Genomic DNA, 576716 nt, shown 5'->3' with positions numbered 1-576716 from the left:
CAAGGGATGGGGTCTATGTCCCCTTGTTCTGAACCAGGGTGGGCCTTTGCGACTGCATCTATGAGTAGGATGAAATGATCACTTCAAGGGGTGGTTATAAAAGGCCAAACAGCTTCTACGCAGCTGTCATGGGGCCCTCACTCAGGGAGGCTTCAGGTGCCAGCTGAGTCCAGGTACCCCTACATGGAGGGGGCCAGGGGAGAAGGAGGAGGAAGAGGAGAGGAGAAGGGGCTGCTGCCAAGGAGCCCCGGCTTCCAGCTCCCAGCCCAGGTGCCAGACTCTCAGTGAAGTGGTCCTTGAGATGACCCCAGCCCCATGGCCATCCGACTGTCACTGCATGAGATACCCAAGTGATCACTGCCTAGCTGCGCCTAGCCAACCCTGAGTCCGTGAGCAAATTCAGTGGAAAATGAATCAATCAGCAAGCTCTTATTGAACACCTGCAGTGCCAGGGGGTGGAGAGAAGGCCACTGGCACAGGGCACCCACCCCATCTCCCGGGCTCCTTGTGCAGTACCATCCCCTCAATCAACATCCTTCCCACACTCTCCTTTCTCTCTCTTGGGACCTGGGTGTAGATGTGCATTTTCTCTAAACCAAAATGTGCTTTTATTGTAATTTTTTCCCACAAAGTATTTATTGTAGACATACAAGCACATATGGAAAATACAAAGAAGAAAAGTCACTTATATTCCCACCACTCATTTTTTTAAAAGGTATTTAAAATTTTTAATACACATGTATTTTTTATACAAATGGCTGTATACTATGGGTATTTTTAAGCCGAATCTTTCACTTAACAATTTACTGTGAAGGACACCTTCATATGAAAAACATTCTTCTGCAATTTCCTTTTTAACGACCAAAGAACATTCTGTTCTATGAATGTGTGGCTGTGTCCCTCTCATCCAAGGCCTCAGCAGTGGCTTAATCCATAGAAAAAGCTGATGAGATTGTGGAATCCTAGAAATTTTTACACATATAACCTTATAAATTTTAGTTCAAACAACAACATAAGGATGTGTATTCATTCACTAGTCTTTTGCACTGAGTCCAGGGCTTTTCTTTAAGACTATGCTGGCTAGTTCAACCTAGACCATACCCATAATGTCATCTATACCTCTAATTTCTGTGTCTTTAAAGTGAGGTAAGAACTTAAAAGACACAGCCAAGCAATCCTGGGGCAAAATTCTCATAATCTTTCTCACTCATGTATACTATTCTCACCCACATCTCATTCCACAGCTATAGAACTATGATTTACGAAGCCCTTCCAAGGCTTTCAAGGTAGTGTTACCAAAATTCAGGTCCAGCTGCTCACGGCTTGAAAGCCAGTACTTGAGGGGCAAGGTTGGTGAAAAGGAAAGTGTGCTTTATTCTGGTGGCTGGCAGCCAGGGGAGAGGGTGGACTCATGTTCAAAGGACAATGCCCCACTGCTGATCAGTGAGCAAGAGCTTTTTAAGGGAGATTCAGGGGTGTATAGGGTGAGGGAGGAGGCTACAGGCAGAACAGCACAGTCAGCTCTGACCGTTATCTTGAAATTGGTCATGCAGTGGTCTGATCAGCGTCATCTTGATTGGCTTAAGTACAGATAGTCTTTAGTTCCAGGGTTAGTTTGTTCCCATTTCTTTGAGGCCAGTTCTTGGAATTGTGGCAGATGATGTCATGGCTACTGTCTGGTCATCATGTAGGTAACTTTTTCCACCTGGTGGGGGCTTCAGTATCTAAAAAACAGCTCAAAGGATACGGCTCAGAATATTATCTATAGTCCTTGAGGAGGAACTAAAAGTTCTTGACTTTATTTAATGACTATTATTATTTGGTCTTGTTTGTTTTCCTTGGCTTTTGTGTTTTCTCACTTCTCTGATTAAATTTATTCTTTGACTAAAGTTTTTCTACAGACAAAAAGCAGGCAGTGGACATAGAGGGGTTCTGTCCTGGGAAGGCTCCCATAGGGTCCTGCTCTGTTCCAGTAGTTTTCATAGAAATGAAGTCTTTCTCTCTGCACCCATATTGCATCAGTCTGCATAATATTTAAGTATATTCTGGAATGCAAATAACCGGTACAACTGCCATAAACCACTTTGGACAATCCCACAGGCTGTTAGTAAACACACACCTCAGCTGTGGGAGCAGGAGTATTGAGTGCACTGATCTGCAGAGCCCACTGGCCCCCCGGAGGGACCACAGCCTCAGTCAGTGGATTTTATGGAGGAAAAGAGGGTCAGTCCAGTTAGGTCAGTTGAGAGAGCTTTCAACTTCACGTGATTGATCCAACCCAGCGACTGGACAGTTCGGGTGCTTCCTACTATATTTTTCTATTATAAACAATGCTCCACCAAACATTCTTGTTCCTAAATCTTTGATTTAGTATTTGGTACAGATGGATTATTTAAGATAGATTTATAGAAGTAGAGGTACAGGGTCTAATAGTTTGCATGCTGTAAAGCTGGTGATAGGATTTGCCAAATTGTCCTGCCTGTAGTGCCCATTGGCTGTAGCTATGAGCATTTTTTCCACCCCTTTCTGGGTAGCATGGGGGAGTTACATCATATACATATTTAACTTTGGGGAATTCAATTCTATGTGCTCAGCAAACCCTCCCCAAACAAAAAAACAACAAGCAAACAAACAACCATATTTAGTGCCAGCCAATACTTCAGCGGCTGCTCCCACCTTGTTGGAAAAGCAGTCTGTGGAGATTTATTGGGAGGAGCTACAGTGATCAATCTGTGCAGCATGTCACAGGGGTGCCCCTGTTCCTGTCCACAGGAGTCCTTCAGGTCTGGGGGCTCTCCCACTACTGTGGGGTCAACAGTCAGGTGCCTGCCTAGACCAGTCATCTCCTCTCTGGGGTCTTGCTGGCTCTGGCAGGAAGCATGCTGCAGGGACCCCTGTTTAGGAATCTACTGAGCCCTGTACCCTCATCACTTCCCCTTCATTTCCCCTTCCTACAGTCTAAGGAACACTTGTTTGATCTTCAGGGAAAATCTTCCTTCTTCTAAAATTTGGCTAAGTCCTTGTCTTTAAGACAAGAGATTTTTAAATCTCTGGCTGCTACAACAAAAATACCATAAACTGGGTGACTGGGTGGCTTACAAACAACAGAAATTTATTTCTCACTGTTCTGGAGGCTGGAAGTCCAAGGTCGGGTGCCAGCAATAGCTGGGGTCTGGTGAGGATGCTCTTCTGAGTTGCAGACTGCAGACTTCTCCTTGTCTCTTCATATGGCAAAGAGCAGAGTGGGAAAGCAAGCTCTCTCATGATGCTTATAAGGGCACTAATCCCATCATGAGGGCTCCACCCTCATGACCTCATCTAATCCTATTTACCTCCCAAAGGCCCTACCCCTGAATACCATCACTGGGGCATAGGGTTTCAGTACATATGAATTTGGGTGTGTGTGTGTTGGGGGGACACAAACATTCAGTTCACAACAGTTCTCTTCATCCACCTCCTAGGTAGAGCCTCAGGCTTTTGGAAACCAAAGCCAGGAGGAGGCTCCTAGGTGGTTGCTACAGCCCTCTTGGGATAGTCTGTCTACTTGAATGGGAAGGGCAGTGAAAGAAAATATCAAGATAAAGAAAGTTGTTATTAAAACAAAATTACCCTCCCCCCCATCTCTCGACTCACAGCAAGCTGTAAATGCACTGTGCTCCTTTAGGACACTCAGCATTTTCATGGGAGGTCATAGTGTTAACTCTATTATCACTTGGAAACTATTATTACAGTGACCAAAAATAAATTTAGAATATTAGCCAAAGCAGTTTTTCATTCAGATAATAACTACTCACCAAATTATATCATCTACAGGCTTTACTGCTTTGAGCTTGTGATAAAATTAGCATGACTGGAATTCTTACTGGTTTTCAACATTAAACAGGGATAGTGAATAGAATTCAAATTTTTTTGGAACATCAACCAACTTATTTAAACTTTAAAATATCCAATTTTATTTAAACCACATTTGATTTAAAATGTTTAAACATGAAGGCTCAGTGTTAGAGAAAGTGTGTCATGGGCTATAGTTAATCATGTGTGTGTATGTGTACTTTGTTTTTTTCTTCCAGTTTTATTGAGTTATAATTGACATAGAGAACTGTATAAGCTTAAGGTGTACAGCATAATGATTTTGACTTACATATATCATGAAAAGATTACCACAATAAGTTTAGTGAACACCCATCATCTCAGATATATACAAAGTAAAAGAAAAAAGATTTTTTTCTTTGTGATGAGAGCTCTTAAGATTTACTCTCAACGACTTTCATATACAACATAGAGCAGTGTTAATTATATTTATCATGTTGTACATTACATCCTTAGTACTTATTTATCTTGTAACTGGAAGTTTGTACATTTTGACTACCTTCATTGAATTCCCCCTCCCCCAACTCTCCACCTCTGTTTTTTGTTTTGTTTTTTTTTTTTGCGGTACACGGGCCTCTCACTGTTGTGGCCTCTCCCGTTGCGGAGCACAGGCTCCGGACGCACAGGCTCAGCAGCCATGGCTCACGGGCCCAGCCGCTCTGTGGCACGTGGGATCCTCCCAGACTGGGGCACGAACCCGTGTCCCCTGCATCGGCAGGCGGACTCCCAACCACTGCGCCACCAGGGAAGCCCTGGTAGCTCTATTTTTAATTCTGGGGGGAGTTTTCCATAGTGGCTGCACCAATTTACATTCCCACCAATAGTGCACAAGGGTTCCCTTTTCTCCACATCCTCACTAACATTTGTTGTTTGTTGTCTTTTTGATAAAGGACATTCTAACAAATGTGAGGTGCGATCTCATTGTGGTTTTGATTTGCATTGCCCTGATGATTAGTGATGTTGAACATCTTTTCATGTGTCTGTTGGCTCCCTGTTTGTCTTTGAAAAAATGTGTATTCAGGTTCTCTGCCCAGTTTTTAATTGGGTTGTTGGGTTTTTTGTTTTTGAATTGTGGAGTTCTTTGTATATGCTGGATATTAACCCCTTATCAGATATAACATTTGCATTTGTTTATTTTTGCTTTTGTTTTCCTTACCTGAGGAGACATATTAAAAAATATATTACTAAGACCAATGTCAAAAAGCATATTGACTATGTTTTCTTCTAGGAGTTTTATTGTTTCAGGTCTTACATTTAAGCCTTTAATCTATTTTGAGTTTATTTGTGTATATGATGTGAGAAAGTAGTCCAGTTTGATTACTTGCATGTAGTTGTCCAGTTTTCCCAACATCATTTATTGAAGAGGTTGTCTTTTCCCCCATTGTATATTCTTGCCTCCTCTATCATAGATTAATTGATCGTGTAAGTGTGGGTTCATTTCTGGGCTCTCTATTCTGTTCCATTGATCTATGTGTCTGTTTTTGTGCTAGTACCATACTTTTTTGATCACTGGAGCAAAATCCTCAACAAAATACTAGCAAACCACATTCAACAATACATTAAAATGATCATACACCATGATCAAGTGGGATTTATCCCAGGGATACAAAGATAGATAGTTCAATATCCACAAATCAGTCAGTGGGATGAACCACATTACTAGACTGAAGGATAAAAATCATATAAACATCTCAATAGATGCAGAAAAAGCTTTTGACAAAATTCAACATCCATTTATGATAAAACAAAAAAAACTCTCCATAAAGTGGTGTAGAGGGAACATACCTCAACACAATAAAGGCCATATAGGATAAACCAACAACCACATCATACTTAATGGTGAAAAGCTGAAGCCATTTCCTGTAAGATAGGAAGAAGACAAGGATGCCACTCTTGCCACTTTTATCCAACATAGTATATCCACAGCAATCAGACAAGAAAAAGAAATAACAGGAGTCCAAACTGGAAAGGAAGAAGCAAAACTGTCACTGTTTGCAGATAACATGATAATAAACATAGAAAATGCTAAAGACGTCACCAAGAAACTATAAGAACTAATAAATGAATTCAGTAATGTTGCAGGGTACAAAACTGATATACAGAAATCTCTTGCATTTCTGTACACTAACAACAAACCATCAGAAAGAGAAATTAAGAAAACAATCCCATTTGCAATCACATCAAAAAGAATAAAATACCTAGGAACAAATCTAATAAAAGATGTAAAATAGGGGGAGGGGAAGGGATAAATTGGGAGATAGGGATTGACATATACACACTACTATATATAAAATAGATAACTAGTAAGAATCTACTGTATAGTACAGGGAACTCTGCTCAATACTCTGTAATGTCCTCTATGGGAAAAGAGTCTAAAAGAAGAATGGATATATGGATATGTATAACTGATTCACTTTGCTGTATACCTGAAACTAACACAACATTGTAAATCAACTTTACTCCAATAAAAAAATTTTAAAAAAAGAGGTAAAAGACCTGTACTTGGAAAACTGTAGACACTGATGAAAGAAATTGAAGATGACACAAATAAATAGAAAGATATACCATGCTCACGGATTGGAAGAAGTAATATTGTTTAAATGGCCATAGTACCAAAGGCAATCTACAGATTCAATGCAATCCCTATCAAAATACAATGGCATTTTTCACAGAACTAGAACAAGAAATTCTAAAATTTGTATGGGAACACAAAGGCCCTGGAATAGTCAAAACAATCTTGAGAAAGAAGAACAAAGCTGGAGGTATCATGTTCCATGATCTCAAACTACACTACAAAGCAACAGAAATATGAACATCAATTTTTTTATCATGAAAATTGAAATGTGTACCAAAACACAAAAAACCTTATAGGGAAATAAGCTTGTGTGAATTCTCTACCACTTTCTTATTTTTCTTTTTTTTATTGTGTTAAAATACAAATAACATAAAATTTACCATCTTAACCATTTTAAAGTGTACAGCTCAGTGGTATTAAATACAGCCACACTGTTGTACAGTCATCATTACCATCCAGCTCCATAGTTCTTGACATTGTAAAACTGAAACTCTATACCTATTAAACAGTAACTCCCTAACTCCCTGCTCCCTCAGCCCCTGGCAGCCCCCATTCTACTTTCTGTCTTTATGATTTTGACTACTCTAGGTACCTCAAATAAGTGGAAAAATACAGTATTTTTTTGTGACTAGCTTATTTCACATAGCATAATGTCCTTAAGGTTCATCCATGTTATAGCATGTCATAGAATCTCCTTCCTTTTTAAGGCTGAATAATATTCCACTGTATGTGTATACCACATTTTGCTTATCCATTCACGTGTTGATGGACACCTGGTTTCCTTCTGGGTTATGGTTATTGTGAATACTGCTGCTATGAACACAGGTGTACAAATATCTTTTTGAGACCCTGATTTCAATTATTTTGGGTATATACCCAGAAGTGGAATTGCTGGGTCATGTGGTAGTTCTATTTTTAATTTTTTGAGGAACCTCCATACTGTTTTCCACAGCAGTTGCACCATTTTACATTCCCACCAACACTGCACAAGGAGAACTCAATCTGATTCAGCAGAATTGTACTGCCCACATACCATATGAAGGGATCTGGGCTAGACCTGATGGGGGCCAGAGAGATGGAGAAGACACTGCCTTTACCCTAAAGAGTATGCAAATCTATCTTATTAATTATATTAATTAATTAATTTAGAGACATTTAAACTACTAAATGTTAAAAAGATTAAGTTTTTAGAGAAAATATGCAATTAAAATACTTTTTAAAGGAAATTAACAGAATATGACCATATTTTGTCTGTTTCCCCCAATCAGGGAGGCAGCAAACCAGCACTCAAGGACGTCTTCTGAAAAAGAAAACTAGAATATTTTGCTATTTCTTCTTCCATCTTCAGCAGCCAGCTGAGACAGGTGATATTTCAGAAAAGGAGACCCAGACAAATGCTACATTCATCCCTCAAGGCATTCTAAGTTCTAATCTGGACCAGGTCATACCGTCTGGGGTGCATACTTCTATGTCATTAATTTTGCCCTTGCACAAATGTCTTCATGGAGTGGGTATTAAGAATGTTTTGCAGTCAGACAAGCTGGGGCTCCCATTCCAGCTGCTTTGCCTACTGACTGTATAACTTTGGGTAAAGAACCAAGTACCTTCCTGTGAAAAAACCCATGAGTCCTGCCTCTGCTGGAAATGAACCATTCCCTCCTCTGTGATACTCCATAATACAAACTTCTGTTAGTGCAATTTTTGTATTTTACCATGCAGGATTGTTCGATCACCAGCTTGTCTTCTCCTAGCACCTTAGCAGCAGGAAGTATAGCTGAATTGTACCTGCATCCCTAAGACACAGCACAGAGCCTGGCACACGGTGGAGGTGTTAGGAGGCACACCTATAGCTAATGCTCTACAGAAGCTGCCACTCTTGTTGGGCAACAGTGTTAGCAACCCACCTAACTCTAGGACATGGCCTCTGATAGTATCATCCAATACTGCAGAGATCAAAGTAATGGGAGCTAATGAAGCAGAACCAAATTCTAGCCTCAACCCCATTATTACAAGAGTTGCTTTCTACGTATCTTTCTTTAGCTTACCTGTGTGATGTGATTGTCAATACTGGTCCCCACTCAGTCCCTCCAAGGAGGAGGCAGTGCTGGTAAGGAGTCTACCTGGGCACCAGAGTGCTGTGATAAACAACAAATTCCCTTTTTATTGCCCTCTCCTATATCTTATCAGTGGGAGAATGCTAAAAATTTGGAGACAGGGTCTCTGGGCAGTTGGGTTCATGTAAGGCTGAGTATGTTCTATTTTTAAGATTCATAGGATCCTGCCTCATTCTCTAAAAAAGTAAGGGCTACCCTTCACATCCATATCCACATGGAGTCTGTCTAGCCCCAAAATTATTCTTTAAGTACTCTGGATCAAAATGCAACATCTCTGTAGTGGATTGAATGGTGACCTCCCCAAAAGATATGTCCAGATATATGTCATTAATCTATGAGTCTGATGTTATTTGGAAACTGAGTCTTTGCAGATGTAATTAAGTTAAGGATCAGGAGATGAGAGCATCCTAGATTACCTGGATAGACTCTAAATCCACTGACAAATTTCCTTAGAAGAAAGAAGACACACAGAGGCGAAGATGATGTCAAGATGGGGGCAGAGATTGAAATGATGTAGTCACCCCAGAAGCTGGAAGAGGCAAGGAATGGATTCTTCCCTAGAACCTTTGGCGGGATTAAAGCCTAATCAACACCTTGATTTTGGCCTCCAGAACCATGAGAGAATACATTTCTGTTGTTTTAAGCCACCAAGTTTGTGGTAATTTGTTATTGTAGCCTTAGGAAATGAATGTACTATGCAAGTTTCAATTTCCTTAGTTGTAAGAAATATAATAATATTTCCCACCAGATTTATTGCATGGATTTGAATAGAAACTGCAAGTAAAACTGCCTATATCAGAGGCTGACACAGTAGGCCCTCAATATATGGTAGCCACTAAACTTCTACACTATGCTCCTGAAACTTGTGGAAGGTCCTTCGAAGACCTGTATTTGGGGATGTTAATGCAATGCCTTACAGGAACCTGGATTGCCCTCTCAGAGTTAACTTGAGAAAGAAACATTTGATGAACAGAAAAGAAGTGAAAGGTCACCCCCCAAAGACAAAAATCTTCTCAGGTAAGAAAGACATGAGCTACTGATTAACTGTGGTAACATCATTAAAGAATGGTATGACCTAAAGGGGCTTTGAGCCGCCACAAGGGCCTTAAAAAGAAGAGCAAAGGGACAAATGTTGGTTGTGCACATTTAGAGTCTGTCTAAGGGAGAGGAATCTCAGCCAAAAGATTTCTGTGGTTGCCAGTCTCTAGGAAGAACAATCACATCTATATGGTCATAGGTGGCCTTGATGCCATTAAATGTTTAGTCTCTCACTTAACTTCCCCGAACTCCTTGTTTTCCAAGCAACCTTTGGATTTCCATGTAGATCTGCCTATGGAGGAAAATGAACTAATTGTAGGGATTTTGAGGACTTCTGATCTCTGTGATAAAGATTTTTCAAGACATCCAAAGTGTGGCTTTGGATGAAGACTTGGCTTCCCAAGTGTCTTAGCTAGAGAAAGAATGCACAGACGGTGCCAGCAAAGGCACTCTCAGTCTTTGTAACAATTCTTTTACTTGCTGTTGGTCCCTGTCTCCATCTCACACACATTTCAGTTAGGCTGAGTCAGTCTTCTAGGACCTGATCATGACATAAATGACACCACTCTGACATTTCTGGTTCATTCCTTCTACTGATTCCCACAGAACATCTTTTCACACTCTCTGCAAAACTTACCAAGAACATTCAGTTATGCCTTTCACTGTTTTCAATATCCATGGTGACCATGTTCTCTAAAACAGACATGGGACTTGCATGGGTGAATATATGCCTGGAAAACAATGGCATAGAATATTTAATAATGAAAATAATTTTTTAAATGCAGAACATGTGACTATTATGCTTGTATGTGGTACCAGTGAGAGAAACAGTATAGAATTCAATTCTGGGCTACACCGTGCTTCTACTGAGGAACTTAATTTGCTTCTTTAGCAAAAATAATTCTTTCCCTTTTTTTCCCCTGGCTATCAAGAAGCTCAATGTTAAAACTGTTATTTAATTATAGAAACTGCATAAATTCTTTTACTTTTCTTGTTCCTAATTTTCTAGTTCTCCCCCTCTGATTCTACCACAATTTTAGCTGCTCAGAAGGATGGCTGGCTATCTATTCATGGTGGGGACTTGTTGGTCCCAGCACCCCCATATCCATTCTCTTATTTTTCCTTTATTAACAAAAGTTCCCTTTCTATGAGGTGTGGCCATGTGACTAAGTTTTGGCCAATGAGTTGTAAGGGTAAGTTTTGCGTGGGAATTCCAGGAAGGCTGCTTAAACGTGCTGACCCATTGGAAGGGGCTTATTTTGTGTTTCCTCTCTTCATCCTATCTGTTGACTGAATAGCTTCCCTGGCACACCAGTATCCATCTTGAACCAGGAAGTGGTTCCAAAGGATGAAAGCCAGCACGGGGATGATGGAACAAAAAGGTGGGCACTGGGTCCTCGATGCCTGGAAAGTCACCCGATCAGCTCTGGCCAATCTAGCTAAAGGTTTCTCTTAGGTGAGTCAGAAATAAACGTACGTTGTTGAAGCCACTCTTATTTTGGGTTTTTAAATAAAATTTCTACACAATCTTTTTGCAGTGCTTCCCAGAACTCTTTAAAAATGAATTTCAGATTCACCCCATTTTAAAAGACAGATCACACCCTAATTTAGTGAAAATTGTCTTAACAGTTTTGTGTGATGTAGTGATCAGACAAAAATTTAATTTTACCTATATAGATGTGTTCTTTGTTGTGGGCTGGTTCAAATCCTTCTTGGAAGGGGGTAGAGTATAAATAAATAAGCAATAGTAGTAGTAAGCAAAGTGGAAAAGTACTGCCAAGTGGTAGCCTCTACCCATCTTCTTTGATGAAAATATGAAAAAAAATTGAAATTAGCATAGTACTGGTATGTTAAAGAGTGTCTAATGAATATTCTATCAAGAATATAGAATATCCCCATAGGATTTATTGATATCATTCACCTGCAGAGAAAAATCACTTTTTCATAGATTAAACCTAGAAAAATACCAGCTGACTCTCTGTCCAAAGTGTCATAAATTTTGTATTAGTGAACTAATGAGATTTAATAAAACCCAAATTAAGTCTTATAGTATTTTGGAAAGAATTTTTCTTTCCTCTCAACCCTAGGTCTTTCCATTCATCTTCAAAGGAAGCATTAATGAGCAGCAATAAATCCCAGCACGACAGTGATTAAACTTCATGAATTAAACAGAGGTACTTTTGCAAGATGGTTAATTCAGTCAGCAGAACAGATATTTTTCTTTCTCAGCCAAATTAAAGGCCAAATGTGTCTCTAGATCTTGGCATAAATAATGACATTTTGATTTTTCTATAACCGAGTATGTTTTTAAATACCTTCAAAATAATTTTGCAAAATTATAATTAGTACCTTTAAAAATAGGGCCTTCCTTGCCCTCCTTTTCCCTCTCCCTCCACTCCCACCCCCAACGCACATATATACACATTTGGTGGCCGTTTGGGCAACACTAAAGGATAATCACGGTACCACGTATAGAATGCAGCTTAGAAATTCTGGATTCTTTGTTTTAAGTGAAAAGCACCAGCTTGGAAATAAGTTCGCCTGGTCACTGTAGGTTTTCCAGTGTGTTGACAGCAAGAACCAGCAGCTTGCTGACAGCATTTTTAATGACCTACATTTGTGTGGAAAGCCGTGTGGTCCAGCCGAGCAGGATCAGAGAGGGGGGAAGAGGCTCTGGCACTGACTGCTTATCAGGGCAAGCCGACTCCAGATCTTTCCTGCTTGGTTTCTCCATCTCACCATCTGCATAACTGCTGATTCATTAGGCAGGTGTCTCTCCTGCTGCTGGAAGGGACATTTGCTCCCTCTAATTTGCCATTTTTCCAAATGGTTAAGGGAAATTGGACTCACTGCTGGATACCAGAGGCAGGCAAGCCTGGGAATGATGTGGATAAGTTACTGCCAGCCCTTCCTTGTATAAATGCCATTTGTGCGGTCAAGGCTCAAATGGCTAATGGCTTCCTAGCTAACCTGGGGTGGAAATTTACAAGGGCAACCAGCAACCAACGTGACATTTTTGGAACAGGCCTAATTCAAATGTTGCCTCCATATTTATCAGATTATGTTTATCAGATTATGTTGCCCCCATATTTATCAGATTATTTGAATTTTTATGTGGAGAATATTGTCACTGTCTTCAAGGTTTAAATAGATTACTCAGAGCATGTGTCTTATAAATATGTCCAAGTCACTATAACTCAGAAGCCAAGAAGTGGAAGGGGACGAAGCCCACATCTTTCCAAGGAGAGCTCAGGATGGAGAGTACCTTACCTTCAGCAGGGTCTAAGAGACTACCTGTGACATCCCTTTTGCCCTTAATGTTGGCCGAAACTCTCCTCTTTTCCTGTAGCTTTCTTTCTGTCCTACTTCTGGTCCTGTTACTCCTCTCAACGGCCAGACACTGTTGAGAGGAGTCATGTTGGGGCATGACTCAAGATGAGCCAATCATAGAAGCTCAAAGCCCTGGACACAGTGATTGGACTCAGAGGTGGCTAAATTGAGACATAGTCCTTGCCCATTGCATGAAGGAGCCGTTCATTCTTCCATTCGTAAAATTTTTACGAAGTCTCCACTCAGGGGCACTGTGTCGGGTGCAAGGGAAGAGCAATGAACAAGACAGATGTAAACTCCATGTATGGAGTTTACATGATTTCAGGGCAGGGTAGGGAGGTGGGCAGTAAACAAGTAGATGAACAAGATGATTTGTGAGTGTGTTAAGTGTTAGGAAGGGTGCAAACAGTGAATGATAGTGAATAAAGCGAACACCCTGTGAGGAGTGGAAATTGCGGGGAAGGAGACCCTAGGGGCACTTGAGTTACTGGCTCTAGCTGTCCTATAAGCCCAGATCCACCCCTGCTTTTCCTGGGATTTTTTTTTTGCGGTACGCGGGCCTCTTACCGTTGTGGCCTCTCCCGTTGCGGAGCACAGGCTCCGGACGCTCAGGCTCAGGGGCCATGGCTCACGGGCCCAGCCGCTCCGCGGCATGTGGGATCTTCCCGGACCGGGGCACGAACCCGTGTCCCCTGCATCGGCAGGCGGACTCTCAACCACTGCGCCACCAGGGAAGCCCCTCCTGGGTTTTCATCTCATGAGCCAACACCTTCCCCTTGGGGCCAAAGCCAGTTTAAAGTCTCCACTCATACATTCCTTACCTACTCTGACACCACGGAGGTCCTAAGAACGGCAATTCAGCCAGCAAGTGCTGACATAGCACTGCGCTAGGTGCTGTGGTAGGTTCAAAGATGAGCAGGGTATGCTCACTCCTTTTAAGGACTCTCAATTAGCTAGGGGCTGGGAATGGGCACAGATGGATATGAGCCATCTCGAACAATGACTGTGTCCGCCACCAACCTGTTCCTTCTCAGGCTTCCTTCTCAGTAGATTGTTCGCCACCCACCAGCTTGCTCAGGTCAGCTTGCTTGGATCTTCCGCTGCTTTAGATAATTTGTGACGAGATCTTCATTAGCTCGGGTACGGTTAGAGTAGAGACTACTTCATGAAACATTCGCATTGGAAAACGTTTTGAGGTCACCTAGACCAACTACTTCATGGTACCAGTGGGGAAACCCAGGTGCCAAGAGGTTAAATGGCTTGTCTGAAATCACCATAATTAATTCCATATAATGCCTCATTCCAAAATTGATTTAAGATACCTTATTTGCAATCTGAAAGATTAACTGCATAATACTTCTTCAAGACATCTTTCGTAAATATTATTTATACAAACTAGGCTTTTGATGTGAATCAAGCAGCAGGGAGTTCAAGGGTATGCCTGCTGAGCACTGGAGAACTTGTATTAATATTATGGTATGGATTAAGCGCTGAGCCATACGCAAACTCTTGGGGAGGACTGATATCCTTTTGTAAACATGGGGCCCTTCCACCTCTTCACACCTCATTATAAGTGGGCGCCCTGGATATGGCCAAGACTTTCTTTAGAAAACATCTCTGGTCCCACGCTACACTGGGCAAATGAATAATTGAGGGCCTGCCTCGGTTTCTGTTTGCTGCAGAAAACAGCTACGGTCATTTTAGCTTAAGAATGTTCAAATTAGTACCATCTCAGTCATAAAAACAAAGCACGCATTAAATATCTAATATTAAGCAGTTAAATCCTACAAGGTAAATGAATCGCAAAATTTATAAAAACGGACTGCAAAATCCATGAATGTGCAAATAAATGAATTGACTCTTATTTGGAGTGGAAAGCCATGAAACAACTAAAGGTTGGGGGATGTCTACTCCAAATGAGACCCGTTATTTTAGAGTGGTTATTTTATGTCATTATTTTCCACTTATTTGTCTGTAGGACATATAATTGACCTCTCTAAGCCTCAGTTTACTCTTCTGTACAATGGGTCAGTAATATTAATACCTATGTTACAGGGCTGTTGGGAAGAACAGATGAGCTAATCCATGTAAAGGGTTTAATATAGTCTCAATAAATATTAATATTGTATTATAGAAGCTAGCTGTCTATTAAAATCACTCTTTACTCATGACACTAAAATCTGGTAAACAGTGTATAAGAATTTGGGGTGAGGGTGGAAATGTATCTAATTCATGTTAAAAAAAATCTAGGTACTACGCAAGCTCTAGTCAAAGTCAAGACTAAAACTAATTATCTGGATATTGCAGGACGTTTGTCATCAATTCATCAATATTGGGGTGACAAAGTTGAGTAGGACACCATCCCTGCTTTTTGTGTCCTCCCATGTAGAAGGAAGGTAATAGATTAGAAAATAAAGGTCTTTCCCCACAGAGAGACTCTTCATAATTGAATTGGATATTGACCATAGGTCAATGAATTAAGCAGCACAATTTGCATTACCCTGATTGCCGTTGGTAACCACGGGCCCATCACTGGGGATTAGTCCTTGATGAGTAGGATGACAGATACTGGAAACAAAGTGCCGGGACACACAGCAGTGTGAGTGCCTCCTCCTTTGTACACCTGTTCATGCTTGTGTTCTTTTGTTTACTGTGTGTTATGAATTGTGATGCCAGCAAAGTTGGAAGGTCAAGGCCAAGATGATTGAAGTTTGGAAGGCTCACGGGTGTTTGACGAGGCAAATGTTTGGGTTCATTCTTGTTTTTCTTGATCAAGCAATTCGATATTTCAGCTTGCAATTAGATAGTCTGAAAGCTATAAAGCACCCTTGTTATTGAAAATCCTGCAGGAGAACTAACTTTGTTATTGTGAGCCTCGAATGTCCTAACCTCAACACCTTTTATCTCTTACCCCATCAATTGGTTTTATAATTCAATTTTGATAAAGTAAATTTTCTTAGGAACACAATTATCTTCTTTATGGCATGTCAGACTGTTTAAATATACAATGCAGGAACTGCTACAGCAGAGGAATGCATAAAAGAGGATAGTATCCCCAAAATAACTCTGCCTAGGGGTGTGTGGGTGGGTAGAAGGAGTGTCAAGGGAAGCAATGGAAAAGAGGTGACATTTGAATTGGAGTCTTAGGAATAAGTATCCATTCCCCAAGTGAATAGAATGGGAAAGGCTGTTCCTGGCAAAAGGAATGGCTTGGATGTATAAAGCACGGAGAGGGGTAAATGCACGTCAAGGGCAGGAGATGTTGACTTGTATGGCTAGTTAGCACTTGGTGGACAAATACAACTGAATGTGTAGCAGGTGCTGTGCTAGGCTATGGCAACTGTCTGCAAAGAACAGAGATGACTTGGAAAGGTAGGCTGGACCAGGAGAAAGTTGGAGGGTCCCGTGCAGTGTTGCTTTAGAGTTTGCATTTATTTCTGAAGACAGTGTGGAGTTCAGTGTGGTTTTTAAGCAGAGGAGCGGTGTGATGAGAACCAAATAGAGAAAGAACACAAGCAGAATTTTCGAGGCTGGATTAAAGAGAGGAGTCACCAAGGGTATGTATAGTCCAGGCTGGAGGAATTGGGGGCAAGGAGGGATGTGTGATTTGAAGAAGCCCCGCTGAAACATCTGACCCTCTTTCCTGGATCCATTTTTCCAGCTTCCCAACTCTTCTTGTTATCACCTGCTCTAATTTGCAAGGAATTAAGAAACAAAAACAAAAAACCCACAACCACCTAGAAAGCGAAATTGTACTGACTCTCTTTCTCGTGATCTCTCTCACAGCTGAAATTACTTTAGCAAGATAATGGCTTCTTTTTGTTTGCAAGGTCTTTCTTGTCTTTCCTTCTAAAGGTTAAAAACAGAAAACAGATGAAAATCCTGAGTATGAATCCTAAAAAGGGTTTCTACTCCCTCGCCATGGGGTGATACATACAAAGGGCCATGGGATCTAGAAACTGCCTAGAGGTGCTTTTCAGCTGCATGCATTCTTTTTTTAGCTGAACCAACGAAGACGTAGCCATGTGCTCTTTTACAGAATTGGTCGTTGTCGTAATTGGTCGTTGTCCCGTGAAGCAGGTTTATTCTGTTGTGCATAGCAGACCTGTTCCCAATCGCTTCTATTATTATTTCAGTTTAGGTAGGGGTGAGGTCCTGAGTAAAGAGAAGAGAAGAGCCACGTCTATTTCAGCCTCTGCTTCAGAAATTAACTTGGTTTCCAAGAAGATGTCTATTCTATTAGCTTCACTCCCTTGGGGCGCGCCCGGAAGAGCAGCATCTCCTTTCCACTCCTTCAAATGCTCCTCTGCCCTAGAATTATAACTCACTTTGTGCTGCTGCCCACTCCACTGGACGCCACTGTGCTAGAGGCGCCCCCAAGAGCACCACTCAGGAGCCCCCGGCTGGGGGCTCTAAGTGCACTTTTAGGCTCACGTTGGGTTAGCCAACTAATCCGGCCTGGAAATAATGAAACTCACCTAAAAATCTCTGCTAATCTTTCTTAGCCCTGGACCTAGGGATATTAACTGCAGTGTGGGGGTGGGGGAGAGGGGCATCAGAGGCTCTGGGTTACTTAACCTTAGTGGTTATGCAAATTAGAGAGCCAACCAGGGCAGACTCCAATGCTGTGGGGAGGCGGATAGGGACAGTGCTGATGGATGGCAGCCCTGGCTCCTTGGCATCCCTACGAGACATATTACCTTATGCTAGGGATGGCAAAACACATGTCAGCATGCTTAAAGTCTTCTTTTTCATCCTTTCTGAAATTGCCAATGAAACCAGAAGTTATCATTGTCTGTTATCTCAGGAAGGTGTTATTTTAAAAATAAGTTGCCATTGATTTCACTTTCCGAGACTCCTTTGAGATATTATCATTTTATTTACTCTCAGAGAAAATTTTTTTAAATTTATGCCCTCAGGACCAAAGATTTTTAGAGCCAGAAATAGTGGATTTGGGATTGTAAAGCAGTCTGTTGTTTTTCTGTACCTGGCGCCCCTTCCTCCCTTTTGTTGTAATGGATCCCTAACTTTCTTCTGGAAAACCTTACCTCCCTCATACCCCGACTCTCAATCCCTGAGGCAGTTTTCAGGCCTTCCTTGCTCATAAATCTCAGTTCCGTTTTGGGAACAATGGACAAAGTATCGGCTTTTACAATCTTCCCTTCCAGCTAGAGGTGATCATGAGACACAATTCTGGCCAATGAGATCTAAATGGAAGTTTGAGGGGGGCTTCTGGGAAGGCTTTTGCGTTTCTTGATAAAATGGGACAGATACACGGGAAGCCCCCGTCCACCTTCTTCCCTTGAATGCAAGCGTGAGCTGCAGCATTCCATCTATTGAGAAAGGCCAATAGAATTCTAACAGAAAGGTTCATTGACCCTTGATTTAATTTAATGCTGGTGACTGCTTACCTCTAGATATAGTGTCGTATGAGAAAAATAAGCTCATGCTTGTTTAACTCACTGTTAGCCAGGCCTTCTGTTCCTTATACATGAGTTCATTTCTTACTGATACACTTGAAATTATACTAACAGGAAACCAGCTGATAAGAACCGCATTCCCAGAAGCGCAATTCACCCCAAGGTCCATCTCTCCTATATTTCTGGAGGGCATCAAAGAGAACAAAACCCAGGGCAGCCACTAGTCAAAGAACTCATCCCACTGCCAGAGCAGGGAGATTTGCTATCCCCCTCCAACAGGATATGGTAAATGCCATGGACTAATAACCATTGTTTTTTGCTTCCCTTTTTCAAATGAATGTTTTAATAGCAGTTAATCCCATTTTTTATCCACTGGTGTCTATTGGGCATGTTGGTGGATGGCTAAATATGTCATTTACTCAAAGGCTGCAGGCTATGAAGAGCCATACATCACCAAGGAAGCCTGGAATTGCCGTGGATGCAGTAACTAGACAAGACTGCGTTGTCTCTCTTTGGAGAATGAGATGACAGAGTTTAGAGCTGCACGTGGAGGAATTGCACCATGCTGGGCAGGGCACATTTGAAGCTCTGTTTATAAGTGAATTGGTGTATGAGAGTTGAGCAGCCAAGGGGTAGACTGTAGTTGGTATCTATTATTTTTGCATTTTCAGAATACCTTGCCTTCCTCTGATATTAGTACCCAGACTTTTCTTTAGAGAACCACCCCTGCACTCAGCCAAATACATTTTGGTGGGGCTGGAGTAAATAAAGGCAACAAAGAGGAAAGAAAAAAAAAGAACAAGAGATAGATTTATTGTTGATGATCGTCCCTCCTGGAGCCATTTGTCCTTGACTCTAACCATGAACTTTTCAGTAATATGATACAATAAATTCCTTTGTTTTGTTGTTTAAGATCATTTGAATAACATTTTTGTCATTTGTAGCAGAAAGAACCCTAATTAGAGAATTATCTAGCTTCATGTTTTTATTTTATAGATAGAGAATATAAAACTTATGGAAGGTAAATGACTTGCCCAAGATCGCATAGCTATTTGAAGGCAGAGGTAGGAAGACAATTCATGTCTCCTGACTCCTGGACCATGAAGCTCTTTTCTTTCTACCAATTAGCAAATGGACCAGACTATAGGAGTTCACAGGAGGAAGAGACAGTTTCCAATTGAGATGAGCAGGAAATACCTCACAGAGGAAGTTTTAGATTAGTGGGAAGAAGGTGAAGGATGTTCTAGAGAAAGGGGAAATGTATGGAGATGAAAAAGTCAAAAGTACATTTAGGGAGAAGCAAATTCTGGTTTTCTTAGAGCAGAGTTTGTGTAGGGGAGTAGTTTATTCATTTCAAGTGAAAAATATTAAGAGAGAACAAAAAGAGGAAAGAAAGCATGAGGAAGGAAAAAAGAAATAGTTAAAGATCCAGGAGAGAAATAAAAGAGTTAAATTATGTTTAAGCACCGAGTATGTGTTCCAGTCACTAAAATAAGTATTTCACAGTCAGTATTTAATTCTCACAAAACTAAATGGAGTATTCTATTCCCATTTTACTAAGGGGGAGATGTTACGTGACTTGCCAGAGATCACACAATAGAAACCCAGGTGGGAAGGCCAGCGTTCCAAGCCAGGTTCTCCTGCTTACAAAGCCCTTCTCCTATCATTGGGGCTATTAGCCACAGAGCTCATAGAGAGTGAAGTGACTTTCAGTCAATTCTGCAAGCATGGAAACACTTTCAACAGAGTTAGCCTGGGGTTGGTGATTCAAATCAACTTGATTCACCAGATTTGCCCTCTTTAGAAACCAGCAAAGCCATTGTTTTTCGTTTCAGGATCATCTAAAATTTACTGTTGTAACACAGTAGAAACTCTCTCTTTGCCTATGGAAACATGCTTTTACCTTCCAAGCAGAAGAGATGTAGGCCGATAAGCACCTAAAGGGCTTTCCTATAACAGGACTGCAGTTTTGTCTCAGAATGTCAAAAACTGTTTTTTCCATTCACAGTTCTCCTGGGACAACTCCTATTAGTTGGGCCGTTGCATTTTCTTGGGGTGACAAAGGATCTGTGCTCTTCTCTCCTTACTTGTGGAGGACTGCTGTAGACTAAATGCTTCTATCTCCCACAACATTCATTTTTTGAAACCTAATCCTCAATGTGATGACATTTGCAGGTGGGGCCTCTGGGAGGTCATCAGGTCAGGAGGGTGGAGCGCTCATAGTGGGATTAGTGTCCTTATAAAAGAGATCCCAGACATCTCTCTTGCCCTTTCTGCCATAAGAGGATACGTGGATAAGACAGCTGTGTATGAGCCAGGAAACAGGTTCTCACCAGACACCAAATCTGCCAGCACCTTGATCTTGGACTTCCCAGGCTCCAGATCTATGAGAAATAAGTTTCTTTTTTTTATGAGCCACCCAGGCTCTTATGGAAGCTCTTACGGTCTTCTCTTACAGAAGCTCGAATGGACCAAGACAGGTATTAAAGCTGGACACATATTCTTGACATCTCTTCCATTGAGATGTGGGGCTGTGTCCTTTCCCCATGAACCTGATCAAGGCTCTTGACTGCCTTGACCAATAGCAGCAGAATAAGGGATGCTGTGCCAGTTTCCAGGCCTGAAGGGATGGCATCTTCCACTTTCTGTCTCTGGGAACATGTGTTTTTGGAGTCCTGAGTCTGACTCTTCTGCTGCAGAGACCATGTGAGAGGCCCTGAGACCACAAGGTCAGAGAGAGGAATCCACCTGTGCCTGCCCAGGCCCCAGACTTCCTGGATCCTCCAGGCCAAACCATGCCCCTGCTCAATACCACGTGGGGCAGAATTGCCCACCCAAGTACCCTTATAGATCATGAACACAATAAAGTGATTGCTATTTTAAGTTGCTGTGTTTGGGGATTTTGTTACATAGCAATTGACAACCAGAACAGAGCATCACCAGACAACAAAGGATTTTGTGGAGAGAGGAACGGAGAGGGGACCACTGAGGAGTGTCTTCATCCGAGAGGAGGATGTTAACGTCATGCCATTCCTCCTTGAAATAGTCACAGAACCAAAGACTGCAAGAAAGGTGTAATTAGAGGCCTCTCCACCTCCCACCCTCACAGCCAGCAATGCAGAGTAATTTGGAGAGGAGGAGGCCTAACAGCAGGTGTCCTGGAAATGAGCAGCGTCAGCACGTGGGTTGTGGGTTGAATGAATTTCTTTTGTCATTTTGAAAAGGCCTTCCCCCTGATGCTGAAAGAGAGGCTGGATGGAACACCACCCTGAGGCTTCTGCCATCTTGGGAGCTGAGCTGGGGCAGTACCTTTATTGTCCCATCTGAAAAACAGGATGCGCTTCCTTCAGGCCCTACAACCTGCAGCAGGGATGCTTAGGGGATGGCAAGAGAAGGCGCTGGATGGGGCCAGACTAAACTTGGCATTCACAAGGAGACAAATCCTCTGCTCCAAGAGGATGTGGTTTTTGACATATAAAGTGCTTTGGAATCCTGGGCAAAGATGAGAAACAAATATTCTTCCTACAAGATGGTCAAAAATGCATAATTATTCATTCCTTCCTTCCATAGATATGTATTGAATCCGTACAGGGATTTATTAGCTCCCAGGCAATTATGTTTTTTTTTTTTGAAGGATTCCTTATACAGCTACAGATACAAGCTGAAATAAATTTAGATGAAATCATAGGATACCTGGGATTTGCTTCAAATAATCCTGGGGTAGGGGAATACAGACGCTATAAGATTTTCAGTGAATTGACTAATTATTACAGCTAGGAGTTGGATAAGTGGGCCTTTAGTAAACTCTACTTTTGTATGTGTTTGCAATTTTCCATATTAAAATTAACATCAAAGCTTCTGAGCAAGGTGTGCATGATTCATATGTGTTACCTGGAAGGGCCAGGGGACTTAAGTGATGACCAAAGTGGCTTCTATCCCCTCATCCCTCTAAAGATCTCCCTGTGTCTCCCCCTTGGCCCCTCCAACCTATTTTCTATGGGAAGCCCCAGTGGAATCTTCAAAAGACACATCTGATTGTATCCCCACTCTTCTTTTAGGAAAAGCCAAGGTCCTCAGCTTATCACTCTCCCTCCTGCCTCAGGACGCTTGTTCATACCGTTTCCTCTTTAGGAATGCTCACCTTCCTTCCTTCACTCACTTCACTCAATTAACTCCCTCTTCTTCCATTTATCATTTCAGAGGTCACTTTCTCCGTGTGGTAGGCAAAATAATGCCTCCCTCCAGCCCTGCCCACCAAAGATATCCACGTCCTAACCTCCTGAACCGGTGACTACATTAACTTGCGTGAAAAAAGCAACTTCACAGATGTGATGGGATTAAGGATCTTGACGTGGGGAGATTATCCTAGATTATCAGAGTGGGCCCAATGTAATCACAAGGGTCCTTATAAGATCCAGCCAGTTGATAGACATGCTAGATCTCCTATTTCCCAAGGCAGGACTATTCCCCACTGCCACTCTTTAGGCTTCCTTGTTGGTTTACAAAAGTGAACTCTTAGGTGAGATAGGCTCCAGATGTGGCCGGATCCAGGAATTCAAGTGATGTTCCGAATCTCTATCACTATGTACGTTGATCCTGCCCTCTTTCCTTCTCTTTGCATTGGCCTCATCCTCTTCCGCCTCGGATAGGGTCTCTTCCCAGAGCAGGAGAAGTAGCTTACAGTTTAGGATCAAAACTACAAGGAAAGATCTCCACTGTAAGATCCAAATGGATGAGATCTGGGAAAGGAGCAGCACGTGCAGGAGCACAATGTGTTAGAAAACGGCAAGAACTCAGCGTGGCTGCAGAGTAAGAGTCTGGGGAGATGAGACCGAATGTGAACTCAGAAAGAGGGTTTGAGGCCAAGGGGTGAAGGACCTACAGAAATTTGGGCTTTAGCAAACCCTGGGGGATGTGAAGTCACTAAAAGCTTTTTTCCCAAGTAGGGGAGACATGATTGGACTTGCATTTTAGAAAGATTAATCAGGCCCCAGTGTGGAAACTGGATTGGAGGTGGGGTGAGCCTGGAGTCAGGGAGAGCAGTTGGGGGGCCATTGTACAGGTCTAGGCCTGAAATGGTAACGATGTTTGACCAAAGCATTGATGATGGAGGGGAAGAGGCCCCCAGGTGTATGGGGGCCTGTTAAGGTGTACAATCAAGGGGCTTGGTGGCTGATTTCAAATGAGGTTTCTGACTGAGCAACAGGGGATGGGGGTTCTGTTAATGGAGGCTCAGGAGCTGACTCTCCAGTGACCCTTTGCTTCTCTCAACTAATGGGGGCGCCTCCGTCCCACAAAGCGAGTATCATTCCTTTCTCATCTTTGTAGAACTTCCACGTTAGCCAGGGCAGAATCACATACAGATTTGCTGTGTAGAATTTGCTTAATAAACGAGGGGCCACAGCATCCTCATTTGCTAAATGGCAGAACAAATGCACTGGGAGGAAATGGCTGGAATAAATTTGGAACTGCTGCTCGGACCAACAAGCTGCTGTGGTCTGTGGTCTGGCCCTGCCCCGTCGCTGGCTTCACTGGCTACTTCCAGCCCCATCAGTCTCTTACTCTTCTTCAACCACCAAATTCACTCCCTCCTCAGAAGCTTTAAAATAAGAATTCCCTCTGCCAGGTGCATCCTTCTCTTAACATTTTCAAATAGTTTGCCCCTTCACTTAGTTAAGTTCTTCAGAGAGGTCTTCCTGACTGCTCTAAAATTGCTTTGTTGGGCTGTACCCTGCAGGCCTCCAAGGCCTGTGTTTGCTCAGCTTCAAGACCAAAGAAAGAGCCCAGAGTCAGCAACAGAGACATCAGTGGATTAATGGATGGCGGAGCTTACGCATCTGAAGCAAGGTCCTGGAGCGACACCCCACCATGTGTGGCGGAGGGATGGCAGGCAGGACATGGTGGCAGTCTTCACTCCCAAGGGGAAGGAGAGATTGATTGCCGCTTATAGGAGGAACTGAAGTCAGGTTGGCTCATTAGTTACCAGAGAAAACCAGCAGAGGGGCACGCCTCTGACCACCCCTTTGATAAGCTTTCACTAGCTGGGGCCTGGGGCAAGTATGTAGGAAGGTCAGTCATGTGTGTAGGGTGTAGGTGAAGAGGGCACTGGTCCGGGAGGGGATGTACAGAGAGCAAGAGAACAGCCCTCTCAAGTGGCCTGACCATACAGGACTTAAATTCCCCAGAGCTCTAGCCTCTTATTTTATAAAGTATAACTATTATAAAATTAATATTATATCTTATATTAATATAATAATATATAATATAAAATAGCATATTAATATCATAGAATGTTATATATTACATTGTATGCTATATATTAATATAATCTATATATTATATAGACTATGTTAATATATCATATATGTTAATAATTGTATCTTCTGTTGATATAATACTAATATCTTATGTCTCTCTCGCTAGTTTATGAGACTCATGAGAGAAAGGATCTTGCAGCTCTTGTTCCCTGCTGTATTTCCAGGGCTGGAACAGAACCTGGCGCACAGAAGGAACACAATAAAATCGTTGACTGACAAGTGAGAGGGAGATTGACCTCTGAGAGATAGCGGTCTCTAAGATTCCTTCCAAGAGTCTTTTTATTTTATTTTATTATTTTTTTTGGCGGTACTTGGGCCTCTCACTGTTGTGGCCTCTCCTGTTGCGGAGCACAGGCTCCGGACGCGCAGGCTCAGCGGCCATGGCTCACGGGCCCAGCCGCTCCGCGGCATGTGGGATCTTCCCGGACCGGGGCACGAACCCGCATCCCCTGCATCGGCAGGCGGACTCTCAACCACTGGGCCACCAGGGAAGCCCAAGTCTTTTTATTTTTTTCACGCTCCCCACAATGCTTTGCACCCAGGAGGTCTTCATATATTTGTAAAGTTGAATGATGGCTAAATTCTGGGTATTAAAAAATTTTAATGAAATTTATGAGTTTGCTTTAGCTCTCTGCAAGGCTGTTGCTGTTTCTTTTTATTCTCAAACAGCACATTTTCTCTTGGCTCTGCAGGAAATGCCTTAAGAATTTATCAGAGAGCCTGGTTGAACTGCCTTGCATTCTCTGCCTGTGTAACTGGGCCTGGGAGCCCATGGGTGGGCACTGAGGATAGGAGGGGAGGGGAAGGCAGGTTGTCTGCCTGGGCTTAGCAGGGGTGGCTGGCTATCCATCCAGGTCTCCAACAGCTGGAGCCTAGTGTTTGTCTTAAAATTCATGCCTGTGTCAACACTGCTGCCATGCTTCTCAGACCCTCATTACCATTTTCATTATCTTCCCTGCTTTACATAAACACTTGACCTTTTCTGACCTATCTCGATCTATAAATCCACCCTGAGTGTCTTAGACTGGCTTATCACTCCAGCTGATGCCCAGGTTTGTCAAACTTTAACAAGAGCTTGGCAGCAACCCCTAGTACGATTTCCCTGTTAAACAGATCTTTTCTGAAGTCATGGCACCAAGAGATCACACTGTGGACTTTGGAGGCAGCCAGACTTGAGTGGGGATCCTAACTCCCTGACTTTCTAAGTGTGTGATTTGGCCAAATGCAGTCCTCTTCTCATTCCGGTTCTTGTCAAAATGTAACACGTAAAAACACGATTCTTATGCAAGCACATAGTGAACTCATGTAAAAGGTTTCTTTAACTCATTGTGACAGTTAATTTGACTGGATCATGGGATACCCAGATATTTGGTTAAATATTATTTCTGGGTGTGTCTGTGAGGGTGTTTCCAAAACAGACTAGCAGACTGATTTGTTTATTTATTTATTTATTTTGGCTGTGCCGGGTCTTAGTTGTGGCATGTGGGATCTTTTAGTTGCAGCATGCGGACTTAGTTGCAGCATGTGGACTTCTTAGTTGTGCATGCTGGCTTCTTAGTTGCGGCTGTGAACTCTTAGTTGCAGTATGCATGTGGGATCTAGTTCCCTAACCAGGGATCGAACCCAGGCCCCCTGCATTGGGAGTGCAGAGTCTTACCCACTGGACCACCAGGAAAGTCCCTAGACTAGCATTTGAATTGGCTGATCAGCGGTCCCCAGCCTTTTTGGCACGAGGGACCGGTTTCGTAGAAGACAATTTTTCCACGGACCAGACGGCATTGGGGGGGATGGTTCAGGCGGCAATGTGAGAGATGGGGAGCGATGGGGGGCGATGGGTTGATATGGGAAGCTATGGGGGGCGATGGGGGGCGATGGGGAGTGATGGGGAGTGATGGAGAGCCATGGGGGGCGATGGGGGCCATTGGGGAGTTATGGGGGCGTTGGGGGGTGATGGCGGGCAATGGGGAGCGATGGGGAGCGATGGGGGGTGATGGGGATCGATGGGGAGTGATGGGGAGTGATGGGGGCGATGGGGGGCGTTGGGGAGTGGCAGATGAAGCTTGGTTCCCACACCCGCACGCCGCTCACCTCCTGTTGTGCGGCTGGGTTCCTAACAGGCCGTGGACCAGTACCGGTCAGCGGCCCGGGGGTTGGGGACCCTTGCGGTAGATTGAATAAAGAAGATGGCCTTTTGCAAAGTGGCTGGGCTTCTTGCAATCCACTGAGGGCTTGAATAGTACAAAAGTTGGAGGAAGAGAGGATTCAGTCTCTCTCTCTACCTGACTAGTTGAGTTGGGACAGTGATATTTTCTTGCCCTTGGCACTGTGGTTCTCAGGGCTTCAGACTAGGACTGGAATCTACACCATTGACTCTCCAACCTCTTAGACCTTCAAACTACATCATCAGCTTTCTTGAGTCTCAAGCCTGAAGATGACAGGGTGTTGGACTTCTCAGCCTCTAAAATCATGTGAGCCAATTTTTTATAATAAATCTCATTTTCTCTCTCTCTCTATGTATATATATTCCATGGGCTCTGTTTTTCTGGAGAACCCTGGTTAATACATTCATTAAGAAGGGGACCTACAGGATGGTAAAGATGGTTCAAAGAGCATTCAAAAACAGTTACTTATTCAAGTTATTTAGAAACAGATATTTAGTCTGTCAGGGAAAGAATGCTGAAATAAAACTGCTATATTAGATATAAAACTACAGAATGTTCTACCGGGCAACAAATCTTCAATCTTTGGGGCTATTTTTTTCTTAGGACAGAAATAACTTACATCTCTACTGAACAAAATTATTTTCAGCTTATCAATCTTTTCTCAAGCTAAGATAGAACTTTGCACAGTCTAGGCCTTGATTAATAGCACATGAAACAAAGATATTTTTCATTAGACAATGTCCCAATATGATATTAAAGGATATGCAACATTCTTTGCCTTTTCCCAAATTTTGAATAGTTTTTCTTAACAGTTTTCTCATATAAAATAGGGTACTGCAAGACAAATTGCAGAGTATAGAGGAGATAATATATCAAGCCACAGATTAAAGAAAGGCCCTTCTTTCTTAGTCAACTAAACTAATAGTTTACCAAGCTATTGTCAGTCATTAATTTGTTTTCATGTATCAACATTGAGCAGAGAGGTCTCCTTCCTCCAATCTTCAAGGCTCTGAAGATCCCAACCTCCCCTCTTTGTCCAGCCCTAAGGGTTGGGAGCTGCTTCCTGCTATTATTGTCTCTGAGTTACCTCAGTGTTCTCTTTTAGCTTTATCCTTCCTTCAACATTTGTTTAATTCACTATATTATATTCTCTGTTTAAATAATGAATATTTTTTTGTGTGTTTTTGACTTGACCCTTACTGTTACGGGTGGAGAAGGGGTCCATATTTCCTCAACTTCCTGGTGATCAGGAAGTGTCTGAATAAAAACATAATATAATTCCTAAAATTACATTAATTATTAAGTTCAAAACTGTTACTAGTACTACAAAACATTTGCTGAATTTTTCCCACAAACAACACACTCTCAAAGTACTTTGCATACATTATCTCATTTAATGCTCAGAGCAATCTTACAAGCTATTTTAATACTCTGATCTTCACTTTAAAGATGGAGAAACTGAAGTCCAGAGAGGCTAAGTATCTCCCCCAAGATTCCACTAGCAAATGTGGGTCGGGCATTCAAACCCAGGCTGTTTGCATTCACTCTCCTTCGTAAATTGTAACACATGAGTCATGGGTCCTATTTGTGTTGTGACAGTGTAAAAAGGGCAGGCTTTTCACTAAGATGAAAAATAAAGAAAAACCTAAACACGGCAAGAGCTTTCAACAAAAATCATTGGGGACCCAGGGATAGAAGACACATGTCCTTGCATGGAGGGATTGTTCAGGACCACGGACAGTGGCTGTGGTGCTCCTTAGACTTAGGCCCCTAAGACAATGCAAAATATGGTATTGTTTCTTACTACACAGACTGTCCTGTATCACTCTGCAGGTTGTGCTCTGCATAGGGGTGTCTCCCTAAGGGGGTGAGGGTGGGTTCTGATTGCCAGGCTGTGCAACCCAATGCAGGGATGTGACTCCCCTGAAGAAGGAGCACCTTTTAAACGTTCTTTCATAGAAGCCCTATGGGTTATTAGTGGCCCTGTTACTGCAGGTCATGGTCAAAAGTTTGGAAACAATTCTAAGGTTCAGAAGCTGTGAGCCGGAGTAAGACCCAGGCAAGATGAATTTGGGTGAGGAAAGGAGGGAGTGATAATATGGGGAATATGGAAGGCAAATTTCAGAGAAAGTCTTGGAAAGCATGAGGGTGTTCAGTGCTTGAGGAGAAAGGAGGATAAAGAAGAGAAGAGGCTGCTTAGTGGAAGCAAATTTCTCAGATCTGATGATTTTCCCTAAGTCTGGCCCTAACCTTAGAGTTGAGACAGCAAAGGGAGACAAGGATTTGCAATCAGAGACGTGAGTTAAATTCCTGGCTCCACAATTGCTAGACTTTGAACTTGAAGACGGAAGTTGCATTTAATTCATCTTCGTGTCCTTAGCTCTGAGCACCATATGCAAGGAGGTTGCATATTGAGCTGAACTATGTACAGATTCTATTCAATCTTGGGGCAGTCCCTCCAGAAATGTCTGGGACTGTTTCCTCACGTGCAAAATAGGGTCCCGTTTTCTTGAAAGAGTTATTGTGAGGGTCAGATGAAATAATCAAGTTGTTTCTTGTATAGTTTTAATGATGCAAATTGACTGGTCTCTGTTTTAATCTATGCAGAGTAGAATATACTATAGGATCCAGAGGAAAGTGTTTTGGGAAACGGTAACAGATTTAAAAAACAGATTTCATACAAATGCTGTATGACAAACCAGAATTCTATAAGAAAAGAGGATTCATGAGGTATTTTTATAATTAAAATGGTATAAACATTCCACTTTAGAGACACTTTGTTCACCTTAGTAAATGCAACCTTTACATCTCCAGAGGGAAAGTTGTCTCCTCCTAAATGTTTGATTCGTTTAAAAATCACTAGTTGAGGGCTTCCTTGGTGGCGCAGTGGTTGAGAGTCCGCCTGCCGATGCAGGGGACACGGGTTCGTGCCCCGGTCCGGGAAGTTCCCGCATGCCGCGGAGTGGCTGGGCCCGTGAGCCATGGCTGCTGAGCCTGCGCGTCCGGAACCTGTGCTCCGCAACGGGAGAGCCCGCAACAGTGAGAGGCCCGCGTATCGAAGAAAAAAAAAAAGCACTAGTTGACACTTCCTTAAATCCAGCATTCAAAACAAACCCACCAGGCAAACTCCACCAGGTGCTGCAAACCCCTTGATCTCCAAATTCAAGCCAAGATATTAACAAGATGCAGAAATTATTTCAAAACTATGTATTAATGGTGAGACTATGGCAGATGATAAGGAAATAAAGAGGGAGAGAGGGAAATGGAGAGAGTCAAGAAAAAGATCAAAAGCGTCCCAAGCGCAAGCAAATTTAGGAGATCTTCCATATCAGTACACCTGCTGTTTAAGACTAAAATATCCACTTTGAGGCTTTAAATAGATGAGCGCCAAAGTGAAGAAACTGATGTCACTCTGGAAAACATTGATCCATTAGGGTGATTTTTTTCAAAATGTTTTTTCCAAAGATGTAAATGTTATTTGTTTCAAACGAGGAAAGGAACAACACCGGTCTCATTCACACTTCCCAGCTCTTCTTTTTTTTTTTTTTAATCTTTATTGGAGTATACTTGCTTTACAATGGTGTGTTAGTTTCTGCTCTATAACAAAGTAAATCAGCTTTACATATACATATGTCCCCATATCTCTTCCCTCTTGCATCTCCCTCCCTCCCACCCTCCCTACCCCACCCCCTAGGTGGTCACAAAGCACCGAGTTGATCTCCCTGTGCTATGTGGCTGCTTCCCACTAGCTATTTTACATTTGATAGTGTATATATGTCCATGCAACTCTCTCACTTTGTCCCAGCTTACCCTTCCCCCTCCCCGTGTCCTCATGTCCATTCTCTACGTCTGCATCTTTATTCCTGTCCTGTCCCTATGTTCTTCAGAACCATTTTTTTTTTTTTTTTTTTTAGAATCCACATATATGTGTTAGCATACGGTATTTGTTTTTCTCTTTCTGACGTACTTCACTCTGTATGGCAGTCTCTAGGTCCATCCACCTCACTCCAAATAACTCAATTTTGTTTCTTTTTATGGCTGAGTAATATTCCATTGTATATATGTGCCACATCTTCTTTATCCATTCATCTGTTGATGAACATTTATGTTGTTTCCATGTCCTGGCTATTGTAAATAGAGCTGCAATGAACATTGTGGTACATGACTGTTTTTTTTTTTTTTTTTTTTTTTGTGGTACATGGGTCTCTCACTGTTGTGGCCTCTCCCGTTGCGGAGCACAGGCTCCGGACACAAAGGCTCAGCGACCATGGCTCACAGGCCTAGCCGCTCTGCGTCATGTGGGATCTTCCCGGACCGGGACACAAACCCGTATCCCCTGCATTGGCAGGTGGACTCTCTGTGCCACCAGGGAAGCCCCATGACTCTTTTTGAATTATGGTTTCTCAGGGTATATGCCCAGTGGTGGGATTCCTGGGTCGTATGGTAGTTCTATTTTTAGTTTTTTAAGGAACCGCCATACTGTTCTCCATAGTGGCTGTATCAATTTACATTCCCACCAACAGTGTAGGAGGGTTCCCTTTTCTCCACACCTTCTCCAGCATTTATTCTTTGTAGATTTTTTGATGATGGCCATTCTAACTGGTGTGAGATGATATCTCACTGTAGTTTCGATTTGCATTTCTCTAATGATTAGTGATGTTGAGCATCCTTTCATGTGTTTGTTGGCAATCTGTATATCTGCTTTGGAGAAATGTTTATTTAGGTCTTCTGCCCATTTTGGGATTGGGTTGTTTGTTTTTTTGATATTGAGCTGCATGAGCTGCCTGTATATTTTGGAGATTAATCCTTTGTCAGTTGCTTCATTTGCAAATATTTTCTCCCATTCTGAGGGTTGTCTTTTCGTTTTGTTTATGGTTTCCTTTGCTGTGCAAAAGCTTGTAAGTTTCATTAGGTCCCATTTGTTTATTTTTGATTTTATTTCCATTTCTCTAGGAGGTGGGTCAAAAAGGATCTTGCTGTAATTTATGTCAGAGAGTGTTCTGCCTAGGTTTTCCTCTTAAGAGTTTTATAGTGTCTGGCCTTATGCTTAGGACTTTAATCCATTTTGAGTTTATTTTTGTGTATGGTGTTAGGGAGTGTTCTAATTTCATTCTTTAACATGTAGCTGTCCAGTTTTCCCAGCAGAGGCTGTCTTTTCTCCATTGTATATTCTTGCCTCCTTTATCAAAGATAAGGTGACCATATGTGCGTGGGTTTATCTCTGGGCTTTCTATCCTGTTCCATTGATCTATATTTCTGTTTTTGTGCCAGTACCATACTGCCTTGATCACTGTAGCTTTGTAGTATAGTCTGAAATCAGGGCGCCTGATTCCTACAGCTCCGTTTTTCTTTCTCAAGATTGCTTTGGCTATTCCAGGTCTTTTGAGTTTCCATACAAATTGTGAAATTTTTTGTTCTAGTTCTGTGAAACATGACATTGGTAGTTTGATAGGGATTGCGTTGAATATGTAGATTGCTTTGGGTAGAATAGCCATTTTCACAATGTTGATTCCTCCAATCAAAGAACATGGTATATCTCTCCATCTGTTTGTATCGTCTTTAATTTCTTTTATCAGTGTCATAGTTTTCTGCATACAGGTCTTTTGTCTCCTTAGGTAGGTTTATTCCTAGGCATTTTATTCTTTTTGTTGCAATGGTAAATGGGAGTGTTTCCTTAATTTTTCTTTCAGATTTTTCATCATTAGTGTATAGGAATGCAAGAGATTCCTGTGCATTAATTTTGTATCCTGCAACCCTACTAAATTCATTGATTAGCTCCAATAGTTATCTGGTAGCACCTTTAGGATTCTGCATGTATAGTATCATGTCATCTGCAAACAGTGACAGCTTTATTTCTTCTTTTCCAATTTTGATTCATTTTATTTCTCTTTCTTCTCTGATTGCTGTGACTAAAACTTCCCAAACTATGTTGAATAATAATGGCGAGACTGGACAACCTTGTCTTGTTCCTGATCTTAGTGGAAATGGTTTCAGTTTTTCACCGTTGAGAATGATGTTGACTGTGGGTTTGTCATATATGGCCTTTATTATGTTGAGGTAAGTTCCCTCTATGCGTGCTTTCTGGAGGGTTTTTATCATAAATGGGTGTTGAAGTTTGTTGAAAGCTTTTTCTGCATCTATTGAGATTATCATATGGTTTTTATTATTCAATTTGTTAATATGGTGTATCACACTGATTGATTTGCGTATATTGAAGAATCCTTGCATTCCTGGGATAAACCCCACTTGGTTATGGTGTATGATCCTTTTAATGTGCTGTTAGATTCTGTTTGCTAGTGTTTTGTTGAGGATTTTTGCATCTATGTTCATCAGTGATATTGGCCTGTAGTTTTCTTTTTCTGTGACATCTTTGTCTGGTTTTGGTATCAGGGTGATGGTGGCCTCATACAATAAGTTTGGGAGTGTTCTTCCCTCTGCTATATTTTGGAAAAGTTTGAGAAGGATAGTTGTTAGCTCTTCTCTAAATGTTTGATAGAATTCGCCTGTGAAGCCATCTGGTCCTGGGCTTTTGTTTGTTGGAAGATTTTTAATCACAGTTTCAATTTCAGTGCTTGTGATTGCTCTGTTTATAGTTTCTATTTCTTCCTGGTTCAGTCTCAGAAGGTTGTGCTTTTCTAAGAATTTGTCCATTTCTTCCAAGTTATCCATTTTATTGGCATATATATAGTTGCTTGTAGTAATCTCTCATGATCCTTTTTATTTCTGCAGTGTCAGTTGTTACTTCTCCTTTTTCCTTTCTAATTCTGTTGATTTGAATCTTCTCCCTTTTTTTCTTGATTAGTCTGGCTAAAGGTTTACCAATTTTGTTTATCTTCTCAAAGAAACAGCTTTTAGTTTTATTGATCTTTGCTATCATTTCCTTCATTTCTTTTTCATTTATTTCTGATCTGATCTTTATGATTTCTTTTCTTCTTCTAACTTTGGGGTTATTTTGTTCTTCTTTCTCTATTTGCTTTAGGTGTAAGGTTAGGTTGTTTATTTGAGATTTTTCTTGTTTTTTGAGATAAGATTGTATTGCTATAAACTTCCCTCTTAAAACTGCTTTTGCTGCATCCCATAGGTTTTGGGTCATTGTGTTTACATTGTCATTTGTTTCTAGGTATTTTTGATTTCCTGTCTGAGTTCTTCAGTGTTCTGTTGGCTATTTATTAGTGTATTGTTTAGCCTCCATGTGTTTGCATTTTTTACAGATATTTTTTCCTGTAATTAATATCTATTCTCATAGCATTGTGGACAGAAAAGATACTTGATATGATTTCAATATTCTTAAATTTACCAAGGCTTGATTTGTGACCCAAGATAAGATCTATCCTGGAGAATGTTCCATGAGCACTTGAGAAAAATGTGTATTCTGTTGTTTTTGGATGGAATATCCTATAAATATCAATTAAGTCCATCTTGTTAATGTATCATTTAAAGCTTGTGTTTCCTTATTTATTTTCATTTTGGATGATCTGTCCATTGGTGAAAGTGGGGTGTTAAAGTCCCCTACTATTATTGTGTTACTCTCAACTTCTTCTTTTATGGCTGTTAACATTTGCCTTATGTATCGAGGTGTTCCTGTGTTGGGTGCCTAAATATTTACAATTGTTATATCTTCTTTTTGGATTGATCCCTTGCTCATTATGTAGTGTCCTTTTGTCTCTTGTAATAGTCTTTATTTTAAAGTCTACTTTGTCTGATATGAGAATTGCTACTCTAGCTTTCTTTTGATTTCCGTTTGCATGGAATATCTTTTTCCATCCCCTCACTTTCAGTCTGTATGTGTCCCTAGGTGTGAAGTGGTCTCTTGTAGACAGCATATATACAGATATATACAGCATATATACAGATCTTGTTTTTGTATCCATTCAGCCAGTCTACATCTCTTGGTTGGAGCATGTAATCCATTTACATTTGAGGTAGTTATCAATATGTATGTTCCTATTACCATTTTCTTAATTGTTTTGAGTTTGTTACTGTAGGTCTTTTCCTTCTCTTGTGTTTCCTGCCTAGAGAAGTGCCTTTGTTGTACAGATGGTTTGATAGTGTTGAATTCTCTTAGTTTTTGTTTCTCTGTAAAGGTTTTAATTTCTCTGTCAAATCTGAATGAGATCTTTGCTGGGTAGAGTAATCTTGGTTGTAGGTTTTTCCCTTTCATCATTTTAAATATGTCCTGCCACTCCCTTCTGGCTTGCAGAGTTTCTGCTGAAAGTTCTGCTGTTAACCTTATGGGGATTCCCTTGTATGTTAATTTTTGCTTTTCACTTGCTGCTTTTAATATTTTTCCTTTGTATTTAATTTTTGATAGTTTGATTAATATGTGTCTTGGCATGTTTCTCCTTGGATTTATCCTGTATGGGACTCTCTGTAGTTCCTGGACTTGATTGACTATTTCCTTTCCCATATTAGGAAGTTTTCAACTATAATCTCTTCAAATATTTTCTCAGTCCCTTTCTTTTTCTCTTCTTCTTCTGGGACTTCTATAATTCAAATGTTGGACATTTAATGTTGTCTCAGTGGTCTGTGAGGCTGTCTTCAATTCTTTTTTCTTTATTCTGCTCTGCAGTAGTTATTTCCACTATTTTATCTTCCAGGTCACTTATCCATCTTATCCATTCTTCTGCCTCAGTTATTCTGCTATTGATCCTTTCTAGAGAATTTTTCATTTCATTTATTGTGTTGTTCATCATCGTTTGTTTGCTCTTTAGTTCTTCTAGGTCCTTGTTAAACGTTTCTTGTATTTTCTCCATTCTATTTCCAAGATTTTGGATCATATTTACTATCATTACTCTGAATTCTTTTTCAGGTAGACTGCCTATTTCTTCTTCATTTTTTTGGTCTGATGGGTTTTACCTTGCTCCTTCATCTGCTGTGTATTTCTCTGTCTTCTCATTTTGCTTAACTTACTGTGTTTGGGGTCCCCTTTTCACAAGGTGCAGGTTCATAGTTCCCATTGTTTTTGCTGTGTTCCCAGAGTGGTAAAGTTGGTTCAGTGGGTTGTGTAGGCTTCCTAGTGAAGGGGGCTAGTGACTGTGTTCTGGTGGATGAGGCTGGATCTTGTCTTTCTGGTGGGCAGCACCGAGTCCAGAGGTGTGTTTTGGGATGTCTGTGAACTTATGATTTTAGGCAGCCTCTGTGCTAATGGGTGGGGTTGTGTTCCCATCCTGCTGGTTGTTTGGCATAGGGTGTCCAGCACTGTAGCTTGCTGGTCGTTGAGTGGAGCTGGGTCTTAGCATTGAGATGGAGATCTCTGGGTGAGCTTTTGCCATTTGATATTATGTGGAGCTGGGAGTTCTCTGGTGGACCAATATCCTGATATCAGCTCTCCCACCTCAGAGGCTCAGGCCTGGCACCCGGCTGGAGCACAAAGACCCTGTCAGCCACATGGCTCAGAAGAAAAGGAAGAAAATAAATAAATAAATAAATAAAGTTATTAAAATAAATAATAAAAAATTATTATTAAAAAAATAATATGTAATTTTAAAAACAAAAAAAAAGAAAGAAGAGAGCAAGCAAACCAAAAAACCAATCCAGCAATGATAATAAGCACTAAAAACTATACTAAAAACAAACAAACAAAGAAAAATGGACAGACAACTCTAGGACAAATGGTAAAAGCAAAAATATACAGACAAAATCACACAAAGAAACATACACACTCAGAAAAAGAGTAAAATGGAAAATATATATATATACATATAAAAGGAAAAGAACAGCCAAATTAATAAACAAATCTACCAATGTTAATAAGCTCTAAATAGTAAACTAAGATAAACATAAAACCAGAAACAAATTAGATGCAGAAAGCAAACCCTAAGTCTACAGTTGCTCTCAAAGTCCACCTCCTCAATTTGGGATGATTCGTTGTCTATTCATGTATTCCACAGACGCAGGGTACATCAAGTTGATTGTGGAGCTTTAATCCACTGCTCCTGAGGCTGCTGGGAGAGATTTCCCTTTCTATTCTTTGTTCTCACACCTTCCGGGGGCTCACCTTTGGATTTGGCCCTGCCTCTGCGTGTAGGTCGCCTGAGGGCGTCTGTTCTTCGCTCAGACAGGATAGGGTTAAAGCAGCAGCTGATTCGGGGCTCTGGCTCACTCAGGCCGGGGGGAGGGAGGGGTCCGGATGTGGGGCGAGCCTGCAGCGGCAGAGGCAGCGTGCCGTTGCACCAGCCTGAGGCCTGCTGTGTGTTCTCCAGAGGAAGTTGTCCCTGGATCACGGGACCCTGGCAGTGGCGGGCTGCACAGACTCCCGGGAGGGGAGTTGTGGATCGTGATCTGTTCTTGCACACAGGCTTCTTGGTGGCGGCAGCAGCGGCCTTAGCGGCTCGCACCCGTCTCTGGAGCTCCTTTAAGCGGCGCTCTGAATCCCCTCTCCTCGCACACCCCGAAACAATGGTGTCTTGCCTCTTCGGCAGCTCCAGACCTTTTCCCCGGACTCCCTCCCGGCCAGCTGTGGCACACTAGCCCCTTCAGGCTGTGTTCACGCCGCCAACCCCAGTCCTCTCCGTGGGATCCTACCTAAGCCTGAGCCTCAGCTCCCAGCCCCCGCCTGCCCCAGTGGGTGAGAAGACAAGCCTCTTGGGCTGGTGAGTGCTGGTCGGCCCTGATCCTCTGTGCGGGAACCTCTCCGCTTTGCCCTCTGCACCCCGTTGTTGCACTCTCCTCCGTGGCTCCGAAGCTTCCCCCTCGCATCCGCCCCCCCCTCCGCCAGTGAAGAGGCTTCCTAGTGTGTGGAAACTTTTCCTCCTTCACGGCTCCCTCCCAGAGGTGCAGGTCCCATTCTGCCAGCGTTCAGTAGGTGTTCTGTAGGAGTTGTTCCACATGTAGATGTATTTTTGATGTATTTTTGGGGAGGAAGGTGATCTCCACGTCTTACTCCTCCGTTATCTTGAAGGTCCCCCCGCCCCGCCAAGCTATTCTTTCTACAGCATAAATTAATGATCTCGCGGCTTGCACTGACAGATACTCAGAGGTGTTTAATCAGCTGTCTCTGACAAAACATGGTATTTTTTAGGCTGGCACATTTACAAATAAAGAAAAAACAGCCTGTAATATTTCATAAAGTGGAGCCATGGTTCAGCTCCGTTTGATGAAATGACATTACCTTGAGCACTTGCTCATGAATGCATAAATAGGGCACAGCTTGGGAAGTTCAGGTACGTGCAGAGCATAAATATTGGATGGGATACATTAGCCAGGGCCCACAAGGAAGGGCATTTCAACCTTCCTACGCCAGGTAAAAGGAGGAAGGGGACAATGGTATAGCCAAGGCAAAAGCTCACCTATTGGCTTCCAATGAATCTAGGTCATGCAGAGAGAAAGCCTGCAGCCCAGCAGAAGAAGCAGGGGTGGGGGAATGGAGGTAATGGAGATAGACTTTTCTTCGAGCGGGGGACCATCTGTGCACACAAGAGACAGATAATTGTTATCTGGCCTGATTGCTGCCTCCTTGGAATGCTAGAATGCATAATGTCTCCTTGAGTTGCACCTAGATATTATTGGCAGTCTGTGTGCAAATGCAGCAATTACTGAAAATGCCCACTGTGTGTCAGGGTTGCAGATACAAAGGCAATGAAGATACTCCTGCCCTGGAGGGGCTGGCTCACAGTCTCAGTGGGGAGGAGCACAGTTGGGACCTTTGGTGGCAACAGAACCCAGTTCTGGAGAAGCCAAACAGAAAAAGGATTTATTAAAAGGATATTGGGGGGCTTACAGAATGGGGCACAGAATAGGACCAAAGCTTGAAAGCATGCCCCAGCTTGTACCACTGGTACCACTGACACGAGACCCCAGCTGTGGCCTCTGGAACAGCTGCCACTGCTGCAGCCACCCTCATCAGCATGGGGTCCCCAGGGGCTCTGTCTCTTATGAGTCAAGCCTGGGGAAGGGTATCTGATTGGAGAAGACAAGTCAGGAGCCCTTGTTTTAGTGAAAGGAAGCTGGGAGAGTGGGTATCTGGTGTTTTCTGTTTTGATAGCGGGAAGTAGGCTTATAAGTGGGGGAGGGCCCAAGTGTAGGAAGGAGGTTCGGATGCTAGGTGGTCAAAAAGAAAGACGAACGTCCACTGCAGGCCAATACAATATGTATTTCAGAATATTATGGCAAGTGTTCAATACAGCCATGAACAGAGAATTTTAGGAGCACTAAGCAGGGACAAAGGGAACTTAGGCCAGGTGATGCTGAAAGAAGCCCTCCTGAAGGGAGCAATGCAGAGTCTGAGCGAGGAGTAAGAGTGACCCCAAGAATACGGGAGGGAGGGGTCCGTAGACAGGGAAGAGCACAAGAGGTTCAGTTTCCAGGATGGAAAGGCTGTGGTGGAGATTGATGAGCTGGTGTCTTACAAAGGAGCAGACAGGGGACATTGTATGCCCTGGTGGGAACTCAAAGGTATGATGAAAATTTGCACTTCAGAAGTACAATATTGGCAGCAGTATGGGTGGGGGAGGGTTGAGGCAGGGAGGGCAGCAGGAAGCGGCTATCGCTAAATGTGAGTGAGTAAAGGCCTGAGCTAGCGTGGAAAGGACCGGGGGGATTGGGGAAATACCTGTGAAGCCAAAGAGGAATAACGATTCTTGAGGAGCTGTGGGAGATGAGGGGGGTCCATGACAGTTCCTAAGTCCAGTTCCAGTCTGGATGTTTGGGGAAGTGGTGTTGCCATTGGCCAACAGAGAGAAGAAGCAGAGGAAGACGAGGCAGTTTGCGAAAGGGGACAGAATAAGCTCAGGGGTGGACAGGCTGAGTGGGAGGTGCCTGTAGGATATCTAAGATGTGAAGCCAGCAGTTGGACACATGAGTCAGATTCAGGAGAAAGATCAGAGCGAAGGTATGATTTGACCTGTCACCCTGGTGGTCAAGACTACAAGGGGGCCACTGGCTTGTCCAAGTCAAACACGTGGAGGGGAAGGACAGGAATGAAATCCTGGAGAGCAGACACCCATGTTTAAGGAGTGGATACTGGAAAACAGCTGAGGAAGGAGCCGGAACGTAAGCTAGAGAGGCGGACCATTCCAATGCTCTCTTGTTCCTGGTCTAACTTAGAGCTGAGCAGGAACTGATGGGAAACGTCCCTTTGGGGATTGGAACCACGGAGGCAGTGAACAGCTCTAGCAAAAGCAGTTCCCGCAGAATGGTGACAGTGAGAGCCAGATTCCAGGGGGCTGTGGAGGAAATGGGAATTGAAGAAATGGAGACAACGAGCATTAGCTGCTTCTGTAAGAATCTTGGCAGAGAAACAGTGGCGAGAGAAAGGGCTGTGGCTAGGAGGGACAGAGGGGTCACAGAGGTTCTCTTTAAGGGTGTGGAGGATGTAAGGGGACAGCATTTACAGGTGCAGGGACCCCAGCCAGTAGAAAGAGGTCATGTAGAGATTTAGAAGAGAGAGAGCACACTTGCTGGAGCAAAGTCATGAATAAATGAAGGTGAGTACTGGGGGGCAGGGGAATTCACCTTCGCAAACAGAGGTACATCTCAACCTCTGAGGCTGGTGAGGATGAGGCAATAAAGGGTACCGATAAACATAAGTGTGTAGGGCTTCCCTGGTGGCGCAGCGGTTGAGAGTCCGCCTGCCGATGCAGGGGACGCGGGTTCGTGCCCCGGTCCGGGAAGATCCCACATGCCGCGGAGCGGCTGGGCCCGTGAGCCATGGCCACTGAGCCTGCGTGTCCGGAGCCTGTGCTCCGCAACGGGAGAGGCCACAACAGTGAGAGGCCCGCGTACCGAAAAGAAAAAAAAAAAACGTGTAGGTGAGTAGGTTATCCAGGCAAAGGCTAAGCTGCTATCACAAAGGGACTCCAGAATTTAGTGGCTCAAACAAGATAGAACTTTATTTTTCTCTCGTGTGACAGTCCAGGAAGAGTAGGCAGACTCTGCACCACGAAATCACCCAGAGACGCAGGCCAGCAAGGCAGTGCTGCCGTCCTCAACATTAGCTTCCAAGGTCTTTCCCAGCCCACGGGAAGAAAAGGGATGAGCCAGTCTATGATGAGATCTTTAAGAAAATGACTTGCACACACCACGTTTGCTCATCTCCTGTTAAAAAGAACTCAGACACAGGGCCACACCGACCTGCAGAGAGGCTGGGAAACGTAGTCTCTAGTTGAGCAGCTATATGCCCTGGAAAATGGATTTGAGGGGACGACAGTCGGAGAGGAGGAAATTTAGGTATTTCATGATTAATAGCCTCAGATTTTCTTCCTGAGTTGGCTAGGAGGAGAGAATAGGGATGGATAGGAGGTGTGAGGAGAGTGGTGAAAGCGTGGCCATAGCCAGTGAGGGAGACGGAGGAACGACTAACATAGGAGTCGCCCTAACATCCCACTTGGCTGGCATGGTGCCAGGTGGAGGTGCCTGTCTCTGTCACTGCAGCTTCGACAGAGGGCAGGTCATAATCTAGATGTGGGGGGTTGACAGCAAGGACTAGAATAGAATTCCATAGAATCCCAGCTGGAAATAGAATTCTAGGTCAGTGCGGCACTGAGACCCCATAACAGACTGTACAGTGGGCAGGTACCATGCCTAGGGGTATGCTAGTGTATGTCTAGTGGGATTAATAGTGTACAGGCTAAAATTCTAGGCTAGAGGGAGAAGCGGGTGGCGATAGGGATGGGTTTGAGGAAATGGAGTCCTAGAGCAACTAGGGGTCTCTTGGAGGTCGGGGAGTGCACATTTTAGAGAGAGGGTTCTGAGAAGGGGAAAGACAAGAGATTGTGTTCAGAGTGTGGGATTCTAAAGTTTTAGACTTTGAAAGCAGTTCAAGGAATACCAAGGGCTGGGGGAGGGGGAGAGTGGCTTAAGTGGAGGGAAGTGGAGGTTATTAAGGTTGAGGCCAACTGGGACGACAGGGTATTGGGTGGTTAGTGTCATTCAGGATGATGGCATGGAAACGAAGAGGGAGATCCAGGTGCCAAGAGACTGAAGAATTGGGGGAGCAGCCAGGAAGCCCGCAGGAGTCGGGTATCATTTTTCCAGAAAACTATGCTTCTGTGTGTACAGTAAACACAGGGCAATTTTTAAAATTATAGACAAATCAGGGGCTTCCCTGGTGGCGCAGTGGTTGAGAGACCGCCTGCCGATGCAGGGGACACGGGTTCGTGTCCCGGTCCGGGAAGATCCCACATGCCGCGGAGCGGCTGGGCCCGTGAGCCATGGCCGCTGAGCCTGCGCGTCCGGAGCCTGTGCTATCCGCAACGGGAGAGGTCACAACAGTGAGAGGCTAGACAAATCATTCTGATGTTTCAAAACGAGTGGCAAACATACTATGTGTGAGCCCTGGAGCCTCCTCCTTTCATTACGTGTTCCTTTTGAATTATGGCAGCAATGGCAAGTGGTTTTTGTCTTGTGTGCCCACTTGGATCATTTCAGTGGCTGCTGGAAAGGACACTAGGGTGCTTGCAGGCTCAGTGAGAAAAGTACTGAAGTTGATTAACAAAGTCTGTTTTGCATATAAGCGTGGAGAGTGGAACAATGGAAGACAGAAAGATGAGCAAGCTCTTGAAAGCAAGCAAGCAGAGTACTGGAAGATTGGCCACACCACCTGGTCCAGAGGCACCTCCTAAGTGCTGCCCCCACCATGTTCTCTGCTTCTCAGAATGTTTGTATCTCAGGGATATTTGTAAACAACATTAAACTGTTTCTTAAGCCTTTGCCTGTCTTCTCCTGGCATGACTAGGTTGGGCTAAAATATTCAGCAACGTGGATCTTAAAGGAAAAAAGTGAAAATAATCACATTATAGATTCAGCTAGATGTCTACTGCAAGAATGAATGAATCCTTTGCAGATACTCTGTGCCCCTATTTGAGTGATCGCCAAAGCATTATTCACCCCTTCCCCTTAGAGATGAAACCTCTACCTTTACGGCTGAGAAAGGGAACTTCTGCCCTCAAACATCAGAGCATTTACTTAGGGACTCACCACCCATCCCTGCTGCCATTCCTGCCTCAGGTTACAGAGAAGGGAGGTATTCATCCCCGTCTCTGAAGTCATCCCTCTGCCTAAACTCATGGTTCATCCCCTTTGTATTCTGAATTCCCTGAATTGTTCTCTGTTGGGGCCATTGATGAAAACAGAAAATATAAGAGGATGACAAGGTTGGTGGGGAAAAAATTGAGTTCAATTTGGAGGCTGTTGAGTTTGAGGTGTTCATGGGTCATCTACGTGCAGATGTCCACTAAGCAACTGGCTATCCTGGAATTTAGGAGGAAGATCACCTAGTGGTCTTCCAGTAAACCTGCTCTCTGAAACAAACAAACAAACAGCCTGGTTTTTGGAATTTGCCAATTTCCATGGTGTAAATATGTCTACCATGGCTGATTTCAAGTTATCCATGGCTTAAAAGCTTGCAAATTACTTAAATATTTAATGATCAATCCTTGTGAGTACATTCAAGCCAGCTATAGCATACCACCAGAGTTTGAGAGTAGAGGTAGAGATTTTGGAGTCAAAGATGGCAGACAAAATCCAGAAAGTGCTTAAAATGGACAGTATATGGCATAAAAAGAGAAGAGGGTCAAAGGTGCAACTCCTTAGCATCTAGCACCTCTCTTCACCTTCCTCCTGGGGCAAAAAAACAACCTCTATGTCAAAAGAATGAGAATAATTGCACGGGGTCTTGTATTCAGTATACAGAGTCCTAGAGTCTGAAACCCATAGAATTTGGGCTCATAGGGGGAAAAAAATGGTTACTCTATGAGAATGAAAGTTCTAAAAGCCGACATCAAAGACAGAATGACAGGGCTTCCCTGGTGGCACAGTGGTTGAGAGTCCGCCTGCCGATGCAGGGGACATGGGTTCGTGCCTCCGTCCGGGAAGATCCCACATGCCGCGGAGTGGCTGGGCCCATGAGCCATGGCCGCTGAGCCTGCGCGTCCGGAGCCTGTGCTCCGCAACGGGAGAGGCCACAACAGTGGGAGGCCTGCGTACCGCAAAAAAAAAAAAAAGGGCAGAATGACAGCCACCTGCAAAAGATTCCCCAACTCGAGGCACAATCTGTGAATGTACTGTCCAGGAGGTCTGTAAACAACCAGTCCAAGTTGGGGGGCCTGGGAGCATGCTCGGGGCCTACATGTCATTGGAGCAGGCTGCCACTCAGCAGCTAGATGGTAGCTGGGCAGGGTCCCCACAAGGTCCAGAACAGAGCACACTGAGGAAAGGAGCTTTGTCAGTTGTCCAGCACTGGCTGGTCGGCACCCACATTTTCATCCCTGCCATGGAGATAGTGACTTTGGGGTATAAAATGGCTTATGATCATTCCCCATAAAGGTCAGCTGATACTCTGCATGGATTTGCACATCTACCGTGCTTCTGTGCATATCAGGGTTCCCTGCAGGATTTAAACATTCTAGACTCTCTGGTCGACATATTCCTTATCTTCAGCCCTCCAGTTTGTCAGCTGGTCCAGCATCTTGTGGGCGATGTGGAATCAGTTCTGCCTGGGTTTAATAAACTCTGGATTAACTATCACCCCCATCGTTACGACTTCTACTTCAGCTGGGCATTCGCCCATCCCAGGTGGCGCCAGGCACTGGGCCACGCACTTGGCCCATATCTAATCTCAGTTTACCCTTAGGACAACCTTACCAGATCGGAACTGCTAACCCCATTTACAGATTAGGAAAGCGAGGCTCAGAGAGTTTAAGTAACTTGAATTTTCTGAAAATGAGATCCTGAAGAGAAGACCCTGGGCCATGAGACTCCACCAAGGCTAAGCTCAGGTTTTGCTGGAGAGCCAGCAAAGTTAAACCACGTTTTAAAGAAGCAGCTGCTATTTGTCTGGGCCAGGGCAGATGGCCCCGTGGCCTCCCTAAGCGGGGAACACCGACATGAGATGAATGAGGGAGAAGTTATGGAACGCGTGATGAGATGTCAGCAAACAAAACGGATTCTTTTTTTTTTTTTTGCAGTACGTGGGCCTCTCACTGTTGTGGCCTCTCCCGTTGCGGAGCACAGGCTCCAGACGCGCAGGCTCAGCGGCCACGGCTCACGGGCCCAGCCGCTCTGCGGCACGTGGGATCTTCCCAGACCAGGGCACGAACCCGCGTCCCCTGCATCGGCAGGCGGACTCTCCACCACTGCGCCACCAGGGAAGCCCCAAAACGGATTCTTGATTACAAGGGTTGCTCTGTGTTTAAGCAGAGACCTTTAGCTGTCTTTATTTCACTATGGACTGCAAAGGTCGTTTTCTTCAGAGCTCTGTTCCCAGCCTGTCTGAGACTTGTTACTGCACTAGGCTTCACTTGGGCATCACAGCCATTCTAAAGGCACCTGGCTTTCCGCAGGGCCAAGATCTACCGACAGGAGGGCAGGAGGGCAGTAGAAGTAACCAGGACATTCATAGCTGTGAGGAGGCTGGCCTCTTCCTAGGAAGAGTTGGGTCTCTGATATTGATTAATAATGGTAACAAGGATTGTAACAGCAGTGGCGGGAAGAAGAATAAAAGAGAGAAGGTGAGGAAGTACAGCTTGTGGAGCCCACGCTAAGTGCCAGTTTCTGTGCGGGGCCTCTGTGGGCATTTGCTGAGCTGGTAGCTTATCCAGGAAGTTGTGGGCACCTAGGGTGTCCCAAATGGGGCAGGAAAAGTACTGAATTTAGTCATTCTTTGTCTTTATTAGTTGTGACCTCCTTCAACTGATGGTCATAGGAATTTTCCTATGGAGCTGGTGAAGTGCCAAGGGAGAGAGCTGCGGACGTTTGGGGAGAGCGCTAAGGGGTCACCTGGAGGGCACTGCAGCCGGTGAGTCAGAGAGGGGCTGGGTGACTGGGCACCGGCTCGATGCCGGAACTGCAGTAACACCTTGGCCCAGGTCACAACCAGCCTGCGTGGAGGGACAGGCACTGAAAGGCCTGATTTAATTTCAATCAAGATGGTGCCCTCCACCTTCTCATGACACGACCAGCAGACAACCTGATCTCAGGATCCCGCCCAGAAGGCTGTTAACTGCTCTCGAGCATACAGTACCCGCACACTTGGTTCCCAGCCTCATGGAGCTTCCTGAACCCTGGCCAGCAGTGACCTCTGCCTTGGGGACTCCCTTCCACTAACCAACGTGCCCTCCCTCCGTACCACCCAAGCCAGTAGGATGGCATTCGCTTCTATCTAGAATAGTTCTGCAGGGAGAAGGGGCTTCCTACCTAGGTGGTAAGTAACTTGATCCTTCTTTATAATCTATTTTACCTTCTTTATGGAACCTCAAGGTCACCACCCATCTCAAGAGTCACTCTGTCTCTTGTATATTCAGAGGAAGGGGTTTGCCTCATGTCCACTCCTGAGCTGGGTCAGTGTCTCCACCACCTCTCTCTGACACTGGCATCTCACTGTGGGCTTCTGCTCGCTTGGCTGAAGGCCCACCTCTATCCCTTCCAAGGACACATGAACTCTGGGCTGGGCGAACAGCTTCTTTACTGATCATTTGGGGAACAGCACAGGGGCTTCTACTGTAGCAGACACAGCAGATGCCTTAAAAGTGGTCCATTAGAACCCTGTCCTAAAAGGCCTTCGTCCCCACTACCAGATCTTTTCTTGTCCGGTCCCTGCCGTCTTGTTCAGCGCTGTTTCTCTCCCAACCCACTCTACCTGAGCTCTCTCCCCAAACCCCCAGTTTGTTTTTTATTATGAAGAGTCTTGTTAGTTCTGTTTCTTCCATGTATTTGGGGTTGATGCTGAGGGCTGTCTTTTCATCACGAAATGGCTCACCAAGAGTTTTGCTGAATAAAAACCCTTCTAGTCTGGGGGAAGATCCCACCACTCCCTTAAGGAAGCAGATGGGGCTGAAAGCGGTTGGAGTCTTCTCTGCTAACCCACTCGTTCCTGATAGGTAGCAAATTGGGTGCATGGAGACATCTTCAATAAATATTCATTCATGTAAATCTCTTTGTTCTCATTGTTCTTCTCAGATCTCTCTGAAAGAGTTAACAGAATGGAGGGACCTGTGTATCTGTCCCTCTGGGCAACCCTCTCTGTAACAAACAACTCCCCATAGCTCAGTTGCTCGACATAGTAAGTTTATGTCTCGCTAACATATAGCTCTAGTGTGGCTCAGGTAGGGGTGCCCTGCTTCAGGCGGTCATTCAGGGAACCAGGTTCCTTCCGTCTTGGGGCTCCATCCAACTCTAGGATCTCAGAGTCCTCTCTATTATGAAGATGGAGAAAGAGAGCAAGGATTGCATGTACAGTGTTTATATGGATCATGCATAAAAGTGGTGGTAATCATTCCAGTTCACATACGGCTGGCCAGAATTCAGTTACAGGGCCAGACCTGAGTCCAAGTGAGAATGGGAAACACAGCACAGCTCTCCAGAAAGAAGTTTAGAACAGGAAAGTTGGTGAGCTCTAGCAGCCTCTGCCACATTCTTTTAGGGGTAGCTTCCCTCTATTCCAAGTTGGAGCTTCTTTGAGTGGTCCATTCAAGCCTAAAAAAGAAACCCTGGCATCTTTCACTGATATGAGAATGGCCACACAACTGAATCTTTTTCTGGATAACTCCATTGGAGTCATAGGCAATGGTGTAGGCAGACATCAAGTCTCCTAATGTTAGAAGGAGGACCATTGTGTCACCCCAGTTAAAAAGAAATTAACTGTGGAAGTCTCATAATTTTGATAATTCGACTTCTTCCTCCTTCCTCCTATTTTCCTCCAAACACAAGAGAGAAATTGTCATTATTCTTTCCCCTCTGCTCTCGTAGGCCTGGAAGTCTTGCTTCAAAGCTTCAGGAGAGACTGTTCTTCCCAAGATAAAAACAAAAACAAAAAATAAAAAACCCTTGTGAAATCATAGCAACTTAGTGGGAGGAGAATGAAATGTTCTCAGCTATCTCTTGCTACTGAAGATGTGAAGGGAATATAAATAAACGTAGACAGTACAATTTACTTTGCTGAAACACAAAAATTATACTGTTTCAATCTACAGAAAAAGACTGAAGTTTTTGGACACTAGGCAAGCACATTTTGTGCATTTAGCTCCTGATTCTCCCAGAAATGAAACTCCCTGGAGAAAAGGCTTGACATCCAGAGAGGGAAGGGAGAGGGAAGTGGCCATTCATTCTGGTGCGCCTAGGACAGCCACAGATGATGCCTGTTCTCTCAGTGTAATCACTCATAACCCGTTTGCTCTCAAAAGTGTCGCAGTGAGGGCTTCCCTGGTGGCACAGTGGTTGAGAGTCCGCCTGCCGATGCAGGGGACGCGGGTTCGTGCCCCGGTCCGGGAAGATCCCACATGCCGCAGAGCGGCTGGGCCCGTGAGCCATGGCCGCTGAGCCTGCGCGTCCGGAGCCTGTGCTCCGCAACAGGAGAGGCCACAACAGTGGGAGGCCTGCGTACCGCAAAAAAAAAAAAAGAAGAAAGAAAGTGTCGCAGTGAGATAGTACATTATACGGTCACGTGGGAGGATACAGAGGAAATTTGTTTAGATCTAACATCACTATGGCAAAACTCTGCTCATAAACAACATTAGGAAAATGGTTAAGCAAATCATGGCTTATCACTAAGGAGAAAGCCACCAAATCACGAGTATGTACAAGGTTTGAAAACTCTTTGGACCCATGGTACTGCCATGCCCTCCTAACTGGTTTCCTTGTTTCCAGTTCTGCCCCTTCTAATGTGTTCAGACCACTGTATACAATGTCTCAGATTGTACCCTGCACAACTCCAAGAGGTGCTATTCCCATAGACCGGGATGGAAACACTGTCTACTCTGGAGTTGTGCACTACCCAAGCCGCCCAGCTGTACAGGGAGGCCAGTCCTGAATGTGTTGCCCACACTGCAGCCTCAATGCTTTTTCTTAAAATGAACATGCTGAACATGACATTTGCTGATTAAAACCATTCAATAACTTTCCTTTGACCTCAGAATCAAGTACCAACTCCTTATTTTGGCTAACAGGCCTATTATCTCTGGTCCCCGACAAACTCCCTAGCCTCTCCCCGTGTCTTTCCTCAACTTGGAGTCTTTAATGGCTACTTGTGTGTGTCAACTTGACTGGGCCAGGAGCTGCCCATGTAGTTAGTCAAACATTATTCTGGATGATTCTGTGAGAACTTTTTTGGATGACATTAACCTTTAGATCAGTGGACTCAGTAAAGAAGACTACCCTCCATAATGTGGGTGGGTTTCATCCAACCAGTTGAAGGCTTGAATAGAACAAAAGACTGACCTCTGAAGTAAGCGAGACTTCTCCTTCCCGGCAGCCTTCCAAATGAGGCACTGGCTTCTCCTGGTTCTACAGTAGCTTCCAGCCTTTGAACTTTAACTGGGACATCAGCTCTGCTGATTTTGGAGTTATCAGCCTCCACATTCATGTGAGTTAGTTCCATGTAATAAATCTCTATCTCTTTTTCTTTCTTTCAGATTTATTGGATTAGGGCACCACTCTTATGACCACATTTAATCTTTTTTTAAAAAATGTTTTATTGGAGTATAGTTGCTTTACAACGTTGTGTTAGTTTCCGCTATACAGCAAAGTGAATCAGCTTTATGTATACACATATCCCGTCTTTTTTAGATTTCCTTCCCATTTAGGTCACCATAGAGCACTGAGTTCCCTGTGCTCTACTGTAGGTTCTCATTAGTTATCTATTTTATACATAGTACTGTATATATGTCAATCCCAACCTCCCAATTCATCCCCCCCACACACACATTTAATCTTCATTATGTTTTAAAGGCCCTGTCTCCAAATATACTCACATTGGGGGTTAGGGCTTCAACATATGAATTTGGGTGGAACACAACTCAGTCCATAACAGAGTCCAAGCTCCCACCATCCTGAATTACTCTCATATCATGTCCTCCAAACACCATGTACTTGCTCAGCTTGGGTCTTTCCCATGCCGTGAAAAATACTTCCTTCTGCAGAGACCACTCCTCCCATTTCCTCTTCATTAAGCTCATTCTTATGCATCTTTGGGTCTCAGATTATAGATTACCTTCTCCAGGAAGCCGTTCTTGAATAAGTCCAGATTAGAAGTTCCTCTAACACGTTTCCATAACCCCTGCCGTCCGCTTCCATTCACTTATCATATTGCACTGTCTGTTTTTTATTGCCTGTCTTCTACTCCACTGAACTCCCACCATCTAACCCTGAGGCTGGTGCCATAGTACACACACAGTAAATGCTTCTTAACTATAAGTTGAAAAAGTACAATAAAAAGCGCATGCATACTGTGATTATAACTATGTAAAAACATTTGAGCAAAGGAAAAATGTTGAGAAGGAATTATACCAAAATGACAACACTGATTTTACTTGTGTGGTAGAATTATTGGTGCTTTTATTTGTCTTTTCTCTTATTTCCCACATTTTCTCTAATGTGACTATATTAGTTTACAACTTTCAAAGTTTTGTTTCATAGTACATGCAGCATAACATTTTAATTCTCAGCCTGAAGCTGGCTTGTTTCTGCCTATATTCCAAGGGAACTGATTTCCTTGAAACAAAAGATTCTGAAAGGTGTCTTGGAGTTGCCCCTAATGGGATTTGACATATATGTTATTAATTAGAGGGTGTGACCTCCCTGGAGAATGGTTCATTACTGCTCTGTGGGGTTTTAATAATGAGCACATAGTCACCTTGGCAGGTGGGAATTCTCTAGATGGGAAGCTTGCCCTGGGGATCTGCATTACTAAGATGTCCTGTAGCTTGAATGCTGGAAGACCAGTGAGGTGTGACTATTTTTTATTGAGGTGAAGCTACCTGGCATTATTCCCTAGTTCTTAGCTTCACCCAAGGGGAGAGAGGAAGCCAAACACCTGGTGATATTTATAGCAAAGTGTAATGGCCTCCCTGGGTCTAAAGAGAGCCATGCACTTGTGGGTGTTCAGTGGCTGATCAGACATGCCTTATCTTTGGTCTTGGGAGACAGGCTAGTTCTAGGAAGGAAATTAGAATTATTGAATGTAAAGGGATGAAGTGGTGGTTGGTAAGGGTGGGATAAGAGGATAAAAGGTGAAAGCAACAAACATGTACTGAGCTCTGTGTGTGGCAAGCACAGGGCAGGGTCCCTTAAAAGACTTCTCTGTGGCTTCATCAACAGTACTTACTCATCTCCTTCTTCTTGGCTGTACAGCCACCTGCCACTGCAAAGGCTGACAGTGCCAGAAACCTGCTTCCTCAGGCTCTCCTGCAGCTAAAACATGTGACTCCCACCTTGGCCAGTGATACCCAAGGAGAAGACTATTGGGGGCTTCTAAGAAGAGTTTTCCCTCCCCAGTAAAATGTGACAATGGAAGGAAGTGGTTCTTTCTCCAGACAGTGCCATGTCTACATGTGATACCTGGAACTGTGGCAGCCATCTTGTAAGCATGAGGAAGCAAGACTGAACACAAAGTCAAAAGACCCCAGGGATGTCAGAGCAGAAATGTGGAAAGAGCCTGAGCTTTTGATGATATTGTGGAACTGATGAACCAATGCTGGAACTGCCCTACCCCTGAATGTCTAGCCATGTTAAATAAGAAGCCCTTTTTACTTGGGTATTCTATAGTTTATAGCATCCTACCTTCCTTTAATCTTCATGAAAACCCTATGGTGACTGTCATAATACGCCCATTTTACAGATGAGGAAACCATAAGCTCAGAAGGTTATCTGGCACCAAATCTGTGCTTTTCCTCACCACATGCCACACTTATTGTGTTCATCACCGAGAATTGGGGCTGTTTATTAGAGCAGTGTGTCTTTCCTGATTATACAAAGGCAGAAGATCTGTGAGAACACTTTGTGAACTGATGCTATAAAGATGTCAGGCATGTGTTCATAACTCCAGGTGCACTGCAGAATCATCTAGGGAGTTCAAAAGTTCTGGTGGCCAGGCCACTGGCCAGTACCATTAAAGCAGAAGCTATAGAGAGGAGATCCCAGACATGAGGGCTTTTTCAAAGCTCCCATGTGATTACAATGTGCTGTCACCATAGCTGAGTTCCGTTGTTCAGTACAGAGCATTACAGGACAGTTTTAAGCAAAGGTAGTTTGCAATTACTTAAATTCAATATTTCTTTGAATGCAAGAAACAGGTCTACCTTTGCATCTCTCCTTTTTCTTCTTCCTCCCTAACCCTGTGCTCAGTATTTTTTTTGTTTTGGGGGGGGGGCGGTTTTTGGGTAGTATTTAAGGTGGTAGGATGCCTTCTGCCCCAGGGGGGAAAAAAGCCCTGATTTGTAGCATTTGCCAATTTCTGTGGTATAACTATTCCCTCCATGGCTCTTTTCAAGCTACCAATAGGATGTCTACTGTCTGGAAAATTTCTGAAAATACAGCAATCAGCTCTCATCTGTCAGTATAAGCTGGCTCCAATCTCCCACCAATGAGGTAAGGGTCACATACCAAGCGACTTCAGGATACAGGCAAGTAGCTTAAGCTGCGGTAGACCAATGAAGTAAGGGACTGGTGTGGACTGTGGCAAATGCCCTGGTGATGGCATCCAAATTCAAGCAACTGGGGAACCAGTGCCTGAAACAGAGCGCTGCTTACAGACTGAATTCAGCCCCTTTAATCCCCCTCAGTTTAGGTGACTCATCAATGGAGGAATGAAATTAAAATTCCATATACGTATATGTACACCTGAAACTAACACAACATTGTAAAGCAACTCTACCTCATTAAAAATTTTTTTTTAAATTCCATACCTGGATCTTTTTCCTGTCACATCCCTCTCCCAACTGCCTGGCTTACAGTTTGGGCTGAGGGATTTTGCTGTGCAGATTTCCTCTCCAGAAACTGCTGTCGACCCCTGTGGCTCCGGCAGTTCCCAGAGATTCCCTCCAGCCAGAGCAGAGGCAGGAACATCTTGGCGCTGGGTTATAGCTGCTCCTGCTTGATTAATCGCTTGTCTTGGGAAGTGGTCAGGTTTGGGGTACATTTTAGAGGCAGAGCAGGGTGATAATGGAGTTGGTTTCACTCAGGTCCCTCTCAACACCCAGCGCTTGGATCTTCCAAGCTAAGGATGCAATGATACTCTGCATCTTTGCGTGGGCCATGGAAACAGACGATCCCTCTTTAGGGGGTTTACCTTCCTACTCTCAGAGACCTCCCGTAGGTCCTCAGACAAAAGTTGTGATAAGGTCTTTGCAAATCTCACCCCACAGTGAAGAGCAAATCAGGTCAATGCTGGTTGATTCTGCTGTTTGTAGCCAGAGACAGCCAACATTCGTTTAATCCTCATGAGAACCCTAGGATGACTGTTGTATGGTCCCCATTTTACACATGGTACCGATCTCTCATTCCGATGCACTTCAAACCCTGCTTTGAGCCTGATCTGCCCCCCACCCCCCGAGTGTACATTCCTTGCTGGTCTGCACCAGAACCCCCTCCAGAGGTCTGGAATTCAGTTCACTTCTCCCAGGATCGGAGCCCACCTTCTGGGTCTGGCCTTGGCCTGACCAGCAGCCCTAGGTAGCCCTGGTCAGCACACTCCCTCTGCATATCCCATGACTCTGGGCTTCGGCCACCACCAGCTCGGCATTCTTGGTTCGTGGCAGAACCAGGCTGCTTCCCTCTGTCCTGATGGTGCAAGGAGATCACTCCCGATCAACACAATCTTTTCCTTCATTCATAGAAACTCCTGATTGCCTGACCCCTGCTTGGCAAGACCTTGTAGAATTAAACCTCATTAATTCTCATTACAGCCCTGGAGAGAGGAACTTATTTATAACCCTGCATGGGTCCCATGGGTCCCACAGGTATTTTACTGCTCGGATGGGCAAATTGCTGGTGCGAGAGCCAGCATCCACATCTGTAAACAGGTAGGCAAGGCATTCCAGGCTCCACCCATCACCTCTTACGAAGCCAGGTAAAGGGGGTTTCACTATATTTGGGAAATCATAGGGGTTAGAATTAGAAGGAATGTGAAGGGTCCCTTATACTAATTCCTCAGAGACTACTTGAGGTGAAGAACTTTTGTTTTATGCATCTCCATAGGCCCTGTGCCTGGTGCTCGTAAGCATCTGTGGCTTGAGCTGTCCCACGGAAGAAAGGTGCACTGTCCAAGCCCCATGGCAGGTAAGAGGGGAGACAACTGTCTCCTGGCCTCCAGGGTCAGGGCCCTGCCTGGGACGCTGATCTCCGCCTCTGATAAAACCCGCACTCGGCTGGACAGGATGGAAACCTTCAAGAAGCATTCAAGTCCCGAGAAGACTCCAATCCACACGCAGCCCTAACTGCTAAATCTCCTGGCAGTGCAATCAAGTGAATTGGAGGATTTTCGGCCATAAACCTGAGAAGGAGAGGCGTCTTTATCCATTCAACAAGCATTGATCTGATTTGTTTCTCACTGTGGTGAGATTTGCAAAGACCTTGTTATAATTTTTATCTAGGGACCTGTGGGAGGTCTCTGAGAGGTAAAGGGTTTAGAGGTATCGTCTGTTTCCATGATCCATCCAAGGATGGAATGTTTCACCGGATCCTTAGCATGGCTGATCAGGCAGTGGGTGATGGGGGAGGGTGCTTATGAAGCTGACCTCCAAAATGTACCCTAAATCTGACCGCTTCTCTCTATTGCCGCCACCACCTCTCCCCTGCGTGGCTTCACGAGCCTCCTTATTGGTCCACCTGCTCCCATTCGTACCCTCCTTCCATTCTGGCCTCCCACAGCTTCCCACATCCCCTCAGCTGAATTCACAACCACTTCCCAGGGTCTGTGATGCTGAACATAAGCTGGCTCCTGCCGCCTTCTGTCACCTCCCCTCCTGTCACCTCTCCCTGTCTCTCTATCCTCCAGCCACACTGCCCTTGTTTACAGCTCTTGAAGCTTACTGGTTTCCCTCTGTCTGGAAAGTTCGTCCTCTGGATCCCCCTCTGGCTGCCTCCTTCTTGTCATTCAGGTCTCGCACAAACACGACTTCCCACCCCACACCCGACCACTGGCCCCCATCGCCAAGACCTAATGCTCTCAGATATTAGCTGGTTTGGTGTATGGTTACATCATTTTTGTACTTTAACGTCCATGGGACGAGGGTCCTTATTTGGTCAAATTTATCCCACACCTTAAACGGTATCTCCTCATCATAGGTATTCAACGAACAGCTGTTGAATGGTTGAAGTCTCCAGGGATTCAGCCATATCACAGATCAAAATGTGTTCTTCCAATTTCATACGGTAAAACTCTTATGGAACCTACAACATTAATAAAGTAAAACTCTTATGGAACCTACAACATTAATAATTATGATAATAATATAACATAATGGCATGGACTCACTAAACATTCTGCCTGTCCCTAATACTTCCCAGGCTCCTTGGTGCTCAATTGACGAATTCTGAACAATAAGACATGTTAGAAATCACACGCGTCACTTTGGGGTCGGTTTCTACCGTTTCTCTTCTGCTACTGTTGGATGTTCCATTTAGTGTATCTACGGAGTGTGGGTCCCTGAGTGGCTGATGTGTAGCACAGCCCTCCCCTCCCCTCCCCTCCCCTCATTGACCCGTGTAGGGACATAGCTTGTGTGAGAAATGAAGTTCATTGAGCAAAACCACCGGGATCTGGGGACTCCTTTGTAGCCTATCCTGACTAATGCAGTAGCTCACGCATCATGAGGGTGAACTGCATGCTGGAACCTTGCATACGTTATCTCATTTACTCTTTACAGTACCTTATAAGGTAAATATGATTATTAGTCTTTTTACAGATGAGAAAACTGAGAAGCTGTGGTGTATATATACAGTGGAATATTACTTCATCATAAAAAAGAACAAAATGTTGCCATAATGGATGGACTTGGAGGGCATCATGCTAAGTGAAATAAGTCAGACGGAGAAAGACAGATCCTGTATGATCTCACTTATTACGGCATCTAAAAAACACAGCCAACTAATGAATAGAACAAAAAGGAAGGAGACTCACAGATACAGAGAACAAACTAGTGCTTACCAGTGGGGAGAGGGAAGTGGGGAGGGGCAAGATAGGGGTAGGGGATTAAGAGGTACAAACTATTAGGTATAAAATAAGATACAAGGATATACTGTACAACACAGGGAATATAGCCAATATTTTATAATAACTATAAATGGAGTCTAACCTTTAAAAATTGTGCCTCACTATATTGTACACCTGTAACATATAATATTGTCCATCAACTATATACTTCAGTTTAAAAATGGTTAAAAAATAAATTAAAAGGGGACAAAAAAATGTCTCTCCCTGAAGGTCATCATAAAAGTGTCTTTGCGATAAAACCAATTTAAGGAGATGTTGCTCCTGACTTGTTTGTTTGTCTTCTAATAAGCACTAATTGAAATATGCTGCCAGCAAGTCTGTTTTATGGAGCCACTCTGCTACTACACCAACTCATTTTAAAATGTATGGATCTTACTGCTTCAGACCTGAGGCCATATTGATTCCGGAATATGCACCACTAATTGCTGAGAGCCTGAGGCTAAGAAGAAAAGAAAAGAGAAAAGCTCTCATGTCAATATTTGTCACTAGCCTTGACAAATAAACATTTTAAGTGATGGTGACTTTTTCCTCTTTTAAAGCTTTAATTACTGGCTTACACACACTGCAATCATTTTGTTCTTGTTTGTGGTTAATAGTCTGTAATCCATTTTAATTATATTCTTTGCTTATCAAGATCAGACTCCTGAACAAGGATAGAACAAAATTTAACCTCTGCCTCTCCACTTCCTGTTTCCTTATCCAAGTGCCTGGAAAATGTTCTGGGTCTTGAAAACATCAAGATAAAACTTGCTTTTTAAGGTTAAAGCCAACAAACAATACCAAAGGAAGTTTCGCTCTACTTTTTCCAGTCTGCCACTCCATTCACTAAAGGGGTTGGTTGAATCTGCTTCCTCTGTTAGACTTAGAATGTGAAACTTGTAAGAATCTTGAGAGGGGCCGTGTGGTGGGGCAGGCCAGAGACATCTAGGGTGAGAAAATGATTTTTCCCTTGACCTGGATGGTGAGTACAAGTGTGTTTTGCTTTGTAATAATCCATTGATCTTGAGGAATTTACGTCTTGTGCACCTTTCTATAACGTGTCATATTTCTATAAAAATGTTATTTGAAACACTGAACCACGGCTGGGTTTTAAGAGCTGTTTTGTGCTTTTGTTAAGGGCAAACATTTAAAGACAGCTGCCATAGCCTGAATATTTGTATCCCCTCGCAAATTCGTATGTTGAAACCCAATCCCCAGTGTGAAGATATTCAGAGGTGAGGCTTGTGGGAGGGCTTTAGGTCACAAGTGTTGAGCCCTCGTGAACGGGATTTGGGCCCTTATAAAAAAAAAACCCAGAGACCTCCTTTGCCCCCTTTCCCATGTAAGGACCCAGCGAGAAGACAGCCACCTATGAACTAGGAAACAAGCCAGACATAGAACCTGCTGGCACCTTGATCTTGGACTTCCAGCCTCCAGAACTGTGAGAAATAAATTTCTGTTCACCCGGTCTATGGTATTCTATTATAGTGGTCCAAACCAAGGCAACAACCAAGCTCTTAAAAAACAATGAAACAAACAAAAAAACACTTCTAATATTTTCATTTCTAAGATCTGCATTTACCAGAGTAGGAATTATAAGAAAGTATGCCTGCAGTGCAGAAAGATACCACCAAATGTATTTTTTTGGCTGACTGAACAGTCCGATGTGGTGTTCCTGGTCAGTGGGAGGCCTTCCACAGAGGGATTCAGGGATCAAGCCTCAGACTGCAAAGCAGATCGGTGTCAGCCAACTTGACAGGGAGATCCAGAGCAAAGATTGCCTGCTAGAGAAGTCTTGCGCTGAGCAGAAATGACCAGCTCTAGTACCACCTTACTCATTCATCAGCTGTGGAGGGGGGGGGTCCCCTGAGAGAGCACGGTTTTAGCTCCAAAGCTAACTGCGCTGTTTGGAGCAGTTATTTCTTGAAAGAAGATAAGAATGGCACCTCCATGGCTGTCACACTCTGCAGTGGGAGGGGAAAAAAAACACACACACACGTATATATATGGTGGCCAGTAAGACTCTCTGCTGTAGTAATGAGGCCAATTTGACCTTGACTTCAGAACCACGTTGGCCTAACTCCCCTCATGTGCTGAGCTGCCTTCCACTGTCCCTGAGACGTCCCATTGTCTCATTGTCTCTGGGCCATTGTGGGGCCATTTAATTTTATTCCCCAGCACTCATTCCCCTTTTTTTCTAATGAAAGTCCCCAATTTTTATGTGACAATCCAAACCTCCCCTCTTAGTACCTGTGGTTGGGTCAGGCTTCCCCATTTCCACTACCCCAGCTCCATGGGTAGGCACATGATATAGGCCTGAGCCTATATCCTACCACAGCTGCAGTGAAAGTTTCAGAGTTGGGCACATGGCCTAACCAGAGACATCTGCAAGGCATGCTGGGCTAGAGGAAAGTGGCTCTGAGAGGATGAGGGGCTGGAGCCATGCAGCCACCTTGCCACCTTGCCACAATGAGGGGAGAGCTTGGAGAAGCTAGCACCTTCTTGGGAAGCATGAAGGTGAAACCAATATGGTGGAAGGCAGAGTCTAGAGATGGAGGAAACTGAGTCGCAATGAATGTGTCTCAGCCTGAAACCTATCTGTGTCTGAACCCAAACCTGGACTCCTCAGTTACATCTGCCAATAAATTCCCTTTATTACTTAAGCCAGTTTGAGTTGGTTTCAGCCTCTTCAAAAGTATTCTAACTGAAGCCCAATCATCAGACTCAAAGTACACTCAATTTGGAAATATTTATTTTCATTTTATTTACCAAAGTCTCTAGAGTCAACCATCAAATCAGTCCCAGATGGTTAATGAACATCAGCCAAGTGCTTTCAAAATCAATGGTGGTGTTTTTGTTTTAATTAAATCCATGCAGTCAGCTTCCTCCTCCCTCTCGTCCTCTGCTTACGTACCCAACCATGCCCCACTCACACACTTAACTATTTCAGAACTTCTTCCTAAATTTTAGCTGAGGCCTCCCTTGGAAAACATACTGGGTGACTGAACTGTTTTAAACTCTGTTTCTCAAATGGTCTCTGACTCCTTGCGGGCAGGGACTTGGAGTATCTCATATTCCCAGAGTCTAGCACAGAACCTGACAGGAAGTGGTGGTTCAATCAAAGTTAGACTTGACAATATCCAGTTGGTGTCTCCTGCCATGAAGTAGGAAGGCAGACACCCTCCCACGCCCTATCTGGCTGTGTGCGTGACTCATCAGATTCCCGCAGAGAAAGGGTCATCCAGGGCCTCCCTGGAAGTGAGTCAACAGGATTGGGCCATCTTGTTGAGGTCACCTGGTGTGGACCATCAGCCTCTTCAGCCATATATCCTCTCCTCCATTATCTGCCCCCTCCTTATCTCTTTCTAATGCCTTTCTTCTCTTCCTCCTTCATTTCTTTTTTTCTCCTTTCCAAGATCTCCCCACTCCATGCCTTACCACAAACATGGGGGGTGTTCCCATAGGCATTGTGTACCCTTGCAGTGGTCCTCAAGGGCTATGCTAGAACTAGTCTTGCCCCACAAGTCAAAACACATGATACAAGAATTCCAAGGGGGTACTAACCTGTTTGAAGGCAGATTTCACAAGCGAGGACTCTTCTATTTGGAAATCAAAGGCTAAAAACGGACTTGTATATGCAAGTATGATGGGTTAGTAGCTATCTGTTGCTGAGAAACTACTCCAGAAATGAATGGCTTAAAACAATAATATTTATTATCTCTTGCGGAGGGGGTTGGTGTCTGAAAGTTGGACGGGGCACAATGGGATAGCTTGTTCCTAATTTGTGATATCTGGCACCTCAGCTGGAAAACTCCAAAGATGGTAGCAGGAATCGTCTGAAGGGTTGTTTACTCACATGGCTGGAGGTTGATGCTGGCTGTTGGTGGAGACCTTAGCGGGGGCAATTGGCTAGAACACTTACCTATGGCTTATCCAAGTGGCTTGGACTTCCTCGCAACATGGTAGCTGGGCTGCCAGGACAAATATCCTGAGGAGGGAGAGACAGAGACAGAGGCAGAGAACAAGAAAGAGATTAATTCACGGTCCAAGTTGTATTCTTTTTGAAATAGAGCAAACCCTTGGAGCCCTCCTGGGTATAAATCTTTTAGTGTCCCCTGTTTCTTGTTTGTAGGAAATAGGCTTCATTCAGCCTTCCTGACCTTCCCTGAGTTTCAAAGAACAGATTCAAACAGTTGCTAATCAGAAAAGGGAGGGAATGCAGAAACAAAGGAGGAGCAGTCAAGAAACAATAGTGCAGCCTTGGGGCAGGGTCCTGGTTCCTCCTCAAGGAATATATATATAACAATTTATCTTTGAGTTCTTCTGCAGGAACTAAGGCTCCCACCCAGGTGGAAGATGGTAACTTCGGGCTGAGCATAAGAATCGTGGAACACCACCCTGTTTTATCTCACCTCCAACCACTCAGAAGAAAGTCTGCGCACAGTGGAAGATAAGGAAGACTCTGACCCCCTTCCCCAAATGATTAACTGTGATTAACTTCCCCTCTTTCCCTTTAAAAACTTTCATGGTGGAGCAGAATCTTCTGAGTCGATTCTTGGGCACAAGTCTGCCTTCTCCCCAGGTTGCCAGTCTCCTGAATAAAGCAACCTTTCCTCTCCAACCAACACTTGTCTTCTAGAGTACTGACTTTCAAGGGGCAAACAGCCGAACCTGAGTTTGGTAACATTTTTATGACCTAGCCCAGAAATCATACAGCATCATTCCTGCCACAGCCCATCGGCCGGAATAGTCGCAAGTCCCCACCCCGGTTCAAGGGGAGGGACATAGACTCTACCTCTCAGTGGGCAGGCTGGCGTGGTGTGAAAAGCATGGGGGTGGGGAGCAGACATACTACTGTGGCCATTTTTGGGAAATACAATCTGCCACAGGTACTTACAGCAAATTTCCTAAAAAATTGTGAAACACTCTAATAAGAGCTAACTTTAATTGAGTATGTACTATATGTCAGGAACTCTGTTAAGCACGCTGCCGGTGGTAACTCATTTAATCCTCCCAACAGTCTGTTAAGTTAGTTGTTATTTTTATGTCAAACTTACAGATGAGAAAATTGAAGCACAGCAAGATTAAGTGATTCACCCAAGGTCACAGAGCTGGTTAGTAGCAGAGCCAGCACCGGAATCCACACTATAAAGAGGAAGCATCTTCATGAGGGTCAGAGGACAAGGGACAAGACGAAGGAACTGAGCCACTGCATCTCCTCCCATGGGGGTGTCTCAGACACTTTCGACACTACCTCAGATCCCTCATGTTCACTGATCTTTTATACCCACCACTCCTGGGATGACTGGTTCTTCTCCAGCCAGCTTCACACAGGGGCACCTAACAACCTCTCATTAAGCCTGTGCCTCCCACCTCCTGCCCTCTGGCTTCTCCATTGGCGCTTGGAGCCCTTGAAAGCACAGCCTGGAGGCAGAGAGCTAATGCCCACGGCACAAATCTTGACCTATGGGGGCAGGCGAAATGGATACAGGCGTCCTCTTTTCTTCCTCCAGCCAGACGTACTTCACATGACTCTTCAGGCAGTGCAATGGGTGGGGCGGCCCTCCCTCTGGCTGCATCCTTGCTTTGCCTTTTCCTCCTCCCTGCTCCCCATTCTCCAAGCCTTCACTTCTGCGCCCTGAACTCTCACTTTCCCAACAAAGTCCTGACACTTATCTGCTTTGGGGGGAACTCAAAAAGCAGTGACTTTAGGAAATGCAACTTTCCAAGAGGTTTGATTCAGAATCATAGACTATGGGAAACAAACAGCTCTTTGGAGATCAACTGCGGGTGCTGGGGATGTACATCATGACGTACATCTCTTCCCAACAGTGTGTTCAGTGACTTTGCGATGGAAACTTGAAATCAGCCACAGTGGAGTGTTTACACCATAGAAATTGGCAAACATGACAAACCAGGGCTTTTTTTCCACAGAGAGCCAGTTGTTAGGCGTTTACCAGCACACCACTGCTGTCGATTCACGTAGCTCTAACTGATTAATGACGGCTGCCTGGATCAGTACAGCTGAAAGAATTCCAAGGCTACTGACAACGCCTATTGACCATCCCCACTCCAAACCAAGGCTCTCATTTTATTAACTGAGATAACAGAGGCCCAGAGACTTGCTGCAGATTACTCAATCGTGGCAGAAGCAGCCTCGAACCCAGACTGAGGTTTATTTGGTACAATATGGTACCTTATTTTGAACACATTCGTACGAACAGACCTTCATGTGAGGTATATCTGTAGATAGTAGGTCTGTAACCTGGTCTGGGGCACAGCCCTCACCCCTTGGGATGAAAAGCTTGAAACTCACTTCTTACCCTAAAGGTCAAAGACATCCCTATGCTGGGGACCCTGCTCTGGCCAAGGTGGTATTTCTCTACCTTCTCTACCATGAAACAGAGAGAGTGGCTGAGGCCCAGTGGCCTGGGTCATCTTGTCACCCTTCACTCATCTGCCAAAAAGAGAAATGAAAGAAAAAGAGGGGGAATGTGATTTTCTTTTAAGAACGTTAGCAGTAGCCAGTCTGTCTGTCTCACTTTTTGAACACTAAGCCTGACATCTGTCTCTTGCACCAGAGAGATTAGGAACAGGAAACATTCACCTTCGGCAAAATACAGAGACCAAAGCAGCACAGCCACCAGTGGGCTCCCACAGCTTGTTAAATATTTTAAATGGCACCACAAACACCTATTATATGTTCGGTGAAGTCAGCCATCCCTGCTTCCCCCTCCCCAGCTTCCTGAAGCTGCCGAAAGCCCATGACGGCCAACAGATGCCTCCTGTCCGTGAAGGTGCACGAGGCACTGCTCTCCTCTCCCTCTGTCGTAAGAGGCAAATTGCGCTTGTTGTGGAAGGAGGGTGCAGGGGCTGGGTTTATTTTCCTTCTTCCTGGATAAGCCCAGCGGGGGTAGCACTAGGGTGAGACAAGTGAGGGGCCAACAGTGTAAGGTGTAAGGACCCTGAACTCGAACAAGCGTAGTCCCAGCCTTGCAGCCCGGTGACAGGCTTGCTGCAGACCCACTGACAGAACTCCCAGGTCCCCAAGAAGCAGAGGATCTGAAGCCAGGTCCAGTGTGGGGACAAGGAGGTCCTCAGCTGTGTTACTGAGGCCCTCGGAGCCACAGAACCTGGACTGGAATCCAGATTCTCTTTCCTGGCTCTGTGACTTGGGGAAATTTGTTCAGCCTCTCCCGTTTCCTCATCTGTGAAACGACGGTGATATCTATCATGCTTTCCTTGTTGTGAGCACTAGAGGAGTTATGGATATAAAAGTACTTTGGAAATGGCAAAGCACTACAGAAATGTTGGCTATTATTATACAATTTAATTAATAATATAAATAATGAATTACAATATATAATTGAGCTGTGGGAAAAAGTATTAAAGTGTGATTGTTCCCAAGTTTCTTCTCCTTTATTTGCCTCATAACCATGAATTTGCTCATTACCTTCGTAAAAAGGAAGTATTGTTACATGTTCAGAGAGGCCATGCTAATTTCATATTAAGGAGGTGGGAAGAGATGCTGGGGAGAGACAGAAAAACCACATGGGAGTATTGGGGGTATGAAGAGAGAAGTTTACCCAGTATTATTACAGATTATGATGGGGCTGTACCATGTAGTCCTGTTTGTTGGATTATGAATGTAACACTGTTCTTAGCCTGGACCACATGGGTCTCCAAATGTATGGGAAAATAATCATAATAATAGCAAGAGTGGTTGATAAATTCTGCCTCCCAGCTCAGGATGTTCAAGGTCAAATCTACGACATGATGAGATGAATTCCTCAGAACCAAGTGACAGTCACTGCAAGTTCTACAGGGTGAAATGGTGCAGCCAGTGACCATGCATGGCTGAGAAAAAATCTCCAGGCTCCACCTCCATCTGGGACCTTCCACTGTCCTTGAGAACTCTCAAGGTGTTGTTTAAATAAAAACAGTTTACGGGCTTCCCTGGTGGTGCAGTGGTTGAGAATCTGCCTGCCAATGCAGGGGACACGGGTTTGAGCCCTGGTCTGGGAAGATCCCACATGCCACAGAGCAACTAGGCCCGTGAGCCACAACTACTGAGCCTGCGCGTCTGGAGCCTGTGCTCCGCAACAAGAGAGGCCGCGACAGTGAGAGGCCCGCGCACCGCGATGAAGAGTGGCCCCCACTCGCTGCCAACTAGAGAAAGCCCACGCACAGAAACGAAGACCCAACACAGCCAAAAATAAATTTAAAAAAAAAACAGTTTACGCTTTTTGCATAATCAATTTTATGCAATGATGGAAAATTTTGAAAGGGAAAAAACTCACTCACTATCTCCTGTCCAGTTTTCATTTTTGATCTCCAATGCAGCTCATGATGAAATTTTTAACCTCTTCCTGACACTATGAACACAAATTGGAAAGGTTTTTTCACAACTGGACTGAAGACTAAGATCTGGATATCTTCAGACCAAAGGAGGATGTTTGGGTGGAAAAGAAAAGAAATGGCCAAATATTTCCCCAGACTCTGGTGAGATGCACACCTAACCCTGCAGGGCTTCTGGAAATGCCCTTCATGTATCAAGTAAGGACACAGCCCAGCCTTGCTTGTGTGTAAAGAGTGAATTACAAAAGCTCGGGCTCCAGAAAGGGCAAGAAGTTATTCCCCAAGACTGAATTTTAATGGCGCTGTCTGAACTGTTAGACATTAGATCATACTGTAAGAGGCAACAGTACTTTCGATTAAGCGTCTTTATCATTTTGGTAAATTCTTTAGTTCTTTGCCTTCAATTTTATGAGCACACCTTAAATTTCCCATTACTGGGAGATGCTCTGAGTCACATTGAACACTCTGAATTTACTTTCTTCCTCCTGAATTTGCCCCTCTTTCTGGGGTCTCCCTCCTGGTCAGGGAGGGAGGGAGGTACCAGGTACCATTACCAGGTCAATGGTACCTGGTAAAACCCTGGTCAGCACTTACTCTTCACTCCATCCGATCTGCTGCCGAGTTTGGTGATTCTACATGTGAGATGGTTCCCAAATCCATCCCTATCTTTCCATTCTCACAGCTCTAGTTCAGGCCCTTGCCCATCTCATCAGGACTCTCATAACAGCCTCCTAAGTGGCCTCCCCATCTCCAAGGCCATCTTCCTCCAGGGACAGGCGCTGCTGTGGAGAGAAATCACATCCTACCCCTACTCGGAGGCTGGCACGGGCTTCCCACTTCCCATCCAAAGCTCTCCAACTCCTGATCACGGCATCAGGGTTCTGCCTGCTCTGGTCCAACTTCCTTCCTTTGCCCCTGTACTCCCCAAACTGTACCCCACGTAGCATCTCAAACAGGCATGTAAATTCTCACCTTACTACCTTTGATCTTACTTTTCCTATCACCTAGGATGCTTTCCATACCACCCCCAACCTCCTTTGTTTCCTTCCTTAAAAATACTGATCAATATTTCAATGCCAACTTAAAAGCTACCTGCTCCATAAACTCCTCTATCATTTCAGCTAAAATGACTCTCCCCTTGTTCTATGATTGCAACGCCCTTTGTGTTTATTACTCTTTTGCAATCAGTAACTCATATGTTTGGATAGAACTTCGGAGCTTACAAGATACTTCCAAATAACTCATCTCATTTCATTGTAACACAGCGAGGCACATGTTCTACAAATGAGGGAACGGGATAGGGCAGAGGGCTGGGAGTGGAGTGGTGGTAAAGAATGGGGCAGAGACTGTTATTTATGCATTTTTCCTTCTACAAGGATAGAATTTCTTAGCTGGAAACATTACTCTCCAGCTAAAAACTAATTTCCCAGACTCCTTTGCTGTCAAATGTGGCTATATGACTAAGTTCTACCCAACAGGATGTGAATGGGGGTGATGAGTGCAACTTCTGAGCCCAGCCCTTATAGGGAGGGGCTGGTCTTTCTCTCCCCTCATCCCTCCTCTCTGTTGGCCTGAATGCAGACATGAGAGGAGCCAAGTACTTTTTTGGGGCCACAAGTTGGAAGCCCCATTTAAGGATGGCAGAGCAACAAGACAGAAGGAGCCTGGGTCCCTGATGATTGCGGAGTCACCACACCAGCCCCAGATTACCTCTTTGGACTTTTAAGTGAGAGAAACAAATGACTGTATTGTTTAAGTTGTTGCTATTGTGGTCTTTTATTATATCAGCTAAAATGGTATGTTAGCTAATTAAAAACTTGCCCAAGTTTATAGGGTAGTTAATGGTAGAATGAGTATGACTCAAGAACCTGAACTCTTTCCAGGAAGTGACATTACATACCTTTACTACAGTAACTTTGGGCCTGGATACACACCTTTCTTTTCTCTTCACCCTTCCCTTCTTGCCCTGTGTAAGCACCTTGCTCATTTATTCAAAGAATATTTACTGAGTGCCTACAATGTGCAAAAGCACTGTTTTAGGAGCTGGGGATACAATAGTGAATAAGACAGATAATATCCCATTCTTGTGGAGCTTACATTTTAGTGGGAGAAGAAAGACTACAAACAAACAAATAAACATACAACATGCCAGGTGGTGGTAAGTGCCATGGAGATAAACCAGGATGATGTGCTAGTAAATGAATCAGGGCAAGCGGTGGCTACTTTAGCTGGTGATCAGAATAGCCTCTCTGTGAAGGTCAAATTCAAGCTGAGACTTGAATGATGACAAGGCAGCCACGTAACGATCCCAGCAAAGATCATTCCAGGCAGAGGGAGTAGTAACGGCAAAGGTCCTAAGGCAGGAATACACATGGTGTTTTGGAGGAGCAGGGACAAGACAAAGACCTTTAAATGTCCACACAGTGTCTTGCAGGTAGCAGGTGCTCAGCAAGTGTTCGATGAGTTGGAACTAAGCTCTAATGCTTGACACCTAGCCCTCCATCTAGCTGTCCAGTGCCCTAGAGCACAGTGGGGTCTGGATTTGCCCAGATTTTTCAGGGCTCTGGTCTGCGCTGTCCACTGGGTGATCCTTTGTTTTTCCTACAATGGCTACAATGGCCGATTGCCAAGATAAAAATTATTTTATCAGTTGAAAATCCTCCAACATGTATCAAGGCACGGGAACCTGTGGTATCCAATTCAGACGCCTCTGCATTCCACCTCTGCATGAATATCAGTCATTTATTTCTGCAAATGTGCTGTGTAACAAACCATCCCCAAACTCAGTGGCTTACTACCCCTCGCGCTCATTTCCTTAATTTACTCCTTTGCAGCTCTGCTGTACTTGCCAGGGATTGTCGAGCTTTGCTCAGGTCTGGTTTCAAATCTGCTACCATTCAGTCAAACCCACTAAGACCCAGAGACATGTGATGGTGAGCTCACGCAGCTGGTTGGTGTGAGAACACAAGATAGAACCAGTTCTCCTCACTTCCAAATGAGCCTTCACACTAAGAGCAAATTGAAAATACAAACACTGGGAAAGGGGATCACAATAATTTCCCGATGTCTTTGGATGAGTGGCTGACCAGGGCACATTTTCTCAGGGCAGACAGCAGACACACAATAGCACAAACATATTTAAGGACTCTGCTCACGTTATATCTAACAGTCCATGCATCAAACAAGTCACAGACCCAAGTCCAATGTCAATTGGGTGGAGATACATAACTCACGCACAGTGAGTGGGACAGAAAAGAGATCTTTGCTCACCAGTAATCCAATCTATACAGCATATATACAATTTCGACTCTACTCAGATTTGGAAGTTTAATCTTTAGCCAGAGATCTCCCCAATCACATGCTTCTCCATGGAGGTATTCTCCACTCTCCAAAAGTACAGAAGCCTTCACTTCATGGGCTGGTCCCCATCTCTGAGTTGTATGATGTTGTGCAGTGACATTGCTCTCCTTGGCTCAGGGGGTGGGGGGCTGGGGAGGAGGGCTCCTTGCCACATCATCAGAATCGCACTTCCACCTGGAACCCAAGGCTCAGCAGCCCCTTTCAAGGCCCTATATAGGTAAGCAAGGCCATCAGGTCTGGGTGGTACTACAATACGGAGGAGAGAATAGCTAAGAGGTATACTACGGCAGAAATGGCTAGTTGCTTGACAAGAGTACCAAGATAATGAAGAGTAACCTTTCAAAAGAATAATCTTTTTAAAAAATGTGGTGATGGGACAACTGGGTATCTACATGCAAAAGGATAAAGATGGACCCATACCTCACACCTTATAAAAAAAAAAAGGAACTCAAAAAGGATAATAGGGACTTCCCTGGTGGCACAGTGGTTAAGAATCTGCCTGCCAATGCAGGGGACACAGGTTCGAGCCCTGGTCCGGGAAGATCCCACATGCCGCAGAGCAACTAAGCCTGTGCACCACAACTACTGAGCCCTGCGCTCTAGAGCTCACGAGCCACAACTACTGAGCCCACACACCACAACTACTGAAGCCCATGCACCTAGAGCCCATGCTCCGCAACAAGAGAAGCCACCGCAACAAGAAGCCTGCACACCGCAATGAAGAGTAGCCCCCGCTTTCCCCAACTAGAGAAAGCCCACACGCAGCAACGAAGACCCAATGAAGACAAAAATAAATAAATAAAAATTTAAAAGAAGGATAACAGACCTAAATGTAAGAGCTAAAACTGAAAAACTGTTAAATGAAAACAAAGCATAAATATTTGTGACCTTGGATTAGACAATGGCTTCTTAGGTATAACATCAAAAGCACAAGAAACAAAAGAAAAGAACAGATTGATTGGACTTCATCAAAATTAAAAGCTTTTGTGTTTCAAAGGACAACTATCAAGGTGAAAACCCACAAAATGGGAGAAGATATTTGAAAATCATATATGTGATAATAGACTTCTATCTGGAATATGTAAAGAACATTTGCAACTCAACAATAAAAAGACAAATAACCCAGTTGAAAAATGGGCAAAGGATCCAAACAGACATTTCTCCAGAGAAGATAAACAGATGACCAATAAACTAAGATGTTCATTAGTTATCAGGGAATCGCAAGTCAAAACCACAATGAAATACTACTTCACATCTACCAGGATGGCTATAATAAAAAGGACAGATAATAACTAGTGTTGGCAAGGATGTGGAGGAAATTAGAACCCTCATACACTGTTGGCAGGGATGTAAAAACATGCAGCTCCTTTAGAAAAGTCTGGCAGTTCCTCTAAAGATTAAGCATAGCGTTACCACACGACCCAGCAATTCCACTCCTAGGTTTATACCCAAGAGAAATGAAAACATGTCCGCACAAAAAATTGTGCATGAATGTTCAAAGCCACATTATTCATAATACCCACAAAATGGAAACAGCCCAAATGCCCATCAACTGATAAATGAATAAACCAATGTGGCCTCCATACAATAGAATATTATTGGACGATGAAAATGAATGAAGTACTGATATACGCCACGACATGGATGAACTTTGAAAAGCTCGTGCTAAGTGGAAGCCATCAGTCACAAAGGACCTCATATTGTATGATTCCATCTATGTGAATGTCCAGAATAGGCAAATCTATAGAGACACAAAGTAGATTAGCGGTTGCTGAGGACTGGAGGGATCTGTGATGGCAGGGGGGTGGGGGGTGGATAAGAGGTCTGTAGGGGTTCTTTGGGGGGTAATGGAGAATGTTCTAAAATTGACCGTGGTGATGGATGCACAGCTATGTGAATAGTTCAGAAGACAAGATTCCCTGAAATAAAAAGTTCCTACGGGAATGAAGTGGGAGATGATATGAGTGGGGCAGGATGGGAAGAGATTGTGGATGCTAACAGTTGAGGAGGTTACACTTTATTCTGCAGGTAGAAAACCATGAGACAGCAGGATGAAAGGAAGGCTTGGGAAAGATTAATCTGAATATACACTATGCTGAGTGGTTAGGCGAGGCAAGCTAAATTTGCCCAGTGGGAGAAGAGAGAGCAAATACACTAATGAACCTAGACATTAACTGTTCCCGCCACATAGATTAAGTCACGAACTGTCCTCAAATTGACACTCAGAGAATCCTCAGAGAAGCCAGTAAGAGCAAGACACATTTATTTACACAAATGTGGAGAGAAGAGGGTGCTTTCACTAGAAAAGATATCCTTCCTTTCAGCCCATCACCGTCACTCCTCATGGGAGATGAGTAGCTTACAGTTTGTATCCTAGAACGTACCCATCACGGCACAGGTTTCTGGCTGACTCTTTGCGGGTCTCAGAAGAAATCTTTGTTGCCGTCAGACACTGGCCCATGTGGGCTGATTACCTAAAAGTAAAGTTGGATTTTTCTATTACCATCCTTTTTTCAAGGGCTTCAAAACCCATATTTTATTAGCTGATCAGTTTCTTATAACTTTTCTGGAAAGTGGGTGGAGTTAAAGGGTACCCCCATTTTTCAGTTGGTCAAACTGAGATGGGGATACGTTAAGTTATATATTCTTTGGTGTGGCACGGAATGAAATCCAGGTCTCCTGAGCCTCTGATTGGGACCATTGCTCCATGATGCCTTCTGCAACAATTCACCTTCGTCCTCAGTGGTGGATACCCAGGTACCAGGGTGGGCTCCAATTTGGCTTCTCCCTCCTTCTTGCCACTGGGCTGGGTCTCCACACTGCCTCTCCACTGCTTGTAAAGAAAGCTTGCCCCCTTCCTTGAACCCTTCTGGAGATTTAAAAGGCCATTTTGAATGGTATTAGATTACTTAGTACATTGAATTTATATGGTTTATTTTGTTGTAAAACAAAATTGAGGAGCATATGGGATTATAAGTGTGAGCTCTGGCATCATATCAGTCTGACACGTCAACCTGGTGAACCCATGTGCCTCGGTTTCCTCACTTATAAAATGGGCATAATAATGCCTGCCTACGTCATAGGTTGTTGCTAGGATTAAGTGAGCATATGTGTGTCAAGCAGTTAGTACAGCACTAGACAAAGTAAGTGTTCAATAAATATTAGCTAAGAGATAGGAAAGAGAGCATAAAAGCACTCTTTTAATATTTAAATGGATACAGAAGAAGATGAGACAAATTATGTGTGCCGGATCTAAGCCAAAATGAGATTTGTCCTCCAAATAAAAAAGAACATTATAACTAATGGAGCTGGTTAGCAATGGAGTCAGCGAACTAGAGTCAGTGCCCCATCTCTTGAGGTATTTAAGCTGAGCTCACCATGACCTCTTCATGCAGTAGCAGAGATTTCAGTCTCAGATGGGGAAATGGACCAGGTAAGTTCCAAGTAATTCTGTAAAACACATAGAAGAAGCCTTAAATGACCAATAACCAAATGTTCTTTAAAGTTTTTAGAACTGCAGCAAGCAATGATCATATAAGGACTGATGCCTGAAAACCCATGAAATACCCAGGCAAGAAAGGGGAGAAAATCCAAACGAGGAAAGGTTCTCTTCGAAGCTTACAAAAGGCCAGAAAAGAAAGAACAGCCAAGTTTCACGGTCGAATAGACATTCTAGCTGAGGCTGGGCCAGCTAAACTGCCAAGGAAGACAAGGGAATGGGGAAGGGAGGCCTGGCAGGGTTTGCAGGTCTACGAGGAGCCGGCCAGTGGGGCTGCTGCTTCCTCCCTGGGTTTATCAACTCCGGTCCAAGGAGCTCCCAGCCTTTACTATCCTCTAAAGGAGGCAGGAATCGCTTCTGATGAGTTAGGTCTCTATGACCAGAGGCAGAGCAATCGATTCCCATTTACCGGCGCCAGGTCCTGGGGATGAGGAAACTGAACCAGCGTTCCACACGTTCGGAACCTTCCCTTCTGAAACTCCAGGCTGATTGTCGTAACAGGCTACATTGTCAGACAAAGAGGCTATTCAGAGGAAAAAGTGGAGACACAGGACTTACCAGGGCGAGCGGACTTGTAACAGTTGCACTTCTCACGTCTGTGGAGGCGATTTGTTTTCTTACTCTGGCTGTGGCCACCTCTGCCTCTGGGGAAAGGAACTTCCCCTATTCGAGTGGTTCTGGTGAGACTGCCAATCACAGCGCCTTCTTCCTCCTCCTGGTCACATGACCAGCACTTAGCACTTGGCCAATCATAGAACTCTTCCTGCATCCGTTGATTAACACTTGGCCAATCATAGAACTCCTCCTGCATCCGTTGATTAACACTTGGCCAATCATAGAACTCCTCCTGCATCCGTTGATTGAGCCAAGAGGAGGGCACGTGACCCAGGCCAGATCAGTCTGAGGCTTCCATGAATGCTATGCTAACTTGAGCCCTGTGAGGCATGCCTTTTCTCTGGGAGAGTGGACCCTTTGGGTCGGGAGAGGCTGGCACTGCCAGAGGCTATCTTTTCTACCACGTGAAGAGAAGCACCTCTTCAGAAGGTGAACTGAGAGTTGGAAATAGGGTAACAGAACCCTGTCCTTACTGTTTAAGCACCCAAACCCAGCTATGACTCCAAGCAGCTCAACTCTTGAACTTGTACGGTATATGAACAATGACCAAAAAATTAATTAGATTTCTGTCACTTGCAACCAAAACATATGCATTCTGAGGGGCCACAGACATTCAGACCATAGCAGCTTTTTTCATAATCCTATTGAAAGGGATGTCAGGTCAACCTAGGGTTGAGGAGACCTTTGGTGAAAGGTAAATAATAAACACAGAAAATTGCTTGGGTGTCTCTTGTCATTCTTGCTAGTTACCTAGAGTCAGAGTGACTGCAAGAATCAGATTCTAGCCCACGTAGGGCGCAAACTAGGTCTTTGGCATCATAGCAAAGCAATGATATGTAACTGAACTAATTTTGAAGGCATAGGCTCTCCTCAATTCTTAAAATAAAAAGCCCCCCACACTTGTGTCAATCACGCAGCCAATTAAAGAGGCCTCGAAGTGACAAACCACTGGATTGTCAAGGTAGATTAGAGACACAGAAGACACTTCTGAGGGTTGGGATAATTAGTCTGTCATCCTGCGGCACGGCCTGATCCACTTGCCTCAGAGGAGCCCAGGATTATTACTCTAACAGGTGGCTCAGGGAGCTAACCCCCCTGTAACTCTCACCTGCTTGGTCCTGGGCAGAAATTGGTATGCCCGGAACCAGGAGACTGGGTATGTGGAGGACGAAGGCAGAGAGATTTTCCTAGCATCCCAAAATGGCTTTATCGAGCCATTGGCTTTAATCAAGTATCTATTTGCAAACCACAGACACCTTCCGTAACTCATTTGCCCCGAAAGGTTTTGTTTGAGTTGGAGTTTATTTGCTCAGCAATTTTCTTCCTTTTCCTTAAGGAGCCCACAGCCAGATTTGAACCTTTGAACCTTTGAATGCATGTATCAAATTTCAGATAATTCCTCCCAACTCACACCTCTCCCCAGCCAGGTCACAAATCCCTATGAACACTGACTGTGGGCTTCCCTGGTGGCGCAATGGTTGAGAGTCCGCCTGCCGATGCAGGGGACGCGGGTTCGTGCCCCGGTCCGGGAGGATCCCACGTGCCACGGAGCGGCTGGGCCCGTGAGCCATGGCCACTGAGCCTGCGCGTCCGGAGCCTGTGCTCCGCAACGGGAGAGGGCACAACAGTGAGAGGCCTGTGTACCACAAAGAACACTGACTGCTTTTCTCACTCCAGAGACGAAGAGAGCCCCAACTGAAAGTGACCTCTCAGCTTCCAGAAATCAATGAAGGGCGAGGCCCTGAGATTAGTCGGGTTAGGGCCCTCCCACCATCCTAATTGCTTTGCGGCAGGGAGTCGCAAAGCTAGTGCTGTTAAATCTTCCATGTTGATGTACAAATGAGGTCCTTAAGGGCAAACTACAGGGGTGGCTAAACAGCACCGGAAACGGACAGAGGAGAAGAAAATGTTATTTGTCCATATCTTCTCAGTGAGATCTGTGGGTGGTTGGAGGAAATATTTTAATATGCTGCTTGTGACTGCTGTTAGCTTGAGCCACCTTCCTGAGAGTGGGGTTAATGAGGAAGACTTCTCTCTGCTGGGTGAGGGGCACAGGCCTGGAGTCAGAGGGGAATTGCTTTGAACAGTTGAGCAGGGAGCAGAGGTGGGGGATGGACAGCAGGACTTCCTCCTCTCTCCCCCCACCAAAGCACTAAGCCTTCCCTCCAGTATTAATGACCTATTGCCGCCATGACAAATAACCACACACTTAATGGCTTCAAACAACAGAAATTCACTCTCTTACAGTTAGATCGGCCAGAAGTCCAAAATGGCTTTAGTGGGCTAAAATCAAGGTGTTGGTGGAGTGCTTCCATCTGGAGGTGCTGGGGGAGGGTATTTCTGTGCCTTTTCCAATTCTCCAGCTGCCTTCCTTGCTTCCCAGCACCTTCCTCCATCTTCAAAGCCAGCAGTGGAGCCTCTCTCTCTACTGCTTCTTCCTGCTTCCATCACATGATGTTCCTCTGTTTTGTCTGTAGTCAGGTGTCCATCTCCCTCTTATAAGGACACTGGGCCAAGCTGGGTAATTTCCAGGATAATTTCCCCCTTTCAGAGTTTCTAATTTAGTCACATCGGCAAAGACTGTATTCCATATTATGTAACCTGTGCAGGATCCAGGGATTAGGATGTGATGTATTTAGGAGTCACTATTCAGCCTGTGACACTTGGTAATACAGATTGAAAAATTATGTCACACTGAGAAGAAGCAGGTACTCTTCCTTGGTGATGGGAGTTCAGATTGATGCAGCACAACTTGGCATCTCTGTTAAAGAGTAGAATATTCTTTCTCATGGATTCAGCAGTTCCTTCATCAGTTCAGCCTCTAGGAAATCATCATAGAGATTATACTTGAAAATGAATAGACATGAATGTTTTTCCCAGCATTGTTTATAACAACCTAAATTTGTAAACAACCTGAGTGACCCCAGCAATAGGGGCTGGTTGGATAAATGAAGAAACATCCATAGGATGAGATGCTGTGCAATTGTAAAACAGAATGAAGGGGGCTTCCCTGGTGGCGCAGTGGTTAAGAATCTGCCTGCCAATGCAGGGGACACGGGTTCGAGCCCTGGTCCGGGAAGATCCCACGTGCCGTGGAGCAACTAAGCCTGTGTGCCACAACTACTGAGCCCACGTGCCACAACTACTGAAGCCCACATGCCTAGAGCCCGTGCTCCTCAACAAGAGAAGCCACCACAATGAGAAGCCCACGCACTGCAACAAAGAGTAGGCCCTGCTCTCCATAACCAGAGAAAGCCCACACGCAGCAGTGAAGACCCAATGCAGCCAAAAGATACAAAAAACAAAAACAACAAAATGAAGAAGATGAGACAGATCTATGTGAGCTGGTGTGGAAGAGTTTTTAAGATAAGAGGATAAAATAAGGTGCAAGACAGTGTACAGATTATGTTCCTATTTGTGAAAATGAAAGGGAGAAATGTGTGTGTCTATATGTAGAATATATATCTGGAATATTCCTGAAGGAGACGGAAGACAGATTGTCCTTCCTCGGAGGGTGACTGGGAGGTATGGAGGAGAAGTAGTTTTGATTTTTTTACTATGAACATTTATTACTTTTTCAATTTAAAAAAACAGTTAACGAAAAAGAGAGGAAGAACATTGGTTTGGGAGAGTTGACAAATTTTATTAGCCTGTCCAAGGCACTGACACATTTTAGTCCTGTCCCCCCAACTCCCGCACTCCCATTACCAAGGCCAAGGTCCTGCCTCCCTCTTCCCCACACACCCTACAGGCTCTCATTGTCCATTCTTTTCTCCTTTCTCCCTACAGGCCTGCATGGATGTCCTCTGAAGCCAAATTACTTTCACCAGTTTACAGACAGGGATGTGGGGGGCAGTTGAGGATGGGGGCGGGAGAACATCAGTCATTTTCCCTGGCCACAAACCAAGGCTGGGGAGGGGTCCAGGAAAAGAATCTCAGTCTAGAGTCTACCCACTCCAGGGTTCAAATCCTGGTTATGTGACCTTGAACAAGTCACGGAACCACTCTGAGCCTCAGTTTCCTCATCTGAAACATAGGAATAACATTATGAGCGCAGGATTGTAGTGAGAATCGAAATAAGAAATGAGGATTCTGTGGATGGTGCTTCCAAGTGGACACCCTTCTTGGGGAGGGTTCTGATCCCACACTCAGACAGCAGAGAGAGGTGGAAGACATAGATCTGAGGAGTGCAGCCCTACCGGGTTAACAGTACTGGATCTTGAGAGCGTGTGGCAGCTGTGTTACCCAGAATAAAGCACATGGTCTGTGTGCCTGGGTTTCTAGTCCACAGAACAGAGGATTCATAAAACATAAAGTTAATAGACAAAGCAGTACACGGTTCAATCCTGTGGTACACTGAGAACCTTAAATTAAAAAAGAAAAATCTCTTAGAAAGCCATGGCCTCTCGACTGCTGCTACTGAACCAACAGTCCTGCTCCAACTCAAACAAAATCAGCCCTTCTCTGCTCACACACCGAAACCACCGGAACACAGTGTTCCCAGAGGCAGAGGGAAAATAAAGACAATCGTGAGGTGCAGAAACCAGCCTGGCTGACGGGCCGAGGGGCTGGGGAAGTGAACCGGAGGTAAAGCCACAGGCACGTGAGGCAAACAAGATCTGCCCCAGGCCTGTGGACAGGGCTTAGAGCTTCCCAGGCCCGCTGTGGCTGGGCTTGAGTCTTCTGAGTGTGGGCCTCACTCGAACGCACGACCTCTCATCACACACAATATCTTATACTCATCCTGGACACAGTGCCAAGGCACGCGGAGATGTGGCCAGGTTCCAAGAGGAGGACAGCATCTCTTACAACCTCCCTGCTTCATTGCCCATATCCAATATGACACTCCACCGAATTTTTAAAAAGTTAAATGCGTTGTTTCTTTAAACTAAATCTGAGATGAAGAATTCACTCCCCCTGGAGTTGACATGGCAGCGGCTGTCCTGCACCCAAGTCTCGGGTTTGACATTTACTAACTAGATAACCTTGAGCAAGTTCTTAAACTCTCTAAGACAATTTCCTCATCTACAAAATGGGTCTAATACCAACTTTTCTCCATTTCAGGTCGGCGCTCTGCAACATGTCTGAAATCCTGCTGTGTGTTCTAATTAACGCGATATTGAATTTGCTACTGTTTCTTTTATTCCCAGACACCTGTAATATCACTGATTTTTTTCAACAGCTTTATTAACATTAGCAGCTTTATTCGCGTACCAAATAGGTCACCAGTTTAAATCAAACAGTTCCATGGCTTTTAGTATATCCACAGATGCATGCAACCATCACCAAAATCAATTTTATCACCCTCAAAGAACACCTGCGCTCTTTAGCTATCATGTCCCTTGTCTCTCTGTCTCTATAGATTTTCCTGTTTGGGAGTCATAGAATTGGTCTTTTATAATTGGCTTTTTTCACTTAGCGTGATGTTTTCAAGGTTCATACATGTTGTAGCATATATCAGTCCTTCATTCCTTTTCATTGCCCAATAATATTCCATTGTATGAATATACCACCATTTATTTATCCATTCAGCGGTTGATTTCTACTTTTTGGTTTTTATATGAATAATACTGCTATGAACATTCATGTGTAACATTTTGTGCAGACACATGTTTTCATTTCTCTTGGGTATGTAGGTAGGAGTAGTGTTGCTGGGTCAATCATACAATGACTCTATGTTTAGCTTTTTAAGGGACTGCCAGACTCTCTTCCAAAGGGGCTACAGCATTTTATATTCCCACCAGCAGTGCACAAAGTCTCCAATTTCTCCACATGTTTGCCACATTTGTTATTATCTGTCTTTTTTATTATAGCCAGCCCAGTGTGTGGGAAGTGGTATCTGATTGTGGTTTTAATTTGCATTTCCCTGATGACTAATGATGGTAAGCATCTTTGCTTATTGGCCATTTGTACAACTTCCTTGGAGAGATGTCTGTTCAGATCCTCTGCCCACTTTTAAATTGGGTTTCTTTTTATTATTAAGTTGTGAGAGTTATTTATATCTTTAAAATAGAAGTCCCCTTCCAGATATGTGATTGCAAAATTTTCTCGCATTCTGTGGGGTTTTTTTTTTTTTCTGTGGGGTTTTTAAAAATTTTCTTGATGATATCCTCTGAGGTAAAAAAGTTTTACATTTTGATGAAGTCCAGTTTATCTTTTTTTCTGTTTGTTGCATGTGAGTATCTAGTTGTCCTAGCACCATTTGTTGAAAAGATTACTCTTTCCCCATTGAATTGTCTTTACACTCTCCTTGAAAATCAATTGATCATACATATGAGGGTTTATTTTTAGACCCTCAGTTCTATTCCATTGGTCTGTATGTCAGTACTCGTGCCAGTACTGCACTGTCTTGATTACTGTAGCTTTGTAATAAGTTTTGACATCAGGAAATGTGAGTCTTCCAGCTTCGTTCTTCTTTTTCAGGATTGTTTTGGCTACCTTAGGTCCCTTGCCTTTCCATATACGTTTTAGGATCAGCTTGTCATAATCTACAAAAAGGGCAGCTGGGATTATGGCAGTGATCGTGCTGAATCTGTAGATTACTTCAGGGACTGTTGCCATCTTAACAATATTACGCCTTCCCATCCAGAACTTGGGATGTCTTTCCATTTATTTAGGTCTTCTTCCAACAGTGATTTGTTTGTTTGTTTGTTTGGAGGGTATACATTTTGCACTGCTTTTACTAAATTATTCCTAAGTGTTTTATTCTTTTTGATGCTATTGTAAATGGAATTGTTTTCTTAATTTCAGTTTTAGATTGTTCATTGCTAGTGAATAGAAATACCATTGGTTTTTGCATATGGATCTTGTACTCTGCAACTTTGCTGAACTTATTTATTAGTGCTAATAGGTTTTCAGTGGATTCCTTAGGATTTTCTGTATAGGAGATCATGTCACGTGCATCTTCTCCCTTTCCAATTTGGATGCCTTTTATTTCTTTTTCAATTGTCCTCACTAGAATCTGTATCACAGTGTTGAATAGAAGTGGCAAGAGTGAACATACTTCTCTTGTTTCTGATCTTAAGGGGAAAGCTATCACACTTGTACCATTTCATATGATTTTTTTTTTCTTTAATAGATGTCCTTTATCAGGTTGAGGAAGTTCCCTTCTATTCCTAGTTTGTTTGTTTGGGGGTTTTTGTTTGTTTATTTTTGTTAGCATTTTTATCATGAAAGCATGTTTGGATTTTATCAAATGCTATTTCTGTAGATACAATGACAGTTTCTTAGAGCTCTCTCTAATATTTTGCCTGGGAATAGATAGGTCTTTGGATTATTTCACTGAATTTTAGTACCAGGCCCAAGCAAGGAACACCTAACTTCTGCCCATGTGATGGCTTTGAGACATCTGAGAGGAGATGAGGAATCCTTTCTCATTATACCTTAGCCCCAGCTGGTCTTCCACTTAGACCCTACTTGAATTGTCTTCTAGTGGCTTAAAAGAGGTTTGAGGGCTGACTCCTTTTTACTGTGGATGATCAGGGCCTGGAAGATCAAGAGTTGAATTTCATGACAATCAGATCAGGTTCTTTCTTTGTCCTCTGGAGAGGGAAATGGGGTTAGAATGGGAAATTGCTTTTTTTTTTTTTTCATCTTGACCAAGCCTTAATTTCTACTCATAGGTCTTTGAACCTGGGTGTAAGACATACTCTCAACTCAGCTGTTTTGTAAGTTTTTCATAGGTTTTTATTTTACTCACACAGTCAGCTCAGCTATTTGAGGGCAGAGACCAAGCCTTAAATTTCTCTTGAAGCTTTCATAGAACGAGGTAAAATCTTTGTCACATAGCACAGACTTGATAAATAAAGTTTACTAGTAAAATCTGCCTTTTAGCAAAATTGTCAGATGTGAGACTTAGCTTGTCCACCACCGCCTTCCCTAGTGTACGAAGGATGCTGAGCGACAGAGGAGAGGATGACACCAGCACTTAGCTCAGACGAGACACTGAGACGCAGAGCACTGGGGCGACCTGAGTCACTGGTTTCTGCTATCCCTGTGTGCCCCATAGCTTCCTGTGCACACCATGATGGGGGGGTTTGAATGAGTGAACTGACTGTGGTGTCAAAAGAGAAGAAACAGCGCCATGCCAACATTCCTTCAAAAAGCCATGAGAAAAGTCAGGCTGATAAAAGAGACTTTGTCAGTGTCTGATGTCACAACGCAGATCATTCCATAGAGCGTGCCTGTCACTCCCTGCTGCTGCTTGAAAAGAGATATTGACAAAACACGGCATGATGGCATCATTAAATGTCAGTGCCATACACACTCCCCAAGAAGTGACGAATGCCACCCTCGGCTCAGAGAAGCTGCTCCGCCCGGAGTCTTCTTAACAGTGACGCTAACACGACAGAGCTTTTGAGTTAAGACATCCTATTCTCTCCTCCAAACCTCCCCGGAAAATTCCGATTTGCACATTCACTAACGTAAAAACCAGAGCACCTAGCTCACCGAACAAAGAAAAGCAATAGTTCACTCTGTTTGCAAAAATTAAATCCATGTATGTCACTTAGCACGGTCCCTGGCACATGCTAAATGCCCAATACACATTCACTCTTTTTTTTGCGTTACGCGGGCCTCTCACTGCTGTGGCCTCTCCCGCTGCGGGACACAGGCTCCGGACGCGCAGGCTCAGCGGCCATGGCTCACGGGCCCAGCCGCTCCGCGGCCTGTGGGATCTTCCCGGACCGGGGCACGAACCCGTGTCCCCTGCATCGGCAGGCGGACTCCCAACCACTGTGCCACCAGGGAAGCCCCGCATTCACTCTTGTTCTATTATTTTTTTTTTTATGGAGTTTTCAGGGTAGCCATCGTCTAAATTCTCAAGGTGGGCAATCCTTTGGGCTGGATTTCTTTGGTAAAGATGAGTGGGGATTTTTGTTGTTTGTTTTCGAAGGCTGGGAGCCATTTGCACAAACTACGCCCTGTGCACACAGCAGAAATGAATTGCTCACCTGAGTTCATGGGCATGTATGTTACTCAGGGACTGAGCAAGGCAGGTGCTAATCAATATTCATTTCTGAAAAGATTAGGTGCCCATAATGCATCAGGGGCCATTCTAGCTGCTGGGAATACAAATGTGCACAAGCCAGTCTCTGCCTTTGAGGAGCTCGGCAACTAGCAGAGGAGAAGGCAGGCTATAAACGCCCTTCCATGGGAGTGTGGTGTGGACTGTGTGGACAGGAGGAGGGCTTCCCAGACAGAGGGCCATCGCTGTGGCTCTAGCAGGATGAGTAATTCATTAGACAGACGGGGAGGGAAACTCTCAGAATCTGTTTCTTTAACTGTAATTTGAGAATGAAAAGAACAGCTTTCTCGCAGGAAGCGGTACCGTCTAATGGCCAAAGTTGTGGACTCTGAACAGGCCTGAGGTTGACTCTTGTTCTGCCACCAAGATTTTGGGAGATAATAACAACAACAACAATGGTAATAACAAGTAACCTTTAAGCCAAAGTGGGTTTCTTTGTCTGCAAAAAAGGGACGACAACAACAGAACCTACTTTTAAAAAGACACACGTAAAGCATTTGACACCAAACGTAGCATATACAGCTCACCCAGTAAATGGTACTATTATTACTGTTACAGGGAGCAGATAAGGATCAAATGAGACACGGGAGAATAATTTGTGAAGCGAAATCTCTGGGATTATTATTCCAGGCAGAGGGACGATCTCATGCAAAGGCAGGGAACCTAAAGGAGCACTGATTGTTTCTTAACAGCAGGTCTGTGAGTATGGCCAGGATGAAGGGTGTGTGGTAGGGAGGATGTGGTATTTGCATTGAACTATCAGCCCGTCAAAGGCCAAAGGTCTTGCTTTAATCAATCAGGGGTGTGATCAAACAAATGAAACAGAAAAATCACAAGGGACAAAATTACTGTGACATAATTTTATTTGAGTTGAGATTTTTAAATAATAAAATATTCACACAATTATAAATAACTCAATATCAATACATAACACATTTAAGAAATGTAAAGAGAAAATTTAAATTACGATACCCATATATCCCCACACCCAGATTTAGCAGATGTTAGCATTGTAGTATTTGCTTCAGACCTTCAGGTTTCTTTTTTAAAGAAATAGAATCTTATGGATTCTGCTGTAGGGTTTGCCACCTCAAAATATGTCTCTTTGGCATGAGGATTAATTTGATTATTTTTAAGGCCCAAAAGACTTAGGAAGAAACTTTGTTTGACCTTCACCCTAACTGCCTAAAAAAAATGTAGAGAGAGGGCCTGCTTCCAGAATAGAGCTATCACCAGAGAAATCTGCAAAAAGTATGGGTAATGTGTATTGTGGGAAACTCTTAGAGATCAGAGTCCATCCTGTAGCCCATTGTCTCTGCAGGGCTCTGCAAACATTTATGTACCCAACATTTGCTTTTCCACCTTCATGTGAATTGCCTTTCTCCCCTTTGAAGTCCCAAACCACTATCAACATCCTCTTTTGTCTTTAGCTGAAGGTGAGGGCTTCAGCCATTTTGGTGATTTCCTAAGTCTTCCGGGATCTCTCCCATATGTACATGTTATTATACTTTGATTTTCCTCCTGTGAATCTGACTCGAGTCAAGTTAACTCTTAGACCAGCCAGAAGAACCCAGCATTGTAGAGGAAAACCTCTTCCTCCCTGACACTTTTAAAGATTCACACTCATCCTTTATGTGTATGTTTCATGCCGATTTCAGCCCATCAATCACCAATGTCATCACATTGGGCCTACAATGTGGATCACTCCCCTGTACGCTTTCACACTTTCACTACATGTGCGGTTCCATAAACAAAATATTCTTTGGCCCAGCAATGCTGCTTCTAGATGTTTCCCTAGGGAAAACTTCAGGTATGCGCAGAAAGTGATAGGTCTAAAGAAGTCCACTGCAGAACAGTTCATAACAGGGCAAAATGTGTAGAGGACCTGGTCCAGGCATTTACTGCTATCTAACAAACGTCTCCGGCTTAATGGCTTAGAACAACAATAATCACTTATTCTACTCATGAATCTTCAATTTGGGCAGAATTTGGTAGAGTCAGCTTATCTTTGCTCCATCAGCTGGGGGAGGCTGGAAAACTGGGGCTAGAGGCAGCAATTTGCAGAAACGCGTGTCCCAAGGCGGCAAGGCAGACACGCATGGCGTTTGTCTGGTCCAGCCTCGAAAAACATGTATCGTCACTTCTGCCACAATTAATTGGTCAAGGTAATCACAAAAGTCCACTCAGGTTCAAGAGCAGGGGAGATAGAGAAGTTGGCCCAGGTCTACCCAGATTCAAGACGAGTGCCAAGTTACATTTTAAGACCATGTGTGATGGGAGGTATTGGGGTGACCACTTTTGGAAAGTCCAGTCTGCACCCACCCTAACTGTTCCTGGTGTGGTACACAGAAATACACGGAAATTCTGGCTTATTTGATGTTGTTTAAAAAGCTATGAAAGTGCAGGTTTTTTTTTTTTTTTTTAATCAGGACAGCAGCATAACTCCATGCAGAATAAAAAGACTGAAGTGTTTGGGAGGTTATAGTAGGAGACTTTGCATTGGTCTCTTACATGATGTAGGATGAAAAGATATTACTTCCAGGCACAGAGAATATCTTCCTTCCATAGAGAAATCTCAGGAACAGGCACAAGGGAGACTTCATTTTTAAGGTTCTCGTTTTTTTTTCTCTTGAATGGTATGAACAAAGTTTCTTGGCTCTACAAACGGAGGACTTTGACAGAACTTTTGCAGAAACTGTATTACCTTGAAGACACAGCTTTGTTTTTTCTGGCTCCAGAAAATCCCTACGAGAGGCTCTGGATGTCTTCCACAGCAGCACGGTGGTTGAAGGCGCCGGGAACCAGGAAGGTTGGGTTTGAATTCTGACCCTGCTACTTGCTCTCATTATGACCCTAGGCAAGAGAGTTAACTTCTCTGGGCCTCAATTTCCTCCTATGGACAACGAGGCTAATAATACTACTTATAATGTTGTCAACACTGCGATAATTCACGGATTCTGTTTAGATTTGACAGGTGCTTTAAAAGCATTAGCTGTTACTAGTAGTCACAAGGGAGAGCAGATTCAGAAAGTTAAGTACGTAACTTGCACCAAGTGCAGAGTTCATCATGATCACTATGCCCACGAGTAACCTCCAGAGTCCTTCCAGCAGGCCAAATAATTAACCTCAGGCTTTCAGTGGCAACATCTCTGCTCTATTCCTTCACGTGTGAGAGTTGAAATGGTCAAGATGGACAGCTGTAGGACAGAAGACAGACAAGTGGCAAGACCCCTCCTGCATTTGCATTTTGCAGAAGAAGCAGCTGCTCCAGGAGCTTCTGCAGGGGGCATGGGGGCTGAGGGAGTGACAGGAAGACCATTTCTTTCATTAGATGTGAGTTCTCTTCCCAACTCCCCAGGTTTCCCTGATTCGGCTCAATAAAAAGCCCCTCGCCCGCACCCAGGGTGAGGGTGCAGCAGCGAAAGGTGTCTCCTTCGAATGGTGATGGGCTTGGGAGAAAGGTGGACTGACCTGGTGTTTCTTGTCTGTTACTTACGAACAGGGTGACCTTGGGTAAATGACTTAGTCTCTTTTGGCCTCAAATGCGTCAGCTGTACTTTGTCAAACACCCACGAAAGATTACTTTCGGAGGGGAATTTAGCACAAGGGCTACGCCCAGGGTGAACCTCGATAAATAAGAGCTTAAAGTGGACGTGGGCGAGAGGGAGCATCCCCACAGTGGTGAGGGGAGCTCGTCGCTGAATTATCTTCCTCTTGTGTCATCTCTGAGCTCAAAGAGCAAAGCGCTTGAAAACCCCGCTGTCTGGAGAGTGCGAGCGCTGGGGCGGAGACCCCTGGATCATTCCTGGAATCGCGGGTCCTGGGACAAGGTGGCACTTGGGACCTGGGAGGCCGCTGTTGCCCAAGGCGAGGCCCGGGTTCCCTCAGCTCAGGACGCTCGGGGCTGCCCTTCTCTAACCACATCCATCTGGGCACCCTCCTCGGGAGCTGCCCGTTATGCTTCTCTTCCCTGTGGGATCCAAGAGGAAAAGCAGAACCTGAGCCCCGGGGAAAGGGTGATCTGATGCCAGGGAGGGGGAAAGGCAGACGCGTGGCTGGGCCACGAACCCTTGACCCCCGCTTTACAAGACCAGTGCGCTCGAACCATGAGATACTGAGCTGGCAGCTAGATGCTAGCCTGTGCCTCCAGGATCCACATCCTTCTTCAGCTGACCCCGGTCTGGAGCGGGACCGTGTCTTCCCGAGGTGCCCTTTGCACTGGCGCCCGCCCCGCCGTACAAGCGCAGGGAGGGGTCACAGCCCCAGCTCCGGCGACTCTGCATGTGGTGGCGCGAACATTTCCGCAAGGGGGGTGGTGGGATGTGCAAGAAAACTGGGGTGGGGTGTGCAAGACCAGATGCTCTCCCCTTCGCCGTCCCTCGCACCAAGTCTCCCCGGCGGGGCTCCAGCTGGCAGAGCGGCGGCGCTTTGATGCCGCACGACCACACGGTGGCGCTGCCGCACCGCCCGCTGGCGGAGGAGCGGGACCAAGGGCTCCCCGGCGAGGGGATGCTCCCTTCTGCCCCTCCCTAGGGTCTAGTCTGGGAACTCCGTCACCTGCAGGGTCCGAAGGCAAAGGGAGGGTCATTCCACCACCTCCCCTCCCACGCAACATGCACGTGCTTTCTGGACATACTCGCTTACGTGGACCACGGGGCTGAGCCCCTTAGAAGTCTTCCAGGCTAAGGTGTCTTCCTTCACAAATAGGGAAACTGAGACCCAAAGAATGAGGAATCCTGGCTAACTTAGTCTCAGCATAGAAGCCCCAGGCGAGCCACTCTCCCGTCCTAAAAACAAAGAGGATACGACTAAGGGGAAAGAAGGGCCCGCGAGGGATTTATTCCCGGCCCTGCCCTGGTAACTGTCACAGCCCAGGAGGTTGAAGTTAACCCGTTTTACACATGAGGAAATGAGGTTCCATACTGGCCAAAGACACGCTCTTCAGAGGTGGTTTCAACCTCAGGACTATTTACCACCAAGTCTGTGAACTTCCTGCCACAGATCCTTGCTCCTACATCTGTGACTTTCAAATACCTTTGTATTTCTCGGCGACGACCCACAGTTACGCATCTATGGGTATCTATGACTGAAAACAGCTCTCATCCTCGATTAGTGTGATGTACTTTATTTGCTTTTTTTATTGTATGTCTTTTCTGCCTTTCTTTCAATGCTGGTTATGATCTGCTAAAATGATATCACTAGTCACTAGTGGGTCCTTAGTTACAGTTTGAAAAACAGTCATGGGTGCTGCCTGGGCTCTTCCAGCTGTAAAAATCAATGGAAAACTATCTACGTAAGAGGCCAAACTCAAGACCAGGTAAAGGTGCAGGGAGACTGTGCTTCTCCAGGAACTACCTAGGGTTGTTGTTAAAGGGCAGCTTCTGACTTAGTGGGTCTGGGATGGGACCTGAGTCCTGCATTTCTAACAAGCTCCCAGGTGATGCTGGTCACCCCACGCTCAGAGCAACCGGGTTGTCTCCACAACTTCACCATCAAGTATGTTACAATGAAAGGAATTCTGAGACCAAATCCTGCCACACATACAAACATTTATTAATTAATAGGCACCAAAACTAGTCAGCCTGTTCTTGTGAGGTCCCAAACCTCTGCCCTTTTTTTTGTTTTTGCGGTACGCGGGCCTCTCACTGCTGCGGCCTCTCCCGTTGCGGAGCACAGGCTCCGGACGCGCAGGCCCAGTGGCCATGGCTCACGGGCCCAGCCGCTCCGCAGCATGTAGTGATTTTCCCGGACCGGGGCACGAACCCGCATCCCTTGCATCGGCAAGCGGACTCCCAACCACTGCGCCACCAGGGAAGCCCCGCAAACCCCTGCCCTTTTAAGCCCTTCAATGAGAACCTTGAGGGAGGGTTCTGTGGCAGAGAGGCCAAAATCCGCTCTCCCTCCTTTCGTGGTAATAGAACTGAAAGTACGCAGGCGCTGTTGAGCCAAGGACCTCCCTTCTTCTCTCTAGTCCTTCTCTACCCAGGGTGAGCCAACCGGATGTGAGCACAAGGGATGTGTTCTACTCCCAGGCTATCTCCTGCGAGACAGCCCAACTCATCCAACTTAAAAGACAACCTAAAACTTCTACTCCAACTTAAAAGTCAACCAACATGCACCGAGTTTCCTTCTTTTCCCTTTCTACAAGTAAGAAAATGGAGATCCCACAACTCAGGTCTGACCCTGCAAGGCAATACCCTAGGGGATGACAGAGCACCAAGATGGAAGGAACCTGGATCCCTGAATCATTTCATGTAGCAGAGCTGCCCTGTCAACCTGGATCTCTCACCTTGATAGAGGTGTTTATTTGAGAGAGCAATCAAAATCTTTAAGCCACTGCGTTTGGGGGTGGAGGGAGGGAGCTCTTGGTTACAACAGCGTGCCCTAATTAACTCAGGTTCATCTGAGGCAAATGCAAGAATATTCGCATGGCAGAACCAACTTTTTCGTCTGATTAGGTGACAGAATCCTCTATGTGTGTTTGGGGATGGTGGGAAGGGGGCGGGGATAGACCAAAGTTCTAGACCCAAAGCAATAGATTCTAATGTGACCTTCCTATAAGCATGGAGACATGCCTGTATGTATCTTTCTAGCCATCCACATACCATTAACACTGCTTATTTAGCCAAAAAACTTTTTTTTAATATTTCTTAATTAAACTCTGAGGAAGATTTAAGAAGCAATATTTGAAACTTGGGGTCCTTCACATGTTTCCTAATTTCCTCCCTCCGCCTTGGTTAACTTGGTGGAGAAGTTAACTTGAGTGCACACATACTTCCTATATCCATACTGAGGTGTTTTAAAGAAAATATAGACAATATTTGACCTGTATTTTCTTATTCAAAGTGTTGTTACAGCCTAAGTGGCTATCACCTTCCTGGTCATCATTTTCTTTATTACATTAACGAAATTTGTCTCAAGCCCCATTTCACACTTGATGAAATCCAGCTTCCCCCTGCCCAGGATCTCCAGTAATCCTCTGTAGGGGACCTATCTTTATCCTCGTCACCTTATACACCCATTTCTTGCTTCTCCTGACTTCTCTGGATCCTCTCTGGATCTCATGCCATGTGGTTGTGCCGTGTCTCCGACCCACGTCCACACAGAAGTCATTTTGGTGAGGATTGGTGGGTGACAGGGTTGGCCTGGGGTTACACTGAGGTTTGGTGCTGCTAACTGCTTAAACATTTAATATTGGACTCCCTACTTGCAGAAGTGCTTCAGCCGTCCTCACTCCAGGCTATTCCTCAACTCCGTGCCTCCCCCTAGCTGCCCTCTCTCCTCCTAGATGGCTTCTGTCACTTCCTAGCTGCCTTCTCTCTGCCTCTGGCTGTTTACATCTCATGGGGTCTCTCTCTCCACCATTCCACCCCTCCCACTGTTCCCCGGCCCCTTATTCAGAATAAAACCAAGCACCTCCAATTTTAAAAAGAACCTTCCATTACCCCGCTGCCCTCCTGCCCCGTTCTGTACTCTGCCCCGGGGCCTATCTTTTCATGTCACCTGTGCCCGGGGGGGGGTTTGCTTAACACAATTAAACACACAAACACACAAATAAACCCACAACAAAAGGTCTCTTCCTATCTGGCCAGCTCACAAAACAACTCTTTTTCCTCCGAACTACACACAAATCTGATCAATGTGTTCCTTTGCTTAAATCTCTGCAGTAGCTCTTCGCTAACCTGTGCTCATCACCATTGCCATGGTTACGGGGCCCTTGGTGACCAGGTCCTGCCCCCTCCATCTCAGCCGCATGTTTTACTGCTTGCCCACAAGGCCCCCTGTGCCACTCGTGCCCAGCCGCTTAGCGTTCTCTGAATGGCCCAGCTCAGCACTCTCTTGCCTTCACTCCTTTGCTGCCTGTGCCTGGACGGCATCTCCCTTAACTCTGCCCAACAGCTGCTGTCTCACCTCCGCTGAGAAGCCCTCCCTGACTTCTCGGGCTGGGGACAGAGCTGCTCCTCTGTGGTCCCTGAAACCCCCTCTGGATGGTCTATGCTAGTACTTAAAACTCGTCTAGGGAAGGTTAGCCTTACTTGTCTCTCCCCCACCAGATGGAACTCCTTAAGGGCAGGAATACATGGGCAAAGTTGTGCATCCTGAAGACAAGCCCACTGAGGTCTTCAATGCCTGTTTGTTAAACGACTGACTGAACACGTGAGACCCGTCACTAAAGGACAGTCTGGAAGGGGTGATCAAGGGAAGAAGGGCTTGAGAAGCAGCATGGGGGTGCAGTGCTGCAGAAGGGGGTACTTTCTGGGCAGCAGGTCCACCACGACCCTCTCTGGCTTTAATCCCTTTGTTTTCTTCAACCCCAGTAGGCCAGAGCCCTGTCCTCTTCTTCTTTCTCTTTGTCTGGGGCAGATCTGGCTGTCTCCTCCCCCACCCCCCCCCCCACCCCATATACCCATCACTGAGTGCTGACTATGCCTGTCCTCCGTGGGAGGGGCCTGACAATGGATGGGCACTGGAGGTGGGTTTATCTTGATCCTGAGCCTCAGTTTCCTGGAGGGAGCCCCCTAAGGTCTTAGGTGACCATGGAGGGGGTCTCCCTCAGCAGAAAGGGCAGGGCATTGCAAGGTTTTTGAATGTATATTTAGAGACATTGCTCTCCTGGCCCCTCTTCCAAATCCATGCACCCCAAGAAGACTGTGTCCTCTCTCAGTGTGGGGCTGTATCACTCAGGACAGGCTAGGTCAAATGTGGCAACAACATCTAAGGAATGGAACTGAAAGCCCACTCAGTGTAGTGCTGTCTCCCATGGCGTGACCATTAGGAGTCAGCAGAAAGGCCTGAATCATTCTAGTTACTGACGGCACAGCCACCACCTCAAGCCAGTCCTTCAAAGAATGTTCTGGAGAGCCCCACACTGGCAGTGAAATGCTGTGGCCTGGGAGTGACTCCCTTCACTTCTACTCACAGCTCATTGGCCAGAGTTGGTCACACGGCTGCACCCAAGCACATGGGAGCCCAGAAGCACAGTCCTCCCAGAAGATGGGGAACAAGAAATCCCTAGTCCACTGTGCTAATGGCTACATAGGGGGTGAGGAAAGGAGTCTAAAATAGAGGACAAAAAGGGAAACGGAGGCTTTCAGAGAAGTAGGCATATCTGATTGCCCTAGAAGCACAACAAGTTTTGGCTGACCTTGAATAGAGCAAGGCAGCTGCCGGCGTGAGTCTAGGCTTGATGAACATGGAGGGGGCAGGATGCTCATTGGGCCTCCATAGTATACTTCCCCTTCCCCAAATGCCTTTCTTCTGGGCCTGCTGGAAACCTAGCCAGCCTTGAAGGACCCTGCCGTTCCCTAGAAATTATACCTACTGAATGCAGCCACCCTCTCAGCTCCCATCCGCTTTTCACTTTGGCACTTAATCGTATTTAACCTGACGTCAAACTCTATACTGTCTGATGTGATTCTCCCATCATTTTTTTTTACATATTTATTGGAGTATAATTGCTTTACAATGGTGTGTTAGTTTCTGCTTTATAACAAAGTGAATCAGTTATACATATACATATGTTCCCATATCTCTTCCCTCTTGCGTCTCCCTCCCTCCTACCCTCCCTATCCCTCTCCTCCAGACGGTCACGAAGCACCGAGCTGATCTCCCTGTGCTGTGCGGCTGCTTCCCACTAGCTATATATTTTACGTTTGGTAGTGTATATATGTCCATGCCAGTCTCTCACTTTGTCCCAGCTTACCCTTCCCCCTCCCCGTATCCTTAAGTCCATTCTCTAGTAGGTCTGCATCTTTATTCCCGTCTTGCCCCTAGGTTCTTCTGACCATTTTTTTTTCTTTTTATTCTTTTTTCTTTTTTAGATTCCATATATATATCATGTGGTATTTGTTTTTCTCTTTCTGACGTACTTCAATCTGTATGACAGTCTCTAGGTCCATCCACCTCATTACAAATAACTCAGTTTCGTTCCTTTTTATGCTGAGTAATATTCGATTGTATATATGTGCCACATCTTCTTTATCCATTCATCTGTTGATGGACACTTAGGTTGCTTCCATGTCCTGGCTATTGTAAATAGAGCTGCAATGAACATTTTGGTACATGACTCTTTTTGAATTATGGTTTTCTCAGGGTATATGCCCAGTAGTGGGATTGCTGGGTTGTATGGTAGTTCTATTTTTAGCTTTCTAAGGAACCTCCATACTGTTCTCCATAGTGGCTATATCAATTTACATTCCCACAAACAGTGCAAGAGGGTTCCCTTTTCTCCACACCCTCTCCAGCATTTATTGTTTGTAGTTTTTGATAATGGCCATTCTGACCGGTGTGAGGTGATATCTCATTGTAGTTTTGCTTTGCATTTCTCTAATGATTAATGATGTTAAGCATTCTTTCATGTGTTTGTTGGCAATCTGTGTATCTTCTTTGGAGAAATGTCTATTTAGGTCTTCTGCCCATTTTTGGACTGGATTGTTTTTTTGATATTGAGCTGCATGAGTTGCTTGTATGTTTTGGAGATTAATCCTTTGTCAGTTGCTTCATTTGCAAATATTTTCTCCCATTCTGAGGGTTGTCTTTTTGTCTTGTTTATGGTTTCATCTGCTGTGCAAAAGCTTTTTTAACTTTCATTAGGTCCCATTTGTTTATTTTTGGCTTTATTTCCATTTCTCTAGGAGGTGGGTCAAAAAGGATCTTGCTGTGATTTATGTCATAGAGTGTTCTGCCTATGTTTCCCTCTAAGAGTTTGATGGTGTCTGGCCTTACATTTAGGTCTAATCCATTTTGAGTTTATTTTTGTGTATGATGTTAGGGAGTGTTCTAATTTCATTCTTTTACATGTAGCTGTCCAGTCTTCCCAGCACCACTTATTGAAAAGGCTGTCTTTTCTCCATTGTATATTCTTGCCTCCTTTATCAAAGATAAGGTGACCATATGTGCATGGGTTTATCTCTGAGCTTTCTATCTTGTTCCATTGATCTATATTTCTGTTTTTGTGCCCGTACCATACTGTCTTGATTACTGTAGCTTTGTAGTATAGTCTGAAGTCAGGGAGCCTGATTCCTCCAGCTCCATGTTTCTTTCTCAAGATTGCTTTGGCTATTCGGGGTCTTTTGTGTTTTCATACAAATTGTGAAATTTTTTGTTCTAGTTCTGCGAAAAATGCCAGTGGTAGTTTGATAGGGATTGCATTGAATCTGTAGATTGCTTTGGGTAGTAGAGTCATTTTCACGATGTTGATTCTTCCAATCCAAGGACATGGCATATTTTTCCATCTATTTGTATAATCTTGAATTTCTTTCATCAGTGTCTTATAATTTTCTGCATACAGGACTTTTGTCTCCTTAGGTAGGTTTTTCCTAGATATTTTATTCTTCTTTGCAATGGTAAATGGGAGTGTTTTCTTAATTTCACTTTCAGATTTTTCATCATTAGTGTATAGGAATGCAAAAGATTTCTGTGCATTAATTTTGTATCCTGCTACTTTACCAAATTCATTGATGAGCTCTAGTAGTTTTCTGGTAGCATCTTTAGGATTCTCTATGCATAGTATCATGTCATCTGCAAACAGTGACAGCTTTACTTCTTCTTTTCCAATTTGTATTCCTTTTATTTCTTTTTCTTCTCTGATTGCTGTGGCTAAAACTTCCAAAACTATGTTGAATAATCGTGGTGAAAGTGGGCAACCTTGTCTTGTTCATGATCTTAGTGGAAATGGTTTCAGTTTTTCACCATTGAGGACGATGTTGGCTGTGTGTTTGTCATATATGGCCTTTATTATGTTGAGGAAAGTTCCCTCTATGCCTACTTTCTGGAGGGTTTTTATCATAAATGGGTGTTGAATTTGTCAAAAGGTTTTTCTGCATCTATTGAGATGATCATGTGGTTTTTCTCCTTCAATTTCTTAATATGGTGTATCACGTTGATTGATTTGTGTATATTGAAGGATCCTTGCATTCCTGGGATAAACCCCACTTGATCATAGTGTATGATCCTTTTAATGTGCTGTTGGATTCTGTTTGCTACTATTTTGTTGACGATTTTTGCATCTATGTTTATCAGTGATTTCAATTTTCTTAAATTTACCAAGGCTTGATTTGTGACCCAAGATATGATCTATCCTGGAGAATGTTCCATGAGCACTTGAGAAGAATGTGTATTCTTTTGTTTTTGGGTGGAAGGTCCTGTAAATATCAATTAAGTCCACCTTGTTTAAGGTATAATTTAAAGCTTGTGTTTTGTTGTTTATTTTCATTTTGGATGATCTGTCCATTAGTGAAACTGGGGTGTTAAAGTCCCCTACTATGATTGTGTTACTGTCAATTTCCCCTTTTATGGTTGTTAGCATTTGCCTTATGTATTGAGGTGCTCCTGTGTCGTGTGCATAAATATTTACAATTCTTATATCTTCTTGGATTGATCCCTTGCTCATTATGTAGTGTCCTTCTTTGTCTCTTGTAATAGTCTTGTTTTAAAGTCCATTTTGTCTGATATGAAAATTGCTACTCCAGCTTTCTTTTGATTTCCATTTGCATGGAATATCTTTTTCCATCCCCTCACCCTCAGTCTGTATGTGTCCCTAGGTCTGAAGTGGGTGTCTTGTAGACAGCATATATACGGGCCTAGTTTTTGTATCCATTCAGCCAGTCTATGTCTTTTGGTTGGAGCATTTAATCCATTTACATTTAAGCTAATCATCGATATGTATGTTCCTATTACCATTTTCTTAATTGTTTTGGGTGTATTATTGTAGGTCTTTTCCTTCTCTCGTGTTTCCTGCCTAGAGCAGTTCCTTTAGCATTTGTGGTAAAGCTGGTTTGGTGGTGCTGAATTCTCTTAGCTTTTGCTTGTCTGTAAAGCTTTTAATTTCTCCGTCAAATCTGAATGAGATCCTTGCTGGGTTGAGTAATCTTGGCTGTAGGTTTTTCTCCTTCATCACTTTAAATATGTCCTGCCACTCCCTTCTGGCTTGCAGAGTTTCTGCTGAAAGATCAGCTGTTAACCTTATGGGGATTCCCTTATGAGTTATTTGTTGTTTTTCCCTTGCTGCTTTTAATATTTTTTCTTTGAATTTAATTTTTGATAGCTTGATTAATATGTGTCTTGGCATGTTTCTCCCTGGATTTATCCTGTATGGGACTCTCTGTGCTTCCTGGACTTGATTAACTATTTCCTTTCCCGTATTAGAGAAGTTTTCAACTGTAAGCTCTTCAAATATTTTCTCAGTCCCTTTCTTTTTCTCTTCTTCTTCTGGGACTGCTATAATTCGAATGTTGGTGTGTTTAATGTTGTCCCAGAGGTCTCTGAGACTGTCCTCATTTCTTTTCATTCTTTTTTCTTTATTCTGCTCTGCAGTAGTTATTTCCACTATTTTATCTTCCAGGTCACTTAACCGTTCTTCTTGCTCAGTTATTCTGCTATTGATCCCTTCTAGAGAATTTTTAATTTCATTTATTGTGATGTTCATCACTGTTTGTTTGCTCTTTAGTTCTTCTAGGTCCTTGCTAACGTTTCTTGTATTTGTCCATTCTATTTCCAAGATTTTGGATCATCTTTACTATCATTATTCTGAAATCTTTTTCAGGTAGACTGCCTATTTCCTCTTCATTTGTTAGGTCTGGTGGGTTTTTATCTTGCTCCTTCATCTGCTGTGTGTTTTTCTGTCTTCTCATTTTGCTTTACTTACTGTGTTTGGGGTCTCCTTTTTGCAGGCTGCAGGTTCGTAGTTCCCGTTGTTTTTGGTGTTTGTCCCCAGTGGCTAAGGTTGGTTCAGTGGGTTGTGTAGGCTTCCTGGTGGAGGGGACTAGTGCCTGTGTTCTGGTGGATGAGGCTGGATCTTGTCTTTCTGGTGGGCAGGTCCACGTCTGGTGGTGTGTTTTGGGGTGTCTGTGGCCTTATTATGATTTTAGGCAGCCTCTGTGCTAATGGATGGGGTTGTGTTCCTGTCTTGCTAGTTGTTTGGCATAGAGTGTCATGCACTGTAGCTTGCTGGTCGTTGAGTGAAGCTGGGTCTTGGCGTTGAGATGGAGATCTCTGGGAGATTTTCCCCATTTGATATTACATGGAGCTGGGAAGTCTCTTGTGGACCAGTGTCCTGAACTTGGCTCTCCCACCTCAGTGGCACAGCCCTGACGCCTGGCTGGAGCACCAAGAGCCTGTCATCCACATGGCTCAGAATAAAAGGGAGAAAAAAAAGAAAGAAATGAAGAAAGAAAAAGATAAAATAAAATAAAAGTTATTAAAACAAAAAATTAATAAGGAAAATAAAAAGAAAAACACGGACAGACGGAACCCTAGGACAAATGGTAAAAGAAAAGCTATACAGACAAAATCACACACAGAAGCATACACATACACACTCACAAAAAGAGAAAAAGGGGGGAAAAAATATATATCGTTGCTCCCAAAATCCACCTCCTCAATTTGGGATGGTTCGTTGTCTATTCATGTATTCCACAGATGCAGGGTACATCAAGTTGATTGTGGAGCTTTAATCTGCTGTTTCTGAAGCTGCTGGGAGAGATTTCCCTTTCTCTTTTTTGTTCTCACAGCTCCCAGGGGCTCAGCTTTGGATTTGGCCCCACCTCTGCGTGTAGATCGCCGGCGGGCTTCTGTTTTTCGCTCAGACAGGACGGGGTTAAAGGAGCCGCTGCTTTGGGGGCTCTGGCGCACCCAGGCCGCGGGGAGGGAGGGGCACGGAGTGCAGGGCGAGCCTGCGGCGGCAGAGGCCTGCGTGACGTTGCACCAGCCTGAGGCGCACCGTGAGTTCTCCCGGGGAAGTTGTCCCTGGATCCTGGGACCCTGGCAGTGGCGGGCTGCACAGGCTCCCGGGAGGGGAGGTGTGGAGAGTGACCTGTGCTTGCACACAGGCTTCTTGGTGGCGGCAGCAGCAGCCCTAGTGTCCCATGCCCGTCTCTGGGGTCTGCGCTGATAGCCGCGGCTCACGCCCGTCTCTGGAGCTCCTTTAGGCAGCGCTCTTAATCTCCTCCGCGGCTCTGAAGCTTCCCCCTTCCGCCACCCGCAGTCTCCGCTGGCAAAGGGGCTTCTAGTGTGTGGAAACCTTTCCTCCTTCACAGCTCCCTGCCCGAGGTGCAGGTCCCGTCCCTATTCTTTTGTCTCTGTTTTTTCTTTTTTTCTTTTCCCTACCCAGGTACGTGGGGAGTTCCTTGCCTTTTGGGAGGTCTGAGGTCTTCTGCCAGCGTTCAGTAGGTGTTCTGTAGGTGTTGTTGCACACGTAGATGTATTTCTGATGTATTTGTGGGGAGGAAGGTGATCTCAGCGCCTTACTCTTCCGCCATCTTGAAGCTCCTCCCATCATTTTGTTTTGAGGCAGCCTCTTCTAACCAATGGCAAATCCCTTGAGTTCAGAGTCAATTTCAATTCTTTTTCTCTACCTGCCCCTGTTGCATGGGGCGAGGCATTCACTCAACGTTACTGGGTCCTCACAAGGTGCTCCACCCTGGGTAGACGAAAATGGACACAAAATGAATGTAAAGGGGAGGTTTAAAGATAAGAAAGATATGAACCCTACCTCAGTCTTATCAAGGTGCCCAAGAACAGTTTAAATTGAATCAGATCATCCTTGACACACAAAACAACATTTTCCATTATACATTTCTGTATCAGTGATGGCTTCATAGAGGTGACTCTGTCCAGCACCCTGTGTCTCCGTGTTGGCCAATAGAGTGGCCACTGGTCACATGTAGCTATTGGGTATTTGAAACATGGCTAGTGAGACTGAGAAACAGAATTTTGAACTAAACTGAGATATGCTACAAGTGTAAAAAGCACATCAGATTTCAAAGACTTTGTATGAAAAAAAGAATGTAATATATCCCATTAATATTTTGTTCTATTGATTATATTTTTAAATGGTAGTATTTCAAATCTAGTGCATTAAGTAAAATTTATTTTAAAAAATAATTTCATTATCTTTTTGCACTTTAAAGAAATGTGGCTCCTAGAAAAGTTAAAATTACATCTGTGTCCTGCAGGATATTTCTACTGAGCATGATGGCTCAGGGTAGCCCAGGGCAGGATTTGTGAAAGATTAACCACTTTCATGTTGCCATTTCCAAATCTGCAAATTGTAACATTTGATCAAACCCTACTTTGCAAAAGTTCTCACAAGGATGGCATTTGAAATTTGGGACATTTATTTTTTTTCTCTTTATTTACCTTCCTCCTTTTCTTTCAAACCTATGACTGCAAAGCCAAACTAAAATCATCTTATTTATTCCACAAAGAGATCTCCAGATCTTAGCAAAATAGCAATTACTCATCTGTATTTTACACACACACACACACCCCTGTCTACCGGGACCGACATTTTCCCATGTGTAATGCGACATGCCTGATTGCTGGATTAAGCAACGGAAATTAATTATTACAGTAATTACTCGGCCACTAAATATTTGAATGCCAGACCTGACATAGCCATCCTGGGAGCCACCCTCAGCTTCCTGAATGCATTAGTATCGACAGGGCAGCTCAAGCCAATGTATTTTAAGAATTCTTTCTTCTGCTGTTCTTTGCAGTGTGCTCCAGGAGCATTTGTTTGGGGGAATAGGAGGCTAGACACATTAGATCAAAGAAAAAAAGAAAGACAGCTGGCTTCTGGCACCCATCTTTCCAGGCCAGGAGAATATCAAATGCTTGAAAATGAGAACTTCAGTCCTCAGGGTGGCCATTCAGTAGGGTGTGGACACGTGCAGTGTGAAAACACTAGCAGGGCAATGGGAGAAACTGCAGTGTAGCTGCCAGGACGGCTCATACCCAAGCCACCATCCCCGGAGGAAGGGTCTGTCTTGCCTGAGAATTCTAAAGCTTCCAGGAGGAATTCCCTGGTGGTCCAGTGGTTAGGACTCCATGCTTTCACTGCCAAGGGCCAGGGTTCAATCCTTGGTCAGGGAACCAAGATCCCGCAAGCCGCGCAGTACAGCCAAAAAAAAAAAAAAAAAAACCCTGCAGGAAGCCATGCCAAGGCGCCTGTGGACAGTCCCCCTGAATTCCTTCTAAACAATCCTTTTTGTTCTCTCTCTCCATGGTATCCTGGGCACATCAGCCATCCAGGGGGCATCATCTGCCTTCTTCCCTGAGGCCAACTTTGTTCAGGGTGGAGAAGAGATTTCCTTTAGGGAACAGATCCAGGTCAGGACGGAAGCTTGCAAAAGCGGCTCTTCAGAATGCAGCATCTCTGGCAGTAAAATAAGAAATTCCACCTGTCCCTCCATTTCCTTCTGCCTCGGGGCGCTGCCTTCATTCAGGAGGTGTGTGATGGTTGACGCAGCTGAAGCTGGTCCAGAAGATTCAAAGCACGGATTTACGGGATAAAAACACTTCAGCCGCTTGTTTGTTCGCACCTTGGGGTAGGGTTTGAGTTCAATGGCATGAGGGTGTCTGCCCAAGTTTTTGTATTTTTTTTCCACAAGGCATCCATCCAGTTAAACCATGATTTAGTACATCCGGGGTCACGAGGTAATTCTTCCTGACACTATCCTATTATTCCTGCTTTACAACTGTCAGTTTAACTCAGAAAACTATTAGGCCACACATCAGAGAGTATTAAAGGTGGTAGCTTCACTAAAAGCCAGATGAGAAACTCCAGTGTGCCCCGATCCCTGAAAGGTTGGCCTCACTCCTCCAGAGCTTTCATTCCGTAGGTCAAGGCCAGAACCGTTTCCATCTTCTCCAAAACAGTGAGTCCCCCAAGTAAACACTCAAGCCCAAATGTTACAGCGTGACCCCAAAAGATTCCCATTCCTCTTGGAAAGTATCACTGTTGGATGCAGCACTTGATTTTTGGGTACCGTGTTGAATATTTTAGAATACTATTTTATTTAATTCTTATATATTAATTCAAAATACATGTATTGAATGACTGTAGTCTTGACAAGTCCCTCTCTCATGGAACTCTCGTTCCATCCTATAACCATGGAAATATTTGTCCACCTCTGACTGCAGCTGCGGCTGGATAGATGGTTCCCCACCTCCAGTGGCTTCCAATTTGGGGAAAGACGAAGGTAGGCCAGTCTTGAAGAGCAGGGGAGTTTTCCTGGAAGGCTGGAGATGGGAGGTGGTGGAGAGATGGTAGGCCTTCTGAGGCAGGAGATAGATGGGTCCCAGGCTGAGCAGCTGGAGTTTGTCCCCTGTAGACGGATACTCCAAGATAAAGAGGAGGAGAAGCTAAGCCCTGCCCAGATAAGAGACTACATATTTCTCATTCTCAAGGTCGAGGAGACCTTCCCAACTATACATGCACAGAAAGGCTCCTCGGAGGTCAAAAAGGGAGGGACGCACCTCATAGTAAATGATGTCAACCTACCCATAGCCCTCTTCGCTAGAATCCATCTTGGCTAAGATATGCACATGCACACATGGGAGGACCCTGAGATAAACCAAATATGGACTTGGAACCAGGCAAAGCAAGATGATTGGCTAAAGGAAACCTGGAAGAAATGCCCCATATAAATGATTCAAACTACCACGAGGGTGTGACTCTCTCTCTGTACTCTTTTTCCTCCTAATAAACACTTTACTTGTTTCACTACTTCCTGTTTCTTTGTGGAAATTCATTTTCTGCAAAGCCGAAGGGGCCAGGGCCTTGTCCCTGGCCACTGGTCTAGCGGCTAGGATTCAGTGCTCTCACTGCTGTGGCCCGACCTCAATCTCTGGCTGGGAACTGAAATCCTGCTTTAAGCTGCTGCAGGCTGAGGCCGCCCAAGATCATTTTCACCCATCAGAGAAATGCATTCCACATAATTCCTCCAAGACTCCCCAGTAGTAGTGAGCCCCACCTGCCGGGCAGGGCTTAACATGGCCCTCTTGGTAGGCTTTACCTGCTTCTCTGTCTGCCTCTCACTGCTGCTTCTCCTGGGTTTCCTAGATCACCTCCCATATAAATGCCCTGCGCTCATACCTTTGTCTCAGGTTCTTCTTTAAGGGAACACAAAGTGGGTTATTACCCCCATTTTACAGATGAGGACATTGAAGGCACACTGCCTTCAAGTCTCACACAGCCACACGTAGCAGAGCCAGGACTCGCACCAGATGTCTGACCCCAGAGCCCATGACTCAACATCAGTCTCCCATCACCAAATGCTTTTGGGCTGCTGCAGCCAAACTAGAATTTGTACCAATGAGTTGCTGATCCCGACTGGTGCTTTCCAAGGCAGTCCATTCCATCATAGGCAGTTCTAATGACTAGAAAGTTCTGATTGATATTCAGCCCATGTCTACATCCGTGAAACTTCATTCATGTATTTATTCTTCATCAGCAAACATGTCCTCATCCATGTCCAGGGCCGGGCACGGTGCTAGGCACTGGGGCACAGCTCCAGCAAGCCCCTTGTGGTCCCTTTGGCCCCAGAGATTTCGGCCCATGAATGATGAGCACCGTGCCAGGGGAGATCCTGGCGGGGTACTGTGGGAGCATGGAGTGAGCGCCTCACCAAGCCAAGCTGCCCTCTGCTGCATCCTAGGGAAGGATGTTCCCTCGTCCACACAACAGTCCTGCAGGGCATGGCTGCAGACATCACATGCCCTGAGACTTGTCCATGCTGTTTGTCTCCATCAGCCCACCTTTGGATGGGCCTTGATGGCAGAATGGAGCCCACACCCCTGATACAATCAAAGAAAACGTCAGTGCAACATGCCCTCCCACAAGGGGAGAGGAGACCCCGCCACTGGCAGGGACTGTGGTAATCATGGCTGAATCCTTGAACTTGTCCCCAGGTGTAGTCTTTGGAAGACCCATTGGGGTTTTCCTGTTGTTGAGTCATTCACGCCCCATTCCCTAGCTCTCCTGCCACCAAAAAGTTGGCAGCGCAGGCCTAAGATACCTGTTTAGATTCCAGAGAGCCAAAAACAATATTATATTCTATTTTCCCTTGTGTTGCAATTGACACACAAAGTAGCAATTTACATGGCCAATTAGAGGGTAGATGTCTTTGGAGTCTGCCACGTGTATGTAAAACTAGGCTGTGAAACTGCTAGGCTCGCCTGCCTGCTTGGACTTCAGAAGGTCCCAGGGCAAAGCAACATATCGTTTGCCAGTTAGGTTGCCGTGGTGCGCTGGAATGGTGCAAAAGCCGCCACACGAGAGCCTTGTTTTCATCCAGCTTCCCCTGCAACATAAATGAATGCTCAGAGTATGATTGCCTTCCCTCTGATCTATTAGGTTCTCACTTGGATTTTTCCTTTTTTAAATAACATTTTAAGGAATGGAATTTTAGAAATTCATTTCTGGAGTCTTGGAGAGGCGAAGCTCAGATTGCTGGGAAATGAAGCTACAACCTAGAACTACCCAACCATCTATCCATCCATCCTCTTCTCCCCACACTCACCTTTTCCTGATGATATGAAATCCACAGGCTTTATCTCTTCCATTATGATTAGTAAACGGTTAAAATCAACTTTAATCTCAGAAAGTCCCAGCCAGCCATCTATCCATACACACATCCATGCATCACTCTCCCCTTCCATTTATTAATTTATTCAATATGTATTAAGCACCTACTACAGGCCAAGAGCTGTGTTAGGGACTGTGCTAAGACCTTGAGACACTGCAACGTGTATGTGTCAGATCTCTTCTCTCAGGGCTTACAATCTAGCAAGGAGTAGACATTATGCAAATAATTTTACAAATAACTAGTTACAATTATGGTCTATGTCCCTAAGGAGAGTATAAGGTGATTTGTGAAACGATAACAACGATAACAAGTAGGACCTAATCTTGCCTGGGTTCCCCGGGAGGTGATATTCAAGCTGAGAAGGGGTAGGAGGTAGGTGTTAGCAAAGTAAAGAAGGAAAGGAGAGGAAAGGCGGGTGATTTAGGGGGGAAGGGTCTGCATGAGGGCCCCAGGGCAGAAGTAGTACTTCAAGGGGCCACATAAAGGCCAGTGTGGCTACAAGGTAAGAGTAAAGGGGAGAGGAGCATAGAGGATATGGGACGGAGAAGGAAGTATGGCTCCAAGTGTGGGATTCAGGGGGGAAATGTGAAGCCCCAAGGGAAGAATTAAGCACGTGATGATGGAGTCAGAATTGTGTATTAAAAGATCGCTCCACTAACTATTGTTTGGAGAGGGGACTCCAGAGGAGAGGAGGACCGAGGGGTGGGAGTGGGAGGGTAGGGGGACAGATGCGAGGAGAGCTGTCAGGAGGCTAGTGCACTGTCCAGGGAGAGGTGACCATGGTCAGGACTGGAACGGGGGCAGTGGCGATCAAGAGAAGTGGGAAGTTCAAGGCACATTTTGGGAGGAGCCCACTAGGACTCCGTGGTGCTCCGTGGCCATCTGTGGGGGCCCTCAGGACAGGGTGCATGGCTTCAGGGCTGAGCCAGACTCTCAGCAGCTCTCCTTCTGATCCATGGCTGCATGAGGGTCTACAGGGCTGGAGGGAGATGACCCTGACTGTTCCACCTTCTGCCCACCTCCACTTCTTCTGAGATTGTGGTGTGTAGCCAACAGCACTGTTCGCTAATTCCTCTTGTGGGTCAAGTAAATAAGGAGAGTGTAAACTTGGAATTTTTTTGTACCCATCTCTCTTTCTCTGCATACCCCTAGCACTTGCCAGCCTAGAGGGTAGCTAGTCAACATTCAGTTAGCACTTGGGAACTAAGCCTACACTCTGTAATCTCAGGAAAGGTGAGAATCAGATGCATTCTCACCTCCATCCTGTTATTATTCCACATCAACCTTCAAGTCAGCTGAGAAGTTAGGCAAACCAAGAAGGGAGAAGATGGGAGCAGTAAGTACCCTGCATCCTAGTACAGCAAGTCAGAAAAACCACACCGTCATGACAATCCCTGAATACAAGAATGACCAAAAACAGCACAAAAAAGTGAGATGGCTTAGATTTCTTAATAATTAATATAATTATAGTTTGTATAGTACATTCTCTTTTCTTCTTGCCTAGCTGCCATGCATACCACCACTCCGTCCTGTGCTCATGGCAGACATCACTAATTAATCATGATACTTTTCCTCCAGTTGAACCTTCAGGATCACTCTCAATGTGTCAGTCTCTTCAGTCGACAAAAGTTAGTACATGATGTTAAACCTATTTCCCATTCCTCTTCTTGACTTTTTAATCAAACTAGTCAACCTGGAAAGATTCTTTAAGCAACCATTTGCTTAAAGCTTCTAGGTAGGTAAGCCTCCTACTTACCCCGGGGTAGGTGATTGTCAATTCTTCTTTTAATGAATGGTTCTTGATGCCCACATCATATTCCAGGGCCCCCCTGGGCTGGCTGAGAACAGATTCTTTTTCACATTTACCAAACTCTCTGCTGCAACTTTCAGGGAAAGATCTACGGAGTTATGAGGTAAAATGAACTTGCGGTTCAGGTCTCCTCAACCTTCCACAGCTGGTCTGTTGTTTGGGAATCATGGTCCTAGGGTGTCCCTGTACCCAACAGAAATGAGTCCATATTTTAACAACTGTAGCAAAACATATGACTTTGGACTTTCAGAGTTTCTTAGAGAAACTATTACATTACTTTCTAATCTCACAACGATTAGGCTTCTGCATATATTAACCACAAGCCAAGGCCACTCTATAGCTTCTCAAGGAGACGAAAGTACTTTGCTTGGTCCTCACTTCCCCTCAGTAATGGAGGCACAAAGAGCCTCTGGCTTCATAGCAAGCAGAAGAGAGATGAGAATAAGAAGAAAACATGGGAGAGAACTCACGAAGGACAATTTGCTGGGTCATGAACTGAATCAAGAGTGTAAACGTGGTTCCCTCTTACCTGACCCAGATCTCATGGAATTAGACTCTCCCGTCCCAATCACTCATAAATCTCTACAATCCCATTTGCCAGGCCTGGCCTCACCCAGACGCAACTTTGAATGGTGTTGGGCTCCTGTGTACACTAGGGGGTGCCAGCGGGCTTGTTTTCCAGCTCGGTCCTCAGAAATTTTCACCAGCGGAGAGGAGAAAAGGTGATGGCGGCCAGGAACAACTCTTCCGCTCTGGAAAGTGCTGAGAGTGGAAGGGGGTTTGGAATAGGGTCGAGGAGGAGCACAACACCCTCGTTAATTGCTGCAAGTTGTTTTCTGGTTTTATTTTCAGAGCAGACCTGACTCCTGAGAACTGGGGACGAAGGGAAGGTTACGTAAGGTGGCAGGCGGGCTCCTCGGCGGGGGCTGGCAGCCTTTCAGCTGCCCGGGGTGAGTCGACACCTGGGAAATGGCATCCAAGTGTGGCTCTTTCAAGCTGGCTGGAACTTTCTACCATTACACTGAGGCCCCTGTTTGACCCATTCCCAGGGCAGGGAGGCAGGAGCTGATCAGGTCCCTGGGTAATGCCTCTTTCTGGCGCTAGTCCATGAAGGAGGCTCACAAGTTTCTTTCTAAACTTTAGTGCTGGCTCTGGGGCAGTGGCGCAGCCCCGGCCCATTTCACGTAATAGACTTCTGCTCCACTGGCCTACTTTTATCGTGGAGTGGACGGAAGCCAGCTCAAGGAGCGAGGAGCCTTCCTCTCTGCCCTGTTCTCCACCCCACTCTTCCAGAACCTTCAACAGAGGCCTTGTTCTCCAGGGCTGGGGAACTACTTCTGGTGACCATAGTTTCCCAGCCTATCAAGGGGAGATGAGTTGAGGAAATCAGCGCAGGGTTTTTATTGCCAAATATTTCTTTCCCTAGGAGGACAACGCACTCAACTCGCCAAGTGGAGACTGGAGTTGGTCCAGCCATAAACCAACTTAATGAACACTAATAGAGAACTGCAATTATTGTTGACTTCAAAATGCAAAGAAGAGGGCTTCCCTGGTGGCGCAGTGGTTGAGAGTCCGCCTGTCGATGCAGGGGACACGGGTTCGTGCCCCGGTCCGGGAAGATCCCACATGCCGCGGAGCGGCTGGCCCCGTGGGCCATGGCCGCTGAGCCTGCGCTCCCCAACGGGAGAGGCCACAACAGTGAGAGGCCCGCGTACCACAAAAAAAAAAAAAAAAAAAAAAAAAATGCAAAGAAGAACTTTAGACACTGATTCCTATCAGCCGGTCAGACCGGCGCATGAACTCTTCCTGTCTCTTATCACTGGAGGTAGAGGTGGGAGAAAGCTTTTCATTGGACTGAATAGGTATGAAATCAGTTTATTCTTTCTCACTTGGAGAAAGCCATTGGCAGCAAAGAGAGTCACTCGGACAATGGGCAGTTTCAAGGTTAGGATGCGGCCTTCCTTTCCTGTTATCTCAGTAAATCCTAACCGTTGTGTTTTTCTCTAGAGATAAAGTTTGAACTTTTGCCGGGAGTGTCCGTCCAAAACTATCATTAAAGAAAATAGCTTCACGTAGAGACCCACAGACTAGAGTGAGAATTAGGGTGAGGACAGTGAAGTCGAGGGTGCACAATTTAAGGGGGTGCGCCTCCAATCAGTAATCAAGATGAATCACATTTTAATGCAATATTTTTGCTTAGAATTTTTTTTTTTTTTTTTTTTTTTTGGCCACGCAGTGCGACTTGCAGGATCTTCCCTGACCGGGGATTGAAGCCCGGGCCCCTGCAGTGAAAGTGCCAAACCCTAAACACTGGACCACCAGGGAATTCCCTTAATGCAGTATTTTTAAAAAGCCAAGTTAATGAATAAAGTTTCGTGGTGAATAAAATATCAAAATTTTAAATAAAGACAGAACCAGCATCCCTGATTTTTCCCTTTGGCCTCAAGTTCAAGTTCCACTATGGCGTGGCTTGGCACTGCCACAGACTTCGGCCCTGCCTCACACGTATTTACGACATGGAAGCCTTTGGGAGCTGCTTTTTCCTCAAAAGAATGATCGTGCTGTGCGGTAGGGGATTGTGTAGCCGGGGAGAGGGCTTCCCTTGCTCTGTGGGAAGAGGACCTTTCTGCAGTCCTTTAGCAAGTCCTCTTTCAAGACAGTGGGGAAGCAAGTGGCCTTGGGGAGGGGGACCTACCTGTGCTTCCAGGGCAGTGACACAGTGACTAAAGTTCCAGGGCCCTGCTGCAAGTTGTCCAACGATTCTAAGACAACAGGGACAGGCCTGGAGCCGACAGTTTATGGTAAAATCATCTCCCCTTTTCTTTTTAGTATTAACAGTAACTCCTTTATATTGGGAGACTTTAGGTTTAATCACATGGAATTACCAATATTCAATTTCTTTTTTCCACCTCAAACACATATGGTTTGGGCTTCCCTGGAGGCTCAGTGGTTAAGAATCCGCCTGCCAACGCAGGGTACACGGGTTCCAGCCCTGGTCCGGGAAGATTCCACATGCCGCAGAGCAACTAAGCCCATGTGCCACAACTACTGAGCTTGTACTCCAGAGCCCGCAAGCCACAACTACTGAGCCCACGTGCCACAACTACGGAAGCCCGTGCGCCTAGAGCCCGTGCTCCAAAACGAGAAGCCACCGCAATGAGAAGACTGAGCACCGCAACAAACAGTAGCCCCCACTCACCGCAACTAGAGAAAGCCCGCATACAGCAATGAAGACCCAATGCAGCCAAAAATAAAATAATTTAAAAAAACACATATGGTTTAATCAAATACATGCCAAGAATGGTAACTGAAGAATGGACCCCAAAGATGTCCTAGTACTAATCTTTGAAACCCATGAATGTTACTTTATATGGCAAAAGGGTCTTTGCAGATGAGAACATGCTCAAGAGAGCGCCACCCTGGGACTTCCCTGGTGGTCCAGTGGTTAAAACTTAGCACTTCCAAGGCAGGGGGCGTGGGTTCGAGCCCCTGGTCAGCGATCCTGCATGCTGTGTGGTGCAGCCAAAAAAAAAAAAAAAAAAAAAAAAAATATATATATATATATATATATATAGACATATATAGACATACATACATATACACATACACACGTATATGTATATATAAAGAGAGCACCAGCCAGGAGCAGATCTAACAAAAGATGTGTAAGTCTTTTGTGGAAAAATTATAAAATTTTATTGAAAGTTATAACTAAATAGTCTACAGACTCAATACATTTCCTATCAACATCCCAATAGGCTTTTTCTTGGAATTTGTCAAGATGCTTCTAAAATTTACATAGAAAAGCAAGGGACCAAGAGAAGTCAACACACAAAAGGGGAGACTTGCCTTACTAGATACCAGACTTACTTCAAAGTTATAGCAATTAAGACAATGTGGTGTTTTCATAGATCAACAGCTAGATCAGTAGCAGGGAATAAAGAGTCTAGAAACAGATGGACCCATTCTAAAGATGAGGGATTTAAACCCAGCACTGACATTGCTGATCAAACGGGAAGGAATAAATGAATCAATAAGGAAATATTATATACCATATAAATAAACACACATCGATTGATAAAAAACAAAAATGTGAAAGATAAAATTTTGGAAAATTTTAGAACATCTAGAAAAACCTAGTTTTTTAACCTAGGTTCTACAGACCCCCCAATGCATCTGTAGAATTCAGTAGGTTCATGAACATAGATGGGAAAATAATTGATATTTATTTTCACTAAATCTAACTAAAATTTAGAGATTCAACTGTGAATGTAAACAACAGACCATAGTAGTCTTTTTGTACTTGTAACTTTGTCACTAATAAGAATACAGGTATTTTCATATTATACTACAGTTGTTGCAAGTATCTCAGAATATTACTTATGCTCATCACTACTTGGAAATTTATAGCAGCTATTAGATTTTGTGCTAACTCTTGTTATTTTATTCACTAAAAAGATGCACATTTATTACATATCATAATATATCATAAAATTTAATTGATAACTGAATTTTAGTACAATTGATTTTCTTTGTAATTTATAATTTTTATCTTATCTATTTAAAACCATGCCAAAGGGACGATAGCATAACAATGGTTAGAAACTCATACTCTAGAAGTATATCTGTATGAGTTCAGTGTGAAGAAGGATTTCTTAAACAAGACAAAAGTGCAAGCCATAAAGAAAAAGAATGATAAATTTGGCTAGACTAGAATTGTAAGCTTTTCCCATCGAATATACTAAAGATGGTCCTTGAATTACTGACTTATGTTTTTTTTACTTTATGATGCCGTCATCTTCATTTTCCAGGAGACTCAGAGAAGGCTACAACATTGCTTATTCACAGAGGCTGGATTTGAACCACATTTTTAATATCACATCTGCCCATTTAATGATAGCAATCAAAGTAATAATATTCAGAACACTCACTAAGATTTATGGAGGGCTGACCACATGCCACCCACTTAACGTTCAGGTCCTTATTTAAATGTCACCTTTTCAGAGAGGCCTTCCCCTGACCAGCCAATTTTAAAATAACACGTAGCCCCTGCTCTCCAGCTCTCTCTATCCCCTTATTCCATCTTATTTTTCTTCGTAGCACTAATCACTACCTGATCCCACATTACATTTACATATATTATTAGGTTACTGTCAGAGTCTCTCATCAGAATATAGGCCTGCTGACCCATGAGGCTGAACCCCACGTCAGCCAGCTCTGCGTGCCACAGTGCTGTTCTAGGCCTTTCAGCTACTGTGTGCATGCCCACTGTGTGTAAAGGCAGCACACGTGCCAGTTTCTCTTCTTCAATTTATACATGAAGATGGTGTATTAGTTTCCCAGGGCTGCTGTAACAAATCATCACCAACGTGGTGACTTAAAACAACAGAAATTTATTCTCTCACGGTGTTGGAAGCTACAGTCTGAAATCAAAGTGTTGGCAGGGCCATGCTCCCTCTGAAGGGCAGGATCCCTCTCCAGGGGAGAATCCCTGCTTGCCTTTTCCAGGTTCCACTGGGAGCCTGAAATCTGTCATGTTCCTTGGCTTGTAGTTGCATCACTCCAAGATCTGCCGCCTCCATGGTCAAAGGCCTTCTCCCCTGTATGTCGCTGTGTCTGAATTTCCCTCTCCTTTCTCTTGTAAAGACACAAACCATGAATTTAGGGCCCACCCCAATCCAAGATCTGCAAAGACCCCATTTCCAATTAAGGTCATGTGCTGAGGTTCGAGTGGAGTGAATTTGGGGAGGACGTTATTCACTCCACTCCAGATACTAAGGTGGGAGGAGTAACTTCTCAAGGTCATGGAGTAAGTAGAGGGACTGGGACTCAAGCCCAGGTCCGCTCTGCCTCCAAGCCGAAGCTCTCAATTACCACCCTTTACTGCCTCTCAGTTGTCTCCATTTGTGGAATTGAATCAGAGTTTTATTACCTTCACATTGTTGGGTACAAGCATCCTAACAGCATTTCAGGGACCAGGGCCCCGGAAATCTCATTTCTGCTAGTCTGGGCCCTCCAGGGAGCACTGTTTTTTCACACTCTTCAGATCCTTGGAAATGTGCTTCCAGAGGTGACTCACTGGCTGGCAGGTCTTTCCAGGTCATACCCTCAGTCACTTTCCCTAATTAAACTTCCAGAGCCTGGTGTCTATCTTAAACCCCCAAATATGAATAGTTGTTTATCATTGGTGTCTAATAGGGAAGTTGGGAACAGAGTCCCGAGGCTCAATTACAAAATACGGAAAACAAACACACAAAAAAATCCGACAAAATGTCCAACCAACCACATCCCACTGCTTTTATCGGGTCAATTCATTATCCCTTCACATTTGCTTAAAAACCCACCCCGTTTTATTTTCTGGATTGTGGTAGTCAGCTCTGCCTATCACCGTGTGTGTATTTCTTCCTTCCCCGAGAATAATCCTAGGCAAACCAACAGAGCTTCCCTCTCTTCCTTCGGATGACAATTCACCATCTAATGAGCGTCACTGAGATCTAAAATCACTCGGAAAATTATTCTTTTAGTTCCATGGTTTCTTTCTCTTTATTGCTAGTCTGTTTACCAGATAAACTAAGCCAGCAACTATTTTTAATCAGTTTGCCTACTTTGCTGTTCCCCAAGCAAGCCAAACTCGCTTCTCTCCAGACCTTTGCACTAGCTTTTTCTTCTGCTGGGAACTCCTTTCCCTAGTGGATATATATATTTTTTAATTGAGGTAACATTGGTTTATTAACATTATGTAAGTCACATGTGTACAACATTATATTTCTACCTCTATATACCGTACGGTGTGGACACCACCAAAAAGTTGGTTTCCACCCATCTCCATGCAGTTGATCCCCTTTACCCATTTCTCACCACCTTCCACTCCCCACACTCCTTCCCCTCTGGGAACCATTATTCTGTTCTCTGTATCTAAGTATTTGTTTTTGCTTGGTTTGTTCATTTATCTTGTTTTTTTGTTTGTTTATTTGAGTGAATAAACATATGAGTGAAGTCATACGGTTGGTGAGGATATGGGGAAAGGCGAACCCTCCTGCACGGTTGGTGGGAATGTAAATTGGTGCAGCCACTGTGGAGATTCCTGAAAAAAGTTAAGAACAGAACTACCATGCGATCCAGCAATTCTGGGTATTTATCCGAAGAATATGAAAACACTAACTTGAAAAGACATACGCACTCTTACGTTCATTAGTTACAATAGCCAAGATCTGGAAACTACCTAAGTGCCCATCAATAGATGAATGGATAAAGAATATGTGAGATACACATATAGTGGAATACTACTCAGCCATAAAACGATGAGAGCTTGCCATTTGCAACACATGGATAAAGCTTGAGGATATCATGCCAAGGGAAATAAGTCAGAAGGAGAAAGATAAATATCCTTGTGGACTGCTATGGCTCATTCCCTCACCTCCTTCAGGTCTCTGTGCCCACGTCACCTTCACAGAGTCCCGCCCCTACTCTCTCTAAATGAAGCATGCCCCAGTGCCCACCACCAGCTTCTAGCCCCTTAGCCTCCCACTTAATGTCTCCTGAGTCATCGTATGTTGCTTTGTTTTTGTGTCGGCTCCTCCCAACTAGAATATCAGCTCCATGAGAGCAGGACTGTTCTGATTTGTTTCGTGCTCCCACAGTGTCCCAGGGCTGAGAGTAGCAACGGGCTCTAAGCTGTTTTAAGTGCTCACTTTAAGCAGAGCGCTCAGTACATATTTGCATAAATAAATGATCTCAAATTTTAATATAAACAATAAGAGTCAACATTCAAATTTCTATCTTTTTATCTATTCTCCTAAGGGAGGCAAAGGATGTACTTTGCTTTTTTTGTCCTCAAGGTCTCGGGGTGGGGGAAGTCATTTAGCCGAGGGAGTAATTTTGACCGTCAACATTTACAGTAAAGCTTTCTTAATTTGGGGGTGGCATGAACCCCTTTCAGAGCCTGACACAAAGGATAAAACTTCTCTTTGGAAAAATGTGCACATATCTCAGCATTTTGCACATGATCGAGGGGGGCGGGATGGAGCCATGAGCATCCCCTAGCCCTCTCCCGCCTGCCTCTCTGGTTCAAATGTGCCTGCACCATAGCTAATATTTGTTGAATACATGAATAATATATATTATTAGTTCTCAGCTATATACCAAATGTATTCATTTCCTAAGGCTGTAACAAATTACCACAAATCTGATGGCTTAAAACACAGAAATTTATTCTCTTGCAATTCTGCAGGGTGGAAGTCCAAAGGCAGTATCACTGGACTGGAACCTGGGTGTTAGCAGGGCACGCTCCCTCTGAAGGCCCTGGGTGAAAATCTGTTCCTTGCTTCTCCAGCTTCTGGGGCCTCCTGGCGTTCCTCGGTTTGTGGTTGCGTCACCCAGATCTTTCGTCCATGGTCAGATGACCTTCTCTTCTGTGGGAGTCAAACCTCTCTCTGCCTCCCTCTTATAAAAATACATGTTACTGCACTTAGGGTTCACCCTGACAATGTGGGGTGATAATCTTGCCATCTCAGGATCATTAGCTTGATCACTTAAAAAAAAACACAAAACTATATAAGGTAACATGTGCAGGTTCCAGGGATTATTACCTGATATCCATTATTATTATTCATTAAGGGGACCATTCTTCAGCCTACTACACCCAATAAAGAGAATCATAGCATAAATGAAAACACACACAGAGTTATTTGGGGATTTTCACTGTGTTCTGAATCTGAGTGTGACTAAATTTCCAGTGTTCACGGTACTTAAAATAAGGAAGCCAGAGGGTGAAAGACAGACTCCATCCCCATCCACTGCTGGCCCCTGCTTCCTTCTCCACCCCACCCCATGGGGCTTTCTTTAAAAGTCACAGGAGGAACTTCACTTGCCTGGGGACCAAACACAAGAGAGCGCGGTCAGAGTTGTTTAAACTGGTCTATAACAGAGTGTGCCCACTACTGTCGATAGGAAGGTGAAAGCCAGTTTGTCTTAATGCACCAGTGCCCAATTCCATTGCGAGTTAACAATATGTAGAGGGTTCCCCACCTTCCAAGTGCCCCAAAGGCAGCACCGAAAATAATCTACTTGCAGTAAACCTTGTGACTGTTTAGGAGGAAAAATAGGATTTAAAGCCGTAGCTCTGAGGCAGTACCAGGAGCCCAAGCAGACTCATCCGGACTGAGTGGCAAAACTTTTCCGTGAAGGGCAGCTGGAGTTCCCTCAGCTGCCCTCCTGCACTGGTGTGTTAATTAAAATAACCAAGAGAGAATCATCAAGCTGGAGGGTCACAAGTCCCTTTTCCTTCTCGGCAAGTTAATGGGGCCTAATGTTTGTCTAACATCTACCTGGTTTCTTAGGTAAGTGTATTATGACATTTTATTCTGCAGAGTTCTGACAACTGTCATTTATCCCTAATTCCTCTAAGTAATCAAGCAAACTTTTTTCTTCTCTTCTGTCATACACGCAAAAGACTTTTCCCGAAGGCTCGCTGGATCTAGGCACTGTGCCTGGCACCAATATTTGACAAATGAGAAACAGACCCCATCCTCAAGGATCTCATAGCCTGCAGCGGGAGGGAAAGCACACACAGCTTTCCCTGTGTCTGGAATGCGACCTTTCCAGATGATTGGAATTCCGGTTAGAGCCTTGAAGTTGAGGGCACCAGGCAACCTGTACCCCATATCCTAAGGAGAGCTGTCTCTACACAAGGTACTGAAATGTGGCAAAACCCATCCTATGACTGTAAATTCCCACTGCCCTTCTCCAGCCTATGTAAGACAAGACTGGAAATTTGAAGGAGGGTTCATGGAAACCATGAGATGTGGTAGAGCAATGCTCCCCCAAAGATGTCCATGTCCTAAATCCCCAGAACCTATGCCTATGTTACCTTACGTGGCAAAAAGCACTTGGCAGAGGTGATTAAGGTTAAAGACCTTGGCATGATGTTACCCTGGATCATTCAGGCAGGCCCAATCTAACACAAAAGTCCTTAAAATCAGAGAACCTTCCCCCACTATCAGAGAGGGAGACGTGACTTTGGATGAAGGTCAAAGAGGCAATGTTGCTGGCCTCAAAGATAGATGAGGAGACATGTCCATCACCAAGGAAGGTGGAGGCCTCTAGAAGCTGGAAAAAGCAAGGAAATGGATTTTCCCCTCAAGCCTAAAGAAAAGCAGCTCTGCTCACACCTTGATGTCAGCCCCACGAGACCTGTGTCAGATGTCTCCCCTCCAGAGCTCTAAGAGAATAACTGCGTGTTGTTCTAAGCTACGAAGTGCAACTGTAATTTGTTACAGCAGCCATGGAAAACCAACACAGGGGACTGGTGGGAGAAAAGAGCACTTTAGATTTCTGGGGGAACCCCTATCCTCAGCCAGGTGGGGACCCCGGGAGAGCTGCTCCTGGAGACTAGGAAAGCCTTCGAGGAAGAACTGAGCCCTCACTCCTCGGCCAGAGACAGCTCACCAAGCCACAGACATGATGGCCTGTCTCAGAGAGGCCACGGGATTCAGGAAGATAGTTCTTTGGAGAAGGCAACATGTCCCCAGGCATCTGGGAGACGTGAACGTGGAGTCGGCTGCAGGACAGTGAAGGCAGGAAGCTGTCTGGAAGAGGGAAGGCGGCAGTGGGAGCAGGGCCCAGAGAACCCCATGGAAGAACCTTCTCAAGGGCTGCTGCCGGGTCCAGGACCCTCACCCTAAATATCCTGTGGGCGCAGCAGGAGAAGTGAGCATAAGAACTGCAGGGGGCTGCTGGGGGTCAGAGAGAGGGTGTATCACTATAGCTGGGGAGGTCTCAAGACACTGACCAATGAACGCTTTGAGGGAGGGCCTGCCATGCAGATCTCAAGAGCACCAACTCTGTCCCTGGAGTCCCCTCTCCCCTTCCCAACTCTGGAGGAACCAGCAGGAGGGAGGGAAGGAGTAGAAGAGCTACCTGGAGGAAGTGATCCCAGCCCTGTTCCCATCCATTCCCTTCATCCTCCAGCCACTGGCCTGAGCTGGGAGGGATGCTCCATGGGAGTGGATGTGAGATGGAAGTTTTGATCTCTACTGGGCTGGCCTTTCCACTACCCCCCAAATAAAACTCTTCTCATAGCTGCAAGTGACTGAAAAGCTATGGGGCAGGATGGGGAGAGACCACAGAGCATGTAAGGAGGCAGTGGGCAGAGAAAGTAAAGCTGTTTGCTCTGGTACCCACTGGGCTCAGCCTGCGGGATAACCTGGGTTTGCTGCAACCTAACACAGTAAATCACAACAAATGTATCTCGACTTCTGCAGGAGACCAAGCAGAGACTTACATAGATTTCTCTGCTCTTGGTATATTAAAAAAAAAAAAGACAAAAATGTCAAAAAAGTGTTATACAATTTGTGAGATGTTTCAAATATTTGCATTTAACAAATTAATGATTTTAACAAAAAATACAATGTAGTATAATTGTATCAGTCATTACATAATCACAGTTGGATATTTGAAAATTACCATGAATTTATAGTGCCCAATGGCCAGTGTGGTTGGGTAATGAGACACGTTTGAAGGCAAATGGTGAATCTTCTTGTTCTTCAATGTGGTCAGTGTATCATCCTGTGTATGTATGTGCGGACACATGCATCTTTTTGAAGATAACATCAAAAGTCCAAGTTTGAGACCATTCCTGAATGTGTGGCCCAGGTCAGATGACCCTCCTGCCCACCCCCCCAACCTCCTCCTCTGTGATTGGCCCTGGGAGGGAAAAGATCCCCAAACATGTGATATCTAAACTAGGTCTTGAGAGATCAGGATGACTTCTCCAGGTAGAAAAGGGCATTCTGAGACAAAGGATCAGCCCTGCAAATCCCGAAGCTTGCAAGAGCCTGGCATGTTTGAAGAGCAGCTGGCATGTTGGCAGTGTCGTGGAGAGCAGCCAGAAGTGAGAGTGAAGCAATGAAGAACGAAATGACACTTGACTGTAAAAGGCCTTCACCATCCAGCTTTGACTTGACCCTGGAACCAGAGGAAGCCAAGTGAGACTTGAAACAGGGAAGGAGCAGGGCCAGACCAGTTTTAGAAAGGAACTCAAGAGTGGGAGGATGAGGGTGGAGGGAGGAGGCCTGACCCCACAGAGCGCTGGCAGCTGGAAGAGGAGCAGCCAGATAAGAAAAAGATTTCTGGAATGGGGCTTCCCTGGTGGCGCAGTGGTTGAGAGTCCGCCTGCCGATGCAGGGGACACGGGTTCGTGCCCCAGTCCGGGAAGATCCCACATGCCGTGGAGCGGCTGGGCCCGTGAGCCATGGCCGCTGAGCCTGTGCGTCCGGAGCCTGTGCTCCGCAACCGGAGAGGCCACAACAGTGAGAGGCCCGTGTACCACAAAAAAAGAAAAAAGAAAAAGATTTCTGAAATGGAATCAGTCAGGGCACAATGGCCAGGCTGTGCTTAGGGACCAAAAAGGGCCAAGTATGACCATGAGCTCTCATTTAGGGGCCTGAACAACACCACGGAGCAAGACCTGGACCAGGAATCAAGATGGGATAGGTACAGAATTCGACCGTAGATGTTTTAGGTGTTTATAATCAGTGTTAAGTTTCCTGAAGAGAACAGCTACCCAGGAGGTCCTCAGCGCCCTAGTCCTTTCTTGTGTCTTGAAATACCACAGCCTTGGGAGCGGGTGGAAGGGTAACCATTTTCTTTTCTACTTAGTCCTGGTGAAGTGTAACTGTGGGTTAGAGATGGTAAGGGGGGAGGAAGGAGAAACAGGCTGGAGCTGTTTTCCTCCAAAACATCTAAAATAAAACCAAATTTTATTTTCAAAGAGCACTCAGTGGAATCTATGAGGAAAAAGTGTGCGTGTGTGTCTGTTTAATGTATATGGGTATATGTTTATTGTGAAGTGATTCTATTCTTAGTTCTTCAATAATAATAGTGATCATGGCACCAGGCTCAGGCTAATTCTCCTGACCACAGTGGACCAGGAGGAGGAGGTGGACAGGAAGGAAGATGCTGCGGTCCATCTCACCACCCGCATGTTATATATATCTGTACGTAACCTGAGATGGTGAGGTGAGAACATGTTGTCTAGGTGGTAGAACTTCAGGTGGTTTTAACTTTCTCCTTAATGTTTCATATGAAATTAGGAGTTTTCTAATGAACACATTTTTCTTAAAAAAAAAAAAAAAAAGGTAGGGTAGGTAGCGAGGCTAAAGAGCACAAGGCTCACTCTGCTAGCACTGGGGACCCTGTGAGCAATTCAGCAGTACCAGAGCCGAAAGGTAAAACATCCATTTGAACCGTCATTTTTTTTTAGTCACTCCCAATGCCCCACCCCCTCCAAATCCCTGGCAACAACTCATCTACTTTACGTCTCTACAGATTTGCCTCTTCTGGACATTTCATATAAATGGACTACAATATGTGCCCTTGTGTACGTATCTAGCTTCTTCCTCTTAGCGTAATGCTTTTCATTTCAAAATAACAATTTTATTTCAAAATAACAATTTTACCTCCGAGGATGCATCCTAAGCAGATGCTCTCCAGCTTACTACAAAACAATAATCATATTCCTGAGTTTACAAAAACTGCTTTATTCACAACATTGTAAATCGACGATACTTCAATTTAAAAAATAAATGTAGGGCTTCCCTCCCGGCGCAGTGGTTGAGAGTCCACCTGCCGATGCAGCGGACGCGCCGCTGCGCCTGCGCGTCCGGAGCCTGTGCTCCGCAACGGGAGAGGCCGCAACAGTGGGAGGCTCGCGTACCGCAAAAAAATAAAAAATAAATGTAAAAAATTTGCTTGACTGAAGTTGCTGCAATGATTTAAAAGGAGGTGTGTCAGTAATAAATTCATGTTCACAGGTAAAAAGTTATTTTTTTTTCCTGCAGGAATTTGGGTAATAAAATATATTTAACTAGATGTGCATTTTTATTATTGCAAAATGAAGCAGTTGATCTAAACTGACCAAAAAAATCTGAAATCACTGAGTAAATCTAAACAGAACACAGTTGATCAGAATAATTCCTTTCCTAGACTACTTTTGCTTGAAACTGACTGCACACTAGAATCGCTGGGGAGGTTTGTAAAAATATTGATGGTTGAGCCCCGCCTGCAGAGGTTCTGATTTAGCTGATCTGGAGAGGGGCTTACAGCAGTACTTTAAAAACACGTCCGCAGATGATTCTAATGTGCAGCCAGAGTTGAGAACCACCAGACCATTGAAATAAATTGCCACACAGCACATAATTCATAACTGTCTTTAAAAAATGCAGTGCCCACTGAGCAACCAGTACTCAGATTTACTGTGTTCTCCTGCTGGCTTACCAAGTTCTCTCTCTTTTACTTTTTATTGAAATGCACTATCCATACAGAAATGTGTATGTATCATAAGCTCAATGCATTTTCACCAACTGAACACAACCATGTTACCAGCACCAATATCAAGAAACAGAACATTACCAGCACTCCAGAAGGACCCTTGTTCATTCCAGATTGTCCCATAGTTTTTTCCTTTCCATGTTTGGTGCTAATTCTCGCTAGGTATTTGAATTGTGATCAATAGAGTTCTCTACAATGCAAATAATTTTTCCTTAATTCATCTATCACATTCTATCTCATTTGAATTAAGGAAACTTGTGTAAGAGGAAATAATTATGAACATATATTTAGCCACAAGAAATTTATCACCCAGACTGTTTATAATAGAAAGGACTGGGGGAAAAGTACAACTAAATATCTAATCACAGGATTCAATTAAAAACCTTAACATCCACAAGACTGTCCAGTTTGTATGTTATGGCATAAAGTAGATAGGATAAAGAGCAGTCTTGTGCAAGAAACAGATTATTTTTCCTAGCAGAACCCTAGAATAGCTCTGTTATGGGTGAATTTTGTCCACACCCCCTCCCAAATTCATATGTTGGAGTCCTAACCTCAGTACCTCAAAATGTTTGGAGATAAGGTCTTTCAAGAGGTGATTAAGTTAAAATGAGGCTGTTAAGGTGGACCTTAAGCCAATATGACTGGTGTCCTTTTAAGAAGAGGAGATTAGGACACAAACGTGCATAAAGGGAAGACCACGTGAAGACACAGGGAGAAGGTGGCCATCTATAAATCAAGGAGAGAGGTTATAGAAGAAACCAACCCCTGGCACTTTGATCTTGGACTTCTAGTCTCCAGAACTACGAGAAAATAAATTTCTGTTGTGTAAGCCACCCAGTCTGTTGTATTTGTGTGTATCATTTGACTCAGCAGTTCCCTCTCCAGGTATAAACTTTAGAGAAACTCTCACACATGCACAAGCAGACAAGCACATTGTGTTCTCTGCAGTGGTGTTTCTCACAGCAAAAAACTTGGATACAACTTAAATATCCACCATGAGTGGAATGAATAAATGCATTGCATGTATACAAAGGTCTGTCGCACTGTGGTTAAAATGAATGAGCTAGGTATGCAACAACCTAAATATATTTCCCAAAACTTATTGCTGAGTGAAAAATGGATAATTACAGAAAGGTAAATCCAGTGTGATACTATTTATCTTAAAAAGCTGAAAAACAGACTGAGGGATGGTGGAATTACTGTGGGGAAGATGGAGAAAAACAGTAAAGAGGAGAATAAATTTAGTAAGGAGAGGAATAAACTGCAATTTTATCAGTAATATTTAATGTATTTTATCAGAAAGAAACCAAAGCAAGTATGACAAAATGTTAATGTTTGTTATTTCTGAGTGATGGATACATGGATGTTGTTATGTTATCCTCTGCAATCTTCTATGGTTTATAAATTTGCCAAATGAAAAAAATCCCACAGTAGATGGATTGATGAATAAAATGCATACAATGGAAGAGTGCATTACCAAACTGGAATACAGAGAAGAGCAACCCACCCAGATATTAAGCAAAATTCCAGGTGTTGAAAAGAGGGAGATAAAAAAGTGAATTAAAAAAAAGCAAAACAGAACCATGAGTTCCAACCTCTGTCTCAGAGAATATCCAGAAGGAGAATGGATAGAGAAAATAATAAAATAAATTATACCCCCAAATTTCAAAGCTAAAGAGAGTCTCAAGTCTTCCCACTTTAGTATGAAGCCAAAAACTATTGAAAAGAAACATGAGAGAGGGGTGTGGAGGATTCAGCACTAGACATATCGGTAATATTTCCAAGAATAAAGAAAAAAAATTGCAGACAGGAAAAGAAATCTGAATAGTTTAACTCAAAGGAAGAAGAAACGGATGAAAATCAGACTTCTCAAGTGCAATGAGTATAAAATTCTGTAAGATATAGTGCCATAGGGTTCTGAAGGCAAAAAATTATTTAATAAATTAGTTTTGGGTGGACAAGGACTCAGAAGATTTCTCTCCATGAATGCTTTCTGAAAGATTCTTTACAGGATATGCTCCAACAATAGGAAAAATGAATCCACGAAAGAGAGAGAGAGGATACAAGCAACAGCAGTGTACAAAGAAACTAATAAAACTAGTAAAGCCCAGATGATCATCAACAATATGGCTACGAAGCTTAATGAATTGTTGAGAAAAATTCCAACTGTTAAATTCCAAAAGATTTCAGCAAAACTTGGGAATGGGTGAACAGAGAGTTCATGGAGATGGAAGAAGACATGATAAAATGTTGAGGTCTAGCCTTCTTAATTGGGGGTAGATAATAAATATTGATTGTTTTCCAACATCAGTGGAAATATATACATTCAAATATGCTGAGTAAAATGTAAAAAATAAATGCTTGAAGAGAAAAATGAAAACAGAATGTATATTTAGCAAACTACTAATGGATAAAAAGGAAAAAAAAGAAACCAGTCAATCTATTACAGTTTGACTCCTTCTACCCTCTGTCCTCAAAGTGAAAAAGCAAAAACAAATGCTCAAAACCAGAGTGATTCTGCAAAGGTAACTCAGGTTTGATTTTAATCACCCAGCAGCAGTGTCTGTAGTAACTGAGTAAGAGGAAACCCCTACGCCAGTGGTTCCCAGAGTTTATAAAAATAGAGGTTGCTGGGCCCCACCCTCAGAGTTTCTGATTCAGTGAGTCTGGGTTGGGGGCCAAGAATTTGCATTTCTAACAAGTTCCCAGGTGATGTTGGTGTTGTGGTCCAGAGACCACACTTTGAGAACCACTGCCCACAGTGAACCAATCTGCCCCCATCACACATATCAACTGTCAGTGATTGCTCATTTTCCTCTTTCCTTTCATGCTTATCGAAGAGCACAGTTCTGGGACCCAGTGAAATGAAGGCTGGTCCTACCAATTCCTGATTACCAAGAAGAGGTAATTTTTGATTCAGAAGAATATCTTTCAAGAAAGCCTGCTGCTGATGAAAGAACCCCCTAAAGTAATTGTTTTAAATTAAATAAAAGGAAGAGGAGAGCAGTTGCAGAAGCCAGGTCATTCAAGTGGAAAGACTGGTTGACCATGCCTGGGAACAACCTTCTCTTACTCCACTTGGGCATAAAACAAACATTCTCTGAGATTCATATGTATATTTCCTAAACCACTTAAAAATTTCTGAGATTGCCAAGTGTATTAAAATTCTTTGTTTCAATTTTTTAAAACCCTAAATTAATAGACTCAAGCAACAAAAAAAAAAAAAAAAAAAAAAAGGGAGTTATTGATTCTGGTAACTTAAATCCGAAGGGTTAAGTTGGCTTTAGGCCTAATTGGATACAGGTGTTCAAATGATGCTATCAGAGTACCATCTCTCTCTCTCTCTCTCTGCTCTGTTTTCCTCTATGATGTTTCACTCTTGGTGGGCATTTACCTTACAGTAGCCCCTGGGAGCTGGAAACTTACAATTGCCTTTATAGCCAAGAATCCTAGTAGGAGGAGAGCGCCTCCTTTCCACATCACCAGCCAGAATCCCAGGTTTGACTCCCATTGGCCTGTCTGCAATCAGGTGCTCATCATCATTGAACCAATCAGTGCCCAGAAGAAGGACTGCTCTGATTGGCTAGACCAGCTCAAAGAGGTGTGGCCAGCCCCACCCAAATCAGAATTACTGAGAGTGTGGGAGGGGTGGCTCAACAAAGGAATGTTGATATAATAAACAAGGGAGGATCCTGAGTAGACAAAAGTAATTTGTGAACCCAGAGCCGTTTTTATCTTGTCAGATTAACAATATGTTAAATAAAATAAGATAAATAAAATTACTATGTAATTTCATGATCATTTCCTGAAGGAAAGCCCATTTTAACCATGAAACAAAAACAAAAACAGAAAAGAAAGTATCCGAACAAAGAGTTCTCTTTTATTTAAATAAAGGTAGCTTTATACAAAACTCAATACATTTTCCCATTTTTATAAAAATGTCACTTAAGTAGAAAATGCATTTACTTTCTATGGCCCCAACTCCCACCCACCAACAGGCAGTGTGTCTAGAGGCCACAAAAAAGTTTTAATTTTAATTTCTTTTAAAATCAGAATTAAATTAATGATAATTACTATTAATATAGAATAATGAATCCAAGCTATATTATATTCATCATTATACCAATGCAGTCATACAATAAAATTTAATTTTCTTTTTGGAAGAAAAGGCCCATGAAGGCAAATGTGCCTTGAGTCCAGGGAAGTTATAATGTGGTCTTACCTGCACCTCTTTCCCTCAAACCCGTTTCTTAAATTTCTGAAGGTGAGTGTCACATTCTGCCATCTCCAGAAAAAGTCAGTTCTGCACCTGCGTTAGCACCCACTGTGTAACCCTCCCTGAGGAACAACTGATTCTTTAAAAGGCTTAATGGGGGGGACTTCCCTGGCGGTCCAGTGGTTGACTCCGCACATCCACTGCAGGGGACATGGGTTCAATCTCTGGTCGGGGAACTAAGACCAGAGATTGGTGTGTGCCCACAAGCTGGCACAGTGCAGCCAAACAAACAAATGACAAACGAACGAATAAGGCTTAACAGGGACACTGGGGCAGCTACCGGGAGGTGAGGCAGGTGCAAGACATGCTTAGTGTGTGCTGGGAGGAATTCCTTCCCCCAGATCCACAACCCTGTTCTTCATTTCTCCTAATTCATTTCTCCTAATGCCTATATCTCATTCAGTGATATTGCCCTCTATGCCTGATACAGGCAAGCTCAGAGCTTGTCCATGTCTCTTGAGTTGGATCTCCCCAACCCCCAAAGACCGGCTGAGGCACTGGGCAGTGAGCTAACTCTCATGGTCACATAAGAGAGAAGGGAAGCTTGAACCCAGACTTGAGCCCAGGACTAACCAAATCCAAAGCCAGGATTTTAAATGCTGCACCACATTGCTTCTGACTTTCTGAAGTCCTGGCTTCCGTGTTCTTCCTAGAGTGGAAGGAGAGGCAATGGTAGGTGGGGTGCAGTGGGGTGGGATGGAAGGCCACGCTTCCCATGCCCACTGTCCTCTGCCGTCTACCAGATCAATGCATTTCATGGGGAAGAACAAACGTTTTCATAAAGCAATTACTCATAAAGTCGAAATCTCCTACGTTCACAGCCATATGATTTCCAGCCATATTTTTTATCCTTTCACCTGTGATTTAATTTTTCTGTCTAGCGACTCTACAGCAAGCTCCCATTAGCTCTGAAAGCCATCTACCCACTCAGTTGAGCTTGATTCATGCACCATATGTTTATCCACGTGGCTCCAGGCACTCACATTTTCACCAAGATCTCATCGCAGGCCTCTAGGACACCGGCAACGGTATCCTGAATTCCCCTCCCATCAGCACTCCCGCCGCCACCGCCCCCTTTCCTGCTCACAGCACTCAGCCTGCTATAATTAAACAAACAGGGTTATTTGTGACATCCTGGTTTACACATCAACAAGCTATTTTCTCTGATTTTGCTATGGATGGATTTGCTCTGCTTACATCAAACAAAAACAGCTCACCCAAAAATGCAGAATGAGCAAGGGGGAGGAGACGTGGCCAGCAGCTGCCTCTTTCCCTCGAGGCCAGGCTGATCCTTCCCTTTCCCAGACTCCCTGCCTCAAAGGAGCCAAGCCAGGCGACTCTGGAGCAAACAGCCATCAAGCGTCAGAATTCTGAACAGGAAGAGAGGGCTCCGGAAACACGGAAAGGTCAGATGGGAGTTTACTGAGGAGGATCCCAGACTGAGCAGCATAGAGGAGTAGTAGATGCATGTGGGATTCCCTAGACGAGTGTGTGCTAGGAAGGACCCCTTGATCTTGGTTTCTGGCAAATTGCTTTGTAGCCTGCGCTGTGAGGTCCATATCAGCTGGCAGGTTTGCGGTGGGGTTCTGGTCCAAGGATCCACCACCTCTTTCATCTGCCTCCAGGATTGCTTCATCCCATCCCCCGCACAGCAGCCAGGAGGAGCTTCTGAAAGGTGAAGTAGTTCATGCCACTTGTGTATTTAGATGGAGCCTCTTTGTCCCCAAGAAAGTCCTTAAATGGCTCCTTGGTCCTTCAAACTCCAGCCCCTGTCTACCTCTGCCCTAGATCTCACAACATTCTCTCGGCCCCAAGAACAGGAACACTGAAGCTTTGCAAATGCATGGTTTGCACAAATCCCTCCTTCTCCCTTGAACAGACTCTCTCCAGCCCCCTTTGCTTGCTTCCCCTCAAGCCCTTCCTTTGCTGGGCTCCTCTCCATCCTTGACCAAGCTCTAACCTCTCTGTGTTCTGTCTGTCCACACACCCATCTGCCTGACAGACGGTCAGCGCCATGAGGACCTCGCTCTCTGTCGGGTCCCAGTGCTTTGTCCACATGCTGGCACGCTGGGGGCAGTCCTCCAAGATGTCGGCTGAATGAATGAATGACTCTCTTTTGTGTTCAGCATCTCCTTCAGAGTAAGTGGCCTTTTGCAAAGATCTGGTACAAAAGCAGAGGCCACATTGTTGCTCCATGCTGGAAACAACCCAAACGTCCATCAACAATAGAATTGATAAATAAATTGTGGTAAACTCACTACTAGAAAGGGGATGAGATACACATGACTGCATCCCCAAATGTGGATGCATGTCACAAAGAAAATGTTGAACAAAAGATACTGAACACTAAGGAGGATAGCCTACGGGATTCTATTTACATAAAATACAAGAACAGGTAAAAGAAATGTGTGCCGATAACAGTCAGGAGAGCGCTTCTCCCGGGAGGGGGGTGACGGGAAAGGGGGCTTCTGAGGGCTGGCGTGGTCTGATTCTGGGTCTGGGTGCTGGGCACTCAGGCACATTCAGCTGTGAGGATTCACTGAGCTGTGCACTATGAGGTGTACACTTCTCTCTCATATATGTAGGAATACATATAACATATATATTACATATCGTTCAAAGAATATATTATATATAATACTTGTATATATGGATAAGTATTATATGATACATATACACCTATATTTACATATACATAAAACATTTGAATAAAAATTAAGCAAACAACTAGAGGTCCCTCTGGTGCTAGAGCAGAAGAACTGGGTTCTGCTTCACTCTGTCCTTCCTGGGGGGCCAACTTGGGTCTGTCCCTTCTCTTACTGGCTACTTCATTGGTGGTCAGAGGGTATGTCCCCTGCTCTCTCAGTCCCCGTCTCCTCCTCCCAGGACCACTCCTACTAGAATCTGCTTCCATCCTGCCCCTGAAGGCCCCAGCCCCGAGTAACACAGTCGACCTCCTTTTGTCCCACCTGCCCCCTGATGAGTTTGAGCTGCAGAGGGGACTCTGGAACCAAGTACAGGAAGAGATGTGGGAGAAAGGGATGGCTCTGTAGAAGGAGGGTGAGGCATCTGGATCCCAGGTGACGCTGGATCCCAGGTGATACAGAAAAGGAATCAAGATTGAGTGAGATGCGATGCGGCCAGGGAACCATGTGGTGACACCCGCAGAGTCAGAGTGGCTGGGAGACTTTGATGCAAACATTCAATTTGACATTGCTGAAGTTTTGCAATGGAAACCCTTCCTGCCTCCTTCCTCCCAAGCCTCCGATAAAGTCTACTACTACTCCTCCTCCTCCTCCACACACACACACACACACACACACACACACACACACACACACACACACGAGACTTGTCTGAGTGGGATTTTGGGGGAATCCAGGAAGAGACTGGGCTCCATGTCTGATTCACTGAGATAGTGAAGAGGGACACGTAGGTGGTCCTTAAACTGACCCACAGTTGGAGGCAGCGGGGACACAAAGCCGGCTGGGTGACTGAGAGGCTGTGATCCACCTCCGGGTTCTCACAAACCCTGGGATGACTTTGGAGTCGCATGGAATACAGACTGAGAGCTTTAAGCAAATCTTATTTAGCTTTTTTAAAGCTACGAGATCACAGCTGACATCGGAGTCAGATATTAGTATTTTTAAGTAGCTATGAGAGGTCTTAGCCCCCTTACATAATTGCAAATCCCTCGAAGGCAGAAACTGCATTTATCTTTGTGTCTCCCAAGAACCCGAGGGCCAGGTCCGGAATGGATACATCCCTTGATGTCCCTAAGAGGGATGGGTTGACTACGCACTCACAATAGTTTACACTGTATCCTTAGAACACACCTGCAAGCTGGTGCTGCCTTGTCACAGGGTTGCCCCCAAAGAAATAGCAGCCACAGCTCCTTCCTGTGACTTGAGAACCCCAGTATTTTCATACCTGTGATTCCACCTGGTTTTCACAACAGGCCAGGGAGGGGGGTATGTGGTGATGCCCTTTTTATCATTGAGGAATCAAATTTCAGGGAGGGGATGGAACTTCTTCCAGGCACCCTGTTGGGGGCAAATGGGATTCGAATTCAGAGCATCTGAGACCTTCCTTCTCATGTCATTCAGGACTGCAGGGCTGGGCTCCTTCTCCCAGGAATTAGTCTTTCTGTTGGCAATATCACATTTCTAAATTACTTCCCAATCACTGAAACACCTTTGAGATGAGTGCACCCACCCCCATCCGTGGCAGGGCTTAACTCAGTGACAAGGGCAGCCGACAGGGGGAGGCATGCCCCTGCCCTTTTCCCCCCTGTCACCTGGCTGGGGGTCAGCAGGCCTGGGAAGGGACAACCAGCCCACCGCTCTCTTAGGGTGTGACTGTCCCCACAATGACCCTGTTGGGGAGCACCCTGTGGGTCCCCATTCATCCATTCATTGAGTAAATGCTGTAGAATGAGAGAAACCCTGTGAAGGGTTCTGAGGGGAAGAGGTGAACTAGAGTCTCACTTCGGGAGTTCTTGGGCTGAACTGGGAAGGCTCGAGTCCTCGTGAGCCCAGGAGGGAAAACTGACTCGGCTTTTGGGATGCCAGGGAAAGTGCCACCTCAACCCATGCTGCAGGGCTGGTTTGGGTTGGCCGGGAGAAGGGGTGAGGCAGGGTGTTCCAGGCTGGTTGCTGCTCCCCTACGAACAGCAGTGTGGGGGGCAGAAAGAACCCAGTGCACTTAGTGAGTTACAACTAGTTCAATCTGACTGCACTCGGAACGAGGAGACGGGAGAGTGGAGAGCATGGCCCACCTCAGGTGGCCCACCTGTGTGGTCCATGGGCCACCTGCACTTTGGTCAGATGAGAACACAGCTACTTCCCTCTTACTCCTTAGCTCACTTTACCCACTGTGTCCCCGCAGTTCCAAGAGGCACATCCCAAGCCCTCCCAGCACACACTGGAGCCTCTTTCACCATATGGGAGAAAAGGGTAGAAACCTCCATGGGGACAGTGCTCTCCGGAGAAATCCTATCCCCAAAGCCAGCCAGCCCCTCTTTTGCCAGTGAAGGTCATCAAAGTGTCACAAACTGGTTTCTCATCAGCCTCTGTGAATCCTCTGTAGTGGTCCTGGGATGTGGTATCTGTTGCCTGTGGTACAATTTCCATGTGAGACTGTCCAGGGGGAACCACAGAAAGGATGGGACCGGGAGGCCAAGGGTTGAGCCTGAGCTAGGGGAGGCCCGGCAGGCAGGGCATCCTAGGGCTCTGGGCGGGACTGCGTTGTGTGGTGGGAACATACCAGCCTGTGGAGCTTGCAGGGATGGTTCAAATCCCCACCCCCATCAACTTGCGCAATCTCTTGAGTCTCAGTTTTCTCACCTGTTATATGGGAATAGTAAGATTTAACTCATAGGGCAGGACCAATGACAAAGGCACATTTAGCCCTTTGCATGGGGCTTGGCACACAGTAGGTGCCCCATAAATGGTAGTTCCCACTGTAGATGTCCAGGGAGAAATGCTCCAGGATTTCAAACCCTCAATGTTTTTTAGCTTCCCTTCTGAGTTGGGTATCCCAAGGTTGGTTTGAGAATTAGAAATATAAACCCCTTATAAAGATAATGTGATGCAAACCCAGCAGCCAGCCCTCTGTGCAAACTGAGGCTCCCAGGGCCTGTGGTTTAGGCCTCAAACGCGAAAATCTCCCTTTGTACAGCACAACGAGGCTCCGAGATTACATCTCAAGGCTGACATTACAGCCAGCCAGGACTCCAATCCTTCCTCTCCTGAAAAGGTTTCAGCCATTTCCAGGCCAGGAGCATTCATTTTCTACTTACTGCTCCCGATTTACCAGGAATCCGAGACGCTGGCTCAGAACACTCTGAAATTTGAGTGATGAAGAGAAGAATCATGATATAGTGCCGGAAAGAGCACAGAAGGACCTGCCTCTGCCCCAAACTACCTGGCTGTGCAGCCTTGGACAGGACGGACTAACCTCTGGGCCTCAGCTTCCTCCTGTTAGAAAGCCAAGAGGAACACTGGGTTGTCAGGCAGGCCGTATGCTAAGGAGGCAGCAGGTGTCATGGCAGGTACGGGCCCTGCTCTCACAGACAAGACTTAGAGGAACCTGGCAGCTCTCTGCTTCATAACCTTGTGTTAATTTGCTGGGACTGCCGGACAAGGTACCACAGTCTGGGGCGCTTAAACCACAGCATTTATTGTCTCACAGTTCTGGAGGTTAGAAGTCCGAGATCAAAGTGTCAGCTGGGTTAGATCCTTCTGTGAGGGAGAATCTATCCCAGGCCTCTCACCTAGCCTCTGGGAGTGGGTCGCTGGCCATCTTAGGGATTCCTTGGTTTGTAGAAGCATCACCCCGATCCCTGCCTTCCTGTGCACGTGACATTCTCCCTGAGTGTGTGTCTGTGTCCAAATGTCCCCTTTTTATTAAGCCACCAGTCATATTGCATTTGGGGCCCACCCTACTATAGTATGGCCCCATCTTAACTAATTACATCTTCAAGGACCCTCTTTATAAGTAAGGTCACAATCTGAGATGACCAGGAATTCAACGTATGAATTTGGAGGGGACACGATTCAACCTGGGACAAGGTAATCAACCCCTCTGACCTCAGTTTCTTTGCCTCTAAAATTGTTGATAATCTTGAGGGATAAATGGGACAAGGTGTGTGAAAGCCCCTAACACAGCAGAGGTGGCCAAAGCCCAATCCTTGTTCCTTTCCTCCACCTTTCCTCCCTCCCCACCTTCCTCTTGCCCGGCGGAGCTGACAAAGTGATTAAGCTTAAACTTGAGTTGAATCTATTCTCTAAAAGGAAGTTGGCTGCTGAAGTCTGTTTGGGGCATTGCTTTTGTACCTCTGAAACCGTGACACACACGTGACCCGCAAAGCCCTGCCTCGCCATAAAGATAAAGGATGTGACAGCTGCGTGGAGTGTGACTGCTCTTCAGGCGCCGATCAGGACCATCGGCAGTGTACAGTGTGAAAAACGGCACCCACCTTTCTCCCCTGCCGTCCCCCTCTTGTCGGCTTCGATTCACACGCTGTATAATTCAAGTCATTAATTTTTTACATTCAGCACGCTGCCAATCTCTTCTCATTTTGGAAATCTCTTGTGTGTGTCTCTTCTAAATTTAAAATAAATACACTGTACATAACTGGACGCTAACCAGACAGCACGGAGCAATCATACGTTTTCATTGATTCCGCAGATGTATTTGCCTCAAACATGAGTGGGAAAGGTCTCTGTGTGTTCCGATGGGAATATTAAATGGGACAAGTTGCTCTTCTGTTCTTCGATATCAGTATCAGCCTTTAGAATGTTTCCTGTCGTGATCTTTCTTGAGCAATGAAAGGTTCTTGCACCAAAAATAGATATCCAAATTGCTCCAGTTGCTACCATTTTTGTGCTCACAGGGTGGAGTGGAAAGAGCTTAAGTACAGGCCTCAAGAGACCAGAGATCTGGCTGCAGGTCCACCACGAGGAAGGTATGGAATAGCAAATTAACCCTTACATTGTGGACTTCAGTTATGCAATGAAGAGATTGGCCCAGATAGTTTATTTTTTTCCAAAGCATGGAAGGTACCCTTGAGATACTCTCAGGATGATTTTTTAAGCACAGGAAGATGACATTAAGTAGCATCAGATCTTGTGGAAGAGACAGAAAGACACTCTAAAGAATCCATTTGCTTACCCATGTTTCCTGGCCCTCTTGCTCTTGGGTGGGGCCATGTGACTAGTCCTGGCCAATGAGATGTGAGCAGGAATGATGACGTGTGTCACTTCACACATGAGAAGTGCGAGAAGCCCATGCACAAGTCTCCAAACTCTCTTCCCCACACGTGGTGGGAGGCCACTGTGTATCCAGGTGATGCAGTTCCAAGATGGCGGAGCCTTCATCAGCCTAAGGCCCTGAGTGACTGGGTGGAGGAGAGCCCCTGGGGACCTGTGTGGGACATGGAGTGTGAGTGAGAAGTTAACCTTCATTATATTAAGACACTGAGATTAAAAAAAAAAAAAAGCACAGCATATTCCAGCCTGACTGATATAAATCTTATAGTGAAAATGTCATTTCCGTTTCAAGTCTACTTAATTCTTCTGATTTGTTGTCAAGGAGAAAGTCTCTGCTGGGGATCATAGGTGTTTAATACTCCTCTTACTCTTATAATCTCAGTTTTCAACTAAACGAGAGTAGACTTTGGGCTCAGCATCTTTAGCCGGCAATAATACCCAGTATATTAGTCTGCGCGGGCTGCCATAACAAAACACCATAGGCTGGGGGGCTTAAACAACTGAAATATATTTTCTCATAGTTCTGGAGGCTGGAAGTCCAAGATCGAGGAGTCGGCAGTGTTGGTTTCTTCTGAGGCCTGTCTCGTGGCTTGTAGGTGACTTGTCTTCTTGCCGTGTGGTCAGTTGGTCATCTCTTTGTGTGTCTGCTGTTTCTCTCTCTCTGTCCTAACCTCTTCTTCTTATAAGGACAGCAGTCAGATTGGATTAGGGCTGAATTTAACTTAATTACCTCTAAGATCCTTTCTCAAAATACAGTCACATTCTGAAGTACTGGGGGGTTAAGGCCTCAACATAGGAAAATGGAAGGGGGGACACAATTCAGCAAATAATACTCAGCTAGATTTTAAGGATAATATTTAGTATTAACTGGTTTTTGGAAGGGTGGAGATTGCTTTTTTACTTAGAGCAAGCCATGCCAGTTTTCCATTTATGATTATATACACATTTTTCTTAAAATATAAACATAGTAGAAAGGCTGATTTAAAGAAACCTGTAAGAATTAATAGCATGCTAAAACTTGTGATGGGAGATAAAAATGACTGAATTTTGAATATTCAGTCAATGTTTTTTGAACATTGCCTAGGTGATTTCTAAAGCCTGTCCCAATTCTGACAGTTTTTTTTTTCTTGTATAATTTGGATTGTAATCATTTATGCATCGATTTAATTGAGTGCCTATTGTGTCTCATTGGTGTTGGACACCAGGGGATATCAGTATCAGCCTTTAGATTAGAGAGTCAAATGAAAGTGATATGAAAGCAGAGAGAGATAAAATTCAATTCTGCCTGGAAGAATCAGAAAGGCTTCCCAGAGGTGGTGACAAACATTATATTTTGGATTTTTCAGCCACACCCAAACCCACAGGTTGCAAACACCTTCTCCTCAACCTTGATCTGTATTTTCTGAATTTTGAAAGTGTGCATAACCCTGTGATAGACCCTATCAAGAAGATACTGTAACTTTAAGAAGAGGGGAAAAGCTAATTAGTAGCAGAGAAGACCATGCATAAAATTCATGACTTGCATTTCAGGTTATAATTCCCCCAGAGGTGATTTTAAACATATTTGGTTTTTTTTCCCCCCTTGATTAGGAACCTTACATTTTCCTAGAGTCTAGCTGTCTGATATGAAATACAGATTGGAAAAATTCAGTCATAATTGTGAAAATACACTTCTTAATCAAATATAACCACAGGGGGAAAAATATTTCTTTGAATAACCTCTTCTGAGGACAGAGAATGTATTTGGGGGGTAATTCATTCAATGTTTTCATCATTGGTCCCTGATTTGGTCATCCAATGAAGTATAAATATTTATCGAGCGCCTACTAAATGGAAGACCGTTCTAGATGCTGCAGACACTGTGGGGAATCAGACTGGCTGGGTACTCTCTCAGGGGGCTTACATTCTAGCAGAAGAGACTGACAATAAGCAAACAAGTAGATAAAGGAGAGGACAGCAGATGAAATAAATGCTCTGACAGGATTACAATTACAGGGACAATGGGTGGGGGAGGTGTCTGCTTTGGATTGGGTTGTCGGGAAATCCTCTCCAAGGGGCAATTTAAGGTGAAATGTAAATGGCAAGAAAAAGCCAGTGGGAAGAGTGTTCCAGATCTAGAGGAGGGGTGGCTAAGGAAGCTAAGGTAGGGATGCGCATGTGCGTTTGAGGAACAGAAAGCAGACTTGTTTCTGCAGTGGGCAGGGCAGAGTGGTGGTAGCAGAGGTCAGGGAGGAGGATGGGGCCAGGATTCAGTCTGGTTGTTACTCCCGCAAAACGCATACAGATGCTACTTTCCAAAGGCCCCAAAAAACATTTTCAGGTATTCTCTCTCCTCTCATGCTAATCTCCTAGCCTTTAGCTTGTTTTCTTTTCCTTAGAAATGCGTTTACAGGGGCTTCCATGGTGGCGCTGTGGTTGAGCGTCCGCCTGCCGATGCAGGGGACGCAGGTTCGTGTCCCGGTCCGGGAAGATCCCCCATGCCGCGGAGCGGCTGGGCCCGTGAGCCATGGCCGCTGAGCCTGCGCGTCCGGAGCCTGTTCTCTGCAACGGGAGAGGCCGCAACAGTGAGAGGCCCGCGTACCGCAAAAAAAAAAAAAAAAAGCATTTACATAATTTTCCCTTCCAACGAAGATGTGCAATCCTTTCTTCTCTAGAGAGTAGTCAGCTACTAAACATGAGTTTGGAAAATGGTTCATTTGTCTCATTTCTGTTAGTGAAGCAGTTACTCCTTTTTCCTTATGACCACTCTTTAAAAAACAGTACCATAACCTTAATGTCTGTATTGTTATTTTTGCAGGGAAGATGGTGCTGAGGGAACCATAGCGGTGAACTGGTATATGGGACCGCTGAGATTTGGTAAGAGCAACTGATGAGCTGGGAACAGTGGTTGAGTGTTGCTCTTTTATTTCTTCAGCCTCATCTAGTCGCCTGTTTCTCTCCATTCCTACTGGCACCATCCCAAGCCAGGCCTCTTTATTTCACAGCTGCATTATTGCAAGAGCTGGCCCCTATGCCTCTAAGCTATTTTCTCATTTCTTCTCTGTGCTACCATCAGATTCATCTTTCTACAACAGCTCTTCAGGTATATCATTCCCCTGCTAGCCAACCTAAAATGGTTCTCCACTGGCTCCCAAATCAGGCTTCTCTGTCTGGCACCCACCATTGCAAATGTGGCCTTTTAGATTTATGTGAGTAAATATGATATTTCTTTCAAGGCAATGTGTCTCAGGTTCCAGCAGAACACCTCTGATTTGTGTAAAACATTCCCCATCCTGAAAATGACAGCAGCACCCATAAGAATCCATGAAAGTGGAGAAGCAAACAAAATTAATAGTACATAAAATCAAGCTGTTCCACCAAACTCACCAATCAGTTGAGACACACAGGACCCACACAACAAAGGTCCTACCAGGTGGATGGGGGTGGAGGTGGAGGGATGAAACTTGAACCTAAAGTTCAATTCACACAAAGCAAATATTCCACCCAGTTAAAAGGTTAACTGTGTGCCTGTGTGAATCAGGAAAATACTGAATTTACTTTAAAAATATATGTTCTATTAATCAGCATAACACAGTTGTTATAACAAATATATCTCCAGATTTCAGCAGCTTCACCTAATAGTTTATTTTATGTTCACATAACAGTGAGCGGTTGTCCCAAGGCAGGTGATTTTGGTTGGTGGACAGCTTTCTTCCACGGGGTCATTCAGGGTCCCATCGTTGTCAGCTTCATCTGCTGGGGGAGAGGAAAGAGCCAGTGGGGGGAGAGCACATCTGCTTCTTAACAGTCGTGGCCCAGAAGTGATACCCATCATTTGGGCTCAATCCCACTGGCAAGAACTATGGCAACTGAACACAGCTGAGGGGCTGGGAAATGATTCCCTGGCAAGGGGGCCATGTCCTAACAACAGCCCAAACTATGAGAGGGGATCGGGGTTTTTTGATGGACAGCTAGGTGCTCCTGCATATAGCTCTAGGTTGTTAATATTAAGCTCAATGGTAATTCGGTCCTCAGGCTAAATATTACCTCTTATTGTAATGGCAGTCAGGCAGAACCAGAAAAAATTTTTTTAAGTTATTATTACTAAAAGTTTTTTATTTTCTTATCACACCCCTTCATCTAGTTAACTCCTACTTATTCTCCGGATCTCAGCTCAATTGTCTCATCTCTGTGAAGTCTGTCCTGGCATTTCTTTTTTTTTTTTTTTTTTGGTATATCTTTTTTTTTCATTATGTACTCTTTTCTAACTTTTAAACTATGTCAGTATAGTACAATTCAAAATTTTTAATTAGAAATCAAATGAAGCTAGAAAATGGGTTTTTTAAATTGTTTTTAATTGGGGTATAGTTGTTTTACAATGTTGTGTTAGTTTCTACTGTACAAGGAAGTGGAGTTCCCTGTGCTATACAGCAGGTTCTTATTGGTTATCTATTTTATACATATTAGTGTATATATGTCAATCCCAACCTCCCAGTTCATTCCCCCACCCCCTGCTTTCCTCCTTTGGTGTCCATACATTTGTTTTCTACATCTGTGTCTCTATTTCTGCCTTGCAAACCGGTTCATCTGTACCATTTTTCTGGATTCTACATATATTAGTTAATATATGATATTTGTTTTTCTCTTTCTGACTTACTTCACTCTGTATGACAGTCCCTAGGTCCATCCACATCTCTACAGATGACCCAATTTTGTTCCTTTTTATGGCTGAGTAATATTCCATTGTATATATGTACCATATCGTCTTTATCCATTCATCTGTCGATGGACATTTAGGTAGCTTCCATGACCTGGTTATTGTAAATAGTGCTGCCATGAACATTGGGGTGCATGTGTCTTTTTGAATTATGGTTTTCTCTGGGTATATGCCCAGTAGAGAGGGCTTGCTAGGTCATATGAGAATTCTATTTTTTGTTTTTTAAGGAAACTCCATACTGTTCTCCATAGTGGTTGTATCAATTTACATTCCCACCAACAGTGCAAGAGGGTTCCCTTTTCTCCACACGCTCTCCAGCATTTATTGTTTGTAGATTTTCTGTTGATGCCCATTCTAACAGGTGTGAGGTGATACCTCATTGTACTTTTGATTTGCATTTCTCTAATAATTAGTGATGTTGAGCAGCTTTTCATGTGCCTCCTGGCCATCTGTATGTCTTCTTTGGAGAAATGTCTATTTAGGTCTTCTGCCCATTTTTGGATTGGGTTGTTTATTTTTTTGATATTGAGCTACATAAGCTGTTTATATATTTTGGAGATTAATCCTTTGTCAGTTGATTTGTTTACAGATATTTTCTCCCATTCTGAGGGTTGTCTTTTTGTCTTGTTTATGGTTTCCCTTGCTGTGCAAAAGCTTTTAAGTTTCACTAGGTCCCATTTGTTTATTTTTGTTTTTATTTCCATTACTCTAGGAGGTGTGTCAATAAAAGATCTTGCTGTGATGTATGACAAAGAGTGTTCTTCCTATGTTTTCCTCTAAGAGTTTTATAGTGTCTGGTCTTACATTTAGGTCTTTAATCCATTTTGAGTTTATTTTTGTGTATGGTGTTAGGGAGTGTTCAAATTTCATTCTTTTACATGTAGCTGTCCAGTTTTCCCAGCACCACTTATTGAAGAGACTGTCTTTTCTCCACTGTATATCCTTGCCTCCTTTGTCATAGATTAGTTGACCATAGGTGTGTGGGTCTATCTCGGGGCTTTCTATCCTGTTCCATTGATCTACATTTCTGTTTTTGTGCCAGCACCATACTGTCTTGATTACTGTAGCTTTGTAGTATAGCCTGAAGTCAGGGAGTCTGATTCCTCCACCTCCTTTTTTTTTTTTTTCTCAAGATTTCTTTAGCTATTTGGGGTCTTTTGTGTCTCCAAACAAATTTTAAGATTTTTTGTTCTACTTTTGGAAAATATGCCATTGGTAGTTTGATAGGGATTGCATTAAATCTGTAGATTGCTTTGGGTAGTATAATGATTTTCACAATATTGATTCTTCCAAGCCAAGAACATGGTATACCTCTCCATCTGTTTGTGTCATCTTCGATTTCTTTCATCAGTGTCTTAGAGTTTTCTGAGTACAGGTCTTTTATCTCCTCAGGTAGGTTTATTCCTAGGTATTTTATTTTTTTTGTTGCAGTGGTGAATGGGGTTGTTTCCTTAATTTCTCTTTCTGATCTTTCATTGTTAGTGTATAGGAAAGCAAGTGGTTTCTGTGCATTAATTTTGTATCCTGCAACTTTACCAAATTCATTGATTAGCTCTACTAGTTTTCTGGTGGCATCTTTAGGGTTTTCTATGTATAGTATCATGTCATCAAGTAAAACAGTGACAGTTTTACCTCTTCTTTTCCAATTTGTATTACTTTTATTTCTTTGTCTTCTCTGGTTTCCATAGCTAGGACTTCCAAAACTATGTTGAATAATAGCGGCAAGAGTGGACATCCTTGTCTTGCTCCTGATCTTAGAGGAAATGTTTTCAGTTTTTCACCATTGAAAGCAATGTTTGCTGTGGGTTTGTCGTATATGGTCTTTATTATGTTGAGGTATGTTCCCTCTATGCCCATTTTCTGGAGAGTTTTTATCATAAATCGGTGTTGAATTTTGTCAAAAACGTTTCCTGCATCTATTGAGATGGTTTTTACTCTTCAATTTGTTAATATGGTGTATCACATTGATTGATTTGTATATATTAAAGAATCCTTGCATACCTGGGATAAATCCCACTTGATCATGGTGTATGATCCTTTTAATGTGTTGTTGGATTTGGTTTGCTAGTATTTTGTTGAGGATTTTTGCATCCATATTCATCAGTGATATTGGTCTGTAATTTTCATTTTTTGTGATATCTTTTTCTGGTTTTGGTATCAGGGTGATGGTGGCCTCGTGGAATGAGTTTGGGAGTGTTCCTTCCTATGCAATTTTTTGGAAGAGTTTGAAAAGGATACATGTTAGCTCTTCTCTAAATGTTTGAGAGAATTCACCCGTGAAGCCATCTGGTCCTGGACTTTTGTTTGTTGGAAGATTTTTAATCACAGTTTCAATTTCATTCCTTGTGATTGCTCTGTTCATATTTTCTATTTCTTCCTGGTTCAGTCTTGGAAGATTATACCTTTCTAAGAATTTGTCCATTTCATCCAGGTTGTCCACTTTATTGAAATATAGTTGCTTGTAATAGTCTCGTATGATGCTTTGATCTGATATATGCTTTGTAACTTCTCCTTTTTCATTTCTAACTTCACTGATGTGAGTCCTCTCCCCCTTTTTCTTGATGAGTCTGGCTAAAGCTTTATCAATTTTGTTTATCTTCTCAAAGAACCAGCTTTTAGTTTTATTGATCTTTGCTACTGTTTTCTTTGTTTCTATTTCATTTACTTCTGCTCTGATCTTTATGATTTCTTTCCTTCTACTAACTGTGGGTTTTGTTTGTTCTTCTTTCTCTCGTTCCTTTAGGTGTAGGGTTAAATTGTTTATTTGAGATTTTTCTTGTTTCTTGTGGTAGGCTTGTATTGCTATAAACTTCCCTCTTAGAACAGCTTTTGTTGCATCCCATAGGTTTTGGATCATTGTATTTTCATTGTCATTTATCTCTAGGTATTTTTTGATTTCCTCTTTGATTTCTTCAGTGATCTCTTGGTTATTTAGTAGCATATTGTTTAGCATCCATGTGTTTGTGTTTTTACAGTTTTTTTCCTGTAATTTATTTCTAATCTCATAGTGTTATGGTCAGAAAAGATGCTTGATATGATTTCAGTTTTCTTAAATTTACCAAGGCTTGATTTGTGACCCAAGATGTGATCTATCCTGGAGAATGTTCCATGTGCACTTCAGAAGAAAGTATAATCTGCTGTTTTCAGATGGAATGTCCTATGAATATCAATTAAGTCCATCTGGTCTATTGTGTCATTTAAAGCTTCTGTTTTCTCTCTGGATTATCTGTCCATTGGCATAAGTGAGGTGTTAAAGCCCCCCACTATTGTTGTGTTACTGTCAATTTCCTCTTTTATAGCTGTTAGCATTTGCCTTATGTATTGAGGTGCTCCTATGTTGGGTGCATATATATTTATAATTGTTATATCTTCTTCTTGGATTGATCCCTTGATCATTATGTAGTGTCCTTCCTTGTCTCTTGTAACATCCTTTATTTTAAAGTCTATTTTATCTGATATGAGTATTGCTACTCCAGCTTTCTTGTGATTTCCATTTGCATGGAATACCTTTTTCCATCCCCTCACTTTCATTCTGTATATGTCCCTAGGTCTGAAGTGGGTCTCTTGTGGACAGCATATATATGGGTCTTGCTTTTGTATCCATTCAGCAAGACTGTGTCTTTTGGTTCGAGCATTTAATCCATTCACATTTAAGGTAATTATCGATATGTATGTTCCTATTATCGTTTTCTTAATTGTTTGGGTTTGTTTTTGTAGGTCCTTTTCTTCTCTTGTTTTCCCACTTAGAGAAGTCCCTTTAGCATTTGTTGTAGAGCTGATTTAGTGGTGCTGAATTCTCTTAGCTTTTGCTTGTCTGTAAAGCTTTTGACATCTCCATTGAATCTGAATGAGATCCTTGCTGGGTTGAGTACTCTTGGTTGTAGGTTCCTTCCCTTTCCTCACTTTAAGTATATTGTGCCACTCCCTTGTGGCTTGCAGAGTTTTGCTGAGAAATCAGCTATTAACATTATGGGAGTCCCCTTGTATGTTATTTGTTGTTTTTCCCTTGCTGCTTTTAATAGTTTTTCTTTGTCTTTAATTTTTGTCACTTTGATTACTATGTGTCTCACCATGTTTCTCCTTGGGTTTATCCTGCCTGGGACTCTGTGCTTCCTGGACTTCAGCAACTATTTCCTTTCCCATGTTAGGGAAGTTTTCTACTATAATCTCTTCAAATATTTTCTCTGGTCCTTTCTCTCTCTCTTCTCCTTCTGGGACCCCTATAATGTGAATGTTGGTGCTTTTAATGTTGTCCCAGAGGTCTCTTAGGCTGTCTTCATTTCTTTTCATTCTTTTTTCTTTATTCTGTTCCACAGCAGTGAATTCCACCTTTCTGTCTTCCAAGTCACTTACCCGTTCTTCTGCCTCAGTTATTCTGCTATTGATTCATTCTAGTGTATTTTTCATTTCAGTTATTGTATTCTTCATTTCTATTCATTTGTTCTTTAATTCTTCTAGGTCTTTGTTAAACATTTCTTGCATCTTCTCAACCTTTGCCTCCATTCTTTTTCCGAGGTCCTGGATCATCTTCACTATCATTATTCTGAATTCTTTTTCTGGAAGGTTGTCTATCTCCACTTCATTTAGTTGTTTTTCTGGGGTTTTATCTTGTTCCTTCATCTGGGACATAGTCCTCTGCCTTTTCATTTTGTCTGTCTTTCTGTGATTGTAGTTTTCGTCCTGCAGGCTGCAGGACTGTAGTTCTTCTTGCTTCTGCTGTCTTTTCCTGGCATTTCTGCCTGTCACATTCCTATTTTCTATGTGTTTCTAACCCCACACACTTCCCATTTGTAGCACTTATCACATTGCCATTTTACATTTATGTGTGTGATGATTAGATGAATACCTGTCTCCCCCATTAGACTATAAGTTCCTTGAGGACAGGTATATCAACTGTTTTTTCATCACCTGTTTTTTTCCCAGTATCTAGCACCAGGGCAGCATGCAGTAGGTCATCAAAATATAACTATTGACTGAATGAATTAAATAACTTTTTTTTTCATTGTAGAAGACCTGGAACTACAGATATATAACAAGAAAACACTTTTTTTTTTTTGCAGTATGCGGGCCTCTCACTGTTGTGGCCTCTCCCATTGTGGATCACAGGCTCCGGACACGCAGGTCCAGCGGCCATGGCTCATGGGCCTAGCCGCTCCACGACATGTGGGATCTTCCCGGACCGGGGCACGAACCTGTGTCCCCTGCATCAGCAGATGGACTCTCAACCACTGCGCCACCAGGGAAGCCACAAGAAAACACATTTTAAAAATCATCTGAAACCTATTTTAGTTAGCTGTTGCTGAGGTAATACTGTGTAAGAAACAATTCCAAAAATCTCAGTGACTTGCAACAACAAATATTTATTTCCTACTCAGAGGTTTGTGGGTTGGCTGTTGTGGCTTGGCTCAGGCTTCATGTCAAATCCAAGCCTAAGATTAGCCACTACCTGGCCACTTCTCATGGTGCCAGATAGGAGTGCAAGTGGTCAAGCCAATCCACATTAGCAACATTTAAAACTTTTTGTTTGGTGTGGTCTATGTTCTGACTTCACATTTTATCAGCCAAAGCAATATGGCCATGTGTGAAAAGGAAAGACTGCTTCAGGGAACTTTGGCGAGAATGGGGAGAAATGGAAGAATTATTTAAAAATAGGGTAATCTACCACATCCACCTCTTGACTTTTTTCTCCATATATATTTAAATATTATGTGCATATATATTTCAGACCAACATACTTTCTTCTAAAGAGAGAATATTTAAAGTTAGAGATATCCTGAGGGGAGGGGCATTATCAACATACAAACTCCAGTAAATAAAAAGTATTTTATTAATTGCTCTAGTGATTTTTCCCCAAAATTTGCAAAAAAAAAGGACAGAAAAAAAAAAAAAACCCAAACCTTTCAATCTAAACAGTACTGGAACCATGCCCCGGCTTTATTTAAAGCTCCTTTTAAAAATAAATGGAATGTGACTTGTTAATAAGTGTAGCAGGAATAAGAAAGCTGTGACTGACTTCCCACCTTCAAATATTGCTATTTCCAAACCATTCTAGAAAACACGCATACACAAAAGCATTTCATCACCACTCAAGCCGGTTCTGGTGATGAGAAGTCCTTTCATCTCTCAGCAGTTAGTCTTTTTCAGTAGACACGAAAAACAACAGGTCATCCCTACCATGAACCCTTCTTTCGAATCACCTTTATGTGCCTCGTGAGTGACAGTAGCTGAGTTCTTCCACAGATCAACAATAACCGAGTACTTAAAAGTCACTCTGTCTCTCTGCAAGCTCTTGGTGTATTCAAATACAATTGATGCCTTAATTCCTGACTTATTAAATAAGAAGGAAATGGTTTGCTGTGATGTTATGTTGAAGCTGCTCAGATGTCGGGGTGAAATGTGAATTACAAAATCAAGGAGGAAGGACTTTTTAAATACCTCTTGACATGTTTATATTTGAAGGGGGAAGATGTACTTGTTCAAACATTTATGTTGCTACATTTCCACTTCTATCAAAGGTAATAAATACTGCAAGTGGGTTCTTCACTCCTAAGTTGCCTTTGTATTATTTTGGGCCATATTTTTTCTATCTTTAATTAAAAAGGGGCTAAGTTAAAATAAATATAACAAAAGACTCAAGGCTCAAGTTGATAACTATATATATAAATTACAGATTTCAAGCAACCAAAGACCAGCCTGGGTGACCCAGTCTCCGTAGAAATGTGGGATGTGGTGTGTGGGAGAGTGCCTGGCCCAGTGCTTAGCATTTAAGTCCCTGCTCCATAAATGTTAGTCCAAACCATTCCCCTTTCCTGCCAGAGAGGGACTGGGGTTAGGGTCACATAATTCTGTTTGGAGACACTGACCAAAATTATGGTGTAAAGACAATAGCAATCACCTGTCTTCTCAGACACTCTTTGGGCCGCCTTTAATCCCACCAGAGGTAAGGTTTGGAAGGACTCATTTTTAATACAGTTCCTCAGTGAATTCCACCTAGTCCTGGTCCTTTGTGCTTGGGCACCACTTTCTTGAGTGTACTCTTATTCTTGGCTTGATATTCTTCAGTATGTCGACATCACTGAGCACTTGGCCTCGTTAACCGTCTTCACTACTCCATGCTTTCAGTTCATCAGCTGATGTTTCTTTTCCTTGAAAGATGGCAAGACCATGTGCACGTGTGAGTGTGTACACATGCTGGTGCATGCATGTGCGTGTGTGCTCATGTGTGTGTACAGTCACTAGGGAACAAACATCATAAATATATCAGGAGAGCAAAGCAGTTAGGTGACACGTGGTCCTATTTGATGCTGCAGACTCTGGGATTTCAAGCTGTTTTCAGAGGTAATGTTTGTTCGGCCCATAAGAAAAAAACAACAACTTGAGAGGTATACTGGGGCATTTTAGTCAGTAACTAACATGGCCCACTGTTTTCAGGAGCTGTTTTGAGTGGAGAACATATTGCAAGAGGAAATTCCCATCTTGCCACTCTTTTCATCAAGCCTATTCAGCTAATGATTTTATTTTAACAACGGCTTTCCCCACAGCCAGCCTGTCTGGGGTATAGACTCTGCCAGACACGGTTACTAAACACCCAGAGACTCAAGCAATTAGAGAAGATGCTATTTTTAAGTTCAGTTGTAGAGTCTCCTGGGCAATAAGCCGGCTGACATCAGCCCCAAGTGTTCTGGAAGCTTCTGCTCTCACCATTGTGAGCTTTGACTTCCTTCAGGTACCTCTGGTCATTTCTGCCCAGGACTTATCCAAGAACTGGATGCCTGGGGGGCAAGGGGCATTGCTAATCCAGGTAGGACTCTCAAGAATCTGCAATAATGCAATAGTGCTCATAAGAGATGCTGTTTCTTTTCCCCAGTAGCTGTTGGGCTATTTACCGACATTCCCTTCCCTTGCCTGGTCCTGCTTGTGACCAAAGGTACACGTGTGTGAAGCCATCTGAGTTTAAAGCTTCCATCTGAGCCAGGTGGCAGCCAATGCCCTTGGGCACATTTTCAGAGTAGATTAGCATAGTCGTTGGTGACATCTCCCCCCTTTTGGAGGTCTTTTCTCCTCTGGACCTTCTCTCCCCAGAACCCTACTCGTTACCCCCAAACCTCCCCCACCCCCATTTTACTACGAGGTTGCACAGCCCTCAAATGCTGTCTGATCATTTTGTCACAGCACAACCCCCTCCCTGTCCTTGTACCCTATCCCTGCTTCTCTGCCTTCCGTGGGCATTTGAATATGCAACTGGAGTTCAAGGTCAGCCTTCCTGCCATCCTTCTTGAATCCTACTTATACACAGGTCATTGGCTGGTTACAAGGTTCCAGGGGCAGACTTACAGGGTGAAAATTTTAAAGGGGGCAATCTTGGTAGGAGGAGAGAATGCTCCACCTGCTTCCCTGACCCTGGGGCCAGCCCCACCTGGCTTCTACCCTAGGAACACTGACCACAATTCCAGTGGTAGGTAGTTATCCCAATCAACCCCATCTTAGTAAAAGGTGATGGGGAAATTCCCCTTGGGAAGGAGTCAGATCCACCTTCTCTCCGTCACACACTGAGACAGATGCTGGAACTTATTTCTTACAGAATTTGAATTCTCTACACCTCCTTGCTCCCACCCACAAATACAGTGTCTATAAGGGCAGCTACTAGTCCAAAGGATGTCTTTCTTCGACATCTTCGAGATGAGGGCGTTTCTTTGGGGCAGACTCACCCCAAACCCAGGAGCATGAGCTCCAACCATCAGCACACCTCCAACCCACCAGTGGTACCCTCTTACAGAGAGTATTCTCACCGCTGAAATCACACAGCTCTGGCCTGATTGTTATATGGTTTGAACACAAGTTTATCACTTTTGTCTACATTCTATCTTGTTCCAGAGAGGACTTGTGGCAATTTACAGACACACGAAATCAAATTGAAAAATTACACATAAATAAAAATCAAATCCAAGGACAGTGTCGATAAAGGTAAGCAATTGTTTTAACAAGGGAAAATCAGAATTCAGACATACAAGCTGGGGCAGGGCTCTTAAGCACAGCTGCACAGCCTTTAAAAATAGGACGTCTGGGCCCCACCCCCAGAGGTTCTGACTTAATTGTTCTGGGAAGTGACCTGGGCATTGGAATTATTTTTTAATCTTTTTTTGAAGATCAAATTTTTAAAAATACACCTTTACTTTATTTTTTGGCTGTGCCGTGCAGCATGCAGGATCTCAGTTCCTTGACCAGTGATCGAACCCACGCCCCTTGCAATGGGAGCGTGGAGTCCTAACCACGGGACCACCAGGGAAGTCCTGGGCATTGGAATTTTAAAAGCTGCCCAAGTGAGTCTAAGTGTAGCCAAAGTTGTGAATCACTGCTCTCAAGTGGAGCCTACCATGATTAAAATGAGAATACAAGCTTAAATCTGAGCTCCCCAGGAGCTGAAGCCAAAAGGGAAATCTGATGAGTTTCACAATACACATTATCTCAAAGATAAGAGAGCTTTTTCTGCCTCTGAAGTCTGAAGGAAATCGCTGAAATGAGAGTTCTTCCAACATTTACTGCACAGTTGCGTGTGCGTGTGCGTGTGTGTGTGTGTGTGTGTGTGCGCACATATTCCTTGTGAGGTTTATATGCATTTGTACGTACCTTCCTTTTTATGCAAATGGGTCATAGGCTCTCCTGCAACCTGCTCTCCTGTTTACAAGCCTGTCGGAACATTCGGATGTTCAGGAAACGTTTGGCAAACTTGATCTAAGAGTAACCCAGAAGAGCATAGATGGCATCTATCCTCCCCTTTGGTAATTAAAATAATAATAATAATAGTAATGGTAATAATAATGCTTCTATCTTCGTAAATGGTAAACGGCACTCTCACTTTCTCTTGGCTTTTCTCTGCATTTCTGCCTTCTCGGTAGCATTTGCAATCCTCGGAAGAGAGGGTGCCCAGACCAAGGGCAATGAATGGATGATGCTAGCAAAACCCCTTTTTATGGACAAGGGATGCCAACAGTAACCATGTTACGGTTCTTCCTTTCCAGAGACAAAACTGGACACATAATCTGTGACCATAATTCCAAAGTAGGAACCAGACCAGAAAGAGATCTAGTAGAAAAAAAACAGCCCCTCAGTGTGCAAATTATGTCAGGCAGTTGGAGTTAGGGCTACCATAGCCCATCATTTTGGCCCTAAGAGAGGCAGCAAGAGGGGACAGAACCCGTCTCCTCTTAAGCAGTTGCCTGTGTACCTGGATACGTGGGCAGGCTTCGCTCACCTCTTTGGGTGTAGTGCCTATGACAGCGATCTAGATGCACCTCTAGCAGAAACAGTGAGGACACATTCCAGTGTCACTCAGTCTTGCCTTAAAGATTGAGTGGCTCTCCTGAGCAACCCCTGTGTCTTCGTGGCCTGAAACTTTTATCTCATCATTTTAAGAAGAGTCTCCATATGCCTGGCACAGAAAACGGAGCTGCCCCTACTTTGGGCAAGATTTTAAAACAACATCTCGGCAGTAAGCATGGAAAAGACAAGCTAACTGCTTCTTGATGCTTGTAAGAAAGTAAACTCCATATGGCGGAGACTGTTGTGTTTTTGTTTTTTCAGCTGCCACGTACGGGTGGGACTATGACAATTGGAAGATGTTGAAATACTTCCAGACCAATTGACAGTCCCTGTTCTGAGACTCAAGTGCCCCCTACTGCCTATGATTCAACACCTAAGGGTGAGTGCCTGGCCCACCAGGCCTCCAGGACCCTGTTCCAGACCCTGTTCTGGTTGGTCATCACTGGGGCTTTGCCAGCTGTTACTATGCTGCAGACCTTCCCTGTAGCAACTCCAGCATCTGGAGCCATGCTTGGCACCTGTTGAGTGAATAAATGAAGGTACAACTGTATTCTGTCTGCCTTTTAGTAAATGGACCACAGGTATGAGCATGGGCCCTGGCTGGAGAACTGGGTCTTCTGCGGAGTGAAGGAGCTGAACTGAGAAGGGTCATTTACTCGTGAAGACATCGTTCGGGACCAATGGGCAGACCAGGCATAACCCACCCCAAAGAGATACAGCGCTCTGCTTGCGCTATATCTCAGGGTCCAGGGGCAGCCCAGATGCATCTCCAAGTTGCCCTCACCCACAACTCCAGGCTGAGCTCAGGATAAAAGGTGGGCACTGACAATGCGCAAATAACCACAAACACGCTGATATTAAAATCCCGTCTGATTAAAGTTCACTCTGTGAACATTGATTTTTGCAAGGAAATAGGGAGGACTCCTGTCCCTCCCCCTCCCTTTCTCTCTTCTTTTTCTTTTTTAAAACACACTTAGAAGTGTTTTAATGGCTGTTGAAGGAAATTATTGCTGCCGCAATCACCGCTCTCTGTGTGAAACGCCTTCAATAGTCCGCAGCCTCCCTCCTGAGGGTGGGGGGGACATTTGTATATGAAAATGCCACTGAGCTACATCTGCCGACAAGCAGCCACTAATCATCTCTTAAGGCAGCGGGGGCAGCCAGATGGTGGTTTCTAAGGCAAGGACAGCAGAGAACAAGGAATAAAGAGGTGAAAAAGGACCTGGCAAGAGGCCAGCACAGAATCGTGTGCTCATCCTTTTTGCTAGAGGAGAGAACAGACCTGCACGCCTGGTGTCTGGGAGGTCCAATTTTCAGTTAAGTGGTGCCTCGGAAGAAGCATGAGGACTTCCCATTTGCAGTTACATCTGCAGACTGTAAATTTTTTCTTTCTTTCTTTTCTTTTTTTTTCTTTTTTTTTGGTGCTCCTCTAAGTTGGGCAGCTTCATCCACTGGATTGGGGGCATACAGTCACTGGACCCATGGGCTCCCCTCTCCTGCATCAAAGGCCCTCTTTTCCTCTGTCTTCCTCTGGAGTCTGGAAGTGGGAGGCAACGGCAGGAGTTAGGAGGGTGGGAAGAGAGTAGGGTCGGAATCTATATTACCCAACTCACTGCCTGCAGAGACTCCACTGGTCCGCGTCATCTGTCTGAGAACCGGCCGCCATTCCTGTTGGATGGCCCTCTCCGTCATGCCACCTGGATGTAGCATGGCTTCTGGATTCTGATAACGGCTCCCTTCTCTCCCCGTTAGGCCTGAGGGCAATAACGGCTACTCCCCAACCCTGTACACACCATTGCTGCCCCGGGACTCGCTGCCCCGGGACTCACTGCCCCTTGTTAGTCTCCCCGTCCCAGCCACACCTTTGTAAATTGCCCTTTATTAGACTCTTCCAAATCACCCGGCTTGACGTGCCATCTGTCTCCTGCCAGGCCCTGGTTGGCACTTGGTGCACTCAAGTCTTTACGTACCTTCTCACAGACCTTCATACCAATCCCACAATGTCATCATAACAATCTTTCCTCACAGAGAGGATGCTTCGTGACTCCCCCAAGGCCAAGCAGCTGGAATTTGTGACTCTAGGCATCAAACACATTTTGGTCTCACTTCCAGGTTTCGGTCTTACTCACTGCCCCATAGGGTCCCTCAGACTTCATGGGGCTCTGCCTGTGGCTCCCTAAATCCTTCCCTCAGTCTCCTCTCATCTCCAGCTGCTTTATGAACTAAAATTTGCTTACCATCTTTTTTTCAAAGCACTTCAACACCTCTACTTTCGTTTGAGTCTCAGAACATGGACTTTCTTGGATCCAGATCATTCCAAGGCATATGAAGAACCTACAAGTTATAAGGCATCCAGCAAGGGATGCCCTTGTATCATCTTTCAGTATCTGGGACACAGTGGGCGCTCAGGAATGTCATGTGGAGGTGTGGCACTGTCCCAGCAAGTGGAGTTGACACATCTACACAGGTAGTTTGAGAAGTACTGCACTAGGCCTCTGCCACCCTGTCTGATCAATTCTTCAAGCGAGAAATCGGAAAAGAGCATGGAAGAGGCACATTCCAAGTTTTAAGATGTCAGCCAGGAAAGGGAACACTTTTTTCTACTCACATTCCATTGATGAGGACTTTCCAATATGGCTGCCACCCCTGGCAACAAGGCAAGCTGGGAAATGTAGTCCCTAACTGGGTAGCATGTGTCCAGCTACAACATATCACCATACAAGATGAGGAGAGTGGATTTGGGTGGACTATTAGTTTTCTTGTTTGTTTTCTTTTTTTTTTTTATCACATCAGCTTTCCTAAATACAATCTACTCCATCTCAAATCAGTCCCACCTTTTCTATAAGCTTGCCTAGTAGTCTTTCCTGCCCTCTCAAGTCTCAGTTGCAGTTGGAACATATGGGAACAATACCAGACCAGCATCCAAAGACCTGCATTCTATCCCTGCCTCTGCCAAAAATAGCTCATGATGTGGAAAAGGCTGCTTCAACTTCCTCCCCTGTCAACAAGGGATAGTGATATTTATCAAAGAAAATCATCGCTGGCCAAGCACACCATGCATTATTTAACAGGAACAGGTAACGTTTATTGAGTGTTTGCTGCGTGCCAGGTGCTGTTCTAAGTATGTTACGTGTATTAGTTCATTTAACTTTCAGTAAGCCTATACAGAAGGTGCTATTATTATTATTATTATTATTATTTTTGCGGTACGCGGGCCTCTCACTGCTATGGCCTCTCCCGTTGCGGAGCACAGGCTCCGGACGCGCAGGCTCGGCGGCCATGGCTCACGGGCCCAGCCGCTCCGCGGCACGCGGGATCTTCCCGGACCGGGGCACGAACCCGCGCCCCCTGCACCGGCAGGCGGACTCTCAACCACTGCGCCACCAGGGAAGCCCCCAGAAGGTGCTATTATTATCTTCATTTTGCAACTGAAAAAAAAAATGAGGCACAGAGCAGGTAAGTAACCTGACAGGGTTTCATAATCAAGTTCACAACGACTGCTATCCTGCTTCTTTAATAGACAGGTAAAGGATTTTTGGAGTATTTTATCCTGTTTTCCTTGAACCTCCTGAATTTTCACTTGAATTCATGGGTCATCTGGCTTATCTCCCTGTGAGATGAAGAATTACTTTTATGAAGGGACCATTTATTCTTCATCCTCATGCCCCCCCATCAACTTTCCCAGCCTGGTGCTTTCACAGAGGAAACACTCTGTGAATGTGTGTGGATAATCTAGGTAAATGTAACAATGCAACTTTTATTGAATTCATGATCCCCTAGTGGAAATGGTATACATTTGTCATCATCACACCTGGATTCAAGTCCCCTCTCTCCTGGGTACTATCTGTGCTAGATTGGGATATTTCTTTAACCACCTAACCTCACATAGCAACCATTTTCTCACCATTAAAATGGGTGTAATAAAGAGAAGTTTATTTCTTGAAACTGAGGCTGGCTATGGTAGCTTCTGTCTCCTGTGTGTGGTAGAATCATTCATAATAACACTGAGGAATAGATCATGAATCCATGCTTCCCCCAGCAGAGATGGGCGTGGCTGGGAGAAAGGCAAGACAAAGTGTAAAGCCAAGCTTGTTCCTCTGTGCCGCTCAAAAGAGGGACCCAGAGTGACTGTCCCACTGATGACAAAGATGTTCACCAGCCTTCGGATAAGCCCAGAACTTGGGTAGGGGTGAAAAACGAACTCCTTTTTTTTGCAGAAGTGACTGGGAATCGAGTTGGAAAGGGGAGAAAGAGAATGAGAGGGAAAGGTAGAAAGGGGGATGAACCTGGAGAAGTGAGTAATGAGGGATTTGGAAGAAGAGAGAGGGCTTAGCAACGTGGCTGGGATGAGAAACGGCACAAAGGAGAGAGTCTTCTTGTTGGAAATGGCCAAATAAATAAGTGCAGAAGGATGCATATTTGATTTCTTTTCTTACCCAGTCTATAATGTAATCCCCCTCCATCTCTCTAAACCCTCAGTAAAGTCTTCTACATACAAATGTCTTGTGTTCATATGAATTGTTAATAATATGGGGTGGGGAGGGGTCCACACCTGGGCAAGGTGATCAGTAACTCATAGGAGCTTGAAGCTGGGGAGAATAAGAAAACTGTGTAAGCCGCCATTTCCACTCTCCACAAAATCCCAGAGAGAATAACACTGGCTGGCTGTGACCACACACAGAGTAGCATTGAATCAATTTAATTTGAATCTTAAAGGGCAGGGAGACTCTGCTGACACCTGGGATATGAGGAGATGATAATATCCAGGAGTCATATCTAGAAACGGTAGCCGCCTTTACGGCATGGGCACCAGCCATCAGAATAAGATGCCGGTCTGTGCACCATCGTGGTAATACTGGGTGAATATCAGAACTCACAGAGGTGCCATAACATATGTAAAAACGCAACATATGTAAAATCCGGCACATATTAGGTCCTTAATTAATGCTAATGTCCTCTCCTACTTTAGGAAGGAAAGGGTCAACAGGGTCAAACAATTTGGGGGGAGATGGAGTGGGAGGGAGCAGAATGGAATTTGGTAAAAGGGATTCAGAGTTCTGCCACTTCTAATCCCGGTTAGCGCAGGTGGATTCCAGAGGCAGAGAGAGGAAAAAGAAGGGATCAGGACAAGGCCTTAGGGATAGGAGGTGTCCTCTCTTAGTCCCATGGCAAGGAGTCACAAAGGACCTTCTAAGAAGAGGCGAGAGTCAGACCAGGCCTCCAGCACGATACAGAGAGAAAATGATGCTTGGGTTACACGTTCTCCCTTTGAAGTTAGTATCAAGAAGTAGGACCCTTATGGCTGCAAGATTTATTTAGAAAAAACAATTCAAAATAGTTTAAGCAAAAAGGAGGATTTACTGACTCCCATAAACTGAAAAATCTAGGTGTTGTGAAGTTTTCCGGCTCAGTAGGATTAAGAGACTCAAACAATGTCACCCATCTCTGGGCTCCACTGGGCTCCATTTTGGCTTTATGCTGCGGCTCCATGAGGGGACAGGATGGCTGCTGACTACTCAGCCCATATCTTTATAGTCCATCCCTGAACCAATAACTGTGCCAAGGGAACTAAATATACTGGTTAACTTTACCTTGCATCTGGCTCTTGACCTCATGGCATCCTACCTTTCCCCTTGCCTACTCTGCTTCAGCCACATTGGTCTCCATGTTGCCACTCAGACGCTTCAGATATGCTCCACCTCAGGGCTTTTTTACACGCTCTTTCTTCTGCCTGAAGCACCTTCCCCCCAGAAGCCTATGGTGGCTCCCTCCTACATGTCCTTCAGGTCTTTACACAAATGTCACCTTCCCAATTAGGACCACCTGATTTCAAATTCACACTGTTACACCACCTATGCATACATACTCCCTGTCCCTGTTTCTGCCTTATTTTCCCTAGGGTACATTTTCACATCAGCCTATCACCAAATCAGTAAGTAAAAAGACATGTCAGTTTTCTCCCACCCACCCCAGTGGAAAGTGAATTCCATGAAGCCATGGATTTTTGTGCATCCCATTCATGGTTGTGTCCCCAGGACCTAGAATAATGTCGGGCACATAGCAAGTTCTCAATAAATTGTTGAATGAATGAGTAACAAGGTCAGAAACTCCAGATCTGAAGGCAGGATTGAGGTCAGGAGAAGTAGTTCCCTGACTAAATTGGTGGGAGTGGTATCTACTAGCAGGAGGGTGACTGGCAGCTTGGCCTCCAGCACAGCAGATGTCTGGTTTCCCTCTCTCTCCGCAATACACACACGCAGGTGCACGCCATACCTCTGGCTTCCACTCAGTCACAGCTGGAGCATCCTTCAGCAATCCCACCTGTTAATGTAGCACCTCTGCACACAGACCCTGGCTGCTCTCAATCCCGTCCCAGAAACTAGCCCTGGGAGCCAGGGGCAGAGCCATGAGGGCCCTCAGATGGCAGGGACAGGGATGTTTCAGTCCTACTCAATCAAATTCAATCCCTTTGTTCCCTCTTCCCCTGTACCCCACTCCCCTTTGTGTCTTTTTACATGACAATCAATAGATGCTGGGCTTTGGGGATATTATCAGAGCCCTGATTGCAACCTCTAACATTATAATCCACAGGGTTGCGGGGTGCATTAGTACATCGTGGATAAATTAATTCAGTGTAAGTAAGCACTTTGAAGCCGGGCACATCATTCGGCTTTTGAAGCTTAAGCCCTGTTTAGATTACTTGATTAAAGTGAGTCCAAAGCTTTGGCGATCAATATATTTGCTTAAGAGCAGTGTCGCTACAGAAGCAGATTTAATTGCATCCGTGGTGCCCTGCTTTGTGCATAGCTCTTTAGAATATAATGAGATATCACCGAGCAAAAAATCAGGGCTGAGAGGGAGCAGGGAGGGACACTCATTCAATTCACCACCCTGAGAATGCACGGGGACACATATTTGCAGGACATGAGCATAAATAATCCCTGAAAATGAGAAGCTGGAAAAAATAACGATGATAATCACTGCTCATAAAATCTTGGTGCACGAGACACAAGAGGAAAAGCTTGGTTAGCTGGCTCTTTTGAGGATGGTTTTCTGGATTGTGATTGGGGATTCTATTAGGTCTCAGTAATGGGACATTTTTAGGATTACAGGCTGACACTTAATCAAAGTCATTGTGGTTGATGACGGGGTGGGCCTACCCCACCCCCGCAAGGGAGGAGACGGAAGTTGTCTTGAAGATCGGGGACAGTCGACAGTCACGCCAAATCAGCAGCAAGACGCGATGGGAAGAGGAACTAGCACGTACTACGTGTCTGCTATGTGCTAGCTACTGCTCTAAGGGTTTCACGTTTTTATTTCGTTCAACTGCTAAAGCAGTGCTACGAAATGGAGGGGACTGTGCCCATTTTACAGGGGTAGGCCGTGTCAACTACGAATTGTCACTTGCGGGCTTCCCTGGTGGCGCAGTGGTTGAGAGTCCGCCTGCCGATGCAGGGGACACGGGTTCGTGCCCCGGTCCGGGAAGATCCCACGTGCCGCGGAGCGGCTGGGCCCGTGAGCCATGGCCGCTGGGCCTGCGCGTCCGGAGCCTGTGCTCCGCAACGGGAGAGGCCACAACAGTGAGAGGCCCGCGTACCACAAAAAAAAAGAACGAATTGTCACTTGCCACCTACTTCCACAGAGATTAAACCATGAGCTACTGCAGCTGCTGACTTTCAACACCCCCTGAAAGGAGTTCAGGTGGAGAGCAGAAATGAAGCACTCTGTGCTCTGGGAACAACTTGCAGAACAGGTCTTCAGAGTTAGATACTTTCAGGAGTCAGTTTTATGAGCCCAATTCTTATATGTCCTCATATCTAGAAAAGCACTAAAGTCCTACGTGGTGACGTCTGCTTCTTGTGACTAGCAGTAATCTGCACGAGACTAGCAGAAACCTTCTGTAAAAAATGCGTGCTTGATTGCATGTATTCCCCCTTCACCAAAATCACATATATACTGACCTTCCCCCCTGCCTCTTTGGAGCAGTTTCTCAGAACTCTCTGGGATGCTGTCTCCCGGGCTGTAGTCCTCATTTTGCCCCAAATAAAACTTAACTCGCAACTCTCACATTGTGCATTTTTTTTAAGTCGACAGCTGGTTGGCAATGAAGCGAAGGCAGAATTTGAACCTGGTTTGTTTGATTCTCAAAGCCATAGTCTGTGCCAGTTCTGGGCTCCACTGGGCCACTAACCAGCTGTGCCAATGTTTACCAAGTCATTTAACCAACCTTGGCCATGGTGTTCTCACCTATAAAATGAGAGGGATTCTAAGATTCCTTCTGACTCAAAGTCTTTGGTCTAGGGCTTCCCTGGTGGCGCAGTGGTTGAGAGTCCACCTGCTGATGCAGGGGACACGGGTTTGTGCCCCGGTCCAGGAGGATCTCACATGCCATGGAGCAGCTGGGCCCGTGAGCCATGGCCGCTGAGCCTCCGCGTCTGGAGCCTGTGCTCCGCAACAGGAGAGGCCACAACAGTGAGAGGCCCAAGTACCGCAAAAAAACAAAACAAAACAAAACAAAGTCTTTGGTCTCGAATAACTCTGGCTTGGGAGTCAGGAAACTTGGGCACCAGTCTTTGACCATCAAGAACTAGCCACGTGATGGGCCAGTGGTCATTTCTCCACCTTGCTGAGTTTACCCATTTACAATTCAGGGTAATAACTTGGTGACAATGAGATGTCAGATGAAGGAGGCCTCTGACACATCATAAATACTACACAAGTGAACCTATTTAAAATGTTGAAATTGGATACCCAAAAGCTCATCTCTTTAATGGAGCAGGAAACTCCCTGTGCTATCACAGACTGTCAACCCAGGACGTGAGCCACGGCAGAGTCAATAGAACCATCGACCAACCAACCAACTAACCAACAGGTGTGGTTTTCTCCATCCTAAGTGTTCTCTCTCCTACTAGATTCCTGGAAAATTCACACCTCAAACCAGGTGTTACCGAACCAAACTTGGGTCTGCTTGGCCTTGCACAGTAAGCCCAGTCTACTGAGAGTAGGCTGTGGTGAAGGGAAGTACAGCATTTATTTCAGGCACCAAACAAGGGGGCCAGGCAGCAAGCGCTCAGAAGACCTGAACTCCCTGCTGACTTTCAGGGAAAGGTTTTTAAAGACAAGGGGTGAGGGAGGGGGCTTGTGGGATGCATGATTGGCTCATGGACATTCTTCTGATTGGTTGGTGGTGAGGTGATTGGGAGTCCACGTCATCAGCCTTCTGGTTCCATCCAGTCTGGGGTCTGAGTGCTCGTGGTCAGCATGCAGTTAACCTCTGCCACCTGGTGTGGGTTTCAGCATCTGCAAAACAGCCCAAAGGACGTGGCTCAGGATGTTATCTATAGCCCATGAGGGGGAACTAAAAGTCCTTGACTTTGTTTAATGGCTAAACTATTATTATTTTGTCTTGCCTGTTTTCCTTCCTGCATTTTCTCACTTCTCCGATTCAATTGTCTTGGAAATTAGTTTCTGGATTTTTTGAAACTCAGGGAAGGCATAGGAGGCTAAAGCTTTTCTACAGACAAGAGGCAGGCGGAGAACATGGGGTGGGAGTGGGGGCTTCCTGTCTTGGGAAGGCCCCATAGGGTCCTGCTCTGTTACACAGGGAACCTCTGCCTTTCCAAGCCATGCCCAGTTAATTAATTGCCTTGGGGGTCAGGGCAGGGGAGGAGAAGGAAGACATGAGGAGAAAGATTCAAAACAGGCAGCAGGAGAGAGGCAGCCTGCCCCCAGCAACTTCCCACAGCGGCAGTGTGGACACCAAACCCACTCTTCCCTTTATAGCTTGAGGTCACTAATAGAGCGTGGGGCTCCAAGAGGCCTCCGTCCCTTAAGTTTTTATGTAAAACCTTTTTATTTATGTTACAACAACATGATACAGTGCCATATGCCCGTGAAGCAGACCCAGTATAGAGGCTGCTGGGAGCTGAGAACGGCAGGCTTCGGAAAGCTCAGTAGAGGGCACAAGCTCTCAGAAGCAGGAAAGGGGGACAGATGGTATTTGCTTTTGTCTCCCAGGGTGAGGGCTGGGGAACAAGTCAACAGTTCCTGAGGCAGCATTTACTCCCATTCAGAATTTCAAAAACACTAGCTCTGGCCATCAAATACTTGAATCCCCTTTCGAGGTCTGGGAAACTCACCACCTTTTCGAGTATTGGTGGGTGGCATGAGCGCTTCTCACTCGAAAAACTAAAGTTGCCAGATCCTTACTTTCAGCCTCCCTTGCAGCTAGGACATGGGTGCATGACATAGGCTCCACCAATCACATGTACCCAGCCAGACTTTGAACGCAGGCTTAGCAAGATAAGGAGGCAGGAACCATAGCACACGTAGGAAAATGGAGTTACAGTGTGTGCGTGCACACGTGTGTACATGTGACATCGGCCCGTGGCTAGGGGTGGCATCCGGTGCTGGTAGTTTTGGTGGTGCCGACTGCTGTGTCTGGTGCTGGGCAGTGGTGGAGGGGGTGTCCTGCCAGCCAGTTCTGCAGCAATTCGTGCATTGCTCCTGCCACATAACCCCCGCCTGGTTCTCCAGCCTCTCCAGAAATTCTGTAAGCTCTCCTTTCATTCATTCCTTTGGTTTGCATTTCTGTGGCTTCCTCTTAGAAGCTCTGGCAGGTGCAGAATGGAAATCAGAAGGCTGGGGCTTAGTCTTGACTCCACTGGGCCTCAGTAAGATGGGGCAGTGTGGGCTTCCCTGGTGGCGCAGTGGTTGAGAGTCCGCCTGACGATGCAGGGGACACGGGTTCGTGCCCCGGTCCGGGAAGATCCCACGTGCCGCGGAGCGGCTGGGTCCGTGAGCCATGGCCGCTGAGCCTGCGCGTCCGGAGCCTGTGGTCCTCAACGGGAGAGGCCACAACAGTGAGAGGCCCGCGTACTGCAAAAAAAAAAAAAAAAGAAGAAGGGGCAGTGGGACCCTACACTTTCTGAGTCCCGTCCAGCTCTACCAGGTCATGACAGGCAAGGAGAACATGGAGAACAGAAGCAGCATCCCCAGGTGTGACACATGCAGGATGCGCAGACAGACCTGAGTATTAACCTCCTGCCTCCGTTACCTACTATCTGTGTTCTTTGGCAGAGTAACTTGCATGCCTGAAGCCTCAGTTTCCGCATCTTTAAAATGGAACTAATAGTAGTGCCTACCACCTAGAGTTAGGTAATAATTAAATAAGATAATCCATGTAAAGTATTCAATAAATACTAGATATAAGTCAGCACAGGAATAGACTTACTTAAAGAGGTGTCTGGAACACGCTTTGAAAAACGAATTCCTGCAAAATAAATTAGGCTTTTATGTTTACTTAAACCAAAGATAATATACATGCCACTCAACTTGCATTTAAATTACTTTTTAAGGCTAGTAGAAACTTTCACATTCTTCCCTCTTTTGAGTTTTTCAATCACCCTATGCAGAGCAAATATTCTCATCTCCCTCTTAGAGAGTTGAAAGCCAGGACTTAGAAAAAAGTGATTCACCCAAGGTCAATTACCTTGGAAGGGGAGGGCAGGATGAGAAATCCAGGTGTCTTTTGACACAGAAACTTCCTTCCTTTCTGTGCCTGCAGAGGTGTGGACCCCAAACAAGAAAAATAATTGTTTGCTCCAGTGGTTTACGCTCTCATGGTTTCCTAGAGACCCTGGAATCTAGTCATGGCTAAAACCAACTCCACCACTGGACTTCTGGGTTATATGAGCTAGAAACTCCCTGTGTTTGTTTAAACTAGTTTGACTTGGTTTCTGTTGTTTGCCACCAAGTGTTCCCACTGGTACAGAAGTATCACCACTAATGTTGTTTCCTTCTATCTCTTCCATTTGACAGCTATTCCCTGAATTTTTGTGATGCGTCAGGGACTATGTTGGGCTCTGGGGGTGCAACGATGAATAGGGTACAGTTCCTGTCCTCAAAATACAACCACCCTATGAGCTATAGGGGTTGTCAGATGCTTCTGCTTTTGTTTTCTAGAACAAGAAACCTAGTCTCAGAGAGATGGAAGGACTTTGCTCACAGTCATAGTTTTTTTGGGGCAGAGCCAAGGAAAGAACCCCAGCAGAGAATTTTCTACAGAGAACATTACTTCACAATTGGAGTCCACAGCTGATGGATGAGGGCACAACTCAACCACAAGTCTCAGGGGTTGCCTCTATCATTTGGAATCCAATAAAAGCTGAAAGAATAAATAAGTTTCAGAAGGGCTTAGAGGAGCTCACATGAATGATAGAGCCAGAATGAGTTATTAAGGGCAAGTCAAAGAGGCTCACATCCCTAACCTTAGGAAATTGACTTCACTGAAGGCAACTACTGTGTCTTTCCCATAAAGCATCTCTTGCTACTACTGCCAGAGACAGAAAAAAGGGACAGAGCAAACTTTATTCTGTTCTCACTTAGTGGTTTTTTTTTTTTTTGCGGTACGCGGGCCTCTCACTGTTGTGGCCTCTCCCGTTGCGGAGCACAGGCTCTGGACGCGCAGGCTCAGCGGCCATGGCTCACGGGCCCAGCCGCTCCGCGGCACGTGGGATCTTCCCGGACCGGGGTACGAACCCGCGTCCCCTGCATCGGCAGGCGGACTCTCAACCACTTCACCACCAGGGAAGCCCACTTAGTGGGTTTTATATTTCAGATTTTGTCCTCTGCTTCCCTCAAGAAATAGGATCCAAGTGCCTCAGAACTTCTAATCAGGAAATGGAATTCCTTGGAGGAGAGAAGCAATGGCAGGAGAGAAATACATTTGCTCCTGAGGTGAGGCAAACAAGCCCACAAATTCCCTACTTGGGTCCTTTCTTAGAGCCCCAGGGGTGGTACCTATAGTCGGAATGAGAACAAAGAAGGAAGTGGTCACAGCACAAAGCTACACATCGCACTGCCTAGCTATCGCCATGGTAAAAGCAAGTCCCCTCCAAGCTGGGGAGAGGGTGTGTACTGTGGCCATTTTCTGCCTCATGGTCTGAGTGGTAGCCTCTAGGTCATAGGGAAAACTGGGGACAGAGCTACCAAGAACCCAGGCTTACTTCTGTCTCGAGGTCCCTGATTTCCCTAACTGTCATCTGACCTCCCCTGTTCCCTCTCCAAATCCTCCCAAGGATTATTCCCTTAATAGGGATCTCCTTACTTCTTCCTCCTAGCAGCCAATCAGCAAGCTACTTTTCAAAGGTATCATTTCCCAGAATATCTGAGCTGGATGGAGCCTCAGGCATCATCTATTTCAGAACCCTTCCCCATTTTTCATGGGAGGAGATGAAAGTCACCACATCATGTCCTACTCCGTCTTGTTGCTGGAGAGCCATGACCAGGGCACACTTCCTGGCTTCTGTCACGCTGTGATCAGGACCTGTAACCTACATGCCTCCCATTTTCACACCCCCATAGCTTCCTGTCTGCAGAGTTATCCTTTTCCTTCTTCCCCCAGCAGGTCTCCTTAATGAGCAAAGCCGAGAACGATGGTCCAAGACCTCGTCCTCCCACACATGTCCCTGTGCCCCGCACCTGCCCTGAGGGACCTGACTCCTGCTTCCTTCCCAGGTTTCTCCATGGCAGTGATTTTAGAAAAGAAGCCCCCTGAGGGGAGTCAGCTGGACCACAGCACAGAATCACATTTTCAGAGTCTCTCTAAAAGAACTCTCTAAAAAGAAATGCAGCTGTGAATTTTTAAATGTTGATTTACTAGAATCAACTTTAAAGTATTTCAACATTTAAAAACTCTCCCTATATTCTCCTCTGTTTAACAGAACAACTATTTACATTAATTTCATCCCTTCTGCATTATCCATAGAAGGCCCTGTAAGCAGATGACGTGGCAACTGCGAGCGTAATAGTCTCAGTCTTGTGACAAGCCCTCTCCACTGAAGGATCCTAAGAACCCATACAGCACAGAGAGATGGGCCTCCACGGCCCCTTGCGAAGGAGGGGCCCCTCCCTTATAATTTGTGATGATAAACACCTGTCAGAGCTTGAGGCTGAGAGTGCCCTGGACCAGCGGTTCTCCACCTTGACAGCACCTGTGAATCAGCTGGACATTAGTATTTTTTTAGAGCTCCCCAGGTGATCCCATGTGCAGCTGATGTTGAGTGCTCCAGGGGTTAAAAATGGTTCCACCAGTTCCCGATCCTCAGGTGATGGAGGAACTTGAGGGCCACCCCTCGCTTGTCAGACACAGCCCCCCTTGTCTGCTACCCAACCCTTGCAAAGACTCTGCCTGCAGCGGGAAGGATGTTTATGAATACAACTTGTTATGTGGGAAGATTACAATGTGGCATATGCTTTTATTAGTTTTTAAATAATATTCTATTTTTTAATAAAGATTTTTAAAACTAATTTATTTTATTTTATTTATTTTTGGCTGTGTCAGGTCTTCCTTGCTGCACGCAGGCTTTCTCTAGTTGTGGCGAGCGGGGGCTACTCTTCGTTGCGGTGCGCAGGCTTCTCATTGCGGTGGCTTCTCTTGTTGTGGAGCACGGGCTCTAGGCGCGTGGACTTCAGTAGTTGTGGCACGTGGGCTCAATAGTTGTGGTGCACGGGTTTAGTTGCTCCGCGACATGTGTGATCTTCCCGGACCAGGGCTCAAACCCGTGTCGCCTGCATGGGCAGGCGGATTCTTAACCACTGCACCACCAGGAAAGTCCCTATGTTCTATTGTTATAGAATACAATAAATTTATCTTTTAAAGTATAACAAATAAATTATAAAATAAATACACTTATTGTATTTTAAATTTTTATGTTTTTGTTATTCCCTTTCCTTTATTACACCCACATCTGTAAATAAGTTCGTGTTTGTAAGCTGCCCCCCTACAGGCCCTGCTATTTAAGATGTTGGCACAAGGCCCTGTCCTGACATTTGAGTTGCTGCGTGAGACTCCTGTGTGTCCGGCAAACGGTGATAATCTGCACAGAACTGTTGTCTGAGAAGACACAGGATGTTAGCTGGAGCCCTACTGACTTTGGTGTTCCACTGGAAGTTTCCTGTCTCTTCCCACATCTCATACATCTGCATACTTTGTTACGTATGTCTTTCGCTTGAAAGAGGAAGGGACTGAGGGAAATGTTTGTAGCTGGAAGTTCAGGTGCAATCTGTCTTTGCACCAAAGACACAGAGATGAATCATGGTCCACACACTCAGTCTAGAGGGAAGAACAGACATGTTCATTCAACATTCAACACATAATTATTGAGCACATATTAACTCACTTTATTCACACAACAGTAAGTAGTAGTATTATCCCTATTTAATAGAGAAGGAAACTGAGGCAGAGGAATTTAATAATTTGCCCAAGGTTACAAAGATGGTAAGTGGAGAAGCTGGGAGAAATGTGGAGGTCAGGCAGCCTTGGTGATACCTCACAGAAACAGTGTTTTGAGCTAACAGGGTGAGTGATGCAACGGCTTCCAAGGTGGCATTTTGAGGGGAGGAGGACACAGAGTCTCGAGTTTGGAAGGGACCTTTGAGAACATCTGATCCAATTTCCCACTGGGGCTCAAAGTTCCCGTTCAGATGCCTTTACAAGTCAGGAAGTTCTGCTTTCTATTGAGTGAAAAGAGCATCTCCCACAGAGGGATATATTCTTGGGACCAAAAACTCTGCCAAAGCAGGAAAGCACCCAGGGTAGCAGGCCCAAGGCCAACCTCCCAATGAAAGCTTTGTATTTTTCTATTCCTCTTTTCTCACCCCTGCGGGGAGAGCAGGTGTCTCTGGGTCAAGGTTCCATACTCTCTGGCATGGGGGAGTCTAATCCAACACCAGTTACCACACAGTGAAGGGATTCTGTTACCACCAACAGCTCGCCCATTCCCCCATCCCTAAACTTTTGCCTTTCGTGCCGGTCTAAGACTAGAGAGGACCCAGCAAGGCAGCCAATGTTCATCCCGATGCACAACCAGCGCTCCTCTGCCAGCCTGGAAAGCTCAGATGCAGGCAAGTGGGACAGGTGAGGCACAACTGCACTGCATGCCGGATGGGCTGGGAGCCAGTTACACAGTCAGCTGGTGTGCCTCCCTCCTCTGCATGGTGATCTTTCTTTCCATTGCTCCTGGGGCCCTGCATCCCTGTCTTTTTCCTTTGGATGAACTCCTTCGCCATCACTAGGCTGAGTCTCCTTTACAAGCCAAGAAAAAATTTCTGTGAAATGTAGTCCTGGACTCCGTTCTCCAGCATCCCTAAAATCGGGGGTTCCTCAAGAGCATGGACCAAAACCTATTTACATTTACATTTCCTACAGCAAATTAAATATCTGATTCTCTTTTTAAAAGTGAGGCATTTAAAAAGGGAAAAGTTAACTTGGAAAGGCAAGATGAATGAAGAAGTACAAGAAAGTAGAATTTAAGACTCGGAAGGGGTCTTAGAGATGCTTGTTCCGGGTACAGCAACTAAGTTGCAAGAGACTGGAGGATTTGGACTCTTATTCCTACAACAGACATCAGTAGTCAATCACTGCATTTCTTCCCGTGGTAGACATTACTAGTCAATCACAGAAGTCTTTCCAACATTTCAGATTCAATTTTGAATTAAGATTCCAACATTTTCTCAACACAGTTCCCCAGTCCAGCAAAGTTAATACTTGAGTTGAAATCTAATGCCATCCCTGATTTCTCATTACAAAAATGAACAAACGGGGACACAGAGATTTGCTTCAGATGGTTAGTTGCAGACTGATCCCAGGACTTGCCTGGCCCAATGATTGAGCTCCCGGCTCCCCACACTGGTTTTCAAATGTAACGACCATGTGGGGTGAAAGGAATGGTTGGACAATAGCAGGGCAATACATATTGGCCAGAACACCAGGGTGAATTTTGTTTGCTTAGAAAAAAATCACATTTATTGTTTGGGTGTGTGTGTGTTTAAAAGTAATGGATGATTCTTGCAGAAAATTTGAAAACATCATAAGTAAAAGGAAAAATAGTAAAAGTCATCTATAATCCCACCTCTCAAAGGTAACTGCTATTACATTTTGGTTTATAATTGTTATGTCTTATGGGAGCATGTATGTATGAGTATATAAACGTTAAATATTTTAACAAAATTGGGCTGTAGTTTTACATGTATATGTATATATGTGTGTGTGTATATACAGGTATATATCTTTGTTATCTGGCTTTTTTTGCTGTTATCCCAGCAACCCTGCTGTTCAAACAGTGGTAGAGTGAGATGCAGGATAGGGATCCAGCTTCAAGCGTCAGGGAGCAAGATAGATGCATGCTACTGCCTTGTACTTTGGTACTGTTCTAATTCCCCATTCTAGGACTGTTGAGTCAGAACCACATATTAACATATCAGTGTTTTAGCCCATTAGCCAAAGACATTTTAAAATATTGGCATCCCAATATAGGGGTGTGTGAGGTGGGGGGAAGCCAGGGCTCTCACATTTGGCTTCAAGAAGTATACATTAGTACAACTTGTCCAGGTGGGTATTTGTCAATATGCATCAAAAAACTTGAAAATTCAGCACATTGCCTTAGCTTTAGAAATTCCACTTTAAGAAAAATCATTTAGAGGAAACAGGGAATATACAACTGAATATTAAGTACATAAATATACATGAACATAAAATATATAAATGTACACTGAAGCAGTCATTCTGATAACAAAGAGTTAGAAATAATTTAAATATCCAACAATACGCTAGAGTACAATGCAGCCATTAGGAAGATGGTAACTGCTAACAAATGCAGCAGAAATTAGCACAACATTGTAAATCAACTACACTTCAATAAAAAATAAATAAAATTTTTTAAAAATAAAATAAATTACTAACAAATGTTGGAGAGGATGTGAAGAAAAGGGGGCCCTCGTGCAATTTGGTGGGAATGTAAATTGGTGCAGCCACTGTGGAAAACAGTATGACAGTTTCTCAAGAAACTAAAAATAGAACTACCATACGACCCAGCGATTCCATTCCTAGATATTTATCCAAAAAAACCCTCAAAACACTAATTCGAAAAAGATACATGCACCCAATGTTCATAGCGGCATTGTTTACAATTGCCAAGATATGGAAGCAACCTAAGTGTCCATCGACAGATCAATGAATAAAGAAAATGTGGCATATATATTCAATGCACTACTACTCAGCCATAAAAAAGAATGAAATTTTGCCATTTGCAACATGGGTGGACTTGGAGGGTAGTATGTTACGTGACATAAGTCAGAGAAAGACAAATACTTTCTTTGATATAATTTATATGTGGAATCTAAAAAATAAAACAAACTAGAAATAGAAAAGAAACAGACTCACAGATATAGAGAACAAACTAGTGGTTACCAGTGGTGAGAGGAAAGAGGAGAGGGGCAAGATAGGGGTAGGGAATTAAGAGGTACAAACTATTATATATAAAATAAGCTACAAGGGTATATTGTACAACACAGGGAATACAGTCAATATTTGATAATAACTATAAATGGATAGTTTATCCATTTAAACCTCTAAAAATTGTGAATCACTATGTCATACACCTGAAACATAAAATATTGTACAACAACTATACCTAAATGAAAAAAAAACAAAAGACATTAGCTAAGAATATCTAAAGAATATCTAAGAATATCTAAAGTGTTTAAACATATTGCTGAGTTATGGCAGGCAGATTATAAAGCAGTGTACCCAGGCTGATCCTGTTACTGTATACATGTGAATGTGTCTGGGTAGGTGTGTTCACATGTAATTATGTCTGTATGTCTGTATGTGTATATGGGTGTGTGTGTGTGTGTGTGTGTTAGGCTGGAAGTAAATACCTCAAATGAGCAGCTTTTTCATGAACAGCATGGCAAAATGATGGATGATTGTTTTTCTTTGGGCTCTTCTGTATTTATCATATTTTCAGCAATGAATATGTATTACTTTGGTAATTTGAAATAAAAAAGTGTTTAAAAAAGCACCAGCCCATTTGCCACCTGACAGATGGGAAACTGTTCAAGCACAGAGAAAAAACAATTGCTGTAAAGTTTTAAAATTAATATTTTTTTTAAAAATCAGATTTGAGTCCAAAGAGTGAGCTACAGACAAGATAATCGAGGTGCCCCGTGGTTTCCAAACTCGTGTAGTTTTAGATAAACATCAGACTCATTTCAACTCACTATTTGCTAAAATGAATGTTTTTTGAAACAAACTCTTCTGATTCCAAATCACATTGATTTAAATGAACATCTTTGCTTTTCAGTCTGCTCTCTTTACCAGGCTCTCCTCTGTGATCAGATGGGCCCCATCTGCCATTCTGCATCAGGCCAGCTTAGGACAATTGCCTACAAAACTTGTAAAATACCTAATAAAATCTGATTAACTGAAAAACCTTAATTAATCAGACCTGTGGGGCTTTGTTTTTAGGAGAAAGATCAAGGGAAGAGAAAATAAAATATTAGGGCCTTAAAACCAACAAAAAGCCCCTAAAGCCCAGCTTTGCACATGTGCTTTTTACCTTCCCCACTTTCAGACGAATCTTAAAATCCAAGCAAAAAGAAACCCCCAAAAGCAAATAAAATTAACATAGCCTACAATCTCTTCCTTTGATCCAGCCACCATTTGTGATTCTGCACGTTACCCATGTTACCAGTCTTCAATGCATACGCAAAACACAGGCATGCACACGCAAACCGTCGACTGAAAAGAAATGCACAACATGAGAGTTGTGAGTTAAGTTTTATTTGGGGCAAAATGAGGACTACAGCCCGGGAGACAGCGACTCAGATAGCTCTGGGGAACTGCTCCAAAGAGGTGGGGGGAAGGTCAGTATTGTCTATGATTTTAGTGAAGGGGGTATGTTCAGTCAAGCACACACGTTGGCAGAGGCTTGGGGCCTGTCACGAGGAGCAGACGTCACCGTTAATGATTTCAGTGCTCTTCTAGATACGAGGAGGTGCAAAATTTGGGCTCATAAAGTCTTCTCCTGAAAACATCTGTCTGGAGGGCCTGTCCTGCCAGTTTTTCCCTGAGCACAGATCACCTCATTCCTGATCTCCGCCCTGAACTTTTTCAGGGTGTGTTGAAGGTCAGCTGCTGCAGTGTCTAGTGACCTAATCCTCATAGAGGCAGATGGCAAGTGCTAATTTTTAGTTGGCAACACACACACACACACACACACACACACATCTGGTAGTAGGGTGATGGCTGGGGGTGTTCCTTTCCTGGTGGAAGTTTGTAACTGGAGTATTATATTTGAAATGTGTTGATAATTTTTAGTTTCTGGAGGTGGACACATCGTTTCTCCTTTGCAGTAGACTTCTAATATTTTCAGAAAATGTCCCAGTCTGGGCTCTTCAGTTACACAAATGTAAAGAACTTACCTAGGATACTGAGAGAAAATGGCAAGGTCACCATATGTGACCGCAGCTGTGTAGTGTGACATGGCTACTGATGGAAACAAGGCCATTCTTTAGCCCTTAATGCATCGGAGAAACGATTTTTATTTAAATGACAGTTTGGGTTGGACTGTTGGTGTTCCTTTCATTGTGTTATTTATAGTTATATAGCTGGCTTTAGGAGTTGTGCTGACAACCGCTGTTTTTGCCTTTTTCTGGGTCAGAGAGGTCAGAACAAACCCTGTGTGCCCATAGACATGTGGGGTGTGAGTCTGCGGGTGGGTATGTGTGTGTGGGGTGGAATCCCAGAAGGAAAGAGATCCCTTCTCTTTCAGTGAGAGTCAGCTCCAGCACCAGGGAGGGGCCGCCTTACCTCATTAGGGCTGGAGGAGGGCTGGGCTGGTGTCTGCCCTGGGCTGGTGCCTGTGGGGCCTCCCAGGCTCTAAGTACAGACCCTGAGGCGGGCTTTGGGCCAGTGAATCCCAGTGGGCTGTAGCGCCCTTAGCTGCCAAGGCGTTTGCTGCGCTTGTCTCTGGGTTATTCCCCCAAGCATTCAGCAAAGACTTGCTGAACACCTGAGCTCGGATTTAGGCAGATGGAGAAGCTAAGGGAGGGGCCCTGCTTGGAGCTAGTGGCTTAGAAAAGAGAGCCACTTCCCAAAACAGCCAGAGGTGACCTACAGGGCTTCGAAGCTGTACTTACTGCAGCAAAGCAGGGCTGCCGCAGGAAGAGCAGGCAGGTCGGATTTGTGACCTGCCAATCATTCCCTAGCTCTTGAGTATGACCTTGGAAAGGAACAGGAAAGAGAATGGATTTCCTGTGATCTTTGGGGTGGGGAGTCTGGGATCATTATAATTTGGATATAAAAGGAAATGTAAACGACTTCTGTGCTCCAGCTGGGAAGTGGGTGGCATGTACTAATAATATGCATATCCTTATAAAAAAAAAAAAAGAGGGAAACACATTGCATTGTATTTTATAACCTGATTGTTTTGCTTAAGACTATGTTATAAAAAATTTCCCATAACATTAAATATTTTTACATGACATTTTATAAAATGGCTGCCACGTATTCAAATGCATGGATGTACCATGATTTATTCAAACAATTTATTTCGTGTCATTATTATAAGTGATACTGCGATGAATATCTTTACTGCTAAATCTTTAAATACACCCAGGCCAAGCTATTTAGATTAAAACCTTTGAAGCAAAAGCTTTAGGCCAAAGGATAGGCACTTTCAACATTTGGCCATGTTGTCCTGCGCAAAGACTGTATTTCCACCGGCAGCCCTGAACCCTTAGCAATTCTGACTATTGCTTCATTAAAAAATTGTGTGACTTTTGATGGCAAAATTAAAAGGGCATCTCCCGGCAGTGGTGTATGTCTTCCCAGATGCAGGCAATTGGCGGTGCATCCTCTGTGGAGAATTTAAAAACAATAATGCAATATGCTTTTTATTAGCACCATACGTCAGCAATACTAAACATTATCATGGATAAATACTCCTCAAAGACAGTTTTTTGGGTTCTAATTTCTAAACAATTGCTATGATTATTGTTGTTTCAATACCTTGTATGTTACCTTAAAATTAGTGCATTTTTATTACTTATCCTTTAATATAAATTGTATTCTATATGGGAGTTAATTTGGAGAACTCCTGGTTATGTGATTCTTCCCAGTTTGGGACACATGTCGGGCAGCTACTCAGGTTCCTTTCAAGATTAAATTCATGATGGCTTGCAGTCCTTCGAGTGTACTTGGGGCACAGTTCCTATCCCCAGCCAGATGGCTGGGTTTGAACAGAAGTTTGAAATAATGATTTGAAATAAATAATGATAGCACAGAACTTGAATGACTTCATTCTGCTGTGACCACTTGGAATTTGCATTTGTGTCTAAATTTAAAAGGAAACAAAGTACAGTGTAGTAGTTTAATTTTGAAAGTGCAAATTTAAGTTCGTGCCTGAACTATTTCACTGAATTTAAATACGATCTTTAAAATCTTTGAAATCTGTTCTCCTTTGTACATTGTTCATTGTTTAGAAATGAAAAAACAGGTCAAGAAAACAAAACATTACTGAACGATTAGTTACTGGACACTTATTTTCATAAAACATTATTAGTTTAAACTGTTAGATAAATATAAAAACTGTTGAATAAACAGTTGAGCTTTTTTCCATTTTTGTGCTGTAATACTTACTTTAAAATTTTTTATTTATATATTATAGGTACAAAGTTCAATAAAAGAAAAATGTCAATGTCTGCATTTCTCTTCTGGCCATTGTTATTATTCATTTTATTTCATGACTGTTACTGAAAAGAATTTTGCCCTGTAAAGGGGATTTAAGCAGTGGCCTGCTTCAAGCAGGACTGGCTATACCACTTCAACAGCCTAGTGCAAGATCCTTTGCTCAAAAAATGATTAAGAATTTCAAGATGGAAACAGTAGTAGAGCATTAAACCAAGTGTGGAGCCCTTCTGAACATGGGTGCTGTGTGACTCAAAGACCACACACCCACGAAGCTGACCCTGACTCTTGAGTGTCCAGTATGCTGGGAATGCCATTGCCCCCAGGTTGGTTCCCCTCCTTGACTACAGGTGAGGCCCCCATATTTGCTGCTCCTCCTCCCAGCCATCAGAGCAGAGCTGCAGCTCAGCAGGGTGGCTCCAGCACCCTTCACATTCTCCATCATCCTAAACTTGAACGGGACTCTGGGGGGCTCCTAGGCATGGACTCGTTTCTGTGTCCCCTGTTTCTTGTTTGTAGGGAATAGACTCCAGCCTCCATGACCTTCCCTGAATTCCAAAGGACAAGTTCAAACAGTTGCTAATCAGGGAAGGGAGGGGATGCACAGACAAGGGAGGAGCAGTCAAGAAACAATAGTGCACCATATGGTCACCTAATTTATGACAAAGGAGGCAAGAACATACAATGGGGAAAAGACAGCCTCTTCAATAAGTGGTGCTGGGAAAACTGGACAGCTACATGTAAAGAATGAAATTAGAACACTCCCTAATACCATACACAAAAATAAACTCAAAATGGATTAAAGACCTAAATGTAAGACCAGACACTATAAAACTCTTAGAGGAAAACACAGGAAAAACAGTCTTTGACATAAACCACAGCAAGATCTTTTTTGACCAACCTCCCATAGTAATGAAAATAAAAGCAGAAATAAACAAAGGGGACCTAATTAAACTTAAAAGCTTTTGCACAGCAAAGGAAACCATAAACAAGACCAAAAGACAACCCTCAGAATGGGAGAAAATATTTGCAAATGAAACAATGGACAAAGGATTAATCTCCAAAATATACAAACAGCTCATGGAGCTCAATATCAAAAAAACAAACAATCCAATTAAAAAATGGACAGAAGACCTAAATAGACATTTCACCAAAGAAGACATACAGATGGCCAACAAACACATGAAAGGATGCTCAACATCACTAATTACTAGAGAAATGCAAATCAAAACTACAATGAGGTATCAACTCACACCTATCAGAATGGCCATCATCAAAAAATCTACAAATAATAAATGCTGGAGAGGGTGTGGTGAAAAGGGAGCCCTCCTGCACTGTTGGTGGGAATGTAAATTGATACAACCACTATGGAGAACATTTTGGAGGTTCCTTAAAAAACTAAAAATAGAACTACCATATGACCCAGCAATCCCACTACTGGGCATATACCCTGTGAAAACCGTAATTCAAAAAGAGTCATGTACCACAATGTTCATTGCAGCTCCATTTACAATAGCCAGGACGTGGAAGCAACCTAAGTGTCCATCAACGATGAATGGATAAAGAAGATGTGGCACATATATACAATGGAATATTACTCAGCCATAAAAAGAAACGAAATTGAGTTCTTTGTAGTGAGGTGGATGGACCTAGAGTCTGTCATACAGAGTGAAGTCAGAAAGAGAAAAACAAATACCGTATGCTAACGCATATGTATGGAATCTAAAAAAAAAAGTGGTACTGATGAACCTAGTGACAGGGCAGGAATAAAGACGTAGACATAGAGAATGGTCTTGAGAACACGGGGTGGGAGGGGGAAGCTGGGGTGAAGTGAGAGTAGCATCAACACATATACACTACCAAATGTAAAATAGATGGCTAGTGGGCAGCTGCTGCATAGCACAGGGAGATCAGCTCGGTGCTTTGTGTCCACCTAGAGAGGTGGGAGAGGGAAGGTGGGAGGGACGCTCAAGAGGGAGGGGATATGGGGACATGTGTATGCATATGGGTGATTCACTTTGTTGTACAATAGAAACTAACACAATATTGTGAAGAAATTATACTCCAGTAAAGATCTATTTAAAAGAAAAGAAAAAAGAAAAGAAAAGAAACAATAGTGCAGCCTTGGGACAGGATCTTGGTTCTACCTCAAGGGATACACATAAAAATATCTTTGACCTCTTCTGCAGAACTAAAACCCTCAACAAATGGAAGATGTCAGCATTCTTCATTCCAGAGAAGACCACCTGAGGCCAGATTAAAGGAACCAGAGAAACTCAACAAGAGATTACCTGAGGGACTTCCCAGGCGGTCCAGTGGTTAAGACTCCATACTTCTACTGCAGCGGGCATGGGTTCGATCCCTTGTTGGGGAACTAAGATCTTGCATGCTGTGCAGCGTGGCCAAGAAAAAAGAAAAGAGAGAGAGAGTACCTGAGACCAGATTAAGGAGTGCAGGCCCTGCACATACCTTAATCTTATCAACAACTCGGCCCTTGAACCATTGCTATAAAACTCAACAAATCCTCCCAGGTTGGGACACACAGATTTCGAGGGCAGGAGCCCACTGTGTCTCCCTTTGCCAAGCAAAGCAATTCTTTTCTACTTCACCCAAAACTCTGTCTCTGAGATTTGATTCGGCACCAGCGCACAGAGGCCAAGTTTTCGGCATCAATCCCCCACTGATGAAATCAGCACATCCTTCTCACCCCCAGCTGCAACCAAAGTGCAGAGACAGCCATGAAACTTTTGAAAAGTTGATTTCCCAGAACTGCCCACTCCCAGATCTTTTTGAAAAAAAAATTATTATTTTACCAAATGAATAGTTCTTACTCTATTGCATCTCTGGAAAAACCGTTGGGTAGTTGTTTCCTTGTCTGTGATCTCTTTGGGGATGAGTTTTATGCCAAATCTGTGCTGGGTAGAGAGAGGTAAAATTTGACCTACTCATTTCCTTGCACACCATCGTAAGAAAACACTAACGACTGTTTGGATGCCACAAAACTGTGACTGTTTGAAGATAAAGCAATGGTGATGAAGTTAAGAAATTTTTATTTAAGTGCCTATTGAGGTCCAATTCCCAGACATAGGAGGGAAACAAAGACAAATTAGCACAGCCCAGCCCTCCAAGGCACAGAGGGCTCCTTACACAGTGGAGGGATAGCCCTCCTCAGAAGCAAGCAGAGACTCACTGGAGAAGGGGCAAGGGGGAGGTGGTGGCTTCTCTGCTGCCCCGATTTGATGGAAGAGGCTGTGAGACAGTAAATGTCTCTTGGCCTTGACATTCCTGTGTGTAAAAGGAGCATCTATAAAATGCTCCAAACTTCATAGGTCGCTAGCGAGAAATAACTAATAAAAACCCACCTGTGATTCTCAAAGTGCATTTGACACAAACTGAAACTATACAAAGGAATGTGCTTCTTGGGTTTTCTTGTGAAAGGCTGGGAGTAAGTGAACCGTAGCCTTTGCAAAGAGGCCACAAGAGTATTTCTGAGACAAAAGTCTTGTTTTCATGTACGTAAAGGGATCATCTCCTTGAAGTCAAGAATCCCTGATGTGCTGGATCAAGTGCTGCTGACATGCCCATTTGGAGCTGGTAAGACTCTGCCACTCAGACATTGGTCTGTCCCCGAGCCCAGTGTGCCTCTGGTATATGCGTGAATGGGCCCCTGCGGCCATGCAGTGGGAGTTGATTTCAGGGATGTCTGCTCCAGGCCAAGAAATACCCTTCTAGTGGAAGCCCTTACAGAGAGGTGAAGTCTGTGTGATTTGGGGATGCTTCATCAATGAAGCTCAGAGCCTGGCTCCATAGGACTAAATCCTGAGTTCACCACCATACTACCCTGAGACCATGGGCAAGTTACATTCTAAACTTCACATTCCTTGCCTGCAAAATGGGTGTAATCATAATATCTACTTCAACACCTGACATGTAGTAAGTGCTTAATAATTATTAGAAGAAAAGTAAAGCTTTTTTCCACTTAAAACTAAGGCAGAGGAAGTGCACTTAATGCTACTGAACTGTACACTTAAAAAATAAGTAAAGTGATAAATGTTATGCACATGTTACCACAATAAAAATTGTTTTTAATTAAAATTTTATGGGAACTGATGCTTTCAGCTATGATACTGTAACAAGGAGTGGATTTGCTCTCCTTCCTGAACTAAAAATGTGGATAAAACATATGAAAACAACACTTTTCAGATGTTAGACAATAGGCAGTACAGAAAGTGATCCCTGAGAGAAGAGAAATAAATAAGGGGAATGAATTTCAAGGTACAGCCAGGGAGGGAAGCCCAAACAGAGCCTGATGGTCTTTCTGAATTGGGAGACAGAGTTGAGAATTCAAGGCTATTATATATCTCTAGAACTCACAGGGCAGAATACCTGAGAGAAGAGAGCTGCATGGAGAGGAGAGAGCTACAAAGAGAAGGAGCGTTGAGGACCTGCAGTGGTTCTCCTTGAATGGCTGCTGATCATTGTATGATGTGAGGAGACTATCTGAGGCTGGAAAAAGAACCAGCAAACAGAGCAGACCAAACACTCCATGGGGCTCACTCAGGGCTAAGTGGTGCATGTTCCCACGAGCCAGAATGGAAAACAATGTCACAACACACAGGGTGAAGATAGAGGTGCTCAGAGGGCCTGTTTCAGTAGTAGGAAAAAATTTCCCTAGTCTAAAGCATGTTCTGGTCTCACCTAACAAAGCTTAAAAGCAAGACTCAAAAGGATTAAAGTAATTTAACTACATCCCAGAACAAAGTTCGAGAATATTTAAGAAGACATAAAAATATCCTGCACCCAACAACATAGCATCTGGCATTCAATTAAAAAGAAAATTACTAGGCATGTACAGAAGCAGGAAAATATATATAACCCAAAATGAGATGAAAAATAATTCAATAGAAACAGACATGACACAGATGATATAGTTAGTAAACAAGGACATTAAAACAGTCATTTAAACTGTATTTCATGTTTAAGAAGGTAGAGGAAAGCATGAGCATGTCAAGGAGAGACACAGAAGATAGGAAAAAAAGACCCACATAGAGCTACAAGAAATGAAAAGTACAACGTCGGCAATAAGAGATACACTGGGTGAGAGTTACAACAGATGAAACACTGCAGAGTAAGATACTAATAAACTTGAAGACATAGCAATAGAAATCATCCAAAATGAAACCGAAAAAAAACCAGCAGAGCATCAGTGATCAATGGAACAATTTCAAGCAGTGTAATATGCATGCAATTGAAGTCTCTGAAGGAGGGTGGGAGGAACGGAAAGAAATATTTGAAGAAATGATGACTAAAATTTTTCCAAATTTGAAGAAAAGTATAAACTCATACATCCAAGAAGCTCAGTGACTCCCAAGCACAAGAAACATGAAGAAAACTATACCAATGTAAACAAAAATGGAATTGTTTAGAACCAGTGATAAAGAGAAAACCTTAAAAGCAGCCAAAGGAAAAAAGTACACATTACATACAGAGGAAGAAAGATAAGGATGACCGAAGTTTTCTCACCAGAAATAATGTAAGTCAGGAGACCACAGAGACATATTTTTAAAATAGTGAAGGAAAAAAAAAAAACCTGTCAACCTAGAATTCTATACCCAGCGGAAGTACCTTTCAAGAAACAGAAGCTGACATACTAAAGCTGAAAGAATTTATTCCAAGCAGACCTGCACTACAAGAAATGTTAAAGGAAGTCCTTTGGAAATTCGCTAACAGTTCAGTGGTTAGGGCTCGGCACTCTCACTGCCGGAGCCCAGGTTCGATCCCTGGTCAGGAAACTAAGATCCCGCAAGCTGTGCGGCTCAGCCAAAAAATAAAGGAAGGAAGGAAGGATGGATGGAAAGAAGGAAGGAAGGAAGTCCTTTGGGCAGAAGGAAAATGAGACAAGATGGAAATATGTATATTCACACAAAGGAATGAAGAGCACTGGAAATGGCATCTGTGTGAGTGAATATAAAAGACTTTCCCCCTTACTTTGAAAATATGTTTAAAAATTAGAGCAGATGCTCTCCTCTTGCCATTTAAATTGTCCATTTTCTGGAGCAGATAATTCACAGGATTGGGACCCACAACATGAGACTCTTCCTGCTTTTTCCTCTAGCAAATGAGGTGACAATTGGCCTCTTTGGACCTTAGTTTCCCTCACTTGTCAAATAGGGGATCTTTTGTCTCAGCCTGTTTTACAGGTGGTTGTGAAGATAAAATAAGCTAATAAATCACAAACTTTTGTAAAATTAAAGCAGCCTACAACATGACTGGTCTTGTTTTAATTTTGCAGCCCCTTCCAAGAAAACAGCTTCTCATGGTGAATCTGCCCAACTGACGCTGAAAGCTATTTCTAGGGCAGCAGATCTGTGTCTCCTCTCTCTCTCCATGGAGATTCCTCCTCCATTGTTTGGGGTAGGTGAGATCCCTCGAGAACGCACCTTCCCTCATTCTGGTCAAGCCCACCCAAGAGTCCCGCCCAGTCCACTCACAAAGAACAGCAGCGCCCTAGTGGTTCTTGCTGGCCCTGCCTGGTCAGGCTCATGGAATAATACTGTTTCCTGGCTGGGCACGGTGCAAGGAATGGAGCCTCACTGGAGTGGCAAGAAGCCAGGTCTTTCTGACTGTGGACTCTTCCTCCTTGCTCAGGCCAAGGTGGCACTGGGGTGACCTATGCAGGGGCTGCACCAGTGGGCAACGGATCAGACCCATGCTGAGGTTTAAGAGCGATGAGTCATGCTGGGATTGTGCCCTGGGCAGGGAGAGTTTCCTCTATCCCAGAAGATTGTTCAGAACGCTGTTCCTTCTGCTTTTGCTTCAACAAGCATTTGCCGAACACCCACCACGTACCAGATTCACGGTCACAGGCAGTCTACACGTCATTTAATTTCTTCACGACAGCCCTGGGAGGTTGGTATTTACATCCCCATTTCACAGATGAGCAAACTAAGGTTCATTTTCCTTAGCTGGTGGTACAGCTGAATCCAACCCTTTTCTCCTATCTCAAGTCCAAAGCTCTGGTCACCTTCCTGCATGACCTGTATGTTGGGGGCTCGCAGAGCACAGGGGACTGAGCAGGCTTCAGAAGAAGGAGCACGAGAGTAATATTGGCTAACATTGATGAAAAGGCTAGTCTGGGCGAGCCACTGTGCAAACTCTTCACAAGAACCATCTCATTTAATCCTCACAGGCATTCTAAGAACTAAATACTAGTTTTCTCCCCATTTCACTTGCCTAGCTTGGAAGGGGTCGACTGGGCTTTGCAGCACTTCCATTACTTTGTTCCAAAGAGGCCATGGGCCTTAGGTTGGTTCCGGCAGGAGCAGATCCGGAGACAACATAGTTTACTTGGGAGGGGGGTCCCAGGAAGCAGTGGGGGCAGGGAGAGTGAGACATGAAAGTGTAGGAAACCATAAAGGTATGGTATGAAGAAGGCAAACTCTATGGGCAACCAGGCCTTCCTCGCTAGGGAGAACTTTGAAACAGCAAAGGACAGTGCTTTCCCAACTTTAAGGAGCACACAGATCTCCTGGGACCCTGAAAAAATGCAGATTCTGATACAGACGTTTGGGGTGGGGCCCAAGAGTCTGCACGGCTCACAAGCTGCCGGTGATGTGGATGCCGCTGGGCCCTGGACCACACTTTGAGTAGCAAGGGTGTAGCACACACATTAGAATGACCCCATACCGGAAGGCTGAGAATGCTGGGATATTTAACTCCATTTCCCATCCAGCACTGGCTGAGGGCTGCTGGAGCCCTTCTGACCAGACCTGGAAGGGCGCTTTGCTGCTTGAGGCCCTGTTGGCGGGGACAGGAGCCTGCATGCTAAGGGGGCCCGGGCAGGGGACACAGACAGCTTCATGACAGCCTGGGATTGTCCTGATCACACGTCTTCCCCGCCCAGGTTCCTGTCTGCTGTCTGTGGGAGGGAAGCCTAATTGTGCCCTTGTGTATAGATGCCAAGAACAGCTGAGGCATCAGACAGAGCCACCCTCCAGCAGGGACCCTGGGCTGCTCCTAGCCAGTCCAGACCCCAGAATTCCTTATGGGGGCTCCTCCCCACTCCCTCAGTCACTCTGGGGCTCCAAAATAAGGGGCCAGCTTTAAAAGACCCTCCACTGATGAGTGGGGGGCTTGGGAGGGACTCAGGCCAGGATCCCTGAACACAGTCCTGCTCCTCCTGGCCTTTGTCTTGGGCCTGGCCCCCCTGCTTCTGGTAACATGGTGACCCCACGGACTGGGCATGGTGGCCCGTCCCCACAGGAACCCAAGACCAGTCCCAGATGGGCACGGCACACGGTGTTAATCGTAATGCCGGGGACGGAAGCTGCCTACTTGTAGAGCTCCTGGAGCAGGCTTGCTGTTTATTCCAGATGCAGAAAGGAGTACGTAAGATGATTAAACTGGGTCGTTGCAGAACTGCTTGGTTCCCCATTTAGCAGAGACATGAAACAACTGTAGAAAAGTTGTAGGGCAGCAGGCTCCGGCGTCAGCTCGCAGCTCTTGATGGGTTACTGAGAACATTCCCCTCCATTCTTTAATTCACCTCCACCTTCTGCCACATGCCTGCAGTGCCTGTCAGGTGGCTGAGGATTGCTCCTGCTTTTGTTTTGCTTGTGTTTGGGTATTTTAAGACCAGCCTCCTGGTATAATTGCCCCTCCTCCTCATCTCCCCAAACGTCATTGCTTTGGGTCTTTTATATTAATTGCAATGTGTTGATTCATATCTTGCTTGGTTCCAAAAGGGAATTGAGGTAGCTTATTTTCATGCTAAAGGAACAATAAAACAAGCCGTCATGAAGCATAAGAGAAGAGGAAAATGTAACAAAGAGAAAGGAGAGAAAGTGTACCCAAAACCCTTGGCTGAGGGAAGTTACAGTAGTGAAACCCAAGCTTCCTTGCTGTCTGAAGAAAAGGGAAGGAAAATATATACCATGTATATTTCATTGTATACAAGTTCATGGTGGGGGGAATAAACAAACACTCAACTGTTTCTTGGCTCTGAGCTTTGAGAAGATTTTATCATCATGGGGGTTTTGGCCGGGGTCCTTGAGTAACTTAAGGAACAGTACCTTAAATGTCATTCTCAAACACAGAAGAGTTCCTTTTATTGACAGTTTCTTATATCACTTCTTAAAACAGGATGACAGCACAATAAAGCAAGGTTTCCTTAAAGGAATTTACGAAGCTATCTTATAATAAATAAAGCCAAGAATTTAAATGTTTTATTTAAAAAGATTTTGTTCATAATACTAATAGTGTGATTAGTACATATGTGTGAGAGCCAGATAATCCCCAAAGCCTTACTAAGTTTTTTTTTCAAGAGTGAAATTAGGAAGCGTTTACACACAGGGGCAGCAAGATTGGCCACCAGTAAAGAGGCAGCCCAAGCGGTTGATGGCTGTGTTGGTTTCCTAGGGCTGCCACTACAAAGCACCAGTGACTTAAACAACAGAAGTGTATTGTCTCACAATTTCAGAGGCTAGAAGTTCAAGATCAAGGTGTCACTAGGGCCATGCTCCCTCTGAAGGCTCTAGGGAAGGATGTGCTCCAGGCCTCTCCCCAGCTTCTGGTACTTCCTTGGCTTATGGTAACATAACTCCAGTCTCCACATGATGTTCTCCCTCTGTGTCTGTCTCCACATTTTCCCTTGTTATAAAGACACCAGTCATATTGGATTAGGGGCCCACCCTACTCCAGTAAGACTTCACCTTAACGAATTCCATCTGCAATGACCCTATGTCCAAACAAGGTCACATTCTGAAGTGCTGGGAGTTAGGACTGCAACATATGAATTTTCGTAATTGTGGCCAAGGACATGGGTGACCCTGAAATCAAGTCACAGGGACTGGGCTGTTCTCTTGGATGGAAAAGCTGACATGTTACTGAGCTGAAACCGAACTGAACGTCTCATGTCGAGGCTGGAGGGAAACCTTATAATCGAAACTGCAAGATTTCTCCTGGAGCCTGGGAAAAAGAGAAAGCCAAACAGCAAGAATCTGTCCGTGTTTATCCAGCCCCAGCCGAGAGGGAGAGTCAGCAAACCTGGGGACTCGCAACCTGGCCTCCAGAGTGCCCACCAGGCTTTTCCTTGGTTTTGATGAAATCTCTCTCAAGATCTTCTTGGTTCTAGTTTTGAGCTCATCAAATTCACTACTTCAGTTTCTCAGAGACCCTAATACACGACCTACAATATGGATCTGGGGTCAGGGTTCTTTGGACTGCAGAGGGAGTATACAGTCTCCCCCCTCCCCCCATCCCCAAAACGACTCTGTTGTCATCTTTTTTTTTTTTTTTTTTTTTTTTTTTTGCGGTACACCTCTCACCGCTGTGGCCTCTCCCGCCGCAGAGCACAGGCTCTGGACGCGCAGGCCCAGTGGCCATGGCCCATGGGCCCAGCCGCTCCGCGGCGTGTGGGATCTTCCCGGACTGGGGCATGAACCCGTGTCCCCTGCATCGGCAGGCGGACTCTCAACCACTGAGCCACCAGGGAAGCCCTCAATTCACCTTTTGACAGTATGGTTTATCCATCAGTCTTTTGTGACCTTAGTTAATGGTAGTCTGTCCTGCCCCACCTCTCCCTTGGGAGCAGCTGCCAAATCTAGAGACCAGTTCCCTGGAGATGCTAATTCAGAGAATAGAAAGGAAAAAGCAAGGCTTGAGAGGAGGGGGGAGGAGTGGAAGGACATAGAGAGGGGGCACTGGAGTAGAGCTGGTGGAACAGGTGGAGAGAAAACAAACGTCCTGTCGGCTGAAGTGGAGAGATCATTCATGTGTACGTGACAGTGGGGGGCAGGGACGTGGCAAATTAAAGGCTTTAAAACAACACTGGTTGCAAGAAAATTGGGGGGAGAGGAAAGGTGTTATGAAAAGCATTAATGCCACATGTATTTTGCTTGTTTGTTGTTGTTTTTTAAAGGGATACAAATTAAAAATTGGAATTCCTAGGGGTTTTGTTCGTCGCTTGCTTTTCGTTGTTGTTACTGTTGATGACTTTTGGCTATTTGACAAGACTTCTTTGAAAGCAACTCATAGGACAGCACTGTGCAAGAGAAATAGAACCTGAGCCACATGTGAAATTTAGAATTTTCTAGTAATAGCCACTTAAAAAAAGGTGCAAGGAATTTACAATATATCCAAATATTACTGCAAAATGTAATCAATATTTTATAAGATATTAATGAGATATTTTTACATCCTCTTTTTCATATTGAGTCTTTGAAATCCAGTGTACTTAGAGCACATCTCAATTTGGATTCCACATTTCAACTGTTCTAGAGTGGCCATACATGGCTTGTGGCTCTTATATTTGCCAGTGCTAGCACAGATATAGAGGCTAGACTGTGTAGTTCTGGGATTCCTATAATAATAATAGCAATAATAATAGTCACTTCTTGAGCCTCTTAGATGTGACACATGCTGTATTAATCCTGTTTGCCATGCATCATCTCACGTAATCCTTTTAACAGCCCTACATGGTGGTACTGTTATCATCCCATTCTACAGATGCAGAAACAGAGCCTCAGAGAGGGTGAGTGATTTGCCCAAAGTCACGCAGCCGGTAAACAGCAGAGCTGGAATGGGAAACCTAGTTGGCTTGACACCAGCCCCTTTACCTCATTTGCTCAGGGTCAGCAAAGAGGCCAGCCAGCGGCCAGGTTGCCCCAGCCCTTCCTTTAGAGCCTGGGCACAAGGGTTGACTTTCTTTTCTGATTAGTGGAGCTGCCACGTTGACTAAAAAAAGACCAGTAAGAACATTAATTGTACAGCAGAGTGTTCTGTGTGACTGAGAACAGAGCAGTAACAAGATGTCCTGACTCTCATCAGCTGGAGGAAGCTGCAACTTCAAGGCCTGTGACCACGTTCACACAATGCAATTGTTCTCAATGACACTTACTTAGCAAAGAGCCAGAGAGACAATTGATTGCCATTAAAAGCCAGACGAGAGCGTTGATTGTCCCCCCGGTGATGATTTGAGGATTCTGACTTAGCGATGCCAAGAGCATTGGTGCAGAGACATTTGTGATGTGATTTCCCCCATGGAAACGGGCTCCGGTGTGGCCAGTCAGTGTAAAAGAAGCAGGAAACTGAGGCCAGGACAAAGGACGGGTGCCCACGTCTCCCTCCTCCATCCCATCCCCCACAGGCAGCAGTAGATGACTGGCGTGTCTGGTCTGGGAGGTGGGTGATCCTATGGGGCCTGGGAGAGGTGCCATCCCTTTCCCACTGGTCCTGTTTGCCTGGATGCTCTAGGAGCCCTTCGAGATGTGACATTTCTGGGTCTGGGGCTCCATGGGAAGAGAATGGTCCCCTCATCCTGTTGGCCACAGGGGCAGCACCATCTGAAGATGGAGGACCTGGCCATGGATGTGGTCAGGACAAGCCAAGCCAAAGCACCCTCTATTTACCCCCTGAAACCCCAGACAGGGTGGCCTCACGCCCAGGAGCTCTCCTAGGCGGGAGGTGATACTGTGTTCTCAAGGGCTCCTGAATGCATTTCCAGCTCCCCTTCGTTCTGCTTCTTGCTGCAGTTGGAAGAGCACATGCAAGGCTCTCCCACAGAGCATCTGGGCTAAGATCCCAGTGACATGTGCTCCTCCACCCATCCACCCATCCATCCATCCATCCACCCATCCATCCATCCATCCATCCATCCACCCATCCATCCATCCATCCATCCATCCACCCACCCATCCACCCACCCATCCACCCACCCATCCACCCATCCATCCACCCATCCATCCATCCATCCACCCATCCATCCATCCATCCATCCACCCATCCACCCATCCATCCACCCATCCATCTATCCATCCATCCATCCATCCATCCATCCGTCCATCCAAGAAACACTGATCAAGTGACCACTGCATGCCAGATGATTTGGTAGACCCTGGGGATAAAGAAATGTGCAGGGTGAAAGGCTTGTCCTTTAGGAGAACATGGCACAGACAGACCTGGTAATCAATAGCTAAAAGGAAACATGGCAAGCGCTAGAATACAGGAATTTTCACCAAAAATACCTTGGTTGCAGAGACTATGGAAGTTGAATGCTTAGAGAAGACAGGGGAAGGGAGTTTTGCAGGATGAGAGGCCATCCCAGAAAGGCAGCGAAGACAGTCTGTGCAAAGGGACAGGGGACACCAGGAGACATTCTAGAAATTGCTACTTACTGAGCAGGAGCTGGAGCTCAGAGTGGGCATGGGAGGGGTCGGGAGATCAGGCTGGGGGCCGGTAGGGGCCAGGCGTGCAGGGCTCACATGCCATACTCGGAATCCGGACCTTAGTCAGAGCTCAGGGTACATGGGGGGATTTTGGCAGGTGAAGTGTCGGATGGGTGATCAGGACGGTCAGCCTGCCTGTTGTAGTGCAGGGGACAGACAAGAGGGGCAGGACTAGAGGGCGGCCAGGGGCTCGTTGCCCCCAGTTTCATTGCTTGACCTTCTTCTGCTCGGCTCTGCTCAGCTCGGCTAGGCATTGCCGCAGGGCTGACCCTGGAGGCTGTGTTTCCTGCTCTCACGCCACTTGGCTTCCCTCAGGGTTTGTCCAGTGGGAAACAGTGACAGGTGGGTGGAGGAAAGGGCTTTTCTTTCCAAACTTCTCTGCCCAGGTGGTCTGTCCGTGGCTTTGACTCCACGGCTGCTTCCAGCTAGACAGGCCTGTGCAGCTGTGCTTTCTAGTAACCCTGCCTCCCGCCGGCCCCTCTCAATTCAGGGGTGGTGACGGCTCTCTGCTCTTGCTGGGCCGCCCCACTGCCCCCTCAGAGGGCCCAGCAGCCCCCTCAGCTCCTCCATCACCAGCACAGCCAGCTGCCCCCGGGGTCTCTCCCTGCTTGGGCTTGACTGACACAGTGAGGAAGGGGGCTGGTGGGCGCCAATTATACAAATTCTCTCACCGCACAAGTCCGAAGGAGTGATGACAAAGGTCTGAACAGAGGTTACGACTGTAGTTGGAATGGAACTTAGAGACACCTGATAGGGCTTGTTGACACAATGCGGGAAGCGAGGGCTAAAAGAAATTGCGGGCTGCTTCAGGGTAATACAGGGGTCAGCAAACTTTTTCTGTAAAAGGCCGGATAGTCAATATTTTAGACATCGTAAGTCATTGGTCTCTGTGTCAAACACTCAATTTTTGCTGTTATTGTGCAAAAGCAGCCATAGACAATGTATAAAGAATGGGTAAGGCTGCGTCTCCCCAAACTTCACGTATAAAAACAGAGGGAGGCTGCAATTGGCCCATGGAATGTAGTTTGCCGACTCCTAAGCTCGGGCCTTAGGTGGCTGGCGGAAGGACTGTCGTGTTGGGAACACAATAGGGCATCCAGGAAGAAACACTGATGTGGGACAGGAGTCAGGAGGAGAGTTGGGAGATGTATAATGGTGTGTCCTGCATCCATTAGGAATTGTATTTCACTGCAAGTAACGGATCTGAAATAAGCAGGTTTGAAAGAAGACTGGGTTTTATTTTCTCTCATGGAAAAGAAGCCTGGAGGTTGGGAGTACAGGGCTGCTATGGCAATTCCATGGCGTCAGTGTTGTCCCAGGCTCCTTATAACTTTCTTCTCCACCATCCTTAGCACCTGGTTTTCATTTTCAAGGTCATCTCAGAGTTGCCTCATGGTCACCAAATGACCTCTGCTCTCTGGCTATCACATTATTTTTTTTTTTTTTAAGATTTATTATTTATTTATTTATGGCTGCATCAGGTCTTAGCTGTGGTACGCAGGATATTCACTGTGGTACGTGGGCTTCTCTCTAGTTGTGGCGCACAGGCTCCAGGCACGTGGGCTCCGTAGTTTGTGGCACACGAGCTCTAGCTGAGGTATGCAAGCTCAGTAGATGTGGCTCGCGGGCTTATATGCCCTGCGGTATGTGGGATCTTAGTTCCCTCATCAGAAATTGAACCCACATCCCCTGCATTGTAAGGCGGATTCTTTACCACTGGACCACCAGGGAAGTTCCCAGCTATCACATTAGAATTCCAGCTTTCACAGTGGAGTTTCATGTTATAGGAAGGAGGGTGGGTAGGAGGTTCAGTAATGGTAAGAGATGCGTTAGTCCTCTTTTAAAGAGTTTTCCAGAAGCCCCACCCAATACTTCCCCTTACATCCCACTGGCATCAATGTGCAAGGGAAGCTGGGGAACGTATAACAGCTTTTCAGATGGGCACACAGCCACTCCCATTGAAATCACGGTTCTGCTGGTGAGTGGTGAAGGGTGATTGGACATTGGATGGGTAACTAGAGGTCTCTGTCAACAGTGCTGGTTTGGCTGTGTTGAGTTGGAGGTCTTTGTGTCTGGCCATACAGGTCTGGATCTTGGGCAAGGAGGTTGGGTCTAAGAGGTGATGTGGAATCACTCTCAAATGGTTGGAGCCAAATGTGAAGATGGAAGCTCCCTGGGAAAGGGCTTACTCTTCCCTCTCTGGACCCCAGTGTCCCTCCTGGAGAGATCTGGTGCAATGATACACAGGCGGCTTCCCATTTGGGAATTCTGTCTTACTATACTGCGGCATTGCAATGCCTTGCAAGCTTCCTATGGGCGTGCATCTTGTCTTAGTCATTCTGTATGCCCAGGGCCTAGCATGCATCTGACCCTAGAGTCCATGCTTAGTATGTGTTCGCTGAATGAGTAAATGAGCCTTTTAAAGCTCATGCAGACCCTTGGGGATGGGAGGTCTTGGGGGACCCAGGGGAGAGAATTTTCAAATGTAAATGGTAATCTAATTGGCAGATCTAGGGCCAAGAACATACCTCATCCCAATTTCTGGTCTGGAAATGACACAACGCCTGCTTTGGATCCCTGACTGACTGCAGAAGCACTTTCCCGCAGACTCATTCTACCTTTGCTTCACAGCTAGGCTGAGGATGAATATTAGCCAACTTTCTTGTGGAAAAGAGACAGAGATGCAGCATTGGCTCAGGATCAAAGGAAAATTGGGGTGGACTGACATATCATTGCCAACTATCGTCTTAGTCAAATGAGGACATTAAAAACTAACATCTCCATCTATGATCACCATAATTTTATAGGAGACAGGACATTCTAACACCAAGAGAGCAGAAGAGGTGTAATCTTGACTAAAGGATAGTCTTTTGAATGGAATAATTTGAACTTTTTGAAAAATTCCCTCCATCATTCAACGATTCGCGTCTTGCCAACCGCCAAGAACTTTGTCAGGAGCTGGTGCTGACTCACCAACCAGCAATCAGAACTGATGAACAAGGCCACCCTAGACAAGTTAAGTGACGTTCCCAAAGCTGGTAGAGAGGGAATCAAAACTTCGTTTCCTGCCTCACTGAGTAAGACGCTCTCACAGAATAAACTGGTTGAACGTCAGTGAGTTCTCAGTTTTACTAACCATCATACGGCAAAACATCATGACAGAGTTTAGCTTTTGATTTTAAATAGATCATTGTAGACCAGCAGATAAGAGCTTCCAGCTATTCCGGTGGTCTCAAGTGGGGAGAAGTTATCCCCATTCCGGGTCCAAATTCCCCTTGAATGGAATATGCCAAGTGAATTTACCGACGTATAAGTTCTTTTGAGAGCAGCGGGACATTGGAACCATCAAGTAGATAAAATGGGATGAGGTTGAAGTAAACAAAAATGTTTGAAGTATCCAAGTGGCAGCGACTGTCTTGGGGGTTCAATGTAGAACAAGATCTGATGCCTACCTTCATCCAAGGAGCTCCCCTCTAGGGGACAGGTAGATGAAGAATCTTACTTTCGCGTGATGGAAGCCACCATACAGGCAGGACTTTGGTGCTATGGGGACATGGGGAGAGAATAATTTGATTTAGGTCTTAAAGGATTGACAGGGATTTTTCTGGAGGAAAGAGGTAGGGAGGGGAGAGAGCATACATTCCATACATTCCAGAATATGAGGAAGCCCAAGCCAGGAAAAACCTGAGGAATTTGGGGGCTGGGATCACCGAGGGTGGCCACAGTCCTCGTGGGTGGAGGGGCTCAAGATTAAGTTGGAAATTCGGGCTGGGGCTCCTTTTGAAGGGCCACCTTGTGGGATTTGGCCGTTCTCCTGCAGGCAGTGAAGCCAGGTGTGAAGATCTGAAGCAGATGATGATACAATCAGAAGTGACTGGGGGGGACTTTCCTGGCGGTCCAGTGGTTAGCACTCGGCGCTTCCACTGCAGGGGGCACGGGTTCGATCCCTGGTGGGATAACTAAGATCCCACATGTCGTGAGGCACAACAACAACTAAAAAGTGACTGGGAAAGATGATTCTTGTGGCTCTGTGGGGAGCGTGTGGTCAGGGGAGGCTCGTGGTTATGGCTGACATCCAGACGAGAAGCAACGGAGCTTGACCAGGAGGGTGGTCATGAAGGTGGAGGACCAGGAGCAAGCAAAGGTGAGTTGGAGGTGCAACTGACCAAATATGGTGCTGGACTCCCTGGAGGAGCTGCCAGAGCAGAAGGGATTCAGGGTGACTTGGGGGCTCTTAGAGAGGTTGGTTCGGGATGGGTGGGTTGCGTTCTTGATCGCACCTTGTAAACACTAAGGACCAATTTCATGTGCAGCGTGTTTATGTTATTATTAGGTTATGAGTTCTTAGATATACGAGATGAGTTCCATCCTCAAAGTGTAAGAATGTTAACTTAAGCGTGAGTATAACCTCCTTCTGAATTTTCTTAATTGGCGCTTGAACTTTTCACTCCCAAGGGGCTAGCTATTGCCAATAAAGATGAGAAAATATTGAGTAGTTTCCCTGCCAATGGGTCAGGATGGGTTAGATGACATTTTCAGTCTTTCTTCTTCAGAAGGAAATGGTCTAGTAGAAAGGATTAAGCATCAAAAATCATGGCTTTTGTATTGTGTGACTAGAGCCCCTGATAATCAGTGTGCATGGCATGCCCCCTCTGAGCTCCGAGTGGAGTTTGCTGCCATGGTCCACCTGTGGGCAGGAGGCTGAACACAATGAACCTTCTCAGGTCTATGGGTCCATATTCAGTGAGGAAGAGTTTCAGGGAAAGGACCAGACTGATACTCAACTGAATGCTTCATGCACCTTTCTGCACATCCTTGTTCTCCCATAATGGTGGCAAAATTACTAAAATAAAGCAAGAGGATGCTGTGCCGCTTGGATTCTCCAATCTTCGCTGTTACAGCAGTTTTGAGAAGGGAGTGATGACGGCTAGGTGGTGGGGAGGGAAAGCAAGGAGGGGGGCAGGGTGAGGTTGAACGCTTGCTTATAAATCGAGAACTTGAAGCATTGTGTGGAAGAGAAGGACACACCCAATTATTTTATCATAGAGCTGGTAACCAGTAGCAAGGATCAATTCAGTAAGAAATCATTCTCCCACGGGAGGGATGGCCATGTCTGCAAATGGCAAACAGGCTCTTATCTAATTCCTCACCAGCCAACAGAGGTGAGAAGAGGAGACATGAGAGGAAGAGGAATACAAAAGCTGTATTGATCTTCGCAACAAGTATTTTTACGTCTTGAAAAGGCCACGCACTACTGAGAAGTTTGGGGAACAATATACCAGCCACCAGTGAGATACCCATTACTTGATACAGCTGCATTTTTGGAGGTGACCATATCTGAAGGTAGGAACCAGATTTTTCGTCTTCATCCCCAGAGTCATCAGGATTGACAAAAAGTTGCTGAAAAACACGGGTGGGTTGACTATGACTGTGAAGGAGAGAATCTATTTTAAAATTTCCTTAACCTATTTCTTCTTTAATTTCTTCTCTATCCTTTCATGTTTCTACTGAAGTTCTGCGTGCTTAACTATATATGCCACGCCGGATAGTGTCAAGTATTTACAAAGAAATGGGTGCCAGAAGTAACCAAACTCAAGTTCTGAGTTTTGCTTTAAGAAGGAAGACCATTATTTTAGATGCATTTGACTATATTTAGAGACTCACTACCGGCTAGATACGGCAGTGCTCTAAATGGGCTTGCACATGGAGTGAAGAAATACCACCCAGCATTATGCTGAAACTTCTTGATTGTAAACAGGAGAAGACTGTCTGCAAACTTCAGATCTGTAGTCTCACTGCTGTCCTTGGGCAAAATTCTGGGACGGATTATTACAAGAATGGTTTGTAAGCTCTTGGCAAGGAAGCCAACTTGAGCTCACTAAGATATCGTAAGTGAGCGGATGGATGAAGATGTGGATGAATAAGTTGTGGCTGCTTTTCATATGAGGGGTATGTTCCTTAAAATCTCATATTATTTAATACATGCATAAGTCAAGACTAATTCCCCCCGTAGGAATAAAGTAGGATTTACATTATTTCAAGGTTTGTACATTAGGTGAAACTTTATTCTTCTCCGTTGCCTTATTTCAAATTTGCATAATTCACATTAGCATACAGTAGGACTTTATTTCTTTTTTTATAAAGGAAGACTATGGACTTATACTTGGAGATCAAGGTGTACTTGACAAAATTTTGACTGGATGGAGACATGTAGGCTTCATATATCTTCATAAAGCCAGGTATACATATAACTAGTTGAATGATTGCCCTCTAAGGGGGATGACTGAAATGAAAGTTGACTTACAAGGGGGTCTCCAGAACCATGCTACATGGCTCCAGCTTTGTCCTAATCAGCAAACAAAAGACATTTTCAAATTTGTGATCCAATGACGCCTGGAGGGAAAGCAAGTTTTTCCGATGGACCCTCATACCCTCACCCCACTGCTAATCTCAACTGGCCTTGAACAATGGACCAAATCTAAGGAGGTGACATTTAACAGAGATAAATATAAAGTCCAGCACTTTGATCCAAAATGAACAACTGGAGAAGCACACCAACAGCTGGGACTTAGTTGCTTTAGTTAATAGCAAGTTCAACGTGAATCCGCGGTGTGACACTGACTTCTGGAAAAAAAAAAGAGTTTAGCCTTTGGTTACATTAATAGAGGATCTAGAATGAAGAAAGTGATAGTTTCTCATCATCAAACTGTACTCAGTTCTGACTACAAACTGGAACATGTCCAGAAGAGAGAAAGAATAGACAGAACTTGGAATATTTATTCTGGAAAAGACTTTGGGAAGAAATTATTCAAACATATAAATGGTTGCCATGTAGAAGATGAGTTAGGTTTGCATCTTTGTGGCTTTCCAGGCTAGTCCATGGAACTTCAGCCAAACGTTTTAGGGGGTGGAATTTGTCTCAATATAAGGACAATGAGAGTGTCTGAAGAAAAGAGGGCCATCTGGGGCCAGCTGACGTGTTTGGTCATCATGGCGCCATTTAATGGCTAATCAGGAACACTGCTAGAAAGGAGACTATGAATCTCGTTTCTTTCTCCTCAACTCAGTTACAGATGATTCAGAAAGAAGAAAATAAATGGCCAGTAAATGATGGGAAATCATGTAACTTTGCTAGTAATTAAATGAAAACTCACACAGTAATAAATTGTCAATTAAACCTCAATTTAAAAAAACAGCAATTGTCTGGTAGCAAAAATTAAGGAGAAAAATAAATTCCAATGTTGGTAAGGGTGCAATGAAACTGGGGTTTTCATTCATTGCTGTTGGCACTAATGCCTTTTGGAAAGCCGGTATATAAAGCGCTGTAACGTTGATAATACTTTTGTTCCAATAGTCCAACAGGTTATCTAACCCAAAAGACAAGTTGAGAATATGCAAATAGCCACTTGCCTGAAGATCTTCATTGTGGTATTACTTAAAATAGAAAGAAACTATAAGCAATTTAAACAATGAAAGGGAAGGTAACAGTTGAAGGTGACAGGCCACCTACTCAATAGAGTGTTATGTATCATTTACAAAGATAGTCATTTTCACTACAGCTGTAGGCAAAATGCATAGGACATGATATTAAGTGTGTACGTGTGGGGAATTGTCAGCTATGAAATTCTAGAGATGTGATGATTATAATTACATACCAAATAGATGGATATGGCAAAAGATAAGAAGGAAAATTTCCTCTTGAGTCCAGGTCTGCCACTAGACAGCTGTGTCATCTTGGGTAAATCCCTTAACTTTTTTGTGCTTCAGCTGCCAGGTCTATAAGACAGGGTGTTTGGACTCAACGGTCCCCAGTGTCCCTTCCAGTTTTATGATGAGACTAGAATGGACCCATTTAATGAAGAAACTGCATCCCAGTGGGATTAAGACATCAGCCACCGTCTTGTTTTCAGACTTCCCTCATCATACAATGCTTCATCCATGTTACATATTTTTAGAAATCAGTTTTGAGAAGAGTAACAGATGAGAAAAAATAGAATTCCTTGATTCTTCTCAAATAAATTGCTGCATTTTGAAGGAGATCTAGCCATATGGTCTGTAAGTACTTTACTATGGAGTAACATAAAACATTAGGAAACTCTATCCCAAAATGCCCCAGAACGATTGCAACTCAAGATACCGTTGTTTGAGTATTATTTAAAGCACCGTTCTGGGTTTATTCACACGAAACAACGGGAAGAGGTGGACGTCCAATAAGCTGATTTATTCACTTATACTTGAGTCTTTTAAAAAAAGGTCCTCTAGGTGGTCGCAAAGCACCTAGCTGATCTCCCTGTGCTATGCGGCTGCTTCACTTTGTTATAAAGCAGAAACTAACACACCATTGTAAAGCAATTATACTCCAATAAAGATGTTAAAGAAAAAAAAAAAAGCGGTCCTTACCAAGTTCCTGAACCCCTGGTTTTGTATCCCAATCGGTGTTATAATGGTCAGAACACATTTATGTTTGTGTACTTACAAGACCATTTGATTCCTAGGGGATCTGAGAAGCAGGGTGACAGACATGAGCTTTCAGGTGATAAACAAAAGCCTCCTAGTCATGCCAGACTCCCTCTGAAATGGCCCTCATCTGTTCAGAACTTTCTAGAAGGCTGGTGACTTCTTAGTTCAGAACACTTCCTTTCATCAGGCAGAGCAGTCAAGAGGCGAAGAGAAACTGGCCAGGGGCAGCAGCACCGCTCACCTTCACTCATCCCACCCGTGCAGCATCAACACGCCAAATGGCCTTTGTGGTCCCTGAGGTACTGGGGCGCGGGTGGTGGGTGGGTAGTTTCACTGCCCTGAGGATTCATACAACTTTGCAGACAGTGTTGTCTGATCTTTTCAGAAAATATTCCATTTTCAATTGTCCAGGAAGAATTTTTAAGTAGCAGAGAGAGCCCGCATCTAGATTACCTAAACATTAGAGGAGAGCTTGCGTTTTACTTAAATATGCAAACGAGGCATCTATCCAGCACATAATTACATCCTCAAGGCAGAGTCCAGAATCTTGTAGTTTTGCTCAAAGGAAACACAAAACATTAGACATACAGTTCCGCAGCGAAATGCACGGCGCAGATCGCAAATGCTGCTATTAAACCACGGAATACAAGTCACTGGTGAGTGTGAGCTTTATTAGTACTTTTTTTTTTTTTTTTTGCAGTACACGGGCCTCTCACTGTTGTGGCCTCTCCCGTTGTGGAGCACAGGCTACGGACGCGCAGGCTCAGCGGCCATGGCTGACGGGCCCAGCCGCTCCGCGGCATGTGGGATCTTCCCGGACCGGGGCACGAACCCGTGTCCTCTCCATCGGCAGGCGGACTCTCAAGCACTGTGCCACCAGGGAAGCCCTATTAGTACTTTTGATTTCCTCTTTCTTTGCAGTTATACCAGGCTGCTTTTAATAAAATGAAGACACTGGTCATTCCTTTGTTTACTTCTTTTGGAGGAACTGGAGAGTGAGTTGAAGAGGGAGGCTGTGGTCCCATTTTGATGAGTGCAGAGGACACAGACGGAGAGGCACGTGAATACAAGGTAAGGAAGTAAAGCTGCTTGAACACACGTAGAAGCAGCTCAGAGACATGCGAGTGCTGTCCTTTCAAATCAGTCACCTGACAATACTCTGAACCTATATTTGAGTCTTTTAAAAAACGGTCTTCACTGCAGGTTACGAACAACTACCAGATGTTTTCCCTCTCTTCTGTGGAATGGTCAATGAACCCCGGAGGTCAGATCAGAATCTCGGAGGTGTTATCATCTTGACAGAGTTCCCTCAGATATTCTGATAATCTAACTGGCTGTCTTGTCTTCAGACACCTTGAGAATCACTTACGAAATATGTTTGATATGGGCTTTTTATGGTGGGTGGCCACACTTTATGTTTGGTATTGTCATACCCAACTTGGTCACCTACCCGATTCATCAGATTTGACCCAAATGACTTTCTGCTATTCCTCCCAATCAATTCCCCTGAAATACTGAAGATCTGTCAACCAGGAGGGAGCACCACAGCTTTGAAGGTGATTCCAACAGTGCAAAGGGACATGGCTGCAACCCTGGCAAACATACTGGATCCTGGAGCGACCACTCTGAGAAGCCTTGCTGGGAATCCGTTCCAGCAGGCCCACTAGAAGTGATTTTGCAGTAACACCTTGACCACAGGAGGTACAGCCTGGGCACCTAGAAGACACCCGTGAGTGTGGGGGTCCAGCAGAAGGGTATTATCGGTGGAGACCAGATCTACGAGGGTTGCTGCTGCTACTGTGAGATCTACAGGTGGACATAGTACACTAGAACAACCATCACAAAAGGAACCAGAACTCCGAAAGAACAGCCTTTCTACTCCTCCAGCATGGTGACTGGTGCCCTGGGACCTATTACTTGTCCCAACCACTCCTCTCCCAACCAGCTCCTTCGTGCCTCTTAGGGCGTGTGTGTGGCCCTTGAGTGGTGATGGATTAAATCCTGGAAGGTCAGAGTCTCAGGGTTAGGAAAGTTATCCTAAGAAGCCCTCGGGACCTGGGATAGGCTGGCAGGCTCCAGCCCCTTTGTATAATTTTAGTGTATTGTTTGACAATTTCCAAATGAAAGGCACAATCTTTCTTAACCACAAGCTCTAAGGTTCGTGGCAGGAGGCCTGCTGTCCAACAATTCTTCAGGTCAGAGTTGGAATTCTCCCGGGTTCCACAGGTGAGCCCACCCTTAGGCTGTGAATCTGTGTATTTGCAAAAGATGTGCGATTTTCTACGGAAAAAGAAGCATGCGTGAGGATAGGCACAGATAAGTACAGTAGAGACTCTAACACCAGACCGTAAAAAACAGAACACATACCCTAGTGCAGGTAAGAAATATAAATGATTTTACTGCTCAACATTTGCATACGGAGACGCAGAGCACACAATACTACGTGGCATTTTTCTTCAATTGATGCAACTCAGTAATTTTTATTGCAACTGGAAGACAATACATCACAGAAACTTTATGGTAGGTCTGGGGAAAAGTGTTATTTACAATAAATGATGAAATAGTTTGTCTTTGGCAATATGATTACATATGAAGAATGCGAAATGCAAGTATGGATGCCTCCAAAGCAACACCATCAGGTCCCTAAACTTCGGCGGGCTGTGCCTGCTTCCACACTGCTCCTCTAGGTAACACAAACGCAACTGGACATCACTGTCTCCTCTATGGTTCTCCCTTTCTATTCATGATATTGGCAGTTTCATACAGAAAAAATACCGGAAAAAATTGGCTTTTGAAACCATATTACTCTAGTAAATGAATTTGGCCATCGAGGTCTATTGGCCAGAGGTCACATGACCCTAAGTATTGAGAGTAAACCTCTTGTCTTCTGATTGCTTTATCACTGTTATTTATTTTTCTGTAAAACAAAAGCAGAACTCAGAAATGTTACAGAATCAAGAGTATAAAAAAATGTACAAGTGTATAATGCTTCCCAGACATACACGGATACTTGTTTCTTCCACATTGTTACCATGGCAGTATAAGTAGTGAGTGTGAATGACAGCAGGAAACTGGTTACTGAATCAGCTGTGAGTGTCGATGTCTCAACATACATACTCAAGAAATGCTGAATGTTTAAATAACTGAAATTGTGCTAAGAGTTTCATCTAAAGAAAAGGGAGGGGTTGGGAACTCAGGCCACAGTCATGAAAGGATGAAAGACAATTTCTAGGTTTGATAGATTCACCATATCGAAGTCTTTGAGAATCCAATATGGAATATTAACTCTTTGCAAAAAGTAGGGAAGGCTATTCTCAACTTCTGCAAATGAAATACAGTGGACAACACTGTTGCATCTATTCCAAATAAATAGTCTTGATTTCAACACTAACAAAACGAACAGGAAGGGTACTTGTGGGCACGATCACAGTAAGTCAGAAGTGATCTTACACCCGAGTCTGATTTCAAAAGTAGGACAGACAGCAAAATGCAGCACCATAGACACATTGGTTTCGGCTGTTAAAAGATGGATCATTTTAAAAATCGGATTTTCCTTCCTTAATTTTTGGTCAGTGAAGCTAGCACTTGTTTGCTGAACTGTGGAAGAATTGCAAGGTCACACGCTATATTCATGATAAAGCAACGGAGCAGATGAGTCTGTGCTTAATTCAAGAATAACCAGTAGGGGAGAGAGAGAGAACAGGAGTTGACCACCATCACCGGCTCTCTCTCAAAGGAAGAGGGGTTGACAGATGAATTCACAAAGGCAGGCGGGACTATACAGAACACTGAATGCCGTGTGTAAATCCTCATGGGATTCCAGAAGGGGGAACACCACACAACGTATATACTTTGATTTACACATTCCGTTACAAAGAAAAGAAAAGAAAAAGACACCATTACAACTTTGTAACTGTGTTAACTGCGATATAAACCAAAGTCCCGGAGTTTTGGCAGGTAACTAAAAAGAGGGTTATCACTTAGGTTATATAGCAAAAGTGTTGATGTATATTATATATAGTAGTATAAATAATAAAAAAGTATTATTTAAATTAGATCACAGTGCTGCGTTATGTGCATAACAGTGTTTGATATAGTACTCGAGCTGGGACCTACGACACAAAGGGTTTAACTGTCAACACTGGTTAAGTCACAATCAAGAGGGGACACGGAGTTCAAATGTGTTCTTTTGGTGGCAAAAAAAAAAAAAAAAAAAAAAAAAAAATCCCGAAGATGAAAGAAAAATACTCCTCTACAGAAACATAAGAAAGAAAAAGGCAACATCTGGGCAGCTGTGATCCACCAGAAAGAAACGAGTCCCAACCTGAATCAAGTTTAAAAGGGAAAGAGAAGTCACATTGAGTTGGATCCAATCCCATATGGAAAACCCTCCCATGTAGGTCACTTGTACATAACTCTGATTCCTTCTCCGAGAGCCCTTTGATGACAGAGGCCAAGGGCCCACACACGTGGAGTGGCGGTCACTGAAAGGAGGAACTGGTAGCGCTTGGTGCCGAGCAGTCCTGCCGCGTCCCAGGACTGAGCTGGGCGCAAAAGCCATCCGGGCGGTTTTCACTCTACAGAGCCCACAGCCTGAAGCCGTCCCGGGTGAGACCACCATTCAGTGCGATGGCCTTCTCCAGTGGCCCCGTGGTATTCACAGCTATGCCTAGCAAGGGCTAGACACGCTGAAAATCAGCTCTTAGGAAAAGCCTCCCACACATCCCTTCTAAAAACTCAGCCCCAAGACTAAAACCTGCTACAGCTGTCTTGGCCAGGGTTTTCTCACACCATCTCGATGTGGGTTGGGTTCATTTTAGTTTCAGATAGACAGTTTTACCAAAGAACTCTTGAACGTATATATACTGCTTAGAGAGGGGGAAGGGAAGTAGGAGCTTAGGGTATATCATAAGGCTGGGAAAAATCTATGATGCAAACTTTTTCCACATAATACTAGGTAAAGATAAAAGACAACTGTAGAAGCATAAAAATAACTGTCTACGTGTATATCATTTAAGAAAAAAGAGTTTACAATCTCCTTCTCTTAAATGTGTCCGAGGACCAACAGCAAGTAACTGTAGATGTCATGGTGCCGACGGATGTGTTCACGTTTGTTTTCCAAAAGCGTCTTCAAATATTGCTATAGTTCCCCATTTTCCCCTCCCCCCTGCCCCACGTGAGTATGTGAGATACTGGAATGACACATGAAACGCCACTTCTCCCAGCAGGAGAAATGAAAGCAAAAACACCACACCCCTTGAACGGTGCTCAGGCAATTTTTGTCAGACTAATGAGTACATAGGCTAGTTTGGAAGCTAAAAGAACACCTGACGTTTGGGAAGAAATTCCAAGACTAAAGCGATTACACTTGAGCAAAATATTCTTTCACAAATAGGCTTGTGCTTAAATTCTCTACTGCTCTTGGAGGAGGGGGTGAGAGAGGGTGCCTCCTGCCCCTTGGCTTGGCAAGGACATGGACAAGCTCATTCTGCAATGAATTCACTACAAATGGCCACATACACATCGATACTTTTTTTTTTTTTTCTCAACAATCAAAATACAAAGTTAAACACAATTGAGCCATTGTTTTGGTTATGCATAATGTGTATGCCTCCAAAAACAGAAGAAAAATAGAAGAAAGTACCCTCACTAAAGTTTCCCCCAGGTCTCCCAGCGGCTCCTACGTAGGGACTGAGGGAGACTCGGGAAAAATAACACTTAGAAAGCTGCCCGATGAGGTATTTATGCAAAAAGAGTGGTTCTGGAGTTAAGAACACACTTTTATAAGATATTTATCTATTTCTCAAAGAGATCAGAAAAGTAAATCACACACATTGCATTTTATTATTTTCTAAAAGAGGCCTTTGCTCCTTTAGAAAAAGGAAATGAGGGGAGACAGCCCACGGTGGGGTTTGAATTGGAAGAAATCCCCTGCCAGAAACAGTCCTGGATGTTTACCTCTGTCTTTCAGGAGGGAAGTCTGAATTTGACCTTGGGGGTGGGGTGAGGGTGGGGGACTGAGGCGGGCTCAGTCAGGTGACGACACAGAAAGTGTCGCCCAGGTTCCACAGCTGTGGATGGCTTCTGGGGTGTCAGATGTTTGGGGAGACAGAGGGAACAGAGCACTTCAAAAAGACATCCTTATTCCCATCTACACCCCGAACAAGTATGCTGGAAGTTTTCAGGTTCAGGTAATGAATCTGACCTGTGTAGGGGTGTAGATCTTTTTTTTTTCCCCCTCAGGTTCTCTCATCAGCAACCCAGAGGAATGTGATGCACCAGTTAATTTCCACCGTCCTGGCTGATGGAGCTTCTGACAGTGCCTGGTGCTGGCAGATGGGCTCCACAATGGCCCACCCTGTCCTATTTTAAAAATCAAGATCACCCCAGTTCCCTCCCTCTCCCTCACCATCGTATCTTGAGCCATGGGAGTGGGCATTTTTGTTTATGTTTTAAAATTCCCTTCCATGTGGGTGGAAGATCAAATTCTTTTAGAGGGTCCTCTGGATCCCCCCAAATCATTTCTTTTAGGCAAAGATAACAGGAGTTTCTGGTCTGCGTGGCATCGTCTGGTTGTCTAGATTCAATGCTCACAATCTAGGTGGGCTTCATTCCAGGTTGGCTCGTGTGCCCAGGTGGTAGAGACGGCCAGCCCCTCCTTCCCACCATGAGATGGCGTCACGGGAAAACATCTGGGGCTGGTCCTTCCAACACCCGTGTCACTTCCTCCTTCACGTGTACCCTAACTCACACCCTCATCCAATAAGGCCCATTAGTGTGTTTCCCCTTCTCCTGGTGAATTTGCATAATTATTCACTGCCTTTTTCCTCGAAACCAAATCATGGTCATGGTTTTCTCAAGTCAGCGTCCCATAATTCTCTTGATTCTATCATACACACTCACTACTAAGTTTGCCCTCAAATTATTGCGTCATGGTAAACATGTACAGACAAAGAGAAAGGACACACTTTTCAACAGAGAATCAGAGGGGGTCGGGGCTGAAGTGCAGACAAGGCAGTGCAGAGCTCCACCATCCAGGCCCTACCAGAACATGAAGAGATTTTGTATTGCAGAGTAAGCTCCCCAACAGTCAGAATTTGTCCCTGAAGAAGGTTAAACCTTAAACACCTGCTTCAAAAAACAAAAGCAAAATAATTGGAAAAAAGGGGGGAAAAAAAAAACAACGAAAAAAATTAAAGGAAAGGAAAATAAAAGGAAAAAAAAGAAGAAAACCAAAAGAACCTCTAAGCCTAAGGGCTTAAAAATTAGAGGCATAGCCTTTTCTCTATTTTCTATATTTATATGAAAATAATTCATGCTTCATGCTAAATACATTGTTTACCTTACAAGAACTTTATTTTTGAATAAAAAAAGTTTGTGTTTTTTTTTCTTTTTTTTTGTCTTTTTTCAAAGGAATTCCATGCATTGTGGATCAGAAATTTCTGCTGGCTACACTGGCTGAATGTGGAAATCATTGATTTTCGCAAAGATGAACCTTGACTGACATTAATTGCAAACTCCATTTTGAGGGCAGTATAGGAATTTGTTTTCCTTTCTTTTTTGCCATGTTTTACTTTAGTTGTCCATCAATGTGCCTTTCATCTTTTAAAAATACACCACAATACTAATGGCAGGTTCTGTAGCTTTTTGTTTTGTCTTGTTTTCACTTGGATCAAATGGTTTTGACAGACAGAAAAAGATTTGTACCATGATTTCCTTTGTTAACAGCTACTGTAATTTTTTGGAACTTGATTTTCACTTGGGCAGTTAAGAAGACATAGCTTGCTTTTTGCATCAGTTTTTTTCTTTTTCTCTCGTGTGTGTGTGTGTGGTGTGTGTCTGTGTGTGCACGCGTGGGTGTGCAGGACCAACCTTCAGGCTTATGGCTTGTGGAACCTTCTCTTCATTTAATGTAGAACAGAATTCAAGGATTAGCAACATCACTAAAAACTGACCCAGTTTCTTCTCATGAGTCACTGACACCTGTTGAACATGAATGGTCCAGTGTCCACCCCGGAAGATGCTACTAGGCTTCACGGTTAAGAAGCACAGAGGACTGGTGACCGCCTACCCACCCCTGCACCACACGCTTGGGGCAATGCCAAGGGTTTTCTGGCACAATTTGATGCCCAGCGCCTCGAGCTTGGGTCTCCTCCTTCCTTCTCCTCAGTTGCCTTATGGGCATTCACTCAGCGAACCCAACTGGGTGCGCATCCTGACCTTTTAAACCTAAAGGTTGGGCCTGATCGATGGTTACTTTGCACACGTGCCTTCTAAGTGCCGGATGTGTATCCCCGTGGCATTATCGTTGCCGTCCCTGTGGATTCAGCCACGGGTTTCTGACAAGCTGGAGGAAGCAATGGTAATTTTGGCTTTTTCGGTTTTGTCTTCAGATAATGAAAAGCTTTTGTAAAACAGCTGAGTGTCAATATGAGTTCTATGGCTTCAATCTCCTTTAAACATAAAATTCTTAAGGGTCCAAAACAAAGGAGGGGGGCAAATTAAAAAAAAGAAAGAAAGAAAGAAAGAAAGAAAGAAAACCAAACCAAAAAAAAAAAAAGAAAAGAAAAAATAATAATAAATTGCTGATATTGCCACAAATCATTAGAAATCTCCTGACGTGCTGAAACCAAATGGCCGTAAGTTCAAAACAAATCAGTGACTTGTTTTTAATTTTTCGTGGTTTCCTTTTGTTCTTTCTGCCCCTTTGCCGTCCGATTGGTGATGTTATTCAAACAGGACCGAATCCCCGCCAAGTGCAGGAGTGACCCCGCCGCCTCTTTCATCTCCTCGTCATCGCTCTCGGGGGGCTTTTCCGTGCGTCTCTTTTTGAGGGGCAGCGTGTCGCTGGGGACCTTCCTTGCCTTGGCGAGGTGCTGGCGCTTCTTGTGCTGGGACGCGTAGCCGCTGTCCCCCAGAGCATCCTTGGCCTCCTTCGGGCTGCGTTTCCTGTCATCCTCCTCCGGCTCGCTGTGGCTCTCGTGGCTCTGGAAGCTGCCCTCGCTGCCCTCGCTACCCTCCTGGCTCCCCTTGGTGGCAAACTCGTAGTGGTCGTCGGCCGAGGAGGAGGAGACGGAGTCGCTGGCGGGAGAGGTGCTCCTGGCGTTGGAGGACTTGGCACTGCTGTAGTTGTGATCCTCCTTGGGGTCTCCACTGACCACCGGGGAGCCACACGAAGGCTCGCTCTCAGTCCGCATCCGGCAGCTGGTGAGGCCATTCCTGCGGGGCGGGGACAGCGGTGGGGAGAGGGGCGGGGAAGGGGAGACAAGAGAGGACACGGATTAAACCCCTGTGACGAGACACCCAGCAGCGCACTGAGTTGCCACAGCAGACGCTCTGACATCCAATCCGGCGATGCCCCAACAGGTGGGTCTGCTTTGAAGACAGGGTCCCAAATCCCGACACCTCCGTCTTCCCTGCTTACCTCCTATCACTGACATTTTCACTCAGGTTGTACAGCTGAGACATCAAAACAACTCTTTTGAAGTGACAGCGGAGGAAGCGCCGTCTCTTCTATTAAACCATAAAAACCAAGCTGTGCTTGGTTTCACATACCCATCAACACCGCGCGATGCTGGCTGGGTACTTCAGAGAAAAAAGCCCGCTCTGTTCTAAAGCGGCTCTGGTAGGAGCCTTTTGTTGGAGGACTAAATCTGATGTTCAGGAAAAAGAGATACCTGCCATGTGGTGACAGCTACTCACTCCTGCGTCCCTTCCCTCATTCATTCATTCCACAAATATTCACTGCACACCTAATATAAATGCACGGCCTTAGGGAGGGTGCCGGGGGGAGCATCCAAGGTGGAATCAAATCCAGACTGTCACAAGAACGTGCACAGATGAACAGAGAAGCAAGTCATGGTTAGATCACAGACGAGACAGCAATAAGCTACCATCTACTAAACTTACCACCTGCCAGGCGCCCTGCTGTGTCTGCAAGGATGATTGCGTTTAACTCTATAAAGTGGTTATATTAGCATCCTTATTTTACGGATGCTGGAAGTGAGGTCTGGAGATGTCTGGTAATTTACTTAAAGCCACACAGCTAATGAGTAGCAGAGCTGGGATGAGAAGCAAAGTCTTAAGCTTGAGCTCTTCGTAATATCATCAGACCGACTCTCACTCTTTTCTGATTTCCCTACAACTAGGTCACCTGCTATATATTCCCATCGGGACCCGACAGCACCCATCACACCTCTGATCATGTTATTGTGTCCACATGTCTGAGCAGTGAACTGACCTCCATTGTGCTTCCTTACTGGTAAAGTGGGTATAGTACCTGCCCCCTGCTTCACGGGGTTGTTGGGCTGAGGATGTGAGCGAACGCCTGCCGGCACCTGGACCAGCGCCTGGCATAGCGGCAAGGACGGTGATGCTTATTCCTGGTTCGGCCATACACTCTGTGGAATGAGCACCAATCCTGTCTGCACGGTAGCTGTAGTTCTGATGGTGCCTGGCACACAGAAGGTGTTCATAAGAGGCAGTGATCAGAGATGAATACGCACAGGTGGGGAGGGTTACTTACAGCTGGAGGGGGCAGAGGGAGGGCACAAGGAGGTTTGTGGAAGACATGGCATCTGCCCTTGGATGGGAGGGCCGGAGGTTTTGGGCAGGGAGGAGAATGTTCCACTGTACCATGTTGGCCCCATTTCCTGTAGACTCATCCACGGGTAATATATTTCTAGATCTTGGGAAGATGGGCACATTCTTCCTTCCTACACAGCCCCAACTGTAAGCACCCTACGTTCCCTCCATAGACAGCACTTCCCACCATCACTGTGATCGTGTGGTGATGTCCAGCGTCGGTGGTTCCCGTTAAAGAGTTAGCACCACAAGGCAGGGCCCAGTCATTGATCTGTCCTCAGGGGCTAGCACTGTGCCAGGCACGGAGTGGACCCACAACAGATACACCGAGCAAGTGTCGGAGCAGATGGGATTGTTTGGCAGAGAGTAGGAAGTCTGGGGAGATGGCTGTGGGTCTCCACCAGCACGTCTTCCCAGACACTCCCTGAGGAAGCGGCCCCGGCAGAAAGGCTATGGGGTGGGCCCTCCAATGAGAGTCAGTCTGGAGCCCCTTCCCTTTCTCTCCTGCCACCCCCGTGGGCCTCGAGGCTCAGGGAGATCCTGTTGCAGGCCAAAGAGAAAGGAAGAGGCGAGGCGAGTCCTTGGTGTAAACGGTGTAGCAGGCATCTCCTTCCTGCTGGTGCTCCGTTAAATTTAAGCTGGTGGAGCTTGAGGATACGGGGAGGGGGAAGGGTAAGCTGTGACAAAGCGAGAGAGAGGCATGGACATCTATACACTACCAAACGTAAGGTGGATAGCTAGTGGGAAGCAGCCACATAGCACAGGGAGATCAGCTCCGTGCTTTGTGACCGCCTGGAGGGGTGGGATAGGGAGGGTGGGAGGGAGGGAGACGCAAGAGGGAAGAGATATGGGAACATATGTATATGTATAACTGATTCACTTTGTTATAAAGCAGAAACTAACACACCATTGTAAAGCAATTATACTCCAATAAAGATGAAAAATTAATAAATAAATAAATTAAAAAAAATAAAGAGCCCAATGTTCAATTTTAGATTATCTGACCAAAAAAAAAAAAAATTTAAGCTGGTGGTGAGGAACCCCCCGCCCCCATAATGTGTACCAGCAAAATTCATGAGGGCCGTTATCAAAATTCCGTCCTTGCCAGATGCCTTAAGATCATCACAATAAACCGTGACAGTTACAACGTGTGCATCTGTATGATAAAGTCCTAGCAGGCTCCGGAAGGATCCCAGCAGCTGTCTTGCACTCTGTGATCCCAGATCGACACCCCCTCCCCAAAGTCCTTATAGAAACAGCCTGCCTTTCAAGACAGACAGACTTTGGGGTTCACATCCCAACACTGTTTATTAGTGAGACCTTCTACAGGCTCCTCATCTGTCTTATGGGGCTATGTGACGATAAAATGAAAAGTTCCAAGCACAGAAGACGGCTCTTAGGGGTGCCTGAGAATTCTGACACGGTCCCCTCTCTTGCTGTCTGCCCGCCCAGAGCTCTCTCTGCTGCCCCAAGCAGTCCCATTTTCTTTCTAGGCCAGGTCAGCAGGCTGACGGGAATGCAGCATAAAGTAAGAGGGAAGAGGCTCGGAGACAAATTCCTCACGGGCTTGCCTGTACCGACAGCCCCTGTGCCTTGGGGTATGGTCTCTGCGATACGTTTTCTGCAGACTTCCTGTTTTTTGGCTGTGTCTTGGATGCACAAAAGTGGGCAGGGAAAGATTCCTGTGAGGTATTACCAAACATGAAACTGGGTAAATATAATAAATTGTACAGGTAGCTATGAAGAGGTATTAAAGTGAATGAAAATGAAAGTCCCGTACAACGGTTCTCAGGATTGCTGCTGTTGCAGGTTAACTCTTGTGAAATCCCCAAATAATTAGTCTACTGAACTAACCTAAAAGGGTTCTGAACGAACCCAGCTATACTTGGATGAGTTGACTGGGCTATGGTTGGCTTTTAGAAAATCAATTCAGTTCTGAATCCTTATTATTTTTTTAACAACATGGGCCTTATGATTCACTTCACTACCACAGTTAAGCAGAATTTGATACATCTCTGAGCACGTATGAAGAGGGAGACGGAGCGGGAGAGGAGAGGGAGAGAATTCCGGGAGCAAAAGAGTAAGAAAAAGGCAAGTGTTGCAAAAATCTAATTCTTAGTGAATCTGGGTGAAAGGTATATATGGTGTTCATTGTGCTTCTCTTTCTTTTTTTTCCACAGGTGAAACATATTTTTAAGTAAAACGTTTGGGGTGCAGGGTAGAGGAGTGGGAGAAATACACCAGAATGAAAGCAACGGTACATTTCAGTGCCATGCTATCATAAGAGGGAATGTTCTGAGCCTGAGAACTTCTTTTTCTCTCTTTCTCTTTCAAGGATATAAGCAAGCATAAACCATAATGGAAAAGAATATTTAAAAATATGTATATATGAGTATAACCGAATCACGTTGCTGTACAGCAGTAATTAACACAACATTGTGAATCAACTATACTTAAAAAAAAAAACCAAGGATATAAGCAAGCATGAGAGAAGCACTCAAGACACACCAGAATCACACTGAGACCTTCTTCTTAAAGGCATCATAGAAGTGAAGGATAAGAGAGAAGCGAATCACTTCCCTAGCTCATGAATTCAAGGTTGGGCAGTGCAGGGTCTCTGGTTCCTCCTGGAAACACACTGCACGTCAACAGGGATTCCACAACCCACACCTTGCAGCGCTGGCCCCACACAACCACTTCACAGACAGACAAATAGAATAAACTCAGGGAGCCCTGTGACTCATCCGAGGTGGCCCTGCTAGATCTCAAAGACGGCTCAGGCAGGAAACTGAAATGTCTCCGTCCCCCCCAGGAAGCAAGCTTACTGTGATGAAGACAGGAAACAACTTACCATTTGACAATATTTCTGGATGAAAACAGGTACACAGACGTAACTTCACGGAGTCAGAATTAAAATATAAATACATCTCTCTCACACTTGATATCGATACAATTAGCTTTCCCTGAGATTTTAGCATGGGCTCATAATCCATAAATTACACACAAGCTCAGCAGGAAGCGACAAGCTCCTTCAATTATTAATCACTCGATGCAATGTTGTTCATGGTGGGACATGCTGGCTGCACTGACTTGGTGTCAGAGACCTCCTGCTGCAGGGGCTGTCATTCCGGGGAACCAACTACTTTAAAAGAAGAAACCAGGCAACCTGGACATGTTGGAAGGGGGATTTCTAACCACCTCCTTAAAAATCATTCATTAAAATGAACACTCAATACATCTGAAATGCCTGCCAGCTTTCAGTTTCAGCTGAGTTTCTATGCAACAGTACTCACGACGCACATGCGAGCATAAACTGAAGCCACCTGATTCCACCAGGATGCCACAGAGCCACATGTTATTCACCTCAAATAAAAACCTGGTATTCATTCTCTCGTCAAATTGGCGGGGGGGGGGTGGGCAGGAAGTACTGAACATAAAAGGTGAGAAATCACATTAGTTCAGGCCGACAATGAGCAACGCTTGCAACTAACAAGTTAAGGGATAGCTTCTGATCAGACATGGACATTTTGCTGGGTTTCTTTACGGGTTCATGATTTGTTCCATTATCGTATCATCAGTATTGATCTCATCAGTGTTGTCTCCGCCTTTCACTTGTGTACTAGGGTTCTCTCTCTGGAGCTGGTGGTTTTAAACCTAGCTAGCATTGAGGGTGAAGTTGTACTCCTTAGGGATTTACTTGAGAATACTGGTCTTTTGCCAACTGTGAAAAGAAGGTGCAATTAATGGGATTATAGAAGCAGCACTCGAAGTGCGGTGCTTCTGTCCAAAACCGACTGTAGGTAGAAAGACACAGAGGACAAGAGATGACCTGAAGCTTCCATTTCCAGCCAGTTGGCAGAGGAGATATTTAGAAGGCATTCTTCTAACTATGATACAAAAGATACTGGATAAAGGGCAGCAACATATTTCTGAGCCATTGTTGGGTTCCCTGGAAAATAAGGGTACTCTTAGAGCTCTACATAAATGCACACGTACCAAAAGAACTTCACACACACACAGACGAAAATCTAAAAAACAACGGGACAGAATCTGAAGCGTGAGCAGTAGACAACCAAGAAAGGCAGGGTTTTCATGAAGCAAATGCCTCCTCTAGCCCTGGGACAAGAGCCCAATCTTAGGGGGAGGGAGAGGCAGGAGGATTGATTTTGGCAGCCCCCGGGTTTCTGTGGCCCCTTGAGGGGGTTAAAGTGGCCTTGGATGCATTGGTCCCCAGGCTACCAGCAGAAATTTTAAAAGCAAATGCTCTCTTGAAGAAAGCAAGCCACATTGAGGCCATCAGGATTCCTGTATATCAAGTTTAATCAAACATTCAAGTAGAAGCTCATAACCTAAAATCACCAAACAGGCCACTAGAAACGTATAAATGTAAAAATGCCACATAAAAAGCTAGGACCCTTGAATGATGACGCCTTCAATGAGATCCTAGGGAAAAATAACTGCCCCTCACAGGCAGACAATGGGGATAAAAGGCAGCCTTGACCTCAGCTCCAGATGGAACTGGAGACAAGAAAAGCCTCCCTTGAGAATTTTTAACCACAAGCCTGAAGTCTTGTGGGTATGAGGCCAGAATTCTACTGTGTGGACCAAAAGACCTTAAGCTAAATTTAGTTTCAAGTGCCCAATTGTGCCTACTAGAAGAAAATACAAACCCTTTTTGGAAGAACATACTTTAAACACAGGCCACAAAGAATTCCCACAGATAAGATTTTAAGGAACATATGTTCACAATTAAAAAAAAAATCATTAAACACAAAAGAAATACGCCAACATAAAGAGACAACAGAAAAAACATCCTATAGAATCTGAACTGCAAAGTCTGAAAATATTGCAATAATTAGGCACAGAATGTAAACTATGTATAAAAAAATAAAAGAAGGAATTGACAAATATTAGAAAGAAAGACTGGATTATTAAAAACCAAGCAGACAGGTTTTGGAATGCATCAAATAGAATTTCTAGAGCTGAAAAAATATAATCCCTGAAATTAAAAAACTCAATGTAATTGAGTTGTAAAACAAAAAAAGTAAAAAAAATTGGTGAATTGAAAGATGGAGCTAAAGATATGATAGAAAATGCAGCAGAGAGAGATGAAGAGATTGAAAATACGGAAGAGAGATTGGGTAATATGGCACACAGTAAGAAGATCCAATATAAATCTAACTGGAGTTCAAGGGTGAAAGGAAAAATGGGGAAGATCCAATCCCAGAATAGAAAATGGCTGAGAATTTTCCAGTTTTGATGAAAGTCGCCAATCTTCAGATTCAGAAAGCCAACAAGTCCCATGGAGGATAAATAAAAAGAAATGCATATCTAGATACATCATAGTCATCACAGACAATACAAAGAAAAAAAAAGGAGTAGAAAGGAAACACATTACCTAAGGAGAAGTAGCAATTAAGATAAAACCAGTGACACAGATGAAAGTGGAACAATATTCTCAAAGTGAAAGAGAAAAAAAACCTGTCAAACTATAATACTATTGTCTAAGAATGAAGGCAAAATAAATATATTTTCAGACAAAAATTCAAGACTTTAATTAAAAGCAGATACTCATCTATAGGAACTTCTTAAGAATATTTTTCAGGAAAAAAAAAGAAAATGATCCAAAAAGAAAGGTCTGACTTAGAAAACAAACTTATGGCTACAAAAGAGGAAAGGTGGAGGGGAGAGATAAATTAGGAGGCTGGGATTAACATATACACACTACTATATATAAAATAGATAATCAACAAGGACCTGCTATATAGCATAGGGAACTTTACTCAGTACTCTGTAATAACCTACATGGGGAAAGAATCTGAAAAACAATAGATATATGTGTATGTATAACTGAATCACTTTGCTGTACACCTGAAATTAACAACATTGTAAATCTACTATACTCCACTGTAAAATAAAAATGAAAAATAAAAACAAGAAGAAAGGTCTCAGATGCAAGAAAAAAAAATGATAAGCAAAGAAAATGTATTCAGGTATTGAGCAGACAATACAATAGAGTCGTCCCTTGGTGTCTGTGGGGTTTTGGTTCCAGGACCCCCACAGGTACCCAAATCTGCAAACGCTCAAGTCCCTTATATAAAATGGTATAGTATTTGCTTATAACCTACGCACATCTTCCCATATACTGTAAATCATCTCTAGATTACTGATAATGCCTAATTCAATGTAAATGCGATGTAAATAGTTGCTGGTGCACAGGGCAAACAAATTTTCATTTTTGGAACTTTCTGGAATTCTTTTTTTCCCAAATATTTTGATTGAATCTATGGATGCAGAATCTGTGGATACGGAGGGCTGACTATAATAACAACTGACTTAAAAAAAACAAACAAAAGAGAAACTGAAATAGAACTAAAGTCCTAGACAAATGTAGCATATCATTTGGGAGGTGGAGAGAACAGAAGTTAAAGCATTCCAGGGGCCTTGTATTGATCAGGAGGTTAAAGATACTGATTAACTCTACACATTTTAAAATATTCATGTTAAAAGTTCAAGGATCAACACTAAAAGAAGAGAAAAATATATATAATTTCTAAACCATCAGAAGAGGGGTAAAAGGAAGGAGGAGTGGAAGAATCGTGATCAATTTAAAACAATGTTAGAAAGGAATCTGGAAAAGGGGGGACAAACAAATGCAAACTAAGATGGTAGAAATAAATCCAAATATGTCATTTAAAATGGGCTAAAAATCTTCATTAAAAGGTAAAGATCATTAACACAGATTTTTTAAAAAGCCATATGCTGCTTATAAGAGATGAACCGAAAACATAAGGATTAAGAAAGGTTAAAAGTAAAAGGAGGAAAAACATCGTGCCATGCTGGTGTAGCTACATTAAAACCAGATAAGATAGATTTTTAAGGCAAAAATCATTATTACAGATAAAGAGAGTCATTAAACATTCATAAAGGTTCAATTCACCAGGAAGATATAACTGTTCTAAACATGGAGACCTCCAATAAGATAGCTTCAAAATACACCCCAAATTGGAAGAGCTATAAGGAGAAATGATCAAACCCACATCTCCTTCCCTCCCTCCTTCTGTCCCTCCACCACCCCCCTCCCAACACACACACAGATATGGTTAATAGGTAGATTTGATCTAATGGACATACACAGAACATGTGCTCATAATGGAGAAGGTATATTATTTTGAAGCACACACAAAATATTTATAAAAACTGATATACACTACTAGACCACATAGCAAGTCTCCACAAATATCAAAAAAGCAGTACCTTACAGGTCAATTTTCTGACCACAATGTATTATAATTAATAATCAATGTTGAAGAGGTAACTACAACCAAAAATAAGAAATAACCATCTCCTACTAGGTTTGAAAATTTAAAGACACAATTCTAAAGACATGTATGGGTCAAAGAAGGAATCAAAATGGAAATTAGAAAATACTTTGAACCCGTAACAATAATGAAAATAAAAGGTATCAAAACTTATAGACGAAACTAAGCAGTAGTTTGAAGGAAATTATAACCTTAAACTTTTATATAGAAAGAAGAAAAGTTTAAAATAAAAGTATCCAATCCAGACCAAACAACAAAAAAGAATAAGCTCAAAGAAAGAAAGGAAATTATAAAGTAGCAGAAATCAATGAAATAGAGAATAGATACAACCTTATGCCAACATATTTGAAAACAGGTGAAATGGACAAATCCCTACAGTTACCAAAATGAATTTAAAAAGAAATAAAAAATAAGTTATACTATAATCATTAAAGAAATTAAATCAATAGTTAAAAATCACCCCACAAAGAAAACACCAGCCCCACAGTGTTTTGCAAGTAAGTTCCATCAAACATTAAGCAATAGATAATTCCAATCTTACCTAATCTCAGAGAATCTAATAGCGAATACTCTTTAACTCATTATATGAGAATAATGTAATCCTGACATGAAAACTAGATAAAAATAGCACAAGAGAAACATGGACATGGACAAATATGTAAAATTCATACCTAAGAGGTCAGCGTACCAACACTAGCAATATGTAAAAAATATAATGTGTCATAAGCATATCAGAAATGCAGATTTTACTCAAAATTGGGAATTTATAATGTAATTCACCAAGTAAAAAACAATGAGAGGGTCGATCGACTTCCCTGGTGGCACAGTGGTTGAGAGTCTGCCTGCCGATGCAGGGGACACGGGTTAGTGCCCTGGTCCGGGAAGATCCCACGTGCCGCGGAGCGGCTGGGCCCGTGAGCCATGGCCGCTGAGCCTGGGCGTCCGGAGCCTGTGCTCTGCAACAGGAGAGGCCACAGCAGTGAGAGGTCCGCGTACCGCAAAAAAACCAAAAAAATAAAAAAAAGAAACAATGAGAGAAAAAATTTATAGTTATCCTTAATGATGTAAACATTTCGTTGATGAAATTCAACAATCATTTATGATAAAGTATCACAGCAAGCCAAAAAGGGAATTTTTTTTGTTATGATAAAGTATATTTCCTAAAAAAACCTATAACGAACATTCTATCATTTGTTCATCAATAACATAGCTCCCTTTAAAATAAGACACAATATAAAGATGTCTATTACCATTACTTTTACTCAGAGGTCCTAACTGCAATAGGACAGGAAAAATAAAAGACATAAGAATTAGAAAAATCCACACCATTATTTATATAAGATATAATGTTATACATAGAAGAATCTACAGATAAATTATTAAAGTTACTAAGGTGGTTTATTTTATTTAGCAAGGTTGCTGGAAAAAAATCAGTATACAAATAATTAACTCCAGATGGATTATAGATTTAAATGAGTAGGAAAAACTTTTAAAATCTTTTAGAAAAAACCTATAGAAGACCATATGATATTGGAACAGGGACTTTATAAAGACACTAGATTTCATTACAAAATGATTACTAAGCATGAAAATTAAGAGCTTCTGTTCATCAAAAGACATTATTATGGACCGTGAAATGACCATCCACAAACTTAGAAAAGTTATTAGTAACATATATAGTCAATAAAGGATTAATATCCAGAATATACAAAGAACTCCTACAAAGATAAGAAAAAGAGAAACAACCTGATAGAAAAATGAATAAAAATGTTGAGCAGGCAATCCATCAAAGAGCACATTCAAGCAGCCAATTAAATATATGAAGAACTGTGCAATATCTTTAGTAAGAAGGGAAATGGAAATTAAAATGTGATGAGATACCGTCACATATTCACTAGATTGGTTGAAACTGCAAAGTATGACAATTCCGAATGTCTGTGAAGATGAAGAGGAACGGGAAGTACCATACTCTGCTGGTAGGAGTGTAAATGGACACAAGCACTTTAGAAAACAACCTGTCATCACCTGGTGAAGCTGAGCATGTTCATACCTTACAAACCAACAATTCCCACACCCGGACATGCATCTTAAATGAAACTGGAGCCACGTACGGGAATTTCCATAGCAGCTTTGCTTGTAACAGCAAAGAACTATAAACAATTCAAATGTCTTAAAAAGAATTGTGGTATAGCCATGGAGTGGAATATTATACAGCCATGAAAATCATCATCAGTTACAACTATATGCAGCAAACCAAATAAACTTAATAATGAATAAAAAGAGCAAGTTGGAAAGAAGACATAGTATCATTCTAGTTATATAAAACTCAAAACCAAGCAAAACTAAATACAGTATTTACAGATATCAAAAATACTTTTAGAAACCTAGGAATAGTAAATACAAAACTTGGGATTATGGTTATCTTTCAGATAATGGGTACAGGGGCCTCTGATGCTTGCTCCAGCTGGGTAGCCCTTGCCAGGAAGCATATGGGTTCAACAACTCCAGGACTTCTGTCTCAGTGGTCACCTCCAGGGCGGGGGCAGGAAGGAGCACCGTTTTCTCCCATGAGCTGCAAATCGTCCCCTTAAAAGACTGAGGTAAATGTGACTCCCTCTCTGTACTAGATCGCAGAACACAACAGGAATGATCCTAAAACTCTCCTCTATGAACCGTTTTGTATTTGGCGCAGTTCTGCATACCGGGAGAGCAGATGATTTTTAGATACAATAGGAAAAGCCGCCTGGACTTTCAAACCAACGCCATTGATTTGAAACACGAGGAGCAGCTCCAGAACGCTGATCAAATTTTACGCAGGGAACTTGCCGGTCATTGTTTAGATTTCTGGACCAGAAGAGACAGAAGTCAAGACAAAAAGCCGAGCCGGCAGCCGAGTAGGAACTCTTGTGCATCCTTTGCCCTCCTGGTACTGTTTTTTCCTTTTCCCTTTAACCGCTCCCTTTAGTAATATTTCCTCCTCTCCTTCCCACCACTAAGCATAACCTCGTACTGAGTTTTAGAATTGCCTTCAAAGACCATGGTTTCAGAAGATAAAATCTGACAGGTACTTGGTTTTTAAAAAACAAAACAAAATACAATACAAAAGAAAGAGATCAGTGGCAAACTTTCCCTCCAGTTGTATAACTGGTCCCCACCCTATCTTAAAACTGAAGGTTGCAGGATTCCTAAACTCCCGTGACAAACACCTTCTCCAAGGGAAAGACAAAGAGAATGACAAGGAGTAGATCTAAAGCTGATACACAGGTTTTCCCGGTGACTCTATATGGACAGGACCTTACATATTAATCTTTTGTATGTATAGAACCATTTATTTCTGACTTGCTTCCTGTTCCACGGGAAGGACAGTATTCACTTGAGGTTCTTAGAGATCCAAATAAAATTAAGCAGCCTTAGGTGGTGATCAAATGGAGCTTCCTTATAATTTTACAACATGCTATGGTTTAGACTACTGTCGCGACTCCTCAAAACCATGGCTTTGCCACAAATGTGCACTGTCCTCAAGGTGGCACAGAAGCCCAACCTAAAGCCTTTTCTGGGGGTTGGGACTGAGCTTCAGGTACCCAGAAAGGGGGCCTGGGGAGGTCTGTGGAGGGCAGGTTGGATGAATCCATAAGGCTCTCCCCATTACTCATTTCACTTTTTTTCCTTTTTAAAAGTTTGTGATAAAATACACAAACAAAAAACCTTACCATCTTAACCCTTTTGAAGCATACATTTCAGTGGCACTAAACACACTCATAACATTGTGTAGGCATCCCCACCATTCATCTCCAGAACCCTGCATCTCGTAAAATTGTAACTCTGTCCCCATTACACAATTTACCTCCCCATTCCCTCTCTCCATAGTTACTGGCAACTACCATTCTACGTTCTCTATGAATCAGACTACTCTAGGTACCTCATATAAGTGGAATCATACAGTATTCGTCTTTGTGAGTGTCTTATTTCACTCAACATAAATGTCCTCAAGGTTCACCCATATTGTAGCATGTATGAGAACTTCCTTCCATCTTAAGGCTGAATATTCTATTGTGTGTATATATATATATATACACCACATTTTGCTTGTTTGCTCATCTGCTGATGGACTCTTGAGTTGCTTACACGTTTTAGCTACTGTGTGAATAATGCTGCTATGAACATGGATGTACAAATACTTCTTTGAGAACCTGCTTTCAATTCTTTTGGGTGTATACCCAGGAGTGGAATTCAGGGATCATATGTTAGTTACTATTTTTAATTTTTGGAGGACTGCCATCCTGTTTTCCACAGTGGCTTCACCATTTTACAACCCTACCAACAGTGCTCAAGGGTTCCAATTTTTCCACACCCTTGGCAACACTTGTTATTTCCTGTTTTCTTGACAGTGCCATCCTAATGGGCGTTAAGTGGTATCTCACTGTAGTTTTGATTTGCATTTCCCTAATGATTAGTGATGTTGAGCATTTTTCTATGTGCTTATTGATTACTTGTGTATCTTCTTTGGACATAAGTCTGTTCAAGTCCTTTCCCATTTATGAATAGGGTTGTTTGTTTTCCTAATTATTTATTTATTGAACACCTGTATAATGTTTACTGTGCGCCAGGCATGTAACTGTGTGTTAATCCTAATAACTCATGAGGCAGGTGCTGGTTTTCTCGTGAGAAGCCCAGGTACACCTGGCCCAAGGTCACACAGCTGCAGGCCATGGACCCAGGAAACTTGGTTCCCAAGTTCATGCATGCAATTTCTGGGCTCTCTTGACATACGAAGGATGGCCCTTCCACCAGTTCTCTCTCAATCCTCTGGCAAGCCCTGGACATTTAATTTTTCTCTGCCACCTGAGAGGTCACTTGGGGTCAAAAGGCCTTAAGAGTCGAAAACAAGGTGGCTCAGACCCAGGAGAGTGCTATGGCCTGTACCTGGGAAGCAGCCCATAATTCTATGAATGTAAGAAGTCTTATGCTCCCATTTCCCAAGAGTTCCAGAAACAGTTCTTCTTGGACTAGAATTGTTTGCCCCATTCAGTGTATTCTCTGCAAGAAATTTCACTGGAGAAGCAGCAGAAGACACGGGCATAAAACTATGAGACGTGGGAGCAGTTATTTTGAGGAAAACGTGTCTTGAGCACTCTGCCCAAGCAAATTTAAAAATAAGCAGGTTTCCGATGTCGAAGGATGGGCCGATCCCTGAGGTTATTGAGTAAAAAGTCAACACTGTAAAGTCAATTATGCTATTGACAGATACTCTTACAAGGAGATTACACATCATAATTATATGCAAAGGAACCCAGCAAATACAAGCTGTGTAATGATCAGCTAATAAAAGTAACACTTCATCTATGTCAATAACAGTTTCAGAGTTAAGACAAACAAACATGGCCTTTGCCACTCAGTGGAGGAAAAAAAAATCCCTGAAAGACAAATATTTTCACTTAAGGAGAAGTTGCTTAGAATCACACAGAAAACCTGTCACACAAAGCAGGGTAGGAAGCAGGTCTTCAGGGGGTGCTAATGACTTTCTGGCCCTCCTGCCAGCCCCAGCTGAACTGATGGGGACAGCAACCCCTGTAAACATGTGAACACCCCCAGGGACCCTTGGTCACTGCCACGTGGTCTGGCGGACGACGTTTGCTGTTGTTCTATTCTCTGCTGGACTGTTTTCCCTATAACCTTAGTTGAATTTAGGTTCACCTGACAAATGGCCAAATTTAAAACAATTGCAATTGCAATGAATGTGAAAAAGCAAAACAAGATCCCCCCCTCCCCTCCAAACACTTCTTAATGGGTTTTACACAGTCTCCCGCAAATACCCACCTAGCTATGTTTATATTCGTTTTTCCTGAAAGTGTCGCACTGCCTCCTATTTGGGCCATAAAGAGGGCAAAGGTATTATAAGCAAGGGTCCCTGATCTTCCAGAGCCTGCGACATTCCTCTCCCTAACGTCTCTTAAACTGAGGTGGAAAGTGCAGAATTGGTATTTGGATAATGGACTGCTAATGCACAATGGTTTTCTTTATCTCTATTTATGCAAGTGGGAACTTGTCTAGTTTCTGCAAACTGCGGTTGTACATTTCACTGAAATGGTTCTGCTTAAACCTCCTGTGACGTCGAGGAAGGTCACTCTTCGACTATGAGTGCTTTTGTAGGGGGACAGACGTTATGAGCTATTGTCGCTCAGCCCCAACCCCAGACTACTGTACTGTTTCGTAAGCTGGGGCAGGCTGGGCTGGGGCAAGCCACATTTCTGCAGCACTCCTGGCTCTGCCTTCAAGAGACTGGGAAGGGGGTGGAGGAAGAGGGGACACACTCCTTCCTGTGTGCTTCCTGTTCCTGCGTCACCCCAGCAATGCCTCTTCCCCTCTGCAGCGCCAGTTCATTCCTATAGTAGCTGCTGAATCCAGTTTGTGATTCTTCCAATACTGGAGACCCAACTTCTTCACGTTCCCTGAGAGGTACGCGCCCCAGCAGGAGCTTTCTCCTCAGAGATACCTCTGGTCCTTCCACGGGTCCCTCCTCTGAGCTCAGAGATTCCAGCCCAGCTCAGTGGTACCTCCTAAGAGGTCTGGATCCCAGCCCCAGCCCCTCCTCTGAGGTCTGAGGTCCAGCTTTGAGAGGCAGTCATTCCAACCTCACCCGAGAGGATGTGGCTACTTCCTACAACTGTTTCCTCCGTGATACCCTGAGTTCTCTGTTACCCTTCCAGTTGCCTGGTTAATAACTTTCTACCTGGTTAATGGTTCTTTATTTTGAAGTCTCTCTATTCGAGTACCTAGTGAGGCTTCTGTCTCCCAACTGGATCTGACTGATGCATAGGTCTAGCCCTGAACCCGTCTGTGGCCTTTTACCGTGGAAGGAGCCTAGGTGAGGCACTGGCTGGACTGGATGAGTAGCGACTCTTTTTTACCAGAAAGAAGACATCATTGTTTTGCTGTAGTGCTATGTTATCTTCTAACCAGAACATAACCCGTTAAAAAAAATTATATTTTACATAATGCTTCTAGAGGCTAATCAGTAAATTTTTGCAATTATATATGCCATGAGGGTAATAATTAAAATTAGAAATTAAAATTAGGAGCAGCTCCTGCTGAAGGCCAGCCCGGTCTCAGGCCTCTCTTCGCTCTGCCTGGCTCTTCCCTTCTCTGAGGGAATGGCTGGAGCCACATGGAGAGCTTCGTTTGCTTTCAAAGGCACTGAAAAGATGCTGAAGACGACAAACTGGAAGTCTGTACCTAGCATCCGCTCAGAAAAGTAGATTGTTACTCCCCGTAAGAACAGTCTACGGTCCCAAAGTCTTCTCAACCAAAAAGGCAAACTAGGAGGTTAGGCAGAAACAATTTTAAGAAAGAACGGAAAACAGAATATCTCTCTCATAATGTGAGGCCAAGGCATGGATATATTGGCTTCATGGAAGAGGCTTACCAGTTATGAATTCAATTACTCATCTCAGGATATCTAAGAAAAATATGGGAGAAGTACAAGAAAAAGAACCTTCCCATACACTTTTGGAAAGTATCACCATGTCTGGTTAACAGAAATGATAAGTGGTTTTTATCATTCTATGACTATTCTAATTCCTACCAACTTTCCTCCTTAGCAGGTTCCAAATGCCAGCGCCTGCCCTGAAGATTAAGGACTTCCATCCTGGCAAAAGTAGTTGGTCTGCTGGGAGGATTAAAAGACACAAGTGAGTGGAGAATCTCCACATGGTTGATTCACATCAGGGAGCCTGACCTTACGTGTCCCTCAGGGCCCAGTTAACAGACTTCCTGGGATGGTTTCCTTTGGGACATGAAACACTATGAAAGCAAAATCGCCATTAGGTGTGAACTTGGCCCAAAAGTGCAGGAAAGAAGCTAGAAGGTGATGCTGTGAAGGGATGCAGCTCAGCATGGCAGACCTTTTCTAAACAAGTAGCTGTGCAACATGCAATGAGACATCAGGCAAGTGAGTGAGACCCAGCCCCTGTCCTCAGCAAGCAAACCACAGAGGACGGAGGGACACACACACACATAGGGTCACTCATCAAAGGGTCACAACCAAAGCATGGGCTTATGGGTTCCAAGAAAAGAGAAATTAATCTGATGTTGGCCCAGAGGCCTGTGCAGAAAAGCTTTGTGAAGGAATCATTTTTGTGATGGGCCATGAAGGATATGCTGCCTTGTATATGGAGTCTGAGGGGAATCGACAGAGAGGAAACTGTATGAATAAGATGGGCAAACACTGGATGTATGTGGAGAACAAATTTGGCTCAAGGAGATGGGAGGACCAGGGGGACATCAGGGTGATGTGGTGGGAGCCAAGGAGGATGCTTTTGCAGACAGCTGGAGAGGCACATTTTAGGAAATCAGTCTGGCGATGGTTGATGGATGGGCGAGGGTGGGCAGAGAAGCAGCAAGGAATAGGAGGAAGGCATTCAAACTGGTGCGTGCGAGGCTTCCAAGCTAGCGACAGACCCTACTCTGGGGCTGGCAGAGGAGGTGAGAAGGATGGAGGAAAGAAATTTCCCAAGGAAGAGTTCATGTGGTTTGGCAACTGACTGGATTCTCAGAAGCAGGGGACTGATGCCACCTGGTATTTATACATCACTTACCAAAGCACTTTTCACACATAATTTTTTGCATGTGAGTTTCATTGCAACCCTTCCCAGGACTAGAGGATATCGTGGATGAGGGAACTGAGGCCCAGAGAGGTCAGACATCCACCCAAAGTCAAAGGACTGGGAAGTGACAGGGCTAGGTCTAGAGGTCGACCAGCTAGCCTAGAATCTAATGACTAACTTGCCCACCATTTCCTTCTGTTCACCTTACCTCACCTTTTTAGAATAAAGCAACTTAGTTTCATCTGTCTTCATTTAATCTGCAAAGAGACCAGGATAATTTGATGGCTCAAGAAGGAGAAGTTGGCACTTGGATTGGGGTCCCTGGGAGCTACTTTAACTTTTTTGAACACCCGTACTATTTCTGTCTTTACTACTTGAGGCTGGTCTTCTCCATCCCCTCGAGTAGCCCCGTGGGACACACAATGTCCTTCCCACTCCTCAGGTGGGCTTTGCCCAGCAAGCTTCTCCCTTACCTCACGGCTGCTGTCATTCCAATGGGAGTGATTGGCAACGGCCGGACTCCGGGAAACAGGCCTCGGCTCAGAACCCGCGTTCCGTTTTGTATCACTCCTGGAGGAACTGAAAGAGCAAAAAGGGAAAAGACACCACACATGAATCCAACTGTGATGATTTCTGCTCTGAGTCAGAAATTTTGGATACACCAGAGAACGAGAGAGAGAGAGACAGAGAGAGAGAGAGAGAGAAGGGAGAAAGAGAGAAGGGAGAAAGAGATAGTCATAGGTACATAGAGCAAGCAGAGACAGAGAAACACACACAGACACACACACACACAGACACACACACACACACAGACACACACACACACACACACACACACACATGGAGATAGATACAGAAAAAAATACCATGAGAGCGAGACAGAAAGAGAGAAAGATACCACACCTCAAGAAAGGGATCTAGTCAGCCAAGTCAGACCAATAGCTTATTATTGATGCCTTGGTGGGAAAAAAAAAAAAAAAGATGAGTTTTAAAAAGTGGGCTTCAAATATTATTTTCTTGCATTTATTAAATATAATCTTTTATCTCTAGTCAGACCCTAAAAAGATCTTAAGAACCTGACACCACCTGACAGCAGATGACCAAACAAAAGCATTTCCTCATGCTTCGCTGTTCATGGTCAGAACTGGGAACATCTTTCTAAGCGTCCTTAATCCAACAAGGGAAAAAGACAGCCAAAAGAACAGCAGAGCTGGTTTTACAAACTACTCAGCACCTCAGCGCTCACAACATCATCTCATCATCCTCACAACCGTCTCTGTTGGGAGTGAAGGGTTGTCAGTGGCGTGGATCTGGCTCCTGCCTCAGAATCACACAGCCCGCTCCGGAGGGCCGCCTTCCTCGTTCCCAGAAGCTTCCTCTAAGCAAATCTCCTGAGAGCTCTCTCATCATCCCATGGTCTCCTATATACAATCATCCCTGGATTAATCCTAAGCCAACCTTTCACGCCAGTGACCATCAGATACTGCCCATGCTGCAAATAAACTCACGGCGGCCTTACATGAATCTGAGGATGTTCAGAAGAGGGGAACCATAGGAAATCCCTGATATTCGATCTTTTTTGACCTCCCAAACAGCAGTTTCTTCTGGTTCAAGCTAATATTCTTACTGCACCATCAACACTCCTCCATGTGTGTGTATACGGGGCCAGGCATGCATCCTGTGTGAGCACACTGACACAGGGCTTGTACACCCGGGTTTTAATCTTAGTTCTTCTGGTGGGACTTCACGCAAGCTCACGGAATCTCTGTGTCCCTCTTTGAACGGTGTTCTCTAAGACCCCTTCCGCTGCCAGCATCCGAAAGAGTCCCCAGAGCTCTGGCTGTGTTCATGCAGTCCCTGGCACAGTCTCATCCGGGGGCAAGGTGGACAAATTGTGCTTTCTCAAACAAACACCTTACCAAAAAGACTCTAGAAAATCATACCTTCAAAAATAAAAACCACTCTGCATATTACGTTTTAAAAACTGATATTATTTGTGTAGAATAACTACTTTTCCCAAAATACACAGCATATACTTTTTACTCCTATCATTTTCAGGTCTCTAAAAGCACATTTACTTAAATATTCTGAACCTTTAGTCAGGTCTTTCACGTAGGATGAATGTCCACTCTGGAATATGGGATTAAGTTATAGACCGATTCCTTGGGCATTCTGTAGCTCCTGCTAATATTTTTTTGCCCTTTCTCATCCAGGTTTGTGTAAGGCCCTAGTTACTAGGTTTTATAAAAGGTGGGATGGGAGACAAAATTGAAACCAGTGCCTGAAGTCAGTACTACTACTGCAGTCAGGGTTCCAGAATCCCCTGTCTCTTCCCATATTTAATTATGAAGGTAGTCTGAACTAGATCAGGAATTCCTACCCATCCCATACTATCAGCCTGATTTCAGATCATCTGAGGCAGGGGACTCACCAGGTATCTTAAAAGCATGAAACCTGTTATGATGTGATATTGCAGCTAATTATCATAGTTTGCCCAGCTGATGAGTTTTCTAGAGCTCTAGAAGAGTGTCTAGAATTTATATTTACCTGAATTATTCCTATAAAGCTACAAGACAGTGTGGTATTGGTGTAAGTGCAGAAATATAGATCAATGGAACAAAATAGAGTCCAGAAACAGACTCATGTGTGTGGTCAACTGATTTTTTTGACAAAAAATATGCAGACAACACAATGGGGGAAAAGAGAGAACAATCAGAGATCCATTTGGAAAAAAATGAACCTCGGTCCTAACCTCATACCGTTAGAAAAATTAATTAGAAATGGATCATAGACCTAAACGTAAGCACTAAAACTATGCAACTTCTAGAAGAAAATACCAATAGCTTCTGTGGACAGACATATGTAAAAACCAGTAGAACTATGCAGTTTGTAGACAGATGCTTCAGGTTGCTTGAAAAGAGAGGTGTTTTTGGTTTGTCTCTGTTTGGGGGATCGTGGGAAAGGGTTTTTCAATTATTTTGCTGTAGGGTACTCTCCTCAAAATGGTCAGATGACCACAGGTTCAGTTTAATTCTGATAATACTATTTAATATACCAGTCACTAGGGATCTCATCTAGAACAGCAAGCAAATCTCATAGAATGGTACCCTCCCAAAAAAACTTAAATATTTAAAATTTATACCATGGTTATAATTCTCACCAGTAAAAATTATTACAGTCCCATATACAGATTGTATCAATTAATGGATTAAACTACCAACTACCTGCCAATGTATGAGACGAAGGGGACACAGGGTCCCCACAGTGAAGTGGGACAGACAGAAAACTGAAGAGGCAATGAAAATATACTATGGCGAGTGCTAGGGCAGGGGGCCTACAGGCATGAAAGATGGAGACACCGAACCCCCCAAAAAAGCTATCTGGGAAGCCTTCCTGTAGGAAGTGCCATCGAAGTTGGGATTCAAAGGCGCAAACCAGGCCTAGAAGTGATAAAAATCACAATGTGCACATGAACTAAAAAGTAATTTTGATAAAGCACATAATCCTAGCAGGAATGAGATGCCTTTGGACTTCATCCCATGGATATTGGGAAAACCATTAAAGGGTTTTGAGCAAGGAAGTGGTCTGCAGCATAGTGGCTGAGAGCCAGACTCTGGTGTTTCCCATTCGTGTCCTTTACTGCCTGTGTCCCCTGACAAGCTACTTAAGTAAGAAGGAGACAAATGGTATTTATCAGAGTATTTAGAGATTCAACTGAATTAATACAGGCATTGCTATTTTGAAAATACACGTCAGTCATCAATCCCCTCATCATCAACATGCTCAACATTCCCAGAGCAATCCTGGGGTGGCCTGTGCTGTCTCCAGTCCAGGTAAGATGAAAGCCCATAAGAATGGGTAAAGACAAAACCAGACCGTATTGGAAGACCTTGACCATCTTTCTGGTCACAGACTTAGCCGGAAGAGCAACCACTGCTCTCACGGTGCTTCCGTTCTCCTTGAACAAATCATGTCAGAGTCACCATTTTGGCAAAAACACCGGAACCACCTAAAATCCTGGACAAAGACTAGGGAGCCCTGGAAAGTGAAGAGGGCGGATGAGAGTCATGGAGCATGCATTGCCCTGGCCTCTAGTACGGCCACAGAATCACCTGCCAGTCAAAGGAGAAATGCAGCCCCACTTTTTCTTTTGCCCAGAGTCCTCTGCCCAAGTGCCTAGAACCTCTAAGCACCAGGGGCGCACCTGGCATGAAAGGAAACAGAGAAAGGAAGCCAGCCCTCACTGAGCACCTACTGGAGACTGGGTTCTTTTGACCCTCTTGTCTCATTTAAGCTTCAGGGAAGAAGCCTCCTGCATGGTTACAAGTCATGGGGCCACATGGCCTCCACTCAAAGTCTTGCCCCACCGCTAGCTCTGTGGCTTTGGGCAAGTGCCTTACCCTTTCTGTGCCTCAGTTTCCTCACCTGTAAAGTAGGCATAAACATACCTCAGAGGATCACTGTGAAGATTAAACAAGACAAAGTACACAAATTGCTACCTCAGTGGCTGGCCCATTATATAAGCTCTTCATCACCGTCATCACCATGTTCATCCTTCCACCATCCCATCTCACCGCAACGGCACCTTCTTACTAATTATCTCTGAGGCACAGGACCTAACGGGGTCAGGACATGGGGGAATTCTTTCAGCCTATTATGCTTTTTGTAGCTCTCCCTAACTCTGCACTCACCCCTGAAAACATCTTCCTGGTTAATGAGCTGTATTCGCTTCAAAGACAGTCTCACGGACGGAGCTGTCCCTCAGCATTAAACGGTTTTCCCTGAGCTATTTTCTGAACCTCGCAAGACTTCTGGTGTGCAGACTAGGCTCTTCTTCTGAATCCTGGAGCTCGTTCTCAAATGAGCTGCCACTGAACGCCGCCTCGGCCAAAGCCGGCGTTTCTCAGTCCTCAGCACTGGCAGTGCGCCTCACGTGCGTCGGGCGGGTGTGCCCCTCTCTGCTCACAGGCTGCCAGGAGCCCGGCTGTGACACTTAACTGTCCTCCCATCTTTTCTCCTTTCTGTCTCCATCCCCAAGTGTCAAGAATGTGGCTTCTGAAAGATGAATCACAGCCAGTCTAAAATGTCTGAGAAAGGTATTCTGAGGTCCCTATTGCATGGCTTTTTTTGACTCTGGGATCTGGAGGAACCCGAGTCCACCACTCCTCAGTCCTTCTCCTATCAGCAGGTCGACTTCCTTTCATTTCCTTTGCATTTCCCTCAACGTATTTCAAAGCACGTAAACCCCAGTGCACCCCACCCGATGTGCTGAAATTATACCTAGGCTCCAGCTAGAGAAGAGATGTCATAAGAAACTGGACATTCAAAATCAACCTTAAACTCAGATTTGTGGCTCTCACTAAATCAACTATACTCCAACAAAAATTAAAAAAAAAAAAAAAAAAAGCATAGGCCTCCAGCATCATCATTTTCTGTTAGATCAGTTAAATATTTGGTTCTTCACAGGGAACTCTGCCCAATACTCTGTAATAACCTAAATGGGAAAAGAATTAGAAAAAGAATAGACACATGTATATGTATAACTGAACCACTTTGCTGTACACCTGAAACCAGCACAACATTGTTAATCAACCTACTCCAATATAAAATAAAAAGTTTTAAAAATGGCTTTTATAGGAGAGAAGACATACATCTGAGACTCTCAAATCCTGGGATGAGGTGCTAAGGAGATCGGCACCGGGGCTCCCAGCTGATCGACCACTTTACCTTAAGTTATACAGTGACCCTAAACTTTCTTACTTTTAACCAGCAAGAAAGCAACACACACACACACACACACACACACACACACACACACACACACACAGTCCAATCAAGCAGCACCGCTCACTGTGATCTAAATGTGATCGTCTCCAGAACCTAAAAAAAAAAAGTTGAAGGCACAAGAGAAACCTTCCTGCAGCTCCGCCCCCCTCAGCTCCGCCCCATCCTGGCCTCCCCAGCTTCCCTCCTGATGCTCAGTTTCCTTGATTTTCACAGCTTGTGAAAGTAACCCCTGCGCTCCTGCTGCCGCCTTTGGAGAGCAGCCCTGGCTAAGCTACCAGAGGCCATAAGCTGAGCAGCAGGTGATTCCGATAATCCTTCCCTTTCCTAAAATTGGCCTTTCCACCTGCTTCCTTGGAAAGATGCTGGGGAGGGGGCTGAGAGAGGGGAGCCTGCTTCCTGGTTGCCCTTCTTCGCCGGTGGCTGGTGCATCCATACACAGCCTAGTTCTGGGGAGGCGGATGCAGAACTCCGCCTCCCCCCTCCGTCCCATTTTGTTATTTTGTTTATTACCTAGAGTTCCTCTCTGGAACATTCCAACCAGGGATCATGCAAGCCTTTGAAGATGAGTAACGGTGATCTGACTTCTCCCGACTTAATAACAATTCCTCCACTGGGGTTAAAGATGACTCACAGGGCTTGTCGAAGGGGAACTGCAAAGCAGGTATTTAAGTAGACTCTAGAAGTGGAATTAGTCTACACAGACACTTTTTACCGGGCGGGGGGGGGGGATGGTAGGTGGATGGACTTGACCAGAAGCATGATCCAAAGTTAAGAGATAAGGAGGAAGCAGTGTCCTGCTTGGATTTTTCCGGAAGTAGTGTTTTACAGAGCACCTGAGACACGACGGCACACCTTGTAGAATGTTCCCCATACTGCAATCTGGGAAAGTCTGAGAAAGATAACACTACCGCTGGTGCTACCAGAGGAGACAAAATGCTGTGGCCTGAGGTTTTGATTAGATGTGCACTGCTGCCTCACAGAAAGAGAAGCATCAGAGCACAGGGAGGGGCTGAGGGGACCCACAGGGAGTCCAGCTCAAGCAACACATAGTGCAGTGAGCACCCTTGGGGCAGGTTCGGGTTCCCCCAAGATAAGCGTCTTGGCTGGCTGGGGTTCTTGTCAACTTCTGGAGAAGTTTCCTTTCTATGAACTACTCAGCTCAGAGCCAGACTGAGGCCAGTGTGCACCGAGCTAAGCTGTGCAGGTGCTGAGCAGGGAGGATGCGCGGAAAAGACCTACGTGGCTGCCGTCTGGTGACCTGAAGTGAACTGGCTACGAAGGGCAATGACAAAGGAAAAGGCTTTCAAACCATCCAGGACAGCCTCCGACGGCTGGGAGTGCCAGTGGCAGACAGACTAGGTTGGTGGCCGGTGGCCGCCATTCAAAGAGGGGCATCACACAGCCTGGGAGGTGAAAACAAGGGGCTATAAATAGCAGCACACGAGGAAGCTCTATAAACAGAGCCCAGCCACGGAGCAACACGGGGGAGAACACAGGCAGGCTCCATGCAGACAGGAACCCACGCTCCCCACGCGTGGGCAGTGGCAGGACCCCCGAACCTGGGTGATGCACATACAAATCCTCACCGGGACACATGCACACAAACACCCCTCGGTAGGCTGCCCACACTCCATCACTGCCTGGGTGTCTGCTGCCTTTGGACCTTTTGGTCGAGGGGTCACCTCTCACTTTTTCCAGGCTTTGCACAAAGCCAGCAGTGTAGGGCACGGTGGCTTCACCACCGTATGTATGGAATGCGTCTCCCTTCAGGAGGCGAGGTACTGCATCACTTCCCAGGACAAGAAACATCAGGCAGGGAGGGGAAGGGAGAGTGAGGCAAAGAAGAGCTAAGTGAAAAGAGAGGCCTGGCGTCGGAGACACAAACCTTGGACTGCGTTTCTCGGAAGGCTGAGGAGGGACCCCCTGGCTCCCCCAAGTGCCTGGAGCGGACGCTCAATGGACACTCACTTCCTTCCGATGGTACTGGTCCAATTTTGGGGGGCTTTACATCCGGCCCACTGAGTATGCCCTAGCTTGGCCTCATGGGGATTTTACAAGGCTTGCGGTCAGACAGGAAGGTGAATATAAAGGTGATGTTCTACCCTCTGCCCAGTCCTTAAATTTACTTCTCTGCTGCTCCTGCAAATGTGTCTCCTTCCACGACTTTTATGGGCTTCCTGGTTCCTTCCTTCCAGGACCCTGGGACCCCCTCTTGGCGGGGGCCTTCACGAAGGCTACAGCCAGGTTTCTCACAGTGGTGAGAGCGCGGCAGGAAAGCCCTACATGACTCTACAGCTTCAAGACATGCACGTGCTCTGAAAACTCAAATTCAGCATTTCAATGTAAATAAGACTATGGATACCTTGAAAAAAATAATGATTACAGTTTGTGTTACAGTAAGGGAGAGAAGAAGTTCATTAGGCCATGAGAACATTAAAACAATTAACTTCTCAGCTAATCAGGATCAACCCTTTTCCTCTTCTATCTGTGGTCAAGAATCTAGTGATAATGGATTTTTATAAAGCTGCTGTTAATGACCAATCCCTTTGCCTTTTCCTGGTTAACTCCATTATTCCAGTTCATCAGGTTATTTCTTTTTTCTTTTTCTTTTTTTTTTTTTTTTTTTTGCGGTACGCGGGCCTCTCACTGTTGTGGCCTTTCCCGTTGCGGAGCACAGGCTCCGGACGCTCAGGCTCAGCGGCCATGGCTCACGGGCCTACCCGCTCCGCGGCATGTGGGATCTTCCCGGCCCGGGGCACGAACCCGTGTCCCCTGCATCGGCAGGCGGACTCTCAACCACTGCGCCACCAGGGAAGCCCCAAGTTATTTCTTTAAACCAATGATCACTGCGGGCGGCGGCTGGGTGCAAAGGAAGGTGCCTGAACCTTACATGGCTCTGATAAAATCAGTACGCTTCCCTCATGATGAATTATGCAACTCGATTTCAGAAACCATTTCAGACCGTAACTGAATTACAGTCTGGTCTATACTCTTCCTGCAAGAGTCATCTGAGAATGTAGGGTTTTTTGTTTTTTTTTTTTCTGATTTTGTTTTTTTCATTTCCTTGCAACTTCAAACATCATTTGAAACCCACACTACAGGTTAGCCGCTAGTTACAGGACTGCACCGGGACACATCTGCTTACGGTGGTGTTTCCTTCTCGGAGGTGTGGGCAGCCGTTATGTCAACTGCCGGCAAGCTGGGTTTAGCAAAGAGAGAATGAGAATTCTGTGCCTTCAGGATCAGGTAACGGCAGCCCGCGGCACAGGGATGAGTCTCTCCCGAGAATGCCTGGCTGCATCTCTTGGGTCCTTTAAAGAATGGACGAGGTAAGGAAGGAGCCAAGTTTCCTAAAGCTGTTGGAAGGCTGTGACAAGTAGAAGGCTAGGAGGGATGGTCTGGAACTCCGCATCAAAAGACACCTGGGTAGGGTCTGGGAACAGATGTTCTCCTGTGGGAAACCCTATCAGCTCCAGAAGCGGGGGATTCCCTTTGCTCAGGAGGCCATGCAGCGCTCAGAATGAGGCAGGTGGGCGCCAGCCCTGGTGGGCGTCGCGGCAGGGTGTGCCGCTTCACGCCGCCGTCTCCACGCCGTGAGTTTCACGCACAGGAGGCGGCGATGCAATTGTTCTGCCAGCGAGCTGAGCGGCCCGTGGTGGCTATCTGCTCAATAGGCTTCTGGTGGGGGGTGGAACGTGCCAGAGAAGCTAGCCTCAGGTTGGGAGGAGGGGGGGACAGATGTCTGCGTTTGGGTCATTTGTCATCACTTGGGAAGGAGACCTTTCTAACAATGTTGTAGCTCCAGAGGTGGGGAGAAACGTCCGATGGTGGAGAGAAGAGAAGTTCAAGTTAGGAAAAGAGATGTCTCAAGCTTGACATTGCTCAAGGGCCAACAGAAGATGAAGATAGGAGCCCTGCTTCGCTAAACCAGCCCTGCCCTTCTGTCTGCGGCACCCTGGAAAGCTGGTGGGGAAGACGCAGGGCGGGGGGCACCACAGTGTTTCCATTTTAAGGCTGTTCCAAACTCCTGCATCCTCGCCTCGCCAGATTTTCCTCTCCTCTCTCTTAAATGGTAGCCTGTTATTAATGAGGTCCCCAAGGGGAGAGGAATGTCTAAAAAAGGACACTGCTGAGTTCCATGACTGTCAGGCTGGCCCCCTGTAGCCTCTTCTAGCAGAAACTACAAACTCACAGGAACAATTCCTGCAGGACAAAGGGTCTCTCCTCTGGGACTCATTACAGGGTCCATTTCCCTGCCCCCAAGTCTTAAGCCCTGAAATTATATTAGAACTTTCTCATCTTGGAAACACACCTATGCATTCATTCATACATATGCGTAGCTGCATCTTTATGCGCACATGTATGTAATCATGCACTGAGGTAGTTTAAAGTGATTCTATAAGGGAAGGTTGGCTTGAGCATTAGTTCTTCCTATGGCCTGGTATATAAAGGAGAAGGTTAAGTTCACAAACTATGGTGCTGTAGGCTATAGAAATATCTACTCACAACCTGCTTGTATCTCAGGGGGAGTATTCAAAAGCATCATGGCACTGGCAGCATCAATGTCAGGATCTGGAAAAATCAACCAATAAACAACATTATTTACAACGGGGCCGGTGTGTGTGGGTGTTTTTCCCCCTGCACGTTACAGTTTATGAATGCAACAGAGAAAAAAAATTCCAGGAACTAGAGGAGCTATCCCAAAGGTGACTTTTCTTCCCATTTGGATTTGCAAGGAAGAATGTTATTCTAGAATGAGATTTAAGGGGCATGTTAGCAAGTTTTTCAGATAAAGCACAGGTTTTTTTTCACAGTTTGCTAATTTCATAATTTGCACTGTATGTTCCTGATAAGTTGCTGATCTTTTCACCCGCACAGCTCTGTCCCCGGGGGTGGAGGAGAGGAGGGTGGGGTGACAATAGAAAGTTCAGCCACCGGAATCTTTAATGAACCAGGGAAGCTCACAGCACCAAGAAAAGAAAGCACTAAATACACCTGCATCTAGTGAGATACAAACAAGATATTCGGTCATTTCCATTTGTCAGCAGAATGTAAACTGTATTTTATGAGGTTGTCGCAGCAGTGGTGGAGGCGGTGAAGGCATTAAACACACACACACATCAATATAAAGAAAAAAATTAAAGTTCTGATGTTGAGGGGACAACATTTGTTTCCACATCTATTACTGCTTTTAATATGGGACCAAAAAAAACTCATCACTTCATTGCTATCAGTCTTAATAGGTTTCCGAATCCTTTCTGATCCACCGGTTGACAGATGGCAGGTTATATACAGACAGAAAAATATTATCCTTTTATAACTAAATTCATTTTCCTCTGAGAAACAGCAGCTCTGCTGCTATGGAAATGAAAGTCACCATGGCAACAGTAAACAACCCCCAAGAATGGTCACTGAATAGGCTGAAAAGAACATCTGCCCCAGCGCAGCGTCCCAGCTGCCCTGGGGTAAAATTCGCTGAGGCCGAGTGACAGGAGCTGCCGCTTGAGCCCGGTCCAAATAAAGGAAGTCTACATCCAAATGCCTGCCCTTGAAGATTACTACCTCCGCATCCACTAAACCGATGACTAATGACGGGGTGCGGGGTGGCGGGGTCGCACTTGTCAGTTTTCGTATAAATTACATACCAAAAAATTCAATTTACTGCTAATGGCTCCGTGGCACTTTATCTGGGGTTTTATGTTAGAAAATAACTTTTTTACCGTTTAAAAAAGTACATGTTTCATAACTTTATATGTACAGTTTAATTCCCGGGGAGTAACGTGATACAGTATAAAGCCCTACCAGTGATTAATAATACGGTTGACTCTGGTTTCAGAAGACAGTGTCTCAAAACAGAAAAAAACCCGAAAAACAAACAAAGGCAAAGGAACTTGACTCTTCAGGTCTTTTTCTATTTTGCCTGCAGGAGGTCCATTACTTAACACTTCATAATGGAGTAAAATTTTATTTTAAGAAGTATATTGTAGGAGAAACAGGTAGGTTAACTTATTTGACAACTCCTGGGGTGAAACTCCTAAAACAGTCATCGATTCCCACTGATGTTAAAATATATATATTAGTTGAATGATGAACCAAAAAACTTAAAAGTTCCACTCAGTGCTCCCAGGGTTGCCGCTGTCCCTGCCCTCTCATGTCCCCACCAGGACAAAGGGCTCGCAGTGTCAGGGTACTGCTGGTACCCCACAAGCCATGGGTAGCAAGCAGCTCCTCGGAGGTGCCATGGTTGTGGGGGCTGAGGCCTTCCTCTCCTAGTCCCTCTTTTTGGAAAGGGCCTTTCCTTTCTCAGGAATGAGAAAACATGCCTGTTTCCCCTCGCCAAGCAAAGGTTCTTTGCCATCTTCGAGAATGCAAGTGCTGCAGGCAACCCAGGTTTGGCCTGGCTGGACGGTCCCCACCTCCCCAGGCCACTCTCATTGGAGTTTTCCTGAGTGACCAGGAGGTTTGATGCGGGCAGAACAAGAGAAAATATAGTTAAGAAGTCCGGAGTCTTTTCCTACTTATATTGCCAGAAAACTAAAGAAAGTAGTTCCGTACTCTTCAAAAACACATTCGACCTCAGGAGGAAGGTGTAAAGGGCCACAGATAGAAAGATGTAATGAAAGAAGGAAAAAGAAGGGAGAGAAAGAGAACTTTAAAGGGCAAGAGTATTAACATCACGTGGATTTCACCGAACCTAAGTGGGGCAGCCCCAAGGGCAACATGGGGAATGCTTCAGACCCTCGTAACATCCACCCATGACCCCTACCCACACCCCACCCAGCCAAGCCAAATAAACATATAATCTAAGTAAAAATAGGGTGCTTTAGGACAAGCCCTCCAATCCTTCCTTCCAACCAGATTTGCCATGCCTGAGGCCTCCACAGATAAGAATTCTGTTGCTACCTTGGCACTCCTGCTGGTCTCCAGGCATCTGGGGCAAATGTAACACCCAGTCTTCTCATTATTTCATTCATAATCAATTCCTAAGCCCCACTCTCCATTCTGAATGGGTCAGTTCCTGCTCATGAAGCCCGAGGAGCAGGATGGAATGGAGGGCAAGGCACGGGATTCCTCCCTCATGATATCTTGGTAGGTGAATTGGCAAACATGAGAAGTGTAAATGGTATGAGAAAACGTGATCATGAGTTTGTGCAGGTGTGTACACCCTGGCACGACAGTGCCAGCCCTTCCCTGGGGGATACAGTGAGTGTCATCCTTGGCGTACCGGTTGATGAGTTTGACAAATTTTATACCAGCGCTACCACCACCATAATCAAGGTAAAGAGGAGAGTGAAGATACAGATTTCCAGCACCCCGAAGTTTCCTTGTGCCCCTTTGCTGTCATCCCTACCCTTGCTCTGGGCAACTACTGATTCGCTTTGTGTTATTCATCCAGGCTGTGGTGTCAGTAGTTCATTCCTACTACCGTTACTGTCAAGTAGTGCCCCATTGTATGGATACACTACAATTTGTTTCTCCATCTACCTGTAGATGGACATTTGGGTTGATTCCAGTTTGGGAACTTACAGAAAAAGCTGCTGTGAACTTTTCTACCAGTCTTCTGAGAACAGCTTTTCATTCCCTTGGGTAACCGCTGGTAAGTGTACGTTTAACTTTACAGAGGATTGATTCTCTTTTCCAAAGAGGCTGTACCACGTATGAGTTCCAGCTGCTCCACATTTTTGTCAATCTTTTACAACTTGAGTCTTTCTAGATGTGTCGTGGTATTTCCTCGTGGTTTTAACTTGTATTTCCCTACTGACAAACGATGTTGAACATCTTTTCATGTGCATAATGGCCATGTGTAGATCTTCTTTTGTGGAAAGCCTGTTCAAGTTTGTGCCTGTTTTTTCATTGGGTTGTTAAATTTCTTACGATTGAATTGTAAGGTTTTTTTAAACATTCTAGATAGAAGTCCTTTGCAAGATATATTTTTCTGAGTCCACGGCCTGTCTGTTTAGCTTCTTAATAGTGTCTTTTAATAAGTAGAAGTTTGAAATTTTTGTAAAATCCAATTTATCGATTTCTCTTATAGCTCAATGCTTTTTGTGTCCCAACTAAGAAATCTCTGCCTACCCTAAAACTGCACAGAATTGTCTCCTGAGTGGCATCTTTTTGTCTCATTTGTTAGTGTATCAAATATAACATTATCTGGGTTCAATATTCAGATACAGATAAATGAAAATGGAAGTAATCAACCAGACCTCTTTCTTGATCCAGTAAGCTGCTTAAGCACGGATCTCCCAGAACTGTACAGATCAATGCTAGAAGGGCCAGCTTTGGCTCCAGGTGTGTTGAAGAAACACCAGACAGCCTGCAAGAAGCCTCAATCAGCCATGTTTCTATGTCAAAAAGTCTCTCGGATCCTCTACTAAACATCTGACACACCTTTACACTTGTCACACCCAGGCATCCTGTGCGTGTTTCAGTCTTCAGAGCCGAAAACCACCCATCCCTCCTCTCTAAAGAGATGCTACAGTATTATTAAAATGTCTAAGATTTTTTCCCTTAAAAAAAAAAATCAAGAAAGTAATGCATGCCCACTGTGAACAAAAAATATACACTAGGGGGGCTTCCCTGGTGGTGCAGTGGTTGAGAGTCCGCCTGCCAATGCAGGGAACATGGATTCGTGCCCCAGTCCGGGAAGATCCCACATGCCGCGGAGCGGCTGGGCCCGTGAGCCATGGCCGCTGAGCCTGTGCGTCCGGAGCCTGTGCTCCGCAACGGGAGAGGCCACAACAGTGAGAGGCCCGCATACCGCAAAAAAAAAAAAAAAAAAAAAAAAATATATATATATATATATATATACACTAGGTGGATATAATTTGAGAAATAAATGCCTTCCCCACTCCCAGATTCACATTTTTTGGTACATATGTCCAGTAACTGTCTATACAAATACAGGTGTTTATATATATTCACTGAAATACCAGCACACATACACTTACACATGCACACATATCTATTCTTTAAAAATTGGTTCATGTGGAAAATACTCTTCTGCAGATAACTTTGTCCCCCTATTTTTCACTTAATGACAGATCTTGGCACACTGTCATATTAGTATACATAAGCCGAAGTTTTTTTGTGGTGACTTTTTCATGCATAAAAACACACCACAGTGTTCGTACCGACATTCCCTCTCCTTTAGACTGCAGACTCTCAGAAGGCAGACACAAAGCGTTTGTAACGGGAAACCTGCGCCCAGAACACTGCTTTCTCCCTACAAATCCTGAGCCCCTGAAGACACCGCCTTAGCACAGCAATCCCCTCCTTCTCTCCCGGCCCCCCTCCCCATGAGGACCAGCATGGCCCCCATCTCTCCCTCCTCTGCCATGTACAGCTCTTACTTCTCAACCTCTTTCTGGGGCTCACCCCCAGCTGCCACCTTGGTGACGTGTTAGTTTTCATGAGCACACTTTGGGTGTCCCTAAAAGCCTCTCAATCCCTGTGCTCAGGAGAGAGCTGGCAGTGGTCTGTGTCCTTAGGTACCCAAGGGGCTTTCTGATGGAAGCACATCTTCTTGGTGGGATGCTTTTGACCAAGGATGCTTGTTCTGGAGCTTTTTGGCTGGAGCTGTTTTAGGGGACTGAACAGCTGTTCTGGAGCCAGGGATGCTTTGCTTTGGAGGCATGGTTGATTCTGACAGAGGAAAGGTCCAGGACCAGATTCGGGGAGGAAGAGCTGCATGTTGGCTGCGTCAAATTTTTCCCTGGGCTTAAAAAAAAGGAATTCTACCCCCAAGATGGTTCAATCCAGCTTACCAGCATAAGAAAAGAGGAAGAAGATATTTTGGCCAGGAACTCTTTTTAGGAATGAAGATCCACCTGGCAGAAGTATCCTTTATGTTGTATCTCTGGGGAATGTCGGTGAGGCAGAGGGGGACAGGAGAACAGAGCAGCACAACCCTCTTTATTTTTGGAGGGGGTGGGGGCGTGTTTCACAGCAGTACCGAGTTCAGCGTCCTAATACCAGAGGCCATATCATTTACCACTCGGTTAATTCAGTAAAACATCAAGAGTGCCATCATGGATGCTTAATGACCATCCTTAAAACCCAGCGAATCTCAAATCCCATATTTAAAAAAATTCCTCCTTTCTCATGCTTCAGTAACAAATGTTACTTCTCCTCTGGCCTGGTTCCCAGCGGCCCATTTCAATTTTCATCTTTAATACAGTTGTCTTATCACATTACCTCTTCTCTGTACTATGAGACTGAAAAATGGTCACACATCTTAAAGATGTTTTCAAATCCTCTTTCTCCTGAAGGTATATACACAATTATGTTATCCTACAGTGAAATAACAGGTAACAAAGTTTCCAGAACCAACGGTTCAGCTGTTTGGATTTAAGGGAAAAAAAAAAAAAAGATTGTGCTTCATTTTACCAAAATGTGGAGACAGTTTCTTCTGGGCACCGGGAGGAGGCTTTTCCTTTGTGAGTGTCACGGGAAGAGCACAAGGTGAGGCATGAATATTCTTGGGTTTGAGTCTTGGGGCTGCTGCTGACTAACATGTGACTTTCACTTTGCTGGGTCTGAGTTCATTGCTTTCAAAAGGGTGACGGGTGGCTACAGACACGGGAGGGGCTGAACTGGTTTTAAATCTCATTCCACAGAGTTCCTGGCTCCACCCATAATGCCCCATAATGTCCCCTGACTTTTTCCTCCCTTTCCAGCTCACGGCTGCCAGAACCATGGACTCCAAGGAGTATCTACCAAATGGGGCATCTGCTCCAAGGCCTTTGGAGGCAGTTAGCACTCTTAGCAAGGCACTATCCTAGTGTCCCTGGAGTGTGGTGGGCTGTCGTTCTGGGCATCTGCTGGGTCCACTTCAGAGCAATCCATGCAGCCTGGCATGGGTATGTTGTGGGTTCTTGGTGTGGCTTCTGTTTATATCCATGCCCCTTCCTCTAGGATCTGGGGTCATAGGGGAGTGACTGCAGAGACCATCTGTTTTAACAAACTAAGAATACAAAAGATGGCCAGAAACCCCTGGTTCAATCCTCACTGCTATAGAAAGGCTGCAAAAATGTGAGTACCATCCTTAGCATCTCTGAGTTGACCAACCTAACAAAACAGTGATAATGAAACTTTTCCCATAGATAAAGCCTGAGAACCAACAATCATAGCTCTCTTAGAAATCACGGTTTCTCTATTTCTCCCTGCTCCCTTTCATATCTGAAATGTTTTACAGGATGATAAAAGGTCTTTATGTAACTGAATAAAAGAGATTCAAGAAGCATTAAAAAAAAAAGGCAAACAATGGATGACAAACACTCGGCCAAAAAATTACTGGACATATGGACACAGTACACATTCAACCAGAGGCACACACCAAGGTGCTCATACTCTCTCTGACATTCTTTGCAAGAAAGTGAGCCCTGCTACAAGGGCTCCTCCCTCTCTGCCTTTTCACTGCTGTATCCCCAGCACCTAGAACAGTGCCTGGAGCACAGGGGGTGCTAGAAAAATAGATGTTGAACATTTGAATGCACCCCTCATCCAATCCAACTGTCTGATGCTCCCAGGGCATAAGCCTCTGGATGTGCAGTGGAATCCCCAGGAAACTCCAGAAAACTAAATGTCAGGCCCCATCCCAGATGACACTGAGTTTTGTAAAAATGTATCAGGGGGTTCTGATGTGTAGGAAAGGGAAAGAGCCTCCTTTAGTAGGGGATTTGAATTCCACCCAAAGAAGCCCATCGAGGATGGCAAGTGCTCCCTAGAAATCCTTTATCATCTATAACTTTCCTAGATCTCTTTGCTTTGAAATATCTTTATCCATTTTCCTGTAACTCTGCATGAGAGTGACATCTGAAAGTATTTAATTAATCCCCGAAAATGGAGGAAAAAAATACGTGGATAACTTTTAGGGCTAAGGGAACAAGAAACAGATGAAAGCAAATACACAAGCAAGAAAAGAAATAAAAATCTCAATAAGGTGTACACTTCCTGGGGCATTCTGAGTAGATACGCATGGTTTCATTATGTACATTCCATACACTCCATGAGTCAGTGGTTCTCAATCAGGGATGATTTTGCACCCCTTCCCTCGTATGGCAATATTATCTGCCCCTTGTATGGCAACGTCTGGAGGTGGCTTTCATTGTCATGACGGGGTGGGACGGGGAGGATGCTACTGGCACCTAGTGGCAACACTTAACCCAGGGATGCTATCCAGCATTCTACAGTGTCCTGACAGTCCCCCACAACAAAGAATTATTGGATTCAGAATGTGAATAGTGCTGAGGTTGAGAAACTCTGTATTAAGCTTACAGGTACATGTGCTATGGTCAGGAAAAACAGTTCTTCGAGCCAAAGTATCTCAAATACAATACATCAAAAGTAAACGAATAGACATAAAATTCACTCTGTTGTTGATGTCTCTTTTTCTCCCCTTTTTGCAAAATCCCTAGGTGGCGGTTAATAGAGATGGGATATCTACATTTGTGGCTTTGAAACCACTGAAGTAGGAGTCACACGCTTTGGCTGCTGTTGCAATCGATCAAGACATCTGCACCAGCCGCCTCTGATCTCAAAGGCAACAGAACGGGCTGGGGCGGGCCGGGGGCGGGCGGCGGTGCTGTCAGATCTACTGAGGTCATTTACCAGGAATATTTTTCCCACCTCCCTTCTGGCGGGAGGTGATTAAGATGGTATTCACCACGGCTACATATCTGCGAGGCTCTCACAGCCAGACGAGGGAAAGTGACACCAATGAGCCCGGTGGACGATCTTCACGATGGATGGGGTTTTAGGGAATAACAGCCTCACACAAAAACTGACTCCAAGTTGTGACTTTTAAAAACTATCTTTAGGGGCTTCCCTGGTGGCGCAGTGGTTGAGAGTCCGCCTGCCGATGCAGGGGACACGGGTTCGTGCCCCGGTCCGGGAGGATCCCACATGCCACGGAGCGGCTGGGCCCGTGAGCCACGGCCGCTGACCCTGCGCATCCGGAGCCTGTGCTCCGCAACGGGAGAGACCACAACAGTGAGAGGCCCGCGTACCGCCAAAAACAAACAAACAAACAAAAACTATCTTTAGGATGAGAGTTGGAGCTAGAGAACACCAAGAGCAGTCCTGCTTCTCCAAAAGATTAAGTCAAACAAACAAACAAAACAACCTCCAAACTCTTGCTACACTGAAGAAATGAATTGAGTTAAAACTAACAATTAAACAAGTTGAAACTAACAGTTGTTTGTTGTCACGAAAGAGAATCTAAATCAGGTCGGGGCGAACTACAGGATGAATAAATTCTGCGTGCGTTTCAGGATTATTAGGCTCCCATTCACACATCTTCTTCCTCAGCTTAAACCCAGTGACTGGTGAGCTCTAAATGAGGGATTTACTGGCTCTGAGGGGCAGCATCATGGTCAACTCTGCAAATCAGGACCACAGTTCTACAAGCCAGCTTCCCAACCAGGGATATCCTTCTAACGCCTGTAAATTGCCCATTGATTACGCTGATTCCATTTCATGCAGAAGGGATTGGAGGGGAAGCATTTGGAAGGTTAAGTGCTGAGCTCAGGGTGCACCCTGGGCTGGGAGTCAGGTGACACGGGCTGTCACCTCTGTAAGTCTCAGACGCCCTGTTTCTAATGTGATGTCAGGGAGGCTGAGCCGCCGGCCCTCTGGGGCCTCGAACTCTCTGCGAGTCACTCACTTTTGCTGCTGCTTCCCTCCCTGCTTGAGAAGTAAAAGCAAGCTCCTCGACACTCCTCAGGCCAGACGCTTCCATCCTTCTGCTTTTCTCTGGAGAACAAGAAACACTTTAACTTTGTTGTGTTCTGAGTCGCTTAATTCTAAAGTCTCCTTTGCTTCTTCGGAGGTCTGCGTTTCATTCCCTACTTTTCCAAGTCAGTGCTTCCAATGAAAGGAATGCCACCACCCTCTCCTGGCTCACTTCAGGTTCACCCCTCTCCTCTCAGCCAAGACACTGTCACACCAACACCTCACATCGGCGCTCTGAATTTTCCCCACGATGAATGTCTGCCTCTTTAATATCTTTGACCAGTTGATGGAAATCTTTCTAGCAGCTGCCTGGGAGCAAAGGGAAAGGAACCACGTGGACCAAGGTGGACAGTACAAAGGGTTCAAAATTCTAGAACTGGAGCATGTGGGCAAAGGTGACAGGAAACCCAGAACGGGTTATGACTTCTGTCCTGTGAGGTGTAACCATTACTTAAGAAGCAAGGAGTTCTGGTTTGGTTCTGTTTGGCTTGTTCAACTGTTCTACAGCTGCTTGTCTGCCGGGAGTTTCTAAAAAAAACTCTTTTTAAACTTCTTGTAGGTGAATGAGAAACTACACATTCCTCAGAAGTGCCTTCCCCTTTGCACCTCATTCAGTTGTAGATCTCTGCTTACTGCATGCTCTGACTTTTGCCTCTCTGGGGATGCTGTACATGACAACCGTGAGCACAGGAGACATCTGGGGATTTTGTAGAGGGGCTTCTGATGCTGGGAGGGAGGACTGAAGGGGATACATGCTGAAGCCTTTTAGACTCTGGAATTCTTTGCTTTGAAAACCTCGTGTTTGCTCCTGGCTTCTTCAACCAGTGATAGAGCAAAAGCCCACCACCCAGCTGGGACCAGGAAGACAGCCCTGAGTATGGTAGGCTTCCAGGGGCAGGAACGGGAATGGGGGGCTCCCAAAAGAGCCCTGAGAACCGGAAGGCCTGCCCACACTGATGTCTCGGAGGAAGGATGCAGCAAGTCCAGAAACCAGAGGCAGAACCAGGATGGGGATCCCTGAGACAGGAGCTAAAGGCCCAGTGGGACAACAGAAGCTCCAGAGGGCTGGATGCATGACAGGCGGGAGGTGGCAGGGGAACTCCAGGGCATCTATCTTAGCCGGTTTCCCCCCCTTCCCCATGCTGCGAGCTTGTCTTCCCCAGCTATCACTTCTTCCCACCTACTGGAAAATCAGCTCCTGCACAGTCCCCACCCTGGAAACCACTTCCACCTCTAGGAAAGGTCACAGGATTTCTGGCAACTCCTGCACAAACTCTTCCACAGCTCCCACCGTTCTCATGGTGGCCTGGTCCCCACCAGGCATGCAATGCTTGTTGTTGCTGACAATTGAATATTTCCATTTGCACGGCATCTCCAATTAGCTCTGTCTTAAACTGGGTAGATGTGCAAAGCCCCTTTTCCAGAAGCAAAGATTCCATCTCAGAGTGACACCGGCAGGTGTGTCAGTGAAAGTAAATATCACACAGAAGGCTGACATCAGTGTTCCAAGGCACAAAGCGACTGCTTGCCCAGCTTTCAACCGACTTCCTCCCTAATGTTCAAGGGATGAAGAACTGGAGGAAGTTAACTCTAAACACAAGGCTCACTTTGTCTGGGAATGTATGTATTAGGCTGACTCAAAAGAATTTCAAAAGGAACAAGGAACCATTGATTTTCCCAGATCTGACAGGCGACTGCCATCAGATAGGACACGTCAGAACTAAACCTTACCCCTCAGGAATTCCCTGGTGGTTCAGTGGTTAGGACTCCATGCTTTCACTGCCGAGGGCCTGGGTTCAATCACTGGTCGGGGAACTAAGATCCCACAAGCAGTGCGGCGCGGCCAAAAAATAAAATAGAATAGAATAAAATAAAATAAAATAAATAAACCTTGCCCCGTGCTTTCCACATCAAGTCTACCATACTGAATCGCACATACCATCCCATGCAATGCGTCACCATCTGTGTGTTCCTGTGCCATAAACCAGTGGTCCCCAACCTTTTTGGCACCAGGGACGGGTTTCATGGAAGACAATTCTTCCACGGACTGGGGGGTGGGGGGATGGTTCAGGAGGTAATGCGAGCGATGGGGGGGCGGCACATGAAGCTTTGCTCGCTCGCTCGCCTGCCGCTTACCTCCTGCTGTACAGCCCAGTTCCTAATAGGCACTGGTCCGTGGCCTGGGGGTTGGGGACCCCTGCCATAAACGATCATTCAGTTGAGTTGAAAAAGGGTTTTCCCATGCTGAAATCAACTCCCTTACCAGAGAGCTGCTCCTCAAGAACCTGGAAAAGGAGACCACTGCCACTCTGGACCCTAATCTCCACCATCAGGTTAACTCCACAGCTGGGCAACAGTTATGCCCTGGGAGCGATGCCCAGCATTTCCCTTTCTTTTACTTCAAGACAAGTCGGAGGGTGTTCTAAGAACCCATCTTCAGTCAGAGGATGTGGGTAGGGGCGAGGGGAACAAATTAAAAATAAAATAATTCACCTGCTACAGCCCATTGGTTACACCATCCCCAGAGAGGGATTCCCTGGGAGGCTGGAACAGAGCCTGCGGTAAGCAGTGATGGGCGGCTGGACAAATGTGGTGGCGAAGGGCCTTCAGAGGGACACGCAGTCCCCCACCGTGACTCTTTGCGTCTGTACCCCAGGGGTTGAGTTCAAGTGCACATCGCAGAATTCTCTCACTTTGGTAGAGTGGATTTCCAAATGAACGTTTAGGGTATTCTCTGGGGAGAGGCCTATCTATCCACCAAGGCCGGAGCACTCTCCCTTCCACCGTGCCCTGTGTCCACGGCAACTGAGGGAGGCCAGCCTGCCAGGCCCGGGTGTGTAGGAGTACTTGCCCTCTTCTGGGGGGGAGGATGGAGGGCAGGAGAGCCAGCACCCGGCCCACAACCTCAAGTGAGAAAACTGAGCAGACAAAGCCAACCGACAGGAAGTCAGGCAGTGGGGAGGCGGAGTGAGATTGGGAAGGGCTACCGAGTGTGGTTCAGACACTGGGATCCCAGCACGGGGCAGGCAGACAGCAGACACGCGGATGGGGACAGGGCTGGGCTGCAGGGGGCGGGACAGGTCAGTGGAGGGCAAGCAGAATCACCGCAGGCTCGTGTAACCGTCTATGGTTTTCTTCTAGCTAGTCTGGAGGGCTCCGTCCATCCACAGTGCCCCAGAGCTGGGCAGCTGACCAGGAGTGGGCCAGCAAAGCAGGGACTTCTGCACGCTTTCAGCTCCAAGAAAGGAAATATGTTAGTACTCTTTGGCCACCCTGTTTCCAGATGGAAAGTCATAAGAATTTACTACTAAAGCCCAGCTACTTAAATCCTATTTGGGGCCTCTTAATAAAAGACGTGAAGGAAGCCAACAGGCTCCCTCCCTGACACACACATACCCACACAACAATCACCGGCTGATACCATCCTGCTTCCACTGGGGAGTGGGTCCTGGGAAACCCGTCTGTTTCTCCCTTAGAGACCTGAGTTTCAGATACAAAGAGGAACCAGAACAGGGGAAGCACATTTCCCATCAAAGACCTTGAAGTCCTTATTCCTGCTTTCGTCTGTACGCACCAAACTAAAGACTCCACTCATCACTCTTGGGAGACCGGGGCGCGTTCTTCACCAGGACTGATGCTGAGTGCTGCCCAACCATTGCCTCCGCTATTTTTCCAAAGTGAATCAGGGCTGCTGATCCTCGCAACAGGATCACTGGTCACTGAGCTCTGTCTGGGCCTCAGTTTTAATGCTTCACCTTTTATGCTTTCTGGTCTAATCCTCACCCCCAAATACATTATAAAAAAAAAGATAAAAGCACATCTGTTGCTTGGTATTTTGCGTGTGTGTAGTTTTCTGAAACATGTTTATTCAGAAACAACTTACACTATGAAATATATTGATTGAAAAATAAAAACAAAGCACCACCAAAGCACTTGTTTTCCTTTATCCTACAGGGGAACTTTACCTAATGTCTCTCTCAAAGCTGGCTCCTGGGATGTCCTGCACCTTTTAGGGGTTGCAGAGACGGTGGATACAATGAGGAGGCTATAATAATGTAATTGTCATTGATTCCATTTTCACTGCATAGTGTCTACTCAATTGCATACAAAGAGACTGGCCCCATCCATTCATTACTGAGAACAAAAAATAGCGTGAGGCTGTTAAGAAGTAATTCATTTTAGACACAACTAAATATGGAAATATATGGAAATGTAGATTCAAGATTAAGACTACAAATGAAAGTATCATGGAAATAAAAGGATTAAGTTTCCTACCCAACAAGATTTACATATAACGCTATGCTACTGGGAGAGCAATCCTGAAGGAGATACCAACCAGCTGAGAAGGCTACAGACCCTAAAAGGGTGGAAGATCCCTGCACTCTGAGAGACCACGGGTGGGGAGGGTGGGAATGACTGGCGTGGGTCTAGACTTTAGTCTAACCATGAAGCGATGAACTGATCTTCTGGTGGGAAAATGGGAAACTGGTTCTAAAGACAACCTCCACAGGAGTTTCCACAACAATTTTTGGGAATGTCTTCATCCCTGGAACAAGTATTTTGCCTTGAGTCTACTTTGAAGGACATTCTTTTTTTGGATGTGCTTGAAAAAAAAAAAATTGAGCTCCTTACTTCCCAGCCACATAGCGTACATGAGTAAAACAACCAGCACGTGAAAACACTAAGTAAATATACTGTGGAATAAAGTAGACCAAGTGCTGAGGGCAAGAGCTTGGTTAGGGAAGCATGCTTTTAAAGGAGGTGAGTTCGGGCCAGAGCTGATTTCCTTTTGCAGATGCTATGTATTCATTCCAGAACTATAAATGCTACGCCAAGAAAGGTTTTCAGCTTGTGTCTGGGGCACACTTGTTTTCGGAAAAACCAAGAGAGAGGACGGTCATCAGACGATAGGATGAACAGACCCAGGTAGACTCTGAAGGTAAAGTGGACAAAAGGTGACAGTGTGGGTGGGGTACGGTCTGTTCCCACTGGGGTTGCGTAAGGGCAAAACCATATGGAGACGGCTTTGCGGGCCAGCCCAGCAAGCAGGTGGATCAGGTGACTTCATGACAGCAACTGCGTTCCTTCTCTTACCGTGAAAGGCACATTTCATCTTTCAAAAGGAAAAAAAAAAGTTACAGCAAGTATAATACAGCAAGTATTATATGAGCAAAACCAAACAAAGAACACTGGAAAACAGAGAAGGGGAAACCAGAGCAACTGCCTCCATGCTGGCACCTGTGGTTTTCTCTCCCCTTCAAGATTCTTCTAGGAAGGCTTCTGGTATATTTTTCACTGAGCTGGAACCCTCAGACCTGCCTGTGCCTCAGGTCAGTGTGGCAGCTGACCCCCAAAACCCTGCTGCTGCCAGCTCTGACCACCAAGGTGCTTGGTGACAGGCATTCAGCCCATCCTGCGAGGCCAGGCACGAGCTGACCCACTGCCACCAGCCTCCTGTCCCCACAAATGATTACTGCTTCAGAGAACGTGTATGTGTGTGATGGGGGCACGTCGGGTGTGGAAGGGAGAGGTAAGGACAAAACTTACACTCTAGAAATCTGGGCTTTGGCTTGACTCACGATGGAGAGAAAATGCTGAGCAGCCTAAGTGTTCCCTCCTTCCCTCCCCAACTTAGTATTTATGTCTTACTGTTTCTATTTTTTTTTTTTTTTGGCCGCACCTCACGGCTTGCAGGAACCTATTTCCCTGACCAGGGATCGAACCCGGAGCCTTGGCAGTGAAAGTGCCAAGTCCTAACCACTGGACCGTCAGGGAAGTTCGACTGTTTCTCTCTAGATAGACAAAGAATTTGTTTAAAAAAGGTGTTTCTGCTTTTTATTTAAAAAAGTACTTCACGGAGCCAATCTCACCTAAAATCGAACCCACATATTCAACACAGTATTCCCTGAATCCTGCCAACTAAGCCGATAAAAGGAAACACCAAAACACCCAATGAAACAAAAACAAACAAAATACATGGTAGTCCCTCAAAGTTACGTTTCACCCAGTCTGCTGTAATGTGCGTGTAGACTGATGGAACTGATGGCAAAAATGGAATGAAGGAACCCAGATACCAGCGCATCCACCTTCTGAGCAGTGCTCCTCTGAGATCACCAACCTGTTGTCTCCTGCCAAAGAAGGCTCCCGAGTCACTTTTAGAACTTGTCACCTGGTGCCTTCATAGCCAGGTGAGGGTTCATGGGATGCTAGCAGCAGAGGGATGACTGGCCACGTCTGAACGCATGGAGGCAAGTAGTACCTGGAACTGCCAAGTACAGCTCTGCCACTAAGCCTCCTCTGAAACTCCCACCCACAGTGGTCTCTCCCTTCCCAGACACCAAGAGCTCTCCTTACTATTTCCTGTCATCTGTCTCGGGTTATCTTCTAATCATTTCTTGTACGCTATATACCTAGGGTCTTACCAAAAAGATGCAAAGAGGGTCTTCCCAAAGCTAGTGAGCATTCACCTTCTGGACAATATCTCACTTCTAACACACTTGCCTTTTTTGCATTATGGGAAAAACAAGGAATTCTTTTTGCCACGGAATTCTTGGGAAGGATGCTTGCTTCAAGAGCAGAAGACATGCTGAGGCCCACAGGTAGCCAGCCCATACCTTCTGACAGTGAGCCACAACTTCAGGTGTCTGAGTAGCATGAAGCGGAACCAGGAAGAACCTGTTCTTGAAGTTCCAGGCAGGGTGTAAAAATTGCAAAGACCGTGACTCTCCTAGGTTGCTAAGACCTGATCAAGAGCTTGCAATCAAGGGTCTTCTGGTCCTCAAGAGATGGACTTTTAAGGATGTCCCATTCATTCCTAAGTAACCGATCAGTTTCCAGGCTCTGCTACTTCTAGAACCTACTACGTGACTCAACCACAAAGGCCTCCTTGGGCTTGACCTTTCCATATACTGTGATCTCACCCTGTAACACTGATTTCAAAGGCCAAAGAAACATTAGTCTTATTGGTCTCAGAGGGGCTTATATGCACACAAGAGGTGCTTCTAAGCAGTTTGTAACAACTCATCCAAAGAAGCTATACAGATTATCAAGGTGCTGAGAACTTAATTGGGTAGAGTCCGAGATCCATAACAAATAGAACTACATGGTTAGAATTACCAGTGGCAACAGACTGTAGGCTCTACCATTTCCTGGGAAAAGAAACCAGGGCTTCTTAGAGAAATGGCTGACTCCTGGTCTGGAGCAGGAAATATACACAATGAGCTCAGAGTGCCCTGTCATATCAGAAGAAGACACTATTGGAGTCTATGGTCTTCATGTCAAAAAGACTCAGAAACCTACTTGAAGCCTCTCCCATTGGCCAAAGATGGGACAATTTGAGCTCCCATAAAGCTAGTAACTGCGTTAAACTGGAACACATCAAATACGCTTAAACCCAGTAGTTCATAATGATGTTTTTAAAAAACTGAAACTCACTGGTCGACTTTGGGAAGTGCTGTGGAACTGACTCATTCTTTGAGAGCTAATAAAAGAATCAGGTGACTGCTCCTTTCTTACAGGCAGCGTACCCAGATTAGCTAAGGGATTGATGAGGAGACGTTTCTCTTTAAAGAAATATTCAAGATTATACATGAAGAAGGCAAGATGAGAGTCTGCATCTACAAAATTTTGCAAGCCTCTGATGAATAACTTTATCTAGGCAGTGATAATCAACAGCTGCTAACAACACAGAAAAGAAACAACCAGACACAATATATTACCTGACAGAGGAATAACACTCCACTTGAAGTCGTCCTACCAAAACGAATCAGTGTTCAGTCTGAATCTCTTACAGCCTCCATAAGCGGTGGTTCTCAACCAGGGAGTGACTGTGGCCCCTTGGGGATACTTGGCAATGTCTGGAGACATTTTGATTGTTGTAACTGGTGTGTGTATGTGTGTCTGTGTGTGCTGACATCTAGTGTGTAGAGCCCAGGGATGCTGCTAAACATCCTACAATGCAAAGGATGGCCCCTCACAGCAAAGAATGATCTGGCCCCAAACATCCAGTGCCAAGGTTGAAAAACCCAGCTCTCAACTGAGCCACCAATTTATAGAAAATTCAGGGGACAAAGGAACAAGTAAAAAGACAACACAAAATGAATCTGTAGAATCCAGACTGTGGAAGACAAACAACCCAACCTCTTAAACAACAACAGCTGCAGCAAGAAAAAGAGATAGATAATTATGGAAGGGAACCTACAGATTGAAAGAGACCTAATCGATTACAATGTATGACCTTTATTTGCTTCCTGATTTGAAAAACGAACGGTTAAATAAAAACCTACAAGCAATTGGGGAAAGGTAACACTGATAAATTACTAAGGAATTATCCTTTCCCCTGGTTTTACTGAGATATAATTGGCATACAACATTGTGTAAATTTAAGGTGTACAACATGATTTGAGATATGTATATACTGCAAAATGACAATTAAAAATAAACTTACCAAAATAAATTTAGTTAAATCCACCACTTCACACAGTTACAACTGTTTTTCCTCATGTTGAGAACTTTTAAGATCAAAGGAATTATCATTAAAAATTTTAAGGTGTATTATTGATATTGTGGTTGTGCTTTAAACGTTTCTATATTTTTAAGACAGACATAGAAGAAGTTACATGATATCCAGGGATTTGCTCCAGAATTCCCATTACTTGGGGGTGGAAGTGGGAGAGGCATAAACGGAACAAACCTGGCCAGGATTTGATGATCACTGGGTGAAAGGTAATAGGAGTTTATTATTCTATTCTTTGCAATATATCGAAATATTCTCTAATAAAAATTTCTAATAGTTAGAAAAAAAAGGTGGCAAAATACACCAGCCCAACTGTACCAGATGTGGAATACGCTCTTAATTAACAAAAACAGGACCCATGACATGAAGCTCCAGGCGAAGCTGGATTCTGAGAAGGCCATCATGGAAGACAGACTAAGGTCTAGACTCAACTGAAGCTTTCTATCCCTCTTGAACACGAGTTAAATTTGAACTTCCACTAGAATAACTGTTAAACAGTGGTTAAACCCAACACTTAAACAGCATGATAAAGCACAGCAGGCCCAATTTAGTTTTGTCTTATGGTGTATGCCTGGTTGAGGCTGGGGGGAAGAGAGAGGGGTCAGCACCCTCCTGACCCCTGTAGGCAATTAACTTATACTTCCAAGCAGGAGGTGCTATTATCTTTAACTCAGCAGGCATAACTGTACATAATTAGAGGTCATAATTATGGTTCTCTTTTTAAAATGTGACCATAGTATCCAAATTGACCTCCCGTGGCAGCGCTGCCTACATGCTGGGAAGTACATAAAAGGAGGGTACAGGCGGCCTAGTGATGGGCAGCCAGAGTCCCCGCGCGGTTTCTGAGGTCAGGAGACCGTACTTATTCCCCATGGAACTTCGATCTGTTTGGGGTTTACGAATTATCATTTTTCACCGAGACACATTTTATTTCTTTAAATAGACACAGACGAGCCAGAGCAATCCACTGTCTTTTTGACCATGGGAAAAACGCAAAAGCAACCATGCAAATTAATATGCCAGTAATTATGTGCACCGGCTGTCTAATTATCCATGTAACGACAAAGTTGAAAAGATCGATTCTGGATCATTTTTCCACTGTAGTGTTTTGTAAAGTTGCTACAGAGACCCCACTTCACTTTAAAAATTCTGATTTATTGTTATTTTATTACACCTGGCAATATTTCTGGCTTATGTAGCCTGAATCATCACCGAAAACAAATCATTTTGTGGAGAAATAAAACCTACCTGGATTTTCATATAGCCAGACTTCTCCCAGTTCTAAGCAGAGAATGACAGAATTTTTGAGCTCAAAGAGACCCTGTGAAATCACCTAGGGTCTTCAGATTTCTGGATAAAAGCCCGAGGCAGGTCCAGAAAGAAGGGGGAGCAAATGTGACGGCAGAAAATGACGGGCTGAGGAACTTACAGGAACATTTCAGGACCAACTGGTGGTCAGCATCTTATTGAGTGGTCAAGTTAATTCCAATTCCCGCTTCCAACACAAAATCTAAGCAACTATTCTGTCTCATATTCCTTTCCTCAGGAGCATCTGATTCTTCACCCTTTACCAGAAGCCACTAGATAACCCTGACAAATAGCTAACTTCTTACCAACAGTATTTGAAATGCTCAGTCAGTGCTTGAAAAATTGGAAAGAGAGACGCAGTAGCACCAGCTAATCTCTTGCTGGCTGAAAAAAAGGGATCAAAAAATTCCCAAGTTTGATACCACTGGTTTCAAAAAGGATAAGACAATGTCAATCCACAACATTTACAGCCAAGTGACAATTCCCGCTTGGAGGCCTGAGAAATGTACTTTTCCACCAATATATTTTTCTTGAATAGAACAGCCTGGGAGTGAATGATGGTTCTCTCTATTTGTAAAAGCTCCTCTATGCAGAAAAGAAAAACTTAACTGCTATTCAGAAGTGTCCAAAACTAGAGTTTAAATAAAAGAATGATTGCCTTACTGCTTTTATAGGCATGTCACTATGAGGAAACACTACTTTACTACTATTTTCTCTTGGTTCAGTAAAAGAAGTCAAAGGAACAAGTCTAAATACATCACAACAAAGGTATTCAATTGAGACTAGTTCATTTGCATCTCAGTGTAAAATCACTGCATGATATACTAATGCAAACACGTTGATAAAGTTCATCCTACCATTGCAATGAAAAAGGCGAAATGGTTCAGTGGTAAATTCTTCAAGTTTACATTATTTATTGGAACATTTCATGTAGTTATTCGGCCCAGAAACTCCACTTCCATGCTTCACGAGGATTTTGCAAATTACGCGCCCTTGTGTCACAGTTCCAGAACTGTGGTTTGTCACAGCACCCAGTATACTGTTGTCACTCAAACATCCTATTAAAATAAAAGGCTTGGTTCCTTAGAGCTTTGCTTTATTGCTTTAGTAAATCAGCATCCACCGTATTTATCCCTAAGTGCTATTTGCTGCATTAATTTACACATACATACAAGCGTCAAATTAAATACCATCATTTCCTATTTCAATTAAATTTTGAATCTGGACTGTACACTTCATTTAGCTATTTGTTGGCCCCGGCAGTGGGGCAGCCTCAGCACCTAGTGACTGAAAGGGTTAAAAACATGGCCTGGTTAGGTCAGCCCCTTCCTGCGGGGGTCATCAGACTGCGCATGTTTCAAAGTAAAACATTCCTTCCACACTGTAAAATCCTGGCATCTGCTGAGCAGCAAATCCAGCTCATTCCGTTTTGCTTTATTTTATTCTCAAAAGAAACTATACGGTTTGGACTACAGAACACAATTTCTACATTTCTTCCCACTCTCTAGCTGCCTAGTTTCTCCATCTAAGTACTCTGCAAAAACCCAAATAGACTAGCTAATGAATCCAAAATGGATTTAATTTTACTGATTCCATTTCACATAAAATTGTTCATTTTTCTGATTCTTTTTTTTTATTTCATTACCTCTCATCTGGAATAAACTGTGTCCCTCCAAACCAGCTGATGTCATCCTATATGCTTCTCTCTGCGGTTTTCAGGGCTAGAGGGAGGAGAACCCAAACTTGAAGCAATTTTGGAGATTAAGCTTCCCAAGTACATTCATTTTTATTACCATCTTCATGTTCCAAAGTGGCCAAGTCATCCTGGTCGTGTTTATTAACTGAAGGTAATAGCAAGGATCCTAATCAGAGCCTCAGTGTATGCGGCTGCACAAACTAATTCTCTGTGAATGTGAACAGATGGTTCTCAACTCCAACCACTGGATCCCACTAGTGCCCTGGGACTGAAGGGCAGCGCCTCGGATTCTTGATGACCGCCCGAAGAAAAGCAGTTTGCAAGGAAGAAAAGAGATGCTTGCCCTGAAGACAGAGCAGGAAACCCCAGGGGGAGGGGCGAGGGTAGGTGGCCCTTCCATAGGAAGACTTATGTGGAACCTGCAGAAAGTGCATACAAACGCTGGGATTCTGTGCATGTTTCTGGAGAGCGTCCATAGCTTTTATCCAGCTGTCTCAGGGATGGACTATACAGAAAAGGGTAAGAATCATCAGCTTTACACTCGCTCATCAGAGATTTGAGTCTCACCCTGGAGTGCATCATTAGGACAGGACTAAATGCTCTCCTCTCGCTGAAAGGAAGCATTACGAGTCTTTGCTCTGGAATGATCCTGAAATATGTGCAATGCCAACAAAGATGTATTCTGTTAAGAACTGAACATTTGTGTCCCCCCCAAGTTTCATATATTGAAGCCCTTACCCTCAATGTGATGGTATCTGGACATGGGGCCTTTGGGAAGGAACTAGGGTTAGATTTAGGCATGAGGGTGGCACCCTCATGATGGGATTAGTGGCCTTATAAGAATAAGAAGAGAGAGAAAAATCTCCCTCTCTCTCTCTCTCTCTCTCTCTGGAAAGAATGCAGGGAGAAGGTGGCCACCTGCAAGCCAGTAAGTAAGCTCTCACTAGATACCAAATCCTGCTGGACCTTGATCTTGGACTTTCCAGTTTCCAGACTGAGAAAATATATTTCTGTCAAAGCCACCCAATCTATGGGTTTTGTTATGGCAGCTGGAGTAGACTAAGACATATTCCTTGGGGGGTGTTGTATTATCAGAACTCAACAATTCACAAAGATTGTGTGTAGCCGATGCTGGATTGCTCAGCCTGTAGTCCATTAGCCTTCTAGCTGGAGAGGTTGGGAAGCTAACCTTCTTCATTTTTCAGAGCGAAGCTTCATCTGCTGCTCCCCATTGCTCGCGTTACTGCCTGAACCATCCCTCCCCCTCCCTCCATGGAAAAATTGTCTTCCCCGAAACCAGTCCCTGGTGCCAAAAAGGTTGGGGACCGCTGGTTTAAGGCACTGTTTCTTACCCCTGTCATAAAAAGCCATTATAGATCACCCTTGTTCTCAGAGTCAGGCACCTCACTGGTATGTGTGCTTGTCCTAGAAATGAGAGCTGTGTGTACCACCACACTTCCCTCTTCGCTCTTGCTGCTGTCAGAGCTGGGTTTTGAATCAATGGTTGTCATTTTCGTGGCCTAGGCTCTTGAAGTACAACCCCTAGGAGTGACCCTCCCTCCCTTTCCTTCCCATACAGCTACTCTTTAAAAAATCCTACATTAGGGACTGCTGGTATGATTGCTTTTTGTGCTTTTATGATCATAAGTCACCTCCCTTCTTTTTTTGGAGATAGGTGAGGTATAGATAACTAAAATATTTGCTTTGGGCAAGCCACTGGTCTGAGGATATGACCCTGCCGGCTGACCTAAGTGAGGAATACTGAGGAAGGATAATAAACGAGACCCTTTCCCTTTTGCTCTGGAGGGGACGGGAAGGCTGCCACCCAGAGGAAACTGGACAACTAATTGTGTTTCTAGAAAAGAAGCAGGCAATTACCAAAACTTGTGATGCGGTTGCTCAAGGGCACACCTAATAATTTACTAGGCTATCGCTTCCAATTTTATACTCGCTTCGACAGCATTGAAGAAGATGCTACTACCGCTGCACTTCCTAACTTACGGGTCTTTCCTCAATGAGCTTTCTCACGGATCCTTGAAGGCTGAAAAAACTAAGCCTTTCGGGGCAACAGGCAAGCACAAAAGGAGCAAAACATTCTGGAAGAATTTAGAAAATCCCTAAAGATAACAAGTCAGCGTGGATGCGCTCCCAACTCTGATGAGGTGTCTTCTCTTTATTATGTCCCAACCAGTCTGGGGCAGGTTACTTAGCACAAATGGCTTCTGTCTTCTTATCTGTTAACGAGGGAGTTTCCTTATCTGTGAGCTAAGGAGGTTGGACTCAATCTCTAATTTCTATCACCGGCGAAGCAGGCTCAATCCTATTTTCCCCACTGGGATGTTGAGAAAGGACAAGGTTTGTCTGCGGAAGTCTCGACCAGAGCCCAGGCCCTGTGCCTTTTCCACCCCTCGGCCGGCCCCGCTGGCTGCACTTTCCAGGCTGGACAGAAAGGGCCGCCCGTGCTGGGCTTTCTTGTTTGGTTAATCTCTTCACATCTATTTGCTCGGCTGCCCGGACAACTCAACAGCAAACAAAGGCCTGGGCTTCATGCCGCTGGCTCCAAATTGGGAACCTGCCTATTTTGTTTGCTTTGGGGCACAAGGAGGGAGTAAGCGGCAGCTTTTGTAAATCAAGCTGGTGATATTCTTCACTCAATTACGGCTGTGAAAAGATGGAGAGATGCAGAGGCCCCCTTCCAGGGCAGGCGCTTCACAATGACCCCCACCCCCTCCCCGCAGCTCCTTCCCTGGATTCGCCCCTGAAGGTGGTTCAACTCTGATGGCAACCGACCATAGTTTCTGCATTTTGTCAGACTTTTTTTTTTCTTTCTTCTCAGCCCAGTGGGGATCAAGTAATGTGAACGCCTTCTAGCTAAGCAGAATATTTTCTTAAAAGAAAAAACACAGGCTACAACCAGCTTGGGAGTAACACGATTCCATTTTCTGATCTGTATCAGAGGGCCAGACGCTGCTTCTGACTGTTAAACTGTTTATCGGGTAAGGTGAGCCTGGCCAAGCCCTTTAAAAAAGCAAGAGAATTAAAAGAATCTGCCTTCAGATGGTTAACAAAAACGGGAGACAACAACGTGAGGTTGTGGGTTAGTGGGGCATATGGAAAATTATTTTGCAAGGCGTCTACACCAGAGAAAAACAGGATTGGTTGGTTAATTATGTAATTAAACTGCAGTCAGCAATGGGCTGGGTCTTCTATCTTTCAAAATCCAAACCAGTTATTCAAGCTTTCATTGGGCACAGTTTAGAGATTCTATCTGGGGAAGGCACCCAATTTTTCTTGTCTGGATTAGAGTTAAAAAAAAAAAGTGCTGCTTTGCAAATCTGGCTTCTAGTCTCGAGGATAAAACAATCACAACCCCCTACCCATTCCTCAAATACCTTTTTTTTTTGCTTCATTTCTTCAGAGTTAGAAGAATAGAGGTTTGTTTTGTTTTTTTTTTTTGGCAGAAAGCCAAAGTAATATCCCAGCAAGATATCTGACTTCTTCACAGAGACACATACTGTTTAATGTTTGATTTTGGTTTTCAAAAGCAGAACCATTTTCACATCACTATATAAAAGGGTTCCACTATTTAAAATGTCGGTTCTAAATTAATTTTATACTCCCGAGGCAGAATGCATCTGACCACATTGAATTCTATCCATTTAATAAGGTGAGAAAAGTTCTCGGACAAGAATTTAGTGAAAGCAACAGTAAAAACTTTCAGTTTAGAACAAGAAGTTAAAGTCAATTGTTTCTGGAAGCTTGGTTTTGTTTTCTCATAGGCCATGCCTCCAGCTGTTTATCCCTGTCAGCCCAAATGCAGAAGGGAGGTAGCTTCTGTTGTAGGACAGTAAAGAGAATTTGCTGGACCAAGAGATCTATAGTGACATCTGATACACGGGTTGGGTGGTGGTGGTGGGACAGCTGAAAAATTCGATGACTTGCCGTCTTAAAATTTTAACAGCTGGGCAGATGCTGAGGGCATAATGAAATGGGTCCCTGTATCTAAAACTCTTCATTCACCTTGAAGACAGACCAGGGTCTTCTTAAGAGAGTAACCTCAGTTCCTCTTGAAAAAGTTTATTAAGTTGCTGAGAGTTGCAAAGGTGAGAAGTGGGACATTTTTGACAATGAGCAAAAAGATTAGGTGGGCAGCACAATGCCTTACTGGCTGGGGCACTAGGAACAGGTCGGGCTCACATCACCAGAGGCACCTAGGCTGACACACTTCCATTGATACGAAAGTTGGTTAACAGGCATTTACATAGGACTTAGTGTGAACAGACGCACAAGCAGTTTGTAAGTGATGTGTGTTTATTGGGGGGCGAGAGGTGTTGTGTGTGGGTAGAACACTTGAGTCATAAAAGGCATTATGTCTTGATGGGGTATAAACTTTTCATCCTCCCTACTGGAAAAAAAAAACAAAACCCAAATCTTTAAAACCCCAGCATTTTACCCAAGGCAAAATAAGCTATGAGATAGGTCAAGGTGTGTGTGGGGGGAAATGTCTTGGCAGGTAAGGCGTTTCTAACATATTCATACTGCAAATGCATTTAGAATGCACCCAGGCCACCACCCCGCACCCCTAACCCAGTGTTCACCAGCTTGTGCCAGACCCCAGGAACCACCTTCAACCAGGTCTTGCTGCCTTGAGCTCTCCTCTTGCTAAACCACTGTCCACGTGGCACCAGTCTCAAGAACCCCTTTCCTTCTAAACCTCCGCCAGCTCTTCTCCAACCTGTAAGACATGGTCCAACCCTCCTGCTTGGTACTCAAAGCCAAGTGAATTGCCACTCTCACGGAGCAGCCCGGTCCCTCCAGCCAGCCTTGGCACTCCTCGTGGGTGTTCTTATTCATGTCGCCGCCAACCTGAGAACCCTTCCCCATCCTTTCTTCCTAGGAAAACTGTACCCACCCCTTAATGAAAATCCAACTTCTGCACATTTATTCCCTGTCATGTAGAACGGTCAGTAAGGACTTCTACCCATTTGATTTTCAATCTTCATGACCCTGCAACCAAGCTAGATGCTTCTTGAGGGCCAGGACTGTTGAAGTAGCATCTTACTATCCTTCGTATCTATCCTTCTCCAGCTTGGACCTTTTCTGTGCTGGTTTTGTTTATGAGAACACCTTCATTTATCTTTTATGAGGCTCCTGAGAAAATAAGATGTAAAAGTCCTGGAAACTGCTCAAAGGGAGATCTCTAGATGCGTTCTCTTCCTTAGCCCCAGTTGCTAGTGAGAAGGGCACCCAGAAGTCTGAGTTCTGGAGCCAGACACACGTGGGTTCTAATATATCATTTTGTTGCTGTGTGACTTTGGGTAATTCACTTCACCTCTCTGAGCCTCACTTTCCTTTCCAAAGGGAACCATATACCCTAGTTCATAGGGTGGTTGTTAAGAATTAAATGAAAAAAATATATAATAAAAAATATACTAAAATTTTTTGGTTAGTTGCTTTAGAATTCTTAGTTTCCCTCTTCTACCAATCAGTCCCAACAAATTATTGCTGGAAACAAAGCCCAGCCCTGTAAGCTCTGAAGTGACCTGTATCCCCTCCCATCTGCAGACCCCTCCCCTGCGCCGGGCCGGCAGCATCACTGTGGGTCTGGCTCACTAAGCTGGTGGCTCCCCAAGGTGCCAATGCACTCAGGCAAAATGAAGCTAACATCTGTATTCTATTTGCTAATGAGCAATCATCATTTGTACCTTTCTCCAGCCTGGGATTCAGCTGACTGGAATACTAATGCCATTAAAAATTGGAGTCTTTTTTTGAAACACACACACTCATTTAGCAAAACCCGGTTTAACCCATTGACATGTGTATGGTTCCTGGGATTCGTAAACAATATCTGGCTGGTTACGAAGCTCTGGATCCCCCTCTACCCCACCTCTCCATGCTTGAATATTTGGGTGTTTGAGTGGGGTTTGGAAGCCAGGAAACTTGAGTGGTCCTAGACTTGCCTTTTCAACTAACTCAACATATGCAATCAGACAAGTCAATAGACCTTTCTTTTTTGACTTAATTTTTAATCACACGATTAATACAAGAATATAGTTGCTTATTTTAAAAATTAGGCCACTACTAAAAAGATCACCTAATCCTATGGCCTTGCCCCTTCACTGAAGGTGACAGTCCCTCGGTGTGTATCTGACCAGAGCTTTTCCTTTGCAGACAAGCAGACAAGAATCTGTATCTTTCACAACAATATAGTGTTGCTGTCTTAGATGAATGGAGACAGACTTACACATCGCTTTGCAATGTGTTTCTTTCATTCATTCAACAGTAAGTCTTGGCCTCTCTCCATCTGGGGTACAGAGGGATGGAGCGCGTGTCTTTCATTGCTGCGTAGTTTATCTCAACATCTCCCTGGACATGGACATTTATTTAGGTTGTTTCTAATTTTTGGCTTTTATAAACAAAGCTGCAGCAGAAACATGTGGACAGCTCTTCTAGGGAATTCGTCCTGAAGAAATTTTCTAGGCCTCGCTTTCCCGTCTGCAAAACAAGAAGGTTGGACCGAACAGTCTGTTGTGACTGTACTTCCAATCAATGTTGTGTGTCATTAGAGGCAACTGTGGGAAGGCTGCGTTTCTACACACAACTCAATCCAGCCCCCAGCTAAGACTCTCCCCTATGCCTCTCCAAGGTCTTCCATAATCTGAACTCATTTATCCTTACTTTCTGCTTTTATCTAACACATCCAGTTGCCCCTGACCCATCTTTGTAAAGTCCTTCTCACTCCTAAGAAATTCCTGCCCTTCCTTAATACTCGACAGGCATCACTGGAGGTGCTCAGAGCTTATGACGCGTGTGTATGCGTGCACATCTGCGTGAAGGCCAGCCCCTCAGGGAAAGGTCTCGTCTGCTTGCTCCTCACCATGCCCCAGGAGCCAGGAGCACTGCCCCTTACCAGTGGGCTCTCATCAAATATCTGGTGAATGGATGACTGTTATCAATACCTTGGCCATGAGCTAGGAGTGAAGTCTGGGGCAAGTTGACTTAACCTCTCTTTGCCTTTGTTTCCTCACCTGGAAAACGCAAAATAGCACCTCCCTCCCTTACAGGGCTGCTGGGCGGATCAAACAAGTTGATACATGCAAAGCCCTAAGAACAATGCCTGGTACAGAGACACAGTCAAGTAATATTAGCTGTTATCACAGTTATCACTGTAACTTGGGTATGTTTGATATTCCACTTGATCAATGGGATATTGTATTCGGGCCGCCCCTGAAATTGTGGGGATGCAGTGCTAAGATATCTGAGCCAGATATGCCAGAGCTGTGAGTGAGACAGAAGTATGGGGTAGTGTCCTTGTCACTCATGGTACTCGTCTCCTGCTTACAGTTTACTATCCTTTTCTTTACAATGATGTATAATTCCATATTGATAACAGTTTAATGAACAGAACTTTGCGTTTTATTTTGCTTTTTGCAAGCGAGGCTTTCTCATCTATGTTTCAAAGTCCCCTCCTCTTCCTTGCTTATCACCATGTTTTTCTTCTTCATTTTACACCACTGATTCCGGTGGTTCCCCCAGGAGGTGCCCAGTTCTCTGGATGTATTTAGGGCCTTCCTTGGTTCCGCTTTGGATCACAGAAGTCGCAGCGCAGTTGGGAACACAGGCTCTGGGGCCAGCCCCAGCATTTACTAGCAGTGTGATCTCAGTCAAGATACTTAACCTCTCTGTGCGTCAGGTTCCTTATCTGTCAATCGGGCTGTGGTACTAGATGAGCTGATGTGCACAAATCACGTACGGGAGAACCTGGCACTTGGGAGTGCTGTATCATCATCATCAGACCAAAATGATGCCACCCAAGTACCATCATCTTGAGGTCCTGCTGCGCGAGCTGTGCTTGCCGGTGGTGTGATGGATTCTTCTGGACTGTGTACACGCACACAACTCTTTCCACACTACCTACTCCATACCTCGCTGGGTGAAGAATGTGGATTCACGGGCTGGATGATGAAGAGGATACAGCCATGATGTGGCAAAGACGACCGATCTGGACTCACTGGTTGTCTTGGCCTTGGCTCCCTTTGAAACCCACCCAGGCAACTGAACATCAGTAGCTGGATCAGAGGAATTTCCATCAGTTTCATCCAATATACATACACTTTGAAAGATGGGACAGACACATCAGAGACTCTGCCCTGAGAACCACCAGAAAGCAAAGATTAGCTTCAGTTCAGATGCTTCTTTCAGAGGGCTGTTCACTCAGGGTCTAACAAAATATAACGACGACTGAAATGTGACCAAGGAGAGGCAATCCTGACAGCAAGGAGAACCACTGAAATTTATTACAGGCGCTACAGAGAAGGTATTCAAACCCTGAAGCTTAGTGAGTTGGGCCAGTGGCTGGAAGTGAGTTCAGGGAGGCATTCATAACATAACCTATTTTTACACCAGGTAAAAATACAGGTACAAAACTCTCAAATGAAGGCAGAAGCCTGTGTGTGTAATACAAGCCCTGGGATGGTATCAGGGCTACTCAGCATTATCACGAAGAAAGAAAAAGACTAGCATGGATTTTACTATTTGACAACAAATACGGAGCTAACCATGATGGTTTTGTTAGAACTGTAGTTCTATTCCAGCGAAGCGTCTTATGCCAGCATTTCCTCCCTTCTCCAGGATGGTGTTCTACTGCTATGACAACCAGTAACACTTTGCACACCACAGAGCACTATATCACGTATCACCATGGCAGAAAGGAAATGCCATACTGTACTTAAAAGCCACCTTCTCTCTCTCTCTCTCTCTCTTTTAAAGTCTGTTATCACTCCCCATGCATTATTCACCGCACCACATTATATATAACCTTTGGTTACAGTCAGGTTCGTGATACATGTAGCAAAAGCCAGGAAGCCTCACAAATCCCTTCACACTTTAAATGATAACCAAACTGTATTATTCTGGTTTTTCTTCAACACAGTTATAAAAAACTTGCTTTTACCAACTTTCTCATTGGCTCAAGAACCTTTGTCAGACTTTTACAAATGTTTTTTTCATGAAGCAAGAACTCACTTAGCCACATTGCCGGGAAATACAGCACTCTCTTTAAGACAATTTTCCAATACATGAAGCACTGCCTCTGGGTGAAATATCTTTTTTTTTTTTTCCATTTTAACAAAATTTAAGAATTATACCGTATACTTCCCTGTCTACACAATATTTTCTTGAGGACTGAGTTGTCACCATGGAAACCCATCACTGGGCACTGCTATAACCCATGATGCTCTCCAGGACTGATGTCACTTGTGGAGTGGCCGGCTGGGGGGCTGGGAGCTCTGGCAGCCAAAGATGAGGATCCACAGGCCCACGTTAGCGTTTAGCATTACAGGCATACCTCATTTTATTGCTCTCCGCACACGCTGCGTTCTTCACAGATTGAAGGTTTGTGGCAACCCTGCATCAAGCAAGTCTATCAGCACCGTTTTCTTCCAAAAGCATTTGCTCACTTCATGTCCCTTTGTCACAGTTCGGTAATTCTTACAATATTTCAAACTTTGTCATTATTATTATATTTGTTATGGTGATCTGTGATCTTGGATGCTACTACTACAACTCCCTGCAGGCTCAGATGACGGTTAGCATTTTTTAGCAATAAAGTTTTTTTTTTTTTTTTTTTGCGTTACGCGGGCCTCTCACTGTTGCGGCCTCTCCCGTTGCGGAGCACAGGCTCCGGACGCGCAGGCTCAGCGGCCATGGCTCACGGGCCCAGCCGCTCCGCGGCACGTGGGATCCTCCCGGACCGGGGCACGAACCCACGTCCCCCGCATCGCCAGGCGGACTCTCAACCACTGCGCCACCAGGGAAGCCCCAGCAATAAAGTATTTTTAAATTAAAATATGTACATTGGTTTCTTTAGACACAATGCTACTGCACACTTAACAGACTACAGTATAGTGTAAACATACATTTCATATGCGCTAGGAAACCAAATGTGACTCACTTTATAGCAATATTCACTTTACCGCGGTGGTCTGGAACCAAACCCATGGTACTATATATATCTCAGATATGTCTGTACATGAAGATCATGCACAGTCCCATAGAGTTTCAAGGTCTCTGGACACTCATGGAAAGACATCTGCATATATTAAAATTTAGAAAATGTAAAATCCTTTCTGGTGACAACCAGAGGGTAGGGGATATAGATCTTGGTGAGTGGACAGAAGAATCCGTAATGTTTGCCTTTAATGTAAGGGATGTAGGACAAGTGAAACTTACCTCTTTAAGTTGCGGTCTCATTTACAGAGTGACTGTAAGAAGGGGCTCAGCCCAGCTGTCAGGGGCATATATAGCCAACTGAGTGCTGGTTGATACCCACTGCTCATTAAGAAATCCCAGCAAGCTGAGAAGGCAGCTCCTCCCTCACCACTGCCCTGCCCCTGAAATTCAGTTAGGAAGGCGATGCTCAAAATTATTTGAGATGACCTCAAAGAACAATTAACTGTTCTTAAGCGAAGTAAGCATCTTCCCTCCCTTCCTTCTTCTTCTTTTTTTTCTTCATAAATTCATTTATTTATTTATTTTTTGGCTGAGTTGGGTCTTTGTTGCTGCGCACGGGCTTTCTCTAGTTGCAGCAAGTGGGGGCTACTCTTCGTTGCGGTGGCTTCTCTTGTTGCGGAGCACGGGCTCTAGGCGCGCGGGCTCAGCAGCTGTGGCTTGTGGGCTCTAGAGCGCAGGCTCAGTAGTTGTGGCGCATGGGCTTAGTTGCTCTGCGCCATGTGTGATCTTCCCAGACCAGGGCTTGAATCCGTGTCCCCTGCATTGGCAGGTGGATTCTTAACTGCTGCGCCACCAGTGAAGCCCTTTTTCTTCTTCTTTTTTTTTTTAAAGATGTAGACAACTGCTTATTTTTTATAACTTGTTATCTGGGGGCAAAAAAAGTTCTGTCGAGAATATCTGAACAACAGAATGTGGCCTTATTATTTCTGCAGGGTGAGAAACTATTTGGGCTCAAATTTTTAAAAATGTGCACAGGGAGCCAGATTTGGTTTGCTACTTTCAGTAATTTGAATGATCATCATGGTTCTGACCCAGGCCCACACTCTGAATTCAACCTTTGACCACTGTGCAGATTTCTGCATGAGGAGAGAATGCAGGATTGAGGTGGGAAGGGAAGCTGCGGCGTGTGGTCCTGACGGCCAGCCTCCCTCGGGAAGAGCTCTGGACCGGGGCAGGGTACAGACCATTGACGTTGGTGCCATGGCCAGACCCTCGCTGCCTCCTGGCCCACTGCGAAGGCGCCCGTGAGGACGATGGGCAGGACCTCTCGGGGACATCCAGGCACCGACAGCTGATGGCTCCCCAAGAATTTGGGTGGGGCTTGTCTGCCCATCTTTGGAAACCTCTTTGGGGTAAAGGAAGTTCAGACAGCCTGAGGATGGCGCGCTGCTCCCGAGCAGCTTCGGGAGCCTCAGATTGCTCAGACTTTCTCTCTCAAAGCTGCCAGAAGGGGGCTTCCCTGGTGGCGCAGTAGTTGAGAGTCCGGCTGCCGATGCAGGGGACACGGGTTCGTGCACCGGTCTGGGAAGATCCCACATGCCGCAGAGCGGCTGGGCCCGTAAGCCATGGCCACTAAGCCTGCACGTCCAGAGTCTGTGCTCCGCAACGGGAGAAGCCACAACAGTGAGAGGCCCGCGTATCGCAAAAAAAAAAAAAAGCTGCCAGAAGTACATGGGAGGTCCCTCCAAGGAGCACCTGATGGGGATTTGCGGTAGTTCTTCCCCTGGACAGTCATGGATGGGAGGGGAGGCACTGCTGGTGAATAGAAGTTTCCAAAGATCCCTGATGTGCGGAAGGTTCTGGAAGGCAGAGGGGAGGGTGTCCTTCTTTTCCTTCTTGGACAATGTGAGTGAGCACTTTTTAACCCAGAGAAGATTTAGAATAAAGTACAAACATGGTTAAGAAAATGAGATCTTTCAAATTAATTTTTTTAAAAAAAGAAATCAGTGTAGATCTAGTATTTTAAATATTTGCTACAACTAAGAGAACTGGCCTGTAAGAATAATGACCAGCCTTGAAACATCAACTTAAACTGTGGAATTAAATAACCAATTGAGACTTTGATTTTAAATCAAAATCTCACTGAAGTCATATACAGTAGAAGAAAACTTAAAAGCCCGTAGGGTGTAACATACTTATAAGCTTAATTAGATTTGTAAGAATTGCTTAAGTGCTCTGGGCGGCTTGTTTGTTGAGTCAGGCAATTGAGTACTTATACATTTAATATGTTCGATTTCCTTTACAAATGTAGTTTAAAATGTTTAAAGGAGTTTAATTAACTAAGTTTGCAAATCAGACCGAGCATTAATAAAAGGTCCCCTTAAAAGTGATTGTTAAAAATTGCTGGAATAAATAAATTGAGATCTTCTGACCACCTCTTAAAAGCCTAATGAAAGGTAAGGTTTCAAATTCTGTAACTTTAATAAAAATTAATTTTACAAAGGAAATATCAGAGGAATCTTTTTTGCTCAAAATGCTTTGAAACTCCACCCTGCCTACAATTATTAGGCACCTAAATTATTATCTTACCTAATTACTGTCCACTTAAAAATTTATCCTTTCTGGTTTTTCAGTCTTCAATACGAATCTATTGGTGTCCCTACTGTGTGTCAGGTATTGTGTTAGGCACAACTGGGTATGTCCCGGCTCCTACAAGCATCTGGTAGGGGAGATTAAGATACGTAAACAAAGTAGAATATGGATACAAATTGTTAGAAAACAGGTGACAAGTGACTAATGAAGGTATAAAATAATACTGGAATTCAGAGGAAGATATTGATGAAGGCATCATAACGGAAGTAATATTTAAACTGAATTTAGTTTGGAATTTTCCCTGAGTCTGTCATTCACATATGGATGCTTCCACTGTCCTGTGAACTTTAAAAGTCTGTTAGAATTATGTGCAGAGTGAAGGTTACTAGGATGTGAGCAAAGGTCCACAGGGTTCTCTTAAAAGGGTTTATTTTGTGACTGTTGTGACATCTTTGCTCAGCATTTGTTCTGTTTTCTCTGTGACCTTGGTTTTCTATTCCCCACCTACCTTATAGGTGAGGTTGCCAGATAACAGACCCCTGGATACGCCTCCTACTACCAGAAATAGGGTTATGACTGACCAATTTTAGACGTAGGATGAGAGCTGTTTTATTTCTAAAATTAAGTCCAAAAGGCAAGGATGCCATTCTAGTGAGAAAATAGTAAACTCCCAAATGAGAGGGTGGAGGGAGAGAGGGGAATCTAATGATCCCTGACCATCGATGCACCAGGGAGACTTTGATTTATTTGCCAGAACAACATGACCATCAGGAAAATTTAAAATTATTCTTCATTAAGTGTTATGGGTTGAATTGTGTCCACTTCCCCCACCCTCACCCACCCAATTAATTAGCGTGTTGAAGTCCTACCCAGCATCTCATAATCTTATTTGGAAACAGGGTCATCACAGATAGAATTAGATGAGGTCATACTAGAGTAGGTTGGGCCCTTAATACAATATGACTGGTGTCCTTATAAAAAAGGGAGATTTGGACGCCGACACGACAGAAGCACAGGGGAAATGCCATGTGAAAAGGGGAGTGATGCCCCCGAAGTAAAGGAAGTACCAGAAGCTAGGAGGGAGGCCTGGAGCACATCCTTCCCCAGCGCCTTCAGAGGGAGCACGACCCTGCTGACACCCTGATCTCAGACTTCCAGCCGCAGAACCGTGAGCATAAGCGGCTGCTCTTTAAGCCACCTGGTTTGTGGTACTTTTGCTACGGCAGCCCGAGGAAACGAATACACTAAGAAAACAGAGCTAGAAGGAAGAGCGACTCTGGGAATTTCCCATTAAGTTCTACCACAGACCAACTCACATTCAATTTTGAACTTTTTTATTAACGCTGAATTAGACTCGAAATAAACCAAGAATCATCTCAGTCAACATGCAGCTACCCCCTCAGCACCCAGGAATGAGGAGTCTGAAGTTATTTTGGGGTCTGGCTGCCTCTCATTTGTCCAAACCATGATCTTTTTGTCTCAAAAAACAGAGCGAGCATGGCCACGATACTGACATAGGCTGTAATACATGTTTGCTGTGGATCTTCTCCCACACAGCCTAGAATCAGCTCTTTTCTCTCATTTAATACTCCCGTCATGGCGCTGACTCCATCTAGATAAAATAAGACTGATCAATGTTTCCCCATTCAGTCATGTCGGGTTTCTTCCCACGGATATGATGCGACTCTTCAGTGAACTAACGATGTGTTTGTAGGATGTCAACTGTGTCTTTTTTCAAAGATTCCAGAGCAGAGGTTCTTTTGAGTTTTCAGGAGGTGATTATGTCAGACAAAGACCAAGGAGACCCCCGGTGGGTCATGATCTTGTATAATCTCCTTCCCTTTGAGTACAGATGGAAGGTGTTACTTGCTTCTAGTGATAAAATACGGCAAAGTGATGGGTAGTCACTTCCTGGGTCACGTTACGTCAGGTAGGACTGGGTCGCAGCAGACCCGAATGAGAGATTCTCTTGCTGGCCCTGAAGCAGCTGCCTGATTGTGAGAGTCTGGGAGGGGGCCATGTGGCAGGGACTATGTGGGTATCTACCCCGCCCGAGAGCTAGCAAGAAAAGGGGACCTCCACCCTGCAACCACAAGGATCTGAATTCTGGCAGCAACTATATGAGCTTGAAGGAGGACTCAACTCCAGAAAGGACCACAGCCCTGAGACACTTGTTTGCTGCCTGGTGAGACCCTGGGCAGAGGACTTAGTTAAGTTGGGCCTGGATTCCTGACCCAGGGCAACTGTGAGATTACAAGTATGTGCTGTTTGAAGATGCTGATGTGGTGACCACGTCCTTTGAGGGTCTGATGAAAAAGAAGGATTCTTTAATAAGAAAAGCTGAGGAAGGCACATGTTTTGAACACAATTTCAGGAATTTGTCTAGACCCCCTAAACCTCATCGATGAGCCCCAAGATGTTCTTGATTACACAGTTATGAACCTATCTTTCTGTCTGGTCAATACTATTTACCGCAAAATGTGGTAATGTCTGAGAAACTAACAAGGTCACAGTACGTAAGGATCACCTGTTAGTCTATTTCTACAGTTTAAAACGTGAATTTAAATAATCTGTGTCTCACTGTTAATCTGTAAGACAGAGCTATTCTTTTAATATCATCTTCAACTTGTTGGAGAGATAGAAAAGCACAGATTTGAAGAGAGAAGCAATTTTTTATTTTACCAGGAAAAAAATCTTCATTCCTGCCTCTTCTAGCTTAATAATAGGCACCAAAAAACCAACCAACCAACCAACCAGCAGACAAAAAACCTCGCAAACAATCAAACTCAGAAGCGTGGCTTGCAGGAACAAGGAAGTGTTTTTAAGTGTTTAAAAAAAGGACACTTTTTAGGAAGATAGGCTCAGTTCATTTCCCCACAGAAGAGTACTTGGAGTAGAAAGAGTATTGGAAAGAAAACAAACGGAAATTTAAAAATCTGGGTTTAAGTCTTGTTCTACTTGCTTGCGTGCTGTGTGCCTGGGAAGAAGTTACTTTATTTCTCCGAGCCTGGGTTTTCTCCACCCTAACATGGGTTGTTTTGAGAACTAGGTGAAGTAACCGTCATAACGTGCCAGGCCTTCTCATAAGCAATCAAAACAACCGACTACTATGGGCCTAACGGAGGGAAATCCTTCAGCTGCCCTGAAGAGGGGAGGGCAGTCCCGACCTATGATGGATGTTCAATGTTAATGATCTCATCCTCCTGCACTGATGTCTATGAGAAAAGAGGTTAAGTGTGGTTGCCCGGGGGAAAGATAAGGGGGAACTTCCCCACGACAGTACGCATCTCTTGAATCCAGAGCAAAAGCAAAAACAATTCACCTCTTCAGAAGACTTTGTCAGACAAAAGAAGTAAAGAAACAAATATAACCTCAAACCAACAGAAACCCTACAGCACCAGAGCATTTATTAAGTCCTTGTGACTTTCAGCTCTGGGAATAAATAGGCTGTATTCGCTACTGACCCCTCACTAGCAGGAAATAAACCTGCAATGGCTTATCCTCAGTAGGCATGAGGTCTCCCTGGCCCACCTCTGCCAATGATGGGATGGAGGACCGTGGGCAGGGCTGGGAACAGGCAGGGGATGCAAAGGGTTGTCCCTCCGTGTGACACTCTCTGAGGTCAACGAGAGATGAAAGGAGGGACGGGCGACATTCAAAAGAGTGAACAACGGCTATACCACAGACACCAACTAAACAGACAGACATCAAGGGGAACTGAACTGGCCCTCCTGGTGCAGACGGGAGGGATCAATCAGCTCAGGAGCTCAGGAAGGCCAAGGGCCTTGGCTTTGCGGCCTGGAGTCTAACCAAAGTAGCTATTGGCTTGATCAGCCTGTCATGCCTAGAAGTTCTGCAGTGAAAGAGAGAGTACAACACCACGATCAACGGTCTTTGGACAAAGGTAAGGCCGCTGATGCCATGAAATCACTAGGTGATTTGGGTCTGCTCAAATAGAATGCTTTTCCAGTATGGTACCTCTGCTGCCCTAGGTAACCAAGGAGGAAGGTATATCACACCACATGGTTTGCTCATATGTCTGTGTACCCCTAATCTCCCCTAAGAGACTGTGAACCTCTCCAGGGCAGGGATAATGCCCCTTGCATTTCTATATCCCAGGCATCCAACACAGTGCCAGGCACAGAGCACTCAGAAATGTCTGCTGAATGGATAACCCCTTACCCCGTTCCGTTTCTTTCTCCACTGGCTTCTCACCCACTAACTTCCTCTGTGAAACTGATTTCCAGTGCCAGCATTACTAGCTGCGTGACCTTGGGCAAGTCACTTCACCTCTCTGTGGGTCATTTCCCCCCACCATGGGGTTGAAAATAGTAACTACTTCATAGAGCATTTGGGATTAAATATATTACATACATGCCTGGCACAAAATAAGCACTATTGGAGTGTTACTTACTGTTGTTATTTTGATGGTCACTTCTTTTTATTTATTCGATTTTTTTGTTTCTCATCTGTTTCCCTCACGAGGCTCCACGAGGCAGGGATTTGTGTCTGTTTTCTTCACTGATGAATCCCAAGCACCAAGAACTGTTCCAGGCCCCCAATAAATATTTATCAAATGAATAGATGAACTTAAGTTCTTAGATCGTAATGGCCACATCTTCCCCTATGTTAAATTGTATAAACATCCTTACAATGTTCTGCCTTGTCTCCCAATGTAGATGAAAGTTCTCTACTTTTTGTTGAAAATAATAGCTTCCATTTATAAAGTACTTTCACATCTATTTTCTCATTTGAGCCCCCCAACAACCCTGTAATAAATTCCCATGGTGTCTACTGGAGTAGGACATGCCCAGCATCTCTGCAGAAGTATCAGGACTGGAGGTTGATGGTAATGACGGTAACGTCCCACCTCATCTCACCTGTGAAAGGCCATTTATTACTTGATGAGGAGGAGCAAGGCTGCCTCATATTTTTGCACTGATTTACTTTGGGGTGATTTTACTGTTTTTGTTATTCTACTGAACAAAAAAGACTACTTGTTTTTATTTGCCATCTTCCCAACGGCTATTTTACAATATATATTTTTTATTTCCAGTTAAAAAAATAGTACATGTTCATTGTAGAAAATTTGATTTAAAGAAAGAAGGGTTGGGAATTCCCTGGTGGTTCAGTGGTTAGGACTCTGCGCTTTCACTGCAGGGGGCGTGGGTTCGATCCCTGGTCGGGGAACTAAGATCCTGCATACTGTGTGGCACAGCCAAAAAAAAAGAAAGAAGGGTATGAAGAAGAAAACTGAAACTACCCACAACCCAATTTGATGTTAGTACTTGCTTCTTAGGAAGTATTTGAAGCAAAATATTACTGTTTTGTAGAAAGATGTTAGCGTGGCTTCTTGGCCACAGTGAATTCTGGGAGTCAAGAGCAGTCAGGCCTGGGGAGGGGGTGGCAGGGAGGTGGCAGGAGCTAAGAAGCCTGAGAAGGAGGGTGGCTGAGGATGAAAAGGAGTAGAGTGGGTCCAGGTCCAAGTGGTGGGGAAGGGGCAAAGGTGGGGGTCGGATCTGATCTGCTGGCAGCGTGGAAGGTGTGTCCTTCACGGTTCACGGTTCCGACGACTAGAGTCTTGTTAGAGCAGGATGTGGGCACCACTCCCTGAGGACCAAGAGCTGTTGAGAAGGTCCCAGCCAGACAGTCAGGGTGCTGGGGCCCTGGAAGGGACAGACACAGAACCCTCGCATCTGGAGTCAGAAGTAGATCAAGTAATAGCATGGCTTCCCTATGTGGTACCGTTTTCTGATCCGTGTCGCCTACTTAGGGATGCCTCTGAGCTGGGGCATGGGACAGATGTGCTTGTTCTACAATCTTCCCAGGCTGGGTAGGTGGGAGTAGGGGGACAGTGGTGTAATTGATTTCTAGGTCTGCTCAAACCAACTGGCTGGGGGCCGCAAATTACTGGCTACTAAATTTATATTTGAAATAACTGGGAGGAGGCCAAGATAGAAGCAGGTGATAGCAGTCACTTCAGAGATAGGTGAGCTCAGTGTCGCAGGTGAACCGAAGTCTCAAGAATCCTACCTGCCCTTAGGTTGTAATGTCTCCTGGTTGTATCTGGGCCAGGTCTGGAAAAAGTCATAGGGGCCACTCACGGCAGCCATAAAAAGTCCCTACCGTATTGTATGTTTCCATATCTAGGCTGGCTTCTAGTTTCTGACCCGCTAGAGACATGGGCTGAGGCCAGAAGGTTTGTATAAGCCAGAATCTGCAAGTCAGTTCTTTTAAACTGCTCATCTGTAGGATGATATGTCTGAAACTCATTTTATATTTTTCATACACAAACTGTTCACATACACATAGTTCAGCCTGTATATAGTATTACTGACAACCAATAGATCCCATGTGCTTTAATCAATAACATTACTGCCTCCGCTATTACAGGAAACTATGAACTGTTGTGATCTTCTATCCTTGTTTCAGTCGATATAAACCAGGGCAAGAAAAAACAGGACCCCAAATTATATAACCGGGAAGGATTATATAACAAAGGTCCTGATGCAACTTTAACTGTATCTGTGCCAACCAGGGCTCAAAGACCACATCTTTTCAGAAGTAACATGAGCTGCCGAGAGGTGTGCAAACCACCTTTCAATATTGGTTTAACAAATCCCACTTGCTCACTATCAACAAAAGTCTCTGCTCTTCTAACCTTGTTTTTCCACAGCGCTGGATGAAGCAACCCTATTTCAGGGTGACAGTTTGTTAAAGTGACTGCGTACCAGCACTTAGAATGCGTACACGAAGATGGAAGATGAGAGTGTCAATTTCTCTGAGAGGTTGGTCTCCAGCTCCCGGCAATGATTATGTCATAAGGGCTGCTAAAGCCACTTCTGGATTTCAAAATGGCAGGACGCTGATCACTGGTGACGGGAAGCATTTGCACGGGGAGACTTTTGAAAGCCACACAGCATTTCTTTGTTGGAGGAACCCAAGAAACAATCATTAGTAACAACAAAAAATAACAATAACAAACTCCCCTTCCTTTCAAAGTGTGCTGTCAAGCAAAATGATTCCTCCCCGTGTCTCCTTTATGTCTTCCTGATAGAAATTACATTCCAGGGCACCCAACACAAAGGACACTCATGCAAGCAACGTGCCTTGTAAGTGACATTCCTCGGAACCTTTAGGAGAGAGATTGATTTAAAGCTACCATGATGGCATGTGTGCATTGCTACTGCCATAATGAATCTACCTGGCATCCTGCACTCGAGATTTAAACCAAGCCTGGAAAGATGAAATCCATGGAAACAACATTAGTGGCTCTACTCCACCCTGCAGAGGGACAGGAAACTCAGAATGACGCTGAAAATGCAACTTGTGGTGTCTGAGGTCATATAATAGTTGCTGATTTTATAAATTCTACCCTCTGCAACACGTGGGTCGGACGGTCAGTGAATGAACCTGTGAGCTGGAACTTCCCATCCACTTGAGGCTGGGGTGGATTTTATTTTTCAATGACACAGAGTAAAACTAAATACCCTTGGGTCTTTTATTTTAAAGATGCATAAACTTGTTCTTTCAAATCCCTTTCCTGAAGGTCAACATGTTCCCCTTTTTTGCTTTTTCTTTTTTAAAGTGCCTCTTCTTTCTTCCCCCCACCAGCCCCAGTAAATAAAGAAGAGTCTAAAGGCGTAAGTTAAAATTCTGTGACCCCCAAAAAACTTTCTGAAGTCAGAACCACAGACTTTAGAGTCCCTGTAGAAATCTTAGAAGTCTGGATGTGAGATTTAAGATCTGAATTCAAGTCCTTACTCTGTTACTAGCAGAGTGGCTCTTGGATGGGTCACGTGATACTTCTTTCCAGGGAGAGGCAGGAGGAAGAGTCGGTATAAATGAACTCTGAAGTCTTTTGCCCTAGAACCCTTTAATTCCCATCTACTCCAATTTTCTAATGGGAACCACGTCACAGTCGGCTGTGCCTACTCACTCCACCCTCTGTCACCAGCTCACTGTCCTCCACGGAGATCCCAGAGACCTCAGCCTAAAGACCAGAAAACCGAGGAGCCCCTCTGATGATCAAATTCCCCCTGCAAAGACCACCTATTAGCCACCGATGTCACCTCAACAGGCACAACTGAACCTCCCTGACAGACTGTAGAATCCAAGTCGAATTCCACGAGTAGAGGGCCGGGTATAAACTAGGTATGTTAGTTCCTAGGGCTGCCATAACAAAGAACCACAAACTGGGTAGCTTAAAACAACGAGGTCCAAAATCAAGGTGCTGGCAGGGCCATGTTCCCTCTGAAACTCGTAGGAGAGAACGCTTCCTTGCCTCTTCCAGTGCTGGTCACCCATCCTGGCACCCCTTGTCTTGCAGCTCCAATCTCCGCTTCCATCATCTCATGGAGTTCTTCCCGTGTGTGTCTGTGTCTAAATTTCCCTCTTTTAATAAGGACGCCAATCACAGTGGATCAGGGCCCACCCTAGTGACCTCATCTTGATTACAAGACATAAACAGATTCCATCTGCAAAGACCCTATTTCCAAATAAGGTCACATTCCCAGGTGCCGAAGGGTGGGTTAGGACTTCCAACGTATCTTGGGGTGGAGGGTGCAATTCAACCCCTAACGCTAGGTAGGTAAGCACACTTTAAAGTCTTAACTCAAGTGCACAAATGAATGAGGGGATGACAAAAGCCCACTTTAGGTAAAGTGGAAGGAAAAACATAAGTGGAAAGACATTACGGTTCTAACGGTCATATGGGGAAAAGATGTTTATTTTCAATGGTTGGACAGGTGAGCGCTGGAGAGGAAAGTGCTGTTCTCTCTTCAGTCCAGCCCTACGTGCTCTGTGCTATGTTCCCTGGACGCGCCTATGCTTTCACCTCTTGGCCCACCCATTGCCAGCAGTGGCACCCTACCCCCAGCTGCTGAAATCCTCCTAACTCTTGAAGCACCAGCTCAAATTTCACCAGCAGAAAGCCAGGTTACCTGCGTCTGACCTTTGAAGGCATTTTGTCTGCTCCTTGGTGACCCCTGAACTACGGTCATTTGTACCCTCTCTGCCTACCACTCCTTGAGAGCAGGGATCATTTCTTCCTCAATCACCACACTCACAGTAGGTGCGTGCAAATATATGCTAAAGTAAACCAGCAGGAAGATAAGAGGAGAATGGAAAATATCTGCTGTTTTGAAAACTTCACCATGGAGAGGGACCTTTGAAACCAGGGGCTGTTAGAACTCCGTGGCTTATTGATTCCCCCACTGAATCTCTGTGACCTCTACTACCGTGCCATATTTCTTGGAAATCATAAGAAAGGCAGAAAAATAAGCCAACCAATGAAAGCAAAGAATGGGAGCTCTTTTGATACAGAAGAGATTCTCACTGACCCTCTGAGAACTCATCTCCTTGACCAGTCATCATCATCTGTCTACAACAGAAGAAAAGTCCCCCTTGGCCTAAGTTTCAGGCCCCCCAACACACAATTATTTGGCAAATAACTGTCGATAGGCAACTGAGAGCAGGCGGCAGTGCCTACAGCACCTTTTTGTAAATATCTGGTATTACCAACAGCTTGAAGAAAATGCAATTTTATTTTTTACAAATATTTATTTATTTGGTCGCAACAGGTCTTAATGGCGGCACACGACCTCTTAGTTGCGGCATGCACGTGGGATCTAGTTCCCTGACTGGGGATCAAACCCAGGCCCCCTGCATTGGGAGCGTGGAGTCTTAATCACTGCACCACCAGGGAAGTCCCGGAAATGCAATTTAAGTGAATGCTGTCGGTACGACAGTGGATTGAAGTTCATCAAAAGGCTTCTATCGGTGCGTGCCAATCTGCTGGGGTAAGAGCCTGTATAGTGTCCCTGATGCTTTGATGACCCTGACAGGTCTTTCTTCTGCTGGGAAGTACAGGAGTGATACTGAAGACCTGATATGTTTACATCTTTTTGCTCAGCCTGAATCTCTTTGTTCAGCTTCTTTTAGAATCAAGCAAGTCAAACCAGTACCTTGGTCGAACATTTTTATTCATCAAGACCTGAATTCAGGATTTTCTTTTCTTCTGGTAGTAAATTATACAGCTGCTTAAAAGTATACCTAAAAATTGACCATCTGAAGGGACTTCTGCTTCCAGGAAATGGAATAGACATACTTTTCCCTATTCTTCCCACCAAACACAACTAAAAATGATGGACATTAAATATAAGACAAACATAAGAAGACTCTGAAAGGTAGAGAGAAGAAAGCAGACCAACTAAGGACCGTATAAAAAAGGCAAGGTACAGACTAAATTAACAAAATATTAATAAATATAATTCAGGAATATTTAAATAGAATTATATACTGTGACTAAGTGGGGTTTATTCCAGGGATGGAAGACTGGTTCAGTATTCAAAAATCAATCAAAGTAATCTACCATGTCAACAGGCTATAGAAGAAAAATCATATGATATCAACTGATGTAGAAAAGGCATATGAAAAATACATCTAATCATGATAAAAAAATGCCCAGCAAACTAGGAATAGAAGGGGTCTTACCCAACTTGTCAAGGAGCATCTATTAAAAAACCCTGCAGCTAACATTATGCTTAATAAGGAAAGACTGAATGCTTTCCTCCCTATGATTGAGAACAAGGTGAGGATGTCTGCTCTCACCACTCTTATTTAACATAGTGTTGGAAGTTCTAACCAGTGAAATAAGGCAAGAAAGTGAAATAAAGGCATATGGATCAAAAGGGAAGAAATAAAACTGTCTTTATTTGCAGACTGTCTACATAGAACTTCCTAAGGAATATACAAAAAATCTCTTAGAACTAAAATGTACATTCAGCAAGGTCTCAGAATACAAGATAAGCATACAAAATCAACTATATTCCTATATGCTAGCAATAAATGAATGGATACCAAAAATTTTAAAATAATATTATTTACAATTGTTCAAGAAAAATGAAATACTTGCGTGTAAATATAACATGTATAGGACTTATATGTTGAAAACTACAAAAATGCTCATAAAAGAAATCCAAGAAGATCTAAACAAACAGAGAGGTATACCATGTTCATGGATCAGAAGACTCAACATAGTAACGATGTCATTTGTCCTCAAACTGATATACAGGCTTAATGCAATTCCTATCAAAACCCCAGCAAGATTCTTTTATAGATACAGATGAGATTATATATATTACACTATAGTTTTACAAGATGTTACCATTGGGAGAAACAGAATTTCTCTGAATTACAATTGTTTTACAGCTCCATATGAATCTACAATTATCTCACAAGGTTTGTTAAAAATAAAAACTGTTCTTTGCTGCATCTACTGTGAGAATGAAGACCATTCTCAGCAATCAGACTGCAGATATTCCAGAAAATTCTGACATCACACAATTACTGTGTGAAGGGCCACACAATTACTGTGAAGGGAACCAGAAGAGCCTTTTGGAGGGACTTCAATCATATCAATGTAGAACTCAGTTTCCTTGGAAAGAAAAGAAAGAGGCTCCAGGTTGACAAATGGCGGGGATACAGAAAGAAACTGGCCACTTTTCGACTATCTGTATCACGTACAGAACATGATCAAGGGTGTTATGTTGGGTTTCCATTACAAAATGAGGTCTGTATATGCTCATCTTCCCATCAATGTTGTTATTCAGAACAGGTCTCTTGTTGAAATCTGAAATTTTTTGGGCAAAAGACAGATGCTCCGGGCTCAGGTGAGGCCAGACATCACTTGTTCAGTACCTCAAGCCCAGAAAGGTGAGTTAATTCTCAAAGAAAATGACATTGAAACTGCATCAAATTCAGCTGCTTTGATTCAGCAAGCCACAACAGTTGAAAACAAGAATATTAGAAAAATTTTAGATGGTATCTACATCTCTGCAGAAGGACCAGTTCGGCAGGTGATGAATAAGATTTAAGTTATCCAGCTACAGAAACAACAAGATGCCAGATGATTCCTAAGACCTCTCTGTGATATTTTAAAGAGGCACTAAAAGCCCTGTATTGATTTGGGGGAAGACAAACGAAACCAAAAAACCCCAAAGGAACAAAATGTGACCACCCTTCCCCTTAACGTCTTCTTCTCATACTGAGAACTAGTGAAGTGCAAAAAACGACTAATAGAGTAGGATACCTTGATCACTCTATTCCTTTATCCCATTTATAATTCTTTGTAGCACTCCTAACTGTACATTATATTATATTACATCACATTTGGTTATCTGTCCATCTGTCTGTCCTATTTGTCTGTCTTGCTTCCCCCACTGAAATGGAAGCTCCATGTGGGCAGGACCTCTGTCTTGTTCACACTCTAGCACATTCTATAAGTACTAAAAAAAAGTTGCTGAATGACTACGGGGAACTCAAGTCATATGCCTTTTTATTTTTATTTTTTCTTGCGGTACGCGGGCCTCTCACTGTTGTGGCCTCTCCCGTTGCGGAGCACAGGCTCCGGACGCGCAGGCTCGGCGGCCATGGCTCACGGGCCCAGCCGCTCCGCGGCATGTGGGATCTTCCCGGACCGGGGCACGAACCCATGTCCCCTGCAGGCGGACTCTCAACCACTGAGCCACAAGGGAAGCCCCACATGCCTTTTTTAGATAGAGCATTTCCAACTGCCCAACTTCCCCCAGATCCCTTCTCCTGCAGGCACCTGCTCTTCAGCATTATCCACCAGCAGGACCATCTCTTAAATCAGTTTCACTGAACTTTTAGTCTTCAGCTCCACTCTAGACCCTTCCCAAGTCCCCACCTTCTGTACTCATAGCACCAGAACAGCCCAGTCTTGGGAATCATTTCCAGGGGTCAGTTTCAATCTAGGGTGCTGGAACTTCCTTCGAGGCATGTGGCTTCAGGCAGTATCAACGGTCACTCTGTTTACCTGGTCCATACAGCAAGAACATGCCCCCTAATCCCAGACCTGTTTCTTGATTGGATCGATTTGATGTACCTCTAATTTAATTTGCACCCAGATACTGGGGATGTCTGGAACTAATCTGATGACCTTTAAACTATTATGCTTTCCATGTACGTCTCAGCTGCCAATATCATATCGGGGGACTTTAATGTGAAATAATAACTTTAATTGCCAGTGGCTTCAAACTTCTTACCATATTCCTCATTATTACAGTGCTGGGAACAGACAAGCGTTTGGCAGCCTAGGGGACACACAGCCATTGCCGCCAGCCAGACAGTGGCTTTAGGGGTCAGCTGGGCAGTCCTGTTACACAGAGAACTACAGAATATTTTATTTTGTCTGTTCTATTCAGAGACTATATCCCAAGCACCTAGTGTGCAGTGGGTGCTCAGTAAGTGGCTGTGGATTGAATGAATACACCAAAATCTTGGGAATCTCTAAGTTAGAGTACAGCGGCATTTCTTAGCTTAAAACCTGATAACGAACATCAATAACATGGCATTTATTGAACTACACCTAGAACGCGAGTGAAACGTATCAATTTCTAAACGGTTTGGGGGGAGGGAATTATAAATTAAAATTCTTGCTATTGGAAGAGTTCTAGCTTACTACCCTTGCTGCCATGGAAATGACAAATAGACAACATAATTACAGACTGCCAGTAATTAACATACACCCAGCTAGAGCAAACATGAAAATTTAAAATGAACAATTATATACTGAAAAAGAGACTGCGAATGATCCACTGGGGGAAAAGGCAGAAATCTATGAATGAGATGGTGTTAAACAGTCAGATGTGGGCTTCCCTGGTGGCGCAGTGGTTGAGAGTCTGCCTGCCAATGCAGGGGACACGGGTTCGAGCCCTGGTCTGGGGGGAATCCCACATGCCATGGAGCAACTGGGCCCGTGAGCCACAGCTACTGAGCCTGCGTGTCTGGAGCCTGTGCTCCGCAGCAAGAGAGGCCACGTTAGTGAGAGGCCCACACACTGCGATGAAGAGTAGCCCCTGCTTGCCGCAACTGGAGAAGGCCCTCGCACAGAAACGAAGACCCAACACAGCCAAATTAATTAATTAATTAATTAAAAAAAGAACAGTTAAAAAAAAAAAGAAATAGTCATAAAAAAAACCCAGTCAGATGTAATTCACTCTACTTTCCTCCTCCCTAAGAACTTTTCCAGCCAGGCGCAGTGACTTTTTCCTGTCAAACCAGTGGAACCAGAGCGCTGAACTGGTATCTCCAAGCAGGCAATTTTCCTAGTTGTAAATAACCAGCAGCTTTGTGGGAATCAATTAGGAGGCTCCCATTTCTTCTCGATGAGTCTTATTTCACTCTATCCATCTTCCTTCGTTAATTTCTTAAGTTGGGTTTAAGGGATGCAGAGAGAAAGATTATTTGTTTTGATCTCTCAGACTTCTTGGGGGAGGCAAGGGGAGGAGCAGAGTTTTCAGATCTTTCTCACTAAGAATTCAAGTAGAATACTTTCAAGTCACTCTTCCTTTTCAAGGCCCGAAAACTGGATGGGCATTGAAACTACATGGGCATTATGCACTATGTCTAGCAACAGAGGCTTAAAGCCTTAAGAAAATGATGGTCACAAGACAAATGAAATCAATGTGGGTGCAAATAAACTTTTATTGCAAAGACGCAGATGGTCTGCAAAAGTCACAATCTCATATAACACGGTCATCTCATGAATCAATTGTTTAGTCTTAGCCCATGGCCCTGTCACTCATTGGGTTTATGGTGATGGCAATAATAGTCCTGATGAGAACAATGACACTAATACGGGAAGCTGTCAATTACTGAAAACCTGTCATGTGCTCGATACTTTACTATGTTCTTTCTATTGCTCAGAACAGCCTGGCAACATCAGTATTATTATTCCCATATTACAGACGAGGAAACTGTGGTCCAGAGAGGTTTGCATGGTTTGCAAATTCTGGAGCCAAGAAGATTTGAACCCAGGTCAATGTCTAAAGAACTAGTTGATCCCAAAGATAATCTTGTCCCACGATGCCATGTTCTCTCTTTTGTTCAACCAGCAAAAACTGGTAAAGCCCCACTATTGGGCAGGTATTCCCCCTACTAAGTCTGAGGCTTGCTGAGGAACTCGGCATGCTGTCACCTCAACAACAATGGGGAGGAAGAAAGGGACCAGGTAAACGAAGTCGGCCTCCAGAGCTGACGCGGGGCCTTTTCCCAGGTACCCGGGCTTCTCAGTAAACATCCATCAGATCTCTCCCCCAGCTAAAATATTCCCAATTGTAGAAATGACTGGCACTTGGATCATTACCTCTTTGGAAAATAAGGTGCAGTAAGAAAAGAAAAATTCAATGGGGGAAAGAAAAAGAGCAGCGGGCACAAGGAGGGAACATACAGAAAAAAATATAAATGGCCTTCAACCTCACTCAATTAAGGAACTGAACCAACAAAACGCCACTTTGCAACCCTATCTGTAGAATGTCCAAGACCAGAGGATACTTCAATCCAGCCGCACAGTGAAAAACTCCGGAGTCCCCAAAAAGGATAGCTCTATATGCATTGATACAGAAAGATCTTTATGATCAGGATAATGCATATGGAATGTCCCCGTCTGCATAAATGTGCACAGATACTCAGGTGTGTAAAGGCATCGGCTATCAAACGGCACATAAGAAACTGATCATGCCGGTTACCTATGAGGAGGGAGACTAGAGCTGTATTTCTTTCACAGGAGGATGACAGTTTTCACTATATATCTTTTTGTACTTTACGATTTTTTTTTTTTTTTACAACATATTAAAAAGAAAGGGAGAAACAAAGCGGAGTGGTGAAGAGCAGGCAGTGACTCGCCTGGGGTCTCACAGATGGTCAGTGGCTGGGCCTGGCCCCCAGAACCCTGACTGTCAGCCCAGTACTCTTTCCATGGCAGCAGCATCTATATAGACAGTTTGATTCTCTACCCCTCACTCAATACTCGCCACCCACAATGATCACTCTTGGAGAAACTGCACCAACTTCCCCGGCTCCATGATTTTGTTAGTTAGCACTGACTGATACGCCACGGTTTTCCAATTAGCGCCATCCCCCATATTACAGACAATGCAATCCTTTGAGCAATGAGTAGGGGATGACACTGGCTGGACCAGTCAGAACTCTGTCCCTGTGACACACTCTACTCAAAGTGATGCCCTATGGCTTGAAGTCCAACTAAAACATTTACATGGATTTTAGGTTTCTATATAGAAAGTTCATGCTGAGGTTAAGTCCTCATGACGTGCACAAATATTACTCAACATGGATTATTCCCAGCAAATTTTCCACTTCAGGCCAACGTGTAACCAGCCACTTCCCTATTAACCACCTACTGCCCTCCCTACATACCCATGAGGCATCGGCTGTCAGCTTGTAGAGATAAAGCCCAAACCTAGTACCATGGTTGGCTCTGCATTCTGGAGTCAGCCAGAACAAGTGACATGACAACAGGTGACACACTGTCCTTCCAGCCTCAGTTTCCCCATCTATAAAGTGGAGACATCAGTGGTTCTGTGGAAACAGTAACTGGAGCTACTCATACTGTTGATTCCTCTCGCCCAGCTAAGCAATAGGCAGTTGACTATAAATTGCTTTTGGGGGTTCCCCTCAGAAACCCAAGCTCTGGAATATGCATTCAGATTCCTGCAGAAGCGTGTGGGGCATCACTGAAGGCTGCATGAGGAGTCAGGGTCGCCGTCCTTCTCACAAAAATATACAAACACAGCCCTACTGCAGGTGTCAGGTCCATTCACACCGAGCCTCTTTCTCTGGAGCTGCGCCTTCCCTCGGCAACGGGGAGAGCCCCTGGTTGCCACGATTCACGTCATGAGACGGCTCTCCTGGACCAGCTGACTGGACGGGGTGGGGGGTGTGTGTGTCACATGACTACAATTGTTCCAATCAGAATTCCCATTGCTCCTGGGAATTGGGAACTGAGACCAAAAGATGGCTGGTCCACCTGGGCTGCTCTCGTCTACAGAGGATATTTAGCTTGAAAGCTACCGATGACCACTGACCAATTCCCACACAACGTTAGAGAAAACACAGAGGACGCACAGAAAGGAGCAGCGAGGAGGTGAGTGCTGCCTGCGTTCTTGGCAGCCGTCTGGTGCCTCCCTGCTACAAGCCTGGCCTTGGGGTCCTGAGACCCTTGGTACTGCCTCCAATAGGTCTCTATCTTTATATGTATTTCTCCTTGAGCTAGCTGCTTTCTGTTACTTGCAACCAAAAGAGGCCTAAGGCATTCCTAATTCCATCTCTGCAGATCCCAATCAGCATTTCAGAACAGCCTGCAGATGGCACTTTCCATTCTGAGACAAAGAATTATTATTCTAAAAGTGCTGAATTTGTGCTCTTACCTTTATCTTGCCTGATTGCATTACTCAAGCAGAAAGAGCTGTGAAGAATAATAACAATAAAGATACCATTAAAGTAAAATATTTGACACTCATGAGATTAAAAGCCGAATACAATAATCTTCTCATAATCGTTGCAGGATATGCAGCACTTAATCAACAATTACACTGGGAAAATGCCCGAGACTTGATGCTTAAGTAGCAGGGAAAAGCAAAGGAGAAAGTCAGGAAATCACCATAAAAAGAGAAGGGAGTATTATCCAATCTAAATACTGCGTGTATTATTACAAGAGTTCTACCTTTTCCTATCAATGCTATACAAAAAAGTAATAATAAAAAACAATCCAAGAATACACACCCTCAACCAAAACACTCTAGTGAAAGAGCTATTTTTAAAAACCATGTGCGGTATTCACATAGTGGTGCCATAGTCCATTAATCAGGGTGCTTGCGTGTGTGTGTTTTTTAATAGCTTTATTGAGGTATGATTTACACTTTCTCTATACAAGAGTTTCTTCAACCAGTCTCGCCCCCTGATGGGAGAGAGAAATGAAATGGTCCAAGCTGGAAACCAGAACCTGGTGGGGCAAGAAGCTGGGGTGAGGCCAATTCCGAAACAGGAGGAGACAAACCCTCCCTCCTAGGAGGTTGGGGGTTCACATCCCCGAAGAGTCATACAAGCGATTGTGAGGAAGTATGTATGTATTTTCACAGACAGAACATCGTTTTTAAAAGGCAAAGTACAGATGCCATGTCAAAATATCTCACGACCAAGAGGAAACCTCTGAGCCACCACCTTGGGAAATGAGTAGCCATTTAAGACACCCACAATCTCTTTGGGCTAAGTCAGATTTCTACAACATGGGTTTTATTTTTAATGTTCTTTTTAAAGAGCTGATTCTTCATTCAGGATGCATACAATGAAAGCAGCACAAATACCCGTACTGTAATCGTAAATAGCCTCTGTTGAGGAGGGCTGGGAGTATCACAACATATTTTAACCCAGATACAGCTTTGACAACCCCTGTATGTTCTTTCATAACCTCTAAGCATCAGCTTTGCTGTGTTATTTTATATGAATACATCCTTGATGGCTGCAGCGATAGACAATGAGGCCATATTATGACTCCATGGACACATAATAACGCTGCCCTTTTCTTCTCTGAGAGGGTTTATTTTCCTTCTTCTACAGGTAAGTGCAGTAAACCTGACATCACGGAATGCAACTGAAGTAGTAAATGATCAATGTCAACCACAATAACAGTGCTTCAAAAAATTACCTCAACAATCCTACTTTTGCCATTTTCCATGACCTACGGAGGTGAGGGAGCGGCACGAATGGGCTCCCGCAACTCTGAGGGAGGATCTAAACACAGCCGTGTCTGCCTTGCATCCGCCAATAGACCCATATGAGCGCTCTCCCTGACACGCCTCAGTTCACATAAGAGCTCCCCTAAGTCCATCTCGCAGGAGAATGAAAACAGTAAAAAGCTGTATTCAGCCCTGGCTACACAAGAAAATCTCTCTGCACTGATGCTATAACGGAGATGCTCAGAGAAAAAAGTTACAACAAACTAACCTGCAAAATCCAACTCATTGTCAACTAGTAGAGACACGCAGTTAATCTTCACACCAAGTATCTAGAAATCCTATTTGTACAGAATTGAGGCAAAATCACCCTGAGAAACCAAGCAAAATGAAATCAAGTTTCAGCAAAAGACAAAGTATTTTCTTAGGCAGAAACGTATCGTATTGGTACTCGTCTTTCCTGACCTTAAATCTGACCTTATAATACAAAGGCAACCCAAGGCAAGGTCCCCAAATAATCCAGGAGTCTTGAAATATTTTCCCTTGTCTACCCCATACCTACAAATGCCATCTACAAGTCCTTCTACGAGTCCTATCTTCAGGAAGCAAAGACACACAGGAATCTGCCTATGGCCAAGTATGTTCGGAGTTCACCTACCAACTGTCGTGAAAATCTTATCAAGTGTGAAGGGTATGAAAAGGCAAATTTACTAGACTTGTTTTAGGTTTGTTGTCTGATTTCCCATTAGGCTCTGGGCGTGTGCTAATATGGAAGCTGACATATACATACACAAAAAGAAATCTGCCCTTCAGGATATGATGTGTATAAGAATTTCACTTCAAAGGAGACCACAGAGAAAAACACGTACCTTGTCTTCTTATGGCTACAAGAGTGAAGACTCCCCAGACTTAACTTTCTCCTTAAGATTATAGAAAAGGGAAACACACAAGAAGTTCAGATCAGGGCATGTGAAAACCCCGTTATCCTTCATACACATACAAAAATGTGTCAGAAGAGCTTCCGGAGAGGGCTTTTGGCATGGATGATCAAATGTTAAAAACCAGAGGGGCCCTTCCGAATCATCTAAGTCCAACTTCCTGACTTCAGGTAGGAAGTCAGGAAGCAGTGAAGCACGTGCTTCCTAAATGAGCATGTGTGTGCTCATTTCCTTTAACTCATATTAACGGAGCACCTACCATATGCCAAGTACTGTTCTAAATGCTGGGAATACAGCAATGAACAAAGAAGAAAGTCCCGGCCTTAAGGAGCTGATATTCTAGGGGTGTGATGAGGAGATGGAAAATAATCAAGACTTATATTGTCAGGTGGATGGAAGTGCTATGGGATACACAGTAGGGGTTGCTGAGTGAATTTCACAGATGGGCAAACTGAAGCTTCAGAAGTTGCAAAGCTAGTCTGAATTCAAAGCAGCAGCAGAACCGGATAACCTAAGTTCTGGGCTTTTTATGTTTTTATGCAGCAAAGGAATACCAAAACGCTAATAAGTACAAAGGAAAAATTAAGTGTAATGCACACACATCCTATTTTTGGAAGCACATGCAAAAGATACACAGGTGGGCATCGGTCACGTTCTTCCTGTTTCCGTCTTTAGGATGCTGCAGTGATCTATCGACTGAGAGCTGACAATTCTCACCCTGCAACTCGAAATAGCAAAGAAGTGTTCTGGGGCATAAAATACTCCAGGGCAAGAAATGTTTTCTTGTTTGAAAGCAAGAAACAATATTCACTACAGGTTTCTCATTTAAAAATTTTTTGGGCTTTTAGTGCTTGAAAAAGGCGCTGGAAGGAAAAAAAAGAAAGAGAGAGAAACAGGAGCTTGGCTTTTCTCGTCCCCGTCTCTTGAACTGGATATTTCTTGCGGTATACATTTTTCCGCCATTTGGAGCGCCTAGCCTCAAGATTACAAATCACTTGTGAAATAAACTAAAGAAGACTGTCTCATCCACCAGGGCCCTCTTCTGGAAAAGCAGTTCCGTGAGAAAGAAGCAATTTTCAGGTAAAAGAGACATAACAGAATGCATCAAAATTCACATTTCTCCCTCCTTCTCCCCCAAAAGTGGAGCTTTTCCCTGTGTGTGCTCTGTAAGTGGCCTGGTTAAACACACATGCGTGCGCGCGCACACACACACACACACACACACACACACACACAAATTCTGGAGGACCCCAGCAGGGAAGGGGGCCCCCTGAGACACATGGTAAGCAGCAAGGGGACAGAGCCCCACCTGCCCTACCCATTCCGCATGCTGCAAGCCTACAGGCGCCCTCTCTGAGAGCTCAGGATCACAGCGAAAATTCCAGCAGGCCAATGACTTACAAATTTGATTTAAAAAATGATCATTTTGGGGGCGTGGTGGCGGAGCGATGGCTAAAGGGTATGGGCTTTTTTTTTTTCTTTTGAGGTGATAAGAATGTTCTGAAATGAATGGTGGTGGTGATTGCACAACTCTGTGACCATACTAAAAACCAGTGAATTGTATGGTATGTGAATTAACACCTGAATAAAGCTGTTACCAGAAAAAAGGTCAACATTTTCATCAACCCCAAAACATCAACAGTCTTTCCCATTACATTACCCTAATGGTAAGAGGCCACCGCTGAGAGCTGCTGTTCACATTTTAATTGTTTTACATCTTTAAATGAAAAGATATACTTTCCCAGGGCATGATTTCCTCCAGGCCTGGGTGTCTGCACTACAGCAGATCAGAGGCCCATGAGGAACATACCCCAGGGCTGAGGTCCTTTACCCTGAAACAGTGGGTTTCACATATTCCTATGCTCAGTGTTCTGAAGGCCCCAACGAAGGGCAATTAGAGAGAGTGGGGAGAATCTTGGCTTAGTCCCTATCTCTTAACTCACATTGTTTGGGGAATGGAGCTGCACAGCTGAAGAAAAGAGAAGGCAGGACATGGTTGAAAAAGCTCAAATCTGGATTACTGAGAAAATCAAATTAAATGAATATTATCTCCTCTCCCTCCAATTTCAGGGTGTAGAATATAGGGAGAGACTTTATTTCCTTCCTTCCTTCCACTCATCAAATATCCATCCACCCAACTGTCCATCCATCCATCCACCCATCCTTTATCAAAAGTTTCCAGTGCAAAAACAGAGATACAAATAAAATAACTTCTGTAAATTGAAAAGTGTATATAGAACTTAAGTATGATTATTGTAATCAAACCTGAAGGATATCCTTTTTACCTCTTTGCCCTCATATCCACACCTGGGAACTAAGAAAACTTTGATGAGTAAAACCAAAAAAACTGGGTTATTAGTGGAGCTTTATGGAATCCAGGAGAGCTAGGAGAGGGCAGAGAAGAATTACTAGAAGATGTCAAATTAGATCGTACTTCCAGGTCCAATTAAACAGACAATTCGGTAAGTTTACACCTTAGGCTTGAATTATGTTAAGGAGAGAGAAAAAGTTGTATAGTTCAAGGCCTCTGCTAAGAGATTATGGTAAACAGCCAAGTCTGACCACCTCTACTGCCAGCACCCTGGTCAAACTGCCATCATCCCTCACCTGGATTATGACAGTAGACTCTTAACTGAATTCCACTTCCACAGACACCGCCACTTGCCCAGCTATTCTGTCCTCCACTCTCCAGGGTGATCTTTTGCTTGTGTGTTTGTTTTACAGTTTTTTTTAACGTTTTATTTTATATTGGGGTACAGCCGATTAACAATGCTGTGACAGTTTCGGGTGCACAGCAAAGTGACGCAGCCATACATAGACACGTATCCACTCTCCCCCAGACTCCCCTCCCATCCAGGCTGCCACATAACATTGAGCAGAGTTCACTGTGCTACACAGTAGGTCCTTGTTGGCTATCCATTTTAAATACAGCAGTGTGTACACGTCAATCCCAAACTCCCTAACTTTTTTTTTTTTAATTGGGGTATAGTTGTTTTACAATGTTGTGTTAGTTTCTGCTGTACAGAGAAGTGAATCGGCTATATGTATACATATATCCCCTCATTTTTGGATTTCCTTCCCATTTAGGTCACCACAGGGTTCTGAGTAGAGTTCCCTGTGCTATAAAGTAGGTTCTCACGTGGAATCTAGAAAAATGGTTCAGATGAACCTATCTGCAAAGCAGAAATAGAGACACAGATGTAGAGAACTAACATATGGACACCAAGTGGGGGAAGCGGGGTGGGATGAACTGGGAGATTGGGATTGACGTATATCCAGGGTGATCTTTACAAAAAGCGTACCAGATTAAGTCTTGCCCCTCCTCAAAACCCTCCAACAGTTTCTCATCATAATTAGAATAAAACCCCAGTCTCTATTTCATGATTTATGATGATCTGACCTCTGCTTGCCACTCCCAATTCCTTTCCTACAACCTTCTGTCTTGTTCATACCTCTCCAGCCACATTGATATTGCCGTTCTTTCAACAAGCCACGATTGTTCCTGCCACAGGGCCTTTGCGCTTGCCCTCTGCCTAAAAAGCTCTTCCCCTACATGCTGACATGACTGGTACCTTCTCATCATTTTGGTTCCTACATCAATTATTCAGAAAGGCCTTTCCTGGCTACCTTCCCTAAAATAGCACCCTAAGACCACCACTCTATCCTTGCCTTGCTTTATTCTTATTTATGGCAAGTATCCCCACCTGAGATCACACTACATATTCATTTCTCCATCTGTTTGCTTTCTGTCTTCCCACTAAAATATATATGTCACAGGGTAGAGACCTTAGTACTTATTCACTGCTGGTTTCCTGAGGGTCTAAGACTGTCACTAACATACAATAGGCATTTTATAAATGTGCAAATAGATGATTCTGATCTTAGTTCTACCCTCCACACTTCCGCATTTTAGTATTGTTTTGCTTTTCGTCAACAGAAGCAAATGATCTATAATCAGTGTCTAGAACAATTTTATAACTTCATTATTAATATTTTTCCCATCCCTATCTTCTCCCTTCCCTGATGGCTGGTTTTAATCAAAGGCAGCTTTCAGCTGATATGGGCCTAAGACCCTGAAAATGTAGCAACCGTTGTATTTACAGATACGATGCCCATGGGGAAGAAAGTCAAAGCTGAAACCCTAAGCATGTATCTGCGTACGGTGCGCTATGTGAAACTTGTGGAAAACTGCCTGCTTTGACCTGTTGGGGAACTGATTGAAGCATGAAATCTACTCTACCCAGAGGAATAAAATTAAAACTTCCTTAACTGTAGAAATCATTTTGGTTTGAAGGAAAATGAAAAGGCAAAAACTTCAATTAAGTAAATCTCAAGAGCAAATAATCCAAGAAACTGGTGACTTTTTTTTAAAAGCCATTCTAATGGTTTAAACAGCTTATTCAAGTGGTCTACTTTAAAATGCCAGGAATTCAACCTCTTGATTTAAGAGCTCTGGAATTCAAGTGCTTCAAATTGAGAAAATAATACACAAGTAAATGGTCATAATTTCTTCTTTGTGCTTCCTGGCATTACATCCTCCAGATATACAGCTCTGTGCAGAGGCATCTTCCCTAAGTGCCTCGCGTCTCTCACGGGCAAGTGGAAGCCAGGACAAACACCACCTTGCTTGAATACTGAACACCATTCCTTAGTTGAAATTATAAAGCTCTTGCCTTAAAATTACAAACAAGCGATAAAATAAATATTTCAGGGGCTCATTTAAATGAGCCTCTTGGGAGTCTGGACTCAACAGATGGGCTGTATTCTCAAAAGCTTGCCATGGTGGAGAGGAAGGTATCTAGAAATTCCTGTGGACCCACATGGTGTATTTATAGAAGACCTGGGGCAGTCAAGGCCTCTGTTGCTGTCTTCCCTGTCACTGCTCCATCGTCCTTTTCCAAGCCCTTTCCCCTTTCATCTGACAGCGTCTTCACTTAGTTGGAATCACAGACACAGAGCTTCTCAGCTGAGTTATTCTTAGAACAGCAGCTGTCAGGTAAGGAGAATTTATTTACAAGCATTGCAGCCTTTGAAATGCCAGGAGAGCCACTCAACGATGCAGACAGACAATAGATACCTTCCAGTACGGATCTATCCAAACAGATGCTGCATTCTAGGAATGAAACAATAATTTCCCAATGTTTCATGTAGACAGAGTCATCCTGCAAGTGGGACAATTACTACACCATTCATCTGGAAAACATTCAGCAAGCACCTACTATCCGCCAGGGACTGTGGCTGTGGAGAAAGGTCTCACAGTCGCTGAATAAGATGCTTGGGAGAAACACATGATGGTACAACGCCACAGAGGCCCAGAGGTGTGCGGGACTACAGCAGGAACTTGGATAAAATCCGACAGCTGCCGAGGAGGGGCAGACTAATTCGGAAGTCAGCCAACTATAGACAGTCCATGGGCCAAATTTGTCTGTCTCTGTATGGATGCCCTATGAGCTGACGATGGCTTATATATTTTTGAATTATTGAAAAAAAATGAATATTTTGTGACATGAATATTACATGAAATTCAAATTTCAGTGTCCGTAAATAAAACTTTACAGGACACAGCCAGAGTTTAGAAGCTGTAAAACCTAACTGTGTGATCTGCAGAGTTTACAATATTTACTGTCTGCTCTTTATAGAAAAAGTGAGCTGACTCCTCCAGTCCACTGGACTAATGCAACTGAGCAGGACTGAGGTTTTTTGTTTTTAAAAGATATAAATGTATAACTAGCTCCAGTGTACTGTGTGATGGTTAGCAATGAGACACTTTTGAGAGAATCCACAAAGACATCTGTTAGTTACAAGGTAAAACAGCCTTTGATGTCTCCTAGACCAACACTCACATTTTTCAGGTGAGGAACTGGACCCCAAGAAGCCAAGTTGCTCTGCCAGGCCCATAGGGAACGGCACAGTCAAGAAAGTGTCCTTGCTGTCCCCAAACTCATATATGTCCCATCCTGCTAACTGAAAGAAAAAAACAAAAGATCTTTACTGAGAACTATCTAAAAAAATAAAATTAGGCTTTGAAAGGGCTAGATTTTTATATTTTTCCTAACTAAGCGCCCCTACTTGAGAACCTCCTTAGAACGCACCACCTCCTCCTTCTCTAACCTCTGATCTTCTTCCCACTGTACTCTCCACTTCCCAGATGCTTCCTGCAGCCCCGTCACACCTGATAAAGGCACCGTCCCGAAATACATCCTAGGGCATCCAACCTCACTCACAAAACCACCCCTTCTGCCTGGGATCCTTTTCTTAGTTGTCTGATCCATCAGGTCCCCTAATTCTAATGCTTTTGGGGTCCCCAAGCTTTCCAAGGCCTACAAAAATGAGACCTGAAAAGCAAACTCACTGCAAAAGCACCTTGTAAATTTAAAGAAAAAAAAATCACTTAAATGTCTCTAAAAATAACATTATACTAACCAGTCAAGAGCATAGTTTATATATAATGATATTTAATGTGGGAGGAGGTAGGTGTACCTTGTTAGTTTAGTAGGATAGAGGGGGCTGACTTGAGCTAAACAACACTTAAGATGCCCTGCTGTCCTTCTGCATAAAGACCCCACCCAACTGCCACGTCCTTTATGAAATGTTTCTTCATTTTCAAGTTATTTTCTTTGTGTTCCAATAGAATGTGCCCTTTTCGATCCATAAAATCATTTCTAGGCACAAATAATAGAATATACCTACAGAATACTACTGATATGCTATGAGAAGCACGCCGTCATCTGAACATATGGCCTTTGACCTTGAAGCATTTACAAACGAGAGGACAGAAGTCATAAAACAACTCAAAGGCATAAAGTAGCTTTGTGATACACTAGCTAAGAATTCAGACAGGTTTGGTTGAAAATGTCGGGGAGAAGTCCTTTGGAAGTACTGTATGTTGGACAGCAACCATTTACTGAGTGTCTACGAGGCGTCATTTACATGCTCAGTCATTTGAATCGTCTCCTTTACTCTTTGTAACAACCTCACAAAGTAGTGGTCCTTACACCCACTTAGCAGATGAGGAAATGGAGGTGAAGCAGCTTGACAAAGGACACTCAGCCAATAACCTGGTGAACTAGAAGCCAAACCCAGGCTACAGAGCCTAGGATTACTTTTATTACATGAGCTTCTCAAACTGGGTCATCTGCTACCACCCACACTCCACCCCTGCCATGTGATGGTATTTGAAAAGCCAAGATGAAAATGATACATTTTACCTGAGCCTCCATTTTATACGCAACTTTAGGGAGAGTTAGAAGTAAACAAAAACACTGTTACTTGACTAAATACACAGATACAGCATGAACAGAATATAAAATTTGCAGAGGTTTTCCACTAAAGAAATGGAAAATACAGCAGTGAATGTATTGCCCCAAGGCGAGGGGAGGTTTACGACTGTGGAAACCACCCGATTTACCCGAAGAGGGCATCGCTTTATGGAGAGACAGGCGACAAGGTGAGGCAGAGCTTGGAAGGGGGCTGTCAAGGGCACTGAGTGTCTGTGTCTTGTCTCCGCGTGGGTCTTGGTGGGCCACGCCAGCGAGAAGAGGGTGCCGCAGTGCGTTGGGCACCTGGGCCGCCACAGTTCAGCTATAAATGGCTTCGCTGCTGCCCCCGCTTGTCAGTGCTCATCGAAGCATAACGCGAGATGGCCCAGGCCTGGGGGGACGAAAAACGGAGGGCACACGCGTGCGTGTGCAGGCATCCTCTTCCTTACTCTCGTAAGGGTTCATGGGCATCGTGGAAAAGGGCCTGCAGCAGGAACCTGACATTCACGCTAGGGCTTGAAGGTTCTGGAAGACTGAATCCAAGGAGCTCCCCAGGGAGCGCTGCCCAGGGCTGCTACATGTTTATGCTGCCTCGGGGTGGAGAGACGATTCCAGTTTTCATCACTGCATTAGGCCCGGTCCCTCCTGTTGGCCCTGAAATGCTGTCCGCGGGGGAGATCAAATGGTTCTTTCCCATGAAATAGACTGGGCTGCAGAAATCTCAACTGAGAGCACAGAAAAGATCAGATCTTATTTCACCCCCAGAGTCGTTTCTTAAGGTAAAAGTCTGGCTGGTGGGAGCTAATGCCTTTGGGCTGGAGCACCCAGAAACATGACAAATTACCAGAAGGGGACCGCAGTTCAACCTTGCTCCAAATGAAAGAGAATAAACAGAAACGTCTGTCAAGATCCTTCCTTATAAATCTTGTGCCTCCTCTTCCCTCTTTCCAGTTCCTCTGTTCCCTCTCATTAGCCATCGTTGTGTTTTTTGAGTCCCTCACTGCCTTTTTTTTTTTTTTTTTTGCGGTACGCGGGCCTCTCGCTTGTGGGCTCTCCCGTTGCGGAGCACAGGCTCGCGGAGCACAGGCTCCAGGAGCACAGGCTCAGCAGCCATGGCCCACGGGCCCAGCCACTCCACAGCACGTGGGATCCTCCCAGACCGGGGCATGAACCCGCATCCCCTGCGTCGGCAGGCGGACCCCCAACCACTGCACCACCAGGGAAGCCCCCTCACTGCCTTCTTGAAATCCTCTAGGATTTCCTCATTCTCCGGCCCTCATTCAAGACTCCAGCTATATCCCTGAGGAAGTCCCTTATCCTCTCCAAGTCTCCACTCCCTCATCTGTATGTGTCCCAGAGGCTGTGCCAGACTCTATGGCAATGGGCCACACAAAGCCCTGGGCACCAGTGCTACCCACACCAGACTCAATGATGGTCAATTTCCTTGATCCGTCAAGAGCGGCCCCAGGACCCTGCTTGTTTCGGTGGAAATCCCAGCTTTGTCACAGAAGAACTGCTTGCACCTGAGCAGCTAATTCCAATTATGAAACTTGTGCTCTGGTCTCGCAATCTGTCAGAACAGGTTATAACAGTACCTGCCTGCATGAGTTTCCATGGGGTTGAGTGAATTAAAGCCAGCGCAACGCTTAGAAGAGAGTCCACTCATAGCGAGCAGTTAGTTCCAAATGTTTTAGCGGCCATCGCCACCATCCTATCCTACCTTTAGCAGGGCTGCGTTAATTGCCCAAACCTGGACTATTTCCCCAGTAGAACCGGGAAGCTTGCTCTCTAACCAGTGACTCAGAGGCAAGAGCCCGAGTGAAGCAGGGTGTATGGTGCTAAGAACCGTGAACCCGGACATCACGGAGCACGGCCACTCAGGTCCAGCCAGCTCCTGGCCCGAGGCAGGGTGGGCCCGGTGCTGCCGTATCTCCAAGTTGTCAAGAGAAGCCAGAAATCTGAACACTGCTGTGAAAACTCCTAATTTTAAGCACTGGCAATGAATTTATATGTTCAAAGTCACTCTGACAAACAAAACCCATCTGTGTTCCAGATCTGCTCTCCGCCCACCCCGCCCCGGCCCATCAGTCTGTGCCCTCCGCTGGGTGGGGTCATTTACAAATTGTGCCTCTGAACATACGTCTCTTCCTAAGGGGCCCCAGCAGAACTTCTTGTCCTCACCTCCTCAGACCCAGAGCCCTCAAGGCCACCTTCTTTGGCCACACCCTCCCGGCTGCGGCCCAAAGTGGACCTTCTGTTGATTCCCGCCCCCCCCCACACACAGTGCATTAGAGGCACTTAGCGGGGATCCGCAGGAGAGCTAAGTGCTTTAATGACACTCCTATATCGATTTAGAGCTTTTTTTATTCCTCCACTTGGATTTCCTGAACACAGTACATCTGTGCAGTGAACTGTCCTGGAGGCTAGGTTCCCAGAGGCCAGGGGCCCCTCCATCAAGTTCCCCCCCCAGCATCCCACCCCCCTACCCCGCACACAGGGAGTGCGTGACTCTGTGCCACCGAATCCTTCTCCTGATGAAGGCCCAGAAGGCTAAGGGCACAGTGCGTTGTTCAGTGTCTTTGGAGAAATTCACACAGTCATGCCAACACTTCTGTCTCCACAAGCCACCTGCCCATCTTGCCACTTTCTGTTCTCCTTTCTACAAATGCACAGTTTCAAGTGATGCCCAAATCTCCAACTGTGTGGACTCAAGTCAAACCCAAGGAGCCCGAGCTCTCCATGTTTATATCAGGCACAGGCTGTCTACTCAGATGAGTACTGCTGGCCTGCGTTCATTCATTCATTCACTCATTCACCAAGCATCGACTCACTCCAGGTCAGACACAGCACTGAGCACGAGAAGAGCCAGAAAAATTAAGTACAAAAAGTCCTATGGCTGGGCTTCCCTGGTGGCGCAGTGGTTGAGAGTCCGCCTGCCGACACAGGGGACACGGGTTCGTGCCCCGGTCTGGGAAGATTCCCACATGCCACGGAGCGGCTGGGCCCGTGAGCCATGGCCGCTGAGCCTGCGCGTCCGGAGCCTGTGCTCCGCAACAGTGAGAGGCCACAACAGTGAGAGGCCCGCGTACCGCAGAAAAAAAAAAAAAAAAAAAAAAAAATCCTATGGCAAAAGTCTATTCCTGTAAACAGAGGTTAGATGGGACTTAGGAAATGATGCCACCCAACACTCCCATCCGGATAAGGCGCAGAGTTGAACACAAACTCTACACGTTTGGCTCTGAAGAAGTGGTACAAAGATCAAATCAGAAGTCCTTGCTCCCGGTCCAACACTCTTTTCAAAGCACCCTGCAGAATATTCTAAACAGAATTCGAACAGAACCATTAATAAGGCCTGGTGTCCAGACTCAGATGTCAGCAAACTGGGATCTTCAGGGAAACATGACCCTCATCAAGGTCCTCAAGAATCCATCAGTGAGATTGCATCAGTGCCTTCTGCATAGTAAGCCCTCCCTACACATTCTAAAACCATATCAAGTGGTTCTCATGCTTTTTTGGGTTAATGTTCCAATGCACCTAAGGCACAAAACCCCTGTCCGTGGGTGATGGAGATTCACAAGGAGTCTGAAGGGTAAGGGTGTGTGTGTGTGTGTGTGTGTGTGTGTGTGTGTGTGTGTGTGTCTGAACTCTTATCCAACGGGCACACCTGATATGCCTTTAATGAAAGGATTAAGTCTGGTTACCTGCCAGCCAACAAAGTAGAATTAGCTGGCACAGCCCTGCCCTTCCTGCCAGCCATCCCCACATCCTCCCGAAGGATGCCTGCTATCATTTTCAAAGGGGAGATCGAGTAGTCTTTCATGGAACAACTGGCATTGAAAAAAGGCTCTCCACACCACGAGTTTCAGTCTCCCTCAAACTAAAATCAGTCCATCAGCAAGACAATACCTCCTGTGATCCAAGCCTGTTTTTGTGCGCCCCTCCTGGGGTGGGGCGGGGGGCTGCACCTGAGCAGACGGTTGATGGGCAGCTCAGCACCAAGGGAAGCAGGGGCAGGGATCAAGGATGTCTCTGCAGACCTCGCGGTCTTGCCACGTTCCTCGCGGCCAGGACAAACAGGCCGTGTGTGGGTCTATTTTGGTCACACAGTTGCACACATGGGATTTATGAAGATGTCTGGTGCTTGGCTCCCGGGAGATTTGTGCACCAAGCTGCTGCTCTATCGGCAGGAAAGAAGCTGAGCTCTGGACAGTCTGCTCACGTTTCCTCATTCCCACTGAGCAAGGTACATCCCAAGTTCTGATCCCTTACGACTCTTCCCAGGTCACGAGCCTTCTGTTTTCTCTTTCCCCAGCTTGCGAGAGTGCAAGGTTGTGCATTACTGTGTTTGGCACCCAATGGCCTCAGTGTTCTCTGTCAGTCCACTGCCGGGCTGCCTCTTCTTGGTGGGATTTAGCTCTATTGATTTCTATTTCTGACTTGCTCGACACTGCCTCATTCATTATTCAGGGAAAACCTGGCGATGAGGCCACAGTTGATATCCTGCCAACAGAAGCCTGAGCAGGGGGGACCTCTGTGAATCTTCAAAGAATCAGAACCTATAAAAAGCAGTGTAGTTTAGACTCCTCGAGTTATTCATTTAAGACCTGGTCAATCTGAAAACTAGATTGTTTTCTGTGTGAGTAGCAGGTTAGGTGAGTAGGAAAACACACGGGGTTAACCACTGAGGCCAAAGGTTCGAACCCTGTATAAACCAATATAAATCAGTTATTTTCGAGCAGAGAAAAACTCCACTGTTTAGTCGGAAAATGAAGCACTCCTTAGCCACCCATACTGCAGGTATGTGGTGGGGGTAACTGGGGCAGGGGCTGGAGGTTCCCATTAATCACCATCATCAATTCCTCTGCCGACTCATGGGCACACGGACACGTAAGGATACACACCCACCCTACTGCTAGAGGCTGAGTCCCACCATCTTCCCACAGGGTCGATGGGTGTTGATGGTGAGGGCAACACTTCCAAGGTGTTATAATAATAAGATGCAGGGGACCAACCCATTTTGTTGTTTTGTTGTTTGCTTTCTTCTTCACAGAGCACAGAAGGAAATTATATTTAAACCATAAGAAGAGAATTTCAAATTAAAGAGTGGGAAGAAGTTCCTTCCAGAAATTCAGGCTGAAACGTTCTATTGAAGAAAGTAGTAAAATTATCCTCTAGAGAAATCTTTTAAGAACAGAACTAATTACTACCTGTAAGTACCAATTTGTGCATAATCCGATTCTGGGGGAGGAGGCTAGATGAGAAAATCTCTCAAAATCCCCTCTGGGCTTCCCCATCAGGTTGAATTTTCACCACAAAAAGTTTGAAACGCTGGAGCTGATTTCCGTTTGCGGCCCTGGTGTGAGATGCTCTCTGGTCACAAGTCTTCGGCCGATTTTAACCTCAGCGTTACACAAAGTGCACAGCCTGGGTACCGGTGAGAACTCTCCAAGGGGCAGAGTTTCTTCAGAACACACAGATGAAGACAGGGGTGTGTGCACTTGTACCAAACTTTGGGCATCGTATCCTAATACCATAATAGAGACTCTGTCTATTTATTCTTCTAATTTGTAAAAGTAAACGAGACTTCATAAAGAATGAAATAGGAAATAACCATCTGTCCTTTGGCTGAAAATTGGAATGTCTTTGAACACACACACACACTAGAGCCATGACAAATGGGGCTTAGAGTCACATTACAAAAGCGCTGCAGGCCACGGCTTGGGATGCCAGTGAGATCCTGGCCCAGTGGCGCTCCGTGGCCTTTCTGAGAGGGTGACACTGGGGTTGTGAGAGAGGCTGAGGCAGGAGACTCTTGGCCCCTAACCCCTTAGTTCAACCAGACACTTCTGATTTCATGTTTGACCTTATTTCAGCAAGGGGGTCAGGGGGAAGTGAGGGGAGGGGGAGGAGAAGGAAGAAGAAGGAAAAGAAGAAAGGAAAAGAAAAAAGAACACTTAACCACAAATGGAGTGCCAAGTTTCTGGATTCTCCTGGAATGGGCAAATTTGGAGCAGATCTCAGTTCCTCCGTTTCCTTCCTCAGTTGCTCGCCAGTGACTGGGAGATGACTACGATGCCTCTTCCTCACAGGGCTACGGTGAGGTCTAGCAAGGGGGGAGCAGGTATGGCCCAAGCTCGATGCCGAGCACATTAAGAGGCAAGGTTAGTAAGTGGCAGCCCCTGTGACAAAGCCAATACCACTGGAGCCCTGTTTACTGGTAAATATTTTCTAAACCTTATTATATTTTCTAATTTAAAGAATTCATATTCAATAATGATAAAAATAACTAATAATTCAAGTGATCCAATTTAAAGATATATTCAATGTGCTTTACCTTCAAACGTCTTTATTCGCATTACAGTATACCTTCCCAATCTGTATCGCTTCCCTTCTAAACTCTACCTCGAAAAGGGGTGGAGAAAATGTGAAGAGAGGTCTGCCATGGGAATGCGTCCCGTTCTCCCCTCCCTGTGTCCCTTCAGGCTCCTTCACTCTCCCCTCCTTCCTCTCTAGACTTACTTCCACAGGTGAATTTGGGCCTCTCTCATGATTGGTCACTAGCAACTCATCAACCCAGTATTTCTAGCTCTGGACACTTACCTGGTTTAGTTACATTTTTCTCACTACCTAAAACAGAAGCTATCAAGTCTGTAAGAACATGAGCATCACCTGGAAGCTTTTAAAAGTACAGATTCCATGGCCCTACCCCAGCCTAAAGATGGCAACATCCCTGGGCTATCACTGAAGAACTGGCTTCTAACTGCCTCATTGCCATTGCCCTGCCTGAAGAGATGTTACAGAAATCTGCCTGTGAAACTAGGCATAATCTTCAGGATGCATCTTGCTACATAACTAAGGATTTCTCTCACTCTCTCTGATGATCTAAAGGACAAATTAGTACCAGGGACTTCTGCATTCCTCTTTGGTAACAAGCTGATTTTAACCTGAACATTTAAACTATACAAGTGATTGTGTTTCCTCTCGTCGCCTTGGCTACCGGGAAGCTTAGAGCCACATGCATGACTGACCGCTCTAGCCTTTAAACCAATACATAGAACCTAGGATATTAATTTTATATATTAATGTTATCTCCTAACTTTACCTTGGGTATCCTACCCTTCTTTTCTCTTTATTTTGATTGTTGCATGTCCTTTAAAAAAAATTCTAGTTGCACTGCATTTTCATAAGCTATTGCAAATTCTTTTTGGAACAAGGTAGGATATGTTAGACAAATTAATTAAATATAGTCATTGACATGCAGCCCTTTTCAACACAACAGCCCTAAAGCAGATGGTAACAAGCACCAGAAGTAGAGACTAGGGCTCCGAGGAAACCTTTTGGCTTTGGGGTCACGACCCCCAACAGAAACCTTCCAATGGCCCCAGTTGTCCCAGAACACCTGCAAACATTTCTAAACTGCATATTAAACATGTTTTAAGATTATGAATACTTTCAACAGCTAAACACATTCTAAATCGGGAAACCTGATGTTCAATTCTGAACCTACTGTCTCTCAATCCCATTGAGCAGATCCACGCATGGAATTTCTGGTCCTCATGGAAATGTACCAGGTTGGTCTGCAAAATTACAGGCAAGTAATAGATCCTGGAAGTCTGTGGCACTGTGTATCAGACAAGAACAGATCATTTAGAAGACCGGAACATTATTCCAGTTGTTTAAAAACATGTAATAATTTTTAAAAGTCCTGGATAGAGCAAACACCCTGCACCCGATGTCCCCACATCACCCTCCTTCGTGCTTTCAACTGAACTAACTACCCAAATACTACCTGTTCTCCAACGTGATCAAAAAGAGTATTATCTGCCACTGAAGTGCTTTCCTGTATCGGTTAGAGACTCTGTTCTCCCGAGCACAGAGCCAGGAGCACTTCTGATGTGGCCAAGAATCCCGGCGGGGCGGGGGGTGGGCTCAGCCTGTGGGGCAGCCTGGATCAGAGCTCTGGGCTGCGGGGAAGACCTCCCCTGTGCTTGTGGTGATTGCCATGTACCGTTAAAATACAGAGGGGCTCCGGGTCCTTCTTAGCCCTAACTCTGCCCATCTGCATCAAAAGGGTGGACCAGAAAAGGTCTCCTGGCTGGCATGGTCTGGGTGCGTTCCAGCTTTGCCCCGGGTCTCACGTGTATGAGCAACGAGACCTGTTTTTGTCATTCTGCTAGTTGTTATTTCTCTCACATAACAATGTGAGGGTATGGATCATGTTTATTAAAAAGAAAAGGAGTCTCAGGTACATATATCAGGCACAAGGAGGGGATGAGATCTAAAGCTTCCCTGTTCTCTAAGATTTAAGTAGCCCAGAATGCCTTAAATACTCTGCCATTTTACATTATTGCAAACATTGCTCGATCTTTGAAGATGTAAACTAACCACTAACGATAACCTAATGAACATAAACTAGCAGTTGTACAATTTATTTTATTCTTCTATATACTTTAGTTGTCTAACCAACACAACCTGATGGCAGCCAGTAGAAAGTGAATAAAAAACTACCCATGATCCCATGGCTCAAAGTAACTACAATGAAAATTTCAGTAGATGCCCCCTCAATCCTCACTTATGTATGTATCTTGGGGTCAGCCTCAGTCTGGGCCATACACAGAAGCAGTGTGCTGGATTCAAACCCAGGGGCGTGCAATTTCTTTCTGTCTTTTTTGGCGGGGGGTGGAGGGAGTAGAAAAGAAGAGCTTTATTGCTTTGCCAGGCAAACGGTGCCACAGCGGGCTCATGCCCTCAGAACTGCACGTTCTGACCTGGAGGAGTAGCGAGGAGGTTTACGGTAATGGTTCAAAGAGGGCGTGGTCAGCTCGTGGACATTCTTCTGATTGGTTGGTGGGGAGGTAAGTGGGAGTCAGCATGATCAACCTTCTGGTTCCAACCAGTCTGGGGTCTACATGCCTGTGGGCAGCAGACAGTTAACTTCTCCCACCTGGTGGGGGGTTTAAGTATCTGCAAAACAGCTCAAAGTTATTGTTATGTGTATTCCTTGAGGGGGAATCAGGACCCTGGCCTGAAGGCTGAACTATTGTTTCTTTCTTGTTGTTGTTTATTGTTTGTTTGTTTTAAATTTTTATTGGGGTGGGGCGTGCAATTCTAATTGCACCTAAGGAAACCCACCAAGCCTCAAGGTCGTAGTGGTTTCTAATTACGGAGTGCTTACTGTATGCCAGGCACTGAGGTGACCCCATGTAAATCTTCCCCGTGACTTCACCCTGGTGGGTCTTACTTCGCATTTCACAGACGGAGGAACTGAGACTTGAAAAGATACAACACTGCTAGTGGGTAAAAAAGCTGGGATTCTCAACATCGCTAATTATTAGAGGAATGCAAATCAAAACCACGAGGTACTACCTCACACTGGTCAGAATGGCCATCATTAGAAAGTCTACAGATCACAAAAGTTGGAGAGGATGTAGAGAAAAGGGAACCCTCCTACACTGTTGGTGGGAATGTAAATTGGTGCAGCCACTATGGAAAACAGTATGGAGGTTCCTTAAAAACTGAAAATAGAACTACCATACAATCCAGCAATCCCACTCCTGGGCATATATCCGGAGAAAGCTCTTAATTCAAAAAGATACATGCACCCCTATGTTCACAGCAGCACTATTCACAATAGCCAAGACATGGAAACAACATAAATGTCCATCAACAGATGAATGGATAAAGAAGACGTGATACCTATATACAATGGAATATTACTCAGCCATAAAAAAGAATGAAATAATGCCTTTTGGAGCAACATGGATGGACCTAGAGATTATCATACTCAGTGAAGTAAGTCAGACAGAGAAATATGATATCACTTATATGTGGAATCTAAAATATGACACAAATGAATTTATCTATGAAACAGAAACAGACTCACAGACATCGAGAACAGACTTGTGGTTGCCAAGGGGGTGGGGTGGGGGAGGGATGGAATGGGAGCTTGGTATTAGCAGATGCAAACTATTATATATAGGATGGATAAACAACAAGGTCCTACTGTGTAGCACAGGGAGCTATATTCAATATCCTGTGATAAAGGCATAATGGAAAAGATATGAAAAAGAATGTGTGTGTGTGTGCGTGTGCGTGTATAATATATATAACTGAATCACTTTGCTGTACAGCAGAAATTAATACAACATTGTAAATCAACCGTACTACAATAAAATAAATTTAGAAAAAAAATAAAGAAAAGCTGGGATTCGAGGCCAGGACTGGTGCCAGTGTGATAAGAAAGAAGCATCCATTTTATATTACTGCTTTTGATTATGCAATGCCCTTTGGGATTTCTTTCCTTCCTTTCCATACCTCTGAGCATACCAGGAAGAGAAGGGGAGTTTACTCCAATTTGCAAGGATGGCAGAAAAGGAGAGCTGGCCTGGCCTGGGGACGGCTGCTTTTGCCACCAGTCTGCCCTGTGACCCAGAGATCCTGGACTCCCTGGGCCCAGCTTACCTGTCTGCTCACTGAAGGTGTGGCCAGCCGGGTGTCTAGGAAACCTTCCAGCTCCGAAATTCCATGACTCTAGTTGGTTCCTGCATAAACGCACCAAGTGCAAACTGGAGGCCTGTGTGATTTGTGGCACTCCGCTGGTATCGCCAAAATAACAGTCCCGAATACAAATTTACCTTGTTCCGAACAAGGAAGCAAGTACTTTTTAATTAGACAAGAGGGGAGGATGAGGACAAATTCGGACAGAAAAAATATGCTAAGTCACGTAAGAGACACACGCAGACACTCCCACAACTTAATTTTGTACTGTGATGCGACCCCAAAACTAAGGGTGTGTACTTTCTTGCACTATCACTGAGATAAAAATAGCAGAACACCTGATGTAGGGTATGAATATAAGCCACACTACTGATACTTCAAAGCCTGGTATAAATGACTACAGGAGTGAAGCAAGTCCTTCAGAAATATTTATAGGCAGACGTCAGAGATACTGCGGGTTCGGTTCCAGACCACCGCAAAAAAGCTGATATCGCAATAAAGCTCAGTCACAAGAATTTTTTGGTCTCCCAGTGCGGATAAAAGTTATGTTTACATTCTACTGTTGTCTCTTAAGTATGCAATACGCTAACTAAAAAAATACTTTATTGCTAAAAAATGCTAACCATCATCTGGGCCTTCAGCAAGTCGGAGGAATAACATCAAAGATTACTGTTCACAGATCATCATCACATATATAATAATAATGACAAAGTCTGAAGTATTGCGAGAATTAGCAAAACACAGAGACATGAAGTGAGCAAATGCTACTGGAAACAACTGTGTCAGTAAAACTGCTTGATGCAGGGCTGCCACAGACCTTCAATTTGTAAAAATCACCATATTTGCGAAGCACAGTAAAGCAAAGTATACTTGCACCGTGCAGACTCTCGACAGTTAAACTCATCAGAACGTGCAGGTACTTAAGCTTTGCTGAAAAACAGAAAGCATACGGTAATATTGCCTTGACTCTGGGGAAAGACAAATACAGACATATCTGAGATTCCCTCTGTCCCTGAAATAGGGGAGTATCACAGCCTTTGGCTTGGGAACACACAAGACAAAATCTAGGTCTGAGTAGTAACATAAAAATGACGCTATGGGTTTTTTTTTTTATTATTATTACAACACATTCTTAGGAGATTTGAAAATTTAAGAGGTAGCATTAGCCACTTAGACAGTATTTACAAAAGGGCCGATGTAAGGACTTAAGAGTTTAATTGAAGTTAACAAATGGTTCAGTGGTCTGACAGGCTTTCCTGAACACCTTAATCATTTCAACAAATGCTACAGAGGAAGGGTCCTCTCTTCTAAGTCAGCCTTCAAGGTACAACCACAATTCTATGTGCTATCAGTTGAAAAAGATCTTGGTTATTTCCTATTCCACTGGAAGCTTACAAATCTCAGTGTAACTGGTCTGGTTTGTTTATATTTTTCTTTTTAATTGAGATATAATAGATGTGTAACATTATATTCGTTTCAGGCATACAATGTAATGATTTGATATTTGTATATATTGTGAGATAATCACCACAGTAAGTATAGTTAATCTCCGTCACCACACAGTTACAATTGTTTTTCTTGTGATAAGAACTTAAGATCTACTCTCTTAGCAGCTTTCAAACGTACAACGCAGTATTATTAAATAGTTGCCATGCTGTACACTACACCCCAAGGCTTTTTAATTTTATAACTGGAAGTCTGTACCTTTTGACCCTTTCACCCATTTTGCACCCCTACCACCCTGACCCTGGCCTGCTTGTTTTTAAATCTCAAAAGTTTTCAAACACGTTTTCTCCACTAGCAAAATGCTTGCTAGGAAGTTTCAAGGTTTAAATAATGATTTCTAGATCAATTACTTTACCGACGTATTTATCCATCAAGACACTATGATGGAAAGAAAAACCACTTTTGTTTAGGTAAACTTTTACACTTTTACATGAGTCTCCTATGTGTTTTGGCAAAGACCTACTCCAAGTTTTTGATAAAGAGCTTTCATTTATTTTTCTAATGTCACTTATAGTCACATAGATTCATCTTAATCTACATTTAAGAACCTAACTCTCTGGTTATGAGTGTTAAAAAATAACAACCCAGTCTCGGAAAAGACGGACATTACAGTAATCTTTGCCAGCTGGCACGTTCAAAATGGAATCTAAATATTGTATTAATGATATCAACAAAAAGCAGGTTCAGTGGGCCTTAATAAAACACGCCTGAATTGTGAGAGAAATTCTCATTATTTTGTTTCACCCAGCTTTAATTTAATACATTGATTTAATAAAATCTATGACAATCTCATTTTTTGAATCATGTAAGAATTCTGAGGTTCACTACATATGCATAAAAAATAATCTGAAATCAAGCAGGTGTAATGAAATTTTTGTTGCCGAATCATCTTTGAAATTTTTGACTGAAGTAACATATACCCAGCAAAGTCCACATATGTGTCCATCTCAGTGAATTTTTACCAACAATTTTCCCTGGTAACCAGCACCCAGGTAACCAAACTGGCACCTCAGGAGCCCCCTTCTACCCCCTCCAGTCACTACCTCACACCCCAAGGAGAACCGTAACTTGATTTCTCTCTGCCCACCTTCCCTGTGAGCTCTGGCTGGGGCAACACTGAGCCCAGGTGACCACACCGTCAGGACCACAAAGCACACTGGCTTGCATGTGATTTCATTTACTTCTTGAGAGCTAGGTGGTAACCTCCTGATCTTACAGATGGAGAAACAGAAGCTCAAGGCTGAGTATCTGAGCAAGCCAAGAAGAACATATGTAAATGAACGTGCAGCTGTGTGTGTGTGTGTGTGTGTGTGTGTGTGTGTGTATGTGAGAGAGAGAGAGAGAAAGAGACAGAGAGAGAGCGAGCGAGAGATTGATTATGAGGGACTGTCAGAGTCAGTATTCAAAGTCAGGTCCCTCCAATGCCAAGCTCAGTTTTGCAGTACAAAAGCTATTCTAGACAATCCCACTTTTCTCCCAGTTCATTGATTCACATGTCCAACAAATGCCATTTGTAGTTAATGTCCTTATATAGAGAAGAACTATCCCACCCCTGAGCGCCCCCCTTACCCTCAACACACACACAGTATGGCGGTTTTTGACATGAAATCCATTTTCTCACTCAGCATCTTATCTTCCCCTCACTATATTTTGGATTGTGAACAATTTTGAGACTCATTAGAGGTATCTTAATTTTAAAAATTAAGTTGGAAACCAGCAAGTGAAATTGAAGAGGCTCCATCTCTGGTTCTGAACTGGATTTTCATTACCCAGTTACTCTTCAAATTATACCGATTTAAGATGTGATGATTATTATTTTTCCTAAGTAGACTGGGTAATGAGAGAAATGCAAAGCATCCCAGCCTAATGGTATGTGAGGTTCTAACACCTCTCTCACCTGCCCAGTCGCCCCACACCTCACCTCCACCCAAGCTACTTCTGGGTCTGCCACTCTCCTCTCACCTCTTCAGCAAAGCTGCTTTGCATCTTTTTCTGGCTTCAGCCCAGCGATGACCACTACGACCCAAGCCACCCTGACCACCTTCTGCTGTGATCGTGTGATATGATGGGTACCATCCTGCAGGAGCTTCCGGTGTTTATGACTACTGGCTCTTAGTTCTTGACCCCTCCTTATACGGCTGGTTTCCAGATTTAAAGTGCACCATCCAGCCCAATGCCACTATCTAGCCACTCCCTTCACCTCAGAGTCAAACCGATTTTCTACTACCTTTCTAAGAATCTCCCCACAATTCTGCCCGGAACACCTTTCTTTCATCTCCCCATCTTCTTTCCTGCAAGGAATTAGGGAAGCTACCTGAAACGGACATGGTGACTTTCCCATCTCCATCCTGGATCATCGTATCTCGCCACTGCTTTCGAAGCCACGCACGTCACATATAACTGTCTGTGCACTTGTTAATGACTTGTGCCTTTGAGGTGGGTTTCGTGACTTTGTAAGCTTGGCTAAGTGAGCGTTTCCGCCATTGATGTAATGTGACGCATCTTTGGTACTGAGGCCCGGAGCAACACTGTGTTGGAGAAGGGCACAGTTAACCGTGTCAAGGAGTCCATATGGGCAGATTTAGGAGCTGCAGGGCCAAGAGCCTTGCACTGCACAAGCAGCACCCCTCAGCGAAGTGTTCCCTGACTCCTGACTTCCTCCTCCCAGAATCTGAGCCCTTCTGCAGTGGCACAAACCACCCAGGCTTCTTAGTGGTTCTGTCTCCCAGCTAGACTGCGATGTCACAGCTAGGGTACCTGGCACATTGTAGAAAATCAAGGAATGTTCGTGAAAGATAAGCATGTAATTCATTATTATGGGCTGAATTGTCTCCCTCCCAAAATTCATATGTTGAAACTCTAACCCCCAATATGACTGAATTTGGATACAGAGCCTTTAAAGAGGTAATTAAGATTAAACGGGAAGTAAGGGTGAGGCTCTAATGCAACAGGACCCTAACAGGGCCCAAATCTGATAGGACTGGTGTCCTTCTAAGAAGAGGGAGAGACCAGAGGAAGCACACGTACAAAGAAGAGGCCATGTGAGGACACAGTGAGAGGGTGGCCACCTGCAAGCCACGGAGAGGCCTGGGAAAAATCAAGCCTGCTGACTCCCAGCCTCCAGAACTGTGAGAAAATGAATCTGTGTTGCAGAAGCCCCTCGGTCTGAGGTATTTTGTTGTGGCCGCCCTAGCTGATGAATACATTAACTGTCCAAGCATCTTGTATTCTGAAGTGAGGACCCTGGGGATCAACTCTGGCTGCTAAGAGAACTTCTCAGACATCACGAGGTTGGTTGCTCAAGGTTAATCCTCAACAAAGGGAAGTTGTATCCCATCTTCTTCCTCTCCTTTATCACCAATGAGGCAAGTCTGGTTAAAGTAATGCATTCCACCGACCCCCACTTTGCCAGGAAAGGTGAATGTCATCATTGCCTAAGATCCTGGGCCTCTGCGAAATTACTTAACCTGACCGACACCACCACATGCCCTGAGACCTTGGCACCTATACACCCGTGGATGATGGTCCTTCTCGTGCAAAGAAAGCTGGAAGAGTCTCAAAGGGGAAGATGTGCACTCAGCCTTTGACCTTCCACTTGATGGCCACGAATACTTGCATATGTGACCTAACACTTTCTTGTCCATTGCCTCGCTTTTTAAAATGGTTGTGCTGTTGTCATGGATAGTTCCTTTCCCCCTCTTTGGGAACTGACCCTGACTTGCAATCTGGAGACCCTTCTATCTCCCCATCCGTCCATGTGCTTCCAAGTGATGCTTCCACCCCCCGTGTAACCTAACCCGCGCCTCCCATTCCTCGGATTCCAGCGCTGGTTCCAGGTGGTCAAATGATCCAAGCTGGTCTAATTACGGTGCTGTTCGTAACTTCTTCTGGGAACACTGGGAGAACGCTAGAGTCAAAGTTTGTAGCCCAAGAGGCTGCAGGCAGCCACTTCTTAAATTGAATCTGAGCCTCTCTGAGCCTATTCCCACCAAAGGCAAAGCTGAGTTGGGGGACAGAGAGAATAGGTATTATTATTACCATGATCCTACTTTGTTTGTTTAACTCAGATCACCATCTCCGGAAAGCTCTCCGAGCTCAACTTCTTTCAAATGACAGCCAAACCACTAAGTGGGCCTCCTAGGACAATGGGGAGGTTGGAATTTCACTGACACACAGAAATCATCAGTGATATATATTTAGCTGAACGGATGCTATTCACTTATCGAGATTCTTTATTAGTCAGGACTCTTGGATGTACACATACACACACAGACAAAAACACCCACGTCAAGCTGGGTTAAGTAAAAGGGAGAATTTATGAGCTCATCTAATCGAATCACAGGAAGGACTGTAGTAGAGTGGTCCCTTGTCTCTGCTTCTTTGCGCTGGTGCCATTTCTTGTACACTGGTCAATTCTATTGATACATGGAAGGCCTTGTGATGATAGCACATGCTTTAGAGCTCCCACACCCAAGAGAAGAAAGACCAGAGTAGAACTCTGGCCTGGGCTCGGTCATGTGCCTGTCTCTCAACCAATCGCCGAGGCCAGGGAGCTCCTGTAAAAAGTTGGCGCCTCTCATTTGTAATATTATGTTGCAATATCATGTTGGGGGAGCGAACAGTGGGCCCCACAAGAGAGGAAAGATGCCACTGACGCCCTGATATGGCTACTGGTACCCATGCCGTCCCCGTGAGCACCCCAATTAGGGCCCGCAACAGCCGCAAAAGTTTATAAGTGAAAACTTCATTCATAATTGTTTCATTTCCCAACTACGGCAAAACTTAAAAAAGGAAGTCCCTCAGTCTGAGAAATATGGTAGATGCAAATGATAAATACAGAACTGGCCTTTCTATATGTCACAGGCTTTTGGTCTCTTGTCACAATGTCCTCAGAACCTTGTCCAACGTGTAGGAAATGACTCCATAGCCAAGACGCTGGTTTAGAGTAGCCCTGCCGGCAGGTGTCATCAGGCACAGACCTATGGCTCTAACACCTCCCTGCAAGGTGTATCCAATAAGCAGAATGCGATCATCCTGGGCACGTCGCGTAAAAAAAAAAAATCACAGCCCAAAGAGGGGCCAACCATGTGCGTTACAGTGACCAGGAAGCAGGGGACAAGCTCAACGAGATCCTTTAAACGAAGTTCTAAAGTTCTTTATCACTGCAAGTATGTCTCTCCTTCTTTCTCTCCCTCTCCCTCCCTCCCATCTTTGAAACGCATCTTTGCAAATAGTTCGTATTCTGGCACCATCAAGACACTAAGAGGAAGAAACAGGAATACAGATCACAAACTATTCCAAACCATCCCCAAGGAAACTTCTTTTTCTGTGTCATATTTCTGCAAGATCTTAGTCACTCAAAAGCGTCCGTGAGAACAGCTGGTGAGGGCTCAAGTTCTCCTCCTCCTGTGCATATCTTGTAGACGTTTGCCTTCATGTGGCAGGAGCTTCAGAGAAGCTGAAAACAGTCTTAAACATTCCTGAAGATATAACATCAGTTCAACTGGGCAAGGATTTTTTTTTTTTTTATGTTGTTGTCTGGGGGTGGAAGGAATTGAAAACCTTAGGAAATCGCAGAAATGCTATCATAAACATAATGAATCCTATTTACTGAACACAATAATCACCAGGCACTGTGCCAGCCCTGTACATACACTATTGTTAATTCTCACAAAATCCCATGAAGCATTACTCTCTGTCTTACTGGCTGGAAAGGCTCGAACAATCGGATAAGCTGCTTGAAATCACGCAGCTGGTGGACGGCAGAGGTCGGCCTTTGTACCCAAGACTGGCCAGCTCCAAGCTCCATACTCTTCTCTCCCAGTCATGCTGCCTCCCCGGAGGGAAAGTAGTGGCCATGGCAGCTACACCTGGAGCACCTACGAAGTGCCAGGGACAATACACAGATTGTCATCTAATCTTCACATATAATTATACTCATCTTGCAAGACTGGTATTTTTGGATTTTACAGCAGTTCAAAGAAGTTTACATAACTTTCCCAAAGTCAGACAGCAATTAGGCAGCAAGGCAGGGAATGGATCCAGGTAGGCCTGAATTGAAAACTGAGGTCTTTTATCCTCATACCATCTTTTGTGGGATGGAAACACCGGAGGAAGAGGGGCAGGGGGTTGGCAGGGGAGTCACATCTACACACACACACACACACACACACACACACACACACACACACACAGCCATACACTCCTGACCTATCACATGCACTGCAGCCAGTACTACCCTTGAGTTCTGAGCCACACCTTTTGGTCGTCAAGGGAACCAAACAAGAACACAAACTTGACCTCTTGCAGTTTACAGGTGGATGCTTTTAAGTTCACTTTTGAAACTGTAGTGTGAACATTTCCCTTAGTGTACGCTAAAAAATTCTTCTTCATTGCAAGCCTCTTGGCAATTGTATTGAAATATTTCTAAACTTCCATCCACGCACGGTTAAACAGGACTTCAAGGGGGCTGACTTTTTCACTTGTATTTTAAGATTGAGCACTTTGATAAAAGCAGGCTCTGCAGTACAATACAATCCAAAGTTGTCTCATCTTTTTATTTTATGATACAATTTAATATGATACAATTTAATAGACAAGGAAAACATTTTTAAATATTCCAAAAACTAAACTATAAGGAAATATTCCTGTTGCTGAGTTGTAATCCGTGTAAAACTATCTTTATCTCTCTATTTCCTAGTATAAAATTCAGATACACTCAAATAAAATATTCATTCTGTTAAGAATTATGCCCTCTCATTGCATTAATCTTTGAATGACTAATTTCAGGATTTCCCTTTCTCTTTCCTCAGCCTTTAAAATATCTTAAAAGTTAGCTGTTTACAATAGTCTTGTGAGGGGACAAAAGAAGAAAGGAAGCCTCTTAACTACTCAAACAAAAGAAGACAAGCATCCACTTCCATCTTTTCGTCTCATCGTTATAAATTGCTTTTAAGCATTATAACTGGATTCTCCCCAGCCCCAGTCTGCAAAACACAGCAGACTGTCTGTCTAAACACCTAAAGTGCAAAGCTGTTTAGAAATACTGATGCCATTTTGAGCCAAAGATGAGTGTGAGTCCAGGTTTCTGATCCTGGCTCTGTGACCTTGAGCAGCACAGTTGCTCCAGGCCTTATTTTTCCCATCTGCAAAACGGGAGTAATAATACCTAAGGCATAAAGCTAATATAGGAATAGTGTAAAGAATATATACAGCCAGACACAGAAGGTCACTTACTGTCTGATTCCATTTATGTGAAACGTCCAGAACAGGCAGGTCCACAGAGACAGAAGATTAGCGGCCGTGCCCCAAAGGCCCTAGTGCCACTTTAATCATCAGAGCCCACAGGTGGCTTTTCTTCAGCCCCATCCACCCCCCCCCCCACGCCCCCACTGGCTTCCCTGCAGAGTGGATGCCCTTGCCCAGTCCCCTCTCTCTGAAACTCTTTCCCTTCATTTCAGTGATTTCCTCCAGTTTCTGACTAAGCGGCTTCTTTGATGTCATGGTTGCTTGCTGTCAGGGGCACTCCTCTTTCTATCACAAATCTAGGTCTTCAAGATGGAGCTTTTCCCTCTTTTCCATTCTATAACCCCCTGAAAATCTCATCTAGGCTCGTAACTTCCACGGTCATTTCTGGATTGACAACTTTTAAAACTCCCTCTCCGGCCCTGCCCCCCATCTCCTAAACTCCTGCCCCAGTTTCCACCTTCCTCTGGAAACAGCAGAACCAGCTCGCACCCACCCACCCGGCAGGGGCCTGGCCCAGAGGAAGCGCTCAATGCCAGGTCCCTGGTAAAGCCGGCAGCTCCTGCTGGCTTCCCTATTTCTGTCTGCAGGGCTGAGTACAACACTGGATTTTCATGAAAAGGGTTTCTATGGACAATGGTACAGAGACTGGCTGAAATTAAAGTCAGATAGGAAAACACAGGCTATCTGGCTGATGGAGAGTCCATGTCAGGCTGCAGACACTGGGAAGTTGGGGCAAATCTGGATTCCCAAGAGACAGTGAAGGGCTTCCCTGGTGGCACAGTGGTTAAGAATCTGCCCGCCAATGCAGGGGACACGGGTTCGAGCCCTGGTCTGGGAAGATCCCACATGCCGCGGAGCAACTAAGCCCGTGCACCACAACTACTGAGCCTGCGCTCTAGAGCCTGTGAGCCACAACTACTGAAGCCCACATGCCACAACTACTGAAGCCCACACGCCACAACTACTGAAGCCCACGCGCCTAGAGCCTGTGCTCCGCAACAAAAGAAGGCATCGTGATGAGAAGCCTGCACACCGCAATGAAGAGTAGCCCCCGCTCGCCACAACTAGAGAAAGCCCACACACGGCAACGAAGACCCAACACAGCGAAAAATAAATAAATAAATAATAATAAATTAAGCCGGGGGGAAAAAAGACAGTGAAGGTCAGCATTCTATCAAAGGCTTCTTTTAAAATTGCATTTCCTGAGTCAGACAAAGACAAATACTGTATGGTATTACTTACATGTGAAATCTAAAAAATACAACCATCTAGTGAATATAACAAAAAAGAAGCAGACTCAGATGTAGAGAGCAAACCAATGGTTACCAGTGGGGAGAGGAAAGGCGGGAGGGGATTAAGAGGTATAAACTATTAGGTACAAAATACACCACAAGAATATACTGTATAGCACAGGGAATACAGCCAATGCTTTATAATAACTATAAACGGAGTATAAGCTTAAAATATCGTGAAGCAGTATACGGTACATAATACTGTACAACAGCTACACTTCAATGAAAAAAACGATGGGGGTAAAAATAAAATAAAACTGCATTTCCTTACAGTTTTTAAGTAACTTAAGAGCATGTTCTCAGTGACCACACAGAACTTAAGTGATGAGAAGAACAGAGCAGCAGCCGTTTAACTTCACTTGATGGTAAACAAAAATAGGCAGGTGACTTTACTACTGTATTACATAAATGTCTTTACAAATAACTCAGGGCAGAACAATAAGACAAACAGGCCAAGAGATAAGAGCTCCTCCGAAAAACCAAAGGGCTTCTGCAGGCCAAACAAAGACAGAAGGCAATTAGCACTGGGGGGGGAAAGTAGAGAGGTTTTTTTTTGTTTCCTTTCTCTTATTACTGTTGCTTTTTTTCTTTTTTGAAACGGGTGTGCCTGGGGGCAAGAATCAAGAGGTTTATGCATTAGGTGGATGCCCTCTTTGCAAAATGGACAAAAGAGTCAGCTTGTGGAGCAGATTAGATGAAAGAAGCCAAAGAGCCCAGAGGCTGCAACCAAATGGGAAAGAAATGTGTAGGGGAGGGGCAGGGTAAACCCGAACAAAACCTTCAATCTGTGTCTTGATGGACAGAAAGAAGGAAGCGCCTGGACTAGAGACCCAGGCCATGCAGACACCCTGGTTCTATCAGAAAGGAAACACTGGCGAGGCTGGCAGTGTGAGTGGACATCATGCACAGGAGAGGCTTTTGGGAGACCGCTCCTTTAAGGAATTTTGGAACCTTTCACCCTGAATACACCAGGCAGGATTAACGGGCACAGAGTCAAAGGTTAACTCCACTCTTTATTAAGTGTTTGTGAGGTGCCAGGCCAGGCACTGGACTGGACAAATGTTTCCACGTTCACACCCTCCTTTAATCTCTGCAAAGATTCTGGGGAGCACAACTCGTAGCCCCATTTTACAGACAACTGAAACTGAGGCCCAAGGTCAAACAGCTGGTGCCCAAAGAGAGAGGGATTTAAACCTGGGCTGATGTGGTGCTGAATCCGTGCTTTTTTGCGTGGTTATCTATGCACCTGCTGGGTACGTACAACTGTACAGCAAGGGGTATAACTCAGTCTTTGTGAGCTGGGGGAACCTCACAAGGAAGCAGTCCTATTTGAAAGGAATCCGATATAAAGAGTTGAACACGTTGTCTTTCAGATCCACGTATAAATCCAATAGGATCCGGGGTATTCCGTCTTTTGCCCTGCTCTGAGAATCAGTAGACCCAACAAATGGACAAGGAAAATTTTAGCAGACAAGAGAAATAACCCAGGGACACCACATTCAGAGGATGTTAGCCCTGTTTTCCTAAGATTCATACTTTTGTAAAATGTTATAATAACTAGCTCTGGGAATTTAGCCTGTTCTCAGGGCTTTACTGATATGAATTCACTGAGTCCTATAAGAACCCCATATGGCAAGCATGTTTATTATTATCCCCACAGAGAGGGTTAAGCCAGGTGCCCACCAGGCCAAGATGGGTCCTTTCCAAGTTGTCCAAATCTGTAGTATGTTGCCTCCCTACGATCCACGAGAAAGGGTTTGTTCAAGAGTCAAGATGTAGCCAGGCAGCCATCACCCTGTTTCCTCTCCGTGGGCCATCTGCTGACACTGCTGGCTGAAGGTGGCACTCCTCCCGCTGAGCTACGCCTCGAAACCATTTTGACCCACTTTAGTATATTTCATTTTTTCTTTTCTTTCTTTTTTTTTTTTGGTCGCACCACGCAGCATTCAGGATCTTCCCCGACCAAGGATCAAACCTGTGCACCTTGCAGTGGAAGCACGGAGTCTTAACCACTGGACCACCAGGAAAGTCCTCGACCCACTTTAGGAAGTTAGTATGGATCATCAGAGCTGTAATCCACAGGAAACCCCTGCCACTCCTGAGGTCCGCTCCTTAATTCACAGGCAAGAACATGAAACCCTAGGGATGCCTGAGTTTTGCCCAAGGTCAGAGTTTACCAAGTGGCAGAGTTGGGACCACAGCCAGGTCCCCTCACTGGTAATCCAAGGCTCCTTTCCACGAAAACTCATTTCTGATATACTGACTACTTGCTGCTGAGCCTTTCACAGCCCCAAACACAACCAAAGGGAGGTACTGCATACATTTTACCAGAAAAAACCCACTGCGGAGCTGTGGGAGAGGGTAAGGCGTAAGGGTTGTGGAGAGTGGGCGGTACATAATAGGACTCCCAGGAAAGTAAGTGCATGAAGCCGGCCTAGAACTTGGGAAGCTGGCATTCCCCAAAGCGGGTCATCTACTGGGCATAATCAACTCCCTGCATGCTTCACACCAGTGGCGAGCACATCTGTGCGCTCGTGGGGACAACGTGCATCTGACAGCAGAAGAGCTGGTTTCCTTTCCCCTATCTGCTCTCGGGCCTGCGGCAGCTCAGTCCTGCTCTGTGCACTGAAAAGGCCTGGAAGGTCTTCTTTCCATTTCATTAGCTCATCCAGGGGGCTGTCAGAAGTGAAAAGAAACAAGCACCTGCTATGCGTGTTAGGGAATTTATTTGAATTCCACCCCTGCATCCTATGGGAATAGAGTTAATAATAATTAGTGGCCCCATACAGGAGGGATAGAGAGGAGAAAAGTGGAAGGAGGGCCCGGAAGGCTGCCAGGGAGTTGGTAACTGGGCAGGTCTGCATGACCTGTGGTGGCATCAGGGCTTGAGCTGCTTTGCAAGAAGGGTTGGGACGTGTGGTCTGACCCCAGGACGGGCGGTCAGTGGTGGAGGGGGCAGTCCCTGGGCCTCCAAGGGAGGTTCCAGCCTAATCCAGTGCCTGACATACAGAGACAAAGACTAATGAAATGCTTGCAGGTGGGGCGGTGTGGGTAGGCCCAGATGGTCAGCTGGCTCAGAGCTGTAAAGGCAGCAGCTTCTCTCTGAACAAAACTCCGTGGGGAGCTCAGAGGCCTATAAAGCCTATGAAGGCCAAAGCGGGGCAGACATGGCGGATCGGATGGGCGGCAGCTCGTAGCAACTCTTAGTAGAAGAAATGATGCAAGCGAGGGCAGCTATGCCATGTGCGGCTGTGGGATGCACCCTCCAGGGGGCAGACACTGAAGGGTCAGACCAGAGGCGAGGAATGTCTTTAATTAGGAATCGCTGACTCATTAAAATAATTCATCCAAGGGTGATGTTTAAATAAAGTAACCTAATTTTAAGTTTGATGGGTGAAGGGAATATGTGTGTTTATGTGGCAGAAGGAGAGGGGGGAGTTTGGGGCCAGGGAGTTTGGAAGAAAACTTACAATAGTTTACTCTTTTTTTTTTGTGGTACGCGGGCCTCTCACTGTTGTGGCCTCTCCCGTTGCGGAGCCCAGGCTCTGGACACGCAGGCTCAGCAGCCATGGCTCACGGGCCCAGCCGCTCCGCGGCATGTGGGATCTTCCCGGACCGGGGCACGAACTCGCGTCCCCTGCATCAGCAGGTGGACTCTCAACCACTGCGCCACCAGGGAAGCCCAGTTTACTCTTTTAATTAAGAAAATAAGAGATATTATAACCTAAGAAATTTTAAAATGTACTTCACAAGGACAGTCTACTCAATACTCTGTAATGGCCTATATGGGAAAAGAATCTACAAAAGAGTGGCTACGTGCATATGTATAACTGATTCACTTTGCTGTACACCTGAAACCTACACGACATTGTAAATCAACTATACTCTAGTAAAAATTAAAAAAAAAAAGATGGTTAAAAAAATGTATTTCACACACAGAGACTGTCACTAAGACACACAGAGACAGGCAGAGGAGACAGTTGGGGACACCTGTCAGCTGGCCACTCCTGAGGCCTCTGAATAAGCCACACTCATCTGTTGGGCCCCATCCTGGGTCCCCTTTTAACGAAGGGTTTGTCCCCTTCTGGCAATCAGCTAGGTTACTATTGTACAAGATCTGAAGTGCTCTCTACCCACTGAAACTGCTAACATACTAAAATGTCTCTAGCAGCCTAAATGGCATTTAAAATAAAATAAATACTGTGAATTGATGAAATGACCAATTATGTTAAGTACCCATGCCTGGTGTAATCCAAACCAAATCTTACCCCATTATCCTCAAAACTGCAAGATGATTCAGCAGGCCCTCTTGCCAGTGAATCTGCAAGAACCGAAACACAGAGGCCGCCCTCAACAGGACCCTGAGTGCTTCCAGTTAATTCTTGCAATTGGTTTTATGCTGGAAAAAAATAACTATACTACCTCTCTGCTCGACAGCTTATAAAGCAAACAACTATTAGACAATACACATCGGTTCCCCACTGTACCAATTAGGTCATTCTGTTCCACTGATTTCAGGTTTTACCTTCCATTACTTCCTCTTTGGAAATCTCAGCTTTCTTCTGAAAAACATCTTGGAGTGCGTGATGATGTCATTATTCCAAAGTGCCCGCAAAGCCCTCATTTCTGCATCCACCCCATAGAGTCCCCGTCGCTCTCTCTACCTGTGGTCCTCTCGTGCCCATGTGCTCTGGTTGTTTCCCTCCTGGCATCACCCCCATCTATTTACTTTTTAAGGCCTTGTACAAGTGTCAACTCTCCCAAGAAGTGACAGGCCCATGTTCCCTCCCTCCTGTCAAAAACAAGGCTCTGTCCTCGAAGCAATGGGGCACATCTGCTCACTTTGCTGCTTTGGGGTACTTTTAGTCTCAACCCGTAGGGTGACTTCACAGAGCAGGTTCTCCCCGGCCCCGTGCAGTCCGGTTTCGCCAGTTCTGCTTGTGGTCAGGGCCCACGGTCACAGCTGGGCTTTGCTGGCCGGTTGCTGGGTCCCTGTGTCACCCTGTGTGACCAAGCTTCACCTACTACCCTGCTTCTAGGAACTGGGTTTTTTAGGGGATCCTCCTGGCCTGCGATCCCAATCCTTGTGGCTGGAACCTATTAACAGAGTTCTTTCCTAGTCTGATTATCTAGAAAAGCATCCTCCTGCTTGCTTTAGACATAAAGAAAAAATGCGGACATAATTGAAAATACAAAGTATAAAGGTGAGAAAGTGAGCATAAATCAGCTACATTTTCTTCTACTTGATTCTAAACTAAACCTTCCTCTGCCATGACTGGGCAGCTCCCTTCTTTCTATGCCAGTATCTTTACTGTAAAACTTTTGTTCGTGGGCATCAGCAACTTCCTGATAAGCCAGACTGCCCGCCAGAGGAACACAAGAATATGACACAAATGAACTTATCGATGAAACAGAAGCAGAGTCACAGACATAGAGAACAGACGGTGGCTGCCAAGGGGGAGGAGGGGTGGGAGGGGGATGGAATGGGAGTTTGGGATTAGCAGAGGCAAACCATTATATATCGAATGGATATACAACAAGGTCCTATTGTATAGCACAGGGAACTGAATTCAATATCCTGTGATAAACTGTAATGGAAAAGAATATAAAAAAGATATATATATATATATATAAAACGGAATCACTTTGCTGTATAGCAGAAACTAACACAACATTGTAAATCAACTATACATCAATAAAATAAAGTTAAAAAAATAATAATTCAGAAGAACACGCACAGAGTTTAAAAAACCTTATTACAATGTAAGTGTCGCGTGAACGCTCTATACAGATACAGCAAATGAAGAAACACAACAGGAAAAAAAACATTAGCAAATCCCCACCCACACTCCAGAATTCTCACCACGATACTTCTGATTTTCGCATGTACATAAAAAGTAAATGGGATGTATTGAATTGGATGTGGATTCAAGAAGCATCTGAAATCTGTAATAATTTAATTCTCAATGCCTAGAGTAATTAGGAGAATGTTTAACCCTATGTAGAAAAGAAAAAAAGTCTACCACCCATGAGACAGAATCTCACGGTGAAATCACTCAATTTCATAAACCTTATCAATTTTTCCCTCATGCTTCTGTCCTGCAGAAATAACCCAAAACTAACATGCTTAGAGCAAATCTTCCCTAATGTGGAACTTAATGAATAAAAATCCTATAAGAAAATGCTCTAAGTAAATAAAATTCCTTTTGTGAAAATAATCCAACCATGAATGATATTCACATCATTGCTACAGATCTAGAGGAAAAATAAGGATGCACATAACTTTGAAATCCACTTGAAAAAACCCAAAGGCTCCTCATAACAGGTCTCCATTTACACTTTCTGAAGGGAGAACAGAATAGATTTTTTTTAAATTATGTATTAATTTTTGAGAGTGGAGGGAGTTCCCTTTTTTTCTTAAATATTTAGGATATTTATGATGGTCATTAAAATTAGGATTAATCAGACCTGCCTACCTAAATTTCACCTGGACCAAGCAAAGATGTAAAGAAATTCTGAAGTTCCCGATTTCACAGGCTATTAAAAAGACAACATACAATTGTATGGCCTTGAAAACAATAGCACAAATGTGATGACATCTCTCACAATTGTTTGAGCTACTCTGGAAACCTGAAGATAAATGCCTCTTTTCTTAGCTACATATATATCACACACATGGCTGGCCCTGGGCGTGTAACTTTTAGGGAAAAGAGGCGTAACAGCTCTAAACCAACCAAGATGCACTGAAACTCCTCACCCTAAGCCCAGTACAGTTCCAGAGCTCTTGGCAAAACCAAATCCATCTGCTTTGGGCCAGTTGTGCCACTCTGACACCCAGCCAATCAAGAGAGGCTAATGAGGAAGGGAAGTCAGAAGACACTTGGGGGCCAGCCAATTCCAGCTGATCTGCAGAGCAGACATCTCCCCAAAGTACTTTCTCAAAGTTGTCAGCGTGCATCTCATTGCTATTTTCAGCTCTGTGTTCTTCTTCGACTTTGGCCATTTTTAAAGAAACCTGACAGCAAAAGTAGAGATGAAAGGCGGTTTGAATTCCTTGAGTGCATTGGACAGGAAGTCGTGCAAGGCAGCTGAGGATGGACTGGACAGCAGAAAGAATGTCCCCCTGCAAATGACGCCTGCAGGGATGAGGGAGGGTGTCTGAACTCTGAGTCTCAGAACAAACCACAGTCACCCTTCCAGGCACACATGGACGTCAGGGCACATCAAGCAACAAGTGGATCTCCACGATGACCCAAGTGCCAAAACACCCCCAACATTCCTCACAGCCCAAGCACTGGAAATCCGTGATAGGGTTTGATTTTACCAGCCCAATTTATGCTATCGTTGCATCCTAACTGCCACATAATTCCAATTTCACCGAAGCAAGCCGACCACTTCTGGAATCTGACCAGTGACAACAGACCAAAGAAGCCGTCTTATCTCAGATTAACAATTCATATCAACCAGGAGACGTCAGTAGGAAGAAATAAAGAGAACTGGACAAACAGAGCCATCCCACAGCAGTCACAGAGTGCCCGCTCTGCAGCAGACAGAACTCTCTCGACAGACACCAGGAGCGAAGGAGTAGTGTGGGGATGGGGGAGGGGGAGGGGGGGCTGTCAGAGACCTACCTTGTAGAAGGGCTCCGTTTCTCTTGAAGAAGGTGCTGCCCGGCCAGAGGGGTGGACCTGATGTGCTAAAACAGAACAGAAACCAGCGTGAGGGCGAGCTTGTCTACACTCACTCAGTAGCACTCAGAAAGCAACCCTTCCTCCAAACACATCCTTCAAAATGGCCTCAGAACACTTTCCCAATTATGCATTATTTACACCCTCTGAAAATGTTTCTTTAAAAACCGTTAGTCTTGTTTTATGATGAATGGGCTTCATATTTCAACGTGCATAACCCGTCCATGTGGGTATTCAGGTTACTGTCCTAACCCTGCTCCCTCTTGGGCACTGAAATCATTTGTAGGTAAACAAAATGGCCCCATCAGATGCTCAACATCATAGCTTATAACTTTTGCTAATTTCTTCATAATTTTATGACTTTATGAGGCAAAGAACTCCCATCCATGTCTTCTGAGATCAGCAGGTTTTTCACCGCTTCCTAGTGCCACCTGCACATTATAAATGCGAGCTTGCCTCTCTTGGCTTTTCTACCACCAAATTCTTATTATACAGATATGACCTTGGTCGACTCCCTCCCTCCCCTGTCTTCTTGTTTCACATCCCGTTTTCAATTCCTTGGCTTCAAATGTTGCACCCCATATCCCATAAAACACTTTGCAGATATGTTACCACTCACAGTCCTGTAACAGGAGAGGCAAGAAAAGACGAAAGATTAATGTATCACAATGACACTTTACTACATTTATACACAAGCATTTTCACTGTTTTAAGACACCCAGTGAAAAACTTTATAACCAAGCCGGTCTTGGAGTAGAAAGGTGGTGATTCTAAATCAAGGATTGGTTTAGATTAATGTTAGAAAGCACTTAGTCAAAATTGTTCCTACAGCCAGCCCAACAGGCGGTATAAATTACTTTCTCCAAGACAGAATGTGGCAAATGATACCGGTTAATGCATCATCAATCACCTTCAGCGTTAAAAAAAATTAAAAAGTTGGTCTAAATAATAAGTTTGTACGTTTGGCAAACACGGACACACACACACAGAATAAGAAATCTGAAGGACTACCCGATGAATGTGTCTAGAGTCAATCAGGGTCTCTAGTGATACAGGGGAACAATACTGTTAACAAGAAAGAGAAATGCCAGTGACACATTCTGTTGACCAACATTTCGTCCCCAGAGGTACAAAGAGCACACCAGGTATGGGGACACGTTACATGGCTGGTGAGGAGTAGAGAAGGAGGAAGAAAAGTGCTACAGCACACAAATACATCAAAATAATGTCGAACGTGTCAGAAAACACACAGTATGAACCCTGATGTAAATGATAAAACTTTTGTTTTATTGTGGTTCGGATCCGCTCTACTCAGAGTCAGTGAGGATGATGCATCTCAGTTACGGCTTTTCCTGCAGCCCTGATTCTCAGCTCTGGCTGCTGCGGCCTCTGAGTGGCCAGGAGTTGCGCAGGACAGCAGGAGATCTGGCCGGGGTCTCAGGGCTGCAGGATGATGGCAGCAAGCTGAGTTCTCTTCTGTATGATTCCTGTCCTATTCCGATTTGAGGCTGTTAAGGCTCAAAGTTGCATGAAGAATAAGTGCATTAAAATGCTTAAGATTATCTTTTAACAACCCCAGCCGGCTCCTGGGATCTCACCATCTGATTTTTATAAGAAAGCAGGAAATAGCCAGGTGGCTGTGGCCAACACTGAATCACCTGATTTCTAAAGATATTTAAAAACTGAGGAGTTCACGATAGAGGAGTTGGCGCTTCTGGAGAATTCGATAATTGACTATTACTGCAGGACGCTGAATATCTAGCTTACTTCCCTCCAAATCTCCTCTTTATTCTGACCCTGATTTGCTTGAAAACTGAGTAGACGCCAGGGATGGAGTAAACGTGGGGAACGGAGGACGGGTAAATCCAGTGGCGTAGATAAGGAAAATTCTCTGTATGATAGAAATCTACTTCAAGATTTCTACAACATCCTTTGAATGTATCTAAGTCACCAATCGCTATTCCGGTCGCTCTGCTGTGCTGCCGGTGTAATCTACACTCTCACAGTGGAGACAGATCTGGACTGGCCCACCTACCCGCTCTGATGTAGCTCCTGTTGTGACTGATGCATTCACCTGTGGGCTCGATTCCTGCCATGCTAATTGCAAAGCTTTTGAGCTCACTGGCCCCATATTCTACACGCTTCTTTGGTATGGTCCCTCCAAGTGACATCTTCTAACTGTTAGGAGATTCAAGGATTTATTAAGAGCTTGTTGAAAACTGTGCTTGGACATGGAGAGAAAAATTAGAAGCCATATTTTATGGCCTTTAGGAGCTTACTGTCATACTTAGCTAGCTCCAACCTCTTGTGACTCTATCTAAAGAGACTAGAAATGCTTGTGGAAAGGCCAACGGTTACGGCCCTAGTGGCTACAGGTTGGGGAGAGAGCAAACTGATTTTTTTCCTCCATCTGGAGATATCCCTGGCTCACCGGGCTTTAAAGCTCAAAGTTAGCTTTTATAAAGTATATAAAATTACTTAAAAATATATAGCAACTACAGTAATTCAGAGAAGCTAGTGGTCGAGATCTTTGTGGGAGTATCTCAGGCCACTCTGGAAACCACTCATGTGTGTGGCAAATCAAGGAGGGGAGGGTGGGTGGTCTGTGCAGAGGAGGATGGGGGACTCTCCACACTCAAGTCACCTAAACGCCAGTGAACTTGTAAATAGTCACTGCCATGGGAAGTGGCCACTAGGGCCCCCTTCAACCTACCAGAGTGGGTTTTAATCACCTTACAATGGTGCTCACATTGCTTGAAGACAGGATACCAAATTACCACGTACAGAGCACAGTGGTCAACACTTTTCCGTGGGATCCTCCGATCCCATGAGAGGGCAAGGCAGAACCCACTGTCCCCATTCTTCAGGTGACGGAGGGACTTGTCCAAGTCATCACATGGCTGGTCAGTGATCAGCCCAAGACCAGCCCACTGTACCACAAAGACACACGTCAACGGCCCCGATTTCATTTCTCATCGTCCAGATTTCTCTTCCAGTCTTTTGGCGCCAAACCCTTAGCTATCCTCCTCCATGGAAGAAGGCTGTGGACGGTATTTCACTAGGAATCTCTCCAAGACAAAATCCCAGGCTAGAAAAAGCAATCAGCCTCACCAGATGCGAAAGACAGACACGTGGGCTCATATTAGCAGAAACAATACAACGCTGGCGCCACAACTGTCTCACTTCAGTAACGCTCTAACGAAATCTCATGACCTTCGGCACCAGAAGCCAAACCCACGTGTGGCAAAGGAAGTCGAGCAACAGGTTGAGAGGGCCTGGCCTGCCGGCAAAGGCAGTTTGTCAACTGGCATTTGAGAACATTGATCCAGCTGATCATTAAGACCAGAGCCGAGCCAGCAAATCCCAAGGGAAGTGCCCTACCATCCCACCAGCACCTGCCAGAGACTCAGAGCTCTGTCTCTCCCTGGGCCTCACAGACTCAGCTGCAGTTCTTCCAGCTCCCAAGGGGACACTGTAGGTCAACAGGTCGTCCGGCCCTAAGGTGGCTCTTGGCATAATGATGCCATCTGTCATGTGACGCCCATGAGCTGTCATCATTGTCAGAACCGGATGAACTCTAACCAAGACCCTGAGAGGTTCTGGCAAGATCCACACCTGTTTTCACCAGCCTGGACTTTCTATGAGTCTAAGAAAAGAAAATTAGGAAAAGTACTTCTTTTCTAAGTACTTTTTGCCTAAGAACCCGGCTGCCAAATGTGAACCGGTTGATCTGAAAGAGAGAACAGGGTACTGCAACACGGATGAACCCCGAGGACATCCTGCTAAGTGAAATACACCGGTCACAAAAGGACAAATTTCAAGTTCATAGAGACAGAGTAGAAGGGGAGTTCCCAGAGGCTGGAGGGAGGGGGGAGTAGGGAGTTGTTTAGTGGGTACAGAGCTGCAGTTGTGTAAGTCGAAAAGAGTTATGGGGGTTGGTTACCCAATAATGTGAATGTACTTAACGCTATTGAACTGTACACTTAAACGGCTAAGATGGTATATTTTATGTTATGTGTATTTTACTACCACAACAAAAAATTTTTACTGTAAAATGAAAGAGGGAGAGAGAGAGAGAGAGAGAGAGAGAGAGAGAGAGAGAGAGAGAGAGAATGAATACAGGAAGGACCCCGGAAGAAGTGAATCAAAGTCTAAAGAGTTTTGGGCAGTGAAAGAGCAACCTACATGCTGTGTTTCTGAAGGTCCCCTGCAGTTAGCATCTCTGCCAGAGTGGCCCAAAGTACGCTAAACAACAGAAAGGGATGTGGTGAGACCAGCCTGTCCTAACCCGGTCCTTACAGAGGCCAGAGCTTGCCTGGCAGTCTTCAGGCAGCTGAGCAGATCTCTGACATATTCTTAGCGCTAGAAACAATGCGAAGGCAGTCCCCTTGGATGTGTGAAATCTACCATCAGACTGTGTTTCTCCAGGAATAAAACAGTCAGAGCAGTTGTAATGAAGGGGGAAATTCCCGAAAACATACTTGGAATTCTACTGTTGATTCTAACTGTGGACTGAGCAACAGAATGTCATAGAAAAACAAATACGACCTACACCACATACTAATACAGACACGCTGGGTGAAAGATGCCAGGCTTGAAGCTTGGAATGCGGGAATCAGACGTGTGTGAGAGGCTCTCAAGTTTCACAAAACGCCCTTCATAATTTGAGACGCATCACTAAAGAGTCCAGTTGAAAGTTGAGAAATCTTTTGCAACTTTTGCAACCTTCCATACAAAACCGGACTATGCTGACATTCAAAGGGATCTCAGTGGCCACCTGGCTCCATCCGAGCTGTGGTGGGGACAGCACAAGATCTGGACTCAAGGAATTTGTCTGTTGAAAACACAAGCTGAGGGCTTCCCTGGAGGCGCAGTGGTTGAGAGTCCGCCTGCCGATGCAGGGGACGCGGGTTCGTGCCCCGGTCCGGGAAGATCCCACATGCCGCAGAGTGGCTGGGCCCGTGAGCCATGGCCGCTGAGCCTGCGCATACGGAGCCTGTGGTCCTCAACGGGAGAGGCCACAACAGTGAGAGGCCCGCGTACCGCAAAAACAAAAACAAAAACAAACAAAAACACAAGCTGAAAACAGGTCTCAATTCCACTCCTACAAACAGGGAGCAGTTACAGCATGTAGTGCTGGAGGATTAAATGAGATGATGCATGTACAAAGGACACTCTGTGAACTGCAAATATCCCAGTGGTTGTCTTGATTACAAGAAAACTGCAGTTCAGAGAAGTTAAATGATGTGCTCTGTGCCAACACTTCCTCCTACACCCTGTGGACTCTCCCAGTTAGACTCTTGGCTTCACTTCTGTGACGGAAGAGCTAACCACACCTTCATCTTCCTCTTCCCCTTAAGGATGCTTTGAGATCATCTAATTTGCAAACGTTCCTCCACCTGAAGTAGCAATGAACACTTTCTAAAAATCAATAGGCTGGAAGAAGCAGCTTCATGGATGCCACCTACTCCAAAGAAAGCTAAAAAAAAGACAGTTCTGCCCAGAATCCTGCATAGATCCAAACTATTAAGTACGGCTGCCCACAGTGACCTTTCAGGGTCAGGCAATCAAGAGGCAGAAGAGACCAGGTGGAAACGTATCAGGACTGGCCAATTTTCAGAGGCTGATAATTATTGGGAAGGCATTACTGGAGTGATCAGACAATAACCAGCGAGGACCACAAAAGCCACAACGGAGTGTGGCAAGATCTCTCTGAAGGCAAAACTCGGATCCTGGTAAGAAATGGAATGGCTTTGTCACCTTCGCCAATGTTAAGACTGGAGAACTGGGATATTGGGATTGACGTATATACACTAATATGTATAAAACGGATAACTAATAAGAACCTGCCGTATAAAAAAATAAAGTTAAATTTAAAAGGTTTTTAAAAAGACTGGAGACTCATCCTGTCTCCAACTGGATCAACCTGCAAAGCATTCCTGTGTGGCCATCACAGCCAAGGGCATGCTAGGCTGCAGCGGATGGTGGGGAACGGCTGTGAGACTCGGACAGGGATGGCTGCTCTGGAGCAGGATCTACTGTGCGATTTTAAATACATCAATAATGTTCCACGAAGTATGCTATGAAGTTTAGGGTTTCCCTCCTCAGACACGTTTGAGATGTGCTGCTGACCTGTGACAGGGTTTCTCAACCTTGGCACTGCTGACCTTTGGGGCTGGATCATCTTTATGGTGGGGGCCGTCCCGTGGGTGCTAGGGTGTTCGGTCCCTGGCCTCTACCCACTAGACCCCAGCACCAACCCTCCCCAGTTGTAACAAATAAAAATGTCTCCAGAAACTACCATGTGTCCTCTGGGAGATAAAATGGCCCCCAGCCAAGAACCATTACCTGATACTCAGCAACCCGACTAAGCTGTCCTCACTCTCCTCTCCACTCGCCAAGTCCCAACACCCACCCACTCCCCGCTCCATACCTCATCAGGCAAAAACGTCACCTCCTCTTTCCTAAAACCAAAGCCATTCCTCACAAGCTCAATCACCCTCCGTTATTTCTACCTGTGTCTGCACCTTCTTCTTTGCCAAAGCAACACCCCTGTTGCCCACTTTTCCTCTGGCATCTTTCCTCCTGCCATTATCCCCTGTCTCCCCTCGCCTCCCCCTTCCAGGACTTCTTAGCTGACCCATCATCCAACATCACCTAGTGTCCAGATCCTCCTCTTGGCCCCCATGACCCTGCCACGCACTAACCAAGCCCAGGAGCTGGGAGACAGTGCCCGACCTCCGCTCTTCTGTGTCATGGTGTTCCCGGACTGGCTGCGATCCCCTCACGTCTGGGTCATCAGAGGCCCCCAAGTCACCCCGCCATTCAGGGCTAAGGGCCTTGATGGCTCTACAGCCCCTCTCCCCTGCCCACTCCATGCCCGCCCACATGCACGCACATGAGAGGCTTACTTTATTATTATTTTTTCTAATTACATAAACTCTCTATCACTTTTGACATTATCTCTTTAAAACTCTTTCCAAGTTTAGCCTCACAACACTCACCTGGCTCTCCTCCTCCCACTCTTCTTTCTATGAAATCTGCTAGCTCTCTGTCCAGCCTTACCCCCATAATGATGGGTATTCCTAGAGTTTTAGCCCTCTCTTCTTCTCTATTCATTCTCCTTTGTTAGGAGAGTTCATAAACTCCTGGGAAATCTGGCTGATCTTGCGTCCAGACTCTGGAATGTATTTCTGGCTGCATCCCCCCGGGGCCACATCGATTCAAATGAGGGAGCCAGTTTCCCGGCTCTGTTTCCCCTGCTGGTCCCCATGGGCACTTTCCACACTGCTCGGGATTTCTCAGTGTCTCTATTGGTTCTCTAGGGCTGTCATAACAAAGTACCACAGATAAGTATCTTAAAACAATAGAAATTTCTTCTCTCCCAGTTGTGGAGGTCAGGAGTCCAAAGTCAAGGATGGTTCCTTCTAAGGGCTGTAAGTGAGAATCTGTTCTATGCCGCTCCCCTAGTTTCTGGTGGTTGCAGGCAATCCTTGGCCTTCCTTGGCTTATATATGCATCACCCTGTCTCTGCCTTCATGTTTATATGGCATTCTCCCTGTGTGTGCTTTCTGTGTTCAAACTTCTCCTTTTGATATTGGCTTAGGGGTCCACCCTACTGCAGTATGACCTCATCTTCACTAACAACTGCAATGACCATATTTCCAAATGAGATCATACTCTGGAGTGCTGGGTGTTAGGACCTAACATCAATATAGGAAGTTTTGGAGGGGACAACTCAGCCCAGCACAGTGTCTACGACTGTCTCCCTTTACACACGGTGCACTCACACTCCCTGACACACTGCGACATCTGAGTCTGTCTTCTCCTAAATCCCTACCACCTACTGCAATGCTTGGAACTTGGCTGGTACCTGTCAATGCTTGTTGAAAGAATACAAGTTACCAATTAATTTAACTCAGCACTCCTCAAAAAAAGAAAAAAAAATGACTCAGCTTTTGGTGATTGCCTGTAAAATGTTCAAGTTAAAAATTCTGGTGCTCATGGAACATTCTACAGGATAGATCATATCTTGGGTCACAAATCAAGCCTTGGTAAATTAAAGAAAATTGAAATGTTATCAAGTGTCTTTTCCGACCATAATGCTGTTAAGACTAGATATCAATTACAGGAAAAAATCTTTGTAAGATACAAACACATGGAAGCTGAACAATACACTACTTAATAACAAAGAGATCATTGAGGCAATCAAAAAATACCTAGAAACAAATAATAATGAAAACACAACGACCCAAAACCTATGGGCTGCAGCAAAAGCAGTTGTAAGAGGGAAGTTTATAGCCATACAATCCTACCTCAAGAAACAAGAAACATCTCAAATAAACAATCTAACCTTACACCTAAAGCAATTAGAGAAGGAAGAACCAAAAAAAACCCCAGTTAGTAGAAAGAAAGAAATCATAAAGATCAGAGCAGAAATAAATGAAAAAGAAATGAAGGAAACGATAGCAAAGATAATAAAACTAAAAGCTGGTTCTTTGAGAAGATAAACAAAATTGATAAACCATTAGCCAGACTCATCAAGAAAAAAAGGGAGAAGACTAAAATCAACAGAATTAGAAATGAAAAAGGAGAAGTAACAACTGACACTGCAGAAATAGAAAGGATCATGAGAGATTACTACAAGAAACTATATGCCAATAAAATGGACAACCTGGAGGAAATCGGCAAATTCTTAGAAAAGCACAACCTTTCGAGACTGAACCAGGAAGAAATAGAAAATATAAACAGACCAATCACAAGCACTGAAATTGAGACTGTGATAAAAAATCTTCCAACAAGGGCTTCCCTGGTGGCGCAGTGGTTGAGAGTCCGCCTGCTGATGCAGGGGACACGGGTTCGTGCCCTGGTCCGGGAGGATCCCACATGCCGCGGAGCGGCTGGGCCCGTGAGTCGTGGCCGCTGAGCCTGCGCGTCCGGAGCCTGTGCTCCGCAACGGGAGAGGCCACAAGAGTGAGAGGCCCACGTACCACAAAAAAAAAAAAGAAAATCTTCCAACAAACAAAAAGCCCAGGACCAGATGGCTTCCCAGGCGACTTCTATCAAACATTTAGAGAAGAGCTAACACCTATGCTTCTCAAACTCTTCCAAAATATAGCAGAGGGAGAAACACTCTGAAACTCATTCTACGAGACCTCCATCACCCTGATACCAAAACCAGACAAAGATGTCACAAAGAAAGAAAACTACAGGCCAATATCACTGATGAACATAGATGCAAAAATCCTCAACAAAATACTAGCAAACAGAATCCAACAGCACATTAAAAGGATCATACACCATTATCAAGGGGTGTTTATCCCAGGAATGCAAGAATTCTTCAAATACACAAATCAATCAATACGATATACCCTATTAACAAACTGAAGGAAAAAAACATATGATCATCTCAATAGATGCAGAAGAAGCTTTCGACAAAATTCAACACCCATTCATGAAAAACCCTCCAGAAAGCAGGCATAGAGGGAACTTACCTCAACATAATAAAGGCCATATATGACAAACCCACAGCCAACATCGTTCTCAATGGTGAAAAATTGAAACCATTTCCACTAAGATAAGGCACAAGACAAAGTTGCCCACTCTCATCACTATTATTCAACATAGTTATGGAAGTTTTAGCCACAGCAATCAGAGAAGAAAAAGAAATAAAAGGAATCCAAATCGGAAAAGAAGAAGTAAAGCTGTCATTGTTTGCTGATGACATGATTCTATACATAGAGAATCCTAAAGACTCTACCAGAAAACTACCACAGCTAATCAATGAATTTGGTAAAGTAGCAGGATACAAAATTAATGCACAGAAATCTCTTGCATTCCTATACACTAATGATGAAAAATCTGAAAGAGAAATTAAGGAAACACTCCCATTTACCATTGCAACAAAAAGAATAAGATACCTAGGAATAAACCTACCTAGGAGACAAAAGACCTGTATGCAGAAAACTATAAGACAGTGATGAAAGAAATTAAAGATGGTACAAACAGATGGAGAGATATACCATGTTCTTGGATTGGAAGAATCAACATTGTGAAAATTTCACAATTTGTGTGGAAACACAAAAGACCCCGAATCGCCAAAGCAATCTTGAGAAAGAAAAATGGAGCTGGAGGAATCAGGCTCCCTGACTTCAGAGTATACTACAAAGCTACAGTAATCAAGACAGTATGGTACAGGCACAAAAACACAAATCTAGATCAATGGAACAGGATAGAAAGCCCAGAGATAAACCCACGCACATAGGGTCACCTTATCTTTGATAAAGGAGGCAAGAATATACAATGGAGAAAAGACAGCCTCTGCTGGGAAAACTGGACAGCTACATGTAAAAGAATGAAATTAGAACACTCCCTAACACCATACACAAAAATAAACTCAAAATGGATTAAAGGGCTAAATGTAAGGCCAGACGTTATTAAAACTCTTAGAGGAAAACATAGGCAGAACACTCTAGGACATAAATCACAGCAAGATCCTTTTTGACCCACCTCCTAGAGAAATGGAAATAAAAACAAAAATAAACAAATGGGACCTAATGAAACTTCAAAGCTTTTGCATAGCAAAGGAAACCATAAAAAAGACGAGAAGACAACCCTCAGAATGGGAGAAAATATTTGCAAATGAAGCAAGTGACAAAGGATTAACCTCCAAAATTTACAAGCAGCTCATGAAACTCAATACCAAAAAAACAAACAACCCAATCCAAAACTGGGCAGAAGACCTAAATCGACCTTTCTCCAAAGACATACAGATTGCCAACAAACACATGAAAGAATGCTCAACATCACTAATCATTAGAGAAATACAAATCAAAACTACAATGATGTATCACCTCACACCGGTCAGAATGGTCATCATCAAAAAATCTACAAACAATAAATGCTGGAGAGCATGTGGAGAAAAGGGAACCCTACTGCACTGTTGGTGGGAATGTAAACTGATACAGCCACTATGGAGAACAGTATGGAGGTTCCTTACAAAACTAAAAATAGAACTACCATATGACCCAGCAATCCCACTACTGGGCATATACCCTGAGAAAACCATAATTCAAAAAGAGTCATGTACCACATTGTTCATTGCAGCTCTATTTACCATAGCCAGGACATGGAAGCAACCTAAGTGTCCATCGACAGATGAATGGATAAAGAAGATGTGGCACATATATACAATGGAATATTAGTCATAAAAAGAAATGAAATTGAGTTATTTGTAGTGAGGTGGATGGACCTAGGGTCTGTCATACAGAGTGAAGTAAGTCACAAGGAGAAAAACAAATACCGTATGCCAACAAATATATATGGAATCTTAAAAAAAAAAAACGTTCTGAAGAACCTAGGGGCAGGACAGGAATAAAACGCAGACGTAGACAATGGACTTGAGGACACAGAGAGGGGGAAGGGTAAGCTTGACAAAGTGAGAGAGTGGCATGGACATATATACACTACCAAATGTAAAATAGATAGCTAGTGGGAAGCAGCAGCATAGCACAGGGAGATCAGCTAGGTGCTTTGTGACCACCTAGAAGGGTGGGATAGGGAGGTTGGGAGGGAGATGCAAGAGGGAGGAGATATGGGGATATATGTAGATGTATAGCTGATGCACTTTGTTATAAAGCAAAACTAACACACCATTGCAAAGCAATTATACTCCAATAAAGATGTTAAAAAAAAAAAATCTGGGATCTCAACCAAGGTTCTCTCCTGAACCCCCATCTGCTGTCATCCATTCCTGCCAACCCCTTCTTTCAAAAGACTCTTGCAATTTCCCTTCCTTTGTGTTTCTACTCTACTGTGTCAACTCATATGCAGATGTTCCCACTAGCATCCTAATAGGTCTGCCCATCTCCAGTCTTTCCCCCAACCCCTGCCTAATACCTTTACAGTCTTCTCAGAGCACAGTATCTTCCTGAGCTCTCCCCTTGGTTTGCAAACTGTTCCCCAGGGAACCCCCAGGGGGTGCCTATAGTGCTGCCAGTGGTGGGCGTGGGGGACGGGTGTCTAGGTGAGGTCCTGCACCAATGTCAACAAAGCATCTCATACTATGTATAAAATAGGTAACTAATGAGAACCTACTGTATAGCACAGGGAACTCTACTCAGTGCTCTGTGGTGACCTAAATGGGAAGGAAATCCAGAAAAGAGGGGATATATGTATACGTATAGCTGATTCACTTTGCTGTACAGTAGAAACTAACACAACACTGTAAAGCAACTGTACTCCAATAAAAATTAATTTTAAAAAAAGCATCTCATTTTTCATGTGTCTGACGTGTTGAGTTTCCACATAATTTTTCATTTGAAGAGCTTGATGGTTATAAAAGTGGGTGAAAACCAGTAGCTTATAGGGCAGAGTTAAGTCCAATAGGTTCTCTGCCCCAAGAGGCCCTTCTATTCCTTCTCAAACGTTCCCCCTGATCCCCAACATACCACCTGAGGCAGGTCTCCAGAACACACTCGTACCCCATATATTTCTATGACCCATTCAAGCCAACTTGAAACAGGAGGGAAGGGGGCAGGGCACTACCTTTAAAAGAATGACACAGCCATTGAGGACACAACATCAACTGGTTAGAACCAACTAGGTCCAAGATGGTAGAAGATTCTACTTCCAGTGGACCTTGAGCCTCATTATATGCTCATTGGAATACATCAGCATATGCTAACTGACACACCCACCAGTGCCATGACAGTTCTGAGGCTAACCATAAAAGGTCAAAAAGTGGGCCGTGGCACAATTCCTGGAAATCTCCACCCCTTCTCCACAATATCCACAGTTGGAACAATCCTCCCACTCATTAGCCTATGAAATTACCCAGCCCGTAAAAACTAACCGCCCCCCGTATTTCGGGGCCTCTCGCCTTCTGAGACGGCCCACACTCTGTCTACGGAATGTGTTTCTCTCTAAATAAGTCCACTTCTTACCTATCACTTTATTTCTCACTGAATTCCTTCTGTGAGGGGACATAAAAGAACCTGAGCTTCATTAAGTCCGGAGACCAGGTGTGTGATCTCAATTAAAAGACACTGGGTTCAAGTGCCAATCTGGGTTGTGTGGTTTCAGATTCTGTTCCCCTCTGCTGAAATGCCCTGCTCCCATGTTCTCTTTGCCTATTCAACTCCCATCCATCCTTTATGGTTCAACTCAAATCCCAGATCTTTTTCTGGTCACTCCTACACTGGAACCTCTCCCCACTCTGAATTTGGTAATTCCTGTATAGTACAGTCTATTTGGTAATTCCTGTATAGTACAGTCTATTTGGTAATTCCTGTATAGTACAGTCTATTTGGTAATTCCTGTATAGTACAATTTGGCAGCTGATCGTACTATGTGATATTTCCTGATCTGATGTCTTACACCTTTAATTCACTTTCCATAGGTGTGTGTCTTACCTTTCCAAAGGGCAGAAACCCCATGGAGGCAGAGACTAAAGGTGACTCCCCTCCTAGAATTTAGCCAAGTCCACTGTACACAAAAATTGTTGCCATTATTCTACTAAGTGATGGTGTAAAGTAGCAGAAGTGCTACCTGCATATCATAAACAGAATTATTTCACACAGTAGGATTTCTAAAAAATTCTCTTAGTAGACATAATTCTCTTACAAAGGAACTAGCCTATATAGTAAGTAACATTCCTTCTTCCACTATCATCATCTCCGATAAAAACTTAAAAATCTTTAAAAATGGAAACAAAATTACAAATCTCATCTTTGATGGTAAGTAATACGTGAGGTATTTGGATTACTCTTTTCTGTGATTTTTTGATTACGTAGGAATATATAAATAACTAGATAAGTACATGTATATTTTTGATAATATGGAATGCATGTTTGAGTGCACCGAAGAAATTCTGCCTGAAGCCTGGGCTACAATTTTAGATGCATACAGCTCAGGATACATCTTATGAACAGATGCAAAGGTGTTTATCATTATCTTTGTGCTACACAGTTTCTAATTTTACATATGAAAACCAAGGCATCATTCAGCATAAAGTACATTATTTGCATGATATATTTGCATTTGTAAAACACCCACATTTACTTTTACTGCTTAATGGGCCTGGTTAAAATGGGCCACTCTATATAAATGGAGCACACTGGTTCCCAACTCAATGGTGCTGATAAGAAAACGACTCCTTTTAGATGCAAATGAACCTACTAATCACAATTAAAATGGTGGAGTTGAGGAAAGCTGAGCAGCTGTTCCAAGAGCTACAAGTCTAGGGCCAGTTTGGTTCCAGCTTAATCTCAGGAGCAGCCTGGGACTCCCCAGCGGACAACTGCCCAGGGGCCAATGGGATAAACTTAGCTTTTTCAAAGGTGGTTGGGAGAGGTTAGAGGTAGCTCCCGAATCTGGGCTGACGGTGCAACTGTGGTCATCCGTCCAGTTCAAAGGACATAAGTGGTGCAGAAGGGAGGAGGACTGCATTTGTAAGACTCACAGAGGAAAGGCAAGACACAAAAAATTAAGTAACTGAGGCATCCCTTTGAAACGGTGTAGTCGCCATGGAAAACAGTGTGGTGGCCCCTCAAACAATTACACATAGAATTACCACAGGATCCAGTCCACTTCTGGGACTACACTCAAAAGAACCGAAAGCAGGAACTCAAAGAGTTGCTTGTACCCCCATGTTCACAGCAGCCTTATTCACAACAGGTAAAGAGCGGAAGCGACCAGAGTGTCCATCGATGCGTGAATGGATAAAGAGTACCTGGTAAATACATACAATGGAATTTTATTCAGTCTTAAAAGAAGAAAGAAATTCCAACACATACTATAACACAGATGAACCTTGAGGACATTATGCTAAGTGAAATAAGCCTGTCACAAAAAGACAAGTACTCCATGATTCTGCTTATATAAGGTACCTAGAGTAGTCAAATTCATGAAAGGCAGAAAGTAGAATGGTGGTTGCCAGGGTCTGCGGGGAGGAGGGAATGGGGCGTTGTTGTTCAATGGTTACAGAGTTTCAGTTTTGCAAGATGAAGTTAGTTCTGAAGATGGATGGTGGGGACGATTGCACCACAATGTGAATGTACTCAATGCCACTGAACTGTACACTTAAAAATAGTTAAGATGATAAATTAATATTATGTGGATTTTACTATAACTAATGAGAACCTGCTGTATAGCACAGGGAACTCTACTCAATGCTGTGGTGACCTAAATGGGAAGGAAACCCAAAGAAGAGGGTATATATGTATACGTATAACTGATTCACTTTGCTGAACAGTAGAAAGTAACACAACATTGTAAAGCAACTATACTCCAATAAAAATTTTAAAAAATAAGAACAAATAGTAGCTAACTAGCAGCTAGATAGGTAAATAAATATGCAGCTATTCCCTAATGGCCAGCCAGACACTCACGTAGGGCAGGTGGAGCTTCTGCTCCAGCAGTAAGAGCTGGGTTGCCCACCTTCCTTTCTCTGACTCATCCATTCATTGAATAACATGTCTTTACACCTGCTATGGGGACACAGCAATGAAGAAACTACACTGTCTGTCCTCCAAGAGGCAGGGTCATGGCTGGCTAAACAGGTAAAATAAAGAATCCATGGTTGTTCAGAGAATGACACACAGCTCTGGATCCTACTGCCCTTGGGTCCCTCAATTACTAAGCCACGAATCTGGACACTAGCAACTTCTGGACAACAACCCTCTTTTTGGGCAGAAACCATGGACAATTCCTCTCTTCCATGAGGCCTACCCTGATTTGATCTTTATCTGTCCCTTGTTTGAAGTCTGGCAGCCCCGCCATCAACACACAGACTTCAACACCAACTGTCCTGCCAGTTCTCCAGCTGCCTCCCCGGGGAAACTACAGACCCCCCAAAAGTGTCACCCATCTTGCTGGGTGCTCAGCACAAGGCATGGTACCTAGTACTTGCTCGATAAACACTGACTATTACCCCAGCCCAGAGAGCAGCCCCTCAATACACCCTTAGGTGCATTCCTGGAGGGTTGAAACCTGGAGGCTTTGTCATGGAATTTCTCTATCTCAGGGTCACGGCCCATGAATACAGACACCAAGACCCTTCAAGGAGCAGCTTGGATGAGGGTGCAGGTCTGGGATGCAGTGACCTAGGGTAGCACAGGGACAGTATGGCCCTCTGGCCATGCTGGGCTGCAGGGGCATCGAGACTGAGGAACCCCAGCCCTTCTCTCCTTCCCTTGACAGCGGTTTTGTGGCGATCTTGAACAATTGTGCAAAGAGGCTCCAGCTTAACAGGTGAAACCAGTTGGGGACCTGAAACAGTATCATGTAGCTGGAGACAAGTGACCTTTCCCCAAAATCCACTCCTTTAAGAGGATCACCTCTTGAGCGAAAATATCATTTTGTTTTGAACTCAATATCATTTTGCCTTGAAATCCTTGGGCCATCGCCCGTCACCAAGAAGCAGTAAGGGTCGGCCACACTCCTATCTTCTGTCCCAGGCCTGAAGGGTTGTTCTGAGGCTGTCACAACCAGGCACTGCACAATACAGATAATGTTAATAACGTTACCCATCGCCATTCCATTGCACTAATACAGCTTTCAGGGAAAAAACTCAGGAACAGAGACAAAAGTCACTATGACCTATTTATCTTTCAGGCTTGTGGAGATCAAGAGATATAAACGTTTAGTCGAAGTTTTGGACACAGTTTGATTCCCAGTACTCCCTACAATGCTGAAAACTGGTCCCAGACAAGAAAATGACCTATTTGTGGCAAAGCTGTGGTTTGCTTTGACAATTCATTTCCTCCCTTTGAGAGCCAGTCCCACCCCCGGGCTCCACCGAGAAAATGAGAGACATAAATGCTGATTTTGGAAAGCTGATGCTGTAGAGCTGGACATCTCCATCTACACGTTCTATCAAGGGTACCAAATCCAGGCGTTCAAGTGCTGAAGTTGTACATAACAGAAGTTGTTTTCTTTCTTTCTTTCTTTTTTTTAATATTTCTCCTATGGTTTATTGGATCTAGTTATGGTTGGCTTTGAAGTGACGAAAAGCAATTTTCCATTTCCAGAAGGTAATCTCTTACATCTGCCAAGGCAACAGATATTGTGATTGGCATCAGCGCCTAAACTATGCCTTTGTCCTAATACTTCCAACTGAGCATAAAGAACTGGCTCTACCTTCAAAGATGCGCCCTCCACTCCTTCCTCTCCCCGTGATCCCTCACCACCTCCCTCACCACCTGTACCAAGCCGTGACTTGCCTGTGACTCTCTTATTCTCAAATCGTCCCATGTGGACCTGGAGCCCCACTCAGGAAAACCAGAGAAGAAATGACTGGAAAACCCAAGAGGACTGGTCCTCTTCCCACACCATGTGGGCTAGAGCTTATATAACTGACTCTTCACCTAAAACTTCACACCCATTGGATTCTTCTAGAAAACCTACAGAAACACCCACTCCTCTCCTTAAAAGACAACGAAGCAGTTAGGGAGTTTGGGATTCACATGTACACACCGCTGCTATATTTCAAATGGAACCAACAAGGACCTAGTGTACGGCACAGGGAACTCTGCTCAATATTATGTAACAACCTAAATGGGAAAAGAATTTGAAAAAGAACAGATACATGTATATGTATAACTGAATCACTTTGCTGTACACCTGAAACTAACGCAGCATTGTTAATCAACTATACTCCAATATAAAATAAAAATTTTAATAAAAAGACAAAGGAGCAAATAATGTTGCTAAACTTCCTTAACAGTATTAAAGTCAGGAGAATATAGTTTCAGAACAGTAATGTTACTTCTTGGCCACAGTTACAGAGATGGGGGTGTGAGGATTGCGCTTTACACAGTTCCATGGTACATGGTGACTGGTGGGAACATTTCTTCCTGGGTAAAAACAGTCGGTGTAGCTGTGTGAGAGGTTTTTTGTTTTGCTTTGTTTTGTTCCGGACTTCCCTCTTCTCTGACTTACCACAACTGAAGCGAAGCCTGAAGCGTATTCAGGAAACCCTTAGCTTCCTGAAAACTTTGGGAGAACTCGACTCCCATGTGTAGACCTGGTGCCTGGTCATCGTGCTCCCCTGGGAGTCTCCACTGACCACACACAGCACACGCTTCACGTCCAAGGCTCACAGCATCCTCATTGATGCCACCTGGCCTGAGAGCTCCTGAAGGACACGAGTCATGCCCCTGACTTGCTCGCAGAGCCCAGCACTGAATCTGGCCGGAAGAGGTCTTCCCACAGTGTTACCTCTGCGCCTTCCACTGCCCTCCTTTCAAGGCAAAGCCCCACGGAGTCACGTGCCACCCAGTTTCAGGACCACTGTCCCAGGCTTAGCCTTTCCTGGGACAACGCTTTACGTTTAGGGCACCCTTATCACACGTATGTTAAGTAATTGCCACCACTTCGTCTCCGCAGATGTACGGACTTTCATTAGCGGTGACTCCATTGAATTTTTGTGAAATTCAGTCAATCGTGTGTTCAGAACCACTCCCTGGGCTCCCTGTGGGTTGTGTCACTTCCAATTTTCCTAGCTCTAAGCAACTGGCTCAGCCTGCTCCAGCTTCATCTCCTACCATCCCTTGTCTTGTTTTTGCTTGTTTGTGTTGTGTTTATATTTTTTTTGGTTTTTGCTCTGGCAACACCAAGTTGCTCATGGGCTCCCGAACACACCAGAATGCCTCTCACCTCTGTCTTCGCTCACTCAGCTGCCACGCTTGAAACACCTCTCCCTCTATTGTCCTCTTTGCAAACTCTGATGCGTTCTCGAAAATTCTGCTCTTCTGATATCTCCTCCTTGTCTTCATCCATGCCCGGAGCACATCCGGCTCTCCCATGCTGTTCTCTCCACGTATCACCCTGTATTGTAATCTATTTGTTTATGCGGCTAGATCATGAACTCTGGGAGGATGACGGCAACTCTTCTATGAGTCTAAAGTTCTCAGTAGCTGGCACGGAGCAGGTGTTCAGTAAATGTCTGCTGAAAAAAACTAGCCTGGGGGCTTCCCTGGTGGCGCGGTGGTTGAGAATCTGCCTGCTAATGCAGGGGACACGGGTTCAAGCCCTGGTCTGGGAGGATCCCACAAGTCGCGGAGCAACTAGGCCCGTGAGCCACAACTACTGAGCCTGTGCGTCTGGAGCCTGTGCTCCACAACAAGAGAGGCCGCAATAGTGAGAGGCCCGTGCACCGCGATGAAGAGTGGCCCCCGCTTGCCACAACTAGAGAAAGCTCTCGCACAGAAACGAAGACCCAAGACAGCAAAAATAAATTAATTAATTAATGTCAAAAGAAAAAAAAAAAACTAGCCTAATGAAGTCTACAGAGCTGGTATCAGGATCCTCATTTTGCAGCTAAGGACACAATTCAGAAAGGTGAGGTCACGAGGGTCCTGCAGCTAGTAAGTGACTCATGTTCTTTCCACTGTACCATGACGTTGATATAACCCAATTCTCATTTCCTGTTATCTCTGGAGTTTTGTGACCTACAGGAAATAAAAGTTTACTGGATGCTTCTGAGCATCTATACATAGCCTTCTTTTCAGAATGGACACCTAGAAGGACAGTCCTATAATTCACCATTATCAGTGCATCTAGTTTAACTCAGAGCCCAGGCAGCCAAGCGCTAAATTAACATTACTCTTCTCTGCAGAGGTGATGGGGCTCTGAACAGGCACAAGACGCCTGCATAACTTTGAAGAAGAGATTTACACACCTCTTTGTCTCCCATAGAAATGGACTCAAGAGCTGCAGCAGTGCATAAATGATCCTTTCTTTCCACTGTTTATAGTTGAAAGCAGCCGTTTTCAGCTTCTTGCCAGGTGATCACTCCACTAAAAATAGCTTTGATGCTGTCACATGCAAACTGAGGCAGAACCTGAAAGCATTCCCCTTTTAGTTCTGAGCAGGTTCAACTTGAAGAGAGGCAGCTGTTAACACACTCCAGCGTGTTTACATGATGCTGAAGTAGTTTGGCTCGCAGTGAAAAAAAGAAAAACACTAAAAAGGGACAGAAATGGGTTTGCAGCCTCTGGTGACAACACTTCTTTCTGCTGAACTGGAGCCCCAGGAGAACAGTGGGGTTGGCAGGGAAAATGCCCAGCTTCAAGGGGAAACTGACTGAAGCACAACTGTGGAGAAGACAGGAGAGAGACTGCTTCCTACGATGTGAGATTCCCGACTATGCTTGAGGTAGGGGTGGGGAAGTGGCCAAGAAAATGGTACTTTTAAAGAAGAGAACTTATCAAGGAGGGGTACTTTTCTATCTTGTAGAGAACATCAAAGAGCTGTCTTTAGAGATCAAGGAAACAAAGAATGAAACATATTCAACATCTTGGCCATGCCTTGGATGCCTCATATTGGTTCACTGGGCAACCGGACCCAAACTGAAGGCAAAGCAGAGCATGGGCTTGGGAACCAGAGGAAACCTGAACTTTCATCCCAGCTCCTCCCCTTCTGGCCCAAAGGACCTGCTGTGTCTTCCCTATCTTCCACCCAGGGTACGAGGATTAAGTGAGAAAACGTACGCCAAAGAGCCTGGTGAGGTGGGCGACCCCTAACAGACAATCAACAGTGTCCTTTAGAAACATGTGACCAGAAGAAAGAGTGCCTGGGGTCAAGTCTGGAATACAGCAGTTTCATTAAAAAAAAAAAAAGCATCCACCAAATAAATTGTGTTTTTTTCTTCCTTCTTAATTCTAATGTCCAAAGGATGACTCACACCACATTTGCTTATGAAGTGAGAATTCATTTTCCAAGGTTTTTGTCCTAGAAAATTTGCACGGAGGCTGGCTGAGCTTCAGGGGGACAAGGGCTCTGGCTGCCACAGGACTTATCACAGGTGCTGGGTGCTCGCTTGCGGGCCACTAGGAGATGGAGACCAAGGTCAAGGATGGCAAAGTGGTGGCACCTGCCCATGAGCCAGGGTCCTCACTTGGGACGCTTATGCTGGAACTCCACATACATTTCACAACCCATAACTTAACAAAAACCTCAGATTATTTTATGGAGACCTGGAGAAAACGACGCCTCTATTACATCACTGTCCCATTCTATGAGCTTCGGTGCTGTGAGCAGACATCTGACTCAAGCACAAGAATGAACAGGCTCCCTAAACACACCATAAATTTTAGCGGCACCTCAAGGTTATATTAGTGGAGGAATTTATCAGCTAAGTTGCATGTATTTGAACAACAGAACAGACTTTATAAACTGCTGTATCTTTAACACTCATTTCTGGGTTAACAAGACAAAAGAATTTACAGTTACTGCCAACGGCTTGCTGGCAGCTAATACCCCCGATTAGCCGTTGCCTAGCAACAGTCAAGCATGCTTCCTCCCAAATCAGGAAGAACCACTGCTAAATCTAGACTAATTACAAAATGGGACAAATATTTAAAAGCTTTACATTTATTAAGGATTTGGGGAGGGCATCCTAATAAGAATGATTTCTATTAAACAAATTCAACTAAATACAACACAAATCTGTCTTTGTTTCGTTGTCCCACGTTATGCGGATCATTTTAGGAAAACTGGATGTTTTTGCATCTTTCCTAATTTCTCCAATGATTGTACTAAACAAAACCATGTGCTTTTTATTTATTTTTTATACAGAAGGTTCTTATTAGTTATCTATTTTACACATTAGTGTATATATGTCAATCCCAATCTCCCAATTCATCCCAGCACCACCACCCACCCCCTTTCCCCCCTTGGTGTCCATACATTTGTTCTCTACATCTGTGTCTCACCATGTGCTTATATTTTGTAGAAGCACGTCTTTTGCTTATTAGTCTAAGAATAAGGATGAAATGAAGCGCCAGAGACACCTAAGCCTTTTAAAATATACGTATCTGCAAAGAAATTAGGAGGCTACCATCACAATTCTCACAACTCTTACAGAGATATCTGGATGGAAAGCGCAGCAGCTTTCTACCTTCATTTCCTACGTTTGCCTGCATTCTCGATTCCCTCTATTTCAAGAGCCACTCAGAGTTCTCTGCGTGGAGAATTAGCCCAGAGTTGTCTCAGAGTCCACCATGCTGGCCTCCCTGCCGTAAAGGCTACTTTGCTGACAAAGTTCTGAGCAATCAAAGTTCTAAAGTCAAGAGACCTGGCTTCATCCCCTAGAGTGGAGACAGGAGGATCAGGAGAGCCCAAAACACATGCACACGCACGCACACGCATGCACGTACGCACACGCACGCACGCGCACACACGCGCACGTGTGAGCACCAGCGTTTGGCCCCCTTTCACATGCAAATGTAAAAGGATTTCATACGTAGGAATATTCTCCCCAAAAGACAAGACACCAACCTCAAAGGCAGTATAGGAACTGAACAGGGGTCTGCAAACTATGGGCCAAACCACACTGCCCCAGAGGTAAGAATGGCGTTTACATTTTTAAGTGGTTGAAATAAAAAATGAAATATGAAATCCAAATTGCAGGTCCTTCACTTATGTGTATGTCTGCTTCGTGTTAACATTTAGTATTTGGCCTTTTACAATGAAAGTCTGCAGATATCTGAAGTGAAATAAAGACCAGGGACATTTTAGTTCTTGAAAAAGAAATTGATTTTGGATTAACTTTAAACGTGACCAAAACAAAGTAAATGAGCCATTTCCCACCAAATGGCCTTGAGTCCGGGCTGCTTCGTGAAGGCACTACCAAAATTTCCAGAAAACAGTTCCTGTGGAATGCTAATTTAATTAGTATTAAATTTAATCATCGTTACTTGGAATCTTTTTGATTTCAGCTAACCAACCCTCCCTCCCCTACCACACACACAAATTCTCTTCAAAATGTTTTTCTTAGATTGTTTCTCCTGTATCTTGTTATTAGTGGAGCAATCTGAGTAACTCATCAGATGGTCTATGTAAATCTACACCATTTTCTAAACGGAAATAATTTTATTATTAAAAACAAACATGAGTACTGTTTTTGGGTCTGAGGAGAATATGGAATTAATTATATTTTGTGTGTCAATAAGCCTGCCCACCAGATAGTGCCGCATCGTCCATGAACTTTGTTAGAAAGTGCTGATCCAGATTAAAACATGGATATGCTGCTTCACTCAAGTCTGAAACAGCCCAAGGACTCTTCGCTTTTGCTACCCTCCCTTGGGTTCTCCATTTACCAAGCCACAGTATTTCCTTGAAGCTCACTGGCAGCCTGCACTTCTGTTTATACTTTAGAGACACATGTTTTGCATCATATTACAGCCCACGGTTTTTGTACAACCGTGGTTTTCACCATCTAACCAGCCTTCCAAATTCCACTATCAACCAAAGCTTAGAAAAAGTGCCATTCTTCCAAGCCTTCCAGAATCACTTACAATAAACCCTAAAGCAATCTTCCATTGATCAAAACGCAAGTATGTGCCAGATAGAAGCAACTTTTGGACACTCCGCACATGACATAAGAAAGAGGAAAGACCTTCAAGTCTGGTCACCATTTAAGACAATGACAATTTTGGAAGAAGAGCACAAGAATAATTATCAAAATAAAAATTGCATTTATGCCCCTGATCCAGAATTAGCTCTTCTAAAATGAACTTGAATCTTCTGGAATTACCTCAGGTTGCGCCACACTGTTCCCTGCAGATGGACACAGTTGTAGGGTCACGAAGGCCCCCGGATTTCTCTGAAAATAATCCTAGTATTTTCAGGCTGAAGTGGGTAAAATGTGTGATTGGGGACACCTGGTGAACTTGGTGGTCTGCTGGTACTTCTGGTCTACACTCTCCTCAGGAAAATGCCCTCCTCAGCACACGGAGCCAGGGTGGTCATGCTTTACATCAATGGCCATGGCTGACGGGGCCGGGGTAGAACCTGACCCAGGTTCTGGGTCTAAGGGACATCAGTTTTAGGTGACCCTTAATCTACTTGGCCTAGCTCAAAATGAGGAGCTGAGCCATTCAGAGTCCTCAGGCCTGGAATTATAAGAATAGAAGCAGAAGTACACACACGTATAAATTAAGCTTGTTAATGTGATGGATGATATCGATTTTTGAATGTTGAACCACTGTTGCATACCTAGAATAAATCCCACTTGGCCATGGTTTATAGTTCTTTTTATACATAGTTGGATTTTACTTGCTAATATTTTGTTAAGGATTTTTGCATCTATGTTCATGAGTGATACTTGTCTGTAATTTCCTTTTCTTGTAGTATCTTCATCCATTTTTGGTATTAAGGTAATGCTGGCCTCAGAACGAGTTATGAAGTATTTCCTCTGCTTCTATCTTCTGAAAAAGACTGGCAAGAATTAGTACAATTTCTTTCTTAAATGTTTGATAGAATTCATCAGTGAACCCATCTGGGCCTGGGGTTTTCTGTTTGAGAAGGTTATCAGTTATTGATTCAACTTCTTTAATAGACTGAGGCCTATTCAGATTGTCTGTTTCAGATTGTCTATTTCTTCCTGTGTGAGTTTTGGCAGATTGTATCTTTCAGGGAATTGGTCCATTTAATCTGGGTTATAAAATTTGTGGGCAAAAAGTTGTTCGTAATACTCCTTTATGATCCTTTTCAATTTCCATAGGATCTGTAGTGATGTTCCTTCTTTCATTTCTAATATTACTAATTTGCATCCTCTCTTTGTTCTTCTTAGTTAGCCTAGAGGCTTCTCAATTTTATTGATCTATTCAAAGAACCAGCTTTTGGTTTTAGTGATTTTTCTCTACCGATTTTCTGTTTTCAACTTCATTGATTTCTGCGCTCATCTTTTTTCTTCTGCTTACTTTGGATTTAATCTTCTCTTCTTTTTCTAGTTTCCTAAGGTGGAAACTTAGATTACTGATTTTAGATCTTTCTTCTTTTCTAGTATATCCTTTTGACGTTGTAAATTTCCATCTAAGCCCTGCATCCCACAAATTTTGATAAGTTGTGCTTTTGTTTTCACTTAGTTCAAAATATTTTACAATTTCTCTGTTCTGTTTTAAAATTTCTCTTAAGAGTTCTTCTTTGACTCGCGTTAGCCATCAGTGTGTTGTTTAATCTCCCCACAGTTTGGCATTTTCCAATTAACTATTTTGGTGAACATTCCATGTGAGTTTGAGAAGAACGTGTAACCTGGTATGGCTGGATGAGAGTTTGAGGAGAACGTGTAACCTGGTATGGCTGGATGAGAGTTTGAGGAGAACGTGTAACCTGGTATGGCTGGATGAATTAGTCTATGGATGTCCATTGTATCCAGTTGATGGTGCTGCTGAGTTCAACTATGTCCTCACTGATTTTCTGCCTTCTGCATCGGTCCATTTCTGAGAAAGAGGTGTTGAAGTCTCCAACTATAACAGTGGATTTATCTATTTCTCTTTGCAATTCTATTAGTTTTTGCCTTACATAGTTTGACACTCTGTTGCTAGGCACAAACACGTTAAAATTACGTCTTCTTGTAGAACTGACCCATTTATCATCATTATGTAATGCCCTTCTTTATCCCTGATCATTTCCTTTGCTTTGAAGTCTGCTTTGTCTGAAATTAATATAGTTACTCCTGCTTTCTTTCCGTACATTTTCCTCCATCTATTTACCCTTAATCTATGTGTGTCTTTATATTTAAAGTGGGTTTCTTGTAGACAACCCGTCGTTGGGTCTTGTCTCCTAATTCACTCTGCCATTAACTGCCTTTTCATTGGTGCATTCACACTACTGACATTCGAAGTGATTACTGATACAGTTGGATTAATATCTCGCCTATTGGTTCGTGTTTTCTATTCACTGCCCTTGTTCTTATTTTTGTCTTCCACTTTTTTCCTGCTTTTTGAAGTTTTAATGGAATGCTTTATATAATACCATTTTCTCTCTTCTTTTAGCATATCAGTTACACCTCTTTTTTTTTTTTACTTTTTAAGTGGTTGTCCTTTGCTCCTTATATTTAAGAGCCCAAACTAAAAGACCAGGTTTGAGGCCCTCCCTCCAATTTCACACCTAATAAGCCCTTGTGCCTCACTAGGCCTTCTCCTCTGATAAGTGTAAGGGTTGGACTTGCATTCTCTACAGCCACTTTGGACTCACATTCTGGAAGCCCACTCCTGTGTTTTCAAAGGGCACCTAGCACCACCACTTCACGTTACAGTCTAGAAAACTGATTGGGAGAGGTTTTGCACAGCCCTGCACTGATAAGGAGCAGAGGGAGACCAGGTCACTGCTGTTTCCATTACATAGGCTGCCTCTGTTATGAGACTTAAAAATTTATTTTAAAAGGGTAGGGCGAATTCCATTAAAAAGCTCATGCTTTAAGCAAAGGAAAAGGAATTAAATAACACCTTCATTAACTGGGCGCAGCTAACCATTTCAGTAACAGCAAAACCCAAGCAAGAGTGGGGAGAGATGCACTTTGGCCAAGGGTCAGGGTAGGCTCACGGGCAATGTGCCTCCTGGGTGTGCCATCTATCCCCCTACAGCCAGCAGATGCTGGGTCCTTGGAGAGTGAGTCCCACAGTGGTTGCTGAGGAACCATTTTCTGGCTTTAATACTGAAATGGCAGGCTGGAAGCTCACCTCACTCATTAAAAAGACAGGAACCCCACCAAGGTCTGCCAAGAGTCACCAATGACCCTGGCGTCCCCAGGCTCTGCAGACGGTCCACAGTCACAGAATTTACCTGAACAGGGGATTCTCTTGTCTTCAAGTCACCAGACCCAGGGCAAGCCCTGTTCTCTAAACATAGCTCCCATTCCGAGCCTGATGTCACGAACTTTTTTTTTTTTTTTTAACATCTTTATTGGAGTATAATTGCTTTACAATGGTGTGCTAGTTTCTGCTTTATAACAAAGTGAATCAGCTATACATCTACATATATCCCCATATCTCCTCCCTCTTGCGTCTCCCTCCCACACTCCCTATCCCACCCCTCTAGATGGTCACAAAGCACCGAGCTGATCTCCCTGTGCTATGCGGCTGCTTCCCACTAGCTATCTGTTTTACGTTTGGTAGTGTATATATGTCCATGCCACTCTCTCACTTTGTCCCAGCTTACCCTTCCCCCGCCCGTCACGAACTTTTCTCACCGGGAAAATAAAGCGCCATGAACGTGGACGTGGTAGACACCTGCTCACATTCCCGGCCAGCCAGAATTTATTCCCTCTTCTTCCAGTAATCACTCCCCAAATTGCCTTCGTGCCAGTCCTCCCCTAGTGCAGGGTGAGCATAAGTCAGAAACATGTACACCATCCCCTGCTACAGTTACTGGTCGTTAGGCGGATGGCAGTCAGACCTACATTTTGGAGTAGGAGATCCTTTCTTTTTTCCACTGGCCTTGACCTTCAAGGATTCATGTCAGCTTGGGCAGCCATCTGCCTCCACCAGGTAGCCTGACTGAGAATGGGACCGCCACAGAGAAGAAAAGCCAAAGGGTGGAAAGTGGGGAACCATGACTGTGTGACCCACGGAACAACCTCAGCCTGAAGTGAGACCTACTCTTGGACTCTGTAGTCGCAGAAACCTAAGAGATTTCCATTTGTTCTCAAGCCATTCCAAGTCAAATTTTCTCTCAATTGCAAATTTAGTACCAACTGATACACTGATAATTCAGATGGAGATGAAGCTCAAAGTTCCTTCTCTCACTTCCTTTAAGAAAAGGGTCTGCCATGCAAATTAAGTTTACAGACAGGGCTGAAGAGAGAAATGTGCTTTCACTAGAGAAAAGTCACTGCTGCCACTCGAGCACCACAGACACCATTATTAACTGCTAACGAGAGAGTTTCACCTATTCTTATTTGGGGCTGGATGGCCATCCTAGACTTGACAACTCTTTAGTAAGCGTCTAGCCGACAAGATTTCCATCTTTAAAAATGAGCTGTATGGTAATCCAAAGAGTATAGCCCTAGCATAAGACTAGACAGAGAACTCAGTGAGAGTCTAGAAAGAGAACGAAGAGTTGGGACGAAACAAGTATACTATAAACGCAGCATTTCCAATCGCGGGGAAGGGGATCTGACAGTAGTCCAAAGGCGTCAAAAATGAGCACGAGGACTTAACGAAAAACTGGGCCTTGAGAAAAATACAGCTGGCCAAAAAACATGGGGAAGGGTATCCACCTCAGCAATAAGGAAAGAAAGGAAAATCAAGGCAAAAAATCTCTACCAGTTGGATTAGCAGGTATTTGAAAGATTGACACGACTAAGGGATGGCAGAATAGTCAAAGTGTTGGCAGGACTATAAATTGATACAACTTGGGGAAGGGGTGGGGAGAGAAACTTGGATATACATGCATTTCTAAAATGCCTATCTCCTGGGCCCAGCAATTCTGCTTCTAGGAGTTAATCAATACGCACCAGAGGCTGCTGATGAGGAGCCCAGGCCCTCGTAGAGAACAGACCCTTCCAAATCCCACCCACCCCTTACTGACTGTGGAACACTAGGCAAGTTACTTACCATCATTCAATTTTAGTTCTTCGTTTGTAACACGGGGATAAGTGAGCACCTAGGCTGCTAAACGTGCATTTAGGTACTTAGCACAGTCCAGGCGGAAAGAAAGTGCCACGACTGTTGCAAGCGCTGGTGGTGATGTCCCATCCACAGCCTCAGAACCAGGGGTTGCCCCCGCCCTCCTCCAGCCACTGTGAGGGCTACACAAATAGCTCACACCCTGCACCTCCTCCAGAACTGCCCTTGGCTTAGGGCCATGAGAGGCCTTCAAGTTACAGGCTGACAGCACCCCCAGACCAAAGAGGGGCAACTCTGCCAGGGTGATTACACTCCAATCGGGCCGAGACTAAATTTGAGGACTTCTCTGCTCAGTTCCTTACTCATCCTGTTTCCCTCACTCCTTTTCCCCTGAGAACACCTTTTTAGTAAATCGCTTTTACCCAAATCCCCCTCTTGGGCTCTGCTTCTGCAGAATTCAGCCTAAGACCCAAACGTTATGATTTTTATTTCTAGGCAAGGGGGCAAAAGTATAAGTCTCATCCTGCTTACTGAGGCACGGTTAGAATATCAAGAAATGGAAAACAATTTAAATGTCCAACCACAAGTAGGTAAATCTATACAAGGCCACACACACTATGCACATAGTAAAAAAGAGTACTTCCTGTCAATATGAATTGACAAGAGAAGATGTATATGGCAGTGTGGAGTAAAAATGCACACTACAAAGTAGCACCGTATGATCCCTTTATAAATACAGTTTGGGTGGGTAAAGGGATATGTTAAAAGATGTTCAACACTCATGTTCAAAGCGGCATTATTCACAATAGCCAAGAGGTGTCAGTAACTCAAGTGTCCATCTACAAAGGAATGGATTAACAAACTATATATACATACATCGATACGTATATATAATGGAATACCATACAAAAAGAAGTCCTGACACATGCTACAACATGGATGAACCCCAAAGACAGTATTCTAAGTGAAGTAAGCCAGACACACACACAAAAGACACATATTGTGTGATTCTATTTATATGAGATACCTAGAGTAGTCATATTCACAGACAGGAAGTAGAAGGTAGAATGGTGGTTGCCAAGGGTCGGGGAGAGGATGAAATAGGGAGCCGATGTTTAATGGGGTATAGTGTCAGTTCTGCAAGATGAAAAAGTTCTGGAGACTCCGGTTGTACAACGTGTACATACTTGCTGCCACTGAACTTTACACTTAAAAATAGTTAAGACAGGGCTTCCCTGGTGGCGCAGTGGTTGGGAGTCCGCCTGTCGATGCAGGGGACACGGGTTCTTGCCCCGGTCCGGGAAGATCCCATATGCCGCGGAGCGGCTAGGCCCATGAGCCATGGCCGCTGAGCCTGCGCGTCTGGAGCCTGTGCTCCGCAACGAGAGAGGCCACGACAGTGAGAGGCCCGCGTACCACAAAAAAAAAAAAAAAGTTAAGACAGTGAATTTTATGTTATGTGCATTTTACTACAATTAAAATTCTTTTCATAAATGTTAACAATCTGGAAATAAGGGTACTTTTATTGAGTTCTTTATACTCTTTCATTGTTTGACCATTCTACATGAGTATGTACTAAGTTCATAATCAGAAAATACAAAAAAGCTATTTTAATTCTGGAAAAAGATAAATACACTTTGAAAAGATGGTACACTTCTACTACCCTAGGCCGGTAATCCATATAACTTAGGTTCCTAGTCTTTTAGTGTGTGTTTATTTTTAATAGTGTAGAAATTTCACTTTGGTCCCTTGTTTTGTCAGCTTCCTTTCATTTCTTATCTCACCACCACCAAAACAGCTTAAAAGCCATCAACAGTCATTGTTCTGGGGCTGTTTTAAAATGTCCAGGTTAACTATGTAAAAATTACTGCAAAAAAAAAAAAAGTAAAGATGCTTAAAAAAATTCCTCTTCCAGCTTTTCTTGATTTGTTTGTTCAATAAATATTTCTTAAGTGCTTAATAGATGCCTGGCAACACGCAAAGCCTTGGGGACACAGTGGTGCCCAGGATAAGCTCGGTTCCAGGCTCCCAGAGCTTAGAACGTAACTGGTGGAGGCAGACATGAGACAGACGGGTTGATAGGGCTCCACTTGTGTTTCCACGCTAGGCTATGCATTCACATGCATGCAGGGTGCACACACACACACACACACATACACACGCAGTCACCCAAGCAGCTTTCACCGTCAACGATACTGATGTTATTAGCCAACCTAGAACCTGCACAGTCCCCACCAAGGAGGGCTCTTGACTCCCACTGACCGTTAACAGTCCAATTTGCTGGACCTGAGATACTGTCATACATCATACTGAAAGAGTGGAAAATTCATCCTTGCTCAAATCTAATTCTTCCCTGCTTGCAGCAAAAGTCATCTCCCCAGCACTCATGCCCCAGACGCCTAGTCATCTTGAATTATTTCCCCAAATGCACTTAATAGAAGTTCTTTGATACCTGATCAGTCCCATCCCCTGTCACCTGGCTCGGCCAAACAAGTAGCTTTGCTGCCCAGGGCCCAGCCTCACTCTAGGACCCGAAGACCATCCATCCTTCTGCTCTCTTCCCCTACTTACTCCAGATTCTACATCCAAACACCTATCTGATCTCAAAATCATCCCCTTGATTCCCGTCTCTTGGCAATATTTCTCTAATATTGGCTGAATACAATCTTTATTTGTTTTTAGATCCACACATACATGAACAATTGATTATTGACAAAATACCAAAAAAAAAATAGTGTAGTAATTAATGACAGACTTCCACAAATGGTGCAGGAACAACTGAATACCCATATGCCAAAACGTAAAATTTTATCTATACTTTGCATCATGTGAATACAATCTTTAACATGAGCATAAACCTAAAAAGATACAGATCTTAAAATAAGACGATCAGAATGGGATGAAAGCAGATGTCATGGAGGCCATCAGCCCGCCCCTCCACATGCCCAGTAGTTCAAGTCTCCTGGCACTAAACCCAACTAACGAGTCTGGGTGTCCAGAGTCCCAGGCAGTGTCCCTCTTTCTCACAGCCCCAGACTTTCGTCCATTGCTCTGCTGTCGTCACAGCACTGTGAGGACAGCTGCTGGCATTTCCTCAAGGATGCTCAAGAACGGACGAAGGACGCGGCCCAGGCTCAGGGCAGGCTGAGAAGACTGTGGGATTTTTAGATACTGTTTCGTCAGAACTACCTGCATGGGCTGTATTTGCTGTTAGCTTGGAGTTCCTTTTCAAGCACTGACGTCAGATTCGTGCTGATCCAGCTACACTCTCCTGGTGGGCCCTTTGGGACTGGGAGTAGCCATCAATCTGTGAGCCAGATGGCTCGAGCCTTTGTAGTATGGCTGGGCACAGAGAGAATGGTGCTAAGAGGGCCCACGTGGACCAGGGAGCAGAGCATCTAATCCACTGACTGCACCCATCCCAGGAGACTGTCGGGAGGAGAAAGGCAAAGAGAGCAGGCAGTAATACTGCTGCTTTCATTTCTGGCAAGACCCCAGCTAAACACCTTGATGCAAACTGCTGCAGCTAGAGCCGACAACCATCACGCTTTCCTGCATCCACACCCGCAGATGGGCCCTGCCAATGGTTCTGCCTTGGACTCATGGCTTGCTGTGGCCAATGGGACGTTAGGAAATAGGACACCAGCAGAGACTGGAAAAGTCCTTGCATATTGGAATAACATGTTCTCTCTAGTGGCTTGGAACCCTTCTGCCACCACGTGAATAAGCTTGGAATCGCTTCCTCAACGATGTGAGAGCCCATGGAGAGAGGCCCCCCGCTGTCCCTGTCATCCTAGCTGAGGTCCAAATACACAAGAGAGCCTAGGCAACACCACCCGGAATAGAGATGATCCAGCCACACTGAGCCCAACCCAAACTGCCAACACACAGAATGACGAGCACAGACATGACTATTCCTGTAAGTCACTTAGTTTGGGGTGTTTGTTATGCAGCAGAAACTAAATGATACAAAGATCTCTACAACAGAACCTGTACAGCAAACCACAATCCCAAGACTGTGATGGAGCTTCAAGATGTAGCTTTACATGGTGACTCTAGTGGATGCCTAATACAAATAAGGGAAAGTAGCAACAGCAATCTTGGTAACACCTTCTGCAGCGTGGCCTCTGGCAGTCACTCAGGGAGCTCCCAGGACAGAACTGCTCCCACGTGGCACAGCTGCCTTACACCCAACAGCAACTTACACCAACCCTTTCTACCAACTCCATGATGCAAGATTTGATGATGGCCAGTCCAATCCTCAGACATGTGTTTGGAGGCCAGGGTCCTGGGAGATTGCCCTGGTACTGACATCTACTTTCCTCTCTCCCTGTGTCCCTTCTACCACAGAGAGCTGGGAGGAAATCTAGGCACCCTGGAGAGAATTGTTCCGAAATCACCAGACAGGGATCGTATCCTCAGAAGGGCGCACACCCCGTTAAGTAGCTCAAAATGTGTCACTCCAGGGCTTCCCTGGTGGCGCAGTGGTTGGGAGTCTGCCTGCTGATGCAGGGGGCGCGGGTTCGTGCCCCGGTCCGGGAGGATCCCACGTGCCGCGGAGCGGCTGGGCCCGTGAGCCATGGCCGCTGGGCCTGCACGTCCGGTGCCTGTGCTCTGCAGCGGGAGGGGCCACAACAGTGAGAGGCCCGCGTACCGCAAAAAAAAAAAAAAAAAAAAAAGATAAAAAAAAAATGTGTCACTCCAGAGAAAGATGAGTTTCAGCAGGAGTTGGAGTCTAAGGGTCCCGCGGGAAGACTGTTTTTATGATTGTTTCTTGGAGGCACACCAAATCCTGACACTTCTCCGCCTCTCTCTGTGGGATCAGGAGTGGGGGTAAAGCATGAGTTTGGTAACTTCACTTAAACAACTTGGTGCGCCTCTTTCCCCACCTGAGCCCTTTCCACGATGTGCCACTTTCACCCATGTTCCCCTCATACTCTCAGCTTAATCCATCAGAGCATCTTATATCCCCCAAGTAACCATAAGCTTCTTGAGAGCACAAACTCTGTTTTAACCAACACTCCCTTTCTCATTCATTCGTTCATTCATTTATTCAGCAACTGATTATTAAAGAGCCATAGCCAGACAATGTCAAGCAGCAGCTCCCAGCCCAGAGGAAGAAAGTCAAGAGATAATTATAAAAACTAAGCATGAGAAATAGAGTTACAGATTCAGAAAACAAACTTATGGTTACCAGGGGGTGAGGGAGAGGGAGGGACAACTTAGAAGATCGGGACTGACATAAACACACTACTATATATAAAATAGATAACTAGTGGGCTTCCCCGGTGGTGCAGTGGTTGAGAGTCCGCCTGCCGATGCAGGGGGCACGGGTTCGTGCCCCGGTCCGGGAAGATCCCACATGCCGTGGAGCGGCTGGGCCCGTGAGTCATGGCCGCTGAGCCTGTGCATCCGGAGCCTGTGCTCCGCAAAGGGAGAGGCCACAACAGTGAGAGGCCCGCGTACCGAAAAAGAAAAAACAAAAAAACAACTAAGCACAGCTAATAGTTATGGAACACCTTTCATCTGCCAGGCACACGTTCTAAGGTTTTTAAACGTATACTCATTTAAACCTGCACCAATCCTAGCAGGAAGGTACTGTTTTTATCCTCACATACAGATAAGGACACAGACACACAGAGAGGGTGTGTAACTTCCCCGGGGCAGCAGCCAGTGAGGGGCAGAGCTGACAACACAAATCTGCTCACCAACCGCTTTGGTGCGTCACCTCCAGTGAAGGGCCCTGGAAAGCTGACCCGAGGCATTTGTGTTTTATTTCAACGGTGGCAGTAACTCAACCTAGGTTTTGGATGGAGGTGACACGAAGGACAGGCTGGAATGCAGACCAGAGGCAGAAAACCAGGACAGGGAAGCTGCTGCACGAAGTCCAGCAAAGAGCAGTAGCGCTACCACTGGGATGGTGGCAAGGGCTACGGGAAGGCTGGATTCGAGACACTTCAGAGGCGAAACTGACAGAATTTGGTGCTTGAATGCAGGAGAGAATCAAAGACGATTCTGAGGTTTCTGACTTTGAATATCGGGCTGAAGGGAGGAACCTGCTAAGATAGAAACATTCAAGAGGCAGAACAGGTTTAGAAGGTGTGTCAAGATACCCCAGTAAAAATAATTTACTCAGGCCAAGAAATGATTATCTCAAACTGACGCTGAATGACTATCCGAACCCCAGATAACCCCCAGGTTCGGCAACTTACTAGGAGAACTCATAGGACTCAGTATTAGCATAAATGTTCATGGCTATGATTTATTTCAGCAAAAGGATACGAAGTGTATTCAGCAAAGGGAAAAGGCACATGGGGTGAAGTCTGGAAGAAACCAGGCACAAGCTTTCACGAGTTCCCTCCCAGCGGTGCCCAAGATTTTTATCGGGGACTGAGCACAAAGGCACCCCCTGCCTGGCTCGCGTGAAAATCCCAAATTTCTTCCATCATCACATTGTTTATACAAACAGTTAAGCCACAGCAAACCACTCTTATTACCAGTTCTGGAAACCTCTCAAAATCTAAGTACCCAGGGCTTCCCTGGTGGCGCAGTGGTTGAGAGTCCGCCTGCCGATGCAGGGGACGCGGGTTCGTGTCCCGGTCCGGGAAGATCCCACATGCCGCGGAGCGGCTGGGCCCGTGAGCCATGGCCGCTGGGCCTGCACGTCCGGAGCCTGTGCTCCGCAACGGGAGAGGCCACAACAGTGAGAGGCCCGCGTACCACAAAAAAAAAAAAAAAAAAAAAAAAAATCTAAGTACCCAGACACCAGCCAAGGGCCAGCTTTGCAAGCAAGACTTGCTAAGAAGACACCAGACAGGTTAATTTTTTTCTCCACAAAAAGACAAGTATTTATGTTTTGTACAGACGATGTTTTATTTCCAACACACAAGTGCTCGAATTTTAGACACTGGAGCAATTCTTCAGTCATGTTCAGATTATGAAACTGAAGTCAGTACTTTCCTCAGACCTGAATATAATACCAAAAGCAAATAGCAAATACAAATTCCCAGGCAGGGCTAGCAGGTTCCGAGGCCGCTTCTACTCCCCCTTGCTGTCCAGTTGGAGTGTGAGCTCGGAGATGACACTTTGCATTTCATTATTAAGGAAAGCAAACATGAGGTCTGCTGCAGAATCAAACACAATTAAAACTTTAATTAACTGAAACCCAGCGAGCCCCCGTCTTCAAGTAAAAACATTTCCAGGTGGCAGGGAAAGCAGAGGATAGAGATTATTTCACTTCTAAGGGAAAGGGGCAAGTCAGATGCTCCAGTTGGGGATTTATTCAAAGCAATCATTTCTTGCCGCCTCTCGAGGGTGGACACGTATTTTACATCAATTATTACAAACCGAACACTGAAGGGCAAAATGCAATGTCCTCCAACGCATCAAGTATTCGTTCAGCATATTCTAACTATTAGCAGAAAATCGACACACAGATTCAGAATAAATTTTTAACAATGGAAGTTCAAATACAAGGCGTGGTAGTTCTGTAACCAGGGTGCCGAGGTTTCCCAAACTCAGTGTTAACTCGGGTTCTGTGGTACGAAGAAAATCTCTTGAACGTTTCCTTCGGAATCACCCACAAACTTCTCCCCTCTCTGGAAATGGAAACTTCTGTGAGTGAGCTAGTCCCCAACCATCATGCAAGAATCAAACCCAAGTATTATTAGCAGGGGGACAAATCCCTCGTGGGTCTCTCTGCTCACACCTGAAGGAACAGGAGGAAGGCCTGCTCTCCCATTGGCAAAAAGAAGCTTCACATCAATAAAAACTTCAGGTAAGGCAGGGAGGGCTAAGATTCAGGCACCTGGGCCAAGAACCAAACAAAACACACCTCCAGGAAGCATCAGAGGTGAAAAAGCCTTTCAAGCACTAAGAGAATTGCTATGACGGCTATACAACCCACCACAATGGTAGAGAGCACGTTGAGTTGACTGTAACCCAGCCCCAACCAAACGTGAGAAGTTCTATGAATGATCTTACATGTAGGGAGCTGAGGTCAAGGGGGAAGGATCCTTCTTCTCCAGGTCCAAAATAAAGAAACTGCATTCTCACCACACTGCCCATTCCCCATCCAGACTTTGGCTTGAAGACACACTGACCGAATAAGATGTTCTTTAAAGGGAGGCTGTCTTTGTATGTTCTTAAGAGATCTGGCGTTCAATTTTCTTCATTTAGAGGACTTTTAATGAGCTTTTTAAATTTCTTTCCTTTCCTGTCGTTCTTCTTCCTTTTTTTTTTTTTTTTAAACAAGAAACCTAGTAAGTACAAATACAGATCAACTGATTTTTCAGTATCTGAAGAATGCCAGGCCATGGATCTACCACTCCAGGCCCTAAACTGGATTGTCTCGCTGCCTTAAAGAAAACCAATACCTTATTTCCTGAACAAAAAGCAAGGAGTTTTTAGGTGCTATAATCTCATTGCAAAGCCTTTTACCCACTCCCTACTCTTTTGGCCCCAAGATCGCAATCCTCTTTGGGTAACAGGACGGTAGCGGGTGCCAGGGCGGTACCTGCCTTTGCTTTCCCGCCCTGCTCTATGGCACCGCTCACCAGGGGCTGTGGGGGGGGGGGGCAGCGTGCCAGGGTTCAGGGCCCCATAATGGCTCTGTTCTTCCAGGGCAACTGTTAATAATTAGCAGGAAGCATTCTGTCTTTAAATCTCACAGCTTGAACAGTAAGGCCTCATAGTGCCAAAGAAACCCTGAATTCTACAGAAGTGAGACTTCCTTCTGCCCATAGAATTAAATGGCCCCATTCATCCTTCAATACACAGTTTTGAAGCGCCTGCTCTGTGCGGGGTGCTCAGTCTGAAGGTGGGAGAGCGAAGGGGAGCAAGATAGAGGTGGCTCCTGTCCTCACATGACTTGGAGTCGACAGACATGACTGTGAAGTATGAAAGCCGGACAGACGAAGCTCAGGCCATCTGAGGACACAGGGCCCGGGACTGCAGGGCTGGTGGAGGGAAGGACAGAGAACACAGGGAACGATGCGGCAGCATAGGCAAAAAATGAAAGAAATTTGGTAAGGGTGCAGGAAGAGGAGTTGTAAAGCTGTCAGGAGCCATAAGCACAGAAAGCCTCTGGAAGGAACCGTCAAGGGCAAGTAGACGTTTCAGGAGGCTCACTCCAGCCACCTGGAGTGGGAAAGCACACGAGGAAAGAGGCGAGGAGGAGACCAAGTGAGAGGCATTGGCAGCTCTCCAGGTTAGATAGCCATTAATTCATCCATCCATTCAAAAATATTTATCTTGGGGCTTCCCTGGTGGCGCATTGGTTGAGAGTCCGCCTGCCGATGCTGGGGACGCAGGTTTGTGCCCCGGTCCGGGAGGATCCCACGTGCCGCGGAGCGGCTGGGTCCGTGAGCCATGGCCGCTGAGCCTGCGCGTCCGGAGCCTGTGCTCCGCAACTGGAAAGGCCACAACAGCGAGAGGCCCGCGTACCGCAAAAAAAAAAAATGTATCTTGTCTTATTTGGGGTTGAGCACTGTTCTAGATCTAGAGGACATAGCAGTGAGCAAAACAAAGCCCCTGCTCTCAAGGGACATACATACAAATAAATGTATATGATACAGGTAAGAATAAGAGCTAAGGAGAAAAATAAAGAAGGGCACTGGGAATAGAGAATGTTGGGGGCGGTGTGTGTGTGTGTACGCATTATTTTTTTTTTTACACGGGCCTCTCACTGCTGTGGCCTCTCCCGTTGCGGAGCACAGGCTCCAGACGCACAGGCTCAGCGGCCATGGCGCACAGGTCCAGCAGCTCCGCAGCACGTGGGATCTTCCCGGACCGGGGCACGAACCCACGTCCCCTGCATCGGCAGGCGGACTCTCAACCACTGAGCCCCACCAGGGAAGCCCGTGTGTATGCATTATTTTTGATGGAGCAGCTAGGGAAAGCATCTTTGAGAAGGTGACATCCGAGCAAAGACCTGGAGGAGGAGAGACCAGATGCAATGCCATCGACACTCAGAAGGAGGCAGCACAGGGGATGTGGGAGATGGCCTGTTCCTGGCAGGGAGCAAAGGCAGGTGCGGGGGATGGCGAATCGTGCAAAATCTGGAACCAAACCTCCAGGGGTCACACTACGGCTCCTCATTGACCAGTGCTGTGACCTTGGGTCTGTTTTAGAGACATATTTTAGGGGCATGGAATCCTGGTGTGGTGCCCCTTCTAGCTCAGTGCCTCAGTTTCCTCACAGTGCCCTTGGCAGCTCCCAAGATGCAGCTTAATACAATTTTGCAACCTGCCACCAACATCATATAGACAAACATCCGGTGGAGAGCCATCAGCACATCATGTCTGCGAGGATTCAAGACTGAAAAGAGGGCAGAATGAAAAGTCTCCATCAAATTCCCAACTTGGCTAACGTCAGCAATACCCAAGTAACATCCCCATTAGCCAAAGTGATCTGACCGTTGGATGTCAAAAAAATCTGTGAAGTTTTCTGTGTTTCAATTGGCTAAATCAGTCCCATTACAGAAGAGAAATTATTAATACTTTCAGAGAGGTGGGGGACATTTCTCTCATTTCATGTAGAAAATGTTATTTATGCCTTTGAAATATTTATCAGTAGCCAGAGTGCTGGAAGCATTAAGATAACCACAACCTGAATGTACTGATTCGGTTTGAAACATCCAGAAAGTGAGAGAGAGAGAGAGAGAGAGACAGAGACAGAGAGAAATGCATACGTACATACATACCCACATCTTTACCAATATAAGGCAAAGTAATAGGAAAAATAAAGCTATAGTAGGATGAATGGGAAGATAAAAAGAAAGTTACCTTTTGGGGAGAGAACCTGGGAACATAGAGATTAAGAAGGTTTATGAGGAGGAATAAGCAAAACAGCATTGAACCCTGAGTTAAAAGCTACATAACTTTTTCCTTTGATCTCTCAACCACAGCATGCAGAGACCCACACGCTTGGGTCCCCTGGAGACTGCATTAGGGTGTATGAGTAGCCAAGAAGGCAAAGGTGACGGTGAGAACCCTCCAGTTCCAAGGGTCCAGCCTCCCTAGTACTACAGCTGCGTGGAAGTCCATGGAGAACACTGAGCAGCTCAGAGGCTAGCCCTGCGCTTCTTAAATCCAAATGTGCACGTGAACCACCTGTGCTGATTCTGATCTCGTAGGTCTGGGGTGATGTCTGAGAGTCTGCGTTTCTCACAAGCTCCCAGGGAATGGACAGACCACTAGTCCTTAAGCCCCAGCAAGGCCCTAGAGCTGCACCATCCAATGCGCTAGTTACTCGCCATGTGATGGGTTTACATTCAAATTCAAATGAAGTGAAATTAAAAATTCAGCTCCTCGGTCAAACTGGCCACATCTCCAGTGCTCGACAGCCACCTGTGGCTAGTGACTGTGCCTGGGACAGCATGGATACAGAACATTTCCATCATCACAGAAAGTTCCACTGGACACTGCTGCTCCCACCTAGAATGAGTCCTTCCTGTACTCGTGCTTTAGCCTCTAACTCTGCACCATATCAAAGATTCCCTAAAGCACCAAGGAACCGAGGTTACTGTGGCCCTTTCTCCCACCTGCCCCATTTCATGCAAGAGGAAGAGGTAAACGGTTCAGTAGAGAGGAGGATGGAGAACACACCACTAGAAGGTAAAGGAATTTAAATGGCTACATTTAGTTAATATCTCAGTAAGGAGGACATCACCCGCTCCCTCGTTTATCACCCACCACCCACTCTGGATGGTAGGTATCACTGGCCCAGCTTTACAGATCAATGAACAGACAACAGGAGAGGCTATACTACTTGCCCCATGTCAAGAGCTAGTGGCAGGGGGCTTTGTGCTTAGGTGTGTGTGACTCCCAAGCCCATGCTCTGTCCTCAGGGGCTGTGTTAGCTACACTGGGCATTACCTGTGCCTCTTGGGGACCAGGCCTAGCCCCTGCCCTGCCAAGTTAGCCATCGGAGCTGCAGCCCTTGAAGACAGGTGTGGTCGTATCCCCCAACGCTGGAGAGCAGCCCCAACCAAGATGCTATTCATGGAGACTCAGAGACAGTCACAGAGACCCTTTAATCCAGAAAACACTTTAATCAATGATAAAAGGCAAAGCTAGTTAGTATTTATCTCATGCATCCTCACTCAACAACTATTTACCAAACAGCTACCAGGTACCAGGAACTGTGTGGACCCTGGAGGTAAAGAACGAACAAAACTATAGGTCCCTGCCCTCCTGGAATGGACATCTTCTTTTATACATGCTCTTGAAAGAAAAGACCTCTCTTAACCTTTACATATTCTATACCTAACTTCACTTCTCTAGATACTTTAAAAAAATATTAAAGAATGAGGAATGAGGGCTTCCCTGGTGGCACAGTGGTTGAGAGTCTGCCTGCTGATGCAGGGGATGCGGGTTTGTGCCCCGGTCTGGGAGGATCCCACATGCCGCGGGGCAGCTGGGCCAGTGAGCCGTGGCCGCTGAGCCTGCGCGTCCGGAGCCTGTGCTCCGCAACGGGAGAGGCCACAGCAGTGAGAGGCCCGCGTACCGCAAAAAAAAAAAAAAGAATGAGGAATGAATAAAACACATGCCTATTTCTAATCTCAAGAGTTGCAGAGCCTTTTAACTTTGCTCCACCTGCCGCCCTGAGGAGGACCACGAGTAAATCAAAACTTCTCTTTGGCTACCTGAACACTCGGCTCATTTCACCATCCATAGCTCTCTCCAGCGGCAGGAAAATTCACCCAGGGTGGCGCGTACAATCACAGACTCACTGGACTTTAGTCAAAAGTAATGAATTTTGTGATAGAAAATTGATCTCTCTTGTTCACACAATACAGGCTCTGTCGAGAGAGCAAACAAATAGGGCTGTAAAAATTAATTGAAAAGAAAGGGTCTAATTAAATTTTTATATTAGTGTACATAATGGCCAGAAATAGTAAACACTGCTTTAAAAAAAAAAAAGAATCGGAGCTGTAAAACAGCTAAGAGCTCTACGGCTCTTGAGATAACAGGAACCACTGATGACTCTTCAGGGCGTACACACAGCTTCATCTTATTTTCTAACCCCCAGTAAATGGCATAAAGTAGAAAGACTAGAGAACTGTGAAATATTTAAGCACTTACCATTTGGTCCAATTCTGCAACTATTTATTGAGTGCCCCCCGGTGCCTGACACGGAGATCCATCCATTCCCTCCACTGATGTTTACTGGTGTCTAACGCACACACACCCACGCACAGCCCGACCTGGGCTGTAGGGTCCTTCTAGGTGGTTAAATACAATCATGGCTCTGGGAGATGATCACGATCTTTTAAGAGAAACAGCACATGTACACACAGGACCACACTATAAGGCAGTATGCGCCAGATATCATCCAGGTGATTCGGGAAATTTATTCTGACATGCAGTGAGAGTTCAAAATTTGGTTTCTTGGAGAAGGTGAGATTTACCTGCAAGACTACACCTGAAAGGGCAATAAGTATGCAGAGCTGTCTTGGAGAAAGAGAAAGAAGGAGTGGGTAACCTGAATCTAATGAGTTTATATAATTCCACAGGTGAACAAAGATACGGGTAAAAGGCATCCCCGCCCCCAAAAAGCCCCGGGGAAAGAAGCCCTCTGAAATTGATGGGTCTGTTTAGAGATAGCATCTTGCTTTACGGAGCTTCAGGACAAGCTTTCAGACTTCTGGTTTACCCCTTCTGTGGGCCCTCTAAGTGCTGCAAGGCCTCCGACCCCAGCAGAGTTGTGCAAGTCTCCCCACCAGGCACAAGTGAGCCGGGAACCCACTGTAACAACATAAAATAGGGCCTCCTCACGAAGGCTGGCTGCTCACGAGGTTTCTAGCTCTGAAACATATTATAATAGTATCTAATAATTCTAATACAATTACTATTAAAATAAGCATAGACTGCTGGAGTCAGAGATGATCCAGCCCATACACATCATTTTACACAGCTAGGAAGTGCGATCCAGAAAAAGAAAGTGACTTGGGAAAGGGAGCACGGCTAATCAGGACCAGTGTCAACATTAAAAAAAAAAAAAAAAAAAAAAAAAAAGCCAGGTTTTCAGACTCCCAGAACAGTGCTCTCCCAGACTGCATGCTAGTACCTTCCAAAATAATTATCACCACAATCAGTTCTTCAGACTTAGGAAGACTAAACCACAGCACTTCGTACAGGTGATAGAAAGCAGTTCTTGTGATACATCAGATTTATCATAAGTCCACCTTTCAAACTAGAGTGTGACAGGAAACCAGCTTAGTCATCAAAGTGTCTCAAGTGACTTGAACAAAGCATGGCACGCGGGAGCTCCAGCAGCAATGGATGACCGAACAGTGAAACATTACAGCTAATCCAGCCTAGGGGGAGGAAATGAATGCTTTGCTTTATGGAAGATGGAACCTGGGAATCCACTGGGGGCTCTGGAACAGGTAATGAAACCATGAAGAATTCCATGGTCCCAGACAACACCCCCATGAGCTGAGTTCAGCAGATGAACTGGCCACATCATGGCTATTTAATAAGATGAAGAGCAGGTATCCTCCACTTAGACGTGGAGGGAGAAAGACACAGGAGAGGCAGTAAATAACTTGCTCATATCATTCAGCCGCGTGACTGGCACAGGCACGGAGACCTGGACTGAAATCATAACCAAATACCCATCACAGAACAAGCCCATGACATGGGTAATGGTTTCACCTCACAGCAGTGCTAGGTATTAATTTCTCACAGTTGATGACACTTTACACACACTTTAAAAATTGGAGTTTTATACAAATGAGGCAGGGCTCAAACAAACAAAAAAAACCCCAAGCCATTTCCCATTATTTCCAGAATAACAACTGACGAAGTCCTCAATGCCTAAAACTCTGAACATGGCAGAATTCTGGCTGCCAGTGGTCCTGAGCCAGGGGCGATTTTGCCCCCCAGGGGACACAGGACAATGTCTGGAGACATTTTTGATCATCACAAGTTTGTAGGGGGGTGGCGGCCGGTGCTGCTAGCTGCTCTTGGCAACTGGTGGGTAGAGGGCAGGGATGCTGCAAACCAGCCTACAATGCACAGGACAGCCTCTCACAACAAAGAATTCTCGGGTCCCAAACATCAATAGTGCCAAGGTAGAGAAACCCTGGGTCTGATTTCAAATCACAAGGTTACGCTGAGTTTTGAGGTAAACATCATGATGTATTCCCCTAATTCAGGGAGATTCTACCAGCCTCACTCATGGCGAATTTCAGGTAACATAAGAATAAACTATTTCTGAAGTACTTCCTGAGCTCCCAGTAAACCGAGATAAATACCTTCACTGATTAAGTTCAGAGGCATTTTCTCTCAGTTTCCTTTATCGTGGATGCTGACTTAAGGGCCGCAGAGATTCCGATCGGGTCGCTGCAAGCACAGGCCAGCTGTTTGTCAATATCTGTGGAGGAACAGGAAGCAAAAGGGTGCCTGCAGGACACAGAGAAATCTCCGAAGTCCTCAAGCAGAGCCAATCAGTGACTGCCATCTGCTGCAACTTTTATGGGCAGAAGTTGCCTTGCATCGGGAGTTGCAAAAACCTTCCTGGCTCCGAGGAAGAAGCACACGTCCACTTTCTGCTATCTGGCCGCCCCGGTCTCACTTCTGGTTCACCGTGCTTCTTCTGATTCTCATACCCAAACGTGTGACGCATGAGCAGAGAATGGAGACAGTGGGAAGCACTATCAGCTGCCTGTGGGTAGTAAGTAGCCTTTCACTTACATGGCTGTTTGCAGCGAGCCTGGCGGTCTTGTAAAGGAAGAGGGAAGAGGAAAGGAGAACAGGGTATTTGTCAACGGGTCAGGGCTAAAGGTCAACGGACGAGAGGGGTGAAACCAAGAGAAAAACCATGATATATGTTTCTCCTTGGCCTTCCAAAAGAAAATTGTGGGTTTATCCAAATGGTGCAGTTGGAAAATCAGAGCTATTAGACGGAAAAGGTCATCTGCTGAGCAGGAAGGACCCACTGCTGTAAAATGCATCACCTGAGAAAATGCTAGCAGTCATCACCTGCCAGGGAGTCTAGAATCAAGGCCACATGTGGCCATACTCTGCTCCAGGGATTCCTAAGCGCAGGAAGCCTGCCTAGGTGGCCTCAGAAACCTCAGTGCCTGGGCCTGACAGGAGAAGGGCCAAAGGAAGGAACAGGTGTTAGAGTGTGAAACGAGGTCTGCTTAAGACAAGTGTTATGCTGCCTTTATTATTATTACTATTATAATTTTGTGGCTGGATTCTTTTAAATTATTATTGTGATAAAATATACGTAACATAAAATTTGCCATATTAACCATGTTTAAATGTACAGTTCAGTGCACGGAGTACATTCACAGAGTTGTACAACCGTCACCACTATCTATTTCCAGAAGTTTGTCCTCATTCCAAACAGAAACTCTGTACCCAGAGTGGTTTAATATCACTACCTCCTGGCTGCCCCTCATCTCAACCCTGGGTAACCTCCAATCTCCTTTCTGTCTCTATTAAGTTTAAGTGGAATCATATAACACTTGTCCTTTCGTGTCTGACTTGTCTCTCTTACCACAATGTCCTCAAGGCTCACCCATGTTGTAGCACATATCAGAATATCGTTCCTTTTAAAGGCTGAATAGTATTCCATTGTAAATATAAGCCTTGTTTTGTTTATCCATTTGCCTTTGACAGACATTTGGGTTGTTTCCACCAGGGCTGCTTTTTATTTGTTTTTCGAATTTTTTCGCTGTGCCACGCAGCATGTGGGATCTCAGTTCCCCGACCAGGGATCAAACCAGCTCCCCCTGCATCGGAAGCGCGGAGTCTCAACCACTGAGCCACCAGGGAAGCCCCAGGGCTGCTTTTTAAACAGGATGATTTACGGATTTGGTAGAGCGCTGGTGTTGGTGAAAGAGGATGAAGAGTAGACTCAGGTTCTGTCCGCCACTAACTCCCCACGCGGTCTTGAGATCCACATGAGTCTCAGGGTTTTCACTTATAAAACTGAGGAACTGAAATGGACCAGTGATCTCCAAAATATTTTTGGCCATCATCTATAGTAAGGAACAGAGTTTTCATTATGACTGAGTTTACACAAACCCACGTATATAACTGAAACAAAAGTTTCACAAAATAATGTTTACCCTCCTATGTGCAACCCACTCTGGTATTTTCTATTCTATTATTTCTCACTAAAAAAAAAGAATGGTTGTAAGCCCTACATTGATTTCACAACCCATTAGCGAGTGGCAACTCATGCTTTGAAAACACCCTTATTTTAGATTACTTTTTCCCAAATTGGTGTTCCTTGGTACATGTTGGTAAGTGTGCCCCCCCAAAAAAGTATCTGTCTAATAAAGTGCGGGAAAAGATCTGAATTAGCTCACTACAAAGTTATCATGAGCTGCATTTCCCAAATTTACTGGCCATGGAAAACTCCACACATATTCGATAGGAAAGTCCTAACATCTCTGGAAACTGTTCACTGTAGTACCCGCTTGGGGAAACTAAACTGGGTGGTTTTAGGTTCTTTTCTGCCCCGCTTTCTATGACATGGGACGGTAATTCTCAGCATGATCTTCCTGGTGCACGCTATAGAGGGAGACAAGCACCCTTCACAGTAATGCTGTATCTGACTCCCAGAGTCATGCCATTCATCTATTCACATAAACGTCTGAAAGAAAATAATAGACTTTATTTTTTAGAGAAGTTTTATGTTCACAGCAAAAAGTTCCCCCAACACACACAGCCCACTGCACCATCAAGAGCCTATATAATTTTTAAAAATTCCCTCTAGTGATTCTGACACCCCACCTCTTGTTCCCTTAATGCTGATCTAGAGACTTCGTTAAAACGACATCTTCCAGGACTAACTGCAAAACAGCTCAATGGTCTAGCACATTAATATCAATTGATTCTCTCAAATTTAGTATCATTCCTACACCTTTTTATATTACTGGAAATGTCCTTACTTGTTGCATTTTGCCACCCAAGTAGTCCACTCAACTTGGCACATATAAGCCAAAGTGACCAGGAGAGCTTTATCATTTTCCGCAATCTAAGTCTTGCCTTAGCAACTATACACTTTCACAGCACTATTTTGATAGTTATTTACAGTTTAATTTGTATACATGTGGGTCAACCAGAATCAGCCAGATATTTTCGGAAGAATCTTCACTTGCTTATTCTGTACCGAAGTAAAGTTAATTCTGTGTCTTTCATCCATTTTATGATTTCAATATCAAATAAAGGATGCTAATTACATTTATTCATTTGATTTCACAAATATTTACTGGGTTCATACATATTGGAGGTTCGGGTCAGTAATTAGTTTTTTTAAAAGAATGTTTACAAAATATATTGCTTTAACAACCATGACCAAAAAACTTAACCCCAAAAGGTAGTTAGCTCTTGTCAGTTCTCCCTACAAACATATTTTTTTTAATTACACATAAAAAATGATTAGAAAGATGGCTGTGTGGCCATTTATTCCCAAAGATGACAGAATATTTAAGCAAGCTTAGAGGAAAAAACAAAACCTTAATGATCTCTGAGAATGGAATTCATCGGCAAGGCAAGCCCTTTTTTTTAAAATTTTAATTTGTTTCTACAGAAATTGAACATATGGCAGACACTGATTTTCTTTTCTTTTCTTTTTTTTCTCTTTTTCTTGGCCACGCCGCACGGCACTTGGGATCTTAGTTCCCTGACCAGGGATCGAACCCGGGCCCTTGGCAGTGAGAGCGTGGAGTCCTAACCACTGGACTGCCAGGGAACTCCCCAAGGCAAGACCTTTAATATGGAGAATGCTGAATTTCTTTATTCTTATTAATCAGTCAGTATAAATAATCTCCCAAATCATAAAACTCAAGCCACAAGTTTGAGCAAATATTGCATGATTCTCCCCCACCTCACATCTACATTTGCTTTTCTATTTTGTCTAAAACAGAAGCGATCCTTACACAAGCATGGAGTGTGCACGCACACACACGCACACACACACACACACACACACACACACACACACACACCCCACGGCCCTGACTCACTTCCCTCTCCGTTTCCCTCTGCGGTGCCCTCCTCCATCCACACGAGTCAGGCCCCTCTCAGCTGCCTCTCCACCCCGCTCCCCACCAAGCCCCAGGGATCTCCCTCCAACTGTCTCTGTTCCCTCCTCGCAAGCTGTTTCAGACCTTCATCTCCAAAGATGTGATCTACTGCAGGGGTCTCTGAACTGCTCTCACCTCCATCTGTCCCACCCTCATTACGCTACAGAACTGAAAATGCCTTTTAAAAAGGAATGTGCCAGGGCTTCCCTGGTGGTTCAGTGGTTAAGAATCCACCTGCCAATGCAGGGGACATGGGTTCGAGCCCTGGTCCGGGAAGATCCCACATGCCACAGAGCAACTAAGACCGTGCATTACAACTACTGAGCCTGCACTCTAGACCCCACGAGCCACAACTACTGAGCCCACGTGCCACAACTGCTGAAGCCCGCGCACCTAGAGCCTGTGCTCTGCAACAAGAGAAGCCACTGCAATGAGAAGCCTGCGCACCGCAATGGAGAGTAGCCCCCGCTCACTGCAACTAGAGAAAGCCTGCGAGCAGCAACGAAGACCCAACGCAGCCATAAATAAATTAATTAATTAAAAATAAAAACGGATGTGCCAGTCTTCCTTTCCGAGGCTCACCCCTCCAACTATCAGATACTGGCGAATATTTCCATAGAAGGAAGCGACCACAAGGTGCCAAGTTAAGGTGGGAAGAGCTGAGTCTCTGGAGTCACGATAGGGAGAGACTGCTGGCTCAAGTCCCAGCTCAGTCGTTCACGAGTGACCTGGGTGACCTGCCATTGGCAGGCACAGGACTGCCTCTCTTAGCCTCAGCTCTCTAAAATGTAAAACAGTGATCAAATCAATCTCATCAGATTCTTATAAGAATTAAGACAGATTGCATACATGATGTCTGTTAATACCAAGCCTGGTACATAGTAGATGCTCAATAAATGCTTGGTTTTCTGCCTTGATTTAGGGTTCAATGCAGGAGGAACTAATTAAATTCTTTATATAGGCATACTTCATTTTATTGTGCTTCACGCGATTGCGTGCCGCAGATAATTGCATTTTTTACAGATTGAAGGTTTGTGGCAACCCTGAATTGAGCAAATCTATCAGTGCCATTTTTCCTAAAGCATTTGCTCACTTTGTGTCTCTGTGTCACACTTTGGTAATTCTCACAATATTTCCAACTTTCTCATTATTATTATATTTGTTATGGTGATCTGTACTCAGTGATCTTTGATGTTCATGCATACTATGACTCACTGAAGACTCAGATGATAGTATTTTTTTTATCAGTAAAGAACTTTTAAGTTAAGGTATATACATTGTTGTTAGACATAATGCTATTGCACACTTACTAGACAACAGCAGAGTATAAATATAACTTTTATATGCACCGGGAAACCAAGAAATTCCTACGACTCACTTTACTGCAATATTCCCTTTATTGCAGTGGTCTGGAACCAAACCCACAATATCTCCAAGCTCTGCCTGTGATCCTATAGCGCTAAAGAGCTCACATCCATTACATAGTTTTTTCATAGAAGTTTGGAATATCGGGTGGAAAGAGATTTTTGTTTGACTCTGCATCAAAGAGTTGTATTCGAGAAATTCACGGTGGTTCTCCTATAACTTTGACTTCAACACCAGTGATGACAGAATATTCCGCATCTAAGAGGGGAGGGTAAGAGGGGGTTAGAAAGAGGGAACTTCAAAGGGCTTAAATAATAAAATTCCATTGGAGTTACCATATGCCCCACCCTGCCTTTCTCAAGAACAGCCCATTACAGAGCTTGAAGGAGGCACTGCTCAAGTGAGGGGGTCCTCAGAGTCAGGCCACGATGTATGGCCGGAACACCTCCTGCAGAATCCAGGGCCTGTGGTATCACCTATTTGTGAGTTCTGAACCCAGATTTTCAAGTACAAAGAATCAAGATCATCTTTTAGCAAGGAGGGAGGGATAACATTTGGGTGACTTTCTTCTTGAGGGATGAAAGGGAAACAGTGAGATTTCCTGGGAGAGAGAAGCAAGATCTGGAGCAGGGGGGAGACGGGCTTTGTTCTCATCAAAGAAGAAAAGAATGTAGGGGGAAAAACTAATGAGTTACTGCCAAGAGATTTAAACACGGATTATGTATCTGGTAGAGAATGCACACAATTGAGTGTTTTGGCCGGCCTGCGGTGAAAACTTTTCCCATTATGATTAAGGAAGGGGGAGCCCAAGTGCCTTACCTTTCAAGTGCTCTGTTCTGCAGTAAGTGTTCAGAGGAAGTTTCCTTTCAGTAAGGAGCAGAGGGAGGCTTCTTTTCAAAGGAATAATGAATGAGACAAAGCGAGAGCAATTCCTGGCTGGCACCACCTTACATGCATTTGAATTTTCTATGGCAGCTGCAAAATGTTTAGTCCTCTGACAACATTTGGTGCCTTGGAGTCAACAGCCTGGAATGTGTAACCTTTCCATCGCAGAGTCACCTGATGGGTCTCTGAGGCTTCGAGAATGACCCGGTCCAAAGAGTCAGGCTTTGTGATACCCAGAGGTACACCAGGGCCTTGGCAGACGGATGGGGAAGGAGATGGAAGGTCAGAGACACCAACACTACAAACCCGCTCAATTATCGTCAGAGGGAAAGGATACAGAGTGAGCTGCCCCCCCACCCATATGTCCCTTGCCTCAGGACAGTAAAGGGAGGGAGGGCATTACAATTATTCCGGGGCATCCCTGAGCAACTAGAAGAATATGTTTTGCACTATTCTCATAATCTGCACTCTGCTATCTAAGGGAAATCATTGATAAATATCTATTGAGTAACACCTGCATGCAGGGTTAAAGCACGGGGAAAGAGAACTAAAACAATCCTGGTTTTCACAGATCTTAAATCTAGTAGAACCTACGGAAGATAATACATAAAAAGATGCCTTACAATGCAAACCAATATTTAGGGGCCAAATTGGTATGCAGCATGTGTAAAAACAAGACTGTACAATTACCAAAAGAGAGTCTTGCAAAGGTGAAGAAGGAGAAATTAAAATGCATTGATTTTCCATGGGCCAGGCACAAATGCATTTGATACAGTCCTTTACTTAATTTAATACCCATGGCACCCCTTTGAGACAGGTATTCTTCTTTTTCTTCTTTTTTTTTGGCCACGCCACGCAGCATTCGGGACCTTAGTTTCTTAGTTCCCCAACCAGGGATCGAACCCGCGCCCCCTGCAGTGGAAGCTCAGAGTCTTATCCACTGGACCGCCAGGGAAGTCCTAAGCTAGGTATTCTTATGCCACAACAGGAATGACAAAATGCAACTTGGCCAAGATCACACAGATAGGGAGTGGCCCAGGCAAGGTTCTAACCCGCATCTTTCTGAGACGTACTGGGATTTGCTCTAGGTCTGGTTTGATGGTGGTCAGCCTGCAGGAGCTGGGAGGGAGCCTGGGGATGGTCAAGTGGGGTTCTCAGGCTGTGCTCCCTGATGTGCCTTGTTACACATGAGGAGCTGAGGCCCAGGGAAGCAGAAGGACCTGCCCAAGAGCACCAAAGCTCATCAGAGACAAGTCGCCTTGTGGGACTTCTGGTCTACCACAGGGCAGGATTCTGACGGGTGGGGAGGGTCGGGGATGCCAGCACCCCACTCTGAGACCGTAAGATCTTTAGCTCTTCTTCGTTTTTCTGCTTTCTTACTGTTCTTCCAGACTTGCCTCTTCCTCCTGAGGACGTCACAGCTACTGCACCTGTCCATGCGCCTGCAGGACCAGCTAGGGTCCACTCCCCAGCACGTGCGGGCAGACGTGAGGCCAGGCAGGGGGCTGTGGGCCTGAGGAACTCACCAAAGCCCATCAGAACACCCACTTCCAGTGGTTTTCTGCTGGAAAGTTTAAAAGGGGGGGAATCTCTCTATGTTCCTCAATTTCTCTACAAGCAAAAAAGGAAATGGGGAGGGAAGGAGGGAGTCAATTTCTAGGTCAAAGGAATCCTAAGATACTAAACTCTGCTCTCTTTATCATTAAACAAAATCCTTTCACTGAAAGTCCCACAATTGCAGAGGGAAAGGGAGAGGGAGGGAGAAGAGAAGAAAGAGGAAGAGGAAAAGGAAGAGGGGGAGAGGGAGGGGTGGAGGAAGAGGAGGAAAGGGGAGGGGGATGGGTGGTAGAAGAGGGTGAGTAGGAAGAGAAAGCCACTAAACTCCTTCTACTTGTTTCCTATGAATGTTTTTTTTTCCACTCACTTTTATTCTTGCCAAGCTAGATGCGGGTGGGTGGCGGTGTGTGTTTGCGGGGGTGGGGGGGTGGGGTACTAGTGTGTTAGAGAGATATGGGTGGCTAACAGACTTTGACCAAAAGCTTCCATTTAAAGTAGATAAACACACCGTATACATGTCTCTACTTGGACTACTGTGATTAAGCAACTCAATCTAAGAAGATAAGGATTAAGAAATGTGTCTAAAGGGTTTATGGATGCTGTCTCCAGATGAACGAAAAATCAGCAAGAGTTAGCAATTAATGTGGGATTAACGTGTGACGCTTCTCACACTCTTCCTGCACCTTTCACATACACAGCAGAGTCTCAAAGATGGTTTGACAAATAACGCGATGTGGCCCTTACGTAAGAAAAAACAGAAGGTTAAGAATGTGACCAGAGACCAGCCCAAAACAGGTGATACCACAGAATAAGGACAGGGGTTTGGCTCTTTCACAGAGATTTATACAAAGGGTGGGTGTTGCTCTCGTTAATTCAGTGGATAAACAATAGGAGGAAGGTCTGGATGATTTGATGGACAGCTTTTGGAAATGATCTTCTGCTTGGCAAAACACCGCAGTGATAATTTTCTTCACACGGAAGGAAATGCAAAGAAGTGTCACTAAAACAACAGAGGTAATTATAGGGCAGGAATCAAAATACTGGGTGACACAGAATGAAGAGTAACTAAATTAGTCCCATTACGGCCTTGAAATCTGGACTTAACAATTTCAAGAGAAGAATCTGACCTCTCATTTCTGAGTAACAAAGCCATATCTTCCCTGTGTTTTGTTTCCAACCTACACTGTGGGCTTGGAGAACTACAAACACCGCGCTACCAAGTGATATTCCATTACTCTCTGTGCTGGCAGCTCAACAGACTTAGAAACAGAACATTGCAAGAGCTGGAAGGGATGACCTTGCAATTCTCCCAGCAATAATTAAATCTCTTCAAGGGACCCTGGCAGCTGGTCATGTCAACTTGACTAGCACCCCAAGAGTAGCTGGTTCACACACTACCCAAACACCTACCGACCCAAACAGTTACCCACCAAAACAGTTACCCATCCACCCAAACATTTACCCACCCAAACACTTACCCACCCAAACAGTTACCCATCCACCCAAACATTTATCCACCCAAACACTTATCCACCCAAACAGTTACCCATCCACCCAAATACTTACCCACCCAAACAGTTACCCATCCACCCAAACACTTACCCACCCAAATAGTTACCCATCCACCCAAACATTTACCCACCCAAACAGTTACCCACCCAAACAGTTACCCATCCACCCATACACTTACCCACCCAAACAGTTACCCATTCACCCAATCACTTACCCATCCACCCAAATACTTACCCACCCAAACACTTACCCATCCACCCAACACTTACCCACCCAAACACTTACCCATCCACCCAAACACTTACCCACCCAAACACTTACCCACCCAAACAGTTACCCATCCACCCAAACATTTACCCACCCAAACACCCACCCAAACAGTTACCCATCCATCCAAACACCTACCCACCCAAATAGTTACCCATCCACCCAAACATTTACCCACCCAAACAGTTACCCACCAAAACAGTTACCCATCCACCCAGTTACCCACCCAAACAGTTACCCATCCACCCAAACACTTACCCACCCAAACACTTACCCATCCACCCAAACACTTACCCACCCAAACATTTACCCATCCACCCAAACAGTCACCCACCCAAACACTTACCCATCCACCCAAACACTTACCCACCCAAACATTTACCCATCCACCCAAACAGTTACCCATCCACCCAAACATTTACCCACCCAAACACCCACCCAAACAGTTACCCACCCAAACAGTTACCCATCCACCCAAATACTTACCCACCCAAACACTTACCCATCCACCCAAACACTTACCCACCCAAACACTTACCCATCCACCCAAACACTTACCCACCCAAACACCCACCCAAACAGTTACCCACCCAAACAGTTACCCATCCACCCAAATACTTACCCACCCAAACACTTACCCATCCAAACAGTTACCCATCCACCCAAACACTTACCCACCCAAACACTTACCCACCCAAACAGTTACGCATCCACCCAAACATTTATCCACCCAAACACTTACCCACCCAAACAGTTACCCATCCACCCAAATACTTACCCACCCAAACACTTACCCACCCAAATAGTTACCCATCCACCCAAACATTTACCCACCCAAACAGTTACCCACCCAAACAGTTACCCATCCACCCATACACTTACCCACCCAAACAGTTACCCATTCACCCAATCACTTACCCATCCACCCAAATACTTACCCACCCAAACACTTACCCATCCACCCAACACTTACCCACCCAAACACTTACCCATCCACCCAAACACTTACCCACCCAAACACTTACCCATCCACCCAAACACTTACCCACCCAAACATTTACCCATCCACCCAAACAGTCACCCACCCAAACACTTACCCATCCACCCAAACACTTACCCACCCAAACATTTACCCATCCACCCAAACACTTACCCATCCACCCAAACACTTACCCACCCAAACAGTTACCCACCCAAACAGTTACCCATCCACCCAAATACTTACCCACCCAAACACTTACCCATCCACCCAAACACTTACCCACCCAAACACTTACCCATCCACCCAAACACTTACCCACCCAAACACCCACCCAAACAGTTACCCACCCAAACACTTACCCATCCACCCAAACACTTACCCACCCAAACACTTACCCACCCAAACAGTTACCCATCCACCCAAACATTTACCCACCCAAACACCCACCCAAACAGTTACCCATCCATCCAAACACCTACCCACCCAAATAGTTACCCATCCACCCAAACATTTACCCACCCAAACAGTTACCCACCAAAACAGTTACCCATCCACCCAGTTACCCACCCAAACAGTTACCCATCCACCCAAACACTTACCCACCCAAACACTTACCCATCCACCCAAACACTTACCCACCCAAACATTTACCCATCCACCCAAACAGTCACCCACCCAAACACTTACCCATCCACCCAAACACTTACCCACCCAAACATTTACCCATCCACCCAAACAGTTACCCATCCACCCAAACATTTACCCACGCAAACACCCACCCAAACAGTTACCCACCCAAACAGTTACCCATCCACCCAAATACTTACCCACCCAAACACTTACCCATCCACCCAAACACTTACCCACCCAAACACTTACCCATCCACCCAAACACTTACCCACCCAAACACCCACCCAAACAGTTACCCACCCAAACAGTTACCCATCCACCCAAATACTTACCCACCCAAACACTTACCCATCCAAACAGTTACCCATCCACCCAAACACTTACCCACCCAAACACTTACCCACCCAAACAGTTACGCATCCACCCAAACATTTATCCACCCAAACACTTACCCACCCAAACACTTACCCATCCACCCAAATACTTACCCACCCAAACACTTACCCACCCAAATAGTTACCCATCCACCCAAACATTTACCCACCCAAACAGTTACCCACCCAAACAGTTACCCATCCACCCATACACTTACCCACCCAAACAGTTACCCATTCACCCAATCACTTACCCATCCACCCAAATACTTACCCACCCAAACACTTACCCATCCACCCAACACTTACCCACCCAAACACTTACCCATCCACCCAAACACTTACCCACCCAAACACTTACCCATCCACCCAAACACTTACCCACCCAAACATTTACCCATCCACCCAAACAGTCACCCACCCAAACACTTACCCATCCACCCAAACAGTTACCCATCCACCCAAACACTTACCCACCCAAACAGTTACCCACCCAAACAGTTACCCATCCACCCAAATACTTACCCACCCAAACACTTACCCATCCACCCAAACACTTACCCACCCAAACACTTACCCATCCACCCAAACACTTACCCACCCAAACACCCACCCAAACAGTTACCCACCCAAACAGTTACCCATCCACCCAAATACTTACCCACCCAAACACTTACCCAACCAAACAGTTACCCATCCACCCAAACATTTACCCACCCAAACATGTACCCACCCCAACATTTACCCATCCACCCAAAACTTACCCATCCACCCAAACACTTATCCACCCAAACACTTACCCATCCAAACAGTTACCCATCCACCCAAACACTTACCCACCCAAACAGTTACCCATCCACCCAAACATTTACCCACCCAAACACTTACCCAACCAAACAGTTACCCATCCACCCAAATACTTACCCACCCAAACAGTTACCCATCCACCCAAACACTTACCCACCCAAACAGTTACCCAGATCCTGGTATGTGTCTGGCATTGTTAGATGCTGTTCTGTTGGAGAGATCTTTTTTAAGTGAGCCCAAATCTTTCCTTCTATAACTTCAACCCGCTGGACCCAAATCCCTCCTAGCAGAAGTTGAAGATGGCTGGCATGCTGAACTTCTGAAAGTATTTTCTCCAGATCACACATTTCCAGCTCTTCCACCAGCCTCACCGCTTTTCTCATTATCTTAAAGTCCCCCTCCCACCTGGTCAGAAACATCGCAGTGAGGTCTGGTCTACACTGAAAGTGGGAATTACTGGTCATCATATCACTTGTTCAAATACTCACCTTTTATTGATATAACCTGAAACTACTTACAGTACGCTTTTGACCAACATTAATTCACAGCTGACGCACTTATAGTACACGAATTCTCCCCACCCCCATTCTTCCTTCCTCAAATCTTTTGTGAATGATGGGTTCTACTGTCTAATCTAATTATATTAGGCCTCTACTTCTTAATCCCCCTCCTTTTTAGTCTATAAAATCCAGGAGTGTTTAGTGTAACCAGAAGTTGGAGAAAGAGGAGTCTTACAAATGGCAGTGGCTGCTTTTAATTTTCTATTGTGATGAAAAATTTGCCGATTTTTAGATAACTAATGAGAACCTACTATATAGGGAACTGTACTCAATGCTCTGTGGTACCCTAAATGTGAAGGAAATCCAAATAAGAGGAGAGATATATATGTGGCTGATTCACTCTGCTGTACAGTAGAAACTAACACAACATTGTAAAGCAGCTATACTCCAATAAAAATTTTTTTTTAATTTGCCAATTTTACCCTCCTGCAAAGCAGAGTGTGCAGTCTGTTGTCTCATGTTGTACATCACTGATTCCACACGTTTTCGACAGCTCTTTCATATTTCTAACATGGAGATCAATTTCTCCCCCTCCGAGAAGGTGAGGGGGTTGACAAACATGCAAAATGCAGGTCGGCCCCTAAGATGCTCTGACCAGGAATCTGCCAGGTCCTTCGCTGGCTGTTTGGAGATGCAAATAAACAGGAAGCAAATCGGTAAAGACCCCAGACTCCTGCCGAGTCCATCAACACTTCAACTTTCTAACCAGGAATCAGGGACACAGAACCCCTTTGTTACCCATTATCTCAGTAGTTAGATCAACAGAAATTTATCAGTAAAGATTTAAAGAGATCCTAACACTTCTGCTGACAGAATACCAACCAGGGACTGAGGGCACCCCAAGAGTTCAGAGGATGAAAAAGAACTCAGCTCGGCTCTCTCTTGGCCATGAGTTTCACTCCGCACCTGAGTAAAATAGATAGCTGCTGAAACATTCAACTTTCAAAGTGAGTGTGAAAACAGGATGAAATTGGATGACTGGGCACTATATTCATACGATACACCTAGTACATAAGAGCTCAAAGATAACAGAGACTATTTTCCATTTAAATAAAATAACGGAGGATGAAATGTACAATGGACAGCATACTGCAGGTAAAATGCTGAGATTAAAAATATTCCAAGACAAACTCAGAAAATAGAATGGAAGTCAATAGACAATATGATTTGATATGCAAAGAAAATCATAGCTAACTAATGGATTTTTAAAGCTCACACTGTAAATGAGCATTGTTTTTTATATATGAGTGAACCCCTACAATTGTAAGCCTTTTCTATGATGTCTCCTCCAATTTTTTAACAAAACAAAGTTTGTTTTGTTAAAATCTTGTCATTCAATCCCATATTCATTTTACCACATTAATTTAGCACATCCTTCAATATATTTAGCACAATGAAGCTTCACACTGATTTTAAAAGATTTTTAAAATTTAAAAGAATATTGTCCTTTAAAAAATTAAGCATAATGTTGCAGTTTAACACATATGCTTTCAAAATACCTAATACCTCACCCTTTTTAACTACACTTACACAAGTAAGTGTATTGTATATGAGGAGCTTTTAAAAAACTATTTATGGTTTCCATCAAATATGTCGCTTACAAGTAAATATAAGGCGTGTAATAATGATGTAACTAATCTAAATCCTCACATTCATTCTTTATATTTGACTGAATTAAAAGTTGCGATGACACAACGATCTAACAAACCCCTTTAATACAAGTTAAAACTGATTTTATTTTGGCTTTGCAGTTCTTCTGCCAACAATTAAATGCATACCACTTTGAATAACTGGAATGAAAGATGTCTTATAAGTTAAAAAATTATTGGATGTTATCCAAGCAATGAATAAGCTATTCCTTGCCGTGTACAAACTCAGCATTTTAGTGGGGGAATTAACATGGTTATGTTAACAAGCTTAACATTGTAAGGATTTTCTAATCTTTTAATTGTCTAAAAGGATGAGTTCCCTGAACACCCCACCTTCCCTACCTCCTGCCAACGCAATCCCCCATCTGCCATCATCAGGTCTCTCCTTCGACCAATGCTTACTTACCTGGTGAGGAATCCCTGATGATTTCCTTAATTCAAACATATACTGACCACCCTGTACAATTTCTATATCCTTAGCAGTATTGTTCTGCTATGTAGGCATTTTTAAAAATTATAAAGAATAAGCTCAAAGCACATGAATAGGGCAGCAGGCAGGATAAAAATAAAACCTTTTGGTGAGTCAGCACTAAAATCAGCCATTTTCATTAAGACCCTCAATATCTGAAAGGCCAAAACCTTTGGAGAGGTCATTAACGTATCTTTTGCGGCTCATTAAACTGCTCTGAAGAAGCAAAAAGAAACATAAGGAGCTAAATGATAAGCTTAAATGTTCGGAATTTTCTTTAAAAAAAAAGAAAATAGGTGAGAGCGACAGAAACTTTCTTGAAATGTTTTGACTCTGTAAACTTTAAAGTCATCCAAAAAATAAATCTTCAGACCTATATCAGCAAATAAAAGTCTTATGGATTTTTCTAACTTTGTACATGTTAGGCTACAATACTTTATATAAAATATAAAATACGCTGTCATTATTTTTAAAGATATTTAAGCAAAAAGTGAAAGGTGCATTGGGCAACAGAAGTCCCCTCAATCAGGGTTTATGTTCCTCTAAAGCCCAACCATGGCTGCCCCATCACATAGACCAGAGGCATATAAGATGCTGAGATTTCTTTGGAGGTACCAAGGAAGCATAAAACTATAGTGGCTCTGGCTCCCAAATTAGGTATATTTTACTGAATTTCCCTTCTCTGAAAAAATGATCATCCAGGAAACTCTCTATAAACCATCCTGTTTGATTCATCATAAAACCTGTTCCCGCCTATGGTGAGAGATGATTGAAACTTTTTTTCTGTAAACTGATTTTGGATTGGTGCCTATCCCAGAGAGGATGCTACATAAGACCCTATACATAACTTTTGAAAACAATCTGTTGTCATAAACATTGTTTTGGGGTGCCCACTATTTAAGGGGTGTGAATTGAGTATTGTCAAGTTTAAGGGCCCCCACTATAAAGTATCAAAATCATAAAAGTCAAGGTCACCCACTAGGGAGCTGTTTACTTAACCATCAGACACGGAGAAAGATTAGAAAAGGGAAAATTCTTAATAAGTTGGTGGGAGTGTAGATTGGAACAGAGTCTAAAATTGGAAGGCAAATTGGCAATATCTATATCAAAAGCACTAAAATGTGCATATCCATTAATGAGAAATCCCACGTCCACGAAAGAGGGGCATAGGCAACAAAACCATTAAACCAGATAATAGGACTTTTCTGAAGACGTATGGGCAAGAAAGCCAACTACACCATCCTCCCTCCTCTTTCCAGACCTAGAGTCTGAAAGTCACACTGGCGAAAGCTGGGAACAAAAAGTTGATTTAGCATGGGCAGCTTGACCTCGGGGACCCTACCAAGCACAGTTGAGCGTCATTTCACAGAAATAGAGTCCCAAGAACTGTGAGAGCCAACTTACAGCCAAGCCCCTTGTACGGCTCAGCAGATCCTAGGGAGAATGAGGTAAAAGCAAGAGCTCTTCAGTTGTCTTGTAACATGATAGAGACAGACTCCAAATGAGTCGGGCAAACTGCTCAGCGATGCAGTGATTTTCACTTTCCATTACAACAAAAGGGACATGGTTATTTTAAATTGATAAACTCAACTAGTCTGCGCATCGGGGACTGCTTTTTTTTGAACAGAAAAGTTACGGAGACAGTGCAGAGAGTTCTCACAGACCCTACACTCAGTTTGTCCAAGGTTAACATCTTAGGTTACTATGGTACATTTGTCACAACTAAGGAACCAACACTGATACGTTGCTATTAACCGCACACTTTATTCCTATTTCACTAGTTTTTCCCTAATGTCCTCTTTCTGTTCCAGGAACCTATCCAAGAGATCCCATTACCCATTTAGTCACCATGTCTCACCATGTCTTCGTAGCCTCTGATCTGTAACAGTTTCTCAGACTTTCTTCGCTTTTGATGACCTGACAGCTTTGAAGACAATTAGTCGGGTATTTTTAAGAATGTCCCCCCCTCCCCACCGCCCCGCACCACCTTGGGGACAAAACCTTGCCTAATGTTTTTCTCTGATTACAGAGAAGTTAGGGATTTGGGGGAGGAGGAGAACAAAGGTGAAGTGATAACTGCTTGACATCGTTATCACGGGTACATCTTGTCAACTTCACATCACAGACGCTGTTAGCTTTGACCACCTGGCCAAGGTAGTGTTTGCCAGGTTTTCCACCATAAACTTCCTTTTCCACCCCCTTTCCACACTCTGCTCTTTGGAAGTAAGTCATTAAGAGCAGCCACTCAAGGGGTGGGGAGTTAAACTCCCACTCCTTGAATGGATGAATATCTACATAAATTATTTAGAATTCTTCCGTATGGGAAATTTGTCTCTACTCTCATTTATTTATTTGAGCATTTATTTATATCAGTGTGGATTCACAGACATGTATTTTGTATTTGGAGTTACATCCCAATGCTATGTTAGTTCTTTGTTGTTCATATTGTCCCAGCTTTGGCCACTGGGAGCAAGTTCAGGTTGGCTCTGGTAGGCTTTTTACATCCTTGTTTTCTGAACACTTCCTTACTTTCTGCTTCTCCATATTTTTATTAGTGAAATGCCTTACTTAAGATAAGGGCTGTGATGGGATGAATTTTGTGTTCCCCCTCCAACATACAAAAAAAAATTCACATTAAAGTCCTGGTTACCAGTACCTCAGAATGTGACGTTATTTGGGAATAGAGTCATTGGAGATGTAATTAGTTAAGATTAGATCATACTGGGCTTCCCACGTGGCGCAGTGGTTGAGAGTCCGCCTGCCGATGCAGGGGACGCGGGTTCCTGCCCCGGTCCGGGACGATCCCACATGCCGCGGAGCGGCTGGTCCCGTGAGCCATGGCCGCTGAACCTGCGCGTCCGGAGCCTGTGCTCCGCGACGGGAGAGGCCACAACAGTGAGAGGCCCGCGTACCACAGAAAGAAAAAAGATTAGATCATACTGAATAGGGTAGTCCCCTAATCCAGTATAACCGATGTCCTTCTAAAAAAGGGAAATTTGGACACGGCCACAGGAAGGACAAAGTGCAGCACCCAGTGAACATGAAGACGGAGATCACAGTGATGCTTGTAACAAATATTCGAAAGGGTATACTGGAAAACAGAGGCACAATCTCCGTGTGGCAGTACTGAGCACCATATCTGGACGTGAAAAAGGTTTCGGGGTCAGTGTTTTCAGATGCTTCATTTTCCCTGCAGTTTCCAGCCACCTGCAGCTTGGTTCAGAGCACTACTTGCCAAGCACACCTGCAAGGACCAGCAACAACCACCCATCTAGTATAATCACCATCTTCCGCATGCTAAGTACCAGCTCTGTGAAATCCAAGCGCTTCCCAGGTGCCCCTCACAGCAATCCTGCGGGCCAGATAGGTGATTCCCTGCATCACAGAGGACCCAGCCAGATCGTGTCAGGTCATCATTTGTGGTCCCTGTTTAATGACTCGCTTTGTCCCACTTCCACCTTCCCTAAGGCACGTCCACAAGTGGCCCGATGGCTTAGAACGGAACCGACTACATCACTGTCAGCTATACGAATTATTATACAGTCATCCAGCATTTAGGACCCTTAGTACAATTTTACACACTACAGGATACTAAGCTTTCAGACGAAGGAACTATAGTCCCCGGGAAAGAGAAAGTGACTCGTTCTTAGAGTTAAGACATGGAAGAGGCAGGCTGAAATCTGCTCTGTCTTCTCACTCCACATCCAGTAATCTTTATGGAGGTGAAATCTAAGCTCCCGCATGCGTAGAGGCAGAAACTTTTTTTTTCCCCTCAGTCAACTGGGAGAAGAGGAACTGGATGTGACATACTGGGATCTGAAGCTTTCGTTTGGAAATTATTTTCATTACAAAAGTTCCAGTTCATCTGCATTTTTATTCCTATATTAAAAAATCAAATGAAGCCATTAGGCCTAGGCCAGCTCATAAAGTCTCTCGCCTGAGTATGCATTCCTCTTGCAACCTCTAGAGCTCTACTCTAATCCTTCAAATTATTAAATAATTACTGTGTTTCCCTTGGGGTCGCGTTTGGCAACAAAATACTGGCCTAAATGAACCAGTGATGTGACCCAGTGAATAACACTTATGTTCTTAACTTCTTAGAAGCAAAAGGATACGAAATACTTCCGAGGTACAAACTGGGAGGAAAGTGAAGGGTTTTCTGTGGGGTGTGGAGGGTGAGGGGAGCAGAATGACAAAGGAACATGAGGATCTGGGAATTATTCCAATAATGAGGGTCATCCCCTCCCCCATCAACCCTGCACATCAGTAAGTCTCCACTCCAAACCCAGTTTTCTCCCATTTCAGGAGTGGTTACGGCCACAAGGAGAAAACCAAGCATATGGCTCTGCCCTTCTGGACATTTCTACAATGCTGGCTGGGCTGCTTTGGAAAATCCCATTTTATCTCCTACAGCTATATGACCTCAAGTTGTCATTTCCAATAAAGTATGCTTCCACTGATTTTTATGAACATAGACAAAAGCTGCTACAACCTTTTTTGCCCCCAAATCTTTCAAGCCAACTGTAGTTGCTATGTAGGGTTATTTGTTTCTAAGGCAACAGCCCATATCTAAGTGCTAATGGCCTGTCCTTTTGCCAGGCAACAAACCGCCTTGTGATGCAACTGCACCTGTCTCAGCTACGTGTTACTATGGAGATGCTGCAGTTGCTATGGCTACCATCACGCTAATCGCCTAGCGAAGGCAGACATACAGCAGTCTTCTCAGAGAGCCCAGCTGTTCCTCCCCGTCTCTTGCTGAAGACTGATTGTCTAAGCCCTGTGATGGAATGCTTCTCAACTGAGATGTACAAGAACTTCATTAATGCTGTTTCAGAGGATCACTTTGTGCTCCCTTCTGCAGAACAAACACCAGACTAGGGAAAGAATCTGCAATGACACAGACTGTGAAACTACCGACATCTATGAATTCACGCCTTTCCTCACTGACGTAAACTTGTAGTCCAAGGATCATTCTCTTAACTGACTGGTAACAATAGAAACATCTCTACACGTTAAAGAAAAAAAAAATTTTTTTGTAGAGTTGAGGGATAGATTTCAAACCCAAACACTATGCAAGAGAAAATCAATTTTAAAAATTGGTTCTGTTTTATAGGGCTATTTTTTTAGCCAAAATACTAAAAATAGTAACCTATTTTTTTTTTTGAGTGACAGGTTGCATATCCTCCCCTCCAACTCTATCTCTGTAAAAATGGCACCCATGACCTCACTGTCTCAAAACAAATGGGCATGTGAGGGGCAATCCTAGTCTCTACTGTTCTTTGCTGTTTTCCTTGAAGAGGCAAACACCAAGTAACCACAACGAAACGATCACTCTGGAGCACCGTCTACATGGAGACGGGGAGCGGCAACAACTCATGCATCCTTCAGTGAAACACCTGGAGACACTCTGGCTTGGAGGACGGGAAGTTGGAATCGCTTACCCGACGCGCTCCTGGACTCTCATCCCTGCAAACGGCCACACTCTGAGATGTTAAAGCTGACAACTTTCCTTTGTAAATGTTTCTACGCAGGAAGACGTTATTTCACCCACCATGAAGCCTTCTGGAAGGAGACATATTCGTCCCAAGCAGCAGAAGCGGTAAGGTTTGCCGAAAAAACAATTGGATATGCCTCCAAGAATACTTAACTTCTTTCTCATTTATCTACAGTTATTTTTCAAATCATACAGCCTATTAAATTAGTTTCAGTGCCTGTCTCTGCCAAAATAATGCAACTTCAGTAGACAACAAACAAACCAACCCCAAAACAAAAGAAGTCTGAATGGCTTACCTTTGATATGCCTGAGGAGAGGCGGGAGGTGTATTGAACACATTCGAGTGTGGGTGATAAGGTGTCTTTTTCAAAGCCTGAATTAGATTTTGTCTATACTCTGGGTCTATGCACCACAATGACCCCTTCCCGATACTCTGCAAAGAACAATAAAATACAGAAGTGATTAATATAGAGACAGTACCTACTGTGCAGTAAGTAGATGTATAACTCTCATCACAGTTACTTATTCTGAAAAGCCTCTCACTTCTTTGTTAACTGTCTGCCAGCCTTAACTACTGTACTATTGTCCTCTGACAACGGAACACCAGGCAATGCGCTTCTGTGTACACACATTAAGTTTAACAAAATGAATATGTTATTTCCAGGTGATGTTGCTACAATAATATTGTAATTTTCATATCCTACTGACCCAAACCCTCAGTTCCCTTATGATTTTTCAGGGTCAACTTTGAAAAACATATGTATCCCCTTGAAAAAGTGAGTTTTAAATTTGTCAGGTATCAAAGGTGGAGAGAAAAAGAGGGCAGAGACACCCTCAAAACTCTGTCTCTGCTTTAAAAATTCGAGGGTTATGTTTTCAAACCATATTACGTCGGTGCCACTTTACAAAAACAGAAAAGTAATCCACTTGTTTTTTCCTGCCTAACAAAAGAATGACATTATTTAAGCTTCCAATGGAATTCTGTAATGACCTTCCCAAAGAAACAAAAGAACTCAGGCAGCAGTGGTAAACCTTAGCCAGAATCCAGTACTTATTTTTTGATATCCTCCATTCTGGATTTTGCTCCAGACCTGAATCTTCAGAAGTCAGAAACTTTTAAAATACAAATTTTATCAAACTGGTTCCATGGAAAGAGGGAGACTTGCTCGGAGGCCCACTTTCAGTTGGACGCTTTCGTTCTGGGCACACAGCATTTTATAAAACAAACGCAAGATCTGCCTCTGAGGCCCGCTGGATCTGGCGGCAGGCTGATATGATGGGCAGTCAGTGTTCCGACTGCTCGCTTTCAAGTGACCGAATGTACCCAAGCTGCTTGATAAGGTCATTTGTAAACATTTACTGATTTGGAGAGAAAAGAAGTCAAATTATATAAACCCACACCCACCCCATGCTTCCAGCCAACGACTCTCTAATTTTCACAACTATTATACTACAGGAAGATTTAGAAAGCAAACAAGAAAATCATTTAACTATTATGCAGGGGGCAAAGTCCAAGAAAATCCCCTAGAAGGAGAACTAAAAATAAATTATTCCTAAAATCTTTAAAGTTTAAAAAATTTCTATTTCAGTCATCAGCTTACCGGATCGTTTACTTACAAACTTATTCACAGAACCCCTTAAAATTCTTCACTATCAACACCACCAGTGCACTCAGCACAGGGAACTGCTCAAAGCCAAGATCCGGGGCTAGAGCCTCTGCTCCCCCTCTCCCATTTCTCCCCCCACCCGCCCCGCAAGTGCAGGCCTGACCCCAAACACAGTCCCAGTCAGGCCAACCTGCCTGGGCTAAACACCAAAGCTCCCAGTTTAACCACCCGGATGTTTAAAGAAATGAAACATTTCAATTTTAGAAAACTCAACACCCTTACGTGGTCTTTCCTTCCACGCGTACATTTTCAAGCCCAGAAGGGGGACTAATGACACTTTCCGGGTAAAGCAGGCAGGCCACCAATGATCAGCCCTGGACCTTCCATTCTGTCCTTTGGAAAAAAGCTGTGGGGCACACTTTTTAGAAGAAAGCAAAAGCCAAGATGCTGAGAGGCGTGGAGGAAGACCAGTAACTACCAGATCTGGAAAACGTAAAGCAAACCACAAAAGCCAGTCACCTGCTCGGCAGCAGGGGTCCTGGCCTGAGTCCATCAAAGGCTCCCTGTCGAGCCCTGTGCCAGTGGGACTCCCTTTCCAATCCCCTTGAAGACAAGGCTCCCAACTAGCTAGTTGGAGGGCCAGGGCCCATGTGCAACCCACACGTTTCTGCAATGAGATTACCCTGGTTCTGGGAACCACACGGGGCTTCTGTTTTCATCAAGGTGGCTTTCAGGGTAGGGCTGTTTAATCTCACAGGGAATAAAAATATGACAAACAAATGAAGGGAAATAACAATAAGCCAAGAAGGCGGTTTCTCCTAATCCTTAGCACCTTGTTTATTATACTACACTACTATTTACCAGAAGAAAAAGGGGGAAACCCCGCAGGACTGGGGTGCGGGGAGGATCGCAAGGTAAGTGATCCAGGTACAAGAGGCAGGCCGAGCTACAGTAAGAACGGGAGTTCTAAAGCCAGACAGATGTTTCCTGTGTGGCCTTGGGCAAATCAGGGTCCCCTAGAAAGTCCAGGCTTCCTCAGTGGCAAAATAAAGACCCCCTTAGAGACAGGTGTGCGGTCCAGCATGACAGGAAACACCTAGAACAGTGGAGAACGTACAGGCATTCGATAAATGGCGGAGGGCGGAGGGGACTACGAACAGGTCCTTTTGGACAGAAGAAAGAAGGCAAAGCTTGCTGCACCATGCTTTCCACATCCGATTTTCCCATCATGAAAGAATCACCAAATTCCAACAGAGGCAGTGGGTGGGGCCTCCAGCAAGCACACCTTCCACGTGAGGACTAAGTATTAATCTGCTGGAGTGCCATTGGTCCCGGCTCAGCAAGTGCACTCTGGAGAGCTTTCCTACTCTCTAAGACGCCCCACTTTACTTCCACCCCCCCCCATCACCCTTCTATGAACCCCTCACTCCATGTTACTTCTCCCTTGCTCAGGAAGCCGATTCTGACTTCCCTACTAGAAGTTTTCTTTTGCTCGGGTCTTTGCACAGTGATCACCAAGCTAAGGTTTAATTCCAAACGTGGTCAGCACACATTCACAGTATCTTCACTGCAGGCAACGTGCCTGAGCTTGGGGTCATCACGGTTCCTACCTTGACCAGTTCTGCATTTTACGGTGAGCGTGGTCTGGAACTGTGATAGATTTTCACAGACCGAACACCCATTTCAGTATCTCACACTCAGAATTTCCAGAGAGAAAAAAATAAGCCAAAAGGGCATCTTCAGGACACACCTATGGGGACACTGGAGATCCCTCAAATCCCTCCAATGATTTTCCAGTGGAGAGCTCTAGGCAGAGCTTGGAAGGAGCATGAAAGAGGCTGGCACCGCATCTTATTTGCAAGCATTCTCGTTGGTTTCATGTAACAGTTCAGAATAGTAAGAAGGTTGACTTGAAAACTTTTAAAATGGAACTATGCAAAGCAGAGAATGCTCAAGTTTATTCGGCCAGGAAAAATTACACTTAATGCCCGTAACAGGGGAGAAAAGGGTGCAATTTGATTAGAGTTGTGTAATAAGTTTGAGGGTCAGAGCTTTTAGAATTATCTGCATCTCATCTAAAGAATATGGATTTTTTTTTTTGAACCATAATAACTGTGAGGCTCATGCACCATTAAATGTTAGGGGATTCAAGACAATAAGGGAAGAAAGATTTCTACTCACCGACATATTTTCATCTTTGAAAAATATTTATATATATTTATATAGGTAATATATTTTTATAAAATATATAAATATACATATTTTCTATATTTATAAATATATAAAATGCATATTTATAAATACGTTTATATATATATAAATATATATATAGTTAAGACAAAAACACGTCTGCGAAGGAAGGGAGAGGTGAAGTAAGATCTTACATGTGCACGGGTGTGTGCGCACACACACACAGAGTTTGAGAAAACTAATGTGAAAAGGAAAGAGGAGTAAAAACATACAGACGAAGCCAAGTTGTTGTTGTTTTAATTAAAAAGCACCTGGGGAATAACAGACAATTCCTTGTTAGCAATAAAAATATCAGTATATAGCACGAAAAAAAGACCAGGAGAACCTATATTATAGAAAGAACTGATTAGTGAGAAGGGTTTTAAAAAAAGAGAGAGAGAAGAATAGCAACTAAATTAAATCTTAAATCTAACTTCTAAGGATAACTTGTTTTTCCCTGAGAGGTCTGGATCCAGGGGCATCCCTGGCAGCCCATGAATTTCTCCCTGTTCCCGCAACTCTGCAGACTCGCATGGTAGCACTGGTCAGTCTGCCGAACATCGGGCCTTCACTGCGGGTCTCTTCACTAGGTTGTCCCTGAGGATAAACCGTATTTTAAAACATTGCTTACAAAATGTGGCCCATGATACATTAATGGGGCACGCAGTCAATGTAATGGGTCACAACCAGCACTGCCTGCATGGAACGGACTAGACCCAAATAGAACAGCTCAGAAAGCATCTGTACTAAAGTAATATTTTGTGAAATGTGTGTGTGAGTACACCTGCGTGTTGGTGTACAGTGGATCACAAAGTAACATACACTTCTTACTGGGGATCTAGGTCCAAAACGGGTAGTAAACACTGTTCTAGAGCAATGGTTTCCATTTTCTTCCTTCTCGTCACTTCTGAAGGATAAAGCCCTTTCCCAGCTGTAACGGAGGACTCCCTCAATGTGACCCCCAATTCACAGGGGAGGGACCATGCTTGGGGATGGGGGTTAATGAGGCAGGACCCATGGCAAAATGGAGCAGGGAGCTGGATACGTGTTTCTGGTGACTCTGAAACAATGCCCCCCACTTTTTTTTTAACTCTTTATTTTGTACTGGAGTATAATGATTAGCAATGCTGCGTTAGTTTCAGGTGTACAGCAAAGTGATTCAGTTATACATATACATGTATCTGTTCTTTTGCAAATTCTTTTCCCATTTAGGTTGTTACATAATATTGAGCAGAGTTCCCTGTGCCCTACACTAGGTCCTTGTTGGTTATCCATCTGAAATATAGCAGCGGTGTGTACACGTCAATCCCAAACAATCCCTTTTGATGCTTCTGATATGCCATTTCCACGGATGTCTCCAACACCACCCAACCTCTTCCGTTCCCTCACCCATATGGTACCCGCTGTATGCCAGGCACCATGGGGGTACATTAGTGAATACAGAACAATACAATAAGGCAACTGCTCTCTTGAAGCTTGGATTCTGGAGGGGGAAGGAGACGGTAAGTCAGTCAAGAAATAAATAAGCAAGATTATGACAGACTGTACTGCCTGCTGTGAAGGAAATAAAGAGAGTTGTGAGTTGGAAGACAGGAACTTGCTGCTGTGTGAAAAATAAAAGGGTTGGGAGTGGAAGAGGACCTGCCGGGATCTGTGATGAGCTGATGCCACAACCCAGGCCCGACGTGCCCAGGTGGCAGCAGTGACGTAGAAGAGAGGGCAGCTTCGGGATGTGATCTGGAGAAGCAATGGGACCTGGCGATGGATTAGAAGTGGCAGGTAAAGAAAAGAGAAGAATAATGGTTTGATTTGAGTAACTAGCTCAAAGTTTGGGAGGCAGGGGGAAATCCAGTGCTCAGGTGAACATACGACCTTTGAGTCTTTGTATTAAGACCTACTGATTAAGGTACTTGAAGGAACTTGCTGGACATAGGCCACTCCCTTCCCTCTGCTGTCCCCTCACTGACCCCAAACTTTATAGCAAAAGCTTACGAACACAGAAAGGTAGATCTGCGGTGGTCTGGCTTTAGAGGTTTAACATTACCTGATTCTTCTACAGCAGGCACTGGTAAACATTTTCTTAAGGGATCAGAGTAACTATTTTAGTCTTTGTTGGGAATTCTCTGGTGGTCCAGTGGTTAGGAGTTGGCACTTCCACAGCAGGGGGCACGGGTTCAATTCCTGGTCGGGGAACTAAGATCCCACGAGCCACACGACGCAGCCAAAAACAAAAAAATTTTTTTTAGTCTTTGTAGGCCACAAGATCCCTGTTGCAACTATACACCTCTGCCGTTGCAGAACAAAAACAACCACGGATGTAAATGAACAGACATGGCTGTGCTTCCATAGTATTTTATTTACAAGAACACAGGCCACTGTTGGCTGGTCCCTCTCTACAGCTTCTGCACTTGAACCCAGGGTTCAGACTCAAAGCTCCTGTAGTTTGGGAACCTAAAACCAGGTAAGGGGAGTCTTCAGGCGCTAAGAGAGTTGGGCTGGGTCCTGTGGAACTGGGGAGGGGATGCCAATGATGAGCTAAGTCAAGTGCTCCAAGGCAGGAAAGGGGCCCATCTGCAGGGATGCGGGAGGGAAGAGGTACGGACGCTCACTGGAGGAAGTGTGCCCATCAGTGATGCGTACACGTATTAGTATTTGTTGAGCTGCCCCTAGCACCACTGCTTCTGAAAGTCAACGTGTATGTCCAGTTCACTTTCCCTCTCTGGGTCTCAAGTTTCTCATCTATAAATTAGGTGGTCGGACTAAATCATCCCACGGGCTCCTAACTCCATGCTTTGAGAATGTGTTACTACAGATTACTTAGTATACATGTACCTTCAATTCCCCATCTCCTTCCTAGCTTCCCAACACTGCCATTTTTCTGTTCTGGGCACTTTGGGCAAGTTACTTAACTCCTCTGAACTTCAACTTCCTCATCTATAAAATGGGAGCGATATAATAATACCTGATTCACAGGACCGTTGCAAGGATTAAATGAGATAGTCCTATGCGTGGCACGTAATAAAAGCTCCACGAACACTGCTCTCCTGATCATGATGGTAAAATATTAAATAGCCCGCTTTCCCCGACATCAAGCTCCAAAACACGCAGGCCCTGCCCTGTGAGGGGGGAGTACTTGCCAAATTGTGAAATAATGCAAATTTCATCTTAAAAAAAAAAAAAAAATCACACATGGCTATTCGTTTTCCACTGTCTGATGGTACTTTCCTTGGTCCGAAGGAAGCATTTTATATCAGACGTACTAAGGTAGAAATGAAAGGATCAAAACAGAACAAAGCAGAGACGTGGGCACTGGAGTGATGCCAGGAGGGATACGAGGCTCTGAGGATGCTCCTTGCTTTGAGTCGCTTCCTTGTGCATCGAGGCCCCTGGGTGCCAGGACCCTATGGCAACCCAGTACTTCCCCAGGGAGGTCCCTACCCGTCAGACCTTAAACCTGTCACCTCCTGAGTGGAGAGCCCTACCCTCCACGCTGCCCTGCTACAGGGTGGGGAGACAGCTGACTTAGGGAATAACGCTGACGTGCCTCATTTTGAAGCAGGCCACTTAACAACACCTGTAACCATGACGCAAGGCAGGGTCCATTTTTTAGGGTGCAGAACCTCCAGAGGAAGACAAACAATACACAACTATAAAGGACAGCACAAGCTGGTCAATGCAGTGTAGGTTGGCAGAGGAGGGAAAGGATGAGTCCTGCGGGGCACAAAGGTGCTGAAACCCCGCACCTGAGCACATACACACACACAAGCACACAACACACACACACACACACACACACACATATTCTGTCAGGCCAGCTCCTCCTATGGACCCACCCAATGCCCACACCCCCTCCAGCTACCCCGCTACCCCAGGCTTCCCCCGCTAGAAACTGCAGCCCCTTGGAGACTGTGTTCTCCCGATCCCTCCTCTTACTTTCCCATCAAAGCCCCAGGACAGAGTCTGGCTTTCTGAGGTTCATGCTCCCTGGGACTGTCAACAGTGAGAGGCAAACACTCCTCACTGACTCTGACCAGTGAGGGGGCAAGAGGCAACGCCAGGACTTCCCAGGGAGAATTCCAGAATGCAACCCCGCACATGGCTCCCAAGCAACAAAGGGACCCGCCTGTGTGGATCTTGTCTACACCACTACCCTACTGTGCTGTTACCAGGAATAAACCTCTTGTCATCCCTGACTGCCAGTTTCTTCACCTACGTACTAGAGGTAAAACAGGCTTCTCCCAGTCTTGTTGGGCTTAAAGGTGATAACATATAAAATGCGCCTAACACCATACCCAGCGTGGAAAAGACACTTAATTTAATTCTACTTCCTGTCAAAGGACGTCACAGGGGAAGTTGGGTGAAACTGGGAAAAGCAAATAAAACAAAGAAAAGTTATTCTAACAAGTGCCAGTGACGTCATACCACGAGATGCTTAGCAAGTGAGCGAGTCCTAAAGGCCCTTCTCGTCCTAAAATTCTATAATTCATAATCTAAAAACATCAAGGGGGATTTTTAAAATTTAAAACTGTTAAGAAAAGGATCTGGGGAATTCCCTCGCGGTCCAGTGGTTAGGAATCCACGCTTCCAATGCAAGGGGGCATGGGTTCGATCCCTGGGCAGGGAACTAAGATCCCGCAAGTGGGTACAGCCAAAAAAAAAAGAAAAAAGAAAGTAAAAAAAAGAAAAGGATCTGAAAAATTAGCCAAATACATGAAACAGAGGAGGAGAGAGGGAAAAAGAACAAAACTGATCACAAAGAATTTTTTTCTAGATACATCATAACAAAACAGACAACTACACCAGAAGAAAGATATTTTAAAAAAGAAATCACATCAGACAGTTGGATTTCCCAAACTGTTTGCAGTGTTTTAAATGTCCCACTTTGCTTTCTAAATAGTTTTTTTGTTTGTTTGTTCTCCAAAAGCAGAAGGAGGAATGGAAAAGAGATATTACATACCTGGTCCAGACAGGAATCCCTCTCTCAAGACCCTGGCCTGGTGGGTCTCAGTCTAGCTTCATTCCGGGGAGTGGCCCTGCAGGCGGGGAGGGCAGCCCCGGCACCTGGAGGACCAGCCCAGCTTGTGGGCATCGGGAGCTGGACACAGAGCCCCTGAGATTCACAGCCTCTGACTATTTCGAACTCACTAACATTGCATCTACTGAATATCAGATACACAAATCTCCTCCAGTCCCGCAATCATCTTGCTATTACTTTACAGATGTATTCTAAAAGCTAAGAAGGTGGAAATCAAGATGAACATGTCACTTGTACAACTTTCAGACACATGAGCTCTATAATGAGGCTTTTCTACAAGCGTGCCTCGGCTGTCTCTGAAAGCGTCCCTCCCTTCACCAAGCATCCGTGGAGAAGGGGACGAGGGAATGCAGGTGGCACAGGTGGTGAAGGAACTTTTTAGGCATGAGGAAAGTGCTTCACCTCTAGTGGAGAAGCTGGACAGACTGTGTGTGTGTTTAATCGGTGCAGGAAAAGTCAATCATTTCCTTGCATTAACACCTAAATAAAACCAAAATGGCCCCAAGATCTGCCTAAAACCAAACTGATCTCTAGGACAAACCTGGCAGGTGAAGCTGGGTCGGGGTGGGAATGGCAGACGGACACCAGTTGATTGGAGTTTACAACCAATGGCTCTTGCTCTACAGGAATCTCTCCTCTATCACTCACTATGTTGCTGACTTCCACCGCTCATCACTCTAATTTCCACCGGGGGTTAGGAGAGGCCAAAGGGGGGGAGACTGTGAAGCACATCAGCTCATGGCGGCTGGCAAAGCTAGCAAGTGTTTGTTTGGGTCGAAATGAGTTATTTTTGGTACTCTCTAGACTACTGTTTTCCAACTACCAAAGGCAGTCAAGAGCTAGTGCACTAACAACAATCAATGATAAAATGATCACCAAAACACCTAAAAGACATTTACTTAAACATACTGTCAAACTCTATGCTGGTAAGTTCTAATAAAGAAAAGGGAACACACACACACACGCAGGCACGCACACACGCACTCTGATACTCCAAGTCAGCAAGTCAAAGAATTGGCTTTTTTTTTTTTTTTTTTTTTCCTGCGGTACGCGGGCCTCTCACTGTTGCGGAGCACAGGCTCCGGACGCGCAGGCTCAGCGGCCATGGCTCACGGGCCCAGCCGCTCCGCGGCATGTGGGATCCTCCCGGACCGGGGCACGAGCCCGTGTCCCCTGCATCGGCAGGCGGACTCTCAACCACTGCGCCACCAGGGAATCCCAAGAACTGGCATCTTTAAAATCACTGCTTTCATCCAACTAAATCTTGGGATTCTCCCAATTAGTTTCACCAATCTGTCCTTTGGGGCCCTTTAGCAAATAAGAGTCAACTATTCTTCCCTTTCTGAAACCTCACAGTATTAGCTTAGGCAAGCTGAGAAGAAATACAGACACAGAGAAGTTTACAAAAACTTCATACACTCCCAAAACACACAGGAAATATAAAAAGCTGGTGGTTTTATATACTTGTAATACCAGCCGTGCTACACCACTTCAAAGAGTGAAATTACTACTCAAATGAAATCGAGATATTGTGGCATCAAACAGTCCTCCCTCCCTCTCTCTCTCGCATACACATACACAGAGGATATACGGATAAATAAATTCTACATGACCACTTAACTGCTAATAACTTTATTACAGAAACAAAGATGAGCAAATTTACAAGGTTTTATTTGTCACTGATATAAAACAGGTTATATATAAATATATAAAACAGGACTACACCAGATATTTTAAAAAAGAAATCACATCAGACAGTTGGATTTCCCAAACTGTTTGCAGTGTTTTAAATGTCCCACCTTGCTTTCCACATAGTTTTTTTGTTTGTTTGTTCTCCAAAAGCAGAAGGAGGAATGGAAAAGAGATATTACGTGATAATACGTGATACGTGATAAAGTTGTTTGGAATGTGGATATATTCCGTTTTTAAATTTATAAATAACAGTTGTTTGCATCACACCTACAACCTTAAAGTTAAAACTGCATAAGCAAATTTCAAAGAGGCTACATGGGAGAATAAAAGACATATATTAACTTGCCTTTTTCAGGCCTTTTCTTTCCCCAATTTAAAAAGCAAACTGACTTAAAGCTAGTGGATAGGAGAGGAGGTAAAACTCACCATTCAGTACACTGATAGAAATAAGAACTCAGTTATTTTAAAAGTTCAAGACCCAGGAAAGGATTTTTATAAAGACACTATGGAGAGGTGAGAAGATGACAGCCAGCTCCAGCTCTGTACCGAACTCACACTCCTTCTGGTACCTCTACTTTTAAAAAAGTGATTCAAACGCGGCAAATGAGAATTACCGCAATAACGTTTTATGGAGGTTGACAAAGGCCCACGTGGGTCTGACAGAGACACCCGTGGTTGGATTACAACTGGCCCACCAGTGCCACTTTATCTTCTGGTTGTCCATAGTTACTCATCTATTTTTAAATGTTCCAATATGATCTTATCTAATTGGCACATATAATTTGATCACCTTATTTCCATAACTAAGAGTTGTTAAATGTGCCCGGCCAGGTAAGAGTTACAGTTACAGGCTGTGTGTCTACCAGGCTGGAGCTTAACGATTACGGCCTTTTATTTTTTTTAAATAATCATAAAGACCCTCTCAGTAGAACACGCACGCTGGGTTGGTAGTTTGGTTGGTTTGGTTGGTTGGTTGGTTTTTTAAAGAGTAGACCACTGGCCATGGGACCAACGAGTCACCCACTCTCCCTGATGGTCCGTCCCCATGGGGTGTTGGCTGGCAGTTCCTAGGCTGGGAATCCAGCTTCGCGCCACAGTATTTTGCTATAAGCAACTCGGCCCGCTTTGAAGGAGAAATTACCCTTACAGTGCCTCTAAATTCTAGCACAAGCACCCCAACAGCAAAGGAGACACTTTCAACAAATGGTATCTGAGCACAGCCTGGGCCCCTGATGTTGTAGCGTCCGCTACGAGGATAAATCTGAGACCATCCCTGACCCAGGTGGGGGAAGCAATAATGATCAAATGACCCTGTAAGATTCCTTTGATATTACTGTGGGTGCTAGTCAGACAGAATCCACGGGGCCCTGGGAGCAGAGGGAGTGGCCGAATTTGTTGCGGGACAGGGAGAGGGTGCCCAGGACAATTGCAGGTAAGAGGTGGCTGGTCCAGGACGCCAAAGGAACACATGCCTGACAGAGCGCTAGGCAGAGAGGGGAGGGGAGATACAGTCAGAGGATGATCTGATCCTGCGATTAATGATGAAGAAACATATAAGTGAACAGAGTCCCCCAAAAAGACTCGCTGACCTGGACCCTAGGAACCACATGAAAACCTTGGTGAGGCCTGAGCTTCCTGGTGTCTAAACGTCCTCTCTTGGCCTCACACTGAGTCTCCCTGAGGCCCATTTCTGAGTACGACTGACCCTTGAACAATGCAGGGTTTGGGGGGCACGGACCCCCAGGCCCCCATGCACAGTCAAAAATCTTGGTATAACTCTTGACTCCCCCAGAACTCAACTACTAAGAGCCTACTGTTGACCAGAAGCCTTACCAATAACATACACAATTAACACGTGTTTTGTATGTTCCTTAATTTTTTTCGATATCCCTAGGCTACACAGTTCGCCTGCAAGTTTTTTCAAATGGTCACAAATGTCCAAACTGTTTTCCAATATATCTACTGAAAAAAGCCTGCACAAAAGTAGACCCGAGCAGTTCAAACCCCTGTTGTTCAAGGGTCAACTGTATTTAAAAAGCAAATTACAACCTTAACCTCATCATCAGATCATCCTCACAAATTGTGTTCCTGGGAGGTCCCGCAAAAGGGCAGATACCGCAGTATCTGCATGTCTCTCCCACAAACTGCTGATTTTGGTGATAATGTGATATGTGTCACCCGGAAAGGCCAGTGTCAAAACTGAGCACTGGGCACTATAGGGATTCACCTGTGCCACAAGCACAGTGACCTAGAAGATTCGTACAGGGCCACAGAGGCAACCTGGGACAGCACACCTGCGTCTGGATGCTTCTCCGCTCACCTGAGAACTCACTGCAACCTGAGGGGCAGAACACAGAGAACAGCCCTCTAGAGAGTCAACCAGAAGCTCATGAGGGTACCTAATAACTGACAATTACACAAGGCGACCTGATAGCCAAGCACAGGACCTTGAGAGAAAGTCTGCCAAGGGTTCTGAGTTACCTGATTACAACGCCTGGGCGGGGGTGGGTATCTCTGGCTTACTACAGAGCGCATTTCATCTCACGGTGTAAAAGTCCTCTCTGACCACCGTTTCCTCAGTCCTGAACTGCATCTCGGGAAGGACGCCTGCGGCCGGCATCTGATCCCCCCCCACGGGGGAGGGGAGAAACAGGGACGCTAGGTGCGTTGCCCAGGGATACCCGGGGATTCCTACCAACCGCACTCAGACCATGCCACAATGATTAATTAAGGTTTCCCAAAACAGCCAGCCCTTGATTATCCATGGAAATTTTATACACAAGAAATTTTAACTCACTCGGGATCTTGCAGAGTCACTTGGCCTAAATGTCAGTCCAACTCGGAACTCAAGCTACACACACGTGAGTAGCGGCGGTAGTAACGGCAATGACCATGAACGCTGACCAAGAACTGACCGTGTGCCAGGCACCAACCTAGCATTTCATGTGCATTATTTCGTTCAATTCGCCCAACAAACCTAGAAGGTGGGTAGTGGGATGGCCCTACCGATAAGGAAGTTAAGGTTCAAACAAGTTAACTAACTTGCCTCAGTTTGACTCAGGAACCCGTGCGTGTCACCACCAAAGTAAGAGTCCTGTGACCAACATTAGTAGGTAGGTAACCAGATGCAAGAAAACCTATCACACATTTCCGAGTCAAATCACGAATAATTTGGGGATGGTCTACTGTACGAAGTGATGTACATCCTTAAGTGGGAGTGTGCATACAAATGCTTTCTGATACACACTCATTCACACACACATTTTCTTTAACCGTTCCTGTCAGATGAAAAACAGTCAAGTTACTATTGTTATTACGATGACTTCATATTTGCATTGCTGGCACGTGACCCTCTGCAGACAAAACATCACCTTTCTGTTTGTAAAGCAAATTTCGAAGGGCAATCAAATATCTCAGGTGGCCCTAAACAACTCGATGAAGGAATCTGAGAAGATTCAGGTTGTTTATAGCCAAGAAAAACAGGCTCCGAAAAGATAGGGGCTTCCCTAGATCCTAACCAGCAGGAAGCAGAGCCAGCCACAGTCTTCTGAGCTGCCCCCATCTTTCCACCAAATCATGCTGCTTCCATGAGAAAATCCAGCCTCCTGGAAGTGTTTTCAAATCTTTAGCATTCAGAGGGTTCCAACAATCCACAGAAAGGGCTGTACCAAGATAAACAGAATCCCACAAACTGGGGCAACTTGTACATGTTTGTCCCAATGTTTTTTACATCCTCTCCCCTCCAGGTGGGACCCCACGTCTCTGAATTCACCCGGCAGGAAGGAGATTCTTAAAATCATGTGCTACTTTAAAGAAATTCTCAATGGGAATTAGGAGAGAAAGGGCTTTGGTTTGATGGACACGTTCTAAAATGGGTGAGAAAAAGCTAAACTCCAACATCCTTCCGCTGGAGTCATCTACACTGGATTTGTTTGGCAACATAAACACAGCCTTAAATTACACTCAACTTCTGGGGTAAGGTCTCCACGGCCTGTGGGGTCCACACACCACAGGGAGGATGTGATTTACATTTCTGATAAGTTATGTCCTTATAAGTACATAATGAGTACTTATAAGTGCATCTATAAGGCATTGTTATCAATCTTTTAAGACAACAGAAAGAAACGTTGTACTTCGGATGTTTCAAAGATGCAGCTGTTCCCCAAAACAAAAAAACAAAAGACAGCATCTATTCCCGCAGCACTTCCTTCCCCCATGTGGCAGCCCTGAGGACAAGGTACAGCTTGCAGGATCTTTTTTTTTTAACATCTTTATTAGAGTAGAATTGCTTTACAATGGTGTGTTAGTTTCTGCTTTACAACACAGTGAATCAGTTATACATATACATATGTTCCCATATCTCTTCCCTCTTGCGTCTCCCTCCCTCCCACCCTCCCCATCCCACCCCTCCAGGCGGTCACAAAGCACGAGCTGATCTCCCTGTGCTCTTGAATGGAATGGAAAGCACGCTCTGAGCATTTAAGCTGTGGTGAACCTGTGCGGTGGGTCCCAGGAGTCCCAGCTCAGAGAGACTCTCCATATACACAAGAAGAGCTGGTGGGGATGCATCCTGCTCACAAGGCCAGCTCTGTCTTCCGCATTCCCAAAGGTAGCCCTGGAGAAAGGGAAGCTCTCCTTTGGGAGAGATCTCTCCGGATTTTGTACCATCCTCCAGTGATGGGAAAGTAAGTATCAAACACTTGAAAATAAAGACTATTAAAACTTAGCTGAAAGGAGTTGGGGGTTCTGTTTAGTGTGGTTTGCTGTTGTTGTTGTTTTATTTTTGGCCACGCCCCTGGCATGCAGGATCTTAGTTCCCCAACTAGGGATCGAACCCGCAGCCCCTGCAGTGGAAGTGCAGAGTCTTTGGACCGCCAGGTAAGTCCCTGTTTAGGTATTTTAAATTAAGGAAAGATCTTTAGATATTTTTTACAAACCTCCCATTGTGATCCACCCGACCACCAGGAGCCCCATTCCTCTCCAGCCTCTGCCAGGGCTAAGCACACACGTGCACTAGATATTCAGGGCGCGTGAGGACCAACGCCAACGGTTCTTAGCCCCCCACCCCGCCCGCCCCATTCTATATCTTACAAGTGTGCTGGATAGACTCCCTCCACCCCGCAGGCCACTATACCCTCCTCTGCTCTGCTCACAACCCTCGGAGGCTGACACGTGTAGACACGTGGACAGTCTCCCGGGCCCACTGACCTCCGGTCTGCGTCCTCCAATGGGAGGTACCGGTGAGAGAAGTTTGGGTGGGAGGAGAATGAGGGCAGGGTATTTATTCTCCTGGCTCTCCTAGAAGTGAGCTGCGTCCCACGGCCAAAGGCCCTGCCCCTACTGAAGGTCCACAACCTCAGCTACTTTCTCCCCCGTGTTCCAGCTCTTGCTCCCTTCCTTCGCCACTGGACCCAGAGGTGAGGAAAGTTCCCCGGTGCAGCCAGCCATCCCCCCTCCTCCGGGGGTAGTGCACCACCCTTGCTGGTTTCTTCTATCCCTGCCCACTGCTGCCAACTAGTCTTTTATTAAACACTCCTTCGTTACTTCAGCTTGAGTGTGCCATCTGTCTCCTGCCACGGCAGTGACTGGCAAAAATAAAAACCAAACTGATCGCTCTAGAATTTCACTCTTGGAATCTACGTGCCACAATATGTGCATGCTAATCCCCTTGCAATTTCTGCAAGGCAGAGAGGATCGCTCTCAGGCAGGGGGAAAAAATGCCACCAATACTTCCATCATAATTTACTCTATTGTGTACCTTGAAAGAGCAGAATTCATCTTCTTAAAAAGTGAAGTAAGCTTTCAAACATGAAAACTCAATTACAGGATTAGAAAAGTATGTTGTTCCTAAAAATATTCTCTGTAGAATTCCTTTATAAGTGCATCATCAATGATTTCGACTATGTTTCAGAGTCACTTTAACCATGCGTAAAAATTGCAAATAGGACAGCATTTGTCGGGAAGTTCCAGTTTTAGAACAGCAGATTGAAACTGCATCTTATCTAAAACCTTTTACAGAGTAGATAATAGCTCTATGGTATGAATTCAATGATTATAACAACAATAACATAAAATCAAAATTTCTAAGAATTTAAGACCTAACAGTCAACCTCACCCTGAAGACCCCTGGTGTTCTATACTAGGTCAGGGTGACCTAGGAAATCAAAACATAAACCAAAGTTTCAAATCTAAAAACTATGAGCTGCTTTGGGATGGGGTTGGGTTGGGTGGGGATATCTAACAAACCTACTAAAGGAAAAAAAAAACAACCATTGATAACGTAACAACTGACATTCTTTAATCACTGAGAAATGGTTCAAATCCAGGGCCAGTATCTACAATGTTAAAAACAAAACTAAAAAGGGCTTTTAAGAAATTACATGTAAACCAGGTGTTAGCAATGTATTTTTTGTAAAAACACTGAAAGTCTGTTTCAACCTGGACTCTGTAAGGAACAAGCCCGTACAACTTCATCTAAAACCAAATAGTTAAGTGAAGGCTTATCATGGTTCTTCCACAGACCTGGGTTCCAATACTGGGGTGTTGGTTATTTTCCAAGGGTTGAGCCTGTTGCTACAGATCCAGAGTCACAGCAGGTTAGAAATTTTGCAACAGGTATTAAGGGAGGGAGCACGTAAACATCTTTTTCTTGGGAAACCATGATGAAATCCAGACACCACAGCCTTAGCCCTCTCCTTATATCTGTCCTACAAAGCACACAGCAAAGTTACGATCTTACATTTATTTGTGAGGCTATGTGATCAATGCCTATCTCCCCTCAATAATATGTAAACTCTCTGAAGGTAGGGTCTATTTCCATTTCTACTCAAGACCCAGTGCCAACACAGATACAAGTGCTCAACAGATTCTCCAGTCCTTTAAACCACACCTTCCACAGGAGGATTGAGAAAAAATAAGTTTGAGACTTCACTAAATATACTTTTTCATAGAATTCTAATGTTGGAACTAAGAAATACTTTACTATTCAAAATAGAAATTCAATCAAAAGGAGAACAATGCAAATTAAAATGGTAAGATATGACAATATGCCCATGGGAATTGCTAAAATTAAGAACCCTGGCAATACTAAATGCGGTCAGGATGTGAAGCTACTGAAATACTCACAAATTGTTGGGCAGAATGTAAACCAGCACAACTGCTTTGGAAAACAGTTTAGCATTTTCTTATAAAATTAAACATACAGGGCCCTCCCTGGTGGCGCAGTGGTTGAGAGTCCGCCTGCCGATGCAGGGGACACGGGTTCGAGCCCCGGTCCGGGAAGATCCCACGTGCCGCGGAGCAGCTGGGCCCGTGAGCCATGGCCGCTGAGCCTGCGCATCCGGAGCCTGTGCTCCGCAACGGGAGAGGCCACAACAGTGAGAGGCCCGCGTACCGCAAAAAAAAAAAAAAAAAAAAAAAAAAAATTACATTTACATGGGACCCAGCAAACCCAGTCCTAGATATTTACCCAACTGAAATGAATGCACCTATCCACACACAGACTTGTACAAGAAGGTTCAGAGCAGCTTTATTCATAATTCCTAAAAACTGCAAACAATCCCAAATCCATCAGCTGGTGACTAGATAAACAAATTCTGTATCTCCATAAAATTCAATACTACTCAGCAAGAAAAAGGAATGTATTATTGATACACACAACATTTGTGATTCTCAAAAACATGCTGAGTAAGAGAAGCCAGAAATAAAATATACAATTTATGACTTCATTAATATGAAATTCTAGAAAAAGTAAAACTAATCTGCTGAAAAAGAAAGTACAACAGTGGTTGCCCAAGGGTCTGGGCGGAGGGAGAGGAGATCGACTCAAAGGAGAAGGAAGCATTTCATGCTGATGAAAAGGTTCTGGTCTCCACTGTAACACCTGCTTATACAGGCGCATATATATTAGTCAAAATACTTTCAGTGGGTGCATTTTATTATGAATTTATTAAATTTTGCCTCAGTAAAGTTGATTTAAAAAAAAGAGCAAACCATAATTTTCAAACAAAATTTAAAAAGCAAACGAAATAACCTAACTAGAGGATCAAGCGGGCAATATAACCTGACAAGGAAGAGTTCTTTCACATGACTTTTGAATTCAATACTGGCTGTGCATTCTAGTGGAATGTATATTAAGGACAAAATGAACTACAAAGAAATACTATGTTTCCATCAGAATCACATTATTAATGGTAACAGACGATATGATTTTGAAACTATTTTATATATCTCTCGTAGAGTTCAGCAAAAAGTACATGTATTAACAGTATTAGAAGCCAAGCAAAGAGCTATGAATACAAAATCAAAGACTTAAACCCACTAATGTTTAAAGTGATTTGGAAATAGCAATAAACGCGTGATTCTATCTTTCCTTAGTTTTGTCCACTGAAAGTAATAACACCCCAGCCACAGTGAACACCCCTAGCATACAGGTTCGGTTTCTAAATACCGTTCTCCACTAAATGGAATCGGAGCTTTTTTGGAGCAATGGATGAATGATCCCATGCCTGGAAATGGAAAGTATAAGATGAGCCTAAGGCATTTCCGTGCAAGAAAGCAAGGTAGTACTCAAAGACTAAAAGGGGCTTGTTCAAAAGACAGAAAAAAGCAGCTTGAAAGGCCCTACTGGCCAAGTTTGGGATAATTTGAGCATCAAAACAACATCTGTTGCTTCGCTTGCAAATATTTTCTCCCATTCTGAGGGTTGTCTTTTTGTCTTGTTTGTGGTTTCCTTGGCTGTGCAAAAGCTTTTAAGTTTCATTAGGTCCCGTTTGTTTAGTTTTGTTCTTATACCCATTACTCTAGGAGGTGGGTCAAAAATGATCTTGCTGTGATTTATGTCATAGAGTGGATTAATCTCCAAAATATACAAGCAGCTCGCGCAGATCAGTATCAAAAAAAACCATGAACAACCCAATCCAAAAGTGGGTGGAAGACCTAAACAGACGTTTCTCCAAAGAAGACATACAGATGGCCAACAAACATATGAAAAGATGCTCAACATTGTTAATCATTAGAGAAATGCAAATCAAAACCACAATGAGGTATCACCTCACACCAGTGAGAATGGCCATCATCAAAAAATCTAGACACAATAAATGCTGGGGAGGGTGTGGAGAAAAGGGAACCCTACTGCACTGTTGGTGGGAATGTAAATTGATACAGCCACTGTGGAGAACAGTATGGAGCTTCCTCAAAAAACTAAAAATAGAACTACCATACGACCCAGCAATCCCACTACTGGGCATATACCCTGAGACAACCATAATTCAAAAAGAGTCATGTACCACAATGTTCACTGCAGCACTATTTACAATAGCCAGGACATGGAAACAACCTAAATGTCCATCGACAGACATATGGATAAAGAAGATGTGGCACATATATACAATGGAATATTACTCAGCCATAAAAAGGAACGAAACCAAGTTTTTGTAGTGAGGTGGATGGACCTAGAGTCTGTCATACAGAGTGAAGTCAGAAGGAGAAAAACAAATACCGTATGCTAATGCATATGTATGGAATCTAGAAAAATGGTACTGATGAACCTAGTGGTAGGGCAGGAATAAAGATGCAGATGTTGAGAACGGACCTGAGGACACAGCCGGGGAAGGGGAGGCTGGGACGTAGTGAGAGAGTAGCACTGACATATATACACTACCAAACGTAAAACAGATAGCTAGTGGGAAGCAGCAGCATAGCACAGGGAGATCAGCTCGGTGTTTTGTGACCATCTAGAGGAGTGGGATAGGGAGGGTGGGAAGGAGGCTCAAGAGGGAGAGGATATGGGGATATATGTATGCATATAGCTGATCCACTTTGTTGTACAGCAGAAACTAACACAACATTGTAAAACAATTATACTCCAATAAAGATGTATAAAAAAATCTGCAATTGATTATAAAGCATTGATTTAAATAAAAACTTATGAGGCCATAGCAATATTCACAGAGAGAAATTTATTTTGCTATCATTAGAGGTGACTATTACACCAATCCCTTTTTCTACACATCGGTCATTACAGTTCCTTTTTGGAACTAATGATAGAATTAGAAAAATCACCATTTTGCAACTCCCCAGTGAAAGAATTCAATCAAGCATCATCAATGGATACACACACAGTGCCAAATTATCTCCCCATAGAGTACGGGCTAATTGCAAAGCGAAAAACACAGATAGTGCTGTGGTTACCCAGGAGAACATCTTTATTCCTAAGAGATTCATGCCGATGTTTTGATGCTACAACTTTCTTCTAACTGGGTCATATAATCTATACGTAAAGATGAAGCAAATACAACAGGTTAACAATTACGGATTCTAGGTAGTAGGGTAATAGGTCACTGTAGTTATTTTTGCAGAGGTGTAAATCTCATCACGATCTGTAAAGTCTGATCCCAGACAGAACCTATACATCTACAGGTACACCAAACATCTCCTAAGTGAGCGGCACTGAATCGTGACCCTAACCCCACAAATTCACATGTTGATGTCCAAACCCCTAGTATCTCAGAATGTGACTGTATTTGGAGACAAGGTCTTTAAAGAGGCAGTTAAGCTAAAATGAGGTCATCAGGGTGGGCGCTAATCCAATATACGACTGGTATCCTTATAAGAGGAGGAAATCTGGACTCAGACACGCACAGAAGGATGACCGTGTGAAGACACAGGGAGAAGGCGGCCATCTACAAGCCAAGAAGAGAGGCCTCAGAGGAAACCAACCCTGCCGACACCTTGACTTCAGATTTCTAGTCTCCAGAGTTGTGAGAAAACACATTTCCGTTGTTCAAGCCCCCCAGTCCGTGGTACTTATTGTGGCACATCCGGCAAACTAATAGGAAAGATTTCCAGGAGAAGGAGGAAGCCTATGCCTCTAATTCAAAGGGAGGAACAGCTTTTGCCACCTTGCGCACATTAGCCATTCACTGATATAGAAAATCAAGAGCTCCCAGGATACTGCGTGCGTGTGTGTGTGCGCGCGCGCGTGTGTCTGTGTGTGTGTAGGGGGGTGGGAGTTGAGACGGCTATCCAGGATGACTTCGTGTCTGCTGCATCAGCTGGGGAACACCCAGACACCCTGGAATCACAAGCTCTTGCACATTCACTGGACTTCTCTCAGAGCCAGACACGTCTGGGGAGGTCCCCGCAGCCAGGCTGTATCCCACGAGAAACACTTAAAACGCACACACCTATCTGCTGTAAGTGATCAGACGTGGAATTCTCATCACTGAGCAGAAGTGTTTCAAATATATTAAAATCATTTCTCCTTGAAATAAAACAAACATTCTCATGTTTATCAGCACAGTCCTTCTTTATTAAAAAGAGGAGACATTTAAAATATGTACTTTTTATTACACAATTTTTACCTTTTCCGAAACAAACAAAAAAAGCAAGTAAAAACTGGTAAGGAAGACTAGGAAAATAGTGTCTCATCAAATTTTTTTTTCGCAAATTATTCAAACCCTGCTCAGGTTATGAGGATAGAGGGTCAGTTCTAGAATCTCGGGATGTGAGAGCTGGAAAGGGTCTCAGAGATCTGGTTGGCCCTCCTCATTTGCCATTTAAGGGACCCAAACTCTAATGGGCAAAACACACCGCTGGCGGCCTGGCCCCAGTCTGCTGGTTGCAGCCACGCAGTCTTCTCTCAACCAGACCTTCACTCTGGGACCCTCCTTGGCTGTGGTGAGAGCCCTGAGTCCTCCCCAGCAGACAGCGGTGAGGACAGGAAGATTTTGCTGGAACTGCAGCCCATGGCTTCTCAACCTCAGCCCTACTGGCATTAGGGGCAGGGTAATTCTTTGTTGTGGGGCCGTTCTGTGTGTTACAGGAAGTTCAGCAACATCTCTGGTCTCTACCCACTAGGTGTCAGCAGGACTCCTCCCCCAAGTTGTGACAACCAGTCTCCAGATCTTGCCAAGCGGCCCCTGAGGGGACGAAACCACCTCCATTAAGAGCTGTTGCTCCAGAGCATAATAAACTACTAAGTTCCTAAGTTCCGGCAGGAAGAGGACTCCCTGAACCCAGAACGCAGGACAGCGCCTTTTCCCACATCACTGACCTCCCCGCTGCGGGTGGCTGAGGCCCTCTCTTCCCAGCCTCATTCCTGTTAAGGTCCTATTTACCTGGGACACCGAAGGACTTCAGTCAAGCTTCACCTTCTTTTCCACGTTAACACCAAAACGCAGTCAGCTTTCCCAAGAAGAACATCTCAGAATGAGCTCTGCATTAACAGCGCTGCACTCCCCAGTCCTTGCCCCTGCCCTTCCTGATGTGCCCAGAGCGCGGGCCCCTCGAACCACGTCCCTTAACAGCGCTACCCACAGGCAGGGCTGCTTCTCACTCAGTGCCATGGCCATGACCTCACGGGCCCCACAGACCACGAGCAGTCCTGGGAATCACCTTCAGAATCACTTGTGAAGATGCTCAGCCATGTGGACCAGAGGCAAAACCAGCCCTGAGATGCCTAAAGCTCTGTATGTAACTCTGAAATCAAGCTCAGCAACGGCAGGGGAAAAGCCCTGTTCTCAGAAAATCATCACAAAGACACCAGCAAGGTAATTAACTGAACTGTCATCTGCAAATATTACTGATAAATACCAACAATAAGCCCCCACTGTAGACTATTTACTCCCGGTGTTCCCGAAGCGACTAAGAGGATTATGCCTCGGACCAAGGCCTCAACCTACAAAACCACACGGATTATAGGTTTGCTCTTAATTTTGTAAAGCCTTGCCACAACATCTGGTGGCATGACCATAACAGCCCAACTAATCCTACACGGCCCGACACCCCAGCCCTGGAGAGCATGCTGCCAAGTCTACGCGGCCCCAGCACACACAGTCCGGGAGGGGCTTCACGACGTTTGCCTAAATGAAGGTAAAGCTGGCCCCAGGCCCTTTGCTTGACCTTCTCAACTCTCTCCAAAGCTTCACCTGGCCCGCCCACTGCCCACACATTGGCTGTCTACCGGCCACCCACTCCAGATGACCCTTGGGTGCCCAGAGTCTGCCATGGCCAGACCACGACCCATCAGCTTCCCCACGGCCCCCCAAAATCCACCATCTCCTCCTTGATGCCTGTCACGGTGCCCGATGTCACCACCCTCTCCTCTAAACAGCTGTAAGCCTCGACTCTTACTCCGCTTCCATGTCTGCCCACCCCGCTGCCCCCAGCTGTCATCACAGCCTCACATTCTACCTCCAGGAGAGTTAGGTCTGGCATCACCTACCCCTTTCCTACAGCGACCAACCTAGTCAACCGCTCACTGCCCCAGCCAAACCCCTGGCCCCTAATCCACCACTCTGCTCCCTCCTGCCAGGTGTAACTACTCCAATCACCACTATTCCCCATGGCCAAGCCTTTGACAGCTGCCAGTGTAGACAGAAAGCATCCCACCTTCCAGGCCTCACAGACTGCACCTTCCTAGCTTCCTGACCTTCTCCCGTGCCATCCCCTTCCCTGTTCCCTCATCCCCCTTTTCCACCAGCTCCCTCTCCAAACTCATCTGTGTCCATTCCAAGTTTGCTCGAGCTACATTCCTACCCCTCCCACAGATGCCTGTGAGGTGGGCTGGGAGGACATGGTGTCAGAGTCAGACAGACCCCACCTCACGTTCTGCCCTGCTGCTTACCAGCTGTGTGACCCGTAACAGGTTACCTCGTTGTTCTTTGGAGCCTCGGTTTCCTCATCTATAAAATGGGACAACAATTCCCCACTTCGTAGCATGCTGAGATCATGAAATAACAGAACATTTGATAAAGAAAGGGTAGTATCTGGGGCAAGGTAAACGTGGACAAGAGCTTACAGGTCACACTGAACAAGACAGGTTAAAGACAATGAAATGCACCGCCATCTAATGGGAGGGTGTCCTGCTGGGTCCCGAGTCGGGGGTGTGGGAGGCAGGCCCAGTGCAACACTGTTCCCCCAAAACCCAAGTGCTCAGAATGCTTGAGTTGTTTTGTGTTTTGCACATGGTTGCTTTTTCGTTTTTGGCTGGAGCCAGGACCATCTGTGAATTACACTGCAGAGGCCAGGTTTTTGATAATTTGAATAAGACCTCAGGGAGCCTGAACTAAACATATGTCCCACAAAAATATAAATTAATTTGTATGTTTTCATCTATTAATTGGGAAAAGGGGCTTTTTATCAATGTCTAGATTTTTAGGAACAGTCAGAGAAAGGTCTGGTTCTTTCCATCACACACACCACTTGGCAAGAAGACATCTTCCAACAGGTCAGCCTTCTCTAGACAGACATGAGGATGGTATAGCAGCGTTAGAGAGAGCAAACACAATGGATGGTTTTTAAATAAAAGTACCAGCAAGCTCACTTCATTTTGCTTAAATGAAGGTAAAGCTGGCCCCATGCCCTTGGCTTGACCCTCTCAAGTCTCTCCAGAGCTTCACCTGGCCCACCCACTGCCCACACATTGGCTGTCTACCGGCCACCCTCTCCAGATGACCCTTGGGTGCCTGGAGTCTGCTATGGCCCAGCCAGGACCCATCAGCTTCCCCACGGCCCCCCAAATCCACCGTCTCCTCCTTGATGAGACAAGTGTGAGTGTGCTGGTCTCCTAGAGATGTCACAATAAGTTACCACAAACTTGGTGAATTAAAACAAAAGAAATATTAAGTCACAGGACCGAAGTCTGAATCCAAGAAGCTGACAGAACCACATTCCCCTGAAGACTCCAGGGAATAACATCCTTCCTGGCCTCCTCCCAGGCCTGGTGGCTCCCAGCCATCCTCAGCATTCCTTGGCTTGTAGCCGTATCCCTCCAATCTTTGCCTTCCTTATCACTCAGCACTCTTCCCCGTGTGTCCGTGTCCTCTCTTCTTACAGGGACACGAGTCACTGGATTTAGGGTCCACTCAAATCCAGTACGACCGCATCTTAACTACTTACACCTGCAAAAGACTTATTTCCAAATGAGATCACATTCTGAGCTTCCAGGTGGACATGAATTTGGGGGGGATACTCCAACCCATTACAGTGATGATTGAGGAAAATCGAGGGATTTTCTAGAATCATTAGGGCAAAAAAGAACTTCAAATATAACCATGGAGGTTAAATACGTTTCTTCTCTGATACCAACCCCAGTGGACTGGTGGTGGCTTCCAGGAGCGGCTCTCAGGGACGGAGCCTGAGCCTGCATCTGCACACAGGTGAGAGCTGCGGCCGATGAGGGCTGCCCACCCTGGGCATGGAACGTGGGGCTGGAGATGGACTCCACATCTCTGCGCTCCCTGGCCTGATGCAACATGCTCACTTTGCAGGCGCAGAAGCCAAGCCTGTGAAATGTACAAGCTGCACCTCCACTTGGTAGAAGCATCAGGACTAGAACTCAGGTCACCTGACAACCACCACTTCCAACAGCTTCAATGAGATGGACAACTTTCCTGTGTCACAGACAAATTACCTACTACAGGCAGACACTAAAAATCAGCCAGTGGTTTTCACTGCCAGAAATTGGTTTTGTCCACTTAGAAAACTTTCTAACCTAGATCAGTAAACGTCTTTCCTTCAGCACTGGCCACACACCTACCACAGTACTAGGAATGAGTCCTAGGAACACCTGGGCTAGTTATAAGAGACAACATAATGCAACATGGAGGAGCAGAGATAAAGATATGCCCACAGTATTATGGTTCCACTGAGGAGAGGGAGTCAGCCTGGCCTAGGCAGAGAGCATCACGGAAGACTTCTTGGAGGAGGTGACCCCTGTCAAAGACTAAAGGATAAACAGGAGTTATCCAGGGGCAGATAAGGATAAGGCCGTAACAGCATGAGCAAAAATCTCACTCACTTCTTGAACTATAGCTAGGGTTGCTAACGTGTTGTAAAGTACGTGGTTTTATATTCCTTGGAGAAAGAGGCCCAGAATGTATTCTTTCTACAAACTGGCACCTGAGGATTATGACTCTCTCCTGAATTGTCATCTTACCAGCGAAGCAGAATTATGTAACCTGCTGAGTTTCCATTTTTGCCTTGGCTGTCAGGGTACTCAACTGAAATAAATATATCAGCTTAAGGATTTGGAATATGTGCTTTTCCCCCCTCTCTCTACAGGGTTTGTCTATTTTAGATTTTCACTTTCACAGCCTTATTGTAACACGTCTTCTATGTCTTACAGTAATCTTTATTACAAGGAAGTGGGGTATAAATAATAATCGTGCTGATAAGGTACATATGCCATTGTCTATGAACATGACCCTGGAAATCTAAAAGCTAGAAGAACCTCATCACCTCAAACCTAAGTTAGATTCCACACGGCTAACTTTTTTCAGAAGCCCAAACCCATCAAGTTCTGAGAGGAAAGGGGCTAATTAATTACTAACAAAGCCATCTGGGTCCTGAGGAGAGTGAAGCAAATTTCTCTTTGAATCACAAAGGCTGAGGCGGGGGAAAGAAAAAAAAAAAGAGTTGTTTAATGTTCTCTCTGGTCTCTTAAATTTAACTCACACAAGAGAGGTAGAAGAAAGCAAAGGAGAAAAAGAACAAGACAAGAACTACTTATATTACCAACGTGTAAAGACACCTCCGTAAGGGCCATCCTCACAAACACTCACTTCCACTCACTGAGAGAATAAAAAACTGAAGGTTGAGACAAAGGTTTAATATCCATCCATCCACTGAAGACGCGATCCTCCTTTACTTTCTTCAGCTCTGCACCTCAACACCAAATGCCCTCACTGACAGCAAACAGCTCAGGAGATGCACACTGGAGAATGGGGGAGGGTGGAAAATTCCACGCTTTGCCCAGATGTAGGCGATCGAACAGTCTGGAGAAAATTAGCCAACTGAAAATTATTTTTTAATTACTTCCTGTGCACATAGCACTTGCTAAGTGCCACTGGAGAGAAAACATAAGGCATCGCCCCTGACACCAAGGAACTCATCATCTGGACTCAGAGACCCATGGCCTCCCATCAGGGTCATGTGGGGTCACTGGCACACACTGCACAACTCCGGGAGGTGCCACTGCACAAAGGCTACAACGTGAAGTTGCTGTTCTAAACCTGGCACTGCTGGGCTATAGGAACCTCAGCAAGTTACATAACCAGTCTCCTGAGGTGGTTATGAGAATTGAGAGAGATTAGACATGGAAGGTTAAATGAGAAAGTGTCTGACACATAATAAGTGCTCAATTAACATCAACTAGACAAATCGTTATCTAATTAGAGAGAAAGTCAACTGTATTAGTCTGCTTGGGCTGCCTTCACAAAATACCACTGCCTGGAAGGCTTAAGCAACAGGAATTTATTTCTCACAGTTCTGGAGGCTCTAAGTCCAAGATCAAGGTGCTGCCTGATTCAGTTCCTGGTAAGGACTCTCTTCCTGGCTTAACAGACGGCCACTATGCACTGTGTCTTCACATGGCCTTTCCCTGGTATGTGAGCATGGAGAGAGAGCTTGCTCTCTCTTCCTCTTCTTATAAAGCCACCAATCCTATCAGATGAGGACTGCAGCCTTATGACCTCATTTAACCTTAATTACCTCCTAAAAGCTCCAGAGTCACATTGGGGATATGAATTTAGGGAGGATACAATTCAGTCCACAGCACCAGCATAGGAGAAATGACCATCAGTATAATATTTATTGAGTACCTAGTATATTCCAGGAGTTGTACCATCATTATATCACTTGATCTTTAAGCAACCATGTAAGAAAGGCATTCTTCTTCTCCTCATCACAGATGAGGACACGAAGCTCATTAACAGTAATTAACTTGCTGAAGGACACACATCTGGCAGATGGCAAAACAAAGATTCATACCCAGGTCTCTCTGATTCCAACCTCCAAGCTCCTAAAAAATCATCTGCACTGCTCCTTATTTCATTAGATAGCAAGCTTTGTTATAAAGTTTATTATAAGCCGCACAGACTTTAAGTGCCAAGGGCCAGAGAGTGTAAGAAGATCAGGGGTAGATCCCATTAAGGAGATGGGCTTTAAACTGAGTTCTTAGGAAAGAGCTTGGCTGGGCTGTACAGAAGGGAGAAAGAAAAGGAAGTCCAGGGAAAGACAACACAAGTAGTGGACCATGCACGGTGCGCTCTGTAGAGCAGGCAGGGGGCCCACCTGTCCCCAGCGGGGACAGAGAAGCAGAGAAGCAACGAGATGAAGACAGCTAAGTGGGTGAAGACTCCGAAGGGGCTGTAAAGTCAGGGAGGAGATGAGAACTCACTTCCATGGGTGGCAGCAACCAACGAAGACACCTGAGCAGAGGACACAGTGGTGACAGTATTCAAACTTACAGGGGACAGAGCTGGGAGATGGGAAAGGCTGTACCTGCCACTCAGGGATAAAGGGGGTGGGGCCACAAGCAAGGTGTCCTCCAGAGACCCAAGGAGAGGAGGAATCAAAGACAACAGCGGGTCTAGCACCAAGGGGACCAGGAGAATGGGGGTGCCAGTTACTCGTTCAGCAGAACTTCTGGAGCCCCCCATGTAAGGCGCTGGTGCTCCACTTGGAGAAGGAGAGAGATGGTGAACAAGTAACATGTAAGAGTTTAAATACACCTGCGGCAAAGTGCTCCCTAGAGGAAAAGTCCTCATGGAGCCCAGTGGGAGGGCTTAAGCAGGACCTCTAGGAAGAGGTGTCACGAAAGCTAGAACCTGATAGTTAAGAAGGTGTCAGGTTGGGGGAAGAGCACAAAAATTTAAAAATGAGATGCCCAAGAGGCTGACAGCAAAGCCTTTGATGGGGGAAGACGTGGTGAGACAGAATGGATCTCAGACATCAGGAAACACAGCTCCACCGGTGGCTGGCTCACCAGTGCTAGCAGAGTACCGGTCCCGGATTGCTCTGTGATGCCAGGTGGCATCCACAAAGGGATCCCGGAAAAATCGGAGGATCCAAAGTCAGGTGATTCAGAAAGAGAAAGTCCTGGGAAACTGCACATCTGAAGCACTGGGGAAGGAACTAGGACGACTCGGGAAACACCGTAATATGTCTTGCCATTAAGAAAGGAAACATTTGGGCTTCCCTGGTGGCGCAGTGGTTGAGAGTCCGCCTGCCGGTGCAGGGGGCATGGGTTCATGTCCTGGTCCGGGAGGCTCCCACATGCCGCGGAGCGGCTGGGCCCGTGAGCCATGGCCGCGGAGCCTGTGCTCCGCAACGGGAGAGGCCACAGCAGTGAGAGGCCCGCGTACCGCAAAAAAAAAAGAAAGGAAACATTCATCCTGCGAGGCTCCAGTGGGCAGTTGCAGCTTGAGGGGCAGCTTACAGGAGCTCTGTTTGGCTTTTCAGGGCAATCCTTTTCGTCCCATCTGGGATGCTTTCCTGAAATGGGTTCGAAAGTAAAACACAGGAAAGTCAAAACACTTCTCTGTTACCACGCCCACCTCACCAGCATAAAAGCGTGTTCCTTCTCAGAGTGCTTAAAACAAAACCAAGAAAAGAACAATTACGAAGTCCCTAAATACGCCCAACCTTTCAGACTCGCAGCATTTCACACACACTGTAATTTTCTCCTTTCCCTTCCCAGCCGAGGACTCCCACAGTTCCCCAATCAAGACCCGAGATTCACGCCCAAGGATTTCCAGCTCCTTCTCAATGGGTGTGTTTAGGAGAATTACGCTCTTCATAACTCTTATTATTAAATTTTTTAATTTTTAATTTTTATACAATGGCAAAGTACACAAGCAATCCAAATGATTGCATAAAAAAAACTGTTGTGAAGAAAAGGATGGAAAGCTGTTGAAACTGACCATGTGTTGGCTGGCGGGGGTGGTGGATGGCTAGAGGCATTCGCTTGTTGAAGATGTATAGGAAGCCAAATTCGGTGTACAAAGGGCGGTCTGGAGGTGTCCATGCATGATATTAGTAAGCCCACCATGGAGGTAGCACAGAAATGATCCAGCTGGTCATGGCCACAGAGGGGACACTGCCCTTTGGCCCACCACCAAAGAGGGATGGATAAGGAATAAGAAGGGTCTTTCCAACCACCCAATTTTATAAAATTATGGCTTTTTTTTTCTGTTTTGTAAACCATAAAAAATGCTGCACTGGGAATGTTTTCAGCCATATGTTTCAATAGCACTACACACACACACATATATATATATATATATGGTATATGTTTGAAAAGTAAGGAAAACTGTTACTTTAAGAAAATGATAAAGCCCTGAAATCCACTAATATATTTTTCAATCAGGAGACTATGTTCAGGGATTTTCTCTAAGCTGCTTTTTTTTTTTTTTTTTTTTTTTTAAAAAAAGAGGAACTCCCAACCCACAGAGCAGACAATTTGCTTTTTCTTCCAACTGACAAGCAGTATCATTCTGTATTAGATACTAGAGAATTCTTCTTATTGAATGTGCTTTTATTCTGGGGGTGGGGGGGGGAAGCCTAGTAGGAATAAAATACAAGGTATTGAAGAAAATAAAAACAGCACAAGGATGCACCAAAGTAACTGAATCCACTCGTATGACCCAAATCTCAGGCAACCCTTCTGAAGTCCTTGCTGTTCCCTGGTGATGCCATGAGAGGGGCTGTTACTTCCGTCCTCACATATGGGCGGGGAGACCCTCTTAGGAGGAGTCCAGATCCTCTCAAGAGCTCCTGCCCTTAGCACCTAGGAGGTAGTATCTCCAGAAAGTTCTCTTTCCAGATGCTAAGCTTAAGAGTGGGTCCAGCCCACCACAAGCCAGAGATGAAGAGGACTGGCATCTGTACAGGGAACTCTGTTTACTTACTTATGTCTGGTCTCCTGGGACCAGTTAAGGACGGCGAAAACTTTAGGAAAGAGAATCACCTTGAACCCAAGGAGCAGCCCGACTGCCCACGGCCAGTCCCAGACTGACCTCAGCTCTCGAGGACGGCCAGCGAGTCCTCCTTCTGGCAAAGCAGCCCGGGTTCAAGGGCACAACTGTTGCTCAGAAACAAAATGTTGTTCCACTGTGCAAACTGAAGACACTCGACAAAAGTGCCTTCGGATGCTCAGTAGAACTGAGGTCATGTACACACTGAGTCATCGGGAACAAAGTAGCCAATACATTAATAATTCTAAGGGGATGCAGCCAGGCCCTCCGTACCAAGAACCCATCTGACGTGACCATTTGGGGTTGTGCAAACTGAGTCTCGTGATTTCTTGTCTCAGTCAAAAGGATTTTTCTGCTGACAAACACGGTACTCCAAACAAGAGTCGCTCCTTCCGAGTTCAAGGTTTAGACAGATCCTAAGAAATGTCAGGCAGGTACGGCACCTAGTTAAACCAATTCAAGACGCTTGCCAGGCAGCAAGGACCATCCTGTGGGTTCAATGCATCTAAGACCCTGCCATGGGCACAGGGGCACGTGAGTGGGCACCGGAGACAGACGCCCGGTGCAGGAGACAGCCCAGGACGGGGCGGGGAGCGCAGGAGGGCTTGGGGGAGGACTGAGCCAGGCCCACAAACACCTCATAGTAGGCAGAGATGAGCCTGCAAAGTCTCTGCTCTCACAAGGTACCTTCTGAAGAGGATGAGATGAGTGACATGAGTTGAAAACAGGCTGACATCTTTAAGGTTTTCACGTGTAAAGTTAAAAAGTTAAGCCCACTTCCTGCTCCATCACCGCATACTACCTCCACCTACTAGAAACACCGAGAAAAGCCTTTCAGAAAATGCTTCCATTCAGAGAAAAGAGGGGAGGTGAGAGAACGGAGGAAAAACAGAAGAGGAGCACATGGGCACTCATTACAATCCACTACTGATAAGAGAAAGTTCAAGTGCACGACCGACAAGCAACGGTCCCAGAAGAACGAACCCCAGCAGTTTGTGTCCCAGGCTGTCCGCTGGCAGCCTGTGAAGCAAATATGCCCGGAACCCTGTAAATTCCCCCCACTTGGTCGTCAAGACCCGTGGTCTCCTCATTCACCATCCAAACCAGAAGAGGAAAACAAACGGTTTGTCTCCTAACTTGGCTTCTTTTTCTTTAATGTGAATGAGGTCAGCTTTCGAATGTCCTCGAATAGGCAGCGTTAGGAGTGGGAGAAGCTCTAAGCTCTGGAGATGTGGGTTCCGGATCGGAATCCATCACCCGTCCCCGCTGTATGACTCCTAATTATGTTTGGCTAGGTTTTACTCTTAACATCATTAATGTAAGCAGAAACCCACTGCTACTTCTTTTTGCTGCTGTGTTAGTTTCCCATGGCTGCTGTAAAAAGGTGCCACAAACTGGGTCCCTTAAAAATAACAGAAATTTGTTCTCTTGTAGTTCTGGCTTGAAGTCCAAAATCCAGGCATCAGCAGGGTTGGTTCTTTCTGGAAGTTCTGAAAGAAAATGTGGTCCATGCCTCTCTCCTAACTCCTGGTGTTGCCGGCAATCCTTGAGTTTCTTGACTTGTAGACACATCACTCCGACCTCTGCCTCTGTCTTCACCCGGCATCCTTCCCTGTGTGTGTATCTCTCCTCTTCTCATACGGACACCAGTTATACGGGATTAAGGCCCACCCTGATCCTGTCTGTCCTCGTCTTAACTTGATTCCATCTGCAAAGACCCTATTTCCAAATAAGGTCACACTCACAGGTACCGAGGGTTAGGGATTCAACACGTCTTTCGGGGGGGACACAATTCAACGCACAATGCTTGCTTAGACAGGCAAATGAAGGGCACCATGAGAAATCCAAAAATGACACCGTGTGAAGAAGCTGCCATTTCTGAATAGGTGATCTGAAAACCTTCACGGCCGTCTCCGAGTGGCCGTCGATCAGCCACGGCCAGGTGACAGCCATAAGCAGGGCTCCTCACCAGACCCCATACCTCAGCACCGGGGCAAACAGATGGCTCAGACTGTGTACACCGAACACTCTGCACGGGGCAAAAAAAAAGACCAACTGGGAGTACATTTCAGAAAACTCAACCGCTGCTAAGAAAATAACCATCTGGCCATAAATTACGCCTGCACAGGCAGCAGGCTTGTCCAGAGGGAGGCAGGACAGACGCAGTGATGGCGACAGAGGGGCAAAAGTGAAGCGAGAGCCCAGAGGTGTGGCTTGTCCAGAGCAGGAAGTTGGGGAGAAAAGATGGAGATGAGCACAAGTGCCCATCACCGCCTCCGACATCACTGGGAGTTTATGAAATGTTTTTTTTTTTTTTTTTGCCCGATACGCGGGCCTCTCACTGTTGTGGCCTCTCCCGCTGCGGAGCACAGGCTCCAGACGCACAGGCTCAGCGGCCATGGCTCACGGGCCCAGCCGCTCCGCGGCATGTGGGATCTTCCCAGACCGGGGCACGAACCCGTGTCCCCTGCATCGGCAGGCGGACTCTCAACCACTGCGCCACCAGGGAAGCCCCCCAATACAGTTTTGATTTCGGCACGAGAAAGGGCTTGCAGATTACACACATCCCAGGTCTGCTGCTCCCACATGGGAAGGGTCTTCCACAGAGCTAGCACCGTGAGGGCAGGGCTTCTTCCCAACACTTCCTCAAGCCCTTTGGAAATCACATTTATGCACAGCACTGCTGTGTAAGCTGCCACATCCGGCTCCTGTGCTTTGGGCAGAAGTGTTCTTTCTAGGCACACCGAGCTGACACTGGTGATCTGACACAGATCAGAACCTGTGACTGGGGGCCACATCCTGTATGTCTAACAAAAGCATGGAGGAGGGAGGATAAACAGTCCCCCGGCACAAGTGGTTTGGGAACCATGGATCTAGGCCAACTCGGCTTACAGGTGAATTACAACACACTGAATAAACACAGTGGGACCACAAGAGAAGGATTATTGAATCGAATGGAGAAATCTCAGGTTCAGAGAGATGCAGGCACTTGCCTAGGTCACAGAGCTGGTCAGTTGACCCAGTTAGCTCTAGAACCCAGAGACCCTAAACATCTAGCTCAGTGCTCTGTGCACCATCCAAGCTTTCTACTAACCCTCTCTGTTCAACAGTTACCCTGTTCATCAACACATATAAAAGCCAAGCCGCAGGCACCCCTCCTTGCTCTCCCACAGCACCTTGTATGGAGGTCACACACCAAGTTGGGCATGAATTTCTTTATATGCTCATCTCCCCCACAAGACTAGAATCATCCTTGTTTTCCTGATGCCTAGCGCAAAGCCTGTTTGTAAGCACGAAATGCCCACTTGCTGAATGAATGAATGAGTTATCTGAAAGTTTCAGGCACCAAGACAGGAGTGGTAATGTCTTAATATTATTTCAGAGAAACAACTCCCTCAATATAAACTGGTCTCTAAGGAAGAAGGAAAAACTTTTCAAATACGTTAAAGAACCAGAGATAATAACTGTAGAGTTAATCAAGACAAATACGTAAGTGGATCCTCCAACTGTCCTCTGGTTCCATTTGTCACTGCTTCCGGGCATTCTGCATTCTCTACGCATAACACACGTATCAACAAACAGGTCCTATGCTCACCAGGAAAGATCTGGGTGGATTTCATCGATGGCTATAATACTAATGAGCAGGTAACTCAAAATAGTGCCTGTAAGACTTACTCAAAGCCTAAAATTCAAGGACATTCTGAGTAATTTATGAAACAAAAATGTGACAGGCTTGAGCATATTCTCAAAGGTCACAAACAAATGATGTTTTTTATTAAAAAAATTTACTACATTCAGTAACTCAAAATAAGACACATGAAGGAAAATAAATCCCATGTAAATGGCACAAGTTCGTGTCCATTTCCAATTAATCAGAGTCTTGAGGAAGGAGTGAAGCAAGGAGATGGTGCAGAGGAAAGAGCAGCCGACCTGGACTCTGCGCCCAGATACATGAGTTTCTAGTAAGTCACTCGCACTGTTTGGACCTCAGATTCTTCTACAAACCCCCACCATCTTCTAGAATCCCAGTAAAGAGATCTCTATCAAAGAATTTAAGGAACGGAAAGAACAAAGAAAATCTGCTGTGCTTTAACAAAAGTGGCAGACTCTTGGGTGTCATCCACAATTCAGCGATTTCCCAGGGTAGGGGTCAATTCTCCCGTATCGCCTGAACCCCCTCTTTAGCTACCAACTGTAAAACACTCCTTGGTCAGCACATTCGGTGCTAAGACTCTTTCCCTTTTGTTAATTCTTGACAAAAGGGTGGCGGCTCTTGGCCACGGAAGGTAGACAGAGGCCGTTATCTGGGCAAGCCCAGAGTCTTACAGTGGACTGAAAAAAAAAATTGGAAGCAGTGTTCTTCCTAATTAAAGAAAGCTACTCATACAGGGTATACAAACCTTATTAACAGTAAATATTCGAGTGTTGAAAAAACCTAAACCTCAGTTTATCGTAAAGCACTTGAATTGGTGGCTTATGGCTTGTCCATTGTCTCATAAGGTATTTCAAGAATACCTACCATTGGGGCTTCCCTGGTGGTGCAGTGGTTGAGAGTCCGCCTGCCGATGCAGGGGACACGGGTTCGTGCCCCGGTCCGGGAGGATCCCACATGCCGCGGAGCGGCTGGGCCTGTGAGCCATGGCTGCTGAACCTGCGCGTCCGGAGCCTGTGCTCCGCAACGGGAGAGGCCACAACAGGAGAGGCCACAACAGTGAAAAGCCCGCGTACCACAAAAAAAAAAAAGAGAAGAACTAGACAAAATATTTTGAAATGGAAAAAAAAAAAGATTACCCACCATATACCAGGCACTCCCTGATTCCAGGGGGTGCAAAAGTAGATTCCATGTGGTCCCTGCCCTCAGCCTCAGTGTGGGGAGAGGAGTGAAGCGAGAACACCACAGGGACAGATACTAAGGGGATAATTACACTGCAAAATAAGTGCTGAAAAATAATGGGCAAAGTGGGGAACAAAAACTAAAATGGGCAGGGATGGCTTGGAGAAGGTTTGGAGGGGTGCAGGTCAGCTGGGTCTTCCAAGATGAGAATGCAGCGTCCAGAAGAGAAAAGAGGAGGAACAATCCAGGCAGAGGGAACAGTGTACGCAAGTCAAAGTCTCAAAGTCGGCATTAGAGCACACGGCCTTCTGCAGGAACAGAGCCCAGAGATTCAGCAGAAGGACTGGAGTATCAGAATAACGACAGGAGAAGAGGATGAAACGGAAAGACAGCTTCCTTTAAATGATGAGGGGGAAAAAAGGAAGAGGAAGGAGCATAGATTAAAAAGAGATTGAAGAGATTTGAAGAGATACAGGTATCCCCTGCTTTTCGAAAGTTTGCTTTATGCCACTTCCCTTTTACAAAAGACCTATTTTAGTACTTGTTTCACTAACAGAAAGAAATCCAAAGCTCTTTGCTTTTACGAAAAAAGGCAAAAAGCGAAAAGAGCGTTCATTTTTTTGCAGCAAATACCCCAGCAGCAAGGGGGGGGGCCCCCACCAAGCTCCTTCCCCAGGAACCACACCCAGCATCTCAGCATCAAACCGCCACAGCTCTGAACTGTGTCTGTGTCTGTGCTTTACCCTAATTTACTTTGTGCATCCGTTAGCAAGATGTGTCCTACGAAAGGTCTCATTGGAACGCTCTATTTTCAGACAGTGGGGGGAAACCCTGTACGTCAACCAAATGTCACATGTGGACCTTCTTTGGATTCTAATTTGAAAAAAACCACTGCTAATTTTTTTTTTTTTTAAAACAGGCAATCAGATAAATTCTAAAACGGACTGGATTTTAGACATAGTAAAGAATCATGGTTCATTTGGTTTAGGAGTGATAATGGTTTCGTGGTGCGGGGCGGGTGTCTGTGTGTGTTTCAGAGTTCTTATGTATTAGAGATACATTCTGAAATATCTGTAGATACAACAATACACTGCCTGGGATTTGCTTTAAACAATGGGGGGGGTGGGGGTGGCGTGAGAAGGGTCAGGGGGAGGTCGGATGAAACAAGATAGGTCTCATGTTAATGACACATATGGTTTGTGGACTCCCATGACGGTTACATGGTACACTGAAGTCCATTATACTACAGTATTAACATCTTCCAGAATACAAAGTATAAGGAAGGCAGACTTTATAAGCCCAGCTGAAGAGTTTGATCTTGGTCCTCTAAGCGCTGCTTCTGAAAATTTCAGTGTAAAAAGGAAGCATTTGGGGAGTGTGCTTAAATGCAGATGCCCAGGCGGCACCACCAGAAATTCTCAGGAAGTCTGGGCTAAGGCTCAGGAATCTGCATTTCTAATAAACACTCTAGATCATTCTAGGTTGGTGGTCAGAGCCACACTCTGAGATCAACCACTCCAGGTAACAGGAGCCACTATAGGGCTGTGAATTAAATAAGCCCTCTGGCAGCCCTGTTTCGACGGACTTGAGGGGACACAGTAAAGTACCACCCAGCAAACAAGGAAGATCAGCAGTTGTAGGGTTAGAGAGGAAGGGACGGCCAGAGAGACTTGAAGGAGGCAGAATCAAGAGACATTTGTAACTGACTGGGTATGGAGTTGAAAAAGAGGGAAGCATCAGGGATGACCCCAAAGTGTCCGCAAGGACCCCGTCTTATACCTCTGGGTCCCCCACAGCATCTAGCGCAATGCCCGCCACATTCCAAGGGCTCAAGGTAGTTGAATGAACAAAGGAATCAAAGAAATCACCAATTGGACCCTGTTTCCCATAGAACTAAAGGGTTAATATTACTGTGTTTACCTACAATGCCAAAGGGGGAAAGATGTTACCGCCTGAAACCAGAAGAGGGAAAGATCCACCCAGACACCAAAAAATGATTAAATCCACAGGGCAGTGCCGAGTGGGTGGGTCGCTCATTTCATTCCTCTATAAACTCTAGGAATTCCAGAATGGTCAGGTCATTCATAGGAAGTGGTGGCACCAACAAATAAAAGCAATGATCAGTGAAAACAGAATTCATTAAATAAAAATAAGAGCAAACACTTAAAATGAAAAATAAGTTGCAGAGTGTTTGTTGTTCATAAATCTGGCCCAAGTTAGTTAAATCTATTGAAAATCAGTCAGAGCTGGCCATGGTCTTTTTCTCCAGAAATCTCTGGGCAGCAGGAAGTTCTGCAGCAGAGGACAGGGCTGCTGCCAGAACCTTGAAGACATAAGCAAGAATCACTTGCCTCCAGCTTTGCATCTTTGTATATGCCCTGGGTTTGCTCAGAAATGTCTAAGGGCTCTCCCCTGCTTTAGGAGCAAAGTCTAGACCCCTTGGCGTGGCACTCAAGACCCCCAAAGTCCAGCTCTACTGACCTTTCCAAATCTATTTCCCTCTCTATCCCACAGGAGTCCTCTGCTTCAGGCAAAAGCAAAAGCCCCAGATCTTGGTTCAACACCTGGCTGGGTCACTTCACTGGCAAGCCAATGAATTTCTTTGAGCCTCAGTTTTCCCACTTATAAATAGAACATAGTATCTACTTTTACAGTTGTTGAAAAGCTACACGATCATGGATGCAAATGCCTCACACAATTACAAACAGCCCCCAACAAGACCTGTGAAAATGTCAGTTCCCGGCTTCAGATCCAGTCTTCCCCAAATGCATTCCCACCCCCGTGTCCAACCTAACCCTAATGACTCCCGTGACCTCCTATCTCCCTGTTACCAGCCCCAGTCCTGGCCACCCAGCTAATGAAATTCCATCTCCTCTCTGGGATTTCTCCCATGGCTCTGCTAACCCTCAGGGATCATTTTCTCCTTTGGATTCCCAAACCATGTAATTCTGGCCATTGGACAATCAATCCCTTGGCAATTAGCAAATGATACTTTCCTGGTCTCTTTTCATCTTTGCCCAGTCTACTCCACCAGAGTTTCATAATCTCTTTGTATCTCCAGTCCCTGGCATGAAGTAGTTACATTTTTCCCCCATTTTGAACATCTCAATGTGATGACAGGGGCTGGTAGACAATGGTTATTATTATTAGCAAGAACCATTACCCAATCTCTTGTTCTTGAAAATCAGGACAACTTGTGTTGGATAGATGACATTTACTCCTGTCTGGAACAGGGGGCTAGAGTTCATCATTTTTGGTAATCAATCAACCCTGTGATTACAGGCAATTTGAGGGCAGCTGGCAGGAAAAAGTAGCCACCAAAGAAAAACTTTGCTAGTTTGAGAACCACTAGCCCCAAATCTACAGAAATGAAACGCGAGAAAGATGAAGTCATCACAGAGACCATTAATGAAGGGAGGCTCAAGACAGTCCTCGAATTCTTGGTGTGAAAATCTCCATTATCTGTTGGAGAGACACTGAGGGGACACAAAGGGAAGCGGAAATCACAAAATACTTCAGAGTTATTTATTATTTTTCTTTGCATTATTAAAATGTTTCCAAAGACCAAAGGCTTTCCAGACAAGTTTTTGTTGCAGGCATGTTTCAAGCCCAAGCCCAGTCCCCACCCCAGAAGAAGCGATGGTCCCAGCAGCTGCCTTGATCCAGGGGACCCTGCCCATGTTGTGACCAGGGCTGAACATCTGATTCAGGGAGGACAAGTCTGTGACTCTGAAACGATGACAAGGACACTGCACAGAGACGACGGGCACTGGGGCTATCACATCGCAAGGGGTGGCGTCAACACGCCACCTCATCAAGCCAGTGGTGTGAGGAAGCGGAAATCAACAGCCACACGGGGGAAGCCAGGCTACTAAGAGGAGACTGGAACGGATCCGCAGAGGAAGGCAGGGAGGAGCATCCGCGTGGCCACGGAGGGACAGAGGGAGCAGTTCCAATCGCCATGGACCCCAGATGTGCTTTATCGCTTGTCACCACTGGTCCATGGGACTATTATGTCCTTGGGAGGACTACTCTTCTACTTAAGGCAACTTGAGTGACTTTGTTTTCCTTGCAACCAAATGCACCCTGACAAGGACATTCTACGTAAATGAAACTAAATAAATTCCACCAGGAGATCCCTCTTAGAATCTATTTCAACTGACAGCAACTACTTTTGTCTGATTTATTACCTGGGTAAGCCCTTCCTCCTGGAAGCGGGAGGGGCAGCGATCTCTTTTAAAGCAGGACTGATTTTACACTAGCAGGGCCAGCGTGTGCAGCCCTACAAATACAGAGCCCTACACGATACATCGAAACTAGTTTGGTCAGCTTATCCATTCCCGGAAAGCAGGGGAGCCACCACATCAGCAACTCCGTTGCTAAGGCAACTGCTTACTTACCATATCAAATGCAAACTCGTTGCTATGGAGACACATATACAAGAAAAATTCCTCTCTCCAGCCAGAGACCAGATGGCAGGGAACTCGCCAAAGCCATGGGTTAGGGGGCTCTACTAAATGGGATGTTTAGTGGAGTACATTTTTCTCATCATATCAGAGATGCCACTGGCCCTGAACACATTGAGAAGTTATACCCCTGTTACAAGGAGCAAAAATTGTTCTCTTCTGCCTACAAAACTACAGGCAGTAACTACCATAACTACAAATAAGTTATTTTTGAAATAATTCGGAGTTTCTCCCTCTAAATATAAACCGCTTTTGTTTTTATTCGCCATGTTGAATATACCCCAAAATGAATTTTCTTGTCAAACACCAATGGAAATATAATTTCCTACAGAACTAAAATAGAGGTCTGATTTCAGCTCCTCTCTGATGGAGAGGTAATCCAGAAATCCTCTTTAGTTTCCACCAAATAAACGCTAATGCGTCCCGGATTTGTAACTCTACTCCGACTTCTCTAGTGAGCTTGAAACTCACATATCAAACTTCCAACATGATAGCCCCACCTAGATGCTCAAAAGTCATCTCAAATTTAACATGGCCAAAACAGTATTTTTTGCTCTGACCCCCATCTCACTTCCCAACCCACGTTTGCACATACACCTACATCTGCAAATCCCAATCCTGGTCTAAGCCAGCATCATTTCCATCATCTCTAACCTGTACCACAGGAACAAGCCCCAAACAGATGTTCCCCCTCCAGTCCCTTTAAACACCTCATTCTCCCCTCACTGACACACTTCCTACAGGCCTTCTTTCTGTTGCTTGTACATTTCAAGCCACTGCCACCTCAGGGCCTTTGCACATGCTGTTCTCTCTGCCCCAAGTTTTTGCTCGGCTGCATCCCTCTTGCCATTCAAGGCGTGTCCCAGTCAGCTCCTCCAGGTAGCCTGCCTCTCTCCTCCCCACCCCTCTCTGGTACATTATCCCATTTTACTGTCTTCATTGCATGTATCATCATCTAATACAGTACCTATGTGTCCATATATGGATCTACTGTTTAACACGTGCCTCCTTGTCACCCTCCCTGTCCCCACCCCATGGATGGTCCAGGAGAAATGTGAGGGACCATCGCAGGTCACCACTGTATCCCCAGCACCCAGAACAGCGCCTGGCCCTCCACAAACACATGTGGCACAGATGAACCACTGCTGAAAATACTTCTACGACGAAGTAGAAGTACTTCTACGACGAAGTAGAAGTACTTCTACTTCTTTTTGTAAGTGAGGAGTCTATTTTTTACTTTAAGGCTTCCGGAGGGTCTCAGAACTGTGGCTGCGAATGCAGGCTCTCACTTTACATGACTGCATCTAGGGAAGATTCTAGAAGGAACTCAGCATTCCGTGAAGTATTCCGGGAGTACTTAGCGTGACTCTGCACCCCAGCTCTGTGCCACACTGCCTGTCCTCTGGTGCCAGGAGACTGGATTTTCTTCTCCTTCCACGACAGCCATGATTGGAGTCAGTGCTCACCTGACTTGGCCTTTTCTTCTAAAAACAAAGTACGTATGTACAAGTGTTCTGCTCGCTGACTGTTTTCTATCTAATGACATCAGTTAAATCATTTATGGGTCCTGTCCCTCAAGGATGACAGTCACCACTTTCTATGAGGCCCTTCACAGAGCTCCAATAAGTGGAAGGCAACACTGACCTTGACCTCACTGGGCCCAGAGGGGACCCCGCACAAACCCTGTGGGGACAAAAGGAGGAAAAGGAAGGGTAATTGGAGAGCCTGTTCCCCTGAGAAGCAGCACAGTCCCTCTGCCAGTATTTACTGGTCTCCTGCTGAGTTCACAAGCAAAGGTACTCAAACAGCACGCGTGCACACACACACAGACACATACACACACACGTAAATCAAAGACTTCATTCTCTTCTTGGAACTGTCAGTAACCTCGCACAGCAAACCATCAAGTTATTATTAAAAGGACTACTTCACGTTCCTCCCTATCTTCAACCATATATTTCCCTTGCTTTTCTTCTTATCACACCTGCCACAGACTACATCTTCACCTCTATCAAGCTATTGCTTTTGAAGATATTAAATGCAATTTAACCAGAATATCTGGAAGCAAAATGCTGATTAACTGGAATATTTGAAAAACGGGTCATCATCTCTGCTTTAAGTTACAAGAGCAATTTAAATTTCCCCCTTTAGCATCCTAGCTCCCCACCAATTCTTCATACTCATTTACATAACCTCTCCGACCACCCATTTCTCTCTTTCCTTTTCTCTGATACTGTTCCAACACATCCCTTGGGTCCAGCAACATGCATCTCCTAGACCGCCTAGACTTCTGTGACAGAAAATCTCAGGCTTGCTTAGTAAGAGAACCAGCATTTTATTTGCGATTGCAATGGGCTCAGCTAAAAGACTACATTCCCCAGCCTTCTTTGCTGCCAAGAGGGGTCATGTGGCCAGGTGCTAGCCAATAAGATGAAAGCAGAGTGGGGGGGGGCTGTTTCTGGAAAAGCTCCTTAAAATTGGTAACTCAATGGAACCCCTTTTTGTCCTTCCCTGCATACCCCTTTCTGCTTCCTAAAATGAGAACAAGCTAGCAGATGCCATCTTGGACCACAAGAAGACTTTGAGAATGGAAACCAGCAGTGCATTAAGCACAGTAGAGCAGAAAGATAAACGGAATGTTGATCTCTGTCCAATACCTCAAGACTTACTTTATGTGACAAAGCAATGCACTTCTAGCTTAATTCACTGTTATTTGGAGTTTCTATTTATAATAGAAACAGTCAAACCTCATCCTAACTACTCTATTCTTGGAGGTCTTATGTTCATTCATGCTTTGTTAACAATTTATTCAAGTGCCCCCTGCCCTGCCCCCCCTAAGGAATATTCAAAACTTGTCCGTTACTGTCTTTTATCTCAGCTCCAAGTGCCCCTCGTTGGGGAGGGGAAGCCTCCTTGACTGACCTCAATGACACCAATCACTTACTGATCTGGTACACTTCTCATACCTGTGACGGTTTACTCTTCTTTATTTATATTTTTATAATGTCTCCTATTTCACTGGAATGTAAACTCCTAAAAGGCAAGAACCAAATCTCGTTTTCAATTTTAACCTTTGATATCACCAAACAATTCTATTGAATAAAGTAACTAATAAGCAGAAGGTGCTCGAAGCCCCTGAAATTATAGGCAATGAGATGCTGATGTCCTACTAACAGGGAGGCATTCCACAGGAGCGGCGGGATGCAATTCCTACTGTCTGAAAACTTTAAGCCGGTGTTGAAGCAAATGTAGCCAAGATAAATTCTTACAGGGCTGGTTGGATGTATTCATTGAGAGAAGCAGCAAAAAAGTTAAAAGCGACAAGGGTGGAGAACAAGAATTAAACATTTTAAGGGGTCCACGAATCCCATATCTGCAAACAAAAGACCAGCCTAACAAACACAGTGTCATCGAAATGAACATTACATTAGCTTTTAAATATATCATCATCTGTTTCAAGTGCAAAAATGTCCACTGGGAAGGAGACAGAATTTTCTAAAAAATCTACAATCTGCCATCATATTGCTAAAGCTTAAGAGCATTAAGATGGCCAAGGGCTCCATGAGAGGATACCGATTAATCCCAACAACCCATCACTATTTGTGAAAGAAGCGAAACACATGACTTTCAAATAGGAGATCGGTGTGCCAACTTCCTATATTATTTAGCACAGAGAATTATCCTGCAGCTAAAGTGATTTCAAAGGGAAATCCTAGAGCCTCTTCAGCTCAACAGGGGAGGTTCTGAGAATAATTTCTTGCTGGTGGCATATCCAGCCAGTACATCAATGAAGAAGCATCTCATAGACCTACCTAGGGACTACCAAGCCCTACTTTGCAAAATGATACTGGACAGATACATTAATGGGGCCCTGTGATGCCAAAGAACCAAGCTTTCCAGAACACGTGTATAGACCCTCATCAAGGTCAACAGCAGGGGAGTCACTGTGGGGACTAGAAAAGCAGGGTATCCTTGAAATGGAAGGGCCAGAAAAGCAATGATGTGAGAAACCAGAAACATAAGTAAAAGGGGGAGAGAGAGCTGAAAGAAGGGCTTCTGCTGGTGAATTCCGTTAGCTAGAAGGAATTTCTGCAGGTGGGGCTCACTGGACCACGAAGTCTTTCTAGGCCATGGCCACATACATTCAATCTTGCACCCTTTTAGCACTTCGTATAGTTAAGTATAGTACGTACTGAGCACAACAGGTGCTTTAAAAAGTTTGTCGAATGAATGAATGAGCAATGAACAGCTGGAAAGAGCAAGACAACAGAAATGTCCCCCCAGCCAAAGCATCTATGCCTGGAAGAATCAAGACAGAGCAGCGCCTGGAAGGAACAAATGGGCAAGATTGGTGGGGCAGTGTGGCCGAAGGCAGTACATAGATTTTTTGGCCTCACTGAGGATGCTGGTATGAAGTGCTTCCTATTCCAGGGCCTCTGACATGGGGGTATGTTTATTTCAGGGCCCCCAGAGATGGCCTGAAAGGCTGGTAACGTCTCGGCCTTCCAAGGCTACACAGCCTATAGCACAGACAATAGAAAGCAGCCTGGCAGGGAGTGGGCGCTGGTGAGAAAGAGGCTGTGTTCCTACTGCTGTCCAGGGCAGCGCCAGCATAGGGACAAACAGGACTGTCACTTGCCCCAGAGGCCACGGAAGAATCTTATACACTTCATCTCATTTTTGCATGTCCTACCATCCAACATTACACTGATTTTTAGTAATTTACTCATCAGGACAGAACTGCACAGTTTTTCAAAGAGCATCATTTATCCCCACCCCCCCAAAAATAATAACAGTAGTAGTTAAGGGCTTTCTTCTTCCTAAAATGACCATCACAGGTATGGGGGCTATTTCATGGGAAAGGGAAATGCTGTGGTTGCACTCCCAAGAGGAGGGAATGAGAGCAACTGTGATATGGGGGTGTTGCCATATAAGAGGTGCTCCATTTTCAAAACTGCCTTTGAAAAAGAATTTCATCCACCAGGATGGAAAAGCAAACATCAAGGGGGCTGGGAATTAGAGGGAGACTGGTATAAACAGTGTCTATGCAGGGAGAAGGGGCTTTGAACTTGGGCCAGACCTCAGTGGAGGGGACCTGGGAGGCAGGGGGCCTGGGAAGAGCCTGGAAAACAGGGAGCTGGAGGGCCATGATAGGCTTCGTGCAAACGCCGACACCCTTCCAGTTGCTTGACAAGGACAGAGCTTGGCCCCATCCTGACAGCACAAAAATATTCTCTATATTTACCTTTCTCTATCCTCTGCCCGCAGAGTAAATTCTGAGTTTATCTGGGTTATTTTAATTCCCCTATAACTCATGATCATAGGCTACTTTGAGGAAGTACATAGAGATCATCTACAGCAGCGTCTACACTGAGAAAGGGTGCTCAGGCACCAGAGTTAATTTCAGCACATGCCCTTTAGATTTGCAGGGAATTCCTATTGTGCTACTTACTAGCTGCGTGACCTCCAGCGAGTTGCTCAACCACTCTGAGCTTAACTCATCATCTATTTTAAGAATGAAACTAGGGCCTACCTCATAGGGTTGTAGTGAGAAAGAAATGATATATTGGGAAAGCACAAAGAAAGTGTTCCATAGTAAGTCCACTACTGTTATTATAAAACACCAGTGGTTCTGCACCTTTCCAGGGTCAGAGGTCCCATTAAGAACCTAAAAAGTGATCAAACAAAATCTTGAGATCCTCTAGGAAAATGCATAGTCACGTGACATGTTATCAATAATTTCAGGCTGTCTGCAAAGCCTCTCACATTCACAGAGCCCAAATTAAGAAGCTTCAGGTAACAATAAACTCTTGCTTCTACAGCTGAGAAAACTGAGGCCCAAGACAGCCATGTATCTCCAGCATCAAAACTAGAACCAGGTATCTTGGCTTCCAATCCAGGCCTCTTTCAACCAAGACAAGCTGCTTATATTTACAAGCTAAAACTGTACTTCAAGCACTCGGCCCTGTTTATAATAAACATATTTCTGTACACTGTTTCCTTTATAAACCCTGTTATGACAACAATGTGTTTTGTTAAACTGTCAAGAGGGGAAGTAAAGAAAAAGCAGAGGAACACACACCCCTGAGCCATTATAATCCAGTTTATAAAAAAATTAAAAGTACACTTTACTTCTCACTTACAAATACTCGGAGAGGTTAGTACATGCTAACCTTATGGTTCCAACTAAGAACTGTATTTAGGAAATAACAAAACTTAATCCCAGACTTTGGACCTCAATCTTGATTGATGTGGGCAAAGGGCATCCATAGATGAAACCGTAAGATGAAAGGCTTACGGGGACTTTGCAGAGGAAGCAGCCGACTCTACATGAACCCACAACACAAGCGCAGCATCCCCAGGAGTGGGTCAACCAGCCTTCCTGATGCGAGGAGGCACGAGACTCGTCTATAAAGTATTCCTGAGGGAAAACAAGTCGGAATGTGATCTAGCCTTTTAGCACTTACTTCCATTTCACAGAATATATGTATGAGGGGACAGAGGAACAAGCTTAATGAAACCCCAATGAAGCAGAGATATTACGTGGAAGGGTCTATTTGACAAGGAAGGGGCAGGGGTCTGCCGTGGATGGAAACAGGCTGAAGAAACAAAGCCAAATGCAATGTGTAAACAATGTTTGGATCCTTATTCAAACAAACATTTTGTAAGCCATCCAGGATATCTGAACACAGATCTGCCTTTAGGTGATACCAAAGGACTGTTCACTTTATCAGAGGTAACACTGGCATTGTGGTTATGGAAACCGTTCTTACGCACACAAATATGTTGGGATAAAATGACATGAGGGCTAGGATTTGCTTCAAAATACTTAAGCAACAGCAAAAAAAAAGAGAAAAGAAAAAATGAACGAAGTAAGAGAGGCAAGCCCTTGTTAACTACTAGATCTGGTGTGGGCAGTGATGGTGGTTATACAGAGTCACTGTACTACTATGTGCAGTCACTACCACAGTGACTGATTCTCTCTACTGTATATGCTTGAAATTTTCCATGACTGGAATAAAAATAAAAACAAAAACAAAACAAACAAACAAAAAAACCGCTATCTTTCAAAGTCCTATTAGAGATAAAACAGGAAGAAAAGAAAAAAAAAAAACAAACCTCTATTCTCACCTAACTTACCCATTCATGAGAATATGTCCTTGACGAAATCTCAGCGCTGGAAAGAACCCAAAAGGGGATCTAGTTCAGGGATTCCCAAATCTGGCTGTAAGTCAGAAATACCTACGAAGCTTATCAGAATTTCAGTCTTCCCCAGCCCACCTCAAACCCACTGAATCAGAGTCTCCAGGAAGGGGCCGAGAAGTGGCGGTTGTGCGTAAGTGCCGCAGGTGATTCTGGTGCCACCCAGGTTGCTCCCTCTCCAGCACCCCAGCCCAGCAGCTGTGCAGCAGGGGACTGTCCCAAGCCCCCAGGGACAAGGATCACACCACATTCTGCACTCTCATGCTTATGCCACGTTTAAAACCGTGTCCCACACTTTTAAAAAGAAAACAAAAAGCGAAATGGCTAACTCTGCAAACGCAGCTCGAAAGGCTTCCCCTGGCATCTTTCTCACCAACATTTGGGCACATTTAGTCACTGTGTTACAGCAGAACCTCAGCACGGGAGCTACAGCCAAGTAAAATCCTCTGGGAAAACATGAGCTTACCTGAGAGCCCGAGGAGCTTCCCCTGGGCAGAGTGTGAGGGAAATGCCTTTGCCTTACTCAGCTGGCCACCGGAGAAAACCACAAATGCAGGGGTCGAGACCAGTGCCTGAGGGTACCCGGGAGTCTGCCCCTCTCAGGGCAGAGAGCAGCTGGCCCCAGGGTTATCCGAGGAAAGAGGAGTAAAATGGGGAGCTCACACACCTTGCTTTGTTCTCACAGCATCACAAACCCCCCCCGGAACAAACTCCCAGCCACAAAAGTGACTGGCATCTGATCAGAAGCATGTTAACACAGGTCGGTACGCCCAGGAAGCCAGAACTCAACATTTCACAAGATAAACAAACTCAAGCCCTTCAAACCGTTCCCTTTCTACAGGCGCTATTTGCAGAATGACAACCATCACCCCAGGAAAACACGACTCCCAGAGCGGGGCAGGGGGGTGCAAGGGAGTGACGGCGCTCCTGCCAGGGTGCCATCCAACGCCCGCCTGTCACTCCCCAGGCTGATGAATAATACTCCCGAGTCTCTCTGCATACTTTGGAGCTGGTCTTGTTTAACATTTCAGAGTGTGCATTTGCTAAATTACTATTATGTGCCCCAGCGTGATGACAAACACGCCGACCCAGGCATGTGGTAACTTGCAGAATCATTTCACACCAACTTAAAGCCTTGATCATTGCTTCATCAGGGACGTGCTGCTCTGGCGGACCTGACAGCCCTTTCTTCTCTACCTTCTAACCCTGGAATTGCTTCCCAAGATTTTCCCTTTCTTGAGGACCCACCCATCTGGAAGTTTTTAAGACCACAGACTTGGTTCTTTACAGAGGAGTGACGAATTTTCTCTAAGTTCAAGGAATGATCTTAAAACCCTCAGCAGAGCCAAGTCCGGAGGTCGGTCTTAGGATGCCCAGGCTCGGATGCGGAGGGGAGGAGAGCAAGTGACGGACACCTGGGGACGACAGCAGTGCCCCGCGATTGTTACAGTTACATAAAAATAAGTACGTAACCAGGAAGGCAGGGCCCAGAGCACTCAGGAGTGTTCACACTTGTACGCTGGATCCAGGCACCACCTGCACCCACGATCAGCGGCAAAGCTCCGCAGTCTCCAAATCTTTCCTCTTCCTGGCAATACCCCCCTCAAACCCTGCATGCCCACACTCCATCTTTTTTTTTTTTTTTGCGGTACGCGGGCCTCTCACTCTTGTGGCCTCTCCCGTTGCGGAGCACAGGCTCCGGACACGCAGGCCCAGCGGCCATGGCTCACGGGCCCAGCCGCTCTGCGGCATGTGGGATCTTCCCGGACCAGGGCACGAACCCGCGTCCCCTGCATCGGCAGGCGGACTCTCAACCACTGCGCCACCAGGGAAGCCCCCACGCTCCATCTTAACATAAACTCTGGGTGAACAGCATCTGCAGACAAACGTGTCCAGTGGCAGCAAGGAAAAATAGGGCTTCACCACTGCCACAGTCGTAGTCTTCCAGGCCAAGGACAAGTAGAATCTTCTCAGGCTCAAGATTCAACTGGAAGCACATACCTGTTCCTGGAAAGAAAGAAGTGAAAGGCCCCAACCCTGCACAGCTGCTGAGCCCACTCCAGAGGGGTCCTGAGACCGAACCTGAACTTTAAAAAGGATGGAAAGCAGACCGCCAGCTCCACACCACAGCACCACTAACACGGAAACCAAAACCGTGAGAATAGGGCAACACGAAAACTTTGTGGAGAGTACGTTTTCTGGCAAGTTATTTTAACTGTGGCTACGTTACTTTTCAGAACCCCAAGCTAGGTCACAATTTTGATTTCCAGCCCTAACAGTCAATCCTATTTCTGCCATACCTATTGTGTTCCTTACAAGAAAAAGAAAGCAAATTATTAAAACTGTCTTCCTTTAGTGAACCACGAAGCTGGAGCTTTAAGGGCTTGAAAGTCAAAATTCCACCTTCCGAAAGTCAGTCTTAACCTCAGCCCACCTTCCATACTCAGAGGGAGTTTCAAAGTTGCCAAACACTTTGTAGACACCCGATTTCAAGAGAGTCACCTGGGCAATTCGTGTCTTTGGTCTTGGAGTATAGAAGGATGCCCAAATCACCCCCCGCAACGTCCACCACTGTCCATTTATTCCAGAATCCTGGACCAGCTGCCTTTCTCCAAGTTAATATTCAGAACGAAAATAGATGCCATTTTTTTCTAGCCCTCAGTGGCAACTTTCCTCAAATACACACACACACAGAGACACACACACACACAGACATCTCTATATACGTATGTATGTATATATACACACACACCTCATGGTTCATGGCTGCTATCAGAATACAGACCTTTGTTTGGTGTCCAAAACCAAAGGGGGACCCACCCACCGGCTCTGAAGGACAATGATACTCAGAACCAGTCAAGTCTGTAAACCACCGTTTTGTAACCATGTTCCCCAGTGGGAAACCCTCAATCTGGCTTTAGAAACACCGAACACAGGAAAAGGAAGTTTTTGACAATTATCTAAATGAATGAAATGAGATAGAATTACCCGCGTTTATAACTGCTACTTCCCTGTGGTGAAGTTACATTCCTGAGCATTTTTTATTAGTGGAGAAACAGGAAACATTTCAAAAAGAAAAACGTGAGTTCCAGACCCAGAGGCTTACCTGACTCCTCTCTTTGTCCACTTTCTTAAAACACTTATTCAAGGACAAATTATGTCTCACTGAGTTTTTCCACCCAGTAGGTGCGTTTGCAAAATACGGAAAATGTTCCAAGATCCAGTTGTAGATATCCTTTACCGGCAGGCGCTTGGTTGGAGAGTCCTCGATGGCCATAAATATGAGGCAGCTGAAGGAGTAGGGGGGCTTGCAGTTGGGGTTCTGCCTGGCATCGTAGGGCATGTCGGAGTGGGCAGGGGATGGGGGCGTGTCATCGTCCAGGTCCTGGACGGGGCTGACGCTCCGCAGGACAGAGTCCCCGAAGCTCTTCAGCAGGTTCTTGCTCTCGTGCAGCCAGTTCAGGTTGGTCAGCTCTTCATCTTCCATGGCCCCCTCTTCTAATCGGATGTCAGGCAGAGAAAAGTCGAGGTCATCGTCTTCCTGAAGGGCCTTGGAGAAACCGCTGTCCCGGTAACACTGACTCAGCCCACTGGAGACACTAATTCCTGAGCTTTCTGGCTTCTTACTGGGAGGCATGACTGGACCCATTTACGTGAAGGCTCCTGGGAAACACACGACAGAGAGAAGACGAGGCGGTGAAACCCAAAACAGAGAGGCAGCCATGCCCTCCCTAATGATTATGCCCCCCTCCCACCCCTGCCACCTCTGTGGACCCCCTACCACTTAGGGACATCCCCTCACAGCTCCCACACTGAGTGACATTAACCGACATTCCACCACCCAGAGACGCCCGATTAACTAGTAAATTCGGTCTACCACGCACATGGCACAAGGACCTGTTACCCCCTAGGTACAAGACAGGAAATGTTCACAGCACCTTTAATGTACACATGCCAAGAAAAGAATGGGAGGGGGAGGGGTGGATTGGGAGTTTGGGATTAGCAGATGCAAACCATGATATACAGAATGGATACGCCTACTGTGTAGCACAGGGAACTATATTCAATATCCTATGATAAACCGCAACGAAAAAGAATATATATATGTATAAAATCACTTTGCTGTACACCAGAAACTAGCACAACATTGTAAATCAACTATACTTCAATTAAAAAAAAAAAAGGGAAATCCCACAATACCTTCTTCCTGATCTATGAAGACTCTCACTGTGACCCCGAAAAAATCAGTTATTGCCTGCTGCCTCCGTTTACCTATTATACATGAATATGTAAACATTCTTTCCAGCTGCACAGTAAACACCACAAAATAAGTGCGACCACAGCCCATGTCACTTTGGGTGACAGGTCTCACTGTTTATCCTTCTCAAAAAAAAAAAAGGACATACCTATAAGTTTAAGGCCAGTTGGCTCAGAGTAAGTTCAGCTCTTTCCATACACAGACCGCTGCAACTGCCTAGGAATCAAAACCATGGCTATGATGAGCATCAATTTGGTAATGCTTTATTTGATTTTTTTTTCCTTCTTTCTCCACAAGACATAACCTAAAACTGAAACTTTAACATTTGGCAAGTCTAAAGAGCAATGCCAAGGAATTCTGTGGATTCAAACTGGAGAAGGAAGTACCTTTAATTTCTTTGGGACACTACAATCTGAACAAAAAAAGTGAGTAACGTCAGACACCACACAAATACATGGGAATGTGAAGATAAGCCATTAACTGAAGTTAAAATCGGTGAAAAAATTCAGGAGAGCAACCACGAGCTTCAAGACAGGAAGGCAAATCCAACAAAAACTGCTACAGGATTCTACTCTACCTCTCCCCCATTGTTATCAATGACCTAGAACAGGGAGTAAAATATCTGATGAGGAAAGACAATGGGGGAGGTGACAAGTCCACAAAAAAAATGACCCCGACAGATACAAGGCACATTCAACCCTGAAGCACTCAATGTGAGATGGAAAGAACAGTAAGATAATGAAAGAGGTCTCCCACTCTCCGTCTACAGTGCTCAGACAATGCGCTTGGTGTCTGTTTTATCCTCCACCCCACCCCTGAGTAAGAAGATCAAGCAGTCTATCTAGAAAAAAGAATGAACACATCAAGAGCAAAGACATGATCATTCTAAGGCTCAAAATGCCCACTGATAACATGCCCAAAATAACTGCCACTTCAGCTAGGGAAGCTCTAGAATGAGATTCTAGAAAGCATAATGTGGGGCACTGAACAGCTAGTCAAAGGTGCCTGAGAATGGTAGCAGGCCCCCTCCCCAGAAGTGGACAAACAGAACCTACAGACCGAAGGCCTGAGGGGGAGCTCTCTGGAGCTGCTGGTAGATGTCCAACGCTAAGGACAGAAAACATCCACAGAGACCAAAGTCCCATGGAAGCAGGGCAGTTCAGATACCTACCTCGAGTTCATCCACAGGGAATATTTTTTCATCAAAAAAGGAGGCTAACCTGAGTAGTACAGGACACATTTTCAAGAATAATCTAGTATCTTAAATTAGGGGGTAAGACGGAGACCAGCCTGATTCTTTTACCTTCTTTACGAACAAATCAAAATTAGGCTTGTCTCTCTCAAAGTTTCGACGTACCCCCATCAAAAAACCTAATTTTCTGATAACCAGGAATATCCACATGGTCGAGTACAAAAGAGAACAACGACCCAGCCACTGAAGTCAACTTTAGCTCCAGAGGAAAGTTTTATGTCTCCTGAGCTTCCAAACAGGAAAATTATATCATGGCTGACAGTAAAGTAATTTAATTGCACTGTTGCTATGACAACATGCTGCTCTCTTTCTTTTTAATTTGCTTATTTGTCAGTAGCTTCCTAAAGGAACCAACACGCTATTCTCCACGTTTTCTTTTGTTTTAAACAAACATTGCCAGCTATACGGTTTTATTAGAAAAACAGCACTGTCAAGAAAAGAGGGTTACCGGGGCCCAGCACCCTTGGATCATTTGTCTGCTTTGTGTTTCTGAGTCCCCCGTGTTCTCCAACTGTTAACTACATCCCTATAAATCCCGCATTTTATAGCAACGGTCTCAAGAGCTGCTGATCACTACAGTTCCATTTTAAAAAAACAGTTCCCAGAAACCACAGCTGAGGAGTTTTCCATTATTATACTCTAACTACATAATTCACCAAATCTTTCTTTCCTCCTATTTTAGAGGGGGGGAAAAAAAAAAAAGAATCCGGATCATGTGAGTCTGCAGTTAAGCAAACATTTTTAATCTGCTGCCAATAAGGTTGCTCCACCGGATCCGCAAATAGTTATTCACTAGTGACCTCCTTAACAATTTTTCGGTTTGCTATTGGTTACGTCCCCCACACGCACACCCTCTTCTTGTTTTTTTATGACTTGCTGTGTTTTCTTATCTTTTTTTCCTTTTTAACGGAGAAAACGCAGCAGGAAAGCTAGTTTCTTGCCCACTACCAGAGGGCTCCAAATAACTGACAAAGACATTACTGGCCCAGCTCTGAACAGATGCTCAATGTGAACTTTAAAAAGTTGAGAAATCCTCTCCAAGCCGAGCAGGGCAGTTGCGAGTTTGGTTGGGGGGGGAGGGCAACCCCCCCCCCCCGCGCGCGCGCACGCACGCACGCGCTCCACTCCAGTCTACTGTACTTGTCAAAAACATTTCAAGGGGACCTGCGGGAGCGGCGATTGGATGCGTCCCGCGTCAATCAGCGGCGTTGCCAGGCAACGGGGAAACTGCTCTTCTGCCCGTATACAGGGCAATTGGGAGCTCGCATACCTTCACTGCCGGTCAGATGTCATAAACCTTTTATTGGCCGCACCGCGGCGAGCCTTAAAAACACATCAATAAAAGCCCGCCGTCCCCCAACTTCTCCAGGACCCAAGGAAGGTTTCAAAGAGGGCCGGGGTGAGGAGGAGTCAAGCCTCGAGAGTCTCCGGAGACTCTCTCTGCCGGTGCCAAGCCTGCACAGTTTGGGGAGGGGGGGGGAATCTTTGTTAGGAGGCTGTTTGTCGTCTTGGGGTCTCCCCTTGATCGGCACCCCCTGCCCCGGCCCGGAACGGCGGGGATCCAGTCCTTCGCGGACAATACTAACTCTGTTCCTTTAGGGCGGCTTTTCGGAAATCGAGGCACCGGGAAACAGCCCGCACGTCGGGGCAGGAAACTCTTCGGACTGGGCAACTTCCCCGCTCGGGGGCTCCCGTCTCCCCGCCCGGCCAGGCCCCCCAATCCCGGGCCCTCTCCTCCAGGAACTGCGGAGTCCCCGGTCAGCCGAGAGCGGCGAGGTCGCCTCCTGGACGGCCTCGAACAACTGCCCCCGCCCCGAGTCACCCAAATCCCATTCGGGCGCTGGCGGGAGCGGGGAGCAAACTCACCTGGCCGGAGCGGGTCGCGGGGACGCGGGGGCGCCGCTGCCCTTCAGCGGGAGCCGACAAACTTTCGCAGGCGCCCAGCAGGCATAGCTTGGTGGCCCGGCTAAGGACGCGCGGACGCGGCGCGGCGAGCCCGGGGCGGCGGGCGGCAGGGGCGCGGGGGTCGCGGCGCGGCATGGGACCTGCGGCGTCCGCCGGGCGCGCCGCGCGTCCTCCCGCCGGCCCCGCCGCTCTCCCCGCCCCGTCCCGCCTCCCGCTCGCCTCCGCCGCGGCGCGTCGGGCCGGGGCGCGCCGAGCGGCGAGAAATTGTTTCCACTGCAAACAAAAAAAGGCGACACATGACCAGGCAGGAGGAGGGGAAGCGCGGGGAGGGAGGGGAGCGGAGGGGAGGGACGGGGCGGAGGGGGCGGAGGGAGCGGGAGAGAGGGAAAACGTGGGCCGGGCCGCCAGCGGCCTGGGGCGCGGGGCGCGGACCCGCCGGGGCGGCCCTTGCCGGAGCTCCCCACGCCACAATCGGCCCTGCTACCCGCGCCCGGGCGCTCCCGAGGCGCAGCCGGAGCCGAAAGCCGGCTGGGCCGCGCGGACTCGCTTCCCGCGGCCTCGCGGAGCGGGGGTGGCCGGCGCGGGCTCTGCGACCCCGGGCAGCCGCGACCGTGATCGGCGGGTCTGGTGGGGCGGGCGGCGCGCGGCCTGTCCCTTCCCCGGTCTCTGGCCACGCGGGCCGGCGGGCACCGCGCCTCTGGCAACGTGTCCCCGGAACGCTCCTACCCATCCGCATGCCTTACATGGCTCGAAAGTAAAAATAAAAAGAATTACGATGCGGGCGAGGCTTGCGAGGGGGAGAAGAGATTCCACTTCTCCCCAACTACGGCGTCCTGGCGGGACTCCCGGGGGCCATCCCCAGCCCTCCTCCAGCTGCCACCTCGTGCCCCGGGAGGAAGGGCACAAAGGCACCGCAGCCTCCCGCCCAGGTGGCTGCTCCTCTCGTCTGTCCGCAGGCGCGTGTCTGCCGGGGGAGGGAGGGTGGCCATTACAGATTACAGAGCAAGAGGCCCGTCCTGAAGGCCAAACCGTGGGGCCTCCAGTGGGTTGTGCTCAACGCCCCAGCCGACCTCTAAGCCTCCAGCGAAAACAAGCCTCATGTCTTTCATATTAAGAGCTTCCACGAACCCCACCGACAACTCGCAGGGCCACCACTCCAAGTCTCTAGGCGCCTCCAAAGATGGGCCACCCGCTGCTGAAGCCACACCAAGAGAGGATGAAAGGAGAGTCCAACAGGACACCCTGGTAGTGACGTAAATAAAAATATGATTGCACACCACAACCAGGTAACCAAATCAGCAGGTTCCTGCGCAGAAGAGAATCCCGGGTCATTCTGCCGGCCACCACCTGAGCCAGAGGACAGGCCCTTTTGAACTCTCTGAAAACCGCAGGAAAACCAGTGAGAAGGCCCGGAGTGATCTCAGTCAGAAACCCCTCCAGGTTGCAGTACCTTGTAACCTAGCCAAAGGGGGAGAAAAATCCCACTGGGTTTCTGAGTTTTTTTAATTTCCAAAAATAAGGAAACCCCAATCAATCTGAGAGTCGTTCCACTTCACAAAGCTCCAAGATGGTGGGTGGTAAGTTTTCAGCAGGGCACTCACCACAGGCCTTATTACTTACCAGTGCCAAGGCAAATCCCACCCACCTGGGAGATGATTCAGAGGTGAAGGCCCAGGGGCAGCCTGAGGTCATCCAGCCCCACCCCTTAAATTACTGAACACTTGACCTACCCCAAGTCACTAAGCAAGAAGCGTGAAGCAAGAGGGACAAACAAGATATATCTGAAGTCCTGAGTCCAAGTTTCTAAAGGTCAGAGGTGGTAACAAAGCCAGGACAGGAGCTCAGTCTAATGCAGATACCTCCATCTGCCTATCAGTTGAGGCTGGTGAATCTCTCATCAAAGGAACCAAGGCCAGAGACCTTTGCTGCCTTGGGGAGGAAGAAATCGTCTCTTCAGTCCTCCCCTTCAACTGCCAGGTCCCAAGCCTCCCCACCCCACCACACTCACACACCGTAGGTGGAAATCTCCATGTTAAGTAGAGGTGGCAGTTTATGTTCACCCCTTGTCCTTTCCTTCTTCCTCAGAGCTCAAAAGGACGCGATGTAAGCGCGTGGTTATCGTACAAGGACTGTGTCTAAAGCAGCCATCCTATGTGAACAGAAACTTAAAGACGCAGCAAGCTTAGGGCCAGGAGCAGCCCCTGAGCAGAGGGTGGAGTAAGGTGAGGTAAGCTGCCTCTCATGAGCTCACCTCTCGTACCCTCTGCGGCTTTTCGTTTCTTCCATTCTCAAACGTATTTCTTAATTTCTCTCTCCCGTTACCGATGCAGCAAGAGTTGTGAGAAGGTATCATCATCCTTAAGAGGAAGTGGTGGGCCAGCCCTGCCTGATGTGGAGAGCGGGGTACACGTGGTTGCCTGTCTGTCTGAAATGGGGAATACAGACCTTTGCTAAAAGCCAAAAGCAGGCTTAGAGTGGCCTTTCCACCTTATAATTCCATAGACTCCTATCTCTGGGACCTGCTCCCTGACAAACGGGGGCAAAAGCCAAATTCGCCTAGGAACAGCCTCGTTCTCAATTCCCCTCTTGAACTTTCAGGAAGGACCCTTGTGCCTTAGAGCCGGAGAAGCCTCAAAGAAACAAGTGGAACTGTTTAAATCATTGTTTTACAAACACGTTTGACAGCAGAATCCCAGGTGTGCCCTAGAACTCACTTTGGGCAACACCTATTTCCTGACTGGGGACTTGATGGGACCATTGCATGGCCCTATCTGGGCCTGGGCTGAGCGTACTTGTATCTGGGACCGGGAGAACCCAGATTCTAGCCCAGTCAGTCCGCAATCAGCATGGGACCCCAGGTTCCTCCTCCGTGGAGAGGACTGGCCCTCGCCGTGGTGTTTTGTGCTTTCTTCTCCAACATGCCCTGGAATATTAAAGCCCCGCCCTCATCACTGGTTATTTAGCCAACGTGATTATTTATGAACAGTTCAGTGTAAAGCCCCGCGATCCCTCTCCAGGCCATCGTAACAACTGAACTGATGGCAGTGAGAGAGGGCTGCAGGTGAGAAGACCTGAGGGATTTTCAAATACGAGGAGGAATCTGAGGCAGGCCTGGAAAGACGGGCTTCTGAACAGGATCCTTCAAATTGACTCCAGGGAAAAGGATACCCAAGTGGGAACTTGGGTCAAGCCTGGGACAGGAAGCACAGCTGGACTGCGTGGAACTGGGGCATCATTAGGTGGTTTTCCTCTCCATTCACCTCTTTCCCTCTGAGACCAAGTTGTCTTTCCTACCTCCCTCTATATGTCTGTCCACTCTCCTCCCTGAAGGCCAGCTTCCTCTACTCATGTATCACCACACATGGCTGCCAGCGGCAAGTGCAAAGGACCTTCTGATTGCCAGCACCCACCACCTTCAGACTGCCTCAGCCTTCCGCTACATAGTTCAGATTCCCAGGGAAATAAACTGATCGGCTTGGCCTAATTCAGGTAACTCTTCCCTTCTCCCCTCCTAACAGCAGGAGGCATAGTAGAACCATCTGGTACAACAGGGCTGGGGAGGGGAAGGGAGGTGACTTTGGAAGGAGAATAATAAACATAGGTCCATAGAAACGGGGAAGGGACATTCTAGACCTGAGCTTCTCAATTGGGGATACCTGGGAAGCCACACCTAATAGATCAGAATCTCCTAGGACAGGTCCCAGGCATATGCACTTTGAGAAAGTGCCACGGCACAAACTGCTTTTCCAGGCAGGAGACGTGGATGGCGCATACAGATTTATCAGCTATGACTTGACTGTATTAGAAGATGCATTCAGGACTTCCCTGGTGGCACAGTGGTTAAGAACCTGCCTGCCAATGCAGGGGACACGGGTTCAAGCCCTGGTCCGGGAGGATCCCACATGCCATGGAGCAACTAAGCCCATGCGCCACAACTACTGAGCCTGCGCTCAAGAGCCCGCAAGCCACAACTACTGAGCCCGTGTGCGTAGAGCACATACTCCACAGAGAGAAGCCACCACAATGAGAAGCCTGCGCACTGCAACAAAGAGTAGTAGCCCCGGCTTGCCACAACTAGAGAAAGCCCGTGCGCGCACCAATGAAGACCCAAGGCAGCCAAAAATAAATTTTAAAAAAAAAAGAAGAAGAAGATGCATTCATTCCTTGAACAAATATATTGAGTGCCCACCAAGTACATGACGTTATTAGGTTCCAGGGATACAAAGTTTTTGTTCCTTATGGAGCATGCATATTAGTGGATAAGCGACGAAACATCCTATCACAAAACTCCCTGAATGCTAAGGTAAGCAGTTTATGTACAGTAATCAGAGGGGAAGAGGAACTCATTGAGTATTTTTGGATCCAGAAGTTGCTCTATCAGAAATATGCTTTAAAAAAAAAGAATAGCTTTGGCCTCTAGTAGATAAATAAGTCCTAGAGCCCTAATATACAGTACGGTGATTACACACAACAAAACTGTATTATAGGCATTAAACTTGCTAAGGGACTAGATCTTAATTATTCCCAATACTAGAAGAAATGATAATTATGTGACACAATAGAGGTATTAGCTAATGCTACAGTGGCGATAATATTCCAGTATGAATGTATCAAACCAGTATGCTGTACCCCTTAAACTCACACAGTGTCATATGTCAAATATATCTCAATTTTAAAAAAGAAGAATGGGATCATGGACCCAAGATGAGTTTTGGGAGCGGAAAGAAGGAAATGGAAGACCAAAAGTAGACAGAACCAATCAGAAAGCACTGCAGTAATCCATACAGAAACAAAGATTATCTTTTTAAACATTTTTTAATACAAAAAAATGTTAAAATAGTAAAATAGTGTTTCCCTCTGCGGGGTTGAGTTATGGGGTAATTTTTTTGCCTGCTTCTTTCATACTTGTCTACATTTTCCAAATTTTCTACAATGAGTACCCAACACATTTATAATGTTTGAATAATAAAAGGGGGGTTCCATTAGAGCAGTGGTTCTCAAACCTGAATGTGCATCAGAATTACCTGTAGGACTTACGTAAACTCAGCTTGCTGGCCCCCACCCCCAGCGTGTCTGATTCAGTAGGTCTGAGCTGGGGCCTGAGAATTTGCGTCTCTAAGAAGCTCCTAGGTGATGCTGTTGCTGGTCCAGGGACCACATTTTGGGACCCACTGAATTAGAAAGTAGTCAGTGAGACTGGAAAAAATGAATGCATGACAGGCTTCACAGGAAGAACCAAGAGAATCTATCCAATGACTGAATATGAGAAGGCAAGAGATTATGTTCAAAGATAACTCCTTAATTGTGGGTTGACTAAGTGTCTTTGAGATAACATGTGAGAATGCTGTCCATCGTAGTAAAATAGTTCCTCACTTCCTTCCCTCCTTTGCAGAAGGAAGAGACACCCAGGACCACAGCTGGAAGACCCTCCATCTCTTGGTGACTTTCAAAGGCTCGTTCAAGCATCCTTTGGGCTTTCCGGTTATCCCCTCTTGGGGTTTTCCTCTTGTGCGTCCTTGGTGTTTACCTGACAGGTTCTGAAGGGTGGTGCCTGGGAAAAGGCTTATTAGAATTTCTCCAGCAGGGATTAGAGCCAGGAGGCTTATATGAAGAGGGAAGGAGGGCTGTAGAGTAAGGGAAAGTACAGCTGAACCCGTGGAGGGACATTCACTAGCTCAGGTGCCCTAGCCAAAGCCGAGCCTATCAAGTCACCTGCTGGAAGCAAAATGGAAACTATAGAACCTGTCAGCTCCTCTTTGAGCATAAACAGAAGTGTGAGCTGATGATCCAGAATCCAGATTTAGTCAATTCATTCAGTCAAAAAGTACTTATTAAGCATCTAGCTATACCATGCCCAGTACTGTGTGGAGGGCACTGGGAAGGAACTGGGAGAAATAAAAGATGTGGCACTTGCCCTGAAGGATGGGGACGATTCAGTGAGCATTTATGAAGCAACCACAATTAAACACACGCAGAGAGCCTAATACCAAGACCAGAGCTGATACAGCTTAGTGGCCTGGGACTACGTTCGTATTCTCACTTCACCACATACTAACTGGGTAACCTTAATCAAGGTACTTAACTTCTTTCTCTCTACCTAGTTTCCTCATCTTTTTTTTTTTTTTAATAAATTTATTTTTGGCTGCATTGGGTCACGGGCTTTCTCTAGTTGTGGCGAGCGGGGGCTACTCTTTGTTGTGGTGCGCGGGCTTCTCATTGCGGTGGCTTTTCTTGTTGCTGTGCGTGGGCTCTGGGCGCGCGGGCTTAAGTACCTGTGGCTCGCAGGCTCTAGAGCGCAGGCTCAGTAGTTGTGGCGCACGGGCTTAGTTGCTCCACGGCATGTGGGATCTTCCCGGACCAGGGCTCGAACCCGTGTCCCCTGCATTGGCAGGCGGATTCTCAGCCACTGTGCCACCAGGGAAAACCCTAGTTTCCTCATCTTAAAAAAAAAAGGGGGAAAGATGGAGGATACAGCAAGACCCACTTCGTAGGGTGGTGATAAAGATTAAATGAATGAATATCCGTAAAACACATGTAACAGTGCCCTGGCACTTAGAGCTATTTTTGTTAAGTAAATAAATCATAAGGAAAATAATGACATATTTGACTACAAAACAATTTAAACTTTGTATGTAAGACCAGAGGTCATAAATCAAGTTCAAAGACCAAAAAAAAAAAAAAACGAGGAAGTATTTGTCATACATATGAAAAAGGGTTAATATTTTAAATCTATAGCTCTTTCAACTCAATGAGAAAATTATCACCCTAATGAGAAATGGAGCAGATTCACAAAAGGAGAAACACAAATGGCAATATACCCATGAAAAGATGCTCAACCTCAGTAAAAAAAAAAAAAAAAAAGCAAAGAAATCCCAGAAATGCCAATTCAAGCAGTTGTGATATCTCATTTCATCCATCAGATTGGCACAGACTTAGAAAGAATAACCACACCAATATTGGTGTGGGTATCGGAGGAACGTGACTTGGTATGACTATTTAAGAGGGCAGTCTGGTGAACCGAATTAAAACTTAAGCGAGCATGGTCATTGACTCTAAATTTCCAGCTTCTAGGAATTTATCCTAAGGAGATGCCAAAGCAAGACAGTAAACTTCCCCACCAGACTGCCTACCCCCATGAGATAATAAGCCCCATAAAACCAGGATCCATACCTATTTTATTCAGCAATGTACACAAGCAAAGTTACTCCAGTGTCTGACACACACAGTAGACACTCAGTATGTATTGAGTGAAAGCACTGAAATATGCAACAATGTTTTCAGGTGGATGTTTGTTGGGACATTGTTTTTTAAAATCGTGGTACCTTGGAAACGGCCAAAATAAGAGGCTAGAGGCATCTTATTAAATTATATGGGCCACAGTTACCCATGTTCCCTTTGTTCCCTTTTACTTGCATTTTCCAGTCGTTTTAAGTGAAGCTTTCCCTTTTCTGAATCGCTTTCACATTCTCATATACTGTATGTGTGAAACAATTTGCAAACATTTCATAAAGTAAGAGTTTGGGGGAAAATAGATATGTTGGCAAAACTTCTCACCAAATTGAAGCATTTTGTGATCTTTTCAATCAGAAGGGACAAAATGATCCCTTTCTGAAAACGCTGGTGCTCCAAGCAAACAAGAGAATTGCTAAGTATAACAAACGTTATACCCTGCATAATGGGGTCTATTGTCTGGTTGTGGGAAAGCTTTCAATTTATTGGTTTTGAGTATCAAACGTTTTCTACAAACTCTTTGGTAGGTTCAAAGATGAGGGAAAATACTCGAATTAAGAATTTGTGGGGAAGGGGGAACATTTACTCTCCATTTCCAGATGGATCTTCTATGAAAACTTATGCTTCTAAGGGACCAAATGTGGTTGCATCTTTTTGGTTGTTGCTTTTTTCAATCTGACAGAAAAATCTGTGCCCAGCCGAGGCACACCCTGCATGGCCAAAACTACTCCTGCTTCTCCTGCCCTCCCAGGGATACTCCCTGCAGTCAAAAGCTTGTCCTAAAGGAGGCTGCCCCTCTGAGTACTTGGATTCCATTTATCTGCAGTCAATTCTTATTATTCAGTCAAGCACTGAATTAGCAAATATTGAACCTCTGCTCCTAGAGGAAATCTAGGGTTAGGTTCCCGCGAGCCACCGGTCACAACATTTTCATTAACTGATCAATACGTTACCTTATTTTCTCCGATTCCATTTAAAGATACCTGATTTAATATATATTGTTGATTCATTAACATTGAACTCACGGCCACCAGCACTAGAACTCATGTCTGAACAAAGCTTATCGAACACAGGAAAAGCTTGTCTTTTCTCCACACGGCAATCACAGTCTTCTGGCACTTAGGAACACAAGATAGCACTTCAGCACTTGTGATTGGGTGCCATTTTAAACAGCAAAATCGCCAACAAAAAGCACACCAAAAAAGTGACACTAAAGAGACATTTAAAAGGACGCTTGTTTACAGTATGAAAGCTGAAACAAAAAGGCGGACAGTTGCTTTGTCTCAGCTGGGAATGTGTGTGTTGGATTACTCATATATATATATATATATATATATATTTTTTTTTTTTTTTTTTTTTTTTTGCGGTACGCGGGCCTCTCACTGCTGTGGCCTCTCCCGTTGCGGAGCACAGGCTCCGGACGCGCAGGCTCAGCGGCCATGGCTCACGGGCCCGGCCACTCCGCGGCATGTGGGATCTTCCCGGACCGGGGCACGAACCCGCGTCCCCTGCATCGGCAGGCGGACTCTCCACCACCACGCCACCAGGGAAGCCCCTGGATTACTCATATTTGTTGCCACTCTGCACATGTCCACGAATGACCATGAAAGCACCACAAGTATTGATTTTATGATTACAAATAAATTTTAGCAAGTAAGAGAATTTGCAAATATGGAACCCGTGAAGAATGAAATCGATTGTATTTAATTGGCCACTTATTCAGTGCCCGTGAGTGTTCTAAGACTTTGCAAATATTCACTGTTTCAGCCTCACATTAACCATGTGAGTAGATAATGTTATTATGGCCATCTTATAAATGAGGAGCCTGAGGCACAGAGAGGTTTAGCCACCTGCCCAAGGTCACACAGCTGGTAAGTGATGGGGCTGGGATTTGAACCCACACAGTTTGGCTCCAGAGTTCAGAGCCCTGTTCCTACCAAGGGAAGCGTCAGATCAGGCCAGAGCATTTGGTTTTGTCTTAAAGAACCTCTTAGAGGTCAAGGATGTAAAGGCCAGAAGCAGTGAAGTTCAAGAAAGGAAAAACTGTGACCAGGAGGTAGAAGGAAAAAAGGGACTTTTAAGCTGAATGAAAAGGGACTACTTTCAAAAAGACAAAGTTCAGCTTCTATTTCATAATCAACATGGTATGGTGTACCTTTGTAATAAAAAACAAATCAACTAGCTACTGAGTGTCAAACAGACTAAGTGCCTTGAGAGGCAAGGACCCCTTCTTACACTTCTGTTCTGCTCGTAGCATGTGGAACTAGTGGTAATCAAAAACATCAATCACTTAACAGGAAAAAAAAATGCTCTTTTTTTATTCCTCTCTCAAACGGGTATCTAATAACTCTGCGGATCAGCGAAAGAGTAGCATCATCAACCTTTTCCTCCTCCAACGTTTTTAAGAGCATTTATTGTTTTCCTCTCTTCAGCAAGTACACCAAGTACCACAGTCTCATGGGTTTCGGTGACTATGTCTGCCAAAGTCTTAACCGTGCCAAGAAATAACTTCTCTCATTTTACTTTTTCGGAGGGATGTGAAAGAAAACAATCAATTCTTCTCCTGAAGATTTGTCTTTTTAAAACAAAGTAAAAGCTCCGAATTTGGTGAACTCTCTGGGAGAGATAACATAGATTAAAAATATTATCAACTTATTTCCCTGCTGTACAAAGTTCTTTTACGAAGATAAGCAAGTTACTCAATTTATTACGACAGCCAAACCTGAAGTCTCTGCTCCTCTACTGGGCAGTGCGATTCACCCAACACTTTGAGTTTTTAAACCCTGCCTCCTTCCAAAAATAGCATCTCTTGTGCCTTCAATATTGTGATTCAGACACAAGCAAAACGTGCCCATAAAGTGTGAGGCATGAGTGCCTGTGCGTGATCCATCACTAAGGGATGGAGGCTGGGAAGGAAGTGGCTAACTGGATTGCTGTCTTTCTGTGGGTGCGATCAACAGCACCTCATTTCTCTGTACTCAGAGACATGCGACTCTGGCTCCAAAGATTTGGACCCTAAACAACCAGGCGTTTCTTCTCGAGAGGAATACTGAGCATCTTTCCTCCTTGCCTCAGGGCCAGCTGTCTGACAATATGGATCCCAGAAGGGGGTGCTGCCCACATTGGTGATGGCAGCCATTAGTGCCTGTTGCTCATAGCTAATGTCAAAGAGGCCTCAGCACGGGGGGGCAGGCGGTTGGCTGAGACTCCCCGGGCAAGCATCCACGCACCAGGAGCGCCAGCAGAGGCGACCCGAGGGCCAAGGTGGGCATGCCACAGAGTCCTGGACTTCCAGATGGAGTCCAGTCCCAGAGAGTGGACGTCAGAGCTCTCCGGAGGCTGCCCAGGCCAAGTTCAAAGGGAGGGATGAGCATCATGACGTCCGTTCCAAAGCAATCCCACCTGCTACTGGCATGCCCAGGCTCATCTCCCCCTCATACCAGCCCCCAAGGCAAGTCTCCAAGGGCGCAGTGAGGAGGCAGCTGCAAGCGTTTGCTTTCTCTTAATAATCTGAACTGGGAAGACATAGAGATGTGGAAGAAGTAATGGCCATTCCCAGTGATGGGGACCCTCCAGCTGGCTGGGCTCCTGCAAGGTCGTCTTGTCGATCTCTTTGTAGGAAAAACGTGGTTCTCTTTGGCCTTGGGAATCTGGCCAGGCAGCTTTGCCGGGATAAGTTTCTTCATCCACAGACACCCGCACCACACGGATGTTGAGGGCTGTAACTAATGCACACCTACTCCGAGACAGCCGGCCCCCTCCAAACTCCAGTGACATCTTGCCTGAAACGCCTGCCACCATGCGACAGGCCGGCTGAGCCGCTCAACAAGGACCCCCTAGCTTGCTGCTGTTGAAGAACTTGGAGATCAAACCACGCACCAAGGGAATCCTACACGGGAGTTGCTAGAAAGAAAAGCTCACTCCATCTACTTCATTCTTGCTGGCAGACGCAACTAAAAGATCATTTTTAACCCCCGAAAAACTCATTTAAACTCGGGGTGCAAGGGGCATCTGAAATGTGAGAGTCCCTGGGCCGGCACAGGAAGAGAAGGAGAAGGTCTGAAGGAAACACAAAAGCAACGCAGACCTAATGGGTGAGCAGGCTGCCTGACAACGAGGCGGCCAACTGCCAAACTCTCCTTGCGCGCGGCGGCTGCACAGAAGGCTCGAGTAATGACAACCACAAAACTCATTTCAAGTCTGAAAAGGTGACTAATGAGCTCATTCATGCTGCCTATAAATTATTCACTACAACACTGATCCCACTCAAGACAAACAGCAACGGAAACTTTCAACACAGACACCTCCGGCCTCCAAAGTAGAACGAGTTATGTCCGTACAACTTTTCACAATGAGGGATACTTGTCTCTCCCTCCGTCCATTGTCACATTCATTCTTCTGTTTACGTTTTTTTACTGCCTTTAATCAAGTTTAAGCAGACACAGCTGGTAGACATTTATTTCTCTGTTGAGTTTTTTCCATTAGTTATTACGAGCAATCATGAGACTCTAAAAATAGCAGCAAATTATATTCTCTCGAAATTGAGGGCTGACCTTAAAATGAAGCCCAGGTCTTCGGAAATAATATTCATATGCACACGTTGGGTGAGTGACAGCCCTGCACAAAGGCGAAACAAAAGTGCATTTTCCACTCTTTGAGAGGTCTGCAACTCGCTTCCAAATTTCCTTAGGTTCTAGTGGAAACCGGTTGCTTTAAAATCTAACAAGACAGAACCTGCTTCCAATGGTCATGTTTTAGTTGAGATTTTCATGAAAACTCACCATCTTAACAGAATAAAAGGGGAGATGTCTCATTTAGGCTGTTCAGCGCAGATAAACCCACCCGCAGGTTTGTTGGAAACCCACCGCGTTGCTGCAGACTGCTTTCAGTTTCCTGTTTAATATTAAATAAAGAATTTTAGCTCTTCTGTTTTTACAAACTGTGTTGTTTGCAACTACTGTCACCACTGAAAGCATTATGACTGTGGAGTAGTCCTATGTTTTTCAAACCTTTTTTTAAATCTTAGTATCTATTTCCAAGACGTAGTAAGAGTTAAAGAGTTAAAAATAGTCTTCAAATAAGTACTTACATTAGTTCTTGGTCAGATCGCTGAACATTATGTATTTTTAAACTGCTTTGAATACTTTGAACAGGAGCCACAGAAAAGCCACAGAAAACACTCATAGTCAAATACCGCCAGATGGAGGTTCTGAATAACCAAAAGTGAAAGCAGAAAGGTCTGAGGCTGAGTCGTGCCCTGTACACACCTCAAGATTACAGGAAAAAAATGAATGATTCCCCGGTCTCGGGCAGGGGAACCTTGCATATAACATCTGAGAAATAACACATGGAAGGCCAATTCAGACCGGGGCTTGAACTTCAACGTGAGACCAGGCCAAGCTCTGTCTCCATTTAAGGAAAATCTTTCACATTGTTTTCAGTTCCTTGCACATGAACTAAAGACTTGTCCAGCCATTTCTGTTGTCTGAAATGCAAAGCAAGTTTTTCTTTTAAAAGAAAGAGGAGTCCTGCAATATTTATAGCAAAGTACTTTGCCACCTACCGACAGCAATCTGGTGGTTCTTCACGTGTTTGCATGTTTTTTAACCCAAGTTTCTGTACCGAGTAAGAAGCCATTCTTTCGGTCCTCTGTGCAAAAGAGTTCCTGCAGATTTGTTGCTGTTGTTGTTTGAATCAAACATGTAAAAACCCAGTTCCATCCAAAGAAATTGAGACGTCTAAAATGGCATCCCGTTGAAGTCTCAGCTTCTCTACCACTCTTCGGAGACTGACTAGATTTCTGTCACCTCTCTGTGGAAGGGTGGGGACAAAATATTGCTTTGAAACCGAGCCACAGGGGGCTCTTCCCTAGTAACATGTCTGACAGGCAGAGTTCGCCTCTTCCTTCATTGGTGGGAAACCTGGCTTGTCCACAGACCACCCTAACACCGCCTTACTCCTAACTGTCCTGAGGAGAACCAAAGGGAATGTCAGTTTTGCCTGAGGATGTTCAAGGCACCTAAATAACAAAAGCCAAAACAATGAACACCAAGTACCCAATTACTGCAATCCAAAATATCATACAGCAGACAAAACAACAAAAGCTCTCCAATGTTTCCTACGTACCAGGTACCATGCCAAGAGCTTTACCTGCATTATTTATTTTCTCCTTCCACTATCCTTCCCAGGTAGGGGCCGTCGTCCCCTTTTACAGATGAGGACACCGAGGCTTAAAGAAGTTAAGTTATGGGAGTTCCCTGGTGGCCTAGTGGTTAGGATTCCAGGCTTTCACTGCCATGACCGGGGTTCAATCTCTGGTCGGGGAACTGAGATCCCGCAAACTGCGTGGCGTGGCAAAAATAAAATAAAATAAAAGTTGTTTGCTGGTGGTCAATAATTGGCACTAAGAGGTGAAATGAGAAGTTAAGACCGCAAGTCTCTTCGGCCTGCAGAGCCCATCCTCTTGAGCACCGCACTCTCCTATCTATTTATACTATCCAAGATCTCATTTCCAAGATCACAGAGTGTAACTTGCTTGCAGTCTACGTCTTGGGCTTCTTCGTCGGAGGTTTATGGGTTTCTCTGATTTGGTTCTTGCGTAGCGTTCTTCAAATGGACCACTAAACATACATGCCCTTCCTGCTTCTGCAGGCTCAGCTGCTTGTGCTCTCATAGAAATGGACATCGTTCAGTGAATGACAAACATATCTACAAAAGGCCGTAAGACCCAGGGTAATGGCCACACACCAGCACTGAGCTCCTGCCTGAATTATAAAACACAAAGACTTTTGGAACAACAACAAAAAACACCTCATGACAGTTGACGACTCCAGAGGCCGGGCCTGAAACTCCAAGCCTGTCCCTACCTCCCATCTGGATATGGACCTGCAGAAGGAACAAACAGCTATGAAGGTGCTCATGAGGCAACACATAAAACAATCTACTCTCCCTCCAGTTCTCATCGTTCCCTCCCCCCAATCCAACAAATGACCAACCACCACGGGGATAAAGATCTTACGGTTTCACTTCAGGCTAATGCTTCCAAGGCACAGACATCTGACCAGCAACCATTTTCGAATTATTTCTCTTTCACTTTGCACACAAAGGTAGGTGGTAATTGTCTGCCGGTTTAGAAACACCACCGACCACCGCACCAGAACGAATTTCCAAAAGCTATATTGCAGGGAATTAGATTAAGGCACAGATCAACCTTTGCCAACTCTATACATATGTTCAAAAAATGAGCCAATCACAATAAAAATATACTGACTCTACTACCAGTCAGATTAACTCTTCCCCGTAGATCCTGGACAGGAGGGTAAAACTCTCCGACGGAGGCAGCCCCGGGCCCTACAGGTCCTCAGAGTCGACACACAGCTCTGTACACTGGGAATGGAGGAAACAGGCCCCCATAGCTCACCGCCATCTCCAGCACCCATGCCACCCTCACGTCCACGGCACTCCCAATTGGATTTTTGGTACCAAGGCCCAGGAGTTCATTCCCTCAGGAACCACCCTCAGATGCTTCCTTGAAAGCTTTCCTGGTGCCACTACTGGGATCTCACGTCCAGACTGGCCAAAGGCTCCATAAAAAGTGGATGAAGTAGAAAGCTGAGGTCTGTGGTTTCATTCTTGAGAAACCCTCAACTAACCACAGGGATCTGATTCCACTGCCATTTAGAGTCATTCTCTGGCTTCTGGCAACACCAGCTCCCTCTGAATCCAAATTAAACCTCTCTCGGCTTCTTTGTGATACCAGCTTCCTAGCAGAGCCTCCAATGGTTATGGTAAGAAAAACAAGCCGGGCCCAGACCTTCCCGGATCTCCTGTGAACGAACATCCAAGTTAACGTTTGCTGCGAACAAAATTATGCTTTGCTACGAACCAAATATGCTTTACTAAGTCAAAGCAGGCTTTCTATGCTGTTTTCTGGGGCTCCTCCCTCACATCCTCCACTGCTCATTTTTCTAGATCAAAATCTGCAACTCATGGGTAGGAGGAAAGTTACTAAGGCTGACTGCCCTGACTTATCGAAACAGAGCTATTTGTTTCCTAATTACATTCTTAGCTCTACAGCACTGGCCAAAAAAAGGTTTGTTCATTCATTACAAAAACCAATTAGTAAAAATAAAATCATAAAGCTTACCCTTAGGAAGGACTTCACTCATGGATTCGGACATGCCCCCAATTTAATGGGACAACTGAGGCCCGGAGAAGTGAAGTGACTTAGGGCCACATGTCAGAACGCACACTGGTAGTTTCCTTTCCGGTGTCTATTCTTCTCTCCCTTCTCAACAGCACCCAATTCCCCAGCCTGGTGGTTTGGGCAGGACTGATCCCATCATCAGCTCCAGGGGCAGTGGACTGGTGTAGAAGAACAGGCGGGTCCAGCCAGGACTCAGTGGATGGGCCAACACATTTCCTGTCTTGTTCGAACACTGAGCTGGATCTTCTGTTATTTGTAACCCAAAGCATCCCAGCACATCCCCCATGCAGAGTTAGTGGTAGATGCCACTTCTTGACTCCCTGTCCACGGATGTTTCTGCCGGAGTAAAGTCTTTAACATTACAAAATAGAGAAAACTAATCTAAAAAAAAAAAATACAAATGGGGGACTTCCGTGGCGGTCCAGTGGTTAAGACTCTGCACTTCCGATGTAGGGCACATGGGTTCGATCCCTGGTCAGAGAACTAAGATTCCACATGCTGCGGAGGGCAGCCAAAAAAAAAAAAAAAACAAATGAACTTATTTACAAAACAGAAATAGACCCACAGGCAAAACAAACCCCAAACATAGTTACCAAAGTGGAAAGGAAGGGAGGGAAGGGATAAATTAGGAGTTCGGGATTAACATATACACACTACTATATATAAAGTAGATAACCAACAAGGACCTACTGTATAGCACAGGAAACTATACTCAATATACTTATACCTTATAGGTAATAACCTATAAGGGAAAATAATCTGAAAAAGAATATATATACGTGTGTATGTTTATGAATATACATGTATAACTGAGTCACTGTGCTGTATATCTGAAACTAACACAACATTGTAAATCAACTATGCGTCAATAAAAAAAAATAGAGAAAACAGCATTTTGATAAATTTAGTGACTGGACTTGATAGGAATAAAAAGATGTGGGAGAAAAATGAAATTAAACATTATCGATGAGCACTTTAAAAGTATGGCTGAATGTATAAATTTGGCCATATTAATAGAGCATTACTGATGAAGGGAGAACTCATGAATGGAGATTAACTGGAAAGAATTCATGGCTAGAGGGAAGGCCAGCTCCACCTAGAATTTGATACAAACCATGACTCCCATTCAGGTCTCAAGAGTTTGACCCTAAGCTGAGCCCATACCAACCTCCCTGAGGGACAATATCTGAACTTTATATCCCCAGGTGCCCAGTTCCAGATCGGGTGCTGACAGGAAGGTGATGATGGTCATAGTGAAATGGAGCAGGACCCTGTGGTCCTCACCTGCCATGTCCTCTGCCTGCGTTTTGTCTGTGGAAAAACTTCAGCCAAAGAATAAGTTTAATCAGAGAAGTGAGAAAATGCAGAAACAAAGGAAAACAGTCAAAGGAGACCAAATAATGATAGTTTAGTCATTAAGCATAGTCAAGGACCTTTAGTTCCTCCTTAAGGGCTATAGATAATATTCTGAGCCATAGCCTGTGAGCTGTCTTATAGATACTGAGATCCCCACCAGGTAGAAGAAGTTACCTACATGGTGAGCAGGCTGTAGCCATGACATCAGCTGCCACAATTCTGAGACTTGGCCTCAAAGAAATGGGAACAAACCGACCCTGGAACAGAAGATTAACTGTAGCTAAAACAATCAAGATGACGCTGGTCAGACCACAGATGACCAATTTCAAGATGACAGTCAGAGCTGACTGTGCTGTCTCTGCACGTAGCCCCTTCCCTCGGTCTATAAAAGTTCTTGCCCCCTGATTGTCAGGGAGGGGGACTTGGCCTTTGGACAGGCGTCGGCCCTCCCCCTCCCCACTCCCGCCCCCAGCCCCCCGGTTGCAGGCATCCAAAGTAAAGCAAACTCTCCTTTCCACCAACTTGGCCTCTTTATTGGCTTTTGAGCGGCGAGTAGCCGGACCCCACTTTCAGTTACAATAGTGGCTTAGTTTATTGTGTAGTCACTACATGAAGACACTGAGCTGTGTGTTGCCACTCTGTCATCGAAGGCTCCCAACGATCAACGTGAGGTAGATTGATCAAAGTAGACAGTCAACAGATGATACTGAATGAACGACTTGCACAAATGTAACTAAATTAAGATTCTATTTAGGGCTTCCCTGGTGGCGCAGTGGTTGAGGGTCCGCCTGCCGATGCAGGGGACGCGAGTTCGTGCCCCGGTCCGGGAGGATCCCACATGCCCCCGAGCGGCTGGGCCCGTGAGCCATGGCCGCTGGGCCTGCGCGTCCGGAGCCTGTGCTCTGCAACGGGAGAGGCCACAACAGTGAGAGGCCCGCGTACCACAAAAAATAAAAATAAAAAAAAATAAAAAGATTCTATTTAGTGTCAATGAGAATTCATTTTTAGTAAATCTAAAACTATAAAATTAAAAAGATGAGTGTCAGTAAATATAATAAAATATGATCTAGTTAACATTTATTGAGTACTCACAGGAAAATTTACCATGAAATACTGAAGCTTAAACCTCAACACCCCTCACTCACACAGGCCCCTTCCGCGGCCCAGGTAAGGACCCCAGAAATGTGACTAATAGGCATCTTTTATATTTAAGATTAGACACTGCATACAAAAATTTTAAATGCTCTGAAACCTTATAGCTCACACATTGAAAGAAACTTGAAAGAGCTTTCCACGAGTTTGACAATAATCCTAAAAATTTATCTGACATTACCGACAACCAGTTGTAAAGCTAAAAAACTTTTTTTCTATACTATCAACTGTAAAAAACAAATCCCAACCAACCATGCTATAGGAATGGGTGAATTATCTTGCTATTCTCTAGAGAGAAAATGGCATTCCAAAATTATTATCGTATGAAGAAATGATCAGAGAGTACAGAGCCCAAAAGCTGTAGGAAGAAAAGTAACATAGACATATGTTAAACAGCTGATCAATAATAAGATTATGTTATTTTGTTTTGATTTCATGATGTTTAGGATGTCAGCTTTCCAATCATACACTTTTTTGTGTTTTCTTTTATCATTTGAAATAAATGCTTACTTATACCTGGTTCCATATTGTAATTTTACATTCTTTTCTTAAAGAGTTCCCTCCTACCCCAAATTGAATAGGCTTCAGGCCACACACAGCCCGCATCTTCCCCATGTGCACCTACTGTGTGCCAGGCTCATCGCTTCTCACGGACTATCTCCTCTGTCAGCCAACAGCTCTCTGAGGAGGGTACGATTATCTTTACTTTACAAGAGACCTGGGCTTCAAGCTGGTTAAAATGACCTGCCACAGGTCACTCAGCTGAGGGGTGGCAGAGCCGAGAGTGAACCCAGCAGTCGATCCAGCAGGCTCCGAGCCAGGGCGCCATCCGCACTCACCAGGTCTGCTTCTTGGCCTGCCCACCCCCACTAAGGCGAGGAAGGAGAGGGCCACCCCCTCCTCTGATCGAGGGGTGCTTTCCTGGCCTCTGGCTGCTGCAGCAGCTTCCCAGTAGGGCTTGGGGAAAAGGGAGCACCTCAAACCCATGCAGCAGAGAGAGCCCTGTTTCAGTTCCCTGCGGAGCTGTGGGTTCAAGCCTTGTTAATGAGCAACAGAGGGACTCTGCAGTGGGTCCCCTTTCAGCTACACCCTCTTGGTCCGCGACCAGCCCTTTGCTTTGATGTTATTTATGGTCCAGGTGATGGTGATTAAGTGCAGGAAAACAGATAGGGCGAGAGTAGGTCCAGGTGTCCAAGCCTGGCTGGGGTCTGAATGCTGACAGATGACCGCTTTAGGGAGGGGACGGGGAGAGGACTGGACACTGGGCCAGCTGCGGAAAAGGCAGCCCTGAATGAAGTGTGAGAGCACAGCGGAAGCTCCAGCTCTCCTTCCACTGCAACCAGGCCCCCTGCCCAGGGTCTCCGCCCAGCCTGGGCCATCCCTTCCCCTCAGTTCAAAACAGCAACTGCACCCTCCAGTCCCTCCTCTGAGGCCTCTTCCCCAACTACCCGAAGCCTCTGCACACAGGACTGGACCTGCCGTTTCTTGGTACCACTCCTTTAATGTTAAAAATGATGACATTGCAAGGCGGTGTGTGATTACCTTCTCCAAGGAGTGAGCTGGGAAGCCAGGAGGAGCCCATGGAACCTGTGCAAGTAGGCTAGACCTTTGATTTTGCCCTTAACCTAGTGTCACTGCTCATTTCCAGGGCTCTCAGTCACCCTCCGGGTCTCAGCTCTGTCCTACACACCCCACCAGCTTGAACAGAAAAAACTTTCCTGTGCTAGATGGGATATAGATATACAAAGTCCCAAAGGGAGAGACCACCCAGTCCCCAGTCAGCAGGGTGGGCTGCGTTAACATATCTAAAGAACTATGTGTCCTCCTGAAAGGAAGGGAGGGGTGGGAGTTGGGTGGGAGGGTCAGGGTACTGGAGGCCCTTACAGATTCCACAAAGGTGGACCTTTTTCTAAGACCAGCCCGGTGCACTGGGCAGCATTAACCCTGGCCTTGAGGTTGGGGCCTCAGCAACAATGGCATCTAGCTACACAGGGGGCTGTGAGCAATTGATTTTGCAGTCACACTCATTCAAATCATTGAAATCATCCAAGCCTTCCCTTCCTGATTCCCAAGCTCACCAGACCACTTCTAGGCAGTGGTATTTCTCACTTCAAATTAACGCACAGGCGTTCTGATTTGCCACACCTGTCCCGTGAGCTTAGTGAACAGGTGTGCCCTTGGGAAACAGGTTTGCAGCTTGGGCTGAAGTCGCTTCATGGAGGTGAGGGCACACAGCTGGAGCTCTCCTTCACCTCACCCAACACTGCTGTCAGCCATCACCACCCACTGTCATTATGTCTGAGAAGCCAAGTAGACAGAGTCCTGCCCAGCAGACAGTAAACATTAGAAATCTTTGCTGAGCAAGGGATGGAATGAGGGATTGATCGATCTGTTCTAGGAAACGATGGATCCATTAGAAGGAATACACTCGTACTTTTTACTGCCATGACATCCATTTAAAAGACAGGCGGCAGGAGGGGCAAGCACATAGGCTAGTCAAGCTTGCGGGCATGGCCAAGTCATTTGACCTCTTGTTACCTTACTACCTTCACCTGTAAAATGGGGGTATAATACTTCCCGCATAGGGCTGCAAGGAGGATCACATAAAGGGACATTTGTAAAGCACCTACGGGCATGCATGGCATAGGGTAAATGCTATACAAGTGTGTACTATTATTATGTAAAATATAAAGAGAGTTATAATAGAATGAGAGTTAAGAGCCAACTTTAAGAATTATTCGCTCATTATTTACATTAACTGTGCCTAATACCGGTACATTTTCTCCCAATCAGAATGATTAAACCTTTTCTTCTTTTCTCTCTTTATAGTTGAAGATATCAATAAACCATTGAAATTCTTTCCTGGAATTAATTAGGATTTCTCGAAGTTTTCTACAACTCCCCGAAGATTTGCTGAAAAACTTTTCTAATCTTGGTCCTAGATCCCGTGCTGTCTCTGCTGAAAGAAAAATAGCACTCCCTCTCTTAACAGCAGAACCGGAATAAACTTTCCTGACCTTAATGACAAAATTCTCCAATCCCAGCCCAGTGTGCAGGACACTGTCCTTGGAGAATGCACGTTCCTAGGCGGGAGTGTTGCGGGTAAGCTGAACACACGGACAGCTAGTTTTTAAGTCATTTTCTTTGCAGACCCACCTGTTCCTCTCAGGGGACAGGTATCAGCCATCTCTAGTGACACTTCCGCGCGATGTACCATTGCCTCGACGCAAATGCGTCACATCACTCCCAGCCCTCTGCCGCTAATAAGAACTGCTCGTTGCTGTGGATGATGAGGCAAACAGGGAGCTCATTGCAACACATTTGTGGTAATTAGGCCCTTCCTGGGGTCCACATTCTGATGGGAGAAATGCATTGTAGGCGTAGACTGTGGGCCGGATGGAACATTCTGGCCGTGCAGGCAGACGATGCAACTATGCCCCTCAATAGCGGAAAACACCCCCGGGCTGATTAGTTCAGGGGTTCATGTGCCCTGAATTCTCCAGGGTCTCCCCAGCGTCTCCCTTGAGGCCACGCCCATGTCCATGGGATGAGTGGCCGTCTACTGCTTGTTAGGTACAGTCTATTGCTTGAACATAGAGTTCTCAGTTTTATCCTAAGCGGCCAGCCTTCCCAGCCACGGACAGAATTTACACATCAGCCTCTACCCAACTTCAGAGCCTGCTCAGTGTTCGAACTGAACATTTCTCATGGCTAACTTGACTCTCCCACCCAACATCAGAAATGAAGAAGAAGGAGCCTTCGATAGCAAACTACAACCTGCCAGCCAATCACGTCCACTACCTGTTTCCTAAATAAAATTTTATTGGAACAAAGCCCCAGCCATTAGTTTATATATCACCGATGGCTGCTCTCCCGAGAAGGGGCAGGGTGGAGCGGTCCCAGCAGAAACTGTATAGCCTGCAAAGCCTAAAATATTTACTATCTGGCCCTTTAGAGAAAAGAAGAGAGGATGACAAAAAGCCACCACAGTATTTATACCAGCTCCTGATGGCTTATGACTCATGGTTTAAATGGAACAGTTAGCCTAGTGAGTTGGCAGAAGGGAACTTGGGTTCAAGTGCTGTTTCTACCAACGGCTCAGCTTTGAGAGGTCATGCAAGTATTTTCACCTCCCTGCTTTCATTTCATTCATAAAATAGGATTAGTCATGGGTGGCAAATGCATGACAAATAATTAGCTAATACTCCAACATGTGCATTTTGAATGCACAACGGGAAGAACTGGCTATTTGTTTTCCGTGTATAAGTTAGAGTTACACGCGATCCCTCCCTATTTGCTGTTCCTCCACATTTGTGGCATCAACCACATGGAACACGCAGCACTACAGTGTTTACTATTGAAAAACGTCCACGTATAAGTGGACCCACGCAGTTCAAACTCATGCTGTCCAAAGGTCAACTGTAGTACCTATCATATTAGAACATTCTTTTGATGTGGAAAATAAACACTTCCTTATCCTCATTCTAACTTAAATTGTCCTGTGTGTCCCTGGTATCTCCTATTTATCTTATCATCTTTTCTTTCATAAAGTTGTGGGGGTTTTTGATGTGGACCATCTTTAACGTCTTTATTGCATTTGTTACAATATTGCCTCTGTTTTAAGGCCGTGAGGCATGTGGGATCTCCGTTCCTTGACCAGGGATCGAACCCACACCCCCTGCATTGGAAGGCGAAGTCTTAACCACTGGACCACCAGGGAAGTCCCTGTCTTATCATCTTTTAATACCTACTAATTAAGCAAAGCTAGAACCCAGCAAGGAAAGAATTTCAAGGAAAAAAGTCAACAACAAAGGTCAGGTCTTGGTATAAGTTATCACTCTTTGGGGAGGTATAGGTATGTAAGGTATAATAGCTGGCCTTTGATTTCAAATCACAAGCAGGAGGAAAGGTTATTATAGTGAGCATAAAGGAGGGTGGTTATTTCTCTCTCTCTCTCTCTCACTCACTCAGACCCCAGTTTCCTCATTTATAACCCTCCAGAAAAGGCAACTAAGAGTAACTTTCTCTTTCTGACTTACTTCACTCTGTATGACAGACTCTAGGTCCATCCACCTCACTACAAATATCTCAGTTTCGTTCCTTTTTATGGCTGAGTAATATTCCATCGTATATATGTGCCACATCTTCTTTATCCATTCATCCGATGATGGACACTTAGGTTGCTTCCACGTCCTGGCTATTGTAAACAGAGCTGCAATGAACATTTTGGTACATGACTCTTTTTGAATTATGGTTTTCTCAGGGTATATGCCCAGTAGTGGGATTGCTGGGTCATATGGTAGTTCTATTTTTAGTTTTTTAAGGAACCTCCATAGTGTTCTCCATAGTGGCTGTATCAATTTACATTCCCACCAACAGTGCAAGAGGGTTCCCTTTTCTCCATACACACTCTACAAGCATTTATTGTTTGTAGATTTTTTTTTTAACATCTTTACTGGAGTATAATTGCTTTACAATGGTGTGTTAGTTTCTGCTTTATAACAAGGTGAATCAGTTATACATATACATATGTTCCCATATCTCTTCCCTCTTGCGTCTCCCTCCCTCCCACCCTCCCTATCCCACCCCTCTAGGTGGGAGGAGGGGCATCTCTATATATATGTATATGTATAGCTGATATATGTATAGCTGATTCACTTTGTTATAAAGCAGAAATTAACCCACCATTGTAAAGCAATTATACTCCAATAAAGATGTTAAAAAAAAAAGAGTAACTTTCTCTGCATCAACTTTCAACAGAAATGGGAATTCCCTGGCGGTTGGTCCAGTGGTTAGGATCACTTTCACTGCCGTGGGCCCTGGGTTCAATCCCTCGTCGGAGAACTAAGATGCCGCAAGACAGAAAAAAAAAAAAAAAAAAAAAAAAAAAACACTTTTATCAGAAATAACCTTCTGCCCATTCTAAGCCTCTGCATTCCTCAGCTTCCCAGAGTCCTGCCACTTGATGGATCACCTCATCCCTCACACACTCCCCTGGCTTTAGACATCTGTTTCTATGCTTATGGTAGAGCTTGCCTCTTGGAGTGGAAGGCAGTACAGAACAGACGTTAAAGACGTTGCTTCGGGGCTTCCCGGGTGGCGCAGTGGTTGAGAGTCCGCCTGCCGATGCGGGGGACACAGGTTCGTGCCCTGGTCTGGGAAGATCCCACATGCCCCCGAGCGGCTGGGCCCGTGAGCCATGGCCGCTGAGCCTGCGCGTCCGGAGCCTGTGCTCTGCAACGGGAGAGGCCACAACAGTGAGGGGCCCGCGTACAACAACAACAACAAAAACAGATGTTGCTTCGAAGCAGATGGACTGGGGTTTGAATCCCAGCCTCTTCTACTCCAATGACCTGCTCCCGTTACCTGTCTTCTGAGCTCAAGGTCCCCACCTGTAAAATGGAGACGATGAGTACCTACACTTCAGGGTGTATCATGGGCCTCAACGAGGAAAGTGTCTGTGAAACGCTTTTTGCACTGTAACTGGCACCAGGCAAGGCTCAGTCCATGGAGCTGCCATCCTTGTTTGCTTGGGGTGCGGGGACATTAGGCTGAGTTACTGCAAGTCAGCCGCAGCTTATTTTTTTTCACCAGGTGAGAGGCACTTCCTTAATTATATGACTAATACAGAAACTCTTTTCCCGGTTTGAGCACAGCCCCAGGTTCCTAGAGGACCAGAGCCCTGGAGACCAATAGTGCCCAGGGATCAGGGCTTCAGCAGCCCATCTGCTGTCTGGCTCCCCGGGAGAGCTCTGGTCCTGACAGCCCTGCAGCAAAATCCCCAGGGTCCTCAGAAAAGACAGAGCTGAGATCTCTGTGTCCTGAGCTGGAGCCCTAGGAGGCCTCTCCTCAAGCCGTTCAGAGGACGTTCAGGACAGTTCTCAGACTCACTCAAGGGCTCAGCACAAGTTTTAAAAAAAGAGTTGGGTCTAGAACCCAGTTCTGCTCACTTCTCTTTCTCTCCTCAAAGCCATGTTTAAAAAAAAAAAAAAAATATATATATATATATATATACACACTATATATACATATATTATATACAGTATATATAATAAGTTGTCACTGCAAAAAACTTGGAAACTAGAGAGAAATAAAAAGGGAGGAAAAGCTCGTCTATAACTTCATTGCCCAAAGCTTCTACACCTTTGTTAATTCAGACAGTCTTCCAGAGTGTTTCTATTCATATGATGAAAATGAGATCCTGTAAATATACTTTGTACCCTGCTTTCTTCCACTTCACAATGTATGAAGTCTGTTTCTACTACAAAAGTTTGAGCTTCGGGTGGGCTTGAGACCGTATCATGGCACCTTCTGTGTGCCTGGCACACAGAAGTAGTAGGCACTCAGTAAATGGTCGTGGCGTGCCCGTGTGACACTGTGATGACCAATGGCTTAGCCACCCTCATTCTATTGGACACTTAGCTTATCTGCTCCTATGAACAATGTCAGACGAACAGCCTTATTCAGGCATCGTGTACAAAGCTCTATGTCCTTGGAATGAATTCCTAAAAGTGGAATCACTGGGTCAGAGTATTCACATTATAAGGCCTTGGATCCCTGTTGCCGATCTGCTCTCCAGAAAGTCAATCCTAATTTATATCCTCCACTGGTGATACAGAAGAGTGAAAAGCACAGTATTCTCCATAGACTAACTATGTGAGTTAAGAGGAAACTGTAGAATCCCTCAGTAGGTATTTTAATAAGGAACTGAGGGCTGGAATTGAAGTGCATTCAATATCTAGCAGCCCCACACAGTATAGAGTATCCTTCTGAACTTTCACCAGTTTCCCCCTCCAACATCCTCTACCATGTGGCACCTAATATTGCCACAAGGGAAATTATCAACTCCCTACCATCCAAACAGATAACTCTACTAGGAAACGTTCCCCACGCCCCCAGGAACACAGGAGGTTTCCTAGAACGCAGCACAAAAAAATCCAATCTTTCCATATAAACAGTGACCCACACCCAATCTGTGTCTCTGGCACCAAGTGTGTTTTGCTTGAGCTTGTCTATAAATATCTGCAGTTTAAAGTAAATGTCCACAGTGGTTTCCAAATGTCTTTCTGATTACACGCATGCGTTAAAGATACACAGCTAATCTCAAAAACACACTTTTAATACGTGTTTCTGAGAAAAAGTTCTGTTCTTCCCAATCTAAAATCACCAAAATAAATTCCAAATGAATGTATCTATCCATGTTTTAACTGATCCCCCACCACCACCCCCCGCAGGTCAAGGAGGTCATTTGTGGACATGAAAACGGAGGTGTGTAGATCCTGATCCAGAAAGCCCCAAGCCCACTCTCTCTACAGAGCCAGTGTTCATTCGGAAACTAGCAGGGGTACCTCGGCAATGAAGAGGGTCCAGTGTCTACAGGCGCTGTCTCTGCCTGTCCCCACCACGCTGGACACGAAGACCCTCGTGATACGATGTGATGATGAGCTTGATTTGCTGGCCCCTCCTCTCTCTCCCAGTCCTCTACCTTCTCTCTTCCCACAATGCCAAGAGTTGACTGTACGCGGAAATCACTAGCTTCTCTCCAAGGCCTTTTCACACAAAGCAAAATAGGAAAAAATATTTATATTCTTTTTTTTTTTTGCTGTGTTGGGTCTTCATTGCTGTGCCCAGGCTTTCTCTAGTTGTGGCGAGCGGGGGCTACTCTTCATTGCGGTGCGTGAGCTTCTCATTGCAGTGGCTTCTCTTGTTGTGGCACACGGGCTCTGGGGCACGAGGGCTTCAGTAGTTATGGCTCGCAGGCTCAGTAGTTGCAGCTCGCGGGCTCTAGAGCACAGGCTCAGTAGTTGTGGCGCAGGGGCTTAGTGGCTCCGCAGCATGTGGGATCTTCCCGGACCAGGGATCGAACCCGTGTCCCCTGTGTTGGCAGGCGGATTCTTAACCAGTAAGCCACCAGGGAAGTCCCAATATTTATATTCTTAACAAAAGAAACTCTAGATTCAAATCCCACCTTTGTCCCAGAATTACTGTGTCAGGTACCTTCTGTGTCTTCATTTCTCCATCTTCAAAATGGGTGGGTTTTTTTCCCTGCATCTCCCTTGTGGGTTTCACGAGAACTCTGCAGAGAACTGAAGCATAAACATTTTTCACGTGTTCCCGAGAGGCAAAGCACCTCTTTAAATTCAAGGTGTTCCTTTGTTAATTACTTCTGCTTTCTTGAGTTAACAGTCAAGCACAACTCTTCTACCCAAATCGTCCCCATTCCTTAGTTTCTGATGGCAATGTTATCAAGATATCTCCTAACCTTTGAACCATCTGTGATGTGTTTTTAAAATATCCATGTGGCTCTTCACAATCAATTAATATTAGCTACTCTTTACCTTATATCCTTTTCCTATAAACACACACACACACACTCACACAATATGGAAGTCCAAATTCTTTTCTTTGACTCAAAATAAACCACAGGCCTCCAGTACCCAACAGCTAAAGACCACGAAGTCCATGTCCACATTTATCCATGAAAGAAAATTTAATAGTTCAGCATGTCACACAGCAAGTCAATCAGACGACTGAGAAATCAACACAGAAGTTCCGTGGTCCGTGTTTTCTTATGATAGGAACAAGACAGAGTTTATTTGAGAAGGAAATGCCAAGGTGACATTTGCAATGACCACGTTTGTGGGGACAGGAGGCCAAGTTCTAGGGCATTTTGCTTTCTCTTTTGGAGCCGTGGCTTTGCCAGATCCACACCCCCACATGCACACAATTCAGCCGACTCACCGTGGGAGCCCAATAGCCTTTTGCCCAAAGACTTCTCCTCCGGCCACCAAAAGGGACTTTGCCATCAGGAGGCCTCTTGGGGAGAGAGGAATAGACCAGGGGGGCCAGAGGGGGAACTGAGTGGTCCAGCAAGGGGACATAGCAGAGGACCAAGATGAGGGCACCCCTGTCACTAGAGGCATACTCGCCACGTCCCCTTGTTCTGAAGCCCCCGACGGTGCTACCTGGACAGCAGGATCTGCTTGTTGCATGGGGGCAGAGGCAGTGGCCCCCATCCACTGCATCCACTACCGTGTGGGCAAGTGCTCTGAACCCATGCCGGGCAGGGGAGTCACCGGGCAGCTTCTAACACTCCCTGCTCTTGCAGTACGGAGCCAGGGGATGGCAGGAAAGAAACTGCTCTAAGACAGCTGCCTGTGACTGTGCCCACCTATGGACCCAGCTCTAGTCCATTTCATGGGGCCTTCGCATTCTCCCAACCTTCCCAGAAATGTTTCTAGACCAGGAGTCAATGAAATGTGTTCTGTAGGATACATTATTTTACTAAGTCCTAATATCCTGCTTCATGGAGGGCCATGTCAGCCAAGAACATTATAAGTAATTACCCCTTTCAGTATCTGCCCACCGAGGTGCAGATCTGTAAAGGTCCCTGGTGGCCCACAGCTACCATCTGCACCTTCCCCCAGGTGCCTCGGAGCCCACGGCCCTCACTGGCAGGATTCCCTTCCCTCCTCCTCTTTCCTCACACCTTGGTTAACACGCTTTGCTGAAATTTCAACAATTCCCTGGATCCCAACCCAATCCACCGTAAGTGTGCCTTAGAGCTCGGTCCTTTTGGATGAGCCTGGGAACCACTCTGGACCTCAGTGTCTTTTTCTGACAATGGGGTGGCAGGAACAGCTCTCCTCCAAAGTTCTTTCTAGCTGAGAAAATGAATATTCTCTATTTTTCTTCTTAAAACTTTGCTCCCTGTGCCTTTGACAGAAATAACTTTCCAGTCCCGCCTGTTAAATGAATCTGGAACACTGAGCCTGCCAGAGAAGTCCCCCAGGGCTAGCCTTTCCTTCCTCGGTGTCTGTGGGACATTGCATGGCCTGGAGGCAACATCCTCCCACCATAGGTTTAAAGGATGGTTCAGTTTTGAAATTTGCAATCGGTGGGGCAGACCGGAGGAATTCTAAGGTCTCTTTCAGAGTGAAGAGCCCAGGATTTTGCAAGTGGAAAGCTCAAGCTAACCACCAAAGGTCAAGACAAAAAGAGAAAAGCCGGTGTTGACTGAACACCTCGAAGCAGACCCAAACTTTAGCTGCCTCTCATTTTGCTCCTCATGCCAGGATGCTGATGAAATCCACAGAGGTAGAAGGTGAGTCAGCCCGATCTCCACCATCAACCCAGCCCTGGCGGGGGGCGCATCCGTGGCAACCAGCTGCTTTCAGGTAAGGCAAAGACCATCTGGCAACATTGTGCTCTAAACAGTCTGCATGGTTGTCAGGAAATGTAATTCCTCAAACCAGGACCCTAACCCTAAAAATGACCACCGGTCACCACATACTGCCCCTGGGCCGAAAGTTCTGGAAATGGAACTTCTGGAGCATGTTATAACTTAACAAGGCTTTCCTTGGGCTGGCCTTTGGATTGATATGTTTTCAGTTCATCGTGTTACCTGTCAGTCATGTGTCACCATGCAGGTGTCAGCCTGAGCACAGGCCAGGAGGTATGGGATGCTGCCACATCTCTGTGTTCATTCTGGAGAATTACTGTAGCTTGAGGGTGACAGTCCCACAAGTTAAATCTTCATCATCCCTGCCTGGCTGTCTTAACAATGCAGATTCACTTTTTTATTTTTGAGTGTATTCACTCACTACCCATGTGAAAAAATTTGAAGGCTTGTGTGGGTATATTATACGGTTTAAATTAAAAGAGCTTTTAAAAAACACAAAGTATATTTTTGGAAGTCATCACTCAAGCGTGGGTGGTTGGGGACCTTAGAGTGGCCAAAATCATTCATTTTTCTTAAGAGGACACTATTTCTTCACCTCCTACCTTGTCTAAATATCTCTGAATTCACTTGACACTCAAAAAAGGATCATTTTCATGGAGTGACTTCAGAGAGTAAGAAGCAGCCACACCTTAAAGCCCCTACCTGAAGTTCTTCCTCCCCCTACTGCCGTGTCCAAAATCCAGTACCCTAAATTCATACTAGTGTGTAAATGACTGATACCAAGGTAATCCCCTAGGACTGGCTGGAGAGAAAGCAGGGCTCCATGTGCCCCCAAGAGATATAAAGGTGTGTTTTCAGGGTGTACCCTAAGGGGCAGGGAGGGAGAAAGGCAGAAAAACAGGCTGAGGGCACCCAGAACAAAGAGGCCACTGCACTATTTTCCCTAGAGATGATCTTGCTTCTTCCTAATTTGGCTTTTAAAAGGGGGGCGTCCAGTAGCAGTGACCTTTCAAGGAGGGATAATTTATCCACCTTGGCTTAACTGGTGCCTGAGTGAAGCTGCTATGGAAAGGCGCCCTGGCCAAGCCCATTTCCATCTCCCCAGCACTCCTCGGGGATGGGGGGGAAGGAGCGCGGCTGAGACTGTCAGCGCCATCACGGGAGCATCACTAATGTGGACACAGGAGGTGCCGGCTCCTACTTCCCAGCCAGGTGTCCAGGCTGGCAAGGCCATCTGGGTTAGGAAATGTGTGTTCTAAAGCCTGCTGGGGGAAGCCCGTTTTGATGGGAAGCTTAGCTTAAGAATCAGCCGGCTTCAAGAAGCTTCCTCAACCTGGCCCCCTGTAAGATGTGAGGCCTTGGAAATCAGTTATTTCCCCTTATGGAGCCCTGAGAAGGCCAGTGCATCCACATTCAACAACCTGCAGCCAGGGTCCAGGAAACGAGTCAGCTCCAACAGGAAACCCTGGGGGAAAAATGCCAGGAAGCGCTAAGACTTCAGTTTCAGGTTTCCAAAAGCCCGAAGATATAAACCCAAAATGAAAACCTTTTAAGAAATGCCTATCTAAAATGGAACCACCATACCTTTAAGCTCTTTGTACCCTGACGGAAGAGATAACAAACATTAGAAAATGAACTTAAATTGTACCAGATCATAACATTGCCTCTAAAAATCTTTAGCTCCAGGGAATTCCCTGGAGGTCCAGCGGTTACGACTCTGCGCTTTCACTGCCGAGGGCGCGGGTTCAGTCCCTGGCAGGGGAACTAAAATCCTGCAAGCTGTGCAGAGCAGCCAAAAAATAAAAATTAAAATTAAAAAATAAATAAAATAAAAATATTTAGCTCCAGGATTTAAAAGATCTGTAAAAACCCAGCGGATGAAGATGTAAGGACACAGGCAGTCTCGTTCAATTGATGGGAATGTTAGTGGGTCCTATCATTTTTGGAGGGATATTTAGCAATATCTATTAAGTTTAAAATGCACGTCGGCTTTGACTCAGCAATTCTCCTTGTCGGAATCCATTGCCCAAAAAATACACAGTTGTGCAAAAATATGCATGTACAAGGATTATTTCAGCATTATTTATTATCGAGGAAAACTGTTTTAGAGGAAAAGAATTCCATGTCCATCAAAAAGGGATCAGTTAGCTAAATCCTGGTTCATTCATATAATGAAAACTCATGGCTTTTAAAAGAAAAAGGCTGACCATGGTGCTTATGGGAAAAGATGTTCAGAGAGAAAAGCACATTGCAAACCACATATCGTCTATTTTTTGTAAAATAGCATTAGATATATTAATATATGCATGAAAAAATCTTCCATGGGTGGATCATTAGGGACGTTAAACTTTCCTTGATAAGCACTTCTAAATTGTTAGGATTTTAACATTTATCTTTAACCTTAAACAATAACTTGTAATCAGAAGGGAAAAAAACGAATGCCTCCATCTTCACGTTAATTATCTACAACCCCTTATCTTATCCTGGAGGGGGAGTGAGGACTGTGGTTGTTCTTGTATGTTCTAGAGAATGGTGGCTACGGGCTCTGTATTTTATCCCAGCAATTCCATTTGATAAATGGCTCAAAATCCCAACGCTTCAAATACTCTCACACTTAAGATATTTTGTGCTTGAGAAGTGGCCATTGTGATGAACAGAATGCAGGACTGTGACTTGGGAATATCACCTTGGGCCAGCTTTCTTCCTGTGTCCCAACTTTTTCATCATAAGATAAAGGGTTTGAAGGGACCCTGACCCCACCCTGACCAGACGCTCCATGGATGAAGTACTCAATCGGCATTTGTTGAAATACTGGAGGACAGAGACGGGGCCTGATATGGGGAAACGATGGGAAAAGGAACAGCTGAGAAAAGTCTTACCAGCATCATTGGGAGTTGGTGTAGAGTCAGCCAAGGGGGAAAGAACAAAAGGGTTTTGACGCAGGGGAAAAACAAGCACGTTTTTGAGGTTCTCAACTGGAGAACTGAATGTCTGTAAATATGTAGGTACGGTTTGAGTTGTCACACTAATGGGAGAAGGCAGGTGCTAGCAGCATATACTGGGTGGGGGCAGAGATGCTAAACTCGCCACAAGGAAAGGGACAGTTGCACCCCAGTTCCATCCATGCGGCCCACAGAGTAACACTGAGGGATGCCAGCCAGGCTGGTAGCCATCAGCTTCCTTCCCTGACACATGGCCCGGGGCTGGGGCTCGGTGCTGGATGGGTGGGTGGGTCTCGAAGGAAAGCAAGGAGGCAAGACCACTGGGATATCCACCAGACAGCCCACCTTCTGCAGCCTGTTCCCAAGTCAGCCTGAGTCATAAAACTGCAAACTGCCTAACTCCAAAATGGCCCATTCTGGATCTTTTATGATAATCGTACTTTCCCTTTAATAAACACTAATATAACGAATTAAACCTCCTTGAAGGAGCCACATCTCTAGAGTCACGTGCCTGAATAAGTCCTCACCACAAGAGACTTTGGGCTCTGCAGTTCAAGGCCTTCCTGTTACATTTTGGACCCTGGTCTCTCCCTTGCTTACTTTAAGCAAGTTACTTTACTTTAACCTGGGGTCCCAGGTTCCGCAGGGTACCGTTGTCTGATGTAAACTCCAAAAAACAGAGACTTGTCTACCTTATTCCTCACAACATCCCCAGCACAGAGAACAATGGCTGGCATATAGTAGGTGCTCAGTAAATATTTTAACAAATGAATGAAAGTGGAAACGGAGCGGGGGTTAACTATTTATAAGCTGTGTGGCCTTGGGCAAGTCACTTAACCTTTCTGAGCCTTTGGTTCTTCGTCTGTGAAGCAGAATAACAATAACCACCTTCTAGGGCTTCGGGGGAGACTGAAATGAGGTATGGGAGACATCCAGCATGGGCTTCTTAGTTCTCAGTAGGTTCTCGGAAAATGGGAACTAACACTGTGTCATTATTATTAATAACTCCAACTCACACCCTAGCCCACGCATCTCCTGCAATCACAAGCATCACATAAAAGATACGCAGTTTGGTTCAGCTTGCCCTTTGTGAGCTACCAGTCAATAACCAACAAACACAGCAATAGCCTCTTCTTTAAACACGATGTTCTTCCAGTCTCCTTCAAAGAGCTGTACTCAGAGCATTATCAGTTGATCCATTGTTTCCAAAGACCTTCACGAAGCACTCTAAAGGTATATGTGCCAGAAGGACATTAAGACCAGTCAAGGAGAACCAGCAGGTTTGTGGGCACTTCTGGTTCAGCCCTGGCCCCAACTGTTGAGGTTTCACTCTGATTTGGCCTCCTGATACCTGAGCCTGTTTCACTAAGGAAAATCCAACATGCCATAGTGGTTACAAGCACGGAGTTGGGAGCCAGAAGCTAAGGTTCAAAGCCTGGGTCCACCACTCTTAGCCGTATGACCTTGGGCAAGTTACTTAACTACCTGAAACCTCAGTGCTCTCATCTGGAAAATAGGGGACAACAATAGTATCTACCTGGGGAAAGAGGGGAAGAAAGGAAATAGATTGTGCTTCTCTTGGTTTTGTAAGAAATCGTGGAACTCAATCAACCCATTTGCAAAAACCCCATGGAGACTATCTTTCCTATGTTTTCTATTTTTATTAATCAATCATCTTGAATCCTCTCTGAAGGGTGGAGGAAAGAGCTTGCTGGTGATACACTGGCTGTCTCTACAGGAACACGAGCAGAATGCTTGACACACAGTAGGTCTTCAATAAATATCTGTTGAATGACTGAATAAGTGATTCAGAAGTTGAAAAAGTCTGACAGTCCATCATACCTGTTTGACCTAAGAAACTAGGTGCAAACTAAGGTGAGGGAAAATCTTGTATTTTTGAAACCAAGGTCTAGAATCTGTATTAACAGAAATCTCTTCGACCCAAGCCCTCCAAGGCTTCTCCCCTCTAAGAAATATCGATCATTTTCTGTGTCTCTTGCCATCTGCATCTGTTTCCTTTGAATTGACCCAAGCCCACTCTCTGGGCCTTGGAGGATCAGCTCTAACCTGTCTCGTTCCTATATTAGAAATACACAAGGTACTTTTTTTTTTTTTTTTTGGCTGCATTGGGTCTTCGTTGCTGCGCACGGGCTTTCTCTAGTTGCAGTGAGCACTGGCTACTCTTCGTTGAGGTGCGCGGGCTCCTCATTGCGGTGGCTTCTCATTGCAGAGCACGGGCTCTAGGTGCACGGGCTTCAGTAGTTGTGGCATGCGGGCTCAGCAGTTGCGGCACACGCGTCCTAGAGCATGCGGGCTTCAGTAGTTGCGGCACATGAGCTCAGTACTTGTGGCACAGGGGCTTAGTTGCTCCGCAGCATATGGGATCTTCCCAGACCAGGGAAGCCCCATATCCCCTGCATTGGCAGGATTCTTAACCACTGCACCACTAGGGAAGCCCCCAGGTACCTTTTTAGAGACAGCCACTTGGGCGGCCCCTCCTAGTGAGTCGTGGGCTCTCCACTGAAGAACTTCCTTTCCTCCTGGGATAATAAGCACATTGTTCTCCCCAAAACTCAGCATGTGGGTCAACTGTGGACTCTAACTGCCTCTTGGGTGCCCTTTTACCAAGTGTCTGACAGTGCACTTCTCAGAAAATGACCCTATTCCTCCTGTACTCCACAGAGACATACAATGTGAACTGAGAGCTTGACGATTATGCTTGTGAATAATCTGAGTTTCAAGTGCGGCCTTGGCACGCCTGAGAACAAATAATTACCAAAAAGTTATCCAGCTGCCCTCACAGTGTGCCGCTACTTTGTCTTGGGTGTGGAGCCCTGTTGGCTGGCCCCGTGGGAGCCTCAGTGAACAGAGCCATCAAGACCCCCTCCAGGTCCCAGTCAATGACTGCAGCAGAAAGTTTTGGCCGATCTGGCCCTGGAGAAGATAAAGCCCTTAAACTAAGATTAGCCATGCTCATTCCAGCCCCACTCACAGCCAAGAGTCAAAGTCGATATTTGCTGAGTGGAAAAGGACAAAAGGAAACAAATTTCGTTTGCAAGCTCTCCAAACAGACCAGAAAAAGTAATTATCTGTTGCTTACCCCGTGCGTCTCCTCTCATAGAAAGACTAAGCTAATACGTCCCTGCTTTGAGGGAATATCAACATTTTGGTCTCTGGATCACAGACGATCAGCCAGCTCTCCGAATAGGGTGTTTAGCAAAGAGGTGTGTGCAGGATGGATTCTTTAAAAAAGCAACAGAGCCAAAAAAAAGTTTTTTAAGTCGGGGGAGGGAGACTTCCCTGGTGGTCCAGGGGTTAAGACTCCACGCTTCCACTGCAGGGAGCTCGTGTTCGATCCCTGATCAGGGGCCTAAGATCCCGCATGCCATGTGGTGAGGCCAAATTATTTATTTTTTTAATTTTTTTAAACATCTTTATTGGAGTATAAACGCTTTACAATGGTGTGTTAGTTTCTGCTTTATAACAAAGTGAATCAGTTATACATATACATATATCTCCTCCCTCTTGCATCTCCCTCCCTCCCACCCTCCCTATCCCACCCCTCTAGGTGGTCACAAACCACTGAGCTGATCTCCCTGTGCTATGCGGCTGCTTCCCACTAGCTATCTATTTTACGTTTGGTAGTGTATATATGTCCATGACACTCTCTCACTTTGTCACAGCTTACCCTTCCCCCTCCCCATATCCTCAAGTCCATTCTCTAGTAGGTCTGTGTCTTTATTCCCGTCTTACCCCTAGGTTCTTCATGACCTTTTTTTTTTTTTTTTCTTGGATTCCATATATATGTGTTAGCATACGGTATTTTTCTCTTTCTGACTTACTTCACTCTGTATGACAGACTCTAGGTTCATCCACCTCACTACAAATATCTCGATTTCGTTTCTTTTTATGGCTGAGTAATATTCCATTGTATATATGTGCCACATCTCAGACACCATCAAACTCTTAGAGGAAAACACTGGCAGAACACTCTATGACATAAATCACAGCAAGATCCTTTTTGACCCACCTCCTAGAGAAATGGAAATAAAACCAAAAATAAACAAATGGGACCTAATGAAACTTCAAAGCTTTTGCACAGAAAAGGAAACCATAAACAAGACCAAAAGACAACCCTCAGAATGGGAGAAAATATTTGCAAATGAAGCAACTGACAAAGGATTAGTCTCCAAGATTTACAAGCAGCTCATGCGGCTCAATAACAAAAAAACCAACAACCCAATCCAACAATGGGCAGAAGGCCTAAATAGACATTTCTCCAAAGAAGATATACAGATTGCCAACAAACACATGAAAGAATGCTCAACATCACTAATCATTAGAGAAATGCAAATCAAAACTACAATGAGATATCATCTCACACCGGTCAGAATGGCCATCATCAAAAACTCTAGAAACAATAAATGCTGGAGAGGGTGTGGAGAAAAGGGAACACTCTTGCACTGTTGGTGGGAATGTAAATTGATACAGCCACTATGGAGAACAGTATGGAGGTTCCTTAAAAATCTAAAAATAGAACTACCATACGACCCAGCAGTCCCACTACTGGGCATATACCCTGCGAAAACCATAACTCAGAAAGAGTCATGTACCAAAATGTTCACTGCAGCTCCATTTACAATAGCCAGAACATGGAAGCAACCTAAGTGTCCATCATCGGATGAATGGATAAATAAGATGTGGCACATATATACATAGGCCAAATTATTAAAAAAAAAAAAAAAAGCAACAGGGCCGTTTTAAGCAACCTTATGATGACTTAAAATGACAATGACACTGTTGCTACTTTAGACCAGTAAAAGCTTGAGAAAGCTTAGAAAGAAAACTCCCAAACTATTGCTTGATGATCACTGAGGAGCCGGGTCATAAAAAGCACCCTCTTAATCAGACTGAATTTAAATCTGCATCCAAACCACTAGCCTTCGGTGTACAACGATGGCATATTTGATCAGGAAGAGACTTTAGGATTATCTAGGCCATTGCCCAATCCAGGTCCGCCTCCCACCTGGGGCATCTGCTCCACACACTGTGTACACTGTATGCCACACAGCCAAAAGCACACCCCTTCTCACTCCCGTAAGCCACAGCTTTCCTGGGCTCTCCCGTCTGCGCAAGTGCCGACTGGACTGAGAAGGCAGGCCCATCACAAGCATCACGAGACCCAGAAGCCTTCGCCAGGAAGGGAATGGCCTGTATGGTACCAGAGTCCCCAGTGAGCGCTGCATTCAGCAACCCGTGCCCAAGACCAAACAAACAGCTCCATGGGGACCGTGGGGTGAGCGAGTGGGGTGCACATCTGCACGGGGTGACATCTGGTTCAGAACTGTCAGCCTCACAGCAGGAGGGGAAGACTGTAAACTCTGCCAGACAGGGGCTAAGGGATGCTGAGAGGACCCTGGCAACCCAGCCTGGGCTGGAATTCCCGGGGGAGCCCACTGTACACTTATCTGGGGTCTACTGTTCACTTTCCTTTCTCTAGAAATCCAGGCTACTTCTTGATAGGGAGATGGGGGGAGCAGGGTGATGGACTTCTTTTTCTTGCATTTTGTTCTAAAAGAGGGACATCCGAGTTAGATCTTCTTCCCTGAGTGTTCCAGAGGAGCAGTGCAAGCTGTGTCTAACAGGGTCACCACCCCAAAAGGACAAGTTCAAAAGGTCAGAGCCAAGTATTAGACCTTTTCTTTTTAATAAATTTATTTTATTTATTTATTTATTTTGACTGCGTTGGGTCTTCGTTGCTGTGCACGGGCTTTCTCTAGTTGTGGCACACAACTTCACTGCGGTGTGCGGGCTTCTCATTGCAGTGGCTTCTCTTGTTGTGGAGCATGGGCTCAGGCACGCGGGCTTCAGGAGTTGTGGCACACAGGCTCAGGAGTTGTGGCTCGCGGGCTCTAGAGCGCAGGCTCAGTAGTTGTGGCGCACGGGCTTAGTTGCTCCGCAGCATGTGGGATCCTCCCGGACCAGGGCTTGAACCCGTGTCCCCTGCATTGGCAGGCAGATTCTTAACCACTGCACCACCAGGGAAGCCCTAGACGTTTTGATTAAATGTGCATATTCCTTTTTTGGTGGGTGGGTACTGTTTAATCTGTGTGGATCCAGTAATCAACAGGCATCTCTCTCCCTGTTCAAATCGAAGGAAACATCTAAATAGCATCCAATACCTCATTTCTTCGTGTACAACAAATGTCAATGATATGCCAACACAGGCACTTCACGGTGAAAGAGTGGCTTGTCAGAATGGATAGTGAATGGGCTTCTCTTCTTGCTTCTGGTTACTCTGAGCTCTGCCTGGGAGCGGAGATCTTGCTGGGCGGCATCCAGGAGGCTCTCCTAGGTCAGATCTGCACATTGTAGACATTGCCTTTGTTGCTCAAAAGGATGGATCAGACAGAAAATAAATTAAGTAGAGTTATCAACCAATTACAATCACTCTCTGAGTTCTCACCTCGGCTACCCTGTGGGTAATCTGCAAAGAGGCATCGAGCCCCAGACCCCTAGCCTGGCACTCAGGGCCCCTCGTACTCTCAACCTGCTAACCTATCCTTGTTGACTTCACTCCCTTCTGGCCTCTGGCATTTCCAGGATGGGCCATCCTTTCTCTTGTCCAGACCTCTCAGGCTCACTCCGACACTTTCTCTGGACAGCTTTCCCTGACCAATCACTGAGCCCCCTTGACAACCCTTTACCTCAGTATCATTCATCCTGTATCTCCAGAACCCAACACAGAACTGATACGTGGTAGGTGTTTGATTAATGTTCACTGAATAAATAAATCAGATATTCCTGAAACAATGAGCAAACTAAGTTTAAAAGAGATAAAGAAATGTGCCCATTAAAAATGTAACACACACACACAGACAAGTCCTATATATGCAGTGAATACGTATAAAAGCTGGTAAAGTCCTCTAAACAAGGTCTGTGGTCTAGTTAATAGTATTGTACCAATGATGCACAATGGTGCTTTTAACGATGTACTAAAGTTATATAAGATGTTCTCACGGGGGAAGCCAGAAGAAGGATGCATGGGTCCTCGCTATGTTATTTTTGCAACTTCTGAGTCTAGGATTATTTCCAAATAAAAAGTTTCATAAAATAAACAAAACAAAAGAGGCAAGAAGTTTCAGGTACCAAATGAGCAGCTGAGGTGAGGGGTTGCAGCCTCCCTTTTGCGGGACCCCATCGTGTTCCCACCTGATACTCCCAGGTTAGGGATGATTCCAGCCTCGCTTTCTCTCTCCCTTCCCTCTCTCAGGTCTCAGCTGCGATGTCCTCCCCACTCAGGGTCTTCCCAGACCACCAGCACCATAGCCACTTTCCCCCAAGCTTATTTACTGTCTTCAGTGCATGGATCGTAATCAGAAATCTCTTGTCTGTTTGTCGCCTGTCTTTTCCCACCAAAAGGCAGATGCCGCAGGACCTGGGACCTCAGCTGCGTGTTTACCACTTTGTCCCCAGTACCAGGGCATATCCTGGCCCACAGTACTTAAGAAATACTTTTAGATGAATAATGGGTATGTTAATTAATAAAGTTATTAACTTTAATAAAGTTAAATTAGTAAACCAGTAAATTATTAAACCGATGCTGAGTGACGTTATTAGCCTTAAAGCCTTTCTAATAAAAATAGTAAGAACAACAAGCAAGTTCGTTACAAAATATAGCACTTTAACTATGGCTCGTTGGAAATGACTTGAAACATACAATGTGATGTCTGGAGTAGGTGCCGGAAGGAAGCAGACACCCCTAGAGCTGGTGCAATCAGGAAAGATGTCCAGTGAGCAACTGTCTGGACGGACATGGAAAGATGGATAGGTTTTTAAAAGAAGTCAAACTAGGAAAGGAGAAAAAAGGGTGCTTCAGAATTGAGAAGCAGCATGAAAGAAAACCTTAGTGGCATCCAGGCCCACATCTGTCCTTGTAGGAAGTTGGTGACCTGTCATGAGCAGTGCTGGGGTCAGGACGGTGAACGGGAGAGACAGACCCTGCCGGAGAGCTTCCACTTTAGATAATCAGCTTTCTATCTGATAAAATAGTATCTGTAAACATCTACTTTTCTCATTAAGGAAGGCTCCCTGCTTGTATGGCAGGGAGCATAGAGACTGCCTCGATAGTTCTGAATTCTTACTAGCTGGAAGAATAGCCAGGAGGCTATTTAAAATTGATTGGGGGAAGTAGGAACCCCTGCCCCTTTGGGGCAGACCCCTCCATCGTGGGGAGGGCCACTTTGGTGAGCTCTCCCAACCGTGCAGACAGAAGTCAAGTTCCCCCTCTTTCTTCCTTACAGGAAACACTGATATTGGAAAATTCATCCAAGATCAAACGCATCAGACCGGGATGTTAAGGAATCTGGCTAATGATGTCAAAAGTCATCTCATGAGTGATACACTCCTACCTAATTCCTTTTTTCTGTCATGCCCACCACCAAGCTGGACCAGGACTGCTGGAGGAGAAGAGACCTGGGAAGTTATCAGGAAATTCTAGGAGGGCAGGTTTACAACTAAAACTTTGCATCCCACCCCTCATTTCAGAAGGCCACAGTTTGGGCAGTCTTGGAGCAACCGTTTCTTACCCATAACAGGTCTTCCTAGCCAAGTACACTGGGTTCAAGCTATTCCCATAGACTTTGGTTCTTCTACAGCACAGAGTGTATTTCAATAAAGTCTTTAACCTACAGACGTATCCTGAGGCCTCTTTATTCTAGCCTCAGCCACTGGGGCAGGGACATGGCATCACTGCTCTAGGGCCATAAGAAGTTGGGGCTCCCCTGATGGTTTTGCTGTGGATCAATGCCTCCGGCATCAGAGATACGCAGGGGTATGTGTCTCCCAGTCCACTGTCCCCAGCTGACTGTAGTGCAGATGGAACAGATCCCAGTCTTCTCCAGATTCCATCAGCTGAGTAGGCATGGGGGCAGCAAAGAATAAGGAAGGATCATGGAAGGGAGAAGGGACTAAGGAAAAGTCACGTATGGGGCTATAAGATGCCTCTATCTTCTTACTGTTCCCCAGGCTTGCCCCGTTTCCCAGACCCGGGGAGCTCCTATGCTAACTTGGAGTTTAGAGGCAGTTCAAGTGCCTACTCTTCTGGCACTCAGCCTTTCTCAAATCATGGCCAAGAGCTCCCATCCTCCCAGCCCACTAAAAGGCAATCCTGGCGCCATATACACATGGCTACAGTGTCTAGATACCTTTCCAGCAACACCTGGAAAACTTGAGTGATTCCCCCTTCCCAGAAATCTTGCTGCGAAAGCTACCTCTGCTTAGTTTATGAAGTGGGTTCCACCCTCTTGCCGAACCCTTCAGTAAGTTCAGCAAGATGGCCACACGAGGTGTGTTTTATACCACCGACTACACGCAAAAGGGGCTCCCCCGGGCTCCCCTGGTGGCACAGTGGTTAAAAGTCCGCCTGCCAATGCAGGGGACATGGGTTTGAGCCCTGGTCCGCGAAGATCCCACATACCGCAGAGCAACTAAGCCCGTGCGCCACAACTACTGAGCCTGCGCTCTGGAGCCCGCAAGCCACAACTACTGAAGCCCGCAGGCCTAGAGCCCGTGCTCCACAACAAGAGAAGCCACCGCAATGAGAAGCCCACGCACCACAACGAAGAGTAGCCCCCGCTCGCCGCAACTAGAGAAAGCCTGTGCACAGCAACGAAGACCCAACGCAGCCAAAAATAAATAAATAAATTTAAAGGAAAAAAAAAGGTGGCTCCCTGAAACTCACAGATTTAAGCACTGCAAAGACTGTGACGGGTGATCTAACACTTCCAACCTAAGCTGTTTATCATTTCCGGCCCTGAGAGGTCACATTCCATTTACTCCTGTAGATGAAGATCTGTTGGTGCTACAGACTGGAGGACACTCTGGAGATGTCCCACTTAAATCTCAATCCTGGAGCTACCTAGATATGGTAGCCTTAGAGCAACATTCTGGATTGATCCTAAGATTAGTTTTAAATGCTATTCCAGCTTTTAGGTTTTCATGCAGTGTTATTTTTACAGGCTGATTATAGGGGTAGAATGTTAGGGTGGTCCCCTTCTCATCTGCTTTATTCATTTTTATAAATTATACGCGCACACACACGTTTCTACCGGCTGCCCCAACACGAGTCTCAGTGTGAACACCACTGAGCACTCAGGCAGGGAGAAGTCAGGGAGGAGTCAGCAAGCAGGGCCTACGCCTGCCCTGCCCCAAAGCCTCCCTAGTGCTCCAGCTTCTGGACCATCACCTCCACTTATTTTTCCTCCTTTTCATCTCTTTTCCTCTCTGTCTGCACCCCTCCCCCTTAATCACAACACAGTTCACTGAGGCATACAAGTCACTCTGCTTAAAGCAAACTGAGATGGGAATAACCAACACATTCAGCCCCCCAGGGGCAGCCATTCTGCTACCAAACAACTTCGCCAAACCAAACGGAAACTCCACTCCTTTCTCCTCTTTCTCATCTCTCTTCCAATTGATGGCAAGCGTAGGGGTTATGTTTTTTGAATGACTTGCTTTCTGGTGCCTCTTGACTGCTCAGACAACTGATTTGCCCATGAGCACCAGCTCTATGCATGTTGGAAATGTTCCCGAGTCTTAATTAAGGGCCAGTACTAGGCACTTGGATCAGCAATTACTCTACAGTGTGGTTAAGTGCTGGGATGCAGGTACAAACAGAACGTCATGAGGAACTGCAAGATACAAGGTCCCCCCCAGTTAAAGCAAATCCTTTAACGTGAGATAAAAAATTTACAGGGGGCTTGGGGCAGCTGACCAAGACTCTTGACCCCCTTCCTTGGTTTTCTCGGTTCAGTGATTGTTCCAGTCACCACGCTGAGGCCCCGGGGCAGCAGCATGGTGGGGATCACACTGTTCTCATCACTGACAACCAAGGCAGAGGCAAGGGGGGCACATCTGAATCTTCATCTAAAGAATGGGGAGAAAAACAATGCTAGAGATGATCACAGGCTTGGCACAAAATAAGAGTTGGTGCTCACTGTTGGTACCTCGCTGCTGGTGGTGGTAATAATCCCGAACTCAGATGAATCCATCCAGGCTGGACCCTGCCGGGGCTCTCAAGCACAAGCAGCTGTATTCACTGGCCACTTCTCGCAGGGGCTCGCACCACCCCAGCCCGAGACACGACTCTGCCGGAGAAGAAATCGAGTGCTGGCCAAGCTAGACAACCAGCCTCCAGCAGAGAATGGTGTGACCCCAGCGCTTCACCTGTTCCAGGTATGTTTATCGCCGTCCACCACCATCTGCTCCAACTCTAAGCGCCTTGCGGGCAGAGAACACGGTGTCATTACATGTTACTTAAGTAACAGAGCTGGGTTCATGCTCAACAAATGCAATCAGGAAATTTCTAATCTGGCACGGGCTCTCGGAAAGAGTTACGTCCAACCTTTTCATTTAAAAATACAGTTATTGGGACTTCCCTGGTGGCACAGTGGTTAAGAATCCACCTGCCAATGCAGGGGACACGGGTTCGAGCCCTGCTCTGGGAAGATCCCACAGGCCGCGGAGCAACTAAGCCCACGCGCCGCAACTACTGAGCCCTCATGCTGCAACTACTGAAGCCCATGCACCTAGAGCTCGTGCTCCGCAACAAGAGAAGCCACCGCAATGAGAAACCCGCACACTGCAATGAAGAGCAGCCCCCACTCACGCAACTAGAGAAAGCCCACGAGCAGCAATGAAGACCCAAGGCAGCCAAAAATTTTTAAATAAAATTATTTACTAGATAATTTCTAAATATAGAAAAATTTAAGGAAAATGTAAATGGCCCCTAGTCACACCACCTAAACAAACTAGGCCCATGTAAACCTTAAAAAATAAAACAAAAGTGCTAGATGAACCCTTGGGTTTTTTTTTTTTTAAGACAAAACAGTACAGGAATGTGTAAAAAGTTGCTTCCCTCCTACCTTGAACCCTCAGTCCTCCCTACCTTTATCTTGTGTAACCTGCCAAAAATAAGTATGAAAATATAAGCACATATATGCATGCACATATATGTATATACATATATACACATATATGACTTGATTCTTTTAACAGAAATAGGACCTGAAACTTGCTTTTTTTTCCACTTAAAAAGTTGCTATGGTCTGAATGATTGTGTCTCCCCCAAATCCTAACATCCAATGTGATGGTATTAGTAGGTAAGGCCTTTGGGAAGTGATTAGGTCATAAGGATGGGGCCCTCATGAATGGGATTAGTGCCCTTATAAAAGAGACCCTGCAGAGCTCCCTAGCCCCTTCCATCAGGTGAGAATACAAGAAGTCTGCAAACCAGAAGAGGGTCCTCACTAGATACCTTGATCTTAGACTTCCAGCCCCCAGAGCTGTGAGAAATACATTTCTGTTGTTTATAAGCCACCCAGTCTGTGGGATTTTGCTACAGCAGCTTGAACAGACTAAGACAAAAGGCAGTGGACAGGGACCTCCCTGGTGGCGCAGTGGTTAAGAATCCGCCTGCCAATGCAGTGGTTAAAAATCCACCGCCAATGCAGGGAACGCGGGTTTGTTCCCAGGTCCAGGAAGATCCCACATGCCACAGAGCAACTAAGCCCCTGCACCACAACTACTGAGCCCACCCACCTAGAGCCCGTGCTCTGCAACAAGAGAAGCCACCGCAATGAGAAGCCCACACACCGGAATGAAGAGTAGTCCCCCTCACCGCAACTAGAGAAAGCCAACATGCAGCAATGAAGACCCAACGCAGCCAAAGATTAAAAAAAAAAATTTAATAAATAAAAAAAAAGGCAATGGACAAAGTTCTCAAACCAAAATACTTGCTTCGTACTCCCCACACTAGGCTGCTTTCCAATTATATTATGATCTTGAGCAGTTTATTTAACCTCACTGTGCCTTGGCTTTTTCAAGTGTAAAACGGGAATAGGTGAGTCAATACACGTAAACTTCTCAGAATGTAGATGGCACTCAAAAAACATGTATTATTGTTACTTATTACCATTATATCTTTGCACCCCTCCCATGTTATCCTATTTAAATGCTGCCCAGTGTGCCAAGGATATACACTTGTCTACCAAGGATAAACACTTATTCAGTCCCTGAGGGATGGATATTGAGGTTGTATCTAATTTTTTGCTGTTGCTATTATGAACAATATCAATATTCCCATTCACCAGTTTTTGATACTTTGGTGAGTAGATCCATAGGATACATTCTTGAGGGTGAATGTGCTGGGTCAATGCTTTTGATAGATATTGCCAAATGCCCTTCCAAGATGCTCTACCAATGTATCCCCCCAGGAAAACAGAGAGAGGGTGTCTATTTCCCAACTCCAGCCCAGAATTGGATATTCTCAAATTTTTAAATACTTACCATACAAGTGACAAATGGTATCACATTTGTCGTTTTGATTTGAGCCTCTTTAAATTATGAGTGAGGTTGAGAACTCTTTAATTTACAGATGAGAAAAACAGACACCCAGTGTCCCCTAACTTGCCTAAGGTCTAATCCTGAGCTAGTTATACAGACAAGCCTGGACCAGATCTCGGCTCTGGGACCACCCTAAGGATGCCCTGACCCCCAGCACCAGGAAGAGAGTCTGACAACCAGTGGACAAAGTTCTTCTTTCTCCCTGCCGGGCACACCAGCTGGGTAGGCAGGTGGCTCTCCGATGCCTGGGTTAGGGTGAGAGCCTCCCTCGGGACCCGCAATCCCAAGGCATGTGCTTCCCCTGCCTGACAGGGAAATCTCAACCTCGTCCTCAACCTAGGAAGCAGGGCTGTGGGGCCTCTCCAATTGGAGAGCTGCTGACTGCAGCTCGAATACAGAAAGCTTTGCCTCCGAACTGCCTGAGGTTCCAAGGTGTTTTTTCTCCTGTTCATGTCATATCAAATGTTGTTCCATCTGAGAGCAAAGTGGTTCGTGTTGTGAGTGGACCTTCACATTCCTCTATCTCCTTCTCTGTGGAACTGGACTTTATTAACCGGGAAAGAAAGCTCCTTGCAGTAGGGAAAGGATCTCTGGTCACATCCCACGGGCAGGGACAGGGCAGGTGTTCACGGAGCAACACAGGGGTGTGAGTACCCGGTCTAGGTGAGGGGCTCAGCTTCTGGGTCTCACTGGTGCTGTGACCTTGGGTGCTTCTCTCTAAGCCTCACTGTCCCCACCTGAACGATGGAGATGACACCGATACCTGCTTTGCCTAACCTGCAGGGTTGTTTCAAGCTAAGTAGATCGTGTGGGTGACACTGCTTTGAAACTGTGAGACTCAACACAAATGGGGGATCTTGGTGAATGTCAACCAGCTGGTCGCCATCGGCCTCCATGCCAGAATGTGCCTGTAGGAAGCAGCCATCCTCAGACATGGGGTGGGGTCTGCCCCTGCTCCCAGATAATCCTGAAGCCATCCACCTCACACCAAGCACACCAGAACCAGGCTGATCATCATGACACAGACTGAGTCGAGGCTTCACCTTGACGGTGCAAAAAAGCATTTCATAAGCATCTGTTTATACACCAGCTAAACTAGGGGCTCAGCAAAGAGGACATCCAGTAACTTCGTATTCCTTTGGCAAATTAGGAAGCACAGCTCCACTTGCTGGAATTTCTCAGCCAACTGATACTCATCATACATTAGAATGAAAAACTAAACATGGCCATTTTGAAGGGAATCGTCCTACAGTTATTACATATTTCCATACTACTTTCTTTAAAAAAAAAAAGTTAAATACAGTCCAGCCTGTCTTCTTATCTCACTGCCACCTTCATAAACATTGATTAGCCTTCTAAGTCTCGAATCATAAGAACCTGTTCTACCACTCCTAGCTTTGAGACCTTAGGCAAATTATTTAACCTCTTCGTGCCTAAGTTTTCTCGAAAATCAGACAACCAAGTTAATTAGGAGTGTGGCTACATTAATAACACAAAACCAGCCAGAATCAACTTAAAGTTTAGTGCATGGATTTGGAGAAAGCTCTTTTGTTCTCTGAGATATGTTTTGTTTCTCCCTAACTCCTGGCTATATTCCAGAGAGCTGAATTTGCTGGCTCCGTGAGGCTCTCTTGTGTAGATATAAATTCCTTCTGGGGACTTGGAGAACATAACTACTAAGGCCCTGATGGGGACTGTTACACCAACAACCCAAGCCCAAACCCAAGCGTTCAGTTCCAAAAGGGAGACTTAAAGCCAGCACCCTGGAACAGCAGGGCAGAGATGAATAGAAGACACAGAGAGCACAGAGGCAAGGACAACAGGAGCCTCCCTGAGCCTGGAGAGCGAGGAACAACTTCCTTACTGTTGGCTGTACGCACAGACCAATGCCCCAAACAAGCGAGCTTCATCTTTGTAAGAAGAAACCTTCAGGGACTTCTCTGGTGCCAATGCAGGAGACACGGGTTCGAGCCCTGGTCCAGGAAGATCCCACATGCCGCGGAGCAACGAAGCCAGGGTGCCACAGCTACTGAGCCTGTGCTCTAGAGCCCGCGAGCCACAACTACTGAGCCCACGTGCCACAACTACTGAAGCCCGCGCGCGCGCCTAGAGCCTGTGCTCCGCAACAAGAGTAGCCCCTGCTCACCGCAACCAGAGAAAGCCGGCACGCAGCAACAAAGACCCAAAGCAGCCAAAAATAAATAAATAATTTTTTTAAAAAAAGAAGAAAAAGAAGAAACCTTCAGATGCCCACTTAGGAAACTGAAATATACAGGATGAAATGTAAAAGTGAACACCCAAGAGGGGGAAACGAAGCAATGTGGCTGCTCCAGAAGGTCTGTGTAGGAGGAGCTGAGAAGGGGCACAGGGTTGGCCAAGAAGGGGATGGCTGCGGGACTCCACAGATGGCCCACCTGCAAAACAAGCACACGGAATGCTTGCTTGAGTGGCTTATGTTGTATGTGAGATGGAGAGTTTGTGGGGCTAGAGCCCCGAGCCACTCCCCGGTTCAGTCTCTGGAGAGGACAATAATGAAGAGATGAAGCAACTCCATTTCAGGCGACTGGTCCATTTTTCTGAAGGATGTAAAGAATTCTCTCATAAGCTCTGCTCACTTGCTTCCACTGAGCTAGGTTTCTAGAGTTCTATCTATAATGTTGAAGTTGTACATTATGGGCATCACACAGCTATTTATAAATATTTCAGCTCTCTCTCCTTCACGTACACAGTTATATAACATCTTCCCACCTTGTTGAAGTTAGGTGTGGCCACGTGACTAGCTCTGGCCAATAAAATGTGAGCGGAAGTTGGATGGCTTTAAGAGACAGCACGTGCTTCACCATTTTCTCCTTTCCCTCAGCCTTCGTGACAGGGAATGTTCCATTGCCTCCATCCGGGACTGAGGTCAAGGATGCCTTGGAGCACAGTCCCTAGCCAACCTCAATAGATACGTAGGGTAAGCAAGAGATAAACCTTCATTGTTTTATGCCCCTGAGTTTTGGGGACCATCTGTTAACCTATCACCTAGTCTACCCTGAGTGATACACACGTACCACTTAGCCACCAGAACATGACCTTCTTCTAAATCAGTAACTGGTTGTGCACCCAGAGAATTCGCAGTACTAGGAACCTAGCTGTTTATTACAGACGTAGACACAATTTTTAATTATGAGAAACCAAACTCCTTTCCAAAAGGTAAATTTTAAAACTAAGCTCTCAGGAATTCCCTGGCGGTCCAGTGTTCAGGACTTCGTGCATTCATTGCCAAGGGCCCAGGTTCAGTCCTTGGTCGGGGGAACTAAAATCCTACAAGCCATGTAGCACGACCAAAAAATAAATTAATTAAAAATTAAAAGAAATTAAATAAAACTAAGCTCTCAAACAATCCCCCAAACCCTCTAATTCCTTTCCTGAGCCCCAGCGTACATGTCCCCAGGTGCAAGGCCAGACATTAAAACCTGCTCCAAATGCATCATCTACCAGCAGAGGAGAAGGCAATCATCTTAAGAAACTCCACTTTCCAACGTGGAAGATTTCCCGCACGACATTCGTGATCAACACGTGAGTTCATCCTCCCAGACGTCAAGCTGGACTGGCCAAATGGGAACTCCTTTGTGGGCTCTCTTTCCCCGTTGAATCCAGAGTTTTAAAATGCAGTTCCTTGCAAATTTCCTGGTGGTCCAGTGGTTAGAACTCTGTGCTTCCACTGCAGGGGGGGGTGGATTCAATCCTTGGTGGAGGAACTAAGATCCCGCACGCCACACGCATGGCCAAAAAATAAAATAAAATAAAATGCAGCTCCTTGAATATCACTATGGGTTGACACCCCCCAGAGTCAGGTTCAACCCAATTTCTCATGCCTCCAAAGGCATATTTTAATTCACCATTTTAATATATAAAACATGAATTAAGACAAAACTTGCAGTACTCTCCTACACTAAAAAAAAAATCCACAAAGTTTTTCTACAGCAAATGTATCAAAATATATGTCTCACACAGTTGCAATGTAGTCCAGGTACACTGGCTAAGTTGCGACCAATGAAATCTTCCCATTTCTAAAGACCAGGACCAAAGACACAGCTTCTGTTTATATGAAGCCACTGATTCAATCATTTGGGGTCAGATTTATTGTTTTAGCCATCATTACCTTTTTCACTTATAAATCAGTATCAATCTAGTCATTTTAGTGACCAAAATAACTATACCATGATCTGATTTCTTAGGTTGTTAAAATGACCAGATCAGAGTCACAGTGGGTGAATCAATAAAATGCCTGGAAATAAATATGAGGGGAAATGTACAGCCACCCCATTGGATGTCAAGGTTGAAAGGCCTGCCTACCACCCGTATCCGTGCCTCAAGCCTTACAATTTATATCTATATTCTGACTTCCCAAGGTGCCAGGGCCAACCTCTAAGAATTTCGATGGGCACGTATTGCAGAACCACTCGGATGTAATAGTCAATTAAATTATTAATGAAAGAACTATACAAATAAAACATCATGCTCTTTTATGCAGTAATAATTATTATCATAAGCAATGCAAATTGAATAATAAGAATCATCAGGACAGTTCGGTGATAAGCTAACAATTTCTGGCAATCAGACCAAACATCTCTGCTCGAGCTGTTTAATAAAATAAATAGCAGGTTGTTGACATTTTTGTTCAGTTAAGCACACACACATCCAGAGACTACTTATGTGTCCCGGGTAGAAGAGCTAAAAAAGAAGTGGAGGCTGAATATACAAAAGTGGAACCACTTACAACGGGGATCATTTAGATATCTCCACAAGAAATCAGTGAATCCTATAAACTGTCCCAGAATCAAATGACATCATTTGCTCATTTATACACACATTGCATACACATATATTTACATATACATCTGCATGACATGAATATGCATATATATACAACATTATGAGACTCTTCTTGTAGTGTTTCAGGTACTTTCACGTGACGGATAAAGTTAAATGCCATAAGAATAGTAGGCCGTCACTATTTAGAAGCATTTATCAAGCAACTAACTTCCTATCACACAGGCACACACCACTTTGCAAAAAAACAAATCTTTTCCTTCTTTACCTTAGAGGACCCCCGATGCTGGAACCCTCTAGAAATCATGCAGTCTCAAACAGCATTGCCCAATTTTCTACCAGTTCACCGAAGACTGATTCAGAAGAGAAGCTGTCCGTTCACAGATCAAACTAACCACAGAGAAAGTCTATTAAATTCTAATTGGCAAGTCATTTGGACCTTCCAGTAGCAACTACAACCAATTTCCTGCCTCTTTTTGTGCACCTGGAAAAATACGTTTTCTATCTGAGGTAATGATATCCTCTGGTATTCAGAGGAAAAAAGTCAAAGGCAGTGAAGTCTCCTCAGCTTCCAGCAAGAAGAAAGAAATGCTAAAGAGTGAGCTGAACCTACCTGCCGTCAGATGTGTTCATGTCACAAACAAACTCATCTTCTCCTAGGCGGGTTAAAAGTCCAACCATTCAGAGGCCATTTGACTGGGCTTGGGGGTGTGTTACGCCCTTTACAAAAGCTCCTTCCCTTCCTTCCTCATGAGCTGCCATAATAACGAGACCAATTTAGATGCCATTCTCTTTCAAGGGGTATCAACTTCAAAACAGCTCTACCTCTTCAGGCTCTGGGAGATGCCCCTGCTCTGAGTTGCAATTATTCCTTTGAACCTAACTCTATCCTAAAAGCCAAAAACCTCTCACCTGAGCTACGTGGCTACCACCACTGATGGAGCTACGAGACTTGAGCACAGTTCTGAGTTTGGGCTCAAAAGACTCGGTCCCTGGTTAATGCCCAAATATCCATTTGGGGAGTTCACATGGTGAGAGTAAAATAAATGTGGACATATAAATATGCCCACCACAGGGAAACGGCACAATATGGCACTTTTTACCAGGAGTAACAGTTCACCCTCTGCCTTTGCAGGGGGGATGGGGTCTGCCGATTTCCACCAAGAGACAAAGGTGTGACTGTGTATTCTTAAGCCAGAGTGCCGTGGCCAGATGTCTACTCATCGTTTCAAATGCCTTTCTTCTCTCCTCCCTAAAGCAGGAAGAAAGTCTTCATTGATGCTATGTCTCTAGCGCTTGCTAATCTCCTGTTTAATAAGGAAGACAAGCCACAGGCTGTGGACCTCCAGTAAACAGTAGTAGAAGCCAGTATGGAGGAGAGAGAGGGAGGTGAGAAGGGAACCAAGGAGAAGGGGTGAGAGAAGCCAAGTCAGGGAGGTTCCCAGATCGTGATTTTGCACCACAATAAAATTTCAAAAATAGTTTCGGAGAGGTGTAGGTTGCCAACTTTTTATTTTTCCAAGTAAGGAATACTGAACTCACTATTTTGAGTTTATTTTTCTCTTTGCCTTGGACTGGGGAAAAGTTCATCTTTGAACACTTATTTGTACATATCTGTTTGTTCCCCCCTCCTCCCCACACCCCATCAACTGTAAACTCAAGCAGGCCCCTCAGAATCTCTCTACCTTCCACACAGGAGGGCCCCTGGTGTCCAGGAACCACTGAAATAGACAGGTTGGATCCCGAATCTGAGAATTATTACTTACTTTCTCATTTCACTTCACAATGTTTCACATTCCCTTATCTTCCTTCAGAGAATTTCTGTGAAACACCTTTTCTAAGGTGACATAACTATATGGCCATCTCAAAAAAAAAATCAACACATTTTACATCGGATCCATTTCAACCCTTGATAAGAAAGCACTATGCATGCTTCTAATGGAAATGAATTCTAACAAAAGGGTGTATTCACACTTTCAGCCTAGGGGCCTGACCCACCAGGGCCAAGAACACATGTGCAAGGAATGTGAATGCCGTCTTTTGCAGGCAGACAGCAGAAGGAGCAAATGACCAAAGATTTCCATCCATTTATTTTGACACAAACCTACTCTTCCGCCAGCCAAGATGACGGTTCTGAAGGAAACCAACTTGCAGAGTCTGGACCCGAACCAGGGCTTTCAGCAAAAACTAAGGATTTAGACCAGCTTAATTTCTGAATTCTTGTAAAACAAAGACCATATATGTTAAAGTGGCCAGCTCAGGGCCTGTGTGCAAAAATCTCCCTCTTCCCTTGGGACGAGAGCTCTGTATCTGGCCTCTCTCTCCCTGGCAAACAGCTTGCAAAGGGCTTTCAAACATGAAGAACTCTTTGTTGAAAGAGCTCTCATATCTACCTTGTTATCTGCAGTACATAGGAACAACTGACTTAGAAGTCTTTTCAATTCATTCTCATTAAATAAAAGATGGATTTTCATCTCATTTCCAATTATCAGTCAGGAACATACATTCTTTCTTTGTGGCTGCATTGGGTCTTCGTTGCTGCGCTCGGGCTTTCTCTAGTTTCGTTGCGGTGCATGGGCTTATTGCAGTGGCTTCTCCTGTTGTGGAGCACGGGCTCTAGGTGCACGGGCTTCAGTAGTTGTGGCACGTGGGCTCAGTAGTTGTGGCGCACAGGCTTAGTTGCTCCGTGGCATGTGGGATCTTCCCGGACCAGGGCTCAAACCCATGTCCCCTGCATCGGCAGGTGGATTCAAACCACTGTGCCACCCGGGAACATACATTCTTAAGTAATGACAATTATAATAATTTTAAGAGCCAACATAAAATGAGCGCTTACTGTCTGCCAAGCACTGTGCCGAGTATTTTACTTTTGTTTATCTATTTTTTTATTGATGTGCAGTTGACATACAACATTATGTTAGTTCCAGGTGTACAACATAGTGATCCGACAATCGAATACGTTATGGAAGGATTTTACCACGACAAGTAAAACCATCTGTTTCCATGCAAAATTATGACAGGACTATTGACTCTATTCCTTATGCTGTATTTTACATTCCCAGGACTTATTGATTTTAGAGCTGGAAGTCTGCATCTCTTAATCCCCTTCACCCAACCCTCCTCCCCCTGTGCCAAATATTTTATAAGAATTATCTTATTTAATTCTCACGCCAACTCTATAAGGTAAATATCATCATCCCCCTTTTACAGATGGGGAAATGGAGGCTCAGATACCTTCCATTATTTTCTAGGAATACACAGCTCAGAAATCACACCCCAAGTCATTCAGCTGGAAAGAGGAGGGACAGGAATCTGAAACTCTGGCTGATATGCTAACCCTAACATCCACTGCCTCCCCCTGGCACCCTTGGGTCACTCACTACAAGCAACCCTGCCAGAAGCCACAGCTTTTACGGTGCATGCACTTTAACCAGCACCGCTAAAAACGCAGGCCATCCCGTCTTTCCTAGAAGCCAGCGTTGTTTTCACTCTGCTTTCAAGTCCTGTTGAGGCTTTATGCCTGCTCTCTCAGGCCTTGGACCACCACAGCAGTCATTCAGTCCAATCAGACAAAGCCATTTCTCTCAGGAGAGCTGGTGTAATTCCACAATGGTTTATGAGGGACCAAAACTCTGATCTTGTTTTAAATAAAGCAAGCCCTCCAACGTTCACAAATCTCTTTCATCTGCTTTAGTTTGTGATGACAACGAGACAAACGTTAGTGGGGAAGCTGTCCCCTCCACCACCAATGTCTCGCTTTGTGACCTTCCTTGGAGATTCTGCGGCCCCTCAGTTTCTCTATATACAGAATACAAACTCTTACCTTCTTCACAAAAATGAGTGTGGCGACCAAGTGAGATAGTAAAAATACTTGGAGAAAAAAAAAAATTAAATGCCGTCTACAACGAAGGTGTGAATGTCATATCTTTTCCAAATAGTACAGGTTCTGGCAAATTCCACCGGGCATTTATTTACAAGGCCAAAGCACAGATCCAGAAACTCTCTCTGTTACATATATGGGGATTTCCATTTAATGAAATGTTTCTGGGAAACACCTTAGAGCCATAAGCAAACGTGCTAAGCGGGCAGCCATAGGAAAACTCCCCATAGGTCTATGAATCAGTCCCTGGGAGAGTTTTCTCTTTTGTTTATTAACATTTGGGCCCCATTTATGACTCAAGCATAACTTCCCTTGGCATTAAAGTAACTGGGAACTGAGATTAATTGCCCGATTTTTAATTACATTTGGCCTCTTGGCACTTCATGTTGTAAGTACCCTGTCTCTCAGGGCACACTGACAACAAGTGATCTGTCGTCGGCTGTTCTGAAAGAGCTTTGGTGTCTGCACAGTTTATGATCACTAAAATAAAGGGTTCTAGCCTTCTAAGAATCTAACACACACACTCTTTGTGTGGCTTTACAAATGCCTCAAATAATGAGACCATCACAGGAAAACATATTGAATTGAGTTTCTCGACTATTTACACACCCCCTAACCTGTCCAGCTGCCTCTGCCTCTTCTGGCCTCAGACTCCATTTTGAACATGGATTTCTGTTGTCCTTTCTGGAGTCTCTTATTTTCTCCACTGTATTCATTCAGAGGGGGGGAAAAAAGACCTCATAAACGTCATTTCATATTCCAAGCAATTTGCTATAGGCAACTACACCATTACTTTGTACAAATAAATTTACATAAATCATTATTAGAATGTTTTATCTTAGCAAGATTATTTGGTTCCCAGAGCACAAATTAAATGCATGCTTAAAGCAGAATATTTAAAAGTTATTCCTATATTGTTTATGAGATGGGATTAGAAATTTCCATCTATTTTTTCTTTCATAATGGAATTCCTTTAGTTTTCTTTGTACATCTAGAAACCACACGTGTAATTGTCTGGGGGGTTTCTTGAAGCAAGCATTGCATTAGGTGCTTCTGATACATTTGGTCCATTTTTCAGAGACTATTCCCTTTGATTCCGTGGGGTCAGTTCTGAACAGTGATTAGGAAGGCCAGGAACCAGGGAAATTAAAACCATCTCCTGAGTAGATCGGTTTTTGTCTGATATAATTCTTCAAGCAAACTGGTCGTTGGTTGTGGTTTGGTTTTTTTTTTTTTTTTTTTTTTTTTTTTTAATAAACAAACTTCCTGAAAATGGAGCTCAGTTTCTACTCACTGTTAAGTTGGGAAGATGCCTGTTTGGATCAACGCACAGCACATGGCAAGTCTTCACTGGCTGGAGTTCCACTCCACCCTAGATTTCAAAATAAAATCTTTTCTCCCTGTATACAAAGGTGGTGCCCATTTTTAAAACGAGCTGCAGTTGTCAACATTAGGGAAGCAGGCAGAAAGGGACCAAGTGAAAGTCAGGAGCAGAGCTTGCCACCCTGAACCTGGTAACTGCTGGCTCCGGAGAACCCCTTCATGATTCCATGACTTGTCTTCTCATCGGGGTCAAAAAGGGCTGGACTCACCACTCAGAGCTGTACCCTTCTCCCCGTGTGTGGTCTGGGAACAGATTCCCAAGCCGGTGTCAGGGAAGGGGGGCCCCACGTGGTCAAGGGCACAATCCTGGTAAAGGATGAGTGAGGCAGTCACGTGCAAGAGCTGGAAAGAGCAAGAAAGAGCTGGGTTCAAAGCAAAGTGGTACCACTCTCTAGCTGTGATCATGTACAATTTAAACCTTTCTGCATCTGTTACCTCGTCTTAAAATGAGATTACCGGTACCTACTTCACAAGTTTGTTTGGGGAGTTAAATGAAAAGAAGGCAGGCAGAAGCTGAGGACAGCGTGACCTCTGGAAGAGGCTCAATAAACAGCAGCTAACATTAATCTTCAAGGATGACCAGTGGGGTGAAGCTGGGGTGAGCATGTCATGCATTGTCCATACCAGCGTATTTCCAGGTGTGAAAGGAAGGGCTGTATTATAATTCTGTTGGGTCAACAAGCATATGGCTAGGATGCTTCCAGGCACACTGGGGCATGTGTGACTATCCCAACTCCAGCCCATCACCATTCAAGACCCGGTAAAGTTAGGTAACGATTATATCTTACATATTTTACAACTCGTTATACCTTTTAGAGATCTTTCATACATCTTTTTAAGCCTTTCATAAACTGTGTGAAAAAATGCAGGTCTGGGTTACTTACCCTTTAATCACGAGCGGACAAAAGCACAGATAGAAGTTTGGGCTTCAGTGATACAGTGTTGCAGGGGCAGTGGGAACCCCAAACGTACCTCACGCTGCTCCCTACTTCCTACCCTCCCAGCAACGAGACAGGGTCACGTGACTAGTTCTGGCCAATGGACTGTGGATGTGGAATCGGTCTGAGTCACTTCTGGTCTAAGGCACCTAAGAATGGGTGTGTGTTCTCAACTCTTTTTCACATATTGAAGCAACCAGGAAGCCACAGTTTGAGACGTAGGTGTCACAGGATGGGGGAGGCGGCAAAGCCACACTCGTGCAATCCAACTCTGGGTGAGTGAGAAATACACTTTTATTGCACTAAACCCTGAGATTTGGAGTGTACTTTTTACCCTAGTATCCCACAGCCTGCCCTGGCTCAGCTAGCTAGTACGATTAGAACCCGCATCTCCAACTTTCACCAGTTTTCACTCAACAGTATCAAAAGTCCCCACCAGACTGGGAAAATGCTGCCAAGATTAAATGCCATAGCTTACTCATGGCAAACCTTCAATGCTTACTTGATTTAAAACAAAATGCTTTTTTGGTTTAAAACAAAATAGTTCACACCCAGTGCCAAGTAAAAAGAAGAAAGTTCCAAAATGCAGGCTATATTTTAATTTGGTGCTGATTTGTTCCAACATTTACGTTAACCTGAGAAGCCTGGATGCCTCATTTTAAAGACGACCCTAATAATTAGATTCCTGAAATGAAATAGCCTCTATGTCATATCTAGCTTTAACTGAAAGTTAAATAGATGAACAGAAAAATCCAACTAGACTATGACCAATTCTCTATCTCAATCTAGAAAATTCCTCTCTTCCTCTCTTGCTTATTTAAATCCTACTCACCCTTCAATCCTATTTCCTTTATGAGGGAAAAAGTTCCACACCTCAAATTTTGCAAACACTTGTGTCAATCAATTGCCTAGGCCAGAGGATAGCAAAATTTTTTCTGTAAAGGGTCGGAAAGTAAATACTTTATGGTTTCCGACGCACCTATTCAACTCTGCCCTTGTAGCGCAAAAGCTGGTATAGACAATCTGGAAATAAATAAACATGACTATGTTCCAGTAAAACTTAATTTAGGGACATTGAAATCTAAATTCTATATCATCTCTACGAGGCAAAATATACTATTCTTCTTTTAATTTTTTCCAGTCATTTTAAAATGTGAAAACCATCTCAGCTTGTCCACCCCAAACAAGCAGTGGGTCATGCCTGGCCGGCGGGCCGTAATTAACCCAACCCAGGCTTAGAAGAGGCAGGGCAACAACAGATTAGGCAGTCGCTTCTGTGGGAGGGGAACACGAATACTGTTATTCTAGTCCTTCCACTTCCTGGTGGCTGGTGATCCAGGGCTCTGACTCCAGGAAGGCCTGAGCTCCTGGATGAGCCAGGCCTCAGTTCCAGAAGCACTGGTGCACGCTAAGGCAGGTGGTGTGTGGCCACGCAGACCTGACGGGATGGGCGGGAGCCTCGGCCGGCGACCCTCAGCAGCACCCTCAAGACCCAGGGCAGGAATGTCGCCACTGCTTTATCCAAAAGAGCTAGGTGTGGGCAGGATTTGCTGGGCCATTGCAAGATGAATCAGCACACTGGGCTCCCATCCCTGACTATGGCCCCAGCTTCAGCCTTGAGGCCCTCCCTGAATTCTGGTTTTCAGAACTCTTGATACACTCTTGACATCAACGTACAAACTCACGTTCCTGGCTTCTTCCTCCTACCCTTCCACTCCACTTCTCAGCTCAGAGTCACCCGTTGTGAATCACCAGATACTGACCTCACACAGCACCTGGTTCATCCCCGGGCCCTGTCAAGCCACACCCGCCAGGCAGAGTGTAGAGGGGAGGGGGGCAGGTATGTAAGAATGAACAATCAGGTAGAGAGGCAGAGGCCAGGTATGGGCAAGCCCAAGGAAGCAGAAGACCAGCCAGGTAGCAGCCAAGCCAGGGCTGGGGCACCACAGACTAGGGTCCCCTGAAGGAAGCCGTCAGCCAAGGTGACTCTGTAACAGAGCAGGTAGCGTGTCCCCAGGGGAACCTTAAGGGACCCAGGCCCCGAGGAGGAGCCTGGCTCTGGCTGGGATAGAGGCTCAGGGCCCTCCAAGCCCTGTGTGGTCCTCACTGGCTAGGCTCATGGCAGGCTCATTCCCGCCTTCCAGGCCAGACCAGGCTGCTTCTCTCCCCTCTTGGCTGAATGATCCACAGTGACCAAGCCCGCCTTCAGCCCTCCCTCTTCCATGAACTCTCCGATTATTTCAATCCCAATCCTCAAAGTCTCTTAATTCCCTGAACCAGAGAGCTACCATAGCGCACGGCTCCGGCCGGAAGCTGAGCGCCATCTGCCATTTTCTTATGAGTGGGTCGTGGCTCCTTTGCTAAGGTCTGAGCTGCATGAGGATGTATCTTATGTTTTTATACATCTTATAGTTTTTTATCCCCATCTGCCCTGAGAACACATAACAGATACTCAATAATACTTATTAAACTCAATTAAAAGGTCCAACATTAGAAAGATTAATACAATTCAAAAGAAATATAGGGGCTTCCCTGGTAGCGCAGTGGTTGAGAGTCCGCCTGCCAACGCAGGAGACATGGGTTCGATCCCTGGTCCGGGAGGATCCCGCATGCCGCGGAGCAACTAAGCCCGTGCGCCACAACTACTGAGCCTGCGCTCTGCAGCCTTCGAACCACAGCTACTGAAGCCTGCGTGCCTAGAGCCCGTGCTCCGCAACAACAGAAGCCACCGCAATGAGAACCTGCGCACAGCAACGAAGACCCAACACAGCCGTAAATAAATAAATTTATAAAAAGAAATATAGTATTATGGGAAAGAAAATGACTTAGAGAAACTACGTACGGCAGAGGCTAGTTGCTATACAAAAATTCCCAGCAAAGTGCCTGTTGCTTTGTGTCTATGACACACACCAAAATTTTAAATAAAGGTGTGACTCATTCTCATTATCTTAATGCCTAAATTCATTGACCCCACTGTCAGTCTGATCAGCTGTATAAATTGATCATTAAGAAGACGCGGGGAAAAAAAAATAAAAAATAAGACGCGGAGGGGGCTTCCCTGGTGGCGCAGTGGTTGAGAGTCCGCCTGCCGATGCAGGAGACACAGGTTCATGCCCCGGTCCGGGAAGATCCCACATGCCGCACAGCGGCTGGGCCCGTGAGCCATGGCCGCTGAGCCTGCGTCCGGAGCCTGTGCTCTGCAACGGGAGATGCCACAACAGTGAGAGGCCCGAGAACCGCAAAAAAAAAAAAGAAGACGCCAAGACGTGGAGGAAGAGGGGGAGGATATCAATTGCTGGAGAAACAATCAATTTGGCATTTGCATTTAAATATAGCTTTGGTATTTCATTTATTCAGTGCAATCTCCATGAGGTGTAAGCCAGCTGGGGAAGGCAAAGCTTGGTTACCTGAGTCAGAATGGGTCCAGGAAACCGAGGTCAGCATTGCTCCAGTCACAGAAAGGACAGAGAGGCCTCCATGATCACGGGAACGCTGGTCTTCTAGGAGATGATGCGTCTAGTGGCTGGTGGAGAGGAGCAGAAGGACGACGGGATTAGAGCAGAGGAGGAGAGAGAACCCTCTCAACCACGGTGATGTCACCTCTGGCCTGACTCTCTAAAACATGACATACTTCAGCGAAAAAGTCAATTGCAACGGTACCTCTTTATTTCTTGGAAAGTTATTGAAGCACTGGGTCTTTCGTGATGGAGTGTTCTTGAAACTGCCTCATGGGGCATAAAAGGACCCAGAGATTTGAAAATACATGCCATAGATATTATGAGATTATCTTATTTTACTCTAGCTGCCATCGAGACATTTGTGAGATCATTTTACTTTACTTCAGCTGCCACTGAAACACTTGTCTATATAAAGGAAAAACATCAGAGCGCCAGCAAGCCTTCAAGGCCGGCCTTCCACCATGAGAACCAGCCTTGATCCTCCGGGTAGACCAGGTATACAGGCTGCAAAGTCAATGACTCCCTAGTCTGTTGTTGTAAAATAAAATTACGCTGGCTCTATTCCTGGAGAAAAAGATGCCATCAAGCTAAAGCTCACTAAATGGGCTACAAGTTTGGAGGATACGGTTAACCTATAATCTTACAAAATAGAAAAGTTGGTACACAGGATAGACGGCATCATAATTTCTAATGGAAGATACTTTTTTGACCTACACATCAAGGAAGACACAGCAATAGGCTCTCTAATGAAAAGAATGGTGTGAGTCTGTGAGCTTTAGTGTGAGAATGTTAGGAAACAAATTCATTCTATCAGTGGTTCTCAAACTGTGGTCCCTGGAAGGGCAGCATCGGTGTCACCTGAGAATTTGTTGGAAACGCAGATTCTTGGCCCTACCGAAGATCTACTAAATCTGAATATTTGGAGGTGGGGCTCAGGGATCTGTTTTAACAAGCCCTCCAAGTGATACTGATACATCTTAAATCATTAATTTATCCACCCATCCAAAGACATCGAGTCCATTGTTAAAAAATAAAATTACCCTACTCTACTGCATGTTAAGCTTCCATTAAGGGCCAAGTATTGGGCGAGGGACTGGGGAGGGAAGAAGGGTCAGAGAGAGAAGACGATGAAATCCCTGCCCTTGAGAAATGTATTGTCCTCTGTGGGAGATAAAACAGGTATACAGGCAACTCAAATACAGACCGTGTTATTTTCTCTAACAAAGAGTTAGAAGTTTTCAAAGGAGACATTTGCTTCTGATTGCTGTGGGGAGGCAGGTAAGGGAAAGCATCAAGACAATAGTAATGGGACTTGAGATCTGCACAGGATTTTGACAGGCGGGAATAGGGAAAAGCTGAAGCAAAGGCCCAGAGGTGAGAAAGCATGAGGGCTATTCAGGTACATGGAGGAACCAGGTCTGGCTGATACGTGAGAAACTTGGAGGTGATCTCGGTGAGACAAGGTCACTGCCAAGCACAGACACGTAAATACTAGGGGCCGTCGCTTCTCTTTCTTGTATGAAGACTACTTGGAAGCACCTATGGCTTATGTTTAGAAACTGACGTCTGATAAACCAGGTGATTTAATAATTTCTAAGTCTAGTCTGCTTTTCTGTACGTTTTGAACTGCTTTTTCTAGAGGGGAGCACCTCAGCTGCTTCAAGGATTAGCTGCTGAAGGTTTGCCCTGGAGAAAGACACAAAAGAAAATTTCAAAGCAGGCATAAGAACCTGGATGTCACAGTAGCCTCGGGCCGTTCTGCAAAGGGGCAAAATGTTACCACCCCTAAAAAGCCCCTGAAGGCACTGATGGTTTTAGCTTTATAAAATAAGTCAAGTGGAGAGGGGTGTACCTCAGTCAAAAGGAAAAGTTAAACCAGGGACTGGGAGAAATGGGTGTAGGGATCAAAGGGTACAGACTTCCAGTTATAAAGTGGATCAAAGGGTACAGACTTCCAGTTATAAAGTAAGTCGTGGAGATACAGGATGACTATAGTTAATAAGACCGTATTGCATATTTGAAAGTTGCCAAGAGAGTAGATCTTAAAAGTTCTCATCACAAGGAAAAAAAAATTTTTTGTAACTATGTAAGGTGGCAGATGTCAACTCGACTTATTGCGGTAATCATTTTGCAACGTATACAAATATTGAATCATTGTGGTACACCTGAAACTAATAAAATTTTATGTCAATCACACCTCAATGAAAAAAATTAAAACATGCCCTAAAAAAGTTAAACTAATACTCAACACTTCTAATTAGAGAAAAAACTACTTTTCATGATCAAGAAGGTATGGCTTTTGCTTCTAGAAAACTGACAGAAATAGAAGGCTTCATTTCCTGGTGCTACTAGATGAATGATGAACAACTGAAAATGTTTTTGATGTCATGCAAGGCTCTGATGGAAATGAAGCTGGATTCCGAATCCGTTCTGCCATTTAGCCATCTGTGTCATTAAGGGCAAGGCACTCAACTTCCTAAACCTCAGTTTTTCATCCATCAAGAATTAGAGGGCTTCCCTGGTAGCGCAGTGGTTGACAGTCCGCCTGCCGATGCAGGGGACACGGGTTCGTGCCCTGGTCCGGGAAGATCCCACATGCCACGGAGCAGCTGGGCCCGTGAGCCATGGTCACTGAGCCTGCGCGTCCGGAGCCTGTGCTCCGCAACGGGAGAGGCCACAACAGTGAGAGGCCCGCGTACCGCAAAAAAAAAAAAGAATTAGAGACACTGACTTGTCCCACCTTTGAAATTTAAATAAGAAAACAGACAAGAAGTTGCTCTGAAAGTTATAAGGTGCAATATTACACAGGGGTATATTTTTATTGTATATATAATTATACTATCCTACTCACTGAGACATTTGGGTACTAATCAATACTTGTTACTGTATTGGCCTTTGAAAATATAAAAGTAAAATATTTCTTATGCCCAGACTCTCCTTTTAAATATTTGCAGATAGAGCAGTTCTAAGGCACAAACTTGGAACCAACCAAACTGTCCTCCCAAGAAACATTTCAAGGTAAATTTTTTACTTCTAATTTTTTTTTTTTAACTTTTATTCCTCTGACCTCGCTAGAGCATCCAGATATCTTTCAGCAGCTCCTGGTGAGCACGACTCAGTCTGCAGCAACACAGACATATGATGGCGATAATTTATCATCTCTGCAGTAGTTTAGTCCCAGATGGACCATTTACTAATTTATTTCCATATGTAACTGGCAGAAAGATTAATCAGGCTTCCAACTCAGAAACCTGAATTGTGCTTCATTCCCTTAACAGGCTAACTCTGGACCAGAGGAAGTACACCGTTTACATAGAAAACCAAGAGTTTCTCTTGAAAAGCCTGTCGACCTTAGACACAGGCCTTTAAACACACACACAGACACACACACACACACACACACACACACACACACACACACACACACACACACACACACAAGCCCTGCTCCTTATGTCAACTTGGAGGGTTGGTTCTTTCTTTAGATACTAATGGACTTCCCATAGGAGCTGTGTCTGATAGAACTGCAGGCAGAAGTAATGCCGAATCAGGCCCAGTTGCAGCTACAGTCCCCTCCCTGTGTGCAAGCATGGGGTCTTGTATTTCTGAAACTGAACAGATCTTTTTGCCATGGTGCTACACCCAGCTGGACGGCTGTGCAGTACCCAGGCACTGGAAACTATGTGCTTTCTTTTTTCCACTCTTTTTAAGGCTCTGAACTTGACTGAATCCAGCAGCTGCCGTAGCTTTAGCAAGGCGATGGCTAATGAACTGTTAGCATTGCTCTCAGTCCCCCTGAGTTCAACTCTCAGTTCTCTTTTGTTTTTAATTCTATCCCAGTGATATCAGCCTCGAGCAAAGAGTGGTTAATGGAATTATTGTTGGATGACGGTGTGTATAGACAGAAGGCCAGCCAATCCCAAAGCGGGGCAGAAAGGAAATTGACTGGTTATATCTTCAGTGGAACCCAAGGCCACAGCCAGGAAGGCTCAGGAGGCAGGACCACGGAGAGATATTACCGGCTGGATCCACACACCTGGGTCACTAAACAACCACGTGGCTTCGGAAGAGTCACTTACCGGTTCAAGTTCACAATTCTCTCCTCTGTAATATGATTTTAGCTCCCTAAAGTTCCTTCTGGCTCTAAAATCTTTGATTCCATGAAGATGAAAAGAATATCAGCCATTCACCTGGCTTCCGTGTTTAGATGATGCCAAACAGCCAGAAGTTTGGAAACATCCGATAGTAGCTGAATTGGTCATGATGCTTGGTTCTGTGACAGACATAGACTTAGGAATCTCAGTATCTAACAGTCTGTCTTTGAGCAGAAGACTGTTCAATGATGTATACCTTTGCAAGTGTTTAAGAATTCAATGAAAAACAAGTTTGAAGTACTGTTCTAGGTATGGCAAAAGCTACAGAAGTACGTAAATCAGGGTCCTGTGTCTTTTTTTTTTTTTTTTTTTTTGCGGTACAGGGGCCTCTCACTGTTCTGGCCTCTCCCGTTGCGGAGTACAGGTTCCAGACATGCAGGCTCAGCAGCCATGGCTCACGGGCCCAGCCGCTCCACGGCATGTGGGATCCTCCCGGACCGGGACACGAACCCGTGTCCCCTGCATCGGCAGGCGGACTCTCAACCACTGCACCACCAGGGAAGCCCGGTCCTGTGTCTTTGATACATTTACATCACAGTTCAGAAAAGATACAACTCATCCTAATATAGTAAAATAAGTGCTATAATTTGAAGACCAACTGCTATGGGAGCATGATGGAAAGGATGGAAAAGTCATCCCAGGGAGGGTGACAGGGGGAGATCTGTAAGGTTTTTTGGAGGAATTGGAATTGAAGCCAGGAAAGTGGGAGGAAAGGAATCCGGGCAGAGACAGCAGCAAGAGCAAAGGCCTAGAAACTTCCCCCACGAGGCCAGGATATAGTATTTATTACCCTAGGGCAGGCCCCGGGATGCTCAAGAAAGAGACCTAGTGACAGAGAAGGCTGGAAAGGGACTAATGGTGGAAAGCCCTGGACACCAGCCTGGGGATTGGCTCTTACCCTGTGACCACTAAGAACCTTCAGAAACAACCAGGCAGTGGAGACTCTAAATGAGCTATGCCCAGAAAGTTTATTCTGGCAATTCTATTACCATTTACGATTGGTAATAAGATCAGTCTGTACCTTCATTTTTCTCTTATTCATTTCATGCTGCCACTATTTGGGAATCCCTCAAATTTACTTTTTTCCAAATCAACTTCCTGGCTCTTCAGATGGTAGCAACTGAGTTTCCTACAAGCACTGCCAGGATTTTACATTTGAATGACTGGTGCCACCGAGGGCTTTAAGTTTTGGTTTATGTGTTTTTCTATTTTTACGAAAGAGTTAACATACCATGGCTTAGACTGGTGTCCTCTGGAGATTTTTTTTTTTTACAATGGAAAGTACTTTGGGACGATGAAAAAAATATATACAAGCGTATCAACAGCTGGAAGGGCTTGCACTCCCCAAACAGGCAAAAGTTGAAGTATCATCCAAAGTAGTTCATTGGCACATTTTTGATTTCCAGTTTCAGAGCTCAAGGGTAATGAACCCAAGGCTTCCAGGGCCCCTCAAATGTAATAGCAGAACATCAAGGAAACCCTCACACCAATAGTATTTGGTTTCTCTGCCTCGGGAGACCAAGCACAGGTGGCTTCCTGCAGCTGTCACAGAGAGAGGCTGCCCACCAGGATACCCAGGGCCCGCCAGGCAGCTCAGGCCATGGGGGAGGGGGTCTGCAAGCCTGCCCTCCCGTCGGCCCCAAAGATGGGCCGGGGTCCCGAAACTACAGAGATGAGTGTGAGAATAGGCAGAGGGGCTCCCCGTCTGAGAAAGGAGCTGCCTTTAGTATGAGCCACCATAAAAAAAACAAAAACAAAAATTCCCCTTAGAAGACACAGACTTCACTTCCCGTCTCTGGGTGGCTCAGGCTACGGATGGGCATTGCTGGGAGGTTTCAACACTAGTTTCACTTTGGATCACCTTATTTAGAAGGCAAATCGTATCTATCCACGAGGATGTCAAACATTCTAGGGTTCCATCCCTGACTCACAACCCCAAATCTCTCCCAGCCCCCCACACCCCCAGGTGTGCAGGAAGCTCCCGAAGCCCCTCCTCCCATAGGTGTTCTCTGAACATTCAATCAAATAATTGCTGTGAAGAACAGTGTGCAGTAGACGTGGGAGACAGTTCCCTGTGCACATAAAAAACAGTCTCACACATACAAGAGCTGCGTCTCTCATACCACTTTTTGTAAAAGTCCACCTACGGTCAGAAAACAAATCCTCCTCAAGTGAATAGATTAGCTTAAATTACCATGCCATTTTACATTCTCTTTCCTGATACATAAATAATAAAACTGTAAGGTAAATGCAGGCTTACATTGAATCATGGGCATAAATAAAAATATTCTGACATGAAAACCTCAGTATAAATTGAACTACAACATACTTGAAAGCTCCCGCAATCATAATGTGCCCATCAAAATCCATTAACCTAATACCTAGGCTACTATTCACAAGCAGAGGTCTAGCCCGTAACTAAATACTCATTTGAACAGTTCTCCTCCTAAATTACTGTACAATTTGATCGCAAAGTCACACACTTACAAAGTCTATCATCTTTACTTGGGTGCTCTCTAACCAACACTCAAGTCTTCTCAGGCTACAACGGGGCAGCATAATGCAAACACACAGGACAGTAAATGGTACCAAAAAGTAGCAGCGAATGTGAAAGACAAACCAGGGTCATCCTGGCGAGAAGGGAGATATTTACAGAAGCATTCAGAAAGACAACGGAGCCCCAATTTCTCTTTAACTGCATATACCCAGTCAGCCTCTCCGCGCCTCACCTGACCATTTTTATATAAAAGCAATTTTAGAATGATACATTCAAATACCTTAGTTACCATAAACTCAGCAGCAGTTAAAGATTCTGGTGCACATTGATTTTCTTTAAGACTCAGCTATTTTCAACCAAAGCTTACGTTCCTTACCCATCACTACCCGCCCTCCAAAAAATTAGCTTCACTGACAATATCCTTCTGAAATATGTCATCTACAAAAGCCATTTTCTTACCTTTGTAACTCACTCACATTTGTTTCATTTGATGATATTTACCCAAGCAGGGATAATTGTTTGACTGGAATCTTGCAACTTTCAACTTTGCCCAGATTTTGTTGTCATGAGGAAGGGGAATGCCGAAATCCCCAATACATCGCTTAGCGGAGCTAATATACATCTGAATCAGAGCTATATTTTAAATTCTTTTACACTTACTTAATATAGTACGTGCTGCCTGTCCACTGATGCGATATCAGAAACCTGCAAGCTACTATTTCTGCAACTGTGTCACTGTAGATAGTCTGAAACATGTACGTAGCTGTTGCCATGGAAACAAACACAGCTAGGGTAGAGTGCCACGCTGTGTTAATTCCTTCACCCATGAACCCCAGGGGAATGCTAACATTCATCTTCTTTCTCCTTTAGTCTCACACTGCTTTAATATTTTTTTAGCATTATCAAATGATGTACTAAATACATATGGTACACCTGAAAATACGGACGGCTGAAACGAGCTGTGTGCCAACCTAGCCTGCTGGGTATCTGCTTAAGGTGGTGCAAATAGGCATGGATCCTTTCACTAACTTCTCCTGAGAGAAATGGAGAACTTTGTTTCTTTCTTTTAAAATGGTATGCGTAGGACAAAACAAGGTGAGCATCTCATCTCACCTAAGAACAGTTATCATGGAATTGCACCACAATGAAGACGCTATCAGAAATGTGCCATCCCAGTTCTGTGAAAGGCAGGGGGAGGTTTTGCAAACTTTCCGAAGCGGATCCAAGCTGAGACTTGTTCTCCCTTCTAACTAGAGCTGCATTAGCAGGCTGTGAATCCAATCGTTTTAATTAGGCAAAAGCATAAACCCCAACAAGGGCTTCATCTGTCCCCAGCTGGTCTTTGTTCCTAAACCCATGGAAAAAGGTATTAGAATCAGTGAGGGACTAACAAGGTGGAAATCTGCCATCATTCAGAAAGAAATGTGATTTCCCTGGAATCTGAACATTCTCGTATTTGCATCACGTTCAAATCGCTGCCCTCATCGAATGTTTGGATCGGTGAAGAAACCTCAAATTCTTTCATGACACCTAAAAGCCAAAACATGTAGATACTGTCTTGCTGCGCCATCTTCCCCTTCTTCAAACTGGTATGCCACTTTCAATACTGGGGTTACTCATCACAGTCAACAGAAGTAAGCTCTTCGAAATCTTAATTACAGCCTATCCCTTGGGCTACTTAATAATATTCAATCTAGATGAAAATGGCCACACTTTAGATTTACATGCTGATGTGTTTCACTGGAATACGATTTTCACACTGAACCATCAATGGCAGGCTTCAAAAATGCAGATCCGTGACTCTGAACCGGCATGTTGTAAAGAAGCCACTACTTTATTTGCAAGGGCTATGGCAAAACCATCCTACAAAAGACCAGCAAAGGTTGACTATTATTTTCCTAAACTGAATCATTCTTGGCTACATACTATGATAATAATGATCGACGCACCCGTAAGATAAGGCAAAACAGAAAATAGGTACGTATATACACTTTACTGGCCAGAGAACTATGTCACTTTTTGAAAGCCATCTCAAGAGAAGTCCAGTATATTAAAGTCTAGTCTTCGAGTACCAGCAGGGCAGGTAGTGATGACTCTTTAACTAATCCTGACCAGTACTTACAAACTTAAGGAACAGAGTCACAGCAGTAAAAAACAGTCATTTCTTACCTTTACTTCACCCTCCCCTATTTGTTGAGTACTATGAAGTGTTTTCATATAGGTCATCTCATCTGGCTATGACAAGATTACACTACGAATTAGTGTGGCAATTATCTGCAATCTCACCTCCTATGGGAGAGCACTGAGATTCCAAAGTCCGTGGCTGGCCTGGAGTCAACACATTCAGAGGCACAACTCTGCCTGCCGTTAACTGATCTCATGCTCTTTCCAAGAGCCACACTGCCTCTAGGTGTGCTCACAAATGTACTGGCTTGTAAAGGACTTTAAGTAACCGTAGCAACAATACTTATAAAAGGACAGATACTAAGTATCAGATAAATCGGTGTGGGCAGCAATCGTGGCTGGTGGTTAAAGTTAGGCAGTGCTCCTCTCGGCCCTCGCCCACCTATATTCTTCCAAGGGTGGAAGGGGATGGGTCAGCCTTCAGGCTGAGGTCAGCTCCTGCCCCCAAAGCACATCCTCTCAGCCTGCTCCCACGTCCTGAACCCTCTTCCTTCCCATGTGTCCCACCCTAAATCCTGGCCACTCCTCAGAGAGGGCCTTGGAGGGGAAAGACGAGCAGAGGCTCCTTGGGCTTTGGATGTGAAAGGGGGATTGGAATCGGCAGGAAGCAGCAATAAATTAGTTAGCATCCTGTGATGGATAAGTTTACACGTCAACTTGACTGGGCCACAGGGTACCCCAATACTTGGCTGAATGTGATTCTGGGTGTGTCTGTGAGGGTATTTCTGGATGGGACTTGAATCTGTGGATTGAGTGAAGCAGATTGCCCTACCCAATGTGGGCGGGACTTAGCCAATCCACTGGAGGCCTGAACTGAACAAAGGGCAGGTGAGGGTGAATGCACTCTTTCTGCCTATTTCTGAACCGGGACTTTGGTTTTCTCCTGCACTTAGACTGGAATTTAGACCAACTTTCCTGGTCCCCAGCCCCTTGGACTTGGACTGGAACTGCCCCACCAGCTCTCCTGGGTCTCCAGCTCAGAGGCAGCAGATCATGGGACTTCTCAGCCTCCATAATTGCATGAACCAATTCCTTAATAGAAAGATATATAGATATAGATATACACACAGACATACACATGCACCGTTGGTTCTGTTTCTCTGGAAAATCCTAATACGTCTCCTTAAGGAAGGAAGCCATTCTGGACCAGCAGCCACCAAATAATCCAAAGTAGATTTCATGGTGATTTGGGCTATTCACGACCTCATACCCACATCACCCTGCACATCAAGAATGAACTGGGCACTTTCGAGAGGACAACCTGAGGCTGCAAGAGTCCAGAGTGCCTCCGACAAGCTGAACAAGTTCATGGAGTGGGTCTTCAGCACCACCGACATGATCTAGGCCGGGAGAGGGGGCCGCGGGGTGTCTGCCCCCTTAGTCCTGCCGGTGAAGGCATCCTCCGAGCTGCCGCCCCAGCTCCCAACTTTGCCCCCTTTCGGGGAGTGCACAACACGGCAATTGCAGATCAACGATCATTATCTGCCTTTTGTAGAAAAGAAAAAGAAAAAGGTAAATAAAAAAATTTTTAAGTAAAATAAAAGTTTAACTGCTAAAAAAAAAAAAAAGAATGAACTGGATTTGGTCACCATTTGGTCATGGTCATTTTGGTGAAAGAGGACTTCTCAGGGTGGAATCTTCCAGGCCATTGGATTTGTTCTAGTTTGGCCTGGGGGAGCTGATGAAGTAGCAGAAGGCACCCTTAGGGGCAGCGTTCTGGGGAGGCTTCTCCCAGAGGGCAGGGGAAACTGGTTTCTTCCAATGGGTGTCCCAATTCAAGAGTCAATGATTTGGTCCCTTTTGACGAAAACCTTTCTAAAATGGATTGTATGGGAAAACAATGAATGGGGCACAGTGGATAACATGGGATTTAGCCTGTTATAAATATTTTTCATGATTTGGCTGGCATTACGCGCATTCTAATACAGAGGTGCCCTCAGAAGCCAGAGAACCTTGAGGCAGGAGGGCAGACGGGGCAGCACACAGGACAAGGCCCCTCGCTAGGGCAATGTTCTCATCCCTGTATTTGCATGTTCATTTTCTCTGGCCTCCACCTGCCCCTCCCTGGCTGTCAGGGTATCAGCGGGCCTTCTGAACACACCAAGTGTTCTGGTTCTGGCTGTTCCCTCCCTGTTCTGATTCACATCTAATATGCCAGGGGCTGGGAAACCAAATAAGAGAGTTGATTAGAATTTTGTCTGAAAGAAGATGAATACAGGCCCGAGAAAGTGTCCCTGAGCACAAAAGTGTCGACTTCTGCATGCCCTTGACTCTAGACCAATTAGCCTAAAGCGAGTCACCTGATGAGCAATTTGCCTATAATTTGAAACCTTTTTGAGTGTTTTTACATAGGAATGTCCTTTGGTTCGTCTGTTTGTTTCTTTTTGCCATCTCTTTGGCGTTATAGGGTTTGTAAATGAAGGGCACATCCAGCTTGTTTTTAAATTTTAGTTTACGTTTCATTTTAATTTTTAAATTAAATATTTTTTTGAGATAGTGGCAACAAACGCGAAAAACACTCCACACAGAATTGAATTTCTGGTGAACTGGTTATTAGGCAAATTGATAAGAGAACTGGTGTTTTAAGGGAATTTTCACTTCTCATTTTCAGTTTTTTAGAATTCAAAAACCCATCCAAGGAAACTCGCGGTTCAACCAGACCAGAATGCACACACTGCCTGCTACCTGGGCCTCGTTTTCTTCTCCTTGCACAGGACCCTCTGCACTGTTGAGTTTCCAGCCTCCACAGGAGGGAAGGAATTCGGTATTGCTTAACTTTGTTTTTTCCCCCATGAATTTACTTTACGGGCAGTACTGAGTTCAGCTTAGCTTGTGGGTGTCAGCTAGAGCAGTGCTCACCTTGTACTCACTCGAGCCAGGAGGCTCTGCTATGCGTTTTGAAGCAGTAGGCACAGACGGCGTAAGAGGAACCCAATATCTTTTGTATCAAAGCAACGCGGAGACTGCAGAAGTCTGAGAACCACTCACCTGACACTCCAAATCTTTTTTTTTTTGATGCTGCCCTTTTAAAAAAAATTATTGTATTCAAGTATAGCTGATGTTGTGTTAATTTCTGCTGTACAGCAAAGTGATTCAGTTATACACATATATATATTCTTTTTCATATTCTTTTCCATTACGGTTTATCACAGGATACTGAATATAGTTCCCTGTGCTATGCAGTAGGACCTTGTTGCTTACCCACCCTATATATAATAGTTTGCACCTGCTAATCCCAAACTCCCATTCCATCCCTCCCCCACCCCACCCCCTTTGGCAACCACGAGTCTGTTCTCTATGCCTGTGAGTCTTGGGTAAATAAGTTCATTTGTGACAACCCAATTCTTAATGTAAGCGGGGGAAAAGGCCCAAGGTCAAGGCACATCCAGTATGACTGGAACGGATGGCCCCAGCCCCATCCAAAAGGAGGGGCCAGGTGCCTTGCCTCACTCTGTTCCAAGTGCCCTATGAGAGGGAAACCAAAACCAGACCGGCCTTTAAGGCCAGAAGCCAAGTTGACCCAAGAGATCAGGCACAAGCTAGTGTGATCGGACAGCATCCGGGCTGCAAAGAGGGACAAGAAAGAATTAGAGGTGGTCCCTGGACTCCCCTATTATCCACTTGTGGCTCTGACACAAACATTGTCCCTCTGGGCAGAGCTCCTGAGCCGCTGAACCACTCTGCAGAGAGCAAGCATTCCAACCAGCCTGGTACCCTGGCTGGAGCTGCAAGGATGCGGGCCAGCAAGTGCGGGTCGCCTTTTTCCTGGAGCAGCTGCTCTGCTGTTTGTCCTGCAGCAGTGAGGAGTCCCTGGGGCCAGCTCTTGGAGAAGAGAAACTGACCAGGAAGGTCTCAATCTTAAGATGCTCACTTGGGTACTGAGTCAGGATTTGGGAAGAAAATTCTCCTGGGAATGGAAATTTTTCCTTTTCGTTCTCAAATTACCATTGTGACATTTGCTCTATTGGGGACAGAGCAGCTAGCTGTCCTAAGTGTGTATGAACTTCCTCTATCTTTATATGAAAGATAAGGAGCTCAGTTCACATGCCCTCGATGGGGTCATGTCCACTGCAGGACTGGACACTAATACCTAGTCACTGGGGCAGCTGTAAAATGTGTTCTTTTCCTTTTTTAATCTGAGGATGCAATGAATTACATAAAAGTGTTTTACCCTAATCCTCCCTGCTTAAGGAAAGTGAAAGTCTTTAATACAGTAAGTCACTAGTAATGTACATAATCAGAATGTAAACCACTCCTATTAGAACATTTTGGGGTCAGGGACTTCCCTGGTGGTCCAGCGGTAAAGAGCCCGCCTTCCAACGCAGGAACACGGGTTTGATCCCTGGTCGGGGATCTAAGATTCCACATGCCGGGGCAACTAAGCCCGCACACCGCAACTACTGAGCTGGCTCACCTCAATGAAAGAGCCCGTGTGCCGCAAACTACAGAGCCCACGTGCCCTAGAGCCTGTGCGCCACAACTAGAGAGAAGCCCACACGCCACAACGAAGAGCCTGTGTGCCGCAACGAAAGATCCCGTGTGCCGCAACTAAGACACAATGCAGCCAAAAACAAATGAAGAACATTTTGCGGTCTGTTTTTTTTTTTTTTTTTTTTTTTTTTTGCGGTACACAGGCCTCTCACTGTTGTGGCCTCTCCCGCTTGCGGAGCACAGGCTCCGGACGCGCAGGCTCAGCGGCCATGGCTCACGGGCCCAGCCGCTCCGCGGCACGTGGGATCCTCCCAGACCGGGGCACGAACCCGAGTCCCCTGCATCGGCAGGCGGACTCTCAACCACTGCGCCACCAGGGAAGCCCTGCGGTCTGTTTTAATAGTGATCAAATAACACTGACTTAAATAAAAATATGGTTGTTTTTTACTTCTCATGAAACAGCCTGAGATGGTGGGCAGCCCGGTGGCAGGGCAGGGGGTGAGTGGGATGTGTTGGAGCAATGGATACCCTGAAGCCCACTAAGCCCGCTGGATTTTTTACTTCTTTCTATTTATCCACATAGCCGGAAAGGAAATGACTCAGGACCAAACCAACCCAGAATTTTTCTCTCTTGTCACTCTGCTATCTTCTTGTGTGTTTCCCACATTTGTATGGGCTTAAGTAGCTCACTACCACCTTGCCCCTGTCCTAAGTAGAAGCAAAGAGGAAAGAGAACGTGAAAGGCTTGCTCCTTCATCTTAAAGGCAAAGTCCAGATGTTGTATCCATCCCTTCCATGTTCATCCATCAGCCAGAACTTAGTCACTTAGTCATCGCTGGCAGATGGTGTTCAGATAGCTAAAGCTCTGGGGTTCTAGTATTAAAAGGAAGAAGGAAGGGATGCATACTGGTTGAAAACTAGCAGTGTTTTTAAAGACACTAAATATATGTATGGATACAAACATATATAGTAAAAGTTGACAAACATGCATGGGAATGATAAACACCAAATTCAAGATGGCGGTTACATGGGGGCACAAGGGAGAGATTAGTTCTGGGATTGGGGAAGGGATACTCAGAAGTCTGTAATCATATCTTCAATTTTTTTTTTAAAAACGTATTTGAAGTAAAAATTGCAAAATGTTGAGATCTGCCAAAGTTGGATAATGGTCACATGGGTGTTTTAGCTTTTATATTAGAAATAAATTATAATAAAATCCACAAAATTTAGCATCATCTCAACGACCTGACTGCAACTCAACTTATAACTAAACTGTATTTCATCAATTCTAAAAAGCACATTTTTCTCCATTTGAACTCTCTGAAATGAGTGCATCTAATTATATTAGGCAGCATTTCTCTTAGTGGGATATAATGTTTTACTTTACAATGAATGGTAACTTAGATTTGAAGATGTACAATGTATAAGTTCTGTTGCATGTGGTCCGTGGTACATTTTAATATGTTTGACAGTGGGGGAAGGGGGACTGTTTCCACAAGAGGGCATCGCAAAGCTTATGAATCTCTTCAAGCCCCATACCTGGGCTCTCTCTGTTCGGTGGTTTTCCGACTTCCAAGCCAACATTCCTTCCAATGATAGTGCCTCTGATTAAGGTCGTGTGAAACACAAACATTTGGACTAATTTTCTCTGCAACTGAAGAAAATCTGGCAGATAAAAGCCCTCCTTAATTAGTTTTAAAGTGCTTGAGAATCTCCTACCTGCTAAGTAACAAAAGCATAAATGGCACCTACAAATGAAACTCCTCCAAATGGGAAGAAATCAGAGTCAGGTGATTACTGGACCAAAATTTTGGACAGGCTGAGAAGGCACAGCCATCTGAGGACAACAAAGGCTTCTCCATCCACCCAAAGCGAAATCCATGCTCCTGGCCTATAGAGGTAATGGGCAAGTCCCTTTTCCTTTGATATATGCTATTGTAGAACTCTCTTGTAGAAAATTAGCTAAGAATACACAGGCAACATTGTTTCTTCCATATTATCAAGATGCAAATAAACCAAAATGGGGGGAAAAATCCATACAGCTGGTTTATTTGAATGCAGAATAATAAATCACCATTTTTTTTTTAATTTATGAAAGTTTTCTTCATTTCTCACATTCAGTTAGTATACAGTTGGCATTTTCAAAATTCAAACCTGATGTGGATTTGGAATTCAATGAAGCACACTGGAAGACATCTGAGTGAAAAAATAAAAGTTCTAGCCATATGCTACTGGTGCATGAATTTGAATATTTGAAAGGTAATCTAGAAATGAGAATGTTTCCGATTCTCCTTACCAACAACAGTAATTCATAGCAACAACACATTTTATAGATGGAGCCACTTCACCATCTGAGAGACAATAGGAGGACAGACGGAGTCTGGGGCTGGGGTTCTGTCCCTGCCTAGTGAGTTCCAAGCCTGTGATTTTCACTAGGTCTCGACCACTCTGAAGCCCTGCTTGGTCAATGATTAGGGTGCAATAATGATTCTTGCCTCACTGGACATATTAGCACATAAAAGAGCTGCTAAATGTTTCAAGTTTGGTTAACAATTGGGTGAAAAACCAGAAGACCATGCACAATGGCTCATTCCAAAAGCCATATGTGACACCATGAAACAAGCTCTAATATTAAGCCCACTGGATTTTTTACTTCTTTCTATTTATCCACATAGCCGGAAAGGAAATGACCCAGGGCCAAACCAACAGCAGGGGCTCTCCCCCTTCTTGTTTGTACCCATGACTAGGATGGCAGGAGCCCCCAGCCCTAGCTGGGAGGGTTTCCTGACAGTGCCCAGCTAGCCTTGCTCATTCTGTCCCCGGGGCCAGGCCTCTAACTGGGTCACTCAGCCAGGGAATATACAAGCCAAGGGATCACGGGCATTGCTAATCAACTCACGTGCATTTGGGGAACGTCAACCGTGCAAGACTGGAATCTGAGGTATTACGTTAGCCCACTTCCAAAACCACGTGTCAAGGATCCAAGCCATGTGTTCGCAGGGCGGCTACAATGCCATGGGGTTGTCCAAAGGCCGAATGTGTTGATTCCTACGCATCCATCTCACTTTGTGACAGAAGTGAGCGATCTTTTTACCAACCTATTGATAAACTGAGAGGACAAAATGATAGCATTTCTTCTGGATCTATCCTGGCAATAATTCCCAATGGACTGCCCTTCAACCTGCTCCAGCGTATGTAGACTGGTGCTCTTCTCAAGGGCATTAGAGAGGGCCAGAGCGGGGCAAAGAGACACAACTCCGCGTGAGGAGACAGAGTGTCCATGACAACCTGGGCCAGCCACCAATGTGTCTCCCCAGCTCCCCCTGCCACCCCAAAACCTTAACCTTAATCAGAGCCCCAGGTCTGAGGAAAATCCCCGACGAGTGGCTTCACATTGCTTGGGGAGAGAAGCTCTTCTTGGTATGAACTCTCCGTAAGATGACACCTTACGATATTACCAGACCAAACCGCCTCTCACAGCAACCATGGCCCACAAGACCAGTTGTTACCACTTCCCAATCTCAACGAACCCTTCTAGAGCTCCTGGATCTAATCCCCACTCAGCCCAGCAGCTTCCAAACCAGACACGACCTTGTCATGAAGCGCTTTGTTCCTCGACAGGCCTCCATGCACCCTAGAGGTCTAGAATGATCTCCACCCCCGGCAAAGAAACAGAATATCAATGGGGTACAGCCAAGGGCTGGAAAAGATTCATGATCTGTGACCCAGCTCCCTGCATGGTTTCTGCCCGGCTAAGTTGTGATGGTTGCATCTTTTCTCTGCAGCCTGAACTTGATCACAGCATGACCAAGGGAGTTTTGGTGCTGGTTGTTAATGTGGCGTTTGCTCACTTGCTTTACTCTGTGGGTTGCCTAAAATTACACAGCTAATGAAACACCGTCCCTGAACCCATCTGCTTTACGCAGCGTGGACAGCAGATAATTAAGCAGTCGGTCGAGTGAGCCCAGAAGTCTGTCTCACGGCACGATGGCAAAGATCTGAAAATACCCGATCCCAGCAAGCACTGGGCTCATCTGGACCTCCGAGGTGGTAAGGTAAGACGCAGCTCCATCGCAGCTATCGGGTGGCCCCACCAATGGAAAACAGCAGTGACAAATGAAGACGGTTTTCTCCTAGAGTCCTCGGCAGGCCAGGAAACACCTGAGAAAGCTGAGAATGACCACATCCAGAAACCGACGTTCAATAATAATAACTCCCTAGTTGGGCAAGTGCTTCGCTGAAAAGGTCTGTTTGGTTACAAGCCATACATCAGCTTGCCTTAACTTTATCGTAAGGAGAAATCCAAAACGTCTTCTGAAAGAGATCAACCCTAACTTTATTTAGGTCACATTGCGGACATACACAATTAACGGGAAGTAGGGGACTAATTTGCAACAGCCAAGAAAGGTCAATGCCTAGTTCATTCCTTAACCCACAGTGGTCCGTGAGTAACATTAATAGGCATTTGCCACTGTTTGCTCATCAATGCTGTAGTCATTAAACCAACAGGAGTAGGGAGAGGATTTCACACTCATTAAAAAAAAAAAAAGAGTATGCTAGTATGTAGTGACATAAGCATGGAAATCACACATTTAAAAACAGCTCTTGGGACTTCCCTGGTAGTGAAGTGGTTAAGAATCCGCCTGCCCATGCAGGGGACACGGGTTCGATCCCTGGTCCAGGAAGATCCCACATGCCATGGAGCAACTAAGCCCGAGCCCGAGTGCCACAACTACTGAGCCCATGTGCCACAACTACTGAGCCCATGTGCCACAACTACTGAAGCTCGCGCACCTAGAGCCTGTGCTCCGCGACAAGAGAAGCCACAGCAACGAGAAACCCGTGCACTGCCACAAAGAGTAGCCCCCGCTCGCCACAACTAGAGAAAGCCTGCGTGCAGCAACCAAGACCCAACGCAGCCAAAAAAAAAAAAAATCTTAAAACAGCTCTCAAAAGCATTTATATAATAAAGTCTCAATACCCTGCCTGTGAAGTAGAAATGATTATAACCCCATCTTATCAGTAAGCAGCCTGATAGCCAGGCACCTGAAAAGTGATTTGCCCCAAGCTCCTCAAAAGTTAACACAGGCTCACCTCAGAGATATTTTGAGTTTGGTTCCAGATCACTGCAATAAAACGAATATCACAATAAAGCGAGTCACGGGAAGTTTTGGTTTGCCAGTGCAGAAAAAGTCACGTCTACACCATACTGTATTTACATACCTTAATTATTGCTAAAAAAAAAAAATGCTAACCATCATTGGAGCCTTGAGTGAGTTGTAACCTTTTCGCGATATACCATTAGAGATCACTGATCACCATAATAAACATAATAATAATGAAAAATTTTGAAATACTGTGAGAAATACCAAAATGTGACATAGACACATGAAGTGAGCAAATGATGTTGGAAAAATGGCTCCAACAGACTCGCTCGTTGCAGGGTTGCCGCAAACCTTCAATTTGTAAAAAACACAGTATCTTCGAAGAGCAATAAAATGAGGTTTGCATGTAATAACCAGGCCAAAATTAGATCGTCAAGATTCCAGGCTCCATGCCCAGGCCACAGAGCTGTGTGTTCTGCCTCAGAAGGGCAGGCTGAGTCCATGACACCCAATGCTAGCGTGGACCAGTCAGTATATCATCAGAAGCAACATTTCCACGTACCCTCAAAGGCAACGCCCTTTCACTGGGCCCATAAGGGGCCTGGCCAAAGATAATAGGAACTTGGTCTACAGATCAGCCACCCCACCTGTGGCTCTGTTCAAAGCATATGCCCTGCTGAAGGTGGGGGAGCAACGTTATATGCACACACAGAAGGCAGCATCGTCCCCTGTGATGGGATAGAGTGTGGGCATCTGAAACACTAAATGTTAAGAGGACAGAGCACATCCTAGAAATTCCACAGCAGGACTTTCCTGACAGTCCAGTAGTTAAGACTCTGCGCTTCCAATGCAGGGGGCGTGGGTTCGATCCCTGGTCAGGGAACCAAAACCCCACTTGCCGTACAGTGCGGCCAAAAAAAAAAGAGAGAGACAGAAAGAAATTCCACAGCGCACAGAGTATCAGCTCCCCAGGCACCTTCCCGTCCTATCCAACCCCAGAGAGAGTTTGGTCTGATGGATAAGGAACGTGATGGTAGGAGAGGCGCACACTCAGAAAAGGAGAGGAACTTGGCCAGAGCAGACCATGTCAGCATCATTCTAATCTCTTCATTTCACTCAGGAGGAAACTGAGGCCGACGGGCAGTAAAGCGCCCGCCCAAGGTCGCCAGATCATTAGCGGACACGCTCTGAGCAGACTCCCGGGCTTCTGATGCCCAAAGCCACAGAATTCTCTCAGCTTGTGCTTCTCCGACGTGAACCTGCCATCGGACCACCTGCAGGCCCTGTCAGGCGCAGGTTCCGACCCCACAGGTCTGGGGTGGGGCTGAGGGTCTGCATTTCTCGCCAGTGCTCAGAGGATGCCACTGCTGCTGGCCCGTGGACCGCACACGGCAGCAGGATTTGAACACCGCACATTCTGTGACCTTATGACTTAAGGCATCCCCCCGACCACGCCGCTCAAAATGATAGGCTTTGTACGTGGCGAAAAGAAAATGATCGCTATCGATTGGCCCTTTAAAAGTATACGTCCTTCTCGGGAGTTCCCTGGCGGTCCAGTGGCTAGGACTCCGCGCTTCCACTGCAGGGGGCACAGGTTCAATCCCTGGCTGGGGAACTAAGATCCTACAAGCCGCGCGGCACGGCCAATTAAAAAAAAAAGTATATGTCCTTCTCCATAGCACTTACTACTAATTGCAAACGATATATATTATTTCCTGTGTCCATTGTCCATCTCCCCACTAGCATGTCAGCCCCAAGAAGGCAAGGATTTTGTCTGCTCTGTTCACTGCTGTATCTATTCCAGTGTGTGGCACCTAACAGGCATTTAAATATCTGTGAAAAGAAGAAAGAATTCAATTTTTAGCAGAAATTTTAAAGTGCCAACCATCATTCTCAAAAGCTTCAGTGATTGTTTGCATACTTCTAATAGTATTTTTCAATCTGAAGAAACTACTTGGAGATTTCAAAAGGATCGTTGTTACAGATTGTGGGAGATATTTTTATCTTGTCATGCAAGCACGGGCTTCGTGGAGAAAGGCATTCCCCGTGTTTTTCAGCTCTCATTCACCATTCAGCCTGGATTCCTCCTCCTTCCCTCTCACAGGACCCACACAAGAGACAGATCAAAATTGGCAGGCAGACGTCCCCATGAGAGGGGCCTCCCATTCCTACACACAAATGGGTATGAGTCGAGAAAAGCTGCAAGCAGGATGGGGAATTCCCCAGTGTGCATGTGGAGATGCTGACACTTGGGGAGGTATGTGACTCACACACGGTCTCACCGCCCTTTGATGGCAGGGCTGGGACTCGAACCCGTGCCCCCTAATTCACAATACTCTTTACACTGTGCTTCTCCTCATAAACAGAATCTGGGACCTGGTTTGAGAATGACTTCAGCTCCAAGATCCGTGACAGGGATCCAGAATAAGTCTCATGATATCCACGGAACCAGAGAGAGTCCTGCACACGCACCGAAGGTGGCCTCAGCTAAGCAGAGAGGGCTGTGTGTCCAGGGTAACCCCAGGACCCATGCTGCCCTCTGACCTGGCCGTGCGTCTGGCCAACACACATCCCCAATCACACAGACAAGCATGGTGGGCATAAACAGCCCCCCATAAACTTCCCAGAGATATATGATCATAATCACCATCACATTCAGAACGACAGGACATCTTTGGAGCTTGGAGGCTGCAACTTTGAAGTCACAGATTGAAATGAATGACCAAATCCACTGCCATCTGCCTCTTCCCAAGGGCTACTTCTTTCTGCTCCCATACCATCCCAAATGTGCACACCTAGCCGGAACAGGCCTAGAGCCGTTCATGAGTGTCCAAAGAGTTCCTCAACTCACAATCAGATCACCTTACGAGTCAGGGTTCTCAGAAAACCTGCCTGGTTTATAATTCACATGACAACTCACATTCACTCAGAGTCCAGAAGTCTAAAGGTCATCCCCTAGAGGCCCTGGACCCAAAGTAGCCCAGGTTTAATGAGGTTTTGCAGTCCTGATATGAACAATGCAGATTCACTAGAGGCAAAAAGGGCAGTACGCTGCTTTCACAAAACAGCAAACCCCTGTTCTCAGCCATCTGCCTACAATGTAGAACAAACAACTGTGTCTACATCCCTCCAAAGAAGAGCAGGAAGACATACTGAGGCAGGGACTGGGCAGCACGACCAGTTGCTTGGCAACTCCAGGGGAGGAAAGACTTCTCCTCTACCCTCTTAGGTTCTGTGATTGGAACCTGTGGATTAAACTGACAAAAGACAGATTAACGGAAGAAAAAACTTACAAATTGTACTTGACGTTAATATTTTTACATGGAATAGGAGACTTCACAGAAAGAAATGAAAGTACCACAATGTTCATTGCAGCACTATTTACAATAGCCAGGACATGGAAACAACCTAAATGTCCATCGACAGATGAATGGATAAAGAAGATGTGGCACATATATACAATGGAATATCACTCGGCCATAAAGAGGAACGAAACTGAGTTATTTGTAGTGAGGTGGATGGACCTAGAGTCTGTCATACAGAGTGAAGTAAGTCGGAAAGAGAAACACAAATACTGTATGCTAACACATATATGTGGAATCTAGAAAAATGGTACTGATGGACCTAGTGGTAGGGCAGGAATAAAGATGCAGACCTTGAGAACGGACTTGAGGACGCAGTGGGGGAAGGGGAGGCTGGGACGTAGTGAGAGAGTAGCATTGATATATATACACTACCAAATGTAAAATAGATAGCTAGTGGGCAGCTGCTGCATAGCACAGGGAGATCAGCTCGGTGCTTTGTGACCACCTAGAGGGTGGGATAGGGCGCATGGGAGGGAGGCTCAAGAGGGAGGGGATATGTGGATATGTGTATGCATATAGCTGATTCACTTTGTTGTACAGCAGAAACTAACACAACATTGTAAAGCAGTTATACTCCAATAAAGATGTATAAAAAAGAAAGAAAGAAAGAAATGAAACCCAAAGAATTAGACCCAGGGGTTTATATATCAGTTTAACAAAGAGTGATAAATTGTAGAGATGTGACATACTAAAGGAAGATGGGTTTATGGGAAAGTGATTTGGAAGTACACAGGGGGAACTAATGGGCAAGAAGGGTTATTCTAGTAAAAGGTGTCTTTGGGCAGACACATCTCAGCTTCAACTCCCCTTCTCCAATGATAAGAAGGTTTTCCTCTTCCCGGTACAGAGAGGACACCTTTCTCACAGGAAATTTATGCTCTGCTTGTAGGCAGAGAGGGAAGGGCAGAGAGCCCTCCCTGAATCTGCTGATTTTCAAGTGCCTTCAGCTCAAAATAATGAACAGGCCGAAGGGGCAGCTTTGGGGATGGTATGTTCAGGACGGGGAAGCAAGGGCTGCCGGGTGGCTTGGGGAACGACTCTCACATGTCAAAGGTGAGAAGAGTGAAATATAAGAGAGAAACTTGGCAGTCACAGCTTCCCCAAACCCTACTTCCCAAATGCAGCTTCCATGGTGTCTAATGCTGTCGCCAATACCACCATCTTTGAGTTTGTTTGTTTGTGTTTTGTTTTGTTTTGCGGTACACGGGCCTCTCACTGCTGTGGCCTCTACTGTTGCAGAGCACAGGCTCCGGACGCGCAGGCTCAGCGGCCATGGCTCACGGGCCCAGCAGCTCTGCGGCATGTGGGATCCTCCGGGACCGGGACACGAACCCGCCTCCCCTGCATCGGCAGGTGGACTCTCAACCACTGCGCCACCAGGGAAGCCCTGTTTGTTTGTTTTTAATCTCAAACACTAACCACTGTCACACCAACTCTAACCGTCTCTTCTTCTTTCTCTCCTTCTCTCTCTTACACACACACACAGACACACATACACACTCCTCGTCGATAGCATTTCCAGATGAACTAGAAGGGAGGGGACATGGCTCTATCTCTGTTTTCTTCCAGGATGTCAGAGGCTAATGTGAAAGGGCTGCTTGAGGACCAGGTGATGACGCTGATAATGGAAAACAAGATACTAAGGAGACAAGCCAGAACAGAGGAGAAGGTGTTAGAAAAAGGGAAAGAGGTGAATGAGGGAAGAAGAGGATGGAGAACGGGAGAAGCTCTCCTAACAGCCAGGTAACCAGGCACTACCCCACTCCCAGCGCACAGGCCAACTGGGCCAGAACAATGGAGCAACACCTGCTCCCGTAGAGCTTTTCTGCTGCAGGTCGCAGAGGGAGCCGGCTATTGTACATGCATTTGCCCTTGGCCTCAGCATCAATCAGACTTGAGACCTTAGCGTCTGCAGTTGTAAGCTCTGGCCTGTCCTCACCTCCTCCCTGGGGCGAACCTCTGTGTAAATCACATGTCAAGACAACAGCAGTGTTACCTCCGTTAAGTGCAATTAAATTGCCAAGGAATGTTCCTTATCACACGATTGTAGAGCTAGCGTCTTAGACCTTAGAAACAGACATCGGCTACCGTAACCCAACTTTATTACGGAAACTGAGGCCCAGAGAAGTTGGTCAAGGTCATATAAGCTGTGAGGAGCAGAGCTGGTGCCGACTGTCAGGACAGCCCTCTTTCCACCCCCACGCTGCCTAACACACCACAGTTAATTTTAGTTCATCAAACATTCGGCTTGTGCTTTCGAGGAATTTTACAGTCCCCACTCCATCTGTGCATTTTGTCATTCTACTAGCTTCACGTTATTCAGTGCCTCCCAAATATCTATTGATATCTGTGGCACTCTCCTTAAAAAAAGAGGGGTCCGAGAGTTTAAATTAATCGTCATCTGTTTGTCATTTCGACAGCACAGAGATGGCAAAACATTCACAGCTGAATGTGTCCTGTGTTATTCTGAAGGGCCAGTTCTAGACAGACAGTCCACTTTGGGCAAGGGCGAAAAACGTTTCTTCCAAGATTTACAGCCACTAAGAATAAGGTCACCACTGTCTACATATGGCATACACCGTCACTTAGGAAGGTATTAGGTTTTACTTTTCAGGACTGTTTCAAATAGAGTGAAGACCGTTTAGGTGGACACCTGCCGCTCCAAAGCGCGTAACTGTTAAAATGACACATGTAATGAAAAGTTAAAGGCCTGGTTTTTAGAATGACCAGTCATGAATGTTGAGGCTGTCAGGCTGCAGCACACACCATTTCTGCGGCTCCTGATACCCAAGGACCGTTTAAGGAGCCATCATTATGACAGCGTGGTCGCCTCTGGGACCTAGGAGCAGGTGTGCCCCTCATCTCTGTCAGAGCACCGGTCAAAAGCCACACCACTTGAAATGGCTACAGGGTTTTCAAAATGCCATCGACTGTGGGCAAAAAAAAAAAACAACCAGAATCCAAATTGTCCAAATTAAGCATCCGAATTGTTACAGGAAAGTAGTTTATTTCATCTGCAAGTTGCGCATCTCAGGGAAGCAGAAACACAGCAGTATTGTTTATGAAGCACCTACACACAGAGTAGCTTTTTATTTGTGTGCAGATACTGTACGTACAGAGATGGCTATCTGTGCAGATAAATGCTTCAGGGGCTTTGAACTTTAGAAAAAATGGGATCTGGCTAAAGTTTCTCCTCTCTCTGCTCTCTCTACTGCTTTAATCTTTTATATCTGTACATAGGCCAGATGGAAATGGAAGCCTCTACTTCTCTAAGGTGTAGAAGTAAATAAAGGAAACAAACTTTCAAGGATGAACACACACTTAGTATTCTACATGCAGTAACTTGCCTTTCTGCTGTCACCTAAGTTCTAATTTCTGTAATTAAGACGCCACTTAGGACGCAGGAAAATGCAACGGTATTCAATGGCCTCCTAGTGCATTCAAAGCTCTGGGGTAGGCACCAAGGGTCAGGCTTCCGGCAGCTCTATAAAGCAGACACCTGCCCAATAGCACTGTTCGTAGTGTCAGTCCCGAGCTGCTCATTTTGACCTGTCCACGGAGCTCACCTGCCCTCCTCCACACTCTCCCCAGCACTGACTTGACCCTTTGACCCGCTGTTGGCACTGCTTCTCTAAAATCAGTCACCTGTGGTCATCTTCTCGGCCACCCAGGCTTTCCTGAAACACGACCGCCATCCAGATTCTGCTCTCCGGTTCACCTGAGGACCAGCTCTCCACCTAGCAGGCGCCCCAACCAAAGGGGTTTGCGTTCTCTACTCCCTGGGCAGGGCAGGGCTCTAGCCATGTGAAAGGTTAAAGAAATGGATGCCATATCCCAAGGCTTCCAGAAGTTTACGGTTTCACGTAAGATGGCGTGTGTCAACGTTGTGGCATAGAGGACCCTAGAAAAGACTAAATGAAGACCCGTCAGGGAGATGACCTTGCAGGAGGAGATTTCAGGCAGATGCGGGGCATTTCAGAGAGGAAAAAAGCATTCACTCATTCGTTCAACAAACATGGCTTCCATGTGTAACAGGTATAGGGTACTCCAGCTAATACACATAAATACGCCAAGGAGCTAACACGAGATGGTGCGCACACCAACATCTCTAACGCTTAAATGGCTGTGACGAGGGCTGAAAGAGTGATTGCAGAAGCCCCGGCTTTCCTTGGAGGCCGTCTTCTTCTCTTTCCAACAGCCCTCCCCGCTACCAAGATCAACAGCGGTGCTTCTGAGTGTCACATAAAGGAGCCAAAGATGACCCCTGTGTATTGGCCCCTAAGCTGTTTATTTCTTCAGTACACTCTGAGACCCGTTAGCTCAAAAGCCGGCTGGTGCGAAACTCAAATTTGTACACATCCAATTCTTTTTAAAATAGCCCAAACAAGATTTTTAGTCATTTAGAATCGACCTGCTTTGCATACCCCACAAAACTACACCCAGAATTTGTTGGTCGTTAATAAGACAGAGGCTTATGGTTGTAAGACCCTAAGCCACTACCTACCGCCCTTTGGAGCTCGCTGACCTAAAGACTTCCCAGCATGCTGCTGGGCGACATCACCTAGACACATGTAAACCCCTTCTTCCGGTACCCTCTCCCCTGGAGCTCCCATGTCCTCTTCCCCTTCCGAGTACCTACCCTCAACCCTCTCGCTGTAATCCACAAGCCCCCGCCCCCAGAATACTGCCCTGATGGGTATCGACCCTCCTCCCCATGCAAACCTGCCTAAGTGTTGCCCAATAAAGCTTGTGTGCGCTACTGCCACCTTGTGGTCATGTCTTTCCCCTTGATCAGCCCTCAAATCACTGGAATCTCCACCACCAGGCTGCCATGTTTATAATCATGTGACCTTGTTCTCCAGGCCTGGACTGACTGGAGGAAGGGGTACATACCTGACCCAAGCTACGAGCATCAGATTACCTTTCTTGGGAATATAGAATCGGGATTTAGAGAATAGGAAACAGCAAGTTAGACACACAAGTTTCCTTAAAATATATTCTCCCCCACTCTAAGAACAACTAAGTTTGTTTGAAGGAGGTCTCTGTTACTTGTATTGAACCCTTGTTAAATAATTTAAAAACACATACAAAAGAGCCCAGCACAGGGCAAGATGAGTTTCGACCACTGGCAATCAGGAAAGACTTCATGTAAGAAAAGAAATAGGCATTGGAATTAGGCCTTCGAGAATGAGTTCTTCACAAGCATTCATCCACAGGCATGTGAATGAGCATGGTGCCTGCTCAAAGGGACGGTGGACCAAGCTGGAGGAAATCATGAAGCTGGAGGGGAGGGGAGGATTGAGATCAGACAGGTCGGCTGTACCAGCTGTGGATGCCTGTGGACACTCAGGCTGCAAGCCAGAGGAGGCCAATTTATCTGAAGGAAAACCAGGTTTTTTTAATTTCCATGAAGTTCTGAAGTTGTGCTACATTCTGATAGTAAAGCCTTGGAGTGGAGCTGAAGTGATATGCTTCTATTCACTCTGTCTCCTTTACCTTCAGAAAAGCTCAAAATTATGGAGAAAGGGTTGCAAAAATGAATGCAAAGGTAGCTGGCTTCCTCCAGAACTACTGATCTATCACCATCTGTGAGTGAGGAGACCCCATCATAGGCAATGGAGATCTACTGGCAACGTAGGAACTGGGAATGTGATACATTAGGAAGTTTTAGGCAAAGGTGTTGAACATGGTTTAGAGGAGGAGAGCCCAGAGCCAGAAGGTCAGGTGTAAAAGGATAAAGCCTGACCTGGGATGATGAGGCCAATAGGAATAGAGACTAGAGCCCAAAGTCCCTCAAGGAAAAGCAGGAGTTAAGATTGAGACTGACTAGGGTAGGAGGGAGCAGTCATGCCTTCTCTGTAGGGGTAAAGCCAAGGGAGATTTAAGAACCTAGAGCCATGGATAAAACTTTAAAAGTTAAGGAAAGAGGATAGTTGGTTTCTGATAATAGTAGAAGGGTATCTAACAGAATAATACTCTTGCAAATAACAATTACTAAACTTTAGATTTAAAACACAAACAAGGGCTTCCCTGCTGGCGCAGTGGTTGAGAGTCTGCCTGCCGATGCAGGGGACACGGGTTTGTGCCCCGGTCCGGGAAGGTCCCACATGCCACGGAGTGGCTGGGCCCGTGAGCCATGGCCGCTGAGCCTGTGCGTCTGGAGCCTGTGCTCCGCCACGGGAGAGGCCACAACAGTGAGAGGCCCGCGTACCGCAAAGAAAAAAAAACAAAACACAAACAAATGTGCAAACAAACGAAAATACTACCTGAAAGCATTAGGAGTCACAAAAGTGGCAAACACTGTCTACACCTGAATGAAGGAAAAGGCAATAGATGGAATTTCTGTTTTTAAAACTCCACTAGTCAGTGCTGCATAAAGCACTTAAAACTTGGATGGAAAACCTTCAAGGCGTTACTGGCTTAAAGAACCAGAAAACAGGGTCTAAGGCATCCACAGCAGCTACAAAGTGAGGGTGAGATCCCAGAAAGGGAGAATCTGAGAAGGGGAAGCCCCAGTTTTTGTGTAAAAACTCTGCTCAAATCTTTGGCTACATGTGTGCAAGGAAGATTACAAGCTTCGCACAAAGGCTAAAAGAACTGAAAAGATTTAGGTGCTGCCCACCACAAGAAAGACAGGGCTTGGAATCAGACTTCATTCAAGATAACTGCCTGAGAAAACAAAGCAAATCAACATTTTTCAAGAATAACAGAATCCAGAGTCTCTAAAATGTATCATCCACAACATCCAGGTTACAATCCAAAATGAGTACACATATGAAGAAACAATAAAATCTAACCTGTACTCGAGATATGTCAAAAGCAATCAAAAAGACTGAACCTGGGCTTCCCTGGTGGCGCAGTGGTTGAGAGTCCGCCTGCCGATGCAGGGGATGCGGGTTCGTGCCCCGGTCAGGGAAGATCCCACATGCCGCGGAGCGGCTGGGCCCGTGAGCCATGGCCGCTGAGCCTGCGCGTCCGGAGCCTGGGCTCCACGGCGGGAGGGGCCACAGCAGTGAGAGGCCCACGTGCCGTGAAAAAACGAAAAACCAAACAAACAAAAAAAAAGACTGAACCTAATCAAATCCAGATTTTGGAATTACAGACAAAGATTTTAAAAGCCTATTCAAACTAGTCACATGATATTTTACCACCAAAAACTCTATTCATAGCGTAAACAAAATATGCTCATAATGAACACGAACCAAATGCAACCAAATGAAAAATAAAAATCTGAAATTAAAATGTCTCCTGAATGGCCTTAAGAGCAGAATGGAAAGAAGAGAAGAGAGTATATGAACTTGAAGACAATACAGATTAATTTAGTCTGTAAAACAGAGAGAAATAAAGACTGGAAAAAATTAGAACCTTGGGTACCTATGAGACTGTCTATCTATCTATCTATCTATCTATCTACCCATGTATAGCAATTAAAGCCTGAGAAGGAGAGGAGAGGAGGACAAGAGAGAAAGAATGAGGAACAAAGATTACTTAAAGATATAACATCCTAAATTTCCCAAATTTGGTTAAAGACAAATTTTCACATTTAAGAAGATCAGTAAACACCAAGCAACATATAGACAACCAAACCACACCTAGGCACATGGTAGTCAAACTTCTGGAGGGAAAAAAAAATTAAAAACAAAAACAGAAAAGATGGTGAATGTACCCAGAAAGGGTAGGAAGCATGCTAGGTAGAGAAGACCAAAGATAAAGATGACAGCAGATTATTCATCAGAAAGAATGAAAGTCAGAAGATAGTGGAGCCATATCTTTAAAGTGTTGAAAGGAAAAAAACTGTCAAACTACAATTTTATACCCAGTGAAAAACAGCTTCCAAAAACTAAGTGAAATAAAGACTTTTTCAGACATATGAAAGCTAAAAGAATTCATCACCAGAAGACCTGCATGATAAGAAATTTTAAAGGAAGTCATTCAGGAGGAGGGAAAGTGATACCAGATAAAAATTTGGATATACATAAAAGAATAAAAAACACCAGAAATGATAACTATGTAGGTTAACATAAAGATCTTTTCTTCTGGGCTTCCCTGGTGGCGCAGTGGTTGAGAGTCCGCCTGCCAATGCAGGGGACATGGGTTCATGCCCCGGTCAGGGAAGATCCCACATGCCGCGGAGCGGCTGGGCCCGTGAGGCATGGCCGCTGAGCCTGCGCGTCCAGAGCCTCTACTCCACAACAGGAGAGGCCACAACAGTGAGAGGCCCGCGTATCGCAAAAAAAAAAAAGGCAATTGACTGTTTAAAGCAAAAATAATAACAATGAATGGTGAAGTTTATAACAAACATAGAAGTAAAACTTATGACAACAATAGCATGAAGACCAGGAGAAAAGAAATAGGAATGTACCCTTTTAACATTCTTATACTATATATTAATTAGTACACTATTATTTGAAGGTAGACTGCCATAAGTTAGATGTATACTACAAATATATACTATCAATAAAGCAACCACTGAAATACTACAAAGAGATATAACTATTAAGTAAACAAAGGAAATTAAATAGTTGAAAAAGAATGTGAAATCCAAAAGGAGACATAAAAGAAGAAAAGGGCAGTAAAGAACAGATTCAATAAACATAAAGCAAATAACAAAGTGGTCAGTTTAAACCTAACCAAATCAATAATCACATTATAAGTAAATAGTTATAGTTATATCCCAATTTAAAGACAAAGATTGTCAGATGAGAAAGAACAAGACCAAATCACAGGCTGCTTATAAGAAACCCACTTTAAATATAAAGTCACAAAGTCAAAGGATGAAAGAAGATACACCCATACCACAGTAACATTAATCTAAAGAAAGCTGGAATGGCTCAATTACTATAAGACAAAGTAGATTTCTAATCAAAGAATGGGTAATTTCATAATGATAGAGGAGCCAATTAAGCAAGAGAACATAACAACCCTAGATGTTTAGACACCTAATAACAGAATTTTTAAAAACATGAAGAAAAGTGATAGAACTGCAAGGAAAAATAGTAAATCCACAATTATAGTCTGAGATCTCAAAAACTGATAGAACAAATAAACAGGAAATCGGTAAGGATAGACTTGAACAACACTATCAACAAAGTTGATCTAATGTCAAGAACACTGTGCCCAACAACAGAACACTACACATTCAAGTGCACGTGGAACATTTACCAAGATAGATCACTTTCTGAGCCATAAAATATACCAATATATGAAAAGGACTCAAGTCATATAAATATGTTCTTTATCCATAATGGAATTAAATTAGAAATCAATAGCAGAATGATATTTGAAAAGTCTTAAATAATTGAAAAGTAAATAACACATCTCTAAATAACCTATGAGACAAAGAGGAAAACAAAAAAGAAATCAGAAAGTATTCTGAACTGAATGCAAATGAAGACACAACATATTACAATTTGTGGGGCACTGCTAAAGCAGACTTAGAGGAAAGTTTAAAACACTGAATGCCTATATTAAAAAAAAAAATTCCCAAATTAATAACTTCAGTGTCTTCCATCTTAAGAAACTAGGGGAAAAAAAAAAAAAAAAAAGCAGATGAAACCCAAAGCTAGCAGAAGAAAGGAAATAAGAAAGAAAATAATAGAATCAAAAATAAATTAAATAGGAAAAAAAACAAAAAATGAGGGAATAAATCAATGAAACTGAAAGCTAGTTCTTTCAGGTCAATAAAACTAATAAATCTCTAATTAATATTATCAGGGAAAAAGGAGAGAAAAAAACAAATTGCCAAAATCAGGAATGAGAATGGTGATGTCACTACAATTTATAGATATTAAAAGTATGTTAAGTGAGCATTATGAACGACTTTATGCCAATAAATTCAGAAATTTAAATTAAGTTGACAAGTTCCATGAAAGACACAAATTAACAAAAATCAATAGAAAAAATAATCTGAATAAGTTTACATTTATTAGAGAAACTGAACTTTTAGGTAAAAAAATTTTCCCATGAAGAAGACTCCAGGCCCAAATAATTTCAGTGGTGAATTCTACCAAACATTTAAGGAAAAAAATAATACTAATTCCTCACAAACACTTCCAGGAAATTGAAGAAAACAGAAAGATTTCCACTATATTCTATGAGACCAGGATCACTCCAATACCAAAACCTGACAAAGATCACAAGAAAAGAAAACTAAACACCAATACCCTTCAGGAACATACATGCAAAAATTCTTAACAAAAATGTTTAACAAATTAAATTCAATGTTAAATGTAAAAGATAATATATATATGACCAAGTGGGGTTTATTCCAGGAATGCAGGGTTGAAATACCATTAGAAAAATCAATCAATATAGTTCATCATAGTAAAAACTAAAAAATTCACATGATCATCTCAGTAGACACAGAAAAACATTTGACAAAATCCAGTACCTTTTCTTGGTAAAATCGGCAAACAAGGAATAGAAGGGAACTTCATCAACTTAATTTTTTAATCCTATAGCTACTATCATACTTAAAGATGAAAGACTGAATTCTTTGTTCCTATGATGAGGAACAGGCAAGATTTTCTGTTCTCACCACTTCTATTTAATATTTCATTGTAGGTTCTAGCAGAACTTTCAGACAAGAAAAAGAAATAAAAGGCAATCAGGTGAAAAAGGACAAAGTAAAATTGTATTTGCAGATGATGTGATCATCTTTGTAGAAAATCCCAAACAATCTGCAAAAAAGACCCTAGAACTAACAAGTGAGTTCAGCAAGGTGGCAGAATACACCATCAGTATACAAAAGCAGTTGTATTTCTATATCTTGGCACATAATCTGAATTGAAAATACAATTTACAATAACATATAAACATTAAAATACTGAGGGATAAATCTGACAAAAGATGTGCAAGACCTGTATGGTAAGAACTACAAAAAATTACTGAGAGAAATTAAGGACCTAAATAAATGGACAGAAATACCATGTTCATGGATTGGAAGACTCAATTCATTAAAGTGTTAATTCTCTTCAAATTGATCTAAAGATTCAACATAATCCCAATCAAAATCTCATCAGACTTTTTTTGTAGCAGTCACCAAGATGATTAACAATTCATGTGTAAATACAAAGGACCCAGAATAGCCAAAACAACTTTTAAAAAGAATGAATTTGGAGGAACTGCACTACATGACCCTAGATTTATTATAAAGCCACAATAATCAAGACCGTGTGGTACTAGCATCAAGATAGACAAATAGATCAGTGAAACAAAATACAGACTCCAGAAATAGACTCACACGTATTTGGTCAATTAATTTTAAACAAAGGTACAAAAGTAATTCAATGGAAAAAGGAAGTTTTTTCAACAAATGGTTCTGGAACAATTTGAATTCCATATATTTAAAAATGAACTTCAACACATATTGTACCTTGCACCACATACCAAAAAAATTCAAAATGGACCACAGAAATATATGTAAAACCTTAAAACTTTTAGAGAAAAACATAAGGGAAAACCTTTGTGACTTCATGTTAGGCAAATACCTCTTAGTTATAACACCAAAAGTGCCATCCATAAGAAAAAAAAAATTTGATAAATTGGACTTCAAAATTAAGAAAGTCTGCTCTTTGAAAGACACAGTAAAGAGAATGAAAATACAAGTCATAGACTGTGATAAAATATTTGCAAATCACATACCTGACCCAAAAAAAACCCATATCTAGAATATATTTCAAAACTCAGTAATGAGTAACCAACCCAACAATACACTGGGCAAAAGACTTCAACGGACACTTCACTAAAGAAGATATATTAATGGCAAATAACATGAAAAGATGCTCAATAACATTAGTCAGCAGAGAAATGCAAATTAAATCTATAATGAGATATTACTACCACATACCAATTAGAATGGCTAAAATTTTTAAAGGTCATACCAAGTTTTGGCAAGGATGTGAAGCAACTGGAGCTCATACAATGCTGGTGGGAATGTAAAATGGTACAGATACTTTGCGAAACATTATGGAAGTTTCTTAAAAATTAAACGTACACCTACCATATAATCCAGCCATTTCGATCTTGGGCATTTACCCAAGAGAAATGAAAACATATGACCATACATAGATTTGCATACAAATATTCACAGCAGCTATATTTCTAAAAGGCATAAACTGCAAACACTCAAATGTCCATCAAAAGGTGAACAGAAAAATAAATTGTGACATGTCCATGCAAAGGAAAAATGCTCAGCAGTAATGAGATTGAAGTGTCAACACATACAACGTGGATGAACCTAAAATCCTAAAATAATGATCCTGAATGAAAGAAGCTAGACCTACCTCCTCATACTATGCTACACACTCACACTAGACACATCTACATACTATGTGACTCCATTTATATAAAATTCTAGACAGTGTATCTATAGTGACAGAGGCAGATTAAAGGTCACTTGCCTACTTGAAGGAGGGGCGGGATGAAAGGAGAGATTACAGAGGAGAAAGAAGCTTTTGCAGGTGATGAATATCTTCATTACCTTGATTGTTAGATGGATTCACAGGTGTATACATATGTCAAAACTTACCAACTGTACACTTTGAATATACACAGTGTACTACGCATCAATGATACCTCAATAAAGGTATTTTTTGAAAAGATTACCTAATATCTTAAGACGTGCTTCTTAATGTTTTCGACCAACGTATTTCTATAGAATAAAAGGAATCAAACCCTAGGGGCCTGGGGATATAACCCATAGTAGCCAGCTACAAAAATCTAATTTCTTTAAGTCTCATGCTATACCTTAATTTGTACACATGTTACTGCCTAGTCCATAAATAATAATATGTTTTAATATAAACGTAATGTTTAATATTACTTAACTAGTCAGAGTATGTAACATGGCCCGCCCCCTCAAATCTTCAGGTGAAACAGATACCTCAAGAAGATGTACCCTGTTTTCTTTGTGGCATTGCTTATTCCAGCACATGACTAAAAGGAGTATAAAAAAATTTCAGTAGCACAACTGTGAAATCTAGATGCTTTGACTGTCTTCCTGTAGTGTTTCTCTCCCCCCACAAGTCCTCTTTTTCCTACTTGGAATCACTGGAAAACAAGGGCAGAAAATACACTTGCCAATGTTAGGCACTACTTTCCTCTTTAAAGGAAGTAACACCTAAGAATTCCAAATGTTTGTCACGCAATCAATTTGAAAGAAAGAAAAATACTTTAGACTCTTCATTTATCCAGGAAGGCGGCACTTTGGGTTCTGAACAACTGAAAATTCTAGATATTCCAGAAAATCTTTTTCTGTTGTTGTTTACTTTCCACTGGATTAAATAAAGCCTCCAGATTATAATTATGCACTTTAGGTTTCATTCCATAGTCCTGTGGCTGTTGAGAAGGATGGAGAAGAATCAGCAGTGGAGTGGCCCTCTGCCCCAGTCTCCCAGGTCTAAAGGAGGTCTATAGGCTCGTCTGTCTGCTGTGGTCTCCTGAGTACTTGCAAAACTTGTGGGCAGAACATGCAATGAATGAATCTGATTAGGTGACCTCATTTTTTTATGATAAACAGTTTGTAATTTTACGATGCTTTTGAAGTAAGTGGTTTAAAATAAGTCATTTTCTCTAGAATTAAAGAAATGATTAAAAATTACTTCTTGGAATAATACAGAATTGAGTTCAACTATGGCCAGGTTGACCTCAGCTTGCCAGAGAAGATGCTGTCAGAAAGATTAAGTACCTAAGAGTTCTAATTTCTTTAAGATTTTCTCTTTCCCCTTCACTCAGTGCTTATGGAATCCCAATGCTAGTAACATCAGAGCATTAATGATGCTGCAAGTAGCTTAAAGCAAGGCTTCTCAAACTTGAATGTGCACATAAATCACATGGGAGCTTGTAAAAATGCAGATTCTGACTCAGTAGGTCTGGGCTGGAGCCTAAGACGCTGCATTTCTGAAAAGGTCCCAGGTGATGCCTCAGCCAGGTACAACATACATGCTGCTGGTGCCAGTGTACACTCAGCAAGGGCTGAAACTGCAGTGGTTCTCAAAATGTGGTACCTCGTTAAGCAGCATCAGCATCACCTGGCAACATGGGAGAAACGCAGGTCCTCCCGCCTCACCCCAGACCTCCTGAACCAGGAACTGGTGATGGAGCCCAGCTGTCTGTGTGTTAATAAGCCTTCCAGGTGATTCTGATGCACACTGATATTTGAGAACCTCTGGCTTAGAGAAAGAGGGAATAACTGACTGCAGCTAGTGAAAACCAGGTCCATTTCAACAGGCCTGCAGTTCTATGAGAAAGCCATGGAAACTTCCAGAAGAAGCCCAGTTATAGAGGACTATTTTAAACCAGAATGCGTTTAAGCCTTCCAAGACACATCATCAGCTCTAATTTTTTTAAAGAAAGAAAATACCATGTGAAATACACAAACATAAACGCTTTCTTGTTGACAAGGTACAATATATATATATACCACCAGCATAATCACGGGCTCCATTTTCACTTATTTATAATAAACATGTCACAACCATATTTTTTAAAACCCTCTTCCCTTTCCAAATTCTATGTTTAAATTAGAACACACAAAACTACATCTATTCTTAAACTTTACAAACCTTAAATAATGTGTGAGCACATTATGAAACGATCAGGAAAACACGACACAGCCCCCGATTTAGAGTGGCAAAACAAAAATCTATCCATTGGGCAAACAACATAATCAGAGGATCTTATTTAGATCAATGTTGGCAAGTTGATTTTACCCCAACATTTCCACTGATAACCCAATGAGGATGAGGTCAACCAGATTATTTTGAATAATTTTGCCATTTACCTGGAGATTTTTAAAAAATCACCATGGTAGGCACCAGATAAAAGAGAACTAGCTGTACATGTAGGTAAGAAAGACTCAAAAGATAAATTAGATTGACTCACAGAGAAAGGTAGTAGGCTGACATACCAGGATTCAATAAAAACGGGAAAAAATTAGTGCAGAAAGAAACTAGATTTGGGGGACTTCCCTGGTGGCGCAGTGGCTAAGAATCCACCTGCCAATGGAGGGGACACAGGTTCGATCTCTGGTCTGTCTGGGAAGATCCCACATGCCACGGAGCAACTAAGCCCTTGTGCCAAAACAACTGAGCCTGCACTCTAGAGCCCACAAGCCATAACTACTGAGCCCGCTCGCCACAACTACTGAAGCCTGTGCGCTCCAGGGTCCGTACTCCACAATGAAGAGTAGCCCCCGCTCGCCACAACTAAGAAAACCTGCGCACAGCAACGAAGACCCAACGCAGCCCCCCGCAAAAAAGAAGCTAAATTTTTATACTCAGCTTCCCCTCAAGGTCATGTAGAGAATGGAAAGCATATAAAAATTAGTACCTATAGAAAGAGCAGTTGAGAACATAGACATTGATCATTCCAAGTTGCTTGGGGCCACATGAACTCAAAGTCAAAAAATTATTATTGTGCCTGTACTCCATGCATCACCTGCACAGAGGGCAGCTACACACCAGTCTTCTCCATCCATGTCTTATTCTCTTCCAGCTGCCCTAAGAAAAGCATTCATACCAGCAGATGTACTGGACTGATGTGCCTCTCAAAGTGTGAGCCGGGGGTCAGAACCATCAACATCACCTGGAAATGCCGACTCTCTTGGGCCCCTCCCTGGACCTGTTGATTCAGAATCTGCATTTTAACAACATCTCTAGATTTGTGAGCACATCCCACTTGAGGAGAGCTGCTCAAGCCTGCTTTCGGTCTCTTGGACCCACCTGTGACCTCCTGACTTTTTTCTGGTTGGTGTTGAGGTGAAGACACCCCTTCTCAATCACCCCAAACTCAAATATTTGCTCAGGAGGCAGTTCCTTGTAAAGAAGTAAATGTTCTTTATCAAACTGGAGTACAAGCGATAGTATGACTCCTGTTCTACAGACTGAGAAAACTAGAGAATTACTGAAGGTCAATGCTTAGCATTAGCCAAGTACTAACTAAAAGCCGTGTTTCTTCTTACTTATGTTATACCGTACTGTCTGGTATTTCCTAGAAATCCCAAAAAGAAAAGGAAAAAGCTCCACTTAAGTTAGGGAATGTAGTTCTGACCATTGGACCTATAATCAAGAAGGTACTCTATTACTTTTCTTTTCTTTCCTTCTTTCTTGTTTTTTTTTCCCCCAGCAGTAAATTAGGGTCAAGTCTCAGTGCCTGCTGATACCTTGATCAATATCACTTCACAGCTTCTTCCCACTACTTGGAAGTTTGCCTGCACCTGGATGTGGTTGTTTACTTTTTTCTTTTTCCTACTTCGGAGTTCAGAGAGAATATACTTATACTTTCTCTGTGATGGAAAGAAACCCCAGGATTCATTTTTCAAAGGAACACTGGAATTTTACTTTTTAGCCCTTAAAGAGAGGAATCTGTCAAACTAAACACTTAATCAAGTGCTCTCTGGGTTGGCTTTGAAGGTCTCTGCTCCCCACTCGGGATGGAGGCTTCCAAACCAAAGTCCCTACAAGCAAACTGCCCTAGCTGCAAAGAACATGGAAAAAGAAGGAAATCAGTCATCTTCTAGGCCGATGGTTTCTCAATCTTTGCTGAACGTCAAAGTCCTCTGGGTAGGTTTTAAAAAATCCCCATGGCCAGGCCACACCCCAGACCAATTAGGTCAGAACCTCTGGGCACAGAACCAGGCATCGTTTTTTTCAAATTCCCCAGGTGATTCCAATGCACATGCAGGTCTGAGAACCAATGAGCCCGGCAGTGACACCCACAAAACCTCACGCTGACGCCATGAGGTCAATTCTATCCGTGGCTCCGCACCTCGTATATTTTCTCCATTCTTCCTACGAGCCAGGCAGCAGAATCTTGGGGGATATACTTTCACTCACGTTCCAGAACGTGCTCTTCTGAAACAGCTGCTTCAATGGGGGTATATTTCTTTGCAATGCTCTTCCATGTAATAAAGAAATTCTTTCTCATTCCCTTAATATTGCTCCCCATTAAAGCATAACCTACAAACAGATGAATTATACTTATGCAGTGAGTATAAAGGACAGCTGTTCTATCTCAACGCAGCATTTTCTCTTTGTGATTCCATTATTTTACTGTGGCATGACATGCCTAATGCTTTAAGTAAGGCTCAGCTTTTCTTTCTTTCCTTTTTTTTTTTTTTTAACTGGAGGTGAAATTTCAGCTGGAAATCTACTCTAAAAGATCTTCAAGAAACAGTCCGAGTAAGAACTCAGCCGTATTTATTTTTTATAAGTAGCTGAAGGCTGATCAAAACGTTCCTCCCAAGCCACAAAATGTGTAACCCTGGCATTTTTCTGGGCTATTTTTTGGCACACTGAACACAGGTCGAGACAGCATTTTATTTTAATTCTTCTTCTTGAACCTCCTGAATCTTCAAGCAGCAATTCTTAAAGAAACTCATTCATGGTTAGCACATAATGCAGCCTTTTTTCGCCCTGCAGTGACCTAGTACAGAGAAAATATAGTGAATACACTTCTTTTCTTTTTTTACCAAAGAGGTGCCGTTAACTTGTCCTTGAATTGCGACTGCCTGTGTGTGAACTTCTAGAATATTTTCCAAATTGTCGTTTCAACAAGCAGAGCTTGCTGAGTTTGCCAAACCTACTTCCTTACCTTTGTCTGTTCTGTTCTTTGGCAACTCCTTTTGACAGGCTACCCCATTCAAGGTCTTTCCCCTGCTCTAATCCATCTCATTACATCCTCTTCAATTTTACGTTTACCTATTCATAATATGGATCTTCAAAGGAACTCCCCAAAAGGAGGGTGTCAGAATCACGATCAATTTTCTGTTAACATCGGAAGGAAGATTTATGTATACGCCCATAGAAACATACGTTCTTTGTAACTCCCAGTTAGTACCAAAGAATTGAAGTCACGTATTCTACTCCGTAAATTTGGTTCTATTTAAGATAAAAGGCTACATTATTAAAGACAAAAATTAAACAGTTGCAAATAATGGCACATTTGTTTGGTGCTGATTTTGAGTCTTTCCAATACATCAACACTCTTTGCTCAAAGGTCACTGGAGGCAAAATACAACGACCAGCCAAAATGTTTCAGGTGAGAAATGAAGGGCAAGAAAGACATGCCAGCATCTTAACAGCGTCGATAGTGGGCTAAGGGCACAGGGGCTCCAAGTCTGGCAGACCTGGGTTCAAATCCTGGCTGTGTCTCCCTGGGCCGGATAGTCAGCCTATGACCATCCCCATCTCTAAAATGCAAATAATGGGAATTCCCTGGTGGTCCAGTGGTTAGGACTCCGCACTTCTACTTCCGAGGGTGCAGGTTCAATCCCTGTTTGGGGAACTAAGATCCCACAAGCCGCACCGCACGGCCAAAAAATAAATAAAATAAAATGCAAATAACAGCAATAATGACCTTCACAGGGTTGCTGTAAGGATTAAAGGGCTTAGAAAGTAGTGCGTACAGGTCAGCTATTCCTACTGCATTTTAAGGAAATGCAACCCAAACAAACCCGTGAGGCAAGAGGAGTGGGTATTATCTATATGCATCTTACTGCTGAGAAAGTAAGGTTCCCAGAGATGAAATAAACTCATCCTCCTCACACAGCTTTCTAACACACAAATGACTACGCTGTTCCCTGTTAAAAACTCTTCAGTGGCTCTCAGGACCAGGAAATTAGAAAGAGGCATAAAGTCCAAACTTCCTATCATGGCATAATCCCTGGATAAGATTTTTTTTTTTTCCCAAAACTCAACCCCAAATCACTTCTGCCACGAAGCATTTCTGCAGCACTACAGCGTGTTGCCCCTCCCTCCTTTGGGCTCCCACTCTACCTGGACACACTTTTAGCAAAGCACCCATGGCATTTTTCTGAGCACGTTGGTTTACGCATCTGAATCTATACACTAAACGGGAAGTTCCTTAAGAGCAAGAACACTGTCCTATTCATCTCTGTAGCCTTAGCATCTAGCCTAGCACCGAACACCTGGTAGATAGCCCATAAAATGCTTGATAAATGAATGAATGAATGAATGGTCCAAAGCCATCCAACAAATAAATGGCAGGGCCAGAGCAGACCCCACATCTTCCAACTTCCTGTTGGGCCATCGTTCCCTGAAACCACACTGCCTTTGTCAATGGGTGGGTGACATCTCAGAAAAGACCCTGAGGCTCAACCTCCGTATTCACAATGGACTTGCCATGTTAGGCCATGCATTAAAAAACAAACAAAAATAACCACAAATCTGCATGCATCGATTTGTATCTATAAAAGAGGGCTCATACTTAACATTGGACTTTAGAATACACAGGAGGTGGGGGAAGAAGAGAAAAACCAATCAGATAACACGATGTGCTCCTCTTGAAAAGTGCCTTAATTTAAAGCTGTCACAATAGTAAATATAATTAGATAACAACAATAATACCAAATACCACAGTTTACTACAGTCCTTCCTTCTGAGGCCTTCAATTGGAACTGAAAACACAATTACTAATTACATTGGACAAGGGGAGGTATCATTTTCCAAATGGAACCCTAGTGATATAAATGAGTTACTGCAGCTTCTCGAATTTCTCACTGTCACTCAAAGAGGGGGTTCTTCACTGGGCTAGAATCAACTCAGAAAAACAGATCCATATCCTGCATTTTTAGTCTTTTATTCGAAATATAGTTTATTTCTATATTTCCTATGTAGTTACTGAGCCACTGTAAGACCACAAAGATGCTACAGCCCAGTTCCTCCCCTCAAGGAGCTTAATGTACACTGGTGGATGGAGTGCACAGATGGCGGAAAAAACCTAGTAGAGACCTGGGCCAAAAACAAAAGTCTCAAGGCAGGAGATAAAGACCAGGGGACTCACATTTCCTGTCTTGGAGGAATCTGGGTAAAAAATAAAAACAGTTTTAAGGTGGAACAGGGTGAAACAGGAGGCTGTGATCTTTAGAGGGCCTGAGAACATTGTTTTCTCTTCTTCTTTTCCTTTTTTAATAATTCAATTCTATAGTGGAATGCCCCAAGCTCTTTCCTTGCCTTTTACTTGAAGACTTTTCCAAATTATGCTTTTAAAGGCATTAGGAGAAAAAATAAAGGTGCTGTAGTCCAATGGAAATTTGGGGAAATTAAATTTAAATTTTAGAATAAAAATACTTTTTTGCTGAAGGACGGCTCAGACCTCTTAATATGCAAAAGTGAATTCAGAATCACCTAGAAGGGGATTTAATATGCAGTTTTGACCATATTAATTTAACGCAAGACTCCTTTTTTTTTTTTTTTTTTTTTGGTCTGTTTGTTTTTTAGAAACATCTAACATCTTGCTGGCTAGTGTTCTGTTAAAACACATAGAAAATACTGGTCTAGTACAAATGACAAATAAATCACCTTCCCTTCTTGTAATATTACAGACTTTGTCACAGGTCTAAAGAAAAAAGTGAGTGCCTATAATGGACAAATAAAGGGGGCATTATAGCTAGCACCTGTAGCAGTAGAGGGACTTTAAAATTATGTAAGTCCAACTTCGGATCGTGCTCACCACTTATACTATGAGACCTTGGTTTAAAAATTGCTCAAACTTTCTTGGCCTCAGTTTCCACATCAGTCAAATGGGAATAATGGCATTACCTGCCCCTAAGGGTGACTGGGAATATCTGTGTAGTCAAATCATCCAGCAGAGAGCTTAGCACAGAGCAAGCTCTCAATGTTCAGAAACTATCGCATGAGACACTCCAGGGTGACAGGGAGGCCCGTTAGGGTCAGTCCGCTGTAGCTGTGTCTTCTTAGGCTGAAACGAAGATGCTTTCAACTTGAACACAAGTGAAAGACTTGACATCGGCCACGTGGGAAAAGAGCAAGAAAGATGCCAAAATGGAAGAGAAGTCTGAAGGAAAATCCTCTCCAGCCAAATTTTCAAGGAAATGAATTATATGAAATTACAAAAACAGTGCCCTCGGGGCTGCTTCTACTTTTCTCTGACATCTGAGACTCAGATATAATGAAGTATCAGGAGAACAAAGAAAATGCACAGAACAGCATGATAAACGCCTTTAGTCACTTTCTCAGTGACTAACACTCACTTCGAATCAGTGTTAGCAGCATGGCCGGGGAAGGAAACACAAGATCTATGTGTGGTAAATTTACAGCAGATTTTGAGATCCAGGACATTTCTGAGGAAATATATGGAGATAGTGGCAAGGCCAGCGACAAATGACCATGTGATTCATGGAAAGATCCAGACTTTGAAACAGATCCTTCACTTGGCCAAGTCCACTAGTTCTCACCACTGCCCTCTAGTAGACCTGCTGAATACAGACCTACAACAAAAGCAAATCCTCACACTAGAGTTTCATAGTACTCATCAAAAAAAAAATAATCTTGCATGTAAAGTTGCCTGGAGCACTAAAGCAACCAGTTAGAAAGAAAAAGAATGAGCTATACGACTTAAAAATCCGATTTGCTAGGATAAAATGTCCCAAGATTGCTGATAACAGGAGTTTGTATGGAATATTCCTTGATAGAAGTGTGCCAGATTAGGTCTTGGAAACATTTTTGTTGTGCAGAGACTTTCAGTAGTAAGTGGGAAATACCTAATAAGTATTGCAACATGAAGGAATGGAATGAACTGATGAACAAACAAAAGGACAAAGGGGCTGAATCCCAGCATTCATGAATTGGAAGAGTTCTAAGTTCCCTACCAATTTTGGTTTTGGTTTGTACACTGTCTTGGGAAGTTCACAATCTCACCAGGCAGACCTCCCCACTGGAACAACATAATGGGTGACAATGAACCCTTCCAAAAGTTTCAGTTTATCCAACATACTTTTTTTCCAACATATTTTCTGTTAGTGGTAAGAATGCAGGTGTTCCCAAGGAGTTAAGTACTTCAACAGATAATACTTCTGTTATTTAATTGCCAACAACAAGCCTCTGTTCCCCTTATATCTTAGCTAAGTACTTATCACAACCTGTAATTTTCTTACTGTTTCACAGCTGACTGTGGGCATCTCCCACTTCTAAATGTAACTTCATGAAGGTAAAGACCGCGCCTTCCCCCGGCACCTAGCCCAGTACCTGCACATCGGCAGAAGGTGTGCATTAAAGATCTGTGTGCATTAAAGATCTGTTGGTTATACAGATGGAATCAGCGCTGTGGAAGTAGCTTTTCCTCTCTCATTTCCCTTCAGAAGCATCGTTTGGGTGGTCCTGTCATTAGAGTCAACTGGCTGGCCACTCTCAACATAGCTGTGCATCCTTGAGCAAACTTTTTCACCTCTCTGGTTTCCTTCTCTGTAAAGGAGGATTTGGGGGCGCCTGAACTACTCTCTCAAAGGTCCCTTGCATCAGTAACATTCTAAGATTATTTGGGAAAATAAGCCCCAAACACCCGCATTTTCATAATTAATAAAGTTTACAATGATCAGAACAAATAAACAAGTGAATTTCAAGATTGTTCTATAGCGGTTAGTCATGGTTTTCTTCAAGTTAGCTCATTTCTCTGCCAGATCACACTCTGTATTTACCTTTCAGCGTTTGGCCCTCAGAAAGGGCGAAATTGATGAGGTGGCTACGGTCCACTTTCTAAAAAAAGAGCAACCCCCTTCCCCCCTGTTCAGATAATTTCTGCAGCCTGTTTGCAAGATTTCTAATATGAGGTGCAACTGTCATTTAATTAAGTGGTTCTTAGAGATTTTGATTTTTCCTGCCACCAACGGGTTAATGCGCTGAGATCTTCCTTTGTTTTACAAAGGGGCAAGAAAACACATTGAGCTGATACAGTCCATTATTAAAATTGCATTTCAGCAGAGGCAAATAACTCCAGCCACCTGACGCTGGGCTTAGCCATCATCTTCTCTTGCTACAACCCAAAGCTATTACATTAAAAGCATAAGCAAAACAATAGAGCTGACAGCAATGCAAGCTCCCCTGCTAGACGGAAACCATCAATCCTGTTGGTGAAGTATTTAGCTACAGAAGTATTTAGCTACAGAAGGAGAAAAGACATCCTTCGACTGCAGGATAAGAGGAAGGAATACACAGCCACTTTTCAATCAGAACTAGATCGTGTATACTTGAAGAAATAACAGCTTCGACAGCCAGACGATAAGTTTGCCTCTAGAAAGTGGGAGCCAGCAAGTATACCTGTGAAGGCTACGAAAAGTCTGGGGTTGAATGAAGTTGCTCTTACCTGCTCCACCTTCACTTTGGATGCTCACAGCCCCCACCCATTCCCTGCGTGGTAGTTTCTACAGAAATTAAACAAAGAGCTTTTTCAGGGGCCAGGTAGGCAGAAAACAAACTTCTTTAGCTTGGGCAGTGTTAAGCGATCTTAATAAGCTCTAAATCTTTACTTGGAAGTCAATGAAATTAGCAGCAGAGTTTAGAAGCCAGAAACACCGTGCTGGATTATTTTAAAAAGCAAAAACAAAAAACTCCAACCATTCTTTGCAGCTAAACTCCAGCTCCGGTTCTCTGGGCTAGAATAGTAGTGTTAATAGATTCTGCCTCGACTAAAAAGGGAGCCAGTGGCAGAAAATCTATTCCTCCAGCAAGGTTGCCGGGCAACAAGCAAGCTTTTGGCATGTGGCTGATGTCTCCCGGCAGCCCGGACTACACAAAGTAAGCTCTTCCATCACTTATAACTAACTTGATTTTGATGGATTAAAACCAAATCAAAAGGTACTGTAAGTCACTCGTTTCCAAATTCAGGAATCTGGGGGAGACAGAAAACATCCCAATACCAAACATAAGACTAACTGATCAGGAAAAGTAGAATCCACTAAAGGTCACTCTGCTGGGTGATAAATGTCTTACACATCCTAGTATACACACAATGTTATTTTAAGATGAGAATATCCAAAAGCAATGGGAAAACACAGCATTCAAGAATATTTGGGGGTGGGGGGATGGGTGAAATAGGTGAGAGAGATTAAGAGGTACAAATTTCCAGTTACAAAATACATGAGTCACAGGGATGAAATGTACAGCGTGAGGAATATAGTCAATAATATTGTAATATCTTTGTATGGTGACAGATGGTAACTAGACTTATAAGGGTGATCATTTTGTGATGTACAGAAATATCGAATCGCTTATGCTGTGCACCTGGAACTAATAGTACTGTAGGTCGGTTATACGTCCATTAAAAATATATATTTTGGGGCTTCCCTGGTGGCGCAGTGGTTGAGAGTCCACCTGCCGATGCAGGGAACACGGGTTCGTGCCCCGGTCCAGGAAGATCCCACATGCCGCAGAGCGGCTGGGCCCATGAGCCATGGCCGCTGAGCCTGCGCGTCCGGAGCCTGTGCTCCGCAACGGGAGAGGCCACAACAGTGAGAGGCCCGTGTACCGCAAAAAAAAAAATATATATATATATATATATATATTTTGGAAAAATATTAACGTTATAAAGATGGAGCCTCAATGTTACGAGGAGTTGTGGATTCAAATGCATCTTTGTGTCTTGCGTTGGTGAAGGTGTTTGCACATCTGAGCACATTACTCAATAACCGGCGAACCCTCGCTAAGGGCTCTGAGATCCCACCCCTGTGCTGTAGGCGTGACGGAAGAAAATGTAAGACTTTGGGCCAAGGCCTCATTCAGAACACATTTACTATTAGGACATAAGGTAAGATGGTTTCTCTCACCAACTAAGTTCTTCCGCAAACGGCTAGTTTTGGCACTGATTGTGTTCGCTTACGAAAACCACCTCCAAGACATACTGACCGAGCTGACTAGACTTCCCAAATGACGAAGACGGCACTGAAGGCCAGGCCTGTCCTTTCCCAGGGTCCTGGGGTGAACCAGGCCTACCTGCCAGGGCTCTGAATAGCATAAAATATACTCACACTTGATCCCAAACTTTTCCTTCTCTTTTAGAAAAACATCCTTCACAACATTCATAGTGTATCTGCTTTCATTAAAAAAAACCTCCTTTTGGGGACTTTCCTGGCTTCCACTGCTGGGGGCACGGATTCGATCCCTGGTCGGGAAACTAAGATCCCACACTCTGTGCGGCGTGGCAAAATAAAAAATAAATCCTTTCGGGGCTTCCCTGGTGGCGCAGTGGTTGAGAGTCCGCCTGCCGATGCGGGCGACACAGGTTCGTGCCCCGGTCCGGGAAGATCCCACATGCCATGGAGCAGCTGGGCCCGTGAGCCATGGCCGCTGAGCCTGCGCGTCCAGAGCCTGTGCTCCGCAATGGGAGAGGCCACAACAGTGAGGGGCCCGTGTACCACAAAAAAAAAAATCCTTTCGTTCAGAAAGCTGCACATACTCGCATGGACAGAGGCATCCTCTTCTCGTGCAATCCCGAACCTGTGGTCATTAGCAGCCACAGGCCCACCATAGGGGATGCTGAAGGCAAAGGCAACCAGATGAAGCAGCCCTGCAGAGGTGCCCACACGTTTCCTTGGAGTTCCAGGCAAAACCAGCTTGTGCCCATCGGCCCCTTCTAATGTGGAGAATGCACATGACACCAAGCGAAGCATTCGTGTTCCAGACGTGGCACGTCCCATTTGTGGCCTCGTCAGCCCCTGGTCCATTATGGATCCATTATGCCTTTCGTCAACTTCCACGTTTCTTGCAACACATTCAAATGCACTGCAGGGACTAAAAGCAGCCTCCTCTGTAACCATTATGATGATAAAATGCAACTTGATGGAAATCGATATATTATCATCGCTCCCTATCAAGACATATGCCCTCAGGAAACAAAGAGTTGTTAGTTTTAATATGAAAAAGGCTTAATGGGTCTTCGCATGAGCTTGTCAGGTGGCTGAGCAGGTACACGGCACTGCCACTCTCCACAAGTCTAATGCCTGCCCACTCTTTAAGATCGAGTCTGAATGCCACTCCAGCAATTCTTAGCTGAGCCCTCCACCCCTACACTCAGCCCTTCCTGTTACCTGCAGCTCTGCTCCTGCACTGAACCTTTCCTACTGTATATACATCCTGTGCATACAACCATTCTCTCTCCTACCAGGTGTATGTTCCCCAAGAGCAAAAGCTCAGGGCCTTATTCAGAGCAGATGTTCAGTGTTAGGTGATTTTGGTTTTCATTGGAAGAAAACAAAACGGTGGGTAAATACAACCCCCGAAAAATTAAAATTTTTTTTTTTAGTTTGTAGGTAATCTGAGATATCTGGCCAAACCCTTAGTGCTGTGTCATGGAAAGAAGAGCCTGTGGTCTGACTGTTAAGTCAGCCAAGCAGCTCTAGCCTTCCTATTGGAGTACCTTGTGCACCATGTAAGTAATCTAGTACACTGTAGTTTTGCAGAGGAATTATTCAGTAAGTAGAGGCCATGAGAAAATTAAGAGTTGATGAAATGTTTTCCTTTCTTGAAACAATCTCCCACGTAATAAAAGCCTTACAAATGTATTATATAGCCTTCGTCTTTTTCATATATATATATATATATATATACACACACACACACACACACACACACATACACACACGCACACAATATCAATTGCCAATTGTTGATTGTCAAGTTTTCACTTTACCTGATGAGTTTGCAAGATGGCTTCTTCCAAGTTTATTAATAATAGCACCTTGTATGTTTCCTATCCAGGATTCATTACTATTTGTAATTTATTATTTGTTGTGTCCTAGTTTGTCGGTCTCCCCAATAGACTGGTAGCTCCCCAAGGGTAGAAACCATTTTATCTTGACTTCTGTTAGTATCCCCACTGCCCAGCACCAAGCCTGACATGGATGAGGCACCCACTTACTGAACGATCACTGCCTGAAGTAATTAACTGACCGATAAATCCGTGCCTAACTGAAGTTCTGGCTTGGTTGAGGGTCTTCAAAGTAAGATCGCGATTGGGCAACCAGTCTACTGGTCCTGCAATAGATTTTGCTTCAGAGAAACCCTTGCAAACCAGAATACCGAAGCTAGTGCCCTCCTTTAGGGAAACTTAGGGAGCCTGAAATCCTAGGAGAGCCCATAGGAGCTGGAAGGAGAAGCTGGCAAAGGGAAAATAGCTGTTATTTTATTCGAAGAGAACATTCGAAATCAGAAACACCTATATTCAGATGTTCAAGACAGAGACACTTGAGTTGAAGTCAAAATACATATTTGTGTTTTTTGTTTTTTTGTTTTGCGGTATGCGGGCCCTCTCACTGTTGCGGCCTCTCCCGTTGCGGAGCACAGGCTCCGGACGCGCAGGCTCAGCGGCCATGGCTCACGGGCCCAGCCGCTCCGCGGCATGTGGGATCTTCCCGGCCCGGGGCACGAACCCGTGTCCCCTGCATCGGCAGGCGGACTCTCAACCACTGCGCCACCAGGGAAGCCCCACATTTGTTTTTAAATACAAGTTTGGGACTAGAAACACCCCTATTCACTTAGAGTAAAAATTCTCTCTCACTCGTCCACCCTCTCGTCCTCCCCTGCCTGCCCCCCTTAACCCCTGCCCCACAGAGTCCGCAGATTTTCTCATAATGTATATCAGATAATTTTATTTTTCCCCACATGTTTATTTATGTTCGTCAAAATATATGCTCTGATTTTTTTATTCAGAAATCATAAATATATGTGTGAATGCGAGTAGGCTATACATAGGTTTCTAAAGATGTGTGCATATCATCACAGTATTATCTGTTTCTTTACTCTCACTAACATAGCAGAGTAGCAGAGACATGGAAAAATCAAAGCAGTAGATAATTTTTTTAATTATTCATATTTGACTCTAGGACAGTAACAGTTTAAACATTAGACTTCCCTTCTGTTCTTAATTCTATTTAGCTTAGGCTATTAAGACTAATTTATGTTTTAAAGGCATACACTAACAGACCATATGAGATAATATATGTAAACATACTCTGTAATTAATATGTATTACTCTGTAATAATGCAAATGTGTTAGTATCATAATAATTATGATTTTTTTTTCAATTTGTATGTGCGTATATATGTCTGTTTATATAGTATATATGTAGCCTAACAGCCTGACACTATAGTTTTCAAATACTTGTTCACAGACCAATACTGGTCAGTGACAACGTTTTCACTGGCCAGAGCAAAAGGAGAAAATTCCTAACAATGTATTACAGATTTTTTTTTTTTCAGATTTTTAAAAATATAATGTTAAACGTATTATATTTAAAAGATTGCTTTTATTCTGAAATTAAATTCTTACTGATTTTTTTTCCTGGTTTGTTCCAAAGTCCATTGTTTCATCGAATTATAGTGCTAACAAGTGGCAATTTTTAAAGCCCTTACTTGCCAAAAAAAAAAAAAAGGAGAAAATTTTCTTTTGAAATTTATTAATCCATGGAACCTAAAAGTCTGAAAAAAACTGATTCAGGCAACAAAAACACCAACATTTCCATAGTCTGTTCAAGAAAAGGAAGTGAGGCTCCCCTTTACCTGCAGCTTTAGTGCTTCTAGTCATCCAATTCCAGTAACATCTGGAACATCCCGAAAGATTCAGCCTCTGAGCTGAGCCCTCCCAGGCTCCCAGCAGTCCAGCACCTATTCGGCTTCTGCGTGATCACTTCATTTTCCCCAGCAGCCTCAACAAGAAGCACCACTTCGGAAGAAACCCCAAATCTTCAACCAGTCCAAGGTGGGGGCAGGCTGAGGGAGGCACCGAATCCAATTTTTTACAGGCAAAGAGACTTCAAAGTCTCCATCCGATGGCTCAAACATCCATAACAGAATTGGTATTTCTTCTCAGATTCAAGGCACGGCCAAGTCACACAGGCTCACTTCCAGGGTCCAGTTTTCACTTGGAGGCTGCAGCCCAGGCAGGCTCACTGCCCTTTGATCTGGTTGGAACCGGAGTGTTACAAATATGCTTGTATTAAGCTATCTCTAGTCTGCCTGAGGGCCTCGGTCTGGAATGCGAGAACGGGAGCTTCAAACAGTGAGGTTCCCAAGTCTTCACTTACGTTACATTTTTTTCTGGCCGGCAGGCCAATGCTCCTTCCATGGCAGACAGCGATGGGATGCCCGTGGAGTGCAGTAACGCAGAATGGCATCATAAGGCAGAACTAGAGAGTTTTGTCTCTATTCTCTGGGCCAGCAATCCAGGCGAAGAACAAGGGAAACTACAAGCAAGCACCAGAACCCTAAGTTATACTTTTATTAAGCCACCCACAGGCATTTGTAAAGCACCTAGGAGCTCCGGGCACTGTGTTATTAAGACGCAAAGGAGGCATCCCCATCTTTGGCCATCAAAGCATCCATGTTCCACCAGCCAGTGGGTAATGAATCATTGCAAGAGCTCCATCCCTTCTACCCCAGGGGCCTTCTCCTCCTAGACTTGACAGTGCAGGCCTCCATTTTCAAAATCAGAATGTATAAAAAAACCCGTTTAGCTGGAAGATATCCTGTGTGAAAGAATGTGCAGTAAATAGCAAACATTTCCAACAGCACGGCCAGTATTTTCCTATTTCCTGGACAATTTACTAAAAATCTTCCACCCCTGCTTTCATAGGTTGAGGGCATCTGCTGTGCCAAACTGCCCGCTGGTGACAGAGAGAAACCAACACATTCTGCAGTGCCCAGAGATAAAACTGAAAAGAGAGAGAGAAGTGTCCCTGACGGAAGTAGACTCTCAACTTCTCTTGAGTCACCTGTTACCGAGAGACTTTAAATACTGCACGATCAGAGATCTTTCGCCAGCTTATACCACGCCAGTCATAATCCCCAAAACATCAAGAACCCCCAAGTCCTTGAGTGACTGCTTCATGCAAACATGGAAATAATGCAACAGAACCACTGTTTCTTTGATTCCTCCAGACGGAAAAGGTAGTGCCTTTAATATCATGCTCACTGGACATCCATCATCCAACGCACAATGCGACCATTGTAGGGCAGAGAGAGAGAATATACTCTGTGGGGTAGAGGCCTGCGGCGGAAAAAAGCCCCCAAACACGAGAGCCTCGACGCACTGGAGAGACGGTCTTCTGCTTCTCATTGGAATAATGGTGGGATGTGTACAAGAATGTTTCTGGCTGGCCTTCAAAGAAAGAAACTCTTTGAGAGAGCAGCGACCTTAAACATCTTATCAGCCTTTGATGTTATGCACCACGACATCCTTTGGTTCCTTGCCCAGGGCAGAGGTTTAAGCTCTAAGACTCCATTTACTTACAAAGAACTGTAGAAATATTTTTGCTGCGGCACTAGGCAGAAGAGCCAGTTTTTGAAGACAGCAAATGATAGAATGGTGAGGTAGAGGGGAAAACACCCTTTATAGGGGGCACTGCACTGTGTTAAGGGGATCAAGAGCTATAGATCTAACTTTCTGGGGTTAACCTCCTTTATTTTCAATCTTCTGTACCATTCAGATCAGTTTTGTGAAACTCACGTCAAAGTGATAGAAGCAGAGTAGGTTGTGATGCTGCCACCCGCCTTCTAACTCATCCCTGGTCCAACGTGCCCTACCAATGCCTGTGCTTCCTACCAACACCACTGCATCTCTGTAACCCATCTCTCCTCAACCCAAAAGAAAGGGTGCCCCCTGCTCCCTCCAATGCTACCTCTTGAGTAGGAGTCCAAGGTGGGATAACGTCCCCCACAGGGTGGTGAGGGGGAGCCTTGTGCCCACTGCTGCCTCCACACAATTTTCTAGGGCATCTAGACTTGGGTTTCTTCCTTATGGTGGGTCCCGTCTATCTGGTCAACCACTGCATCCCTGCACGCTGTGTGCCCAGCCAGGACAGTGCTGAGTATATAGTAAGTACTCAAGACGCGCTTGTAGAAGAAAGGCCCAGTGGCCTCCACCCCAACGTGTTCTCTTTCCTTTCTGCCAGATAGCTTCTGTCTTGGGGTATACTCTATTTTAGGGTCTCCCTGATGATTCAATCTTGGGCACAAGAACGTTCACTTGCCAGAGCTGTTTGATTTATTTGCTTTTGCTTTCATCTCAGGCCATGGCAAAAGTTCTTTTGCAAGACCCCAAAAAACTGGGAATCCAGAGATTCTGGGAATCTCCTAATAGTCACCTAAGAAAAGGTAATAATGCTGTATGCCATCATTTTCATGATTTGATAAGCTACGTAAAACTCATTACTGAATTGGAGCCAAACACTTGAAGGAAAACAGAAGGAAATCTGTTGCCTTGAGATTTATCTTTCTTCTTCAAAGAACTCGGAGTTGCTTCTATAGTACACGATGTTAGGATAGGCCTTGGGCCAATCATTGTAAAGAGCATCTGAAAAATTACTCAGAATTGTGTGCTCAGTTGTTTTGCAAAGGATATAGCTATTTGTTTGCTTAAGTGAGGCTGTAAGGATTGCTGGAAACATTCTGTGAAAATATTAGCTAAACTCAAGTCCCTATCAGCAAATACACACATGCAGTTCACACATGTGTCACACCACACGTATGATCTCTGACTTACAGGTATGAATAATGTATAAACAAGCTGAACCCCATTCCAACAAGCAAGTGACTTTAGTTCACAATGGAAATGTAAACATGACCCTTAGTTGAAGATAGGCTTTAACTCCAAATTGTCCATATACACAATAAAACAAGCTCTTTACTGGGCCTGGAGGGCGTCTCCACGTGGGCTGTGGTGAATTCTCCTAATTGAAAGCCGTGATAAGTCAACATGAAGGGGCTTTTTCGAATGCCCCATTTGACACGTGTTCATGGAGGGCCTCTTCATTTGAAAATCTTCAAGAGACCCCACCTGGTCCACGGGGCTCCATTTGGTCTTCATAGCAAAGAGAACACACAGTTCTCCATAATTACACAAAGGGGACAATTTGGTAAAGAAGAACTAACTCTATGAAGTAGTGCTTGTGAGTTAATCAAGTCAAAAGACAAGCCCAATTAAAAGAGCCTTTTGCTTAAATAATATATAAAAATAAAGAAAGCAAAACTCAGGAGGTACAGTCCCCAGATACACAACTTGTAATTTCTAATACAGCAGGAAGGCAGAACTTGAGTCACTTAACAAAATGCTCAATACCCAATTAGGATCCACAGTCCCTGAACAGCTATCTGATTACCCCGGAGATTAATTCCCTGGGCGGCAGGCCCCAAGGGTCCTTTCTAGCCAGCTCCATCACTCATTGGGAAGTCAGGGAAGATGAATATCTAGGTTAGGTTTGATGCTCACAACTTTTCAAGGGTTACTCAGATCTCAGAAATAAAGATTGGCAGATCAAGGAGAGAGCACAGACACGATCATTTGGTTCATTACAATCGTGAAACTATAATCTCCTTTTGCAGTTGTAAAGAGCCAGCTCAAGTTAGTTTTCCAAATAGTGAAAGGAAAATACTCTAACAAACAAAGAGGCATATGAAAGTCAAGCATGGTGAAGGGCAGGAAAAAAAAAAAAAAAAACCCTGAGTAATTCCTCTTAAGTGCCTTTCTTCCTTTCATTTTATTTTACTTTATTTTAGCAAGAAGAAAGTAGGAGAGTTGGGACTTTGTCCGTATTTTTTTGTTGTTCACTTTGATTTTTTTGTTTAGTTTTGTTTCGATTTTTAAAATTTGTTGGTAATAGCTACATATAGACAAAATTCAAAAGGTTCAAAAGGATATGCAGTGAAAAGTAATCTTATCACCCCCCTGTCACCAGCCACCCAATTCTACTCCTGGGCAGGGCAGTAAACAAACAAAAACCAGCAATTACCACCAAAGTGTGTGTGTGTGTGTGTGTGTGTGTGTGTTTGGGGGGGGTAGGGTGGGTGGCAGTAGACAAAGAAAATAAAGAAAAAAACCCTAAAACAATGATCTAAATCTGGTGTATCCTTTCAGATATAATCTATGCAAATATTAGCATTTCTTTTCTTTGTGAAAAGACAAAAGCAATGTTTTTTATAAACTGTTCTGTACTTTGCATTTTTCTCTCAACATAGCTTCAAGGTCAATCCCTATCAGTAAATACAGAGATGCCTAATTTTATATAAGTGCAAGTACATCTGTAGGATAAATTTCAAGAAATGGAATTGCTTGCCCCAAATATACGCATTTTCTATTTCAATTAATGTTACCAATGTGCCTTCTCTAGAGACTGTATCAATTTATACTCCCCTCAGCAACGTGAGTGTCTGCTTCTCCTCACCTTGGCTAATACATGGCACCAACCATGACAGGTAAACATGACCTCTTAAAGTTCTAGTTTATATTTCTCTTATTAGCAGGAGGGCAAGTATCTTTTCATGTATTTAAGAGCCATTTACTTCCTATCCTGTCAACTGCATGTTCCTATCTTAGGTGACTTTCTACCACCTTCTTTCTCTTCAGTAAAGGCAGTGTCTCTAGCAAATGATATCCAAGCTGGTCCTTTTTTTTTTTTTTTTAATTTTTTTTTCTTGGCCGCGCTGCGTGGCATGTGGGATCTTAGTTTCCCAACCAGGGGTCGAACCCGCACACCCTGCATCGTTAGCGTGGAGTCTTAACCACTGTTACCTCCAGGGACGTCCCCTCCAAACTGGTCTTTTGTATAGTTCTTCAAGCCCGTGCATATATCATCTAATTTAATAATTGCAATAAGACAGTAAGCAGGCATAAAAATATTTTCTCCATTTTATAGGTAAGGAAGCCAAGTTTTGTTTGTAGGTTTGACCAACAAGCTCACTGGAAGTTTGTAGCCAGAACTAGAATTCGTGTAGCTTACCTTTTAGTCTCACGATTTGTGCGTGCGTGCGTGCATTCCGGTGTGTGTTTACTACATTAAAATGCCTCTTAGATTGTAGAAAGGATGAGAAAGGAAATATTCCCTTTTTCTCTAATGATGAATTTGTATTTTCTATTTACCTGGCCAGTTTTCACGTATAGCAAATAAAGGAAACGAAAACTTTGTTTGCTCTCATTCTGTTGCTCAGGCCAAAGCATGGACAAGCATTGAGTCTTCATGTATTGCACATCACCAAGCTATCAACCTTTTATTACCAACCTGGATGGACCGAGTACTGGGTGGAGGGGAGATAGAACAGTACTGACATACATCCTCCCCAGGAAGAGGGGGACCCTCGAGAGGCCTTCCCATGTTGAGTGTCCTGGGGGAGAGCATGAATACACGAACTCCTATGAGGGGGCAGAAGAAGTCCCCAGGACAAAGGAGAAGAAGGTCATAAGCCATAGGGGTCTGTCAACTTGGTGCTATTGACAGGAACGCTTCTGGGTTCAACCTAGGATACTGATTCCCAAGTATTCTCCAGCCCGTCCCGGGGAAGCTGGTCTCTAGTCTACCAGGAAGAGGCTGTGGGGTGGAAAGTACCCAGCTAATTTGGGAAAAGGGACAGGAAGGCTCTAAAAAAGCTGGAAGACCTTCTTCTGCCCCATCTTGGGGCAGGGAATGGGGGGCAGGGGGACAAGGGATCCAAAGCTGTAAGTGATGGGGACAAAAGCATAATGAGGAAAAATACAATCAGAGCTGCCACCAGACCCTACAGGGCGGGAAAGGGCTCACTGGGCCCGGCAGTAGCTCAGGTGCTAAGCCGGGGGAAACACCAGCAGTAAACTGCATTAGGTGGGACTTAGATGCAAAACCCTGAGATTGTCACCCAAGCTCTCGACTGTCTTCAAAGCTGCTGTGGCCAGAACATATGATGAGCGATAGTTCGTAAATCTGAGCCTTTAGTGAAAGGTGCCAATTTCATCCTTAAGTTTAGTTACTGCTTCATTCATTCCTTCCCTTCAAAGGCAGTCCTTTCCATAAAACTCTCCTCCTAATTTCCACTCGAATCCTGGCAGAGTAAGCATGTCAGGACCGTGCAGAAATTCCATGGCAGTTTGCTGGAGCTCCTGTCCCACACATAAGGTGGGTGATACGTGCAACGCAGCTGAACACGTGAAAGGGACCATTCCAAGAGAATCTAACTCGTTCTCAGGGGCACCCCTACTGGCTTCAGCCAGCCAGCCCCACGAGCTGGCTGAGGTCCCACCCTACAGTGGGACTTTGCCTGGTTAGCTGGTTAGACCAGGACTCCTGGCAGGTCTTCAGCAGTAGACCTGCTCGCTGAGGTGGGACAGGTGCCAAAGGCAAAGATTCCGCTGCAAGCATGAAGGAGGTCTTTGACATCACACAAAATGTGATCTCATGTTATGCAGAAGTTAGGTACTAAAGCCAACACATAAGGCAAAAAAGCAAGTGTAGACAAAATACTTTAAAATTTAAAATTTATTATAGAGTGTGGCTTCCCTGGTGGTCCAGTGGTTAAGACTCTGCGCTTTCCCTGCAGGGAGCGCGGGTTCGATCCCTGTTCAGGGAACTAAGATCCCACATGCTATGCAGCACAGCCAAAAAAAATTAAGATACAGGAACCTTACAGATGTGAGACAGGAGGGAAGGGGCAGGGCACAACCTTTAAAAGAATGACATAGCCGTTGAGGACACGACAGAAACTGGTTAGAACCTACTAGGTCCAAGATGGCGGAAGACTCGACTTCCAGTGGACCTTGAGCCTCATTACACACACACTGTAATACATCAGCATCTAAATGACACCTACAGGTGCCACGACAGTTCTGAGGCTAATTTCCAATTCCTGGAAATCCCCAAAACAGTTGGAATAATCCTCCCCCTCATTAGCCTATGAAATTACCCAGCCCATAAAAACTAACCACCCTGTATTTTGGGTCCTCTCACCTTCTGAGATGGCCCATACTCTGTGGAGTGTGTTCCTCCCAAAGCCGTTCTTGTCCTTTGAGATGGATGGCATTCTGTCTCTGGAATGTGAATCCCTCTAAATAAATCCACTTCTTACCTAATACTTTGTCTCTCACTGAATTCTTTCTGCAACGAGACATCGAAAAACTGAGCTTCATTAAGTCCTGAGACCAGGTGTGTGATTGCAATTAAAAGACAGTGGGTTCAAGTCCCAACCTGAGTTGTGTGGTTAGATGTAAAAATTAACAATGTGTAGTTATTGATGGGACAACGAAGATGGATATTAAAGACTTGCTTCTACTTCTCAGACAACCTGTCTGTCTGTCTCTCTCTCTCTCTCTTTCTCTAGCATCTATCTTGTCCAGGAGCATATCTTGTCCATGAAGTATCTCCACTGTATACAAAGGGTAGGGGGCAAAGAATAAGTGAATTAGTACAGGAAAGAGGCAGTATGAAGTCAGAAACAGGGTGACTGAACCAGGAAAGGAGCAGTGCAAAACTACAAAGCTGATAGGCAGACGGTGGGTAGAGGTGAGCAGAGCCCCCACCTGCTGGGCTGGTACTGAGAGGCAGGCTCTACTGCATGGACAGGGCAGGGCTGAGCACAGGCCTTTCCGTACCTGGGGTTCTCAGCCAGGTAAACAAGGCAGGAGGTTTGGGCACAGAGACAGGGTAGGGAACAGTTTGCGGAACCTATAAAAAGAACCAAGACCCAAGGTCAAGGTTGGACTAGGCAACAAGGATTCTGGAATGGAGTTCCTTAAACCCTGCCTCAGATCAAGATTTGTCCTAGGATTTGGGCAAGTCCATCCCTCAGGGGAGGCTGAGCCAGCTTTGGCCGTGCAGTGAGGAGAGATGCCTAGGTCTGGAGCCCAGGGGTCCGGCACATCCAGCCACATCAGGGGTGAGGGAGGAAGCAGGCCAGGCGGACCATCATGGAGGCTCCAGCAGGCCCCGGGGAGCCAGCTGGAAAGCAGGGGTGACGACAGGGCAAGATGGGTACAAGTTAGTTTTCACTACCTGGCTGAGATGCTCAATGCATTCCTGCAAACCTATTCACATCTGAGCAGGCTTAGGCCTCTCTTAACACAAAACTTCTTCCTATTTATCGCTTTAAGATTCTCACTGGCCTTCTCAGCACGGGAGGAAGGCACAGCAGTACCAAAAGATAACAAAGTGCAATTACAATACACAGTGTATCAGAACTTCTCTGTACAAATAGCGTCCGGTAGCCAAGTTCCTCTTACCACTGAGTGGAGGATGTCGGGAAAGAGTCAAGTTATTCTCTGGGACCAGGCAGCAGCAGGGAAGGGAAAGAGGCAGCTGTATTCACTCAAGTATACACCCTGGGGAGAGGGAGTCAGCCCAGAGCAGTGAGGGTCTGCCAGGCTAGTCTTCCTTGCACAAGCCAGTAACGAGCATTGGCAAGGAGCTGGACCAGGTTGTGACCACATGCAGCCCCAGGGTCACTGGTGAAGAAATGGGGAGAGAAACCAGGAACCACCCTCACTCCATCTGTCCTGACTGGAGTCAAAGAGGGGGAAGCATGCCTCACCCCCCAGTTACCCATACAACTCAGTCCTGGTACTGAAGCTTTGGGCAGCAAAACTCTAGCCCTGGGATGCACTGGCTTTATGAAAAGTAGTAATCTTGTCACTGATTTTATTTATTTATTAAATAATTCTCTAATTCTGTCATTCCTTCTGCATTCATTTATTTATTTGTTTGTTTGTTTATTTTATTCTGGGCCGCATTGGGTCTTCATTGCTGTGCAGGGCTTTCTCTAGTTGCAGCAAGCAGGGGCTACCCTTCGCTGTGGTCCGCGGGCTTCTCATCGCGGTGGCTTCTCTTGTTGCAGAGCACGGGCTCTAGGTGCGCGGGCTTCAGCAGTTGCAGCACGCGGGCTCAGCAGTTGCGGCACGTGGGCCCTACAGCACACGGGCTTCAGTAGTTGTGGCTCATGGGCTCTAGATCGCAGGCTCAGTACTTGTGGTGCACAAGCTTAGCTGCTCTGCGGCATGTGGGATCTTCCCAGACTAGGGCTCGAACCCATGTCCCCTGCATTGGCAGGTGGATTCTTAACCACTGCGCCACCAGGGAAGTCCTGTCATTGATTTTAGAAGTGACTCCAGAGCCGGTTTACAAGTCTGGGTCTCATTACTTTACAATGACTTATCGTCATGGACCCAAAATTACATTACCCAGCAAGTATTACCTGCTTGCAAGTGATTTACTTTTTGTTATCTCTGAGGATATTCGAAAAAATAAAATAAAACCAGCTACACCACTTACTGAATGCGTCTTGCATGCCAGTTACTGGCATAAGCGCTTTATACACATGGCTCTGAGGCCGTAACTAACTTTCTCAATGTCACACAGCCAATTACTAGACAAGCTGACATTGGAAACCAGGTTTCCCCTTCCCAGCTTTGCTCTGTGGCATCCAGATACAGTCTCAGTTCAGAAGTTTCCAACAGAGGTCCTCCAGATTATTGAAAACATGTAACAACTGCCATGCTCACGTCTAGACCAATTGGAAAGGACACGCAGTGAGTGACAGGTAAGGGGGTCCATGTGCCTTCCGGATGAAATCAGCTCTGAGAGTAAGCTCAGGGGTACAAGAGGTACAGCCTCAACCGAGAGGACAGGGTTGCTACCCTACACCAGACGTGGAACCAAAAATTTTCTGCCCCACCATTTTGTAGAACAATGCCTTCAAAGGGTTACTACGAGGACATCACACAAACCCTGACACTGTCAAAACTATGCTCAATTAAACTAATAGAGGTTGTTCCGTTTCAAAACATGCCTGTGTTACATCCTGATAAGGAGGTATCAAAAGAAAATGAATTTGGATCACTTTTGAATGATGACATCTGCATTACCACAGCAATTCACCTATCAAACTAATTTAGGCTTAGAGCCCAAATCAACACTGCTGTCAGAGAGTTGATTTCTATTCATTTAAAAACTTCCAGGCTCAAGAGTGATCAGCGGGAATTTTAATGTCTTGGGAAAAGGGAGGAAAAAGAGAATGTGAGTACGGCACACAGCAGCAAGACTGGAACTCACAATTCGGCCAGCAAGCGTTTACGGAGCATCCAGTACAAGGTTCCATCCTAGGCATGGAGGAAATTCCAGGTCACAACCTCTGTCCTAACAGGGCACACAGTTCCATCCGAAGATGCTGACAGTGAGCATGAGGATGAGTGTGACTTCCTATATGCCAGGTACTGTCCCATGTGCTTTACTAAATTAATCTCCACCAGGTACTACTGATTAATAGGTCCATTTTACAGATGAGTAAGTTGAGGCAATTAAGTAGTAAATGTTTAAATAGTACTTCGCATAGATGAGTTTTAAATCATTTTAATGTTCTATCTCATCTGATCCTCATAGAACCACAATGAGACAGGCAGCATCAGACACAGGCACACAAAGTGGTAACGGCAGAACCTTGAGTAGAAGGTAGGGCTTGTGGCTGCTAAGCCATAATTTCTATAAAGAGAGAGCATTAAAAGGCAGTCCTGTGAGATCCAAATGATACTGACAAGGAATTCTATAGGACTTCACTCAGGAGGCGATCACTTCCTATTTGGGCAGCATCCATGGAGAACAGGGATGGATACAAGCCTTTGAGGGTAGGTTGTGTTCAGAGGAGTAGAAAGAGAAGGGGACACCACTGCAGACTGCAAAAGGGGCCAGAGCAAAGTACGGAGGTGGACAGGTGCAGTGTGTATTTGGAGATCAGGAAGTAGATCATGTTGGTTTGAAGGAGGCTCCATGGGGCAACCACAAGGAGATAACAATGGTGGAAATGGGGTGCAATTATGAATTTTGTCTAGAGCATGATAGGACAGAAGGAATTAAAATTTCAAGCTTTCCAGAAGGTGAATTTAGAGTGAGGGGATAGTGAAAAAATAATAGTTAAGGAGACAAGTAGATAACTGTGATTGCTGAATAAATTATAGAATAATATAGAATAAATTGTATATTCTAAGTTATAATTATTCTAAATTATAAATAAACATAGAACAAGTATAAGAGTAAAGAGAATCAACTCTCCAAATTGAAGGCTCTAATGAGACCGAAAAAGAGCTCAGAGAATCTCTACAATAATGTCTACAGCTCAAATCTTGTCTCTGAATCGTTTCTAACTTTATCCTTTTTCTGTGGCTAATCCTCGGGTTGACTCACGTGCTCTCACTCCTTGCTAAAAAGTGAAAGCCACGCATCATCCTCGTTAATAATAAATGGAAAAGACTCAGGCTCCTGCACTTGACGGGAAAAGCATCAAGACAGAACAAGCTCTGAAAGTACAGTTGAAGGTGATAATGACTCATCGCAGTTCGACGTCTCCAAAAACCCTCCATGGAAAACCTTACCCAAGCCCACCTGTTCTGAGTTGAATTGCGTCCCCTTGAAAAAATACGCTGAAGTCCTAGCTCCTGGAACCTCTGAATGTGACCTTATTCGGAAACTGGGTCTTGTAGATGAAATTAGTTAAGATGAGGTTATACTGGAGTAAAGTGGGCCCTAAAGCCAACATGACGGGTGTCCTTATGAGGAGAGAAAAGACTCAGAGACACACACAGGGAGAAAACCACGAGATGCTGGGGGCAGAAACTGGAACTATGCTGCCACAGCCAAGGAAAGGTAAGGATTGGCAGTGCCACCAGCAGCCAGGAGAGAGGCACAAAACAGTTCCCCCCAGAGCCTTCAGTCTGCATAGCCCTGCCAATACTTAGATCTTGGATTTCTAGCCTCCAAAACGTATGAGAGAATAAATTTCTGTTGCTTTAAAGCCACTCAGTTTGTCGTATCCTTCGTTATAGCAGCCCTAGGGCGCAAATACGCTGGCTTCATTTCAGCTTCTGGGAGGTAGGACAGAAAAGGCAAAACCAGGCACATCTGGGGGCTTGGAGACTTGAATTCCAGGCTCCATTTTGCAACCACCTCCCAGGTGACCCTCCCTGGACCCAGAATCCTCGTCTTTGAAATGAAGCATTTAGGCTGGATGAGCCCTAAGTCCTCTTTTGGTTTCAAACTCTGTATCTATCACATCACAGCCAAGAAAGTCATCTGCTCGAACATCTACTGAAGGTGAGAGTATGACGGGGCTGAAAAAGGAAAACACAAACTCGAGAAAACTCCCATCACCAGTAGAAGTCAAGGAGAAAGGGAAAAGAAAGAGTAATTAGCGGCGGTCCTTGCATTTACCATATGCCACATTATCATTCCATCTTCATGTCAAATCTGGCCTGCAGCCCCCATGCCATGGCGAGTTAATACAAAGAGACGCTGGGAGCTGCCAGATGCAGAAGGTTAATACAGGGGATAAGAGAATCTCGAAGAGCTACACTCCATTTCCCAAACCTGCTCGTGTCAAGGTCATTTAACCCCAGAAATACGAAACCTGCTGCCTGGAGAAGACAAAAAAAAAAAAAAAAAAAAAAGAAGAAGAAGAAAAAGGAAGGCTGGCATTGAAACTGTCCCCTCAACCCTCACCCCAGTCATACAATGTGCTTTGCAGCTGGGGGGCTCTTCGAAACTGCTAGAAACTAATGATTATGAAACAAACCCCACTAGTAAAGACCAACAAGAAATTCCTGTAAAAACCTCATACATACGCACTATTCTATTGTACCTTTTTTTTTTTTGCGGCTGTCAAATTACACCCTTTCGTTACTGTCATGGACTCTTTTAAGAACAGCTAATCAGAAAAGCCTACAGGGGTATTTAATCAGATTTTCTTTTCTTCCAATGACCTAATGTTTTGGTACGAAATTGCCGCCCGCTCACGCAGCGTAGAAATTCAGCACTGTCAGCATTTAATTATTATTTTATCACGGATTTCTTTACTTTCCTACAGGGAAGAAATAACTTAAATTTTTAAAAAATGCAACAAGCGCTTAGCTTTTAAAATCGCCAAGACGCTGCCCTCATTATTTTGCTTTGTCAAAAATACTAGGTGTGGAGATGGGATATACCACAGAAACGCACTTCTGAGTTATTAAGAGCTACCACTATCACCAGCTTCGATCTTCTGCAACACCAAGACAATGTGGTGAAAATTATGTACATCGTGCTGGTTTCCAGGGGATGAAATACTCACGACTCATTCAGGTTTGCATGTGACAGCAGCTCCATGTTCCAAACAATATCCCTGCCCCTGGACACCTGAATGAAGCCCTCGGCTTCACTCTCCCCTTCCTCTTCCTCCAAGTAAACTTTGCCTTGTCTTCTCTAAGGTGGGAAAAAGAGAACAGGGAGGAGAAAGGAAGCTAAATGGAAAAGGGGAGAGAAGACAGGTGTGCAGGTGTGACCCTGACTCCAACAACAGCCGACCCAAGACTCCAAGTCTAGAGGCCAAGAAAGGGAGCATCGGGGCCAAAGGTCTAGATGTGTTCCTCAATCCGGTTTCTCTTTCATTTCTTCCTCCTCACTCATCTGAAGTCTCTTTTCAGAAAAATAGCCATTTCATCATCAACACCAGAAAAAAAACCCTCTTCATTTGCCTCTCTTCCCCTTTACCCACAGAGTTCCTGCTTCAGAGTCGAGCTCTGTGAACAAGCTGGGGATGCTTGGTGCAGCAAGTCATCTCCAAATATTTATTGAGCATCTACTGTAAGTGAGCAATGGTGTTAACTACTGAGGGGGCGACATGGTATAAACATAGGTACAAAGTGGTACCCAGGGAAGATCCACGTGTAGGAAGAAAGCTAGTCATTTATCAGAGCGTGGTACAACTCACGAGCAGTGAGGACAAGAAAGGTTACACTGGTTCGTGCTTACCGGCTCCAGAAGGTGCTTGTGCCACCAATGCACCTAATTTCAAAGCAGAACTTGAGACCCCTCCCCCAGCCACATCTGTCCTCCCACCCACCCCTCCCCCAAATTTCTCCCATCTCGGTAAATGCCACCTCCTAGATGTCAGCATCCCGGGACCTCCTTGCCCCTCCCCACTTCTATTCCAATCCACCAGAAAGTCCTCTTCATCGTCACTTTATTCTGTGTAGTCCAGGGACATCCCTCACCTGGCCTCCAGGACTGCACTCTCACCCACCTTGGAACTTCTCTATACACAACAGCAAAAGTGATGATCTAAACAGAAACTTGACTGTGCCATTCGCACTTGTGAACCTGGCCAAAGGTTTCCCATGGCGCAAAATAAATCCAACCCCCTCCCAAAGCAGCCTGCCCCAGATCACCTGCTGGGCCTCCACCGGGCTATAACGCTAACAACTAGCACGAAGCCCGGCACCAAAGATTCAGTGTTTGTTTAAATGAATGAATCAAGTGTTTGTTATTCATTTCCCAAAAAAGACATAAGTAACACATGGGGACGATATACATAAATATATGTGTTTACACATGGCTTGGATCATGGATGGTTTGGCCCTTTCTAGGATAACCTTCAAGCTGAGTTGTAGATTAGTCTTTCTTTTCAGTTTCCACAGTTTGATCCAGATTATCCGTGGGCAGCAGAGGGGCAAAAGGGATGGAGGTGAGGAATGGGTGGCAGCCTCCGAGTCAGGGAAACAACAGCAGTGGTGGAAAGCCTTGGTGATCTTGGGTGAGTAGCAGGCTGAGTTGTCAGCCCAGCTCTGCTGCATCTGTAGCTGTGGCCTGCCTTCTATTTCTATATCCTAAGGGAAGGGCCACTTCCTCCATCAGGTAGCTGTTTGGACACTTAGCACTTTATGGCTACTACCTAAACATACAGTTAGCACAGTCAACCTCAAAGAAACCTTTACGCCGCCAGAAACTCTTGGTCACGACAAATCAGTCCAACATATATATGTTGAAGCCAGATATTGTTCTAGTCAATGGAAATTTGCAGCTAAAATTAAAAGAATAGTTCCTGCCTTTACGGGACTTACAGACCAGAGTGGGAGGCAGTCATCTATACATACATGGCCTCAGATCCACGCCAGGAAACAGGACTATCAGCAGCAGCTGATAGGAATCGGGGTTGACGCTATTACAACAGGGACCCAGGAATGTCTGCATCTTTCCCCTCCCCCTAACTCCTTCACTTTCCCACCCATGGAGCTATACACAGGAACAAGGGCCTAACAGGAATCAAAGTTTGACTATATCAAGAGCTGAGCCAATCCAGCACTCTGGCAAGGGTTACTCACCTGGCCTTGTAGATGAGGGCAAACACTTGGTAATTTTTAAGGCCTAGTGATCTTGCCCACCATTGCTGTGGCCCATTTCACGTTCTCTATTTGGCATATCAGTTTCACACCTGCTCCACCCAAGTGGCGGGAAGGGCAATTGAGGGAGGAGCTGAAACACATATCCCTTGCAGCACACCCTATGATGTAGTTAATATCGTTCCTGTTTTACAGATGAAGAAACAGGCTTGGGGAAGTAAAGGGAATGACTGCCTAAGACCATACAGCCATGGGACAGCTGAGGAGGGTCTAAACCCAGGTCTTTTGATCTCAAGTTCAGATCACTATTCTGGCATTGAGCCTCGCCATGATAGGAAATGCCACATGTATGAACGGCATGTGTATGTAGGAAGCAGATTTTACGGCCAATCCATAACCACAGTCAGCAACCTAAAAGCAACTGTTTCTAGAAATTTCAAATTGTGGTAAGACTTCAACCACCTAGAATAACTCTCCAGAGTAACCCAGAGATTTAAATAAGAAGGATCTCTCAGTAGGTAAAAAGCTCACACCCTCAACACTGCACTCAGAGATTGTGCCCTTGGACTTTTGTTCAGAAACCTATTAACTCTTTCTTTGAACACAATTCTAATCACTTGTGTTCTCTGATTTCTTAGCCTCTGGCCTGGGAGACGTGGTCAATTAAAATGGATTCCTGGAGGGAGAGAGAGTGATTACAATGAAAAGTGATAGTTAAAAAAAAAAAAGAAAAGAAAAGAATGGGGCAGAGGTTGGCAAACTTTTCCTGTAAAGATAAAGATCAGAGAGTAAATATTTTAGGCATCATGGATCATACTTTCTCTGTTGTGACGACTCAACCTCACCCTTGTAGCCCAAAATAAGCCGCAGACCAATGTGTAAATGAAGGAGCATGGCTGTGTTCCAATAGACTTTTATTTACAGAAACAGGTGGTGGGTCAAGTCTGGCCCAGAGGCTACAGTTTGCAAACCGAGGAATAGAAAAATGCTTCAACGCCAACACAATATCTAGAAAATCTCAGCAGTCTGGGACCATAGCTTAAAGAAACAAATAATCCCAACCTCAACAGCCCTTAGGACAACTGGCATCACAGAATATCATGGTCCTTCATCATAAGATTATAGAAGTTTAGAAATCTAAACAGCCTTGGGAATATTATGGTCCGACTTCCCATTTTTACACATGAGGAAATAAATTCTCAGAGAGGTTAAGGGACTTGCTAAAGGTCAAACAGCTAATTAATGATTAAACTTAAATTAGAAGCAGGGTTTTGATTCTATGTTTAGAACTCTTTCCATTATTCCATGTCTATTATTTTAGCCTTTTGGTAACAATGGATAGAGGAAATGCTCATTTAATTAAAACACTACACCCTTGAGACTGTTAAGATTCTGAAATCACTAAAATACACAGTTCTAGATGTTTAGAAAGATGATGGTGAATCATCAAGACAAAGGTTAAATTAGGTTTAATGTCCTCAGAGAATATCACTTCCGAAGTAGGGATAAAAAGAATACATTTCAAATAATTAAAAAGTTAATACACGTGGAAATTTTTATTCTCCCTTGTGCATGGGGAAATGAGGTACCGCTTGTCCATTAGTAGCAGCAGAAAAGCCTGCCATCGTATTTGATCAGTTTAGACCTGTTCATAAATTCTGACCACTTCCAGGACAGCCCAAAAATCACCAAGGCATTGGCAGGCCCCAAGTAATTTCTCACATTGCTGGACGCCCATATTCATTCAATTCTAAGTGAAAAACAAAAGCCACCCTCAGTCCTACCTGCCCCTTTCTCTTTTCTATCATTAGCAATGTCTTCTGCTCCTTTTCTGAATTAATTAGGAAATAAAAATAGAACCCCTGACATGTTTATAAAGATTCCAAATGCTGGTTAAACATGAAAGAACAGAGGTTGGGAACACGGAGGTGACAAATTTTATTTCTGTGATGACAAGTTAGAGTACTCCTACCAGCTGGACCTTGCAGCAGTCAGAAGCACGCACCTGTCTATGGGGAAGTTAGAGAGGAGGGGGGGAGCAGAAAGAGTCTGGGGGGTCAGTGGCCTGCCACACCACGCAGATGAGCTCTAATTGCTCAGGGTCACTGAGTACTGCTCATCTTGGGGAGGTTCCTGACAGCTCCTGACACCGGGGAATGCAGGGAGACCACGTCTCTTCTCCTGACCACACAAGTGGTCCTGTTTCTGTTTACAGACCCCAGAGCAGGGCTGTGGTTCAGGGAGTTCACCTTCCTCTAAACAGGAGAAGGGCGAAGGGGGTGGGTCGACTACTGCTTTGGAGTGTCCCCGAGATGCACTTCCCGGTTTGACAAACCTGCCAAAGGAAATGAGAAGCGATAAGTGATTGGGCCCCGATTAGATCAGCCACCTTGGGAAAGGTGCTGAGCCAGAGATATTGCACTGAAATAAGGAGAAACCTGGGACTAGATTTCTAGCAAGCAATCCCGAAGTAGATATGGTCTGAATTGGAAATGGATTTCATAGGCAGATAAAGTCTAATAAATGGCAGGTCCCTCAAAACTCATATATCATCCAGTCTCATACAGTGTCTGTGAAGTCTGTTATCAATAACTTAACAACGGGAGAACCTAGCCCTTAGCAAATATTTAATTTCAAAACATACCTACTGATTTACTCAGATACAGCATACATAGTATATTAAAAATATATTACAAGGAGCCAAATGCCAATAAAGCTGCACTTAGAGAAGACCAGGGGCACTGGGTGCTTTCCGAATATTTCCGTTAAAGGAGGAACTGGACCCTCCATCCAAAGAGCTAGTCCACTTAGCAATTTCTAACTTGTGTGGAGAAGAAAGCTTGCCTGTGAACCCTGCTTCAAACAGCACGGACATCACCTGAGCTCCTATTCCCAGCCAAGCAACAAGCCAGATGCCACGTGTACAAGTTCTGAGGGACAAGAATTAGGGGTCCCCTCAGGAACGGCTCTCCATGCCAGGCCTGAAGGCTAAAGGAAGCGAGGGCATTTATACAAAGCAAGGTCTTTAGTAGCAAAGGGGGGACTTTTTTTTTTAATTGACGTATAGTTGATTGACAATATGTTAATTTCTGCTGTACAGCAAAGTGATTCAGTTTTATATATATATATATATATATATATACGTATGTGTGTATATATATGTATATGTATATATACACACATACATTCTTTTTTCATGTTCTTTTCCATTATGGTTTATCACAGGATAGTGAATACAGTTCCCTGTGCTCTACAGTAGGACCTTGTTCTTTATCCATTCTCTGTATGATAGTTTGCATCTGCTAATTCCCAGCTCGCCCTCCATCCCTCCCCGACCCTGCCATCCCACTGGCAACCACTAGTCTGTCCTCTATGTCCGTGAGTCTGTTTCTGTTTCACAGATAAGTTCATTTGCGTCATATTTTAGATTCCACATATAAGTGATACCATGTGGTATTCGTCTTTCTCTTTCTGACTTACTTCACTTAGCGTGATATTATCTCAGTCCCTCCATGCTGCTGCAAGTGGCATTATTTCACTCTTTTTTATGGCTGAGTAATGTTCCATTGTCCACATCTTCTTTATCCATTCATCTGTCAATAGACATTTAGGTTGTTTTCATGTCTTAGCTATTGTGAATAGTGCTGCTACAAACATAGGGGTGCATGTATCTTTTTGGATTATACTTTTGTCCAGATATATGCCCAGGAGTGGGATTGCTGGATCATATGACAACTCTATTTTTAGTTCGTTGAGGAACCTCCATACTGTTTTCCATAGTGGCTGCACCAATTTACATTCCCACCAACAGTGTAGGAGGGTTCAAAGAGGGGACATTTTTAAGGGGACAGGAGGCAGAGGGAACTATCTCCATGGTCACTGTCTACAACAAGTACCGTTGATCTGAGCCACTCCCCCTGCAGCGCCCCCAGTCATCCAGTCCTCTCCACAACAGACCCTCACCACTTGCTGGCTGGAAGGTGTCACCCCTTGCTACGGTCTGAATGTTTGCGTCCCCCTGAAATTTCACCTGTTGGAACGCTAATGCCCAATGTGATGGTGCTAGGAGGCGGAGCCTTTGGGAGGCGACTGGGTCACGAAGGCAGAGCCCTCGTGAATGGGATTAGTGCCATTACAAAAGATGCCCCAGAGAGCCCCGGAGCCCCTTCCACCATGTAAGGCTATGATGAGAAGTCTGCAACCCAGAAGAGGGCTCTCCCCCAACCACACAGGCACCCTGATCTCAGACTTCCAACTCCAGACTGGGAGAAATACATTTCTGTCGTTTATAAGCCACCCAGTCTGTGGGATTTTGTTTTGACGGCCTGAACAGACTAAGACGCCCATGGGCAACTGGTGTCAGCAGGAAGAGGCCCAGAGAAATGGCTGTTTTCTGAGGGAACGGTGGTTCATTTAACTGAGTTTAAAATGGAAGCAGAGGCTCAATAAGGACAGGTTAGTTCCATGGTAAACACTCCCCTAAGAAGGTCTTAGTCCTTTTGGGGGGTTGATTAAGGCCTGGGAGAGAGCAGAGGAGGAGCAAGAGGACAGAGAGAGAGAGCAGGTGTCAGTCAGTGGGTGCCTCTAACTCTCTTGCACCCAGAAAGCGTTGACGGGGATAACTGAACTAAGGGTTCAAAGGAGCCAGGTGTCAGTCCTGGCTCTGCCACCCAGAGCTAACGGCCTCAGGATTTGACTCCACAGTCTTTTTTTAAAAAAATATTTACTTATTTATTTTGGGGGGCTGCGTTGGGTCGCAGTCGCGGCATGCAGGATCCTCTGCTGTGGTGCTTGGGCTCCTCGTTGCAGCACACAGGATTCTCTCTAGCTGTGGCCCGTGTGCTCAGTAGTTGCAGCATGCGGGCTTAGTTGCCCCGCGGCACGTGGGATCTCGGTTCCCCGACCAGAGATCGAACCTGCGTCCCCTGCATTGGAAGGTGGATTCTTAACCACTGGACCACCAGGGAAATCCCTGACTCCACAGTCTTGAAGGGCCCCTCCATTCTAGGGTGCTGGAACATAACTGTCATCGGCTCTCAGCAAAGGTATTCCCACCACTTTCCATCTCACTACACTGGCATTGCAATGGGAAGCTTCTCTGATCATCCTACAGGCTGTGGCCAGAAGGAGAAAAGGAGAGTGGGGAACTATCCCAGACCTGGCTCTTAACTCTCTGGGTTTTTCCACACACGAAAGGTGGCCCTTCCAGCTCTCAAAAGCTCTTCCTGTGAGATCCAGAGCTGCCTTGATAGCCAGAAAACTATGAATTTCTTAGTTCTGTATGCAGTGCCTTTAAAGGGGTTAGAAGTGCACACCAGAACTCCAAAACAAAACACCCACACACACACACACATACACACACACACACACACCCCACTGCCAGAGCTCATCCTGTACCCAAACAACCTAGCAACACAAGCCAGAAGCTTAAGCAGTCGAGATCAGGTGAGAAAATCACAAAGTCCTTAAAGCCAACGTGAGGTGCTGAGAACAAAGTTATCTGAGCTGACAGTGATGAGGTCGACCCAGACTCAGTTTCTCCTTCACAAACTGCAACCCTCCTCTTCTCCTTCCCTGATAAAATCCCTACCTTTCACAGACATGAAGTGGCCAGACCACCAAGGGGACCCCCGGGAGATACTGATTCCAGAAGGTCATAGTTAAAAGCACTCAAGTGATGACCTCGAGGGACCCGGGCACCTGCACAGGCTTGCAGGCCTGCTGGTCACCAACTGCTTGAAGACAGCATGGAGGGGGGACTCCAGTGTTTGTTTTGGGTCAGTGAAGCCTGGCAGGGCTGGGGGACGGGGGTGTAGGGGTGAACACTGGAATGAAAAAGAGTGAGGGGGCTAGACAACCTGCCCACCCCCACTTATGCCAAAGGCTGGTCCTCTCCACCGCTGGTGAATTCTCTGCAAAACAAAAGCCCAGTCTGCAGTTCACCGTTACAGCCAAGCACAAAGCACAGCTCGCGAACACACAAACCACAAAGTATGTAAAAGTCAGCATTCTGGAACCAAAAGGAACTGCCACGTTCAGTCCCTTGGATGTTGATTACAGCTGACTCCTTCCCTCTCTCGAGGCATCCACGGATTCGAAATTCAACCTAGACCCAAAATCGGAGGACAGAAATGTTCTCTAACAATCATTTCTCATTTAGGGTTAACAACCCCAGATCACGCTTTTGTGTACTTTTGGAAACGCTAAGCGATGCCCCGGCCATGTGGTCCGAGAAATAATATAACTCTCGATGCCTGGATGGGGCTCCCAGCTGCCCTCCTGCCTCGGCGGCAGCCGTTCATAAAACTCTCCACTCAGCAGAACTGGGAGCTGGACGCGCCATGTTTCACTGATAAACTCACTCTGAAGTTAGTACGAGTGGGAGAAGAATCAGGTCTTTGATTTTTGCAACTTCCACTCCTGACACCATAACAATTTATTTTCATCCCACTTCCTTCCCCTCTGATGACTCCCTAGTTAATCTGCCAGACACCATGTCAGTGAACTCTGGGAACCCCTGGAGGAAAAACGTTAGAAATATCAAAACGGCCACGTGCATGGGCACTTGGCACTTTGTTGAGCAACTTGTTTAGTGCTTTAGACCACTCCGCATTAACTAATTTAGAACATTTTGCTTTCGCAGACTTAGCTGACTGCTTTTCACTGCCAAACTAAATACTCCACTTTAAAGCATACCCCTGTGTACGCATGTGATTTCTCCTTTTAGGTGAGGAATGTAATGTTGACATAAATGTCAAATAAAATTAATGAGAGAACGGGCCCTCAAATGGGACTCCGGTGAAGGGAATTTGTTAGACGGGGACCTTTGAGCCCAAATGTATATCTAATTATGTAACACTCATATGAGGTAAGAATCTCAATGTTAAGCTTTAGCAAATTTATCACCTTTGGCAGAAATGCTGTTACCTACAAAAAGCAGGATGCAAGTAAATTAAGATGAAAATACCATGAGATTAGTCTGTCACAGCAAGCTACTGTAGAATTAGCAGGGTGGCCCAGCTGCCGGTATCAAATCCTTCCCTTATCTATACAGAATTCAGGTCGGATGTCTGCTGCTGTTGACTTTGCAAATGGACTTCCTCCTGCTTTATCCAGCTCCTTCCCCACCCCTTATCCCACCGGCCACTTAGGAAGAGTAAAAATGGCAGTTAGAGCAATAACAGGTATTTTCACTCAATAGTCAAGGCACCAGATTCTAAGCAGAGTGGCCGCCTCCGTCCGTACACTGATATAACTACTGTCTTTTATTTGTAGTCTCAAAAATCTGTCCCAAGTATGGCAGAATCACAGAAAATCACTCTAATCATTGAAAAGAGCCCTGTTCCCAGTAAAGCAGCAAGTCTTCTCTTGTCAGAGTAAAAGGCATGGAGTAAAATTCCCTCCAAACACGGGGGAACCTGCATTTACCCCCAGGCCAAGGAAAATGGCCAGCAGGACCCACCTGCAGCCGCAGGATCATTTATGCAGAGAATCTGCAAACGTCTGGGGTGAGTGGATGCCTTAGGAGGAGGAGTTTCAAAGAAAACAGTGATGGTGTTCTGTTTTTCACACCTCAGACTGAATCCTAAGGACCAGACAGACAGCACCCATCACGCTCCTCTCTGATACACTGATTTCAAATACAATCACATAATTTTGAAAATCCATGATGCTTTCCCTAAATAAAATGAAAAAGGAATTAGAAGGATAGGTTTCTATTTCTTCGCAGTTACCCTCCAGTTACCCTGGATACCCTCCTTCTCCCGGAAAACCCCCCAAAGAACAGCACACTAATTATGATGGTTCTCAGAGTGGTTCCTCCAATGATGAGAATCACAGCAGAATCAAACAAAACACACAAATTCCTTCTGATGTTCATGCATCTTTTTAAACAGTTCACAAAATCCATATATTTGGGCCAGTCACACAGAATCTCTAATTAATTTACAGTGAGGGAAAGAGAAAGAGAAAGCATTTGAGGATCAACTTCAAACAACTCACACTCTGTCCGTGGACTATGAAGTCACCCTGACTCTGGATAATTTGAAATGCCTGCACAGGACCCAGGGAACATTCTCCTTTTTATTCTTCTCCAGGCTATCAGTTCATAATGAACAAATATGGAAATTTTTCTGAGGGGGAAATCCAACTACCAAAATAACTCCTTCATAATTCATATGTGCAATCACAACGGTGATTAATAAAAATCCTGAAACAGTTCCTAAAAGCCTAAAGCATTAATTACTCTGTTAGATGTCAGGACTCTATGAAAACCTATGACAGCAGGTTACTCAGGCAAATTAAATCATGAGAACTTAAGGTGGAAAAGGAGAAATCTTTGCTTGGTGGATTTGCAAGCTGGTAAATGGATGCTTTCGAAGAGGGGTAACCAACCCACAGCTCTTCGGGGCTCCATATTTCAACCTTGAAAGACATATGAAAGAGGTAAAAAATGCCATTGCAAATTGAATTTATGCTGGGATGAAAGGTAATATTAGATCCTTTGAAAGACCTAAAGTAAATGAATGATACTATTTCCATTAAGGGGAAACTAACTTTCATTGAGCGTGTCCAGCGCTGGCCAGTCGATACGATTCTTTTCTTGCTTCTGTGACACCCCACACCCAATTCTTCTCCAGCTTCAATGGAAGCTCCTTCTCAGTTAGCTTTGCTAGCTCATGTCTTCTTGGTCGGATCGCTAAACTTTAGTGCTCAGGGCTCTATTCTGGGCCCTTTTCTCTTTTCTGCCCCTTCTCTATGGATGATAGCACCCAATCTTATAGCTGTTAGACACCACCTACGTGCCAATGACCGCCCCCCCCAACCCAAGTTGTAGATGTCAATGCCCAGTGCCTTCCTGACATGCCCAGCAGGCATCTCAAGCCTAGTGTGTCCAAAACAGAACTCCGGATCTCTGCTCTCGACCCCAGGTCTTTCCAACCTCGAGAAACGACACTGCCTTCCAACTTCCTCAAATAATCCTCCATTGTTCCTTTCCCCTCCCCACACTTCCAATCCATGAGCTCTACTTCCAAAATACATCCTGAATCTTTTTACTTCTCACCGTTCCAATTTACCACTGTAGCTGAAGTTCCTTCTCTCCCAGAAACCATCATACCTCTTAAATGGTCTCTCTGCACCCATCCTCCACACAGTAGGCAGAACGTTCAAAAAATAAATCATACTCGGCAACTCCTTTGTTTAAAATTCCCTGGTGGTTTCCCAGTATACCCAGTATACCAAGTATAAAGTCCATACTTCCTTTGCCCATAAAACCTGACGAGATGAGGCCCTGACATTTCATCTCCTACTCACTCCACAACTCACCAACCCCCAGCCACACTGGTCCTTCTTCTGGTTCCTCAAATGTGCAAGCTGTTTCCCACCTCAGGGCCTTTGCATGTACTGTGCCCTTTGGCTGGCCCTTTATTACTAAAGAACTCTTCTCTGGTCACTCTTATCAAAGTGGTCCCACCAGCATTCTTTCCCATTCTTTACCTTGTATGGTTATTTTACAGCCAATAGTATCTTATACATTTATTTGTTTAGCTACTTATTGTCTCCTTGTCCCTTCAATCAAATGTCAGCTCCATGATGGCAGGAACACTGACTATCTTCCTCACTGCTACAGAGTAGACACCCAATAATCTTTGCTCAGTAAGTACATAAGTGAATAAATATATTCCCCTAACTTTATGAGATAGATTATTCCTATTTTGAAGTGGAAAAAATTGAGGTTTCCAGGAGTATGTCCAAGGTCATTCAGGTAATTGGAGGCAAAGTCAGAATCTGAACCTGAATCTATTTGACTCCAATGACCATCTTTCCAGATACCAGATTAGTATTTCTAGAAGAGTCTTGAAAATCCAATCAAGAGGGACTTCCCTGGTGGTCCAGTGATTAAGAATCCACCTTCCATTGCAGGGGATGCGGGTTCGATCCTTGGTAGGGGAACTAAGATCCCACATGCCATGGGGCAACTAAGCCCATGCACCACAACTAGAGAGCCCGTGTGCCACAACTACTGAGCTCACAGGCCACAACTACTGAGCCCGCGTGCCCTAGAGCCTGCACGCCACAACTAGAGAGAAGCCTGCATGCCGCAACTAAGACCCAATGCAGCCAAATAAATAAATATTTAAAAAAGAAAAATCCAATCAAGAGAAACTCTGCTCCTAAGATTTTCCAGAAACAAACTGCCTGGGAAATTGTATTAGACTCAGAATTTCTTCTTCTACCACAACTTTGCCATCTATAAAATGGGTGAACAAAATGAGTTTCTCACGGAAGTATTAGAAGACATAATTTCCTTGCTGATTATAAAAAGTTTTGTAAACTCTCAGATGACTGTTTTTCAGGACTACCATGCTGAGCAGTTTTAACTAACATGTGTCCTGTGCAGGGTTCTCAATTACACTGAGTAATCATACATATAGAGGCAAGAGCTATAGACCACAAAATCCTGCCAAATGTGGAATCCACTTTCCCAAAACCCTTTAAAGGGGAGGTGATCTCATCCTACTGGAGGGTTTTAGGCAAGAGAAGGGAATAGGTGGTTTCTAGAGGGTCCCCCACACCAGCCCCCATGTGTATAATCATTTGTACCAATACCTGATTGTGTAATCAACCCTCCAGACCTGGGACTGCTCTCCCCCAACATACTCTTTTTCTTTCACTCAACAAAATCACTTTGACATTCATCCATGTTGTTGCATGTATAATAGTTTATTAATCTGTATTACTGAAAAGTGTTCTGTTGTACGGATGTATCATCATTTGTTTTTCAATTCACCTGTTGAACATCTGGCTTGTTCCCAGGTTGGGGTTATTCTAAGCAGAGCTGCTATGGAGATTTATATACCAATCTGTGGTGAATGTGTGCTTTTATTTCTCTTAGGCAAATATCGAGGATTGGATTGTTTACAAGCCACCTGGTCTACAGTACCTTGTTATAGCAGCCCAGCGGACAGACATACTTACCAAATGCAGGAGGTGGGGAGGTGGACTCATACTAAACATGGTAACCAAATGCCCTCCTAGTACAACCTGAATCCAGTACCCCCTACCACCATGCCCTTAGTGTGCCTCTGCTACCCGTGATGTGCAGTCTGTATCCTTCACTATTTATTTGCTAAAGCTGTTAAAGCTAAGACGCAGATTAAGTTCTAAGCTTTTCAAGTCAATGCAAAAAGGGAAATACCTTCAGTCACATGACTCAGTCACCGTAAGACAGAAGCAAACCAACTGTCTGCTCCTGTGGTTCTCTATAAAGACCTTGTTACGTATACTAGTCAGGGATCTCCAGAAAACAGAACCAATGGGTGAGTGTGTGCGTGTGTGTATATATATATATATATATAGAGAGAGAGAGAGAGAGAGATTTATTTTAAGGAATTGGCTCATGTAATTATAGGAGCTGACAACTCCATATTCTGCAGTGAAGCTCAGCAGTCTGGAGAACACAGGAAGAGTTGATGCTGCAGCTCGAATTCAAAGACAGTCTGGAGACAGAACTCCCTTTTCCTCAGTGGGCCTCAGTCTTTTTCTCCTAAGGTCTTCAACTGATTCACGGAGGCCCAACCACATTACGGAGGGTTATCTGGTTCACTCAATGTCCATAGATTTATATGTTAATCTTACCTAAGCACTTCCACGGCGACTCTAGACTGGTATTTGACTAAATATCTGAGTAAGGTGGCCTCGCCAAGGGGCACACAAAATTAACCATCACACTGTGCAAAGGAGGATTTGCAAACTCAAATTCCCACAGGAGCCAAGCAGGCAAAGTAACTGAGTGAAGCTGGTGTCGGATGATAGGGAATGGTGGGGTCTGGGGACAGCTGGAGGGTGTTTGCTTCATCTAAAGACAATCAAATTCGAAAATTTTAAAACCACTGTTTGGGAGAAGTAACAATCATTTGCAGGACAAATAAAACCTAGGAATCACCAAGGCAACAAACACACCAATGGCGTCCACAGGGGATACTGCCCAATGGCAGCGGGATAAAACACAATTCCATGAAAGCTCCGGGCTAATATTATATCAGATATGGAGCTTTCTAGTAGTCAGGCTGAAATTAGGAATGGGTCAGACAACCAACAATCCTTCATAAACATGGACTTGTTCAATCAAAGGTTTGATCAGCGTTGAATAGCATATTTGAGGTTAAATTCCTGGTTGGCATCTGTGTTGCCTGTTAAGTATGGAGAGATGTGATTTAAGACAGAGCAGGGCTGTGGGGTAGAGCTTCCATCTTCAGGAAGAAGGATCTGGCAAAGCCTAATAAAAGGCACTCAGTACCCGTGGGCAGAGCTAACACGCCCCTGTGCGACAAGCATTTCAGGACACTTTAATATACAGACAAATGGGCAACCAAGTTTCCACGACTGAAATACTTCTAGCCTGGAATTTTGTAAAACATAATCAAACACACATCTTGGAAAGGGTGTACCATGCCTATCTCCCAATCAGACAACTCCTTGGTGTGCCCTCCAAGATTAACTAGCTGCAAAACATACACCACAAATTTAGTGACCCGATGTATGATATTATTAACTATAAACCAGTTTAAGATGGGGAAACACCTACCAAAACTTTAAATCACTTAAGAGTATTTGAACTGCAACCATTTTTTTTCTGGCAATAACTAAACAGCAGAGCTGACTGCCTACCACAGACACTTCCAGATAATGAGACTAAAACCATAATCTTTTTTTTTTTTCTTTTGGCTGTGCCGCACGGCATGTGGGATCTTAGTTCCCTAACCAGGGATCAAACCCGCGCCCCCTGTGCGGAGTCCTAACCACTTGGACCCAACCCAAGACATATCTGTCTTTTTCTTTTTTTTTTTTTTTTTTCCGGTACGCGGGCCTCTCACTGTTGTGGCCTCTCCCGTTGCGGAGCACAGGCTCCGGACGCGCAGGCTCAGCGGCCATGGCTCACGGGCCCAGCCGCTCCGCAGCAAGTGGGATCTTCCCGGACCAGGGCACGAACCCGTGTCCCCTGCATCGGCAGGCGGACCCTCAACCACTGCGCCACCAGGGAAGCCCCATATCTGTCTTTATATAAGACGATGTGTTCTTATAATCTTTAGGAAAGAGGCACTCCTCACTCCAGATCACTGTGAAACCAGACTTACTTAAGCATTTCAAGTTTACCTATAGGTATGGGCCATTCAAAACACAATACTCTTTACCAGAACCTTTATTAACTTCTTCCAAATCAAATTACTGATGAAAGTCAAAGGAGTCTCATTTAAAAATCTCAAGGTAGCTAAAGAAACTGACCGTGCTTAAACAATTTTCCAGTTACTAAGGAATAAGGGAGAGGGAGAAGGACCCTCCTGACCACTGGGCACGGTCTCAATGCTCCTCATAATTCGAGAATCCCATACCCATGCAGCCTATTTCACATTCCCAGCTTTGGATGCATGAGAGGAGGGAGAAAAGGCCTACTCAGCTGAGGTCTACAGGAGAAGAGCTGCAGAGTGCCATGCAGCATCAATCAGAGATGCTCTGAACACCAGCCTAGGACTGGAAATTGGCTACCCTGAAACCACTTAGCAACAGCGGTCAAGATGCAGCTTCTAAAAATCTGTCATGAGAATGAAGTGTGGCATGCGTATTCCCAGAGACTTTTATTTTCAACAATAAGCCAATCCTGAGAACGGCTGTGTGGCTGTATTCACATCACAAAGCTTCGAAGGCTATTTTAAGAGCACCTCGTTTCTCCTTAGGCGGGGGAGAGAAACTCAGCCCCTTCGGGCACCTCAGAGCTATTCCCCTTCCCTTCCCTACTCCTCTTTTCCAGACAGCAAAGACAGCTTGGAAGGAGGCAGAAGTGCTGGGCACATGTAATGGGCTGATGCCTGGCAGGGTCCAGGTTTGCTGGGCACCCAAGAGACAGAAGGAAGGAAGAACCTACCAAGAGTTGGATGCAGCACCCAAGTAGATGCTATCATTTGTATCTACACACCGGCAAATGAGAAACAAGAGAGAACATGGGGGAAAGGGTAAAGAAAGCGAGAAGACGGGGCTTCCCTGGTGGTGCAGTGGTTAAGAATCCGCCTGCCAATGCAGGGGACAGGGGCTCAAGCCCTGGTCCGGGAAGATCCCACATGCCGCAGAGCAACTAAGCCTGTGTGCCACAACTACTGAGCCTGCGCTCTAGAGCAGGAGAGCCACAACTACTGAAACTTGGGCACCTAGAGCCCGTGCTCCACAACAAGAGCAGTCACCGCAATGAGAAGCCCGCACACCGCAAGGAAGAGTAGACACCTGCTCACCGCAACTAGAGAAAGCCCATACGCAACAATGAAGACCCAATGCAGCCAAAAATAAATAAATTTATTAAAAAAAAATAAAAAAGGAAAGCAAGAAGGCAGAGTACTGCAATGATTAGGGAGGTCGGCATCAGTCAGTCAATCAATGTTTCCTAAGCCTTAGTGCTTGCGCCTGCAAGTAAACTAAAGATGTGTAAGTCACGGTTTCTGTCCTTAAAGAGTTAACACAACCCACAAAGACAGAAAGAATGAGAGAGGAGACAACAGCAGATGAGAGCTGTCAAGCAATATCTAAAGATAGAGGAGTGATGGCTGAATTTAGGCATATTGAAAAAAGCTGAGACTAAAATTCCAGCAGAGGAAAACTGATCAGATGCTAGTGGATTAGCCTCACAGAATCCCACAAAGGCTTTGGAATTGGAGGCATCAAGCACAGTGGACTATGCGAGTGAGATGTGGAGGTTAGTTAGACTCTACAATGAAAAGTTAGACCGTCACATTCTCAACACTTCCTGGGGGCATAACCAGGTGACTCCCCCTCCCCTTTCCCATACAAGTCCATTTTAATGCTAGATAAATTGAAAAGAAGAGCACAGGGGTAGGACACCAGGCTAAAAACAGAAGGTGAAATGGACAACAAGAGCCTGTAGCCCCTTGCCCAGCTGGGTATCAGAATACCAACACCCAGACTTACATCCCTCCTACAGGATTAAAAGATCCTTCTCTGAAGAAACGGAATGGCCCCAGAAGGAAACCTCCTGAGAGATACCGAAATTTGAAAAAACTGGGTCCCAGCCCAGCCACTTCCACAGGAAGCCCGCTCCTGAAGCACACAGCTTCCAATAAGCTATTCAGAACCTTCCATTTAAACATGAAAGGACATCCAAGGAAAACCTACACTACAAGTCAGAAACCTAAGCAATCAGGAAAAACAATAAAGTCTGAGGAAACGGAGATAATGCAGGAAACAGAAGAAAATATGAAAAACACGAATTAATATATTATGTAAGATAAGAAAAGGCATTGCTTTAAAAAAAAGAGCAGGCTGTTGCAAAAACAAACATTTGGAAATGAAAAATATGATGGACAAAATAAAAAATTCAATAGATGATTTGGAAATAAAGAAAAGGAAACCATCCAGAAAGTAAGGCAATAAGACAGAAAGATGATCAAGACAAAAGGGGAAAAAAAAATAAGGAAATTTAAAAATCAGTCTGAAGTTCAACTATTGGAGTTTCTAAGTGTTCAGAGAAAATGGCGAGAGGAAAATGATTAAAAACAACACATAAACAACAAACACAAATCCGTAAGAACCTTTCCTAAAACAGGAACATAAGTCTTTCAGTTGAAAGGTTTGATTAAATCCACAGCAAAATGATTTATAAAGACACAACAAAATTCTAAAAGCTTCCAGAAAGAAAAAAATCTGTTTACATAGAAAAGATGAACAATCAAAATGGCATATGACTTCTCAACAGCAACAACAGAAGCTAGATGTCAATTAGTATTACCTTCAGAATATGGAGGGAAGATGATTTTCAATCTAGAATCATATATATACCCAAACTGCTGACTAAGGAAGATGGTGAATTAAAGACATTCCCCAAGATTAAGTTCTTTGAGAATTTATGTCCTATGTTTGTGCATTAGTAAACTGTTAGCAGATATGCTCCACCAAAAGCAGCAAACCATAAAAGACAAGACATGGGATCCAGGAAATGGGAACCATACAGGACACAGGTGAGAAAGAAATCCCTGCATGAAACCTGTCCTAGAACAGGCTATAGAGCAACCACAGCGGATGACAGCAGGAAAAACAAAACAGAAGGGGTACATGATCTGATACGTTTGGCCAAGAGCAAAATGAGATTGAGAGATGCTATTAGAAGGCATGGGAAAAATTAAAGAGAAAGAAAAAAAGAAGGAAGGGAGGGAGGGTGAAAGGAAAGTGTATGTTTGTATATCTACAAATATATACACAAATCAAAAAGAAGCAATGTTTACTAGTAGAAAAAAATGAAAAGTTGCACAAGAAAGGATTTGTAATCATAGTATATCATTGGTCTCACTGATTCATAGTGTTTACATAATAATATAAACGGTGTCAATTCAAAAGAAGGGAAAGGGAAAAGGTCTTAATTATCACAGTACCAAGTCAAGGGGTAATATTTAAATTGATTAAAACTCAAGAAAATGATGGTAAAGGTACATTACTGATTTTTTAAAATTTCCATCGTGAACTATAACATACAATACATAGAGAAACGTGAACAAAACAAAATGTACAGCTCAATGATTTATCGAAAAGCAGACATCCAGGTAATCATCACCCAAGTCAAAAAATAGAACTTTGACAGCACCCCTGAAACTCTCATCCTTCTCCTCTTGTTTTTTTTTTTTTCTTTTCCGGTACCCGGGCCCCTCACTGTTGTGGCCTCTCCCTTTGCGGAGCACAGGCTCCGTACGCGCAGGCTCGGCGGCCATGGCTCACGGGCCCCGCCACTCCGCCGCATGTGGGATCTTCCCGGACCGGGACACAAACCCCGCGTCCCCTGCATCGGCAGGCAGACTCTCAACCACTGCGCCACCAGAGAAGCCCGTCCTTCTCCTCTGAATTAGCACCCTGATCCTCCCCAACAACTATTATGTTAACTCTGATAGTAATCACTTTATAGTTTTGCTATCTAAGCATGCATCCCTAAAGACTATAGTTTCATCAAGCCTGTGTTTTGTGTTTTATATAAATGAAACACAGAGGTAGGTGTGTGTGTGTGTGTGTGTGTGTGTGTGTGTGTGTGTGTGTGTGTGTGGCTTCCTTCACACATTAATGTCAATGAGACTTATCCAGGTTGTGGTGCAGTTTGTTTTTACTGGTTTTGTTATTTATATAAATATACCATAAAATGTGTGTGCATATACACACACATGCACACATTATATTATACTCTTGATGGATGCTAGGTGGTTTTCAGTTTGGGGCCTTTATGAATACTGGTGCTATGAAATTTTCTCTCCATAATTTTTGGTATATATGTATTCACTTTTCCCTTGAAACTGTACATCAGATTAGAATTGCGGACTCACAGAATATGCCCTTGTTCAATTTTATTAGATAATGCTAATCAGTATTCCAAAATGGTTGTACCAATTTAGGCTCACCAGCAGTGTCTGAGAACTCTCATTTCTCCAAATCCTCACCACCTGTTAGTATTGAAAGTCATTTTTAATTTTAGGCAGTGGGTGGAAGTGTAGTCACATCTTATGTGGTTTCTAACTTGTATTTCCCTGAAGGCTTACGAAGTGGAGCCCTTTTTTCACAAGTCTATTGGACATATGGATAGCATCTCCTGTGAAGCTCCTGTTTAGGTCTACTACCCATTTTTCTATTTTATCTTTCTTTTACCGATTTGAGGAATTCTTTGTGTATTATTCCCACAAGCCCTATGTGAATCATAGATATTGCAGATACCTCTAACTCATCTCTCACTCTCTTAACTATATCTTTTGATGAATGTAAGTTCTTCATTTTAATACAGTCCAATGTTATTGTCTTTTTTTATGATTTTTTCTTCGGGGTCCTGTGTAGGAACTCCTCTCCTAGCCAAAGTCATGACTGTATTATCCTACATTATCTTCTGGATATTTTATTATCTTGTCTTTCACATTTAGATCTTGAATTCACTTGGAATGGGTTTTGGTGTATGGTGTAAATTTAGGGTCAAGGGTGTATGTTGATATCTAATTGTTCCAGGGCTGTTTATTTAAAAATGGCCATCCCATCCCCAAGGGGATGGGATTTTTATCATTGATAGTGTGTCTGTATATACACAGGTCTGTCTGGGGACTCTGTTCTTTTTCACTAGTCTATTCATCTATGCTTGCACCAGTGCCACACTCCCCCAGCTACTCTAGCAGGACAACAATAAATCTTAATATCTGGTGGACCAAGTCCTCTTTCCTTATTCTTCTTCTAGAGTATCTTGGCTATTCTTGGTCCTTTGTGTTTCCATATAAATTTTAGGATCAGCTCATCAATTTTCACAGAAACCCTCTTGGGAATTTATTGAGATTTCACTGACAGTTTGAGATTGACATCTTTTTTTAAAAAAACGGAGCCCTCCGTTTCATTAACATAACATATCCCTCCATTTATTTACATCTTCTTTAATTTCTCTCAATAATGTCAAATGGTTTTCAACATAGGTCTTCATAACTTTTGTTAGATTTATTCCTAGGTATTTGATTATTTTTATTCTGATGTAAAGTCATTGTATATCTGTTTATTGGTAATAAGTAGAAATAGAATTTATTTTTTCATATTTATTTTGTATCCGGCCAACTTGCTAAATTCACTTTTAAGTTCCAACAATTTATCTGAAATTCCTTTTGAATTTTCTATATACATAGTAATTTCATCCCCCAATAA

The 576716-nt window shown here is 44.7% G+C and overlaps 1 protein-coding gene, 1 non-coding gene and 1 pseudogene across 3 annotated transcripts; 1 reads left to right on the top strand and 2 right to left on the bottom strand.

Annotated features, from left to right (window-relative positions):
- Positions 1–195779: 195779 nt before the first annotated feature.
- Positions 195780–492613, bottom strand: FOXN3 (forkhead box N3). 2 transcript variants are annotated; one of them, XM_065872029.1, is made up of 7 exons: positions 492542–492613; positions 428335–428891; positions 377700–377836; positions 313386–313450; positions 225174–225239; positions 215354–215459; positions 195780–197590 (listed from the first exon to the last, which is right to left on the bottom strand). In XM_065872029.1, exons 2-7 carry the CDS (start codon positions 428875–428877, stop codon positions 197041–197043), a joined length of 1467 nt encoding a protein of 488 aa, XP_065728101.1. In that variant the 5' UTR covers positions 428878–428891; positions 492542–492613; the 3' UTR covers positions 195780–197040. The 2 variants fall into 2 exon arrangements, with proteins under 2 accessions (XP_065728101.1, XP_065728102.1); XM_065872030.1 differs by lacking the exons at positions 225174–225239; positions 492542–492613 and adding an exon at positions 444963–444995.
- Positions 240101–240173, bottom strand: TRNAE-UUC (transfer RNA glutamic acid (anticodon UUC)). Its single transcript has one exon. It is a non-coding gene; the product is annotated as a tRNA-Glu (tRNA).
- LOC136142936 (large ribosomal subunit protein uL6-like) lies at positions 269747–270336 on the top strand (annotated as a pseudogene).
- Positions 492614–576716: the final 84103 nt, after the last annotated feature.

The sequence above is a fragment of the Phocoena phocoena genome, chromosome 2, assembly GCF_963924675.1.
Source record: "Phocoena phocoena chromosome 2, mPhoPho1.1, whole genome shotgun sequence".
Taxonomy (NCBI): domain Eukaryota; kingdom Metazoa; phylum Chordata; class Mammalia; order Artiodactyla; family Phocoenidae; genus Phocoena; species Phocoena phocoena.
Note: the sequence above shows the minus strand (reverse complement) of the source record. Positions and strands in the feature narration are given on the sequence as shown.

What these genes read in the sequence shown, in the direction of transcription:
- FOXN3 (XM_065872029.1), bottom strand. Translation starts at nt 428,877, where the DNA reads ATGGGTCCAGTCATGCCTCCCAGTAAGAAGCCAGAAAGCTCAGGAATT. An exon ending in TGGACAAAGAGAGGAGTCAG is followed by an intron (nt 377,837 to 428,334) that starts GTAAGCCTCTGG and finishes TGTTCTTTGCAG; the next exon opens with AGTATCGGGAAGGGGTCATT. An exon ending in TCTCCTCAGGCATATCAAAG is followed by an intron (nt 313,451 to 377,699) that starts GTAAGCCATTCA and finishes GTTCTGTTTTAG; the next exon opens with CACATCAGGTCCACCCCTCT.